Below are 576716 nucleotides of genomic sequence, written 5' to 3'. Positions count from 1 at the left end.
ATGGGGAAACAGCGGTGTGGAAACTGGAGTGGAAACAGATGGGTAGAAATAGAAGTGGAGAAACAGAGGTGGGAAAACAAAGGTGTGGAAACAGATGGGTGGAATCAAAGGGATGGAAACAGTGGAGAGGAAACAGATGTGTAGAAACAGACGTGTAGAAACAGACTTGTGGAAACAGAGGGGTGGAAACTGACAGGTGGAAACTGAGGTGTGGAAAGAGACCGGTGGAAACAGAAGAGTGGAAACGGAGGTGTAGAAAAAGATGGGTGGAAACAGAGGGGTAGAAATTGTGGTGGAGATACAGAGGTGGGGAAACAGAGGTGTGGAGAGAGAGGGGTGGAAACAGAGGGATGGAATCAGTGGCTTGGAAACAGAGGTGTGGAAACAAAGGGCTAGAAACAGAGGAGGAGAAATGAAGGGAAAAACGGAGGTATGGAAACAGGGATGAAATCAGAGGTGGAGAAACCGATGTGGGGAAACAGAGGTGTGGAAACAGAGGAGTGTAAATAGATGTGTGGAAACAGAGGGCTGGAAACAGAGGCACAGAAACAGAGGTGGACAGAAAGAGAGGGGTGGAAATGTAGGAGAGGAGACAGAGGGGTAGAAACAGAGGTGGAGAGACAGAAGTGGGGAAACAGCCTTGTGGAAACAGAGGAGTTGAAACAGAGGGGTAGAAACAGTGCAGGGGAAACGGAGGTAGGGGAACATAGGATTGAAAAGATGACGGTTGAAACAGAGTGGTGGAAACAAAGGGCTAGAAACAGAGGTGGAGAAATAGAGGTGTGAAAACAGAGGTATAGATACAGAGGGGTAGAAACAGAGGAATTGAAACAGAGGGGTAGAAACAGAGGAATTGAAACAGAGGGGTAGAAACAGAGGAGTTGAAACAGAGGGGTAGAAACAGAGGGGTAGAAACAGAGGAGTTGAAACAGAGATGAAGATACATGGTGTGGAACAGAGGGATGGAAACAGAAGAGTAGAAACAGAGGTGGAGAAACAGAAGTGTGGTAACAGAGGTGGGGATACAGAATGGTGGAAACAGGTGGATAAAAACAGAGGTGGAGGAACAGAGGTGTTGAAACAAGGGTGTGAAAACAGAGTTGTGGAAGCAAAGAAGTAGAAATAGAGGTAAAGAAATAGAGGTGGGGAAACAGCAGTGTGGAAAGAAAGGGGTAGTATCTGAGGTGTAGAAACAGAGGTGTGGAATCAGGGGTGTGGAAAGAGAGGAGTGGAAACAGATGGGTAGAAATAGATGTGGAGAAACAGAGGTGGGGAAACACGAGTGGAAACAGAGGGGTGGAAACTGAGGGGTAAAAACTGAGTGTGGAAACAGACTGGTGAAAACAGAACAATGGAAACAGAGGTGTAGAAAAAGACGGCTGGAAAGAGATGAGTAGAAATAGTGGTGGAGAAACAGAGGTGGGGATAGAGAGGTGTGGAGAGAGAGAAGGGTGGAAACAGAGGGATGAAATCAGTGGCTTCCAAACAGAGGTGTGGAAACAGATGGGTGGAAACAGAGGGATGGAAACAGATTTGGGGAAACAAAGGTGTGAAATCACTCGGATGGACAGAAAGACAAAGACGGATGGACACAAAGAACAGTGGAGGGGAAACGGAGATAGGGAAACATAGGATTAGAAAGAGGACGGTTGAAAGAGAGTGTTGGAAACAAAGGGCTAGAAATAGAGGTGTGGAAACAAAGGTATAGATACAGAGGGGTGGAAACAGGAGTTGAAACAGTGGGGTAGAAATAGAGGTGGAGAAACGGAGGTGTGGTTACAGACTGGTGGAAACAGGCGGATAAAAACAGAGGTGGAGGAACAGAGGTGTTGAAACAGGGGTGTGAAAACAGGGTTGTGGAAGCAGAGGAGTAGAAATAGATGTAAGAAATAGAGGTGGGGAAACAGCGGTGTGGGAAGAAACGAGTAGTATCTCAGATGGAGGAACAGAGGTGTGGAATCAGAGGTGTGGAAAGAGAGGAGTGGAAACAGATGGGTAGAAATAGATCTGGAGAAACAGAGGTGGGGACACAAAAGTGTGGAAACAGACGAGTGGATACTGATGGGTAGAAACTGAGTGTGGAAACAGAGGTGTAGAAAAAGACAGCTGGAAAGAGATGGGTAGAAATAGTGGTGGAGAAACAGAGGTGGGGATAGAGAGGTATGGAAACAGATGGGTAGAATCTGAGGGATGGAAACAGAGGTGTAGAAACAGAGGTGGGGATACAGGCGTGTGGAAACAGAGGGGTGGAAACTGACGGGTGGAAACCGAGGTGTGGAAACATACTGGTGAAAACAGAAGAGTGGAAAAGATAGATAGATACAGAGGGATGGAAACAGGGGTAGAAACACAAGGGGAGAAAGAGAGGTGGGGAACAGTGATAGGGAAACAGAGCGGTAGGAATAGAGCAGTGGAAACAGAGGTGGGGGAAAAGAGGAGTGGAAACAGAGGTGGAGAAACGGAGGTTGGGGAAACGTAGGTGTAGAAACAGATAAGTGGAAAAAAAGGGATAGCAATAGAGATGGAGAAATAGACGTGTGGAAATAGATGGATACAGAGGGATGGAAACAGAGGTGGAGAAACAGAGATGGGGAAACAGCGATGTGGAAACAGAGGGGTGGAAACAGATGGATGGAAATAGTGGTGGGGAAACAGGTGTGGAAACAAAGGGGTAGCAATAGAGGTGGAGAATAGGTAGATAGATACAGAGGGATGGAAACAGAGGGATAGAGGCAGAGGTGGAGAAACAGAGGTGGGAAACAGAGAGGTGGAAATAGAATGGTTTAAAAGTGGGGTGGAAACAGAGCAATGAAATCACAGGGGTGGAAACAAAGGAATGGAAACAGAGGGGAGGAAACAGAGGGATGTAAACAGATGGGTAGAAACAGAGGTAGGGAAACAGAGATGTAGAAACAGACGTGTGGAAACTGACAGGTGTAAAAAGAGGTTTCTAAACAGAGGTAGAGAATCAGAGGTGGGGATACAGAGGAATGGAAACAGAGGAGTTTAAACAGAGTTGGAGAAATAGAGGTGCAGAAAGAGAGGTGGGGAAACAGCCTTGTGGAAACAGAGGGCTAGAAACAGTGCAGGAGAAACAGAGGTAGGGTACAAAGGTTGGAAAAAGGACGGTGGAAACAGATGGGTGGAAACAAAGGGCTTGAAACACAGCTGGAGAAATAGAGGTGTGGAAACAGAGAGTTAGATACAGAGGGATGGAAAAAGAGGGGTAGAAACACGGGTTGGAAACAGAGGTGAAGAAACAGAGGTGGGAAACAGAGAGGTGGAAATAGAACAGTTTAAACAGAGGGGTAGAAACATAGGTTGAGAAACCGAGGTGGAGAAACCGAGGTGGAGAAACCGAGGTGGAGAAAGTGAGGTGTGGAAACTGTGGTCTATAAACAGAGGTGTGGAAACAAAGGGGTAGCAATAGAGGTGGAGAAACAGGCGTGTGGAAACAGAGGTGTGGAAACAGAGGTGGGGAAACAGAGGGGTGGATACAGAGGGTGGAAACAGAGGGGTAGAAACATAGGTTGAGAAACCGAGGTGTGGAAACAGTGGTCTATAAACAGAGGTGTGGAAACAAAGGGGTAGCAATAGAGGTGGAGAAACAGGCGTGTGGAAACAGAGGTGTGGAAACAGAGGTGGGGAAACAGAGGGGTGGATACAGAGGGTGAAAACAGAGGGGTTGAAATAGAGGTGTAGAAAGAGAGGTGTGGAAACAAACGGGTGGAATCAGAGGGGTGGAAGCAGAGGGGTAGAAACAGAGGTGGAGAAACAGAAGTGGGGAAACAGAGGTGTGGAAACAGCATAGTGGAAAAAGAAGGGTCGAAACTGAGATGTGTAAACACCGGGGTAGACACAGAGGTGGAAAACCGAGGTGTGGAAACAGTGGTGTATAAACAGAGGTGTGGAAACAAAGGGGTAGCAATAGAGGTGGAGAAACAGGCATGTGGAAACAGAGGTGTGGAAACAGAGGTGGGGAAACAGAGGGGTGGATACAGAGAGTTAGATACAGAGGGATGGAAAAAGAGGGGTAGAAACACGGGTTGGAAACAGAGGTGAAGAAACAGAGGTGGGGAAACAGAGGTGTAGAATCAGATGGATGGAAACAGAGGTGGAGCAACGGGGGTGGGGAAACATAGGAAGGGAAACAGAGGGGTGGAAACAGAGGGAGGGAAACAGAGGGGTAGAAAATGATGTGGAGAAAGAGAAGTGGGGAAACAGAGGAATGGAAACAGAACGATGGAAATAGAGGGATAGAACAAAGGTGGGGAATCAGAGATGTAGAAACAGAGGAGTGGTAATAGATGGGTGGAAACAGAGGGGTAGAAATTGTGGTGGAGATACAGAGGTGGGGAAACAGAGGTGTGGAGAGAGAGGGGTGGAAACAGAGGGATGGAATCAGTGGCTTGGAAACAGAGGTGTGGAAACAAAGGGCTAGAAACAGAGGTGGAGAAATATTGGTGTGGAAACAGAGGGAGAGATGCAGAGGGGTGAAAATAGAGCAGCGGAAGCAGAGGGTATAAATAGAGGTGGAGAAACAGATTTGGGGAAACAACATTGAGTAAACAGAGGAGTGGAAACAGAGCAGTAGAAACAGAAGTGTGGAAACAGAGGTGTGGAAACAGATTTTGGGAAACAAAGGTGTGGAATCAGTCGGGTGGAAACCGAGGAGGAGAAATGAAGGGAAAAACGGAGGAATGGAAACAGGGATGAAATCAGAGGTGGAGAAACCGATGTGGGGAAACAGAGGTGTGGAAACAGAGGAGTGTAAATAGATGTGTGGAAACAGAGGGCTGGAAACAGAGGCACAGAAACAGAGGTGGACAGAAAGAGAGGGGTGGAAATGTAGGAGAGGAGACAGAGGGGTAGAAATAGAGGTGGAGAGACAGAAGTGGGGAAACAGCCTTGTGGAAACAGAGGAGTTGAAACAGAGCGGTAGAAACAGTGCAGGAGAAACGGAGGTAGGGGAACATAGGATTGAAAAGATGACGGTTGAAACAGAGTGGTGGAAACAAAGGGCTAGAAACAGAGGTGGAGAAATAGAGGTGTGAAAACAGAGGTATAGATACAGAGGGGTAGAAACAGAGGAATTGAAACAGAGAGGTAGAAACAGAGGAGTTGAAACAGAGGGGTAGAAACAGAGGGGTAGAAACAGAGGAGTTGAAACAGAGATGAAGATACATGGTGTGGAACAGAGGGATGGAAACAGATGAGTAGAAACAGAGGTGGAGAAACAGAAGTGTGGTAACAGAGGTGGGGATACAGAATGGTGGAAACAGGTGGATAAAAACAGAGGTGGAGGAACAGAGGTGTTGAAACAAGGGTGTGAAAACAGAGTTGTGGAAGCAAAGAAGTAGAAATAGAGGTAAAGAAATAGAGGTGGGGAAACAGCAGTGTGGAAAGAAAGGGGTAGTATCTGAGGTGTAGAAACAGAGGTGTGGAATCAGGGGTGTGGAAAGAGAGGAGTGGAAACAGATGGGTAGAAATAGATGTGGAGAAACAGAGGTGGGGAATCAGAGGTGTAGAAACAGAGGTGTGGTAACAGAGGTGGGGAAACAAGGGGTGGAAACAGAGGTGGAAAAACAGAGGTGGGAAACAGAGAGGTGGAAATAGAACAGTTTAAACAGAGGGGTAGAAACATAGGTTGAGAAACCGAAGTGGAGAAACCGAGGTGGAGAAACCGAGGTGTGGAAACAGTGGTCTATAAACAGAGGTGTGGAAACAAAGGGGTAGCAATAGAGGTGGAGAAACAGAAGTGGGGAAACAGAGGTGTGGAAACTGCATAGTGGAAAAAGAAGGGTCGAAACTGAGATGTGTAAACACCGGGGTAGACACAGAGGTGGAGAAACAGAGGTGGGGACACAGAGGTGTAGAAACAGAAGTATTGAAACAGATGGGTAGAAGCAGAGATGGAGAAACAGAATAGGGGAAACAGAGATGTAGAAATGTATGATTGGAAACAGAGGAGTGGAATCAGAAGGGTGGAAACAGATGGATGGAAACAGTCGGGTGGAAACAGACGTGTTGAAACAGAGGTGTGGAAACAGCAGAGTGGACACCGACAGGTGAAAACAGAGGGGTGCATATAGAGGTGTAGAAAGAGAGGTGGAGAAACAGTGGTGTGGAAAAAGGGTGTGAAAACACAGCGGTAGAGGGAGAGCAGGGGAAACAGAGGTGGGGAAACATTGGATTGGAAAGTGGATGGTGGAAACATAGGGGAGGAAATAGACGGGTAGAAACAGAGGTGGAGAAGCAGAGATGTGGAAACCGAGGAGTGGTAACAGATGGGAAGAAATAGTGGTGGGGAAACAGAGATGTAGAAACTGAGGTGTGGAAACAGAGGAGGAGAATCAGAGGGGTGGAAACAGAGGTGGAGAAACAGAGGTGGGAAACAGAGGGGTGGAAACAGAGGTGGGGAAACAGTGGTGTGGAAACAGATTGGTGGAAACAGAGGAATGGAAAGAGAGGGTTAGAAATAGAGGTGGAGAAAAAGAGGTGGGGAAACAGAGCTGTGGAAACAGGTTCAGAAATAGATGGGTAGAAACAGAGGGGTGAAACAGAGTTGTAGAAATAGAGGTGGAGAAAGAGAGGTGGGGTAACAGCCCTGTGGAAACAAAGGGCTAGAAATAGAGGAGTGGAAACAGAGAGTTAGATACAGAGGGATGGAAAAAGAGGATAGAATCAGAGGTGTGGAAACAGAGGAGTGGAAACGGAGGGCTGGAAACAGATGAGTTGAAACTGAGGTGGAGAAACAGACGGGTGGAAACAGAGGGGTGGAAACTGATGGGTGGAAACTAAAGTGCAGAAAGAGACCGGTGGAAACAGAAGAGTGGAAACAGAGGTGTAGAAAAAGACAGGTGGAAATTGAGGGATAGAAACAGTGGTGGAAGAACAGAGGTGTTGAAACAGGGATGTGAAAACAGAGTTGTGGAAGCAGAGGAGTAGAAATAGAGGTAAAGAAATAGAGATGGGGAAACAGCGGTGTGGAAACTGGAGTGGAAACAGATGGGTAGAAATAGAAGTGGAGAAACAGAGGTGGGAAAACAAAGGTGTGGAAACAGATGGGTGGAATCAAAGGGATGGAAACAGTGGAGAGGAAAGAGATGTGTAGAAACAGACGTGTAGAAACAGACTTGTGGAAACAGAGGGGTGGAAACTGACAGGTGGAAACTGAGGTGTGGAAAGAGACCGGTGGAAACAGAAGAGTGGAAACGGAGGTGTAGAAAAAGATGGGTGGAAACAGAGGGGTAGAAATTGTGGTGGAGATACAGAGGTGGGGAAACAGAGGTGTGGAGAGAGAGGGGTGGAAACAGAGGGATGGAATCAGTGGCTTGGAAACAGAGGTGTGGAAACAAAGGGCTAGAAACAGAGGAGGAGAAATGAAGGGAAAAACGGAGGTATGGAAACAGGGATGAAATCAGAGGTGGAGAAACCGATGTGGGGAAACAGAGGTGTGGAAACAGAGGAGTGTAAATAGATGTGTGGAAACAGAGGGCTGGAAACAGAGGCACAGAAACAGAGGTGGACAGAAAGAGAGGGGTGGAAATGTAGGAGAGGAGACAGAGGGGTAGAAACAGAGGTGGAGAGACAGAAGTGGGGAAACAGCCTTGTGGAAACAGAGGAGTTGAAACAGAGGGGTAGAAACAGTGCAGGGGAAACGGAGGTAGGGGAACATAGGATTGAAAAGATGACGGTTGAAACAGAGTGGTGGAAACAAAGGGCTAGAAACAGAGGTGGAGAAATAGAGGTGTGAAAACAGAGGTATAGATACAGAGGGGTAGAAACAGAGGAATTGAAACAGAGGGGTAGAAACAGAGGAATTGAAACAGAGGGGTAGAAACAGAGGAGTTGAAACAGAGGGGTAGAAACAGAGGGGTAGAAACAGAGGAGTTGAAACAGAGATGAAGATACATGGTGTGGAACAGAGGGATGGAGACAGAAGAGTAGAAACAGAGGTGGAGAAACAGAAGTGTGGTAACAGAGGTGGGGATACAGAATGGTGGAAACAGGTGGATAAAAACAGAGGTGGAGGAACAGAGGTGTTGAAACAAGGGTGTGAAAACAGAGTTGTGGAAGCAAAGAAGTAGAAATAGAGGTAAAGAAATAGAGGTGGGGAAACAGCAGTGTGGAAAGAAAGGGGTAGTATCTGAGGTGTAGAAACAGAGGTGTGGAATCAGGGGTGTGGAAAGAGAGGAGTGGAAACAGATGGGTAGAAATAGATGTGGAGAAACAGAGGTGGGGAAACACGAGTGGAAACAGAGGGGTGGAAACTGAGGGGTAAAAACTGAGTGTGGAAACAGACTGGTGAAAACAGAACAATGGAAACAGAGGTGTAGAAAAAGACGGCTGGAAAGAGATGAGTAGAAATAGTGGTGGAGAAACAGAGGTGGGGATAGAGAGGTGTGGAGAGAGAGAAGGGTGGAAACAGAGGGATGAAATCAGTGGCTTCCAAACAGAGGTGTGGAAACAGATGGGTGGAAACAGAGGGATGGAAACAGATTTGGGGAAACAAAGGTGTGAAATCACTCGGATGGACAGAAAGACAAAGACGGATGGACACAAAGAACAGTGGAGGGGAAACGGAGATAGGGAAACATAGGATTAGAAAGAGGACGGTTGAAAGAGAGTGTTGGAAACAAAGGGCTAGAAATAGAGGTGTGGAAACAAAGGTATAGATACAGAGGGGTGGAAACAGGAGTTGAAACAGTGGGGTAGAAATAGAGGTGGAGAAACGGAGGTGTGGTTACAGACTGGTGGAAACAGGCGGATAAAAACAGAGGTGGAGGAACAGAGGTGTTGAAACAGGGGTGTGAAAACAGGGTTGTGGAAGCAGAGGAGTAGAAATAGATGTAAGAAATAGAGGTGGGGAAACAGCGGTGTGGGAAGAAACGAGTAGTATCTCAGATGGAGGAACAGAGGTGTGGAATCAGAGGTGTGGAAAGAGAGGAGTGGAAACAGATGGGTAGAAATAGATCTGGAGAAACAGAGGTGGGGACACAAAAGTGTGGAAACAGACGAGTGGAAACTGACGGGTAGAAACTGAGTGTGGAAACAGAGGTGTAGAAAAAGACAGCTGGAAAGAGATGGGTAGAAATAGTGGTGGAGAAACAGAGGTGGGGATAGAGAGGTATGGAAACAGATGGGTAGAATCTGAGGGATGGAAACAGAGGTGTAGAAACAGAGGTGGGGATACAGGCGTGTGGAAACAGAGGGGTGGAAACTGACGGGTGGAAACCGAGGTGTGGAAACATACTGGTGAAAACAGAAGAGTGGAAAAGATAGATAGATACAGAGGGATGGAAACAGGGGTAGAAACACAAGGGGAGAAAGAGAGGTGGGGAACAGTGATAGGGAAACAGAGCGGTAGGAATAGAGCAGTGGAAACAGAGGTGGGGGAAAAGAGGAGTGGAAACAGAGGTGGAGAAACGGAGGTTGGGGAAACGTAGGTGTAGAAACAGATAAGTGGAAAAAAAGGGATAGCAATAGAGATGGAGAAATAGACGTGTGGAAATAGATGGATACAGAGGGATGGAAACAGAGGTGGAGAAACAGAGATGGGGAAACAGCGATGTGGAAACAGAGGGGTGGAAACAGATGGATGGAAATAGTGGTGGGGAAACATAGGTGTGGAAACAAAGGGGTAGCAATAGAGGTGGAGAATAGGTAGATAGATACAGAGGGATGGAAACAGAGGGATAGAGGCAGAGGTGGAGAAACAGAGGTGGGAAACAGAGAGGTGGAAATAGAATGGTTTAAAAGTGGGGTGGAAACAGAGCAATGAAATCACAGGGGTGGAAACAAAGGAATGGAAACAGAGGGGAGGAAACAGAGGGATGTAAACAGATGGGTAGAAACAGAGGTAGGGAAACAGAGATGTAGAAACAGACGTGTGGAAACTGACAGGTGTAAAAAGAGGTTTCTAAACAGAGGTAGAGAATCAGAGGTGGGGATACAGAGGAATGGAAACAGAGGAGTTTAAACAGAGTTGGAGAAATAGAGGTGCAGAAAGAGAGGTGGGGAAACAGCCTTGTGGAAACAGAGGGCTAGAAACAGTGCAGGAGAAACAGAGGTAGGGTACAAAGGGTTGGAAAAAGGACGGTGGAAACAGATGGGTGGAAACAAAGGGCTTGAAACACAGCTGGAGAAATAGAGGTGTGGAAACAGAGAGTTAGATACAGAGGGATGGAAAAAGAGGGGTAGAAACACGGGTTGGAAACAGAGGTGAAGAAACAGAGGTGGGAAACAGAGAGGTGGAAATAGAACAGTTTAAACAGAGGGGTAGAAACATAGGTTGAGAAACCGAGGTGGAGAAACCGAGGTGGAGAAACCGAGGTGGAGAAAGTGAGGTGTGGAAACTGTGGTCTATAAACAGAGGTGTGGAAACAAAGGGGTAGCAATAGAGGTGGAGAAACAGGCGTGTGGAAACAGAGGTGTGGAAACAGAGGTGGGGAAACAGAGGGGTGGATACAGAGGGTGGAAACAGAGGGGTAGAAACATAGGTTGAGAAACCGAGGTGTGGAAACAGTGGTCTATAAACAGAGGTGTGGAAACAAAGGGGTAGCAATAGAGGTGGAGAAACAGGCGTGTGGAAACAGAGGTGGGGAAACAGAGGGGTGGATACAGAGGGTGAAAACAGAGGGGTTGAAATAGAGGTGTAGAAAGAGAGGTGTGGAAACAAACGGGTGGAATCAGAGGGGTGGAAGCAGAGGGGTAGAAACAGAGGTGGAGAAACAGAAGTGGGGAAACAGAGGTGTGGAAACAGCATAGTGGAAAAAGAAGGGTCGAAACTGAGATGTGTAAACACCGGGGTAGACACAGAGGTGGAAAACCGAGGTGTGGAAACAGTGGTCTATAAACAGAGGTGTGGAAACAAAGGGGTAGCAATAGAGGTGGAGAAACAGGCATGTGGAAACAGAGGTGTGGAAACAGAGGTGGGGAAACAGAGGGGTGGATACAGAGAGTTAGATACAGAGGGATGGAAAAAGAGGGGTAGAAACACGGGTTGGAAACAGAGGTGAAGAAACAGAGGTGGGGAAACAGAGGTGTAGAATCAGATGGATGGAAACAGAGGTGGAGCAACGGGGGTGGGGAAACATAGGAAGGGAAACAGAGGGGTGGAAACAGAGGGAGGGAAACAGAGGGGTAGAAAATGATGTGGAGAAAGAGAAGTGGGGAAACAGAGGAATGGAAACAGAACGATGGAAATAGAGGGATAGAACAAAGGTGGGGAATCAGAGATGTAGAAACAGAGGAGTGGTAACAGATGGGTAGAAATAGTGGTGGGGAAACAGAGATGTAGAAACTGAGGTGTGGAAACAGAGGTGTGGAATCAGATGGGTGGAAACAGAGGTGGAGAAACGGGGGTAGGGAAACATAGGTGGGGAAACAGAGGCGTGGAAACAGAGGGAGGGAAACAGAGGGGTAGAAAATGATGTGGAGAAAGAGAGGTGGGGAAACAGAGGGATGGAACCAGAACGATGGAAATAGAGGGATAGAAACAGAGGTGGGGAATCAGAGGTGTAGAAACAGAGGTATGGAAAAAGAGGTGGGGAAATAAGGGGTGGAAACAGAGGTGGAAAAACAGAAGTGGGAAACAGAGAGGTGGAAATAGAACAGTTTAAACAGAGGGGTAGAAACATAGGTTGAGAAACCGAGGTGGAGAAACCGAGGTGTGGAAACAGTGGTCTATAAACAGAGGTGTGGAAACAAAGGGGTAGCAATAGAGGTGGAGAAACAGGCGTGTGGAAACAGAGTGTGGAAACTGAGGTGGGGAAACAGAGGGGTGGATACAGAGGGTGGAAACAGAGGGGTAGAAACATAGGTTGAGAAACCGAGGTGGAGAAACCGAGGTGTGGAAACAGTGGTCTATATACAGAGGTGTGGAAACAAAGGGGTAGCAATAGAGGTGGAGAAACAGGCGTGTGGAAACAGAGGTGTGGAAACAGAGTTGGGGAAACAGAGGGCTGGATACAGAGGGTGGAAACAGAGGGGTAGAAACATAGGTTGAGAAACCGAGGTGGAGAAACCGAGGTGTGGAAACAGTGGTCTATAAACAGAGGTGTGGAAACAAAGGGGTAGCAATAGAGGTGGAGAAACAGGCGTGTGGAAACAGATGTGTGGAAACAGAGGTGGGGAAACAGAGGGCTGGATACAGAGGGTGGAAACAGAGGGGTGGAAATAGAGGTGTAGAAAGAGAGGTGTGGAAACAAACGGGTGGAATCAGAGGGGTGGAAGCAGAGGGGTAGAAACAGAGGTGGAGAAACAGAAGTGGGGAAACAGAGGTGTGGAAACAGCATAGTGGAAAAAGAAGGGTCGAAACTGAGATGTGTAAACACCGGGGTAGACACAGAGGTGGAAAACCGAGGTGTGGAAACAGTGGTCTATAAACAGAGGTGTGGAAACAAAGGGGTAGCAATAGAGGTGGAGAAACAGGCGTGTGGAAACAGAGGTGTGGAAACAGAGGTGGGGAAACAGAGGGGTGGATACAGAGGGTGGAAACAGAGGGGTAGAAACATAGGTTGAGAAGCCGAGGTGGAGAAACCGAGGTGTGGAAACAGTGGTCTATAAACAGAGGTGTGTAAACAAAGGGGTAGCAATAGAGGTGGAGAAACAGGCGTGTAGAAACAGAGGTGTGGAAACAGAGGTGGGGAAACAGAGGGGTGGATACAGAGGGTGGAAACAGAGGGGTGGAAATAGAGGTGTAGAAAGAGTGGTGTGGAAACAAACGGGTGGAATCAGAGGGGTGGAATCAGAGGGGTGGAAGCAGAGGGGTAGAAACAGAGGTGGAGAAACAGAAGTGGGGAAACAGAGGTGTGGAAACTGCATAGTGGAAAAAGAAGGGTCGAAACTGAGATGTGTAAACACCGGGGTAGACACAGAGGTGGAGAAACAGAGGTGGGGACACAGAGGTGTAGAAACAGAAGTATTGAAACAGATGGGTAGAAGCAGAGATGGAGAAACAGAATAGGGGAAACAGAGATGTAGAAATGTATGATTGGAAACAGAGGAGTGGAATCAGAAGGGTGGAAACAGATGGATGGAAACAGTCGGGTGGAAACAGACGTGTTGAAACAGATGTGTGGAAACAGCAGAGTGGACACCGACAGGTGAAAACAGAGGGGTGCATATAGAGGTGTAGAAAGAGAGGTGGAGAAACAGTGGTGTGGAAAAAGGGTGTGAAAACACAGCGGTAGAGGGAGAGCAGGGGAAACAGAGGTGGGGAAACATTGGATTGGAAAGTGGATGGTGGAAACATAGGGGAGGAAATAGACGGGTAGAAACAGAGGTGGAGAAGCAGAGATGTGGAAACCGAGGAGTGGTAACAGATGGGAAGAAATAGTGGTGGGGAAACAGAGATGTAGAAACTGAGGTGTGGAAACAGAGGTGGAGAATCAGAGGGGTGGAAACAGAGGTGGAGAAACAGAGGTGGGAAACAGAGGGGTGGAAACAGAGGTGGGGAAACAGTGGTGTGGAAACAGATTGGTGGAAACAGAGGAATGGAAAGAGAGGGTTAGAAATAGAGGTGGAGAAAAAGAGGTGGGGAAACAGAGCTGTGGAAACAGGTGCAGAAATAGATGGGTAGAAACAGAGGGGTGAAACAGAGTTGTAGAAATAGAGGTGGAGAAAGAGAGGTGGGGTAACAGCCCTGTGGAAACAAAGGGCTAGAAATAGAGGAGTGGAAACAGAGAGTTAGATACAGAGGGATGGAAAAAGAGGATAGAATCAGAGGTGTGGAAACAGAGGAGTGGAAACGGAGGGCTGGAAACAGATGAGTTGAAACTGAGGTGGAGAAACAGACGGGTGGAAACAGAGGGGTGGAAACTGATGGGTGGAAACTAAAGTGCAGAAAGAGACCGGTGGAAACAGAAGAGTGGAAACAGAGGTGTAGAAAAAGACAGGTGGAAATTGAGGGATAGAAACAGTGGTGGAAGAACAGAGGTGTTGAAACAGGGATGTGAAAACAGAGTTGTGGAAGCAGAGGAGTAGAAATAGAGGTAAAGAAATAGAGATGGGGAAACAGCGGTGTGGAAACTGGAGTGGAAACAGATGGGTAGAAATAGAAGTGGAGAAACAGGTGGGAAAACAAAGGTGTGGAAACAGATGGGTGGAATCAAAGGGATGGAAACAGTGGAGAGGAAACAGATGTGTAGAAACAGACGTGTAGAAACAGACTTGTGGAAACAGAGGGGTGGAAACTGACAGGTGGAAACTGAGGTGTGGAAAGAGACCGGTGGAAACAGAAGAGTGGAAACGGAGGTGTAGAAAAAGATGGGTGGAAACAGAGGGGTAGAAATTGTGGTGGAGATACAGAGGTGGGGAAACAGAGGTGTGGAGAGAGAGGGGTGGAAACAGAGGGATGGAATCAGTGGCTTGGAAACAGAGGTGTGGAAACAAAGGGCTAGAAACAGAGGAGGAGAAATGAAGGGAAAAACGGAGGTATGGAGACAGGGATGAAATCAGAGGTGGAGAAACCGATGTGGGGAAACAGAGGTGTGGAAACAGAGGAGTGTAAATAGATGTGTGGAAACAGAGGGCTGGAAACAGAGGCACAGAAACAGAGGTGGACAGAAAGAGAGGGGTGGAAATGTAGGAGAGGAGACAGAGGGGTAGAAACAGAAGTCCAGAAGTGGGGAAACAGCCTTGTGGAAACAGAGGAGTTGAAACAGAGGGGTAGAAACAGTGCAGGGGAAACGGAGGTAGGGGAACATAGGATTGAAAAGATGACGGTTGAAACAGAGTGGTGGAAACAAAGGGCTAGAAACAGAGGTGGAGAAATAGAGGTGTGAAAACAGAGGTATAGATACAGAGGGGTAGAAACAGAGGAATTGAAACAGAGGGGTAGAAACAGAGGAATTGAAACAGAGGGGTAGAAACAGAGGAGTTGAAACAGAGGGGTAGAAACAGAGGGGTAGAAACAGAGGAGTTGAAACAGAGATGAAGATACATGGTGTGGAACAGAGGGATGGAAACAGAAGAGTAGAAACAGAGGTGGAGAAACAGAAGTGTGGTAACAGAGGTGGGGATACAGAATGGTGGAAACAGGTGGATAAAAACAGAGGTGGAGGAACAGAGGTGTTGAAACAAGGGTGTGAAAACAGAGTTGTGGAAGCAAAGAAGTAGAAATAGAGGTAAAGAAATAGAGGTGGGGAAACAGCAGTGTGGAAAGAAAGGGGTAGTATCTGAGGTGTAGAAACAGAGGTGTGGAATCAGGGGTGTGGAAAGAGAGGAGTGGAAACAGATGGGTAGAAATAGATGTGGAGAAACAGAGGTGGGGAAACACGAGTGGAAACAGAGGGGTGGAAACTGAGGGGTAAAAACTGAGTGTGGAAACAGACTGGTGAAAACAGAAGAATGGAAACAGAGGTGTAGAAAAAGACGGCTGGAAAGAGATGAGTAGAAATAGTGGTGGAGAAACAGAGGTGGGGATAGAGAGGTGTGGAGAGAGAGAAGGGTGGAAACAGAGGGATGAAATCAGTGGCTTCCAAACAGAGGTGTGGAAACAGATGGGTGGAAACAGAGGGTTGGAAACAGATTTGGGGAAACAAAGGTGTGAAATCACTCGGATGGACAGAAAGACAAAGACGGATGGACACAAAGAACAGTGGAGGGGAAACGGAGATAGGGAAACATAGGATTAGAAAGAGGACGGTTGAAAGAGAGTGTTGGAAACAAAGGGCTAGAAATAGAGGTGTGGAAACAAAGGTATAGATACAGAGGGGTGGAAACAGGAGTTGAAACAGTGGGGTAGAAATAGAGGTGGAGAAACGGAGGTGTGGTTACAGACTGGTGGAAACAGGCGGATAAAAACAGAGGTGGAGGAACAGAGGTGTTGAAACAGGGGTGTGAAAACAGGGTTGTGGAAGCAGAGGAGTAGAAATAGATGTAAGAAATAGAGGTGGGGAAACAGCGGTGTGGGAAGAAACGAGTAGTATCTCAGATGGAGGAACAGAGGTGTGGAATCAGAGGTGTGGAAAGAGAGGAGTGGAAACAGATGGGTAGAAATAGATCTGGAGAAACAGAGGTGGGGACACAAAAGTGTGGAAACAGACGAGTGGAAACTGACGGGTAGAAACTGAGTGTGGAAACAGAGGTGTAGAAAAAGACAGCTGGAAAGAGATGGGTAGAAATAGTGGTGGAGAAACAGAGGTGGGGATAGAGAGGTATGGAAACAGATGGGTAGAATCTGAGGGATGGAAACAGAGGTGTAGAAACAGAGGTGGGGATACAGGCGTGTGGAAACAGAGGGGTGGAAACTGACGGGTGGAAACCGAGGTGTGGAAACATACTGGTGAAAACAGAAGAGTGGAAAAGATAGATAGATACAGAGGGATGGAAACAGGGGTAGAAACACAAGGGGAGAAAGAGAGGTGGGGAACAGTGATAGGGAAACAGAGCGGTAGGAATAGAGCAGTGGAAACAGAGGTGGGGGAAAAGAGGAGTGGAAACAGAGGTGGAGAAACGGAGGTTGGGGAAACGTAGGTGTAGAAACAGATAAGTGGAAAAAAAGGGATAGCAATAGAGATGGAGAAATAGACGTGTGGAAATAGATGGATACAGAGGGATGGAAACAGAGGTGGAGATACAGAGATGGGGAAACAGCGATGTGGAAACAGAGGGGTGGAAACAGATGGATGGAAATAGTGGTGGGGAAACATAGGTGTGGAAACAAAGGGGTAGCAATAGAGGTGGAGAATAGGTAGATAGATACAGAGGGATGGAAACAGAGGGATAGAGGCAGAGGTGGAGAAACAGAGGTGGGAAACAGAGAGGTGGAAATAGAATGGTTTAAAAGTGGGGTGGAAACAGAGCAATGAAATCACAGGGGTGGAAACAAAGGAATGGAAACAGAGGGGAGGAAACAGAGGGATGTAAACAGATGGGTAGAAACAGAGGTAGGGAAACAGAGATGTAGAAACAGACGTGTGGAAACTGACAGGTGTAAAAAGAGGTTTCTAAACAGAGGTAGAGAATCAGAGGTGGGGATACAGAGGAATGGAAACAGAGGAGTTTAAACAGAGTTGGAGAAATAGAGGTGCAGAAAGAGAGGTGGGGAAACAGCCTTGTGGAAACAGAGGGCTAGAAACAGTGCAGGAGAAACAGAGGTAGGGTACAAAGGGTTGGAAAAAGGACGGTGGAAACAGATGGGTGGAAACAAAGGGCTTGAAACACAGCTGGAGAAATAGAGGTGTGGAAACAGAGAGTTAGATACAGAGGGATGGAAAAAGAGGGGTAGAAACACGGGTTGGAAACAGAGGTGAAGAAACAGAGGTGGGAAACAGAGAGGTGGAAATAGAACAGTTTAAACAGAGGGGTAGAAACATAGGTTGAGAAACCGAGGTGGAGAAACCGAGGTGGAGAAACCGAGGTGGAGAAAGTGAGGTGTGGAAACTGTGGTCTATAAACAGAGGTGTGGAAACAAAGGGGTAGCAATAGAGGTGGAGAAACAGGCGTGTGGAAACAGAGGTGTGGAAACAGAGGTGGGGAAACAGAGGGGTGGATACAGAGGGTGGAAACAGAGGGGTAGAAACATAGATTGAGAAACCGAGGTGTGGAAACAGTGGTCTATAAACAGAGGTGTGGAAACAAAGGGGTAGCAATAGAGGTGGAGAAACAGGCGTGTGGAAACAGAGGTGTGGAAACAGAGGTGGGGAAACAGAGGGGTGGATACAGAGGGTGAAAACAGAGGGGTTGAAATAGAGGTGTAGAAAGAGAGGTGTGGAAACAAACGGGTGGAATCAGAGGGGTGGAAGCAGAGGGGTAGAAACAGAGGTGGAGAAACAGAAGTGGGGAAACAGAGGTGTGGAAACAGCATAGTGGAAAAAGAAGGGTCGAAACTGAGATGTGTAAACACCGGGGTAGACACAGAGGTGGAAAACCGAGGTGTGGAAACAGTGGTCTATAAACAGAGGTGTGGAAACAAAGGGGTAGCAATAGAGGTGGAGAAACAGGCATGTGGAAACAGAGGTGTGGAAACAGAGGTGGGGAAACAGAGGGGTGGATACAGAGAGTTAGATACAGAGGGATGGAAAAAGAGGGGTAGAAACACGGGTTGGAAACAGAGGTGAAGAAACAGAGGTGGGGAAACAGAGGTGTAGAAAAAGATGGGTGGAAACAGAGGGGTAGAAATTGTGGTGGAGATACAGAGGTGGGGAAACAGAGGTGTGGAGAGAGAGGGGTGGAAACAGAGGGATGGAATCAGTGGCTTGGAAACAGAGGTGTGGAAACAAAGGGCTAGAAACAGAGGTGGAGAAATATTGGTGTGGAAACAGAGGGAGAGATGCAGAGGGGTGAAAATAGAGCAGCGGAAGCAGAGGGTATAAATAGAGGTGGAGAAACAGATTTGGGGAAAAAACATTGAGTAGACAGAGGAGTGGAAACAGAGCAGTAGAAACAGAAGTGTGGAAACAGAGGTGTGGAAACAGATTTTGGGAAACAAAGGTGTGGAATCAGTCGGGAGGAAACGGAGGAGGAGAAATGAAGGGAAAAACGGAGGTATGGAAACAGGGATGAAATCAGAGTGGAAAAACCGATGTGGGGAAACAGAGGTGTGGAAACAGAGGAGTGTAAATAGATGTGTGGAAACAGAGGGCTGGAAACAGAGGCACAGAAACAGAGGTGGACAGAAAGAGAGGGGTAGAAATGTAGGAGAGGAGACAGAGGGGTAGAAATAGAGGTGGAGAGACAGAAGTGGGGAAACAGCCTTGTGGAAACAGAGGAGTTGAAACAGAGGGGTAGAAACAATGCAGAGGAAACGGAGGTAGGGGAACATAGGATTGAAAAGATGACGGTTGAAACAGAGTGGTGGAAACAAAGGGCTAGAAACAGAGGTGGAGAAATAGAGGTGTGAAAACAGAGGTATAGATACAGAGGGGTAGAAACAGAGGAATTGAAACAGAGGGGTAGAAACAGAGGAGTTGAAACAGAGGGGTAGAAACAGAGGGGTAGAAACAGAGGAGTTGAAACAGAGATTAAGATACATGGTGTGGAACAGAGGGATGGAAACAGATGAGTAGAAACAGAGGTGGAGAAACAGAAGTGTGGTAACAGAGGTGGGGATACAGAATGGTGGAAACAGGTGGATAAAAACAGAGGTGGAGGAACAGAGGTGTTGAAACAAGGGTGTGAAAACAGAGTTGTGGAAGCAAAGAAGTAGAAATAGAGGTAAAGAAATAGAGGTGGGGAAACAGCAGTGTGGAAAGAAAGGGGTAGTATCTGAGGTGTAGAAACAGAGGTGTGGAATCAGGGGTGTGGAAAGAGAGGAGTGGAAACAGATGGGTAGAAATAGATGTGGAGAAACAGAGGTGGGGAAACACGAGTGGAAACAGAGGGGTGGAAACTGAGGGGTAAAAACTGAGTGTGGAAACAGACTGGTGGAAACAGAAGAATGGAAACAGAGGTGTAGAAAAAGATGGCTGGAAAGAGATGAGTAGAAATAGTAGTGGAGAAACAGAGGTGGGGATAGAGAGGTGTGGAGAGAGAGAAGGGTGGAAACAGAGGGATGAAATCAGTGGCTTCCAAACAGAGGTGTGGAAACAGATGGGTGGAAACAGAGGGATGGAAACAGATTTGGGGAAACAAAGGTGTGAAATCACTCGGATGGACAGAAAGACAAAGACGGATGGACACAAAGAACAGTGGAGGGGAAACGGAGATAGGGAAACATAGGATTAGAAAGAGGACGGTTGAAAGAGAGTGTTGGAAACAAAGGGCTAGAAATAGAGGTGTGGAAACAAAGGTATAGATACAGAGGGGTGGAAACAGGAGTTGAAACAGTGGGGTAGAAATAGAGGTGGAGAAACGGAGGTGTGGTTACAGACTGGTGGAAACAGGCGGATAAAAACAGAGGTGGAGGAACAGAGGTGTTGAAACAGGGGTGTGAAAACAGGGTTGTGGAAGCAGAGGAGTAGAAATAGATGTAAGAAATAGAGGTGGGGAAACAGCGGTGTGGGAAGAAACGAGTAGTATCTCAGATGGAGAAACAGAGGTGTGGAATCAGAGGTGTGGAAAGAGAGGAGTGGAAACAGATGGGTAGAAATAGATCTGGAGAAACAGAGGTGGGGACACAAAAGTGTGGAAACAGACGAGTGGAAACTGAGGGGTAGAAACCGAGTGTGGAAACAGAAGAGTGGAAACAGAGGTGTAGAAACAGAGGTGTGAAACAGAGAGGTGGAAATAGAACAGTTTAAACAGAGGGGTAGAAACATAGGTTGAGAAACCGAGGTGGAGAAACCGAGGTGGAGAAACCGAGGTGGAGAAAGTGAGGTGTGGAAACAGTGGTCTATAAACAGAGGTGTGGAAACAAAGGGGTAGCAATAGAGGTGGAGAAACAGGCGTGTGGAAACAGAGGTGTGGAAACAGAGGTGGGGAAACAGAGGGGTGGATACAGAGGGTGGAAACAGAGGGGTAGAAACATAGGTTGAGAAACCGAGGTGGAGAAACCGAGGTGTGGAAACAGTGGTCTATAAACAGCGGTGTGGAAACAAAGGGGTACCAATAGAGGTGGAGAAACAGGCGTGTGGAAACAGAGGTGTGGAAACAGAGGTGGGGAAACAGAGGGCTGGATACAGAGGGTGGAAACAGAGGGGTGGAAATAGAGGTGTAGAAAGAGAGGTGTGGAAACAAACGGGTGGAATCAGAGGGGTGGAAGCAGAGGGGTAGAAACAGAGGTGGAGAAACAGAAGTGGGGAAACAGAGGTGTGGAAACAGCATAGTGGAAAAAGAAGGGTCGAAACTGAGATGTGTAAACACCAGGGTAGACACAGAGGTGGAAAACCGAGGTGTGGAAACAGTGGTCTATAAACAGAGGTGTGGAAACAAAGGGGTAGCAATAGAGGTGGAGAAACAGGCGTGTGGAAACAGAGGTGTGGAAACAGAGGTGCGGAAACAGAGGGGTGGATACAGAGGGTGGAAACAGAGGGGTAGAAACATAGGTTGAGAAACCGAGGTGGAGAAACCAAGGTGTGGAAACAGTGGTCTATAAACAGAGGTGTGTAAACAAAGGGGTAGCAAAAGAGGTGGAGAAACAGGCGTGTGGAAACAGAGGTGTGGAAACAGAGGTGGGGAAACAGAGGAGTGAATACAGAGGGTGGAAACAGAGGGGTGGAAATAGAGGTGCAGAAAGAGTGGTGTGGAAACAAACGGGTGGAATCAGAGGGGTGGAAGCAGAGGGGTAGAAACAGAGGTGGAGAAACAGAAGTGGGGAAACAGAGGTGTGGAAACTGCATACTGGAAAAAGAAGGGTCGAAACTGAGATGTGTAAACACCGGGGTAGACACAGAGGTGGAGAAACAGAGGTGGGGGCACAGAGGTGTAGAAACAGAAGTATTGAAACAGATGGGTAGAAACAGAGATGGAGAAACAGAATAGGGGAAACAGAGATGTAGAAATGTATTATTGGAAACAGAGGAGTGGAATCAGAAGGGTGGAAACAGATGGATGGAAATAGTCGGGTGGAAACAGACGTGTTGAAACAGAGGTGTGGAAACAGCAGAGTGGACACCGACAGGTGAAAACAGAGGGGTGCATATAGAGGTGTAGAAAGAGAGGTGGAGAAACAGAAGTGGGGAAACAGAGGTGTGGAAACTGCATAGTGGAAAAAGAAGGGTCGAAACTGAGATGTGTAAACACCGGGGTAGACACAGAGGTGGAGAAACAGAGGTGGGGGCACAGAGGTGTAGAAACAGAAGTATTGAAACAGATGGGTAGAAACAGAGATGGAGAAACAGAATAGGGGAAACAGAGATGTAGAAATGTATGATTGGAAACAGAGGAGTGGAATCAGAAGGGTGGAAACAGATGGATGGAAATAGTCGGGTGGAAACAGACGTGTTGAAACAGAGGTGTGGAAACAGCAGAGTGGACACCGACAGGTGAAAACAGAGGGGTGCATATAGAGGTGTAGAAAGAGAGGTGGAGAAACAGTGGTGTGGAAAAAGGGTGTGAAAACACAGCGGTAGAGGGAGAGCAGGGGAAACAGAGGTGGGGAAACATTGGATTGGAAAGTGGATGGTGGAAACATAGGGGAGGAAATAGAGGGGTAGAAACAGAGGTGGAGAAGCAGAGATGTGGAAACCGAGGAGTGGTAACACATGGGAAGAAATAGTGGTGGGGAAACAGAGATGTAGAAACTGAGGTGTGGAAACAGAGGTGGAGAATCAGAGGGGTGGAAACAGAGGTGGAGAAACAGAGGTGGGAAACAGAGGGGTGGAAACAGAGGTGGGGAAACAGTGGTGTGGAAACAGATTGGTGGAAACAGAGGAATGGAAAGAGAGGGTTAGAAATAGAGGTGGAGAAAAAGACGTGGGGAAACAGAGCTGTGGAAACAGAGGTGCAGAAATAGATGGGTAGAAACAGAGGGGTGAAACAGAGTTGTAGAAATAGAGGTGGAGAAAGAGAGGTGGGGTAACAGTCCTGTGGAAACAAAGGGCTAGAAGTAGAGGAGTGGAAACAGAGAGTTAGATACAGAGGGATGGAAAAAGAGGATAGAATCAGAGGTGTGGAAACAGAGGAGTGGAAACGGAGGGCTGGAAACAGATGAGTTGAAACTGAGGTGGAGAAACAGACGGGTGGAAACAGAGGGGTGGAAACTGATGGGTGGAAACTAAAGTGCAGAAAGAGACCGGTGGAAACAGAAGGGTGGAAACAGAGGTGTAGAAAAAGACAGGTGGAAATTGAGGGATAGAAACAGTGGTGGAAGAACAGAGGTGTTGAAACAGGGATGTGAAAACAGAGTTGTGGAAGCAGAGGAGTAGAAATAGAGGTAAAGAAATAGAGATGGGGAAACAGCGGTGTGGAAACAGGAGTGGAAACAGATGGGTAGAAATAGAAGTGGAGAAACAGAGGTGGGAAAACAAAGGTGTGGAAACAGATGGGTGGAATCAAAGGGATGGAAACAGTGGAGAGGAAACAGATGTGTAGAAACAGACGAGAAGAAACAGACTTGTGGAAACAGAGGTGTGGAAAAGACCGGTGGAAACAGAAGAGTGGAAACAGAGGTGTAGAAAAAGATGGGTGGAAACAGAGGGGTAGAAATTGTGGTGGAGATACAGAGGTGGGGAAACAGAGGTGTGGAGAGAGAGGGGTGGAAACAGAGGGATGGAATCAGGGGCTTGGAAACAGAGGTGTGGAAACAAAGGGCTAGAAACAGAGGTGGAGAAATATTGGTGTGGAAACAGAGGGAGAGATGCAGAGGGGTGAAAATAGAGCAGCAGAAGCAGAGGGTATAAATAGAGGTGGAGAAACAGATTTGGGGAAACAACATTGAGTAAACAGAGGAGTGGAAACAGAGCAGTAGAAACAGAAGTGTGGAAACAGAGGTGTGGAAACAGATTTTGGGAAACAAAGGTGTGGAATCAGTCGGGAGGAAACGGAGGAGGAGAAATGAAGGGAAAAACGGAGGTATGGAAACAGGGATGAAATCAGAGGTGGAGAAACCGATGTGGGGAAACAGAGGTGTGGAAACAGAGGAGTGTAAATAGATGTGTGGAAACAGAGGGCTGGAAACAGAGGCACAGAAACAGAGGTGGACAGAAAGAGAGGGGTGGAAATGTAGGAGAGGAGACAGAGGGGTAGAAATAGAGGTGGAGAGACAGAAGTGGGGAAACAGCCTTGTGGAAACAGAGGAGTTGAAAAAGAGGGGTAGAAACAGTGCAGGGGAAACGGAGGTAGGGAAACATAGGATTGAAAAGATGACGGTTGAAACAGAGTGGTGGAAACAAAGGGCTAGAAACAGAGGTGGAGAAATAGAGGTGTGAAAACAGAGGTATAGATACAGAGGGGTAGAAACAGAGGAATTGAAACAGAGGGGTAGAAACAGAGGAGTTGAAACAGAGGGGTAGAAACAGAGGGGTAGAAACAGAGGAGTTGAAACAGAGATGGAGATTCATGGTGTGGAACAGAGGGATGGAAACAGATGAGTAGAAACAGAGGTGGAGAAACAGAAGTGTGGTAACAGAGGTGGGGATACAGAATGGTGGAAACAGGTGGCTAAAAACAGAGGTGGAGGAACAGAGGTGTTGAAACAAGGGTGTGAACACAGAGTTGTGGAAGCAAAGAAGTAGAAATAGAGGTAAAGAAATAGAGGTGGGGAAACAGCAGTGTGGAAAGAAAGGGGTAGTATCTGAGGTGTAGAAACAGAGGTGTGGAATCAGGGGTGTGGAAAGAGAGGAGTGGAAACAGATGGGTAGAAATAGATGTGGAGAAACAGAGGTGGGGAAACACGAGTGGAAACAGAGGGGTGGAAACTGAGGGGTAAAAACTGAGTGTGGAAACAGACTGGTGGAAACAGAAGAATGGAAACAGAGGTGTAGAAAAAGACGGCTGGAAAGAGATGAGTAGAAATAGTGGTGGAGAAACAAAGGTGGGGATAGAGAGGTGTGGAGAGAGAGAAGGGTGGAAACAGAGGGATGAAATCAGTGGCTTCCAAACAGAGGTGTGGAAACAGATGGGTGGAAACAGAGGGATGGAAACAGATTTGGGGAAACAAAGGTGTGAAATCACTCGGATGGACAGAAAGACAAAGACGGATGGACACAAAGAACAGTGGAGGGGAAACGGAGATAGGGAAACATAGGATTAGAAAGAGGACGGTTGAAAGAGAGTGTTGGAAACAAAGGGCTAGAAATAGAGGTGTGGAAACAAAGGTATAGATACAGAGGGGTGGAAACAGGAGTTGAAACAGTGGGGTAGAAATAGAGGTGGAGAAACGGAGGTGTGGTTACAGACTGGTGGAAACAGGCGGATAAAAACAGAGGTGGAGGAACAGAGGTGTTGAAACAGGGGTGTGAAAACAGGGTTGTGGAAGCAGAGGAGTAGAAATAGATGTAAGAAATAGAGGTGGGGAAACAGCGGTGTGGGAAGAAACGAGTAGTATCTCAGATGGAGGAACAGAGGTGTGGAATCAGAGGTGTGGAAAGAGAGGAGTGGAAACAGATGGGTAGAAATAGATCTGGAGAAACAGAGGTGGGGACACAAAAGTGTGGAAACAGACGAGTGGAAACTGACGGGTAGAAACCGAGTGTGGAAACAGAAGAGTGGAAACAGAGGTGTAGAAAAAGACAGCTGGAAAGAGATGGGTAGAAATAGTGGTGGAGAAACAGAGGTGGGGATAGAGAGGTATGGAAACAGATGGGTAGAATCTGAGGGATGGAAACAGAGGTGTAGAAACAGAGGTGGGGATACAGGCGTGTGGAAACAGAGGGGTGGAAACTGACGGGTGGAAACCGAGGTGTGGAAACATACTGGTGAAAACAGAAGAGTGGAAAAGATAGATAGATACAGAGGGATGGAAACAGGGGTAGAAACAGAAGGGGAGAAAGAGAGGTGGGGAACAGTGATAGGGAAACAGAGCGGTAGGAATAGAGCAGTGGAAACAGAGGTGGGGGAAAAGAGGAGTGGAAACAGAGGTGGAGAAACGGAGGTTGGGGAAACGTAGGTGTAGAAACAGATAAGTGGAAAAAGAGGGATAGCAATAGAGATGGAGAAATAGACGTGTGGAAATAGATGGATACAGAGGGATGGAAACAGAGGTGGAGAAACAGAGATGGGGAAACAGCGATGTGGAAACAGAGGGGTGGAAACAGATGGATGGAAATAGTGGTGGGGAAACAGGTGTGGAAACAAAGGGGTAGCAATAGAGGTGGAGAATAGGTAGATAGATACAGAGGGATGGAAACAGAGGGATAGAGGCAGAGGTGGAGAAACAGAGGTGGGAAACAGAGAGGTGGAAATAGAATGGTTTAAAAGTGGGGTGGAAACAGAGCAATGAAATCACAGGGGTGGAAACAAAGGAATGGAAACAGAGGGGAGGAAACAGAGGGATGTAAACAGATGGGTAGAAACAGAGGTAGGGAAACAGAGATGTAGAAACAGACGTGTGGAAACTGACAGGTGTAAAAAGAGGTTTCTAAACAGAGGTAGAGAATCAGAGGTGGGGATACAGAGGAATGGAAACAGAGGAGTTTAAACAGAGTTGGAGAAATAGAGGTGCAGAAAGAGAGGTGGGGAAACAGCCTTGTGGAAACAGAGGGCTAGAAACAGTGCAGGAGAAACAGAGGTAGGGTACAAAGGGTTGGAAAAAGGACGGTGGAAACAGATGGGTGGAAACAAAGGGCTTGAAACACAGCTGGAGAAATAGAGGTGTGGAAACAGAGAGTTAGATACAGAGGGATGGAAAAAGAGGGGTAGAAACACGGGTTGGAAACAGAGGTGAAGAAACAGAGGTGGGAAACAGAGAGGTGGAAATAGAACAGTTTAAACAGAGGGGTAGAAACATAGGTTGAGAAACCGAGGTGGAGAAACCGAGGTGGAGAAACCGAGGTGGAGAAAGTGAGGTGTGGAAACTGTGGTCTATAAACAGAGGTGTGGAAACAAAGGGGTAGCAATAGAGGTGGAGAAACAGGCGTGTGGAAACAGAGGTGTGGAAACAGAGGTGGGGAAACAGAGGGGTGGATACAGAGGGTGGAAACAGAGGGGTAGAAACATAGGTTGAGAAACCGAGGTGTGGAAACAGTGGTCTATAAACAGAGGTGTGGAAACAAAGGGGTAGCAATAGAGGTGGAGAAACAGGCGTGTGGAAACAGAGGTGTGGAAACAGAGGTGGGGAAACAGAGGGGTGGATACAGAGGGTGAAAACAGAGGGGTTGAAATAGAGGTGTAGAAAGAGAGGTGTGGAAACAAACGGGTGGAATCAGAGGGGTGGAAGCAGAGGGGTAGAAACAGAGGTGGAGAAACAGAAGTGGGGAAACAGAGGTGTGGAAACAGCATAGTGGAAAAAGAAGGGTCGAAACTGAGATGTGTAAACACCGGGGTAGACACAGAGGTGGAAAACCGAGGTGTGGAAACAGTGGTGTATAAACAGAGGTGTGGAAACAAAGGGGTAGCAATAGAGGTGGAGAAACAGGCATGTGGAAACAGAGGTGTGGAAACAGAGGTGGGGAAACAGAGGGGTGGATACAGAGAGTTAGATACAGAGGGATGGAAAAAGAGGGGTAGAAACACGGGTTGGAAACAGAGGTGAAGAAACAGAGGTGGGGAAACAGAGGTGTAGAATCAGATGGATGGAAACAGAGGTGGAGCAACGGGGGTGGGGAAACATAGGAAGGGAAACAGAGGGGTGGAAACAGAGGGAGGGAAACAGAGGGGTAGAAAATGATGTGGAGAAAGAGAAGTGGGGAAACAGAGGAATGGAAACAGAACGATGGAAATAGAGGGATAGAACAAAGGTGGGGAATCAGAGATGTAGAAACAGAGGAGTGGTAACAGATGGGTAGAAATAGTGGTGGGGAAACAGAGATGTAGAAACTGAGGTGTGGAAACAGAGGTGTGGAATCAGATGGGTGGAAACAGAGGTGGAGAAACGGGGGTAGGGAAACATAGGTGGGGAAACAGAGGCGTGGAAACAGAGGGAGGGAAACAGAGGGGTAGAAAATGATGTGGAGAAAGAGAGGTGGGGAAACAGAGGGATGGAACCAGAACGATGGAAATAGAGGGATAGAAACAGAGGTGGGGAATCAGAGGTGTAGAAACAGAGGTATGGAAACAGAGGTGGGGAAATAAGGGGTGGAAACAGAGGTGGAAAAACAGAAGTGGGAAACAGAGAGGTGGAAATAGAACAGTTTAAACAGAGGGGTAGAAACATAGGTTGAGAAACCGAGGTGGAGAAACCGAGGTGTGGAAACAGTGGTCTATAAACAGAGGTGTGGAAACAAAGGGGTAGCAATAGAGGTGGAGAAACAGGCGTGTGGAAACAGAGTGTGGAAACTGAGGTGGGGAAACAGAGGGGTGGATACAGAGGGTGGAAACAGAGGGGTAGAAACATAGGTTGAGAAACCGAGGTGGAGAAACCGAGGTGTGGAAACAGTGGTCTATAAACAGAGGTGTGGAAACAAAGGGGTAGCAATAGAGGTGGAGAAACAGGCGTGTGGAAACAGAGGTGTGGAAACAGAGTTGGGGAAACAGAGGGCTGGATACAGAGGGTGGAAACAGAGGGGTAGAAACATAGGTTGAGAAACCGAGGTGGAGAAACCGAGGTGGAGAAACCGAGGTGTGGAAACAGTGGTCTATAAACAGAGGTGTGGAAACAAAGGGGTAGCAATAGAGGTGGAGAAACAGGCGTGTGGAAACAGAGGTGTGGAAACAGAGGGGGGGAAACAGAGGGCTGGATACAGAGGGTGGAAACAGAGGGGTGGAAATAGAGGTGTAGAAAGAGAGGTGTGGAAACAAACGGGTGGAATCAGAGGGGTGGAAGCAGAGGGGTAGAAACAGAGGTGGAGAAACAGAAGTGGGGAAACAGAGGTGTGGAAACAGCATAGTGGAAAAAGAAGGGTCGAAACTGAGATGTGTAAACACCGGGGTAGACACAGAGGTGGAAAACCGAGGTGTGGAAACAGTGGTCTATAAACAGAGGTGTGGAAACAAAGGGGTAGCAATAGAGGTGGAGAAACAGGCGTGTGGAAACAGAGGTGTGGAAACAGAGGTGGGGAAACAGAGGGGTGGATACAGAGGGTGGAAACAGAGGGGTAGAAACATAGGTTGAGAAACCGAGGTGGAGAAACCCAGGTGTGGAAACAGTGGTCTATAAACAGAGGTGTGTAAACAAAGGGGTAGCAATAGAGGTGGAGAAACAGGCGTGTAGAAACAGAGGTGTGGAAACAGAGGTGGGGAAACAGAGGGGTGGATACAGAGGGTGGAAACAGAGGGGTGGAAATAGAGGTGTAGAAAGAGTGGTGTGGAAACAAACGGGTGGAATCAGAGGGGTGGAATCAGAGGGGTGGAAGCAGAGGGGTAGAAACAGAGGTGGAGAAACAGAAGTGGGGAAACAGAGGTGTGGAAACTGCATAGTGGAAAAAGAAGGGTCGAAACTGAGATGTGTAAACACCGGGGTAGACACAGAGGTGGAGAAACAGAGGTGGGGACACAGAGGTGTAGAAACAGAAGTATTGAAACAGATGGGTAGAAGCAGAGATGGAGAAACAGAATAGGGGAAACAGAGATGTAGAAATGTATGATTGGAAACAGAGGAGTGGAATCAGAAGGGTGGAAACAGATGGATGGAAACAGTCGGGTGGAAACAGACGTGTTGAAACAGAGGTGTGGAAACAGCAGAGTGGACACCGACAGGTGAAAACAGAGGGGTGCATATAGAGGTGTAGAAAGAGAGGTGGAGAAACAGTGGTGTGGAAAAAGGGTGTGAAAACACAGCGGTAGAGGGAGTGCAGGGGAAACAGAGGTGGGGAAACATTGGATTGGAAAGTGGATGGTGGAAACATAGGGGAGGAAATAGACGGGTAGAAACAGAGGTGGAGAAGCAGAGATGTGGAAACCGAGGAGTGGTAACAGATGGGAAGAAATAGTGGTGGGGAAACAGAGATGTAGAAACTGAGGTGTGGAAACAGAGGTGGAGAATCAGAGGGGTGGAAACAGAGGTGGAGAAACAGAGGTGGGAAACAGAGGGGTGGAAACAGAGGTGGGGAAACTGTGGTGTGGAAACAGATGGGTGGAATCAAAGGGATGGAAACAGTGGAGAGGAAACAGATGTGTAGAAACAGACGTGTAGAAACAGACTTGTGGAAACAGAGGGGTGGAAACTGACAGGTGGAAACTGAGGTGTGGAAAGAGACCGGTGGAAACAGAAGAGTGGAAACGGAGGTGTAGAAAAAGATGGGTGGAAACAGAGGGGTAGAAATTGTGGTGGAGATACAGAGGTGGGGAAACAGAGGTGTGGAGAGAGAGGGGTGGAAACAGAGGGATGGAATCAGTGGCTTGGAAACAGAGGTGTGGAAACAAAGGGCTAGAAACAGAGGAGGAGAAATGAAGGGAAAAACGGAGGTATGGAAACAGGGATGAAATCAGAGGTGGAGAAACCGATGTGGGGAAACAGAGGTGTGGAAACAGAGGAGTGTAAATAGATGTGTGGAAACAGAGGGCTGGAAACAGAGGCACAGAAACAGAGGTGGACAGAAAGAGAGGGGTGGAAATGTAGGAGAGGAGACAGAGGGGTAGAAACAGAGGTGGAGAGACAGAAGTGGGGAAACAGCCTTGTGGAAACAGAGGAGTTGAAACAGAGGGGTAGAAACAGTGCAGGGGAAACGGAGGTAGGGGAACATAGGATTGAAAAGATGACGGTTGAAACAGAGTGGTGGAAACAAAGGGCTAGAAACAGAGGTGGAGAAATAGAGGTGTGAAAACAGAGGTATAGATACAGAGGGGTAGAAACAGAGGAATTGAAACAGAGGGGTAGAAACAGAGGAATTGAAACAGAGGGGTAGAAACAGAGGAGTTGAAACAGAGGGGTAGAAACAGAGGGGTAGAAACAGAGGAGTTGAAACAGAGATGAAGATACATGGTGTGGAACAGAGGGATGGAAACAGAAGAGTAGAAACAGAGGTGGAGAAACAGAAGTGTGGTAACAGAGGTGGGGATACAGAATGGTGGAAACAGGTGGATAAAAACAGAGGTGGAGGAACAGAGGTGTTGAAACAAGGGTGTGAAAACAGAGTTGTGGAAGCAAAGAAGTAGAAATAGAGGTAAAGAAATAGAGGTGGGGAAACAGCAGTGTGGAAAGAAAGGGGTAGTATCTGAGGTGTAGAAACAGAGGTGTGGAATCAGGGGTGTGGAAAGAGAGGAGTGGAAACAGATGGGTAGAAATAGATGTGGAGAAACAGAGGTGGGGAAACACGAGTGGAAACAGAGGGGTGGAAACTGAGGGGTAAAAACTGAGTGTGGAAACAGACTGGTGAAAACAGAAGAATGGAAACAGAGGTGTAGAAAAAGACGGCTGGAAAGAGATGAGTAGAAATAGTGGTGGAGAAACAGAGGTGGGGATAGAGAGGTGTGGAGAGAGAGAAGGGTGGAAACAGAGGGATGAAATCAGTGGCTTCCAAACAGAGGTGTGGAAACAGATTTGGGGAAACAAAGGTGTGAAATCACTCGGATGGACAGAAAGACAAAGACGGATGGACACAAAGAACAGTGGAGGGGAAACGGAGATAGGGAAACATAGGATTAGAAAGAGGACGGTTGAAAGAGAGTGTTGGAAACAAAGGGCTAGAAATAGAGGTGTGGAAACAAAGGTATAGATACAGAGGGGTGGAAACAGGAGTTGAAACAGTGGGGTAGAAATAGAGGTGGAGAAACGGAGGTGTGGTTACAGACTGGTGGAAACAGGCGGATAAAAACAGAGGTGGAGGAACAGAGGTGTTGAAACAGGGGTGTGAAAACAGGGTTGTGGAAGCAGAGGAGTAGAAATAGATGTAAGAAATAGAGGTGGGGAAACAGCGGTGTGGGAAGAAACGAGTAGTATCTCAGATGGAGGAACAGAGGTGTGGAATCAGAGGTGTAGAAAGAGAGGAGTGGAAACAGATGGGTAGAAATAGATCTGGAGAAACAGAGGTGGGGACACAAAAGTGTGGAAACAGACGAGTGGAAACTGACGGGTAGAAACTGAGTGTGGAAACAGAGGTGTAGAAAAAGACAGCTGGAAAGAGATGGGTAGAAATAGTGGTGGAGAAACAGAGGTGGGGATAGAGAGGTATGGAAACAGATGGGTAGAATCTGAGGGATGGAAACAGAGGTGTAGAAACAGAGGTGGGGATACAGGCGTGTGGAAACAGAGGGGTGGAAACTGACGGGTGGAAACCGAGGTGTGGAAACATACTGGTGAAAACAGAAGAGTGGAAAAGATAGATAGATACAGAGGGATGGAAACAGGGGTAGAAACACAAGGGGAGAAAGAGAGGTGGGGAAGTGATAGGGAAACAGAGCGGTAGGAATAGAGCAGTGGAAACAGAGGTGGGGGAAAAGAGGAGTGGAAACAGAGGTGGAGAAACGGAGGTTGGGGAAACGTAGGTGTAGAAACAGATAAGTGGAAAAAAAGGGATAGCAATAGAGATGGAGAAATAGACGTGTGGAAATAGATGGATACAGAGGGATGGAAACAGAGGTGGAGAAACAGAGATGGGGAAACAGCGATGTGGAAACAGAGGGGTGGAAACAGATGGATGGAAATAGTGGTGGGGAAACATAGGTGTGGAAACAAAGGGGTAGCAATAGAGGTGGAGAATAGGTAGATAGATACAGAGGGATGGAAACAGAGGGATAGAGGCAGAGGTGGAGAAACAGAGGTGGGAAACAGAGAGGTGGAAATAGAATGGTTTAAAAGTGGGGTGGAAACAGAGCAATGAAATCACAGGGGTGGAAACAAAGGAATGGAAACAGAGGGGAGGAAACAGAGGGATGTAAACAGATGGGTAGAAACAGAGATAGGGAAACAGAGATGTAGAAACAGACGTGTGGAAACTGACAGGTGTAAAAAGAGGTTTCTAAACAGAGGTAGAGAATCAGAGGTGGGGATACAGAGGAATGGAAACAGAGGAGTTTAAACAGAGTTGGAGAAATAGAGGTGCAGAAAGAGAGGTGGGGAAACAGCCTTGTGGAAACAGAGGGCTAGAAACAGTGCAGGAGAAACAGAGGTAGGGTACAAAGGGTTGGAAAAAGGACGGTGGAAACAGATGGGTGGAAACAAAGGGCTTGAAACACAGCTGGAGAAATAGAGGTGTGGAAACAGAGAGTTAGATACAGAGGGATGGAAAAAGAGGGGTAGAAACACGGGTTGGAAACAGAGGTGAAGAAACAGAGGTGGGAAACAGAGAGGTGGAAATAGAACAGTTTAAACAGAGGGGTAGAAACATAGGTTGAGAAACCGAGGTGGAGAAACCGAGGTGGAGAAACCGAGGTGGAGAAACCGAGGTGGAGAAAGTGAGGTGTGGAAACTGTGGTCTATAAACAGAGGTGTGGAAACAAAGGGGTAGCAATAGAGGTGGAGAAACAGGCGTGTGGAAACAGAGGTGTGGAAACAGAGGTGGGGAAACAGAGGGGTGGATACAGAGGGTGGAAACAGAGGGGTAGAAACATAGGTTGAGAAACCGAGGTGTGGAAACAGTGGTCTATAAACAGAGGTGTGGAAACAAAGGGGTAGCAATAGAGGTGGAGAAACAGGCGTGTGGAAACAGAGGTGTGGAAACAGAGGTGGGGAAACAGAGGGGTGGATACAGAGGGTGAAAACAGAGGGGTTGAAATAGAGGTGTAGAAAGAGAGGTGTGGAAACAAACGGGTGGAATCAGAGGGGTGGAAGCAGAGGGGTAGAAACAGAGGTGGAGAAACAGAAGTGGGGAAACAGAGGTGTGGAAACAGCATAGTGGAAAAAGAAGGGTCGAAACTGAGATGTGTAAACACCGGGGTAGACACAGAGGTGGAAAACCGAGGTGTGGAAACAGTGGTCTATAAACAGAGGTGTGGAAACAAAGGGGTAGCAATAGAGGTGGAGAAACAGGCATGTGGAAACAGAGGTGTGGAAACAGAGGTGGGGAAACAGAGGGGTGGATACAGAGAGTTAGATACAGAGGGATGGAAAAAGAGGGGTAGAAACACGGGTTGGAAACAGAGGTGAAGAAACAGAGGTGGGGAAACAGAGGTGTAGAAAAAGATGGGTGGAAACAGAGGGGTAGAAATTGTGGTGGAGATACAGAGGTGGGGAAACAGAGGTGTGGAGAGAGAGGGGTGGAAACAGAGGGATGGATTCAGTGGCTTGGAAACAGAGGTGTGGAAACAAAGGGCTAGAAACAGAGGTGGAGAAATATTGGTGTGGAAACAGAGGGAGAGATGCAGAGGGGTGAAAATAGAGCAGCGGAAGCAGAGGGTATAAATAGAGGTGGAGAAACAGATTTGGGGAAAAAACATTGAGTAGACAGAGGAGTGGAAACAGAGCAGTAGAAACAGAAGTGTGGAAACAGAGGTGTGGAAACAGATTTTGGGAAACAAAGGTGTGGAATCAGTCGGGTGGAAACGGAGGAGGAGAAATGAAGGGAAAAACGGAGGTATGGAAACAGGGATGAAATCAGAGTGGAGAAACCGATGTGGGGAAACAGAGGTGTGGAAACAGAGGAGTGTAAATAGATGTGTGGAAACAGAGGGCTGGAAACAGAGGCACAGAAACAGAGGTGGACAGAAAGAGAGGGGTAGAAATGTAGGAGAGGAGACAGAGGGGTAGAAACAGAGGTGGAGAGACAGAAGTGGGGAAACAGCCTTGTGGAAACAGAGGGGTAGAAACAATGCAGAGGAAACGGAGGTAGGGGAACATAGGATTGAAAAGATGACGGTTGAAACAGAGTGGTGGAAACAAAGGGCTAGAAACAGAGGTGGAGAAATAGAGGTGTGAAAACAGAGGTATAGATACAGAGGGGTAGAAACAGAGGAATTGAAACAGAGGGGTAGAAACAGAGGAGTTGAAACAGAGGGGTAGAAACAGAGGGGTAGAAACAGAGGAGTTGAAACAGAGATTAAGATACATGGTGTGGAACAGAGGGATGGAAACAGATGAGTAGAAACAGAGGTGGAGAAACAGAAGTGTGGTAACAGAGGTGGGGATACAGAATGGTGGAAACAGGTGGATAAAAACAGAGGTGGAGGAACAGAGGTGTTGAAACAAGGGTGTGAAAACAGAGTTGTGGAAGCAAAGAAGTAGAAATAGAGGTAAAGAAATAGAGGTGGGGAAACAGCAGTGTGGAAAAAAAGGGGTAGTATCTGAGGTGTAGAAACAGAGGTGTGGAATCAGGGGTGTGGAAAGAGAGGAGTGGAAACAGATGGGTAGAAATAGATGTGGAGAAACAGAGGTGGGGAAACACGAGTGGAAACAGAGGGGTGGAAACTGAGGGGTAAAAACTGAGTGTGGAAACAGACTGGTGGAAACAGAAGAATGGAAACAGAGGTGTAGAAAAAGACGGCTGGAAAGAGATGAGTAGAAATAGTGGTGGAGAAACAGAGGTGGGGATAGAGAGGTGTGGAGAGAGAGAAGGGTGGAAACAGAGGGATGAAATCAGTGGCTTCCAAACAGAGGTGTGGAAACAGATGGGTGGAAACAGAGGGATGGAAACAGATTTGGGGAAACAAAGGTGTGAAATCACTCGGATGGACAGAAAGACAAAGACGGATGGACACAAAGAACAGTGGAGGGGAAACGGAGATAGGGAAACATAGGATTAGAAAGAGGACGGTTGAAAGAGAGTGTTGGAAACAAAGGGCTAGAAATAGAGGTGTGGAAACAAAGGTATAGATACAGAGGGGTGGAAACAGGAGTTGAAACAGTGGGGTAGAAATAGAGGTGGAGAAACGGAGGTGTGGTTACAGACTGGTGGAAACAGGCGGATAAAAACAGAGGTGGAGGAACAGAGGTGTTGAAACAGGGGTGTGAAAACAGGGTTGTGGAAGCAGAGGAGTAGAAATAGATGTAAGAAATAGAGGTGGGGAAACAGCGGTGTGGGAAGAAACGAGTAGTATCTCAGATGGAGAAACAGAGGTGTGGAATCAGAGGTGTGGAAAGAGAGGAGTGGAAACAGATGGGTAGAAATAGATCTGGAGAAACAGAGGTGGGGACACAAAAGTGTGGAAACAGACGAGTGGAAACTGAGGGGTAGAAACCGAGTGTGGAAACAGAAGAGTGGAAACAGAGGTGTAGAAAAAGACAGCTGCAATGAGATGGGTAGAAATAGTGGTGGAGAAACAGAGGTGGGGATAGAGAGGTATGGAAACAGATGGGTAGAATCTGAGGGATGGAAACAGAGGTGTAGAAACAGAGGTGTGGATACAGGCGTGTGGAAACAGAGGGGTGGAAACTGACGGGTGGAAACCGAGGTGTGGAAACATACTGGTGAAAACAGAAGAGTGGAAAAGATAGATAGATACAGAGGGATGGAAACAGGGGTCGAAACACAAGGGGAGAAACAGAGGTGGGGAACAGTGATAGGGAAACAGAGCGGTAGGAATAGAGCAGTGGAAACAGAGGTGGGGGAACAGAGGAGTGGAAACAGAGGTGGAGAAACGGAGGTTGGGGAAACATAGGTGTAGAAACAGATAAGTGGAAAAAAAGGGATAGCAATAGAGATGGAGAAATAGACGTGTGGAAATAGATGGATACAGAGGGATGGAAACAGAGGTGGAGAAACAGAGATGGGGAAACAGCGATGTGGAAACAGAGGGGTGGAAACAGATGGATGGAAATAGTGGTGGGGAAACATAGGTGTGGAAACAAAGGGGTATCAATAGAGGTGGAGAATAGGTAGATAGATACAGAGGGATGGAAACAGAGGGATAGAGACAGAGGTGGAGAAACAGAGGTGGGAAACAGAGAGGTGGAAATAGAATGGTTTAAAAGTGGGGTGGAAACAGAGCAATGAAATCACAGGGGTGGAAACAAAGGAATGGAAACAGAGGGGAGGAAACAGAGGGATGGAAACAGATGGGTAGAAACAGAGGTAGGGAAACAGAGATGTAGAAACAGACGTGTGGAAACTGACAGGTGTAAAAAGAGGTTTCTAAACAGAGGTAGAGAATCAGAGGTGGGGATACAGAGGAATGGAAACAGAGGAGTTTAAACAGAGTTGGAGAAATAGAAGTGCAGAAAGAGAGGTGGGGAAACAGCCTTGTGGAAACAGAGGGCTAGAAACAGTGCAGGGGAAACAGAGGTAGGGTACATAGGGTTGGAAAGAGGACGGTGGAAACAGAGGGGTGGAAACAAAGGGCTAGAAAAACAGCTGGAGAAATAGAGGTGTGGAAACAGAGAGTTAGATACAGAGGGATGGAAAAAGAGGGGTAGAAACACGGGTTGGAAACAGAGGTGAAGAAACAGAGGTGTGAAACAGAGAGGTGGAAATAGAACAGTTTAAACAGAGGGGTAGAAACATAGGTTGAGAAACCGAGGTGGAGAAACCGAGGTGGAGAAACCGAGGTGGAGAAAGTGAGGTGTGGAAACAGTGGTCTATAAACAGAGGTGTGGAAACAAAGGGGTAGCAATAGAGGTGGAGAAACAGGCGTGTGGAAACAGAGGTGTGGAAACAGAGGTGGGGAAACAGAGGGGTGGATACAGAGGGTGGAAACAGAGGGGTAGAAACATAGGTTGAGAAACCGAGGTGGAGAAACCGAGGTGGAGAAAGTGAGGTGTGGAAACAGTGGTCTATAAACAGAGGTGTGGAAACAAAGGGGTAGCAATAGAGGTGGAGAAACAGGCCTGTGGAAACAGAGGTGTGGAAACAGAGGTGGGGAAACAGAGGGGTGGAAACAAAGGGCAAGAAACACAGCTGGAGAAATAGAGGTGTGGAAACAGAGAGTTAGATACAGAGGGATGGAAAAAGAGGGGTAGAAACACGGGTTGGAAACAGAGGTGAAGAAACAGAGGTGTGAAACAGAGAGGTGGAAATAGAACAGTTTAAACAGAGGGGTAGAAACATAGGTTGAGAAACCGAGGTGGAGAAACCGAGGTGGAGAAAGTGAGGTGTGGAAACAGTGGTCTATAAACAGAGGTGTGGAAACAAAGGGGTAGCAATAGAGGTGGAGAAACAGGCGTGTGGAAACAGAGGTGTGGAAACAGAGGTGGGGAAACAGAGGGCTGGATACAGAGGGTGGAAACAGAGGGGTAGAAACATAGGTTGAGAAACCGAGGTGGAGAAACCGAGGTGAGGAAACAGTGGTCTATAAACAGCGGTGTGGAAACAAAGGGGTACCAATAGAGGTGGAGAAACAGGCGTGTGGAAACAGAGGTGTGGAAACAGAGGTGGGGAAACAGAGGGCTGGATACAGAGGGTGGAAACAGAGGGGTGGAAATAGAGGTGTAGAAAGAGAGGTGTGGAAACAAACGGGTGGAATCAGAGGGGTGGAAGCAGAGGGGTAGAAACAGAGGTGGAGAAACAGAAGTGGGGAAACAGAGGTGTGGAAACAGCATAGTGGAAAAAGAAGGGTCGAAACTGAGATGTGTAAACACCGGGGTAGACACAGAGGTGGAAAACCGAGGTGTGGAAACAGTGGTCTATAAACAGAGGTGTGGAAACAAAGGGGTAGCAATAGAGGTGGAAAAACAGGCGTGTGGAAACAGAGGTGTGGAAACAGAGGTGCGGAAACAGAGGGGTGGATACAGAGGGTGGAAACAGAGGGGTAGAAACATAGGTTGAGAAACCGAGGTGGAGAAACCAAGGTGTGGAAACAGTGGTCTATAAACAGAGGTGTGTAAACAAAGGGGTAGCAATAGAGGTGGAGAAACAGGCGTGTGGAAACAGAGGTGTGGAAACAGAGGTGGGGAAACAGAGGGGTGAATACAGAGGGTGGAAACAGAGGGGTGGAAATAGAGGTGCAGAAAGAGTGGTGTGGAAACAAACGGGTGGAATCAGAGGGGTAGAAGCAGAGGGGTAGAAACAGAGGTGGAGAAACAGAAGTGGGGAAACAGAGGTGTGGAAACTGCATAGTGGAAAAAGAAGGGTCGAAACTGAGATGTGTAAACACCGGGGTAGACACAGAGGTGGAGAAACAGAGGTGGGGGCACAGAGGTGTAGAAACAGAAGTATTGAAACAGATGGGTAGAAACAGAGATGGAGAAACAGAATAGGGGAAACAGAGATGTAGAAATGTATGATTGGAAACAGAGGAGTGGAATCAGAAGGGTGGAAACAGATGGATGGAAATAGTCGGGTGGAAACAGACGTGTTGAAACAGAGGTGTGGAAACAGCAGAGTGGACACCGACAGGTGAAAACAGAGGGGTGCATATAGAGGTGTAGAAAGAGAGGTGGAGAAACAGAAGTGGGGAAACAGAGGTGTGGAAACTGCATAGTGGAAAAAGAAGGGTCGAAACTGAGATGTGTAAACACCGGGGTAGACACAGAGGTGGAGAAACAGAGGTGGGGGCACAGAGGTGTAGAAACAGAAGTATTGAAACAGATGGGTAGAAACAGAGATGGAGAAACAGAATAGGGGAAACAGAGATGTAGAAATGTATGATTGGAAACAGAGGAGTGGAATCAGAAGGGTGGAAACAGATGGATGGAAATAGTCGGGTGGAAACAGACGTGTTGAAACAGAGGTGTGGAAACAGCAGAGTGGACACCGACAGGTGAAAACAGAGGGGTGCATATAGAGGTGTAGAAAGAGAGGTGGAGAAACAGTGGTGTGGAAAAAGGGTGTGAAAACACAGCGGTAGAGGGAGAGCAGGGGAAACAGAGGTGGGGAAACATTGGATTGGAAAGTGGATGGTGGAAACATAGGGGAGGAAATAGAGGGGTAGAAACAGAGGTGGAGAAGCAGAGATGTGGAAACCGAGGAGTGGTAACAGATGGGAAGAAATAGTGGTGGGGAAACAGAGATGTAGAAACTGAGGTGTGGAAACAGAGGTGGAGAATCAGAGGGGTGGAAACAGAGGTGGAGAAACAGAGGTGGGAAACAGAGGGGTGGAAACAGAGGTGGGGAAACAGTGGTGTGGAAACAGATTGGTGGAAACAGAGGAATGGAAAGAGAGGGTTAGAAATAGAGGTGGAGAAAAAGACGTGGGGAAACAGAGCTGTGGTAACAGAGGTGCAGAAATAGATGGGTAGAAACAGAGGGGTGAAACAGAGTTGTAGAAATAGAGGTGGAGAAAGAGAGGTGGGGTAACAGTCCTGTGGAACCAAAGGGCTAGAAGTAGAGGAGTGGAAACAGAGAGTTAGATACAGAGGGATGGAAAAAGAGGATAGAATCAGAGGTGTGGAAACAGAGGAGTGGAAACGGAGGGCTGGAAACAGATGAGTTGAAACTGAGGTGGAGAAACAGACGGGTGGAAACAGAGGGGTGGAAACTGATGGGTGGAAACTAAAGTGCAGAAAGAGACCGGTGGAAACAGAAGGGTGGAAACAGAGGTGTAGAAAAAGACAGGTGGAAATTGAGGGATAGAAACAGTGGTGGAAGAACAGAGGTGTTGAAACAGGGATGTGAAAACAGAGTTGTGGAAGCAGAGGAGTAGAAATAGAGGTAAAGAAATAGAGATGGGGAAACAGCGGTGTGGAAACAGGAGTGGAAACAGATGGGTAGAAATAGAAGTGGAGAAACAGAGGTGGGAAAACAAAGGTGTGGAAACAGATGGGTGGAATCAAAGGGATGGAAACAGTGGAGAGGAAACAGATGTGTAGAAACAGACGAGAAGAAACAGACTTGTGGAAACAGAGGGGTGGAAACTGACAGGTGGAAACTGAGGTGTGGAAAAGACCGGTGGAAACAGAAGAGTGGAAACAGAGGTGTAGAAAAAGATGGGTGGAAACAGAGGGGTAGAAATTGTGGTGGAGATACAGAGGTGGGGAAACAGAGGTGTGGAGAGAGAGGGGTGGAAACAGAGGGATGGAATCAGGGGCTTGGAAACAGAGGTGTGGAAACAAAGGGCTAGAAACAGAGGTGGAGAAATATTGGTGTGGAAACAGAGGGAGAGATGCAGAGGGGTGAAAATAGAGCAGCAGAAGCAGAGGGTATAAATAGAGGTGGAGAAACAGATTTGGGGAAACAACATTGAGTAAACAGAGGAGTGGAAACAGAGCAGTAGAAACAGAAGTGTGGAAACAGAGGTGTGGAAACAGATTTTGGGAAACAAAGGTGTGGAATCAGTCGGGTGGAAACGGAGGAGGAGAAATGAAGGGAAAAACGGAGGTATGGAAACAGGGATGAAATCAGAGGTGGAGAAACCGATGTGGGGAAACAGAGGTGTGGAAACAGAGGAGTGTAAATAGATGTGTGGAAACAGAGGGCTGGAAACAGAGGCACAGAAACAGAGGTGGACAGAAAGAGAGGGGTGGAAATGTAGGAGAGGAGACAGAGGGGTAGAAATAGAGGTGGAGAGACAGAAGTGGGGAAACAGCCTTGTGGAAACAGAGGAGTTGAAAAAGAGGGGTAGAAACAGTGCAGGGGAAACGGAGGTAGGGAAACATAGGATTGAAAAGATGACGGTTGAAACAGAGTGGTGGAAACAAAGGGCTAGAAACAGAGGTGGAGAAATAGAGGTGTGAAAACAGAGGTATAGATACAGAGGGGTAGAAACAGAGGAATTGAAACAGAGGGGTAGAAACAGAGGAGTTGAAACAGAGGGGTAGAAACAGAGGGGTAGAAACAGAGGAGTTGAAACAGAGATGGAGATTCATGGTGTGGAACAGAGGGATGGAAACAGATGAGTAGAAACAGAGGTGGAGAAACAGAAGTGTGGTAACAGAGGTGGGGATACAGAATGGTGGAAACAGGTGGATAAAAACAGAGGTGGAGGAACAGAGGTGTTGAAACAAGGGTGTGAACACAGAGTTGTGGAAGCAAAGAAGTAGAAATAGAGGTAAAGAAATAGAGGTGGGGAAACAGCAGTGTGGAAAGAAAGGGGTAGTATCTGAGGTGTAGAAACAGAGGTGTGGAATCAGGGGTGTGGAAAGAGAGGAGTGGAAACAGATGGGTAGAAATAGATGTGGAGAAACAGAGGTGGGGAAACACGAGTGGAAACAGAGGGGTGGAAACTGAGGGGTAAAAACTGAGTGTGGAAACAGACTGGTGGAAACAGAAGAATGGAAACAGAGGTGTAGAAAAAGACGGCTGGAAAGAGATGAGTAGAAATAGTGGTGGAGAAACAGAGGTGGGGATAGAGAGGTGTGGAGAGAGAGAAGGGTGGAAACAGAGGGATGAAATCAGTGGCTTCCAAACAGAGGTGTGGAAACAGATGGGTGGAAACAGAGGGATGGAAACAGATTTGGGGAAACAAAGGTGTGAAATCACTCGGATGGACAGAAAGACAAAGACGGATGGACACAAAGAACAGTGGAGGGGAAACGGAGATAGGGAAACATAGGATTAGAAAGAGGACGGTTGAAAGAGAGTGTTGGAAACAAAGGGCTAGAAATAGAGGTGTGGAAACAAAGGTATAGATACAGAGGGGTGGAAACAGGAGTTGAAACAGTGGGGTAGAAATAGAGGTGGAGAAACGGAGGTGTGGTTACAGACTGGTGGAAACAGGCGGATAAAAACAGAGGTGGAGGAACAGAGGTGTTGAAACAGGGGTGGAAGCAGAGGAGTAGAAATAGATGTAAGAAATAGAGGTGGGGAAACAGCGGTGTGGGAAGAAACGAGTAGTATCTCAGATGGAGAAACAGAGGTGTGGAATCAGAGGTGTGGAAAGAGAGGAGTGGAAACAGATGGGTAGAAATAGATCTGGAGAAACAGAGGTGGGGACACAAAAGTGTGGAAACAGACGAGTGGAAACTGAGGGGTAGAAACCGAGTGTGGAAACAGAAGAGTGGAAACAGAGGTGTAGAAAAAGACAGCTGGAAAGAGATGGGTAGAAATAGTGGTGGAGAAACAGAGGTGGGGATAGAGAGGTATGGAAACAGATGGGTAGAATCTGAGGGATGGAAACAGAGGTGTAGAAACAGAGGTGGGGATACAGGCGTGTGGAAACAGAGGGGTGGAAACTGACGGGTGGAAACCGAGGTGTGGAAACATACTGGTGAAAACAGAAGAGTGGAAAAGATAGATAGATACAGAGGGATGGAAACAGGGGTCGAAACACAAGGGGAGAAACAGAGGTGGGGAACAGTGATAGGGAAACAGAGCGGTAGGAATAGAGCAGGGGAAACAGAGGTGGGGGAACAGAGGAGTGGAAACAGAGGTGGAGAAACGGAGGTTGGGGAAACATAGGTGTAGAAACAGATAAGTGGAAAAAAAGGGATAGCAATAGAGATGGAGAAATAGACGTGTGGAAATAGATGGATACAGAGGGATGGAAACAGAGGGGTAGAGACAGTGGGAAAGAAACAGAGGTGGAGAAACAGAGATGGGGAAACAGCGATGTGGAACCAGAGGGGTGGAAACAGATGGATGGAAATAGTGGTGGGGAAACATAGGTGTGGAAACAAAGGGGTAGCAATAGAGGTGGAGAATAGGAAGATAGATACAGAGGGATGGAAACAGAGGGATAGAGACAGAGGTGGAGAAACAGAGGTGGGAAACAGAGAGGTGGAAATAGAATGGTTTAAAAGTGGGGTGGAAACAGAGCAATGAAATCACAGGGGTGGAAACAAAGGAATGGAAACAGAGGGGAGGAAACAGAGGGATGGAAACAGATGGGTAGAAACAGAGGTAGGGAAACAGAGATGTAGAAACAGACGTGTGGAAACTGACAGGTGTAAAAAGAGGTTTCTAAACAGAGGTAGAGAATCAGAGGTGGGGATACAGAGGAATGGAAACAGAGGAGTTTAAACAGAGTTGGAGAAATAGAGGTGCAGAAAGAGAGGTGGGGAAACAGCCTTGTGGAAACAGAGGGCTAGAAACAGTGCAGGGGAAACAGAGGTAGGGTACATAGGGTTGGAAAGAGGACGGTGGAAACAGAGGGGTGGAAACAAAGGGCTAGAAACATAGCTGGAGAAATAGAGGTGTGGAAACAGAGAGTTAGATACAGAGGGATGGAAAAAGAGGGGTAGAAACACGGGTTGGAAACAGAGGTGGAGCAACGGGGGTGGGGAAACATAGGAAGGGAAACAGAGGGGTGGAAACAGAGGGAGGGAAACAGAGGTGGGAAACAGAGGGGTGGAAACAGAGGTGGGGAAACAGTGGTGTGGAAACAGATTGGTGGAAACAGAGGAATGGAAAGAGAGGGTTAGAAATAGAGGTGGAGAAAAAGAGGTGGGTAAACAGAGCTGTGGAAACAGAGGTGCAGAAATAGATGGGTAGAAACAGAGGGGTGAAACAGAGTTGTAGAAATAGAGGTGGAGAAAGAGAGGTGGGGCAACAGCCCTGTGGAAACAAAGGGCTAGAAATAGAGGAGTGGAAACAGAGAGTTAGATACAGAGGGATGGAAAAAGAGGATAGAATCAGAGGTGTGGAAACAGAGGAGTGGAAACGGAGGGCTGGAAACAGATGAGTTGAAACTGAGGTGGAGAAACAGACGGGTGGAAACAGAGGGGTGGAAACTGATGGGTGGAAACTAAAGTGCAGAAAGAGACCGGTGGAAACAGAAGAGTGGAAACAGAGGTGTAGAAAAAGATAGGTGGAAATTGAGGGATAGAAACAGTGGTGGAAGAACAGAGGTGTTGAAACAGGGATGTGAAAACAGAGTTGTGGAAGCAGAGGAGTAGAAATAGAGGTAAAGAAATAGAGGTGGGGAAACAGCGGTGTGGAAACAGGAGTGGAAACAAATGGGTAGAAATAGAAGTGGAGAAACAGAGGTGGGAAAACACAGGTGTGGAAACAGATGGGTGGAATCAAAGGGATGGAAACAGTGGAGAGGAAACAGATGTGTAGAAACAGACATGTAGAAACAGACTTGTGGAAACAGAGGGGTGGAAACTGAGGGGTGGAAACTGAGGTGTGGAAAGAGACCGGTGGAAACAGAAGAGTGGAAACAGAGGTGTAGAAAAAGATGGGTGGAAACAGAGGGGTAGAAATTGTGGTGGAGATACAGAGGTGGGGAAACAGAGGTGTGGAGAGAGAGGGGTGGAAACAGAGGGATGGAATCAGTGGCTTGGAAACAGAGGTGTGGAAACAAAGGGCTAGAAACAGAGGTGGAGAAATATTGGTGTGGAAACAGAGGGAGAGATGCAGAGGGGTGAAAATAGAGCAGCGGAAGCAGAGGGTATAAATAGAGGTGGAGAAACAGATTTGGGGAAACAACATTGAGTAAACAGAGGAGTGGAAACAGAGCAGTAGAAACAGAAGTGTGGAAACAGAGGTGTGGAAACAGATTTTGGGAAACAAAGGTGTGGAATCAGTCGGGTGGAAACGGAGGAGGAGAAATGAAGGGAAAAACGGAGGTATGGAAACAGGGATGAAATCAGAGTGGAGAAACCGATGTGGGGAAACAGAGGTGTGGAAACAGAGGAGTGTAAATAGATGTGTGGAAACAGAGGGCTGGAAACAGAGGCACAGAAACAGAGGTGGACAGAAAGAGAGGGGTAGAAATGTAGGAGAGGAGACAGAGGGGTAGAAATAGAGGTGGAGAGACAGAAGTGGGGAAACAGCCTTGTGGAAACAGAGGAGTTGAAACAGAGGGGTAGAAACAATGCAGAGGAAACGGAGGTAGGGGAACATAGGATTGAAAAGATGACGGTTGAAACAGAGTGGTGGAAACAAAGGGCTAGAAACAGAGGTGGAGAAATAGAGGTGTGAAAACAGAGGTATAGATACAGAGGGGTAGAAACAGAGGGGTAGAAACAATGCAGAGGAAACGGAGGTAGGGGAACATAGGATTGAAAAGATGACGGTTGAAACAGAGTGGTGGAAACAAAGGGCTAGAAACAGAGGTGGAGAAATAGAGGTGTGAAAACAGAGGTATAGATACAGAGGGGTAGAAACAGAGGAATTGAAACAGAGGGGTAGAAACAGAGGAGTTGAAACAGAGGGGTTGAAACAGAGGGGTAGAAACAGAGGAGTTGAAACAGAGATTAAGATACATGGTGTGGAACAGAGGGATGGAAACAGATGAGTAGAAACAGAGGTGGAGAAACAGAAGTGTGGTAACAGAGGTGGGGATACAGAATGGTGGAAACAGGTGGATAAAAACAGAGGTGGAGGAACAGAGGTGTTGAAACAAGGGTGTGAAAACAGAGTTGTGGAAGCAAAGAAGTAGAAATAGAGGTAAAGAAATAGAGGTGGGGAAACAGCAGTGTGGAAAGAAAGGGGTAGTATCTGAGGTGTAGAAACAGAGGTGTGGAATCAGGGGTGTGGAAAGAGAGGAGTGGAAACAGATGGGTAGAAATAGATGTGGAGAAACAGAGGTGGGGAAACACGAGTGGAAACAGAGGGGTGGAAACTGAGGGGTAAAAACTGAGTGTGGAAACAGACTGGTGGAAACAGAAGAATGGAAACAGAGGTGTAGAAAAAGATGGCTGGAAAGAGATGAGTAGAAATAGTGGTGGAGAAACAGAGGTGGGGATAGAGAGGTGTGGAGAGAGAGAAGGGTGGAAACAGAGGGATGAAATCAGTGGCTTCCAAACAGAGGTGTGGAAACAGATGGGTGGAAACAGAGGGATGGAAACAGATTTGGGGAAACAAAGGTGTGAAATCACTCGGATGGACAGAAAGACAAAGACGGATGGACACAAAGAACAGTGGAGGGGAAACGGAGATAGGGAAACATAGGATTAGAAAGAGGACGGTTGAAAGAGAGTGTTGGAAACAAAGGGCTAGAAATAGAGGTGTGGAAACAAAGGTATAGATACAGAGGGGTGGAAACAGGAGTTGAAACAGTGGGGTAGAAATAGAGGTGGAGAAACGGAGGTGTGGTTACAGACTGGTGGAAACAGGCGGATAAAAACAGAGGTGGAGGAACAGAGGTGTTGAAACAGGGGTGTGAAAACAGGGTTGTGGAAGCAGAGGAGTAGAAATAGATGTAAGAAATAGAGGTGGGGAAACAGCGGTGTGGGAAGAAACGAGTAGTATCTCAGATGGAGAAACAGAGGTGTGGAATCAGAGGTGTGGAAAGAGAGGAGTGGAAACAGATGGGTAGAAATAGATCTGGAGAAACAGAGGTGGGGACACAAAAGTGTGGAAACAGACGAGTGGAAACTGAGGGGTAGAAACCGAGTGTGGAAACAGAAGAGTGGAAACAGAGGTGTAGAAAAAGACAGCTGGAAAGAGATGGGTAGAAATAGTGGTGGAGAAACAGAGGTGGGGATAGAGAGGTATGGAAACAGATGGGTAGAATCTGAGGGATGGAAACAGAGGTGTAGAAACAGAGGTGTGGATACAGGCGTGTGGAAACAGAGGGGTGGAAACTGACGGGTGGAAACCGAGGTGTGGAAACATACTGGTGAAAACAGAAGAGTGGAAAAGATAGATAGATACAGAGGGATGGAAACAGGGGTCGAAACACAAGGGGAGAAACAGAGGTGGGGAACAGTGATAGGGAAACAGAGCGGTAGGAATAGAGCAGTGGAAACAGAGGTGGGGGAACAGAGGAGTGGAAACAGAGGTGGAGAAACGGAGGTTGGGGAAACATAGGTGTAGAAACAGATAAGTGGAAAAAAAGGGATAGCAATAGAGATGGAGAAATAGACGTGTGGAAATAGATGGATACAGAGGGATGGAAACAGAGGTGGAGAAACAGAGATGGGGAAACAGCGATGTGGAAACAGAGGGGTGGAAACAGATGGATGGAAATAGTGGTGGGGAAACATAGGTGTGGAAACAAAGGGGTATCAATAGAGGTGGAGAATAGGTAGATAGATACAGAGGGATAGAAACAGAGGGATAGAGACAGAGGTGGAGAAACAGAGGTGGGAAACAGAGAGGTGGAAATAGAATGGTTTAAAAGTGGGGTGGAAACAGAGCAATGAAATCACAGGGGTGGAAACAAAGGAATGGAAACAGAGGGGAGGAAACAGAGGGATGGAAACAGATGGGTAGAAACAGAGGTAGGGAAACAGAGATGTAGAAACAGACGTGTGGAAACTGACAGGTGTAAAAAGAGGTTTCTAAACAGAGGTAGAGAATCAGAGGTGGGGATACAGAGGAATGGAAACAGAGGAGTTTAAACAGAGTTGGAGAAATAGAAGTGCAGAAAGAGAGGTGGGGAAACAGCCTTGTGGAAACAGAGGGCTAGAAACACTGCAGGGGAAACAGAGGTAGGGTACATAGGGTTGGAAAGAGGACGGTGGAAACAGAGGGGTGGAAACAAAGGGCTAGAAAAACAGCTGGAGAAATAGAGGTGTGGAAACAGAGAGTTAGATACAGAGGGATGGAAAAAGAGGGGTAGAAACACGGGTTGGAAACAGAGGTGAAGAAACAGAGGTGTGAAACAGAGAGGTGGAAATAGAACAGTTTAAACAGAGGGGTAGAAACATAGGTTGAGAAACCGAGGTGGAGAAACCGAGGTGGAGAAACCGAGGTGGAGAAAGTGAGGTGTGGAAACAGTGGTCTATAAACAGAGGTGTGGAAACAAAGGGGTAGCAATACAGGTGGAGAAACAGGCGTGTGGAAACAGAGGTGTGTAAACAGAGGTGGGGAAACAGAGGGGTGGATACAGAGGGTGGAAACAGAGGGGTAGAAACATAGGTTGAGAAACCGAGGTGGAGAAACCGAGGTGGAGAAAGTGAGGTGTGGAAACAGTGGTCTATAAACAGAGGTGTGGAAACAAAGGGGTAGCAATAGAGGTGGAGAAACAGGCGTGTGGAAACAGAGGTGTGGAAACAGAGGTGGGGAAACAGAGGGGTGGAAACAAAGGGCAAGAAACACAGCTGGAGAAATAGAGGTGTGGAAACAGAGAGTTAGATACAGAGGGATGGAAAAAGAGGGGTAGAAACACGGGTTGGAAACAGAGGTGAAGAAACAGAGGTGTGAAACAGAGAGGTGGAAATAGAACAGTTTAAACAGAGGGGTAGAAACATAGGTTGAGAAACCGAGGTGGAGAAACCGAGGTGGAGAAACCGAGGTGGAGAAAGTGAGGTGTGGAAACAGTGGTCTATAAACAGAGGTGTGGAAACAAAGGGGTAGCAATAGAGGTGGAGAAACAGGCGTGTGGAAACAGAGGTGTGGAAACAGAGGTGGGGAAACAGAGGGCTGGATACAGAGGGTGGAAACAGAGGGGTAGAAACATAGGTTGAGAAACCGAGGTGGAGAAACCGAGGTGTGGAAACAGTGGTCTATAAACAGCGGTGTGGAAACAAAGGGGTACCAATAGAGGTGGAGAAACAGGCGTGTGGAAACAGAGGTGTGGAAACAGAGGTGGGGAAACAGAGGGTGGAAACAGAGGGGTGGAAATAGAGGTGTAGAAAGAGAGGTGTGGAAACAAACGGGTGGAATCAGAGGGGTGGAAGCAGAGGGGTAGAAACAGAGGTGGAGAAACAGAAGTGGGGAAACAGAGGAGTGGTAACAGCATAGTGGAAAAAGAAGGGTCGAAACTGAGATGTGTAAACACCGGGGTAGACACAGAGGTGGAAAACCGAGGTGTGGAAACAGTGGTCTATAAACAGAGGTGTGGAAACAAAGGGGTAGCAATAGAGGTGGATAAACAGGCGTGTGGAAACAGAGGTGTGGAAACAGAGGTGCGGAAACAGAGGGGTGGATACAGAGGGTGGAAACAGAGGGGTAGAAACATAGGTTGAGAAACCGAGGTGGAGAAACCAAGGTGTGGAAACAGTGGTCTATAAACAGAGGTGTGTAAACAAAGGGGTAGCAATAGAGGTGGAGAAACAGGCGTGTGGAAACAGAGGTGTGGAAACAGAGGTTGGGAAATAGAGGGGTGAATACAGAGGGTGGAAACAGAGGGGTGGAAATAGAGGTGCAGAAAGAGTGGTGTGGAAACAAACGGGTGGAATCAGAGGGGTGGAAGCAGAGGGGTAGAAACAGAGGTGGAGAAACAGAAGTGGGGAAACAGAAGTGGGGAAACAGAGGTGTGGAAACTGCATAGTGGAAAAAGAAGGGTCGAAACTGAGATGTGTAAACACCGGGGTAGACACAGAGGTGGAGAAACAGAGGTGGGGGAACAGAGGTGTAGAAACAGAAGTATTGAAACAGATGGGTAGAAACAGAGATGGAGAAACAGAATAGGGGAAACAGAGATGTAGAAATGTATGATTGGAAACAGAGGAGTGGAATCAGAAGGGTGGAAACAGATGGATGGAAATAGTCGGGTGGAAACAGACGTGTTGAAACAGAGGTGTGGAAACAGCAGAGTGGACACCGACAGGTGAAAACAGAGGGGTGCATATAGAGGTGTAGAAAGAGAGGTGGAGAAACAGAAGTGGGGAAACAGAGGTGTGGAAACTGCATAGTGGAAAAAGAAGGGTCGAAACTGAGATGTGTAAACACCGGGGTAGACACAGAGGTGGAGATACAGAGGTGGGGGCACAGAGGTGTAGAAACAGAAGTATTGAAACAGATGGGTAGAAACAGAGATGGAGAAACAGAATAGGGGAAACAGAGATGTAGAAATGTATGATTGGAAACAGAGGAGTGGAATCAGAAGGGTGGAAACAGATGGATGGAAATAGTCGGGTGGAAACAGACGTGTTGAAACAGAGGTGTGGAAACAGCAGAGTGGACACCGACAGGTGAAAACAGAGGGGTGCATATAGAGGTGTAGAAAGAGAGGTGGAGAAACAGTGGTGTGGAAAATGGGTGTGAAAACACAGCGGTAGAGGGAGAGCAGGGGAAACAGAGGTGGGGAAACATTGGATTGGAAAGTGGATGGTGGAAACATAGGGGAGGAAATAGAGGGGTAGAAACAGAGGTGGAGAAGCAGAGATGTGGAAACCGAGGAGTGGTAACAGATGGGAAGAAATAGTGGTGGGGAAACAGAGATGTAGAAACTGAGGTGTGGAAACAGAGGTGGAGAATCAGAGGGGTGGAAACAGAGGTGGAGAAACAGAGGTGGGAAACAGAGGGGTGGAAACAGAGGTGGGGAAACAGTGGTGTGGAAACAGATTGGTGGAAACAGAGGAATGGAAAGAGAGGGTTAGAAATAGAGGTGGAGAAAAAGACGTGGGGAAACAGAGCTGTGGAAACAGAGGTGCAGAAATAGATGGGTAGAAACAGAGGGGTGAAACAGAGTTGTAGAAATAGAGGTGGAGAAAGAGAGGTGGGGTAACAGTCCTGTGGAACCAAAGGGCTAGAAGTAGAGGAGTGGAAACAGAGAGTTAGATACAGAGGGATGGAAAAAGAGGATAGAATCAGAGGTGTGGAAACAGAGGAGTGGAAACGGAGGGCTGGAAACAGATGAGTTGAAACTGAGGTGGAGAAACAGACGGGTGGAAACAGAGGGGTGGAAACTGATGGGTGGAAACTAAAGTGCAGAAAGAGACCGGTGGAAACAGAAGGGTGGAAACAGAGGTGTAGAAAAAGACAGGTGGAAATTGAGGGATAGAAACAGTGGTGGAAGAACAGAGGTGTTGAAACAGGGATGTGAAAACAGAGTTGTGGAAGCAGAGGAGTAGAAATAGAGGTAAAGAAATAGAGATGGGGAAACAGCGGTGTGGAAACAGGAGTGGAAACAGATGGGTAGAAATAGAAGTGGAGAAACAGAGGTGGGAAAACAAAGGTGTGGAAACAGATGGGTGGAATCAAAGGGATGGAAACAGTGGAGAGGAAACAGATGTGTAGAAACAGACGAGAAGAAACAGACTTGTGGAAACAGAGGGGTGGAAACTGACAGGTGGAAACTGAGGTGTGGAAAAGACCGGTGGAAACAGAAGAGTGGAAACAGAGGTGTAGAAAAAGATGGGTGGAAACAGAGGGGTAGAAATTGTGGTGGAGATACAGAGGTGGGGAAACAGAGGTGTGGAGAGAGAGGGGTGGAAACAGAGGGATGGAATCAGTGGCTTGGAAACAGAGGTGTGGAAACAAAGGGCTAGAAACAGAGGTGGAGAAATATTGGTGTGGAAACAGAGGGAGAGATGCAGAGGGGTGAAAATAGAGCAGCAGAAGCAGAGGGTATAAATAGAGGTGGAGAAACAGATTTGGGGAAACAACATTGAGTAAACAGAGGAGTGGAAACAGAGCAGTAGAAACAGAAGTGTGGAAACAGAGGTGTGGAAACAGATTTTGGGAAACAAAGGTGTGGAATCAGTCGGGTGGAAACGGAGGAGGAGAAATGAAGGGAAAAACGGAGGTATGGAAACAGGGATGAAATCAGAGGTGGAGAAACCGATGTGGGGAAACAGAGGTGTGGAAACAGAGGAGTGTAAATAGATGTGTGGAAACAGAGGGCTGGAAACAGAGGCACAGAAACAGAGGTGGACAGAAAGAGAGGGGTGGAAATGTAGGAGAGGAGACAGAGGGGTAGAAATAGAGGTGGAGAGACAGAAGTGGGGAAACAGCCTTGTGGAAACAGAGGAGTTGAAAAAGAGGGGTAGAAACAGTGCAGGGGAAACGGAGGTAGGGAAACATAGGATTGAAAAGATGACGGTTGAAACAGAGTGGTGGAAACAAAGGGCTAGAAACAGAGGTGGAGAAATAGAGGTGTGAAAACAGAGGTATAGATACAGAGGGGTAGAAACAGAGGAATTGAAACAGAGGGGTAGAAACAGAGGAGTTGAAACAGAGGGGTAGAAACAGAGGGGTAGAAACAGAGGAGTTGAAACAGAGATGGAGATTCATGGTGTGGAACAGAGGGATGGAAACAGATGAGTAGAACAGAGGTGGAGAAACAGAAGTGTGGAAACAGAGGTGGGGATACAGAATGGTGGAAACAGGTGGATAAAAACAGAGGTGGAGGAAGAGAGGTGTTGAAACAAGGGTGTGAACACAGAGTTGTGGAAGCAAAGAAGTAGAAATAGAGGTAAAGAAATAGAGGTGGGGAAACAGCAGTGTGGAAAGAAAGGGGTAGTATCTGAGGTGTAGAAACAGAGGTGTGGAATCAGGGGTGTGGAAAGAGAGGAGTGGAAACAGATGGGTAGAAATAGATGTGGAGAAACAGAGGTGGGGAAACACGAGTGGAAACAGAGGGGTGGAAACTGAGGGGTAAAAACTGAGTGTGGAAACAGACTGGTGGAAACAGAAGAATGGAAACAGAGGTGTAGAAAAAGACGGCTGGAAAGTGATGAGTAGAAATAGTGGTGGAGAAACAGAGGTGGGGATAGAGAGGTGTGGAGAGAGAGAAGGGTGGAAACAGAGGGATGAAATCAGTGGCTTCCAAACAGAGGTGTGGAAACAGATGGGTGGAAACAGAGGGATGGAAACAGATTTGGGGAAACAAAGGTGTGAAATCACTCGGATGGACAGAAAGACAAAGACGGATGGACACAAAGAACAGTGGAGGGGAAACGGAGATAGGGAAACATAGGATTAGAAAGAGGACGGTTGAAAGAGAGTGTTGGAAACAAAGGGCTAGAAATAGAGGTGTGGAAACAAAGGTATAGATACAGAGGGGTGGAAACAGGAGTTGAAACAGTGGGGTAGAAATAGAGGTGGAGAAACGGAGGTGTGGTTACAGACTGGTGGAAACAGGCGGATAAAAACAGAGGTGGAGGAACAGAGGTGTTGAAACAGGGGTGTGTAAACAGGGTTGTGGAAGCAGAGGAGTAGAAATAGATGTAAGAAATAGAGGTGGGGAAACAGCGGTGTGGGAAGAAACGAGTAGTATCTCAGATGGAGAAACAGAGGTGTGGAATCAGAGGTGTGGAAAGAGAGGAGTGGAAACAGATGGGTAGAAATAGATCTGGAGAAACAGAGGTGGGGACACAAAAGTGTGGAAACAGACGAGTGGAAACTGAGGGGTAGAAACCGAGTGTGGAAACAGAAGAGTGGAAACAGAGGTGTAGAAAAAGACAGCTGGAAAGAGATGGGTAGAAATAGTGGTGGAGAAACAGAGGTGGGGATAGAGAGGTATGGAAACAGATGGGTAGAATCTGAGGGATGGAAACAGAGGTGTAGAAACAGAGGTGGGGATACAGGCGTGTGGAAACAGAGGGGTGGAAACTGACGGGTGGAAACCGAGGTGTGGAAACATACTGGTGAAAACAGAAGAGTGGAAAAGATAGATAGATAAAGAGGGATGGAAACAGGGGTAGAAACACAAGGGGAGAAACAGAGGTGGGGAACAGTGATAGGGAAACAGAGCGGTAGGAATAGAGCAGGGGAAACAGAGGTGGGGGAACAGAGGAGTGGAAACAGAGGTGGAAAAACGGAGATTGGGGAAACATAGGTGTAGAAACAGATAAGTGGAAAAAAAGGGATAGCAATAGAGATGGAGAAATAGACGTGTGGAAATAGATGGATACAGAGGGATGGAAACAGAGGGGTAGAGACAGAGGGATAGAAACAGAGGTGGAGAAACAGAGATGGGGAAACAGCGATGTGGAAACAGAGGGGTGGAAACAGAAGGATGGAAATAGTGGTGGGGAAACATAGGTGTGGAAACAAAGGGGTAGCAATAGAGGTGGAGAATAGGTAGATAGATACAGAGGGATGGAAACAGAGGGATAGAGACAGAAGTGGAGAAACAGAGGTGGGAAACAGAGAGGTGGAAATAGAATGGTTTAAAAGTGGGGTGGAAACAGAGCAATGAAATCACAGGGGTGGAAACAAAGGAATGGAAACAGAGGGGAGGAAACAGAGGGATGGAAAAAGATGGGTAGAAACAGAGGTAGGGAAACAGTGATGTAGAAACTGAGGTGTGGAAACTGACAGGTGTAAAAAGAGGTTTCTAAACAGAGGTAGAGAATCAGAGGTGGGGATACAGAGGAATGGAAACAGAGGAGTTTAAACAGAGTTGGAGAAATAGAGGTGCAGAAAGAGAGGTGGGGAAACAGTCTTGTGGAAACAGAGGGCTAGAAACAGTGCAGGGGAAACAGAGGTAGGGTACATAGGGTTGGAAAGAGGACGGTGGAAACAGAGGGGTGGAAACAAAGGGCTAGAAACAGAGCTGGAGAAATAGAGGTGTGGAAACAGAGAGTTAGATACAGAGGGATGGAAAAAGAGGGGTAGAAACACGGGTTGGAAACAGAGGTGAAGAAACAGAGGTGGGGAAACAGAGGTGTGGAATCAGATGGATGGAAACAGACGTGGAGCAATGGGGGTGGGGAAACATAGGAAGGGAAACAGAGGGGTGGAAACAGAAGAATGGAAACAGAGGTGTAGAAAAAGACGGCTGGAAAGAGATGAGTAGAAATAGTGGTGGAGAAACAGAGGTGGGGATAGAGAGGTGTGGAGAGAGAGAAGGGTGGAAACAGAGGGATGAAATCAGTGGCTTCCAAACAGAGGTGTGGAAACAGATGGGTGGAAACAGAGGGATGGAAACAGATTTGGGGAAACAAAGGTGTGAAATCACTCGGATGGACAGAAAGACAAAGACGGATGGACACAAAGAACAGTGGAGGGGAAACGGAGATAGGGAAACATAGGATTAGAAAGAGGACGGTTGAAAGAGAGTGTTGGAAACAAAGGGCTAGAAATAGAGGTGTGGAAACAAAGGTATAGATACAGAGGGGTGGAAACAGGAGTTGAAACAGTGGGGTAGAAATAGAGGTGGAGAAACGGAGGTGTGGTTACAGACTGGTGGAAACAGGCGGATAAAAACAGAGGTGGAGGAACAGAGGTGTTGAAACAGGGGTGGAAGCAGAGGAGTAGAAATAGATGTAAGAAATAGAGGTGGGGAAACAGCGGTGTGGGAAGAAACGAGTAGTATCTCAGATGGAGAAACAGAGGTGTGGAATCAGAGGTGTGGAAAGAGAGGAGTGGAAACAGATGGGTAGAAATAGATCTGGAGAAACAGAGGTGGGGACACAAAAGTGTGGAAACAGACGAGTGGAAACTGAGGGGTAGAAACCGAGTGTGGAAACAGAAGAGTGGAAACAGAGGTGTAGAAAAAGACAGCTGGAAAGAGATGGGTAGAAATAGTGGTGGAGAAACAGAGGTGGGGATAGAGAGGTATGGAAACAGATGGGTAGAATCTGAGGGATGGAAACAGAGGTGTAGAAACAGAGGTGGGGATACAGGCGTGTGGAAACAGAGGGGTGGAAACTGACGGGTGGAAACCGAGGTGTGGAAACATACTGGTGAAAACAGAAGAGTGGAAAAGATAGATAGATACAGAGGGATGGAAACAGGGGTCGAAACACAAGGGGAGAAACAGAGGTGGGGAACAGTGATAGGGAAACAGAGCGGTAGGAATAGAGCAGGGGAAACAGAGGTGGGGGAACAGAGGAGTGGAAACAGAGGTGGAGAAACGGAGGTTGGGGAAACATAGGTGTAGAAACAGATAAGTGGAAAAAAAGGGATAGCAATAGAGATGGAGAAATAGACGTGTGGAAATAGATGGATACAGAGGGATGGAAACAGAGGGGTAGAGACAGTGGGAAAGAAACAGAGGTGGAGAAACAGAGATGGGGAAACAGCGATGTGGAACCAGAGGGGTGGAAACAGATGGATGGAAATAGTGGTGGGGAAACATAGGTGTGGAAACAAAGGGGTAGCAATAGAGGTGGAGAATAGGAAGATAGATACAGAGGGATGGAAACAGAGGGATAGAGACAGAGGTGGAGAAACAGAGGTGGGAAACAGAGAGGTGGAAATAGAATGGTTTAAAAGTGGGGTGGAAACAGAGCAATGAAATCACAGGGGTGGAAACAAAGGAATGGAAACAGAGGGGAGGAAACAGAGGGATGGAAACAGATGGGTAGAAACAGAGGTAGGGAAACAGAGATGTAGAAACAGACGTGTGGAAACTGACAGGTGTAAAAAGAGGTTTCTAAACAGAGGTAGAGAATCAGAGGTGGGGATACAGAGGAATGGAAACAGAGGAGTTTAAACAGAGTTGGAGAAATAGAGGTGCAGAAAGAGAGGTGGGGAAACAGCCTTGTGGAAACAGAGGGCTAGAAACAGTGCAGGGGAAACAGAGGTAGGGTACATAGGGTTGGAAAGAGGACGGTGGAAACAGAGGGGTGGAAACAAAGGGCTAGAAACATAGCTGGAGAAATAGAGGTGTGGAAACAGAGAGTTAGATACAGAGGGATGGAAAAAGAGGGGTAGAAACACGGGTTGGAAACAGAGGTGGAGCAACGGGGGTGGGGAAACATTGGAAGGGAAACAGAGGGGTGGAAACAGAGGGAGGGAAACAGAGGTGGTAAACAGAGGGGTGGAAACAGAGGTGGGGAAACAGTGGTGTGGAAACAGATTGGTGGAAACAGAGGAATGGAAAGAGAGGGTTAGAAATAGAGGTGGAGAAAAAGAGGTGGGTAAACAGAGCTGTGGAAACAGAGGTGCAGAAATAGATGGGTAGAAACAGAGGGGTGAAACAGAGTTGTAGAAATAGAGGTGGAGAAAGAGAGGTGGGGCAACAGCCCTGTGGAAACAAAGGGCTAGAAATAGAGGAGTGGAAACAGAGAGTTAGATACAGAGGGATGGAAAAAGAGGATAGAATCAGAGGTGTGGAAACAGAGGAGTGGAAACGGAGGGCTGGAAACAGAGGCACAGAAACAGAGGTGGACAGAAAGAGAGGGGTGGAAATGTAGGAGAGGAGACAGAGGGGTAGAAATAGAGGTGGAGAGACAGAAGTGGGGAAACAGCCTTGTGGAAACAGAGGAGTTGAAAAAGAGGGGTAGAAACAGTGCAGGGGAAACGGAGGTAGGGAAACATAGGATTGAAAAGATGACGGTTGAAACAGAGTGGTGGAAACAAAGGGCTAGAAACAGAGGTGGAGAAATAGAGGTGTGAAAACAGAGGTATAGATACAGAGGGGTAGAAACAGAGGAATTGAAACAGAGGGGTAGAAACAGAGGAGTTGAAACAGAGGGGTAGAAACAGAGGGGTAGAAACAGAGGAGTTGAAACAGAGATGGAGATTCATGGTGTGGAACAGAGGGATGGAAACAGATGAGTAGAACAGAGGTGGAGAAACAGAAGTGTGGAAACAGAGGTGGGGATACAGAATGGTGGAAACAGGTGGATAAAAACAGAGGTGGAGGAAGAGAGGTGTTGAAACAAGGGTGTGAACACAGAGTTGTGGAAGCAAAGAAGTAGAAATAGAGGTAAAGAAATAGAGGTGGGGAAACAGCAGTGTGGAAAGAAAGGGGTAGTATCTGAGGTGTAGAAACAGAGGTGTGGAATCAGGGGTGTGGAAAGAGAGGAGTGGAAACAGATGGGTAGAAATAGATGTGGAGAAACAGAGGTGGGGAAACACGAGTGGAAACAGAGGGGTGGAAACTGAGGGGTAAAAACTGAGTGTGGAAACAGACTGGTGGAAACAGAAGAATGGAAACAGAGGTGTAGAAAAAGACGGCTGGAAAGTGATGAGTAGAAATAGTGGTGGAGAAACAGAGGTGGGGATAGAGAGGTGTGGAGAGAGAGAAGGGTGGAAACAGAGGGATGAAATCAGTGGCTTCCAAACAGAGGTGTGGAAACAGATGGGTGGAAACAGAGGGATGGAAACAGATTTGGGGAAACAAAGGTGTGAAATCACTCGGATGGACAGAAAGACAAAGACGGATGGACACAAAGAACAGTGGAGGGGAAACGGAGATAGGGAAACATAGGATTAGAAAGAGGATGGTTGAAAGAGAGTGTTGGAAACAAAGGGCTAGAAATAGAGGTGTGGAAACAAAGGTATAGATACAGAGGGGTGGAAACAGGAGTTGAAACAGTGGGGTAGAAATAGAGGTGGAGAAACGGAGGTGTGGTTACAGACTGGTGGAAACAGGCGGATAAAAACAGAGGTGGAGGAACAGAGGTGTTGAAACAGGGGTGTGAAAACAGGGTTGTGGAAGCAGAGGAGTAGAAATAGATGTAAGAAATAGAGGTGGGGAAACAGCGGTGTGGGAAGAAACGAGTAGTATCTCAGATGGAGAAACAGAGGTGTGGAATCAGAGGTGTGGAAAGAGAGGAGTGGAAACAGATGGGTAGAAATAGATCTGGAGAAACAGAGGTGGGGACACAAAAGTGTGGAAACAGACGAGTGGAAACTGAGGGGTAGAAACCGAGTGTGGAAACAGAAGAGTGGAAACAGAGGTGTAGAAAAAGACAGCTGGAAAGAGATGGGTAGAAATAGTGGTGGAGAAACAGAGGTGGGGATAGAGAGGTATGGAAACAGATGGGTAGAATCTGAGGGATGGAAACAGAGGTGTAGAAACAGAGGTGGGGATACAGGCGTGTGGAAACAGAGGGGTGGAAACTGACGGGTGGAAACCGAGGTGTGGAAACATACTGGTGAAAACAGAAGAGTGGAAAAGATAGATAGATAAAGAGGGATGGAAACAGGGGTAGAAACACAAGGGGAGAAACAGAGGTGGGGAACAGTGATAGGGAAACAGAGCGGTAGGAATAGAGCAGGGGAAACAGAGGTGGGGGAACAGAGGAGTGGAAACAGAGGTGGAAAAACGGAGATTGGGGAAACATAGGTGTAGAAACAGATAAGTGGAAAAAAAGGGATAGCAATAGAGATGGAGAAATAGACGTGTGGAAATAGATGGATACAGAGGGATGGAAACAGAGGGGTAGAGACAGAGGGATAGAAACAGAGGTGGAGAAACAGAGATGGGGAAACAGCGATGTGGAAACAGAGGGGTGGAAACAGAAGGATGGAAATAGTGGTGGGGAAACATAGGTGTGGAAACAAAGGGGTAGCAATAGAGGTGGAGAATAGGTAGATAGATACAGAGGGATGGAAACAGAGGGATAGAGACAGAAGTGGAGAAACAGAGGTGGGAAACAGAGAGGTGGAAATAGAATGGTTTAAAAGTGGGGTGGAAACAGAGCAATGAAATCACAGGGGTGGAAACAAAGGAATGGAAACAGAGGGGAGGAAACAGAGGGATGGAAAAAGATGGGTAGAAACAGAGGTAGGGAAACAGTGATGTAGAAACTGAGGTGTGGAAACTGACAGGTGTAAAAAGAGGTTTCTAAACAGAGGTAGAGAATCAGAGGTGGGGATACAGAGGAATGGAAACAGAGGAGTTTAAACAGAGTTGGAGAAATAGAGGTGCAGAAAGAGAGGTGGGGAAACAGTCTTGTGGAAACAGAGGGCTAGAAACAGTGCAGGGGAAACAGAGGTAGGGTACATAGGGTTGGAAAGAGGACGGTGGAAACAGAGGGGTGGAAACAAAGGGCTAGAAACAGAGCTGGAGAAATAGAGGTGTGGAAACAGAGAGTTAGATACAGAGGGATGGAAAAAGAGGGGTAGAAACACGGGTTGGAAACAGAGGTGAAGAAACAGAGGTGGGGAAACAGAGGTGTGGAATCAGATGGATGGAAACAGACGTGGAGCAACGGGGGTGGGGAAACATAGGAAGGGAAACAGAGGGGTGGAAACAGAAGAATGGAAACAGAGGTGTAGAAAAAGACGGCTGGAAAGAGATGAGTAGAAATAGTGGTGGAGAAACAGAGGTGGGGATAGAGAGGTGTGGAGAGAGAGAAGGGTGGAAACAGAGGGATGAAATCAGTGGCTTCCAAACAGAGGTGTGGAAACAGATGGGTGGAAACAGAGGGATGGAAACAGATTTGGGGAAACAAAGGTGTGAAATCACTCGGATGGACAGAAAGACAAAGACGGATGGACACAAAGAACAGTGGAGGGGAAACGGAGATAGGGAAACATAGGATTAGAAAGAGGACGGTTGAAAGAGAGTGTTGGAAACAAAGGGCTAGAAATAGAGGTGTGGAAACAAAGGTATAGATACAGAGGGGTGGAAACAGGAGTTGAAACAGTGGGGTAGAAATAGAGGTGGAGAAACGGAGGTGTGGTTACAGACTGGTGGAAACAGGCGGATAAAAACAGAGGTGGAGGAACAGAGGTGTTGAAACAGGGGTGGAAGCAGAGGAGTAGAAATAGATGTAAGAAATAGAGGTGGGGAAACAGCGGTGTGGGAAGAAACGAGTAGTATCTCAGATGGAGAAACAGAGGTGTGGAATCAGAGGTGTGGAAAGAGAGGAGTGGAAACAGATGGGTAGAAATAGATCTGGAGAAACAGAGGTGGGGACACAAAAGTGTGGAAACAGACGAGTGGAAACTGAGGGGTAGAAACCGAGTGTGGAAACAGAAGAGTGGAAACAGAGGTGTAGAAAAAGACAGCTGGAAAGAGATGGGTAGAAATAGTGGTGGAGAAACAGAGGTGGGGATAGAGAGGTATGGAAACAGATGGGTAGAATCTGAGGGATGGAAACAGAGGTGTAGAAACAGAGGTGGGGATACAGGCGTGTGGAAACAGAGGGGTGGAAACTGACGGGTGGAAACCGAGGTGTGGAAACATACTGGTGAAAACAGAAGAGTGGAAAAGATAGATAGATACAGAGGGATGGAAACAGGGGTCGAAACACAAGGGGAGAAACAGAGGTGGGGAACAGTGATAGGGAAACAGAGCGGTAGGAATAGAGCAGGGGAAACAGAGGTGGGGGAACAGAGGAGTGGAAACAGAGGTGGAGAAACGGAGGTTGGGGAAACATAGGTGTAGAAACAGATAAGTGGAAAAAAAGGGATAGCAATAGAGATGGAGAAATAGACGTGTGGAAATAGATGGATACAGAGGGATGGAAACAGAGGGGTAGAGACAGTGGGAAAGAAACAGAGGTGGAGAAACAGAGATGGGGAAACAGCGATGTGGAACCAGAGGGGTGGAAACAGATGGATGGAAATAGTGGTGGGGAAACATAGGTGTGGAAACAAAGGGGTAGCAATAGAGGTGGAGAATAGGAAGATAGATACAGAGGGATGGAAACAGAGGGATAGAGACAGAGGTGGAGAAACAGAGGTGGGAAACAGAGAGGTGGAAATAGAATGGTTTAAAAGTGGGGTGGAAACAGAGCAATGAAATCACAGGGGTGGAAACAAAGGAATGGAAACAGAGGGGAGGAAACAGAGGGATGGAAACAGATGGGTAGAAACAGAGGTAGGGAAACAGAGATGTAGAAACAGACGTGTGGAAACTGACAGGTGTAAAAAGAGGTTTCTAAACAGAGGTAGAGAATCAGAGGTGGGGATACAGAGGAATGGAAACAGAGGAGTTTAAACAGAGTTGGAGAAATAGAGGTGCAGAAAGAGAGGTGGGGAAACAGCCTTGTGGAAACAGAGGGCTAGAAACAGTGCAGGGGAAACAGAGGTAGGGTACATAGGGTTGGAAAGAGGACGGTGGAAACAGAGGGGTGGAAACAAAGGGCTAGAAACATAGCTGGAGAAATAGAGGTGTGGAAACAGAGAGTTAGATACAGAGGGATGGAAAAAGAGGGGTAGAAACACGGGTTGGAAACAGAGGTGGAGCAACGGGGGTGGGGAAACATTGGAAGGGAAACAGAGGGGTGGAAACAGAGGGAGGGAAACAGAGGTGGGAAACAGAGGGGTGGAAACAGAGGTGGGGAAACAGTGGTGTGGAAACAGATTGGTGGAAACAGAGGAATGGAAAGAGAGGGTTAGAAATAGAGGTGGAGAAAAAGAGGTGGGTAAACAGAGCTGTGGAAACAGAGGTGCAGAAATAGATGGGTAGAAACAGAGGGGTGAAACAGAGTTGTAGAAATAGAGGTGGAGAAAGAGAGGTGGGGCAACAGCCCTGTGGAAACAAAGGGCTAGAAATAGAGGAGTGGAAACAGAGAGTTAGATACAGAGGGATGGAAAAAGAGGATAGAATCAGAGGTGTGGAAACAGAGGAGTGGAAACGGAGGGCTGGAAACAGATGAGTTGAAACTGAGGTGGAGAAACAGACGGGTGGAAACAGAGGGGTGGAAACTGATGGGTGGAAACTAAAGTGCAGAAAGAGACCGGTGGAAACAGAAGAGTGGAAACAGAGGTGTAGAAAAAGATAGGTGGAAATTGAGGGATAGAAACAGTGGTGGAAGAACAGAGGTGTTGAAACAGGGATGTGAAAACAGAGTTGTGGAAGCAGAGGAGTAGAAATAGAGGTAAAGAAATAGAGGTGGGGAAACAGCGGTGTGGAAACAGGAGTGGAAACAAATGGGTAGAAATAGAAGTGGAGAAACAGAGGTGGGAAAACACAGGTGTGGAAACAGATGGGTGGAATCAAAGGGATGGAAACAGTGGAGAGGAAACAGATGTGTAGAAACAGACATGTAGAAACAGACTTGTGGAAACAGAGGGGTGGAAACTGAGGGGTGGAAACTGAGGTGTGGAAAGAGACCGGTGGAAACAGAAGAGTGGAAACAGAGGTGTAGAAAAAGATGGGTGGAAACAGAGGGGTAGAAATTGTGGTGGAGATACAGAGGTGGGGAAACAGAGGTGTGGAGAGAGAGGGGTGGAAACAGAGGGATGGAATCAGTGGCTTGGAAACAGAGGTGTGGAAACAAAGGGCTAGAAACAGAGGTGGAGAAATATTGGTGTGGAAACAGAGGGAGAGATGCAGAGGGGTGAAAATAGAGCAGCGGAAGCAGAGGGTATAAATAGAGGTGGAGAAACAGATTTGGGGAAACAACATTGAGTAAACAGAGGAGTGGAAACAGAGCAGTAGAAACAGAAGTGTGGAAACAGAGGTGTGGAAACAGATTTTGGGAAACAAAGGTGTGGAATCAGTCGGGTGGAAACGGAGGAGGAGAAATGAAGGGAAAAACGGAGGTATGGAAACAGGGATGAAATCAGAGTGGAGAAACCGATGTGGGGAAACAGAGGTGTGGAAACAGAGGAGTGTAAATAGATGTGTGGAAACAGAGGGCTGGAAACAGAGGCACAGAAACAGAGGTGGACAGAAAGAGAGGGGTAGAAATGTAGGAGAGGAGACAGAGGGGTAGAAATAGAGGTGGAGAGACAGAAGTGGGGAAACAGCCTTGTGGAAACAGAGGAGTTGAAACAGAGGGGTAGAAACAATGCAGAGGAAACGGAGGTAGGGGAACATAGGATTGAAAAGATGACGGTTGAAACAGAGTGGTGGAAACAAAGGGCTAGAAACAGAGGTGGAGAAATAGAGGTGTGAAAACAGAGGTATAGATACAGAGGGGTAGAAACAGAGGAATTGAAACAGAGGGGTAGAAACAGAGGAGTTGAAACAGAGGGGTAGAAACAGAGGGGTAGAAACAGAGGAGTTGAAACAGAGATTAAGATACATGGTGTGGAACAGAGGGATGGAAACAGATGAGTAGAAACAGAGGTGGAGAAACAGAAGTGTGGTAACAGAGGTGGGGATACAGAATGGTGGAAACAGGTGGATAAAAACAGAGGTGGAGGAACAGAGGTGTTGAAACAAGGGTGTGAAAACAGAGTTGTGGAAGCAAAGAAGTAGAAATAGAGGTAAAGAAATAGAGGTGGGGAAACAGCAGTGTGGAAAGAAAGGGGTAGTATCTGAGGTGTAGAAACAGAGGTGTGGAATCAGGGGTGTGGAAAGAGAGGAGTGGAAACAGATGGGTAGAAATAGATGTGGAGAAACAGAGGTGGGGAAACACGAGTGGAAACAGAGGGGTGGAAACTGAGGGGTAAAAACTGAGTGTGGAAACAGACTGGTGGAAACAGAAGAATGGAAACAGAGGTGTAGAAAAAGATGGCTGGAAAGAGATGAGTAGAAATAGTGGTGGAGAAACAGAGGTGGGGATAGAGAGGTGTGGAGAGAGAGAAGGGTGGAAACAGAGGGATGAAATCAGTGGCTTCCAAACAGAGGTGTGGAAACAGATGGGTGGAAACAGAGGGATGGAAACAGATTTGGGGAAACAAAGGTGTGAAATCACTCGGATGGACAGAAAGACAAAGACGGATGGACACAAAGAACAGTGGAGGGGAAACGGAGATAGGGAAACATAGGATTAGAAAGAGGACGGTTGAAAGAGAGTGTTGGAAACAAAGGGCTAGAAATAGAGGTGTGGAAACAAAGGTATAGATACAGAGGGGTGGAAACAGGAGTTGAAACAGTGGGGTAGAAATAGAGGTGGAGAAACGGAGGTGTGGTTACAGACTGGTGGAAACAGGCGGATAAAAACAGAGGTGGAGGAACAGAGGTGTTGAAACAGGGGTGTGAAAACAGGGTTGTGGAAGCAGAGGAGTAGAAATAGATGTAAGAAATAGAGGTGGGGAAACAGCGGTGTGGGAAGAAACGAGTAGTATCTCAGATGGAGAAACAGAGGTGTGGAATCAGAGGTGTGGAAAGAGAGGAGTGGAAACAGATGGGTAGAAATAGATCTGGAGAAACAGAGGTGGGGACACAAAAGTGTGGAAACAGACGAGTGGAAACTGAGGGGTAGAAACCGAGTGTGGAAACAGAAGAGTGGAAACAGAGGTGTAGAAAAAGACAGCTGGAAAGAGATGGGTAGAAATAGTGGTGGAGAAACAGAGGTGGGGATAGAGAGGTATGGAAACAGATGGGTAGAATCTGAGGGATGGAAACAGAGGTGTAGAAACAGAGGTGTGGATACAGGCGTGTGGAAACAGAGGGGTGGAAACTGACGGGTGGAAACCGAGGTGTAGAAACATACTGGTGAAAACAGAAGAGTGGAAAAGATAGATAGATACAGAGGGATGGAAACAGGGGTCGAAACACAAGGGGAGAAACAGAGGTGGGGAACAGTGATAGGGAAACAGAGCGGTAGGAATAGAGCAGTGGAAACAGAGGTGGGGGAACAGAGGAGTGGAAACAGAGGTGGAGAAACGGAGGTTGGGGAAACATAGGTGTAGAAACAGATAAGTGGAAAAAAAGGGATAGCAATAGAGATGGAGAAATAGACGTGTGGAAATAGATGGATACAGAGGGATGGAAACAGAGGTGGAGAAACAGAGATGGGGAAACAGCGATGTGGAAACAGAGGGGTGGAAACAGATGGATGGAAATAGTGGTGGGGAAACATAGGTGTGGAAACAAAGGGGTATCAATAGAGGTGGAGAATAGGTAGATAGATACAGAGGGATGGAAACAGAGGGATAGAGACAGAGGTGGAGAAACAGAGGTGGGAAACAGAGAGGTGGAAATAGAATGGTTTAAAAGTGGGGTGGAAACAGAGCAATGAAATCACAGGGGTGGAAACAAAGGAATGGAAACAGAGGGGAGGAAACAGAGGGATGGAAACAGATGGGTAGAAACAGAGGTAGGGAAACAGAGATGTAGAAACAGACGTGTGGAAACTGACAGGTGTAAAAAGAGGTTTCTAAACAGAGGTAGAGAATCAGAGGTGGGGATACAGAGGAATGGAAACAGAGGAGTTTAAACAGAGTTGGAGAAATAGAAGTGCAGAAAGAGAGGTGGGGAAACAGCCTTGTGGAAACAGAGGGCTAGAAACAGTGCAGGGGAAACAGAGGTAGGGTACATAGGGTTGGAAAGAGGACGGTGGAAACAGAGGGGTGGAAACAAAGGGCTAGAAAAACAGCTGGAGAAATAGAGGTGTGGAAACAGAGAGTTAGATACAGAGGGATGGAAAAAGAGGGGTAGAAACACGGGTTGGAAACAAGGGTGAAGAAACAGAGGTGTGAAACAGAGAGGTGGAAATAGAACAGTTTAAACAGAGGGGTAGAAACATAGGTTGAGAAACCGAGGTGGAGAAACCGAGGTGGAGAAACCGAGGTGGAGAAAGTGAGGTGTGGAAACAGTGGTCTATAAACAGAGGTGTGGAAACAAAGGGGTAGCAATAGAGGTGGAGAAACAGGCGTGTGGAAACAGAGGTGTGGAAACAGAGGTGGGGAAACAGAGGGGTGGATACAGAGGGTGGAAACAGAGGGGTAGAAACATAGGTTGAGAAACCGAGGTGGAGAAACCGAGGTGGAGAAAGTGAGGTGTGGAAACAGTGGTCTATAAACAGAGGTGTGGAAACAAAGGGGTAGCAATAGAGGTGGAGAAACAGGCCTGTGGAAACAGAGGTGTGGAAACAGAGGTGGGGAAACAGAGGGGTGGAAACAAAGGGCAAGAAACACAGCTGGAGAAATAGAGGTGTGGAAACAGAGAGTTAGATACAGAGGGATGGAAAAAGAGGGGTAGAAACACGGGTTGGAAACAGAGGTGAAGAAACAGAGGTGTGAAACAGAGAGGTGGAAATAGAACAGTTTAAACAGAGGGGTAGAAACATAGGTTGAGAAACCGAGGTGGAGAAACCGAGGTGGAGAAACCGAGGTGGAGAAAGTGAGGTGTGGAAACAGTGGTCTATAAACAGAGGTGTGGAAACAAAGGGGTAGCAATAGAGGTGGAGAAACAGGCGTGTGGAAACAGAGGTGTGGAAACAGAGGTGGGGAAACAGAGGGCTGGATACAGAGGGTGGAAACAGAGGGGTAGAAACATAGGTTGAGAAACCGAGGTGGAGAAACCGAGGTGTGGAAACAGTGGTCTATAAACAGCGGTGTGGAAACAAAGGGGTACCAATAGAGGTGGAGAAACAGGCGTGTGGAAACAGAGGTGTGGAAACAGAGGTGGGGAAACAGAGGGCTGGATACAGAGGGTGGAAACAGAGGGGTGGAAATAGAGGTGTAGAAAGAGAGGTGTGGAAACAAACGGGTGGAATCAGAGGAGTGGAAGCAGAGGGGTAGAAACAGAGGTGGAGAAACAGAAGTGGGGAAACAGAGGTGTGGAAACAGCATAGTGGAAAAAGAAGGGTCGAAACTGAGATGTGTAAACACCGGGGTAGACACAGAGGTGGAAAACCGAGGTGTGGAAACAGTGGTCTATAAACAGAGGTGTGGAAACAAAGGGGTAGCAATAGAGGTGGATAAACAGGCGTGTGGAAACAGAGGTGTGGAAACAGAGGTGCGGAAACAGAGGGGTGGATACAGAGGGTGGAAACAGAGGGGTAGAAACATAGGTTGAGAAACCGAGGTGGAGAAACCAAGGTGTGGAAACAGTGGTCTATAAACAGAGGTGTGTAAACAAAGGGGTAGCAATAGAGGTGGAGAAACAGGCGTGTGGAAACAGAGGTGTGGAAACAGAGGTTGGGAAACAGAGGGGTGAATACAGAGGGTGGAAACAGAGGGGTGGAAATAGAGGTGCAGAAAGAGTGGTGTGGAAACAAACGGGTGGAATCAGAGGGGTGGAAGCAGAGGGGTAGAAACAGAGGTGGAGAAACAGAAGTGGGGAAACAGAGGTGTGGAAACTGCATAGTGGAAAAAGAAGGGTCGAAACTGAGATGTGTAAACACCGGGGTAGACACAGAGGTGGAGAAACAGAGGTGGGGGAACAGAGGTGTAGAAACAGAAGTATTGAAACAGATGGGTAGAAACAGAGATGGAGAAACAGAATAGGGGAAACAGAGATGTAGAAATGTATGATTGGAAACAGAGGAGTGGAATCAGAAGGGTGGAAACAGATGGATGGAAATAGTCGGGTGGAAACAGACGTGTTGAAACAGAGGTGTGGAAACAGCAGAGTGGACACCGACAGGTGAAAACAGAGGGGTGCATATAGAGGTGTAGAAAGAGAGGTGGAGAAACAGAAGTGGGGAAACAGAGGTGTGGAAACTGCATAGTGGAAAAAGAAGGGTCGAAACTGAGATGTGTAAACACCGGGGTAGACACAGAGGTGGAGAAACAGAGGTGGGGGCACAGAGGTGTTGAAACAGAAGTATTGAAACAGATGGGTAGAAACAGAGATGGAGAAACAGAATAGGGGAAACAGAGATGTAGAAATGTATGATTGGAAACAGAGGAGTGGAATCAGAAGGGTGGAAACAGATGGATGGAAATAGTCGGGTGGAAACAGACGTGTTGAAACAGAGGTGTGGAAACAGCAGAGTGGACACCGACAGGTGAAAACAGAGGGGTGCATATAGAGGTGTAGAAAGAGAGGTGGAGAAACAGTGGTGTGGAAAAAGGGTGTGAAAACACAGCGGTAGAGGGAGAGCAGGGGAAACAGAGGTGGGGAAACATTGGATTGGAAAGTGGATGGTGGAAACATAGGGGAGGAAATAGAGGGGTAGAAACAGAGGTGGAGAAGCAGAGATGTGGAAACCGAGGAGTGGTAACAGATGGGAAGAAATAGTGGTGGGGAAACAGAGATGTAGAAACTGAGGTGTGGAAACAGAGGTGGAGAATCAGAGGGGTGGAAACAGAGGTGGAGAAACAGAGGTGGGAAACAGAGGGGTGGAAACAGAGGTGGGGAAACAGTGGTGTGGAAACAGATTGGTGGAAACAGAGGAATGGAAAGAGAGGGTTAGAAATAGAGGTGGAGAAAAAGACGTGGGGAAACAGAGCTGTGGAAACAGAGGTGCAGAAATAGATGGGTAGAAACAGAGGGGTGAAACAGAGTTGTAGAAATAGAGGTGGAGAAAGAGAGGTGGGGTAACAGTCCTGTGGAACCAAAGGGCTAGAAGTAGAGGAGTGGAAACAGAGAGTTAGATACAGAGGGATGGAAAAAGAGGATAGAATCAGAGGTGTGGAAACAGAGGAGTGGAAACGGAGGGCTGGAAACAGATGAGTTGAAACTGAGGTGGAGAAACAGACGGGTGGAAACAGAGGGGTGGAAACTGATGGGTGGAAACTAAAGTGCAGAAAGAGACCGGTGGAAACAGAAGGGTGGAAACAGAGGTGTAGAAAAAGACAGGTGGAAATTGAGGGATAGAAACAGTGGTGGAAGAACAGAGGTGTTGAAACAGGGATGTGAAAACAGAGTTGTGGAAGCAGAGTAGTAGAAATAGAGGTAAAGAAATAGAGATGGGGAAACAGCGGTGTGGAAACAGGAGTGGAAACAGATGGGTAGAAATAGAAGTGGAGAAACAGAGGTGGGAAAACAAAGGTGTGGAAACAGATGGGTGGAATCAAAGGGATGGAAACAGTGGAGAGGAAACAGATGTGTAGAAACAGACGAGAAGAAACAGACTTGTGGAAACAGGGGTGGAAACTGACAGGTGGAAACTGAGGTGTGGAAAAGACCGGTGGAAACAGAAGAGTGGAAACAGAGGTGTAGAAAAAGATGGGTGGAAACAGAGGGGTAGAAATTGTGGTGGAGATACAGAGGTGGGGAAACAGAGGTGTGGAGAGAGAGGGGTGGAAACAGAGGGATGGAATCAGTGGCTTGGAAACAGAGGTGTGGAAACAAAGGGCTAGAAACAGAGGTGGTGAAATATTGGTGTGGAAACAGAGGGAGAGATGCAGAGGGGTGAAAATAGAGCAGCAGAAGCAGAGGGTATAAATAGAGGTGGAGAAACAGATTTGGGGAAACAACATTGAGTAAACAGAGGAGTGGAAACAGAGCAGTAGAAACAGAAGTGTGGAAACAGAGGTGTGGAAACAGATTTTGGGAAACAAAGGTGTGGAATCAGTCGGGTGGAAACGGAGGAGGAGAAATGAAGGGAAAAACGGAGGTATGGAAACAGGGATGAAATCAGAGGTGGAGAAACCGATGTGGGGAAACAGAGGTGTGGAAACAGAGGAGTGTAAATAGATGTGTGGAAACAGAGGGCTGGAAACAGAGGCACAGAAACAGAGGTGGACAGAAAGAGAGGGGTGGAAATGTAGGAGAGGAGACAGAGGGGTAGAAATAGAGGTGGAGAGACAGAAGTGGGGAAACAGCCTTGTGGAAACAGAGGAGTTGAAAAAGAGGGGTAGAAACAGTGCAGGGGAAACGGAGGTAGGGAAACATAGGATTGAAAAGATGACGGTTGAAACAGAGTGGTGGAAACAAAGGGCTAGAAACAGAGGTGGAGAAATAGAGGTGTGAAAACAGAGGTATAGATACAGAGGGGTAGAAACAGAGGAATTGAAACAGAGGGGTAGAAACAGAGGAGTTGAAACAGAGGGGTAGAAACAGAGGGGTAGAAACAGAGGAGTTGAAACAGAGATGGAGATTCATGGTGTGGAACAGAGGGATGGAAACAGATGAGTAGAAACAGAGGTGGAGAAACAGAAGTGTGGTAACAGAGGTGGGGATACAGAATGGTGGAAACAGGTGGATAAAAACAGAGGTGGAGGAAGAGAGGTGTTGAAACAAGGGTGTGAACACAGAGTTGTGGAAGCAAAGAAGTAGAAATAGAGGTAAAGAAATAGAGGTGGGGAAACAGCAGTGTGGAAAGAAAGGGGTAGTATCTGAGGTGTAGAAACAGAGGTGTGGAATCAGGGGTGTGGAAAGAGAGGAGTGGAAACAGATGGGTAGAAATAGATGTGGAGAAACAGAGGTGGGGAAACACGAGTGGAAACAGAGGGGTGGAAACTGAGGGGTAAAAACTGAGTGTGGAAACAGACTGGTGGAAACAGAAGAATGGAAACAGAGGTGTAGAAAAAGACGGCTGGAAAGTGATGAGTAGAAATAGTGGTGGAGAAACAGAGGTGGGGATAGAGAGGTGTGGAGAGAGAGAAGGGTGGAAACAGAGGGATGAAATCAGTGGCTTCCAAACAGAGGTGTGGAAACAGATGGGTGGAAACAGAGGGATGGAAACAGATTTGGGGAAACAAAGGTGTGAAATCACTCGGATGGACAGAAAGACAAAGACGGATGGACACAAAGAACAGTGGAGGGGAAACGGAGATAGGGAAACATAGGATTAGAAAGAGGACGGTTGAAAGAGAGTGTTGGAAACAAAGGGCTAGAAATAGAGGTGTGGAAACAAAGGTATAGATACAGAGGGGTGGAAACAGGAGTTGAAACAGTGGGGTAGAAATAGAGGTGGAGAAACGGAGGTGTGGTTACAGACTGGTGGAAACAGGCGGATAAAAACAGAGGTGGAGGAACAGAGGTGTTGAAACAGGGGTGTGAAAACAGGGTTGTGGAAGCAGAGGAGTAGAAATAGATGTAAGAAATAGAGGTGGGGAAACAGCGGTGTGGGAAGAAACGAGTAGTATCTCAGATGGAGAAACAGAGGTGTGGAATCAGAGGTGTGGAAAGAGAGGAGTGGAAACAGATGGGTAGAAATAGATCTGGAGAAACAGAGGTGGGGACACAAAAGTGTGGAAACAGACGAGTGGAAACTGAGGGGTTGAAACCGAGTGTGGAAACAGAAGAGTGGAAACAGAGGTGTAGAAAAAGACAGCTGGAAAGAGATGGGTAGAAATAGTGGTGGAGAAACAGAGGTGGGGATAGAGAGGTATGGAAACAGATGGGTAGAATCTGAGGGATGGAAACAGAGGTGTAGAAACAGAGGTGGGGATACAGGCGTGTGGAAACAGAGGGGTGGAAACTGACGGGTGGAAACCGAGGTGTGGAAACATACTGGTGAAAACAGAAGAGTGGAAAAGATAGATAGATAAAGAGGGATGGAAACAGGGGTAGAAACACAAGGGGAGAAACAGAGGTGGGGAACAGTGATAGGGAAACAGAGCGGTAGGAATAGAGCAGGGGAAACAGAGGTGGGGGAACAGAGGAGTGGAAACAGAGGTGGAAAAACGGAGATTGGGGAAACATAGGTGTAGAAACAGATAAGTGGAAAAAAAGGGATAGCAATAGAGATGGAGAAATAGACGTGTGGAAATAGATGGATACAGAGGGATGGAAACAGAGGGGTAGAGACAGAGGGATAGAAACAGAGGTGGAGAAACAGAGATGGGGAAACAGCGATGTGGAAACAGAGGGGTGGAAACAGAAGGATGGAAATAGTGGTGGGGAAACATAGGTGTGGAAACAAAGGGGTAGCAATAGAGGTGGAGAATAGGTAGATAGATACAGAGGGATGGAAACAGAGGGATAGAGACAGAAGTGGAGAAACAGAGGTGGGAAACAGAGAGGTGGAAATAGAATGGTTTAAAAGTGGGGTGGAAACAGAGCAATGAAATCACAGGGGTGGAAACAAAGGAATGGAAACAGAGGGGAGGAAACAGAGGGATGGAAAAAGATGGGTAGAAACAGAGGTTGGGAAACAGTGATGTAGAAACTGAGGTGTGGAAACTGACAGGTGTAAAAAGAGGTTTCTAAACAGAGGTAGAGAATCAGAGGTGGGGATACAGAGGAATGGAAACAGAGGAGTTTAAACAGAGTTGGAGAAATAGAGGTGCAGAAAGAGAGGTGGGGAAACAGTCTTGTGGAAACAGAGGGCTAGAAACAGTGCAGGGGAAACAGAGGTAGGGTACATAGAGTTGGAAAGAGGACGGTGGAAACAGAGGGGTGGAAACAAAGGGCTAGAAACAGAGCTGGAGAAATAGAGGTGTGGAAACAGAGAGTTAGATACAGAGGGATGGAAAAAGAGGGGTAGAAACACGGGTTGGAAACAGAGGTGAAGAAACAGAGGTGGGGAAACAGAGGTGTGGAATCAGATGGATGGAAACAGACGTGGAGCAACGGGGGTGGGGAAACATAGGAAGGGAAACAGAGGGGTGGAAACAGAGGGAGGGAAACAGAGGGGTAGAAAATGATGTGGAGAAAGAGAAGTGGGGAAACAGAGGGATGGAAACAGAACGATGGAAATAGAGGGATAGAAACAAAGGTGGGGAATCAGAGATGTAGAAACAGAGGAGTGGTAACAGATGGGTAGAAATAGTGGTGGGGAAACAGAGATGTAGAAACTGAGGTGTGGAAACAGAGGTGTGGAATCAGATGGGTGGAAACAGAGGTGGAGAAACGGGAGTAGGGAAACATAGGTGGGGAAACAGAGGGGTGGAAACAGAGGGAGGGAAACAGAGGGGTAGAAAATGATGTGGAGAAAGAGAGGTGGGGAAACAGAGGGATGGAACCAGAACGATGGAAATAGAGGGATAGAAACAGAGGTGGGGAATCAGAGGTGTAGAAACAGAGGTGTGGAAACAGAGGTGGGGAAACAAGGGGTGGAAACAGAGGTGGAAAAACAGAGGTGGGAAACAGAGAGGTGGAAATAGAACAGTTTAAACAGAGGGGTAGAAACATAGGTTGAGAAACCGAGGTGGAGAAACCGAGGTGGAGAAACCGAGGTGTGGAAACAGTGGTCTATAAACAGAGGTGTGGAAACAAAGGGGTAGCAATAGAGGTGGAGAAACAGGCGTGTGGAAACAGAGGTGTGGAAACAGAGGTGGGGAAACAGAGGGGTGGATACAGAGGGTGGAAACAGAGGGGTAGAAACATAGGTTGAGAAACCGAGGTGGAGAAACCGAGGTGTGGAAACAGTGGTCTATAAACAGAGGTGTGGAAAGAAAGGGGTAGCAATAGAGGTGGAGAAACAGGCGTGTGGAAACAGAGGTGTGGAAACAGAGGTGGGGAAACAGAGGGGTGGATACAGAGAGTTAGATACAGAAGGATGGAAAAAGAGGGGTAGAAACACGGTTTGGAAACAGAGGTGAAGAAAGAGAGGTGGGGAAACAGAGGTGTAGAATGAGATGGATGGAAACAGAGGTGGAGCAACGGGAGTGGGGAAACATAGGAAGGGAAACAGAGGGGTGGAAACAGAGGGAGGGAAACAGAGGGGTAGAAAATGATGTGGAGAAAGAGAAGTGGGGAAACAGAGGGATGGAAACAGAACGATGGAAATAGAGGGATAGAAACAAAGGTGGGGGATCAGAGATGAAGAAACAGAGGAGTGGTAACAGATGGGTAGAAATAGTGGTGGGGAAACAGAGATGTAGAAACTGAGGTGTGGAAACAGAGGTGTAGAATCAGATGGATGGAAACAGAGGTGGAGCAACGGGAGTGGGGAAACATAGGAAGGGAAACTGACGGGTGGAAACCGAGGTGTGGAAACATACTGGTGAAAACAGAAGAGTGGAAAAGATAGATAGATACAGAGGGATTGAAACAGGGGTAGAAACACAAGGGGAGAAACAGAGGTGGGGAACAGTGATAGGGAAACAGAGCGGTAGGAATAGAGCAGGGGAAACAGAGGTGGGGGAACAGAGGAGTGGAAACAGAGGTGGAGAAACGGAGGTTGGGGAAACATAGGTGTAGAAACAGATAAGTGGAAACAAAGGGATAGCAATAGAGATGGAGAAATAGACGTGTGGAAATAGATGGATACAGAGGGATGGAAACAGAGGTGGGGAAACAGAGGGGTGGATACAGAGGGTGGAAACAGAGGGGTGGAAATAGAGGTGTAGAAAGAGAGGTGTGGAAACAAACGGGTGGAATCAGAGGGGTGGAAGCAGAGGGGTAGAAACAGAGGTGGAGAAACAGAAGTGGGGAAACAGAGGTGTGGAAACAGCATAGTGGAAAAAGAAGGGTCGAAACTGAGATGTGTAAACACCGGGGTAGACACAGAGGTGGAAAACCGAGGTGTGGAAACAGTGGTCTATAAACAGAGGTGTGGAAACAAAGGGGTAGCAATAGAGGTGGAGAAACAGGCGTGTGGAAACAGAGGTGTGGAAACAGAGGTGGGGAAACAGAGGGGTGGATACAGAGGGTGGAAACAGAGGGGTAGAAACATAGGTTGAGAAACCGAGGTGGAGAAACCGAGGTGTGGAAACAGTGGTCTATAAACAGAGGTGTGGAAACAAAGGGGTAGCAATAGAGGTGGAGAAACAGGCATGTGGAAACAGAGGTGTGGAAACAGAGGTGGGGAAACAGAGGGGTGGATACAGAGGGTGGAAACAGAGGGGTGGAAATAGAGGTGTAGAAAGAGAGGTGTGGAAACAAAGGGGTGGAATCAGAGGGGTAGAAGCAGAGGGGTTAGAAACAGAGGTGGAGAAACAGAAGTGGGGAAACAGAGGTGTGGAAACAACATAGTGGAAAAAGAAGGGTCGAAACTGAGATGTGTAAACACCGGGGTAGACACAGAGGTGGAGAAACAGAGGTGGGGACACAAAGGTGTAGAAACAGAAGTATTGAAACAGATGGGTAGAAACAGAGATGGAGAAACAGAATAGGGGAAACAGAGATGTAGAAATGTATGATTGGAAACAGAGGAGTAGAATCAGAAGGGTGGAAACAGATGGATGGAAACAGTCGGGTGGAAACAGACGTGTTGAAACAGAGGTGTGGAACAGCAGAGTGGACACCGACAGGTGGAAACAGAGGGGTGCATATAGAGGTGTAGAAAGAGAGGTGGAGAAACAGTAGTGTGGAAAAAGGGTGTGAAAACACAGCGGTAGAGGGAGAGCAGGGGAAACAGAGGTGGGGAAACATTAAATTGGAAAGTGGATGGTGGAAACATAGGGGAGGAAATAGAGGGGTAGAAACAGAGGTGGAGAAGCAGAGATGTGGAAACCGAGGAGTGGTAACAGATGGGAAGAAATAGTGGTGGGGAAACAGAGATGTAGAAACTGAGGTGTGGAAACAGAGGTGGAGAATCAGAGGGGTGGAAACAGAGGTGGAGAAACATAGGTGGGAAACAGAGGGGTGGAAACAGAGGTGGGGAAACAGTGGTGTGGAAACAGATTGGTGGAAACAGAGGAATGGAAAGAGAGGGTTAGAAATAGAGGTGGAGAAAAAGAGGTGGGGAAACAGAGCTGTGGAAACAGAGGTGCAGAAATAGATGGGTAGAAACAGAGGGGTCAAACAGAGTTGTAGAAATAGAGGTGGAGAAAGAGAGGTGGGGTAACAGCCCTGTGGAAAAAAAGGGCTAGAAATAGAGGAGTGGAAACAGAGAGTTAGATACAGAGGGATGGAAAAAGAGGATAGAATCAGAGTTGTGGAAACAGAGGAGTGGAAACGGAGGGCTGGAAACAGATGAGTTGAAACTGAGGAGGAGAAACAGACGGGTGGAAACAGAGGGGTGGAAATTGATGGGTGGAAACTAAAGTGCAGAAAGAGACCGGTGGAAACAGAAGAGTGGAAACAGAGGTGTAGAAAAAGACAGGTGGAAATTGAGGGATAGAAACAGCGGTGGAAGAACAGAGGTGTTGAAACAGGGATGTGAAAACAGAGTTGTGGAAGCAGAGGAGGAGAAATAGAGGTAAAGAAATAGAGGTGGGGAAACAGCGGTGTGGAAACAGGAGTGGAAACAGATGGGTAGAAATAGAAGTGGAGAAACAGAGGTGGGAAAACAAAGGTGTGGAAACAGATGGGTGGAATCAAAGGGATGGAAACAGTGGAGAGGAAACAGATGTGTAGAAACAGACGTGTAGAAACAGACTTGTGGAAACAGAGGGGTGGAAACTGACGGGTGGAAACCGAGGTGTGGAAAGAGACCGGTGGAAACAGAAGAGTGGAAACAGAGGTGTAGAAAAAGATGGGTGGAAACAGAGGGGTAGAAATTGTGGTGGAGATACAGAGGTGGGGAAACAGAGGTGTGGAGAGAGAGGGGTGGAAACAGAGGGATGGAATCAGTGGCTTGGAAACAGTGGTGTGGAAACAAAGGGCTAGAAACAGAGGTGGAGAAATATTGGTGTGGAAGCAGAGGGAGAGATGCAGAGGGGTGAAAATAGAGCAGCGGAAGCAGAGGGTATAAATAGAGGTGGAGAAACAGATTTGGGGAAACAACATTGAGTAAACAGAGGAGTGGAAACAGAGCAGTAGAAACAGAAGTGTGGAAACAGAGGTGTGGAAACAGATTTTGGGAAACAAAGGTGTGGAATCAGTCGGGTGGAAACGGAGGAGGAGAAATGAAGGGAAAAACGGAGGTATGGAAACAGGGATGAAATCAGAGGTGGAGAAACCGATGTGGGGAAACAGAGGTGTGAAAACAGAGGAGTGTAAATAGATGTGTGGAAACAGAGGGCTGGAAACAGAGGCACAGAAACAGAGGTGGACAGAAAGAGAGGGGTGGAAATGGAGGAGAGGAGACAGAGGGATAGAAATAGAGGTGCAGAGACAGAAGTGGGGAAACAGCCTTGTGGAAACAGAGGAGTTGAAACAGAGGGGTAGAAACAGTGCAGGGGAAACGGAGGTAGGGGAACATAGGATTGAAAAGATGACGGTTGAAACAGAGTGGTGGAAACAAAGGGCTAGAAACAGAGGTGGAGAAATAGAGGTGTGGAAACAGAGGTATAGATACAGAGGGGTAGAAACAGAGGAATTGAAACAGAGGGGTAGAAACAGAGGAGTTGAAACAGAGGGGTAGAAACAGAGGGGTAGAAACAGATGAGTTGAAACAGAGATGGAGATACATGGTGTGGAACAGAGGGATGGAAACAGATGAGTAGAAACAGAGGTGGAGAAACAGAAGTGTGGTAACAGAGGTGGGGATACAGAAAGGTGGAAACAAGTGGATAAAAACAGAGGTGGAGGAACAGAGGTGTTGAAACAAGGGTGTGAAAACAGAGTTGTGGAAGCAAAGAAGTAGAAATAGAGGTAAAGAAATAGAGGTGGGGAAACAGCAGTGTGGAAAGAAAGGGGTAGTATCTGAGGTGTAGAAACAGAGGTGTGGAATCAGGGGTGTGGAAAGAGAGGAATGGAAACAGATGGGTAGAAATAGATGTGGAGAAACAAAGGTGGGGAAACACGAGTGGAAACAGAGGGGTGGAAACTGAGGGGTAAAAACTGAGTGTGGAAACAGACTGGTGGAAACAGAAGAATGGAAACAGAGGTGTAGAAAAAGACGGCTGGAAAGTGATGAGTAGAAATAGTGGTGGAGAAACAGAGGTGGGGACACAAAAGTGTGGAAACAGACGAGTGGAAACTGAGGGGTAGAAACCGAGTGTGGAAACAGAAGAGTGGAAACAGAGGTGTAGAAAAAGACAGCTGGAAAGAGATGGGTAGAAATAGTGGTGGAGAAACAGAGGTGGGGATAGAGAGGTATGGAAACAGATGGGTAGAATCTGAGGGATGGAAACAGAGGTGTAGAAACAGAGGTGGGGATACAGGCGTGTGGAAACAGAGGGGTGGAAACTGACAGGTGGAAACCGAGGTGTGGAAACATACTGGTGAAAACAGAAGAGTGGAAAAGATAGATAGATACAGAGGGATGGAAACAGGGGTAGAAACACAAGGGGAGAAACAGAGGTGGGGAACAGTGATAGGGAAACAGAGCGGTAGGAATAGAGCAGGGGAAACAGAGGTGGGGGAACAGAGGACTGGAAACAGAGGTGGAGAAACGGAGGTTGGGGAAACATAGGTGTAGAAACAGATAAGTGGAAACAAAGGGATAGCAATCGAGATGGAGAAATAGACGTGTGGAAATAGATGGATACAGAGGGATGGAAACAGAGGGGTAGAGACAGAGGGATAGAAACAGAGGTGGAGAAACAGAGATGGGGAAACAGCGATGTGGAAACAGAGGGGTGGAAACAGATGGATGGAAATAGTGGTGGGGAAACATAGGTGTGGAAACAAAGGGGTAGCAATAGAGGTGGAGAATATGTAGATAGATACAGAGGGATGGAAACAGAGGGATAGAGACAGAGGTGGAGAAACAGAGGTGGGAAACAGAGAGGTGGAAATAGAATGGTTTAAAAGTGGGGTGGAAACAGAGCAATGAAATCACAGGGGTGGAAACAAAGGAATGGAAACAGAGGGGAGGAAACAGAGGGATGGAAACAGATGGGTAGAAACAGAGGTAGGGAAACAGAGATGTAGAAACAGACGTGTGGAAACTGACAGGTGTAAAAAGAGGTTTCTAAACAGAGGTAGAGAATCAGAGGTGGGGATACAGAGGAATGGAAACAGAGGATTTTAAACAGAGTTGGAGAAATAGAGGTGCAGAAAGAGAGGTGGGGAAACAGCCTTGTGGAAACAGAGGGCTAGAGTGCAGGGGAAACAGAGGTAGGGTACATAGGGTTGGAAAGAGGACGGTGGAAACAGAGGGGTGGAAACAAAGGGCTAGAAACAGAGCTGGAGAAATAGAGGTGTGGAAACAGAGAGTTAGATACAGAGGGATGGAAAAAGAGGGGTAGAAACACGGGTTGGAAACAGAGGTGAAGAAACAGAGGTGGGGAAACAGAGGTGTGGAATCAGATGGATGGAAACAGAGGTGGAGCAACGGGGGTAGGGAAACATAGGTGGGGAAACAGAGGGGTGGAAACAGAGGGAGGGAAACAGAGGGGTAGTAAATGATGTGGAGGAAGAGAGGTGGGGAAACAGAGGGATGGAACCAGAACGATGGAAATGGAGGGATAGAAACAGAGGTGGGGAATCAGAGGTGTAGAAACAGAGGTGTGGAAACAGAGGTGGGGAAACAAGGGGTGGAAACAGAGGTGGAAAAACAGAGGTTGGAAACAGAGAGGTGGAAATAGAACAGTTTAAACAGAGGGGTAGAAACATAGGTTGAGAAACCGAGGTGGAGAAACCAAGGTGGAGAAACCGAGGTGTGGAAACAGTGGTCTATAAACAGAGGTGTGGAAACAAAGGGGTAGCAATAGAGGTGGAGAAACAGGCGTGTGGAAACAGAGGTGTGGAAACAGAGGTGGGGAAACAGAGGGGTGGATACAGAGGGTGGAAACAGAGGGGTTGAAACATAGGTTGAGAAACCGAGGTGGAGAAACCGAGGTGTGGAAACAGTGGTCTATAAACAGAGGTGTGGAAACAAAGGGGTAGCAGTAGAGGTGGAGAAACAGGCGTGTGGAAACAGAGGTGTGGAAACAGAGGTGGGGAAACAGAGGGGTGGATACAGAGGGGTGGAAACTGATGGGTGGAACTAAAGTGCAGAAAGAGACCGGTGGAAACAGAAGAGTGGAAACAGAGGTGTAGAAAAAGATGGGTGGAAACAGAGGGGTAGAAATTGTGGTGGAGATACAGAGGTGGGGAAACAGATGGGTGGAATCAAAGGGATGGAAACAGTGGAGAGGAAACAGATGTGTAGAAACAGACGTGTAGAAACAGACTTGTGGAAACAGATGGGTGGAAACTGACGGGTGGAAACTGAGGTGTGGAAAGAGACCGGTGGAAACAGAAGAGTGGAAACAGAGGTGTAGAAAAAGATGGGTGGAAACAGAGGGGTAGAAATTGTGGTGGAGATACAGAGGTGGGGAAACAGAGGTGTGGAGAGAGAGGGGTGGAAACAGAGGGATGGAATCAGTGGCTTGGAAACAGAGGTGTGGAAACAAAGGGCTAGAAACAGAGGTGGAGAAATATTGGTGTGGAAACAGAGGGAGAGATGCAGAGGGGTGAAAATAGAGCAGCGGAAGCAGAGGGTATAAATAGAGGTGGAGAAAAAGATTTGGGGAAACAACATTGAGTAAACAGAGGAGTGGAAACAGAGCAGTAGAAACAGAAGTGTGGAAACAGAGGTGTGGAAACAGATTTTGGGAAACAAAGGTGTGGAATCAGTCGGGTGGAAACGGAGGAGGAGAAATGAAAGGAAAAACGGAGGTATGGAAACAGGGATGAAATCAGAGGTGGAGAAACCGATGTGGGGAAACAGAGGTGTGGAAACAGAGGAGTGTAAATAGATGTGTGGAAACAGAGGGCTGGAAACAGAGGCACAGAAACAGAGGTGGACAGAAAGAGAGGGGTGGAAATGTAGGAGAGGAGACAGAGTGGTAGAAATAGAGGTGGAGAGACAGAAGTGGGGAAACAGCCTTGTGGAAACAGAGGAGTTGAAACGGAGGGGTAGAAACAGTGCAGGGGAAACGGAGGTAGGGGAACATAGGATTGAAAAGATGACGGTTGAAACAGAGTGGTGGAAACAAAGGGCTAGAAACAGAGGTGGAGAAATAGAGGTGTGAAAACAGAGGTATAGATACAGAGGGGTAGAAACAGAGGAATTGAAACAGAGGGGTAGAAGCAGAGGAGTTGAAACAGAGGGGTAGAAACAGAGGGGTAGAAACAGAGGAGTTGAAACAGAGATGGAGATACATGGTGTGGAACAGAGGGATGGAAACAGATGAGTAGAAACAGAGGTGGAGAAACAGAAGTGTGGTAACAGAGGTGGGGATACAGAATGGTGGAAACAGGTGGATAAAAACAGAGGTGGAGGAACAGAGGTGTTGAAACAAGGGTGTGAAAACAGAGTTGTGGAAGCAAAGAAGTAGAAATAGAGGTAAAGAAATAGAGGTGGGGAAACAGCAGTGTGGAAAGAAAGGGGTAGTATCTGAGGTGTAGAAACAGAGGTGTGGAATCAGGGGTGTGGAAAGAGAGGAGTGGAAACAGATGGGTAGAAAAAGATGTGGAGAAACAGAGGTGGGGAAACAGAGGTGGGGAAACAAGGGGTGGAAACAGAGGTGGAAAAACAGAGGTGGGAAACAGAGGGAGGGAAACAGAGGGGTAGAAAATGATGTGGAGAAAGAAGTGGGGAAACAGAGGGATGGAAACAGATCGATGGAAATAGAGGGATAGAAACAAAGGTGGGGAATCAGAGATGTAGAAACAGAGGAGTGGTAACAGATGGGTAGAAATAGTGGTGGGGAAACAGAGATGTAGAAACTGAGGTGTGGAAACAGAGGTGGGGAATCAGAGGTGTAGAAACAGAGGTGTGGAAACAGAGGTGTGGAATCAGATGGGTGGAAACAGAGGTGGAGAAACGGGGGTAGGGAAACATAGGTGGGGAAACAGAGAGGTGGAAACAGAGGGAGGGAAACAGAGGGGTAGAAAATGATGTGGAGAAAGAGAGGTGGGGAAACAGAGGGATGGAACCAGAACGATGGAAATAGAGGGATAGAAACAGAGGTGGGGAATCAGCGGTGTAGAAACAGAGGTGTGGAAACAGAGGTGGGGAAACAAGGGGTGGAAACAGAGATGGAAAAACAGAGGTGGGAAACAGAGAGGTGGAAATAGAACAGTTTAAACAGAGGGGTAGAAACATAGGTTGAGAAACCGAGGTGGAGAAACCGAGGTGGAGAAACCGAGGTGTGGTAACAGTGGTCTATAAACAGAGGTGTGGAAACAAAGGGGTAGCAATAGAGGTGGAGAAAGAGAGGTGGGGTAACAGCCCTGTGGAAACAAAGGACTAGAAATAAAAGAGTGGAAACAGAGAGTTAGATACAGAGGGATGGAAAAAGAGGATAGAATCAGAGGTGTGGAAACAGAGGAGTGGAAACGGAGGGCTGGAAACAGATGAGTTGAAACTGAGGTGGAGAAACAGACGGGTGGAAATTGAGGGATAGAAACAGCGGTGGAAGAACAGAGGTGTTGAAACAGGGATGTGAAAACAGAGTTGTGGAAGCAGAGGAGTAGAAATAGAGGTAAAGAAATAGAGGTGGGGAAACAGCGGTGTGGAAACAGGAGTGGAAACAGATGGGTAGAAATAGAAGTGGAGAAACAGAGGTGGGAAAACAAAGGTGTGGAAACAGATGGGTGGAATCAAAGGGATGGAAACAGTGGAGAGGAAACAGATGTGTAGAAACAGACGTGTAGAAACAGACTTGTGGAAACAGAGGGGTGGAAACTGACGGGTGGAAACTGAGGTGTGGAAAGAGACCGGTGGAAACAGAAGAGTGGAAACAGAGGTGTAGAAAAAGATGGGTGGAAACAGAGGGGTAGAAATTGTGGTGGAGATACAGAGGTGGGGAAACAGAGGTGTGGAGAGAGAGGGGTGGAAACAGAGGGATGGAATCAGTGGCTTGGAAACAGAGGTGTGGAAACAAAGGGCTAGAAACAGAGGTGGAGAAATATTGGTGTGGAAACAGAGGGAGAGATGCAGAGGGGTGAAAATAGAGCAGCGGAAGCAGAGGGTATAAATAGAGGTGGAGAAACAGATTTGTGGAAACAACATTGAGTAAACAGAGGAGTGGAAACAGAGCAGTGGAAACAGAAGTGTGGAAACAGAGGTGTGGAAACAGATTTTGGGAAACAAAGGTGTGGAATCAGTCGGGTGGAAACGGAGGAGGAGAAATGAAAGGAAAAACGGAGGTATGGAAACAGGGATGAAATCAGAGGTGGAGAAACCGATGTGGGGAAACAGAGGTGTGGAAACAGAGGGCTGGAAACAGAGGCACAGAAACAGAGGTGGACAGAAAGAGAGGGGTGGAAATGTAGGAGAGGAGACAGAGTGGTAGAAATAGAGGTGGAGAGACAGAAGTGGGGAAACAGCCTTGTGGAAACAGAGGAGTTGAAACGGAGGAATAGAAACAGTGCAGGGGAAACGGAGGTAGGGGAACATAGGATTGAAAAGATGACGGTTGAAACAGAGTGGTGGAAACAAAGGGCTAGAAACAGAGGTGGAGAAATAGAGGTGTGAAAACAGAGGTATAGATACAGAGGGGTAGAAACAGAGGAATTGAAACAGAGGGGTAGAAACAGAGGAGTTGAAACAGAGGGGTAGAAACAGAGGGGTAGAAACAGAGGAGTTGAAACAGAGATGGAGATTCATGGTGTGGAACAGAGGGATGGAAACAGATGAGTAGAAACAGAGGTGGAGAAACAGCAGTGTGGAAAGAAAGGGGTAGTATCTGAGGTGTAGAAAAAGAGGTGTGGAATCAGGGGTGTGGAAAGAGAGGAGTGGAAACAGATGGGTAGAAATAGATGTGGAGAAACAGAGGTGGGGAAACACGAGTGGAAACAGAGGGGTGGAAACTGAGGGGTAAAAACTGAGTGTGGAAACAGACTGGTGGAAACAGAAGAATGGAAACAGAGGTGTAGAAAAAGACGGCTGGAAAGAGATGAGTAGAAATAGTGGTGGAGAAACAGAGGTGGGGATAGAGAGGTGTGGAGAGAGAGAAGGGTGGAAACAGAGGGATGAAATAAGTGGCTTCCAAACAGAGGTGTGGAAACAGATGGGTGGAAACAGAGGGATGGAAACAGATTTGGGGAAACAAAGGTGTGAAATCACTCGGATGGACAGAAAGACAAAGACGGATGGACACAAAGATCAGTGGAGGGGAAACGGAGATAGGGAAACATAGGATTAGAAAGAGGACGGTTGAAAGAGAGTGTTGGAAACAAAGGGCTAGAAATAGAGGTGTGGAAACAAAGGTATAGATACAGAGGGGTGGAAACAGGAGTTGAAACAGTGGGGTAGAAATAGAGGTGGAGAAACGGAGGTGTGGTTACAGACTGGTGGAAACAGGCGGATAAAAACAGAGGTGGAGGAACAGAGGTGTTGAAACAGGGGTGTGAAAACAGGGTTGTGGAAGCAGAGGAGTAGAAATAGATGTAAGAAATAGAGGTGGGGAAACAGCGGTGTGGGAAGAAACGAGTAGTATCTCAGATGGAGAAACAGAGGTGTGGAATCAGAGTTGTGGAAAGAGAGGAGTGGAAACAGATGGGTAGAAATAGATCTGGAGAAACAGAGGTGGGGACACAAAAGTGTGGAAACAGACGAGTGGAAACTGAGGGGTAGAAACCGAGTGTGGAAACAGAAGAGTGGAAACAGAGGTGTAGAAAAAGACAGCTGGAAAGAGATGGGTAGAAATAGTGGTGGAGAAACAGAGGTGGGGATAGAGAGGTATGGAAACAGATGGGTAGAATCTGAGGGATGGAAACAGAGGTGTAGAAACAGAGGTGGGGATACAGGCGTGTGGAAACAGAGGGGTGGAAACTGACGGGTGGAAACCGAGGTGTGGAAACATACTGGTGAAAACAGAAGAGTGGAAAAGATAGCTAGATACAGAGGGATGGAAACAGGGGTAGAAACACAAGGGGAGAAACAGAGGTGGGGAACAGTGATAGGGAAACAGAGCGGTAGGAATAGAGCAGGGGAAACAGAGGTGGGGGAACAGAGGAGTGGAAACAGAGGTGGAGAAACGGAGGTTGGGGAAACATAGGTGTAGAAACAGATAAGTGGAAACAAAGGGATAGCAATAGAGATGGAGAAATAGACGTGTGGAAATAGATGGATACAGAGGGATGGAAACAGAGGGGTAGAGACAGAGGGATAGAAACAGAGGTGGAGAAACAGAGATGGGGAAACAGCGATGTGGAAACAGAGGGGTGGAAACAGATGGATGGAAATAGTGGTGGGGAAACATAGGTGTGGAAACAAAGGGGTAGCAATAGAGGTGGAGAATAGGTAGATAGATACAGAGGGATGGAAACAGAGGGATAGAGACAGAGGTGGAGAAACAGAGGTGGGAAACAGAAAGGTGGAAATAGAATGGTTTAAAAGTGGGGTGGAAACAGAGCAATGAAATCACAGGGGTGGAAACAAAGGAATGGAAACAGAGGGGAGGAAACAGAGGGATGGAAACAGATGGGTAGAAACAGAGGTAGGGAAACAGAGATGTAGAAACAGACGTGTGGAAACTGACAGGTGTAAAAAGAGGTTTCTAAACAGAGGTAGAGAATCAGAGGTGGGGATACAGAGGAATGGAAACAGAGGAGTTTAAACAGAGTTGGAGAAATAGAGGTGCAGAAAGAGAGGTGGGGAAACAGCCTTGTGGAAACAGAGGGCTAGAAACAGTGCAGGGGAAACAGAGGTAGGGTACATAGGGTTGGAAAGAGGACGGTGGAAACAGAGGGGTGGAAACAAAGGGCTAGAAACAGAGCTGGAGAAATAGAGGTGTGGAAACAGAGAGTTAGATACAGAAAGATGGAAAAAGAGGGGTAGAAACACGGGTTGGAAACAGAGGTGAAGAAACAGAGGTGGGGAAACAGAGGTGTGGAATCAGATGGATGGAAAAAGAGGTGGAGCAACGGGGGTGGGGAAACATAGGAAGGGAAACAGAGGGGTGGAAACAGAGGGAGGGAAACAGAGGGGTAGAAAATGATGTGGAGAAAGAGAAGTGGGGAAACAGAGGGATGGAAACAGAACGATGGAAATAGAGGGATAGAAACAAAGGTGGGGAATCAGAGATGTAGAAACAGAGGAGTGGTAACAGAGGTGGGGAAACAAGGGGTGGAAACAGAGGTGGAAAAACAGAGGTGGGAAACAGAGAGGTGGAAATAGAACAGTTTAAACAGAGGGGTAGAAACATAGGTTGAGAAACCGAGGTGGAGAAACCGAGGTGGAGAAACCGAGGTGTGGAAACAGTGGTCTATAAACAGAGGTGTGGAAACAAAGGGGTAGCAATAGAGGTGGAGAAACAGGCGTGTGGAAACAGAGGTGTGGAAACAGAGGTGGGGAAACAGAGATGTAGAAACAGACGTGTGGAAACTGACAGGTGTAAAAAGAGGTTTCTAAACAGAGGTAGAGAATCAGAGGTGGGGATACAGAGGAATGGAAACAGAGGAGTTTAAACAGAGTTGGAGAAATAGAGGTGCAGAAAGAGAGGTGGGGAAACATCCTTGTGGAAACAGAGGGCTAGAAACAGTGCAGGGGAAACAGAGGTAGGGTACATAGGGTTGGAAAGAGGACGGTGGAAACAGAGGGGTGGAAACAAAGGGCTAGAAACAGAGCTGGAGAAATAGAGGTGTGGAAACAGAGAGTTAGATACAGAGGGATGGAAAAAGAGGGGTAGAAACACGTGTTGGAAACAGAGGTGAAGAAACAGAGGTGGGGAAACAGAGGTGTGGAATCAGATGGATGGAAACAGAGGTGGAGCAACGGGGGTGGGGAAACATAGGAAGGGAAACAGAGGGGTGGAAACAGAGGGAGGGAAACAGAGGGGTAGAAAATGATGTGGAGAAAGAGAAGTGGGGAAACAGAGGGATGGAAACAGAACGATGGAAATAGAGGGATAGAAACAAAGGTGGGGAATCAGAGATGTAGAAACAGAGGAGTGGTAACAGATGGGTAGAAATAGTGGTGGGGAAACAGAGATGTAGAAACGGAGGTGTGGAAACAGAGGTGTGGAATCAGATGGGTGGAAACAGAGGTGGAGAAACGGGGGTAGAGATACATAGGTGGGGAAACAGAGGGGTGGAAACAGAGGGAGGGAAACAGAGGGGTAGAAAATGATGTGGAGAAAGAGAGGTGGGGAAACAGAGGGATGGAACCAGAACGATGGAAATAGAGGGATGGAAGCAGAGGTGGAGAATCAGAGGTGTAGAAACAGAGGTGTGGAAACAGAGGTGGGGAAACAAGGGGTGGAAACAGAGGTGGAAAAACAGAGGTGGGAAACAGAGAGGTGGAAATAGAACAGTTTAAACAGAGGGGTAGAAACATAGGTTGAGAAACCGAGGTGGGGAAACCGAGGTGGAGAAACCGAGGTGTGGAAACAGTGGTCTATAAACAGAGGTGTGGAAACAAAGGGGTAGCAATAGAGGTGGAGAAACAGGCGTGTGGAAACAGAGGTGTGGAAACAAACGGGTGGAAGCAGAGGGGTGGAAGCAGAGGGGTAGAAACAGAGGTGGAGAAACAGAAGTGGGGAAACAGAGGTGTGGAAACAGCATAGTGGAAAAAGAAGGGTCGAAACTGAGATGTGTAAACACCGGGGTAGACACAGAGGTGGAAAACCGAGGTGTGGAAACAGTGGTCTATAAACAGAGGTGTGGAAACAAAGGGGTAGCAATAGAGGTGGAGAAACAGGCGTGTGAAAACAGAGGTGTGGAAACAGAGGTGGGGAAACAGAGGGGTGGATACAGAGGGTGGAAACAGAGGGGTAGAAACATAGGTTGAGAAACCGAGGTGGAGAAACCGAGGTGTGGAAACAGTGGTCTATAAACAGAGGTGTGGAAACCAAGGGGTAGCAATAGAGGTGGAGAAACAGGCGTGTGGAAACAGAGGTGTGGAAACAGAGGTGGGGAAACAGAGATGTGGAAACCGAGGAGTTGTAACAGATGGGAAGAAATAGTGGTGGGGAAACAGAGCTGTGGAAACAGAGGTGCAGAAATAGATGGGTAGAAACAGAGGGGTGAAACAGAGTTGTAGAAATAGAGGTGGAGAAAGAGAGGTGGGGTAACAGCCCTGTGGAAACAAAGGGCTAGAAATAGAGGAGTGGAAACAGAGAGTTAGATACAGAGGGATGGAAAAAGAGGATAGAATCAGAGGTGTGGAAACAGAGGAGTGGAAACGGAGGGCTGGAAACACATGAGTTGAAACTGAGGTGGAGAAACAGACGGGTGGAAACAAAGGGGTGGAAACTGATGGGTGGAAACTAAAGTGCAGAAAGAGACTGGTGGAAACAGAAGAGTGGAAACAGAGGTGTAGAAAAAGACAGGTGGAAATTGAGGGATAGAAACAGCGGTGGAAGAACAGAGGTGTTGAAACAGGGATGTGAAAACAGAGTTGTGGAAGCAGAGGAGTAGAAATAGAGGTAAAGAAATAGAGGTGGGGAAACAGCGGTGTGGAAACAGGAGTGGAAACAGATGGGTAGAAATAGAAGTGGAGAAACAGAGGTGGGAAAACAAAGGTGTGGAAACAGATAGGTGGAATCAAAGGGATGGAAACAGTGGAGAGGAAACAGATGTGTAGAAACAGACGTGTAGAAACAGACTTGTGGAAACAGAGGGGTGGAAACTGACGGGTGGAAACTGAGGTGTAGAAAGAGACCGGTGGAAACAGAAGAGTGGAAACAGAGGTGTAGAAAAAGATGGGTGGAAACAGAGGGGTAGAAATTGTGGTGGAGATACAGAGGTGGGGAAACAGAGGTGTGGAGAGAGAGGGGTGGAAACAGAGGGATGGAATCAGTGGCTTGGAAACAGAGGTGTGGAAACAAAGGGCTAGAAACAGAGGTGGAGAAATATTGGTGTGCAAACAGAGGGTGAGATGCAGAGGGGTGAAAATAGAGCAGCGGAAGCAGAGGGTATAAATAGAGGTGGAGAAACAGATTTGGGGAAACAACATTGAGTAAACAGAGGAGTGGAAACAGAGCAGTAGAAACAGAAGTGTGGAAACAGAGGTGTGGAAACAGATTTTGGGAAACAAAGGTGTGGAATCAGTCAGGTGGAAACGGAGGAGGAGAAATGAAAGGAAAAACGGAGGTATGGAAACAGGGATGAAATCAGAGGTGGAGAAACTGATGTGGGGAAACAGAGGTGTGGAAACAGAGGGCTGGAAACAGAGGCACAGAAACAGAGGTGCACAGAAAGAGAGGGGTGGAAATGTAGGAGAGGAGACTGAGGGGTAGAAATAGAGGTGGAGAGACAGAAGTGGGGAAACAGCCTTGTGGAAACAGAGGAGTTGAAACGGAGGGGTAGAAACAGTGCAGGGGAAACGGAGGTAGGGGAACATAGGATTGAAAAGATGACGGTTGAAACAGAGTGGTGGAAACAAAGGGCTAGAAACAGAGGTGGAGAAATAGAGGTGTGAAAACAGAGGTATAGGTACAGAGGGGTAGAAACAGAGGAATTGAAACAGAGGGGTAGAAACAGAGGAGTTGAAACAGAGGGGTAGAAACAGAGGGGTAGAAACAGATGAGTTGAAACAGAGATGGAGATACATGGTGTGGAACAGAGGGATAGAAACAGATGAGTAGAAACAGAGGTGGAGAAACAGAAGTGTGGTAACAGAGGTGGGGATACAGAAAGGTGGAAACAGGTGGATAAAAACAGAGGTGGAGGAACAGAGGTGTTGAAACAAGGGTGTGAAAACAGAGTTGTGGAAGCAAAGAAGTAGAAATAGAGGTAAAGAAATAGAGGTGGGGAAACAGCAGTGTGGAAAGAAAGGGGTAGTATCTGAGGTGTAGAAACAGAGGTGTGGAATCAGGGGTGTGGAAAGAGAGGAATGGAAACAGATGGGTAGAAATAGATGTGGAGAAACAGAGGTGGGGAAACACGAGTGGAAACAGAGGGGTGGAAACTGAGGGGTAAAAACTGAGTGTGGAAACAGACTGGTGGAAACAGAAGAATGGAAACAGAGGTGTAGAAAAAGACGGCTGGAAAGTGATGAGTAGAAATAGTGGTGGAGAAACAGAGGTGGGGACACAAAAGTGTGGAAACAGACGAGTGGAAACTGAGGGGTAGAAACCGAGTGTGGAAACAGAAGAGTGGAAACAGAGGTGTAGAAAAAGACAGCTGGAAAGAGATGGGTAGAAATAGTGGTGGAGAAACAGAGGTGGGGATAGAGAGGTATGGAAACAGATGGGTAGAATCTGAGGGATGGAAACAGAGGTGTAGAAACAGAGGTGGGGATACAGGCGTGTGGAAACAGAGGGGTGGAAACTGACAGGTGGAAACCGAGGTGTGGAAACATACTGGTGAAAACAGAAGAGTGGAAAAGATAGATAGATACAGAGGGATGGAAACAGGGGTAGAAACACAAGGGGAGAAACAGAGGTGGGGAACAGTGATAGGGAAACAGAGCGGTAGGAATAGAGCAGGGGAAACAGAGGTGGGGGAACAGAGGACTGGAAACAGAGGTGGAGAAACGGAGGTTGGGGAAACATAGGTGTAGAAACAGATAAGTGGAAACAAAGGGATAGCAATCGAGATGGAGAAATAGACGTGTGGAAATAGATGGATACAGAGGGATGGAAACAGAGGGGTAGAGACAGAGGGATAGAAACAGAGGTGGAGAAACAGAGATGGGGAAACAGCGATGTGGAAACAGAGGGGTGGAAACAGATGGATGGAAATAGTGGTGGGGAAACATAGGTGTGGAAACAAAGGGGTAGCAATAGAGGTGGAGAATAGGTAGATAGATACAGAGGGATGGAAACAGAGGGATAGAGACAGAGGTGGAGAAACAGAGGTGGGAAACAGAGAGGTGGAAATAGAATGGTTTAAAAGTGGGGTGGAAACAGAGCAATGAAATCACAGGGGTGGAAACAAAGGAATGGAAACAGAGGGGAGGAAACAGAGGGATGGAAACAGATGGGTAGAAACAGAGGTAGGGAAACAGAGATGTAGAAACAGACGTGTGGAAACTGACAGGTGTAAAAAGAGGTTTCTAAACAGAGGTAGAGAATCAGAGGTGGGGATACAGAGGAATGGAAACAGAGGATTTTAAACAGAGTTGGAGAAATAGAGGTGCAGAAAGAGAGGTGGGGAAACAGCCTTGTGGAAACAGAGGGCTAGAGTGCAGGGGAAACAGAGGTAGGGTACATAGGGTTGGAAAGAGGACGGTGGAAACAGAGGGGTGGAAACAAAGGGCTAGAAACAGAGCTGGAGAAATAGAGGTGTGGAAACAGAGAGTTAGATACAGAGGGATGGAAAAAGAGGGGTAGAAACACGGGTTGGAAACAGAGGTGAAGAAACAGAGGTGGGGAAACAGAGGTGTGGAATCAGATGGATGGAAACAGAGGTGGAGCAACGGGGGTAGGGAAACATAGGTGGGGAAACAGAGGGGTGGAAACAGAGGGAGGGAAACAGAGGGGTAGAAAATGATGTGGAGGAAGAGAGGTGGGGAAACAGAGGGATGGAACCAGAACGATGGATATGGAGGGATAGAAACAGAGGTGGGGAATCAGAGGTATAGAAACAGAGGTGTGGAAACAGAGGTGGGGAAACAAGGGGTGGAAACAGAGGTGGAAAAACAGAGGTTGGAAACAGAGAGGTGGAAATAGAACAGTTTAAACAGAGGGGTAGAAACATAGGTTGAGAAACCGAGGTGGAGAAACCAAGGTGGAGAAACCGAGGTGTGGAAACAGTGGTCTATAAACAGAGGTGTGGAAACAAAGGGGTAGCAATAGAGGTGGAGAAACAGGCGTGTGGAAACAGAGGTGTGGAAACAGAGGTGGGGAAACAGAGGGGTGGATACAGAGGGTGGAAACAGAGGGGTTGAAACATAGGTTGAGAAACCGAGGTGGAGAAACCGAGGTGTGGAAACAGTGGTCTATAAACAGAGGTGTGGAAACAAAGGGGTAGCAGTAGAGGTGGAGAAACAGGCGTGTGGAAACAGAGGTGTGGAAACAGAGGTGGGGAAACAGAGGGGTGGATACAGAGGGGTGGAAACTGATGGGTGGAACTAAAGTGCAGAAAGAGACCGGTGGAAACAGAAGAGTGGAAACAGAGGTGTAGAAAAAGACAGGTGGAAATTGAGGGATAGAAACAGCGGTGGAAGAACAGAGATGTTGAAACAGGGATGTGAAAACAGAGTTGTGGAAGCAGAGGAGTAGAAATAGAGGTAAAGAAATAGAGGTGGGGAAACAGCGGTGTGGAAACAGGAGTGGAAACAGATGGGTAGAAATAGAAGTGGAGAAACAGAGGTGGGAAAACAAAGGTGTGGAAACAGATGGGTGGAATCAAAGGGATGGAAACAGTGGAGAGGAAACAGATGTGTAGAAACAGACGTGTAGAAATAGACTTGTGGAAACAGATGGGTGGAAACTGACGGGTGGAAACTGAGGTGTGGAAAGAGACCGGTGGAAACAGAAGAGTGGAAACAGAGGTGTAGAAAAAGATGGGTGGAAACAGAGGGGTAGAAATTGTGGTGGAGATACAGAGGTGGGGAAACAGAGGTGTGGAGAGAGAGGGCTGGAAACAGAGGGATGGAATCAGTGGCTTGGAAACAGAGGTGTGGAAACAAAGGGCTAGAAACAGAGGTGGAGAAATATTGGTGTGGAAACAGAGGGAGAGATGCAGAGGGGTGAAAATAGAGCAGCGGAAGCAGAGGGTATAAATAGAGGTGGAGAAAAAGATTTGGGGAAACAACATTGAGTAAACAGAGGAGTGGAAACAGAGCAGTAGAAACAGAAGTGTGGAAACAGAGGTGTGGAAACAGATTTTGGGAAACAAAGGTGTGGAATCAGTCGGGTGGAAACGGAGGAGGAGAAATGAAAGGAAAAACGGAGGTATGGAAACAGGGATGAAATCAGAGGTGGAGAAACCGATGTGGGGAAACAGAGGTGTGGAAACAGAGGAGTGTAAATAGATGTGTGGAAACAGAGGGCTGGAAACAGAGGCACAGAAACAGAGGTGGACAGAAAGAGAGGGGTGGAAATGTAGGAGAGGAGACAGAGTGGTAGAAATAGAGGTGGAGAGACAGAAGTGGGGAAACAGCCTTGTGGAAACAGAGGAGTTGAAACGGAGGGGTAGAAACAGTGCAGGGGAAACGGAGGTAGGGGAACATAGGATTGAAAAGATGACGGTTGAAACAGAGTGGTGGAAACAAAGGGCTAGAAACAGAGGTGGAGAAATAGAGGTGTGAAAACAGAGGTATAGATACAGATGGGTAGAAACAGAGGAATTGAAACAGAGGGGTAGAAGCAGAGGAGTTGAAACAGAGGGGTAGAAACAGAGGGGTAGAAACAGAGGAGTGGAAACAGAGATGGAGATACATGGTGTGGAACAGAGGGATGGAAACAGATGAGTAGAAACAGAGGTGGAGAAACAGAAGTGTGGTAACAGAGGTGGGGATACAGAATGGTGGAAACAGGTGGATAAAAACAGAGGTGGAGGAACAGAGGTGTTGAAACAAGGGTGTGAAAACAGAGTTGTGGAAGCAAAGAAGTAGAAATAGAGGTAAAGAAATAGAGGTGGGGAAACAGCAGTGTGGAAAGAAAGGGGTAGTATCTGAGGTGTAGAAACAGAGGTGTGGAATCAGGGGTGTGGAAAGAGAGGAGTGGAAACAGATGGGTAGAAATAGATGTGGAGAAACAGAGGTGGGGAAACAGAGGTGGGGAAACAAGGGGTGGAAACAGAGGTGGAAAAACAGAGGTGGGAAACAGAGAGGTGGAAATAGAACAGTTTAAACAGAGGGGTAGAAACATAGGTTGAGAAACCGAGGTGGAGAAACCGAGGTGTGGAAACAGTGGTCTATAAACAGAGGTGTGGAAACAAAGGGGTAGCAATAGAGGTGGAGAAACAGGCGTGTGGAAACAGAGGTGTGGAAACAGAGGTGGGGAAACAGAGATGTAGAAACAGACGTGTGGAAACTGACAGGTGTAAAAAGAGGTTTCTAAACAGAGGTAGAGAATCAGAGGTGGGGCTACAGAGGAATGGAAACAGAGGAGTTTAAACAGAGTTGGAGAAATAGAGGTGCAGAAAGAGAGGTGGGGAAACATCCTTGTGGAAACAGAGGGCTAGAAACAGTGCAGGGGAAACAGAGGTAGGGTACATAGGGTTGGAAAGAGGACGGTGGAAACAGAGGGGTGGAAACAAAGGGCTAGAAACAGAGGTGGAGAAATATTGGTGTGGAAACAGAGGGAGAGATGCAGAGGGGTGAAAATAGAGCAGCGGAAGCAGAGGGTATAAATAGAGGTACAGAAATAGATTTGGGGAAACAACACTGAGTAAACAGAGGAGTGGAAACAGATCAGTAGAAACAGAAGTGTGGAAACAGAGGTGTGGAAACAGATTTTGGGAAACAAATGTGTGGAATCAGTCGGGTGGAAACGGAGGAGAAGAAATGAAGGGAAAAACGGAGGTATGGAAACAGGGATGAAATCAGAGGTGGAGAAACCGATGTGGGGAAACAGAGGTGTGGAAACAGAGGAGTGTAAATAGATGTGTGGGAACAGAGGGCTGTAAACAGAGGCACAGAAACAGAGGTGGACAGAAAGAGAGGGTGGAAATGTAGGAGAGGAGACAGAGTGGTAGAAATAGAGGTGGAGAGACAGAAGTGGGGAAACAGCCTTGTGGAAACAGAGGAGTTGAAACAGAGGTGTAGAAACAGAGGTGGGGATACAGGCGTGTGGAAACAGAGGGGTGGAAGCTGACGGGTGGAAACCGAGGTGTGGAAACATACTTGTGAAAACAGAAGAGTGGAAAAGATAGATAGATACAGAGGGATGGAAACAGGGGTAGAAACACAAGGGGAGAAACAGAGGTGGGGAATCAGAGGTGTGGAAAGAGAGGAGTGGAAACAGATGGGTAGAAATAGGTCTGGAGAAACAGAGGTGGGGACACAAAAGTGTGGAAACAGACGAGTGGAAACTGAGGGGTAGAAACCGAGTGTGGAAACAGAAGAGTGGAAACAGAGGTGTAGAAAAAGACAGCTGGAAAGAGATGGGTAGAAATAGTGGTGGAGAAACAGAGGTGGGGATAGAGAGGTATGGAAACAGATGGGTAGAATCTGAGGGATGGAAACAGAGGTGTAGAAACAGAGGTGGGGATACAGGCGTGTGGAAACAGAGGGGTGGAAACTGACCGGTGGAAACCGAGGTGTGGAAACATACTGGTGAAAACAGAAGAGTGGAAAAGATAGATAGATACAGAGGGATGGAAACAGGGGTAGAAACACAAGGGGAGAAACAGAGGTGGGGAACAGTGATAGGGAAACAGAGCGGTAGGAATAGAGCAGGGGAAACAGAGGTGGGGGAACAGAGGAGTGGAAACAGAGGTGGAGAAACGGAGGTTGGGGAAACATAGGTGTAGAAACAGATAAGTGGAAACAAAGGGATAGCAATAGAGATGGAGAAATAGACGTGTGGAAATAGATGGATACAGAGGAATGGAAACAGAGGGGTAGAGACAGAGGGATAGAAACAGAGGTGGAGAAACAGAGATGGGGAAACAGCGATGTGGAAACAGAGGGGTGGAAACAGATGGATGGAAATAGTGGTGGGGAAACATAGGTGTGGAAACAAAGGGGTAGCAATAGAGGTGGAGAATAGGTAGATAGATACAGAGGGATGGAAACAGAGGGGTAGAGACAGAGGTGGAGAAACAGAGGTGGGAAACAGAGACGTGGAAATAGAAGGGTTTAAAAGTGGGGTGGAAACAGAGCAATGAAATCACAGGGGTGGAAACAAAGGAATGGAAACAGAGGGGAGGAAACAGAGGGATGGAAACAGATGGGTAGAAACAGAGGTAGGGAAACAGAGATGTAGAAACAGACGTGTGGAAACTGACAGGTGTAAAAAGAGATTTCTAAACAGAGGTAGAGAATCAGAGGTGGGGATACAGAGGAATGGAAACAGAGGAGTTTAAACAGAGTTGGAGAAATAGAGGTGCAGAAAGAGAGGTGGGGAAACAGCCTTGTGGAAACAGAGGGCTAGAAACAGTGCAGGGGAAACAGAGGTAGGGTACATAGGGTTGGAAAGAGGACGGTGGAAACAGAGGGGTGGAAACAAAGGGCTAGAAACAGAGCTGGAGAAATAGAGGTGTGGAAACAGAGAGTTAGATACAGAGGGATGGAAAAAGAGGGGTAGAAACACGGGTTGGAAACAGAGGTGAAGAAACAGAGGTGGGGAAACAGAGTTGTGGAATCAGATGGATGGAAACAGAGGTGGAGCAACGGGGGTGGGGAAACATAGGAAGGGAAACAGAGGGGTGGAAACAGAGGGAGGGAAACAGAGGGGTAGAAAATGATGTGGAGAAAGAGAAGTGGGGAAACAGAGGGATGGAAACAGAACGATGGAAATAGAGGGATAGAAACAAAGGTGGGGAATCAGAGATGTAGAAACAGAGGAGTGGTAACAGATGTGTAGAAATAATGGTGGGGAAACAGAGATGTAGAAACTGAGGTGTGGAAACAGAGGTGTGGAATCAGATGGGTGGAAACAGAGGTGGAAAAACGGGGGTAGAGATACATAGGTGGGGAAACAGAGGGGTGGAAACAGAGGGAGGGAAACAGAGGGGTAGAATATGATGTGGAGAAAGAGAAGTGGGGAAACAGAGGGATGGAAACAGAACGATGGAAAAAGAGGGATAGAAACAAAGGTGGGGAATCAGAGATGTAGAAACAGAGGAGTGGTAACAGATGGGTAGAAATAGTGGTGGGGAAACAGAGATGTAGAAACTGAGGTGTGGAAACAGAGGTGTGGAATCAGATGGGTGGAAACAGAGGTGGAGAAACGGGGGTAGGGAAACATAGGTGGGGAAACAGAGGGGTGGAAACAGAGGGAGGGAAACAGAGGGGTAGAAAATGATGTGGAGAAAGAGAGGTGGGGAAACAGAGGGATGGAACCAGAACGATGGAAATAGAGGGATAGAAACAGAGGTGGGGAATCAGAGGTGTAGAAACAGAGGTGTGGAAACAGAGGTGGGGAAACAAGGGGTGGAAACAGAGGTGGAAAAACAGAGGTGGGAAACAGAGAGGTGGAAATAGAACAGTTTAAACAGAGGGGTAGAAACATAGGTTGAGAAACCGAGGTGGAGAAACCGAGGTGGAGAAACCGAGGTGTGGAAACAGTGGTCTATAAACAGAGGTGTGGAAACAAAGGGGTAGCAATAGAGGTGGAGAAACAGGCGTGTGGAAACAGAGGTGTGGAAACAGAGGTGGGGAAACAGAGGGGTGGATACAGAGGGTGGAAACAGAGGGGTAGAAACATAGGTTGAGAAACCGAGGTGGAGAAACCGAGGTGTGGAAACAGTGGTCTATAAACAGAGGTGTGGAAACAAAGGGGTAGCAATAGAGGTGGAGAAACAGGCGTGTGGAAACAGAGGTGTGGAAACAGAGGTGGGGAAACAGAGGGGTGGATACAGAGGGTGGAAACAGAGGGGTGGAAATAGAGGTGTAGAAAGAGAGGTGTGGAAACAAACGGGTGGAATCAGAGGGGTGGAAGCAGAGGGGTAGAAACAGAGGTGGAGAAACAGAAGTGGGGAAACAGAGGTGTGGAAATAGCATAGTGGAAAAAGAAGGGTCGAAACTGAGATGTGTAAACACCGGGGTAGACACAGAGGTGGAAAACTGAGGTGTGGAAACAGTGGTCTATAAACAGAGGTGTGGAAACAAAGGGGTAGCAATAGAGGTGGAGAAACAGGCGTGTGGAAACAGAGGTGTGGAAACAGAGGTGGGGAAACAGAGGGGTCGATACAGAGGGTGGAAACAGAGGGGTAGAAACATAGGTTGAGAAACCGAGGTGGAGAAACCGAGGTGTGGAAACAGTGGTCTATAAACAGAGGTGTGGAAACAAAGGGGTAGCAATAGAGGTGGAGAAACAGGCGTGTGGAAACAGAGGTGTGGAAACAGAGGTGGGGAAACAGAGGGGTGGATACAGAGGGTGGAAACAGAGGGGTGGAAATAGAGTTGTAGAAAGAGAGGTGTGGAAACAAACGGGTGGAATCAGAGGGGTGGAAGCAGAGGGGTAGAAACAGAGGTGGAGAAACAGAAGTGGGGAAACAGAGGTGTGGAAACAGCATAGTGGAAAAAGAAGGGTCGAAACTGAGATGTGTAAACACCGGGGTAGACACAGAGGTGTAGAAACAGAAGTATTGAAACAGATGGGTAGAAACAGAGATGGAGAAACAGAATAGGGGAAACAGAGATGTAGAAATGTATGATTGGAAACAGAGGAGTGGAATCAGAAGGGTGGAAACAGATGGATGGAAACAGTCGGGTGGAAACAGACGTGTTGAAACAGAGGTGTGAAACAGCAGAGTGGACACCGACAGGTGGAAACAGAGGGGTGCATATAGATGTGTAGAAAGAGAGGTGGAGAAACAGTGGTGTGGAAAAAGGGTGTGAAAACACAGCGGTAGAGGGAGAGCAGGGGAAACAGAGGTGGGGAAACATTGGATTGGAAAGTGGATGGTGGAAACATAGGGGAGGAAATAGAGGGGTAGAAACAGAGGTGGAGAAGCAGAGATGTGGAAACCGAGGAGTGGTAACAGATGGGAAGAAATAGTGGTGGGGAAACAGAGATGTAGAAACTGAGGTGTGGAAACAGAGGTGGAGAAACAGAGGTGGGAAACAGAGGGGTGGAAACAGAGGTGGGGAAACAGTGGTGTGGAAACAGATTGGTGGAAACAGAGGAATGGAAAGAGAGGGTTAGAAATAGAGGTGGAGAAAAAGAGGTGGGGAAACAGAGCTGTGGAAACAGAGGTGCAGAAATAGATGGGTAGAAACAGAGGGGTCAAACAGAGTTGTAGAAATAGAGGTGGAGAAAGAGAGGTGGGGTAACAGCCCTGTGGAAAAAAAGGGCTAGAAATAGAGGAGTGGAAACAGAGAGTTAGATACAGAGGGATGGAAAAAGAGGATAGAATCAGAGGTGTGGAAACAGAGGAGTGGAAACGGAGGGCTGGAAACAGATGAGTTGAAACTGAGGTGGAGAAACAGACGGGTGGAAACAGAGGGGTGGAAACTGATGGGTGGAAACTAAAGTGCAGAAAGAGACCGGTGGAAACAGAAGAGTGGAAACAGAGGTGTAGAAAAAGACAGGTGGAAATTGAGGGATAGAAACAGCGGTGGAAGAACAGAGGTGTTGAAACAGGGATGTGAAAACAGAGTTGTGGAAGCAGAGGAGTAGAAATAGAGGTAAAGAAATAGAGGTGGGGAAACAGCGGTGTGGAAACAGGAGTGGAAACAGATGGGTAGAAATAGAAGTGGAGAAACAGAGGTGGGAAAACAAAGGTGTGGAAACAGATGGGTGGAATCAAAGGGATGGAAACAGTGGAGAGGAAACAGATGTGTAGAAACAGACGTGTAGAAACAGACTTGTGGAAACAGAGGGGTGGAAACTGAGGGGTGGAAACTGAGGTGTGGAAAGAGACCGGTGGAAACAGAAGAGTGGAAACAGAGGTGTAGAAAAAGATGGGTGGAAACAGAGGGGTAGAAATTGTGGTGGAGATACAGAGGTGGGGAAACAGAGGTGTGGAGAGAGAGGGGTGGAAACAGAGGGATGGAATCAGTGGCTTGGAAACAGAGGTGTGGAAACAAAGGGCTAGAAACAGAGGTGGAGAAATATTGGTGTGGAAACAGAGGGAGAGATGCAGAGGGGTGAAAATAGAGCAGCGGAAGCAGAGGGTATAAATAGAGGTGGAGAAACAGATTTGGGGAAACAACATTGAGTAAACAGAGGAGTGGAAACAGAGCAGTAGAAACAGAAGTGTGGAAACAGAGGTGTGGAAACAGATTTTGGGAAACAAAGGTGTGGAATCAGTCGGGTGGAAACGGAGGAGGAGAAATGAAGGGAAAAACGGAGGTATGGAAACAGGGATGAAATCAGAGTGGAGAAACCGATGTGGGGAAACAGAGGTGTGGAAACAGAGGAGTGTAAATAGATGTGTGGAAACAGAGGGCTGGAAACAGAGGCACAGAAACAGAGGTGGACAGAAAGAGAGGGGTAGAAATGTAGGAGAGGAGACAGAGGGGTAGAAATAGAGGTGGAGAGACAGAAGTGGGGAAACAGCCTTGTGGAAACAGAGGAGTTGAAACAGAGGGGTAGAAACAATGCAGAGGAAACGGAGGTAGGGGAACATAGGATTGAAAAGATGACGGTTGAAACAGAGTGGTGGAAACAAAGGGCTAGAAACAGAGGTGGAGAAATAGAGGTGTGAAAACAGAGGTATAGATACAGAGGGGTAGAAACAGAGGAATTGAAACAGAGGGGTAGAAACAGAGGAGTTGAAACAGAGGGGTAGAAACAGAGGGGTAGAAACAGAGGAGTTGAAACAGAGATTAAGATACATGGTGTGGAACAGAGGGATGGAAACAGATGAGTAGAAACAGAGGTGGAGAAACAGAAGTGTGGTAACAGAGGTGGGGATACAGAATGGTGGAAACAGGTGGATAAAAACAGAGGTGGAGGAACAGAGGTGTTGAAACAAGGGTGTGAAAACAGAGTTGTGGAAGCAAAGAAGTAGAAATAGAGGTAAAGAAATAGAGGTGGGGAAACAGCAGTGTGGAAAGAAAGGGGTAGTATCTGAGGTGTAGAAACAGAGGTGTGGAATCAGGGGTGTGGAAAGAGAGGAGTGGAAACAGATGGGTAGAAATAGATGTGGAGAAACAGAGGTGGGGAAACACGAGTGGAAACAGAGGGGTGGAAACTGAGGGGTAAAAACTGAGTGTGGAAACAGACTGGTGGAAACAGAAGAATGGAAACAGAGGTGTAGAAAAAGATGGCTGGAAAGAGATGAGTAGAAATAGTGGTGGAGAAACAGAGGTGGGGATAGAGAGGTGTGGAGAGAGAGAAGGGTGGAAACAGAGGGATGAAATCAGTGGCTTCCAAACAGAGGTGTGGAAACAGATGGGTGGAAACAGAGGGATGGAAACAGATTTGGGGAAACAAAGGTGTGAAATCACTCGGATGGACAGAAAGACAAAGACGGATGGACACAAAGAACAGTGGAGGGGAAACGGAGATAGGGAAACATAGGATTAGAAAGAGGACGGTTGAAAGAGAGTGTTGGAAACAAAGGGCTAGAAATAGAGGTGTGGAAACAAAGGTATAGATACAGAGGGGTGGAAACAGGAGTTGAAACAGTGGGGTAGAAATAGAGGTGGAGAAACGGAGGTGTGGTTACAGACTGGTGGAAACAGGCGGATAAAAACAGAGGTGGAGGAACAGAGGTGTTGAAACAGGGGTGTGAAAACAGGGTTGTGGAAGCAGAGGAGTAGAAATAGATGTAAGAAATAGAGGTGGGGAAACAGCGGTGTGGGAAGAAACGAGTAGTATCTCAGATGGAGAAACAGAGGTGTGGAATCAGAGGTGTGGAAAGAGAGGAGTGGAAACAGATGGGTAGAAATAGATCTGGAGAAACAGAGGTGGGGACACAAAAGTGTGGAAACAGACGAGTGGAAACTGAGGGGTAGAAACCGAGTGTGGAAACAGAAGAGTGGAAACAGAGGTGTAGAAAAAGACAGCTGGAAAGAGATGGGTAGAAATAGTGGTGGAGAAACAGAGGTGGGGATAGAGAGGTATGGAAACAGATGGGTAGAATCTGAGGGATGGAAACAGAGGTGTAGAAACAGAGGTGTGGATACAGGCGTGTGGAAACAGAGGGGTGGAAACTGACGGGTGGAAACCGAGGTGTAGAAACATACTGGTGAAAACAGAAGAGTGGAAAAGATAGATAGATACAGAGGGATGGAAACAGGGGTCGAAACACAAGGGGAGAAACAGAGGTGGGGAACAGTGATAGGGAAACAGAGCGGTAGGAATAGAGCAGTGGAAACAGAGGTGGGGGAACAGAGGAGTGGAAACAGAGGTGGAGAAACGGAGGTTGGGGAAACATAGGTGTAGAAACAGATAAGTGGAAAAAAAGGGATAGCAATAGAGATGGAGAAATAGACGTGTGGAAATAGATGGATACAGAGGGATGGAAACAGAGGTGGAGAAACAGAGATGGGGAAACAGCGATGTGGAAACAGAGGGGTGGAAACAGATGGATGGAAATAGTGGTGGGGAAACATAGGTGTGGAAACAAAGGGGTATCAATAGAGGTGGAGAATAGGTAGATAGATACAGACGGATGGAAACAGAGGGATAGAGACAGAGGTGGAGAAACAGAGGTGGGAAACAGAGAGGTGGAAATAGAATGGTTTAAAAGTGGGGTGGAAACAGAGCAATGAAATCACAGGGGTGGAAACAAAGGAATGGAAACAGAGGGGAGGAAACAGAGGGATGGAAACAGATGGGTAGAAACAGAGGTAGGGAAACAGAGATGTAGAAACAGACGTGTGGAAACTGACAGGTGTAAAAAGAGGTTTCTAAACAGAGGTAGAGAATCAGAGGTGGGGATACAGAGGAATGGAAACAGAGGAGTTTAAACAGAGTTGGAGAAATAGAAGTGCAGAAAGAGAGGTGGGGAAACAGCCTTGTGGAAACAGAGGGCTAGAAACAGTGCAGGGGAAACAGAGGTAGGGTACATAGGGTTGGAAAGAGGACGGTGGAAACAGAGGGGTGGAAACAAAGGGCTAGAAAAACAGCTGGAGAAATAGAGGTGTGGAAACAGAGAGTTAGATACAGAGGGATGGAAAAAGAGGGGTAGAAACACGGGTTGGAAACAAGGGTGAAGAAACAGAGGTGTGAAACAGAGAGGTGGAAATAGAACAGTTTAAACAGAGGGGTAGAAACATAGGTTGAGAAACCGAGGTGGAGAAACCGAGGTGGAGAAACCGAGGTGGAGAAAGTGAGGTGTGGAAACAGTGGTCTATAAACAGAGGTGTGGAAACAAAGGGGTAGCAATAGAGGTGGAGAAACAGGCGTGTGGAAACAGAGGTGTGGAAACAGAGGTGGGGAAACAGAGGGGTGGATACAGAGGGTGGAAACAGAGGGGTAGAAACATAGGTTGAGAAACCGAGGTGGAGAAACCGAGGTGGAGAAAGTGAGGTGTGGAAACAGTGGTCTATAAACAGAGGTGTGGAAACAAAGGGGTAGCAATAGAGGTGGAGAAACAGGCCTGTGGAAACAGAGGTGTGGAAACAGAGGTGGGGAAACAGAGGGGTGGAAACAAAGGGCAAGAAACACAGCTGGAGAAATAGAGGTGTGGAAACAGAGAGTTAGATACAGAGGGATGGAAAAAGAGGGGTAGAAACACGGGTTGGAAACAGAGGTGAAGAAACAGAGGTGTGAAACAGAGAGGTGGAAATAGAACAGTTTAAACAGAGGGGTAGAAACATAGGTTGAGAAACCGAGGTGGAGAAACCGAGGTGGAGAAACCGAGGTGGAGAAAGTGAGGTGTGGAAACAGTGGTCTATAAACAGAGGTGTGGAAACAAAGGGGTAGCAATAGAGGTGGAGAAACAGGCGTGTGGAAACAGAGGTGTGGAAACAGAGGTGGGGAAACAGAGGGCTGGATACAGAGGGTGGAAACAGAGGGGTAGAAACATAGGTTGAGAAACCGAGGTGGAGAAACCGAGGTGTGGAAACAGTGGTCTATAAACAGCGGTGTGGAAACAAAGGGGTACCAATAGAGGTGGAGAAACAGGCGTGTGGAAACAGAGGTGTGGAAACAGAGGTGGGGAAACAGAGGGCTGGATACAGAGGGTGGAAACAGAGGGGTGGAAATAGAGGTGTAGAAAGAGAGGTGTGGAAACAAACGGGTGGAATCAGAGGAGTGGAAGCAGAGGGGTAGAAACAGAGGTGGAGAAACAGAAGTGGGGAAACAGAGGTGTGGAAACAGCATAGTGGAAAAAGAAGGGTCGAAACTGAGATGTGTAAACACCGGGGTAGACACAGAGGTGGAAAACCGAGGTGTGGAAACAGTGGTCTATAAACAGAGGTGTGGAAACAAAGGGGTAGCAATAGAGGTGGATAAACAGGCGTGTGGAAACAGAGGTGTGGAAACAGAGGTGCGGAAACAGAGGGGTGGATACAGAGGGTGGAAACAGAGGGGTAGAAACATAGGTTGAGAAACCGAGGTGGAGAAACCAAGGTGTGGAAACAGTGGTCTATAAACAGAGGTGTGTAAACAAAGGGGTAGCAATAGAGGTGGAGAAACAGGCGTGTGGAAACAGAGGTGTGGAAACAGAGGTTGGGAAACAGAGGGGTGAATACAGAGGGTGGAAACAGAGGGGTGGAAATAGAGGTGCAGAAAGAGTGGTGTGGAAACAAACGGGTGGAATCAGAGGGGTGGAAGCAGAGGGGTAGAAACAGAGGTGGAGAAACAGAAGTGGGGAAACAGAGGTGTGGAAACTGCATAGTGGAAAAAGAAGGGTCGAAACTGAGATGTGTAAACACCGGGGTAGACACAGAGGTGGAGAAACAGAGGTGGGGGAACAGAGGTGTAGAAACAGAAGTATTGAAACAGATGGGTAGAAACAGAGATGGAGAAACAGAATAGGGGAAACAGAGATGTAGAAATGTATGATTGGAAACAGAGGAGTGGAATCAGAAGGGTGGAAACAGATGGATGGAAATAGTCGGGTGGAAACAGACGTGTTGAAACAGAGGTGTGGAAACAGCAGAGTGGACACCGACAGGTGAAAACAGAGGGGTGCATATAGAGGTGTAGAAAGAGAGGTGGAGAAACAGAAGTGGGGAAACAGAGGTGTGGAAACTGCATAGTGGAAAAAGAAGGGTCGAAACTGAGATGTGTAAACACCGGGGTAGACACAGAGGTGGAGAAACAGAGGTGGGGGCACAGAGGTGTAGAAACAGAAGTATTGAAACAGATGGGTAGAAACAGAGATGGAGAAACAGAATAGGGGAAACAGAGATGTAGAAATGTATGATTGGAAACAGAGGAGTGGAATCAGAAGGGTGGAAACAGATGGATGGAAATAGTCGGGTGGAAACAGACGTGTTGAAACAGAGGTGTGGAAACAGCAGAGTGGACACCGACAGGTGAAAACAGAGGGGTGCATATAGAGGTGTAGAAAGAGAGGTGGAGAAACAGTGGTGTGGAAAAAGGGTGTGAAAACACAGCGGTAGAGGGAGAGCAGGGGAAACAGAGGTGGGGAAACATTGGATTGGAAAGTGGATGGTGGAAACATAGGGGAGGAAATAGAGGGGTAGAAACAGAGGTGGAGAAGCAGAGATGTGGAAACCGAGGAGTGGTAACAGATGGGAAGAAATAGTGGTGGGGAAACAGAGATGTAGAAACTGAGGTGTGGAAACAGAGGTGGAGAATCAGAGGGGTGGAAACAGAGGTGGAGAAACAGAGGTGGGAAACAGAGGGGTGGAAACAGAGGTGGGGAAACAGTGGTGTGGAAACAGATTGGTGGAAACAGAGGAATGGAAAGAGAGGGTTAGAAATAGAGGTGGAGAAAAAGACGTGGGGAAACAGAGCTGTGGAAACAGAGGTGCAGAAATAGATGGGTAGAAACAGAGGGGTGAAACAGAGTTGTAGAAATAGAGGTGGAGAAAGAGAGGTGGGGTAACAGTCCTGTGGAACCAAAGGGCTAGAAGTAGAGGAGTGGAAACAGAGAGTTAGATACAGAGGGATGGAAAAAGAGGATAGAATCAGAGGTGTGGAAACAGAGGAGTGGAAACGGAGGGCTGGAAACAGATGAGTTGAAACTGAGGTGGAGAAACAGACGGGTGGAAACAGAGGGGTGGAAACTGATGGGTGGAAACTAAAGTGCAGAAAGAGACCGGTGGAAACAGAAGGGTGGAAACAGAGGTGTAGAAAAAGACAGGTGGAAATTGAGGGATAGAAACAGTGGTGGAAGAACAGAGGTGTTGAAACAGGGATGTGAAAACAGAGTTGTGGAAGCAGAGTAGTAGAAATAGAGGTAACGAAATAGAGATGGGGAAACAGCGGTGTGGAAACAGGAGTGGAAACAGATGGGTAGAAATAGAAGTGGAGAAACAGAGGTGGGAAAACAAAGGTGTGGAAACAGATGGGTGGAATCAAAGGGATGGAAACAGTGGAGAGGAAACAGATGTGTAGAAACAGACGAGAAGAAACAGACTTGTGGAAACAGGGGTGGAAACTGACAGGTGGAAACTGAGGTGTGGAAAAGACCGGTGGAAACAGAAGAGTGGAAACAGAGGTGTAGAAAAAGATGGGTGGAAACAGAGGGGTAGAAATTGTGGTGGAGATACAGAGGTGGGGAAACAGAGGTGTGGAGAGAGAGGGGTGGAAACAGAGGGATGGAATCAGTGGCTTGGAAACAGAGGTGTGGAAACAAAGGGCTAGAAACAGAGGTGGTGAAATATTGGTGTGGAAACAGAGGGAGAGATGCAGAGGGGTGAAAATAGAGCAGCAGAAGCAGAGGGTATAAATAGAGGTGGAGAAACAGATTTGGGGAAACAACATTGAGTAAACAGAGGAGTGGAAACAGAGCAGTAGAAACAGAAGTGTGGAAACAGAGGTGTGGAAACAGATTTTGGGAAACAAAGGTGTGGAATCAGTCGGGTGGAAACGGAGGAGGAGAAATGAAGGGAAAAACGGAGGTATGGAAACAGGGATGAAATCAGAGGTGGAGAAACCGATGTGGGGAAACAGAGGTGTGGAAACAGAGGAGTGTAAATAGATGTGTGGAAACAGAGGGCTGGAAACAGAGGCACAGAAACAGAGGTGGACAGAAAGAGAGGGGTGGAAATGTAGGAGAGGAGACAGAGGGGTAGAAATAGAGGTGGAGAGACAGAAGTGGGGAAACAGCCTTGTGGAAACAGAGGAGTTGAAAAAGAGGGGTAGAAACAGTGCAGGGGAAACGGAGGTAGGGAAACATAGGATTGAAAAGATGACGGTTGAAACAGAGTGGTGGAAACAAAGGGCTAGAAACAGAGGTGGAGAAATAGAGGTGTGAAAACAGAGGTATAGATACAGAGGGGTAGAAACAGAGGAATTGAAACAGAGGGGTAGAAACAGAGGAGTTGAAACAGAGGGGTAGAAACAGAGGGGTAGAAACAGAGGAGTTGAAACAGAGATGGAGATTCATGGTGTGGAACAGAGGGATGGAAACAGATGAGTAGAAACAGAGGTGGAGAAACAGAAGTGTGGTAACAGAGGTGGGGATACAGAATGGTGGAAACAGGTGGATAAAAACAGAGGTGGAGGAAGAGAGGTGTTGAAACAAGGGTGTGAACACAGAGTTGTGGAAGCAAAGAAGTAGAAATAGAGGTAAAGAAATAGAGGTGGGGAAACAGCAGTGTGGAAAGAAAGGGGTAGTATCTGAGGTGTAGAAACAGAGGTGTGGAATCAGGGGTGTGGAAAGAGAGGAGTGGAAACAGATGGGTAGAAATAGATGTGGAGAAACAGAGGTGGGGAAACACGAGTGGAAACAGAGGGGTGGAAACTGAGGGGTAAAAACTGAGTGTGGAAACAGACTGGTGGAAACAGAAGAATGGAAACAGAGGTGTAGAAAAAGACGGCTGGAAAGTGATGAGTAGAAATAGTGGTGGAGAAACAGAGGTGGGGATAGAGAGGTGTGGAGAGAGAGAAGGGTGGAAACAGAGGGATGAAATCAGTGGCTTCCAAACAGAGGTGTGGAAACAGATGGGTGGAAACAGAGGGATGGAAACAGATTTGGGGAAACAAAGGTGTGAAATCACTCGGATGGACAGAAAGACAAAGACGGATGGACACAAAGAACAGTGGAGGGGAAACGGAGATAGGGAAACATAGGATTAGAAAGAGGACGGTTGAAAGAGAGTGTTGGAAACAAAGGGCTAGAAATAGAGGTGTGGAAACAAAGGTATAGATACAGAGGGGTGGAAACAGGAGTTGAAACAGTGGGGTAGAAATAGAGGTGGAGAAACGGAGGTGTGGTTACAGACTGGTGGAAACAGGCGGATAAAAACAGAGGTGGAGGAACAGAGGTGTTGAAACAGGGGTGTGAAAACAGGGTTGTGGAAGCAGAGGAGTAGAAATAGATGTAAGAAATAGAGGTGGGGAAACAGCGGTGTGGGAAGAAACGAGTAGTATCTCAGATGGAGAAACAGAGGTGTGGAATCAGAGGTGTGGAAAGAGAGGAGTGGAAACAGATGGGTAGAAATAGATCTGGAGAAACAGAGGTGGGGACACAAAAGTGTGGAAACAGACGAGTGGAAACTGAGGGGTAGAAACCGAGTGTGGAAACAGAAGAGTGGAAACAGAGGTGTAGAAAAAGACAGCTGGAAAGAGATGGGTAGAAATAGTGGTGGAGAAACAGAGGTGGGGATAGAGAGGTATGGAAACAGATGGGTAGAATCTGAGGGATGGAAACAGAGGTGTAGAAACAGAGGTGGGGATACAGGCGTGTGGAAACAGAGGGGTGGAAACTGACGGGTGGAAACCGAGGTGTGGAAACATACTGGTGAAAACAGAAGAGTGGAAAAGATAGATAGATAAAGAGGGATGGAAACAGGGGTAGAAACACAAGGGGAGAAACAGAGGTGGGGAACAGTGATAGGGAAACAGAGCGGTAGGAATAGAGCAGGGGAAACAGAGGTGGGGGAACAGAGGAGTGGAAACAGAGGTGGAAAAACGGAGATTGGGGAAACATAGGTGTAGAAACAGATAAGTGGAAAAAAAGGGATAGCAATAGAGATGGAGAAATAGACGTGTGGAAATAGATGGATACAGAGGGATGGAAACAGAGGGGTAGAGACAGAGGGATAGAAACAGAGGTGGAGAAACAGAGATGGGGAAACAGCGATGTGGAAACAGAGGGGTGGAAACAGAAGGATGGAAATAGTGGTGGGGAAACATAGGTGTGGAAACAAAGGGGTAGCAATAGAGGTGGAGAATAGGTAGATAGATACAGAGGGATGGAAACAGAGGGATAGAGACAGAAGTGGAGAAACAGAGGTGGGAAACAGAGAGGTGGAAATAGAATGGTTTAAAAGTGGGGTGGAAACAGAGCAATGAAATCACAGGGGTGGAAACAAAGGAATGGAAACAGAGGGGAGGAAACAGAGGGATGGAAAAAGATGGGTAGAAACAGAGGTAGGGAAACAGTGATGTAGAAACTGAGGTGTGGAAACTGACAGGTGTAAAAAGAGGTTTCTAAACAGAGGTAGAGAATCAGAGGTGGGGATACAGAGGAATGGAAACAGAGGAGTTTAAACAGAGTTGGAGAAATAGAGGTGCAGAAAGAGAGGTGGGGAAACAGTCTTGTGGAAACAGAGGGCTAGAAACAGTGCAGGGGAAACAGAGGTAGGGTACATAGAGTTGGAAAGAGGACGGTGGAAACAGAGGGGTGGAAACAAAGGGCTAGAAACAGAGCTGGAGAAATAGAGGTGTGGAAACAGAGAGTTAGATACAGAGGGATGGAAAAAGAGGGGTAGAAACACGGGTTGGAAACAGAGGTGAAGAAACAGAGGTGGGGAAACAGAGGTGTGGAATCAGATGGATGGAAACAGACGTGGAGCAACGGGGGTGGGGAAACATAGGAAGGGAAACAGAGGGGTGGAAACAGAGGGAGGGAAACAGAGGGGTAGAAAATGATGTGGAGAAAGAGAAGTGGGGAAACAGAGGGATGGAAACAGAACGATGGAAATAGAGGGATAGAAACAAAGGTGGGGAATCAGAGATGTAGAAACAGAGGAGTGGTAACAGATGGGTAGAAATAGTGGTGGGGAAACAGAGATGTAGAAACTGAGGTGTGGAAACAGAGGTGTGGAATCAGATGGGTGGAAACAGAGGTGGAGAAACGGGAGTAGGGAAACATAGGTGGGGAAACAGAGGGGTGGAAACAGAGGGAGGGAAACAGAGGGGTAGAAAATGATGTGGAGAAAGAGAGGTGGGGAAACAGAGGGATGGAACCAGAACGATGGAAATAGAGGGATAGAAACAGAGGTGGGGAATCAGAGGTGTAGAAACAGAGGTGTGGAAACAGAGGTGGGGAAACAAGGGGTGGAAACAGAGGTGGAAAAACAGAGGTGGGAAACAGAGAGGTGGAAATAGAACAGTTTAAACAGAGGGGTAGAAACATAGGTTGAGAAACCGAGGTGGAGAAACCGAGGTGGAGAAACCGAGGTGTGGAAACAGTGGTCTATAAACAGAGGTGTGGAAACAAAGGGGTAGCAATAGAGGTGGAGAAACAGGCGTGTGGAAACAGAGGTGTGGAAACAGAGGTGGGGAAACAGAGGGGTGGATACAGAGGGTGGAAACAGAGGGGTAGAAACATAGGTTGAGAAACCGAGGTGGAGAAACCGAGGTGTGGAAACAGTGGTCTATAAACAGAGGTGTGGAAAGAAAGGGGTAGCAATAGAGGTGGAGAAACAGGCGTGTGGAAACAGAGGTGTGGAAACAGAGGTGGGGAAACAGAGGGGTGGATACAGAGAGTTAGATACAGAAGGATGGAAAAAGAGGGGTAGAAACACGGTTTGGAAACAGAGGTGAAGAAAGAGAGGTGGGGAAACAGAGGTGTAGAATGAGATGGATGGAAACAGAGGTGGAGCAACGGGAGTGGGGAAACATAGGAAGGGAAACAGAGGGGTGGAAACAGAGGGAGGGAAACAGAGGGGTAGAAAATGATGTGGAGAAAGAGAAGTGGGGAAACAGAGGGATGGAAACAGAACGATGGAAATAGAGGGATAGAAACAAAGGTGGGGGATCAGAGATGAAGAAACAGAGGAGTGGTAACAGATGGGTAGAAATAGTGGTGGGGAAACAGAGATGTAGAAACTGAGGTGTGGAAACAGAGGTGTAGAATCAGATGGATGGAAACAGAGGTGGAGCAACGGGAGTGGGGAAACATAGGAAGGGAAACTGACGGGTGGAAACCGAGGTGTGGAAACATACTGGTGAAAACAGAAGAGTGGAAAAGATAGATAGATACAGAGGGATTGAAACAGGGGTAGAAACACAAGGGGAGAAACAGAGGTGGGGAACAGTGATAGGGAAACAGAGCGGTAGGAATAGAGCAGGGGAAACAGAGGTGGGGGAACAGAGGAGTGGAAACAGAGGTGGAGAAACGGAGGTTGGGGAAACATAGGTGTAGAAACAGATAAGTGGAAACAAAGGGATAGCAATAGAGATGGAGAAATAGACGTGTGGAAATAGATGGATACAGAGGGATGGAAACAGAGGTGGGGAAACAGAGGGGTGGATACAGAGGGTGGAAACAGAGGGGTGGAAATAGAGGTGTAGAAAGAGAGGTGTGGAAACAAACGGGTGGAATCAGAGGGGTGGAAGCAGAGGGGTAGAAACAGAGGTGGAGAAACAGAAGTGGGGAAACAGAGGTGTGGAAACAGCATAGTGGAAAAAGAAGGGTCGAAACTGAGATGTGTAAACACCGGGGTAGACACAGAGGTGGAAAACCGAGGTGTGGAAACAGTGGTCTATAAACAGAGGTGTGGAAACAAAGGGGTAGCAATAGAGGTGGAGAAACAGGCGTGTGGAAACAGAGGTGTGGAAACAGAGGTGGGGAAACAGAGGGGTGGATACAGAGGGTGGAAACAGAGGGGTAGAAACATAGGTTGAGAAACCGAGGTGGAGAAACCGAGGTGTGGAAACAGTGGTCTATAAACAGAGGTGTGGAAACAAAGGGGTAGCAATAGAGGTGGAGAAACAGGCATGTGGAAACAGAGGTGTGGAAACAGAGGTGGGGAAACAGAGGGGTGGATACAGAGGGTGGAAACAGAGGGGTGGAAATAGAGGTGTAGAAAGAGAGGTGTGGAAACAAAGGGGTGGAATCAGAGGGGTAGAAGCAGAGGGGTTAGAAACAGAGGTGGAGAAACAGAAGTGGGGAAACAGAGGTGTGGAAACAACATAGTGGAAAAAGAAGGGTCGAAACTGAGATGTGTAAACACCGGGGTAGACACAGAGGTGGAGAAACAGAGGTGGGGACACAAAGGTGTAGAAACAGAAGTATTGAAACAGATGGGTAGAAACAGAGATGGAGAAACAGAATAGGGGAAACAGAGATGTAGAAATGTATGATTGGAAACAGAGGAGTAGAATCAGAAGGGTGGAAACAGATGGATGGAAACAGTCGGGTGGAAACAGACGTGTTGAAACAGAGGTGTGGAACAGCAGAGTGGACACCGACAGGTGGAAACAGAGGGGTGCATATAGAGGTGTAGAAAGAGAGGTGGAGAAACAGTAGTGTGGAAAAAGGGTGTGAAAACACAGCGGTAGAGGGAGAGCAGGGGAAACAGAGGTGGGGAAACATTAAATTGGAAAGTGGATGGTGGAAACATAGGGGAGGAAATAGAGGGGTAGAAACAGAGGTGGAGAAGCAGAGATGTGGAAACCGAGGAGTGGTAACAGATGGGAAGAAATAGTGGTGGGGAAACAGAGATGTAGAAACTGAGGTGTGGAAACAGAGGTGGAGAATCAGAGGGGTGGAAACAGAGGTGGAGAAACATAGGTGGGAAACAGAGGGGTGGAAACAGAGGTGGGGAAACAGTGGTGTGGAAACAGATTGGTGGAAACAGAGGAATGGAAAGAGAGGGTTAGAAATAGAGGTGGAGAAAAAGAGGTGGGGAAACAGAGCTGTGGAAACAGAGGTGCAGAAATAGATGGGTAGAAACAGAGGGGTCAAACAGAGTTGTAGAAATAGAGGTGGAGAAAGAGAGGTGGGGTAACAGCCCTGTGGAAAAAAAGGGCTAGAAATAGAGGAGTGGAAACAGAGAGTTAGATACAGAGGGATGGAAAAAGAGGATAGAATCAGAGTTGTGGAAACAGAGGAGTGGAAACGGAGGGCTGGAAACAGATGAGTTGAAACTGAGGAGGAGAAACAGACGGGTGGAAACAGAGGGGTGGAAATTGATGGGTGGAAACTAAAGTGCAGAAAGAGACCGGTGGAAACAGAAGAGTGGAAACAGAGGTGTAGAAAAAGACAGGTGGAAATTGAGGGATAGAAACAGCGGTGGAAGAACAGAGGTGTTGAAACAGGGATGTGAAAACAGAGTTGTGGAAGCAGAGGAGGAGAAATAGAGGTAAAGAAATAGAGGTGGGGAAACAGCGGTGTGGAAACAGGAGTGGAAACAGATGGGTAGAAATAGAAGTGGAGAAACAGAGGTGGGAAAACAAAGGTGTGGAAACAGATGGGTGGAATCAAAGGGATGGAAACAGTGGAGAGGAAACAGATGTGTAGAAACAGACGTGTAGAAACAGACTTGTGGAAACAGAGGGGTGGAAACTGACGGGTGGAAACCGAGGTGTGGAAAGAGACCGGTGGAAACAGAAGAGTGGAAACAGAGGTGTAGAAAAAGATGGGTGGAAACAGAGGGGTAGAAATTGTGGTGGAGATACAGAGGTGGGGAAACAGAGGTGTGGAGAGAGAGGGGTGGAAACAGAGGGATGGAATCAGTGGCTTGGAAACAGTGGTGTGGAAACAAAGGGCTAGAAACAGAGGTGGAGAAATATTGGTGTGGAAGCAGAGGGAGAGATGCAGAGGGGTGAAAATAGAGCAGCGGAAGCAGAGGGTATAAATAGAGGTGGAGAAACAGATTTGGGGAAACAACATTGAGTAAACAGAGGAGTGGAAACAGAGCAGTAGAAACAGAAGTGTGGAAACAGAGGTGTGGAAACAGATTTTGGGAAACAAAGGTGTGGAATCAGTCGGTTGGAAACGGAGGAGGAGAAATGAAGGGAAAAACGGAGGTATGGAAACAGGGATGAAATCAGAGGTGGAGAAACCGATGTGGGGAAACAGAGGTGTGAAAACAGAGGAGTGTAAATAGATGTGTGGAAACAGAGGGCTGGAAACAGAGGCACAGAAACAGAGGTGGACAGAAAGAGAGGGGTGGAAATGGAGGAGAGGAGACAGAGGGATAGAAATAGAGGTGCAGAGACAGAAGTGGGGAAACAGCCTTGTGGAAACAGAGGAGTTGAAACAGAGGGGTAGAAACAGTGCAGGGGAAACGGAGGTAGGGGAACATAGGATTGAAAAGATGACGGTTGAAACAGAGTGGTGGAAACAAAGGGCTAGAAACAGAGGTGGAGAAATAGAGGTGTGGAAACAGAGGTATAGATACAGAGGGGTAGAAACAGAGGAATTGAAACAGAGGGGTAGAAACAGAGGAGTTGAAACAGAGGGGTAGAAACAGAGGGGTAGAAACAGATGAGTTGAAACAGAGATGGAGATACATGGTGTGGAACAGAGGGATGGAAACAGATGAGTAGAAACAGAGGTGGAGAAACAGAAGTGTGGTAACAGAGGTGGGGATACAGAAAGGTGGAAACAAGTGGATAAAAACAGAGGTGGAGGAACAGAGGTGTTGAAACAAGGGTGTGAAAACAGAGTTGTGGAAGCAAAGAAGTAGAAATAGAGGTAAAGAAATAGAGGTGGGGAAACAGCAGTGTGGAAAGAAAGGGGTAGTATCTGAGGTGTAGAAACAGAGGTGTGGAATCAGGGGTGTGGAAAGAGAGGAATGGAAACAGATGGGTAGAAATAGATGTGGAGAAACAAAGGTGGGGAAACACGAGTGGAAACAGAGGGGTGGAAACTGAGGGGTAAAAACTGAGTGTGGAAACAGACTGGTGGAAACAGAAGAATGGAAACAGAGGTGTAGAAAAAGACGGCTGGAAAGTGATGAGTAGAAATAGTGGTGGAGAAACAGAGGTGGGGACACAAAAGTGTGGAAACAGACGAGTGGAAACTGAGGGGTAGAAACCGAGTGTGGAAACAGAAGAGTGGAAACAGAGGTGTAGAAAAAGACAGCTGGAAAGAGATGGGTAGAAATAGTGGTGGAGAAACAGAGGTGGGGATAGAGAGGTATGGAAACAGATGGGTAGAATCTGAGGGATGGAAACAGAGGTGTAGAAACAGAGGTGGGGAAACAGGCGTGTGGAAACAGAGGGGTGGAAACTGACAGGTGGAAACCGAGGTGTGGAAACATACTGGTGAAAACAGAAGAGTGGAAAAGATAGATAGATACAGAGGGATGGAAACAGGGGTAGAAACACAAGGGGAGAAACAGAGGTGGGGAACAGTGATAGGGAAACAGAGCGGTAGGAATAGAGCAGGGGAAACAGAGGTGGGGGAACAGAGGAGTGGAAACAGAGGTGGAGAAACGGAGGTTGGGGAAACATAGGTGTAGAAACAGATAAGTGGAAACAAAGGGATAGCAATCGAGATGGAGAAATAGACGTGTGGAAATAGATGGATACAGAGGGATGGAAACAGAGGGGTAGAGACAGAGGGATAGAAACAGAGGTGGAGAAACAGAGATGGGGAAACAGCGATGTGGAAACAGAGGGGTGGAAACAGATGGATGGAAATAGTGGTGGGGAAACATAGGTGTGGAAACAAAGGGGTAGCAATAGAGGTGGAGAATATGTAGATAGATACAGAGGGATGGAAACAGAGGGATAGAGACAGAGGTGGAGAAACAGAGGTGGGAAACAGAGAGGTGGAATAGAATGGTTTAAAAGTGGGGTGGAAACAGAGCAATGAAATCACAGGGGTGGAAACAAAGGAATGGAAACAGAGGGGAGGAAACAGAGGGATGGAAACAGATGGGTAGAAACAGAGGTAGGGAAACAGAGATGTAGAAACAGACGTGTGGAAACTGACAGGTGTAAAAAGAGGTTTCTAAACAGAGGTAGAGAATCAGAGGTGGGGATACAGAGGAATGGAAACAGAGGATTTTAAACAGAGTTGGAGAAATAGAGGTGCAGAAAGAGAGGTGGGGAAACAGCCTTGTGGAAACAGAGGGCTAGAGTGCAGGGGAAACAGAGGTAGGGTACATAGGGTTGGAAAGAGGACGGTGGAAACAGAGGGGTGGAAACAAAGGGCTAGAAACAGAGCTGGAGAAATAGAGGTGTGGAAACAGAGAGTTAGATACAGAGGGATGGAAAAAGAGGGGTAGAAACACGGGTTGGAAACAGAGGTGAAGAAACAGAGGTGGGGAAACAGAGGTGTGGAATCAGATGGATGGAAACAGAGGTGGAGCAACGGGGGTAGGGAAACATAGGTGGGGAAACAGAGGGGTGGAAACAGAGGGAGGGAAACAGAGGGGTAGTAAATGATGTGGAGGAAGAGAGGTGGGGAAACAGAGGGATGGAACCAGAACGATGGAAATGGAGGGATAGAAACAGAGGTGGGGAATCAGAGGTGTAGAAACAGAGGTGTGGAAACAGAGGTGGGGAAACAAGGGGTGGAAACAGAGGTGGAAAAACAGAGGTTGGAAACAGAGAGGTGGAAATAGAACAGTTTAAACAGAGGGGTAGAAACATAGGTTGAGAAACCGAGGTGGAGAAACCAAGGTGGAGAAACCGAGGTGTGGAAACAGTGGTCTATAAACAGAGGTGTGGAAACAAAGGGGTAGCAATAGAGGTGGAGAAACAGGCGTGTGGAAACAGAGGTGTGGAAACAGAGGTGGGGAAACAGAGGGGTGGATACAGAGGGTGGAAACAGAGGGGTTGAAACATAGGTTGAGAAACCGAGGTGGAGAAACCGAGGTGTGGAAACAGTGGTCTATAAACAGAGGTGTGGAAACAAAGGGGTAGCAGTAGAGGTGGAGAAACAGGCGTGTGGAAACAGAGGTGTGGAAACAGAGGTGGGGAAACAGAGGGGTGGATACAGAGGGGTGGAAACTGATGGGTGGAACTAAAGTGCAGAAAGAGACCGGTGGAAACAGAAGAGTGGAAACAGAGGTGTAGAAAAAGATGGGTGGAAACAGAGGGGTAGAAATTGTGGTGGAGATACAGAGGTGGGGAAACAGATGGGTGGAATCAAAGGGATGGAAACAGTGGAGAGGAAACAGATGTGTAGAAACAGACGTGTAGAAACAGACTTGTGGAAACAGATGGGTGGAAACTGACGGGTGGAAACTGAGGTGTGGAAAGAGACCGGTGGAAACAGAAGAGTGGAAACAGAGGTGTAGAAAAAGATGGGTGGAAACAGAGGGGTAGAAATTGTGGTGGAGATACAGAGGTGGGGAAACAGAGGTGTGGAGAGAGAGGGGTGGAAACAGAGGGATGGAATCAGTGGCTTGGAAACAGAGGTGTGGAAACAAAGGGCTAGAAACAGAGGTGGAGAAATATTGGTGTGGAAACAGAGGGAGAGATGCAGAGGGGTGAAAATAGAGCAGCGGAAGCAGAGGGTATAAATAGAGGTGGAGAAAAAGATTTGGGGAAACAACATTGAGTAAACAGAGGAGTGGAAACAGAGCAGTAGAAACAGAAGTGTGGAAACAGAGGTGTGGAAACAGATTTTGGGAAACAAAGGTGTGGAATCAGTCGGGTGGAAACGGAGGAGGAGAAATGAAAGGAAAAACGGAGGTATGGAAACAGCGATGAAATCAGAGGTGGAGAAAACGATGTGGGGAAACAGAGGTGTGGAAACAGAGGAGTGTAAATAGATGTGTGGAAACAGAGGGCTGGAAACAGAGGCACAGAAACAGAGGTGGACAGAAAGAGAGGGGTGGAAATGTAGGAGAGGAGACAGAGTGGTAGAAATAGAGGTGGAGAGACAGAAGTGGGGAAACAGCCTTGTGGAAACAGAGGAGTTGAAACGGAGGGGTAGAAACAGTGCAGGGGAAACGGAGGTAGGGGAACATAGGATTGAAAAGATGACGGTTGAAACAGAGTGGTGGAAACAAAGGGCTAGAAACAGAGGTGGAGAAATAGAGGTGTGAAAACAGAGGTATAGATACAGAGGGGTAGAAACAGAGGAATTGAAACAGAGGGGTAGAAGCAGAGGAGTTGAAACAGAGGGGTAGAAACAGAGGGGTAGAAACAGAGGAGTTGAAACAGAGATGGAGATACATGGTGTGGAACAGAGGGATGGAAACAGATGAGTAGAAACAGAGGTGGAGAAACAGAAGTGTGGTAACAGAGGTGGGGATACAGAATGGTGGAAACAGGTGGATAAAAACAGAGGTGGAGGAACAGAGGTGTTGAAACAAGGGTGTGAAAACAGAGTTGTGGAAGCAAAGAAGTAGAAATAGAGGTAAAGAAATAGAGGTGGGGAAACAGCAGTGTGGAAAGAAAGGGGTAGTATCTGAGGTGTAGAAACAGAGGTGTGGAATCAGGGGTGTGGAAAGAGAGGAGTGGAAACAGATGGGTAGAAAAAGATGTGGAGAAACAGAGGTGGGGAAACAGAGGTGGGGAAACAAGGGGTGGAAACAGAGGTGGAAAAACAGAGGTGGGAAACAGAGGGAGGGAAACAGAGGGGTAGAAAATGATGTGGAGAAAGAAGTGGGGAAACAGAGGGATGGAAACAGATCGATGGAAATAGAGGGATAGAAACAAAGGTGGGGAATCAGAGATGTAGAAACAGAGGAGTGGTAACAGATGGGTAGAAATAGTGGTGGGGAAACAGAGATGTAGAAACTGAGGTGTGGAAACAGAGGTGGGGAATCAGAGGTGTAGAAACAGAGGTGTGGAAACAGAGGTGTGGAATCAGATGGGTGGAAACAGAGGTGGAGAAACGGGGGTAGGGAAACATAGGTGGGGAAACAGAGAGGTGGAAACAGAGGGAGGGAAACAGAGGGGTAGAAAATGATGTGGAGAAAGAGAGGTGGGGAAACAGAGGGATGGAACCAGAACGATGGAAATAGAGGGATAGAAACAGAGGTGGGGAATCAGCGGTGTAGAAACAGAGGTGTGGAAACAGAGGTGGGGAAACAAGGGGTGGAAACAGAGATGGAAAAACAGAGGTGGGAAACAGAGAGGTGGAAATAGAACAGTTTAAACAGAGGGGTAGAAACATAGGTTGAGAAACCGAGGTGGAGAAACCGAGGTGGAGAAACCGAGGTGTGGTAACAGTGGTCTATAAACAGAGGTGTGGAAACAAAGGGGTAGCAATAGAGGTGGAGAAAGAGAGGTGGGGTAACAGCCCTGTGGAAACAAAGGACTAGAAATAAAAGAGTGGAAACAGAGAGTTAGATACAGAGGGATGGAAAAAGAGGATAGAATCAGAGGTGTGGAAACAGAGGAGTGGAAACGGAGGGCTGGAAACAGATGAGTTGAAACTGAGGTGGAGAAACAGACGGGTGGAAATTGAGGGATAGAAACAGCGGTGGAAGAACAGAGGTGTTGAAACAGGGATGTGAAAACAGAGTTGTGGAAGCAGAGGAGTAGAAATAGAGGTAAAGAAATAGAGGTGGGGAAACAGCGGTGTGGAAACAGGAGTGGAAACAGATGGGTAGAAATAGAAGTGGAGAAACAGAGGTGGGAAAACAAAGGTGTGGAAACAGATGGGTGGAATCAAAGGGATGGAAACAGTGGAGAGGAAACAGATGTGTAGAAACAGACGTGTAGAAACAGACTTGTGGAAACAGAGGGGTGGAAACTGACGGGTGGAAACTGAGGTGTGGAAAGAGACCGGTGGAAACAGAAGAGTGGAAACAGAGGTGTAGAAAAAGATGGGTGGAAACAGAGGGGTAGAAATTGTGGTGGAGATACAGAGGTGGGGAAACAGAGGTGTGGAGAGAGAGGGGTGGAAACAGAGGGATGGAATCAGTGGCTTGGAAACAGAGGTGTGGAAACAAAGGGCTAGAAACAGAGGTGGAGAAATATTGGTGTGGAAACAGAGGGAGAGATGCAGAGGGGTGAAAATAGAGCAGCGGAAGCAGAGGGTATAAATAGAGGTGGAGAAACAGATTTGTGGAAACAACATTGAGTAAACAGAGGAGTGGAAACAGAGCAGTGGAAACAGAAGTGTGGAAACAGAGGTGTGGAAACAGATTTTGGGAAACAAAGGTGTGGAATCAGTCGGGTGGAAACGGAGGAGGAGAAATGAAAGGAAAAACGGAGGTATGGAAACAGGGATGAAATCAGAGGTGGAGAAACCGATGTGGGGAAACAGAGGTGTGGAAACAGAGGGCTGGAAACAGAGGCACAGAAACAGAGGTGGACAGAAAGAGAGGGGTGGAAATGTAGGAGAGGAGACAGAGTGGTAGAAATAGAGGTGGAGAGACAGAAGTGGGGAAACAGCCTTGTGGAAACAGAGGAGTTGAAACGGAGGAATAGAAACAGTGCAGGGGAAACGGAGGTAGGGGAACATAGGATTGAAAAGATGACGGTTGAAACAGAGTGGTGGAAACAAAGGGCTAGAAACAGAGGTGGAGAAATAGAGGTGTGAAAACAGAGGTATAGATACAGAGGGGTAGAAACAGAGGAATTGAAACAGAGGGGTAGAAACAGAGGAGTTGAAACAGAGGGGTAGAAACAGAGGGGTAGAAACAGAGGAGTTGAAACAGAGATGGAGATTCATGGTGTGGAACAGAGGGATGGAAACAGATGAGTAGAAACAGAGGTGGAGAAACAGCAGTGTGGAAAGAAAGGGGTAGTATCTGAGGTGTAGAAAAAGAGGTGTGGAATCAGGGGTGTGGAAAGAGAGGAGTGGAAACAGATGGGTAGAAATAGATGTGGAGAAACAGAGGTGGGGAAACACGAGTGGAAACAGAGGGGTGGAAACTGAGGGGTAAAAACTGAGTGTGGAAACAGACTGGTGGAAACAGAAGAATGGAAACAGAGGTGTAGAAAAAGACGGCTGGAAAGAGATGAGTAGAAATAGTGGTGGAGAAACAGAGGTGGGGATAGAGAGGTGTGGAGAGAGAGAAGGGTGGAAACAGAGGGATGAAATAAGTGGCTTCCAAACAGAGGTGTGGAAACAGATGGGTGGAAACAGAGGGATGGAAACAGATTTGGGGAAACAAAGGTGTGAAATCACTCGGATGGACAGAAAGACAAAGACGGATGGACACAAAGATCAGTGGAGGGGAAACGGAGATAGGGAAACATAGGATTAGAAAGAGGACGGTTGAAAGAGAGTGTTGGAAACAAAGGGCTAGAAATAGAGGTGTGGAAACAAAGGTATAGATACAGAGGGGTGGAAACAGGAGTTGAAACAGTGGGGTAGAAATAGAGGTGGAGAAACGGAGGTGTGGTTACAGACTGGTGGAAACAGGCGGATAAAAACAGAGGTGGAGGAACAGAGGTGTTGAAACAGGGGTGTGAAAACAGGGTTGTGGAAGCAGAGGAGTAGAAATAGATGTAAGAAATAGAGGTGGGGAAACAGCGGTGTGGGAAGAAACGAGTAGTATCTCAGATGGAGAAACAGAGGTGTGGAATCAGAGTTGTGGAAAGAGAGGAGTGGAAACAGATGGGTAGAAATAGATCTGGAGAAACAGAGGTGGGGACACAAAAGTGTGGAAACAGACGAGTGGAAACTGAGGGGTAGAAACCGAGTGTGGAAACAGAAGAGTGGAAACAGAGGTGTAGAAAAAGACAGCTGGAAAGAGATGGGTAGAAATAGTGGTGGAGAAACAGAGGTGGGGATAGAGAGGTATGGAAACAGATGGGTAGAATCTGAGGGATGGAAACAGAGGTGTAGAAACAGAGGTGGGGATACAGGCGTGTGGAAACAGAGGGGTGGAAACTGACGGGTGGAAACCGAGGTGTGGAAACATACTGGTGAAAACAGAAGAGTGGAAAAGATAGCTAGATACAGAGGGATGGAAACAGGGGTAGAAACACAAGGGGAGAAACAGAGGTGGGGAACAGTGATAGGGAAACAGAGCGGTAGGAATAGAGCAGGGGAAACAGAGGTGGGGGAACAGAGGAGTGGAAACAGAGGTGGAGAAACGGAGGTTGGGGAAACATAGGTGTAGAAACAGATAAGTGGAAACAAAGGGATAGCAATAGAGATGGAGAAATAGACGTGTGGAAATAGATGGATACAGAGGGATGGAAACAGAGGGGTAGAGACAGAGGGATAGAAACAGAGGTGGAGAAACAGAGATGGGGAAACAGCGATGTGGAAACAGAGGGGTGGAAACAGATGGATGGAAATAGTGGTGGGGAAACATAGGTGTGGAAACAAAGGGGTAGCAATAGAGGTGGAGAATAGGTAGATAGATACAGAGGGATGGAAACAGAGGGATAGAGACAGAGGTGGAGAAACAGAGGTGGGAAACAGAAAGGTGGAAATAGAATGGTTTAAAAGTGGGGTGGAAACAGAGCAATGAAATCACAGGGGTGGAAACAAAGGAATGGAAACAGAGGGGAGGAAACAGAGGGATGGAAACAGATGGGTAGAAACAGAGGTAGGGAAACAGAGATGTAGAAACAGACGTGTGGAAACTGACAGGTGTAAAAAGAGGTTTCTAAACAGAGGTAGAGAATCAGAGGTGGGGATACAGAGGAATGGAAACAGAGGAGTTTAAACAGAGTTGGAGAAATAGAGGTGCAGAAAGAGAGGTGGGGAAACAGCCTTGTGGAAACAGAGGGCTAGAAACAGTGCAGGGGAAACAGAGGTAGGGTACATAGGGTTGGAAAGAGGACGGTGGAAACAGAGGGGTGGAAACAAAGGGCTAGAAACAGAGCTGGAGAAATAGAGGTGTGGAAACAGAGAGTTAGATACAGAAAGATGGAAAAAGAGGGGTAGAAACACGGGTTGGAAACAGAGGTGAAGAAACAGAGGTGGGGAAACAGAGGTGTGGAATCAGATGGATGGAAAAAGAGGTGGAGCAACGGGGGTGGGGAAACATAGGAAGGGAAACAGAGGGGTGGAAACAGAGGGAGGGAAACAGAGGGGTAGAAAATGATGTGGAGAAAGAGAAGTGGGGAAACAGAGGGATGGAAACAGAACGATGGAAATAGAGGGATAGAAACAAAGGTGGGGAATCAGAGATGTAGAAACAGAGGAGTGGTAACAGAGGTGGGGAAACAAGGGGTGGAAACAGAGGTGGAAAAACAGAGGTGGGAAACAGAGAGGTGGAAATAGAACAGTTTAAACAGAGGGGTAGAAACATAGGTTGAGAAACCGAGGTGGAGAAACCGAGGTGGAGAAACCGAGGTGTGGAAACAGTGGTCTATAAACAGAGGTGTGGAAACAAAGGGGTAGCAATAGAGGTGGAGAAACAGGCGTGTGGAAACAGAGGTGTGGAAACAGAGGTGGGGAAACAGAGATGTAGAAACAGACGTGTGGAAACTGACAGGTGTAAAAAGAGGTTTCTAAACAGAGGTAGAGAATCAGAGGTGGGGATACAGAGGAATGGAAACAGAGGAGTTTAAACAGAGTTGGAGAAATAGAGGTGCAGAAAGAGAGGTGGGGAAACATCCTTGTGGAAACAGAGGGCTAGAAACAGTGCAGGGGAAACAGAGGTAGGGTACATAGGGTTGGAAAGAGGACGGTGGAAACAGAGGGGTGGAAACAAAGGGCTAGAAACAGAGCTGGAGAAATAGAGGTGTGGAAACAGAGAGTTAGATACAGAGGGATGGAAAAAGAGGGGTAGAAACACGTGTTGGAAACAGAGGTGAAGAAACAGAGGTGGGGAAACAGAGGTGTGGAATCAGATGGATGGAAACAGAGGTGGAGCAACGGGGGTGGGGAAACATAGGAAGGGAAACAGAGGGGTGGAAACAGAGGGAGGGAAACAGAGGGGTAGAAAATGATGTGGAGAAAGAGAAGTGGGGAAACAGAGGGATGGAAACAGAACGATGGAAATAGAGGGATAGAAACAAAGGTGGGGAATCAGAGATGTAGAAACAGAGGAGTGGTAACAGATGGGTAGAAATAGTGGTGGGGAAACAGAGATGTAGAAACGGAGGTGTGGAAACAGAGGTGTGGAATCAGATGGGTGGAAACAGAGGTGGAGAAACGGGGGTAGAGATACATAGGTGGGGAAACAGAGGGGTGGAAACAGAGGGAGGGAAACAGAGGGGTAGAAAATGATGTGGAGAAAGAGAGGTGGGGAAACAGAGGGATGGAACCAGAACGATGGAAATAGAGGGATGGAAGCAGAGGTGGAGAATCAGAGGTGTAGAAACAGAGGTGTGGAAACAGAGGTGGGGAAACAAGGGGTGGAAACAGAGGTGGAAAAACAGAGGTGGGAAACAGAGAGGTGGAAATAGAACAGTTTAAACAGAGGGGTAGAAACATAGGTTGAGAAACCGAGGTGGGGAAACCGAGGTGGAGAAACCGAGGTGTGGAAACAGTGGTCTATAAACAGAGGTGTGGAAACAAAGGGGTAGCAATAGAGGTGGAGAAACAGGCGTGTGGAAACAGAGGTGTGGAAACAAACGGGTGGAAGCAGAGGGGTGGAAGCAGAGGGGTAGAAACAGAGGTGGAGAAACAGAAGTGGGGAAACAGAGGTGTGGAAACAGCATAGTGGAAAAAGAAGGGTCGAAACTGAGATGTGTAAACACCGGGGTAGACACAGAGGTGGAAAACCGAGGTGTGGAAACAGTGGTCTATAAACAGAGGTGTGGAAACAAAGGGGTAGCAATAGAGGTGGAGAAACAGGCGTGTGAAAACAGAGGTGTGGAAACAGAGGTGGGGAAACAGAGGGGTGGATACAGAGGGTGGAAACAGAGGGGTAGAAACATAGGTTGAGAAACCGAGGTGGAGAAACCGAGGTGTGGAAACAGTGGTCTATAAACAGAGGTGTGGAAACCAAGGGGTAGCAATAGAGGTGGAGAAACAGGCGTGTGGAAACAGAGGTGTGGAAACAGAGGTGGGGAAACAGAGATGTGGAAACCGAGGAGTTGTAACAGATGGGAAGAAATAGTGGTGGGGAAACAGAGCTGTGGAAACAGAGGTGCAGAAATAGATGGGTAGAAACAGAGGGGTGAAACAGAGTTGTAGAAATAGAGGTGGAGAAAGAGAGGTGGGGTAACAGCCCTGTGGAAACAAAGGGCTAGAAATAGAGGAGTGGAAACAGAGAGTTAGATACAGAGGGATGGAAAAAGAGGATAGAATCAGAGGTGTGGAAACAGAGGAGTGGAAACGGAGGGCTGGAAACACATGAGTTGAAACTGAGGTGGAGAAACAGACGGGTGGAAACAAAGGGGTGGAAACTGATGGGTGGAAACTAAAGTGCAGAAAGAGACTGGTGGAAACAGAAGAGTGGAAACAGAGGTGTAGAAAAAGACAGGTGGAAATTGAGGGATAGAAACAGCGGTGGAAGAACAGAGGTGTTGAAACAGGGATGTGAAAACAGAGTTGTGGAAGCAGAGGAGTAGAAATAGAGGTAAAGAAATAGAGGTGGGGAAACAGCGGTGTGGAAACAGGAGTGGAAACAGATGGGTAGAAATAGAAGTGGAGAAACAGAGGTGGGAAAACAAAGGTGTGGAAACAGATAGGTGGAATCAAAGGGATGGAAACAGTGGAGAGGAAACAGATGTGTAGAAACAGACGTGTAGAAACAGACTTGTGGAAACAGAGGGGTGGAAACTGACGGGTGGAAACTGAGGTGTAGAAAGAGACCGGTGGAAACAGAAGAGTGGAAACAGAGGTGTAGAAAAAGATGGGTGGAAACAGAGGGGTAGAAATTGTGGTGGAGATACAGAGGTGGGGAAACAGAGGTGTGGAGAGAGAGGGGTGGAAACAGAGGGATGGAATCAGTGGCTTGGAAACAGAGGTGTGGAAACAAAGGGCTAGAAACAGAGGTGGAGAAATATTGGTGTGCAAACAGAGGGTGAGATGCAGAGGGGTGAAAATAGAGCAGCGGAAGCAGAGGGTATAAATAGAGGTGGAGAAACAGATTTGGGGAAACAACATTGAGTAAACAGAGGAGTGGAAACAGAGCAGTAGAAACAGAAGTGTGGAAACAGAGGTGTGGAAACAGATTTTGGGAAACAAAGGTGTGGAATCAGTCAGGTGGAAACGGAGGAGGAGAAATGAAAGGAAAAACGGAGGTATGGAAACAGGGATGAAATCAGAGGTGGAGAAACTGATGTGGGGAAACAGAGGTGTGGAAACAGAGGGCTGGAAACAGAGGCACAGAAACAGAGGTGCACAGAAAGAGAGGGGTGGAAATGTAGGAGAGGAGACTGAGGGGTAGAAATAGAGGTGGAGAGACAGAAGTGGGGAAACAGCCTTGTGGAAACAGAGGAGTTGAAACGGAGGGGTAGAAACAGTGCAGGGGAAACGGAGGTAGGGGAACATAGGATTGAAAAGATGACGGTTGAAACAGAGTGGTGGAAACAAAGGGCTAGAAACAGAGGTGGAGAAATAGAGGTGTGAAAACAGAGGTATAGGTACAGAGGGGTAGAAACAGAGGAATTGAAACAGAGGGGTAGAAACAGAGGAGTTGAAACAGAGGGGTAGAAACAGAGGGGTAGAAACAGATGAGTTGAAACAGAGATGGAGATACATGGTGTGGAACAGAGGGATAGAAACAGATGAGTAGAAACAGAGGTGGAGAAACAGAAGTGTGGTAACAGAGGTGGGGATACAGAAAGGTGGAAACAGGTGGATAAAAACAGAGGTGGAGGAACAGAGGTGTTGAAACAAGGGTGTGAAAACAGAGTTGTGGAAGCAAAGAAGTAGAAATAGAGGTAAAGAAATAGAGGTGGGGAAACAGCAGTGTGGAAAGAAAGGGGTAGTATCTGAGGTGTAGAAACAGAGGTGTGGAATCAGGGGTGTGGAAAGAGAGGAATGGAAACAGATGGGTAGAAATAGATGTGGAGAAACAGAGGTGGGGAAACACGAGTGGAAACAGAGGGGTGGAAACTGAGGGGTAAAAACTGAGTGTGGAAACAGACTGGTGGAAACAGAAGAATGGAAACAGAGGTGTAGAAAAAGACGGCTGGAAAGTGATGAGTAGAAATAGTGGTGGAGAAACAGAGGTGGGGACACAAAAGTGTGGAAACAGACGAGTGGAAACTGAGGGGTAGAAACCGAGTGTGGAAACAGAAGAGTGGAAACAGAGGTGTAGAAAAAGACAGCTGGAAAGAGATGGGTAGAAATAGTGGTGGAGAAACAGAGGTGGGGATAGAGAGGTATGGAAACAGATGGGTAGAATCTGAGGGATGGAAACAGAGGTGTAGAAACAGAGGTGGGGATACAGGCGTGTGGAAACAGAGGGGTGGAAACTGACAGGTGGAAACCGAGGTGTGGAAACATACTGGTGAAAACAGAAGAGTGGAAAAGATAGATAGATACAGAGGGATGGAAACAGGGGTAGAAACACAAGGGGAGAAACAGAGGTGGGGAACAGTGATAGGGAAACAGAGCGGTAGGAATAGAGCAGGGGAAACAGAGGTGGGGGAACAGAGGACTGGAAACAGAGGTGGAGAAACGGAGGTTGGGGAAACATAGGTGTAGAAACAGATAAGTGGAAACAAAGGGATAGCAATCGAGATGGAGAAATAGACGTGTGGAAATAGATGGATACAGAGGGATGGAAACAGAGGGGTAGAGACAGAGGGATAGAAACAGAGGTGGAGAAACAGAGATGGGGAAACAGCGATGTGGAAACAGAGGGGTGGAAACAGATGGATGGAAATAGTGGTGGGGAAACATAGGTGTGGAAACAAAGGGGTAGCAATAGAGGTGGAGAATAGGTAGATAGATACAGAGGGATGGAAACAGAGGGATAGAGACAGAGGTGGAGAAACAGAGGTGGGAAACAGAGAGGTGGAAATAGAATGGTTTAAAAGTGGGGTGGAAACAGAGCAATGAAATCACAGGGGTGGAAACAAAGGAATGGAAACAGAGGGGAGGAAACAGAGGGATGGAAACAGATGGGTAGAAACAGAGGTAGGGAAACAGAGATGTAGAAACAGACGTGTGGAAACTGACAGGTGTAAAAAGAGGTTTCTAAACAGAGGTAGAGAATCAGAGGTGGGGATACAGAGGAATGGAAACAGAGGATTTTAAACAGAGTTGGAGAAATAGAGGTGCAGAAAGAGAGGTGGGGAAACAGCCTTGTGGAAACAGAGGGCTAGAGTGCAGGGGAAACAGAGGTAGGGTACATAGGGTTGGAAAGAGGACGGTGGAAACAGAGGGGTGGAAACAAAGGGCTAGAAACAGAGCTGGAGAAATAGAGGTGTGGAAACAGAGAGTTAGATACAGAGGGATGGAAAAAGAGGGGTAGAAACACGGGTTGGAAACAGAGGTGAAGAAACAGAGGTGGGGAAACAGAGGTGTGGAATCAGATGGATGGAAACAGAGGTGGAGCAACGGGGGTAGGGAAACATAGGTGGGGAAACAGAGGGGTGGAAACAGAGGGAGGGAAACAGAGGGGTAGAAAATGATGTGGAGGAAGAGAGGTGGGGAAACAGAGGGATGGAACCAGAACGATGGATATGGAGGGATAGAAACAGAGGTGGGGAATCAGAGGTATAGAAACAGAGGTGTGGAAACAGAGGTGGGGAAACAAGGGGTGGAAACAGAGGTGGAAAAACAGAGGTTGGAAACAGAGAGGTGGAAATAGAACAGTTTAAACAGAGGGGTAGAAACATAGGTTGAGAAACCGAGGTGGAGAAACCAAGGTGGAGAAACCGAGGTGTGGAAACAGTGGTCTATAAACAGAGGTGTGGAAACAAAGGGGTAGCAATAGAGGTGGAGAAACAGGCGTGTGGAAACAGAGGTGTGGAAACAGAGGTGGGGAAACAGAGGGGTGGATACAGAGGGTGGAAACAGAGGGGTTGAAACATAGGTTGAGAAACCGAGGTGGAGAAACCGAGGTGTGGAAACAGTGGTCTATAAACAGAGGTGTGGAAACAAAGGGGTAGCAGTAGAGGTGGAGAAACAGGCGTGTGGAAACAGAGGTGTGGAAACAGAGGTGGGGAAACAGAGGGGTGGATACAGAGGGGTGGAAACTGATGGGTGGAACTAAAGTGCAGAAAGAGACCGGTGGAAACAGAAGAGTGGAAACAGAGGTGTAGAAAAAGACAGGTGGAAATTGAGGGATAGAAACAGCGGTGGAAGAACAGAGATGTTGAAACAGGGATGTGAAAACAGAGTTGTGGAAGCAGAGGAGTAGAAATAGAGGTAAAGAAATAGAGGTGGGGAAACAGCGGTGTGGAAACAGGAGTGGAAACAGATGGGTAGAAATAGAAGTGGAGAAACAGAGGTGGGAAAACAAAGGTGTGGAAACAGATGGGTGGAATCAAAGGGATGGAAACAGTGGAGAGGAAACAGATGTGTAGAAACAGACGTGTAGAAATAGACTTGTGGAAACAGATGGGTGGAAACTGACGGGTGGAAACTGAGGTGTGGAAAGAGACCGGTGGAAACAGAAGAGTGGAAACAGAGGTGTAGAAAAAGATGGGTGGAAACAGAGGGGTAGAAATTGTGGTGGAGATACAGAGGTGGGGAAACAGAGGTGTGGAGAGAGAGGGCTGGAAACAGAGGGATGGAATCAGTGGCTTGGAAACAGAGGTGTGGAAACAAAGGGCTAGAAACAGAGGTGGAGAAATATTGGTGTGGAAACAGAGGGAGAGATGCAGAGGGGTGAAAATAGAGCAGCGGAAGCAGAGGGTATAAATAGAGGTGGAGAAAAAGATTTGGGGAAACAACATTGAGTAAACAGAGGAGTGGAAACAGAGCAGTAGAAACAGAAGTGTGGAAACAGAGGTGTGGAAACAGATTTTGGGAAACAAAGGTGTGGAATCAGTCGGGTGGAAACGGAGGAGGAGAAATGAAAGGAAAAACGGAGGTATGGAAACAGGGATGAAATCAGAGGTGGAGAAACCGATGTGGGGAAACAGAGGTGTGGAAACAGAGGAGTGTAAATAGATGTGTGGAAACAGAGGGCTGGAAACAGAGGCACAGAAACAGAGGTGGACAGAAAGAGAGGGGTGGAAATGTAGGAGAGGAGACAGAGTGGTAGAAATAGAGGTGGAGAGACAGAAGTGGGGAAACAGCCTTGTGGAAACAGAGGAGTTGAAACGGAGGGGTAGAAACAGTGCAGGGGAAACGGAGGTAGGGGAACATAGGATTGAAAAGATGACGGTTGAAACAGAGTGGTGGAAACAAAGGGCTAGAAACAGAGGTGGAGAAATAGAGGTGTGAAAACAGAGGTATAGATACAGATGGGTAGAAACAGAGGAATTGAAACAGAGGGGTAGAAGCAGAGGAGTTGAAACAGAGGGGTAGAAACAGAGGGGTAGAAACAGAGGAGTGGAAACAGAGATGGAGATACATGGTGTGGAACAGAGGGATGGAAACAGATGAGTAGAAACAGAGGTGGAGAAACAGAAGTGTGGTAACAGAGGTGGGGATACAGAATGGTGGAAACAGGTGGATAAAAACAGAGGTGGAGGAACAGAGGTGTTGAAACAAGGGTGTGAAAACAGAGTTGTGGAAGCAAAGAAGTAGAAATAGAGGTAAAGAAATAGAGGTGGGGAAACAGCAGTGTGGAAAGAAAGGGGTAGTATCTGAGGTGTAGAAACAGAGGTGTGGAATCAGGGGTGTGGAAAGAGAGGAGTGGAAACAGATGGGTAGAAATAGATGTGGAGAAACAGAGGTGGGGAAACAGAGGTGGGGAAACAAGGGGTGGAAACAGAGGTGGAAAAACAGAGGTGGGAAACAGAGAGGTGGAAATAGAACAGTTTAAACAGAGGGGTAGAAACATAGGTTGAGAAACCGAGGTGGAGAAACCGAGGTGTGGAAACAGTGGTCTATAAACAGAGGTGTGGAAACAAAGGGGTAGCAATAGAGGTGGAGAAACAGGCGTGTGGAAACAGAGGTGTGGAAACAGAGGTGGGGAAACAGAGATGTAGAAACAGACGTGTGGAAACTGACAGGTGTAAAAAGAGGTTTCTAAACAGAGGTAGAGAATCAGAGGTGGGGCTACAGAGGAATGGAAACAGAGGAGTTTAAACAGAGTTGGAGAAATAGAGGTGCAGAAAGAGAGGTGGGGAAACATCCTTGTGGAAACAGAGGGCTAGAAACAGTGCAGGGGAAACAGAGGTAGGGTACATAGGGTTGGAAAGAGGACGGTGGAAACAGAGGGGTGGAAACAAAGGGCTAGAAACAGAGGTGGAGAAATATTGGTGTGGAAACAGAGGGAGAGATGCAGAGGGGTGAAAATAGAGCAGCGGAAGCAGAGGGTATAAATAGAGGTACAGAAATAGATTTGGGGAAACAACACTGAGTAAACAGAGGAGTGGAAACAGATCAGTAGAAACAGAAGTGTGGAAACAGAGGTGTGGAAACAGATTTTGGGAAACAAATGTGTGGAATCAGTCGGGTGGAAACGGAGGAGAAGAAATGAAGGGAAAAACGGAGGTATGGAAACAGGGATGAAATCAGAGGTGGAGAAACCGATGTGGGGAAACAGAGGTGTGGAAACAGAGGAGTGTAAATAGATGTGTGGGAACAGAGGGCTGTAAACAGAGGCACAGAAACAGAGGTGGACAGAAAGAGAGGGTGGAAATGTAGGAGAGGAGACAGAGTGGTAGAAATAGAGGTGGAGAGACAGAAGTGGGGAAACAGCCTTGTGGAAACAGAGGAGTTGAAACAGAGGTGTAGAAACAGAGGTGGGGATACAGGCGTGTGGAAACAGAGGGGTGGAAGCTGACGGGTGGAAACCGAGGTGTGGAAACATACTTGTGAAAACAGAAGAGTGGAAAAGATAGATAGATACAGAGGGATGGAAACAGGGGTAGAAACACAAGGGGAGAAACAGAGGTGGGGAATCAGAGGTGTGGAAAGAGAGGAGTGGAAACAGATGGGTAGAAATAGGTCTGGAGAAACAGAGGTGGGGACACAAAAGTGTGGAAACAGACGAGTGGAAACTGAGGGGTAGAAACCGAGTGTGGAAACAGAAGAGTGGAAACAGAGGTGTAGAAAAAGACAGCTGGAAAGAGATGGGTAGAAATAGTGGTGGAGAAACAGAGGTGGGGATAGAGAGGTATGGAAACAGATGGGTAGAATCTGAGGGATGGAAACAGAGGTGTAGAAACAGAGGTGGGGATACAGGCGTGTGGAAACAGAGGGGTGGAAACTGACCGGTGGAAACCGAGGTGTGGAAACATACTGGTGAAAACAGAAGAGTGGAAAAGATAGATAGATACAGAGGGATGGAAACAGGGGTAGAAACACAAGGGGAGAAACAGAGGTGGGGAACAGTGATAGGGAAACAGAGCGGTAGGAATAGAGCAGGGGAAACAGAGGTGGGGGAACAGAGGAGTGGAAACAGAGGTGGAGAAACGGAGGTTGGGGAAACATAGGTGTAGAAACAGATAAGTGGAAACAAAGGGATAGCAATAGAGATGGAGAAATAGACGTGTGGAAATAGATGGATACAGAGGAATGGAAACAGAGGGGTAGAGACAGAGGGATAGAAACAGAGGTGGAGAAACAGAGATGGGGAAACAGCGATGTGGAAACAGAGGGGTGGAAACAGATGGATGGAAATAGTGGTGGGGAAACATAGGTGTGGAAACAAAGGGGTAGCAATAGAGGTGGAGAATAGGTAGATAGATACAGAGGGATGGAAACAGAGGGGTAGAGACAGAGGTGGAGAAACAGAGGTGGGAAACAGAGACGTGGAAATAGAAGGGTTTAAAAGTGGGGTGGAAACAGAGCAATGAAATCACAGGGGTGGAAACAAAGGAATGGAAACAGAGGGGAGGAAACAGAGGGATGGAAACAGATGGGTAGAAACAGAGGTAGGGAAACAGAGATGTAGAAACAGACGTGTGGAAACTGACAGGTGTAAAAAGAGATTTCTAAACAGAGGTAGAGAATCAGAGGTGGGGATACAGAGGAATGGAAACAGAGGAGTTTAAACAGAGTTGGAGAAATAGAGGTGCAGAAAGAGAGGTGGGGAAACAGCCTTGTGGAAACAGAGGGCTAGAAACAGTGCAGGGGAAACAGAGGTAGGGTACATAGGGTTGGAAAGAGGACGGTGGAAACAGAGGGGTGGAAACAAAGGGCTAGAAACAGAGCTGGAGAAATAGAGGTGTGGAAACAGAGAGTTAGATACAGAGGGATGGAAAAAGAGGGGTAGAAACACGGGTTGGAAACAGAGGTGAAGAAACAGAGGTGGGGAAACAGAGTTGTGGAATCAGATGGATGGAAACAGAGGTGGAGCAACGGGGGTGGGGAAACATAGGAAGGGAAACAGAGGGGTGGAAACAGAGGGAGGGAAACAGAGGGGTAGAAAATGATGTGGAGAAAGAGAAGTGGGGAAACAGAGGGATGGAAACAGAACGATGGAAATAGAGGGATAGAAACAAAGGTGGGGAATCAGAGATGTAGAAACAGAGGAGTGGTAACAGATGTGTAGAAATAATGGTGGGGAAACAGAGATGTAGAAACTGAGGTGTGGAAACAGAGGTGTGGAATCAGATGGGTGGAAACAGAGGTGGAAAAACGGGGGTAGAGATACATAGGTGGGGAAACAGAGGGGTGGAAACAGAGGGAGGGAAACAGAGGGGTAGAATATGATGTGGAGAAAGAGAAGTGGGGAAACAGAGGGATGGAAACAGAACGATGGAAAAAGAGGGATAGAAACAAAGGTGGGGAATCAGAGATGTAGAAACAGAGGAGTGGTAACAGATGGGTAGAAATAGTGGTGGGGAAACAGAGATGTAGAAACTGAGGTGTGGAAACAGAGGTGTGGAATCAGATGGGTGGAAACAGAGGTGGAGAAACGGGGGTAGGGAAACATAGGTGGGGAAACAGAGGGGTGGAAACAGAGGGAGGGAAACAGAGGGGTAGAAAATGATGTGGAGAAAGAGAGGTGGGGAAACAGAGGGATGGAACCAGAACGATGGAAATAGAGGGATAGAAACAGAGGTGGGGAATCAGAGGTGTAGAAACAGAGGTGTGGAAACAGAGGTGGGGAAACAAGGGGTGGAAACAGAGGTGGAAAAACAGAGGTGGGAAACAGAGAGGTGGAAATAGAACAGTTTAAACAGAGGGGTAGAAACATAGGTTGAGAAACCGAGGTGGAGAAACCGAGGTGGAGAAACCGAGGTGTGGAAACAGTGGTCTATAAACAGAGGTGTGGAAACAAAGGGGTAGCAATAGAGGTGGAGAAACAGGCGTGTGGAAACAGAGGTGTGGAAACAGAGGTGGGGAAACAGAGGGGTGGATACAGAGGGTGGAAACAGAGGGGTAGAAACATAGGTTGAGAAACCGAGGTGGAGAAACCGAGGTGTGGAAACAGTGGTCTATAAACAGAGGTGTGGAAACAAAGGGGTAGCAATAGAGGTGGAGAAACAGGCGTGTGGAAACAGAGGTGTGGAAACAGAGGTGGGGAAACAGAGGGGTGGATACAGAGGGTGGAAACAGAGGGGTGGAAATAGAGGTGTAGAAAGAGAGGTGTGGAAACAAACGGGTGGAATCAGAGGGGTGGAAGCAGAGGGGTAGAAACAGAGGTGGAGAAACAGAAGTGGGGAAACAGAGGTGTGGAAATAGCATAGTGGAAAAAGAAGGGTCGAAACTGAGATGTGTAAACACCGGGGTAGACACAGAGGTGGAAAACTGAGGTGTGGAAACAGTGGTCTATAAACAGAGGTGTGGAAACAAAGGGGTAGCAATAGAGGTGGAGAAACAGGCGTGTGGAAACAGAGGTGTGGAAACAGAGGTGGGGAAACAGAGGGGTCGATACAGAGGGTGGAAACAGAGGGGTAGAAACATAGGTTGAGAAACCGAGGTGGAGAAACCGAGGTGTGGAAACAGTGGTCTATAAACAGAGGTGTGGAAACAAAGGGGTAGCAATAGAGGTGGAGAAACAGGCGTGTGGAAACAGAGGTGTGGAAACAGAGGTGGGGAAACAGAGGGGTGGATACAGAGGGTGGAAACAGAGGGGTGGAAATAGAGTTGTAGAAAGAGAGGTGTGGAAACAAACGGGTGGAATCAGAGGGGTGGAAGCAGAGGGGTAGAAACAGAGGTGGAGAAACAGAAGTGGGGAAACAGAGGTGTGGAAACAGCATAGTGGAAAAAGAAGGGTCGAAACTGAGATGTGTAAACACCGGGGTAGACACAGAGGTGTAGAAACAGAAGTATTGAAACAGATGGGTAGAAACAGAGATGGAGAAACAGAATAGGGGAAACAGAGATGTAGAAATGTATGATTGGAAACAGAGGAGTGGAATCAGAAGGGTGGAAACAGATGGATGGAAACAGTCGGGTGGAAACAGACGTGTTGAAACAGAGGTGTGAAACAGCAGAGTGGACACCGACAGGTGGAAACAGAGGGGTGCATATAGATGTGTAGAAAGAGAGGTGGAGAAACAGTGGTGTGGAAAAAGGGTGTGAAAACACAGCGGTAGAGGGAGAGCAGGGGAAACAGAGGTGGGGAAACATTGGATTGGAAAGTGGATGGTGGAAACATAGGGGAGGAAATAGAGGGGTAGAAACAGAGGTGGAGAAGCAGAGATGTGGAAACCGAGGAGTGGTAACAGATGGGAAGAAATAGTGGTGGGGAAACAGAGATGTAGAAACTGAGGTGTGGAAACAGAGGTGGAGAAACAGAGGTGGGAAACAGAGGGGTGGAAACAGAGGTGGGGAAACAGTGGTGTGGAAACAGATTGGTGGAAACAGAGGAATGGAAAGAGAGGGTTAGAAATAGAGGTGGAGAAAAAGAGGTGGGGAAACAGAGCTGTGGAAACAGAGGTGCAGAAATAGATGGGTAGAAACAGAGGGGTCAAACAGAGTTGTAGAAATAGAGGTGGAGAAAGAGAGGTGGGGTAACAGCCCTGTGGAAAAAAAGGGCTAGAAATAGAGGAGTGGAAACAGAGAGTTAGATACAGAGGGATGGAAAAAGAGGATAGAATCAGAGGTGTGGAAACAGAGGAGTGGAAACGGAGGGCTGGAAACAGATGAGTTGAAACTGAGGTGGAGAAACAGATGGGTGGAAACAGACGGGTGGAAACTGATGGGTGGAAACTAAAGTGCAGAAAGAGACCGGTGGAAACAGAAGAGTGGAAACAGAGGTGTAGAAAAAGACAGGTGGAAATTGAGGGATAGAAACAGCGGTGGAAGAACAGAGGTGTTGAAACAGGGATGTGAAAACAGAGTTGTGGAAGCAGAGGAGTAGAAATAGAGGTAAAGAAATAGAGGTGGGGAAACAGCGGTGTGGAAACAGGAGTGGAAACAGATGGGTAGAAATAGAAGTGGAGAAACAGAGGTGGGAAAACAAAGGTGTGGAAACAGATGGGTGGAATCAAAGGGATGGAAACAGTGGAGAGGAAACAGATGTGTAGAAACAGACGTGTAGAAACAGACTTGTGGAAACAGAGGGGTGGAAACTGACGGGTGGAAACTGAGGTGTGGAAAGAGACCGGTGGAAACAGAAGAGTGGAAACAGAGGTGTAGAAAAAGATGGGTGGAAACAGAGGGGTAGAAATTGTGGTGGAGATACAGAGGTGGGGAAACAGAGGTGTGGAGAGAGAGGGGTGGAAACAGAGGGATGGAATCAGTGGCTTGGAAACAGAGGTGTGGAAACAAAGGGCTAGAAACAGAGGTGGAGAAATATTGGTGTGGAAACAGAGGGAGAGATGCAGAGGGGTGAAAATAGAGCAGCGGAAGCAGAGGGTATAAATAGAGGTGGAGAAACAGATTTGGGGAAACAACATTGAGTAAACAGAGGAGTGGAAACAGAGCAGTAGAAACAGAAGTGTGGAAACAGAGGTGTGGAAACAGATTTTGGGAAACAAAGGTGTGGAATCAGTCGGGTGGAAACGGAGGAGGAGAAATGAAGGGAAAAACGGAGGTATGGAAACAGGGATGAAATCAGAGGTGGAGAAACCGATGTGGGGAAACAGAGGTGTGGAAACAGAGGAGTGTAAATAGATGTGTGGAAACAGAGGGCTGGAAACAGAGGCACAGAAACAGAGGTGGACAGAAAGAGAGGGGTGGAAATGTAGGAGATGAGACAGAGGGCTAGAAATAGAGGTGGAGAGACAGAAGTGGGGAAACAGCCTTGTGGAAACAGAGGAGTTGAAACAGAGGGGTAGAAACAGTGCAGGGGAAACGGAGGTAGGGGAACATAGGATTGAAAAGATGACGGTTGAGACAGAGTGGTGGAAACAAAGGGCTAGAAACAGAGGTGGAGAAATAGAGGTGTGAAAACAGAGGTATAGATACAGAGGGGTAGAAACAGAGGAATTGAAACAGAGGGGTAGAAACAGAGGAGTTGAAACAGAGGGGTAGAAACAGAGGGGTAGAAACAGAGGAGTTGAAACAGAGATGGAGATACATGGTGTGGAACAGAGGGATGGAAACAGATGAGTAGAAACAGAGGTGGAGAAACAGAAGTGTGGTAACAGAGGTGGGGATACAGAATGGTGGAAACAGGTGGATAAAAACAGAGGTGGAGGAACAGAGGTGTTGAAACAAGGGTGTGAAAACAGAGTTGTGGAAGCAAAGAAGTAGAAATAAAGGTAAAGAAATAGAGGTGGGGAAACAGCAGTGTGGAAAGAAAGGGGTAGTATCTGAGGTGTAGAAACAGAGGTGTGGAATCAGGGGTGTGGAAAGAGAGGAGTGGAAACAGATGGGTAGAAATAGATGTGGAGAAACAGAGGTGGGGAAACACGAGTGGAAACAGAGGGGTGGAAACTGAGGGGTAAAAACTGAGTGTGGAAACAGACTGGTGGAAACAGAAGAATGGAAACAGAGGTGTAGAAAAAGACGGCTGGAAAGAGATGAGTAGAAATAGTGGTGGAGAAACAGAGGTGGGGGATAGAGAGGTGTGGAGAGAGAGAAGGGTGAAAACAGAGGGATGAAATCAGTGGCTTCCAAACAGAGGTGTGGAAACAGATGGGTGGAAACAGAGGGATGGAAACAGATTTGGGGAAACAAAGGTGTGAAATCACTCGGATGGACAGAAAGACAAAGACGGATGGACACAAAGAACAGTGGAGGGGAAACGGAGATAGGGAAACATAGGATTAGAAAGAGGACGGTTGAAAGAGAGTGTTGGAAACAAAGGGCTAGAAATAGAGGTGTGGAAACAAAGGTATAGATACAGAGGGGTGGAAACAGGAGTTGAAACAGTGGGGTAGAAATAGAGGTGGAGAAACGGAGGTGTGGTTACAGACTGGTGGAAACAGGCGGATAAAAACAGAGGTGGAGGAACAGAGGTGTTGAAACAGGGGTGTGAAAACAGGGTTGTGGAAGCAGAGGAGTAGAAATAGATGTAAGAAATAGAGGTGGGGAAACAGCGGTGTGGGAAGAAACGAGTAGTATCTCAGATGGAGAAACAGAGGTGTGGAATCAGAGTTGTGGAAAGAGAGGAGTGGAAACAGATGGGTAGAAATAGATCTGGAGAAACAGAGGTGGGGACACAAAAGTGTGGAAACAGACGAGTGGAAACTGAGGGGTAGAAACCGAGTGTGGAAACAGAAGAGTGGAAACAGAGGTGTAGAAAAAGACAGCTGGAAAGAGATGGGTAGAAATAGTGGTGGAGAAACAGAGGTGGGGATAGAGAGGTATGGAAACAGATGGGTAGAATCTGAGGGATGGAAACAGAGGTGTAGAAACAGAGGTGGGGATACAGGCGTGTGGAAACAGAGGGGTGGAAACTGACGGGTGGAAACCGAGGTGTGGAAACATACTGGTGAAAACAGAAGAGTGGAAAAGATAGATAGATACAGAGGGATGGAAACAGGGGTAGAAACACAAGGGGAGAAACAGAGGTGGGGAACAGTGATAGGGAAACAGAGCGGTAGGAATAGAGCAGGGGAAACAGAGGTGGGGGAACAGAGGAGTGGAAACAGAGGTGGAGAAACGGAGGTTGGGGAAACATAGGTGTAGAAACAGATAAGTGGAAACAAAGGGATAGCAATAGAGATGGAGAAATAGACGTGTGGAAATAGATGGATACAGAGGGATGGAAACAGAGGGGTAGAGACAGAGGGATAGAAACAGAGGTGGAGAAACAGAGATGGGGCAAACAGCGATGTGGAAACAGAGGGGTGGAAACAGATGGATGGAAATAGTGGTGGGGAAACATAGGTGTGGAAACAAAGGGGTAGTAATAGAGGTGGAGAATAGGTAGATAGATACAGAGGGATGGAAACAGAGGGGTAGAGTCAGAGTTGGAGAAACAGAGGTTGGAAACAGAGACGTGGAAATAGAAGGGTTTAAAAGTGGGGTGGAAACAGAGCAATGAAATCACAGGGGTGGAAACAAAGGAATGGAAACAGAGGGGAGGAAACAGAGGGATGGAAACAGATGGGTAGAAACAGAGGTCGGGAAACAGAGATGTAGAAACAGACGTGTGGAAACTGACAGGTGTAAAAAGAGGTTTCTAAACAGAGGTAGAGAATCAGAGGTGGGGATACAGAGGAATGGAAACAGAGGAGTTTAAACAGAGTTGGAGATATAGAGGTGCAGAAAGAGAGGTGGGGAAACAGCCTTGTGGAAACAGAGGGCTAGAAACATTGCTGGGGAAACAGAGGTAGGGTACATAGGGTTGGAAAGAGGACGGTGGAAACAGAGGGGTGGAAACAAAGGGCTAGAAACAGAGCTGGAGAAATAGAGGTGTGGAAACAGAGAGTTAGATACAGAGGGATGGAAAAAGAGGGGTAGAAACACGGGTTGGAAACAGAGGTGAAGAAACAGAGGTGGGGAAACAGAGGTGTGGAATCAGATGGATGGAAACAGAGGTGGAGCAACGGGGGTGGGGAAACATAGGTAGGGAAACAGAGGGGTGGAAACAGAGGGAGGGAAACAGAGGGGTAGAAAATGATGTGGAGAAAGAGAAGTGGGGAAACAGAGGGATGGAAACAGAACGATGGAAATAGAGGGATAGAAACAAAGTTGGGGAATCAGAGATGTAGAAACAGAGGAGTGGTAACAGATGGGTAGAAATAGTGGTGGGGAAACAGAGATGTAGAAACTGAGATGTGGAAACAGAGGTGTGGAATCAGATGGGTGGAAACAGAGGTGGAGAAACGGGGGTAGGGAAACATCGGTGGGGAAACAGAGGGGTGGAAACAGAGGTGGGCAAACAAGGGGTGGAAACAGAGGTGGAAAAACAGAGGTGGGAAACAGAGAGGTGGAAATAGAACAGTTTAAACAGAGGGGTAGAAACATAGGTTGAGAAACCGAGGTGGAGAACCGAGGTGTGGAAACAGTGGTCTATAAACAGAGGTGTGGAAACAAAGGGGTAGCAATAGAGGTGGAGAAACAGGCGTGTGGAAACAGAGGTGTGGAATCAGAGGTGGGGAAACAGAGGGCTGGATACAGAGGGTGGAAACAGAGGGGTGGAAATAGAGGTGTAGAAAGAGAGGTGTGGAAACAAACGGGTGGAATCAGAGGGGTGGAAGCAGAGGGGTAGAAACAGAGGTGGAGAAACAGAAGTGGGGAAACAGAGGTGTGGAAACAGCATAGTGGAAAAAGAAGGGTCGAAACTGAGATGTGTAAACACCGGGGTAGACACAGAGGTGGAGAAACAGAGGTGGGGACACAGAGGTGTAGAAACAGAAGTATTGAAACAGATGGGTAGAAACAGAGAGGGAGAAACAGAATAGGGGAAACAGAGATGTAGAAATGTATGATTGGAAACAGAGGAGTGGAATCAGAAGGGTGGAAACAGATGGATGGAAACAGTCGGGTGGAAACAGACGTGTTGAAACAGAGGTGTGGAAACAGCAGAGTGGACACCGACAGGTGGAAACAGAGGGGTGCATATAGAGGTGTAGAAAGAGAGGTGGAGAAACAGTGGTGTGGAAAAAGGGTGTGAAAACACAGCGGTAGAGGGAGAGCAGGGGAAACAGAGGTGGGGAATCATTGGATTGGAAAGTGGATGGTGGAAACATGGGGGAGGAAATAGAGGGGTAGAAACAGAGGTGGAGAAGCAGAGATGTGGAAACCGAGGAGTGGTAACAGATGGGAAGAAATAGTGGTGGGGAAACAGAGATGTAGAAACTGAGGTGTGGAAACAGAGGTGGAGAATCAGAGGGGTGGAAACAGAGGTGGAGAAACAGAGGTGGGAAACAGAGGGGTGGAAACAGAGGTGGGGAAACAGTGGTGTGGAAACAGATTGGTGGAAACAGAGGAATGGAAGGAGAGGGTTAGAAATAGAGGTTGAGAAAAAGAGGTGGGGAAACAGAGCTGTGGAAACAGAGGTGCAGAAATAGATGGGTAGAAACAGAGGGGTCAAACAGAGTTGTAGAAATAGAGGTGGAGAAAGAGAGGTGGGGTAACAGCCCTGTGGGAACAAAGGGCTAGAAATAGAGGAGTGGAAACAGAGAGTTAGATACAGAGGGATGGAAAAAGAGGATAGAATCAGAGGTGTGGAAACAGAGGAGTGGAAACGGAGGGCTGGAAACAGATGAGTTGAAACTGAGGTGGAGAAACAGACGGGTGGAAACAGAGGGGTGGAAACTGATGGGTGGAAACTAAAGTGCAGAAAGAGACCGGTGGAAACAGAAGAGTGGAAACAGAGGTGTAGAAAAAGACAGGTGGAAATTGAGGGATAGAAACAGCGGTGGAAGAACAGAGGTGTTGAAACAGGGATGTGAAAACAGAGTTGTGGAAGCAGAGGAGTAGAAATAGAGGTAAAGAAATAGAGGTGGGGAAACAGCGGTGTGGAAACAGGAGTGGAAACAGATGGGTAGAAATAGAAGTGGAGAAACAGAGGTGGGAAAACAAAGGTGTGGAAACAGATGGGTGGAATCAAAGGGATGGAAACAGTGGAGAGGAAACAGATGTGTAGAAACAGACGTGTAGAAACAGACTTGTGGAAACAGAGGGGTGGAAACTGACGGGTGGAAACTGAGGTGTGGAAAGAGACAGGTGGAAACAGAAGAGTGGAAACAGAGGTGTAGAAAAAGATGGGTGGAAACAGAGGGGTAGAAATTGTGGTGGAGATACAGAGGTGGGGAAACAGAGGTGTGGAGAGAGAGGGGTGGAAACAGAGGGATGGAATCAGTGGCTTGGAAACAGAGGTGTGGAAACAAAGGGCTAGAAACAGAGGTGGAGAAATATTGGTGTGGAAACAGAGGGAGAGATGCAGAGGGGTGAAAATAGAGCAGCGGAAGCAGAGGGTATAAATAGAGGTGGAGAAACAGATTTGGGGAAACAACATTGAGTAAACAGAGGAGTGGAAACAGAGCAGTAGAAACAGAAGTGTGGAAACAGAGGTGTGGAAACAGATTTTGGGAAACAAAGGTGTGGAATCAGTCGGGTGGAAACGGAGGAGGAGAAATGAAGGGAAAAACGGAGGTATGGAAACAGGGATGAAATCAGAGGTGGAGAAACCGATGTGGGGAAACAGAGGTGTGGAAACAGAGGAGTGTAAATAGATGTGTGGAAACAGAGGGCTGGAAACAGAGGCACAGAAACAGAGGTGGACAGAAAGAGAGGGGTGGAAATGTAGGAGAGGAGACAGAGGGGTAGAAATAGAGGTGGAGAGACAGAAGTGGGGAAACAGCCTTGTGGAAACAGAGGAGTTGAAACGGAGGGGTAGAAACAGTGCAGGGGAAACGGAGGTAGTGGAACATAGGATTGAAAAGATGACGGTTGAAACAGAGTGGTGGAAACAAAGGGCTAGAAACAGAGGTGGAGAAATAGAGGTGTGAAAACAGAGGTATAGATACAGAGGGGTAGAAACAGAGGAATTGAAACAGAGGGGTAGAAACAGAGGAGTTGAAACAGAGGGGTAGAAACAGAGGGGTAGAAACAGAGGAGTTGAAACAGAGATGGAGATACATGGTGTGGAACAGAGGGATGGAAACAGATGAGTAGAAACAGAGGTGGAGAAACAGAAGTGTGGTAACAGAGGTGGGGATACAGAATGGTGGAAACAGGTGGATAAAAACAGAGGTGGAGGAACAGAGGTGTTGAAACAAGGATGTGAAAACAGAGTTGTGGAAGCAAAGAAGTAGAAATAGAGGTAAAGAAATAGAGGTGGGGAAACAGCAGTGTGGAAAGAAAGGGGTAGTATCTGAGGTGTAGAAACAGAGGTGTGGAATCAGGGGTGTGGAAAGAGAGGAGTGGAAACAGATGGGTAGAAATAGATGTGGAGAAACAGAGGTGGGGAAACACGAGTGGAAACAGAGGGGTGGAAACTGAGGGGTAAAAACTGAGTGTGGAAACAGACTGGTGGAAACAGAAGAATGGAAACAGAGGTGTAGAAAAAGACGGCTGGAAAGAGATGAGTAGAAATAGTGGTGGAGAAACAGAGGTGGGGATAGAGAGGGGTGGAGAGAGAGAAGGGTGGAAACAGAGGGATGAAATCAGTGGCTTCCAAACAGAGGTGTGGAAACAGATGGGTGGAAACAGAGGGATGGAAACAGATTTGGGGAAACAAAGGTGTGAAATCACTCGGATGGACAGAAAGACAAAGACGGATGGACACAAAGAACAGTGGAGGGGAAACGGAGATAGGGAAACATAGGATTAGAAAGAGGACGGTTGAAAGAGAGTGTTGGAAACAAAGGGCTAGAAATAGAGGTGTGGAAACAAAGGTATAGATACAGAGGGGTGGAAACAGGAGTTGAAACAGTGGGGTAGAAATAGAGGTGGAGAAACGGAGGTGTGGTTACAGACTGGTGGAAACAGGCGGATAAAAACAGAGGTGGAGGAACAGAGGTGTTGAAACAGGGGTGTGAAAACAGGGTTGTGGAAGCAGAGGAGGAGAAATAGATGTAAGAAATAGAGGTGGGGAAACAGCGGTGTGGGAAGAAACGAGTAGTATCTCAGATGGAGAAACAGAGGTGTGGAATCAGAGGTGTGGAAAGAGAGGAGTGGAAACAGATGGGTAGAAATAGATCTGGAGAAACAGAGGTGGGGACACAAAAGTGTGGAAACAGACGAGTGGAAACTGAGGGGTAGAAACCGAGTGTGGAAACAGAAGAGTGGAAACAGAGGTGTAGAAAAAGACAGCTGGAAAGAGATGGGTAGAAATAGTGGTGGAGAAACAGAGGTGGGGATAGAGAGGTATGGAAACAGATGGGTAGAATCTGAGGGATGGAAACAGAGGTGTAGAAACAGAGGTGGGGATACAGGCGTGTGGAAACAGAGGGGTGGAAACTGACAGGTGGAAACCGAGGTGTGGAAACATACTGGTGAAAACAGAAGAGTGGAAAAGATAGATAGATACAGAGGGATGGAAACAGGGGTAGAAACACAAGGGGAGAAACAGAGGTGGGGAACAGTGATAGGGAAACAGAGCGGTAGGAATAGAGCAGGGGAAACAGAGGTGGGGGAACAGAGGAGTGGAAACAGAGGTGGAGAAACGGAGGTTGGGGAAACATAGGTGTAGAAACAGATAAGTGGAAACAAAGGGATAGCAATAGAGATGGAGAAATAGACGTGTGGAAATAGATGGATACAGAGTGATGGAAACAGAGGGGTAGAGACAGAGGGATAGAAACAGAGGTGGAGAAACAGAGATGGGGGAAACAGCGATGTGGAAACAGAGGGGTGGAAACAGATGGATGGAAATAGTGGTGGGGAAACATAGGTGTGGAAACAAAGGGGTAGCAATAGAGGTGGAGAATAGGTAGATAGATACAGAGGGATGGAAACAGAGGGGTAGAGACAGAGTTGGAGAAACAGAGGTTGGAAACAGAGACGTGGAAATAGAAGGGTTTAAAAGTGGGGTGGAAACAGAGCAATGAAATCACAGGGGTGGAAACAAAGGAATGGAAACAGGGGGGAGGAAACAGAGGGATGGAAACAGATGGGTAGAAACAGAGGTAGGGAAACAGAGATGTAGAAACAGACGTGTGGAAACTGACAGGTGTAAAAAGAGGTTTCTAAACAGAGGTAGAGAATCAGAGGTGGGGATACAGAGGAATGGAAACAGAGGAGTTTAAACAGAGTTGGAGAAATAGAGGTGCAGAAAGAGAGGTGGGGAAACAGCCTTGTGGAAACAGAGGGCTAGAAACAGTGCTGGGGAAACAGAGGTAGGGTACATAGGGTTGGAAAAAGGACGGTGGAAACAGAGGGGTGGAAACAAAGGGCTAGAAACAGAGCTGGAGAAATAGAGGTGTGGAAACAGAGAGTTAGATACAGAGGGATGGAAAAAGAGTGGTAGAAATACGGGTTGGAAACAGAGGTGAAGAAACAGAGGTGGGGAAACAGAGGTGTGGAATCAGATGGATGGAAACAGAGGTGGAGCAACGGGGGTGGGGAAACATAGGTAGGGAAACAGAGGGGTGGAAACAGAGGGAGGGAAACAGAGGGGTAGAAAATGATGTGGAGAAAGAGAAGTGGGGAAACAGAGGGATGGAAACAGAACGATGGAAATAGAGGGATAGAAACAAAGTTGGGGAATCAGAGATGTAGAAACAGAGGAGTGGTAACAGATGGGTAGAAATAGTGGTGGGGAAACAGAGATGTAGAAACTGAGATGTGGAAACAGAGGTGTGGAATCAGATGGGTGGAAACAGAGGTGGAGAAACGGGGGTAGGGAAACATCGGTGGGGAAACAGAGGGGTGGAAACAGAGGTGGGCAAACAAGGGGTGGAAACAGAGGTGGAAAAACAGAGGTGGGAAACAGAGAGGTGGAAATAGAACAGTTTAAACAGAGGGGTAGAAACATAGGTTGAGAAACCGAGGTGGAGAAACCGAGGTGTGGAAACAGTGGTCTATAAACAGAGGTGTGGAAACAAAGGGGTAGCAATAGAGGTGGAGAAACAGGCGTGTGGAAACAGAGGTGTGGAATCAGAGGTGGGGAAACAGAGGGCTGGATACAGAGGGTGGAAACAGAGGGGTGGAAATAGAGGTGTAGAAAGAGAGGTGTGGAAACAAACGGGTGGAATCAGAGGGGTGGAAGCAGAGGGGTAGAAACAGAGGTGGAGAAACAGAAGTGGGGAAACAGAGGTGTGGAAACAGCATAGTGGAAAAAGAAGGGTCGAAACTGAGATGTGTAAACACCGGGGTAGACACAGAGGTGGAGAAACAGAGGTGGGGACACAGAGGTGTAGAAACAGAAGTATTGAAACAGATGGGTAGAAACAGAGATGGAGAAACAGAATAGGGGAAACAGAGATGTAGAAATGTATGATTGGAAACAGAGGAGTGGAATCAGAAGGGTGGAAACAGATGGATGGAAACAGTCGGGTGGAAACAGACGTGTTGAAACAGAGGTGTGGAAACAGCAGAGTGGACACCGACAGGTGGAAACAGAGGGGTGCATATAGAGGTGTAGAAAGAGAGGTGGAGAAACAGTGGTGTGGAAAAAGGGTGTGAAAACACAGCGGTAGAGGGAGAGCAGGGGAAACAGAGGTGGGGAATCATTGGATTGGAAAGTGGATGGTGGAAACATGGGGGAGGAAATAGAGGGGTGGAAACAGAGGTGGAGAAACAGAGGTGGGAAACAGAGGGGTGGAAACAGAGGTGGGGAAACAGTGGTGTGGAAACAGATTGGTGGAAACAGAGGAATGGAAGGAGAGGGTTAGAAATAGAGGTTGAGAAAAAGAGGTGGGGAAACAGAGCTGTGGAAACAGAGGTGCAGAAATAGATGGGTAGAAACAGAGGGGTGAAACAGAGTTGTAGAAATAGAGGTGGAGAAAGAGAGGTGGGGTAACAGCCCTGTGGGAACAAAGGGCTAGAAATAGAGGAGTGGAAACAGAGAGTTAGATACAGAGGGATGGAAAAAGAGGATAGAATCAGAGGTGTGGAAACAGAGGAGTGGAAACGGAGGGCTGGAAACAGATGAGTTGAAACTGAGGTGGAGAAACAGACGGGTGGAAACAGAGGGGTGGAAACTGATGGGTGGAAACTAAAGTGCAGAAAGAGACCGGTGGAAACAGAAGAGTGGAAACAGAGGTGTAGAAAAAGACAGGTGGAAATTGAGGGATAGAAACAGCGGTGGAAGAACAGAGGTGTTGAAACAGGGATGTGAAAACAGAGTTGTGGAAGCAGAGGAGTAGAAATAGAGGTAAAGAAATAGAGGTGGGGAAACAGCGGTGTGGAAACAGGAGTGGAAACAGATGGGTAGAAATAGAAGTGGAGAAACAGAGGTTGGAAAACAAAGGTGTGGAAACAGATAGGTGGAATCAAAGGGATGGAAACAGTGGAGAGGAAACAGATGTGTAGAAACAGACGTGTAGAAACAGACTTGTGGAAACAGAGGGGTGGAAACTGACGGGTGGAAACTGAGGTGTGGAAAGAGACCGGTGGAAACAGAAGAGTGGAAACAGAGGTGTAGAAAAAGATGGGTGGAAACAGAGGGGTAGAAATTGTGGTGGAGATACAGAGGTGGGGAAACAGAGGTGTGGAGAGAGAGGGGTGGAAACAGAGGGATGGAATCAGTGGCTTGGAAACAAAGGTGTGGAAACAAAGGGCTAGAAACAGAGGTGGAGAAATATTGGTGTGGAAACAGAGGGAGAGATGCAGAGGGGTGAAAATAGAGCAGCGGAAGCAGAGGGTATAAATAGAGGTGGAGAAACAGATTTGGGGAAACAACATTGAGTAAACAGAGGAGTGGAAACAGAGCAGTAGAAACAGAAGTGTGGAAACAGAGGTGTGGAAACAGATTTTGGGAAACAAAGGTGTGGAATCAGTCGGGTGGAAACGGAGGAGGAGAAATTAAAGGAAAAACGGAGGTATGGAAACAGGGATGAAATCAGAGGTGGAGAACCCGATGTGGGGAAACAGAGGTGTGGAAACAGAGGAGTGTAAATAGAAGTGTGGAAACAGAGGGCTGGAAACAGAGGCACAGAAACAGAGGTGGACAGAAAGAGAGGGGTGGAAATGTAGGAGAGGAGACAGAGGGGTAGAAATAGAGGTGGAGAGACAGAAGTGGGGAAACAGCCTTGTGGAAACAGAGGAGTTGAAACGGAGGGGTAGAAACAGTGCAGGGGAAACGGAGGTAGGGGAACATAGGATTGAAAAGATGACGGTTGAAACAGAGTGGTGGAAACAAAGGGCTAGAAACAGAGGTGGAGAAATAGAGGTGTGAAAACAGAGGTATAGATACAGAGGGGTAGAAACAGAGGAATTGAAACAGAGGGGTAGAAACAGAGGAGTTGAAACAGAGGGGTAGAAACAGAGGGGTAGAAACAGAGGAGTTGAAACAGAGATGGAGATACATGGTGTGGAACAGAGGGATGGAAACAGATGAGTAGAAACAGAGGTGGAGAAACAGAAGTGTGGTAACAGAGGTGGGGATACAGAATGGTGGAAACAGGTGGATAAAAACAGAGGTGGAGGAACAGAGGTGTTGAAACAAGGATGTGAAAACAGAGTTGTGGAATCAAAGAAGTAGAAATAGAGGTAAAGAAATTGAGGTGGAGAAACAGCAGTGTGGAAAGAAAGGGGTAGTATCTGAGGTGTAGAAACAGAGGTGTGGAATCAGGGGTGTGGAAAGAGAGGAGTGGAAACAGATGGGTAGAAATAGATGTGGAGAAACAGAGGTGGGGAAACACGAGTGGAAACAGAGGGGTGGAAACTGAGGGGTAAAAACTGAGTGTGGAAACAGACTGGTGGAAACAGAAGAATGGAAACAGAGGTGTTGAAAAAGACGGCTGGAAAGAGATGAGTAGAAATAGTGGTGGAGAAACAGAGGTGGGGATAGAGAGGGGTGGAGAGAGAGAAGGGTGGAAACAGAGGGATGAAATCAGTGGCTTCCAAACAGAGGTGTGGAAACAGATGGGTGGAAACAGAGGGATGGAAACAGATTTGGGGAAACAAAGGTGTGAAATCACTCGGATGGACAGAAAGACAAAGACGGATGGACACAAAGAACAGTGGAGGGGAAACGGAGATAGGGAAACATAGGATTAGAAAGAGGACGGTTGAAAGAGAGTGTTGGAAACAAAGGGCTAGAAATAGAGGTGTGGAAACAAAGGTATAGATACAGAGGGGTGGAAACAGGAGTTGAAACAGTGGGGTAGAAATAGAGGTGGAGAAACGGAGGTGTGGTTACAGACTGGTGGAAACAGGCGGATAAAAACAGAGGTGGAGGAACAGAGGTGTTGAAACAGGGGTGTGAAAACAGGGTTGTGGAAGCAGAGGAGGAGAAATATATGTAAGAAATAGAGGTGGGGAAACAGCGGTGTGGGAAGAAACGAGTAGTATCTCAGATGGAGAAACAGAGGTGTGGAATCAGAGGTGTGGAAAGAGAGGAGTGGAAACAGATGGGTAGAAATAGATCTGGAGAAACAGAGGTGGGGACACAAAAGTGTGGAAACAGACGAGTGGAAACTGAGGGGTAGAAACCGAGTGTGGAAACAGAAGAGTGGAAACAGAGGTGTAGAAAAAGACAGCTGGAAAGAGATGGGTAGAAATAGTGGTGGAGAAACAGAGGTGGGGATAGAGAGGTATGGAAACAGATGGGTAGAATCTGAGGGATGGAAACAGAGGTGTAGAAACAGAGGTGGGGATACAGGCATGTGGAAACAGAGGGGTGGAAACTGACGGGTGGAAACCGAGGTGTGGAAACATACTGGTGAAAATAGAAGAGTGGAAAAGATAGATAGATACAGAGGGATGGAAACAGGGGTAGAAACACAAGGGGAGAAACAGAGGTGGGGAACAGTGATGGGGAAACAGAGCGGTAGGAATAGAGCAGGGTAAACAGAGGTGGGGGAACAGAGGAGTGGAAACAGAGGTGGAGAAACGGAGGTTGGGGAAACATAGGTGTAGAAACAGATAAGTGGAAACAAAGGGATAGCAATAGAGATGGAGAAATAGACGTGTGGAAATAGATGGATACAGAGGGATGGAAACAGAGGGGTAGAGACAGAGGGATAGAAACAGAGGTGGAGAAACAGAGATGGGGAAACAGCGATGTGGAAACAGAGGGGTGGAAACAGATGGATGGAAATAGTGGTGGGGAAACATAGGTGTGGAAACAAAGGGGTAGCAATAGAGGTGGAGAATAGGTAGATAGATACAGAGGGATGGAAACAGAGGGGTAGAGACAGAGTTGGAGAATCAGAGGTGGGAAACAGAGAGGTGGAAATAGAATGGTTTTAAAGTGGGGTGGAAACAGAGCAATGAAATCACAGGGGTGGAAACAAAGCAATGGAAACAGAGGGGAGGAAACAGAGGGATGGAAACAGATGGGTAGAAACAGAGGTAGGGAAACAGAGATGTAGAAACAGACGTGTGGTCACTGACAGGTGTAAAAAGAGGTTTCTAAACAGAGGTAGAGAATCAGAGGTGGGGATACAGAGGAATGGAAACAGAGTAGTTTAAACAGAGTTGGAGATATAGAGGTGCAGAAAGAGAGGTGGGGAAACAGCCTTGTGGAAACAGAAGGCTAGAAACAGTGCAGGGGAAACAGAGGTAGGGTACATAGGGTTGGAAAGAGGACGGTGGAAACAGAGGGGTGGAAACAAAGGGCTAGAAACATAGCTGGAGAAATAGAGGTGTGGAAACAGAGAGTTAGATACAGAGGGATGGAAAAAGAGGGGTAGAAACACGGGTTGGAAACAGAGGTGAAGAAACAGAGGTGGGGAAACAGAGGTGTGGAATCAGATGGATGGAAACAGAGGTGGAGCAACGGGGGTGGGGAAACATAGGTAGGGAAACAGAGGGGTGGAAACAGAGGGAGGGAAACAGAGGGGTAGAAAATTATGTGGAGAAAGAGAAGTGGGGAAACAGAGGGATGGAAACAGAACGATGGAAATAGAGGGATAGAAACAAAGGTGGGGAATCAGAGATGTAGAAACAGAGGAGTGGTAACAGATGGGTAGAAATAGTGGTGGGGAAACAGAGATGTAGAAACTGAGGTGTGGAAACAGAGGTGTGGAATCAGATGGGTGGAAACAGAGGTGGAGAAACGGGGGTAGGGAAACATAGGTGGGGAAACAGAGGGGTGGAAACAGAGGGAGGGAAACAGAGGGGTAGAAAATGATGTGGAGGAAGGGAGGTGGGGAAACAGAGGGATGGAACCAGAACGATGGAAATAGACGGATAGAAACAGAGGTGGGGAATCAGAGGTGTAGAAACAGAGGTGTGGAAACAGAGGTGGGGAAACAAGGGGTGGAAACAGAGGTGGAAAAACAGAGGTTGGAAACAGAGAGGTGGAAATAGAACAGTTTAAACAGAGGGGTAGAAACATAGGTTGAGAAACCGAGGTGGAGAAACCGAGGTGGAGAAACCGAGGTGTGGAAACAGTGGTCTATAAACAGAGGTGTGGAAACAAAGGGGTAGCAATAGAGGTGGAGAAACAGGCGTGTGGAAACAGAGGTGTGGAAACAGAGGTGGGGAAACAGAGGGGTGGATACAGAGGGTGGAAACAGAGGGGTAGAAACATAGGTTGAGAAACCGAGGTGGAGAAACCGAGGTGTGGAAACAGTGGTCTATAAACAGAGGTGTGGAAACAAAGGGGTAGCAATAGAGGTGGAGAAACAGGCGTGTGGAAACAGAGGTGTGGAAACAGAGGTGGGGAAACAGAGGGGTGGATACAGAGGGTGGAAACGGAGGGGTGGAAATAGAGGTGTAGAAAGAGAGGTGTGGAAACAAACGGGTGGAATCAGAGGGGTGGAAGCAGAGGGGTAGAAACAGAGGTGGAGAAACAGAAGTGGGGAAACAGAGGTGTGGAAACAGCATAGTGGAAAAAGAAGGGTCGAAACTGAGATGTGTAAACACCGGGGTAGACACAGAGGTGGAAAACCGAGGTGTGGAAACAGTGGTCTATAAACAGAGGTGTGGAAACAAAGGGGTAGCAATAGAGGTGGAGAAACAGGCGTGTGGAAACAGAGGTGTGGAAACAGAGGTGGGGAAACAGAGGGGTGGATACAGAGGGTGGAAACAGAGGGGTAGAAACATAGGTTGAGAAACCGAGGTGGAGAAACCGAGGTGGAGAAACCGAGGTGTGGAAACAGTGGTCTATAAACAGAGGTGTGGAAACAAAGGGGTAGCAATAGAGGTGGAGAAACAGGCGTGTGGAAACAGAGGTGTGGAAACAGAGGTGGGGAAACAGAGGGGTGGATACAGAGGGTGGAAACAGAGGGGTGGAAATAGAGGTGTAGAAAGAGAGGTGTGGAAACAAACGGGTGGAATCAGAGGGGTGGAAGCAGAGGGGTAGAAACAGAGGTGGAGAAACAGAAGTGGGGAAACAGAGGTGTGGAAACAGCATAGTGGAAAAAGAAGGGTCGAAACTGAGATGTGTAAACACCGGGGTAGACACAGAGGTGGAGAAACAGAGGTGGGGACACAGAGGTGTAGAAACAGAAGTATTGAAACAGATGGGTAGAAACAGAGATGTAGAAACAGAATGGGGGAAACAGAGATGTAGAAATGTATGATTGGAAACAGAGGAGTGGAATCAGAAGGGTAGAAACAGATGGATGGAAACAGTCGGGTGGAAACAGACGTGTTGAAACAGAGGTGTGGAACAGCAGAGTGGACACCGACAGATGGAAACAGAGGGGTGCATTTAGAGGTGTAGAAAGAGAGGTGGATAAACAGTGGTGTGGAAAAAGGGTGTGAAAACACAGCGGTAGAGGGAGAGCAGGGGAAACAGAGGTGGGGAAACATTGGATTGGAAAGTGGATGGTGGAAACATAGGGGAGGAAATAGAGGGGTAGAAACAGAGGTGGAGAAGCAGAGATGTGGAAACCGAGGAGTGGTAACAGATGGGAAGAAATAGTGGTGGGGAAACAGAGATGTAGAAACTGAGGTGTGGAAACAGAGGTGGAGAATCAGAGGGGTGGAAACAGAGGTGGAGAAACAGAGGTGGGAAACAGAGGGGTGGAAACAGAGGTGGGGAAACAGTGGTGTGGAAACAGATTGGTGGAAACAGAGGAATGGAAAGAGAGGGTTAGAAATAGAGGTGGAGAAAAAGAGTTGGGGAAACAGAGCTGTGGAAACAGAGGTGCAGAAATAGATGGGTAGAAACAGAGGGGTCAAACAGAGTTGTAGAAATAGAGGTGGAGAAAGAGAGGAGGGGTAACAGCCCTTTGGAAAAAAAGGGCTAGAAATAGAGGAGTGGAAACAGAGAGTTAGATACAGAGGGATGGAAAAAGAGGATAGAATCAGAGGTGTGGAAACAGAGGAGTGGAAACGGAGGGCTGGAAACAGATGAGTTGAAACTGAGGTGGAGAAACAGACGGGTGGAAACAGAGGGGTGGAAACTGATGGGTGGAAACTGAGGTGTGGAAAGAGACCGGTGGAAACAGAAGAGTGGAAACAGAGGTGTAGAAAAAGACAGGTGGAAATTGAGGGATAGAAACAGCGGTGGAAGAACAGAGGTGTTGAAACAGGGATGTGAAAACAGAGTTGTGGAAGCAGAGGAGTAGAAATAGAGGTAAAGAAATAGAGGTGGGGAAACAGCGGTGTGGAAACAGGAGTGGAAACAGATGGGTAGAAATAGAAGTGGAGAAACAGAGGTGGGAAAACAAAGGTGTGGAAACAGATGGGTGGAATCAAAGGGATGGAAACAGTGGAGAGGAAACAGATGTGTAGAAACAGACGTGTAGAAACAGACTTGTGGAAACAGAGGGGTGGAAACTGACGGGTGGAAACTGAGGTGTGGAAAGAGACCGGTGGAAACAGAAGAGTGGAAACAGAGGTGTAGAAAAAGATGGGTGGAAACAGAGGGGTAGAAATTGTGGTGGAGATACAGAGGTGGGGAAACAGAGGTGTGGAGAGAGAGGGGTGGAAACAGAGGGATGGAATCAGTGGCTTGGAAACAGAAGTGTGGAAACAAAGGGCTAGAAACAGAGGTGGAGAAATATTGGTGTGGAAACAGAGGGAGAGATGCAGAGGGGTGAAAATAGAGCAGCGGAAGCAGAGGGTATAAATAGAGGTGGAGAAACAGATTTGGGGAAACAACATTGAGTAAACAGAGGAGTGGAAACAGAGCAGTAGAAACAGAAGTGTGGAAACAGAGGTGTGGAAACAGATTTTGGGAAAAAAAGGTGTGGAATCAGTCGGGTGGAAACGGAGGAGGAGAAATGAAGGGAAAAACGGAGGTATGGAAACAGGGATGAAATCAGAGGTGGAGAAACCGATGTGGGGAAACAGAGGTGTGGAAACAGAGGAGTGTAAATAGATGTGTGGAAACAGAGGGCTGGAAACAGAGGCACAGAAACAGAGGTGGACAGAAAGAGAGGGGTGGAAATGTAGGAGAGGAGACAGAGGGGTAGAAATAGAGGTGGAGAGACAGAAGTGGGGAAACAGCCTTGTGGAAACAGAGGAGTTGAAACAGAGGGGTAGAAACAGTGCAGGGGAAACGGAGGTAGGGGAACATAGGATTGAAAAGATGACGATTGAAACAGAGTGGTGGAAACAAAGGGCTAGAAACAGAGGTGGAGAAATAGAGGTGTGAAAACAGAGGTATAGATACAGAGGGGTAGAAACAGAGGAATTGAAACAGAGGGGTAGAAACAGAGGAGTTGAAACAGAGGGGTAGAAACAGAGGGGTAGAAACAGAGGAGTTGAAACAGAGATGGAGATACATGGTGTGGAACAGAGGGATGGAAACAGATGAGTAGAAACAGAGGTGGAGAAACAGAAGTGTGGTAACAGAGGTGGGGATACAGAATGGTGGAAACAGGTGGATAAAAACAGAGGTGGAGGAACAGAGGTGTTGAAACAAGGGTGTGAAAACAGAGTTGTGGAAGCAAAGAAGTAGAAATAGAGGTAAAGAAATAGAGGTGGGGAAACAACAGTGTGGAAAGAAAGGGGTAGTATCTGAGGTGTAGAAACAGAGGTGTGGAATCAGGGGTGTGGAAAGAGAGGAGTGGAAACAGATGGGTAGAAATAGATGTGGAGAAACAGAGGTGGGGAAACACGAGTGGAAACAGAGGGGTGGAAACTGAGGGGTAAAAACTGAGTGTGGAAACAGACTGGTGGAAACAGAAGAATGGAAACAGAGGTGTAGAAAAAGACGGCTGGAAAGAGATGAGTAGAAATAGTGGTGGAGAAACAGAGGTGGGGATAGAGAGGTGTGGAGAGAGAGAAGGGTGAAAACAGAGGGATGAAATCAGTGGCTTCCAAACAGAGGTGTGGAAACAGATGGGTGGAAACAGAGGGATGGAAACAGATTTGGGGAAACAAAGGTGTGAAATCACTCAGATGGACAGAAAGACAAAGACGGATGGACACAAAGAACAGTGGAGGGGAAACGGAGATAGGGAAACATAGGATTAGAAAGAGGACGGTTGAAAGAGAGTGTTGGAAACAAAGGGCTAGAAATAGAGGTGTGGAAACAAAGGTATAGATACAGAGGGGTGGAAACAGGAGTTGAAACAGTGGGGTAGAAATAGAGGTGGAGAAACGGAGGTGTGGTTACAGACTGGTGGAAACAGGCGGATAAAAACAGAGGTGGAGGAACAGAGGTGTTGAAACAGGGGTGTGAAAACAGGGTTGTGGAAGCAGAGGAGTAGAAATAGATGTAAGAAATAGAGGTGGGGAAACAGCGGTGTGGGAAGAAACGAGTAGTATCTCAGATGGAGAAACAGAGGTGTGGAATCAGAGTTGTGGAAAGAGAGGAGTGGAAACAGATGGGTAGAAATAGATCTGGAGAAACAGAGGTGGGGACACAAAAGTGTGGAAACAGACGAGTGGAAACTGAGGGGTAGAAACCGAGTGTGGAAACAGAAGAGTGGAAACAGAGGTGTAGAAAAAGACAGCTGGAAAGAGATGGGTAGAAATAGTGGTGAAGAAACAGAGGTGGGGATAGAGAGGTATGGAAACAGATGGGTAGAATCTGAGGGATGGAAACAGAGGTGTAGAAACAGAGGTGGGGATACAGGCGTGTGGAAACAGAGGGGTGGAAACTGACGGGTGGAAACCGAGGTGTGGAAACATACTGGTGAAAACAGAAGAGTGGAAAAGATAGCTAGATACAGAGGGATGGAAACAGGGGTAGAAACACAAGGGGAGAAACAGAGGTGGGCAACAGTGATAGGGAAACAGAGCGGTAGGAATAGAGCAGGGGAAACAGAGGTGGGGGAACAGAGGAGTGGAAACAGAGGTGGAGAAACGGAGGTTGGGGAAACATAGGTGTAGAAACAGATAAGTGGAAACAAAGGGATAGCAATAGAGATGGAGAAATAGACGTGTGGAAATAGATGGATACAGAGGGATGGAAACAGAGGGGTAGAGACAGAGGGATAGAAACAGAGGTGGAGAAACAGAGATGGGGAAACAGCGATGTGGAAACAGAGGGGTGGAAACAGATGGATGGAAATAGTGGTGGGGAAACATAGGTGTGGAAACAAAGGGGTAGCAATAGAGGTGGAGAATAGGTAGATAGATACAGAGGGATGGAAACAGAGGGATAGAGACAGAGGTGGAGAAACAGAGGTGGGAAACAGAGAGGTGGAAATAGAATGGTTTAAAAGTGGGGTGGAAACAGAGCAATGAAATCACAGGGGTGGAAACAAAGGAATGGAAACAGAGGGGAGGAAACAGAGGGATGGAAACAGATGGGTAGAAACAGAGGTAGGGAAACAGAGATGTAGAAACAGACGTGTGGAAACTGACAGGTGTAAAAAGAGGTTTCTAAACAGAGGTAGAGAATCAGAGGTGGGGATACAGAGGAATGGAAACAGAGGAGTTTAAACAGAGTTGGAGAAATAGAGGTGCAGAAAGAGAGGTGGGGAAACAGCCTTGTGGAAACAGAGGGCTAGAAACAGTGCAGGGGAAACAGAGGTAGGGTACATAGGGTTGGAAAGAGGACGGTGGAAACAGAGGGGTGGAAACAAAGGGCTAGAAACAGAGCTGGAGAAATAGAGGTGTGGAAACAGAGAGTTAGATACAGAGGGATGGAAAAAGAGGGGTAGAAACACGGGTTGGAAACAGAGGTGAAGAAACAGAGGTGGGGAAACAGAGCAGTAGAAACAGAAGTGTGGAAACAGAGGTGTGGAAACAGATTTTGGGAAACAAAGGTGTGGAATCCGTCGGGTGGAAACGGAGGAGGAGAAATGAAAGGAAAAACGGAGGTATGGAAACAGGGATGAAATCAGAGGTGGAGAAACCGATGTGGGGAAACAGAGGTGTGGAAACAGAGGGCTGGAAACAGAGGCACAGAAACAGAGGTGGACAGAAAGAGAGGGGTGGAAATGTAGGAGAGGAGACAGAGGGGTAGAAATAGAGGTGGAGAGACAGAAGTGGGGAAACAGCCTTGTGGAAACAGAGGAGTTGAAACGGAGGAATAGAAACAGTGCAGGGGAAACGGAGGTAGGGGAACATAGGATTGAAAAGATGACGGTTGAAACAGAGTGGTGGAAACAAAGGGCTAGAAACAGAGGTGGAGAAATAGAGGTGTGAAAACAGAGGTATAGATACAGAGGGGTAGAAACAGAGGAATTTAAACAGAGGGGTAGAAACAGAGGAGTTGAAACAGAGGGGCAGAAACAGAGGGGTAGAAACAGAGGAGTTGAAACAGAGATGGAGATTCATGGTGTGGAACAGAGGGATGGAAACAGATGAGTAGAAACAGAGGTGGAGAAACAGAAGTGTGGTAACAGAGGTGGGGATACAGAATGGTGGAAACAGGTGGATAAAAACAGAGGTGGAGGAACAGAGGTGTTGAAACAAGGGTGTGAAAACAGAGTTGTGGAAGCAAAGAAGTAGAAATAGAGGTAAAGAAATAGAGGTGGATAAACAGCAGTGTGGAAAGAAAGGGGTAGTATCTGAGGTGTAGAAACAGAGGTGTGGAATCAGGGGTGTGGAAAGAGAGGAGTGGAAACAGATGGGTAGAAATAGATGTGGAGAAACAGAGGTGGGGAAACACGAGTGGAAACAGAGGGGTGGAAACTGAGGGGTAAAAACTGAGTGTGGAAACAGACTGGTGGAAACAGAAGAATGGAAACAGAGGTGTAGAAAAAGACGGCTGGAAAGAGATGATTAGAAATAGTGGTGGAGAAACAGAGGTGGGGATAGAGAGGTGTGGAGAGAGAGAAGGGTGGAAACAGAGGGATGAAATCAGTGGCTTCCAAACAGAGGTGTGGAAACAGATGGGTGGAAACAGAGGGATGGAAACAGATTTGGGGAAACAAAGGTGTGAAATCACTCGGATGGAGCGAAAGACAAAGACGGATGGACACAAAGATCAGTGGAGGGGAAACGGAGATAGGGAAACATAGGATTAGAAAGAGGACGGTTGAAAGAGAGTGTTGGAAACAAAGGGCTAGAAATAGAGGTGTGGAAACAAAGGTATAGATACAGAGGGGTGGAAACAGGAGTTGAAACAGTGGGGTAGAAATAGAGATGGAGAAACGGAGGTGTGGTTACAGACTGGTGGAAACAGGCGGATAAAAACAGAGGTGGAGGAACAGAGGTGTTGAAACAGGGGTGTGAAAACAGGGTTGTGGAAGCAGAGGAGTAGAAATAGATGTAAGAAATAGAGGTGGGGAAACAGCGGTGTGGGAAGAAACGAGTAGTATCTCAGATGGAGAAACAGAGGTGTGGAATCAGAGTTGTGGAAAGAGAGGAGTGGAAACAGATGGGTAGAAATAGATCTGGAGAAACAGAGGTGGGGACACAAAAGTGTGGAAACAGAAGAGTGGAAACAGAGGTGTAGAAAAAGACAGCTGGAAAGAGATGGGTAGAAATAGTGGTGGAGAAACAGAGGTGGGGATAGAGAGGTATGGAAACAGATGGGTAGAATCTGAGGGATGGAAACAGAGGTGTATAAACAGAGGTGGGGATACAGGCGTGTGGAAACAGAGGGGTGGAAACTGACGGGTGGAAACCGAGGTGTGGAAACATACTGGTGAAAACAGAAGAGTGGAAAAGATAGATAGATACAGAGGGATTGAAACAGGGGTAGAAACACAAGGGGAGAAACAGAGGTGGGGAACAGTGATAGGGAAACAGAGCGGTAGGAATAGAGCAGGGGAAACAGAGGTGGGGGAACAGAGGAGTGGAAACAGAGGTGGAGAAACGGAGGTTGGGGAAACATAGGTGTAGAAACAGATAAGTGGAAACAAAGGGATAGCAATAGAGATGGAGCAATAGACGTGTGGAAATAGATGGATACAGAGGGATGGAAACAGAGGTGGGGAAACAGAGGGGTGGATACAGAGGGTGGAAACGGAGGGGTTGAAATAGAGGTGTAGAAAGAGAGGTGTGGAAACAAACGGGTCGAATCAGAGGGGTGGAAGCAGAGGGGTAGAAACAGAGGTGGAGAAACAGAAGTGGGGAAACAGAGGTGTGGAAACAGCATAGTGGAAAAAGAAGGGTCGAAACTGAGATGTGTAAACACCGGGGTAGACACAGAGGTGGAAAACCGAGGTGTGGAAACAGTGGTCTATAAACAGAGGTGTGGAAACAAAGGGGTAGCAATAGAGGTGGAGAAACAGGCGTGTGGAAACAGAGGTGTGGAAACAGAGGTGGGGAAACAGAGGGGTGGATACAGAGGGTGGAAACAGAGGGGTAGAAACATAGATTGAGAAACCGAGGTGGAGAAACCGAGGTGTGGAAACAGTGGTCTATAAACAGAGGTGTGGAAACAAAGGGGTAGCAATAGAGGTGGAGAAACAGGCGTGTGGAAACAGAGGTGTGGAAACAGAGGTGGGGAAACAGAGGGGTGGATACAGAGGGTGGAAACAGAGGGGTGGAAATGGAGGTGTAGAAAGAGAGGTGTGGAAACAAACGGGTGGAATCAGAGGGGTGGAAGCAGAGGGGTAGAAACAGAGGTGGAGAAACAGAAGTGGGGAAACAGAGGTGTGGAAACAGCATAGTGGAAAAAGAAGGGTCGAAACTGAGATGTGTAAACACCGGGGTAGACACAGAGGTGGAGAAACAGAGGTGGGGACACAGAGGTGTAGAAACAGAAGTATTGAAACAGATGGGTAGAAACAGAGATGGAGAAACAGAATAGGGGAAACAGAGATGTAGAAATGTATGATTGGAAACAGAGGAGTGGAATCAGAAGGGTAGAAACAGATGGATGGAAACAGTCGGGTGGAAACAGACGTGTTGAAACAGAGGTGTGGAACAGCAGAGTGGACACCGACAGGTGGAAACAGAGGGGTGCATATAGAGGTGTAGAAAGAGAGGTGGATAAACAGTGGTGTGGAAAAAGGGTGTGAAAACACAGCGGTAGAGGGAGAGCAGGGGAAACAGAGGTGGGGAAACATTGGATTGGAAAGTGGATGGTGGAAACATAGGGGAGGAAATAGAGGGGTAGAAACAGAGGTGGAGAAGCAGAGATGTGGAAACCGAGGAGTGGTAACAGATGGGAAGAAATAGTGGTGGGGAAACAGAGATGTAGAAACTGAGGTGTGGAAACAGAGGTGGAGAATCAAAGGGGTGGAAACAGAGGTGGAGAAACAGAGGTGGGAAACAGAGGGGTGGAAACAGAGGTGGGGAAACAGTGGTGTGGAAACAGATTGGTGGAAACAGAGGAATAGAAAGAGAGGGTTAGAAATAGAGGTGGAGAAAAAGAGGTGGGGAAACAGAGCTGTGGAAACAGAGGTGCAGAAATAGATGGGTAGAAACAGAGGGGTCAAACAGAGTTGTAGAAATAGAGGTGGAGAAAGAGAGGTGGGGTAACAGCCCTGTGGAAAAAAAGGGCTAGAAATAGAGGAGTGGAAACAGAGAGTTAGATACAGAGGGATGGAAAAAGAGGATAGAATCAGAGTTGTGGAAACAGAGGAGTGGAAACGGAGGGCTGGAAACAGATGAGTTGAAACTGAGGTGGAGAAACAGACGGGTGGAAACAGAGGGGTGGAAACTGATGGGTGGAAACTAAAGTGCAGAAAGAGACCGGTGGAAACAGAAGAGTGGAAACAGAGGTGTAGAAAAAGACAGGTGGAAATTGAGGGATAGAAACAGCGGTGGAAGAACAGAGGTGTTGAAACAGGGATGTGAAAACAGAGTTGTGGAAGCAGAGGAGTAGAAATAGAGGTAAAGAAATAGAGGTGGGGAAACAGCGGTGTGGAAACAGGAGTGGAAACAGATGGGTAGAAATAGAAGTGGAGAAACAGAGGTGGGAAAACAAAGGTGTGGAAACAGATGGGTGGAATCAAAGGGATGGAAACAGTGGAGAGGAAACAGATGTGTTGAAACAGACGTGTAGAAACAGACTTGTGGAAACAGAGGGGTGGAAACTGACGGGTGGAAACTGAGGTGTGGAAAGAGACCGGTGGAAACAGAAGAGTGGAAACAGAGGTGTAGAAAAAGATGGGTGGAAACAGAGGGGTAGAAATTGTGGTGGAGATACAGAGGTGGGGAAACAGAGGTGTGGAGAGAGAGGGGTGGAAACAGAGGGATGGAATCAGTGGCTTGGAAACAGAGGTGTGGAAACAAAGGGCTAGAAACAGAGGTGGAGAAATATTGGTGTGGAAACAGAGGGAGAGATGCAGAGGGGTGAAAATAGAGCAGCGGAAGCAGAGGGTATAAATAGAGGTGGAGAAACAGATTTGGGGAAACAACATTGAGTAAACAGAGGAGTGGAAACAGAGCAGTAGAAACAGAAGTGTGGAAACAGAGGTGTGGAAACAGATTTTGGGAAACAAAGGTGTGGAATCAGTCGGGTGGAAATGGAGGAGGAGAAATGAAGGGAAAAACGGAGGTATGGAAACAGGGATGAAATCAGAGGTGGAGAAACCGATGTGGGGAAACAGAGGTGTGGAAACAGAGGAGTGTAAATAGATGTGTGGAAACAGAGGGCTGGAAACAGAGGCACAGAAACAGAGGTGGACAGAAAGAGAGGGGTGGAAATGTAGGAGATGAGACAGAGGGGTAGAAATAGAGGTGGAGAGACAGAAGTGGGGAAACAGCCTTGTGGAAACAGAGGAGTTGAAACAGAGGGGTAGAAACAGTGCAGGGGAAACGGAGGTAGGGGAACATAGGATTGAAAAGATGACGGTTGAGACAGAGTGGTGGAAACAAAGGGCTAGAAACAGAGGTGGAGAAATAGAGGTGTGAAAACAGAGGTATAGATACAGAGGGGTAGAAACAGAGGAATTGAAACAGAGGGGTAGAAACAGAGGAGTTGAAACAGAGGGGTAGAAACAGAGGGGTAGAAACAGAGGAGTTGAAACAGAGATGGAGATACATGGTGTGGAACAGAGGGATGGAAACAGATGAGTAGAAACAGAGGTGGAGAAACAGAAGTGTGGTAACAGAGGTGGGGATACAGAATGGTGGAAACAGGTGGATAAAAACAGAGGTGGAGGAACAGAGGTGTTGAAACAAGGGTGTGAAAACAGAGTTGTGGAAGCAAAGAAGTAGAAATAAAGGTAAAGAAATAGAGGTGGGGAAACAGCAGTGTGGAAAGAAAGGGGTAGTATCTGAGGTGTAGAAACAGGTGTGGAATCAGGGGTGTGGAAAGAGAGGAGTGGAAACAGATGGGTAGAAATAGATGTGGAGAAACAGAGGTGGGGATACACGAGTGGAAACAGAGGGGTGGAAACTGAGGGGTAAAAACTGAGTGTGGAAACAGACTGGTGGAAACAGAAGAATGGAAACAGAGGTGTAGAAAAAGACGGCTGGAAAGAGATGAGTAGAAATAGTGGTGGAGAAACAGAGGTGGGGATAGAGAGGTGTGGAGAGAGAGAAGGGTGAAAACAGAGGGATGAAATCAGTGGCTTCCAAACAGAGGTGTGGAAACAGATGGGTGGAAACAGAGGGATGGAAACAGATTTGGGGAAACAAAGGTGTGAAATCACTCGGATGGACAGAAAGACAAAGACGGATGGCACAAAGAACAGTGGAGGGGAAACGGAGATAGGGAAACATAGGATTAGAAAGAGGACGGTTGAAAGAGAGTGTTGGAAACAAAGGGCTAGAAATAGAGGTGTGGAAACAAAGGTATAGATACAGAGGGATGGAAACAGGAGTTGAAACAGTGGGGTAGAAATAGAGGTGGAGAAACGGAGGTGTGGTTACAGACTGGTGGAAACAGGCGGATAAAAACAGAGGTGGAGGAACAGAGGTGTTGAAACAGGGGTGTGAAAACAGGGTTGTGGAAGCAGAGGAGTAGAAATAGATGTAAGAAATAGAGGTGGGGAAACAGCGGTGTGGGAAGAAACGAGTAGTATCTCAGATGGAGAAACAGAGGTGTGGAATCAGAGTTGTGGAAAGAGAGGAGTGGAAACAGATGGGTAGAAATAGATCTGGAGAAACAGAGGTGGGGACACAAAAGTGTGGAAACAGACGAGTGGAAACTGAGGGGTAGAAACCGAGTGTGGAAACAGAAGAGTGGAAACAGAGGTGTAGAAAAAGACAGCTGGAAAGAGATGGGTAGAAATAGTGGTGGAGAAACAGAGGTGGGGATAGAGAGGTATGGAAACAGATGGGTAGAATCTGAGGGATGGAAACAGAGGTGTAGAAACAGAGGTGGGGATACAGGCGTGTGGAAACAGAGGGGTGGAAACTGACGGGTGGAAACCGAGGTGTGGAAACATACTGGTGAAAACAGAAGAGTGGAAAAGATAGATAGATACAGAGGGATGGAAACAGGGGTAGAAACACAAGGGGAGAAACAGAGGTGGGGAACAGTGATAGGGAAACAGAGCGGTAGGAATAGAGCAGGGGAAACAGAGGTGGGGGAACAGAGGAGTGGAAACAGAGGTGGAGAAACGGAGGTTGGGGAAACATAGGTGTAGAAACAGATAAGTGGAAACAAAGGGATAGCAATAGAGATGGAGAAATAGACGTGTGGAAATAGATGGATACAGAGGGATGGAAACAGAGGGGTAGAGACAGAGGGATAGAAACAGAGGTGGAGAAACAGAGATGGGGGAAACAGCGATGTGGAAACAGAGGGGTGGAAACAGATGGATGGAAATAGTGGTGGGGAAACATAGGTGTGGAAACAAAGGGGTAGCAATAGAGGTGGAGAATAGGTAGATAGATACAGAGGGATGGAAACAGAGGGGTAGAGTCAGAGTTGGAGAAACAGAGGTTGGAAACAGAGACGTGGAAATAGAAGGGTTTAAAAGTGGGGTGGAAACAGAGCAATGAAATCACAGGGGTGGAAACAAAGGAATGGAAACAGAGGGGAGGAAACAGAGGGATGGAAACAGATGGGTAGAAACAGAGGTCGGGAAACAGAGATGTAGAAACAGACGTGTGGAAACTGACAGGTGTAAAAAGAGGTTTCTAAACAGAGGTAGAGAATCAGAGGTGGGGATACAGAGGAATGGAAACAGAGGAGTTTAAACAGAGTTGGAGATATAGAGGTGCAGAAAGAGAGGTGGGGAAACAGCCTTGTGGAAACAGAGGGCTAGAAACAGTGCTGGGGAAACAGAGGTAGGGTACATAGGGTTGGAAAGAGGACGGTGGAAACAGAGGGGTGGAAACAAAGGGCTAGAAACAGAGCTGGAGAAATAGAGGTGTGGAAACAGAGAGTTAGATACAGAGGGATGGAAAAAGAGGGGTAGAAACACGGGTTGGAAACAGAGGTGAAGAAACAGAGGTGGGGAAACAGAGGTGTGGAATCAGATGGATGGAAACAGAGGTGGAGCAACGGGGGTGGGGAAACATAGGTAGGGAAACAGAGGGGTGGAAACAGAGGGAGGGAAACAGAGGGGTAGAAAATGATGTGGAGAAAGAGAAGTGGGGAAACAGAGGGATGGAAACAGAACGATGGAAATAGAGGGATAGAAACAAAGTTGGGGAATCAGAGATGTAGAAACAGAGGAGTGGTAACAGATGGGTAGAAATAGTGGTGGGGAAACAGAGATGTAGAAACTGAGATGTGGAAACAGAGGTGTGGAATCAGATGGGTGGAAACAGAGGTGGAGAAACGGGGGTAGGGAAACATCGGTGGGGAAACAGAGGGGTGGAAACAGAGGTGGGCAAACAAGGGGTGGAAACAGAGGTGGAAAAACAGAGGTGGGAAACAGAGAGGTGGAAATAGAACAGTTTAAACAGAGGGGTAGAAACATAGGTTGAGAAACCGAGGTGGAGAAACCGAGGTGTGGAAACAGTGGTCTATAAACAGAGGTGTGGAAACAAAGGGGTAGCAATAGAGGTGGAGAAACAGGCGTGTGGAAACAGAGGTGTGGAATCAGAGGTGGGGAAACAGAGGGCTGGATACAGAGGGTGGAAACAGAGGGGTGGAAATAGAGGTGTAGAAAGAGAGGTGTGGAAACAAACGGGTGGAATCAGAGGGGTGGAAGCAGAGGGGTAGAAACAGAGGTGGAGAAACAGAAGTGGGGAAACAGAGGTGTGGAAACAGCATAGTGGAAAAAGAAGGGTCGAAACTGAGATGTGTAAACACCGGGGTAGACACAGAGGTGGAGAAACAGAGGTGGGGACACAGAGGTGTAGAAACAGAAGTATTGAAACAGATGGGTAGAAACAGAGATGGAGAAACAGAATAGGGGAAACAGAGATGTAGAAATGTATGATTGGAAACAGAGGAGTGGAATCAGAAGGGTGGAAACAGATGGATGGAAACAGTCGGGTGGAAACAGACGTGTTGAAACAGAGGTGTGGAAACAGCAGAGTGGACACCGACAGGTGGAAACAGAGGGGTGCATATAGAGGTGTAGAAAGAGAGGTGGAGAAACAGTGGTGTGGAAAAAGGGTGTGAAAACACAGCGGTAGAGGGAGAGCAGGGGAAACAGAGGTGGGGAATCATTGGATTGGAAAGTGGATGGTGGAAACATGGGGGAGGAAATAGAGGGGTAGAAACAGAGGTGGAGAAGCAGAGATGTGGAAACCGAGGAGTGGTAACAGATGGGAAGAAATAGTGGTGGGAAAACAGAGATGTAGAAACTGAGGTGTGGAAACAGAGGTGGAGAATCAGAGGGGTGGAAACAGAGGTGGAGAAACAGAGGTGGGAAACAGAGGGGTGGAAACAGAGGTGGGGAAACAGTGGTGTGGAAACAGATTGGTGGAAACAGAGGAATGGAAGGAGAGGGTTAGAAATAGAGGTTGAGAAAAAGAGGTGGGGAAACAGAGCTGTGGAAACAGAGGTGCAGAAATAGATGGGTAGAAACAGAGGGGTGAAACAGAGTTGTAGAAATAGAGGTGGAGAAAGAGAGGTGGGGTAACAGCCCTGTGGGAACAAAGGGCTAGAAATAGAGGAGTGGAAACAGAGAGTTAGATACAGAGGGATGGAAAAAGAGGATAGAATCAGAGGTGTGGAAACAGAGGAGTGGAAACGGAGGGCTGGAAACAGATGAGTTGAAACTGAGGTGGAGAAACAGACGGGTGGAAACAGAGGGGTGGAAACTGATGGGTGGAAACTAAAGTGCAGAAAGAGACCGGTGGAAACAGAAGAGTGGAAACAGAGGTGTAGAAAAAGACAGGTGGAAATTGAGGGATAGAAACAGCGGTGGAAGAACAGAGGTGTTGAAACAGGGATGTGAAAACAGAGTTGTGGAAGCAGAGGAGTAGAAATAGAGGTAAAGAAATAGAGGTGGGGAAACAGCGGTGTGGAAACAGGAGTGGAAACAGATGGGTAGAAATAGAAGTGGAGAAACAGAGGTGGGAAAACAAAGGTGTGGAAACAGATAGGTGGAATCAAAGGGATGGAAACAGTGGAGAGGAAACAGATGTGTAGAAACAGACGTGTAGAAACAGACTTGTGGAAACAGAGGGGTGGAAACTGACGGGTGGAAACTGAGGTGTGGAAAGAGACCGGTGGAAACAGAAGAGTGGAAACAGAGGTGTAGAAAAAGATGGGTGGAAACAGAGGGGTAGAAATTGTGGTGGAGATACAGAGGTGGGGAAACAGAGGTGTGGAGAGAGAGGGGTGGAAACAGAGGGATGGAATCTGTGGCTTGGAAACAAAGGTGTGGAAACAAAGGGCTAGAAACAGAGGTGGAGAAATATTGGTGTGGAAACAGAGGGAGAGATGCAGAGGGGTGAAAATAGAGCAGCGGAAGCAGAGGGTATAAATAGAGGTGGAGAAACAGATTTGGGGAAACAACATTGAGTAAACAGAGGAGTGGAAACAGAGCAGTAGAAACAGAAGTGTGGAAACAGAGGTGTGGAAACAGATTTTGGGAAACAAAGGTGTGGAATCAGTCGGGTGGAAACGGAGGAGGAGAAATGAAAGGAAAAACGGAGGTATGGAAACAGGGATGAAATCAGAGGTGGAGAAACCGATGTGGGGAAACAGAGGTGTGGAAACAGAGGAGTGTAAATAGATGTGTGGAAACAGAGGGCTGGAAACAGAGGCACAGAAACAGAGGTGGACAGAAAGAGAGGGGTGGAAATGTAGGAGAGGAGACAGAGGGGTAGAAATAGAGGTGGAGAGACAGAAGTGGGGAAACAGCCTTGTGGAAACAGAGGAGTTGAAACGGAGGGGTAGAAACAGTGCAGGGGAAACGGAGGTAGGGGAACATAGGATTGAAAAGATGACGGTTGAAACAGAGTGGTGGAAACAAAGGGCTAGAAACAGAGGTGGAGAAATAGAGGTGTGAAAACAGAGGTTTAGATACAGAGGGGTAGAAACAGAGGAATTGAAACAGAGGGGTAGAAACAGAGGAGTTGAAACAGAGATGGAGATACATGGTGTGGAACAGAGGGATGGAAACAGATGAGTAGAAACAGAGGTGGAGAAACAGAAGTGTGGTAACAGAGGTGGGGATACAGAATGGTGGAAACAGGTCAATAAAAACAGAGGTGGAGGAACAGAGGTGTTGAAACAAGGGTGTGAAAACAGAGTTGTGGAAGCAAAGAAGTAGAAATAGAGGTAAAGAAATAGAGGTGGGGAAACAGCAGTGTGGAAAGAAAGGGGTAGTATCTGAGGTGTAGAAACAGAGGTGTGGAATCAGGGGTGTGGAAAGAGAGGAGTGGAAACCGATGGGTAGAAATAGATGTGGAGAAACAGAGGTGGGGAAACACGAGTGGAAACAGAGGGGTGGAAACTGAGTGGTAGAAACCGAGTGTGGAAACAGAAGAGTGGAAACAGAGGTGTAGAAAAAGACAGCTGGAAAGAGATGGGTAGAAATAGTGCTGGAGAAACAGAGGTGGGGAACGAGAGGTATGGAAACAGATGTATAGAATCTGAGGGATGGAAACAGAGGTGTAGAAACAGAGGTGGGGATACAGGCGTGTGGAAACAGAGGCGTGGAAACTGACGGGTGGAAACCGAGGTGTGGAAACATACTGGTGAAAAGAGAAGAGTGGAAAAGATAGATAGATACAGAGGGATGGAAACAGGGGTAGAAACACAAGTGGAGAAACAGAGGTGGGGAACAGTGATAGGGAAACAGAGCGGTAGGAATAGAGCAGGGGAAACAGAGGTGGGGGAACAGAGGAGTGGAAACAGAGGTGGAGAAACGGAGGTTGGGGAAACATTGGTGTAGAAACAGATGAGTGGAAACAAAGGGATAGCAATAGAGATGGAGAAATAGACGTGTGGAAATAGATGGATACAGAGGGATGGAAACAAAGGGGTAGAGACAGAGGGATAGAAACAGAGGTGGAGAAACAGAGATGGGGAAACAGCCTTGTGGAAACAGAGGAGTTGAAACGGAGGGGTAGAAACAGTGCAGGGGAAACGGAGGTAGGGGAACATAGGATTGAAAAGATGACGGTTGAAACAGAGTGGTGGAAACAAAGGGCTAGAAACAGAGGTGGAGAAATAGAGGTGTGAAAACAGAGGTATAGATACAGAGGGGTAGAAACAGAGGAATTGAAACAGAGGGGTAGAAACAGAGGAGTTGAAACAGAGGGGTAGAAACAGAGGGGTAGAAACAGAGGAGTTGAAACAGAGATGGAGATACATGGTGTGGAACAGAGGGATGGAAACAGATGAGTAGAAACAGAGGTGGAGAAACAGAAGTGTGGTAACAGAGGTGGGGATACAGAATGGTGGAAACAGGTCGATAAAAACAGAGGTGGAGGAACAGAGGTGTTGAAACAAGGGTGTGAAAACAGAGTTGTGGAAGCAAAGAAGTAGAAATAGAGGTAAAGAAATAGAGGTGGGGAAACAGCAGTGTGGAAAGAAAGGGGTAGTATCTGAGGTGTAGAAACAGAGGTGTGGAATCAGGGGTGTGGAAAGAGAGGAGTGGAAACAGATGGGTAGAAATAGATGTGGAGAAACAGAGGTGGGGAAACACGAGTGGAAACAGAGGGGTGGAAACTGAGGGGTAAAAACTGAGTGTGGAAACAGACTGGTGGAAACAGAAGAATGGAAACAGAGGTGTAGAAAAAGACGGCTGGAAAGAGATGAGTAGAAATAGTGGTGGAGAAACAGAGGTGGGGATAGAGAGGGGTGGAGAGAGAGAAGGGTGGAAACAGAGGGATGAAATCAGTGGCTTCCAAACAGAGGTGTGGAAACAGATGGGTGGAAACAGAGGGATGGAAACAGATTTGGGGAAACAAAGGTGTGAAATCACTCGGATGGACAGAAAGACAAAGACGGATGGACACAAAGAACAGTGGAGGGGAAACGGAGATAGGGAAACATAGGATTAGAAAGAGGACGGTTGAAAGAGAGTGTTGGAAACAAAGGGCTAGAAATAGAGGTGTGGAAACAAAGGTATAGATACAGAGGGGTGGAAACAGGAGTTGAAACAGTGGGGTAGAAATAGAGGTGGAGAAACGGAGGTGTGGTTACAGACTGGTGGAAACAGGCGGATAAAAACAGAGGTGGAGGAACAGAGGTGTTGAAACAGGGGTGTGAAAACAGGGTTGTGGAAGCAGAGGAGGAGAAATAGATGTAAGAAATAGAGGTGGGGAAACAGCGGTGTGGGAAGAAACGAGTAGTATCTCAGATGGAGAAACAGAGGTGTGGAATCAGAGGTGTGGAAAGAGAGGAGTGGAAACAGATGGGTAGAAATAGATCTGGAGAAACAGAGGTGGGGACACAAAAGTGTGGAAACAGACGAGTGGAAACTGAGGGGTAGAAACCGAGTGTGGAAACAGAAGAGTGGAAACAGAGGTGTAGAAAAAGACAGCTGGAAAGAGATGGGTAGAAATAGTGGTGGAGAAACAGAGGTGGGGATAGAGAGGTATGGAAACAGATGGGTAGAATCTGAGGGATGGAAACAGAGGTGTAGAAACAGAGGTGGGGATACAGGCGTGTGGAAACAGAGGGGTGGAAACTGACGGGTGGAAACCGAGGTGTGGAAACATACTGGTGAAAACAGAAGAGTGGAAAAGATAGATAGATACAGAGGGATGGAAACAGGGGTAGAAACACAAGGGGAGAAACAGAGGTGGGGAACAGTGATAGGGAAACAGAGCGGTAGGAATAGAGCAGGGGAAACAGAGGTGGGGGAACAGAGGAGTGGAAACAGAGGTGGAGAAACGGAGGTTGGGGAAACATAGGTGTAGAAACAGATAAGTGGAAACAAAGGGATAGCAATAGAGATGGAGAAATAGACGTGTGGAAATAGATGGATACAGAGTGATGGAAACAGAGGGGTAGAGACAGAGGGATAGAAACAGAGGTGGAGAAACAGAGATGGGGGAAACAGCGATGTGGAAACAGAGGGGTGGAAACAGATGGATGGAAATAGTGGTGGGGAAACATAGGTGTGGAAACAAAGGGGTAGCAATAGAGGTGGAGAATAGGTAGATAGATACAGAGGGATGGAAACAGAGGGGTAGAGACAGAGTTGGAGAAACAGAGGTTGGAAACAGAGACGTGGAAATAGAAGGGTTTAAAAGTGGGGTGGAAACAGAGCAATGAAATCACAGGGGTGGAAACAAAGGAATGGAAACAGAGGGGAGGAAACAGAGGGATGGAAACAGATGGGTAGAAACAGAGGTAGAGAAACAGAGATGTAGAAACAGACGTGTGGAAACTGACAGGTGTAAAAAGAGGTTTCTAAACAGAGGTAGAGAATCAGAGGTGGGGATACAGAGGAATGGAAACAGAGGAGTTTAAACAGAGTTGGAGAAATAGAGGTGCAGAAAGAGAGGTGGGGAAACAGCCTTGTGGAAACAGAGGGCTAGAAACAGTGCTGGGGAAACAGAGGTAGGGTACATAGGGTTGGAAAGAGGACGGTGGAAACAGAGGGGTGGAAACAAAGGGCTAGAAACAGAGCTGGAGAAATAGAGGTGTGGAAACAGAGAGTTAGATACAGAGGGATGGAAAAAGAGTGGTAGAAATACGGGTTGGAAACAGAGGTGAAGAAACAGAGGTGGGGAAACAGAGGTGTGGAATCAGATGGATGGAAACAGAGGTGGAGCAACGGGGGTGGGGAAACATAGGTAGGGAAACAGAGGGGTGGAAACAGAGGGAGGGAAACAGAGGGGTAGAAAATGATGTGGAGAAAGAGAAGTGGGGAAACAGAGGGATGGAAACAGAACGATGGAAATAGAGGGATAGAAACAAAGTTGGGGAATCAGAGATGTAGAAACAGAGGAGTGGTAACAGATGGGTAGAAATAGTGGTGGGGAAACAGAGATGTAGAAACTGAGATGTGGAAACAGAGGTGTGGAATCAGATGGGTGGAAACAGAGGTGGAGAAACGGGGGTAGGGAAACATCGGTGGGGAAACAGAGGGGTGAAAACAGAGGTGGGTAAACAAGGGGTGGAAACAGAGGTGGAAAAACAGAGGTGGGAAACAGAGAGGTGGAAATAGAACAGTTTAAACAGAGGGGTAGAAACATAGGTTGAGAAACCGAGGTGGAGAAACCGAGGTGTGGAAACAGTGGTCTATAAACAGAGGTGTGGAAACAAAGGGGTAGCAATAGAGGTGGAGAAACAGGCGTGTGGAAACAGAGGTGTGGAATCAGAGGTGGGGAAACAGAGGGCTGGATACAGAGGGTGGAAACAGAGGGGTGGAAATAGAGGTGTAGAAAGAGAGGTGTGGAAACAAACGGGTGGAATCAGAGGGGTGGAAGCAGAGGGGTAGAAACAGAGGTGGAGAAACAGAAGTGGGGAAACAGAGGTGTGGAAACAGCATAGTGGAAAAAGAAGGGTCGAAACTGAGATGTGTAAACACCGGGGTAGACACAGAGGTGGAGAAACAGAGGTGGGGACACAGAGGTGTAGAAACAGAAGTATTGAAACAGATGGGTAGAAACAGAGATGGAGAAACAGAATAGGGGAAACAGAGATGTAGAAATGTATGATTGGAAACAGAGGAGTGGAATCAGAAGGGTGGAAACAGATGGATGGAAACAGTCGGGTGGAAACAGACGTGTTGAAACAGAGGTGTGGAAACAGCAGAGTGGACACCGACAGGTGGAAACAGAGGGGTGCATATAGAGGTGTAGAAAGAGAGGTGGAGAAACAGTGGTGTGGAAAAAGGGTGTGAAAACACAGCGGTAGAGGGAGAGCAGGGGAAACAGAGGTGGGGAATCATTGGATTGGAAAGTGGATGGTGGAAACATGGGGGAGGAAATAGAGGGGTAGAAACAGAGGTGGAGAAGCAGAGATGTGGAAACCGAGGAGTGGTAACAGATGGGAAGAAATAGTGGTGGGGAAACAGAGATGTAGAAACTGAGGTGTGGAAACAGAGGTGGAGAATCAGAGGGGTGGAAACAGAGGTGGAGAAACAGAGGTGGGAAACAGAGGGGTGGAAACAGAGGTGGGGAAACAGTGGTGTGGAAACAGATTGGTGGAAACAGAGGAATGGAAGGAGAGGGTTAGAAATAGAGGTTGAGAAAAAGAGGTGGGGAAACAGAGCTGTGGAAACAGAGGTGCAGAAATAGATGGGTAGAAACAGAGGGGTGAAACAGAGTTGTAGAAATAGAGGTGGAGAAAGAGAGGTGGGGTAACAGCCCTGTGGGAACAAAGGGCTAGAAATAGAGGAGTGGAAACAGAGAGTTAGATACAGAGGGATGGAAAAAGAGGATAGAATCAGAGGTGTGGAAACAGAGGAGTGGAAACGGAGGGCTGGAAACAGATGAGTTGAAACTGAGGTGGAGAAACAGACGGGTGGAAACAGAGGGGTGGAAACTGATGGGTGGAAACTAAAGTGCAGAAAGAGACCGGTGGAAACAGAAGAGTGGAAACAGAGGTGTAGAAAAAGACAGGTGGAAATTGAGGGATAGAAACAGCGGTGGAAGAACAGAGGTGTTGAAACAGGGATGTGAAAACAGAGTTGTGGAAGCAGAGGAGTAGAAATAGAGGTAAAGAAATAGAGGTGGGGAAACAGCGGTGTGGAAACAGGAGTGGAAACAGATGGGTAGAAATAGAAGTGGAGAAAAGAGGTGGGAAAACAAAGGTGTGGAAACAGATGGGTGGAATCAAAGGGATGGAAACAGTGGAGAGGAAACAGATGTGTAGAAACAGACGTGTAGAAACAGACTTGTGGAAACAGAGGGGTGGAAACTGACGGGTGGAAACTGAGGTGTGGAAAGAGACCGGTGGAAACAGAAGAGTGGAAACAGAGGTGTAGAAAAAGATGGGTGGAAACAGAGGGGTAGAAATTGTGGTGGAGATACAGAGGTGGGGAAACAGAGGTGTGGAGAGAGAGGGGTGGAAACAGAGGGATGGAATCAGTGGCTTGGAAACAGAGGTGTGGAAACAAAGGGCTAGAAACAGAGGTGGAGAAATATTGGTGTGGAAACAGAGGGAGAGATGCAGAGGGGTGAAAATAGAGCAGCGGAAGCAGAGGGTATAAATAGAGGTGGAGAAACAGATTTGGGGAAACAACATTGAGTAAACAGAGGAGTGGAAACAGAGCAGTAGAAACAGAAGTGTGGAAACAGAGGTGTGGAAACAGATTTTGGGAAACAAAGGTGTGGAATCAGTCGGGTGGAAACGGAGGAGGAGAAATGAAGGGAAAAACGGAGGTATGGAAACAGGGATGAAATCAGAGGTGGAGAAACCGATGTGGGGAAACAGAGGTGTGGAAACAGAGGAGTGTAAATAGATGTGTGGAAACAGAGGGCTGGAAACAGAGGCACAGAAACAGAGGTGGACAGAAAGAGAGGGGTGGAAATGTAGGAGAAGAGACAGAGGGGTAGAAATAGAGGTGGAGAGACAGAAGTGGGGAAACAGCCTTGTGGAAACAGAGGAGTTGAAACAGAGGGGTAGAAACAGTGCAGGGGAAACGGAGGTAGGGGAACATAGGATTGAAAAGATGACGGTTGAAACAGAGTGGTGGAAACAAAGGGCTAGAAACAGGTGGAGAAATAGAGGTGTGAAAACAGAGGTATAGATACAGAGGGGTAGAAACAGAGGAATTGAAACAGAGGGGTAGAAACAGAGGAGTTGAAACAGAGATGGAGATACATGGTGTGGAACAGAGGGATGGAAACAGATGAGTAGAAACAGAGGTGGAGAAACAGAAGTGTGGTAACAGAGGTGGGGATACAGAATGGTGGAAACAGGTCGATAAAAACAGAGGTGGAGGAACAGAGGTGTTGAAACAAGGGTGTGAAAACAGAGTTGTGGAAGCAAAGAAGTAGAAATAGAGGTAAAGAAATAGAGGTGGGGAAACAGCAGTGTGGAAAGAAAGGGGTAGTATCTGAGGTGTAGAAACAGAGGTGTGGAATCAGGGGTGTGGAAAGAGAGGAGTGGAAACCGATGGGTAGAAATAGATGTGGAGAAACAGAGGTGGGGAAACACGAGTGGAAACAGAGGGGTGGAAACTGAGTGGTAGAAACCGAGTGTGGAAACAGAAGAGTGGAAACAGAGGTGTAGAAAAAGACAGCTGGAAAGAGATGGGTAGAAATAGTGCTGGAGAAACAGAGGTGGGGAACGAGAGGTATGGAAACAGATGTATAGAATCTGAGGGATGGAAACAGAGGTGTAGAAACAGAGGTGGGGATACAGGCGTGTGGAAACAGAGGCGTGGAAACTGACGGGTGGAAACCGAGGTGTGGAAACATACTGGTGAAAACAGAAGAGTGGAAAAGATAGATAGATACAGAGGGATGGAAACAGGGGTAGAAACACAAGTGGAGAAACAGAGGTGGGGAACAGTGATAGGGAAACAGAGCGGTAGGAATAGAGCAGGGGAAACAGAGGTGGGGGAACAGAGGAGTGGAAACAGAGGTGGAGAAACGGAGGTTGGGGAAACATTGGTGTAGAAACAGATGAGTGGAAACAAAGGGATAGCAATAGAGATGGAGAAATAGACGTGTGGAAATAGATGGATACAGAGGGATGGAAACAGAGGGGTAGAGACAGAGGGATAGAAACAGAGGTGGAGAAACAGAGATGGGGAAACAGCGATGTGGAAACAGAGGGTTGGAAACAGATGGATGGAAATAGTGGTGGGGAAACATAGGTGTGGAAACAAAGGGGTAGCAATAGAGGTGGAGAATAGGTAGATAGATACAGAGGGATGGAAACAGAGGGGTAGAGACAGAGTTGGAGAAACAGAGGTGGGAAACAGAGACGTGGAAATAGAAGGGTTTAAAAGTGGGGTGGAAACAGAGCAATGAAATCACAGGGGTGGAAACAAAGGAATGGAAACAGAGGGGAGGAAACAGAGGGATGGAAACAGATGGGTAGAAACAGAGGTAGGGAAACAGAGATGTAGAAACAGACGTGTGGAAACTGACAGGTGTAAAAAGAGGTTTCTAAACAGAGGTAGAGAATCAGAGGTGGGGATACAGAGGAATGGAAACAGAGGAGTTTAAACAGAGTTGGAGAAATAGAGGTGCAGAAAGAGAGGTGGGGAAACAGCCTTGTGGAAACATAGGGCTAGAAACAGTGCAGGTGAAACAGAGGTAGGGTACATAGGGTTGGAAAGAGGACGGTGGAATCAGAGGGGTGGAAACAAAGGGCTAGAAACAGAGCTGGAGAAATAGAGGTGTGGAAACAGAGAGTTAGATACAGAGGGATGGAAAAAGAGGGGTAGAAACACGGGTTGGAAACAGAGGTGAAGAAACAGAGGTGGGGAAACAGAGGCGTGGAATCAGATGGATGGAAACAGAGGTGGAGCAACGGGGGTGGGGAAACATAGGAAGGGAAACAGAGGGGTGGAAACAGAGGGAGGGAAACAGAGGGGTAGAAAATGATGTGGAGAAAGAAGTGGGGAAACAGAGGGATGGAAACAGAACGATGGAAATAGAGGGATAGAAACAAAGGTGGGGAATCAGAGATGTAGAAACAGAGGAGTGGTAACAGATGGGTAGAAATAGTGGTGGGGAAACAGAGATGTAGAAACTGAGGTGTGGAAACAGAGGTGTGGAATCAGATGGGTGGAAACAGAGGTGGAGAAACGGGGGTAGGGAAACATAGGTGGGGAAACAGAGAGGTGGAAACAGAGGGAGGGAAACAGAGGGGTAGAAAATGATGTGGAGAAAGAGAGGTGGGGAAACAGAGGGATGGAAGCAGAACGATGGAAATAGAGGGATAGAAACAGAGGTGGGGAATCAGCGGTGTAGAAACAGAGGTGTGGAAACAGAGGTGGGGAAACAAGGGGTGGAAACAGAGGTGGAAAAACAGAGGTGGGAAACAGAGAGGTGGAAATAGAACAGTTTAAACAGAGGGGTAGAAACATAGGTTGAGAAACTGAGGTGGAGAAACCGAGGTGGAGAAACCGAGGTGTGGAAACAGTGGTCTATAAACAGAGGTGTGGAAACAAAGGGGTAGCAATAGAGGTGGAGAAACAGGCGTGTGGAAACAGAGGTGTGGAAACCGAGGTGGGGAAACAGAGGGGTGGATACAGAGGGTGGAAACAGAGGGGTAGAAACATAGGTTGAGAAACCGAGGTGGAGAAACCGTGGTGTGGAAACAGTGGTCTATAAACAGAGGTGTGGAAACAAAGGGGTAGCTATAGAGGTGGAGAAACAGGCGTGTGGAAACTGAGGTGTGGAAACAGAGGTGGGAAAACAGAGGGGTGGATAGAGAGGGTGGAAACAGAGGGGTGGAAATAGAGGTGTAGAAAGAGAGGTGTGGAAACAAATGGGTGGAATCAGAGGGGTGGAAGCAGAGGGGTAGAAACAGAGGTGGAGAAACAGAAGTGGGGAAACAGAGGTGTGGAAACAGCATAGTGGAAAAAGAAGGGTCGAAACTGAGATGTGTAAACAACGGGGTAGACACAGAGGTGGAGAAACAGAGGTGGGGACACAGAGGTGTAGAAACAGAAGTATTGAAACAGATGGGTAGAAACAGAGATGGAGAAACTGAATAGGGGAAACAGAGATGTAGAAATGTATGATTGGAAACAGAGGAGTGGAATCAGAAGGGTGGAAACAGATGGATGGAAACAGTCGGGTGGAAACAGACGTGTTGAAACAGAGGTGTGGAAACAGCAGAGTGGACACCGACAGGTGGAAACAGAGGGGTGCATATAGAGGTGTAGAAAGAGAGGTGGAGAAACAGTGGTGTGGAAAAAGGGTGTGAAAACACAGCGGTAGAGGGAGAGCGGGGGAAACAGAGGTGGGGAAACATTGGATTGGAAAGTGGATGGTGGAAACATAGGGGAGGAAATAGAGGGGTAGAAACAGAGGTGGAGAAGCAGAGATGTGGAAACCGAGGAGTGGTAACAGATGGGAAGAAATAGTGGTGGGGAAAGAGAGATGTAGAAACCGAGGTGTGGAAACAGAGGTGGAGAATCAGAGGGGTGGAAACAGAGGTGGAGAAACAGAGGTGGGAAACAGAGGGGTGGAAACAGAGGTGGGGAAACAGTGGTGTGGAAACAGATTGGTGGAAACAGAGGAATGGAAAGAGAGGGTTAGAAATAGAGGTGGAGAAAAAGAGGTGGGGAAACAGAGCTGTGGAAACAGAGGTGCAGAAATAGATGGGTAGAAACAGAGGGGTGAAACAGAGTTGTAGAAATAAAGGTGGAGAAAGAGAGGTGGGGTAACAGCCCTGTGGAAACAAAGGGCTAGAAATAGAGGAGTGGAAACAGAGAGTTAGATACAGAGGGATGGAAAAAGAGGATAGAAACAGAGGTGGAGAAACAGAGGTGGGGAAACAGAGGTGTGGAAACAGATGGGTGGAAAAATTGTGAATATAGAGGAGTGCAAACAGAGGGGTAGAAACAGAAGAGTTGAAACAGAGGTGTAGAAACAGAAGGGTGGAAAAGGAGGGTTAGAAACAGAGGTAGAGAAACAGAGGAGGGGAAACAGTGGTGTGGAAACAGGGGAGTGGAAATACCGAAGTAGAAACAGAGGTGGAGAATCAGAAGTGGGGAAACAGAGATGTGGAAACAGGAGTGGAAATTGACGGTTGGAATCAGAGGGGTGGAATCAGAGGGGTGGAATCAGAGGTGTGGAAACAGATGGGTAAAAACAGAGGGGTAGAAACAGAGGTGTAGAAATAGAGATGGAGAAACAGAGGTGGGGAAATATAGGTGGGGAAACAGGTGTGGAAACACAGTTGTGGAAAGAGACGGGTGAAATCCGAGGGCTAGAAACAGATGGATGGAATCTGGGGTGGAAACAGATGTGTACTAATGATACCCCCTCCATCTCCCAAGGAAAAAGAGAGATAAAAAGAGAAAACACCTGAATTTATTTATCATTCTCTATTTGTATATTCCTAGCATGTTATTCTATTCTGTACATATTAATTTGAAGAAGCGGGTGTTATGGACGATGTGGATAGACTCTTACTGATGAAATCTATTTATGGTTTCCAAATCATATAAAAATTCTCAGGTTGTTTCCTTAAATTATAAGTAATCTTTTCCAATGGTATACAATTTTGAATTTCCGTATGCCTATCCAACCTTATAAAATTATGACTTCCATGTTAATGCCATACATTTCCGTGCCCCCAGTATTGATGCACTCAAATATTTTCATTGTTATTTGTCTAACTTCATTTTAATATCAATGTTATATAAATCACCCAGCAAAAATATTCTGGGATCTTTTGGTATATGTATCTTCATAATTTGTCCCAATAATATATTCAAATCCCAAAATTTTCCCACTTATTCACAAGACCAAACTACATGTAATAAAGTTCCTGTTCCTTTGGTACATCTGCAACATTTAATCATATAACAATTACAGTACAGAAACAAGACATATCGGCCCCTCTCGTCCATACCGATTCAAATTATCTCCTCTAGACCCACCTACCTGCATTTTGCCCATAACCTTCCAATCCCCTAGCATCTATATACCTACCCAATTTTTCTTTAAATGACAAAATTGACTTGGCTGCTGAATTGATTCCAAGTAATTTATATGGAGCGTAGTATAATGATGTAATTGATATCCAACATTAATTGTATATTACACTCTCCTGGCACAATCTTGACCAGTTATCATTAATTTGTATACTTAAATCTTCTTTTCTTGACTTAAATAGTTTATTTTTCTTCATTGTCTTGTAATTGTATATACATAGTAGTGTGAGAGATGAGTAAAACTGATATAAAAATATGAAGATGAGGAAACTAATATCGATATATGGGTAAATGAATAAAGCCAGTATGAACAGGATAAGAAATGGATATTAGAATGTAGGAAGCATAGTCAGTCTGAGTAAGATAAGAATCTTCTAGCCTTTAGACAGAATCAGCAAGTTCACCGTATGAATGAGATAAGGATAGACAATAGATAATAGAATGTAGGAAGTAGAGTTAGTTTGAATAAGATAAGGGTCTTCTAGCCCTAGATAGAATTAGCAGGTTTTGCATATGTAATTAGTAAGCCCTAGACAGTATTAGCAAGTTCTACATATGAAGAGGTTGTAGCCCTGAGAGTTGGGAAGGTGTAAATTAGAACAAAAACAGGTTTGTGAATAAGGACAATGAGAATAATGACATGATGAGACACCAACAGGATACCCCCTGGTCCTCCAAGTTCACAGAAACAGCACGTAGGCAGGCAGGATTGCCTAATGCCAAACCTATCCAGGAGACAGAAGAATGTAAGGGGGAGGGTATTCCTATACTGAAATAAACTGTATAAAAGTTGGGTGAGCCCCAGTGTATGTATGTATTCCCAGGGTAAGGAGAAGCACCCAACTTTGCATTGTTGTATAATAAATGTTTTTTGTTCTCAATTTTTTTTGTCTCGAGCAATTTCTGTGAAGGTACTTCTGTTTCTAACAAATGGGGGCTCATCCGGGATCCCACTCCCTCCACTGACAGAGTGCCCAACGACGGGGGTAGGTGCACCCCAGCTGATTCAGCTGGACTCACGGACGAAGGATGACCGGTCAGTGGATGAAGCGAGTGATATCCGAGAAGAGGCATTGAGAACAAACAACGAGAGGACGTTAAGGAAGCACGCTAGAACTAGCTACTGGACCTCAGTAAGAGAAATTTTACTTACCTGTTAGTATGGGAGGTGTGAGTAGTAAGGAAAAGAGTCCTAGTGAAAGATGGCAGGATCAGATAACCAAGCAAAGTCCCTTAGGATTAATGTTATCTGATTGGGGTGCGGGAAGAACCCGTGGAAAGGACAAACTGACCATGGTCAGGTTTTGTTGTTTGGAATGGGTTAAAAGCCCGATTAAGGGGAGCTGTGTATATTGGCCAAAGCTCAGATCCGAGGATGACTGGATGTGTCAAGCATTGAACATCTGGCTCTATCAAAACCAAAGAGATAACCTTGAGAGCAGGGAATATGCAAATATGCAGCCTGCTGGCTCAGGGGATCGTTTGATCAACTGGTTTTGAATGAAAAGGAATGCAAGGACAAGAGAGATGAGGAACCTTTTGTCCCTGAACCACAAGGATGGGATGTGTTACATTCCCTTCCTCCACCTTATGTTCCTCCTATGCCGGCTCCTATCTTTCCACCCCCCCCCCTATGGTCTACCCTTCTGCACCTTCCCCTCCTCCCCCACAGCTAGAGAAAAGAGAAGAAAGTAGGAGTGGTATGATGACCCGTTCACAAAGTACTCGATTACCACCTCTATTGACAAGAGAGAGAGAGGCGACTTTAATTCAGAACAGTGTGAGACCCTCCAGGAAGAAAGGGCAGAACCCTTTGATTCATTTCCCAGAGAGCAGGAACCTAGACCTAATAACCCAGAAACTAACTGGATGAGACCTCTGCGGGAAGTTCCCATGGGAGAGGGTCTCAGTTTCATAAATGTGCCCCTGACTAGTCCAGAGGTGTGTAATTTTAAGAGAGAGTGCCCAATGCAAACCAGGGAGATGCGACCTTACGCACTGATGTGTTGGAATATAGGGGTTAATTAATCATAGAAAATATATCTTGTGTACTATTCAGTTTGTATACATGAATTCAGTACTATGTAACAATTTAATATTTACCTCATGGTGAAGGGAAAGAGTAATGTAAGTAAGGGGCAGCCACAGTATGTAGCAAAGTTGGCTTATTACAGTAGGTTTAGAATTGCCTGCTCCCAAAATACAAAAGAGAGGATATGTATGAAACAATTTAGTCGGAATGTTAAGGCAAAAGGAGGTGTTGATTAGCACAAACAAAAGGAATCCTGACAGAGACTGTCAGAAACAAAGAGAATGGAATCAGTAAGAAGCTAAGACAGAAGGAGGTGTTTAGTAGAACAGAATAATATGGCCAGATGAGAACAAAGAAATAATTAGAAATATCTGGGGTATGAATTGATTTCTGATCAAAACAACAGGATATTCTGACCTTGAGGATTAAAAAAAATGGGAGCTCTACACCCCAGATAACTGCAGAGCAGGAAATTACATGATAAATCTTATGCAAGAAATCTAGCAAAGAAAGCCAACTTTTGTTCTGTATGATAATGAAATCTAGCAAAGGAAGCCAACTTTTGTTCTGTATAAGGTTGAGCTATATAAACTGTAGAGACTGGACAGTAGAGGTCAGTCTTGGGGAATAGTTCACTGTGAAGGTGACCTATGAACTAATGACTGAACCAGAACTCTGTTAAGCTTTATTCTTATGCTGTGTAATAAACTGATTCTCCTATCACTTCATTTAACGAACACACTGGACTCAGACAACACATAGACTAAATTAAGGGTAGGGTAAAGCCAGAGTCTGACAGATGGAAGCAGATTATGAATAGGGGGGGTCACGGTTCTCAGTCAATACTCACCGTGAGGTTGCAAGGAGAACCATTGGTAAATTTAAGCATAGGACCCCACAGTGACAAGATGACCTTTTTAGTAGATTCTGGGGCAGCCTGGTCTAGTATTTTACAACAACCCGAGGGTGTTAAGATAGAGGGGACAGTGATGATTTCGGGAGTAGGAGGAAGAGACTTTACAGTCCCTGTATTAAGAGATGTAAGAATACAAATGGGAGAAAAGATAATAACAGAGGATATTTTACTAGTTCCCCAAGCTGGAGTTTGTTTGTTAGGACGAGATTTACAGGACCAATTGGCTATCGGCACCAAACCACAGGAATCAGGTATCAGGGTTCAATTGTATGTATTAAGCGAGGAAGATCGAGAACTAATAAATCCTGGAGTATGGGCAGAAAGAGGCAATAGAGGAGTGTTAGATATTCCTCCCCTGCAAGTTACTTTAAAAGATTTTGAACAAGTAATTAGACGAAAACAGTATCCAATTCCTAAGGCTGGCCGAAAGGGGCTGCAGCCAGTAATTGACCAGTTGGTGAAAGATGGTATACTCCAACCTTGTATGTCACCTTTTAATACCCCAATTTTACCTGTCCAAAAACCAGATGGTACCTATCGATTAGTGCAGGACTTGAGGGAGCTGAACAAAATTATTCTCACCCGTCACCCGGTTGTACCTAATCCCTATACAATAATGGGTAAAATCGATCCCCATAGTAAATGGTTTAGTGTGATTGACCTCAAAGATGCTTTCTGGACCTGTCTGATAGCAACAGAGAGCAGAGACATGTTTGCCTTTGAATGGGAAAATCCTTTTACTGGACGCAAGAATCAATACCGGTGGACGGTCCTTCCCCAGGGCTTTACAGAATCACCAAATTTATTCGGCCAGGTCTTAGAAAAAATACTAGATGAGGCTCCTCGGAGAGAGAATTGTCAGTTGATACAATATGTTGATGATTTGTTAATTACGAGAAAAACTTACGAATTAGTTAAACAGTATACTGTTGAACTTTTGAATTTTCTGGAGTATAAGGGTCTCGGGGTGAGCGAATCCAAATTACAATTTGTTCAATCAGAAGTTAAATACTTAGGTCATCTGGTAAGTCAGGGAACTAGGAAAATAAGTCCAGAGATGATATGTGGTATTCTACAGATCCCCCCTCCCAAGAATGCCCAAGAACTTAGGAAATTCCTTCGTTTAGTGGGATACTGTAGAATCTGGATTGAAAATTATTCTAGCCTGGTCAGATTTCTCTATGATAAACTCACGATTCTAGGGGGCGAAGCTGTTGTCTGGACAGAGGAAGAGATTAAAGATTTTAACTTGGTGAAACAGTGCCTTACTAGTGCCCCAGTGTTGGCTTTACCCAACCTAAATAAGCCATTTGACCTATATACCAATGCGAAAGGAGGTGTAGCCACCAGAGTACTAACACAAGAGAGGGCAGGCTGTAGACAGCCAGTTGCTTTTCTGTCAAAAGTTTTAGACCCTGTTTGTCATGGTTGGCCAGAGTGTGTGCAAGCCATCGCAGCCACTGCTATTTTAGTTGAGGAAGGACGAAAGATTACGTTTGGTGCCCCGATGATGGTTCACACCCCTCACACAGTCCGTAATATTCTCCTACAACGTGCTGGAAGGTGGCTCACAGACTCTAGAATTTTAAAGTATGAAGCAATCCTAATGGATAGGGATGATTTGACCCTGATTATGAATAAAGAACACAATCCAGCTGCCTTTTTGGTTTCTCCAAATTCTGACAATACCGTAAATGAATTAGAGCATGTGTGTTTAGAAGTAATAGATTTACAGACCAAAATTAGAGAGGATTTAAGTGATGAGCCTTTACAGGAGGGTGAAAGGTGGTTTATTGATGGATCTTCCCATTGCATTGATGGCACTCGCTATAGCAGGTATAGTGTAGTGGATGGGAAAGAAGGAGTGGTGATTGAAGCTGGTCGCCTCCCTTGTCATTGGTCAGAGCAATGTTGTGAATTGTATGCCCTCTGTAGAGCACTCCAGGGTCTAGAGAGCAAGGTGGGCACTATCTACATGGACTCTAAGTACGCTTTTGTTGTAGTGCAGACCTTTGGGAAGATCTGAAAAGAACGGGGAATGATAACTGGAAAAGGACAGAAGTTGATACATGAAAACTTAATTGTCCAATCCCTGGATGCTCTTACACTACCTGAGGAAATAGCTGTAGTACATGTACGAAGCCATCAAAGTGGTGACAGTCTCGAAGCCCAGGGGAACAGACAGGCAGATGCAGCTGCCAAACAGGCTGCACTAGCAGAGAAAATAGACATGCACCTGTTTCTGCCCACCCCACTAGAGGTTAAAAAGACTCCCATCTTTTCTATGAAAGACCAGGGTATGCACCAAACTGGCAATGGGTTGTGGTGGATGGCAGACAGACGTCAAGTACTGAACAAAGCCTTGGCTCGGCAAATTGTAGATCAGATACACCAACAGACACACTGGGGAACACAGGCACTTGTGGATACATTTGTACGATCCTTTTATTGCTCAGGCATATATACAATAGCTAAACAAAGTACTCGGGGTTGTCCAATCTGTCAGAGAGTAAATAAGAAATCTATGCGCCAGGTAATGCCTGGCGGTCGCGACATAGCCGTATGCCCATTTCAACTGATACAAATTGACTTTACAGGACTTCCTAAGATAGGAATTTACAAATACCTCCTGGTGATGGTAGATCATTTCACATGATGGGTTGAGGCTTTCCCGACCCCTAATGATCATGCCAGCACCGTTATCAGGATTCTAATGGAATCTGTGATTCCACGATATGGTATCATTCAAACCATTGACTCGGATCAAGGTACACATTTTACCTCTCAGGTACTCCAGGGTGTGTGCAAAAGACTGGGAATAGACTGGCAGCTACATACCCCGTGGCACCCCCAGAGCTCAGGCCATGTTGAACAAATGAATCAAACCTTGAAAAATCAGCTTACTCGACTTCATGAGGAAACTGGCCTCTCCTTGGTTAAATCTTTACCCTTAGCTTTAATTAGAACTCGCACAGCCCCTCGTAAGGACCTTGCAGTCTCACCATATGAAATGATGTCTGGTCTTCCTTACATGGGATTCCACACTGATACCCCTATCCCTGAGGCTAATGACCAATATATATCAAAATTTTTACAGGGACTTTCTACTTCTCTCCATGACTTAAGACAGAAGGGTTTATTAGCTCAAACTCCGCCCCTGGAGTATCCGATTCATTCTATTAAACCGGGTGATTGGGTTTATGTCAAAGCATGGCAAGATAACCAACTGAAACCTGTCTGGGATGGCCCCTATTGTGTACTTTTGATTACAGATACTGCCGTGCGAATGAAAGAAAAAGGATGGAGCCACATCCAACGAATTAAACCAGCAACTGAACCACAGAATAACAACAATGATAATCTACCTGCCACCTGGCGTGCAGTCCTTCATCCTTCTGATCTGAAAGTTACACTACGCCGGGGAAAAAGTGCCGTAATGTTGTTTTTACCATTTACTGTATTGTTTACTTGTTGGTTCCCAATTTCTGGGACATCACTTAATTACTCACAATGTATTAAGTCCTCCTGGAATAGGGGCAGCAGAGGTGACAATTTTTTTCCTTTAGAATGTAGACAGGGCATAGATATAATGTATAGTCATAGTGGGATATGGGTTAACAAGGGATTCCAACACGGACCAGGGGAACTGAACAGCTTTAGTGGACTAGATTTAATTTGTATTTTAGCCTACACAGGTATTAAAGACAGGCAGAATGGTAGTCAGGATTGTACATGTGGCAGAGATAGAGTTAATGCATATGCTAATGTTCACAGACAGGCGTGGACTCACAAGTTCAATGATACTTATGCTAATGTTAGCAGACAAGCTGCAACACACAGGTTAAACGATAAGAAACAACCCTCCCCAACTTGGTTTCTTCTCAAACATCCTTGGGGTCCCACAGACATTCAGAATGTTAAGCACCACCTCGTTAAGGGGAGTTCCAGTTGTAAACGAGACGTAAGCTGCTACAGAACGCTAAGACTGCTTGGCATTTAAATCATTTAATCAGACTCCAGGCAGCCTTGGACATCATCATCGAACGGATAGCAATGGCCCTGAATTTAGGGGCTGAAGAAAAACGACAGATACGAGCCACAGTTCAACAAAACCGCCCGGCTCTCGATTACTCGTTGGCTGCTGAAGGCAGCATTTGTGAAAGACTGGTTAAGGACAATGCTCACAACGGTCAGGTGGTTAAAGACACTTCTTCAGGAGTTCAAAAATCTTCCCATGCCCAGGTTCAGACTTGGCAACCTTGGTCCGGTGTGGGATGGACTAGACTTTTTAATGGTAACTGGAGTTTGATACCCACAGCCCTTATAGCAGCTGGACTCGTTATTCTGACCATTATGGTGCTCCCCTGCCTAAAGACTTGTGTGCAGTATTTAATTCATCGAACCCCTCGTCAGAACACTATAACCCAAAGGATGTATGTTTCCCTAATTCTGTCTAATGATGCTGAAACTGCAGTTTGTTTACCGACCAGCTGGGAAAAAGACCAAGTTTGCAAGTAATACATTTCAGTTGAGAGATCAGTATCACTGATCTAAAAGAAAATGAGGATTGTGAGAGATGAGTAAAACTGTTATAAAAATATGAAGATGAGGAAACTAATATAGATATATGGGTAAATGAATAAAGCCAGTATGAACAGGATAAGAAATGGATATTAGAATGTAGGAAGCAGAGTCAGTCTGAGTAAGATAAGAATCTTCTAGCCCTAGATAGAATTAGCAGGTTTTGCATATGTAATTAGTAAGCCCTAGACAGTATTAGCAAGTTCCACATATGAAGAGGTTGTGGCCCTGAGAGTTGGGAAGGTGCAAATTAGAACAAAGACAGGTTTGGTTTGTGAATCAGGACAATGAGGATAATGACATGATGAGACACCGACAGGATACCCCCTGGTCCTCCAAGTTCACAGAAACAGCACGTAGGCAAGCAGGATTGCCTAATGCCAAACCTATCCAGGAGGCAGAAGAATGTAAAGGGGAGGGTATTCCTATACTAAAATAAACTGTATAAAAGTTGGGTGAGCCCCAGTGTATGTGTGTATTCCCAGGGTAAGGGGAAGCACCCAACTTTGCATTGTTGTATAATAAATGTTCTTTGTTCTCAATTTTTGTCTCGAGCAATTTCTGTGAAGGTACTTCTGTTTCTAACATTAGCAATAACTTTCTCAATAAATAGATGAATTATTAAATACTCAAATGGCCATCCCAGCTGGTTGACAGATGATAAACTTGACCCTGCACTCCGTCCGGATCTGCCTAGAGAATGATGCCAGCCTGTTGACTTCTGCTGGTCGTTGAGCAGCCCAGGGTACAGGACAAGAGCCGTGGCCGTCTGAGAATGGAGAGGGGCCAGGAGGGCTTGGCTGGTCGCAAGGTGATTGGAGTAAGAGGGAGCGCAGGACGAGGGTGAGCGGGCGAATGGGTGCCGCTCTGGTGAGCAGGAGGGAGGTGGCTGGTCGGAGGGATGGAGGTGGAGGGATCCCGAGGATAAGCAGAGTCGCAAGCACTCCGTGGAGTTCAGCGCCTTCGCCTCCGACGCACCGGAAATGTCGTCACGACGGGCGCCGCGATGCGGGCAGCAGGCGGACGGTTGCAGTTCTCTGTGAGTGGGGCCGGGAGGAAGAACCGGAGTTGGCGGGGGGGGGGGGAGATGGAGGGGCCAGAGATATTGGGGGGGTTCGTGGGAGTGGAGCCGGGTTGGGGGGGGGGGTTCGTGGGAGTGGAGCCGGGTTGGGGGGGGGGGTTCGTGGGAGTGGAGCCGGGGGGGGGGTTTCGTGGGAGTGGAGCCGGGGGGGGGGGTTCGTGGGAGTGGAGCCGGGGGGGGGGGTTCGTGGGAGTGGAGCCGGGGGGGGGGGGTTCGTGGGAGTGGAGCCGAGGGGGGGGGGGGTTCGTGGGAGTGGAGCCGGGGGGTGGTGGGGAAGGGGAACGGTGTGGGCTGGAGCCGGGAGGATGGAGTCAGGGCGTGTGTCGGGGTGGAGCCGGGGGGTGTGTGGGTGGGAGCCAGAGGTACATGGTTTGGCCTGGGAGATGTGAAGGTGCTGGGGAAGTGGGTGGGGGGGGGGGGGGAGTGACGATGGGCCAGGTAGGTTTGGGGGAAGGGTAAATGGCTGTGTGGGCTATGAGGATGTGTGGGTGCGGGGAGGTGTGGGTGTGTCTGGGCAGAGGGATATGGGAAGGTGTGGGGAGCAGGGGATGTGAGAGGGGGGTAAGTGAGGGTATGGGGCCGAGTGGTGAGGGGATGTATGGGGCCGGGTGGTGAGGGGATGGATGGGGCCGGGTGGTGAGGGGATGGATGGGGCCGGGTGGTGAGGGGATGGATGGGGCCGGGTGGTGAGGGGATGGATGGGGCCGGGTGGTGAGGGGATGGATGGGGCCGGGTGGTGAGGGGATGGATGGGGCCGGGTGGTGAGGGGATGGATGGGGCCGGGTGGTGAGGGGATGGATGGGGCCGGGTGGTGAGGGGATGGATGGGGCCGGGTGGTGAGGGGATGGATGGGGCCGGGTGGTGAGGGGATGGATGGGGCCGGGTGGTGAGGGGATGGATGGGGCCGGGTGGTGAGGGGATGGATGGGGCCGGGTGGTGAGGGGATGGATGGGGCCGGGTGTATGGCGGACGTGGGGGTGGGGGGGGCGAGGCAGTGTGGGGTGGCTTTGGGAGGTCAAGTATCCTGGGGTGGGTGGCCAAGGGCCATCAGAGTGGGGGGTGGGGTGCTGGGAGTGTGTGGTCGAGAGTTGTGAGGGTTCCAGGCAGCTGTGGGGGATCTGGGATTGGGGTGCTGTATTTGGGGGTGGGGGGAAAGAGTGTGTGAGGGTGGGGCCATCAGAGTGCATTTGACCTGCTGGGAGGGTGGAGGGAGGGAGGAAGGCATTGGCCGTGATACAGGATGTTTGTGTTCGCTTGCAGCCGCACCTTCAGGCCTTATCCAGGCATGGTGATGGCTTTCCATCTCCTCGACCTTCCCTCCACAAACATCCCTTGTATCTCCCCACTGGCATCTCACCCTTCCTCCTTCTATCTGACTGGCAATGGCCATTCCCACACTGGTTTTCCCGGTATAGATGTCTGTGTTAACTGTTCAGTGTTAAGGAAACTAAAGAACAGCTGGAGTTGGGGGGAGGGGAAGAAAATAGTAGCCTCTTTTAAACTCTAGCACCTGGGTAGTCTTCCTGGGACCCGAGTGCAATTACTGGGATGAAGGTGCTGGAAGCATCTTTTAAATTGCAGGGGGATCTACTTATTAAGTCACCAACCCGGCGATTTAAGGGGGATCCCGCCCCCGCAATGATGTGTCATTTGTACTCACTGGAAGTACGGCCAAATGCTCAGATGCTGGCTGCCCGGTGATGCACGCATGCAAGCACTAACGTCACTGGAATAAGCAGATCGGCCATTTTTGTTTTCATATCGCCTGTGGATGTGACCTAGGGAAGTTTAACTGAGTTCCCTGACTACCTCTGAGGTAAGTCAGGGACCCGGTTGGATTCCGACGGGGTTGACCTGGTCAGACCCTTTCTAACTGCTGAGTAACCAGGGAGATAAACGGGCAAATTGCCCGGTTAACCCCATTTTACACGGCAGTTTGAAAGGGCCTAGTGATATCTTGAAGCCTTTCCACACTAGGAAAAAGGAGTTGCTGATGAAGGAGGATAAATCTTTTGTGCTTGATCAAGTGTGTTCAAGGACATTGTCGGAAGTTAGAGAAAACGTTGCTGGGACCTGAGCAAAGATCGTTGTTTCATCATTCCTAGTGAGGGTACCAGAACACTGGAAGGCAACTTCTGCTGTGTTTTATGTTGAAAACAAAACTGCCACCCACTCTCCTAAGGCCTCTTCTCTGACCTGTATGTCTTCTTACCAGCTTCTTTGGTTCAGTATCCTATTTCCACTTGCTCTCTTCAACCCTTTTATGTTTCCCATCTGGTCTTGAGAAAGAATCTTCACCCAAAATGTTGACTGCCCTTTTCACCTCATGGTGCTCCATAACATGTTTGGTACCTCCAGCTTCTCTTTTTTTGCCCAGTTCTGTAAATATTCACAAGGATGTTCTAGGGATTGGTGGGGTGTGGTTGTAAGGAGAAACTGGATAACATTTAAAAGACATTTGGATAGGAAAGGTTTGGAGGGATATAGGCAAATGGTACAAACTCATATAAACAAGTTGGTTGGCATGGATAAGCTGGGTCAAAGGGTTGTTTCTGTGCTGTAAAAATCTGACAGTCTCAAATTATGATGATGCATATTGGAATTACTGCGAGATGAACTTTAGCATGACTTTTCCTGGTGCATTTCATATATCAGTGGCTGGTGTGGTAATTAAAAAGAATTATGCAACATCAACTCTGTAATATGTTACTCTTGTAACAAGATGCTCTGGAGTGATCAGTGAAGCTCTCGAGTTTTCCAAATCTGAAGTTCTTGGTTCCCTGCCCTCTACTGAGTGCTTTTATTTTATTTCAGGAAGAGTTGAGAGGACAACTGCTAACCATCAGTGACTAGTTCTTTTCCTGTCAGAAATGCCCTCTTTTGCCAGTTGCTGCATGGCCACAGCTTTCCTTTTGACAAATCCTTGGAACTGGTGCTTCCCACAGTCCCACCCAACCCCTCCCTATTGTGTTCCCATTGCCCATCATCCCCTCTCCATTTGCTTCCAATTATCACCCACCAATCTCCAGCCCAGTCCTTGTATTGCTGTGTACTATCCATCTCCTCTTTTTAACCTCTCAATTTTAATGTAGGGCCTCAAAATGAAACATTTTGCCTCTATGGCTGCTGCCTGACCTCCTGAGCCCTTTTCATGTTCTGTTTTTTGTCTTGTATTCCAACATCTGCAGTCTTATCTTCCCAGATCATTAGCAATTTTAACTACTACGTTTTTGAATCCTATAAGATTCTTTTCAATCTATGCTACAGTCCTGGACAAAGTCATTAATTCCATCTATGAGTAAAATTGTGATAAACTGATCCAGTTGAAACAATTACAATCATTAGTGCAGATTGCAATTTTGTCATTCAGATAGGGTTGAGCACCCTTGGTTAGCTCCATTGTTATCCATCCAGTGAAAACTGCTGCATTGGCTTCTAATCCTCTGTTTTCCCTAATCATTTCCACTTCTACAGGAAGCCAGTCACACCAAGGCTTCAGGAGGCTGTCAAGATGGCAGGGTGTCAGGAGAGGGGAAGCAAAAGCAAGCAGGCAGGTAGTGCAGAGTAATCCTGTGGCTGTTCCCCTCAACAATAATTACACCACTCTGCATACTGTTGGGACGATGACCTACCAAGGCAAAACCACAATGACCGGCTCTCTGGCACTGAACCTGGCTCTGCGGCTCAGAATGGAGGAAGGGAGAAAAGGAGAGTGGTTGTGATAGGGGATGCTATGGATACGAAAGAAACAACTGGGTGGTTTGTTGCCTCTCAGGTGCCAGGGTCAGGGACGTCCATGGAATCCTAAAACAGGAAGGTGAGCAGCCAGAAGTCGAGGTACATATTGGCATCAAAGGTATAGGGAGGAAAAAGGATGAAGTCCTTGAAGGAGAATACAGGGAACTTGGCAGTATGCTTCGAGTCAGGACCTCAAGGGTAGTGATCTCAGGATTCCTCCCTGTGCCACGCGCCTGTGAGAGTAAGAATAGGATGATATGACAGACGAATGTGTGGCTGTATAATTGATACAAGGGGCAGGGTTTCAGGTTTCCAGATCATTGGGATCTCTTCTGGGGAAGGTTTCAATCTGTACAAAAAGGACGGGTAACACCTGAACTGGAAGGAGTCCATTATCCCGATGGAGAGGTTTGCAAGAGCTGTTGTGGTGGGATGGAAACCAGACTGAGGGCAGAGAATAGAGCGGAAGGTGGAAAAGTTGATGCAATGTGGAGTGAGATTGTGAGTCAGTTGGAAGGACTGAAATGTTCTTCAATGCAAGAAATATTAGGAATGAGGAGATAAACTTGGAGCATGGATCATTTTGATGTTTTGGCTGTTACAAAGACTTGACTGACACGAGGACAGGATTGGTTGAAGCAGGTACAGGGGTCTAGGTGTTTTAAAAGGGATAGGAATTGAGGTAATTCAGTTCCTGGTGTCCCAGCAATATCCTAGTAAATATCTGTCCATTTTATTGACATCTTTCCTGTAGTTGGATGACCAAATCTGAACATAATACTTGAAATTTGGCCTCACCAATGTCTTGTACAACTTTAGCAGAACATCTCAACACCTATATTCAATACTTTGATTTATGAAGGCCAGAATGTCAAAGCTCTCTTTACCATCCTATCCACCTGTGATGTCACTTTCAAGGAATTAAGTATCTGTATTTCCAGATCCCTCTGTTTTGCCACACTCCTCAGTACCCTACCATTTACTGTGTATCTCCTACCTTGATTTGTCATTCCAAAATGCAGCACCTCACACTTGTCTGCATTAAATTCCATCTGCCATTTTTCCAGCTGGTGCAGATCCTTTTGCAAGCTTTGAAAACCTTCCTCATTGCCCACAATTCCTCCAATCTTTGTGTACTCTGCAAACTTGTTGATCCAATTGATCACATCATTATCTGGAACATCGATGTAGATGACAAACAACATTGGACCCAACACAGAATCCTGAGGCACACCACAAGTCACAGGCCTCCAGTCTGGCTGCTCCTGTATACCCATTGTCAAATGCAGTTTACTACCTCATCGTGAATACCGAAGGTCTGAACTAACCTCCATATGGGACCTTAACAAAGGCCTTACTAAAGTCCATGCAGACAACATCCATCAACTTTCCTGGTAACATATTTAAGATTAATTAAACATGACCTACTACGCACAAAGTCATCCTGGTATCCATACTCAGTCCTTGGCTATCCAAATACTCTCTTAGAGCACTTTCCAATGATTTATCAACTACTGATGTCAAGCTCAGTGGCCTATAATTTCCTGGGTTACTTTTGTAGCCTTTTTTTAAACAAAGGAACAGCATGATCTACCCTCCAATCTTCTAGCACCACACCCATGGCTAAGGACATTTTAAATATTTCTGAAGGGTTATCTTTTCAGGCCCTTATCCATCCTTATTTGCTTTTAGACAACAAACACCTCCTCCTCTTTAATCTATATAGGTTCCATGACATCACTGCTTGTTTTCGCAACTTCCCTGGACTCTCTGCCAGTTTCCTGAGTGAATAAGGTTCAGGGTTCCTCTTATTGTCATGTAGTAATACATAAAAAAGTAATATACATGATATACCAACTTTTGTCTGCTTTAAGGCAAACAAAAGTCCTGACGCAAAAATAAACCATTTAAAATCTCCCTCTCTTCTGGCTCCACACGTAGCTGACCACTCTGATCTTGAAGTGGACCAATTTTGTCCCTTAATATCCTTTTGACCTTAATATACTTATTAAACCCCATAGGTTTCTCCTCCACTATCTGCCAAAGTAACCTTGTGTCTTTTAGTGATCCTGATTTCCTTCTTGCATTTTTTATACTCTTCAAGCACCTCATTTGCTCCTTGTTTCCTATACACTTTAACCAGTTCCCCAACATCCCTTGAAAACCAAGGTTCCCTATACCTATTAAGTTTGTCTTTAATTCTGACAGGAACATACAAACTGTTTTCTCAAAATTTCATCTATGAAGGCCCTCAACTTACCAGTAAATAACTTCCCCCAATCCACACTTTCTAGATTCTTTCTCATTCCTCAAAATAAGCCTTTTTCCAATTTAGAATCTCAACCTGAAACCCAGATCTATTCTTCTCCATAATTAACTTGAAACTAATGGCATTATGATTACTGGACCCCAAATGTTCCGCTACATATATTTCTGTCACTTGTCCTGTTCCCTAATAGGAGATCCAGTATTGCACTCACTATAGTTGGTACCTCCATATATTGATTTAGTAAACTTTCCTGAACACATTTGACAAACCCCAAGCCATCCAGCCCTTTTACAGTAAGGGAGTCCCAGTCAATATGTGGAAAGTTAAAATCTCCTAATATCACAATCATGTTTCCTGTAGCTGTCAATGCATATTTACTCCTCCAATTCTCCTTAACTATTGGGCAATCTATAATTCAATCCCATGAGTGTGGTCATACCTTTCCTGTTCTTCAGCTCCACCCATTTAGCCTCAGTGGGTGAGTCCTCTGCTCTGTCTTGTCTGAGCACAGCTGTGATATTTTCCCTGACAAGCAATGATACTCCTTTCCCCCGCTCTCTCCCCCCCCCCCCCCCCCCACCATCATTCTATCGCATTGGAAACAACAGAAGCCCGGTACATTGAGCTGCCAGTCCTGCCCCTCCTGCAACCAAGTTTCACTCATGGCCACAATGCCATAATTCCACTTCCAATCCACACTCTAAGCTTGTCTACAATACTCCTTGCATTGAAATAGATGCACTTAAGAACATTTCCACTATCTACAACCCTTTGACTTCTGACGTTACATGCATCTTCACATCATCTTTTCCCTCCTCCACTCCCCTATATACTCTGGCACTGTGATTCCCATCCTCTTGCAGATCTAGTTTAAACCCACCAGAGCAGCTCTAGAAAATCTTCCCACAGGGATATTGGTCTCCCTCCAGTTCAGATACAAACTGTCCTAGGTCCTTGCCTGGAAGAGAGCCCAAAGATCCAGAAATCTGAAGCCCTACTTCCTGCACCATGTCTTTGGCCCTTGTTCAGCTCTAGTAACCTCCTATTTCTAACCTCACTTGCACGTGGAAGGGATAGCAATCCTGAGGTCACAACCCTGGAAGCCCTGTCCTTCAACCTTGCACCTAATTCCCTGAACTCCTTCCGATGTCATTGATCTCAACATATGGCTGCTCACTCTCCTTCTTGAGAATGTCGTGAACTCGATTTGAGATATCTCGGACCCTGGGAGGCAACAAACCACCCAGGATTCTCGTCTTCCACAGAACCTCTTGTCTCTCTCCCTAACTATGGAATTCTCTATCACTACAGTTCACCTCTTCTCCTCCCTTCCCTTCTAAGCCACAGGACTCCATTCCAGAGACCTGATCGCCATGGCTTGTCCTTGGTTAGGGCCCCTCCCCCTCAATAATAGTATCCAAAATGGTATACTTGTTATTGAGGGGAATGGCCACAGGGGTGCCCTGCACTGCCTGCCTGTTCCCCTTCCCTCTCCTGAGGTCGCCCACCCTCATGGGTGTGAAAGCATCCCTGTAACACTCTCTAATCCCTTCAGTCTCCTGAATGATCATCCATCTCCAGCTCTAATTCCCTAATTCAGTTCATCAGGGATACTGCTGGCTTCTCTAACTGTCCATATTCTGCAAGAGGGCATTTCCCTGCCTTGGCTGCCATTCCCACTGTCTATGAACTAGTCGGAGAAATAAAATCCTGCCCTTACCTGTGCCTTCCTGCTAAATTCTTTTGTCCCTCCAGCGGGTTGTCTTTACTTCCACTCCTGCACCACCACCTCAGCTTCTTCTCGCCGCAGCCTCTTGAGCCAAAGCCACAACTCCCTACTCTAACTCTGGCCCACTCCCATAATGGCCGCTCACCTTCTACCACTCTCCTATTTAAAGCAGCTGACTCTCGTGTTTTCTCGTTCCAATTCCCGCTTGTGCTAAAAGAGTAGTTGATGCAGTATCTGTAGCTCACTGTTTGACGAAATGATAGAATCTGATATATTTACTGGATAAGAGGCATTTAGACAGATGCTTAAATAGGCAAGGCATAAAGGGATAAAAATAGGGTGCAGATAAATGAGATTTGTGTTGATGATCATGGACGTGATGGCACAAAGGCACCTTTCTGTTCTGTACAACTTGAGATGTCATGCTGAAATTAAAATAAATGTTGATCCAGGGAAAACACAGTGGTGCAGTCAGAGCTGGCGTTTAATGCCTGCAGTGACCCCTGTTCAATCCTGACCTCTGGATCTCTCTCTCTGTTATTCCATGGGCTTCTCCTGGGTCCTCTAGTTTTCTTTCACATCACAGTAATGTATGGGCCATTGTAGGTTTATATTGGCCATTGTAAACTGCCCCTTGTGCACCTGAAAAGTAGAATACAGAGGACACCCTGCCTGACAGGAAGTGTACTCCTCAAAATCAGTTTGTATTGCGATTTTCTGCGAAACGAAGCCATATCAACTCAAGTTGGAATTTTATAAAATTTAGACGTACCACATGTTAACAGGCCATTTAGGCTCACGAGTCTGTGCCGCCCAATTTACATGCAATTAACCTACCCCCCCCCCCCCCCAAGTACATTTCGAATGGTTGGAGGAAACCGACGACCCCCAGGGAAAACCCACGCAGATATGGGAGAACGTACTAACTCCTTATACACAGCGCGGGATTTGAACCCCAGTCCCAATTGCTGGCGCTGTCAAGGCATTGTGCTAATCACTACGTCAAACGTGCTACCCAAATTGTTTACTTTTATCCTCAAATTCTACAATAACTAATTTTTTTCTATATCTATCAGTCATTTTTCAGTCATAATTTGTGAACTCTGAGCGTGAATTTCCAAATCCGGAATGTAGTGGTGGCTAATCATGGGAATGTCGGACAAATAGATTACAGCAGGAAACTAGTGGGAAATAGGATTGTCCTGTAAGGCAGCAGAGATTCATTGGGGCAAATGACCTTCTTGTCCATCACATTCATGGATGATCACAGCAGGCACACAGAACAGTGAAAATCTGGAGCTCGCACCCAAAAGGAAAACTGGCTTACATCGACTGGAAATGTGAAAATTGAGTGATAAAGTTTTCAAAACCAAGAAACCAAATAAGATGGAAATTGGAAATAAAAACAATGGTAGAAGCATCAGTAGGATTGGAGTCAACATTTCCAGTCAATGGCCTTTTAGCAGTTGGTTGTCAGATAGTGTCATTGACCATTCCACAATTGCTGCCTGATCTATGTCTTTCTCACTCTCCTGTTTAATATTTGTTTTTCAGAAAGGATTATGGTGTCAAGATTGAGAGATAACAGGGAAAACTTGATGCAAATAGTTCTCTTACTTCCTAAACTGTAAAGGGCTACTGAGTTCTTCGTCCGCAAAGCCAAGCCAAAGAAAAACTGAGTTCAAACTATTTTATTTTTGTACACACAGTTTTATTGTAGTGTAATTCCTAGGATTTATTTTATTTATCCTTTGTTAGCCATTTATTTAACGGTCTAATCTTTGACATTTAGATTAGTTCTCACCAAGCTGTAGTAATGCATTTGTCCCCACAGACAGGCTGCTGCAAAAAACCCAGTTGAACATAGACTTGCTATTGCTCTACAGTCTGTAAATGGTTCAGAAGTTCCTAAATGTGATGAGTTAATTCTTAATTGGCATTCTGTGGATTTCAAGATGAATTATCTTTGCATCTGTTAATGCCAAGTTATTAAGGAAATTTGAATGATTTGGCATCATAAACATAGTGGGTAGATAAGTATACTATAGGTGGATAACATATATTGGTATTTTCCTTTTGTCTGTTTCAGTGAGAAAGTGCTGCACCCACATTGACAAAGAAGATTGATTTGTTGAAAGAGATATCCCCAATGTCGGAACTATCTGCTCAGATTGTGCCTGCCTTTCAGGCTGGCCAACCAAAGGAGACTACCTCAGAAAGCACTCAGAACAATTCGGTAAGCTCTCTTTTTCTTGATTTTAAACCTTTTTCTGGCCAGAGGGAAACATTAATCAACAGAAAATGGCAGGTGAAGTAGACTGAAAAGATGCAAATATTAGAAGCAGAGTTGGTTGTAATTTTCTATAGAGAAACAGATAAATCATTGCAAGTATTTGGAATATGCGGAAAGAGTGGGACAAAGTAGATAGGTGTACCAAAGAAATCCTTTGTGTTAATTCAGTGGTTTTCAAACTGCACCCCTAAACTCACACTCCACCTCAAGTAATCCCTGTGCTCTGTGATTAGTAAGGGATTGCTTAAAGTGGTATGTGGGTGAAACAAAACAGGTTGAAAACCACTGTTTTAATCGTACCTAATTGGCTCGTTATGTGCACGGTTTCATAACTCCAAAGGAAATGGGCCATGCTTTGCACACACACACACACACACACACACACACACACAACCCCTCTTCCCTCTTTCCCCCCCCCCCCTCATTGGCACTTTTTTTCCTTTATTTGCCCCTGTGCTCCAAAGTTTTAAATTTGTTATCACATGTGATTACAGCGCACATTCCAGATTTTCTTCAAGGTTATTTGTATACATTTCGGTTTGACCATGTAGAAATTATAGATTTTTATAGTCCCCTCATTTTAGGTCACCATAATATTTAGGGCATGTCAATTGTATGTATATTAAAGTCGTCATGTTTAGTACTTTGTTATATATCCCTTGAATGTAATAATTGCTTGAAGTCTGTGATTCATAGACATCACCAGGTGCTGAGTATCTTCTCTGGTGATGCCCTGCCAGACCTCTACTGCAGCTATCTTCAGCTCCTGCTTGTTTTGGGGGCTTGGCCCCTTCAGTTTTCTCTTCAGCATATGGAAGGCCTGCTCAGTTGGATTTATTAAATCAGGTGATTGGCTTGGTTATTCAATAATTTTCCAGTTTTCAAACTTTGGAAACACTCCTTTGTTGCTTTAGCAATGTTTGGGATCATTGTCTTGCTATAGGATAAAGCACCGTCCAATGAGTTTGGAGGTGTTTACTTGAATTTGAGCAGATAAGACGTTTCTATACACCTCACAATTCATTTCGCTACTTCCTTCATTAGTTACATCAATGAAGATAAGTGTGCCAGTACCTGTGTCAGCCATACATGCCCAAGCCACCATGTTTCACAGTTGAGGTAGTATGCTTTGGAGTAAAAAATACAATGCTGGAGAAATTCATCAGGTCAAACAGTGTACTTTCTTTGGCTTGGCTTCGTGGACGAAGATTTATGGAGGGGGTAAAAGTCCACGTCAGCTGCAGGCTCGTTTGTGGCTGACAAGTCCGATGCGGTACAGGCAGACACGGTTGCAGCGGGTGCAGGGGAAAATTGGTTGGTTGGGTTTAGGTGTTGGGTTTTTCCTCCTTTGCCTTTTGTCAGTGAGGTGGGTTATATAGCAAAGATAAAGATACATAATCAACATTTTGGGCTTGAGCCCTTCATCATTTTCCTTGATTTTGGGACCATCTCTGTAAGAGAGGAGTGAGGGACTTGGGAGAGCAGTGAGTGTCAACAGCCAGCTTTTGGTGAGTGTTTTTAAAACAAAGATTGATGGTAGTGAGTAGTTGCTGATAAGGGGCAGTGACAAACAAAAAGAGGGGAAGCTCAAGGGTGGAGCAGCCAGTGAGAAGTGACCAGTGGCTCAGGATAGGAGTGGGGTTTTGAGAATTTGATGAGCAGAGGCTGAGGACGAGCTTGTTTCCAGCAAGGTAAGATCTTTATGTATTATCAATAATAGGTAATGGAAATTGGCACCTTGGACAGTGGAATGGTCAGAATGCAGGATGTAGTAAATCTGGGACAGCATGATTGTCCTTGATGATTGCTCCTGTAAGAGGTGCATCCAGTTGTAGCTTCTGGGAGACTGAGTCAGGGAACTAGAGCTGGAGCTGGATGAACTCCAGATCATTTGGAAGGCAGCGATAGAGAGGAGCTTCAGGGAGACAGTCACCCCAAATGTCAGGAGGCGGGTAGATGGTGATTGTTAGATCAGGCAGACCAGAGTACCACGTAGCTGTTCCCCTCAACAATAAGAATACCGTTTTAGATACTGTTGGGGGCGGAATGATCTACCAGGGACAAGTCATAGTGGTCACATCTCTGGCACAGAAATGTGCCTTTCACCTCAGAAGGGAAGTGGAGAGAAGAGGAGAACGATGGTGATTGGGGACTTGTTGGGCAGGCAAACAGATAAGATGTTCTGTGAATGTTGCATCCCAGAGTCAGTGACATCTCCGATCAAGTTCACAGCATCCTGGAGGAGGAGGAGGATGGTGAGCGGCCAGATATCATGGTGCACATGAGGACCAATGACATAGACAGAAGATCCTGAAGAGTGAATATAGAGAATTAGGAAAGAAGCGAGTAGCTGGACCTGTAGGGTGGTAATCTCAGGATTACACCCTGTGCCACTCTCCAAAGAGGGTAGGAATAAGAAGTTGTGGCAGATGAATGCATGGCTGAAGAGCTGTTGCAGGGAGCAGGGGTTCAGATTGGTGGATCTTTAGGATCTCTTCTAGGGAAGGTTTGACCTGTACAAAAAGTACAAGTTGCACCTGAACTGGAAAGGGACCAATATTATTTAATATCTGATTTAGATCTTCTGAAAACATTCACTTTCGTACATGCCCAAATTGGATGTATTGTTGTTCCCATTACCTTCTTACAGTGAAAACATCTATCTGATAATATTGGATCCCATTCTTTTAACTTTTGAGGCGTGATATATAACCTGTATCATGCATAACCTTGTGTTTATTGTATTCTTCATAGTTCCAGAACATAACTTTCCCCATGCTTCATTTTTTATCTTTTATGTTTAAATCCTTTTCCCACTTTTGTTTAGGTTTATAGTTTATTTCATAATTTTCCTTATCTTGCAGCTTAATGTACGTGTTCATTATAAATCTTTTAATTATCATTGTGTCTGTAATCACATATTCAAAGCTGTTTCGTTCTGGTAATCGCAAACTGTTTCCCAATTTATCTTTTAAATAAGCTTTCAGTTGATGATATGCAAACATTGTACCATGAGTTATTCCATATTTCTCCTTCAACTGTTCAAATGTTCATAAATTATTTCCCAAAAAATAATTTTCTATTCTTTTGATTCCTTTTCTCTCCCATTCTCTAAAGGAAAAGTTATGTATTGTAAAAGGGATTAGTGAGTTTTTTTGTCAATAACAATTTTGGTATTTGGTAATTCTTTTTTTTCCTTTCCAAGTGGATCTTCTTACATATATTAAGTAAATGATGCAATACTGGTGAGCTTTTGTATTTCACCAGCTTTTCATCCCACTTATAAAGTATATGTTCCGGTACCCTCTCCCCTATTTTATCTAGTTCTATCTTAGTCCAGTCTGGTTTTTCCCTTGTCTGGTAAAAATCTGGTAAATACCTTAATTGTGCAGCTCTATAATAATTTTTAAAGTTTGGTAACTGCAAACCATCATGATTATACCTCTCTGTTAATTTATCTAATGCTACCCTCGGTTTCCCCCTTCCACAACAATTTCCTTATTATTCTCTTTAGTTCATTAAAGAATTCATCTTAAGGGAATTGCTAACGATTGAAATAAATATTGTATCCTTGGAAAAACATTCATTTTAATGCAATTTACCCTCCCTATCAACGTTAGCGGTAATTCTTTCCAATGTTCTAAGTCTTCCTGCAATTTTTTTATTAGTGGCTGATAATTTAGTTAGTACAAGTGGCTTAAGTTATTATCTAACCTGATACCTAGGTATCGGATTGCTTGTGCTTGCCATTTAAATGGTGATTCTTTTTTAAATTCTGTATAATCTGCATTACTCATTGGCATTACTTCACTTTTATTTGCGTTGATCTTGAACCCCGATATTTCTCCATATTCCTTCAATTTCCTTATGTAATTTTTTTACTGATACCTCTGGTTCTTTTAGGTATACTATGATGTCATCTGCAAATAAACTGATTTTATATTCCTCCTTTATTTTTATCCCTTTTATTTTATTTTCTGTTCTTATCAGTTCTGCCAATGGTTCTATTGCTTAGGCGAACAATGAGGGGGATAATGGACATCCCTGACTAGTTGACCTACTTAATTTAAATTGGCTCGATACATATCCATTTACTGTTACTTTCGCCAACGGTCCATTATACAATGCTTTAATCCAATTAATATATTTTTCTGGTAGATTAAACCTCTGTAATACTTTAAATAAATATTTCCACTCTACTCTGTCAAAGGCTTTTTCTGCATCTAAAGCAACAGCCACTGTTGGCTTCTTTTTTCCTTGAACTGCATGAATTAAATTAATAAGTTTACAGACATTATCCGCTGTTCATCTTTTCTTAATAAATCCAGTTTGATCTTGATTTACTATTTTTGTTACACAATCGTCCAATCTGTTTGCTAATAATTTTGCTATTATTTTATAATCTGAGTTAAGTAGAGATATTGGTCTATATGATGCTGGTGTTAATGGATCCTTCCCCGTCTTTGGTATGACTGTAATTATTACTGTCTTGCATAAATCTAGCAAGTTTTGTGTTTCTTCTATCTGGTTCATTACTCCAGGACAGGAGGAATTAATAACTCTTTAAATGTTTTATAGAATTTTATTTGGAATCCATCCTCTCCTGGTATTTTATTGTTTGGCAGCTTTTTTAATATATCCTGTACTTCCTCTATTTCAAATGGTTTTATCAGTTTATTTTGTTCCTCTTCTTGCAATTTCGGCAGATCAATTTTAGCTAAAGACTCTTCTATTTTATCATCTTTCCCCTCGTTCTCAGTTTGGTATAATTGTTCATAAAATTCCTTAAAGTTTCATTATTCTCTATTGGGTTATATGTAATTTGTTTGTCCCTTTTCCTTGATGCCAATACAGTTCTTTTAGCTTGTTCTGTTTTAAGTTGCCAGGCTAATATTTTATGTGTTTTTTCTCCCAGTTCGTAATACTTTTGTTTTATTTTCATAATGTTCTTCTCCATCTTGTATGTTTGTAATGTTTCATATTTTATTTTTTTGTCTGCCAATTCTCTCTTTTTCATTATATCATTTGTTTTTACTTGTTCCTTTTCTATACTTACTATCTCCCTTTACAAATGCTCTATTTTCCGATTGTAGTCCTTTTTCATCTTAGTTACATAACTTATTATCTGTCCTCTAATGAAGGCTTTCATTGCGTCCCATAATATAAATTTGTCTTTCACTGATTCTGTGTTTATTTCAAAATATGTTTTAATTTGGCATTCAATGAATTATCTAAATTCCTGTCTTTTAAGTAGCATGAAGTTTAACCTCTATCTATATGTTCTTGATGGGATGTCCTCCAGTTCTTTTGCTAATAACAGGGGTGAATGATCAGATAGTAGTCTAGCTTTCCTAACTGTCCCTTGAATATGGGCCGACAACAAAAATGTATCAATCCTTGAGTATGTTTTATGCCTACACGAATAATATGAATATTTCTTCTCTCTTGGGTATTGCCTCCTCCATATATCCATAAGTTTCATTTCCTGCATTGATTTAACCATAAATTTGGCTACTTTATTATTTTTGCTTGTCTTTTATCCAGTTTTATTCAACATTCGATCCAAATTAAGGTTAAAATCCCCATCTATCAATAGATTTCCTTATGTATCTACAATCTTCAAAAAAGTATCCTGCATAAACTTTTGATCCTTCTCATTAGGTGCATATATATTGAGCAAATTTCAAAATTCTGAATACATCTGACACTTTATCATTACATACCTCCCTGCTGGATCTATTATTTCCTCCTCTATTTTGATTGGTACATTTTTATTAATTATATGGCTACACCTCTAGCTTTTGAATTATATGATGCTGCCGCTATGTGTCCTACCCTTTCTCTCTTTAATTTGTTATGTTCCACTTCAGTTAGATGCATTTCCTGCACAAATGCTGTATCTATTTTTTTTCTTTTTTCAGTAAATTTAATAGCCTCTTCCTTTTAATTTGGTTATGTATTCCTTTTAATTTGGTTATGTATTCCATTAATGTTTATAGTCATATAGTTCAACGTGGCCATTTTATATCTTGTTCACATCTCATTTTCACTTCCTCACCACCTCCATCCCCCTTTTCCCCATTTTCATCTCTCAGTTTTCCCTTTTTAAACTCAATGTATGACAACACATTTAAAACATAAAATACTCCAACAATTCCCACACCCAATATTACCTTAACCCCAAATGCCCCCCCCCCCCTCTCTGAGTTGCCCCTTATCCCTTGCCGGGCAACCACAACTCCCCTTTCCATTTCAATTGTGATCTTGCTCGCAAGCGTCAACTGATTTCGCAGTGTCGGTTATTCCCAACCCCCCCCCGAAAACACTTCTTTTACTCATAATAAAGCTCTCCCGTTTTTTTCCCCTTACTTCCGTCCTTCCCTTCTCTTTTCCCTCTTTAGTTCTTTACATATACATTGTGTTTACATCTTTATATATACTTTATCACCGTTCTTCATTCTTATTACATTTCTTCATCTCTTCTTCTGACCTGCAAACGCTCTACAAATTCTTGTATTTCCTCCAGATCTGAGAACAATCTGTTTTGCTCCGCGAGTATAAATATTTTAAGCACGGCTGAATGTCTTAACATGAATTTATAACCTTTTTTCCAGAGGATCGATTTTGCTGCATTAAACTTCTTCCTCTTCTTTAAGAGTTCAAAACTTATGTCTGGGTAAAAAAATATTTTTTGACCCTTGTATTCCAATACTTTATTATCTTCTCTAATTTTATTTCTTGCCCGCTCCAGTATATTTTCTCTTGTCGTCTATCTCAAAAATTTTACTAAGATGGATCTTGGTTTTTGATGTGATCTGTGGTTTCGGAGCTAGTGCTCTGTATGCCCTTTCTATTTCCATTTCTTCCTGCATTTCTGTCATTCACAGGACCTTTGGGATCCATCCTTTTAAAAATTTCTTCATATCTGTGCCTTCTTCACCCTTCTTCAGGCCCACTATTTATGTTGTTTCGCCTACTATAATTTTCCAACATATCAATTTTCTGAGATAACATCTCTTGTGTCTCTTTAATTTTTTTGTCACTATCTTCCAATTTTCCTCTTAAGTCGTTTACTTCCATTTCTACAGCCGTTTCTCATTCTTCCACATTTTCTACTCTTTTCCCTATTTCTGTCATAACTAGTTCTAATCTTTGCATTTTATCTTCTGTTCTTTTCATTTTTCTTTTAATTGTACTAAATTCTAATGACAACCATTCTTTTAATGCTCTCATTTGTTCTTCAAAAAAAGCTTTATCTATATTCTGTCCATCAGTTTTACCTTCTATTTCTCTGTGAAGATCTTGGTCTTCTTCTTCTTCTTCTGTGTCTTTACCTGTATTTGTCATCTTTTCTTTGTATCTGTATCTCTTCTGATTCTCCTGATGAGTTGCTTGTATCACTTTGTCAGGCCTCTTCTTGCTGGGCCTCTTGTTATTGGTCCTCCCCTTCTGGGCTGCTCATCTGTCGGGCTGCCTGCTGCTGCTCCTCTTGCTGTTCACCCCATCGGCTTTCTTCCTCGCCTGGTACCTCACTCCCTCTCCTACCGCCTTCCTCATCATCGCTTCGTGGTTGCCCGCTCCTCGGCTGAGCCCACCTCCCGTCGGTCTTTTCATTTACCTTTGATTTCACACTGCTCATGCGCGACTCCTCGCACATGCGCAGTTACACATTTTTGTTTGGCTCAGAGAGCCATTTTTTGCAGTCCACCCATCGGGGGGTCGCGACTCTGCAGGGCCAGAACCATCCTCGGAGAACGGACGTTCTTCGCCACCACGGCTCCCTGTTCCTTCATGCAGGTAAGGCCTTCTTCTTTTCCGGTGACTTTTTTTCTTTTTTTCCCTTTGTTTTTACTTTTTCCTTCTTGGGTGCCATCTTCTTTCTCTTCTGTGCAACTTTATCTTCTATTTTTTTTATTTTATGTTTGTTGAACTTTTTCTTGACTTTTTTTTCTTTTTTTTCTGGAGAGGGCTGGTTTTACCCTACCAGCCACTACTCCATCACGTGACTCCTCCTCTTCAGAGTTGTGCCAATGAACGTCATAGAAGCCTTTATGAGCCTGAAAAACAACAATAAAACAGTAAGAGACATTGGCCAAACCTTAGAATGACCAAAATCAACAGTTTAGAACATCATTAAGAAGAAAGAGCTCAGTAATAGTGAAGGACTGGTATTCCAAGGAAGATCTCCACTGCCAATGACAGAAGAATTCTCATCATCTTGAAGTAACATCCCCAAGCATACTGTATGTCCGACAGATCAGGAACACTCTTCAGGAGGCAGATGTGGATATGTCAATGACTACTGTCTGCAGAAGACTTCATGAACAGAAATACAGAGGCTACACTGCAAGATGCCACAGGAAGGATTACAGTTTGCCGAGAAATATTTAAAAGTTCTTCAAAAAGCTCTTGTGGACAGATGAGACAAAGATGAAGTTGCATTTGAGTGATGGCAAGAGCAAAGTGTGGAGGCATAAAGGAACTGCCCAAGATCCAAAGCTTACCACCTTTGCCATGGTTTGCATCTTGTATACATCCGTATCTGTGTGTGTGTGTGAATGTGCATGTTTTTATGTGTGTGTGTGCCTTTGTGTGTCTAAATGTGTATGTATGTGTTTGTGTGTGCATGTCTTTCCTGTTAGCGTGTATATGTGTGCATGTATTTATGTGGGAACACACCCACACTCCTTGACTGCACCTCTTCACACCCTGTCCTCTGTAAGGATTTCATTCCATTCTCCCAATTGCATCTGATCCCAAGATAGGTCTTGCATAACACATTATCAGAGATGTCCTTCTTCAAACAATGTGGCTTTCCTTCTATCACCATCAAATCGGCCCTCACTTTTCTCCTCCATTACCCCCACATCTGACCTTCCCCCCCCCCGCCCACCAACTTCCAGACGCAACAAGGACAGAATTCCCATTGTCCTCATCTACCAACCCACCAGCCTCTATGTATCGCCTATCCTGAGCCATTTCCACCACCTAATACTTGATCCCACTACCAGACACATATTCCCCTCTCCTCCCATCTCCACTTTCCACAAGCACTGCTCCCTCTGTGACTCCCTTGTCCACTCCTCCCTTCCTTCCCACCCACCTCTCTCTTGGCACCTACTCCTGTTAATGCAGGAGATGCTCCACTTGCACCGACACCTCCTCCCTCAGCACCATTTGGGCATTCTTCAGCCTGGTAAAATCATGCAAATTCTATGTGAAAACATCTCTCTCTCTCTCTCTCTCTCTCTCTCTCTTCCCTCTTGTCTCCTTTCACAGAGCCAAAATCAATTCTCGCCTTTCCTCTTATCATATCCAATTAACACCTTTGGTTTTTTTCTGTATTCCTCCCCCTTTATCTCCTCAGTCTTTAATTCAGACACCAGCCCACTTTTTCCTTATACCTTGAAGAAGGGCTCAAGCCCAAAACATGGGTAATATATCTTTACCTCCTATGAATGCTGCGAGATCCTCCAGCATTACTGTGTGTTTTGATTATTTGGACAAGTACATGGATGGGAGAGTTATGGAGGGCTATGGACTGGGTGCAGGTCATTGGGACTAGACATAAAAATGGTTTGGCAAAGACTGGAAGGGCTGAATGGCCTGTTTCTGTGCTGCAATGTCCTATGGTTCTCTAACTCTGGGCTCCTGATGGAGTAATGCAGAATTATTGCTGTTTCTCAGCAGTTCTGGTTGTGAGGTTTCCTGTGAGAGATCTGGTGCAACTCATCAACCCTTCATTTCAGTGATAAGAAATGTCTGCCTCCACACCACTGCCATGGAAAGAGTGATGTAATATTCTTTGGGTTTATTTGCAGTTCATAAAGCCACTGCCCCATTCTGTAGGTTTATAATGTGGCCATCACCCGTCTTGTTCTCTAACTAGCCATGTCTTGACATAGAAAGGAAAATATCCACAATCTACCAAAGCTATGAGCAGAGTAGTTTGAAAATAGATAGTGCTGACAAAATTGGGGAGTGTGTTCCTTTTCTGAACCTCAGAGAGGAGATTCCTGAAGAAACAGTCAAGCCTAATCAGGTCAGCAGCACAAAGAGATGATCCAGCAGTCCGTGCATAGGGCTGAAGCCTGATGTGGCTGGCATTTTGGCTTGGTTCAGGTTATTTTGTAACTGCATTAACGTGAAAATTAGTAATTCAACTGCATTTTTGTACAGAATGAAAAGTTTTCCTGATCAAAATTTAAAGTTAAGCTTGACCTCATTTATTATTGGGCTTGTAGGTGTTAAAGTTGTAGGTCAAATTTAACTTTGTGTTGTACTGAAAGTGTAGCCCTAACTGAAGCAGTTTGTTGTGGGGATACACGAAGCAATAAATACAAACAACCCAAGTGATCTTGTACTGGTCCAGACTGACTTATTGATCTCTGCTGAGGTACTTATGTTCAGGAACAATGTTGGAAACAATCGCCAAGCCAGGCAGCATCTATGGAGAGGGAAATAGCTAACCTTTCCAGTTGCTAAGTTGCTAACTAACCTTTCCAGTTGCTCACCTTCCATCAAAACTAAAACTGAGAAGTTGAGCATACTTCAGGTTGAAGTGAGCAAAGGGAATTTCTGAATTGGCTCTAGTCTGAGGTTTTTCTCTTTTCTCCATTCTACAGATGTGGTTGTACAGCTGTTTCTGTTTGTTCCATTTGTATCTAGTGAATTTGTAATTGTTACCTTGACAACTTTGGTCTGGACACTTCATCTGCCCTCCCACTTTAATCATACTCATTTTCTCTTTCCAGAGCTGATCTGAAACATTGATTCTGCTTCTTTCTACACTGGTTCTGTGTGATCAGCTGAGAGCTTCCATCATCTCTTAACTTTGCTGATGTAGGAAATGAAAAATAAGCTCTTTTTGTGTGATGCTTATCTTCAAGTATGATCTTTGAGCCTTTTCTCCAAGATGTCCCCCACGAAGAGGCCATTGAGTCTCTTCAATAAATCTGGCGCTCTCTGTAAGGGGTTTGTATGTTCTCCCATGACCTGCGTAGGTTCTCCCTGGGTGTTCCAGTTTCCTCCCAATCTCCAATAACATGGGGTTGGTAGGGTAAATGGGCAGCACAGGTTTCAATAGCTAAAATCGGTTTCAACTATGTTATTAATGAATTTCCATTTTAAATAATTAAATTAACATATTGGGAGGTCATAGTCCTACGGTAAAAACACAGTGCTGGTGAAACTCAGTAGGTCAAACAGTGCACTTTATATAGCAAAGATAAAAATACATAACCAACGCTTTGGGCTTCAGCCCTTCATCGCGGTACGATATCATAGCCCTACAGCAAATATTTGCAGCACCATTTCTTTCAAAGGATTTGCTTCCTGAAAAATTGGGATTATGTTAGACAACTTCAAGCTGAACACAAAGATCATTTCAGTTTTGCTGTATTACATAGGAAGTTGGAGAAACATTAGATTAACTTTCATTGAATTTAGCAGGTTTAATGATGCTGACACATTGTGTGAGTTCAACTGACCTAAAAATGTTTTGACGCTGCTTTCCATTTGTACTCTGTATCTGATGCCTCTCATGTCAGTGTCCAACAATAATTGGCCAGCATTGATGTATTCCAGGGTTGTCCAACTCAAATTCACAGAAGGCCAAAATTAAAAACTTGGACTAAGTCGTGGGCCAATCTAAATATTTATTGAAAATTTTCAACATCTGCATGTTTTCTCTCAACATGTATAATGTTAAACTTTTTCCTATTAAAATAAATGTTTAATAATGGTTTTGGTTAAACTCTTTCCAGAAGAAGCATTAACAAATGAGAAATAAAATATAAAATAAAGTTTGCTGTAAAACCAGACTGCTTTTCATCTCCTCCACCTTCTGGAGCTTTTGCTTCTCGTTCAGATCCTTATACCCGTCCTGGTGTTTCGTTTCATAGTGTCGTCGTATGTTATATTCTTTAACTACAGACACGCTGGGTCCACACACAAAACAAACAGGTTTGTCTTTTAAAATGATGAACATATAGTCTGCCTCCCACCTGTCTTGAAAGGTCCTGTTTTCTGTCTTTCGTTTGGCCATTTTTCGTAAGGGGTTTATTACATGTGAGTTAGGCGACAGGTCGCAGATGCTATTGAAAGTAAACAGAGGAGGTGGGGGCGATTAGCGGTCTGAAGGGCCAGCGCCAACGCATTTGCAAAGCATTCTGGGATTTGTAGTATTAGCTGTGCATGCGCTATACTGGCGCGTCGGCCAGCGGGCCAGCTCTAATACATATTTGACATGATCTTGCGGGCCAAATATAATTATATCACGGGCCAAATTTGGCCCGTGGGCCTGGGTTTGACATGTGTGATGTATTCCATTTGCCATGATATCGCTTTTCCATGGTCGCAATATCTTGGTGAAACCTTTCACCATGTTTGTCATTGACTGCACCCAGATCAGCAGGGAAAAATCCAAGTGTGAATACAGAAAATGAATTTTCAATTACATATTTCACTTCATGGTTTTGTAGGCTTGAAGTAGACTTAAAATATGACAGGAAATCAAAAATAAAATAAGTTATATCTGAAAAACGGTATGTGATAGGAAAATTTTATGGCTTTTTTTTTGATCATCAACACAGAGGGTTGAATACACCTAAGGGTGTTCAAGAAGCAAAATCCTCATCCAGGGTAGTTGATCCATTTCTTAACACCATTTTCCTACCTGATAATAAACATTCCAAACAAAAGCTTTTTCAATCCCAGTTTTGAAATTACATATATTAACCCAAATATATTACCTTGGTTGGAGAATAAGATTTATTCATAATATCCTTTTAAGTTTATTTTTAAAACCTGTGAAGGATAAACCAAGATTCATGAAGTTTGTGTTCCTTGCTTCTTTCTGAAGAATTAATCCTGAGTGGTATGACCTCTAATTGTGATCTTTTATGTGGACCACAGACCAATAGTGAAAATGGGAAGATGGAGTTGTTAGCTTGCAGCCCAGAAGTGGACCAATATGGGAGTTATGTGAGGCAGATTGAAGCTCTTCTCTTCACTGACACTAGGATTGGATGTTTCTGGAAGCACTACTGTGAAGGCAGTTGCCCTTAAATGCATTCTTTATGAAATCTTTCAAATGTTTATACATTTTTATAATTTACATTTTCAGCTCCTTGAAGGTGGAGGAGGAAGCTAAGTAGCTGAAACCATGTCCTATAGTTTCCTGAACTCGCCCTGAGTTCTGGATTGTTCATTGTTTCCATCTATGTGGAAAAAGGTGCTCCTCAAGTCCCTTTTAAATCTTTCCCTTCTCACTTTCAATCTATGTCCTTTAGTTTGAGACTCACTTCCCCTGAGGAAAAAGACTGTGACTATCTATGCCCCTCATGGACAATAATAGAGAATGCTGGAAACACTCAACATGTCAGGTCGCACTGATGGGGAGGGAACTGCAGTCGTACAGCGCCGGCCAAAATGTCCCTCCTACACTCATCCCACCCATCTGCATTTGGCCCATGCCCCTCTCAATCTACCCTAACAATCTATGCATCCAATTTTTTTTCTTGCATGAGTACCTGCCTCAGCCCATTCCATGTAAAAGCAAAATTGCCCATCGGGTTCCTCTGAAATTTTCCCCCCTCACCTATTTCCACTGCTCTGGGCAAAAGGCTCTATATGTTCACCTGATCTGTTCCTGTCATAATTTTGTATACCTCAAAGAGATCACCCCTCATCCTTCTGCACTACAAGGATTAGAGCAGGGCTTCCCAAACTTTTTAGCTCACTTTTGAAGAGCACTTGGAAATCGTTGAACCCCAATTATCAATTACACAAGCGCAGTAAGAAAGTAAATAAACTCAAAATTCTCCATATTTAATTCATTTGTTGCCTTGAATTTACATTTAATGTGATGAATGAAATTGTTTTTGTCCTCACAAATTTTAATGTTGGACACAATATTAGATAGTTGTATTCTTATGCCAGGAATGGCATCAAGTTGGTTTCTGTATTTTGTTTTCGTTGCTGCAAAATACAAAATTTTGCATCTGATCCAAACTTCGTTTCTTTATAACACTTGATTTTTCTGATATAAGTGTAATCGAAAAATCTTTATGTAAAAATGGTGGCACCTCACTTCTTTCTTTGGATGAATTATCCTGTCTCCTAGTTTTTAATCCAATGATCCACGTGGAATATCTTTAAAATATGGTCTGCTTTGCGTCAAAAGTTTGAAAACCACTGGTCTAAATTTATAACGGACACAACTTCTCATCCTTTATCATATCCAGTTCAGAGACGTTCTGAGATTTCCTGCTTCTGGCTCATTCTGCTTATTCCTTGAAGAGGACTCAGGCTCACAATGTCAGCTCTCTATATATAATATATATATCTTTTCAATCTTCTTCAGCATGATGCTGAACCAAGCCATGAAAGACCCCAACAATGAAGACGCTCTTTACATCCGGTACCGCATGGATGGCAGTCTCTTCAATCTGAGGCACCTGCAAGCTCACACCAAGACACAAGAGCAACTTGTCCGTGAACTACTCTTTGCAGACGATGCCGCTTTAGTTGCCCATTCAGAGCCAGCTCTTCAGCGCTTGACGTCCTGCTTTGCGGAAACTGCCAAAATGTTTGGCCTGGAAGTCAGCCTGAAGAAAACTGAGGTCCTCCATCAGCCAGCTCCCCACCATGACTACCAGCCCCCCCACATCTCCATCGGGCACACAAAACTCAAAACGGTCAACCAGTTTACCTATCTCGGCTGCACCATTTCATCAGATGCAAGGATCGACAATGAGATAGACAACAGACTCGCCAAGGCAAATAGCGCCTTTGGAAGACTACACAAAAGAGTCTGGAAAAACAACCAACTGAAAAACCTCACAAAGATAAGCGTATACAGAGCCGTTGTCATACCCACACTCCTGTTCGGCTCCGAATCATGGGTCCTCTACCGGCACCACCTACGGCTCCTAGAACGCTTCCACCAGCGTTGTCTCCGCTCCATCCTGAACATCCATTGGAGCGCTTTCATCCCTAACGTCGAAGTACTCGAGATGGCAGAGGTCGACAGCATCGAGTCCACGCTGCTGAAGATCCAGCTGCGCTGGATGGGTCACGTCTCCAGAATGGAGGACCATCGCCTTCCCAAGATCGTGTTATATGGCGAGCTCTCCACTGGCCACCGTGACAGAGGTGCACCAAAGAAAAGGTACAAGGACTGCCTAAAGAAATCTCTTGGTGCCTGCCACATTGACCACCGCCAGTGGGCTGATAACGCCTCAAACCGTGCATCTTGGCGCCTCACAGTTTGGCGGGCAGCAACCTCCTTTGAAGAAGACCGCAGAGCCCACCTCACTGACAAAAGGCAAAGGAGGAAAAACCCAACACCCAACCCCAACCAACCAATTTTCCCCTGCAACCGTGTCTGCCTGTCCCGCATCGGACTTGTCAACCACAAACGAGCCTGCAGCTGACGTGGACTTTTTACCCCCTCCATAAATCTTCGTCCGCGAAGCCAAGCCAAAGAAAAAAACAAATATATATATATATATATATATATATATATATATATGGATGCTGAAAAGACCGGCTGAGTTCCACTGGTGCGTTTTTACTACAATCACAACATCTGCAGACTTTTGTGTTTCACTGCTCACAGCTCAGATCCCTGAGTCCTGGCAACATCTTCATAAATATTCTCTGCACTCTCTCCAGCTCGACAACATCTTTCCTGCAACATGTGACCAAAATTGAACACAATTCTTCAAATGGGGTCAAACCAATGACTTGTACAACTGCAATATGACCTCCCAACCTCTACTCGATTTTCTGACTGATAAGGCCAGTTTTTGACCACCCTATCTACCTGTGACATTACTTATTATTATGTTATTATGTACCTGTATTAGATCCCTCTGCTCTACAAAAATTTCCAGATTCCTCCCATTTGCCACCCATGTTGGGTTGAAAGTTCTGCAGGCTTTTCCTTTGGAACCAAATTGCAGTTGTTAAGGAACGGAAAAGTCACTCAAGGACAAATTAAAACCTTTGGGATTTCATAGAACAGGGACGGCCACCCTTTTTCAATGCATGGTCCAGATGGTGTGTCAGTGGTTGAACAGCGGGCTGCACTGATGCTATCATAAATTAAATAAATACTGAAACACAGACATTATGTAATTTAAGTCTTTGATTATCTCTGCTTGAAGTACGTAAAGTATGGATTTAACTGATGATTATTTATCAAAAAATAATCCACAAAAAAGTTCATGCAATGAGATCAATTAGTTTTTTTTTCAAAAAAAACTACAATTATGTGTTTCAGGTCAGGGAAGGCATCTTCAAATCTGGAAATGCTCCAAAAATCACGAGTTAATCATTAAAATGGCACAATTTTTTTTAAAAAGTCAAAAAGTAGAAAAATTAGTTGCAATGAAAACGAAATAACTAACCCCAAAACAGACAGCAGCTCAATCAGTGGGAAACTTGATTTTGTTTGTTGTTTGAAGGCATTTCGATATTGGGTGATGTGGTTGTTGATGCCAATAGCCAAGCATTGTCTCAAGGAGTTGTGCGTTCAATCATACTACCAGCAGAATAAACTACTTGGCAGAAATGATAAAATCATCCTTTGCTGGATATAAATATTTCAGACAGGCGTTTGGAGTGCTGCAAACTGTCATTTAAACTTAGTTGCTTTTAAATAATTCCTCAGATAATTCAGGAGTTTTAAAAATAATTTGTAACAATTATTTTTGTTGCAAAACTGCAGGCGTAAATAAATTTGTTGAATACGAAATCTTGAATCTTTCTCAGCAAAAGCTATTGTGTATTCCTCTCAACTTCTACCTTTGATCCAGACCTCCCACTTTAATTTCTCTGTACTCAAAGGTGTGTTTTGAACTACGAGTATGTGAGATAAATCCCATTTCTGAGTGAATGAAATTTGCTTTGTGCTAAGAGAGTTTTGCTTGTAACTATAGTCGAATGAAGGAACATCGCAGCGTCCCACACACGGACATCTGGCTTTGCACCTTTTTGAGTGGCTCAAGGAGAGGGGAGCAGGTCAGGGAGTGGGGAAGGGGGCAGCTCAGGGGAGAGGAAGTGGGGAGATTGGGCGGCTCAGGGGAGTGGGGAAAGAGAGTGGCTCAGGGGTGCAGGGAGAGAGAGGTGGGGAGGTGGCACTTTGGGGTCACTCTGAAAGGTTTGCCCCGTTAGTCACACAGCTTCACATTTACCGGTGGGTGACTGGCCTGGGACCAAGAAAGGGACAGCTGGCCGCTGATGCATAACCTATCTCAGGCCTATCTTGAGGGTGAAGTGTGTTCCTGGGAATGCCAGGGTGAGTTATTTTTCCAGGGGCAGAAAGTGATGTGGTTGATGATCGATTCCTGGTTATGACCATGTGGAGAGACTTCAGTGAACATTCCTCGTGAGCACAATCGTTTTGATGCCTGATGCAAGGACACGAAATATTTCCTTTGCTGAGCGATGCTTTATACACGCTCACAGTCCCCGGGGCCACCAATGACAAAGGCTGACAATTTAGTGCAGTGAACGGTGTATGTTGGAGTGGCAAACGCATTGGGTTGTGGGCTGGATAAATTTGGATTGTGGGCCAGATGTGACCTGTGGGCGTAGGTTTCCCACCTTGACATAGAAGATTATATATTGCCCTGTCCAACTGAAATCCATTAAATGTCTCATTATTATTGTAATCCTTGTCAGTGATTTTTCAATGAATGATTCCAAAACTAGTTTTATTGATAATTGTCATTACTTGATTACTTGATGTTATGCAGATTTTGTTCCTGTTGGCTGGTAAGGATTTTAAATGTACAGAGCAGAATGGTCAAACGTCACCTGTGTGTATTCGTGGAGTGAGGGGGAACCAGAAGAATTGGACAGCTGCTAAATATCTATTTTCCTTCCCCTGCTGAGACTGGGAAGTGTTGAAGACGCTTTCACTCCGAAGGAACAATGATCGCTTGGCACAGAATAATATCATCACCCTCCATCTACTCATCCTATCAGTAAATGCATCTAGCAGTTCTTGAGTCACATTAACAATATATTTGATTGTTTTCAACAGTTCATATAACATTATTAGTGTGGTTTTTCAAATGCTTTGTCATGAATCTTTGACAAAGTGCCATGAAATCAGTTTGTGCACAAGAGCTTGTACTATTAGGGGAGTGAACCACAAAAGTCTGCAGATGCTGTGATTGTAGTAAAAACACAGAAATACATGAGGAACTCAGCAGGTCTCATAGCACCCGTAGAATTAATAGATGAGGCGCGTGAATTCAGGGACATGTAATAGTTCAGGGTTGTGTTAGTGTTTTATTCCTATGGTCGCAGTGAGACCTCCCAAGTTCCTTCTGCATTTTTGTGTTTTTACGGTATCAAGGAAGAGTGTTGGCATAGATTGAAGATTGGTTATTGCAGAGATAATTGGAATCAGTCTCTTTCCAGGCTGGAAGGATGTAACAAGTGTTGTGCCCAAGAATGAGCTGTTTGCCCACAATAATTTCTGACTTGCGTTTTTTAAAAAAAACCTGGAGGAAGTGAATGTTTGTGGATGACATTTGGGTGGAAGGCTGTTGCAATGAGGGCAGTTTGATTCTGCAGTGAATATAGATTGAGTGATTGGATGAAAAAACTGCCAAATGGAATTTGTAGGAAAGTATGAGGTCCTGCACTTCATTAAAAGGGACCCAAAGGCACACCATCATCTGAATGGAGAATTTCCGCAGATGAATGAAGTACAGGGGACTTTCAAGAAGTTGGCAGGTACATCAAACAGTTAGGAGGGCAAATTGCACATTGACCTTCATTGCAAGAGTGTTTAAAGATAGGGAAATATTGTTTTAATTGAATGGGATACTGGTGAGGCAGCACATGGAGAACCGTGCACAGTTCGATCCTGTTACGAGGCACAAAACAAAACAACCAATTTTTTTTATGTGAGAGGGTTGTTAGATCATAACTGCTGAAGAAATTAGTGATCTTGAAACAAGATCCTGAGGGGGCTTGACAGGGGTAAATGTTGATATTTTTTCATTAGTGGGAGAGTTAAGAGGAAGGATCGTAAGATGAGTAGCCAGTCATTTAAAAGGGAGCTGTGTAGGAACTTCTCCGAGAGCGGTGAATCTCTGTAATTCTATACCTTGGAATGTTGTGGAGGCCAGGTAAAAGTGGTATTTAGAATTGTTTAGTTGATCAATCGTCCTACCTACCCAAAAAAACACATTATGCTCTTTCTCAATTGAAAGGAAGGCAAGTTTAGACTGGTTTCCCATTGAATTGTGTTCATGACAGACTCTCCTTGATGGCCATTTTGATTCTTTGTTGTTCTTTGTGCATAAAGTATTTAACAGCTTAGTTACTTATAAGGGAAGTGTTGTCAGACATCTGTCAACACTACAGAAGAGACTCTGCCCACAATGAATTATATTTGTTAATTTATTGGCCTCTGGCAGAACTATTTTAATGCTAGCAAACAATTTGATTTCAGATTCCTTTATTGTTAAGCAATAAAATAGGTGCCATATTACACAAAATTCACCAACAGCAGAAATTACCCGGCACCTCTTACAATCAGTGAAAGAGAATCAAAAGAGAGATCCCCCAGAGACATTGTGTGTCCGTGAATTTGCCTCCAGCACTCCTGCAGCCTCCTCAGCCACACAGGCTCCAGTCCAAACCATCAGCGACCTGAGCTCCTGTTTCAACGCCCTCAGCACCCTCTCGCATCCCAGTTCCGATACCTGGTACCTATTCAGCCAGTCTGGACCCAGTCTCCAGCAGTCCGCAGCCTGGTTTAAGTTCTTTGATCACAAGTCACCAGCAGCCCACGGCCTGTGTGCATTCCTCATCTCAAGTCACCAACGGCCTGCCTCCTGTATGTTAGTATCAAGCATTTGATATTTTGTAAAACTTTTGTTAGGAACATTTAACAACTTCTTCTGAGCTGTGTTTTTGCCAGTAGTTTATCAAATGCAAAATTCTGTTGAAGTGGAATTACATTGCTTGTCAGAGCAAAAAATGGAAGTTTGGAACTCTCAGACTCAAATATGTAGTTTGATCTTGGCTCGATTTATGATCATAAGGAGTAAAGTTATACAATTTTTTACTTTTGAATGACTTCATTCTTGCAAAAACAAGGTAAGAGGTATTGTATAACTGAGCAACTCTGACTCCAAATTCTAAATTATATTCATGGAAAACACATGAGAGATAGGTTTGATCAAAGAGCAATCTAGCTGCATCCCATCTTCCAGCAATAAGTCCACACTCCTACAGGTCACAACTCTTCAATAATATACCACATTGAAATGTGGTGAAGGTTTCTGGCTCTCTTGCTCTTGAGTCTGAGAGTTCCAAACTTCCATTATGCACTGTGCAAAAATATATTCCCTCTAATCATTCCACCAGTTAGTTCAAATATATATACCTGTTTTTGTTTTTTTTTTTTGATCCTCCACTAGTTACCCTCAGCCTTTCAACATTTTACACACTCCTGTCACAACATGCCTTGGCTTCCTAAGTTCCAGAGTAAACAACCCCAGCCTTTCCAAATTTTACTTGGCTAGAATTTTTCATTCTTGCTAACATCATTATAGAGTTTTCAAGGAGGCACGGTTAGCGTAGCAGTTAGCGATCGGGACTTGGGTTGGAATCCTGCGCCGTCTGCATGGGTTTTCCCTGGGGGTTCCTGTTTCCTCCCACCCTTCAAAACGAATTGAGGGCTGTATGTTAATTGAGCGGAATGGGCTCATGGGCCAAAATGGCCTGTTACTGTGTTGTATGTCTAATTTTTTTTTTAAAGAGTAATGAAAGAAAGACACTGATATAGTCCACATGGACTTTTGTGAGGTTTTGACAAGGTTCCACCTGGGAAGTTGGTCAAGAAGATACAGTTGCTTGCCATCCAGGATGAGGAAGTGAATTGAATTAGAAGTTGGCTTGGTGTTGGAGAAGCTAGAGAACTGTAGTAGATGATTGCTTCTCAGACTTGGGACCTGTTACTAGTGATAAACCTCAGTGATGGGTGCTGGGTCCATTATTGTTTGTCATCTATATGAATGATAAGATAATAATAAGGTAAAGCGGATAAGCAAATTTGCAGTCAACACCAAGATTGGAGGTGTAGTGGACGTGAAGAAGGCTCTCAAGCGGGATCTGGATCACCTGGAAAAATGGGCTGTAAAATACCAATTAACAAAAGTGCAGAGGTTGGTCTGAAGATTTAAAACTCAATAACTCATCCTGGTGGTGACTTTCAGCTCCATGGTAGTTGTGTATGTATTTTTGATAATCTCCTTTCTTTCTTAGGTGTTAGGGGTAGCATGGGATGGGGGAATTAGGGTCATATATACCACATGTATTGTTTTTCTATATAATTCAATATTGATTAATGTAATTGTGGTTTAACATTTTGAAAATAAAATATTCCAAAAAAGTGCTGGGGAAACTCAGCAGATCATGCGGCATCTGTAGGAAGTACAGTGTAACCAATGTTTTGTGTACTGCACCATATTCCCAGCATCTGCAGATCTTCCCTGTTTAACTGTAAAATGGCAGCTCAAATTGAATGCAGACAAGTGTGAGGTGTTGCACTTTTGGAGGACACATCAAGGTAGGATGTGCATGGTGAACAGTAGGGCTCTGACGATGTGGTAAAACAGAGGAATCTGTGAATACAGGTACATAATTCCTTGAAAGTGGCAAAACAGGGTTGTAAAGAAAGCTTTATACTCCCCTCAAACATTCATCTTTCACTCTTCATTTGTGTTTTCTAGTTCTTGTATCAATGGAAAAAGCCCATTGCATTTACTCTTGTATAACTCTATCAAATGTCCCCTCATTCTCCAACACTCCAGGGTTAAAGTCCTAACGTGTTTAACCTTTCCGTGTAATTTAATTCCTGAAGTCCTTGCAACATCCTAGTAAATCACTTGGCCTTCATAAATCAAAGCACAGAGTGCAGGAGTTAAGATTTTGTGTTGAAGTTGAAAAAGACATTGGTGAGGCCGAATCTGGAGTATTGTATGCAGTTTTCATCACCTAACTACAGGAAAGATATCAATAAGATGGAAAGTGTGCAGAGAAGATTTACTAGGATGTTGCCCGGACTTCAGGAACTGAGTTACAGGGAAAGGTTAAACAGGTTAGGACATTATTCCCTGGAGCATTGGAAAATGAGGGGAGATTTGATAAGATATACAAGATTGAGGAGTATAGGCAGAGTAAATGCAACAGGCTTTTTTCCACTGAGGTTGGGTGAGACAAGAACCAGAGGACACGAGTTAAGAGTGAAAAATTAATGTTTAAGGGAAGCATTAGAGGGAACTTCTTCACACAGAGAGTGGTGAGAGTATGGAGCAAGCTGCCAACTGAAGTGGTAAATGCGAGCTCGATTTTGACATTGAAGAAAAGATTGGAAGGGGTATGGAGGGTAATGACACGGGTGCAGGTCGATGGGACAAGGTGAAATAAATAATTCAGCATGGACAGATGGGCCAAAGGGCCTGTTTCTGTGTTACTGTGTTCTATGGTTCCATTTTTGTAAATCTCCCATACACCCACTTCAGCACAGTTATACTCTGTGGTAGTGTGTCCAGAATTCTCTACGGTTTTTGTAACATTTGCATACCACTTACTCATTTCTACATTTTGGTCCAAATTATTGATGTACACTGCTGGAAAGAAGGGACCAAGAACCGGATCATAGAGCTCCAGCCACAGAAATACCTGCAACCTGTTCTTCCAATCCTGCTTTTGCCAATCTATCTTGTTCTATTCTAATTGGGATACCATGGGCATTAATTTTGACCCAGCCTACCAAGTGGTTTCCAATGTGTTTACAATTTAGCTCTCAAAACTAGTATTTGCAATGTTTGTTTTTTGCATCCTTGTGGCCGTCTGTCAGAGAAATATATGAATTGGTCCAGTAACATCTATCTTGGTAAATGATACAAGATCATAGAAACATAGAAGATAGGAGCAGGAGTAGGTCATTCGACCCTTCGAGCCTGCTCCGCCATTCAACGAGATCATGACTGATCTTAAAGTTCAGTACCCCGTCCCCGCCTTCTCTCCGTAACCTTTAATACCCTTATACTGAAGAAATATATCTAATTCCCTCTTAAATATATTTAATGAACCTGCCTCTACTGCCCTCTGTGGCAATGAATTCCACAGATTCATCACCCTCTGGGTCAAGAAATTCCTCCTCATCTCGGTCCTAAATGGTTTGCCTATTATCCTCAAACCATGGCCCCGGGTTCTGGATTTTCCCATCATTGGAAACATCCCATCTGCATCCATTCTGTCCAGTCCTGCCGGAATTTTATATGTCTCTATGAGATCCCCTCTCAATCTTCTAAACTCCAGGGAGTACAATCCCAATTTGCGCAATCTTTCCTCATAAGTCATTCCTGCCATTCCAGGTATCAGCCTGGTGAATCGCCTCTGCACTCCCTCCATTGCAAGAACATCCTTTCTTAGATAAAGTGACCAAAACTGCACACAATACTCCAGGTGGGGTCTCACCAAGGCCCTGTACAGCTGCAGTAAGGTATCCTTGTTCCTATACTCAAACCCTCTTGATATGAAGGCCAACATACCATTTGCCTTTTTAACCGCCTGCTGTACCTGTATGCTCGCCTTCAGAGACTGATGTACAAGTACCCCTAGGTCTCTCTGCACTTCCCCATCTCTTAATCTATTGCCATTCAAATAGTAATCTGCCCTCCGGTTTGTATTACCAAAGTGGATAACTTCACATTTATCCACATTGTAGTGCATTTGCCATGGATCTGCCCAGTCCCTCAATTTATCCAAATCACACTGGAGCTTCCTGACCCCCTCTTCCGTGCACAGAACCCCTCCTAGCTTAGTGTCATCTGCAAATTTGGAGATATTACATCCAATCCCCTCATCCAGATCATTAATGTAAATTGTGAACAGCTGGGGTCCCAGTACAGATCCCTGTGGTACCCCACTGGTCACCGCCTGCCACTCAGAAAACGAGCCATTTATCCCAACTCTGTCTTCTACCTGCCAGCCAGTTCTCAATCCACATCAATACTTTGCCCCCAATCCCATGAGCCTTGATTTTGGAAACCAGTCGTTTATGTGGGACCTTATTGAAGGCCTTTTGGAAGTCCAGGTACACCACATCCACTGGCTCTCCCCCATCTATTTTACCTGTCAATGCTCGAGAAGCTTACTCAGGGTGATAACACCCCCACTCCCTCCCCCACCCCACCAGTCCTCCCTTTGACAGGTGGGCATACACGTGACACCTAAGATGATATTGGAGCAGGGATTGCCTGCAGTGAGCTTTGTTCCTGGTCCTCTTGATCCAAGGGAATGTGATGTAGGTTCATTTTATTCCCCACCCCTCACCCTTTCCTCCTGCTCATCCCCCTCAACACTCTGCTCAACAGGCATTCTTTTCCCGCCCTCCCCCTTTCCCATTCTTTTTTGCTCCCTCTTTTCCCTCCCCTTGTCCACTTCCTTCTCCAAAACCCTCCCAAACTATTGCAGTTCCCTCTTTGTTGTCTCTCTTCGTGTACCCTTCTGCACTGGCCCACATCCCACTGCCCCCAGCACCATCTGTCCTGTCCATGAAACGTATTTGGAAAACCATATTTGGTATCAGCTGGCAAGTAACTGTTTATTTTCATGTTTTCTCTCTTCCCGAATCTTCCCAGTCTAATCTTGCCCGCAGGAGTCTAGATGAAGATGAGCGTTGTCCAGAGAGTAATGGTCAGTCACGGAATGACATAAGGCAGACTCAGGAGGAGATTGGGGATGAAGAGGAGCTGTCTCTTAAATATGGAGCCAAACATGTCATCATGCTCTTTGTTCCTGTTACTTTGTGCATGGTGGTGGTGGTGGCCACAATCAAATCGGTCACTTTTTATACACGGAAGGATGGCCAGTTGTAAGTATTTATTTGCTTTTGACTATCTGGTGCTATTCCATTTACTGTATATACTCATTTAATCATCAATACCGTGTAATAGTCGACCTTTTTTGGTTCAAAAATTGTGTGTTTTCGTTTGTTCCATGTAAAAATTGATCCGCCTTATTCCAGAAGGCCCAACCAAGCAAGGATCCTCGCCTTGTCTGCCTGCCTGCCAGAGATCCTCTCCTCGACTGCAGGCCCATCTGAGATCCAAACACCTGTCCGCCCACCTACCTGAGCTCCCGAAGCCATGACCATTGATCCTCACCTTGACTGCAGGGGCATCGAGCTCCCAACACCCAGACCGCCCACCCACCCAAGCTCCTTACTTCCCGACCAAGGATCCTTGCCTCGGCCACCCGCCCATCTGAGCTCCCAACCCCCAACCAAGATTCTTACCCAGCAGCTTTGAAACACATGGACCTGAAAGTGTGACTGAGCTAGGGCTTTTCTCTTGGGAGTGATGAAGGCTGAGAGGTGTCCTAATAGACATGTATAAGATAATGAAAGGAGGAAATAGGGTGGACAGCTAGCACCTTTTTCCTGTGATGTCAATAGCAAGTACCAAGGAACATCGGTTTAAGTTGAGTGGAAGAAAGTTTAGTGGAGAAGTCACGGTATGTTTTTTATATATACACAGTGGTGGGTGCCTGGAATGCATTGCTGGGGGTGAGGATGGAAGCTGGTACAATAGGGACATTCAAAAGTCTCTTAGATAGGCACATGGATGTATGAAAAACAGAGGGTTGTGAGTGTGAGATAGGGAAGGATTAGACTGTTGTGGTTTACATAGGTCAGCACCATATCATGGGCCAGAGAGTCTGTACTTTGTTGTAATGTTCTATTAAAAGTTAACTTTGTTTTTCTCACCTTGAGCTCTTCTGAGCACCAGAATGTTTCTAATGTGCATTTCTGGTACCACAATATTTTTCATTTTAATCAGTTCACAAGAGAATCTATTAAATGAAAAATAACATAACTAACTCAATATCTTCCTATAATCTCCCTTTAGATTTTTTTAGTCATTTTGTTGGACTTAACACAAGATGTAGCTTTATTCCAGGAGATGGCAAACTTGTACAGTAGAAGTCCTAAAATCCAGACTGCTCGGGGATTGGATCGGTTGAGATTTTCCAGATTCTCAGGCAGTACCTTTAAAGTTCAAATTAAAGGAGGAATAAAGAAGAGATGAACAGGTAAATTTTGTTAGTTTATTCATTAGCAAATACAGCATGCTTCATTTATCAAAACGAGCAGTTTTAAAGAAAAATAAACAAGCATGGTCACTTGTTGTCGCATCTGTGGCGCTTGGCACACACGCCCACATAGTAAAGCCCACTAAATTTAAAAAGTTTGAGAGTTTTCAAAAAGTCTGGATTCTCAGGTGATCTCGATTTCTGGCATCCGGATTTTTGGACTTCTACAGTACTGCATAATGGAGAGCCTGAAACAGAACCACAAGGTTATAAAGCAACAATTAAGTAGATCCAAGTTAATTAATGGGAAATGAGCAAGTTTATATTTAGGTGAAAGAAACCAGGAAAATTTATAGATAAACAAGTACAAGGGATACTCAGAATTGTGATCAGTTACAGTCCATGAGGAACACAGAATAACCGAGGCAAGAATCAATCAAAAAATTCCTTTCAATAAAATGGAACTGAAGAAAATGGCATGTATGGAGTTCATTGACACTAAGGAAGATGACAAATGAATAAGGGACCAGGCAAAATTTGAAGAAATTAAATGCATGAGATAATGAGCATTTATATCCAATTATCGAGAAAGGACGCAAGGGAAAACTTGAGAATTAGCCTGGCATCAGAAAAGGAAATGGTAGATTTAACAGGGCAATTGGAAAATGTTAGCCGGACTGGGTGTGGTTGACCTGAATTCTTAAATCTATTTGCCATCTGGAACATGAGGGATTGGTCTGGTAAAGTGCCACAATAAAGGTTATTAAACAAAATTGGATTTGGTGAGATGCGTAGATTGATGGTTGGTTAATGGGCAGGCGGCAGCAAAAAGGAATTTTCAGATTGCAAAGCTGTGATCTCTGGTGAGGCAGAGCATCAGGGCTTGCTTTTAACAAATTATATCAATGATTTAAATGAGGTGATCAAGTGTCATATATCCAGTTTTGCTGGTGATACAAATCGAGGTGACAATGAAGAGGATTCAGAAAGACTTCAGGAAGCGAAATGCAGGGTAAGTCAGCAGGCAAACAGATGGCAGGTGGAATGTAATATGGAAAACTGTATTCATTGACTTAGGAGGGAAAAAAAGAGGTAGAACTTTCTTAGAAAGATTATAATCTACACGTCTCATCAAATGCCACACAATTCAATTTTGTTTAATAATCTCAAATGGGGCACTTCATCAGACCTTTTCAAAGCACAGATCCCTCATGTTCCAGCTGCCAAACATTGGTGTTTAGAAGCACTTGTGTGTCCCTGCACGTAGATCACTGCAAGATAAAGTGCATATACATTTGCACATGAATGCAAATAGTATGTTGACCTTTACTGAAAGAAGATTCATGTACAAGAGGAGAGGCAATATGTTGCGATTGCATTTTATGACCATGTTGGAATATACAGTGCCCTCCATAATGATTGGGGCAAAGACATTTTTTCCTTTATTTGTCCCTGTGCTTTACAGTTTTAAATTTGTAATCAATCAAAGTAATTGGGTATATGTGATGGAGGTAGATTGCGTTTTGGTAAGCAAGGCAATCAAGGTTTACAGGGAGAAGGCAGGAGAATGGGGTTGAAAAGGATAGTAAATCAATAGACCAAATGGCCTAAATCTCTCCTATCAATTATGGTCTTAAAAGAGAGATTGGGGGTTCAAGTCTTTGGCTCCCTGAAAATTGCCATGCAAGTACATAGGATGGTAAAGGAGGTATATGGGATACATCACTTCATTGGTTGGGGGATTGCCTGTAAATCAGTAGTTCCCAACCTTTTTCTTTCCACTCATGTATCACTTTAAGTATTCCCTATGCCATCGGTGCTCACAAAGGGATTGCTTAAGGGGAGGGAAAAGAGGGAGCAAAAAAGAATGGGAAAGGGGGAGGGCGGGAAAAGAATGCCTGTTGAGCAGAGTGTTGAGGGGGATGAGCAGGAGGATTGCTTAAGGTGCTCTAGACCCAATTGTTACTGAAATAGTTGGCTTGAGAAAAATTGTCATTGGCCCATTTCCTTTGTATTTAAGAAACAAGTCAATGAGGGATGATTCAAACTTTTTCTTTCCACCCACATCCCACCGTAAGCAATCCCTTACTAACCTATGGCATAGGGAATGCTTAAAGGGGTGTGTGAGTGAAAGAAAAATGTTGAGAACCAATGCTGTATATGAAAAGTTATGCTGCAATTATAGAAAACTTTGGTTTGGCTGCACTTCTGCATGCAGATCTGGATGTCCTGTTTCAAGAAGGATGTGTAGGGCTTGGAAAGGAAACAAGAGATTTACAAGGATGTTGCCTGGACTAGAGGGTATGAGTAAAAAGGAGAGGTTAGACCTGCTTCTTTTTTTTTTCTCAGGAGCATCAGAGACTGAAATGTGACCCGATGGAAGTTTATAAAATTATGAATCTTTATCACAGGGTAGAAGTGTCAAATACCAGAGAATGTGATGGAAAGGGACATTTAAGGAAGATATGCAGGGCAAGTTATTTTTAAACACAGACAATAATGGATGCTTGCAACAGGCTACCAGCTATAATCATGGAAGAAGATCTGATAGTAGTGTTAGGAGGCTTCTAGGTGAACACAATATAAAAGAAATAGAGGCATATAGATCATGTGCAAGCAGAAGAGATTTAAATTAAGTGAATGTCATGTACAATTTTGTGTTCCATATATATTCTGCCTTTGCTTGGTCCACTTGCCACTGAAATGGTTAAATGCTAGTTTGAAGACCCAAGGGCTGTAACATGATGATGTGCTGTTTGTTAATCTCATGGACCCTTTCAGGAATGATGTAGGGACAAGCAATAAGGGCAGAATGGGAGCGAGGCAGAGAATTAAAGGAACAGAGTTGGAAGATGAAGGTGAGGCTTGTGCACTGAGTAAACATGTTAATCAACATGGTTTAGTTTCTCCAGAGTAGGGAAAAACAGGTTTTGAGCACTGGCTTTGCACTTGGGTCTTTACTATGAAGGGGAAAAAGGAATGTGTCACTTCTCTTATGGTTGCAAGGGAAAGTGCTGTGAGACATGTGTTGGTTGGTGGCAATTGAAGAGTGGAACAAGGAGTTGTGCAGGATACGGTCCCTTTCGAATACTGAAAATGGATGAGGGAGATCTGGTGGTCAAATACCCATGAAGTGGGTGGGAGTTTTGGAGAGCAGGTGCCTTTTGGCAGAAGTTGATGAGTCGTACCCATTGAAATGTGAGCACAGGCAGCCTCAGCTCCCATCTTCATGAGGCTACACCAATACCAGTTACCCTCTTTAGGTTTGAGGCCATTTGTGCTTTGGTGATTTAAGTACTTATTAAAATGTTTCTTAAAAAATATGTGAGTTCTGCCTCCACCACCCCTTCAGACTGTATTCCAGACTCCGAACACCCTCTGAAAAATTCCTCCTCCAATCCCCTCTCAACCTTTGAATTCCCACCATCAATGTATGCCATGTTATCTATGACAATGCCACCAAGGGGAAAAACCATTTTTATCATCAATCCCTTTTAGTTTCCTCACTTCATATAGTTCCATCAAGTTATCCCTTAACTTCTCCTCTGCAGGGAAAACAAACCCAATTTACTCCTGTTACATAATGCTCCATCACAGGCAGCATCTTGTTAAATCTTATTCTTCCTATGATGTGGTCACCAATACTGCGTACTGTACTTCCAGGTGTGGCCAAACAAACATTACAACTCTTGCATTTTCAGCTGGTACTAATGAAGGGAGCATCTCTTGTACTTCACAAACTTATCCACCTGTACTCCCAGTTCTGGGGATCTCCGAACATGCCCCTGTTTATCAAGGGCTCAACCATTGAAAGGAACAATGGGAAAGTGGAGGGACTTGGTAGGGCAGGCAGCATCTATTTTAAGAGTACAATGGAATCCTGACTTGAGACCCTCTCACTTCTCCATGATTGCTGGAAATTAAGGAAACCTCCTGCAACTGGTCAGTATTGAGAGCCCAGAACATGTCACCACAAGCAGCTAAGGTAACTTGGTGAGGACCTCTTTGGCCACTTCACAAGCTACTGTGCTTTAAGTACAAAGTAATACTATGTATGTAGAAATTCATCTGTGTATCTCTTTAATTTCAAAGGAAATTAATTTCTGGCTATTTTTTCCAAAATGGGTTCTTCTGACTGTGAGAAGGCTATTTAGCCTCTGCAGCCTGTTCCAATATTCATAGATGGCCAGAAACTTACCTGCATTGAATTTGCCCGTCGTTATTGAATGAAGATCTACCGGGACCAGTGCCTGAAGAGGGCACACAAAATCAGTGAACCGGTGCGGACTCGAAAGGCCAACATATCCTGTTTCCGCTCCGTAAATGGTTATATGGTTATCTTTATTCAACAGCTTGTTCCCTTTCCCAATAAAAATATTTAAAACTTATTTTTGAAACCTGGTCAACTCCCCCATTCTCCGTACCTCAATATTATTTTTAGGGGAGGTGGTGTTCTTATTTATACCTCTCTTTATTTGGGAAAGGAGCTTCTAATCATTGCTTCTGAATGCAAAAAAAACAATCAAACTGCTGAAGGAACTTAGCAGTGGAACAACATTTGAGGACGGGAGTGGAGAAGAGTTGACAGTTTGGGTCTTGAGTGCAGCCGCTGCAGCCTGTTGTGTCACCATCACTTCTGAATGGTCTCGTTTACCCTTTCTGGAAGTGGCCACCAGACAAAATAACTTTCATGTACTTTTCACTCTGGCAAATTGGCAGAAAAAAAATTTGGTCAATTCAAAAGCTGAGAGGGACACATTAGACTTTAGCAGTTAGAGTCTATTTATATTTTTGAAAGAAAATCTTGAGGGAAAAGCACTAATAATGTTTAAATGTGAATGTTTAAATGCCTACTTTCCCCACATTTTGCTTGACTGAAAATGTTTCATGTAAATTTATGAAATTTGTAGATCAGTGTTAGAAGAAGGAAATTATCATGTATCAATCAGTTGAATAATATAATACAATGAAAAATGAGTAAGAGCTAAAGTAGGTCTGGAAATTATCACTGTTGGAATATTCTATGCAATAGATTGAGGCGATTATGAAACGGCCACTGATACATTCATTTTCGTTTTTTTTTCAACTTAATGTTTCAGTTTTATTAACCTTGAAAAGTTAGCAATCACATGTTGTGACAGAAGATCGACAAAAAAATTTGTAAACAATTGGTATTAACTGCATTTGACAAAAAAAATCTTACTACATTTGCCATTGAAAATTTCACACAAAACATTAAATAGGCAATAACACTCCATGACTGGAGTCCCTCTCTTTTTGAAAGGCAGTGCCTTTATTTTTTAAATCAGCTACTTGCAATTAAAGCAGTACAGGGTCTGGCTACACAATGTAAAAATACAACACTAACTATACACAGTTTTGTACAGTTTCTTTACACCTCAGCCATTGATCCAAATTACAAATGAGTTCACATTTGCCGTCCTCGCAAAGAAAAATAGATCAAGCTTTGACAAAACGGGGGGGGGGGGCGTGGCAAGATGGCGTAAGGATCAGACGTGCCTTCCAGTCCTCTCCTGACTCTATCTTATTGTTTTGTCTAGAAATGCTTGTTAAAATTCTTTAAAAGTTTAGATAATTTCAGTGCTGTTAATTTAACTTATGATGATACAATTGGTGGAAAAGAGCAAAAAAAAACGACAACAGATCATCAAAAAATTACATTTTCCAAAAGTTCAAGTTTTGGAGCCTACCTACAGGAAAGACACCGGGACCCAGCGTGAAATGGATCCCAGGAGAGAGGTACAGTGCTCAGATGTAGAGCTCTATGTTACATCGGTAACTGTAGAGGTGGCGCTGCAAACTGCATCTCTTGAGATAGAAAAACCTATACAACTTGATGTACTGGGAGAATTTAATACATTACGAACTAGGGAAAACCCCGGCCAGCGTCCTCCAGTCATTGCTGGAGAGGCTGTGGCTGGGGTTTCCACACGCAGTCATACTACAAGGAAGGCAACCAGAATGAAGGAAGGAACAGAAGATCCTTTGGTTATGCAGAAGAAGCAGGAATTTGTTGAGCCAAAATATCTTCCAGTTGAAAAGATTTTTGTGAATCTTGAATCTAAATTATCTTACACAATGCAGGGATTATCCAAGATTATGACTGAACTTGGTACTAGGTTTAATACTCTGGTGAAAATACATTCTCAACAGATGGCTGAGTTTGGAGCTTTTAAGCTTGAAGTGAGAGATAAATTTAATTCGTGTGAAGAAGATATAGACGAAATACGGGATCAAGTTTTTGATGTGACCAAAATGGTCGAAGACTTACAAACTCAAAATAAAAATTTGGTGAAAAAGATTGATTATTTGGAAAACCAATCCAGACGGAACAATATAAAGATTATTGGTTTGCCGGAAGGTATGGAGGGACCAGACCCAAGAAAATTTTTACTGAATGGATTCCGCAGGTGCTCGGTCAAGAACATTTCCCGGAAGGTATAATACTGGAACGTGCTCACAGAGCCTTGCGTAGAAGACCTATTTCAGGTCAAAGTCCAAGACCTGTTTTAGTTCGTTGCTTGAATTATTACAACAGAGAAATAATTTTACGAGTGGCTATTAGAAATGCACAACAGAGAAAATCACCCTTGATGATTCAAAATAATCGAGTTTTCTTCTATGCGGATTTGAGTCAAGAAGTTATGTTCCAACGACGGGAATTCAATCCTGCTAAAGAGTTGTTGTGGAAGAAAGGTTACAAGGCAACCTTTAGATATCCAGCTGTTTTGAAGGTTTTCCAAGATGGTTGCCAACCAAAGTTCTTTGATTCTCCAAAGGAAGCTATAGCATTTGCTCAAGAGCTGCCAATTACTCAGTTTCAACAGAGACATAGTCCGCCGCGATCTCTAAGGAGACAAGAGATGGAAGAAAAGAGCCATGCTCCAAGAAGGAATGGTTGTAATAGTGACTCGGCAGTTGGAACTGATTAAAAGAAGAGTTGTCCTTTTTTTTTCTAATGTTTTTTTTTTAAAAAAAAAAGGGATATTAAATAATGATGATGTTAGTTTAAGATGAAGTGAGAGTTGGGGGAGAGAACTGGATAGGCACTATTTCCTGACAGTCATCTGCTACGTGTGAGTTATCTCACACCCATTTTTTTTGGGGAGTTACCGCATTGCACGGTTTAGACGGGAGGGGGAATTTTTAACCTCCTACCCGTTTTTTTTCCTTTTTTTTGTATTATTAGATTAAAGAGTGAAGGGGTTTTTTTTTGTTTAAATATAAAAAAAAGCATAAGAAAGTATTTGATTGTTTAAAAAACTAAAAATTGATGTGGTTTTTTTTGTAAAGTTTATTCAGTAGATAAGGAATATTTGAAATTTAAATGTGAATGGGATGGATAAGTTTTTTATATTTTTTCTTTAACTTTAAGGTGAAAGGAGTGGTAATTCTGGTGTATGTTATTTTGCTATTTTAGTTATAGAACGAAGGGAATAATGGTGAAAGTTATAAATTGAATTGTACAATTCTTAATGAGGCTTGAATTTTGTGGTTTATGCTCCATTTGTTGAAGATATAGATTTTGTTGTAGATGTGTTTTTATTATTTGGATATCTGAATTTTAACGTAATGATTGGGAATATTTAAATGTGGTATTAGAGCTTTTATTGGATAACTATTCAAGAGTAAAAGGGAAAAATGGTGGAAGAGTACTAAAATTGAATTGTACAATGCTTAATGAGGTTTGAATTTTGTTTTAAGATGGTGGTTTATGTGACTAATATGATGATAGATGTGAAGTTAGTTGATATTTGGTGAAGGTTTATCTCTATAGAGAAAATTTTTTTTTCATGCTACAATTTTTTTTAAGAATTGATTATTGTTTAAGAATTTTTGATAGATAATGTTACTAACTTTACTAATTTTTTATATTACATTTGAGTTAAATATATGTTTCATCTTAACTCCGTTTGTTAAATATATGCATTTAAGTTTGATTTAAATATGTTTTATATGTCTGATATCTTAGTATTAATTACTTTTCTTTTTGTTAGTATTTTAATCGGTTATGTTTTTTTTTGTAAGTGGGTTTTTTTTCTCACATATATTAACTTTATTAATTCTTCACTCTTTATTTTGGGGGGAAAGGGGGGGTTGGACTAATTTGAGTTGGGTTATTAATGTGTAATAATTATTGGGGAGGATGTAGTTTATTTAGATTACTGATACTGTATTGTAATTTTATTATTTTAGTCTTAATTTTTTTTAATGTAATCCTATATGTTATTCATGTTATAAAATCTTCAATAAATTTTTAAAAAAAAAGCTTTGACAAAACAAATTTTTTTTACATCTATTACAATTTAATCATCATTCTCTTCCTCCTCCTCATCATTATCTTCGTCTTCCTCCTCCTCTTCCTTCTTTTTTCTTTGCAGCCTGAGCTGGCTTGGGAGCAGGTCTCTTACTAGTTTCATTCTTGCATTTGGCACGATATGCTGCAACTTTGTTTTCACACTTCTCCTTTAGTTTAGATACCTTTTGCTAATACAGCTGCTTATCCTTGAGCTGCACCTTGGACTACCTCTCTCCCAGCTTCTTTGCAAAATCACCAATGGACATTCCAGGTGATTCACTCTTGATCTTTGGATGTTTGTCAGAGCAGAAAATGAAAAATGCTGATGGTCTCTTGGGTCTCATTTGGATCCTCCTTTTTCTTGTCCCCTTTTTGAGGGACATAGTTCTTCATCTCCCAATCCTAACGGACTTTGTCATTCTTAGCCAGTTCTTCAAATTTTGACTTCTCTTTGTTGGACATGGTCTTCTACCTTTCAGAGCATTTTTTGAAAACTCTGCAAAGTTGACAGTGGCATCTGAATGTTTCTTCCTGTTCTCCTCTCAACAAGTTTGCACAAAGTATGCATATGAGGACATTTGGCCCTGAGGCTTATTAGGATCTTTTCTAACCATGATTGGTTTGTATCAGACTTACACAAGGCATCAAAGGACTACCCTGATACCATCATTTGTCCCACTCACTCGTGCAGGATGATATCCTGGAGGATTTCTTGAATCCAGTGTGCTGATGAAAGCAGGAGAGAACATTTGTTGGCAGGGAGAGTGAGAAAGGAATCTTGGAGTGCAGTGGGACTGGCTAAATTACGTTTGTTTTTGGTCAATTTTCAAGTCTTGCATTACATTGTGGAGATTTGTGTCAATTAATTCAAATATTTTTGGATAGCTCACTTTAAATCTTTACATTGGCCAATAAAAAGAAGGGAAGCTCAAGTGGAGCAGCCAATGTGTGACTGGGGATTTAGAGGCTTTTGCTCAAGAAGCTTTGGTGAGCAGAGGCTGAGAACATATGAAAGGTAAGGGCAGGTAAGGTCTCTGGACAGTAATAGAGCAGGGAGTGGAATGGCAACTTGGGTAGTGGAATGCTCCGAATGCAGGATGTGGGAATTCTGGCACAGCACCATTGTCCCTGATGGCTACCTGCAAGAGGTGCACCCCTTTACAGACCAAGATCTGGATGAACTCTGGATCATTTGGGATTAAGAGAACCCTCTCTCCCAATAGAAGCTACAGGGAGACGGTCACCCCCAAAATTCAGGAGGTGGGATAGAAGGGGAATAGGCAGACAGAGCTGAGCATCCTTGTGGCCATTCCCCTCAACAATAAGTATACCTTTTTGGATACTGTTGTGGGGGGTGGGGGGGGGGGGTCGATCTACTGGAAACCAGTGTTAGTGGACATGTCTCTGGCACAGAGTCTGGCCTTTCAGCTAAGAAGGGAAGAGAGGAGATTGGGGATTTGAGGTTCTGTGAGCAAGATCGAGACTTCCAATTGGGAAGTTGCCTCCCAGGTGCTAGGCTCAAGGACGTCTCTGATCAAGTTCATAGCATTCTCAAGCGGGAGGGTGAGCAGCAAGTTGTCATGGGTAGCAATGACACAGATAGGAGTAGGGATGAGGTCCTGCAGAAGGAATATAGCGAGTTATGAAAGAAGCTGAAAAACAGGATCTTAAAGGTGGTGATCTCAGGGTTGCTGTCTGTGCCACATGCCGGTGAGGGTAAGAAGTTGTGGCAGGTGATTGAGTGGCTGAAGAGTTGGTGCAGAGGGCAGGCGTTCAGATTTGTGGAATTTCTGGGGAAGGGCTGCACTTGAATTGGAGAAGGACCAATATGCTGGTGGGCAGGTTTTGCTAGTGGTGTTGGGGAGGGTTTAAACTAGTTTGACAGGGGAGTGGGAACCAGAATGTGAGGGCAGAAAATAAAATAGAAGGTGGAAAGGATGAGGCAATGTGTTGTGGGTTTGTGAGGAAGGACAGGACAAGGGAGGAAGTATTCATATAGTCAGTTAAGGGTTTGAAATGTGCCCATTTCATTGAAAGGAATATTAGGAATAAGGGAGATGAACTTAGAACATCAATCAGTTCATGGAATTACAATGTGGTGGCTGTTAAAGGGACTTGGCTGACGCAATGATTGGCTGATGCAGGTTTTGGATTTGGGGTAAAGGGGTGGGGGGGGAGTACCAGGGATAGTATCACAGCTGCAGGAAGGGAGGATGCCACAGAGGGAACGTCTACTGAGTCGATGTGGATGGAAGTCAGAAACAGGAAGGAAGCAATCACTGTATTGGAAATAACCTGTAGTCCCCCAAATGGTCCTCGGGATACCGAGGAACAGATTTTGAAATGATGCAGAAGTTACAGGGTTGATGTTGTAGGAGACTTCAACTTCCTAATGTTGACTGGCACCTGACTGCAGGGGGTCGAAACGGAGGGGTTGAAACAGAGTGTCCAAAAAAGATTCCTGACACATTATGTGAGCCAAACAACAAGAAGAGAGGCCATACTGGATGTAGTACTGGGTAATGAACCTGGTCAGGTGACAGACCTCTCAGTAAGGGAACATTTTAGTGACAGTGACCACAATTCCCTGAGCCTTAACGTGGTTATGGGCCAACATTTTGTGTGAATGGCCTCCATCTGTTGTGGTTGACCATGGGTACTGTGCCAAGAGAAGCTGGAGTGGCTTCTCTAGGGCGCAAGCCAGGGTAGAGTTGATATGAAGATCTGTCTGTTGCCCATGCAGTGGGTCCCCACCCCCTCCCCCATCCTAATGACAGGTCCAAAGGAACAACAATAGTCAATGCAATTTGATGCCAGCAGCATCGCAGGAGATGCTGTGCTGGTGCTAGGTACAGCAGTAGGCCACCTTCGGGATTCCCCAACTCCAGATTTTTCCTTGGGGTTTACTCCCAAAGCCTTTCCTGTGAGCGGCTATAGCCACAAGGCAGTGAAAGTTTGAAATCAGAGATTTCCTCTCCTGGATGAGTTTCCATCCGTAGTTAACGAGCCCCATCTGCCCAGAGCAACTAGTTTCAAGGTGCTAGTGGCCTGCCTTTACCCCTTCTGTCAGTGAGAACAGCTCCGCTGGCCATAAGAACTGTACCACACGTGAAGGCCAGGAATTGGACGGTTGTCAAAGGCTGTTGAGACTCATGCCATGAAGAGCATTTGAGCAGCAGTGGGAGCTTGTCCCCACTACCACACTTCGGCTATGGCAATGTTTAGAGCCTGGACAAGGATAGAATCAAACAAAATGATAAAGTGTTTAATAGGGAAGGGCTAATTTATGGTGGTATGAGGCAGGAACCAGGGAGAATGAATCGGGAACAGATGTTTTCAGAAAAAAGCACAGAAGTGATGTGGAGAATGTTTGAGGACCACTTGTGTAGGTTTCTGGATAGGTTTGTTCCACTGGGTGATGGAAAGATGGTAGGAAAAGGGAACCATGGTGTACAAAATAGGAGAGGCAGCTCGTCAGGAGGAAGGGGATTCATACATTAGATGTAGGGGTGGGGAGTCACATGATGGAGTAGTGGCCAGTAGGGTAAATCCAGCCCTCTCCAGAAAAGAAGAAAAAAAGTTAAGACAAGTTCAATAAATACAAAATATAAGAAATAAAAGATAAAGATGCAGAGAAGAGAAAGAAAATGGTAGCTAAGAAGGAAAAAGTAAAAACAATGGGGGAAAAAAGAAGAAAAGACACAGGAAAAGAAGGGAGACTGCCTTACCTGCACGAAGGTACAGGGAGCCATGGTGGAGAAGAGCGCCCGATCTCCAAGGTTGGTATCGGCCCTGCGGTGTCGCGATCCCCCAACCAGTGGACTACAAAAATGCCCCTCTGAGCCAAACAATAGTGCGCAATGTGCAATCTAAGGTAAACGAAAACACCGACAGGAGGGGGGCTCAGCCGAGGAGCGGGCAACCACCACGCAACCAGCTGAGGGATGCCTGACACCAGGGATCTCAGCTGGAAGATGAGAAAAGGGGCAGGAAAGGGAGTGAAGTACCAGGTGAGAAAGAAAGTCGACGGGGTGAACGGAAAGAGGAGCAGCAGCAGGAGGCTCGATAGATGAGCAGCTTAGAAGAAGAGTAGCAACAGCAAGATGCCAAGCAAGAAGGGACCCAACAAAGTGAGACGCTACTCATCAGAAAAATCAGAAGAGACAGATACAAAGAAGAAAAGAAAAAGACACAAACACAAGTAAAGACACAGAAGAAGAGGAAGAAGACCAAGATCTTCACAGAGAGATAGAAGGTAAAATAGATGGACAGAATGTAGATAAAGCTTCTTTTGAAGAACAAATTAGAGCATTAAAAGAATGGTTGTCATTAGAATTTAGTGCAATTAAAAGAAAAATAAAAAGAACAGAAGATAAAATGCAAAGATTAGAACTAGTCATGACAGAAATAGGGAAAAGAGTAAAAAAAATGTGGAAGAACGAGAAACGGCTGTAGAAATGGAAGTAAACAACTTAAGAGGAAAATTGGAGGAAAGTTGTTATCTCAGAAAATTGTTATGTTTGAAAATTATAGTAGGCGAAACAGTGGGCCTAAAAAAGATGAAGAAGGCACAGATATGAAGGAATTTATAAAAGAATGGATCCCGAAGGTCCTGGGAATGACAGAAATGCAGGAAGGAATGGAAATAGAAAGGGCACACAGAACACTAGCTCCGAAATCACAGACACATCAAAAACCAAGATCCATTTTCGTAAAATTTTTGAATTACGACAAGACAAAATATACTGGAGTGGGCAAGAAATAAAATTAGAGAAGATAATAAACTATTGGAATACAAGGGTCAAAAAAATATTTTTTTACGCAGACATGGTTTTGAACTCTTAAAGAAGAGGAAGGAGTTTAATACAGCAAAATTGATCCAATGGAAAAAAGGTTATAAATTCATGTTAAGACATCCAGCTGTACTTAAAATATTTATCCCCGGGGAGCAAAACAGACTGTTCTCAGATCCGGAGGAAGCACAAGAATTTGCAGAATGCTTACAGGATGAGAGTTGCAGAACGCTTGCAGGACAGGAGAGTGGCAGAACACTTGCAGGACAGGAGAGTGGCAGAGCGCTTGAAGGACAGGAGAGTGGCGGAACGCTTGCAGGACAGGAGAGTGGCGGAACGCTTGCAGGACAGGAGAGTGGCGGAAGGCTTGCAGGACAGGAGAGTGGCGGAAGGCTTGCAGGACAGGAGAGTGGCGGAAGGCTTGCAGGACAGGAGAGTGGCGGAAGGCTTGCAGGACAGGAGAGTGGCGGAAGGCTTGCAGGACAGGAGAGTGGCGGAAGGCTTGCAGGACAGGAGAGTGGCGGAAGGCTTGCAGGACAGGAGAGTGGCGGAAGGCTTGCAGGACAGGAGAGTGGCGGAAGGCTTGCAGGACAGGAGAGTGGCGGAAGGCTTGCAGGACAGGAGAGTGGCGGAAGGCTTGCAGGACAGGAGAGTGGCGGAAGGCTTGCAGGACAGGAGAGTGGCGGAAGGCTTGCAGGACAGGAGAGTGGCGGAAGGCTTGCAGGACAGGAGAGTGGCGGAGGGCTTGCAGGACAGGAGAGTGGCGGAGGGCTTGCAGGACAGGAGAGTGGCGGAGGGCTTGCAGGACAGGAGAGTGGCGGAAGGCTTGCAGGACAGGAGAGTGGCGGAAGGCTTGCTGGACAGGAGAGTGGCGGAAGGCTTGCAGGACAGGAGAGTGGCGGAAGGCTTGCAGGACAGGAGAGTGGCGGAAGGCTTGCAGGACAGGAGAGTGGCGGAAGGCTTGCAGGACAGGAGAGTGGCGGAAGGCTTGCAGGACAGGAGAGTGGCGGAAGGCTTGCAGGACAGGAGAGTGGCGGAAGGCTTGCAGGACAGGAGAGATGCAAAGATATAATAAGTATGAAGAACGGCGATTAAAATATATATAAAGATGTAAAAACGTCCTCTAATGAAGGCTTTCATTGCGTCCCATAATATAAATTTGTCTTTCTCTGATTCCGTATTTATTTCAAATATGTTTTAATTTGACGCAATGAAAGCCTTCATTAGAGGACAGATAATAAGTTATGTAACTAAAATGAAAAAGGACTACAATCGGGAAATAGAGCAGTTGGAAAAGGAGATAGTAAGTACAGAAAAAGAACTAGTAAAAAGGAATGATATAAAGAAAAGGAGAGAATTGGCAGACAAAAAAAAATACGAAACATTACAAACGTACAAGGTGGAGAAGAACATAATGAAAATAAAGCAAAAGTATTACGAACTGGGAGAAAAAAAATCACATAAAATATTAGCCTGGCAACTTAAAACAAAACAAGCTAAAAGAATTGTATTGGCATCAAGGAAAAAGGACAAACAAATTACATATAATCCAATAGAGATTAATGAGAACTTTAAGGAATTTTGTGAACAATTATACCAAACTGAGAATGTGGGGAAAGATGGTAAAATAGAAGAGTTTTTAGCTAAAATTGAACTGCCGAAATTGCAAGAAAGAGGAACAAAACAAACTGATAAAACCATTTGAAATAGAGGAAATACAGGATATATTAAAAAAGCTGCCGAACAATAAAACGCCTGGAGAGGATGGATTCCCAATAGAATTCTATAAAACATTTAAAGAGTTATTAATTCCTCCTCCTGGAAGTAATGAACCAGATAGAAGAAACACAAAACTTGCCAGATTCATGTAAGACAGCAATAATTACAGTAATACCAAAGATGGCGAAGGATCCACTAACACCAGCATCATATAGACCAATAACTCTACTTAATTCAGATTATAAGATAATAGCGAAATTATTAGCATACAGATTGGCCGATTGTGTAACAAAAATAGTAAAACAAGATCAAACTGGATTTATTAAGAAAAGACGAATAGCGGATAATGTCTGTAAACTTATTAATCTAATTCATGCAGTTCAAGGAAATAAGAAACCAACAGAGGCTCTTGCTTTAGATGCAGAAAAAGCCTTTGAAAGAGTAGAATGGAATTTTTTTTTAAGTATTACAGAGGTTCTATCTACCAGAAAAATATATTAATTGGATTAAAGCATTATATAATGGACCATTGGTGAAGGTAACAGTAAATGGATATGTATCGAACCAATTTAAATTAAGTAGGTCAACTAGACAGGGGTCCATTATCCCCCTCATTGTTCGCTTTAGCAATAGAACCATTGGCAGAACTGATAAGAACAGAAAATAAAATAACCATATAACCATTTACGGAGCGGAAACAGGCCATGTTGGCCTTTCGAGTCTGCACCGGTTCACTGATTTTGTGTGCCCTCTTCAGGCATTGGTCCCGGTAGATCTTCATTCAGTAACGATGGGTGAATTCAATGGAGGTAAGTTTCTGGCCATCTATGAATATTGGAATAGGCAGCGGAGGCTAAATAGCCTTCTCACAGTCTGTATAATCCGCGTTACTCATTGGGATCACTTCACTTTTATTTGCGTTGGTCTTGTACCCCAATATTTCTCCATATACCTTCAATTTCTTATGTAATTCGTTTATTGATATTTCTGGTTCTGTTAAGTATACTATGATGTCATCTGGAAATAAACTGATTTGAATGTGTCGTATGAGCCAAGGTTAGCAGAGCTAGGGCTACTTTCTTTGGCACAAAGAAGTATGAAAGGTGACTTAATAGAAGTCTACAAGGTTATGAGAGACATAGATAAAATAGACTGTTAGCATCTTTTTCCCAGGGCATAAATTGCAAATGCCAGAGGATATCTGTACAAAGAAAGGGAGGAAAGTTTAGGAGAGACATAAGGAATACGTTTTTTTACGCAGAGAAGTGTGGGTGCATGGAATGCATTGCCAGGGGTGAATGTGAAGGCTGGAACAATAGAGACATATCAGAGATTCTTAGACAGGCACATGGATGGAAGGAATTTAGAGGATTATGAGGTAGGGAGTTTTTTGGATTTTTTTGGTAGATGTTTATGGATCGACACAACATCAAGGGCTGAATGGCCTCTTCTGTGCTGTCATGCTCTATGTTGATGTGAGATCATTTTACTGCTCAATCCATTATATAGGACAACTGTATAGAACGACCCCGAAATTTCCACCTCACCTCACTCTGGCACTTACTGCTGGCCAGTGGATGCTGTTAAAAGTAAATCACAATATTTTAACAACAAATGATCATTTGAAGGTTTAAATTTTATTTGGATATTTTAAAATAAACCATCGTTGGCTCCTGTAACAGGCTGTTTAAAGCCTGTACAGAGCTGATGGCAGTTGGACCAGGCAGATGAACCATGCGGAGGAGCTCTGAGACTCCGCAAATAACAGGGCGTATGTGAAATTGCGTCGTAGCCAGCGGGAAGATGGCAGCGGTGTTGAGACCTTGCTGTCAATGTACACGGCAGATAAGGACGACCCCTGATTTTAAGATGGAAGTCTTTAAGTTTCGGGGTCGTCCTAGATGACGGCATAGATGGTGGTCTTCAAGTGAAAATAACCCGAGAGTCTGTTAAAAATGATTACTCAGCAAAGTTGTGTTGATTGGTTCATATTCCAAATGGAAGTGGTCTGATAAAACCACTTTTGTGTCTTCAGATTGTACACTCCATTTACGGAAGATACAGAGAACATTGGACAACGAGCTGTCAACTCCATTTTGAACACTCTCATTATGATCAGTGTCATTATTGTAATGACACTGATTCTTGTGCTTCTCTACAAATACAGGTGCTACAAGGTATGTGCCACAGGACTCGCCTTTTGACATCCTTCCCAGAGAACAAATGGTAGAAACTGATTGCGGCCATTGAAACCTGTGCCTTCCAATTACACCCAAATGAACCTACATTTTAAAAGGTGGGAGGAAACTGGAGCACTTTTGGAAAACTAACGTGGACATGGGGAGAGCATAGAAACTCCTGAACAGACAGTGCTGCATTCGTACCTGGGTCGCTGGCACTGAAATGACGTAGTGCTGCCTTTGATGTGCAGGGCTCCTTCAGAAATGAAGGAGGCGTGGAATTCAAGAGGCCTTGCTTTGTGGATGCAGAGGGTGGTAGTAGGTAATTCGTACTCTGGATGGAGGTCGGTGATCAGTGGCGTTCCGCAGGAATCTGTTAATGGGACACTGCCTCTTTGTGGTTTCTATAAATGACCTTGATGAAAAAATGGAAAGGTGAAATTAGTAAGTTTGCCGACACGAAGGATGGTAGTGCGGTGGATAGACTGGAGGGTTGTCAAACGTTACAGAGGGACATTGATAGGATGCAGAACTTGGGTGAGAAGAGGCAGAATATAACATTAATGGGAGGACACTGAGCACTGTGGATCAACCGAGAGATCTTGAGGTCCGTGCCCACAGGACACTCAAAGCTGCTGCTCAGGTTAATAGTGTGGTTAAGAAGGTGTATGGAGTGTTGGTCTTAATTACCTGTGAGGTAATAGTACAGCGATACAAGATCTAAACCCCACTTGGAACCTTGTGTTCAGTTCTGGTCACCTCACTACAGGAAGGATGTGGATGCAATAGAGAGAGTGCTGCCTGGATTGAAAATAATAACTTGGATTTTTTTTTTCCCCCTTGGAGTGATCGATGATGAGGGGTGACCTGATAAAGGTATATAAGATGATGAGAGGCATTGACTCCAATGGAAGATTATTCTAGGCATTTGTGATGGTAGGTTACTAGGTCAGCACAGCAGTGTGCGCCGAAGGGCCTGAACCATGCTGTAGATTTCTATGTTCTCTAATTCACTTTGGAACATGAAGGTAGAGGATGTGGTTAATGGCAGGATTCTTAACAGTGTGAAGGGACAGAGATATCTTAGGGTCCAGGTCCTCAAGATTGCCAAACAAGTTGATCAGGTGGTTAAGGTGGCATATGGTTTGCTGGCTTTCATTAGATGGAGGATTTAATTTAAGAGCCGTGACATAATGTAGCTCTATAAAGCTCTAGTTAGACTACATTTGGAGTATAGCATTCAGTTCTGGTTCCCTCATTATAGGAAGGGAGTGAATACTTTGGAGGGTGTGCAGAGGAGTTTTACCAGGATGTTTTATATATAAAAGGGCTGGAGAGACTCCAGCAGGTCATCCAGCATCCATATGAAGCAAAGATATATAATCAACGTTTTGAGCCTGAACCTTTCATCTAGATTGGAGAACTCATCAATAAGCCAAATGGCTGTACCAATGTCAGTGGTTCCTGACCTGGAGTGAAAGATTCCTTTGGTGTTGAGCAATAATAATGCTGTATTATAAAATATACTGAATGTGTTAATGTCTCACATGTAGTGATACTGGCAGTCGCACATCACCTTCAAAGGGGTAACCTGTGGGGTTAGGGGGCCAGGGGAGTGACCTGTGGGGTTGGGGAGTGACCGTGGGGTCAGGGAAAGGGGAGTGACCTGTGGAGTCAGGGGTCGGGAGAGTGGCCAGTAGGGTCGGGGAAAGGTTTGAGTTCCATAATCTCATTAGTATAATTCTGTGATGCTAATCGCTGCTCCAACTTATCCAGTATAAGCAAAGTGTGCATTAACCTGCAGCTTTGTTGCTTGTATTTATCTGCAAGAAGATGAAATTGCTCTTTCTCACCTGCTGCACTTTCACACTGAGTCAGCGCAGGGCACAGGCAGCCAGTCGGCACACAGCAAAGGCACTCAAACAGATATTACCTAATGTGGCATGTTATGTTAATGTAATGCACTGTGCAAAAGGCAATGTGTGATGTTGATTGTGAATATTGGCTGGGTCATTCCAGACAACTAGCTGCCTCTTCAAGGTGCAGTTGAATCTGCATTCTCAACAGCACATCTCTCCCGCCAGACGCTTCTCTTGAAAATCACTTGAACCCACAGTCTTTTTACCCTCATTAAGTTCACTACACACTCATCCATGACCAGCAATCAGAAGGTATCTAAATGGTCATTGTCACAAACAATCTTCGGCCAATCTAAGCTGACCAAGTTGTCATTTTGGCTAATCCCATTTGCCTGCATTTGGATCATACTCCTCTAACACTAACCCCCACACCCTCCCCAAAATCAGTAAATCTTTCCCAATGTCTTTTCCTTGTTATTATTGTACCCATGTCTGGCAGCTCATTCCAGATACAGACCACCCTCTCAGATCCCTCCCAAATATTACTTTAAATTTATGCCCTCTAGTTCTAGAACAATCTATATTGTGGAGGGGGGTGGGGGATTATTATCCATGCTTCTCATGATTTTATAAATCCCAGATCACTCCTCAACCTTCTCTGCTCTGTGGAATAAAGACCCAGCCTATCCATATAAACCTCCTCCAGTTTATTGATGGTGTTTCAGAACTGGGCAACCAGAATGTCTGAATTCTGAGACTTTCTGAGATTTCCTGCTTCTGGCTTATTCCAAATCATCGGCAATATATCTCTCTCTCCTATAGACGTTGAAAAGACTGGCTGAGTTCCTCCAGCAACTCGTTGTGTTTTTAATCAGAACTGCACACAGTGCTCTGTGAGATCTCACCAACACCTTGCACAGCTAAATCAGGAGGACCCAACTTTTGTACTCTCTACCATGTCCAACACAGGCTAGCATGTCAAACACTTCTTCACCATCTTATCCACCTGAGTTGCTGCGATCTGTGCACCTCCACCCCTAGGTCTCTCTTTTCTCCGACACTCTCAAGGGCCCCAGCATTCATTGTGCAGGTCCTGTCCTGGTATGACTTAGCTCACACTTTTGTCAGAGTTAAATTCCATTTACCACTTCTTGGTCCACCATCCCAACCGATCTGTATCCTGTTGTATCCTTACTTACTCCACGACGCCACCTTTCTCTCTCTCCTCCACACCACCTTAATTTACTGATCAAGTTAACTACATTGCCATCCAAGCTGTTAATGTAGATAACAAACAATAGCAACCCAGGACTTCCAATCAGAAAAAAATATATCTTTCCACTACCACCCTCTGCCTCCTACCAAGAAGCTAGTTTTATATCCAATCAGCCATATCATCTTGGATCATATATGATTTTAAACTTCCAGACCTGCCTTGTGGAACCTTGTCAAAAGCCTTGCTAAAGTTCACAAATACAAAGTCTACTGCCCTGCTCTCATTGATACCGCTGAAAAAACTCTCATCAGATTCATGCACAAATCCATGCTGACTGCTTCCTTTCAGTCCTTGACAATACAAATATAAATATTCCTCAAAGCCCCCTCCAAAAAATATTTCAAGTACTGATGTCAAGTTCATTGGCCTATAGTTCCCTGGCTTGTTTTTGCTATCCTTTTTAAACAACGGGACAGGCTAAAGATGATAAAAAAAAATCTCAGTCAGGGCTTCTATTTTCTAAGAATGTACTTAATCAAGCCTTGGGGATTTGTCCATGTTAATATGCCCGATGCCAAGACCTCCTCCCTGGATTTGATATGGTTCGGCACCCTTCCTACTCATTTTCTTCAATTCCTTGGGTTCCATGATCTCCATAGTAAAAACTGGTGAAAAATATTCAGGATCCAACTTATCTCCTATAGCTCCACACGTTGATCTTTAGTGGGACCAATTTTTTCCCTAACTGCCTTTTCACTCTTAAATAGTTCCTGCAGATTTTGTTGGGATTCTTCTTTTTCCTGCCTGCCAGTTCCATCTCATGTCTTCTCTTTGCCTTCTTGTAATCACTTGATCTGGACTTATTTTATTTGACATCTGCCTCTTTTTCCTGACAAGACCCTCAATATTCATCAACTAATGTTCCTTAACCTTACCAGCTTTGTCCTTCACAGTAGGACTGTATAATGCCTGAAGTTTTGCTAATTCACCATTAAAACCATCCCACTTTCCAGCTGTTCTCTCACTTGTAAACAACCTCCCCTTGTCAACATCTGCAAGTTCCTGCCCAATTCCTCCAAGATTAACCTTGCCCCAACTTAGGACTTTAACCTATGGACCAGTCCCATATAAAACCAGTGGAGTTCTGGTCACTGGACCCTAAGTGCTGCCCCCACTGTCACTTCAGTCATTGTCTTGATCCCAAAGAGGTCCAGTGTTGTACCTGCTCTTTCAAATGACCCTCATTATATTGATTCAGGAAGCTCTCTTGGACACACTTGACAAATTCCATTCTGTTCAACTCCTTTGTACTTTGGGTGCCACAGTCAATATTCAGGAAGTTGGTCTCTAGGTAATAAAACCCTATTATTCTTACAGTTACAGTACAACTCCAATTATCCAAAATCAGATTCTCTAAAATCCTCAGTTATCTGAAATTTTTTGGAGCTGAACTGACCAGAGACATCAGGCTCCCGGCGATGACAGCAGCGGATCTCGGGCTCCCAGCGCCGGCAGCAGCGGACTTCAGGCGCACAGCAGCAGCAGGGACCTCAAGCTCCCGGACAGGAGTGGGACCATAGGGCTCCTGGCAGGAACTGGGCCTTGGTGGGGAGGTATTGGTGATTGGCAGTGGCCAGCATTTTTTTTTGGTGAGAATTAAATATTATTTTAGTACTTTAATAACTTTGTTGTTTGTTGTATGAACACTATTACAAGAGACTTGCTGTTGGTACTGGGCTGTTTTTAAAAAAATGACCAGTTCTCCAAAAAAAACATTTATCTAAAATGGGCTTGGTCCTGACTACTTTGGATAATAGGAGTTGCTCTGTATCTACAACTTTCCAATTCCTGAAGACTATTTGGAGACGGATAATACTGCCCTATCAAAGTGATTAACAATGCATCAGAGTGAATATTCCCGCATGCCCTGACTTGATGTTGATAAGTACATGCCTTTGATTAACAAAACAAAGCTCAGGATGAAACCTGATGATTTATCTTGGTCTTTTAAATAGGTCATTCATGGATGGCTGATAATCTCATCACTCTTGCTACTTTTCTTTTTCTCCTTCATCTATTTGGGGTAAGTTAAACTTTTTTTTAAAAATTGTACTGGTATTTTATTCAACAACCTGTTAGCAATGTCAGATGACATTTTCCTGGCTGGTGGCAGCCCAGATGGTCCAATCTAAAAACTATCACTGATACCATTGCTTTCCAACTGAAAACACAGGAATATGACAGAAGTCTGACTTGGTGAATGGAATAAGGAATTGCAGGGGATCTGTTTCATCCTGCAAGACAAAGTTCTGTTGTTTTTCTTCAACAGGGAAGTCTTCAAGACCTACAACGTTGCCATGGATTATTTCACACTAGCAATGATGATCTGGAATTTTGGGGTGGTCGGAATGATATGCATTCACTGGAAGGGGCCACTTCGTCTGCAGCAGATCTATCTGATTATGATCAGTGCTTTGATGGCTCTGGTTTTCATCAAATACCTCCCAGAATGGACTGCTTGGCTCATCCTGGCTGTTATTTCAATATACGGTAAGCCCCAATATTGACTGAATTTTGTCACGTTCCATTGCATTCTCCAGTTCACGAGACTCTTGAAGAAGTGGGTTAGGTAAGTGGGTGTGATAACTGGATGAGTGGAGGTTCTGCTATTGATGACCTGCATCATGAAGCAATCCGATTTTTAAAAAGTGTCCCAGCATTCTGGTGGCTCTTAAGACGTGGCTGAGGAGGAACAGAGGAATTGTGATGTCTGTTGCTCTTGATCTCTAGCTCTTGGGCTCTTGAACCTCCAAGTATTACCCCAACCAGAACACTGCACCAGAACCACCAAAGATTCCTGCATTTATTTTGGAATTCTGCTATCCTGCCTGTTTTGCTTTCATGGCACATTGTGTTAATTTAATTGATATGTTATTAGTGTGTTTTGCATACCTGTAAAGCTGCGGCAAGCAAGAATTTCAGTATATCTGACCTTGCTCGTCATCATGCTTATTCAAAAGTCAGCTATTTCATTTTTTTTACTCATTATGTAGTCTTGTGTAGTTTTTATCTTTCTTCTGGAGTAGAAATGGCATTTTGTATTGTCATGTGTAATTGCGGTTATGTGATAGCATTGTGGTTTCTGGAGGACGTAATTTTGTTTTTAACTCTGTACTGCATACTGGTTTTAAATGACAATAAAGGCTACCATGACTACTGCTTAATAGCTAGCTATGCAAAAAACATTCTTATGGTTGCCCATCAGTGTAAATCAGTTCTGATGCATGATCTCAAACCTGAAGCATCACCTGTTTCTCTTGCCACCGATTGCTCATAACTGCCTCACCTGCTGAGTGCTTCCAGAATTTTGGCACAAATAGAATTGCTACCTTCAGCCAGTTTACTGATATCAGCCTGCAAAGTTTTAACGTGGTTATTGGTAGTCAGTTTGTTGAAACGCACAGAACTGCTTTCTCTAATAATTTGGGAAGAGGGAGTTTCCTCAGGATAGCGCAGCAGCAAGCTTTAGATGCTGAGAGCCTCAAAAGGGTTAAATTTGTTATAACTGTGTGAGTGATGCAAAATGCCTCATTGTAGACTTGATTACTGTATTGGTTTTACAATTTTAAAACACTTTAGGCAAGGATATATTTAATGTAGAGATACAGCATGGTTACAGGCCCTTCAGGCCCATGACCCCATGTCAACCAAATGCATCCATGTCTCCAATTAACCTACTGACCCCATATACGTGTGGGAGGAAACTAGCTCACCCAGAGGAAACCCACATGGTCACAGGGAGAAGAAATAAACTTACAGCAGCTGACTTGAACCCAAGCCACTGGTGCTGCAATGTGCTATGCTGCCCAATATTGTGGAAGAAATGGAAATTTGAGTGTACCCTTCACCCTGCTTAGCCTGGCATTATCACATTCTTGTGTGTGAGATCTTGTGGTGTAAATGCGTAGGTGTTTCTGTCTTTACAATAGTCACTCCACCTGAAAGACTTCATTAACTGTAATGTGCTTTGTAGATAATGGTTTTCTGCTGTAGGGACGAGCTCTTCCATTCGCAGTCAGAAAGTAGGTGAAATGTCCTCTCCAATCCGAAGCTTGGAGCAGATGAAGCCAGGAAGTCTTCCTGGAACAGAAGCTGAAATAGGTTCAGCCAGATGCTGTTTCCCAGAATTGCTAAGGAAACTGTCAGCACCCACTCCCTTATTAGCATTGTTGTACTTGTTACAAGATGGCAGACTTTGAAAATGAGTTTTGCAATTTATCCTCTACCCCTTTGAGTGAGACCTCCTGAGAAATTATTGGCAGTGTCACAAAATAATAGTATCGAAATTCTGCTTTGGTATGAATGAAATTCTGAACTGAGTTCTATACACAGAAAATAATAATTTTATTTAATTGTGTGTGTAGCTGTAGAGACTGTGGTAAAGGGGACTAGAGTTATGTTGTGTCGTTTAAGGAAAGCCATTATATGCCACCATTGTGGAATACCACCGTTGCTTTAGGACTCGATACAGTGCTGTAAAGATCAGTGGATGTGGAGAAGGTAAGAGGAAAGTGGATGTTCAGCCACGATCAGCTTGAACAGTGGGAGAAATCGTCCTGCCCTTATTTCATTGTGCAGAAGTTTCTTTTAGGTAGGTGGGTGGAGCCGTGTCCACAACCAGACTGGCCATGAACTGATAAAATGGTGGACTTGATGGGTCAGATGACTTACTCTTCCTATTTCTTCTGTTCTTTCACCTACTTTCTGCCCCAAAATGGTGAAAACAAATCAGCAGTATTTGGGATTTTTCCTACATTTAGGACATTCTTTAGGTGAATACTTCGGCCCCTAATTTGGTTTCTTCCCTGATAGACAACTATTTTTGATGAAATTTGCCAAAAGTTGTTAGTTGCAATTGTGTTTGAGGACTCAATTATCAATTAAGAGCTTTGCATCTATTAGTACCAATCCTCTTCAAACGAGTGCAACAGGCATATTTGTGCTAACATGATTTGAAGGTTTTTGACTGCTGATGTCAGCCCACCTAGGGTCTTGATGAGGTAAAAGTTCTAGGATCCCTGGTATCAGCTGATGTTCTCTCACTAATTCTGCTCCAAAAACTTGAACACAAAAGTCTAGGTTGAATCCAAATTTCCTGAACAGTTTGAGCAAGTGGCAGACGTCTAGTTTTAGATGTCCTCAAATGAAAGGAAAGGTGCTACGTAAATGTACTTCTCTCTTTCTTGGAACTGTAGATCAGTTAACCTTGCTAAGTATTTTAAGAGGTTGATTTACCAGTGAAGTGAAGATGGAATTCTAGATGAGGGTCATGTACATTGAGGGTAAAAAAAGACAAAAGTTTTTAGTAGTTATGGAAAAAGATTGGACTGAATCACAAGTTGAAATCTCGATGCACTACAAATTTTAGTCGGAGACTTTAACCAGGTCTGTGTCAAGAAAATCCTGCCTAACTACCTTCAGCATGTAACCTGCTGTACCAGAGGTCCCAGCACACTCAATCAATGCTATACCTGGAAGGCATACCTTTTTTCCCCCCCGACCACATTTTGCCAAGTAGATTCATCTGGCTGTGCTCCTCCCTTCATACAGACAGAGCCTAAAGAGAGGCTCCAGAGATCAGGATAACTAGATGATGATCACAGGAGGCTGAAGAAAGGTTACAGGACTTCCTCGAGTCACCGGATTCAAGGGTTCAGCTGAGAATCTGAATGATTAAATCATTCAGGGTTTACCCCAACAAGAAGCACTGGATGAACAATGTAATCCAGAACCTCCTGAGAGCCAGATCACAGGCATTTAATTCTGGAGATCCATATCAGTACAGAAGGATCAGGTGTGACCTACGGAAAGCCATTTCCTGGGCTAAGTGGTGTTTCTTGAAGAAAATGGAAACAACAAAGGATGCCTGACAGTTATGGCAACATCCTAGTAAATCTTCTCTGCACTCGATTTGGGTTTGTACCAAGTTATGTCATTTAGGCCCTTCCACAACTGTCGAGTATCCTTCATTGTTTCCATTCTCAGCCAGAATCCCCCTTTTGGCTGGAAGATGGCTTTTTGTAGGTAGTGCCTGGTCCATGTGTGTGTTCTGGATCTCATGGCTTAAATGCCTGTGATTTGACTCTCAGCATGTCCAGATTTAATTGTTCATCCAGGGCTTCTTGTTAGGGAATACCCTGAATGATTTGGTGGGGCACCTATCTCCACACCTGTTTTGATAATGTCTGTAACTCCCCTGGTGTGATTATTCAGATTCTCAGCTGAGTTCTTGAACACTGTCCAATCCACTGACTCAAGGCAGTCCTGTAACCATTCTTCAGCTTTCTGCGACCATCTTCTGTCTATCTTGATCTCCGGAGCCTTTCTTTTTAGGCTCTGTCTGTGTTCAGGCAGAAGGATCCAACTTTCCAAAATGTGGTCTCTGAAAAGAATGGTAGGCCTTCCTTATCTTGTCAGTGATCAAGTGCACTGGGACCTCTGGCATAGTAGTTTATGTGCTGGTGATAATTGGACAGGCCTGGTTAAAGTCATCATCTATGATTCATAGTGCTTTGGGATGCGCCAACTCTTGTTTACTGACCACATCATACAGCTGCACAAATACCTGTTTGTAATCGGCATCAGTTCGTCTGTATGAAGGGAGAAGGAGCACAGCCAGATGAATCTACTTGGCAAAATGTGGTCGGGGGGAAAAAAGGTATGCCTTCCAGGTATAGCATTGATTGAGTGTGCTGGGACCTCTGGTACAGCAGGTTACATGCTGAAGGTAGTTAGGCAGGATTTTCTTGACACAGACCTGGTTAAAGTCTCCGACTAAAATTTGTAGTGCATCGAGATTTCAACTTGTGATTCAGTCCAATCTTTTTCCATAACTACTAAAAACTTTTGTCTTTTTTTACCCTCAATGTACATGACCCTCATCTAGAATTCCATCTTCACTTCACTGGTAAATCAACCTCTTAAAATACTTAGCAAGATTAACTGATCTACAGTTCCAAGAAAGAGAGAAGTACATTTACGTAGCACCTTTCCTTTCATTTGAGGACATCTGAAACTAGACGTCTGCCACTTGCTCAAACTGTTCAGGAAATTTGGATTCAACCTAGACTTTTGTGTTCAGGTTTTTGGAGCAGAATTAGTGAGAGAACATCAGCTGATACCAGGTAGAATCACTGATAAGAATTCCAAGGGTAAATGGAAGGGTCTGCATTTAATCAAGATTTGCTCTCAGGCAGTGGAGCAAGAGGTTGACATGACCCCCCCCCCCCACCCCCCAATTGTCAGTGCACCAGCCAGAATTAACTAAAAAGCACACCCTCTCTCTTTGTGTGTTCTCTGTTAGCCACATCTCGGAGCAGCAAATAAATGAGGTTTGTCTCACCTGCTTCTGATAAAGCAGCTTTACCCTATTTTCCAATTACAGTACATTCCCCAGTAGTATGGTCAGTAGGAGAGATGTCAGTTGCCTGCGCTTCAGTCTGGTTTGGATCCCAGCCCTCTTGCCACATTTCTGGACTTGACATTGGTGGTGGCCTGGCCCTTTAAGAACTCTGAATTTCAGCCAGCCTGATTCAGCTGTCGCCTAAGAGATTTGAAGATTCTTGATGCAGTTCGTCGGCCAGTCATTGAGAAGAAGACTGGTCAGGAGGTAGGTATTAAAAGGAAAGGTAGTAGGAGTTTCGGTTCATCCACTGTTGAAAACATCTCAACATCTACCCTTTTGCCCTCTCAGGATCTTGCTACCACCAATAAGGTCACCCTTCATTCTTCTAAAATATCAATAATAAACCAGATCCTATTTTAAAATTAATTCATGTAGAGCTACAGCACAGTAACAGGCCCTTCTGTCCCATGAGTCTGTGCTGCCCAAATGTACCCATGTGACCAATTAACCTTTGGAATGTGGGAGGAAACCGGAGCACCAGGAGGAAGCTAGGAGAACATACAAACTCCTTGCACGCAGCAGCAGATTTGAACCCAGGGGGCTGGTGTTGTCATAGTGTTGCGTGTCAGCCTAAATTCAGTTTAGCTTATTTTATTAGGACCATCCACTCACCTCAAAATTCATTACTTGTGCTGCCTTGTATGTTGCTGCATCTTTTTTTAGGTAAGGCTGCCAAAACTGCTCAATGCTTCACATGTGGCCTCCCTGTATTGCAACAACTAAAGTTTCCAAACCCCAAAATGAGTTTCTATGACCCACCATCTTTCACTGCTTTATCTCTGTTCCAGAAATGGGAATTTGTTGATGATTACAGTGTTCAGGTCCTCAGATACTGTTGGGCTCCATGTAACAAAATTGAAATGGTGTCATTTAAATGACAATTGGACAAGTAGGTGGATATGAAAGAATTAGAGTCATATGGGCTGTACATTAACAAGTGGAGTTAGCTCGGGTAGGCAACTTGAAGGGCCTATGATTGGGTGTGTCCTGATGAGAGTCAAATGATGTTGATTCCATCTGTATCAGCAATAATCCTCTCCCATCAAGGAGTCCAACCACCTCTCGTCCTCACCTGCCTCAACACCTCTTCAAATTGTTTAACATCCTCATTTGGAAATAATTTACTGTGTCTTCATCATTGCTGGACCAAATTCTGGAGCTCTTTTCACCAGCTCTAGCCGTACTGATAGGCAGTTGTGATACAAAAAGGTAGACCACGCCAACTTCTCAAACGCAGTTATAGATGGACCTTAAAAGCTGATCTTGTTTGGAATGGCTGCATTTTGCCAGTGAATGAAAAGGTCAGGGGTTTCCTGAGCCCTTAAATTGTCAGCGAAACTACCACACAGTCAGCTAGTTCATGCAGGGAAACAGAAACTTCCCATTTTCACATGTTCTTCAGAATCCACCAAATGGCACATAATAGTGCAATACCCAAACGTGATGGAGGAAGTCAGGCAGCAACAATGGAAAGCAATAGGCAATTGACATTTTTTTAGACATACAGCATGGTTACAAGCCCGTGCCGCCCAATTACAACCAATTGATCTACAAACTCCCATACATTTTGAAGGGTGGGAGATAATCGGAGCACCCGGAGGAGCCTTACGTAGACACGGGGAGAATATACAAACACCTTACAGATAGCATTGGATTCAAACCCTGACGCTGTAACAGCGTTGAGCTAACTGTTGCATTACGGGCAGATAATGGTGATGGTACTCTTAGAGTAAGGTTGGTTTCAGACAGGGAGGTCACATGATCCTCTACAATCCACAATGTTCCGGACAGGGAGGCCATGTGTTCTTCCCCAATCCACATATCTTTCTTTCTTCTTTGGCTTGGCTTCGCGGACGAAGATTTATGGAGGGGTAATGTCCACGTCAGCTGCAGGCTTGTTTGTGGCTGACAAGACCGATGCGGGACAGGCAGACACAGTTGCAGCGGTTGCAAGGGAAAATTGGTTGGTTGGGGTTGGGTGTTGGGTTTTTCCTTCTTTGTCTTTTGACAGTGAGGTGGGCTCTGCGGTCTTCTTCAAAGATATAATCCACATATAATACAGCGGGATTTGGTCCAGCTGGAAAATTGGGTTACAAAATACAGAAGGAATTTAATGTGGACAAGTGTGAGGAGTTGCACTTTGGGAGGACAAACTAGGGTAGGACTTGCATGGTAAATGGAAGGACGCTGTGGAGTGCGGTAGAGCAGAGGAATCTGGGAAGACAGGTACATAATTCTTTGAAAGTAGCTTCATAGGTAGATAGAGTCGTAAAGAAAGATTTTGGCGCATTGGCCTTCAAAAATCAATATATTGTGGTAGGAGTTGGGATGTCATGATATGATAGTACGAGACTAAGGTGAGACCAAATTTGGAGCATTGCGTGCAGTTTGGTCACCTACCTACAGGAAGGATATCAATAAGATTGAAAGAGTGTAGGGATTTTACAAGAATGTTTCTGGGACTTTTGGAGCTGAGTTTTTGGGAAGGTTGAATATGTAAGGACTTTATTCCCTAGAGCGTTGGAGAATGAGGGGAGATTTGTTGGTGTGACACAGCTCAAAGAGCTGATCTATCACCCTCCTGTACGGTTCCTTGTTGCCATTTGTGATTCTGCTGACAACTGTGGTGTCATCAGCAAACTTGTAGATAGCATTAGAATTGTGCCTGGCCACATATTCATGAGTGTATAATAAGTAGAGCAGTGGGCTAATCATGTGTCCTTGGGGTGCACCTGTGTTGATAATCAGAGAGGAGGAGATGTTGTTTCCAATTCATACTGACTGTGGTCTTCCAATGAGAAAGTCAAGGATCCAGTTGCAGAGAGGGATACAGAAGCCCAAAGTTTGTAGTCTTTTGACCAGCACTGAGGGCATAATGGTGTTGAGCTAACTGAGAACAGCCGTATGTATAAATTGCTGTTTTCGAGGTGATCCAGAGCTGAGTGGAGAGCCAGTGATATTGCATCTGGTGTAGAGCAATTGTGAAAATAGGAAAATTTCAGTGAGTCCAGATCTTTGCTTAGGTATGTGTTAATTCTGGCCATGACCAGCCTCTCAAAGCATTTCATCACAGTAGAAGTTAGTGCTACTGAGCGATTGTCATTGAGGCAGCTCATACTACTCATCTTGGGCACCGGGATGATTGATGCCCTTTTGAAGCAGGTGGGAACCTCCGACTGCAGCAATGAGAGGTTGAAAATGTCCATGAACACTCCGGTTAGTTGGTTGGCTCAGATTTTCAGTCCCCTGCCAGGTACGCCATCAGGGCCTGATGCCTTCCAAAGGTTCACCCTCTTGAATAATGTTCTGACATTGTCCTCAGCAAAAGACCAGCTATATTCTGCAAGCTAAGGCCCAGTAAATGCCCTTCCTATGTTGATCTATCTACATGCCCTTCTGGACATTATTCAAAAGTTTCCCAACTTCTGAGCCTTTTGAGCCTGTGCAATCCCAGTTAACACATGGGAAACTGAAATCCGCTGGTGCGTTAATTATTTTTTTTCATTACATCACTAATAGCCTATATATTTGTGTCCCTTCCTCCTGCTGATTGTTGGGAGGTCTGTAATACACTCTCAGAAAAGTTAAAATGCCCTTTTACTTCCTAATGTCTTCCCACGTGGCCTTAATTGAGATGCCTTGTAGGATATGCTACCACAATACTGAAGTCATGCATTCTCTGACACACAGTGCAATGCCACCTCGACTTTAATATCCCTTTACTTCACTGTTAGGGCACTGCAAATATCCCAAAGATAACATGAGCTGGTATCAAATAACTGGGAGGAACTTGTAAATATCCCAATCACAAGGGATGAAGTGTTAGAGAAACTCCAACATTAGGTGGGTACCAGAAGATAGAAAAACAGGCAATTGCTCAGTAAGGAGAAAGATAGAAAGGTGGGCAGTTTAACATTATTGTTTGCAAGATGCCAGATGCAATAATCAGAGGAAATTAATCATTTCATAAAGCTGAATGCAATCGGATGTGATTGACATGGTTTTATGAAATGGACTGACAAATTTGCTTGAATTCTTTGAATGTGATGGAGCGTAGATGTCATATATTCAGATTTCCAAAAGGCACTTGACAAATGGCCCCAGAAGAAATTAGTGCATTATTAAGAATCCAAAGGAGTGGAGGAAGTCTGTTGGTTCACATCAAAAACCAGTTGTCACAGAAAGCTGTCATGGAATAAATGAGTCCTTATCAGGCTGGAGGGGTGTGTTTGTGGAGAACCCTAGGTATGGGTTCTTGTAGGAGGTACAAGCTGTTGGAGGAAACAAAATACAAGGTTTCCAAATTTGCTACTGGTTACGAGGGGATTACAAGTTCTGCAACAGAATATACATTGAGTGATCAGGTGAAAGCCTAGCAAACTTTTAATGTGGGGAAGTGTGAAGTCATGCACGTCAGTGATATGAATCAAAAGGCAGGTGATCAAAATGGAGAGAGACTGCAAAGGTGTTTGAGTGCATGAATTATTAATAGTCACCAGGCAGGTCAGTATATGGCAAACAAATGTGGATGGTGTTTAAGAATAGGGGATTAATGAGTGTTGGGGAAGCCTTGCTTGGAATGCTTTGCGCAGTTGTGATTCGCTAATCTTATAAAAAGATACCATAACATTGGAGGCAGTCCAAAGGAGATCCACCAAGAGAGGTGAAATAGTCTACAAAATAACAAGAACTTAGAAGCAGGAGAAGGCCATCTAATCCATTGAGCCTGCTCCGCCATTCAACAAGATCATGGCTGCCCTGGCCGTGGGCTCAATTCCATCCTCCTGACTTTTCCCCATAACACTTAATACCCCTGTTATGCAAAAATCTATCTAACTTTGTATTAAATATTTTCAGTGGGGCAGTTTCAACAGCTTTGGGCAGAGGATGCCACAGATTCACTACTGAAAAAAAGCAGTTCCTCATCTTCATCCTAAATCTACTCCCCTGAATTTTGAGGTTAGGTTCTAGTTCTAGTGTCAACTATCAGTGGAAACTACTTTCTTCCCCTGTCCCTTTCATGATTAGATACCCCCTCATTCTTCTGAATTCCAATGAATAGTCTCAAGTAACTCAATCTCAATTCCTCATAGCCAACCTCTCATTTCCAGATTCACCCTGGTGAACCTCCTCCGCACTGCCTCCAAAGCCAGTACATCCTTTCACAAGTAAGGCATACATTCTTGATCTCAGTACCCTAGATGCAGCTTCGCCAGTATCGCTTACAGTTGCAGTAGAATCTCCCTGCTGTTCCATCCCTCTGCAATGGAGGCCAGTATCCCATTTGCCTTCTTGGTTGCATAGAACATTACAGCACAGTACATTGTCAAGAATCCTGCCATTAACTATGAACTCTATCCTCAAGTTTGACCTTCCAAAATGCATCACTTCACACTTATCCAGATTGAACTTAATCTGCCACTTTTCTGCCCAGCTCTGCATCCTGTTACAACCTATGACAACCTTCAACACTATCAATAATACCTCCAACCTTCATGTTATCTGCAAACTTACCGACCGAACATCTCGATTTCTTCGTTCAGGTCATTTATAAAAAGCACAAAGAGCAGGGTCCCAGAACAAATCCCTGTGGAACTCGTCTAGTCACTGACCTCCAGGCAGAATATGTTCCATCTTCTTCTACCCTCAGCTTTCTGCAGACAAACCACACAGCCAAAGTTCCATGGATCCCACACCTTAAGACTTTCTGAACAAGTTTACCATGGGAGATCTTTTCAAATGCCTTAATAAGCCTATATTCAGTAAAATCCCCATTACCCGGCATGTAATCAACCAGAAACTCAAACAACCAGCAAAAAAATTTGAGGAAATAAATCAATAAAAAAAATTAAAAATAAATAAAGTTTTAAATAAAAGTATACAACTGTAAAAGTAAATGTTCTCTGAATCAACACAACCCCTTGGGAGCAAACATTCATCCAGCGTCGTGCCCCGCCCGCAGCAACTGTTTGAACAAAACTTCAATAAAGTTGTGTTTGAATAAAATGGCGGTGCCTGGGATGAAGAGTCAGCCGAAGCCGCTCACCACTGGGACAACTCTCCTAAAGTGTCTTCCTATCTCTGCCTGATAAGAGTCTTTATTAATATTAGATATATTTATTAAGGCTTTATCTGTAAATTTGGGTGGGGGGAGGTTAATTATGATGTTGGCATGTTTACTGTAGCGGTTAATGCAATGCTATTACAGCACACCAGCAACCAGGGTTCAAATTTAAAGGATGATGTGCCGAGGCCTGACACTCACATGAGTCAGGTTGTGCTGAGGGTCTGACTAGGTCACCAGAATGAAAAGCTGGTTGCTGCTGCTCGCTGCTGGGGAGACTCCCTTCTTGGTAAGAGTTTATATTATTGGTATTAGGTAGACCCCAACAATGAAGACGCTGTTTACATCCGGTACCGCACGGATGGCAGTCTCTTCAATCTGAGGCGCCTGCAAGCTCACACCAAGACACAAGAGAAACTTGTCCGTGAACTACTCTTTGCAGATGATGCCGCTTTAGTTGCCCATTCAGAGCCAGCTCTTCAGCGCTTGACGTCCTGCTTTGCGGAAACTGCCAAAATGTTTGGCCTGGAAGTCAGCCTGAAGAAAACTGAGGTCCTCCATCAGCCAGCTCCCCACCATGACTACCAGCCCCCCCACATCTCCATCGGGCACACAAAACTCAAAACGGTCAACCAGTTTACCTATCTCGGCTGCACCATTTCATCAGATGCAAGGATCGACAATGAGATAGACAACAGACTCGCCAAGGCAAATAGCGCCTTTGGAAGACTACACAAAAGAGTCTGGAAAAACAACCAACTGAAAAACCTCACAAAGATAAGCGTATACAGAGCCGTTGTCATACCCACACTCCTGTTCGGCTCCGAATCATGGGTCCTCTACCGGCACCACCTACGGCTCCTAGAACGCTTCCACCAGCGTTGTCTCCGCTCCATCCTCAACATCCATTGGAGCGCTCACACCCCTAACGTCGAGGTACTCGAGATGGCAGAGGTCGACAGCATCGAGTCCACGCTGCTGAAGATCCAGCTGCGCTGGATGGGTCACGTCTCCAGAATGGAGGACCATCGCCTTCCCAAGATCGTATTATATGGCGAGCTCTCCACTGGCCACCGTGACAGAGGTGCACCAAAGAAAAGGTACAAGGACTGCCTAAAGAAATCTCTTGGTGCCTGCCACATTGACCACCGCCAGTGGGCTGATAACGCCTCAAACCGTGCATCTTGGCGCCTCACAGTTTGGCGGGCAGCAGCCTCCTTTGAAGAAGACCGCAGAGCCCACCTCACTGACAAAAGGCAAAGGAGGAAAAACCCAACACCCAACCCCAACCAACCAATTTTCCCTTGCAACCGCTGCAATCGTGTCTGCCTGTCCCGCATCGGACTGGTCAGCCACAAATGAGCCTGCAGCTGACGTGGACTTTTTACCCCCTCCATAAATCTTCGTCCGCGAAGCCAAGCCAAAGAAAAAATTAGGTATATTAGTAAGGCTTTGTAAATTTTTTAATTTAAATTTTAAATGTAGACATACTGTACAGGTAACAGGCTATTACAGTCCACGAGACCATGCCATTCAATTTTCACCCAATTAACCTACACTCCCAGTACATTTTGAATGGTGGTAGGAAACTGGAGACCCCAGGGAAAACCCACGCAGACATGGGAAGAACATACAAACTCCTTACAGACAGTGCGGGATTTGAACCCGGTCCTGATCTCTGGCGCTGTAAAAGCGTCGTGCTGACAATGCTGCCCTACTGTTCCATTTTTGCATGTTTGGGACTGTTTCCTGGACTTTAGAAGGACATGGGATTACTTTATTCAGTCATACAGAATCCCAAGAGAACTTGACAGGATAATCGTTGAAATGTTTTCATTTGTGGGTCAATAGGAGACGTCGTTGCAAATTAAAAGGATGGTCATTTAAAACTGGTGTGTAGAATTTTTTTTCTCTCTGTGGATAATGAATCTTTGGCCCTGAGGAGTGAGAACACCAGCTTGCATGCCCCTTGTACACTGATGCTATCAGTGCATCACTCACATTTTCATTGAATCTGAAACCTTTGGCAATTGCTATCAGAGAAGCACCCAATATTACTGGTATTATTCGTTACAGGGATATTCATAAAGTATCACTATATGCAGATGATTTATTGCTATATATTTCCAATCCTGAAAATTCTATTCCTGCAGTTTTATCTTTATTAGCCCAATTTAGTAATTTTTCGGGATATAAACTGAACTTAAATAAAAGTGAATTATTCCCTTTTAATGGATGGGTTCCTATTTATGATAGTTTGCCTTTTAAAATAGCTAGAGACTATTTTATATATTTAGGGATTAAGATTACTAAAAAACATAAAGATTTGTTTAGGACTAATTTTTTCCCTCTATTGGACCTGATCGGCAGTTTACTTACCAATTAGTCACCATTATCCCTATCTATGATAGGCCGAATTAATGCTATTAAGATGATGATCTTACCTAAATTTTTATATATATTCCAAGCTATACCTATTTTTGTTCCTAAATCTTTTTTTGATAAGGTCGATTCTAAATTGTCTTCATATATCTGGCAAAACAAGAATCCTAGATTGGGAAAAAAATATTTACAGAAATCTAAACTGGATGGAGGATTGGCATTACCCAACTTTAGAATTTATTATTGGGCAATTAATGTTAGTTACTTAAGGTATTGGTTGAATTATTCAGAATTATCTCTAAATCCCCATTGGGTAAATTTAGAAATTAAACTGGTACAAAATTTCTCAATTAGTTCTATTTTGGGAGCTGCTCTCCCTTTTACTCTTACTAAACTATATAAACTAATTGATAATCCAATGGCTAAACATACACTACGTATATGGTTTCAATTCCGGAGATTTTTTGGCCTAAGTCATTTTATCTTGGAAACCCCTATTGTACTAAATTTCTTTTTTCATCCCTCTCTAATTGATCAAGCTTATTTACTCTGGAAAGTTAAAGGTATAACATGCTTTTCGGATTTATTCTTGGATAACTCTTTCATGTCATTTGAACAATTATCCATGAAAAATGATTTACCTAGATCTCATTTCTTTCGATATTTGCAGATTAGGAGTTTCTTAGTTTCGACTTTACCCTCTTTTCCCAATCGGGAGACTACGACTGTTTTAGAGGATATACTATATTCAAAATTCCCTCCAAAAGGTGTGATATCTAAATTATATAATATAATTACAAAAATAAATTCTGGGACTTTTGGAAAGTTTAAAAATGATTGGGAAAGAGAACTCAACCTTCATATTTCCAATGAAAATTGGAATAAAATTCTGCGACTGGTAAACTCCTCTTCTCTATGTGCAAAACATTCACTGATACAGTTTAAAGTTGTTCATCGAGCTCATATGTCTAAAGATAAACTCCATCGTTTTTATTTTCATATCGATCCTATATGTGATAAATGTCAATTGGAAATAGCTTCCCTTACACATATGTTTTGGTCCTGTCCCTCTTTACAGAATTATTGGAAGGAAATTTTTTCCATTATATCTACCGTTTTGAATATTGATTTACAACCACATCCCATTACTGCAATTTTTGGATTACCTGTGATAGATTTGACTTATTTATCTCTTCCTGCGGATCGTATGATTGCTTTTCTTACACTAATGGCTAGAAGATCTATACTATTGAATTGGAAAGAGGTTAATCCTCCCACTGTTTTCCAATGGTTTACCCAAACTATACTATGTTTAAATTTAGAGAAAATTAGAAACTCTGTCTATGAATCCCCTTCTAAGTTTGAGTTAACCTGGTGACCATTTATTCAATATTTTCATTTGTGGTGAGTTGATCTGGCTCTGTTTTATTTTTATGATTATGTATGATAATTGGGCTGTTAGATGAGATCGGAGTGATCGGCGTGATTTAGCTATATCGGTAGGTATTTTTTTAAGTTTTTAATTCAGATTTGTTTTTTCTTCCTTTTTGGGGTTTTTTCTCTCTTTTTTTATATATTTTTATTAATTATATCATTTTTTTAGAGATAGTTCATACTCTAAACTGATCTAAAATTTTTTTTATGATATATTTTTATTCTGCAATATTATTGTTTAATATCTCTGTATTAATTCGTTATTTACTATGTATTTTTCATATCTCTCTGAACTGTATGTGTTTATAAATTATAATAATAATAAAAAGATTGGAAAAGAAAGAAAAGAAAGAATCTGAAAGATGGTCTGTGGCATTATCCAAAGAAGAGCACAATATCGCCATATTATCTTGTTATGTGATTACAGGGAGAATGTGCAAGATCAGTTGTCCTGTCTGAGTACAATGTACATATGCCCATCATTCATGCTTGCTGCAGCCAGGCAGGTTCTTTAGGGGAAAGTAGACCAACTCCAATAGAATACATTAATTAATTGAACTATCCAGTATAGAACGATAATAAATACTCCCAGTACAGTTAGTACAAGAAAAATGTGGTATTTCAATGGTGCAGTCAGGTCTTCTATTGGTGCCAGAGTAGTTTATAATGAGGGTGGTATGGGGAAGTTCAAGAACCTGATAACTGTTGGGGGAACAAAACTATTCTAGAACCCAGAGATTCTAGACTTTAAACATGTTCCTTCTGCCTGAAGGGAGCAGCAAAAAGAGGTTGTACCAGGGTGATGGGGTTAGATATGTTTGCTACTTTCTGCATTCCTGGGACACTGGAATTTCAAACCAGGTCATGATAGATCTAGTCAGTTTACTTTCCACAGAACACCTATAAAGTTTGATAGAGTATTTAACAACAAATCAAATATTAAGTACAGTAAAACCTTTGATATCCAGCACCTATGGGGATTGGTATATGTCAGGTAAGCAAGTTTTCCGGTTGCTTGAGACTCCCTCTTATATTGTTAAACTAATACATAGATTAAATGACAATACTATACTGTACTTGCATTGAACAAACTTCACTTGAATGAATACTGTATATAAATGTTAAAGAATTTGATTTTATTTTCAGTCACATTCTTTATAAACATTTAACCATCACTGCTTTTGAAGGTTCCTCCTGCTCCAATAACATTCAGGGACTAGGGTGGTGCTGGGTGGGGGATGTCAAACTGTTAAGCTGTAAAAATTAGAACTGGAGGCTGAAGAGCACAGAATCAAAAGATGTCATGTTGTAATCCAGCAGCATCACAGGTGGAATTATTGCTATAAATTACCTTTAAAAAAAATTAATTCGTGCAAAACAAGAGAAAGTGAGGTCATATTTGTGGTTCATTGTCCATTGAGAAATCTGATGGGAGAGGGGAAGAAGCTGTCCTTGAGCCGTTGAGTGTTCATCTTCAGGCTCCTGTACCTCCTTCCTGATGATAGCAGTGTGAAGAGGGCATGGCCTGGGTGGTGGGGGGGGGGGGGGGGTCCTTGAGTTATAGAGGCTCTTTCTTAAGGCACCGCCTCTTGTAGATGTCCTCAATGGAGTGCAGCAGACTGATGCCCGTGATGGTGCTGGCTGAGCTTACAACTTTTCCTGTCCTGTGCATTGACACCTCCAAAGCAGACAGTGATGTAACCAGTCAGAATGTGCGCCACGGCGCACATGTAGAAATTTGCAAGAGTGTTTGGTGATTGTGATGGAATGTGTTCTCCTCCATGTCCCCAGACAAAAGAATAATTTATTTGGAATGAAATAAATAAGCAATAGGTTTTACATTAAATAACTGACTATCAAACCATGGATGTCGACCAAATGGGGTTAAGTGTTGAAATATAGCAGCAAGCTCGAGCTGTGTGAGCATCTTCTTCAACTCAATGGGCTGCCCTGCTTTCTGCAACCTCAAAATTACATTAAGAGCACTCTCTTTTGGTGTGATATTACTGTTGGGGGCTGTAGCAAAATACTGAGGATGCCGCCAAGCGATCAGTGTTTCTTAGATAAGATACATTTCAGCTGTGGTTTGAGGACTTGTTATAATTCAGTTTGCCATTGCATGCGAATTTTTATACACAATGATGGCAAAGTTTATTAAGTGCTTGTTATGATTTTCAGATCTGGTGGCAGTTTTGTGCCCAAAAGGGCCTTTACGTATCCTAGTGGAAACGGCGCAGGAAAGAAATGAACCAATATTTCCAGCACTGATTTATTCGTGTAAGTTAAGTTGTTTATTTCTGTTATTGCTCAGCTGACAGGTCCAGTGCACTGGTTTAACTCTTGTGTTCGATCTCGTGTAGCGACAATGGTGTGGTTAGTTAACATGGCAGACGTCGATCCAGAGGCCAAGGTACATCCACCAAACGATTCTGGTTCTGAACCTCACAGTGAGTACAATTTATTTGTTAAACTCTAACATTGAAGTAAAGTACAATAAAAAAAACATTCAATACATGACCTGTCACGTAAATACTCTGGTTCCTGGATCGGCTCAAGAGCTGGGTTAGGGTGCAGTGAGTGATGATCCTCTGTTGTGTCCAAGGCCTTTCACCATCCACAAGTCAGGAGAGTGATAGAATGGCCTGCACCTGCCTGGATGAGTCTTGCTGCAATGATGCTCAAGAAGCCTGTTGACATGCAGAACAATGCAGCCCACTTAACTCCATAAGACATAGGAACAGAAATGGGCCATTCAGCCCATTGAGTTTGCCCCGCCATTTAATCATGAGCTAATCTATTTTTCCACAGCCTCACTGCCCGGCCTTCTCCTCATAACCTTTGATGCTTTGGCTAATCAAGAACCTATTAACCTCTGCCTGAAATACCCCCAGTGACCTGGCCTCCACAACCGGCTGTGACAACAAATTCCACAGATTTACAACTCTCTGACTGAAGGAATTCCTCAGCATCTCTGTCCTAAACGGACGCCCTTCAATCCTGAAGTTGTACCCGCTTGTCCTAGACGCTCCTACCATGGAAAATGGCCCTTAAACGTCTACTTTGTCCATGCTTATAAATTCCAACAAGTTCAGGCCAAGAGCTGTCAAATGATCCTTAAGATAACCCTGTCATTTCCGGAATTATTCTTGTGAACCTGCTCTGAAGCCCCTCTGATGACACTACACCTTTTCTTAATTAGGGAGCCATACTCCAAGTGAGGTCTTATCAGTGTCTTATCATCATCACATCCCTGCTCTTACATTCTATTGCTCTTGAAATGAATGCCAACATTACATTTATCTTCTTCACCACCGTCTGTCTCATCATGTAAGTTTACCTGTGTACAGGCTGTCCTGCACGAGGATTCCCAGGTTCCTGTGCATCTGGGTATTTTCAGTTTTATCCCCATTTAGAAAGTAGTCTGCCCGTTTCTTTTTTCTACTGAAGTACATGACCGTTCACTTACCAACATTGAATTTCATTTGCCACCACTCTGCCCATTCCCCTAATCTCTCTAAGTCTTTCTGCAGCCTTCCCATTTTGTGAACACCACCTGCTTCACCACTTACTTTTCCATCATTTGCAAACTTGGCCACCACACCATTCATTCCATAATCTAAATCATTAATATACAGCATAAAAAGAAGTAGTCCTCAACCCAACCCCTGTGAAACACCACTAGCAATTGGCAACCAATCAGAATATGATCCCCATATTCCGACTGTCTGCTTCCTGCCAATCAGCTAATGCTCTGCCCATGTCAGTATGTTTCCTGTTATACCATTGGCTTTTATCTTGTTAAGTAGCCTCATAGTGGCAAATGCCTCCTGAAAATCCAAATACACAACATCCACTGCATCTCCCTTATCCAGCCTGCTTGTCACTTATTCAAAGAATTCTATTAGGTTTGTCAAGTAAGATTCTCCCTTAAGGAAACCATGCTGGCTTTGGCCTATCTTGTCATATGCCTCTAAGTACATCCTGGACAATCGACTCCAATATCTTCCCCACCACTGATGTCAAGCTAACCGATCTATAACTCCCTTTCTGCTGCCTCCCTCCCTTCTTGAATAGTGGGGTGACATTTATGATTTTTCCAGTCTTCCACAACCATACCAGAATCTAATGATTCCTGAAAGATCACTGGCAATGCCTCCACAATCTCTACTGCTACCTCTTTCAGAACCCGAGGATGCAATCCATCTGGTTCTGGAGACTTATCCACCCATTGACCATTTAACCTTCTGAAATAGTAACTGCACTCACTTCTCTTCCCTGATACCCGGTGACAACTGTCACACTGCTGGTGTCTTCCACAGCGAAGACTGATGCAAAACACTCAGTTGGTTCCTCTACCATTTCCTTGTCTCCCATTATTATTTCTCTAGTGTCATTTTCTAGTGGTTCTGTAGTTACTCTCATCTCTCTTTTACTCTTTATATGCTTGAAAAAGCATTTTGTCTCCTTTATGATATTATTTGCTAGCCTGCTTTTATAGTTCATCTTTTTCATTCTTATGAGTTTTTTAGTTACCTTTTTGAAAATTTCACAATCCTATCTTCCCACTAATTTTTGCTACTTCTACTCTTTAGCTTTCACGTTGGCTTTGACTTCTCTTGTCAGCCACAGTTGTGACATTTTTCCATTTGAATATTTCCTCTTTTTTGGTATATATTTATTTAGCACCTCCTCATTTCCTGCTGAAAGCCCATCCATTGCTGTTCTGCCATCTTCCCTACTTGTGCCCCCTTCCTCATGCCACTGTCCTTACCTGTACATCATTGAAATACCGACACTGACTTTAGTTCAATCTCAAATTGAACTTAATCATATTGTGATCACCGCCCCCTAATGGTTCCTTTACTCTAAACTTTCTTATCATCGCTGGACCATTACACAACACCCAATCCAATACAGCCGATCACGTTGTGGGCTCGTCATCAAGCTGCTCTAAAAACCCGTCGCATAGGCATTCTACAAATTATCTCTCTTGTGATCCAGTCCCAACCTGGTTTTCACAATCCACATGCATGTTAAAATCCCCTATGACTACCATATCCTTGCCCTTCTGACACCCCTTTTCTATTTGCTGTTGTCATTTGTTGTCCACATCCTGGCCACTGTGTGGAGGCCTGTACGTAACTGCCAACAGTGTCATTTTACCCTTGCCATTTTTTAAATTGACCCATAATTATTCTATATCTGCTTATCCCATGTCACTTCTTTCCAATGATTTAATGTTGTTCCTTACCAACAGAGCCATCCCACCCCCTCTGCTTACCTGCCGATCCTTTCGATACACTGTGTACTTTTGGATATTAAGCTCCCAATGACATCTATCCTTTCGCCACGAAATGAAAAAGTTGTGTAAATTTGACATTCTCCGGCTCTTATTGATGTCATCAAAAATTCCAGACGAAAGTCCAGAGACAGTTTACTTTTTTTGAAATATCTGCCAGAATTAAATGGTAATTAAAAGGCAATACTTTGAAAAGTCAGTTATTTTATTCCCTGACTTCAAAAGTTTTTCATTTTCCCTGTAACTATTATAGTTTTTTGGGTTTCTGTACTCATCAGATTACAGATTTCTGTGAGGAGCGCTGGACAAAGTGGTAACTGTCTTCCTTACTGTAGACAAAGTTAAAGAATTTCATGTACGTTACATTCTAAATGTAATAAGACAATATTGGAACGTTTACCTTTACATATGCTCCAAATGCGTCTGTTTGCTCTCAATCACTTCAAACAGTGCCTCAAAGCAAACTTCAAATGCTTAAAAATCTGAATAGATTAGGGCAGCATCTGTGGGGAGACGGAGGCAGAATTAAGGTTCTGGGTAAAGGGCAGTTTTACGAGATATTTGCATCCCTTTTTGTTTCTACACCAGCTGCTTTTCGCATCCTGGAACGCCCATTGACACAAGTTGTTAGTTGACACACATCCCCGCATCCATCGATGGTCAACCCTAAAATTGCTGCCAGAATCTCAGCCATCTTCCAGAGGAGGCCTTGTGTTGCACTTTTTTCTGATACAGTCCCATCAAAATTATTAGAATTGATAGATCTTTTTGTGCATATGCGATGTAATTATCATGAGTATTTCAATATTTCTTAAGGTTATAATATTGAGCTTCAACGTTAACACTGAAGACAATGTGGGTGAAATCATTAATTTTCAAACTGCCCAGATGAGCCAATTGGAGACAAATTAAGCTTTTCATTCTGGCTCTAAATCAGGATAGGGATCAATACTTTATAAATTGTGAAGAGCAAGTAGCAAGGGTCCAAGGAGACAAATGGTCAGCTTAAGGAAATAATTGAAGTGCCGCAGGTACAAAAATTTTCACAATGTCTGCTGAGGCCATGGTTTGACCACACCCAGAATAACATGAGCAGCGCTGGCTACCACACCTGAACAGGATTTATTAGCCGGGGGAATTGTGTAAATTCATCAGCATGCTGCCTGAACGTGAATAAGCCAGGAGTGGAACTTGACAAGATGATTAGAATCAACTATGCAAGGCAGAAAAGGACTTTACAGTGGATGCAAACTAGTGTGAGTACAGGTAGAGAGAGCATACTTTTAGTAGCAATCCTGGACGTTTGAAATTGGGGAACGGACCTTAGATGTAGAGTGTGGAACCTTAGAAGATGATCCACAAATGGCACTTTGTGCTCAGTCAGTTGTTAATGTGAAGCACAATAAGAATGGAAGTTAGTTTCAGTCTGCTCTTCAATAATCAATGTTTGGTTGGGAATGTGGAGAGATGCTTGTAGAAAAGACTACATGGCCTTCTGTTGGAAGAGCAGATGCGAGAATTAAATGGCCACTCCAATATTTTTTCAGTGCTCTTTGCAGAAGAGCTTAGAAACATTGAACATAGAACCTTTAAGCCTGCTACACTATTCTGATAATCATCTGGTTCACATCCATTTTCCCACTTTCCGTATACCCCTTAATCTTGTCCGGGACTGCGAGAGTGAGACTGCGAACGACAGGAGGAGTGTTTTAAAAGGCACTGGGAGAGGTAAGACCTCACTAAGTTGGTACTATTCTAGGCAGTTTAGAATGCGAAAGGTGGAAATATATGAATATGTGGTGCTTTTCCGCCTCTTTTCCTAATATTTGTTTTGAATGTAAAATTAGTGTCTTCCAAGTGCATAGTAATGTGGCTCCTTCCATTAACTTCATGCAGACCTTGCACTAAATCAGGCTGATGATGATGACGTGGCAGGTGCAGATGATGGAGGCTTCAGCCAGGAGTGGAGAGAAACCAGAGACGCCAGGTTGGGGCCTATGGAAACAACTCAGGAAAGTCGAGCTACTGTGCAATCTTTGCCGAGCCCTCCAGTGGCAGCTGAAGACCCAGAGGAGAGTAAGTTGATGCATTCTGCAAGAACCAGACTGTTTGCCCCTGCACCCACTCACTCCCCATCTCTGTTACCACCAGAGATGCAGATCTCAGTGTTCCTGGAATTCTGACCCCTTGGGCATCCTCCTACCGCACGTGGAAGATTCCAAGGCATCCGATGGTGATGCAGGAGAAACCACTTTCTGGGCAGTGTTTATAATATGGAGTCTGCTACCAAAGGGAGGAGATGAGACCCATGGCATGTTTTAAGAGCAAGTTGGGGGATCAAAGTGAAGGGGGAAGTTGGGTCATGTGGAACTTGGTTACCAGCATGGACCATCTGGGCTGGGTGCAGCATTTCTAAGTTGCCAGCATGGTCAAGGAGTTTTAAACTATGAAAAAAGATTAAATTTAGACAAAGAGCAAAGTAATAGGCCATTTCAGCCCACAAGCTCATTCCACCCAATTTACACCCAGTACTTTTTGAACGGTTGGAGGAAACTGGAGCCCCCAGGGAAAACCGACACAAAGTGGAAGAATGTACAAACTCCTTATAGACAGCACAGGATTTGAACTTCGGTCCCAATCGCTGGCACTATAATGGTGTTGCGTTAACTGCGCCGCCTTGAGTTGGTCTCTCCTTCACATAGAAGCATGGATTCTCCAACAGCCATCCAGCACCAGTCTTGCACTTCTCCTACACTAATCATAGCTGATTCGCCCCACATTCCCTGCAACTCCCCCCAGATTCTATGCACACCAGGGGCAATTTACAGCAGCTGTTTAACATACCAGCCTGTACGGTTTTGGAACATGGGAGGAAGTTGAAGCACCTGGGGAAGCCCACGTGGTCATGGGGGAATGTGCAAATTCTCTTGCAGACAACACTAGAGACCAGGATTGAGCCTGGATCTCAAGCTATGAGACAACAGCTCTACCCACTGTACCACATGATGTAATTTGCATTCAGTGTTACATGCAGTGAAACTGCACTGAGTTAGTCTGACCAGTCCTTCCATTTATGTACAGTTTGCACACTTTTTATGTTAATGTTTTAAAAAGGTAAAAGTATCTGCCGTACTCTTCATGTTCTTTCAAGTTTTCCTTTTCACATTTTCTCTCCTTTCCTCCTGCTCGTGTTGATGTGCGGTCACTGTTCTATTCATTGCTGTCAATCCATTTCCATTGTAGGAGGTGTGAAGCTCGGTTTAGGTGACTTCATATTCTACAGTGTTCTGGTTGGGAAGGCATCAGCAGCCGCGAGTGGAGACTGGAACACGACTCTGGCCTGCTTTGTGGCAATTTTAATTGTGAGTATGTCACATCATATGCAGAATATAAAATGGTTATGATTTCAGAAAGGTCGAGATTCTGCTGGGCTAATGTCACTGTATCTTAAGTGTATTTGGTGAATGATTTGACTTCAAGATGTCCTGGCTGGAGCTGCTGTCAGCTTCTGGTGTGCTTTCATTGGACATCCCAGGATGTCCAATGCTGGTGGCAATGTGGGATGATGGTGTCAGCATGAAACTTTGGTGAGGCCACATTGTCCCTGACTGAAGCTCATTAAGGCAGGGTAAAGTCTCCAACAAATGCCCCATCTTCCATCCAGAAGCAGAGGGATCTGGTGATGTGGACAGGCAAAGGGAAGTGTTGGGGAGTAGAAAAGGGTAGAGCTGTTAGATAAAGAGCCTGTTCCTGAGCTGCGGGGTCGCTTCAGCTTTTCCAAGGTCCAGCACATTTCCCTGAGGACAAAGTTTACAGAGTTAAACATTATTACCCAATGCCCTTCACATTTGAGGGGTTGAGGAAGAATAATAAACTGGTCCTGTGGAGCAACACAAAGGAGGTTCCTACCACAATAAGGTTGCATTGCTGCAGCTAGCTATTCCAAACTGCTGGAGCCCACACATCACGGCACTCTGCAACTCCTGTTCTTCGTTGATCATGGGAGTTTTGATTTGAAAACAGACCAGAAAATGAAGCAGGAAAGCAGAGAAAAGTTGTGATTTAGTTGCTGATGGAACAAGTTCAAGGGATTCATATGCTCCTGGCCTTTTCCTTGTAGCTTTAGCTTCCTTCCTCCATTTAACTTGCAAAGGCCGTAGACTCCTTGTCAGACCTATCCACACAGGGTTTGATCACTCTGGGACTAGTATACAAGTGTGTTCACCAGCACTTTGCATCTGGCTACAGTATTAGAGCTGACCCCTATAGGAGACATTGAAGCTTGGTTCCATCTCCCCCCTTGGGTGGCCACAAGGAGATCTCAAGGCACAGCGCTGAGGTTGCCTTCAGAAGTAGACTCTCTGATAATAACATTGACCATTCTGGGAGCTATTTCCTGAGTTGTGCTGTTGTCAGATTACTGAACGAACCTCAAAAAAGCAAAATTATGTTACCTTTACCAACTGATTTCTCTCTGTAACTTTGCACTTTGCTACTGTCTTGCATGTGTGAGATGTCCACTGGTCTACCTGCAAAACAATCTCTATATGACTGCATTTCAGTACATGACACTAAACGAACATCCCGAAGTTATGAAGAGCACATTTTAGTCGTTAATCCTATCCATTTTCTTTGCCACGGCGTAACTTGCAAGGGAAGTAATGTATCTTTTCTTTGTGTTCCAGGGTTTGTGCCTTACTCTTCTGTTGCTTGCCATCTTTAAGAAGGCTTTACCGGCACTTCCAATCTCAATCACATTTGGTCTAGTTTTCTATTTTGCTACAGATAATCTGGTTCGTCCATTCATGGACCAGCTTGCTTTACATCAGTTTTATATATAGGCCTGTCCTTTCCATTTGGGAGAAGACAGATTACCGTAAGTCATGTTGAGAACTGGAATAGAGGCATTTTGTAATCGGTATAAGAATGACCTGATTTAGTGAAGAGTTATGCTGAATGGAACTTTGTGTGATTTATAATTGTCTGCCCAATGCATCATATTTTCTTACTTGATACCACCGGTGACATACTTCGGAAGAAAATCAGCCTGGTGCACATTTGGACGGGATGGCATCTTAATGCTGGATTTAGAGAACAGCAGGAGGATCCAAACTTATGTTCCAAAATGTATTCAAATGTGGTTTTGAAATGTCGCTTCACTGAGCTAATTTATTTCTATGTGAAGGGTTCTTGTACTTCAGAAAGGTGGTGGCCTCTTCTACATAAACAAGTCTTCAATAGATGCATCATAAACTTTACTTCACCCTGAACTGAACTTCTTCTTTCAAAATTAAAATGAATCCCAATTGTAGTTCTGAATGGAAACAGGAAATGGTGGGGGGCACGGAGCAGATCAGATTGTGGCTGTGGAGAGGAGGGGGTAGGGTGAGAGTTCCCAAGTCGATGACCATCCCTTGTGTATTCTGCAGTGTGTTTTGTTTTTATTGCAGAATGCCAGCAGCTGTGCTGATGCTTTTTGTACTCATGTACTTTATTTTTTTAAAGTTATTATGAACAAGACACTGTGGATTTTGTGATATGTTTTGAAAGAATGCATACAAATGTATTAACCTTTTTTTAAAAAAAAAGATAATTGGACTCTTAATGTCTAATTGGTTTGTGTCTGGTCCCTGATTCGTACAATTAAAAGTTAGTGATACACTGGAGCTTTGGCTCTTTTTCCTTCTGTTAGCAAGAGACACTGCCAGCCCCCAACTGCCTGCTGAAACCCTTGGGATGTGTGGCATTTTCCGAGTTGAGATGTTTAATGATAACAGACTGTTTTCTCTGGCGGAAGTCTGCACCAAGCCCACAATAATTACAGCCAGTGTATTCATGGGGAAAGTGGGAAGAGTTTTCCACAAAGGAATGCTTGTCACTTTTTTCCTCAAAAGACTGGAGAAGAAGAACTGGGGAAGCTTATAACTAGGAGGACTTTCGTTTTCGAGTCCTTCACACCCAGGGAAGAACCTTTTGCAGTGCAGTCACTGTTATGATTTTAACTTTTACGATGGGCTATTCAGCCCATCCAATCAAGGCCAGTTCTCACAACAATCTCATCACCCCACTTTGCTGCAATAGGTTCATGTGCCCATCCATGTATCCCACTCACCAATGTCACAACACAGTGGAGCTACAGGCAGTGCAGCTCTCTCACACACTCCCTCTCCCAACTGGGGTCAGGATGGGGAAAGACAGTGTCGTCACTCTCATTTGGTGAAACCGCATAGATGCTGGGCATATACAGTACATGGTAGAGCACCAAGGAATGCTGAGGAATGGAGAGATCTTGGGGGTGTGCGTCCATAGTTTCCTTAAAGTCCCAGGATGATGAGGAAGCCACATGTCAAGCCTTCCATCATAGGTTCGGGCACAGAATATACTGCGCCCTCCATAATGTTTGGGACAGACACTTTTTCCCTTTATTTGTCCCTGAGCTCCACAGTTTTAAATTTGTAATCATACAATTCACATGGAATTAAAGTGCACATTCCAGATTTTATTCAAACAACGGCAAAGGTGGTATGTTTTGGATCTTGATCAGTTCCTTTACATCTCCACAACTCACTCTTGCCATCACTCTGATACAGGTTTGTCCACAATTCTTTTTCCAGAAATCTGCAGGCTCTTTTAAATACTTGGTAAACTGTAATCTGGCCATCCTTTCTGTCGCTATAACTTATGGTTTATATCTTGCATTGTTACCTCAGTATTTCTGTTCATGAAGTCTTCTGCGGACAGTAGTCATTACCTCCTGAAGAGTGTTTCTGATCTGTCGGATGTACGTTTGTGGATTTTTCTTCATTATGATGAGAATTCTTCTGTTGTCAGCAGTGGAGGTCTTACTTGGAATACCATTCCTTTGTGATTACTGAGCTCACCAGTACGTTCTTTCTTCTTAATGATGTTCCAAACATTTGATTTTGGAATCCTAAGGTTTGGGTGATGTCCCTTACTATTTTATTCCTGCTTTTCATCCTCCAAAAGGCTTCTTTGACTTTCATTGGTACAACTCTGGTCCTTGTGTTGAAAAAAAAGGCAACTACAGACTCCAAAGGTGATCAAAAGCAATTAAACATACCTGAGTATTCACAAACATCTGTGAAGCCAAATGTCCCAAACATTATGGTGCCCTGAAATGGAGGGACTCTGTATAAAAGGTGCTGTAATTTCTACATGGTCAAACCAAAATGTATGCAAAGAACATTGAATAAAATCTGGAATAGGCACTTTAATCACATGTGAGTTGTTCAATAACAAATTTCAAACTGGAGCACAGGGCCAAACATTACGGAGGGCACTGTAAATGGGGAGGTGTTATTGTGCAATTAGAATATTGTGTATTGTTCTGGTTGCAACATGTTGGGAAAGAGGTGATTCATCAGGATGTTGCCTGGATGGAGGACTTTACCTGTTTGGGGAGATTAGATAGACTGGGAAGCTGAGATGTGAGCCAGTAGAAGTCTATAATATTATGAGTCATTGATAGGGTGGATGAAATGTTTTCCTCCATGGTACAGTTATCAAAAACAAGAGGACTTTGGTTTAAGGTGAGAGAAAGTAAAGGGAAACTTTTTTACACATCTGGAATTTGCTGTCAGAGGAAGTGGTGGAATCGGATACAAACATTTGGACAGACACTTGACTGCAAGACGTTGATGGTTACAATCCTAATGCAGGCAAACAAGAGATTGGCTGTCAAGCCTGGTATCAGCATGTATGGCATGGGTGTGATGAGCCAAAGCATGGGTTTCTACGCAGCAGTGGTGTTGAATGGATTGAAATAAATTGACAGGCTAAAGGATGATGAATATTCTTCTAGCAGCTGTTGACTGGAGTACCCTCCTGAAACGGTGATTAGACCAGATGTAGAATAGCTGCAAGGAGCAGATGGGAATTGAAGACTGAGCAATTGCTGGGATAATGGTGGAAGAAATTGAAGAGCCTTCCCCCATATGACGAAGTCGATAGTATAAAATGTCTTCACCCTGCCACTGAAGTTCCACAGTTTGTCAGTCCCTTCCACTCTGGGCCCACCTGAACCTGGCAAGGTTGTAAATAATCTGAAGTATAATATCCATGCATTGCAGGAATGCACTTTCAACAAAGCTTGAAGCTGTGTTGATGTCTCACATGTGTTAAGGGTAAGTTTAACTTCAATTTTTTTTTTAATTAAAAGGTAATAACTTTAGTAAGGATGTTAATTCAAAACAAAAGTTACAAAAGGGCCACGCGGTTGGTGTAGCAGTTAGCGCAATGCCTTTACAGCGCCAGCGATCGGGATCGGGGTTTGAATCCCGCACTGTCTGTAAGGAGTTTATACATTTTCCCGGTCTCTGCGTGAGTTTTCCCCTGAGGGCTCTGCTTTCCTCCCACAATTCAAATCGTACCGAGGGTGTAGGATAATGGGCTGTAAATTGGGCAGCATGGACTTGTGGGCCAAAATGTTACAATGCTGTATGTGTAAATTTAAATTTTAAAGAGGAACCAAAGTGGGAGGAATAAAACAGTTCAATTGAAAGAAACTGGTTTAAAATTAGAGGGTACCATCAAATTCCTTATTTGTTGAATGACATTTTTAGTTTGAACAAAAGTTGGGATGATATTTAATGTGTTGGGGATCATTTTGCATTTGAATTCAAATCAGCGGGTGCACTGTGAACTTCGACATTCATCAGTATTCAGAATGACAGTGGTAAACAGGCCTTGCAGCCCACCAAGTATGCTTACCAACCATCCACTTTTACTAATTCCTCCCTGACCAATCTTATTCTCCCTGGATTCCACACACTGAGGACAATTTACAGCAGCCAATTAACCTACCAACTGCACGTCTTTGGGACGTGGGTGGAATCCAGAGCACTTCGAGGTCAAAGGGCTTGCACCCGGCTGCTGGAGACTGGCCCATGAAGACCAGATATTTGAACTGGGGATTCGAGAGGGTGCTGAGGTCGAGAAGGGCTTCCAGCCTTATGCGGTGAAGTCTTCTTCATTTTGTCAGAGGTTTGGATCTGGGCTTAGATTGCCCAGATTTGAACTGAACTGTAATCTTGAGCAGCTGCAGAGGCTGTGGGAGCACTGGAGGTGAATCCATGGACACTCAGTTACTCTCTTTTGCTTCTCTTTCTCTGACCATAAGAGGTGGCGAGTAATGGTGAATGTTTTTCTTCCTTATGGCAGACTAAAGGTAAGTTCATGTAATATTATATTTCTGTTTTGTTACGTGGCATGGGTGGCACGGATGGCGTAGTGGTTAGCGCAACACAATTACAGCACCAGCAGTGGGGACTGGGGTTCAAACGTGCATATAGGAGTTTGTACGTTCTCCCCATGTCCTTGTTGGTTTTCCCCAGGAGCTTGGTTTCCTGTCAACATTCAAAATGAACCAGGGATATAGGTGAATTGGGTGGCATAGACTCGTGGGCCGAAATGGCCCGTTAACATGCTGTATGTCTAAATATTTTTCTTTCCACTCACATACCACTTTAAGTAATCCCTATGCTATCGGTGCTCTGTGATTAGTAAGGGATTGCTTAATGTGGATGTGAGTGGGAAGGGAAGGTTGAGAATCACTGCTCTAAACCCCATGAACGTAAACTTAATTAACCCAATCTCTCATCCTGGTAGTCCTGCCATCCCAAGAATCTTTAACCTCTCAGATACAGTTGCTATTTACTGTTATTTTTAAAAATTAATGTAAAAAATATTTAGACATACAGCATGTTTACAGGCCATTTCAGCCCACGAGTCTATGCCACCCAATTAACCTATATCCCTGGTATGTTTTGAATGTTGACAGGAAACCAAGCTCCTGGGGAAAACCAATTGTGACTGAAATATTTGGCTTGAGAAAAATGGTCATTGGTCCATTTCCTTTGGAGTTCTGAAACTGCACATAAATCAATGAGGTACAATTAAAACAGTGGTTTTCAAACTTTTTCTTTCCACCCATATACCATCTTAAGCAACCCCTTACTCATCACAGGGCATAGGGAATTCTTAAAAGTGGTATGTGAGTGGAAAGAAAAAGGTTGAGAATGACTGGTTTAGAGAAATGAAGGGATTCTCAGAGAAAACTTCAAAATTCTGATAGGACAAATTTGACGCAGGAAATACACAGCAGTGCAGTTGAAACTCAGCAGTATATCCACGGCAGTCGATGTTTTGGTCTTGAACCCTTCTGGAGGAGGATATTCCTGCGGATGGTGTCCAGGACCAAGGGTCACAGTCTGAGACAGGGGGGTTCAGCCATTGAAGATCTCCCACAGAGATGTGAACCTGTCTATTTCTCTACCACAGAAGAAATAGGAGCAACATCATCGAACATATTCTCAATACTGTTTCAAGGGATAAAGGAGTAAAGTGATATGGGAGGAAAGCTGGAGCGGAGTCTGAATTTAGATGATTGGGTGTGCTTGTGCTGAATCAAGGCAAAGCCTGGAGGGCTGAATGACCTGCTTGTGCATGTGTTTATTCATTTAAACCTTCTCGTTCAATTCCCCCTGCTCCTTTTTTCGAGCTTTCTATGTGATTGTGACGTAATCTCTGGGAAGGTGCGCAACCATCAATCAATCCTTGGTCAGCATCACTCTGCTCAATCGTATCACTGTTTTCCGAGTATCTTCATGGCTCCTTGGATGCACAGATTTGTTAAGTGGTGGTGAGAGGTCACAGGGTCCTGGGTGGGCATCACTAGACCAGACTGCACGTTGGCTTTCATTTCAAGCAGATGGGAATCCAGGAGTGAGGGAAATCACACGGTAACTTTGTCGAGCCTTGCTCAGATCATATCAGCTAGCTACATGGATAGGCAAGCATATTGAGGAAGTCATGTGGCTAGATGCGGAGGTTCATGCATCGCTCAGAGCTCACGATGCTGACAAGTTGGGATTAAGATCAAGCAAGGGCTGTAATTTCCCAAGCAATCAGGGAGGCAAAGTGTGAGTACACACAGAGAATCCACAGACAACTGTGTGATACCAGTAACACAAGGTGCATGTGGCAACCCTGTCGGTAGGTGACAATGCCTCCCTTCCTTGAATACCTTCTACGCACAGTTTAATGAGGAAAACAAAGTGACATCAAAGAGAGCCCTGCCTCCCCCTGAAGGACAGATGCCCTGACTGGCTGAGGTGAGGGTGAACCCACATAAAGCAGTGGGTCCAGATAACGTACCTGATTGGAAGCTGAAGGTCTGTGCGGGCCAGCTGACAGTGGTCGTAACGATTATCTTATTGCAGCAGTCCACTGTCCCCGCAGGTTTCAAGGCAGCCGCCTTCATCCCGATACCCAAGAGTACCCGGCCGAGTACTAAAATTTTTTACTGACCATTGTTTTCATGGATATCTTCAACATGTCACTCCAACGGCGCACAATACCCACCTATGTCAAACAGGCATTCCTGGTGCCCAAGAAGAGTGTGGTAGCCTGTCTAAAATGATAGAAGTGTTTTGAGAGGCTGGTTTTGAAGCATATCAGCTCTTGTCTGAGCAGTGACATGAATCCATTTCAATTTGGCCAATGGCAGATGCCATCTCACAAGTTCTACACAAACCCTGAAACATCTGGACAGCAAAGGTGCATACATCAGGATGCTCTTTATCGACTACAGTTCAGCATTTAACACCATCCCCTCAAAACTCATCAGCAAGCTCCAAGACCTGGGACTCAACACCCCACTGTGTAATTGTATCCTGGATTTCCTCACCTCAAGACCACAATCAGTGAGGAATGGTAAGAACATCTCCAGAATCACGCGGAACTTAGGGCTGCAATCTTAGTCCCCTGCTTCTCATTTTACAACAAGAGTATGACCGTGTGACTCGGTACGACAGTAACACCATCTACTAATTTGCTGACGATACCACAGTAGTGGGTTGTATAAAGGAAGGGGATGAGTCAGCACACAGAAGGGAGCGTGAAAACTTGGCTGAATAATGTAACAACAACAATCTCATATTCAAGGTCACCAAAACTAAGGAGCTGATTGTTGACTTCAGGAAGGAAAACCAGAGGTGTACAATCCAATGATCATTGGGGGATCAGAAATGGAGAGGGTGAGCAAATTTCAAGGAGTCACTATCTCAGAGGACCTTTCCTGGACTCAACACGCCCTTGGAATGATGAAGAAATCGTGTCAGCACCTCTACTTCCTCAGAAATTTGCGGAAGTTTGGTATGACAACACCAAGCCTGGCAAATTTCTACAGATGTGCGGTGCAGTGTGCTGACCCGCTGCCTCACGGTCTGGTACAGAGACACCAATACCCCTGGGTGGAAGGCTCAGCAAAAGGTAATGGACACAACCCAGGATGTCACAGGCAAAACCCCTCCCCACTGTTGAGAGTATCTACAGGGAACGCTGCTGTCGGAGAGCAGCAGCAATCATCAAGGATCCACAACCCCCACCCCAGAACATGCTCTGTTCTTACTGCTGCCATCAGGAAAGAGGTTTTGGTGCCAGAAGACTCGGACCACCAAGTTCAGGAACAGCTGCTACCCCTCCACCATCAGACTCCTCAACAACAAATCAGAGATTCATTGAAGAACTCTTATTTAGTGCATTATTTATTACTGAATATTTATTTTCTGTATATGGAGTTGGTTGACATTTCTTTGTTTGTTTGCATTTCTCTCTTCTGTTATCAAATCTTTTTTTTTGAGTATAGTTTACATTACTGATAAGAAGAAATTCTGCCAGGACCGCAGGAAGAATTTTAGGGATATATATGATGTTTTGTATGTACTCTGAAAATAAATGTGAACTTTGAAGAAAGCGATGGATTCTGGACTAAATGAATACAACCCAGTGACACTGATGACTAAGATCATGAAGTGCTTTGAGCGGCTGATAATGGTGCACGTCAAAGTGTCATTGAACCCCTTCCAGTTTGCCTACCATCCAATCCACAGATGATTCTAATTTTTTTTTTAAAATGTAGGCATATAGCATGTGCCACCCAATTAACCTACAACCCCAGTATGTTTTGAATAGTGGGAGCCCTTGGGGAAAACCCATGCAGACTTGGTGAGAACATATAAACTTACAGACAGCATAGGATTCGAACCCCTGAACTGGTCGCAAGTGCTGTAATGGCATTGTGCTAACCACCTCGCCAACCATGACGTGATAGCCTTGACCTTCCATTCTGTCCTGATCCACCTAGTGAACAATGCCTCATAAGTCAGGCTGTTGTTCATTAACTTCAGCTCAGAGCTCAACACGATCATAGCTCAGATACTGGTGGATCATCTGTCCTCACTGGATTCTGGACTTCTTGACGTAAAGACCACAGTCTGTCCGGGTTGGCGGCAAAACCTCATGCGCCACAACTTTGATCACTGGTGCATCTCGGGGTTGCTTGCTCAGCCCACAACTGTTCACATTGCTGACTTACCACCGCACTGCCAGATTCAGTTCTATCACAACCATCAAATTTGTGGATAGTACAACAACAGTTGACCTCATCAGCAACAACGCACTACCAAGAGAAGGTAAAAAGGCTCATAAAATTGTGCGAGTCACAACCTGGACAAAGTAGATGATTGTGGACTCCAGGAGGACAAAGGTTGGCCATTCTCTGCTATGAATCAATGGTTATGCCATGTAGAGCACATAGGTCCTTGGCATGCATATAAGGGGCAACCTATCCTACACTCAACATCTCATCATTAGTCAGGAAGGTGCAGCACTGCCTACATTTCCTGAGGAGGGCAAGGCTACTGGTCCCCATATCCACAATCTTTTGCAGCAGAATTGAGAGTGTCCCAATGACATTCACTGGGAGAATTGTCTAAAGTCTAGTCAGGGAACCAAACTATAGAGTACATACAACCCTGAGATTCTTTTTTTTCTGTAAACAAACTGACTGCAATAGAGAGGGGGGGGGGGGGGGGGGAACAATAAAGTGCAAACGAAAGAGTCCTTAAATGAGTCCATGATTGAGTTTGCGGCAGCTGTTCCTGAACCTGGTGAACCAGATATCGGATCCGGGATTTGAAAGGGTGCAGAGGGCAAGAAGGGCTTCCAAAAGGCCTCGGGTGCTGACCACTTCCTGATCATGTCGGAGGTTTGGACCTGGATCTCGGGTTGCTGATAGATCAAATAAGAGTCTACGTGGCTACAGAGGTTCCAGGGGCGCTGGAAGCAAATCCACGGACCTCAGTGACTCTGAACAGACCTTCTTTTGTTTCTTTCTCTCGTACTTAAGGGACGATGCTCATGGTGACCCTTTGCCTTATTTCCAGCAGAAGGCAAATTTCAAGTAATATTACATTTTGTGTATGATGACATGACAATAAAGGAATCTTGGAATCTAGAAGACCCTAGCCATCCATTGCACAGTATCTTCAGCCAGCGACCATCAAGAAGGAGGTACGGGAGCATCAAAATCAGAACTGCCAGACTGGGAAATAGCTTCTTCCCACAGGGAATAGAATCCTGTTGCTGTGACAATCATTCCAAATATAGATTATTTATGTGATTTCTATGAGTTTTTGGGTATGCCATCATGATGCTGTTTCATCAGGTTTTACATGTACAGTTAGGGGGTAATAAACATGAACTTGACAGTTTGGATCGAAGATTGAAGATTCTTGTTCTTGTCAAGTATACAACTGTACCAAAATCTTACCTTGCAAAGGAAAACAATAAATCACCAACAAATCAGCCACCATTATTGAAACCAGAGACAAGACTCTCCAGGGACATCCAGGAAAGGATAATATTTGCCCTGGGATGACACAAACATTTCACATTTCTTCCCCTCAGGCCTCAGCCCCTAGCCCCTCACTTTCAACGAGTCATCCATCCCCACCTCACCCCTTCACCACTCACCCTCCCCAAATCTTCCCCCCTCTACTCCCACCCCTTCCACTCTCATCCACCCCTCCTTTCTCCCACTCCTCATTCACCCAGTACAACCCAGCCATACAACTGTGCAGAGTCACCCACCGCCCACCCCGTTCAAATGTATGAGTGCAGAAGAAACAGGTATGCGTTCCTTGTATGTGCAGGGGCTGGGGAGTGTTGGCGCTGAATGGGGAGGGGTTGCTCTGACCGGGGCAAATTAGAAGATTCAAAAAGTAAATTAGCATCGAGTTTTAGCCTTGTCGGTTATATTAATACATGTAAGCTAAGTTTACGAAAAATGTTTTTGTTGTTGAATTACCTACAGGGATAGTTTTATAAAAAACAATAAATTTCTGCTGGAACATTTTATAGACAGTCATCTTGGTGTCACCCGGTGCAGTCTGCACCCACCTAGTGATGCCAGAGCAGCCACATCGCCTCTGCCCATCCCATCCATTTGCAACACTCCTCCCACCCTTCCCCACTCTATCTCCTCTCTCCCACCCCAGCCCATCCACCCACCTCAGCCCATCCACCCACCTCTTTTCTCCCCCACCCTACTTCTCTCACCACCCCTCCCCTTCTCACCACCCCAGTCCATCCACCCCTCCCCTTCTTTCGCCCATCCTCCCCTTCTCTCATCACCCCTCCCCTTCTCTCACTCACTCCTCCTCTCCTCCCTCCCACCCCTTCCCTTCTCTCCCCCAACCTACCTCCTCTCCCCCTCCTCTTCCCATCCCACCTCACACACCCCACTCCTCCCCACCCCGGCGCCGACACGGAGCGGAGGCAGTCGGGCTCAGACTGGGCGGGGGAACGACCGCGCCTGGAGCGTAGCGATACCCGGAGCGGGACGGAGCCGAAGCGGAGCGGGTCAGGGTGAATCCCGGATTGGAGGGGGCCAGCATGCTGCCGGGCGCGGTGCTGCTGCTCAGCTGGATCGCCGCCGTATCGGTGAGTGCGGGGCCGCCGCTCGCTCCACAGGAACCGGGTGTCGAGGGGGTCCCGGGACCGGGGCTGGGTGCGGGGAAGAGCTGGGTGCGGTGGTTGGGTGGGGAGGGGATAGAGCTGGGTGCAGGGGTGGGGAGGGGGAGAGCTGGGTGCGGGGGTAGGGAGGGGGAGAGCTGGGTTCGGTGGTGGGGGTGGGGAGGGGGGAGCTGGGTGCGGTGGTTGGGTGGGGAGGGGGTAGAGCTGGGTGCAGGGGTGGGGAGGGGGAGAGCTGGATGCGGGGGTAGGGAGGGGGAGAGCTGGGTTCGGTGGTGGGGATGGGGGGGGAGAGCTGGGTGTGGTGGGCGGGGGTCCTGGAACAGGGTGCGATGGGTGGGGACCGGAGCTGGGTGCGGTTGGCGGGGGTCCCGGCACCGGGTAGTGGGATTCTCTGATGGTCTCAGAATCTCCGCCCTGAGCCCCCGGCCTTCCCTCGAACAGAGCACGGAGGAAGGGTGTGCTGATATTCCGTGGTCAGGCGACTACTCGGCCCACCACGTCCGTGTTGGAGAAGGAAGTCAATGGTCTGCGTCTGGCTGGAGGTCTCCACTTATCCTCCATCCTGTTCTCTACTGCCTTTTCACTCGGTCTCTCACCACCACCCCCCCCCCCCCAATTGGTTCAAAATAAAAGCAGGAAGTGTTGGGGATATTCAATCTACCCCTTGGGAGAGGGAAAGAGTTAACGTTTCAGTCACTGGCCTTGGCTTTGACTTGTGTAGCAGGCTTTTCAGCCCACCAGGTCGGTGCTGGCTCATGGGCCAACACCCTCATTAGCACTTGATTCCAACCACCCTCTGGGGAACAGGTTCTCCCTCAGATCTCCTGTACACCACCAGCCCTTCTCTGAAACTTAACCTTCTTGTGTCCAACACCTGGTTCCTACTCTCCGCACCATCTCTGCTCCTCGATGCCTCTATCATTTTCTCCCCCTCAACCGCTCCAAAGAAAACGAATCCAGTCTCTCCTCTATTTGAAAAGCTCTGTAACATCCTGGTGGGTCTCCTCGGTGCCCTGTTCAGGGTGGTCACGTCACGGGAAGGGGTGGTTAGGAGCGGCAGGCTGCAGGAGAGCTGACCGGAGACGAGAGTGGATCAGCATGCAGCCTGCAGGTACTGAGGAAATCCTCTGCTGACTGATGGACGTGTAGTTTCGAAGGTAAGGCTGTGATTTTGCTGCAAGTCCCTGCTCTGAAGGATTACATCTTGTAAGGTTGAACAAGAAATGGACTGACTGGAGGTGGTCACTTGACAAGTTGCAAGTTTGTGGAGGAGGGGTCACGTGCTTTCTGTCAGTGAGGGGAAACAGAATGGCTAAGCCATCAACAGTGATGGAAAGGGGTTATATTTGACGTCAGATTTATTGACATCACAGACAACCATGAGACTGTTTTTCCTGCGGGCTAGGCAGAATTACCACTTACCGGTAGTACAAAAAAAATAGGTAAACAAAATAGGTAAATAGGTAAACAAACTGTGTGCAATGCAGAGAGAATAAAAAATAAAATCAATGAAGTGCCCAAGTAAGAGTCCTTAAATGAGTTCCTGATTGAGTTTGTTGTTGAGGTGTCTGATGGTGGAGGGGTAGCAGCATTTCCTGAACCTGTTGGTGTGAGTCTTGTGGCACCTAGACTTCTTTCCTGATGGCAGCAGCGAGAATAGAGCATGTGCTGGGTGGTTGGGTGATTGCTGCTGCCCTCCGATGGCAGCGCTCTCTGTAGATGTTCTCGATAGTGGGGAGGGTTTTGCCTGTGATGTCTTGGAGCTGTGTCCACTACCTTTTGGAGGGCTTGACATTCAGGGGTATTGGTAACCCCATACCAGACCGTTATGCAGCCGGTCAGCACACTTTCCACCACACATTTGTAGAAAATTGCCAGGGTTTCTGGTGTCATTACCGAACCTCCGCAAACTCCTGAGGAAGTAGGGGCACTGATGTACTTCCTTCATGATGCCATTGGTGTGTGGGTTCCAGGAAAGATCCTCTGAGATAGTGGCTCCCAAGATTTTAAATTTGCTCACCCTCTCCACCTCTGATCCCCCAATGATCACTGGATTGTATAACCGCTGGCTTTCCTTTATTGTTACTGTGTGATTGGCCCACTGTGTAATTGGATCCTGGATTTCTTCACCTCCAGACCACAATCAGTGAGGATTGTTAAGAACATCTCCTCCACAATCTCCATCAGTACAGGAACACCACAAGACTGTATTCTTAATAGTACTGTCCAGATTTCAGATTTATTGTACATGATGTTATGTACAATCCTGGGATTTATTTTTCCTGCGGGCGTGGCAGAATTACGTCTACTCACTTTACACTTACAACTGTGTGTCTCTGTATGACAATAGCATCATCTACAAATTTGTTGACGATACCACAGTAGTGGGCTCTATAAAGGATGGAGATGAGTCAGGATATAGGAGGGAGGTTGAAAACCTGGCTGAATGGTGCACCAACAACAACCTCGCACTCAATGTCACCAAATCCAAGGAGTTAACTGTTGACTTCAGGAAGGAAAAGAAGACACACACGAGGAGTCAAAGAATGATTTATTGCACTGGCAGCTCCTCACTGCTGATGTCCGAAGTGACATCATGGCAGCGTCGATCTCCAATTGGGCAGTGTTCCTGCTGTTGCTCGTTTCCCACCATGTGGGTGGTCACCTGGGTCGAAGGTCATTGGCCACTGCGGGGTCTGCGTGGTCGCTGCATTCGTTGACCATTTTGTGTAGTGGGTTGTATCCTGGTTAGCAGGCCACTATATGACCCCACCCACCCCCCCCAGAACCGGCGATCGGAGCACTGTTTGCCACTTTCAGTGGCCTACCTCTGCAATGCGGGGGCTGAGGGGAGACCGGTTGGCTAATGTCCAGATGTGCTGGTTTGAGGGGATCAATGGTGGAAGTCTCTGCCTTACCGCCGATATCCAGCATACATGTCAACCTGTTGTGTCTAATTATACAGCTGCTACTGAGGTGTTCAGTGTGCCCCCTCCGAATGAAAATGTACTCACAGGTTTCTAAGTCTTTAGGCATGTAGGTTTTGGCCTGGGCCTGCTTGAGTGTCCAGATTTTACCTCAGCTTAGTTAATGAAGCTATGGGTCCTCCGGATCCTGAGCAGTGGCCAAAAAGTCCCCCAGTATTACCAACGGTGTGCCGTATACCATCTCAACTGTGGAAGCATTGAAGTCCTCTTTTGGTGCAGTGCGGATCCCCAGAACGAGTTCCCCAGAGCGAGTTCCTTAGGGTAACTCGTCCATCCAGTTCGGCCCCTTGAGTCAAGTCATCAAGGCTCCCTTTAGGTGGCTGTGCCTGAGGGTGGTAAGCCGTGGTATGGGATGTGAATGTGAAGGGAAGGTTGAGATTCACTGCTCTAGACCCAATTGTTACTGAGATATTTTGCTTGAGAAAAATGGTAATTGGCCCATTTCCTTTGGAGTTCTAAAACCGTGCATGTAACGAGTCAATTAGGTACAATTAAAACAGTGGTCTTCAAGCTTTTTATTTCCACCCTCACCCCACCTTAAGCAATCCCTTACTAATCACAGAGCACCGATGGCATAGTGAATACTTAGTGGGATGTGAGTGGAAAGAAAAAGGTTGAGAACCACTGAAATAGATGAATGCGAATTGAGATCCCGGCCCACCACATCCATCAGGATCTGGAAGGTCTGGACTGCATTCTTAAGTCCAAAGGACATTTTCAAGAATTCAAAGAGTCCAACAGGAGTAATGATGGTGGTTTTGGAGATGTCATTGGGATGGACCGGGATCTGATGATAGCCCCTGATGAGATCGTGCCCCTTGTAAGTAAGTGGTAAAGTCTTGGGTATGTGGCACGAGGTAGCTGTCGGGTGTGGCGGTCTCATTGAAGTGGCGAAAGTCATCACATGGCTTTCCACCTTGCTGCTGCCTTCGGAACCATGTGCAGGGGAGAGGCCCAGAGGCTGTTAGAATGTCGCACTAGCCCTAGCTCTTCCATTTTTTATAAACTCCCCTTAGCGAGGGTAAGCTCTCGGGGGGAGGTGGTGTGCCCTGGCGCAGAGCAGAGGCCCTCAGTGAGAATGTAGTGGCTTACCCTGTACTTCGGTTTGGCGGCTGAAAATTGTAGCACCACGATCGAAGGGAACTTCGCTAGGATAGCGTGACAGTGTTGTCGAAAAGTGTGATAGAGTCAAGCTGGGGACCAGGTAATTTGGCTTACCTCGGGGCATTGTTTGAAAAGTCCTGGCATACACCAAATGTTGCTCTTTAAGGTCCACCAACAGGCAGTTGGCTCGCAGGAAGTCTGCTTCCAGGAGCGGTTATGCCACCACAGCAATCGTGAATGTCCATGTGAACTGAAGTGGAGGGGGACAAGTGGGTGCTGAACGTTCTGGGTGTCATAGGCCAAGGAGGAGTGTGGGGAGGACACTTATTTCAGCTCCAGTGTCAATGAGGAAACACCTTCCAGATAGAGTCCTACTCGTGGAGGAGGCTGTCATATTGGCCAACCGCCACAGCCATCAACGAAGGTTGGCCGCAGCGTTTCCCTGAAATGCACAGATTGAGCAGCATTGATGGGATCCTGCACCCCATCGGTGATGGTAGCAATACTATTGGGTCAGGGGTCCACTTGCCTCTCTGTTTGCTGCGGCCTTGTTGCTGGCTGTGTGTGGTGCCTAGCAATCTGCTCCACCGAGGTGCCGTTTTCATCTCTCTCCAGAGCACATCCGTCCAGGCTGCAACTTTCTTGGGGTCACTGAAGTCCTCATCGGCGAGCAAGAGTCAGATATCCTCAGGCAGCTGGACCGGAAAAACCTGCTCGAAGAGCAGGCAAGGGCTGTGTGCCTTAGCAAACATCTCACTCATGCGGGCAGATGGGGCCCTGTCCCCCAAACTGTCCATATGCAATAATCAAGTGGTGTGTTCGCGTTGTGAGAGCCCGAAGGTGCGTGTTAATAGATCCTTGAGGGCATTGTATTTGCCTTGCTCCAGAGGTCGATGACCCTTGCTGCCGTGACCTGTTCAAGCGAGCTCACCTCGTAGTAGTAACGCGTGTCGTCGGTGGCGATCTGTCGAAGGTGGAACTGGGCCTCGGCCTGTTCAAACCACAGGTGTGGCTGTGACACCCAGAATGTTGGCAGCTTCAATGAAACCATGTGAAGAGCTGCTTGTTTCATTATCTTTGGGTCCAACTGCCGGTTGGACCTCCCCGGGTCACCAATGTAGTGTGCGCACTACTGCAAAGTGGAAAGAATGACACACACATACACGAGGAGTTGAAATCGAAGAGTGATTTATTGCACTGGCAGCTCTGCTTATATTCTCTCCTCACTGCTGACATCAGCGCTGATCTCTGACTGGTCGGCGTTCCCACCATTGCTCGCTGTTTTCCGCCGTGCGGATGGTCACCTGGGACGAAGGTCATTGGCCCCCGCGGGGTCAGTGCAGTCGCCGCGTTTGTCTGGACTCGTGCTGAGGGAGAGACTTGGCTTAACTGCTTTTATTAGGGGATTCCAGGCATGGAGTCACCAAGGGAAGGCTGGCCAGCCATATATATTCAGTGCCAATAGCCAAGTAACAGTATACAGTGGTGTATCACCACAGAGGGTTTGCAGCAATTTAGGACCACCAGAGGTTGCCATAGAATTACAAACTAGTAATTATAAACATATGAGCTGACGAGTTTTTTTGAATTTTTTATTTAATTTCTACCTAAATTGTTTTGTTCAAAGCATTAAAGATTAATACATAGTGATTTTTTTTAAATTAATCCCCCTCCCCCATAGGAAAGAAGGATAAAAAAGAAAGAAAAAAAGAGAACATCTGGATATTATTTAATTAAGAATTTACTAAAACTATCAAATAAAGTCTAACCTATCTTAATTTTTAGAAGTTGGAAAGTTCAGGTTGGGCAATTACAACCTAATTCCTACAATTTGTAAATATGATTCCCAAATCTTTTGAAAAATTTCAAATTTGTTGTGTGAATTCTCAAATGGTGTCCAACTCCCTGTTTCAGTCTGGTCTATTCCCAAATACACATCTGTCTTCCAAGTTACTGCTACACATTTTCTACTCGGGCTATTTTAACAAATTCTTTTTCATATTTATTTAATTTCAATCTGTGTCAAAAATATTTCCAAGTTTAAAAAGTATTTGGATTTTGAGGAAAATTGATGTTTGCAACTCTTTCCAAAAATAAACCCAGTTCTATCCAAAAGGATCTTAATTTTGAACATTCCCACGTAGAATGGAAAAAAAAAGTACCCATTTCTTTATTGCATTTAAAACATCTGAAAAATTAGAATTTAATCCATTTCTGTGGAATAAGATATAGGTGATGTAAAAAATATATTGTACCATTCTATACCAGACATTAATTGTGTTAGTCATACTGTCCTGACAAAGTTGTAACCAAGTTTCCTCTTGAATATTTATTTTTAAATCTTTCTCTTGACTTATGAACTCTTTGTTTATACATTCCTTTTTGCAAAATTGTATACGTAATTGAAATAAACTTCTTAATATTTATATCTGTGATTAATTGTTCCAAGAAACTTTGTTCATGTAATATTAAATCTGGACCCAAATTATCTCTTAAATATGCCTTTAACTGAAAAGAAGAAAATATTAGCAACTTTATTAAAATAGTGTTTCAAGGGAAGAATTAAGCAGTTGCCATTGGTAGTGATAAGGTTTATCCAGCTGATTTTTAATACACACTAAATATGCTGTTTCTTTGAAGTTTAATAACTTCAAAGTATTGAATTTTAACGACCATAAAACAAACAGTCTACCATTGAACTTCAACACTAAACTAAAATAACAGTCAATGTGAATTCTTGTGAAGTGACTAACTTTGGGCTTGTTGACTTTTTTCTTCTAAGGAAGATAAGAGTGTTAGTATCATCTCATTCCACCCCCACCCCACCCCAAGACCTGCAGATGCTGACATTAGGGGTAGGCCTGTGTGGATGGAGTTGAATCTTTGTCACTGGTTTGAGCTGACAGCAAGTCTTTAAAATGGTTTCCAGGCAGACCTGACCTGACAGAAAAACTGATTTTGGGTGGGTCTTCAGAGTTATTTTTAATAGTTGTGTTGTTTCCAAAGTCTGTGAACATTCCATTCTCCAGTAGAAGCATGTAAATGCCAGCAACTGTTGGGAGTTGGTCTGAAGCAGATTGCTGGTGTTGGACGAGAGCACGTTACACCAATTTTGCCCCTGATCTTTCACTTGTACTGTCTGCACTGCTCAGTGAAAACAGCCCACAGTGGCTCTGCCTTGCACACTGCCACAGTACAGGGTCAGTTGTCTATAGGTACGGATTTTGGGCAGCAAGGTTGGCGAAGCAGTTCACACAATGCTGTTACAGCACCAGCAATTAGGACCGGGGTTTGAATCCCGTTCTATCCATAAGGAGTTTGTATGTTCACCCCATGTCTGCATAGGTTTTCTCCCGGGGGGGGGGGGGGGGTGGGGGTAAGGAGCTCCGGTTTCTTCCCACCGTTCAAAAATGTACCAGGGGTTAGAGGTTAATTGGGTGAAATTGGGCAGCACAGATCGTGGGCCAAAATGGCCTGTTACTTCTCTGTATGTCTAAATTTAATTTTCCTTGGTCTTCCTTCACATTATCAACCTATATATTCTGTAAATCTTTACATGGCTGTGTGAATGCTAGAGATAACCTTCTAGCACATTATAATTTCCCTTTCTGGGTGGACCTTGTGGCTACTGAACCTTGGGGTTCTGAACCTTCACCTCTTCCGTCTAGGGGTGTGAGAACGGGGACTCCCACCCCCTCCCCACCCCGGCCAATTGGAAGGGAATTGAGGGTGTGCACCACCTACTGCAGCCACTGAGCCACCCCTGCAGTGTATTAGTGGGCGTCGGTGTGTGTATCTGCTCCTGTGGGTAGGGGATATGCAACAACCACGAGATACTGGACTCCACCGCCCATTCCTGTACTTTTGCCCCTGTGAATTCTGAGCCCTGGTCGGACTGGACCTCCTTCATACTCCATAATTAGAGGAGAGGTATTGTAGCCCTTTTAATGGTGCTGTTTTACTCAGCTCATTGGCAGGGCATTGCCACCAAGACACCCGAGAATGTATCTACCATTGTGAGGGCATATTGCTTTGTATGAGAGAGGCTCTATATAATTGACTTGCCATACTTGGCCTGCTCCTGTGCCCTGGATAATGCAGCCTGGAGGACTCGTTGGCCACCTCTTGGTTTTACTTGTGACAAATGGCACAATTGGCAACCACGGTGCTTGCTTCATCATAGGAAAGTGAGACCCACAGACCCTCTGCCCATTGTTGTGTTCCTCGATCCCCAGATGCCCATTTTTATGGTGTGCCCATGATGCCAAGGGGCTGGGGTTGCTTTGATTGGAGAGAATTTGAGCGGTTTGGTCCACAGTGGCATTTTGGGCAGCTTCAGTGGTTTCCCTGGAGGTGTGTGCATCCACAGGGGACTGTGACCATTCTTTGTCTTGCTACCTCCCAAATGAAATGCCAATGTTGTTGTCCCCTGAGCGGGCGGCTGTGAATCTGCCACCCTGTCTCCTGCCACTGGGCCATCCACATTGAATGCCATTTGCCACAGCCCAGGAATCCACATAGATGCAGACTGGCCTGGAGGTTTCTCTTAGGGTGAATGCCACAGCCGCCAGCTCGGCCAGTTGGCTGGATGCCCCCCACCCTTCTCCTGTGCGTGTTTTATCCATGGTGGGATGGAGCACCACCGCCTTCCACCACTGTTAGCCTCAATCTAGTCCACTATGTACTATTTCCACTTGACTATGAAGGCCCGCTGGGCATGGCCCTCCTTGTGGGTTGCATCCACAGATTTAACCCGACACATGATGGAGAGAGGTGGCTGGAGTATGACTGTCTGCTGCTATCTGGTACTTTGTGGCTAACAGAGCTGTCCTTGAATGGGGAAGTAGCTGGAGGCAGCTCCGGGGAGAGACTTGATCCAGAAGCTGAGTGAGACCCTGCGACCTTGCCGCATCTTCCAGAGGCTCCACTTGGCCATTGTCTTCATGGCAGAGACCTGTAATTCAAAGGGTGGGGGGTTGGGGGGTGAGGGCGCAGTGGCAGTGCCTGTTCAACGGCCGGTTTTGTCATATTAAATATAGTTTGTTGCTCAGGTCCCCGCTGGAACATGGCTTTTTTTCCTGGAAATGTCATACAGTGAACAGAGGAGTATGGTGAGGTGGGGAATATGTTGATGCCAGTAACCTAAAAGGCCCACGTGGGTGGGGGTTACAGACATCCACCTGGGGGGGGTCCAGACATCCTCCTTTGGGGGGGGTTGTCCAGACTTCCTCCTGTGGGGGGGTGGTCCATATAATCCTCCAGGGAGGTCCATATAATCCTCCTGGGGGTCCATATAATCCTGCTGGAGGGGTCCAGATATCCTCTGCAGATATCCGGGGTGGTGAGGGTACAGATATCCACCTGGGAGTACAGATGTCCTCCTGGAAGTACAGATATCCTACTGGGGGGGGGGGGGGGTACAGATTTCCAGCTGGGGGTGCAGATGTCCATCTGAGCTATAGCTATCCTCTGTAAACCTGCTCCTACTTCAGACCATCAATTGCGTCTTCAGTGAAGGTTTGACTGCTTGATCTGCTGAGCATTTAGCTGAGCATGTTAAGCTCGGAGAAGTTTTGCTCTGTTACTGGGATCCAATAACTGGAGCTTTCCAGGTTACAAGTTCTCATTCCAGCCCATCTTGTCTCCTGTTGATCACAGCCTTTGAGGAAGAGCCGCCAGGCGGATTACTGGGGCCACTGGGGAGAGTGGGGAGAGTGCAGCCGGACGTGCGGAATTGGTGTCACCTTCCGGGAGCGTCAGTGCTACTCCAGCCGGTGAGTACAACACCCAAGAGCTCCAGTTATGTGTGAAGCTGCACTGTGTCCTGTCATCGCACAGGTAAGCTCAGAAGCAAGCTGTAGGAAGGTGGGCATTGGATGGAGGAGGATTGGGGCAGGTGACTGTCATGAAGTTTGGCAGCATGGATAACGAGAGGTCATGAGTCTGGTCAGACGAAGTTATAATTGGACAGGGCCCTGGAAGAACACAAGGTTTGTCGGAAGGAGCTCAAACTAGGCATTAAAAGCCCAGAATGGGGTTATGAAATGTCCATGGAGAGCAGGATTAATGTGAATCCCAAGGCATTTCACACATATTAAGAACATGAGGATGACTGAGGTTAGGAGCACTCCAAGACAAAGAAGGGTATTCATGTTTGGAGCCAGAGGAACTAAGTGAGTACTTTGCATGGCAATCACCGTGGAGAAGGACAAGGATGACAGTGACAGGGAGCCTTGGCTGAAGAATATTGATGTGCTGGGCATTCTGAGATCAAGAAAGAGGTGGTGCCTTGTCTTTTGAAAAGCATTAAGGTGGATGAGTCCCCTGAGCCTGATGGGATTTATCCTGGGTTATTGAAAGAGACAAGTGAGGAGATTGCTAAGAACATAGAACACTATAGCACAGTACAGGTCCTTCGGCCCTCGATATTGTGCTGACCCATATATTCCTTTAAAAAATATACTAAACCCTCCCTACCCTGTAACCCTCTATTTTTCTTCCATCCATGTGCTGGTCTAACAGTCTCTAAAATGCCCCCAAAGTTTCAGCCTCAACCACCATCCCTGGCAAGGCACTCCAGGCACCCACAACTCTCTGTGTTTTAAAAAAAATAACCCCCGTCCTCCCAAACTTCTCTCGCTTCACCTTTTACACACGTCCTCTGGTGTTTGCTGATCCTGCCCTAGGAAATAGGTGCTGACTGTGCACCCTATCTATGCCTATCATAATCTTGTTGACCTCTATTAAGCCTCCTCTCATCCAGAGAGAAATGTCCCAGCTTTGCTAACCTTGCCTCATAAAACTTCTTTTCCAATCCAGGCAACATCCTGGTAAATCTCCTCTGCACCCTCTCCAAAGCTTCCACATTCTTCTTATAATGAGGTTACCAGAACTGAACACAATACTCGAAGTGTGGTCTCACCACATATTTGTAGAGTTGTAACATGATCTCTCGACTCCTGAACTCAATCCCCCTATTAGTGAAGCTCAGCGTCCCTTCTTAACTATCCTATCCTATCACCTCAGGGGCTGCCCCTGAGGTTCAGAAGGGAGAGAAGGATAAGAATAGGATACTTGTAGTTGGGGACTCATTAGTCAGAGGGACAGATAGAAGGTTTGTGGGACGAGATAGGGGATCCAGGTTGGTCTGTTGCCTCCCTAGTGCCAGGGTCAGGGATATCTCTGATCGAGTACATAGCATTTTGCAAGGGGAAGGAGAACAGCCAGAAGTCATGGTCCATGTGGGGACCAATGACTTAGTTAGAAGTGGGGATGAGGTCCTGAAACAGGATTATGTAGAATTAGGTAGGAAGTTAAAAAACAGGACCTCCAAGGTAGTAATCTCTGGATTGCTGCCCGTGCCACGAGCTAGTGAGGGTAGAAATAGGAGGATGTGGAGGATGAATGCGTGGCTAAAGAGATGGTGCAGGGGGCAAGGGATAAGATTTCTGGATCATTGGGATCTCTTCTGGGGAAGGTCGGACCTGTACAAGAGGGTCGGACTCCACTTGAACTGGAGGGGGACCAATGTGCTGGCAAGCAGATTTGCTAGAGCTGTGGGGGAAGGTTTAAACTAGTTTGGCAGGGGGGTGGGGAACAGAGTGTGAGAGCAGTGTCCAGGGAGTATGGCCACCTAGCTAGGAATAAACAGATAACAAAGGTAGGGTGGAGATTAGGGTAGAAGGTAAAAAAGAGAATATATGTGAGGGTCATTCTCTGAGATGCATATATTTTAATGCAAGAAGCATAGTGAACAAGGTAGATGAGCTGAGAGCATGGATAGATACTTGGGGTCACGATATTGTGGCAATTAGTGAGACCTGGCTACAGGAGCGGCAGGACTGGCAACTTAATATTCCAGGATACATTTGTTTTAGATGTGATAGATCAGGGGTAAAAAAGGAGTTGCTCTGCTTGTTAAGGAGGCCATTACTGCCGTGAGGTGGCAGGATGGTATGGAGGGATCGACCAGTGAGGCTGTTTGGGTGGAATTGAGGGGTGGAGGAGGCAAGAGGGTGCTAATAGGGGTGTATTACAGACCACCAAATAGGCCAAGAAAATTAGAGGAACAAATTTGTAGGGAGATAACGTATATGTGTGAAAATCATAAGGTAGTGATCATGGGAGATTTTAACTTCCCACACATTGATTGGGATACCCATACGTTTAGAGGGCTGGATGGGCTGGAGTTCGTTAAATGTGTTCAGGATTGTTTTCTAAATCAGTTAGTAGAAGAACCGACTCGGAATGGTGTAATACTGGATCTCCTGTTAGGGAACGAGCTAGGTCAGGTAGCAGACATTAATGTTGGAGAACCAATTGGGTCTAGTGATCATAATTCTGTGAGTTTTAGGGTAGTTTTAGGGAAGAGCAAGGAGAGGCCTAAAGTTGAGGTTCTGGATTAGAAAAGAGCAAATTTTGAAGGAATAAGAAGGGATTTGGGAAGTATTGAGTGGGACAGGATATTTTCAGGTAAGGATGTTAATGAAAAATGGAGGATATTCAAAAAAGAAATTTTGAGGGTACAGAGTAGATATGTCCCAGTGTGGATCAAAGGAAAGGCTGGAAGTCATAGGGAGGCTTGGTTTTCGACGAATATTGGAAATTTGGTTAGGAGAAAAAGGGAGGTGTACAAGAGGTATAAAGAGCAGGGAGCTGAGAAGTTGAAGGAGGACTACAAGGAGTGTAGAAGGAATCTTAAGAAATAAATTAGAAAGGCCAAAAAAAGGCATGAAGAGGCTTTGGCTGACCGAATAAAAATAAATCCAAAGGGTTTCTATAAGTACATTAAAAGTAAAAGATTAGTGAGAGATAAAATTGGACCCCTTGTAGATAGCGAGGGTAGGCTGAGTGAGAAGTCTGAGGAAATGGGGGAAATTTTGAATGATTTCTTTGCCTCTGTATTCACTAGGGAAAAAAATGTTGAACCAGTTGAAGTAAAGAAAAATAGTGGGGAGGTCATGAAGCATATAAGGATAACCGAGGAGGTAGTGATGGCTGTGTTAAAAAAGATAAAGGTGGATAAATCTCCCGGACCGGACAAAATATTCCTAGGACACTCAGGGAGGCTAGTGGACAGTTAGTGGGGCCATTAACAGAGATATTTAGGATGTCACTGGCCACGGGGGTGGTACCAAAGGATTGGAGGGTGGCGCATGTGGTTCCTCTGTTTAAAAAAGGGTCCAAATGCAAACCTGGGAATTATAGGCCTGTACGTCTGACATCTAAGGTGGGCAAGTTGATGGAAAGTGTTCTGAGGGATGCTATTTACAAATTTTTGGAGGTACAGGGATTGATAGGGAGTAATCAGCCTGGTTTTTTCAGGGGTAGATCATGCTTGACAAACCTGATTGAGTTCTTCGAGGGGGTTACAAAAGAGGTTGATGAAGGGAAAGCTGTGGATGTTGTCTATTTGGATTTTAGTAAAGCTTTTGACAAAGTTCCCCACAGGAGGTTAGGAAAAAAGGTGGAGGCATTAGGTATAAATAAAGAGGTAGTGAAATGGATTCATCAGTGGTTGGATGGGAGGTGTCAGAGAGTAGTGGTAGAAAATTGTTTGTACAATTGGAGGCCGGTGACTAGTGGAGTTCCTTAGGGTTCGGTCCTGGGTCCACTATTATTTGTTATATATATGTTAACGATCTGGATGTAGGGGTGGAGAATTGGATAAGCAAGTTTGCGGATGACACAAAGATTGATGGTGTTGTTGACAGTGAGGTAGATTACCGTAGATTAAAAGGTGATTTAGGAAGGCTGGAGGTGTGGGCAGAGAAATGGCTGATGGAATTTAATACAGATAAATGTGAGGTGCTACATTTTGGAAAGGCAAATTTAAATAGTTCATATACATTGAATGGTAGACAATTGAGGAGTGCAGAGCAACAAAGGGATTTAGGAGTTATGGTAAATAGTACCCTCAAGGCTGATACTCAGGTAGATGGTGTGGTGAAGAAGGCATTTGGAATGTTGGCCTTCATAAATTGGAGTATTGAATTCAAGAGTAGGGAGGTTATGATGAAATTGTACAAGGCATTGGTGAGGCCAAATTTGGAGTACTGTGTACAGTTTTGGTCACCAAATTATAGGAAAGATATAAACAAAATAGAGAGAGTGCAGAGAAGGTTCACGAGAATGTTGACAGGATTTCAGGGTCTGAGTTACACGGAAAGGTTGTCCAGACTGGGGCTTTTTTCTCTGGAGCGTAGAAGATTGAGAGGGGACTTGATAGAGTTGTTTAAGATTTTAAAAGGGACAGACAGAGTAAATGTGGATAAGCTTTTTCAATTAAGAAAGGGGGAGATTCAAACTAGAGGACATGGTTTAAGATTGAAGGGGGAAAATTATAAGGGGAACATGAGGGGAAATTTCTTTACACAGAGGGTGGTGGGGATGTGGAATGAGCTTGCGGCAGACGTGGTTGAGGCGGGATCATTGGTTACATTTAAGGAAAGACTGGATCGTTACATGGATAGGAGGGGACTAGAGGGGTATAGACCGGGTGTTGGTCAGTGGGACTAGGAGGGTGGGGATTTGCTACGGCATGGACTAGTAGGGCTGAACTGGCCTGTTCTGTGCTGTAAGTGGTTATATGGTAACCCCACGGTCTCTCTGTTCATCCACACTCTTAAGTATCTGACCATTAACCCCATACTCAGCCTTCTGGTTAGTCCTTCCAAAATGCATCACTTCACACTTATCTGGATTGAATTCTATCTGCCACTTGACCTCCCAACACTGCATCTTGTCTATATCCTCTTGCCACAGACAACATCCTTCAGCACCATCCACAACTGATCTTTGTATCATCTGCAAACTTACTGACCCATCCTTCTGCTTCATCATCCAAGTCATTGATAAAAATCACACAGTGCAGGGATCCTTTCAGCCCCTAGTCACTGACGTCCAGGCAGAATACCTTCCTTCCACTGCTTTCTACCTGCAAGCCAATTTTTTTTTATCCACACAGCCATGGATCCCATGCCTCATGACTTCCTCAACCAGTCTTTCATGGAGAACCTTTTAAAATGCCTTAGTAAAATCCAGAAAGACCACATCTACTGCCCTACCCTCATCTATTTCCTTTGTTACCTCCTCAAAAAACTCAATTGGGCTCCTGAGGCATAACCTTCTCTTCACAAAGCCACGCTGACTATCCTTGTACTTCACCAAATGCTCATAGATCCTCTCCTTGAGAATCCTCTCCAATAGTTTGCACACCACTAACGAAAGGCTCACTGGTCTATAATTCCCAGGATTCTCCACATTACCTTTTATAAGGGGACTACATATGCCATTCTCCAATTCTCTGGCACCTTGCCTGCGGCCAGAGGACTCAAAGATCATAGCTACTGCCCCAGCTATCTCATCCCTCATCTTCTTCATCAACCTAGGGAATATCGCATCCAGCCCCGGGGGACTTGTCAATCATGATGTTTTTAAGAAGATCCAACACTTTCTCTTCCTTTATCTCCACATTGTCCAGCACACAAGCCTGTTCTATTCCGACATCACCCTCATCCAGGTTCTTTTCAATTGTGAATACTGAAGCAAAGTATTCATTGAGGTCCTCCTCACCTCCAGGTACGTTCCCTCCTTTATCCTTTAGTGGCCCAACCTTCAATCTCGTCATCCCACTACTCTTCACATATGCAGAGAACACTTTTATCCCACATGCTCCCTTCAAGCTTTCTTTAAGTCCTTTCTTACCTCCTTCCTGGCTATCATATATTTCTCATGAGCCCTTCCTGCTTCCTAAATCTAATGAGTGCTTCCTTCTTCCCCTTGGCTAGCTGCCTCACCTGTTTTGTCAACCACGGTAAACTTTTCCTACCATATTTTCCCTGTCCCAGTGAAACAAACTTATCCTGAACATACCACATGGTCCCTAAACTTCCTTCACATTACTTCTGTACTTTCACCTTTGAACATCTGTTTCCACATTAGTCTCGCTAGTTCCTGCCTCATCCCATCATACTTAGCCCTTCCCCAGTTACACACTCTCCCATTTTGTCTGACTTTATCCTTATCCGTAGCTATGCAAAAGTTCAGGGAGTTGTGGTCCATCTCGCCAAAGTGCTCACCCACCGAGAGGTCCGTCACTTGACCAGGTTCATTACCCAGAATTAGTTCTAGTATGACCTCCTCTTGTCAGCTGGTCAGCTTATAGACACATTTCTAACTGGCTATATTTATGTTTTGCCCCATCTGCCCTTCCTCGCAAACTCAGAGCACATACCATCATGCTTTTCACCTTCTGCCCTCTTCTCTGCACCCACATTTCTGGTTCACATCCCCCTGCCAAACTATAGGCTCTCCCAGTAATTGAGACCGAAGGATTGGTCCTATCTCAAAATGGACGGATGTTAGAATTGTGCCCACACACGAGGAGTACACAGTCTTAAAGCAAACTTTTTAATCAGATCGTAGATTTAAAACTTCCTGAATTTGTCAGTCAAACTTGGCAAATCTTTCCATATTCTGGTCCATGCTTATCTTGTTAGTCGGCATCCTGGGGTCTGTAGGCTGGGCGTGGCCATCTTGATGCTGCATGCACTCAGGAATCACGATGGCCGGGCCCAGCCTATGGACCTCAGGATGCCGACTAACAAGGTAAGTATGCACAGTTTGCCTCTTATATACCCTGTATATCCTCTTGCCACCTTCAACATCCTTCAGAACCATCCACAACTGATTTCTGTATCATCTGCAAATTTACTGACCCATCCTTCCACCTCTTCATCCAGGTCATTTATAAAAATCACACAGTGCAGGGGTCCCAGAACAGATCCTTGCGGCACTCCACTGGTCACTGACCTCCAGGCAGAAGACTTTCCTTCCATTACTACCCTCTGCTTTCTACCTGCAAGCCAATTTTTTTTTAACTAACATTCCATGGATCCCATGCCTCATGACTTACTGAACCAGTCTCTCATGGAGAACCTTGTCAAATGCCTTAGTAAAATCCAGAAAAGGATTGAAAAATACAACTTAAGCCATGTAAATTTTATATTTTTTCTTTATTTAAAAAAAAAATTCAGTTGTATGTGCTTTGGATGCAAGTTGCATGGGTTGCAAGTTGGGGAGGACCTGCAGTTTAAACCCTTCCCAACAACTCTAGCAAACCTGCTCACCAGGATATTAGTCCCTCTTCATTTCAGGTGCAACCTGTCCTTTTTGTACAGAAGAGGAACCAATGATCCACCAATCTGAACTCCTGCCCCCTGCACCAACTCTTCAGCCATGCATTCATCTGCCACAACTTACTATTCCTACGCTCTTGGTGCGTGGCATGGGCAGCAGTCCTGAGATTACCACCCTTAAGGTCTTGCTTTTCAGCTTCTTTCCTAACTCCCTATATTCCCTCTTCAGGACCTCGTACCTACATCTGTCCATGTCTTTGATTCCACACAGGCACCACGACATCTGGCTGTTTGCCTTCCCCCTCCTGAATGCTGTGGAGTTGATCAGAGATATCCCTGACTCTGGTACCTGGGAGGCCACATACCATCCAGGAGCCTAGATCTCATTCACATCTGTTCGCCTACCCAATGAGTTCCCAATAACCAAAATTCTTCTTTTCTCTCCCCACCCCCCCCCCACTGCCTTTTCCTTCTGAGCCAAGGGTCTAGACTCTGTGCTAAAGATGTGACCATTAGGGCTTGTCTCCCCCCCCCCCACCCGCCGCCAACAGTATCCAAAACGGTATAACGGCCGCGGGGTGCTCGGCTCTGTCTGCCTATTCCCCTTTCCTGACATTTGTGGGGGGGGTGGATGACTGTCTCCCTGACGCTCCTCTCTTTCACTGCCTCTGCTAGATCTGGAGTTCATCCAGCTCCATAACTCAATCTCCCAGGAGCTGCAACTGGATGCACCTTCTGCAGGTGTAGTCATCAGGGGCCATCGTGATGTCCCAGATTTTCCACATGCTGCACTTGGAGCATTCTACTGCCCTAGCTGACTCCATTATCTATTCCTAGTCTAAATACAAAGGTCTTACCAGGACTTACCTTGTTGGAAACAAGCTCAGACTCTGCTCATCAAAGCCTTATGAGCCAAAGCATCAAAGTCCCACTGCTACCCTGAGCCGCTCTCTCACTGGCCACTCCACTGGCTGCTCAACTTGAGCTTCTGAACTTTATTTGCCACTGCCCTTTATCAATAGTACTCACTCCCACCAATCTGTTTAACCCTTACATCGCCCTCCGCTCCCTTTTTTTAAATGCACTCACCAAAACTGCTTCCCAACACTCAAAGCTCTCCCAAGTCTCTCGTCCTCCTCTTCCAGTGATGGTCCCGAAATTACATTGGCCCAAGTGCTCATTCCACTCCCTTTAAATGCACTCACCAAAGCTGGTTCCTGACACTCAGGCTTTAGAATATAGAACATTTAGGACATAGAAGTTCTGCGAATATTTTTGTACCCTACAGCAACAAGAGGATCAAAGAGTAGCCAATATGTTGTTCCCTTTGTTCATATAACCATATAACCACTTGCAGCACAGAACAGGCCAGTTCGGCCCTTCTAGTCCATGCCGTATCAAATCCCCACCCTCCTAGTCCCACTGACCAGCACCCGGTCCATACCCCTCTAGTCCCCTCCTATCCATGTAACGATCCAGTCTTTCCTGAAATGTGACCAATGATCCCGCCTCAACCACATCTGCCGCAAGCTCATTCCACATCCCCACCACCCTCTGTGTAAAGAAATTTCCCCTCATGTTCCCCTTATAATTTTCCCCCTTCAATCTTAAACCATGTCCTCTAGTTTGAATCTCCCCCTTTCTTAATTGAAAAAGCTTATCCACATTTACTCTGTCTGTCCCTTTTAAAATCTTAAACACCTCTATCAAGTCCCCTCTCAATCTTCTATGCTCCAGAGAAAAAAGCCCCAGTCTAGACAACCTTTCCCTGTAACTCAGACCCTGAAATCCTGTCAACATTCTCGTGAACCTTCTCTGCACTCTCTCTATTTTGTTTATATCTTTCCTATAATTTGGTGACCAAAACTGTACACAGTACTCCAAATTTGGCCTCACCAATGCCTTGTACAATTTCATCATAACCTCCCTACTCTTGAATTCAATACTCCAATTTATGAAGGCCAACATTCCAAATGCCTTCTTCACCACACCATCTACCTGAGTATCAGCCTTGAGGGTACTATTTACCATAACTCCTAAATCCCTTTGTTGCTCTGCACTCCTCAATTGTCTACCATTCAATGTATATGATCTATTTAAATTTGCCTTTCCAAAATGTAGCACCTCACATTTATCTGTATTAAATTCCATCAGCCATTTCTCTGCCCACACCTCCAGCCTTCCTAAATCACCTTTTAATCTACGGTAATCTACCTCACTGTCAACAACACCATCAATCTTTGTGTCATCCGCAAACTTGCTTATCCAATTCTCCACCCCTACATCCAGATCGTTAACATATATATAACAAATAATAGTGGACCCAGGACCGAACCCTAAGGAACTCCACTAGTCACCGGCCTCCAATTGGACAAACAATTTTCTACCACTACTCTCTGACACCTCCCATCCAACCACTGATGAATCCATTTCACTACCTCTTTATTTATACCTAATGCCTCCACCTTTTTTCCTAACCTCCTGTGGGGAATTTTGTCTAAAGCTTTACTAAAGTCCAAATAGACAACATCCACAGCTTTCCCTTCATCAACCTTTTTTGTAACCCCCTCGAAGAACTCAATCAGGTTTGTCAAGCATGATCTACCCCTGACAAAACCATGCTGATTACTCCCTATCAATCCCTGTACCTCCAAAAATTTGTAAATAGCATCCCTCAGAACACTTTCCATAACTTGCCCACCACAGACGTCAGACTTACAGGCCTATAATTCCCAGGTTTGCATTTGGACCCTTTCTTAAACAGAGGATCCACATGCACCACCCTCCAATCTTTTGGCACCACCCCCGTGGCCAGTGACATCCTAAATATCTCTGTTAATGGCCCCACTAACTGTCCACTAGCCTCCCTGAGTGTCCTAGGGAATATTTTGTCCGGTCCGGGAGATTTATCCACCTTTATCTTTTTTAACACAGCCATAACTACCTCCTCGGTTATCCTTATATGCTTCATGACCTCCCCACTATTTTTCTTTACTTCAACTGGTTCAACATTTTTTTCCCTCGTGAATACAGAGGCAAAGAAATCATTCAAAATTTCCCCCATTTCCTCAGACTTCTCACTCAGCCTACCCTCGCTATCTACAAGGGGTCCAATTTTATCTCTCACTAATCTTTTACTTTTAATGTACTTATAGAAACCCTTTGGATTTATTTTTACTCTGTCAGCCAAAGCCTCTTCATGCCTTTTTTTGGCCTTTCTAATTTATTTCTTAAGATTCCTTCTACACTCCTTGTAGTCCTCCTTCAACTTCTCAGCTCCCTGCTCTTTATACCTCTTATACACCTCCCTCTTTCTCCTAACCAAATTTCCAATATTCGTCAAAAACCAAGCCTTCCTATGACTTCCAGGAAGTCAGGAAGGGAACTGGGGATAATCCAGGAAATGATAAACCAGATAGGCTCACATCAGTGGTCGGATACTCAGGGATAGGATTTGCAAACATTTGGAAAGACATGGTCAGAGTAGGGAAAGTAGCCCAGAGAGTGGTGGGTGCCTGGAGTTGTGGGTGAAGCAGTTCTGATGTCCATGTTTAAGAAGCTTCAAGGCATGAGCGTGAAGAGAATAGAGGGATATCGATCACGTGCAAGTGGTGGAGATTTTTTTTAAATTGGGCATTGTGTTCGGCTGTGCAGTACTGTGCTAAAAAGGCCCTTTGGCCCAACTCTCCCATGCTGGACAAGCTGCTCCCAATTGCCTGTGTTTGATAAACCTTTTTCTTTCCACTCACATCCCACTTTACATATCCCCTATGCCATCAGTGCTCTGTGATTTGTAAGGGATTGCTTGAGATGGTCTGTGGATGGAAAGAAAAAGTTTGAAAACCACTGTTTTAATTGTACCTAATTGACTTGTTATGTGCACTGTTTCATAACTCCAAAGAAAATGGGCCAATGACAATTTTTCTCAAGCAAAATATTTCAGTAACAATTGGGTTTACAGCAGTGATTCTCAACCTTCCCTTCCCACTCACACCCCGTCTTAAGCAATCCCTTACTAATCACAGAGCACTGATGGCATAGGGAATACGTAAAGTGGTATGTGAGTGGGAAGAAAAAGGTTGAGAACCACTGCTCTAAAGGTTTCCTGTCCGTGCACCTGTCTTAACTGATGAAGCATTACAATTGTCTCTCCTTCTACCATTTCCTCTGGCAGCTCACTCTGTGTATCCTCCCATCCCTTTTAAATCGTTCCCCTCTCACCTTACGTGTGTGTCCTCCCGTATCGGATTCCCCTCGTAAATAAAGAAAAGCTGAAGGAGTCTTAGTAAAGAGTTTCAACCCAAATCGTTGGCTGTCCTTTTCTCTTTTCTCTGCACGGATGCTGCCTGAACCATTGAGCATCTCCAGCTCTTCTCTTTGTTCACTCAAGATTCGGGTCTTGTCCTTTTCCTTTATATTTCCAAGACTGGGCCAATCGCCACAACTGTTTCTGTAGTGCCTGCCATCCATCATTGTTGACCAATCTTTCTCTGTCAAATGTTTGACTGCAGTTTGCAGACCTGAGCTTCCTTTTGGAGAGAACTTTGGGACCAGATGACCCCTCTCGTTCCACACAATCGGCTCCAGGTTGTGTTATTTCAGAATGGAACTGTGTGTTAAAGTGGATCCCTTCCACCTGGCTCCACTCCCTCTCCAGGAACCCTCTCTCTGTCGATTATAAAGCCTTTAGATATTAAAGCATCAGACGGGAGCCCAAAGCCCTCTGTTTAAGGACCCAACTGAGAGTAAATATTAGCCCTGCTGTTCTGTTTGTTGTGACCATGGGGTCACAAAGGTGACCCAGAAAGGATAGGTCCCAGAATGATGTTGGTCCAGCTGAAATGCAGAAGCTTAAAAAAAATCCAAAGCATTTCAAATTATTTGCTTGAGGTCCTTCCAATAGTTTTAAGTTTATTTTTTGGGCAACATAAGTCATTGTTTGAAGCCCACTGACAGCTCAATGAGAGGTTTAGGGGTATTTTCTTCTGTCATTGCTTTCCAAGCAACTTGCATCCATACAAGACCAAGGTATTTTTTTTTGAAAAGGTGATGTTACATTTATAAAGCTGTGACTAGCCCCCACCATCAGACACATTGACCTCTCCCCACCCTGCTCTGCCTCCCTCCTTGTCTCGCCTGACCATTTATCTGTTTCCACCCACCTCTCCATGACCCCTAGTACTTTCCCCAGCAACAGCAGGCAGTGCAAACTCCTCCCTGAGCGTCAGCCAGGGTCCCAAACATCCCTTTTGCATGAGACGTAGATCAGCGAGTCCAAACGTACAGTTGGGATCCGTTTCACAGAGTGCCCACAACTCTGTCGCCTCTGGCCATCCTGAGCTCCTACTTGCTGCCACTTCATCCCCCCCTTCCTAGTCTCCCACTGGCCTGCCTTTCCTGGGGCGCCTTCACTGCCAGAGTGAGGCCCATTGTCCGGGGAGACCCTGCACTGCAGTGTCCAAGGTCTCCCTGGTTTCTGGCCTATCTCCCTTGGATATGACCGTGCAGACAGCTCCAGGATCCTTCCTCAAGGTTGGCCTCTCTTCATCTTGTTCATTTTCTTGTATTCCTGTAGCAGCTTTGTCTTGCTTTGGTGGCATGTTGATCTGTTCTATACATCTTTAAACACCTCTTTCTTCTTTTTTCTGTAACTTTTATAACCTTTTTCAATTTTATCAACGAGAGTAGGGATTTACAGTCTAACCCCACTTCATCACATGGCACTCCCCCATTATTATCCTTCTTGATGTTATTTGTTTGCCTCTTTTCAAAGTTCATATTTTTCTTCCTAATGACCTTATAGTTGTCTTCTGTCTGCTTTCAAAACCTTCCCAGTCCTTCCCTTTCCCACTAATTTTTGCTTCCTGGTCTGCCCTCTCTTTTGCCTTTATTTTGGCTTTGACTTTTCTCGTCAGCCACAGTTGCGTCATTTTTCCATTCAAACATTTTTTTGGGGAATATACCTGTCATGCACTTTCTTTATTTTTCGCAGGATCTCTGGCCATCACTGGTCTGCCATCCTCCCTGCTAGTGTGCCTTTCCAATCTACTTTTGCCAGTTCCCCTCTCATACCTCTGTCATTCCCTTTATTCCACTGATATACTGTCATGTTGGATTTTAGTTTCTCCCTCCCAAATGGCAGTGTGAATTCCATCATCTTGTGATCTCTGCCTCCTAAGGGTTCCCTTAGCTTCAGCTCCCTCATCCAGAATTGCCATTTCTCTGGCCAGCTCAGTCACAAGCTGTTCTAAGAGTCCTCCTCATAGGCATTCTACAAATTCTCTCTCTTGGCATCCAGTCCCAACTTGGTTTTTCCAATCTACTTGCATGTTAAAAGCCCCAATTCAGTACATCCAACCCCGCTCCCCTGAGGGCTCATCAACAAGATGCTATAAAAAGCCATCTCGTATACTTTCTACAAATTCTTTCTCTTGTGATCCCAGTCCCAATCTGGTTTTTCCCACTCTACTTGCATGTTAAAATCCCCTATACTACCATATCCTTACCTTTTCTATTTGCTATTGCAATTTGTTGTCCACATCCCGGCTACTGTTTGGAGGTCTGTAAATAACTACCAACAATGTATTTTTTTTAATCCTTGGCATGTCTTAATGTGACCCATGGTGATTCTATATCTTCTGATCCTGTGCCACCTCTTTCTAATGTTATTCTTTACCATCAAAGCCTCTCCACCCTCTCTGTTTACCTACCTTTCAATACACCGTGTATATCTGGACATTCAGTTCCCAATGAGATCCATCCTTTAGCCGCGACTCTGTGATGGTCACAAACATCCTACCTGCCAATCTGTATCTGTACTATACGGTCATCCACTTTATTTCTTGTGCTGCATGCACTTAAATACGAAACCTTTAGCTCTGTATTTGTTTCTCTTTTGACTTTGTGTGCCTGTTGTATCCCCGTGGCTGCAATCTTGCCCTCTCTGCCTGTCCTTCCACACAAACTCCCTCTCAGCTGTACCCGACGAGCGCCAACCAGCCCTTCCCTCTGGTTTCCACCCTCACTGCAAATCTAGTTTAAACACCCCTCCCCAAACAGCATTAGCCAACCTCCCTGCCAGGATACCGCATATACTCATGCAATCATTGAATTTTTGGGACCAGTTTTTCAGGCCAGAAAACGGTGGGTTTGACTTTTACATGGGTCAAACTTTTGAGGGGCTAAAATTCACAAGAATCCAAAAGTGCTGTGTCTGTAGCTCAGGTCCAAACGATTTCTAAATGAATAAAGAACTAAAACACAACGAATTAAAGTAATAATATGGAGTCTGGGCATCAAAACTGTCGTAATACTCTGCAGCAACCATAACCGTACGTGCTCGCAACATATAACCTTTAACCACAATTTCAGGTTCCAGACTAGTGTATCATTTTCTTTCTGGCATCTTTTTGTTTTTAATGCATTTAATGCATCTTAAGCCACAAATGATCAAAATGGAAATAGAAATAATTCCCGGTAGTAAGTATATGCATGCAAAACAGTAAAGTAAGCATTTACCGTAACAAGGCTTTCAGGCACAAAAGTCAATTGAACCTCTTCGGCACTGAATAAAGATGATAATCATCAGGATGGATGATATCATCATATGTGTTATATACATTGGAAACTTGGGACTAGTTTATGCTGGAGCATAAACACTGCAAGACTGTAAGACCTGCATCACACTTGAGTGGTGAGCATGCTCAGTGAGACATATTGTAAGAGCCACATCACACTGAGTGGTGAGGATGCTCAGTGCAACAGTGTAGTCATATATGACCAGCAGCCTGAAATGTAGTAAAGGTTAGTACTGTAAACTTACAAGCTTCTCTGGGTGTTTATTAAGACCTCCGATGGTACAACCAAGGATAACATGGTGGCAGCAGTGGGATTGACAGAAACCCACATCATATAGGAAAAAAAATCTCTATAAACCAAAATAAACATGAGGAGAAGGAAACAAAGAAAAAGCACCATTACCTGACGGCCAGAGCTGGAGAAGAAGATGGCTGCCACAGCAGCAGCATTATACCCAGTCATGGACGGGGAAGCCGACAACATCATAGAGGCTTTTAAAAAGTTCAAGCAGAAGTGCAACCTGGCATTCAAAAGTCTCCTCAAGGGAATCACACCAGAGGAAAAGGTTAGTTACATCCTTCTTTGGATGGGGGAGCGAGGACTAGACCTGTTTAGTAGCTGGGAGCTGGCTGAAGGGGAAGAAAATAACCCAGAAAGGATATTAGAAACATTTTTTTCTCATCTGGAACTGAAATCCAACCATAGAATAAAGTGATATGAGTTCCAGGGATTAAAACAAGAGCCTGATGAGTCAGTAGATAATTTCCTCACAAGGCTAAAGAACATGGGTGCAAAATGCAAGTTCAAAGAAATCAAGGAGAGAAGAGTCGACCAACTAATCTGGGGAAGGGCTCATCCTGAAGGGCAAAAAGCTCTCATAGGAAAAGACAGTTTGAAACTAGCAGATGCCGTAGACAGAGCCAGGGCCTTTGAGGCCACTAGGAGGCTAATGTAATCCCTCTCTGTGCAGGCCAACATGCAGCACAGAGATAGAAGGGTTGATGCCATAAAGCGCACACAGAGAAGGTTGCAGACGTCTGAGAACTGCAGGAGGTGCGGCAGAATACACCCCTTCAATGACCGCAAGAAATGCCCCGCATATAGTTCGAAGTGCAGGACCTGTAGGAAGGTCAATCATTGGGAAAAGATGTGTAGGTCTGACATGAAAAGAGAAAGAAACCAAGAATACAGAAGGAAAGTACACCACGTCAAGGGAAGTGACAGCAGTGACTCCTATTCACTTACCCTCGGCATCGAAATAATACTCCTTCATAAGATGACCAAGAAAGGGAAGGGAGAAAAAAATGAATTGCACACCACGATCCAAGTTGAAAGAAAAATCGGAAACAAACCAACAATATTCAACGAAAATAAAGTTGGATACTGGATCACAAAGCAACATCCTCCCACTTAGACTGTACTGCCAAATGTTCCCTGAGTACATAAAGAATGGGTACCCAGAGGAAGACACACTAGAAGCCGCAAATGTCACGCTCACAGCCTATGGTGGCTCCGTGATTGAACAAGTAGAAAAAGTCGAAATAAAAGGTAAACATAAAGGAAAGAACATCATATGCACATTCTTTGTGGTAGACGCCGACGGACCAGCAACCCTAGGCTGAATAGTTGTCAAAAGTTACAGCTAATCTCTGTAAACAATGAGATCAGGGAGAAGAAAATGTCCAAGAGGATCAATAGCGACATCCCACTGGAACAACGTCCTCCGATCACAAATAAGGCTGAGCTCATGGACATATACCCTGAATGCTTTGATGACACAGTCGGGTGCTTTGGGAACTTTGAATACCACATTACTATAGACCCAAAATACAAACCAATAATTCATGCTCCATGGAAGGAGCTGAAACAAAAGCAAAAGCAGGAGCTGGAAGGAAAACGAGTAATAGCAAAAATATTAGAGCCAACTGACTGGGTAAATTCCATAATAATAAAAGAAAAACCGAATGGCCACCTAAGAATATGTGTAGACCCCAAAGAATTAAACAAAGAGGGCACTATCTAATACCAATGCTGGTAAACTAGTGGGATCCAAAATCTTCTGTAAGCTAGATGCCAAGAATGGGTACTGGAATGTGAAGCTGGATGAAGAATCAACACTGCTAACAACATTCAACACTACATTCGGCCGGTACAAGTTCCTGTGCCTACCTTTTGGCCTAAAGGTGAGCCAAGACATCTTCCAGCAAAAGATAGATGAGACCTACAGGGGATGCAAGGGCACTGTCGGCAAGCGCAGATGACATCCAGATTTTTGGCAGAGACGGGAAAACCCACGATCTCCACCTACATGAGGCATGGAGAGAACCAGAGGGGCTGGCATCAAACTCAATGCAGACAACTGCATCATCAAGGTGGAGGAGTGCCAGTTCTTCAGAATGGTGCACACACCTGATGGGGCCATTCCAAGCCCAGAGATAATAACAGCCATTGCTGAAATGGACCACCCAAAGGACATAAAGGAACTAAGAAGCTTCCTTGACCTGGTGCAATATATGGGTTCCTTCACCCCACACATGTCAGACCACACAGCCAACCTCAGAGAGTTGCTGAAAGAGGATGTGGAGTTTCAGTGGTCACCATTACATCAGCGAGATAAGGAAGTGATCTGCAGAGAAGTAGAACTGATCTACTACGACAGAAAAAAACTGTCACATTACAAGTAGACGCTTCCACCAGAGGCTTCGGGGCAGCATTGATACAGGAAGGAAAACCGATATCCTTTGCCTCAAAAGCCCTAACAACAGCAGAGACTCGATGTGCCAATATTGAAAGTGAGCTGTTGGCAGTCGTATGTGGATGTGAAAAATTCCACAAATTCCTCTATGAGAGACAGTTTCTGGTAGAGAGTGATCATCGCCCACTGGAACACATCCAGAAAAAGAATGTAAGCAAGGCACGAACCAAACTACAGAGGCTACTCCTCTGGCTCCAATGTTATAACTTTACCTCGAAGTATAGGCCAGGGAAGGAAATCGTGCTTGCCGATGTTTTGTCACGTCTTTTCCCAAATGAAAGACATGGAAATCAAAGACAGGGTAACCAATAACAAACTAAACCAGATTAAAGAAGAAACCGTAAAGGATGAGGAGCTGCAGCTGCTCTCACAGCAGGTGACACAGGGATGGCCAGAAAGGACAAAACAGGTACAGCCTACAATACACCAGTATTGGTCTATCAGGGATGACATATCCTTGGAGAATGGTGTACTGCTGGCAGGGTCTCGGCTGATAATACCAGAGACAATGAAAAAAGAAATTCTCCAGAAAATCCACCAAGGCCACATGGGAATGGAAAAATGCAAACTTAGAGCAAAGTCAGCAGTTTACTGGATAGGCATGAACAAGGACATCAAAAACATGGTGACTACACATCCAGCATGCCAGAAATACGCAACAAAAATAAGAGATGACACCTGTGGAATACCTGCCAGGCCATAGCACACAGTGGGAGCAGACCTGTTCACAGAAAACCAAGAATAGTATCTGATTGTGTCCTGCTACTACTCCAAATTCCCCTTCATCAGGAAAGTGAAGGACCTGAAAGCATCGACCATCACTGCTGCAGCACGTGTGCTCTTCACAAAACGGGGGAGACCCGAACAAATGATATGTGACAATGGGACCCAGATCACATCGCGTGAATTCAGAGAAATGGCTACTTCATCACTACATTACCCCAAAGGCCATGGATTCATTGAGAGGCATGTACAGACAATTAAACACACTCTCACAAAGTATCGAGAGACAAAGGAAGATCCCTACCTTGCCCTTCTGTCACTGCGAGCCACGCCTTTGAGATCCAACATCAAATCCCCGACAGAGCTTCTAAATGGCAGAAAGTACAAGACAACCTTGCCAAGCAAAATCCATCTACCAGACGACCAAGAGGAAACAAGAAGAAAGTTGACTAACATACAAGAGGAAAGTCGTCAACATTATAATAAACATGCACAAACACTACTGTCTCTTCAGAGGGCAGCATGTGCATGTTCAAGAGGCAGAGATAAAAACCTGGAATCCAACAAAGATTGTTAGAGAAGCTGAGATGCCAAGGTTATACATCATTGAATCAGAATCTGGCAGGCAGCTGAGACGAAACAGAATCCACATTCGCCCAACCCCAGATCTGACACGGAAAGCACCAGAAGCTTCTTAAAAATCCATCAACTTGTGAAGGAAGGGAGGAGTCACGTGATGGAGTAGTTGCCGGATGGTGAACTCCAGCCCTCTCCAGAAAAGTCGGAAAAAATAAAGGAAAACACAAAGGCACAAAAATAAAAATTAAAGTAAAGTGAGTATAAAGGTGGAAAGAAGATGGCGACGAAAAAAGAAAAATCGAAACCAACGGTAAGAAGAGAGGAAGAGAAGACAACAGAAGAAGGAGAAGGCCTTACCTGTTCGAAGAGGCCCGCGGTGGAGAGAGAAACCCGCTCCCTCAGGTCGGTAGAAAGTGGACTACAAAAATGGCTCGCTGAGCCGAGTAAAAGTGCGCAACCGCGCATTCGCGATGCGCATGCAAAAAAACACACCGACGGGAGGGGTGACCAGCTGGGGAGTCGATCTCCACAGCTGGCAACGACAGCTGCAGAACAGCAGCAGCAAGAGTAGAACATAGAAGACAACGAAAACAAGAAAGAAGAGAAGAAAATGGCAACAAAGAAACAACAGATGGCCAACCCAGAGGAAGAAGAGGAGGAAGAGGAAGAGTACAGTGAAATAGAAGAAGAAGGGAAAGGCAAGATAAAGGATATACTTTCTCTTATTAAAGGATACATGGAGTCATTTAAAGAATGGCAAGCACAAGAATTTAGTGATTTAAGAAGAAGAATAAACAGTACAGAAGAAAAAGTGAATAAAATAGATATGACATTATCAGAAATGGGAAAAAGAATGGACAAGGTGGAAGAACGAGAAGCAGCAGTAGAAATGGAGGTAGAGGACTTAAAAAAGAAATTAGAGGAATCTAATAAAAAAGTTAAAGAGACACAAGAGCTGTTAGCTCAGAAAATAGATATAATGGAAAATTATAACAGAAGAAATAACATAAAGATAGTGGGCCTTAAGGAAGATGAAGAAGGCAAGAATATGAGAGTTTATAAAAGATTGGATCCCCAGGATCTTAGGATGTCCAGAACTGCAGCAAGAAATGGAAATAGAAAGGGCACATAGAGCATTGGCCTTTAAACCACAACCACAACAAAAGCCAAGATCTATTTTAGTAAAATTCCTAAAATATACTACAAGAGAAAAGGTACTGGAGAAAACAATGGAGAAAGTAAGAGAGAACAACAAGCCACTGGAGTACAAAGGGCGAAAAATCTTTATTTGTCCAGATATAAGTTTTGAACTCCTGAAGAAGAGAAAGGAGTTCAATACAGCAAAGGCAATTTTATGGAAGAAAGGGTATAAATTTATACTAAAGCATCCAGCGGTATTGAAAATATTTATTCCAGGACAGCAAAACAGACTATTCTCGGATCCAGAGGAAGTACGAAAATTTGCAGAACAATTACAAAATAGACTGAGAGATGAAGATGTGTAACGAGAGTACAAAAGACTGCGAACTAAAAAGACACATAAGTTTTGAACTCCTGAAGAAGAGGAAGGAGTTCAATACAGCGAAAACGATCTTATGGAAAAAAACTATTCTCGGATCCAGAGGAAGCAAGGAAATTTGCAGAACAACTACAAAACAAGCAGAGAGATGAAGACATGTAATAAGAGTAAAAATGACCACGATCTATATGTATGTGGGTAAAGAGGTATATGTGTGTATATATATAGTGTCCATACATGAATGTATCCGTATTTAGAGGAAAATACATAGAGTATAGACAAGAATTAATAAGGGAAGGAAATGGAATAGAGGGAATAAGGAGGGATTAAAAGAGTGACCTTTGTTACATATGAAAAGTGAAATCTTTTCTGGGGGGGCTGGGTGGGGAGGAGTTACGGTCACTGCAAAATCAGCTAACGCTTGCGAGTGAATTCGCAAATCCAAATGGAGAGGGGAGATGTGGTTGTCCGACAAGGGATAAAGGACAACTCAGGAGGGGAAGGGGAGATTGGGGCTAAAGAAGTTTTAAATGGGAGAATAAGGAAAAGGTTTGATGTTTTAGGAATGTTGTCTTATAAAGTGTTCAAAACAAGAAAACAGAAATGGATAAGAAGGAAAGGTAATGATGGAGAAACGGAAAGGGAAGATAAACAAAGTATAAAATGGCTACGTTGAACTATATGACTTTAAATATTAATGGGATACATAACCAAATTAAAAGGAATAAACTGCTAAATTTACTGAAAAAAGAAAAAAATGATATAGCATTTGTGCAAGAAACACATTTAACTGAATTGGAGCACAAGAAATTAAAGAGAGACTGGGTAGGACACGTAACAGCAGCATCGTATAATTCAAAAGCAAGAGGAGTAGCTATATTAATTAGTAAAAATGTGCCATTTAAAATAGAAGAGGAAATAATAGATCCAGCAGGGAGATATGTAATGATAAAATGTCAGATATATTCAGAGTTTTGGAATCTACTCAATGTATATTCACCTAACGAAGAAGATCAAAAGTTTATGCAAGATATCTTTTTGAAGATAGCAGATACGCAAGTGAACATATTAATAGGAGGGGATTTCAACCTGAATTTGGATTCAAATATGGACAAAACTGGGAAAAAAATTAACAGAAAGAACAAAGTAACCAAATTTATAATTAAATCAATGAAGAAATGCAACTTTTGGATATATGGAGGAAACAACACCCAAAGGAAAAGGAATATTCATATTACTCGGCTAGACATAAAACATACTCAAGAGCAGACCTATTTTTGTTATCAGCTCGTATGCAAGATAGAGTAAGAAAAACAGAATATAAAGCTAGAATACTATCGGACCATTCACCCTTAATATTGACAGTAAAGTTAGAGGACATCCCTCCAAGAATGTATAGATGGAGATTAAACCCCATGTTACTTAAAAGGCAGGATTTTAGAGAATTTATTGAAAGACAAATTAAAATGTATTTTGAAATAAATACGAAATCAGTGAAAGATAAGTTTATACTATGGGATGCAATGAAAGCATTCATTAGAAGGCAAATAATAAGTTATGTAACCAAGATGAAAAAGGACTATAATCAGGAAACAGAGCAGTTGGAAAAGGAAATAGTAAATATAGAAAAAGAATTAGCAATGAAGGGAGATACAACTAAAAGAAAAGAATTGGCAGATAAAAAAATAAAATATGAAACACTACAAACATATAAGGTGGAGAAGAATATAATGAAGACAAAACAGAAATATTATGAACTAGGTGAAAAAACGCACAAAATTCTAGCATGGCAGCTTAAGACAGAACAAGCTAAGAAAATGGTATTGGCATCAAGGAAAAAAGACAAACAAATTACATATAATCCAAAAGAAATTAAGGAAAACTTTAGAGAATTCTATGAACAATTATACCGAACTGAAAACGAAGGGAAAGAAGGGAAAATAGATGAATTTCTAACTAAAATTGAACTACCAAAACTACAAATAGAGGAACAAAATAAATTAACAGAGCCATTTGGAATAGTAGAAATACAAGAGATAATAAAAAAATTACCAAATAATAAGACACCAGGAGAGGATGGATTCCCAATAGAATTCTATAAAACATTTAAAGATTTATTAATTCTGCCCCTCCTGGAAGTAATCAACCAGATTGATAAAACACAAAGCTTACCAGATTCATGTAAAACAGCAATAATTACAGTAATATTAAAGCAAGGGAAAGATCCACTCACACCAGCGTCATATAGACCAATATCTTTACTTAACACAGATTATAAGATAATAGCTAAACTATTAGCAAACAGATTAGCAGAGTATGTACTGAAAATGGTAAATCTAGACCAAACTGGATTTATCAAAAAAAAGATGCACAACAGACAATATTTGTAAATTTATTAACTTAATTCATGCAGTAGAAGGGAATCAAGCGCCAACAGTAGCAGTTGCTTTAGACGCAGAAAAGGCCTTTGACAGAGTAGAATGGAATTATTTGTTCAAAGTATTGCAAAAATTCAGTTTACCGGAGAAGTATATTAATTGGATTAAAGCATTATATAAGGGACCATTGGCGAAAGTGACAGTAAATGGACATGTATCAAAGCAATTTAACTTAAGCAGGTCAACACGGCAGGGATGCCCACTATCACCTTTATTGTTCGCGTTAGCTATAGAACCACTAGCAGAATTGATAAGAACAGAAAATAATATAAAAGGGATAAAAATAAAAGACAAGGAATATAAAATCAGTTTATTTGAGGATGATGTTATAGTATACTTAACAGAACCAGAACTATCAATAAAAGAATTTATATAAGAAATTGAAGGAATATGGAGAAGTGTCAGGGTACAAGATCAACGTAAATAAAAGTGAAGCAATGCCTATGAATAATGTGGATTTCTCAAAATTTAAGAAGGAATCACCATTTAGATGGCAAATGCAAGCAATAAGATACCTAGGTGTACAAATAAATAAAAATCTCGGCCAACTGTATAAACTCAATTATTATCCACTAATGAAAAAATTACAGGACAATTTAGAGCATTGGAAAGATTTACTACTAACACTAATAGGAAGGATAAACTGTATTAAAATGAACATTTTTCCATGGATATTATACCTATTTCAGGCATTGCCAATACAACTGACAGAGAAATTCTTCAAGGAGTTAAAGAAAATAATAAGGAAATTTTTATGGAAAGGGGGGAAACAGGATAGCACTAGATAAATTAACAGAATGGTATAAACAAGGAAGCTTACAACTGCCAAACTTTAAAAATTATTATAGAGCCGCACAATTAAGATACCTATCAGATTTTTATCAAACAAGGGAAAAGCTAGATTGGACCAGATTAGAATTAGATAAAATAGGGGAAAAGACACCTGAACACATATTATATAAATGGGATGAAAAATTGGTACAACATAGAAGTTCTCCAGTATTACATCATCTACTCAATATTTGGAAGAAGATTCATGTAGAAAGAAATAAAACAAATTATCAATTACCAAAACTAATATTGACGCAAAACAAGTTACTCCCTTTTAAAATAGATAACCTTTCCTTTAGAAAATGGGAGAAAAAAGGGATCAAAAGAATAGAAAATATTTTTCAGGAAATAGATTATTATCCTTTGAACAAATGAAAGATAAATATAATATAACTCAAGATACAGCGCTGGCATATTACCAATTGAGATCCTACTTGAAGGATAAATTAGGAAGCAGTCTGAGTTTGCCAGAGGGAAGTAACTTTGAATATGTGATTACAGATACAATGATAATCAAAAGATTTATAACAAATATGTATATTAAATTGCAAGAAAAGGAGAATGAGGAAACAAATGGTAAAACTAAACAAAAATGGGAACAAGATTTAAATATAAAGATAAAAAAGGAAACATGGGAGAAGTTATGTTCTGGAACGATGAGAAATACAATAAATACGAGGTTACGTATGATACAATATAACTGGATACACAGGCTATACATTACACCTCAAAAGTTAAATAAATGGGACCCAACGGTATCTGATAGATGTTTTCGATGTAAAAAGAAATGGGAACAACAATTCATGCAATCTGGACATGTGAGAAAGTAGAAACATTTTGGGAAGATCTAAATCAGATATTAAATAAAATAAAAGAAAACAATATACCAAAGAACCCAGAGATCTTCCTCCTAAGTAACATAAAAAACAAAGAATTTGGAATTGATTTGGAGGATGCACAAAAAAGATTTGTAAAGATAGCTCTAGCCATAGCAAAAAAATGTATTATGTCAACCTGGAAATTGGAAAATAATTTGAAAATACAACAATGGTATATAGAAATTAATAAATGTATTCCATTAGAAAAAATAACATATAGTTTAAGAAATAATATTGAAATATTTGAACAAATATGGGAGCCTTACATGAAACATAATAGCGAAAACCTACCGGGGACAATCACTACCTAAATTAACGGAAGGAGAAGGAAATGAAAAGAATGGACTCAGTGGAATTTCTTGTGTATTTTTATTGAATGACAACATTGTTTGACTGGTTTAATGTATCCTAGATTTTGTACTTTAAATGGATGGGAGGGGGGAGGTAGGGAGGGTGGGATGGGAGGAGGGAGGGAGGGGAGAAAATGGGACTGTATATGTGTGAAAAGGAAAAAATGTGTATCATGGTTAATGTGATTTATGGTGTGAAAAATAAAAAATAAAAAAAAAATAAAAAAACTTGTGAAGGAATGCGAGTAGAAACCTGAACCAACAACACCATAACAACTGAACAGCAGGCAACAGCAGAACCGAGGCAAACAACACCACCACCCACAACCATACTAACACCACCAAACCAAACAGATGCAATAAGGTCTATGAGGTGGAGAAGCAATATCCTACCACCAGTGCAATTCTGCTGAGAAGAATATAGAACTGTATAATTAGAATATTTAATTCTTCATGGCAAATGCAGGTAAAGAAGCAGTAACAATTTATTTTTTAATAAATTTAAACCTTCATATTTTATTTTTTTTATCCGCCAATTCTCTTCTTTTAGTTGTATCTTCCTTCATTGCTAATTTTTTTTCTATATTTACTATTTCCCTTTCCAACTGCTCTGTTTCCTGATTATAGTCCCTCCTCATCTTGGTTACATAACTTATTATTTGCCCTCTAATGAATGCTTTCATTGCATCCCATAGTATAAACTTATCTTCCACTGATTCCGTATTTATTTCAAAATACATTTTTATTTGTTTTTCAATAAATTCTCTAAAATCCTGCCTTTTAAGTAACATGGGGTTTAATCTCCATCTATACATTCTTGGAGGGATGTCCTCTAGCTTTACTGTCAATATTAAGGGTGAATGGTCCGATAATATTCAATAAATTTAAACCTTAATAAATCTTTTAATTTTTTTTTAAAGAAGGAGAGATGTTGTATACACAGGAAACTTGGGACTATTTTATGCTGGAAAATGAACATTGCAAGACTGTAAGAGCTGCATTACACTTGAGTAGTGAGCATGCTCAATGAGACACATTGCAAGAGCCACATCACACTGAGTAGTGAGCATGCTCAGTGCGACAGTGTATTCATACATGACCAGTAGCCTGAGATGTGAGTAAAAGTTTGTGCTGTAAACTTACAAGCTTCTCTGAGTGTTTATTAAGACCTCCGATGGTACAACCGAGGACATAACAGTACGGATCCTCTTCATCATCATCTGTGCTTTTTGTAGCCTTCTGTACCATTCAATGCATTTGAAATTCAACATTTCTTGAATAATTTGATGGTGATGGCAATTTTCACTCCCTCCATGCATCGCCAATCCATTCACAGATCTGATACATGCTGCCTCCTTTTGTGTATGGTTTTGCTCCCTCACGCACCCACTTACTCCACCTCCTTCTCGTCATGTTCTCAAGTGGCCTGTTGATACTAACATTCATTGGTTGGAAAACCCTTGCAAGTCCACCAGGAATTATAGCCATGTGAGGATGTTGTAATCGGAGGTCACCAACAACGTTCTTCAGTCGATATGCCCTAAACTGATCATAGATGAGCAAACATTTTTTTTCTTGCAAGGCGTAGCTTCCAAACTTCCTTTATCTATTTTCTACATCCCTCTTTAAGCATCCAGCCTTGTGGATGTACATGGATGACAATTCCCTTTATCTCCTTTAGCTGAGTTTTGCCTCTTAAAAGCAACCATCGGCTTTAATTTCGTACCATCATCCATGCTATATTAAGCCTACTTCTCTTGTGTCTGCTGGTTTTCACCAATATTGCTTTTTCTCCTTTTTGGTTCACTGTTCGATCCTCTGGCATGTTGAGTGTAATTGGTGTTTCATCCAAGCTCCCAGTGCATGATAACTTGTAGCCTTCTTTTCAGTGTATGTTTACAAACTGGTTAAACTGTAATGTTTTATCAGCCAGATCAGTGGGAAGCTTTTGTGAAATCTTAGTTCTCTGCCCAAGTGTGAAGCCATGCAGCCTCATGAACCTCAAGTACCATCCTGCACTTGCTGTAATAACCAAATTATTTTCTTCCTTGCCTCCTTTCCTGCATGGATTTGAACGTCGCCACATTTTCCACCTTGCCGATTTTTTTTTTCTATCACCCACTCCGCAATTTCTCTTTTTTTCTCCCATTTGCAGCCACTCGCTTGCTTTTCGGCATTTTCTGAAGTTTGTTTGAGACCTATGGGGCGGCCCGGTTGGTGTAAAGCCTTTACAGCTCTGGCAATCGGGGCCAGAGTTCGAATCCTGCGCTGTCTGTAAGGAATTTGTACGTTCTCCCCGCAACTGTGTAGGCTTTCCCCGGGTGTTCCGGTTTCCTCACATCATTCCAAACATACCAGGGGTATAGGTCAATTGGGCGGCGTGGGCCGAAATGGCTGTATGTCTACATTTAAAAATCTTTCTCCAGTGTCTCTTATGTTTCTGTGATATACACATTGTTCTTGCTGCACAGTTATTTGCCTTCTCAGCCATTTCAACACCACACAGTTTAACTGCTGCTGTACGTTTGATGCATTTTCTGGCAGGCATTTTGAAACAGAATGGAGGTGAAGTTTTGAAACAACAAGAGATGAATGCGAGCTGAGCTGCAAAGACAGGTTGTGACCTTAACTCACGCTGACACATTTTCACACCAAATTTTGACGTGATATCTGGATATTAAAGTATTCTGCATCTACTCACAGCCTGGTCAGGTGTCATTCACGCCGTCTAGAGGGGAGGGAAGGGTGGATTTTGTATCAGTTTCTGTTGAGACATCAGTACATTCTCAAACTCTTCCTTGCAGGAGAGATGGTGGGAGCAGTTGTCTGGGACCCCCAAGAGACTACCGTGTCTGCAATATTCAGGTACAATATGTGGCGCTGTGCCAAATGAGGAGGGGGGTTGCCTGAGGGCAGCATAGCCAGGGTGGCAGACTTGTGTGGAGTTCCACTCCCCCAGAGGGGCTCGGGAGCTGCGAGAGGGAGGAAAATCGGCTCAGGGTCTCTGAATAGAGGGGACCCAAACTAACTGTGGTTGGCAGGGGGGGGGGGGGGTTGGGGTCCATCAGTCAGGGATCTCAAGAAAGCTTTACCTGCACCTGGCTCAGGAGGCAGCAGTAGACAACAGACCTGGGGGAGTGTGATGGACAGGTTCGGGTTGGCTGCTGGTGGATGTCGGATGTGCTGGCTGGGGACAGCATGTTGTGGGTCACAGTCTTATTACCTATGGCAGAGAGTTGCTCCACTTGCCCATCAAGGATTGCCTGCAGTGGGACTGGAGAATGTTGTCGACTCGAGTTCCGTTAGATTTTACGCAACCTTGTGCAACACACCACTTGCCTGCTGGTTCCTGCTCCAGAGTCTCTCAGAACCAGAGACCAGGGCTATGAAGAAAGGCTGGAGAAGGTGACTGCCTTCGCTGGCGGAGAGAGGACTAATTGAGGAATATAAAATTGTGAGGTTTGGAGATGGCGTAGACAGGAAATAATGTTTCCCCATATCAGAGGTGAATAAAGTTGGAGAATATAGACACCATGTAAGGGGCAGGAGATTTTGACGGTGACTCTATTCAGTAAGAGGGTGGTGAGTGCCCAGGAGACAATGTCCTGGGGGAAAAGCGACTGACAGCTTTTACCGGGATGGCTTGTCTCGTTGCTGCGCAACTCTTTCTCGGATCCCTGCCACGTGGACCATGGGAGCTGCTGCTACACGTCAGATGGTAAAATTGAGGGAGTGCAGACAAAGAACTCAGCAGGTCATACAGGAAAGGGAGACACTTCTGCTGCAACCACAGGTGATGTCACACCTAATCATCCTCCTGTGCTCCCTCCCAGAACTCAAACAGCCCTTCCAATGAGGTGATGGGTCATGTCCACCTTATCCAACCTCACCTGCTGCATTTGGTGCTCTTGGTATGGCCTCCATCGGAGCTCTTGGTGGGGCTTCCTCTCTCCGTTGCTCTCAGTGAGGCTTCCTCTCTCCATGCTAGGTGAGTCCTCCTCCCTCGGGGCTCATGGTTTGGCGGCCTCCCTCGGTGTGACCTCCCAGTGAGATTGGTCATAGATGAAACGTGGTTTGCTGGAACACCTGAGGTTTAGCGAAAGTGTACACTTTCGCCAGGTTGTACAATCAGACGACAATAAACTTGACTTCCTTTCCTCTTCTTTTCCTTTATTCCCACCCTCTTCCCTCCCCTTTTCTTACTTCCCTTCCTTCCTTCCTATCCTCCCTCCCTTCATCCCCTTCCTGTTTCCTTCTTCTCTCACTCCTTCTTCCTACCTTCCCTCTTCCTGCTTTATCTTTCTTCCTCCTTACCCTCTTCCCTTTATCTTTCCACCTTCATTCCCTTTTTCCTTCCTTTCTTAATTATTTTTCTTTTTTCCCTCCTTTCTATTTCCTTTCTTCCCTTTTTCTTCCATCCTTTTTTATTCATTCCTTTCTACCCCCTTTCCCTCCCCCTCTTAACCCCCTTTTTCTTCCCCATCTCTTTCTATCTTTCTTGTTTATCCTTCCCCCCCCCTCCCTTGTCCGACATTTCTACCTCACTGTTTCCACAGGACTGTCCGGAAGGCTCACGGGATTTTCGGGAGGAGCAGTGCTCTGCCTTTGATGGCACCGTCTTCCAGGGAAAGAGATACAAGTGGCTGCCGTATTACGGAGGTGAGTCATGTGGCTACATTTCTGTCTGCCCATTTCCCTGCAGGCTATCCCCAGGTTCTTGGTCTGGTGCTAGGTCAGTGAGTCAGTGCACAATGTTTCCTCCAGACTGATCACCTCTCAGTCCACATCACTCAGGGAGGTTCAAAGGGGAGTTAGTGAAAACAAATAGTGCAGCTAGTGGAAGTCAGCACAATGTAGAGTGTTCGGAATACAGATTTATTGTCAGAGTACATACTTGACATCACATACAACCCCGAGATTCTTTTTCGTGGCATTACTTGACTCTTATCCATGTTTATTGTATAATCTGATATTTCGTGCACTACTTATGAGTAGTGCAAAAAATATAAACACAGTGTAAACAAATAAAGAAATGAAAACAGATAATGAATGTAAACAAACTGTGCAATATAGAGAGAACAAAAGAAAATCAATAAAGTCACAAGTAAGAGACCTTAAATGAGTCCCTGATTGAGTTTGTTGTTGAGGAGTCTGATGGTGGAGGGGGAGCATCTGTTCCAGAACCTGGTGGTGCAAGTCTTGTGGTACCTCTACCTCTTTTCTGATGGCAGCAGTGAGAGCAGAGCGTGTACTGGGTGGTGTAGATCCTTGATGATTGCTGCTGCTGTCCGATGGCAGTGTTCCTTGTAAATGTTCTCGATGCTGGGGAGGATTTTGCCTGTGATGAACTGGGGTGTCTCCACTATCTTTTGCAGGGCTTTATGCTCAGGGATATCAGTGTCCCCACACCAGTCTGTGATGCAACTGGTCAGCACACTTTCTACCACACAGCTGTAGAGTTAAAGCAAGAGATCATTTGGTGCCGAGCACAGGCTTCGTCGTGTGACTAGTGCGTGGTTTGTTCAGGAGTATAATAACAATGGGGAAGAAGCTGTCCTTGTCTGGTGGAGACCTCATGCTGTTCTTCCCAATGGGAGGAGAATGAGTCGAGTGTGTACAGGAAGGGGTGTGCCATACATACAGCATGATAACAGGCCCTTCCAGCCCACAAGCCCATGCCACCCAAATACCCCAATTCACGTACAACCCCCCGGTATGTTTTGAATGATGGGAGGAAACTAGAGCCTCCAGAGGGAACCCATGCAGACACGGGGAGAATATACAAACTCCTTATGGAGTGGGATTCGAACCCGGATCGATGGCACTGTAACAGCGTTGCACTAACTGCTACCCCAACCATGCTGCCTTACGTTGAATTGTTGATTTTCCGTGAGAAGTTCAAGTTGAGGGGGGCATGGCAAAGGTCTTGGACAGACATATTATGGTTGAGCTCTCCATGAAGAGTATCAAAAAGACGGCTAAAGTCTCGAAATCGAGAATAGATAAAGCAAGTACCAAGAGACCATGGCAGCAAAAAGTAAAAGCCGAAGAAGCTTCTACTCAGCCAATAACATGGAGCGAGAGCCCAAGAGGAAGTGGCATCAGAACCAGTGGACCCCGGCAGAGCTGGGGAGACAGGACAAGAACTAAATTTTGCTTGAGAAAATGGATGATTTGAGTAATTGATTTGCAGGCGTCAAAACTGAAATGAGAGACATGTCTGAGAGGATGACTGAAATTAAAAAAATAGTTGAAGACTTAATGCAAAGAATAACCCAAGTAGAAATAGATGGTAAATACACAAGATAAGCTAAAATCTATGGAAAAAGATTCGAAGAAATGGGAGGCGGGCAAACAAGATCTGCTGGACAAGATCGACCACATGGAGAATTTTAGCAGACAAAATAATGTTTGAATTATCGGACTGAAAGAAGGTATGAGGGGAGAGATGCAGTGAACTTTAAAGATTGGCTCCACGAGTGTTGGGAGAAGACGAATTCAGAGGAAAATTGCATATCAAAAGATATGATATCAGAAGAGCCAGCGATCAGTGACCATGACTAGTCCTGGTGATAGTTTTGAGTTACCGGGAACGGGAGACAATTCTGGGAGCAGCATATGAATACTCTAAGCGAGAATAATGGCCTGGCCGAGATTGACCATGGAAAAAGTGCTATATTTTCAAGATTTTAGTCCTACTTTGTTTAAGCAAAGGAAGGTGTTTGACAATGTAAAAAGATAATTGCTTTCAAAAAAATTTAACATGCTTGATAATAGACTCCACATCTCTGAGGGTCAAAATAGCAGAAGGTAATCGGCAATTTTTCAAGACTAAGAATTAGGTGGAAGACTCCTTGCGAGGATTATGAAAAGACCAAGGTTACCAAAGAAGAAGACTGTGAAGGATGTTAACAATGGGACTAAATAAAAGTTCTTTTTTTAAAGCTGCCTTGTATTTATTGTTGAAAAGTAAATGTTATTGAAATGTTCATGGAGAGCTTAGGAAAGAGCAAAAATGGGAAAAGTAGTAGCAGGGTGGTCTCAGGGAGAGACTGGCACTGGGAGGAATACCAATAAAAGATAGCACTAAAGGGAGGGGTTCTTCTTCCTCGAAGGATTCCACAGGCTTTCCATGTTTCTTGTTCAGGTCACCATCAGAGCAGGGACATTGTGTATTTTTAAAGAGGAAAGTTCACTATTATTTAAACAATCGAAAAGGTTTCTATTGTTAAACAATATTTGTTTAAAAATCTGCTTGGATAGAACATTAAAATTTATTAGTCTTAATATTAATGGGACAGTGAAAAGGAAGAAGGTCTTAGCACACCTAAAAGAAATTAAAGGCAGATAGATGTAGTCTTTCTACAAGAAATGCATCTTACAAAATTGCTAAATTAAAAAGAGGATGAGTGGGACAAGTAATATCATCTTCATTTGGCTCAAAAGCAAGAGGTGTAGCAATTTTAATTAATAAAAATATATCAATAATAATAGAAGAGACTGACTGACAAAGCTAGAAGATTTGTAATGGCACATTGTAAAATTTATGCAGAATCGGGGATGTTTATGAATATTTGTGCACCAAATTATGACAATGAAGCCTTTATGAGGGATATCTTTTTAAAAACAGCAGGGGGAAGGCAAAATATACCGGTCGGAGGAGATTTTAATTTCTGTTTAGATCCAATATTGGATAAATCAACAAGAACGGTAACAAGGGCAAAACTGCAAAAATAACACTATCATTTAGAAAGGATTTAAATTTGATTGATATATATGGAGGAAGCTTAACCTCATAGAAAGAGATTATTCATTCTACTCAAGGTTATATGACTCACATACAAGGATTGATTTGTTTTTAATATCTGCCCAGTTAAAAAGTAGTCATAAAAATTGAATATTTGTTTAGACTTTTATCAGATCATTCACCATTAACTTTAACTATTGCAATAACGGTAAAACAGAAAAGTGTACATAGATGGCATCTCAATGCCACACTGTTGAAAGGGTGACTTGTGAGTTTATTAAGTGACGGATAGAACTATTTTATGAAACTAATCCATCTTCTACTGATATTTTTTTAATATGGATACACTTAAAGCTTACTTAAGAGGACAAATTATCTCTTATACAAAAAATCAAGTCAGAATATGCTACACAGTTGGATGGTTTGGAGAAATATATCACAAAACTGGGAAAAGAATATAAAAGAACGGGTTACAAGAAACATATAGACTATTAGAGAATAAAAAACTGAGATATAACACATTACAGACTTATAGAATGGAAGAAACGAAGTAAAATATCATGAATTAGGAAAACAGACACAAAGTTCTGTCTTGGCAGGTAAAGGTAGAAGGGTGATCTAGGATGATCAAATAAAATAAAAACAGGTGCCAACATACAATCAAAAAGAAATAAATAATATTTTAGACAATTATATAAATTATATAAATCAGAATTATATATCGAAATTATATAAATCAGAATTATTAGGTGATGAAAATGAGATGGATGAATTTTTAGCAAATATTAAGCTTCCAAAATTAGAAGATATAAAACGAGTTGATTTAGATCACAAGAGAAGAAAATGAGAAAGCTTTGGGTACTTTATAAGCTGATCAGTCTCCAGGGAGGATGGATTTCCTCCCGAGTTCCATAGACAATTTAAAGACTTGCTGATGCCTCCTTATGATGGATGCATTGTACTGGGCAGCGGGGACTCGGACACTCCCAGAATCTTTCTCAACTGCTATAATTACAGAGCAACTGAAAAAAAGTAGAAAAACTTCATCATGTAGACCTACATCACTCCTGAATGCTGATTATATTGGCTAGCTAATGGATTGGGGCAATATCTACCAATATTAATACATAGATCTGGTGGGATCTGGGTAGACTATTCAACATAATACATATGGCAATATCAAAGTTGAATCCGAGTAGAACAGACTCCCTAGATGCAGAAATAGCGTTTGACCATTTGGATTGGTCTTTTCTATTTAAGACACTGGAAAAATTTGGAATAGGCAGAACATTTTATAAACGTGATAAGAACTTTTATCATAAATCATAAGCCAAAATTATAACTAATAACCAGATGTCAATGGTTTTTTCCTTGAGTAGATTAAGTAGATAGGGATGTTCCCTGCGCTTTGTATCCTATCAATTCAACCACTAGTGGAGATTATAAGGAGAGATCTGGATATTAACAGAAGAATATAAAATTAATTTATTTGCTGATGTGGCTAACCTGACTGAGTCCTTGATAAAATTACAAACAACATTAGAAAAATTTGTAAGAATATCAGATTATACAATAAACATGGATAAGAGTCAAGTAATGCCACTGACAAATTCTGATTATGAAAGATATCCAAAAGGTAGTAGATTTAAATGGAAGATAGATGGAATCAAATATTTAGGAATAATGACAGATAATAATTTATAGAACATATAAATTTAATTACACTTCTCTTTTAGAAAAATAGAGAAAGATTTACATAAATGGAAAGATTTGATGATTATTTTAGTGGGAAGAGCAAATTAAAATGAAAGTGATGCCAAGATTACAGTATCTTTTTCAATCATTGCCTATTGCACAACCTAAAAATTTTTTAAAAAATTATTAATTAATTACATAAGGCAATTCCTATGGAATAACAGAGTGCCGAGAATTTCATTGGAAAAGGTAACATGGGATTATAAACTGAGACGATTTAGGGTTCTGGATTTGAAGAAGTATTATTTATCAGCACAAGCTCGATTTTTATCATGCTTCTTTGAAGAAGATAGTCCCCTTCTTGGAGCCGAATGGGATTGTGTTCCATATAAGAGGGGACACTGAAGGATTTTCTTTACAGTGAAATGTTAAGTTAATAACAAACAAAAAATAAGGAGAATCTTATATTAATACATATGATTAGAATATGGCAAGAAATAAATGAATGTATTGGGGAAAAAAGCAGGTGTATTGTTAAGAACACCATTACGTAAAAATGTACTGTTGCCTATGAATCTGGGTAACAAAATATTGAATTCATGGAATGATAAAGGAATAAGATATATGTTGATGATTGTTATATCGGTGGATCTCTTGTGTCTTTTGAACAATTACCAAATAAATATGGAGTAGCTAATCGGACTTTCTTTTGTTTACTCCAGTTAAGATCATCCCTAAGAGAAAGATGGGGGCCAAGGCCCCACCTGAAATTAGTGAAATTGAACGAACAATTTGGCACCTAAATTTATAACTAAAATGTACTTTGCTCTTCAGAATGCAAATACAAAACCAGGTTGAGAGAGATCGAGAGAGAGAGACGGGAGTCAGATCTAGGAGTTACAATAATAGAAAGATGGTGGCCTGAATAAATGCAAGATACGGATTAGTACAATATAATTTTCTACACAATTATACCTCACACCACATAAATTACATAAATCAAAATTGGAAATATCAGAGATGTGTTTCAGATGTGGAATAGAAATAGGAATGTTTGCACATGCTACATGGTCGGGTGTGAAGGTGAGACCTTTCTGGCAGGGTAATTACTGAAGTATTAACAAGGATAACGAGTGGCCTTCACGGACGACCCGGAACTTTTATCTTTTGGGAAACTTCTTTGAAATAAGCAATAAGTTAACTAAATTTATAATTTAATTGTTAAAATAATCTTAGCAGTGGCGAAGAAATGTATTGCAGTTACTTGGAAATCTGACTGCCCTCTACAGATAGCATGATGGACTGCAGAGAGGAATAGTTACGGGGTTGCATACCTATCGAAAAAAATGGCCTCCAACTTAAAGAACAAATCTGACATATTTGTTAAGATATGGTAGCCACAGTTGGATCATATAGGAGCCCAATTGCAATTATAACTACAATAATAAAAAGGATAATAACTGATGCTGCTGTAGTATAAATACAAGTGACTTCCTCATATAGAAATATTATTTGTTTAATGGCTAATATAAACATGAGCCCTGATGGTGTGTGGATTTAAATTACAAAAGGGGGAGGAGTTTTTTTTGTAAGAAAAAGTTTGATATTGGAGTGTTTACTATGTATTTTTATGGAAAAAAATTAAATGTTCAAGTTGAACTTTATTGTACATATCAAGCCAGACAAATTAGGTCACAGTGCACACACATTCACACATAATGCATTTCTCACACAGTTTAATCAAATGTATACATAAAAATTATGATGTAAAATAAATATGCATCAATATTTCAGAATAATTTACTCTGTTTGATTTATAAGAGATCCAGGGTTACAGGATACTACTCATCAATCTCACAGATTGCGGTAAAAGCAATTTCCCAGCCTGGTGGTCCTGATTTTGATGTGCCTACACCTCCTTCCTGATGGTAGAGGGTCAAATATCCTGTGTGCTGGATGGTAGGGATCCCCTATAATTCTTTGAGCCCTATTTTAGTATCCCAGTGAATGTCGACAATGGAAGAAATGGAGACCCCATTGATCTTCTCAGCTGTTTTGAAGATCCTCTGTATTGACTTTCCGGACCAATGCTTTGCAGCTACTGTCCCACACAGTGCTACAGCCGGCCTGAATTGTGTTCCTGTAAAATGTTGTCAAGATGTGTGATGGTAGCCTTGCCCTCCTCAATCTGCATCTTCCTGTCTAATGTGGTGTCCTGGGTCCAGGATAGGTGGTTCTTTATGTGCACCCAAGGAACTTTGCGCTCTCTCCACGATGGAACCTTCATCCTCCTGAAGTCCACAGTCATCTCCTTTGTCTTGCCTACGTTGAGACTCAAGCTGTTATTTTGGCACCATTTTATGAGCGTCCCAACCTCCTCCATGTCAGCTGACTCATCATTTGTATCGTCTGCAAACTTGATTATTCTGTCTGAACTGAATCTGCAGTCACGAGTCAGCAACATGAGCGGTGGTGTTGGGCTGAATGTACAGCCCTGCATAGCCAAGGTCCCAACTGAGCAGCTGGGGTGGAAGGGTGGGCATCTCTGGGGATGGGGTGTTGCTATTTAAATGTGACCTTAGGCCCCTTTCTTTCCCACAGCTTCCAATAAATGTGAACTCAACTGCATTCCTCAAGGGGAGAACTTCTATTATCAGCACAGGGAAGCTGTCAAAGACGGGACCCTGTGTGAGCCTGGCAGCCGCCATATCTGCATCCAGGGTATCTGCAAGGTGAGTCATGGTAGGGGCTGCCTGCTGGTTGGCTTGTCCTGGCCCCCACCCAGATGTGAGGAAAGCCCTCTTGGGATTGTTCCTCTCCATCCACCTCACTTCCAGATACCAGCAAGTGTCTGGTTCCTGGACCGAGGCCCTATTCTAAGATGGTCTTCACTGGAGTGGGGCGAGTAACCTCCCTCCCTCACTACACAGTGCGGGGGAACTAAACCAGCCGAGTGCAGAGACCAACTAGGGCCTCTCTGATCTATGTTCTGAGTCTGGGACAGAGGTGGAACTGTGAAGGGAAAGGGGCCCTCCTGATGGCATTTGGCCCCTCCTGATGTTGTCCCAGCCACCACCAGCACCCCAGCCCACTCACCCACACGGCCACCCTGGGCCCCCTCACCCACCCCCCACTAGTGCCCTGGCTCCTCCCGATGGTGTCCCAGTCCCCTACTCCCCACCCCAAACCCCGGGCCACCTGCCTTTCACTGACTCTGGTGTTGGTTGCTCATTGTAGGCGGTCGGCTGTGACCAGATGCTGGGATCTTTTCAGACTGAGGACAAGTGTCTGAAGTGTGGAGGAGATGGCAGCTCGTGCTACCAAGTCAAAGGCCTATTTGATGCAGCCGATTTGCCCAAAGGTACATTGCTGAGTTCTGCGAACGGGTGTGTTTGACATTGACTGATCAATTAAACTTATCGCTTTCTGCCTGGCAGGTTACAACCAAATTCACGTCATTCCCATTGGGGCCATGAGCATTCGCATCCACGAGGTCCTCCCCACAAGGAATTTCTTCGGTGAGCCCTTTGCTTTCTCTCTGTTCATTTGAGATGAGTCAACAGAGATGCGTCAACAGAGATGCCCTTCTGCAGTTATACAGGGCCCTGGTGAGACCCCACCTGGAGTATTGCGTCCAGTTCTGGTCTCCAAACTTGAGGAAGGACATACTAGCTATAGAGGATGTGCAGCGCAGATTTACAAGGTTAGTTCCAGGGATGGCAGGGTTGTCATATGCAGCAAGGCTAGAAAAACTGGACTTGTATCCATTGGAGTTTAGAAGGATGAGGGGGGACATGATTGAGGTATACAAAATCACAGGGGAATAGACAAGGTGAAGTCTGATTACTTGTTTCCAATGATGGGGGAGACGAGGACTAGAGGGCATAGTTTAAGAATACATGGTAGGCCCTTTAGGACGGAGATGAGAAAGCATTTTTTTACCCAGAGAAGTGTGAATCTGTGGAATGCTCTGCCACAGAGGGTGGTAGAGGCGGATTCGCTGACTATGTTCAAAAGAGAGTTAGATAAGACTCTTGTGGGTAACGGAGTTAAGGGTTATGGGGATAAGGCTGGAAAGGGGTACTGATGGTAATGATCAGCCATGATCTCAAATGGTGGTGCTGGCCCGACGGGCCAAATGGCCTACTCCAGCTCCTATTGTCTATTGTCTATTGACTAACCGAGGGTCATGAACGGTGGAGAATGTTGATGCCAACTGCACTGGTGGAGTGGACGTCCAGCCCACTCCGCAAATGCCCGCCCCCCCCCGAATGGTCACTCCCTGTGCATCCTGACCCACGGCCATGGAATTCCATGGGGCAGGAAGGACGTGGATGGGACTCCCAGAGGACCTGATTGGGGGGGAAGGGGGTTCCTGAATGATCAGAATGGTGGGGTGGGCAATTATGGAGAGGTTCTCCTTACCAATCCAGCCTGTCCACCTGATGTGAAGGTAGTCAGGGTACAGTACCCTCTCCATCTATCCGTCGAGGATCCTAGCACCTCGCACTAAGCAATCCAGCTCAACCCCCCAGCCTGGAGTAGACCTCCTACTCCATCTCCTCTCCCCAGTACTGACCTCCACCACTTCTCCTGTCCCGTGTACTGACCCCCATCCCATCTCTTGTCCTGTGTACTGACCCCCATCCCATCTCCTGTCCCGGGTACTGACCCCCACCCCATCCCTGAAGCACAGCTTGCTCAGGGAATCCCTGTGCAGCATGAATTTCCTGCTGTTCCCTCTCCCACCCTCAGGGACAGACCAAGCTCATGACATTGTGTGTTTGCAGCTGTGAAGAACATCAGGGGTGAGTACTACCTGAACGGTGAGTGGACCATCGACTACAGCCGTGCCCTGTCTGTGGCTGGCACAGTGCTCCACTACCAGCGAGGCTCTGAGGGTGAGCTGGCACCAGAGGTGATTCATGGCCAAGGGCCCACAACTGAACCCCTCATACTGGAGGTAAGTGCCCACGTAGAACTGGCCCATGGAGGGTGGGATCACTCCCATCCTAACTGAGGGATGCCCCCTCCCCATGCTTGCCCCTCAGAACCTCCATCAGGTTTCCCTCAACCTGCTCCACTTAAGGGAAAACAGAGCCAACCTCACCTCATGATGAGTCTGGATCAGCATCCCTCAGTCCCTTCTTCATGGGACCTGACCAATGGTTTATAATGTTGTGCCCTCATGGTCCTACCCCTGAGGGGCAGATGCAGGTTCATGAGGGCAACCAGCCCATGTGCCTTCCTCACTGTCTGAGGGCCACTTGACCAAGTTGGATAGACTCCATCTCTCGGTTGGAGATGGGTGGCGCCTTAGCTTCACGTTGCTCACCATTAACCTGCTCGCTCTTGAACGTCATGTAGGTTTGCTGTTTGCAGGCATGGGCTGATTTTGTCCAGCCATCGGCAGATATCCCCATGCCTTTTCTGCCCTTCCCCCCCCCCACTCCTTGCCAGTCCTGCAACCAACTCTCACTGCACAACCAGCCGCTTGTTCATTTGCCACTTAAACTGCGTGGAAGGCTCTTCAGCGGCGCACCTCTGGGAACTGGGAGCAAACTGGAGTATCCAGAGGGACCCCACTGAGTTCTCGTTGGGACCTGCAGTGTGTTGAGGTCTGGATTGGTCCATGGAACACTGCAGCATAGAAATAGGACCTTCGGTCCATCTAACCTGTGCTGAACTATTGTTCTGCCTTGTCCCGTTAACCTGCACCTCGACAATATCCTGGAGTCAACACTTCAGCAAGAAGCTCATTCCACACTTTCACCTCTCTCTGTGTGAAGAAATTCCCCCTAATGTTTCCTTTACCTTTCACCCTTAACCTGTCCTACAGAGCTTGTCTCACCTACCAAAAAACCTGCTTACATTTACTCTGTCTGTCCCCCTCATAATTTTAAATACCTCTATCAAATCTCCCCTCATTTTTCTATGTTCCAGGGAATAAAGTCCTAACCTGTTTAGCCTTTCCCTGTAACTCAGTTCCTGAAGTCCTAGCTACATCCTAGTAAATATTTATTTATTTATATTTAGATCCGTGGTTCTCAATCGTTTTCTTCACACTCACATACTACTTTAAGTAATCCCTATGCCATTGGTGCTCTGTGATTAGTAAGGGATTGCTTCTTAAGATGGGATGTGGGTAGAAAGAAAAAGTTTGAAAACCATTGTTTTAATCGTCCCTCATTGACTCTTTATGTGCACGGTTTCGTAACTCAAAAGGAAATGGGCCAGTGATAATTTTACTCAAGCAAAATATTTCAGTAACAATTGGGTCTAGAACAGTGATTCTCAACCTTCCTTTCCCACTCACATCCCACCTTAAGCAATCCTTTACTAATCACAGAGCACCGATGGCATAGGGATTACTTCTAGTGGGATGTGAGTGGGAAGAAAAAGGTTGAGAACCATTGGTTTAGACATTCAGCATGGTAACAGACCATTACAGCCCACGAGTCTGTGCCGCTCACTTTATACCCAATTAACCTGCACTTCCGGTATGTTTCGAATGGTGGGAGGAAACTGGAGTCCCCCAGGGAAACCCACACATACTTGGGGGATAATGTAGAAACTCCTTACCGGCAGTGCAGGATTTGAACCCCAGTCCCAGTCACTGGCACCATAAAGTTGTTGCATTAACCTCCACATTAACGATGTTGCCCAGCTCTGGACTCTTTCTATTTTTACTGAAACCTTTCCTGTAGTTAGGTGACCAAAATTACATACAATACTTCAAATATGGCCTCACCAATGTCTTATACAACTTTACCATAACATCCTAACTCCTATACTCTACACTTTGATTTATGAAGGCCAAGATGCCAAAAGCTCTCTTAACAACCCTATCCACCTGTGATGCCACTTTCAGGGAATTATGTATCTGTATTCCCAGATCCCTCTATTCTATCAGTGCCCTACCATCCACGGTTTATGTCCTTTCTCGGTTTGTCCTTCCAAAATACAACACCTCACGCTTGTCTGCATTAAATTCCATCTGGTCCAGATCCCTCTAGAAGATTTGAAAATCTTCTTACTGTCCACACAACACCTCCAATCTTTGTATCTTCTGCAAACTTGCTGATCTAATTTACCTCATTAACATCGAGATCATTGATATAGATGACAAGCATCAATGGTCTTAGCCCTGATCCCTGATGCACACCACTAGTCACAGGCCTCCAGTCTGAGAAGCTATCATTCACCACCACTCTCTGGCTTCTCCTGTATAGCCATTGTCCAATTCACTGCCTCACCTTGAATACCTAGTATCTAAATCTTCTGTACTAACCTCCCATGTGGGACCTTGTCAAGGACTGGACAAGTGCTGGGATCTAGTTGATCCTCGTTTAGATCAGAGGTAGGGTCTGTTTTGGTTCATGTATAGGCCAGGACGGGGGCTCTGGGTTGATTCACGTTTAGACCATGCGTTAGGGTCAGGGCGCAACGTTATGATGTCCCCTCTTCTCCCCAGACCCCAGGAGTACTAGGCCACCTTCCCTTCTGGAGGGGACTGTAGCCTCTGAGCAACAGTTGTAGGCATTACATGTGATGCCGCTTCCTTCCCTTTACAGATCATCAGCCAGGAGCCCAATCAGGGAGTCGAGTACGAATATTACCTCTCACACCACAGGCCCCAGTGGCAGGATTACTTCTGGAGTGTTGGATCCTGGAGTCTATGCAGCAAGGATTGTGGAAATGGTGTGTGCCTGAGCTTCCAAAACCTCTCCTCGCTCTGTCCTTCTGCGAGTCTCCTTTCCCCAGGGGGCAGGTTTGTGCTTCTACACAGCTTGTTCGGCTGAAAGTTACCACAGGCCAGAAGGCATCTCGGCAAGAACCAAAATCCTGCACCAACTGTCTGAGTTCCCAATGACTGCATTTCTGTCCAAATAGTGTAGCCTCCCCCTCTATCCCACACCTGAACCTTCAGCCTGTCTTGCTCCCCAGCCACAGGCCTGCTGTTCCGCGCCCCCCCGGCCCCAGGCCTGCTGTCCCGCCCCTCCCCCCCACCTGGCCCCAAGCCTGCTGTCCCGCCCCTCCCCTGGCCCCAGGCCTGCTGTCCCGCCCCCTGTCCCAGCGCCAGCTCTGCTGTATTACAGCTCCCCCTGATTTCTGCAGCGTGAGGAAGTTGAGGAGCAGGTCATCTTGTTACACGTAGGGTCTGCTCACCAAGACTGATGGTTCCAGGTGTGCGTAATGCAGTGGGACGTGTTTTGCTCCTTCCCATCTCACTGGCCTCCCTGTGCTGCTGGGCAGATTCCTCCTGCTGTAAATAGAAGGGCTGAGATGGGAGTGAGCAGCTGTGTGCTGGGGCACTGATGGCGTTGTGATGGGGATAATAGTATTTCTGCATCGCAGCTTCCAGAACCCAGTGTTGATGCTTACTATCCAGTGCTGTGTGGAACGGGCACATCTCTCACTGCCCTCGCACCTCTCCCTTGAGTGCTGCGGTTTCCACCCATGCCCCAAAGCTCTGTGGGCTGATGGGCCATCTGGGTGTTGTGATCATCTCCCTGACTGGGAACATTGGTGGTATCGGGGGGAGAAAAGGTTTCAGCAAAGGTTTGAGAGGGGATAGGCTGATGGCATCAGCTCAGTGGGCTAACACTGACTCACTGGTTGTCTGGTAACCAGAAATGAGCAGGAAAGGTGAATGAATGGTTCCTGGACGGGCCAGATCCTCTGCCTGGGTTGTGCAGACTGGTTCCCACGGCCCCGGCATGATGCTGGCATTGTCATGTTGACAGCACGAGGTGACCTTCCTGCTTGCCGTTCTCTGCCACACAGGCTTCCAGACAAGACACGTGGTCTGCACCATAGGCAACAATGCATACCCGGATGACGTGTGCCACACTCAGCCCCGGCCCAGCGGAAACAGGACCTGCAACCCCCAGGCCTGCCCTCACACAAAGTGGTGAGTTTTAGCCCAGCACCTCGAGCCTGACTCATCCCAGGGGTAAAGGAGTGACAGGAGTAATGGGTGTAATGTTCTGATGGGGGTCTCAGGGGCAGAGTGATGGGGGTCCCAGGGGTAATGCAGTGGTGAGGGTCCCAGGGGTAAAGGAGTGACGGGTGTCTATTAATATAGTGATGGAGTAATGAGGGTAACACAGTAGTGGGGGGTAATAGTGATGGGGCTAATGGGGATGACACAGTAATGGGGCTCCCAGGATAATAGAGTGACAGGGCTAATGGGGGTAATACAGTAATGGGGGTCCCAGGATAATAGAGTGATGGGGTAATCGGGGTAACACAGTGGTGGAGGTCCTGGGTATAATGGAGTAATGGGGTAACATAGTAACGGGGGTCCAGGGGATACAGAGTGATGGGGCCAATGGGGTAACACAGTTGTGGGGGTCCCAGGGGTAACAGAGTGATGGAGTAATGGGGAAAACACAGTAACAGGGCACACGGGATAATAAAGTGATGGGCTAATGAGGGTAACACAGTGGCGAGGCCCCCGGGGCAATGGAGTGATGGAGTAATGGGGTAACACAGTAGTGGGGGTCCTGGGGATAACAGGGTGACTGGGCTAAGAGGGTAACACAGTGGCGGAGGTCCCAGGGGTAAAGGGGCAATGCAGTGGTGGGGTCCAAGGGGTCACAGAGGAAAAGGGATAACGGAGTGATGGTGGTCCCAGTGGTAACAGAGTGATGGGGCTAATGGGGGTAACACAGTGGCAGGGGTCCTAGGGGTAATGGAGTGATGGGGATCCAGGGGCTAAGGGGGTAACACAGTGGTGGGGGTCCTGGGGGTAAAGGGGGCAATGCAGTGGTGGGGTGTAAGGGGTCACAGAGGAACAGGGGTAATAGAATGGTGGGGGTCCCAGGGTAAATGGTGTAATGGCGCTAATGGGGGGTACACAGTGGCAAGGGTCCCAGGGTTAAAGGGGGTAATGCAGAGGTAGAATCCTAGGGGTAAGAGGAATGGGGGTAATGCAGTGACAGAAGTCCCAGGGAAATGGAGTGATGAGGGTCTGGCATTGATGGTTTGACGGGGGACTGGCGTTGATGGTTTGACGGGGGTCCGGTGTCGGTGGCGTGGCGGGGGTCCGGTGTCGGTGGTGCGGCGGGGGTCCGGTGTCGGTGGCGCGACGGGGGTCCGGTTCTGGTGACGCAACTTGGGGGGTCCAATGTCGGTGGGGATCCGGTGTTAATTGATGTTCGTGGGTGACAGGTGTCCATGTGTGATGGGGTCTGGCGTTGATGTTGTGATGAGCATCCAGTGTTGATGGTCTGTAGGTCCGCGGTTCACTGGGTTCTTGGCATTGATGGGGATCCAGGGTTGATGTGCTCAGAGATTTGTGGGTGAATCTGAACCTCCCCACACCCTCCAACTGCCCTCCCTGGGTCGGTCACCTTGGACAGTGATATCTTCTGACCTGGAGGTGGAGGGCAGGCTGGGGTGATTTATGCTCTGCCGCTCTGGGATGTGCCAAAGCAGTTCCTGCACGGGCACCTCCTGCACACTTCCTACTTCCTCGTCAGCCATCCAGACACACTGTGGCGGATGGTTTCACTGCCCAGCGGTGAGGGATTCCTCAGTGGAGGTTTCTATACACAGGAGCCCTCCTCTTTAACGTCGGGGACCTGGGGTGGAGGGTGTTGTACTGAGCAGTGCCGCATAACTGCTTCCTGAGTCACCGGTTACTTCTGCGGCTGGGAGGAGACAGTGCTTCACCTGTATGTGGAGTGTGTGAGGTTGCAAACCCCTCTTCACCTAGGGGCTGCTGCTCAAATTCTGGCTGCACTTCAGCCCCCACGCTCCTGATCTTCAGTTGCCTGGAGTAGAGGAGGGGGGTTGGGCGTCCCGAAGATCTTGTGGGGTTTCTGTTGGGCCTGGTAAAACTGGCTATTCACGGGTTGAGGCGGTGGGCGGATGAGGGGGCAGAGTGAGCTGACTGCCTGCCCCTCTTTTGGTGTTACTCACGGGCCCGAGGGGATGGTGTCAGAGGGGACAGAGGTCGAGTTCTGGGAATGCTGGGCTCCCTGGCGGATTGCGTGTGGGGCTGATGGTGAAAATTTGATGTGTAATAGAGAGGCTGTGTGAATACTGCCTTTCGCTGCTTTTTGCTGCATGTAAATAATGGCTTTTAGTTGTAGCTCTGTGTGTGTTTTGTCTTGTAATGTGTAGTTTTAAATAAAGTTTGTAAGTTTAATAAAAGGCAAGCTGAGGTGGGGGTGGGGGGCAGGATGGGCATTGGGTGATCCATTCCATGGACTTGCCTCTGAGGGGAGGCCATTCCAGCCTGGAGTCAGGGTGGGAGTGATTGGGAAGCTGGGAGTGATTGGGAAGCTGGGAGTGATTGGGAAGCTGGGAGTGATTGGGAAGCTGGGAGTGATTGGGAAGGTGGGAGTGATTGGGAAGGTGGGAGTGATTGGGAAGGTGGGAGTGATTGGGAAGGTGGGAGTGATTGGGAAGCTGGGAGTGAACTAGATGTCTGGTACCAAGGGATAGGTGGGTTGCTGGGAACTCTGAAGGTGCCACGTGTAAGTGTTCAGTTGTGGGTTGACCTGAAATGTGGATTCCACCCTGATAAAGGTAGAGCACATTTTAAAAGTGAATTTGTTCCATGTGTAAGGATTTCAATCATAAACCCACCCAGTCCCTGGAGTCGGAGCAAGTGCCTGACAACGAAAGTTTCCAGGTAACCATGGCACCCTGTTCCCCAGACTGACTGTCCCTCTGTTCAGGCTGAGGTGGGAGATGCTTTGTGCTTTGTTGTGGAGCAGAACCAGCTTGGTGGTGAATGTGCTGGTGATGGTGGCAGATGCAATGGGTGGTGGCAGTCGAGATTGCCATGGCAAAATCATGGCCCAGTGTTCCATGTGGAAGGGATGCAGAGATCTCTGCTCTTTCCTAGTCTGCAGTCAGCTCCCTGTCCTTCCTCAGCCCACCTGTTCATGCATGAATTTACCCTCGTGGTCCAGGGTCTTTCCGAGACACAGTCTCCCTACTGCTTACCCTTACTGCTGCTGCTCTCCTGCCTCTCTGTAAATCACACAGTGACCCTGCCACCACATCACCAACTCCACAGTACATGTGGGTGTATGTCCATGTGGGTGTTCTTGTCCACTGGCTGGTGCAGATATGAACATGTCTGCATTTTTGTGTGCATGTGTCAGAATCTCTGTGTTTTCATCTGTGCATATTCTTGTGTTAGCTTCTTACTGTGTGCCTGTGTCTCACTGTGTGTGTCTGCCTCACTGTGTGACTGTGTATTAGTTTGTGAACCCAAACCAAGGTAAACCCACACAGGGTGGTGGGACCTGGCAACGTACCTGGTCGGGTACTGAAGGACTAAACAGACCAATTGAGGTATTTACAGACATCTTCAACAGTTCACTGCAGCAGTCCATTGTTCACAGCCACTGCCAAGGTGGCGGCAATAAGAGGCCTCAATGACTCCCGCTCTATGGCACTGACCTCCACCATTATGAAATGCTTTGAGCATCTGGTGATAAAGCACACCTCCCAGAGACACTGGACCCATTTCAATTCACCTAAAGAAGAAACTGTTCCACTGACGATGCTACAGCCTTGTCACTTCACTCCATCCTGACCCACCTGGAGAACAACACCTCATACACCAGGCTACTGTTCATCGACTCCAGTTCAATACGATCACTCCCCAGAGGCTAGTGGAGAAGCTGTCCTCACTGGGATTCAACATCCCTCTCGGTCACTGGATACTATACTTCCTAATGGAAAGACCGCAGCCTGTCCGGGTCAGTAGCAGAACATTGAGCACCGTAACACTGAGCACTGACACACCTCAGGGCTGTGCGCTCAACCCACTCCTGTTCACGCGACTGCCCCACAGCTGCGCCACTAGATCCAGCTCCAACATCGTAATTGTTGGCAGATGACACGACAGTCATTGGTCTCATCACCAACAATGAGAAGAGGTGGAAAATCTTGTGAAATTGTGCGAGTGTAACAACCTGTTTCTCAATGTGGATTAGGCGAAGGAGATGATCATGGACTTTCGAGAGGACTAGCGACAGCCACCTTCCACTGCACAGTAATAACTCGGTAGTGGAGACAGTGGAGAGCACCAAGTTCCTTGGAATTCACTTAAGAAGTAATCTATCCTAGACACAAAACATCTCCTCACTTGGCAGGAAGGCGCAACAGCGATTGCACTTCCTGAGAAGATTAAAGCGGGCAAGGCTACCGGCCACCATCATGTCAACCCTCTATAGGAACTCTAACGAGAGTGTCCTGGCCGGCTGCACCACAGTGCGGTATGGTTGCTGCAGAGAAATGGATCGGAGGTCATCCCACAGACTATATGAGTGGCAGAGAGGATCACTGGAGTCTCCCCCACCCCATTGACCTGATCTACCCAGATTGTATCTGAAGAAGTTGCGTAAAATTATTGAGGAACTCTTCCACCCTGCATGCAGCATCTTCCAGCTGCTCCCATCGGGGAAGAGATCCAGGAGGATCAGAGCCAGTACCACCAGGCTGAGGAACATCTTCTTCCCACGGGCAGTGAGACTGTTGAATAAGCTGCTCATCCGATACTCTACTATCTATTAAGCAATATTTATTTATTTTTATATATTTACACTGCCCTCCAGAATGTTTGGGACAGACACTTTTATCTTTTATTTGCCCCTGTGCTCCACAGTTTGAAATTTATATTCAAACAATTCACATGTAATTACAATGCACATTCCACCTTTTATTCAAGGTTATTTATGTACATTTGAGTTTGACTATGTAGAAATTACAACATTTGTTATAAATATTCCCCTCATTTCAGGGCACTGTAATATTTGGGCTACAGCAATGGGGTATACATTAAAGTCGTCAGGTTTAGTACTTTGTTGCATATCCCTTGCATGCAATCACTATTTGAAGTTTGTGATTCATAGACATCACCAGGTGCTGAGTATCTTTGCTGGTGATGCTCTGCCAGGCCTCGACTGCAGCCATCTTCAGCTCCTGCTTGTTTCGGGGACTGTCCCCTTAAGATTTGTCTTCAGCATATGGAAGGCCTGCTCAGTTGTTCTAAATCAAGTGACTGACTTGGCCATTCAAGGATGTTCCATTCTTTAGCTTTGAAAAACTCCTTTGTTTCTTCAGCAGTATGTTTGGGATCAGGATGAGGTGCTGCCAGTGAGTTTGGAGGCATTTGCTCGAACTTGAGCAGATAAGATGTGGTTGGAGGGTGGTTGTTCCTGGTCCTCCTGATGTCTGTGATTATCTCCTTTGTCTTGTCCACATTATGGTGCCCTGAAATGGAGAAACTATCGTATATTTCGGTGTATGTTATAAAGCACTCAAAAATCTCTCAAAAAATAGGGGTCGACTTACTGGGAGAACGATGTCATCGCTCCTACCCAGGAGAATGAGGTCATCGCTCCTACCCGGGAGAATGAGGTCGTCGCTCCTACCTGGGAGAACAAGGTCGCCGCTCCTGCCCGGGAGAATGAGGTTATTGCTCCTACTCAGGAGGACGAGGTTTTGTTTTACTTTTTTAAAAACTTGCTTAGTTATAGCTTTGTTACTTGTGATTGGGAGTTTTTAAATATTTTGGGTTGTTGCTGGGAGGCCTGGACAACCCGGAAAATGGGGGTCAACATATGCCCAATATACTATAAAACCATTAAAATGAGGCTAAAAAGGGTGGGAGGGTGTCAATCTCTCTGCCAGTAAACTTATACATCAAAATATACGGTGTGTATAAAAAGTAATTTCTACATCGTCAAACCAAAATGTACAAAAATAACCTTTAATAAAATCTGGAATGTTAACTTTAATCACGTGTGAATTGTTTAATTACAAATGTAAAACTGTGGTGCACGGGTGCAAATAAATGAAAAAAAATGTCTGTCCCAAACATTATGGAGGGCAGTGTATATTCTCTATGTATAAGTGATGTATGGTTGTGTGTCTGTGTGTTTTTTGCACTGAGGACTGTAAAACACTGTTTCGTCGGGTTGTATTTGGACAATCAGATTATAATAAACTGGAACTTGGAATGTGTGTCTTTCGCTCTATGTACGTGCATGTACCACAATGTATGTAGTGTGTGTTTTTCTGTATATGTATGAGTGTTTCTGTACAAGTGTATGTGCTTCTGTACGAATGTGTGTGTGGTTGTGTGCATGTGTGAATGAGTGGTGTGTGTTTGTATTTGAGTGTGTGTGTGTGTGCACAGTCAGACTCGACCCCTGGAGAAACATTTCTCTCACCTGTCCCATTATTAAACAGGATCTATTACCATTGGTACAGGGGCAAATTATTGCCCCTGTAATTTCCAAATTAATTTCCAAATTATTGCCAGTGAGTCCCACTGATCCCAGGTGTGTGGCACTCGTGGTGTCACTGCAGCTGTGGCCTGGAGGTCAGTCGACATTATAAGGTTGCCTGTTCCAGTTGTCCACATCACTTCCTCCCAGAGTGATTGTGTGCCATGGAAAGGATTGGTCAGAACTGCTCACCCTTCCCACCATCCGCAGTCCTCATCCACGACTTCACAGCGGATCTTGATGCTACACACGAGCCCTACCTCACCTATCTCCAGTCCACCCCGCCTGTTCCCCCTCCCCAAGGCCTTGTTGTGGGCGTGTCACTGACCCTAGCATTTTCCCCTCTCTGCATCAACGACCAGCTGGAAAACTGGAGTGTGGGGAAAGTGCTCAGTGACGTGTGGAGGAGGGGTACAGACCAGGGTTGTCTACTGCTCCATGTCTGATGGGAGTGGAAGGGAAGTCGTGCTGGAGAACTCAGACTGCTCCGCCCTCAGAGACAGGCCGCCCAGCCGGAAGGTTTGCAACCTGCTACAATGTGCGTCCTGGACTGCTGGCCATTGGTCTCAGGTAAGAGAGAAACTTGGAAGTCTGCAGACACTGTGAATGTAGTAAAACATACAGAAATGTTGGAGGGACTCAGCCAGTATTTTCACCTTCCAAAAATATCGACTGCTCTGGCTTTCGTTACCTCCCCATCCCATCAATCCCTCCCCCAGCTCTGTCTCTCCCTTTTCCCTGTCTCCTTTTGCACAGATGTGATCAAATCTTACCTCATCCCTTATTGTATCCAATTGACACCTTTTGTTGGTCTGGATTTCACCCCCAGCTGGCTCTGTCTGAATTCTGAGACTTGCTGCAAATTTAATGCTTGTGCCTTATTCTGCAAAAGGCTCAGGCCCGAAACGTCAGCAATGTATATCTTTGCTTTTTATGGGCGTGGAAAAGACTGGCTGAGTTCCTGCAGCATTTTGGTGTGTTTTTACTGGTCTCAAGAAGGCTCAGCCCCTCACTCTTGCCTGTCCCTCCTCCAGAAAGGCCTCAGACTTTGCCTCTTGGCTGACCTCGCTTCATATTCTGGCCCCGCCTCCCACCATGGCCCTGCCCCTTGGATGGCCCAGCCTCCCATTCTGGCCCTGCCCCTTGGCTGGCCCCGCCTTCTGCTCTGGTCGTACCTTCTGCTCTGGTCCCTCCTCCCGCTCTGGTCCCGCCTCCCGCTCTGGTCCCGCCTCCCACTCTGGCCCAACCTCCCGCTCTGGCCCAACCTCCCGCTCTGGCCCAACCTCCCGCTCTGGCCCAACCTCCCGCTCTGGCCCAACCTCCCACTCTGGCCCAACCTCCCGCTCTGGCCCAATCTCCCGCTCTGGCCCAACCTCCCGTTCTGGCCCAGCCACTTGGCTGTCCCCGCCACTTGGCTATCCCCACTTCCCACGCTGGTTCCAACTCCAGCTCCTATCTGCCTCCCACTCTGGCCCCACTTCCTGCTCTGGCCCTATGTCGAGTCCAGGAGCCGCCTACCACCTACCCATCTCTCACTGAAGAGGATACCTAAAAAGGGAAGGTTTGGATTTCTCTGGTGCCTGGAATGCCTTGTGACCATCCTGTTGTCACACAGCACAGAACAGACCTTTCGGACCAACTCATCTCTGCTGACCAAGTTGCCATTGTGGGCTGCTCCCATTTGCCTGCATTTTGTCCAGATCCTTCTAAACTTTCCTGTACATAAATCAGTCCAAACATCTTTTGAATGTTATCACTTTGCCCCTTCTATAGTCCCTCTGGGGGGCCCCTTGTTCCAAATGTGGACCACCTTCTGAGTGAGAGAAATGTCCCCTCAGCTCCCTCTTCAATCTTTCCCTTTGGGGCAGCATGGCTGGCACAACACCTTTATGGCACCAACAATCGGGACTGGGGTTCTTGCTGTGTCTGTGTGAGTTTTCTCTGGGGGCTCTGGTTTCCTCCCACCCTTCAAAACATACTGGGGGTGTAGGTTAATGCAGTGTAAATTGGGTGGCATGGACTGAAATGGCCTGTTACCATGCTGTATATCTAAACTTTTTTTTTAAATAAAAATCTATCCTTAAATCCATGATCTCTGGTTCCAGAATCATACAACATCAAGTAAAACCCTATGAAACAATGTTCTCCAGTCCTCGGTGGCAAAACACACAGGCCCACAACCAGACACAACACACATACAGACAAACAATACATATGCAAGACAAGTATTCAGATTTCAGGTCACCACAGAGTTCCTTTTTGTTTCTCTTACTTCAAGTGGAACATTAGGCAGTCAGTCCTCTCCTCTTGCATGAATCTCAATGGCTTTGAATAGGCTGAACTAAGAACTCACAAGCTTGCCAGCTTGTCCTGTTCCGGTCCCAGCTGCTGCTGCTGACTGACACACTGTAGAAGTGATCTCTCTCTCTCATCGGTTGCCTTTGTGTAAACAATAATCCATTAATGAAGTCACTTGGGCACTCTCCAAAGCTTTTGCAAAGGCTCTGAGGCCCCGACTTGTCTAGCATTAGCAGAACCAGTATTTTAAATAAGATCTGTTTTAAAGTGTTTGTATGTGATCTACACTAAAAACCCTGCCCAAATTTATCTCCCTAAAACATATCTATATTCCATCAAACCCCCGTGTTCTGTATACTTCCATTAGGTGACTCCTCTTTCTCCTGTGCTCCAGGAAGCAAAGACCAATCTGTCCTGATAACTCAACCCTCTGGTCCCAGAAACATCTTGTTCAAGCAGACATGAGGGTGAGCAGTGATTGGGAGGGGAGGGGGTGGTGGGTAGGGCAGTGTTTCTCAGGGTGGGGTCAACTCTCCAACCTGATGGGTCTACTGAGCCATGGAAGGACAGTGGGGCATTGAAGAGAGCAGCGGCCAGTCCCCTTCAGCTCTTGGTTGGGTTGTCCACAGGGGAGCCAGTCACAGGGATAATGGGTTCAGGTCTGGATGTGGTTTGAGCCATTTTACCCAACAGCAACTGAGAGATTCAAATTTAGACAGACAGCACCATAACAGGCCCTTTCAACTCATGAGCCTGTGGTGCCCAATTAACCTACAATCCCTGGTACGTTTCGAATGGTGGGAGGAAACCCATGCAGACATGGGGAGAGCATACCAACTCCTTACAGACACTGCGGAATTCAAAGCCTGTTCCAATCGTTGGCGCTGTAACAGCATTGCATTGACTGCTAAGCCAACCGTGCTGCCCCCCAGTCTGTCTGCACGGCTGAAATGTCACATTCTTGACAACAGCTGATTATTTATTTGCTCTGAACACATTGTGGTCATTCACTGTACACAAGTGTAGTTGGTTCATCTGTACGGCTGAAGCATTAAGGTGCATTTGTACATTTCAATGGATTCTATATCAATAAGCTTCCTCTCCCCTCCCCACCGCTGGCTCCCAGCTGCAACCCACATCCCCAGTTGTAGTCTATTTGTTTAGATGCGTCGAGGGTCTGGAGCAACATCTGGTGTTGGTTGTGTTAGTCCCCTGCCTCTCCTCTGTTGCAGTGCTCGGTGACGTGTGGGCAGGGTGTGCAGACCCGGACTCTCACCTGCGTGTCGCCCGCCAGTGGCCAGCTCCCACACTTCATGTGCTCGTCTCAAACAAAGCCTGTCAACACCAAAGCCTGTGTTCTGGAGAGCTGCTGGGACACCGTCTCCTGGTACCTCGGGGCTTGGAGCCCGGTGAGTGCTGGAACTGGGACTATGCTGGGCCCCAGACAACTCATCTGTTGATGAGGCCTCCAATTCCACTCCACAATTTCCACGCTCTCTCTCATTGCAACCCTTCTACCTTCCCCCTCTTCTCCCCCCCTGTTCTCCCACAATTCTCCCTCCTGTTCTCCCCATCTCTTCACTCCCCCTCCCTTCCCCCCCCCTTCCCCCTTAACCCCTCTTCCCCTTCCCTCTTCCCCCTCCTCTCCTCACCCTCTCCCCCTCACTTTCTCCCCCATCCACCACCCTCCTGTCCCACACCCACCCTCTCGGATCCTCACCTTCACTCCCCCCTCCCCCCCACACCCACCCTCGCCTCCACCCTGCCGCACCACTTACCCTTCAGCTGTATTGAGCCTGGGGTCTAGGTGGCCTATGGCAAAGAGTGCTTCAGGGGAGGGGTTGGCTGGGGTATGTGATAAGGAGGGGGAGTGCATTGGGTGAGGGATCAGGGGAGAAGGATTTCCCCTGCAGCTGCTGAGAGCCTGGGGTCTTGTTGCAGTGCTCGGTGACCTGTGGAGAGGGTGTCCGTGCTCGGCCCGTCTCCTGCATGTCTGCGGTGGGTGGTCAGCTGCAGGACCTCGCCTGCTCATCGCAGCCAAAACCATTGTCCGTCCAGACCTGCGTCCAGCCCAGCTGTGCACATCCCTTCTCCTGGCACGTTGGAGCCTGGGGCCTGGTGAGAACAGAATCCTGCTGAAGGGTGGGTGACATCTGGGTGAGCTAGGGTGTGAGCTGGGTGTCCTGAAGTGTGTTTTGAGGGAGATGGGTGCCCTGAAGTGTGTGTTGAGGGAGATGGGTGCCCTGGGGTGTGTGTTGAGGGGGCTGGGTGACCAGGGGTATGTGTTGAGGGTGCTGGGTGACCAGGGGTGTGTGTCGAGGGTGCTGGGTGCCATGGGGTGTGTGTAGAGGGAACTGGGTGTATGTTGAGGGAGTTGGGTGTTCTGGGGTGTGTGTTAATGGGGTCGGGTGCCCTGGGATATGTGCTGGGTGCTCTGGGATGTATGTTGACAGGTTTGGGTGCCCTGGTGTGTGTGTTGAGAGTGGTGGGTGGACTGGAGTTTATGCTGGGTTTCTGGGTGCCCTGGGGTGTGTGCTGGTGGCTTTGGGAGTCCTGGAGTGTACATTGAGGGAGTTGGGTGTCCTGTGATGTGTGTTGAGGGAGTTGAGGAGCCTTGGGGTGTGTGTTGAGGGTGTTGGGTGCCCTGAGGAGTGTATTGAGAGTGCAGGGGTGGGGGGGCTCATCTCCCCTCCATCACGGTCCCGTCCTGGGGCTCGTCTCCTCACCATCACAGACCCGTCCTGGGGCTCATCTCCCCGCAGTGCTCCAGGAGCTGTGAGACAGGCCAAAGGAGGCGGCAGGTGATCTGTTACAACCAGGACCGCAGTCACCAGGACCCCAGCAAGTGTGACTCCCGCACATCCCCGCTGCACATCGAGGTCTGCAACACCCAGCCGTGCATGCTGCCGCAAGGTGAGGTCCCACCCTCCCATTTCCCCTCCTCCCCATCACCTCCACACTCCTCCCACCCTCATGTTACCCATCCCCCTTCCCCATCACCCTCCCTGTCAACCTCCAACATTCCCGGACCCCCTGATCACTGAGAGGCAGCTCTGCTACAAACAGTATCTGCAAGGGTAATACCCTCCCTTCCTGGACCCCTGATTGTGTGGACAGACAGGGGGGAGGTGCAGCTCTGCTACAAACAGTACCCAGAGGGGTATACACATATTCCTAGACCCCCTGATCATTAGGAGCGGGCGGCTCTACTGCAAGTATTGATCTATTGCAATGTTACAGCCCAACTTCAGTGGAGTGCACACCTTACCCGTCACCCTTCCAAGCAATGTCCACAGTTGCAACCTGGCATGGAGCGGTAACCATGGCTATCACTACAAGGGTCGGAGGGGGAGAGGGAGAGAAATATGCTCTGTGCTGGTGCTAAATAGAGTGTTAATCTGTGTGTCTAGCCAATGGTGTCACTAAGTGATTTGAATTAGCCAATGGCAAGATGTGCACTAATTAGTGACTGGAGCCCCAACCTTGACTGACAGGTGATGTAATTAGTGGCTGAAACCTAACTTTGATTGACAGGTGATGTGACTTCTGAGTAAGTTCCAGACTGGGGTGGAGGGGGAGGATAAGAGGGCAATACACACATTCCAGACAGGAGGGGGGCCACATTTCCTCCACACATAACCCCTGTGCGCCCCTACCCTCCCTATTACACCAACATTTACCCCCACCCTGTTCTTCCCCACCTTCCCATCTCCCCCACCCTCCCCATCATACTTGCATTCCCCCCAACCGTCTACTCCCTGTTCCTCCCCACCCTTACATCTCTACCCCCACCCTCTCCATCACCCCCACCTTCCTTGTCTTCTCCCCATCCCCCAACCTCAACCTATCCTCCCCCCTTACTAAGGTGGGAGAGTTCATGAGCCGTGAACTGTTGTCGCCACTGCAGACGTACCCAGTTTTCCGGATCCCACTGGCTTTGATCCCAGTCAGGAGGTGATGACCATTCCCCGCACCGGATCCCTCCTACCCCCCGGTAGGTTGTGTGGGCATGGGTGGTATGGGAGGGGCAGTGGCAGGGGGAGGGAGTAGGGGAGGATTTGGGAGGATGGGATGGGGTTGATGTGGGAGGGGAGAAGGAGAGTGTGTGGGGAGGAGAGAGGGTGTGTGGGGAGGAGAGAGGGTGTGTGGGGAGGAGAGAGGGTGTGTGCTCAGTAAAAAAGGGGGAAGGTCCCTGAATAACAGGGCTGGGGAGGACATGCTGGGAAGGATGTGCAGGGGGCAGTGTTCAGACCTACAGGATAAGGTGTTAATTGGATAAGGATGGGAGGCTGGAGAGAGGAAAGGTGAGAATTGATTGGGGGTGTTTTTTGCTCTGTGAGAAAGACATTTTTTTTTACATAGAACTTGCATGATTATTTTTCCATTCTGAAGTGTCTCCCGACCTTCCAGGAGTGGTCGTTCACACAGGAACGACCAAACCTCCAAATATCCAAGTTTAGACTGAATCCCTGACATGCGGTATTTAAGGAGGCTGGACACCCTATTCATTAGCCCATTGTTCACGGATCACCTGCAGTCCAGTTTAGATAGCAGGGCTCAAGGAAATAAAATGTCTGAACAGAAATGAGTCCTTATTCCTGTTCCGATCTTTTTACACAGACTGCGTTCCAGGAAATAGAGGGTGTAAAAAAAAACATGAGGGAAAAGTAAAGAGAGAGAGAGACCGAGTGCAAGGAAAGGAGATATTCGAGGGGAGATTTGATAGAAGTATTTAAAATTATGAAGGGTTAGACAGAGTAAATGTAGATAGTTTTTTTTCACTGAAAGTAGGCAAGATACAAACCAGAGGACCTGGGTTCAGAGTGAAAGGGGAAAGTTTAGGGGGAACTTCTTCACACAGACAGTGATGAAAGAACTGCCACTTGTAGTAAATGCAGGCTCAATTTTAACATTTAAGAAGAATTTGGACAGGTACATGGATGGGAGAGCTATGGACCGGTCAGTGGAACAAGGCAACAAAAAAAGGTTCAGCACGGACTAGAAGGCTGAAGGGGCCCGTTTCCGTGCTGTCGTGTTCTATGGTTCTATAAGGAAAGATGTGGGTAGGTTGATGGAAACTGGAAGTCGGTGTTAATGCCATCCGGTTGGAGAGCCCAGACAGAAGATGAGACACTCTTCCCCCAATTTGCGGATCCCCTCCAACTGGATGGCATGAAGATCAACTTCTCCTTTTTTTGATAGTTCCTCCCCATCTTTCCCTTTTTCTCCTCTTACCTCTGTCTCTCTACCCTCAGCCTTCTTTCCCCCAGGTCTCTGCTGTCATAGAGCCAAAAAAACTCTTCTCCCCCAATCAATTCTCACCTTTCCTCTCTTTTCACCTCCCATCCATGTCCAATTAACACCTTTTGTCTGTTGGTCTGGACCCCTCCCCCTGCCCATTCTTCCCTTCTCGCTGACCTTTTAATGGCTGTGTTTTATTCATACCGTGAAGGAGGGCTCAGGTCTGAAACATTGGTTAATGAATCTTTACCTCCAACGGACACTGCGGGGCCAGCTGAGTTCCTCCAGGAGTTCTGTGTTTTTACTACAATCACACTTTCAGATGTCACTCCTAGTGAGGCCTCACCAGTGACTCATTAAACCTCAACATCACATCCTTGCTCTTGCATTCATATCTGGAGGAATAGGATGCCACGATTGCATTTGCCTTCTTCACTGTCGACTCAACCTGTAGGGTTAACCAATGGCGACTCCCAATTTTGCAGCTCCGAATTTTCTCCCAATCCAATTCATATTCTCCGCCCTTTTATTCCTTCTACCGAAGTGGAGGACCATACACTTTCCAACATTGTATTTAATTTGCCGCTCCTTTTCCCCTTCTCACAATCTATCTACGCCTTTCTGCAGCCTCTCCATTTTCTCCTCACTACCTGCCCCTCCGCTTATCTTTGTATCATCTGCAAACCTAGCTACACAGCCATTTATTCCATGATCTATATTATTAACATGCATCGTAAAAATAAGTGGCCCCAACACTGGTAACCGGTAGACAATCTTTATTCCCGCTCTCTGCTTCCTGCCCATTACCAATGCTCTACCCATGCTTGTATCTTCCTGTCATTCCATGGGCACCCATTTTGTGAAGCAACCTCATGTGCGGACCCTTGTCAAAGGCCTTTTGTAAGTCCGACTGTACAACATCTCCTGCATGTCCTTTGTTCCGCCTTTTGGTGGTTTCCTCAAAAAAATTGCAGTAGGTCGATCAGGCAAGACTTTTCCTCAAGGAAATCATGCTTGCTTTAGCCTATCTTGTCATGCACCTTCAGGTACTCCGTAATCTCATCCTCGACTCCAACAACTTCCCAACCACTGATGTGAGGGTAATATTTCCTTTCTGCTGCCTCCGTCCCTTTTTAAATGGCTGAGTAAGCTTTGCAATTTTCCACTCCTCCAGAACCATGCCAGAATCTGTTGATTCTTGGAAGATCATTACTAAGGCCTCCACAATCCCTTAGGTTACTCCTTTCAGAACCCAAGGGTGCATTTCATCTGGTCTGGGAGACTTATCGAACCTTAAACGTTTCAGCTTCTCAACCACCTTCTCTCTGGTGATCGTGACTGCACTCACCTCTCTTTTTCCTGACATCAGTTTACTGCTAATGTCTTCCACACTGAAGGCTGATGCATAATACTCATTCAGTTCCTCTGCCATCTCCTTATCTCCCATTATTAATTCTCCAGCGCCATTTTCTATCCGTCCTCCGTCTACTCTTGCTCCTTTTTTTACTTAAAAAACTTTTTAGTATAATTTTTGATATTATTTTCTATAAAAGAAAATGAACTCCTTTCAAAGTATCTTTCCTTCCTAATTAAATACAATGTTCAGTGCAAAGACAGTAATTGAATAGGGAGTGCAGGTGGGAGTAATTAAAGGAAACTGGTTTGGATTGGACAGTGCTAGTGGTCACAATGGGTAGTGTATTAAAGAAAAGGAAAGGTTTTTGGAAGCGGCCCAAGCGAGTGAGTGGGAGCACAGGTTGAGGACGAGTCACTGTACATTAAGGTCAGATAGTCTTTATTACTACTTCATTGGGGTAAAGGATGAGTGTTAGGGCTGTGTGTTGTTGGGAGTGCCAAATGTGGGAGGTCCTGGAGTCTTCCAGACTCCCAGATGTCCATATCTGCACGAGGTGTGTCGAGCTGCAGATTCTTAGGGACCGTGTAAGGGAACTAGGGCTGCAGCTCGATGACCTCAGGCTGGTTAGGGAAACAGAAGAAGTCATAGATGGGAGTTACAGCCAGGTGGTCACGCCAGAGCCACGGGAGGAGGAAAGGTGGGTAACAGTTAGGAGAGGGACAGAAAAATGTAAGGTGCCAGAGAGGAGCCCTATGACTGTAACCTTCAGCAATAAGTACGCCTTTTGAGTACTGTTGAGGAGGACATCAAAGTTGGGGGGAGCAGCAGTGGCTGTGCCTCTGGCACGGGGTCAGTCCCTGTAGCTCAGAAAGGAAGAGGAGGGCAATAATGGTAGGGGACTCCATAGTTAAGAGGACAGATAGGGGATTCTGTGGATGTAGCAAGGAGAACCGGATGCTGGTTTGCCTCCCTGGTGCCAGGGTCCGGGATGTTGCTGCTCGTGTCCCGGATATCCTAAAGTGGGAGGGACAGGAGCCAGAGGTCATGGTACATGTAGGTACCAATGACATAGCGAGGAATAGAGAAGAGGTCCTAAAAAGTGAGTACAGGCAGTTAGGTAGGGAGTTAAAAAGAAGGACCGCAAAGGGGGTAATCTCTGGATCACTCCCTGTGCCACGTGACAGTGAGAATAGAAATAGAATGAAGTGGAGGATTAACACATGGCTGAAGCGGTGGAGTAAGGGGCAGGGTTTCAAGTTTCTGGATCACTGGGACCTTTTTTGGGGAAGATGTGACCTGTACAGTAAGGACGGGTTACACTTAAATCCCAGGGGGACCAGAATCCTGGCAGGGGTATTTGCTAGGGCTACTCAGGATCCTTTAAACTAGAATGGTTGGGGGGGAGGGAGCAAAATAGTACAGAGCAGTAAGGAGAAGGTTAGAATGCAAACAAAGAAAGTTTGTAGTAAGTATTTGAATATGGATGGGCAGATGATAGAGAAAGGAAATGCTCTGGAAGAAGATGAAGGGCAATTGGCAGGAAAAGGAAATAATGTTGTTATTAAAGATGAGGGAAAACAGGGATTAAGAATTGGGAAATCTCTGAAATTCATATATTTTAATGCCAGGATTATTGTAAAAAAGGTGGATGAGCTGAAGGTGTGGATTGATACTTGGAAGTATGATGTGTACCATGAGACATGGTTGCAGGAGGGATGTGATTGGCAGCTGAATATCCCTGGGTTTCGTTGCTTTAAGTGTGATAGAGTCGGAGGGGCAAGAGGAGGTGGTGTTGCATTGCTTGTCAGGGAGAATATTACAGCGGTGCTTAGGCAGGATAGATTAGAGGGCTCGTCTGTGGAGGCTATTTGGGTGGAACTGAGGAGTGGTAAAGGAGAGGTTACACTTGTAGGGGTGTATTATAGACCACCCGGAGGGGACCGAGACCTAGAGGAGCAAATCTGTAGGGAGATAGTGGATATTTATGATAAGCACAGGGTTGTAATTATGGGAGATTTTAATTTTACACATATAGATTGGGAAACACATTCTGTGAAAGGGCTGGATGGGTTAGAGTTTGTGAAATGTGTGCAAGATAGTTTTTTACAATATGTAGAGGTGTCGACCAGAGAAGGAGCAGTGTTAGATCTACTGTTGGCAAATGGGATGGGTCAAGTGACGGAGGTTAGTGTTGGCGAGCACTTCAGGTCCAGTGATCATAATGCCATCAGCTTCAATGTCATTATGGAAAGAGATAAGTCAGGGCCAAGGGTTGAGGTTTTTGATTGGGGAAAAGCTAGATTTAAGGAGATGCGAAAGGACTTACAGGGTGTGCATTGGGACAATTTGTTTTATAGGCAGGATGTAGTAGAGAGATGGAAGTATTTTAAAGATCAGATTTTGAAAGTGCAAAAGCTTTATGTTCCTGTTAGGTTAAAAGGAGGGGAAAAAGGTTGGAGAGAGCTGTGGTTTTCAAGGAATATTGGAAACTTGGTTCGAAGAAAAAGGGAGGCGTACATTAGGTATAAGAAGCATGGAATTAAGGAGATGTTTGAAAAATACATTGAATGTAAGAGGAATCTTAAGAGAGGAATTAGGAAAGCTAAAAGAAGGTACGAGGAGACTATAGCAAGCAGGGTGAAAATTAATCCAAAAGGGTTCTACAAATATGTTAATGGTAAAAGGAAAGCGAGAGACAAAATTGATCCCTTAGAGAATCAGAGCGGAAAACTGTGTGTGGAGCCTAGAGAAATGGGGGAGATATTGAACAGTTTCTTTTCTTTGGTATTCACCAAGGAGAAGGATATTGGGATATGTGAGATAAAAAAAGCAAATTGGGTAAATATGGAGAACATAGTGATTACGAAAGATGTAGTGTTAGGGCTTTTGAGGAATATAAAGGCGGATAAGTCTCCGGGACCAGATGGGATCTTCCCCAGGACACTGAGAGAAGTAAAGGAGGAAATAGCAGAGGCTCTGACGGTAATTTTCCAAATGTCATTAGAGTTGGGGATAGTGCGCATGTGGTTCCGTTATTTAAAAAGGGTTCAAGGAGGAAGCCTGGCAATTATCGGCCTGTAAGTTTGACGTCTGTGGTAGGTAAATTAATGGAGAAAGTTCTTAGAGATAGTACTTATAAATATTTGGATAGACAGGGTCTGATCAGGAGCACTCAACATGGATTTGTGGGCGGAAGGTCCTGTTTGACCAATCTGATTGAATTTTTTGAAGAGGTGACTAGGAATATGGATGAGGGTAGTGCGGTGGATGTTGTCTATATGGACTTCAGTAAGGCCTTCGATAAGGTACCACATGGAAGGTTAGTTAGGAAGGTGCAGTCTTTAGGTATAAATTTTGAGATAGTCAAATGGATTGAACATTGGCTGAAGGGGAGAGGCCAGAGAGCGGTAGTGGATAATTTTCTGTCAGGTTGGAGGCCGGTGACCAGTGGTGTACCTCAGGGATCTGTATTGGGCCCATTGTTGTTCGTTATATACATTAATGATCTAGATGATGAGGTGGTGAATTGGATTAGTAAATATGCAGACGATACTAAGATAGGTGGAATAGTGGATAATGAAGAAGGTTTTCAAGGATTGCAGAGGGATTTGGGCTGCTTAGAAAAGTGGGCTGAAAAATGGCAGATGGAATTTAATGCTGATAAGTGTGAGGTGCTTCATTTTGGTAAGAAGAATCAGAACAGGACATACGTAATAAATGGGAGAGCATTGATGAATACAGAAGAGCAGAAAGATTTAGGAGTAACGGTACATCGTTCCCTGAAGGTAGAAACTCAAGTGAATAGGGTGGTGAAGAAGGCTTTTAGTATGCTGGCCTTTATCAATCATTGCACGGAACATAGGAGTTGGGAAGTGATGTTGAGATTGTATAAGGCGTTGGTGCGGCCTAATTTAGAGTTCTATGTGCAGTTCTGGTCGCCTAATTATAGGAAGGATATAAACAGAGTGGAGAGAGTGCAGAGAAGATTTACCAGAATGTTACCTAGGTTTAAGCATCTAGAGTACAGGGAGAGATTGGGCAGATTAGGTCTTTATTCTTTTGAGCGTAGAAGGTTGAGAGGGGATTTGATAGAGGTATTTAAGATTATGAAAGGGATAGACAGAGTGGATGTGGATAGACTATTTCCGTTAAGAGTAGGAGAGATTGAAACAAGAGGACATGAGTTGAGAGTTAAGGGACAGAGGTTTAGAGGTAACATGAGGGGGAACTTCTTTACTCAGAGAGTGGTAGCGGTGTGGAATGAGCTTCCGGGAGAAATAGTGGCGGCAGAGTCAATTTTATTATTTAAGAAAAAGTTAGACAGGTATATGGATGAGAAGAAGGTGGAGGGTTATGGTCATTGTGCAGGTAGGTGGGACTAGAGAGGAGTGTTTGGTTCGGTGTAGACTAGAAGGGCCTAATGGCCTGTTTCCATGCTGTAATTGTTATATATGTTATATATATGTTATGATCTTCTTAGTTCCCTTCTGTACAATTTTAAAACTTTCCCAGTCCTTCGTCTTCCCACTAATTTTTGCTTTCTTGTTTGCCCTCTCTTTTGCCTTTATTTTGATTTCTCTTGTCAGCCACAGTTGAGTTATTTTTCTATTCAAGCATTTCAACTTTATTGGAATATATCTGTCCTGCACCTTCCTTATTTCTCCAGTCATCACTGCTCTGCCATCCTCCCTGCTCGTGTGCCTTTCCAGTCTGCCAGTTCCCCTCTCATACCTCTGTAGTCTCCTTTATTCCACTGATATAGTCAGGGGTGCTGTGCTGCAGGAGCTCACCGGAGCACCGCTCAGGCATCTCACCGGGTTGCTTCAGGACCACTATGGAAGCATTCCAGCACATAGTGGCTCTAAAGGTTAAAACCTTGTGTTTTTGATTTGTAGTTAATTTTGTGCCTATCCCTGTAGGAAAAAGCATTGTTTGTAATGTTAACCATAGTGACTATGACATCATATGTCATAGTATCTGAGCAGACCGAGAGCTTGCACCTCATTCTTCAACGAACCATGGAGGGGACGTGAGCTCGAGGTACTTTGAATCAAAATATAGACAACATTTTTCAAGTTCTAGTATTTCACAATTTCAAAATATGTCATCTTAATTTGTCTTAATTTTGTCTATTTATTCTTATGTTTGTTTAAAATTGATTATCGTTATATCATTATTCAAATGCTTTGTTTGCTCATCATGAAAATCTCAATGCGAAGTTATGCAAAATGCTTATCTGTTTTATCAAGGAATTAAAGCTGCAACTACAAAGTTTGGTTTATTGGATTAATAAGATAGCAATTTGGAATATCATCCCCATGTTTCCTCGGGATGACATGTTTTGAAATTGGGAGATACTAGAATTTGGAAAGTGTCGTCTCTCGCAGCAGCATCCCCATGCCCCTGGGTTGTTGGCCCCCCTCCTCCCGCTACGTTCTTTAGCCTTGACAAACCTGATTCTTTCATGAGTGGTTATTCTACTTCGTACTCCTACAGGTCGCAGTAAATTACACAGCGCCAAGTACAAAATAGGAGCCACCCCAGGTCTTGCGAGCCCTTCTTGTTGCTGTTTTGATGAGCTATGACACCTAAAGATTTACCACTGCACCCCTGGGTATACTGACACCTTGATTTTAGTTTCACCCTCTCAAACTACAGGGCAAATTCTGTCATGATCGCTGCCTCCTCCTTGGACATGCATGTCAAATTCTACCCCATCTATCCCTCTTGCAGTAAGGAGGAGTAAGTCAATATTAGGCAAGTTGAAGTCTCTTATAACAATAACTCTGTTATTTCTGCAGCATTCCAAAATCTGCCAACTTATCTGCTCCTCAGTATCCTGAAGGCTATTTGGGGGTCTATCGAGTGATTACTCTCTTCCTATTTCTGACTTCCACCCACAGCATCTCTTTTTTGAAGGCCATGGTTTCCTGAGTTCTATGGCTTCCTCTCATCCTTAACACAAAACTCTATGCTTTACTTTAACAGCAGAGCTAGGCTATTCAGCCCATCGAGTCTGCCCCACCATTCAATCATGAGCTGATCTATTTTCCCAGTTAGCCCCAATGCCTGGCCTTCTCCCCATAACCTTTGAGGCAAATCAAGAACCTATTAATCTCTGCCCGAAATACCCCCAATGAACTCTCCTCCACAACAGCCTGCAGCAACAAATTCCACAAATTTACCACCCTCTAGCTGAAGAAATTCCTCCGCACTTCTGATCTAAATGGACAACTTTCAATCCAGAAGTTCTCCCCTCTTGTCCTGGACTCTCCCACCATGGGAGGTGACCTTTTTACATTGAATGCTACAGCACAGAAAACAGGCCATTTGACCCTTCTAGTCTGTGCCAACCATCACTTCGTTAGTCCCACTGACCTGTCCCCACTCCATATCCCTCCCGCATTCCACACTCTCACCACTTTCCCCTAATCTTCCCCCTAAACCTTTCCCCTTTCATCTTAAAACTATGACCTCTCATATCTATCTCCCCCAATCTAAGTGGAAAAAGTCCACGCGTCCACTCTTTCTATATCTCTCATAATCTTATAAGCCCTCTATCAAATCTCCCCTCATTTTTCTTTGTTCCAAGGAATAAAGTCCTAACCTGTTTAATCTTTCCCTGTAACTCAACTCCTGAAGACCCGGCAACATCCTAGTAAATCTTCTCTGCACTCTTTCAATCTTATTGAAATTCTTCCAGTAGTTTGGCAACCAGAACAGCACACAATTTTCCAAATTTGACCTCACCAATGTCGTATACAACTTCAACATAACATCCCAACTCCTATACTCAATACTTTGATTTATAAGGCTAAGATACCAAAAGTTTTCTTTACATTCCTGTCTACCTGTGACACCACCTTCTTTGCTCCTCCACACTCCTCAGTGCCCTGCCATTTACTGTGTATGTCCCACCTTGGTTTGCCCTTCCAAAATGCATCACCTCATTCTTGTCTGCATTAAACTCTATCTGCCATTTTTTGGCCCATCCTCCCCATTGGTCCAGACCCCTCTGCAAGTTTTGAAAATCTACTTTGCTGTCCACAACACCTCCCATCTTTGTGTCATCAGCAAACTTGCTGATCCATTTAACCACATTATCATCCAGATCATTGATGTAGACAACAAACAACAATGGTCCCTATACAGATACCTGAGGCACACCACTAGTCACAGGGCTCCAGTCTGAGAAGCAGCCATCCACTACCACTCTGTTTCCTCCCACACAGCCAACTTTGAATCCAGTTTACAACTTCTACATCCACACTCTGTTCATGTCTTTCAACATTGGAAATGTTTCGATGAGATCCCCCCTCATTCTCCTAAATTCCACTGAGTACAGGCCAAGAGCCGTCAAAAAGATCCTCATGATTAAATGTTCATTCCCAAAATCATCTTTGTGAACCTCCTCTGAACCTGCTCCAATATCAGCACATCCTTTCTTGAACGAGGAGCCCAAAACTGCTCACAATACTACAAATGAGGTCTAACCAGTGCCTAATAAAGCCTCAACATCACATCCCTGCTCTTGCTTCTCTTGAAATGACGCCAGCATTGCATTTTTCTTCTTCACCACCAGCTCAACATGCAAGTTTATCTTCAGGTTGGCCTGTACAAAGACCCCCAGGTCCATTTACATCTGGGTATTTTCAATTTTATCCCCTTTTAGAAAATAGTCTGCCCATTTATTTCTTCTAACAAAGCAAATGACCCTACACTTTCTGATATTATATTTCATTTGCCACTTCTCTGCCCGTTCTCCTAATCTATGTCCTTCTGGAGCTTCCCTGTTCCTATACACTACCTTCTCCTCCACATACCTTCATATCATCTTTAAACTTGGCCACAAAGCCATTCATTCAACACTCCACATCATTAATATACAGCATAAAAAGAAGCAGCCCCAACACCATCTCCTGTGGAACACCACTCGTAAATGGGAGCCAATCAGAATAGAATCCCTGTATTCCAATTTTCTGTTTCCTGCCAATTAGCCAATGCTCTACCTATGCTAGTATGCTTCCTGTTGCATCTTGGACTCGTACCTTGTTCAGTAGCCTCATGTGCGGCACCTTGTCAAATTCCTTCTGAAAATCCAAATACACATCATCCACTGCATCTCCCTTATCCAGCCTGCTTGTCACTTCAAAGAATTTCAAAAGGTTTGTCAAGCAAGATTCTCCCGTAAGGAAACCATGCTGGTCTTGGCCTATCTTGTCATGTGCCTCCAAGTACTCCATAATCTCATCCTGGACAATCGACCCCACCACTGATGTCAGGCTAACCTGTCTATAACTCCCTTCTTGCTGCCTCCTTCCCTTCTTGAATAATGGGGAGACACTTGCGAATTTCCAGTCCTCTGGGACCATGCCAGAATCTACTGATTAATGAAAGCTCATTACCAATGCCTCCACAATCCCTACCGCTACCTTATTCAGGACCCAAGGGTGCAATCCATTTGGTCTGGGAGATTTATCCATCCTTAGCCAATTCAGCTTTCTGAGCACCTTCTCGCTTGAAATAGTAACTGCACTCACTTCCCTGCCCTGCCCTGATACCCTTCGACATCTGGCACACTGCTAGTGCCTTCCACAGTGAAGACAGATGCAAAATACTCATTTAGTTCCTCTGCCATCTCCTTGTCTTCCATCATTATTTTTCCAGTGTCATTATGGGGAGTTGTCCTATATTTTGGAGTTGTCCTATATCTGCTCTGACCTCTCTTTTACTCTTCAGGTATTTAAAGAAGCTTTTTGCATCCTCTTTGATATTGTTTACTAGCCTACTTTCAAAACTCACTTTTTTCTTTCTTATGAGTTCTTTTTAGTTGCCTTCTGCAAGTTTCTAGAAACTTCCCAGTCCTCTATCTTTCCACTACTTTTTGCTTCCATGTATTTTGATTTTATGTTGACTTGGACTTCCCTTGTCAGTTTCAGTGGTGACATTATTCCATTCAAATATTTCCTCATTTTTGGTTTGTATTTATCCTGCACCTGCCCCATTCCTTGCAGAAATTCCATCCAGTGCTGCTCTGCCATCTTCCCTCCTAGTGCCCTCTTCCAATCGACTTTGGCCACTTCCTCTCTTATGCCATCAAAATTCCCTTTACTCCAATAAAATACTGACATATTTGACTTTAGGTCCTCTTTGTTGAATCGCATATTGAACTCAATCACTGCCCCTAATGGCTCCATTACTCTCAGCTCTCTAATCTCCTTGGGTGCATTGCACAATGCCCAGTCCAGTACAGCTGATCCCTTGAGTCTCGTTAACAAGCTGCTCTAAAAAGCTATCTTGTAGGCTTTCTACAAATTCATCTCTCACGATCTAGTCCCAATCTGTTAAAATCCCCCATGACTACCATAACATTGCCCTTCTGACACGCCTTTTCTATTTCCTGTTGTAATTTGTTGTCCACATCCTGGCTACTGTTTGGAACTCTGTACGTAACAGTCAACAGTGTATTTTTACCCTTGTCATTCCATAACTCAACCCACAATGATTCTATATCTTCTGATCCTATGTCACCTCTAATATTATTCCTTCCCAATGGAGCCATGTCACCCCCCCCCCCCCCCGCTTACTTGTTTATCCTTTCGATACTCTGAAACCTGGGTCATTCAGCTGCCAATGAGATCCATCCATTAGCCATGACTCCATGATGGCCACAACATCCTACTTGCCAGTGTAGCTGGATTGCAAGGCCATCCACTTTATTCCTTATGCTGCGCTCATTTAAATAAAAACTTCTAGCCCTGTATGTTATTTTTTTTTCTCTGTGTCCCTGTTGCATTGCAATTGCTGCAATTTTGCCCTCTCTGCCTGCCCTGCCACACAAACCCCCTACCAGCTGTCTCCACTTGTGCGCTAACCACTTGTACAGGTCATCCCCTTCTCCAGAAAAGGTTCTAATGATCCAAGAACTTGAAACCCTGCCCCCTGCCCCATCTCCTCAGCCACACATTTGTCTGTGTGCACTTCTTCCCTAGCTCATGGCACTGGAAATAATCCAGGGATTATCACCTTGGAAGTCCTGGTCTTCAACCTCTTTCCTAAATCCCTAAACTTTCTTTGCTGGACCTCTATCCCACTCCCTGCTAATTCATTGATACCAATATATAGCATGACCTCTGGTTGATCACCCTCCCCTTTTAGAATAGTAACCATTAACCTTTATCTGCCCCCAACCTGCCCGTCCCATTCACTGGTCTACCTCAGCTCCTTTGTATCTGCAGGTATGTCCTTTGCACCTGTGCACATTACATGACACACCAACCTACACCTTGCCTGAGCCAAGGCGAAATGTGTCCTGGGGCAAACCCGTAGCCGCACTGGGTGACTTGGCTGAAACCCAGTCACATGGCTTTATCTGGGCTGGAGCATTGTTGGATGTATGAGATCTCAACCCTTGACCCTTCATCCCGGTTAAATGTAGAATTCGAGGTAGAGTGGAGAGGTTCCTCCATGACGTAAGCAAGAGCAGCAAAAAAAATGCAGGGGAACAGCGGGTCAGGCAGCATCCATGGAAGGTGACAGGCAATCAATGTCTCAGATCAATTTGTTGCCTTCTTCCATGGATGCTACAGAGTTCCACCAGCATCTTATATGTGGCCCTAGTTTTCTAGCATCTTTACAGTTTGCCAATGTAAGCGAGAGCTCGTCCATGATCATCCGAGAGGCAGAGATTGCCCTGCTGGATGCAGGAGGGGAATTAGGTCATCTCGAGATGAGTTCAAACACATTTATAAAACTTGCAGAGGGAAACGTAAGCCTTCCTGTAACTGATGTCATATCCAAACAATTGAGGACCACTCCTTCTATTTAAATTTCAGAACTATTCTCCCCCGATTTCCTCCCGGATCGAGCCGAGACAAATCTCCTGCCTGTTCCGTCAACGCCGCACTGGTCAGACCTCTCGAAGTTTTACCATGACCTCTCGGAATCGGAATCCTCTGACTCCAGACTGTTGTCGAGGAGCAAGTCTATCCGGGAGATGCTGAGCCCAGATTGTCATGCTGACGTTTTCGGGTGCTGCCCGGATGGTTACACAGCAGCCCGGGGCCCAGGGGGTGCTGGCTGCCCGCTCATCCCCTGCTACAAGAGCAGGTAATCGACATCCAACAACTCCCGGTCCTGCCCCCATCCCCGACCGTGGGCCACGGCATTTAAAAAATGTCCCAATGAAAACTTCAAAATATGTTCCAAACAAGCACGCCATCTCATTACCTGAAGTTGACCATCATCAGTTATTGTCCACTGACAGACTCAAAGGGAGCAGTATTCGCTTCCTTGTCAGCAGTGGCTGGATCCACTGGACTGTGGTGGTATACCATTTTGTCCCCTTGGGCGCAGAGCAACACAGCACAGGAACAGGCCCTCTGGACATGACTCCCATCCCTCCGTTCTATCTATCTATCTAAAAGGTGTCATTAAAGTAGGGGAAAACGGAGCCACTGTTATTCTATGCCCCTCATGATTTTAAAAACCTCAGCAACACGTAACAACACAATACTGTTGCAGCACCAAGGACTCTGGTTCGAATCCACTACTGCCTATGAGAAGTTTTTATGTTCTCTACCAGTGTCTGCATGGGTTTCCTCCGGGTTTCTTCCCACCTTTCAAAGAACGGAGGGTGGTTGTAGGTTAATTGGTCACATGGGTGTAATTGAGCCTGTTGCCACTGTTTCATCTTGTATTCGTGTGTGTGAGTTCTTAGATGACACCTGGATAAAGGAAAAGGTTCTTTACTTTAAAGTTGTTGTAAACAGCACATGAGGTTGCAAGTCTCCATTACAGACTGTGTGTCAGCCTCCTGCTGGCAGCCAAGTCTAATCAAACAGTAAGGCCTTGCTAGTGGCCATGCAAACATGATCACTATCATTACATCTCCCTTTCTTAAAACAAAAATAGCTTACTTTTAACTAACATGTTTTCTTTGTATAACTACAATTTTAACTTTAACACCAGGAACTTACATTTTCATTGTTAACATTTTTTAAACTTGTTTTGTGTGTTCACATTTACATACACTAAAACTTGAAGAGTGAATAAGATAGCACTACCTCATTCTAAAACAGGAGGCTTTAAATTTGCTCAATGAGCCTCTTAGGAGGATTCAGGTGTCTTGACAATCTCCTGAATCTGAGTTGTTGCCTCAGATGTTGTCTTCTCAGATTTGTATTCAGGTTGTTCAACAGTATCCGTCTTTCCATCTACTGTGGCTGATACCATTTGAAGGTCTTGGTGATTTATTTGCAAAACAGCACCTTCATCTGTCTGAATGGTGTATGATCTTAGTTGGACTTCACTAAGGACAGTTCCCTTCTGAGTCTATAAGTTTTGTCATTTAGCCTTACTTCATCCCAGTGTAGACTTCCAGGAGATTTTTTGTACCGATGTCAAAGTAATACTTTTGCTTTTCTTTCTGTTGTTCTTTGAATTTCCTCACTTTCTCCCCCTCTTTTGATTTTAGGAGGTTCTCCTCAATGGGTAGGTTTGATCTTAGCCTACGTCCCATAAGGAGTTGTGCTGGCGGCATTGTGCGGTATACTTCATGAACCTTGCTTTGTTGCACTTGGTTCCTACAGCAATGGGCATAATGGTTGCTTTTGTTGTACATATAGCATATTTTACCATATGCTAGACACTTTTTTGTAGGTGTTGTGTACCGCATTGACAACACGGCTTTCGATTGTCTCTTCCATTTTTGTTCACTGGCCATGCCTCTCTTTCCACTTTGGCGCACTCTTTGTTAAATGGTTGATGTCTGTTCGTGCTCACTGCGTCCATGTTACAGCTAGTTTCACAAAACAGCTCTTTTGCTTGTATTTTTACAATTTCTGTAGCCCTACAGTAGGCCTTTTCCAGGTCTAGATTTTGCTCTCTTAGTAGTCTTTCCCTTGGACTATTAGCTGGAATACCACACACAAGTCTGACTTTTATCAGCGAGTCGGTCAGTCCACCAAATTCACATGTTTTGCTTTTCTTTCTCAGTTCAGTCACATACTGATCAATACTTTCTTCCGTTTTCGGTACATGTGAAAGATTTTTGTCTTTCAAACATCACGCTATGTTTAGGTATGCAGTATGCCTCAAACGGTTCCATTATTTTTTCCAATTTCATTTTGTCTTCTTCAGCGGTAAATGTGAGGTTATTATACACCTCCAGGGTTTCATCACCCACAACATGTAAGAAAACCGACGCTTTCATTCTATCACTTTTCTCATCAGATCCGACTGCCGCTAAATACAATCCAAAAGGCTGTTTAAATCTGTTCCAATTTTCAGCCACATTACCTGCTGAAGTTTTGCTGGTGGATGTAATCCTTCCATTTTTCACGGTGTTAGCTTCTCTTCACTGATCAGTTGCTGACTTTAGATTTAACCTTTTAAAGCATTTCCTTCTAATTTCCTTCATCCCACTTCTACCACATTTAATCTTGTATTCATGTGTGTGAGTTCTTAGACAACACATGGATGAAGGAAAAGGCTCTTTACTTTAAAGTTATTGTAAACAGCACATGAGGCAGGTCATGAGGCTGCAAGTCTCCATTACAGATTTGCAACATACTGTCTCTCTCCTGCTCTGTGTGTCAACCCCCTGGTGGCAGCCAAGTCCAATCAAATAGTAAGGCATTGCTAGTTGCATTGCAACCATGATCACAATTATTACAGCCTCAATGAGTGTAAATAGGCAAAAGTGCTGGAGAAACTCGGCAGGTCCTGACATAGAGCTTTAGAGCAGCAGAGACGGCAGGTGGGGAGCAGAGAGAGAGGCTCTCCCTTCAGTGAGAGGAGGAGAACTTCTTCAGGGTAGGCCACCCTCAAAGAGATTTGGCACTGGAGCAGTTGAATGGAGTGAAACACGCAAGGATGCAGGTGCTGTGATTGTAGTAAACACACAAAGCAGGTCGCAGAGTCTGCAGACTTTCCTGTTTCACACCGTCCTCCTTCTCAAAGGAGGACTCCCTCACGCCCTCCAGTACAGGCAATGAATTATTTTAATATTTTGAAATTGCACTGGATTCCTTTCCCTGTCCTCTCGGAATTCTCTGTCTCCAGATCGTTGTTGAGAAGCCAGTCTGGTCAGGAGACGCTGAGCCCAGATTGTCTCGCTGATACTTTTGTGTGCTGCCTGGATGGTTATGCAGCAGCCCAAGGCCGCTGGCTGCCCACTCATCCCCTGTTACAAGAGCAGGTCAACAACACCTGACAGCTCCCTGTCTTCCCCCCTGTGACTTACCCCTGAAGTGTGAAATTTAAATGCTACCATTATCATGGTCAATTGTGCGGACCCATGATGGTGCTTGGTGAGGCCAAATTCTGCGGGTGACGAGGATGGATGGCACACCAAACAAAGCATCCAGGCACACATGACAGTAAACAATTCAATTTAATGAAAGACCTGCCCCAGTAAGAGCCTTACCGACAACGTCAGATATCACTGGTCCTGTCACCCACCAGTGCTGCTGTTGTCAAACATCCCTTGTACCCAGGGATGAGGGAGCTTGGCTACTGTCAGTACGCACAAGTGCCAAAATAATGTAATGTGGCTCTCTTGTGGTCAGGTATGGGTGTTGCCCGGATGGAGTGACCTCTGCGAGAGGGTTTGACCAGGCTGGGTGTACCAGGCAGCTAATTGAAAATCTCTCTGCTGGAAGTGAGGAGCCCTCCGTAAGTATTAGCAAACATGCACCTCACCCTGGACATGGGCAATTGGCCACCCTGCCCCCACAGGTGGTCATTCATGTGTATGCAGATATGTGACCCCCACATCGTACAGTGTTCACCACCCTGAAACCTCAGATTCAACTCCCTCTCAGTAAACCCTCCACCTATACCCAGTTCCCCTGTTGTCAAAGGCCCCAGTACTTCACCAGGCTCCAGGAACCTGAGGTAATGTCCTGGGAATTCCCATTTCAGGTTCCACTCCCTCTTGTCTGCTCTGATTCCACAATCTACCCATCTGCTAACCATTCTCTACCCACCACCTGGATCCACTCCATTCCACCACACATCACCCACAGTTCCACCCTCTCTAACCACTCTCACTCCAATTCGATATTCTTTCTCCTCCCATCCTCTCTCACTCTGCCTCCACCCATATTATGCCCCACAACCACATGGTTCCACTCAGGCATGTGGTGGGAGGAGATCCATTTCCCCAGCCCTGGGACATCTCTGCAGAAATGGGGAGGGGGGCAGGAGAAAGAGGAGACAGGGAGGTGGGGAGGGGGGTGGAAGAAGGGGATGGGGAGAGGGGGGGAGAGGACATGGGGGTTTGTGGGGATGGAGGGATAGGAGGGACAGGGAAGTGTGAGGGGAGGGAGGGGCGTGAGAGATGGGGAGGGGACATTGAGGTGTGAGGGGAGGGGAGGGAGGGAAGGACGGGGAGGTGTAAGCATATCTAGAGAAAATAGCACCTATGACAAGCCCTGAAAATTTCACCCCCCCCCCCATTAAAGCTAACTTACTCCAACCCTTCACCCCATCCTGCAACCATCCCTTGCTGCTGCCAGGCCATCCACTTTGCCTTCCCTACCTGTCCTTGCTGCTGAAGAATTCTAAAATAACCCTATCCAACATTGTGTTTGATCTATTGAGATATTGGAAAGTAATCTACACCTTAAAAAAACCCTCTGCCTACTTCAAAGGCCAGCATTTGCTGAATGGAAGCAGCGAGCAGCATTCCCCGGGCTGGAGCAGAGCGGCCAAAGTTAAAGGTGTTGAACGGGCATCCTCTCTTACCTTCAGTGGAAAGGTGACTCTCGATACTGAGCACCCGGTGGGAGAGAAGCAGGAAGATGTCAAAGCCCATGCTCAAGCTCATCCTTCAGCGCACACCCTCCTCAGCCCTGGATCTGAATTCCCTCCTCTGCCTACCACTCACCTGAGCTCTCGACTCCAAATCCAAACCTCTCCTCGGCCTACTACAACACATGCACACCGGACTATGGTGTGAGGTAGGCTGAGGGGAGGGCTCAGAGTTGGGACTTGGGAGTTCCAGTGTAGGCTAACACTCGCTCAAAGAAACATGATAAAGGAACATTAATGCTTTCTTCACAAGAAGTTCCCGCATGGACATAAAGAAAAAAAACCTGTCATCCCTTCTATCCCAGCTGACATGGACCATGTTGGAATGGGAGCCATTAGCCGATCTGTTAAAGTTGATGCAGTTTAATTTTGTGCCTTTGCTGCAGTTTGGTTTGGCACTTCCTGAATCCCCTCACACCAGAGGATCAGCTAAGTCCCGACCAAGTGCAGGTGGGCTGGGGAGTCCAGCCAATGGCTCAGTCCTGCCAAGGTTAAATCAATTACAAAGGAATTTAAATTGGCCAATGGCAAGGTGTGCACTAATAGGTGAGGTGGGGCCAAACCTTGATTGGCAGTGCTGTCACATGACAGTCACAACCATTCACAATAGAATGGTGAAGTGGTAATTCTTCAGATTATAGTAAATTACCCTTTTCAGTTACAGACCAACATGCTTTAAAGATGATATAATACACTTTCCAATGAAATGAGAGAGTTTAGAGTGAGCAGTGGAAAAAGGACCCCAATGAATTTCAAGTGAGTGCTAGTAAATGGGACGTGGCTTAGTTCCAAGGGTAACAGCCCAGTTAGTCAAGGAAACGTGAACAAGGTCCTAGAGTTTGGAAGGAGTCCTGTAAAAGTCACTTTTTAACCATATGCCAAACAAGTAGTGGTTTGCAGAGATTTATTGCAACTCTTGTGAACAGCCAGGGATCTAGTCACACAGGAAACTGCAGTTGCTGTAATCTATATTGCAGTCCACTCTACTCAGCGGGACAAGCATCAGTAGGAGAAAAAGAATTGCCGATGTTTCGAGCTGAAACTCTCATCAAGCCTTAACACCAAAAGATCTTGTACCCTTTCAATGGATAACCTGATTATCGAGGAGTCTAGATTTTAAAAAGCTAAATGCAAAAAATATATATTCGAAGCCTCCCCCTTGGCTTCATTTTCTCTCCGGAATTGGTTTTTAATTGACTTTTTAATATTATTTTCAGTTTCTTTTATTTCTCGAAACTATTATTTTAAAAGTTATACTTTTCAAATGAAATTTGCTAAAAGTGCTCCTAAGATAGTGATGGTTGGGAGTTAGATAGGGGTGGGCAGGTGGGGGTGTGATAGACGGGGGCTAGGTACCATAGGGATCATCTGCCATTAATCTAATAGCCTTTTAAGTATAGTCACATATTCAGCCATATTCTTGTCGAACCAAAGAAACGTTTTATTTTAACAGACGAACTTGACGACGATTATATTTACACATATGTACAAATAAATGTGCTTCACAAAGTGTGTGAATCACAGACAATCCCTGCCACACATCTCTGTTTTGTCCAGACCTTGGCGAGAATTAGCTTTACGATAGGCGCTTTCAAGCAGGGAAAACACCCATTTGTAAAGGCGGAGGTTGTTCGCCCTGACGACGGAAGATGTACCTTTCTGAATGTGCCGTGGCCAGCTCCAAGATGCCAAATCCAATCCTTCATGGAGAAGGATAATCGGCAGAGTGCTGCACTCTCCTGCCTGACCTGAATGTACGGGGCCACTCTCTGCGGCTCAAAACGTGGCAGAGCAATGTCTTCCCTACCCATAATCCCCCACACAGCTGAAACTCTTTGGGAACCAGCAGCAATGGATATTCACCACAACACAGGGTGACTTAAACAAAAGTAGTTTTTAATTATAATTGAACAAGAAAACAGAATTAAACTCTAACTTATTACTTAACTAACCTACCTAACTACTCAATTCCCTCTCTAACACTAAGCGCAGGTGTGTGTGATGTATTGTTAAGATTAGAAAAGTTCTTTGGATCACAGTCCAATCTCACTGGTTGCAGGCAATTCTTGTACCGTGCACAGAAGTAGGCATTAACAAAGTTCACCAGTCTTTGGTGCTTAACAGGCAAATGGTTACCACTCAGGAGGGTTCTTGCTGGTTTTCAGAGATAGATACCTTTTCCAGGACATCTGTAATTGATTCCTTCTCAATCAGTCTTGCTGTCGAAACTTGCCTCCTTCAGGGTTCTCCAGATGATCCTCTTTCTTTCAAGTCACCTTTCAGACCGTCAGTCTTCATCTTCAACCAGACAGCCTTCCAAAGTTTGCCAGCTTTGTCCTTCTGGAAAGATTTCTGTCTCCTCCCTCTCTGAGAGCAAAACAGTTCCCCTCTGCCTGCAAAGATCACATGTTCCCAGGCAAGCTGCTGTTGATACTTTATTGCCTCCTGCAAAAAGCATTCTGCAAAAGCCTTGCAAATATTCTGTGTTTTAAAATGTGTGTGTGTGCAAGCTAATCTAACAATTCCTCCCAAACCACCTCTAAATACTCTGTCACAAGGATGAAGAGGTGGGAGGGGAAGGGGTGTTAAGGTTTGAAGGTAGTGGGCAAAGAGATTAGAGGGAAGGGGGATGCAAAAGTGAGGTGTGAGGGGAGAGTAGAGGGGGTGTTGAGGTGTGAGGGAGAGGATGGGGTGGTGTGAGGGGAGGGGACAGGGGAAGTTGAGGTGTGAGGGGGCAGAGGGATTCAGTGGGCACCCACTCCCCTGCAGGAAGGTTGGGTGCAGAACGTTTTTGCCCACAACTCCTTGTTCCTGTAGGAATCGAGAGTTGCAGACCGGGACTTCCCCTCAGAGTCGTGTCAGACATCCAAGTACGGCTGCTGCCAGGACGAGTCTTCCTCAGCACTGGGTCCGCATGGTGAAGGGTGCAGGGCTGCACCACCCCACCGTAAGTGGGTCTCAGACCGTCCCCACCCCACTGTAAGTGGATCTCAGACCTTCCCCTCCTCACAGTAAGTGGATCTCAGACCTTCCCGCTCCTCACAGTAAGTGAGTCTCAGACCTTCCCCGTCCCACCGTAAGTGGATCTCAGACTTTCCCCGTCCCACTGTAAGTAGGTCTCAAACCTTCCCCGCCCCACCGTAAGTGGATCCAGTCCTTCCCCGCCCCACCATGAGTCTCAGACCTTCCCCTCCCCACTGTGAGTGGATCTCAGACCTTCCCCACCCCACCGTAAGTGGGTTTCAGTCCTTCCCTGCCCCACCGTAAGTGGATCCAGACCTTCAATTCAGTTGGGGCACTGAAATTGACTGGCCTACATGCTCCCTGTCTCTGTGCTGTCAGATCCCACACAACAGGTCAGAATGGTCTATTTTCCAGCATCGATTCGTGTAGCACCTAACCTGTTGAGGTACAACAAATGACAAGACAATGGGTGGAAACCTCAAAGCCAGCTGAGGGGTTCGGGTGTTTGTCCCAGGGATTTGGGTATTGGACACAGGTGCTTGCTGTTGGTCCCAGGGGGTTTGGGTAGTATTAATGCCGGTGTCTTCTGGATGATTTACAGCCTATCCCTCCCACTGTGTGCTCTTGAGTGCCAGCGGCCCGTGTATGGATTGGTCCGTGCGCTGGTACTTTGTCCCAGAAGCTGGTTCCTGCAATCGTTTCTGGTACGGGGGTTGCCATGGTAACCGGAACAACTTTCGGTCAGAGGAGGAATGTCTGCAACGGTGCCAGCGGACGTTTATCGCGCCTTCAGCTGAGACCCCTCACAGGTGCCACCCACAAATCCCATCCCAATAACCTCTCCGCATCGACCCGACCCATCCCCCCTTCCCTCAGACCCTCCGTACGGACCCTCACTCACCAACCCCAAGGCAGGTTTCCCTCTCTAACAACCCCCACCACCAGGATCCCTCACCCACCCAGAGGGTCTGCCTTGTAGATACTGGCGAACCTTCCCACCCCAGTCCCACTACCTGCCCTAGTGAACATTGCCGCCCATTCACCGCTCTGTTGGAACGGCTTCTGCTGTCGTTTGAAGGCATCAGTAGTGGAAGCCGAAGTCTGCTGTCGGCCTTCGAGCTTACTTCACCATTCAATGATGTCGTGGCTGATCTGGCCCTGGACCTCAGCTGACCCTTAATTCTCCCGCTATTCCAAACTCTGTCTCTTAAATACATTTACCGAGGCAGCCTCTCCCGCTGCCACGGTCAGGGAATTCCACAGATTTAGTGCTCTCTGGGAGAAGTAGTTCCTCCTCGTCTGTCTTAAATCTATTCCTGAATCTTGAAATAGCCTTGCTTACCAGTGGAAACAACACCCCCCCACCCCACCCCGGCTTCTATCTTACCTGTTCCTTTCCTGATTGTACATCTCCCTCCCCCCACATCTTTCTAAACTCCCAACGAGCAAAGTCCCTGGTTCTCTGTATCAATCTACCCCCATTATTCCAAAATCACCCTTGTTAATTTGGCCTTGCCTTTTGGAGGATCCATGTTCCATTTAGCCACTATTTTCTGCACTATATTTATAAAGATGGGGCTAGTTTACTTTCATCATTATTGCTCAGTCCGCAAAAGTTCCACTTTCCCATTACTCTTGGCCACTTGTTTGTACGAGATTTTTTTTGACGTACAACACGGTGACAGGCCATTCTGGCCCATGAGTCCATGCTGCCCAATTACACCCAATTGGCCTGCCATCCACCCCCCGAACATTTGGAAGGGTGGGAGGAATCTGGAGGAAATGCACATGAACACAGGGAGGATGTTCAAACATCTTACAGTCAGCGCCAGATTCCAACCCGGGTCACTGGGGTTGGACTAGCGTTGTGCTGACCTTTCCGCCTTCTCTATTTCGCCCGTTACCCAAGGCCAACTCTCTCCACCCTCGCTGTCCTTGCTGTTAACTGGAGCGTACTGTTGATGAGAACCTTGCTCCGTTCCTCTCCTGTCCCCTCATGTCACATGCGCTCTCAGCCGATCCTTCCTCATCCCATTGTCATCTTTGTTCCAGCCATTCGGCATGGATTTGCATCTGCCTTTTCCGCCACGGAGCCGGCCTTCCCCTTCTGTCTGACTGCCCATGTTCTCTTCTCGCCCTGGCAGGTGGCAGGCAGAACGAGGCAGTGCACCATCCATCCAGGCGAACCCAGGGGAGATGGTTCGGTTACCGTGCAGGGTGGAGGCCTTGCCCCACCTCCATGTGGAATGGCACAAGAATGGGCGGCCAGTGTCCTCGCTCAGGTGACTGAGTTCATCCACCTCCAGGAGTGTGCTTCACATTGCAGCTCAAATATCCTCGTGATGAAGACCATTTGACCAACCCTTGGAGCTGCTGTCCGTGCAATCCCTGGTCACCTTTGCTATTTTCGGTCTCAAGCCCAATTTTGAACCCCCACCCACTTGACTTTGGGCTGAACGGAGGAAGCTGGAATGCCTGATTGAAATCCCACATGTATCAAAGGTTATTGGGAGAAGGGAGGTGAGTGGGGCTGTGAGGGAGAATGGATCAGCTCGTGGTGGAATGGCAGATCAGATTCAATGGATCAAATGGTCTATTCTGCTCCTTATCTTATGGGTCACTGGGAGAACATGCAAGCTCTACAAAGGTAGGACCCAGGTCTGGATGGAACCTGGGTCTTGGAGAACAGCAATTTCTTGTTAAGCCAAATTTAGCTAAAGAAACATTTGCAGGAGAATTCCAGTCCCACACAGGAATCCTGCACCACGTGGGAATTCCAGTCCCACACAGGAATCCTGCACCACGTGGGAATTCCAGCCCCACACAGGAATCCTGCACCACGTGGGAATTCCAGGCCCACACAGGAATCCTGCACCACGTGGGAATTCCAGCCCCACACAGGAATCCTGCACCACGTGGGAATTCCAGGCTCACACAAGAATCCTGCACCACGTGGGAATTCCAGCCCCACACAGGAATCCTGCACCACGTGGGAATTCCAGCCCCACACAGGAATCCTGCACCACGTGGGAATTTCAGCCCCACACAGGAATCCTGCACCATGTGGGAATTCCAGTCCCACACAGGAATCCTGCACCACGTGGGAATTCCAGCCCCACACAGGAATCCTGCACCACGTGGGAATTCCAGGCCCACACAGGAATCCTGCACCACGTGGGAATTTCAGCCCCACACAGGAATCCTGCACCACGTGGGAATTCCAGCCCCACACAGGAATCCTGCACCACGTGGGAATTCCAGGCCCACACAAGAATCCTGCACCACGTGGGAATTCCAGCCCCACACAGGAATCCTGCACCACGTGGGAATTCCAGCCCCACACAGGAATCCTGCACCACGTGGGAATTCCAGTCCCACACAGGAATCCTGCACCACGTGGGAATTCCAGGCCCACACAGGAATCCTGCACCACGTGGGAATTTCAGCCCCACACAGGAATCCTGCACCACGTGGGAATTCCAGCCCCACATAGGAATCCTGCACCACGTGGGAATTCCAGGCCCACACAAGAATCCTGCACCACGTGGGAATTCCAGCCCCACACAGGAATCCTGCACCACGTGGGAATTCCAGCCCCACACAGGAATCCTGCACCACGTGGGAATTCCAGTCCCACACAGGAATCCTGCACCACGTGGGAATTCCAGGCCCACACAGGAATCCTGCACCACGTGGGAATTCCAGCCCCACACAGGAATCCTGCACCACGTGGGAATTCCAGGCCCCACACAGGAATCCTGCACCACGTGGAAATTCCAGTCCAACACAGATGCCCTCAGGTTACCAGGTAAAGAGGTATTTTAGATCAACACGTCCTCTCTGGGAGTGAGAGGCCATGGTTGGCTCTATGGGCTGGTTGCCGCAGCGATGGGTCATCATTGTTGCTTCATACTTATTGGATTTCTGTTCCACCAGGCACAGCACGCATTTGGATGGATCACTCATGATCAGCAAGGTTCAGCCTCAAGATTCAGGCCTTTACACCTGTCATGTATCAAATGAACATGATCTGTACTTCCACCATATTGAGCTGAAGGTCCAAGGTACTGTCTGTACGCGCAGTGTGTCTGTGGTTGCTGGGGATATCTGGGCTTGCTGGGAGTGTCAGTGTGTGCTGGGAATGTCTGTGCTCATTGGCAGTGTTCGTGTGCGCGCTGGGAGTGTGCACTGTGTGCATATGAGCATGGTGATGCCCAACTCCCTCAGCATCACCTCTTGCCTGCCCATCAGATGTTTTAAAATTTAGACATACACCACTGTAACAGGCCATTTCAACCCACAAGTCTGTGCTGCCCAATTAATTTACGTTTTTGAACGGTGGAAGGAAACCAGAGCCCCCTGGGGAAAGCCCACGCAGTCACAGGGAGAACATACAGATACCTTACAGACAGCATGGGATTTGAACCCCGATCGCTGGCGCTGTAAAGACGTTGTGCCACCTGCTACATCAACTGCGTTGCCCTCAACGGTATTGTTGCCTTTTCCCTGAATGTGCTCTTTTGCCGCTCTCTGACCTTTCTTTCTCCCTGAGTCCTCTTTATCACTTATTTCCCACTTGGATTTTTGCAAACTCAGCTGTGGTGCCGCGGTCCAGTGGATGTTGAGACCCTAGCACAAATCTTGATGCATCGGAACATGCATCGGTACGTTTCGAATGGTGGGAAGAAACCAGAGTCCCCGGGGAAAACCCACAGAAACAGGGAGAACGTACAAACTCCAGTCCCAATCGCTAGCACTGTAAAGGCACTAACCACTAACCACCATCCCACAAGATAAATCTCTGGGGCCAGATGCAATATACCCCAGGTGGTTAGACAGGGATTACTTAAGGTGATATGTGAATGGGGAAAAATAAGGTATAAGGAATATGATTCCTTTTTATAATATCATCTTATTGATTGAATTTAAGGCCCTGGAGTTTGTCTTTGCTCCTGTCCCAGGGAAACAGGGCTGGAGAGTGTTGAGGTAGGGATGGATCGGTCATGTTCCAGTTCATGATTGGTGTGAATTGCAGCACTGCCCCGCACAGGGCCTTGCTGATGGAAACTGACCTACTGAGGGTGCTCCTTCACTACATAGGTTCAGGTGGGAGGGGAGGCTGGGGCATTCATCCACAGCATGTTTCTGGTATCCCACCTCTGAGGTAAGGAGGACATCTGCTGCTCTGCTTCCTTCTCTGGCCGGCAGCTCCCCCTCTCCCCTGGCCCCCTGAGGAATTCAGCGACAGAACCATAGAACATTACAGCACAGAAACAGGCCCCTTCTAGTCTGTGCCAAACCATTTTTGTGCCTAGTCCCACTGACATGTGTCCAGCCCATACCCCTCCCATCCATGTACCTGTCCAAATTGTTCAAATGTTAAAATTGAATCCACATTCACCACTTCAGCTGGCAGCTTATTCCACACTCCCACCACTCTCCATGTGAAGAAGTTCCCCCTAAGCATTTCTCCTTTCACCCTTGACCCATGTTTGTATCTCACAGGGGTGCAGTGCTGCCAGAACTCACTGGAGCACAGCTTCGGCACCTCATGGGGTTTCTATAGGACTGCTCTGGTAGCTCATTGTTCTAGGTACCCCTTGTCCTACCGTTTGCTCTAGGTCTCGTGAGACCTCCTTGTTGCCATTTTTGGTGAGCTCTGGCAACTAACAATAGCACTGCACCCCCAATTCCTGACCCACCCGAAGTGGGGGAGCAAAATATGGGATTGAATAACTCATGTAGATTTTGCCTTGGGCAGGAGCGTTGAAGATCACAGACCCTCCACAAGACAAGCACGTGGCCTTGGGAGAACGAGTTGAGCTTCTGTGTGCAGTGTCTGACCCACGGGCACAAGTGCACTGGACAAGGTAAACCGTGTGGGTGGAAGGGTTACAGAGCAAGATCCCATCCCCAGGGCAGTGGTGCCCAGTCCTGTGGAAGCAGTGTCCGACCCTGGGAGGGGGGGGGGGTGGGTGGGGTGTCAGGCCCGAAACGTTGACTGCCATTTACTTCTTGTTGAGTTTCTTCAGCATGCTTGTGGATTCTGCATGTGCTGCAGTTACTTGCCGGGAACCCCGGCCTTTGCTGGTTGCCCTCCATATCCATCGTGCTTCCTTGTCTAACTCCTGGAGTTCCCTTCAAGGACTCTCAGCCCCACCTTCTCAAAGGGGCAGTTTGGGTCAGACAGCACGATTTCATATCTTGCAAATTAATTAAAATGAATTTCAGCCTTGCACCTGAACACTTGGGAGTCAAATATTTAATGGGGATCATCTGTGTGTGAGGTTTATTCTTCCCTTTCCTGAAGAATTGATGCAGCCAGGTTTTAAAACAACGCTGCTGAGCAGCTTTAGAGCATAAGAAATAGGAGCAGGAATAAGCCACTCGGCTCATCGAGCTTGCTCCACCATTCATGGCTGATCTGATGATAGGCTCGTATCTGTCTACCTGCCTATTCCCCTTATTCCTCAATTCCCCTACCCTGTAAAAATCTATCCAACCTTGTCTTAAATATATTTACTGAGATCGCCTCCACTGCTTCAATGGGCAGTGAATTCCTTAGACTCCCACCTTCTGGGAAAAGCAGTTCCTCCTCACCTTCGTCATAAATCTACTACCTTGAATTTTTGAGGCTATGTCTCCTAGTTCTGGTCTCCCCCGCTAATGGAAACAACTCACCTACTTCTATCTTATCTATGCTTTTCACAAGTGTATATATTCCCTCTGATTCTTCTAAATTGCAGAAGATACAGTCCCAGATGACTCAATCTCTCCTTTGTTGTCCTTTGATGCAGGAATGGAATACCACTTCCGTCAGATACAGAGCACACCTCCATTACCCTGGATGGGACCTTGACTTTGCACAAGGTGCAGTTGGGAGATTCTGGGACTTACACCTGCAATGCTCACAGGGGCTCACACTCCGTCAGTGCCAGGGCTGAGCTGACCGTCACATGTGAGTGAGATCAGAATGTGATAGTCTCCAACACCGTCCAACTTTGGCAACAGGTCTTACCCCATGCTGCCCCCACTCTGCCCTTCGACACGTGACATCAAGTCGCCGGTTAAGGGAGGTGTCAAATCTCTACTTACTTACTTACTTGAGAAAGTACAACTCCAATTATCCAAAATGGTCAGGACCGGGCCCATTTTAGATAAATGTTTTTGGAGAATTGGTCATTTTTTAAAAACAGCCCAGTAGCAACAGCAAATTACTTGTATCAATGTTTAAACCTCAACAACCAACAAGGGAAGGCTTTTCAAGCATTAAAATGTTTAATGCTCACCAAAAATATTCTGGCCACTGCCACCTCCCAACCGCAGTCAATCCCCAACACGTCCCTGTCATTGCTCCCTGGGGAGGTTTTCTTGGCCGGTGAACACTCACCGGTGAGTCATTGTGCTCCTGTCTCCCCGGTTACTGGAGCTCCTGAAGCCCGAGTCCCAACTCTGAATCCTCTCCTAGGCCTACCACTCACTTGGGTGTGCGAGTGCGGTAGTAGGCAGAGGGGAAGGTTTGGAGTTGGTGTCGAGGAGATCTGCTGTGCCATGGAGGGAGGGAACATCACTGAGCCTGAAGTCCCACTCCTGCCTGAGAGGCCACTCTCCTTGACGACATCAGGTCAAGGATTCTTCCGACCACCTGCGGCTGGGAGACAGGGAGAGTTGAAGAGAAAAGTCAATAGGGGAAGTTAAAGAAGAAGTGGAATGAGAGAGGAGAGGGAGTTACCTGAAACAACGACAATCGTTCAAATTTCATGGTCAGGTGAATTTTTTTCAACTTGTGAGGTCAGTTTGGCTCCGAAAACATTTTGGATAAATGAGGATCTCTGATTTGTTTTGCATATCCTCATTTATCCAAAAATTTTTTAAAATTTCAAATAATGAAGATTTTGGATAATCAGCTTTGGAGAAGGTGCAGAGGTTGATTCTGCAGTTTTGGGTTAGTCTATTAGAAGAGATTGAATTACCTTGGACTAGATTCGCTGGAATTCAGAAAAATGAGGGGATCTTTTTGAAACTTATCTAATTATGAAAGGGATAGACATGATAGAAACAAAATAGTTGTTTCCACTGGTAGGTGACACTAGAACTAGTGGACATAGCCTCAAGATTCGGGAGACAGATGTAGGCCAATTCACTTGTGCTGCATGGGTGGATTGAAACTAGATTGGTGGAGGTTGGGGGAGAAGGGGGTTGGGATCCAATGCAGGACAGAGACATGTTAGTGGGCAGGGTGGAGAGCTTTAATTAGTTTAAATTGCCTGTTTTATTGCGAGAGGCTTGTCAGGTAAGGCGGAGGTAAATAGAACAGGTATATACGTGACTGGGACAATGGTAGCCATGATGAAAACCTAGTTAGGGAAGGGGCAAGACTGGCAGCTCAGCATTCCAGGATACAAGGTTTCAGAAGGGACAAAAATGGGGCTGTCGTGTTATTGGTTAAGGAGATGTCAGGACAATGGCAAGAGGTGACATTACAGGTGAGGTTACATGGGTGGAATGGAGGTAAAAGAAAGGCACGAACAACTCATTGGGAGCATACAGGCCCCCACATAATAAATGGGAATTAAGGGAACAAATTTACCAGGAGAATGCTGCCAGCTGTAGTTCAAATAAGGTTGTTGTGGTAGGGGATTTTAACTTTCAAATATTGATTGGGAAAGTCATGGTGTGAAAGGTTTAGATGGGTTGGAATTTGTCAAATATGTTTTAGGAATGTTTCTTCTGGCATAATCTAGACATATGTACAGCGCAGTAACAGGCCCTTGCAGCCCAAGAGCCTGTGCTACCCAATTATAACCAAATGACTGACAACCCCCATACGTTTTGAAGGAAATTGGAGCACCTGGAGGGAAACCCATGCGGACTCAGGGAGGATGTGCACACTCCTTACGGACGTTGCGGAATTTGAACCCCAGTCCCGATAGCTGTTGTAACAGCGCTGTGCTAACCACTTCGCTAATTGTGCCACCCTATGTAGAAGGTCCCAAAAGGAAGAGGGCAGAACAGAAGGCATGTCTACTGAGGCATTACAGGTGGAGCTGAGGAATGGGAAAGGTACGACCACACTAAAGGGGTTGTATTATAGACCACCCAATAGTCAGTGAGAATTAGAGGAGCAAATCAGTAGAGAGCAGACAGCTGCAGGAAACAAAGGGGAGTCCTTTCCTTTGGCTTGGCTTCGCGGACGAAGATTTATGGAGGGGGTAAAAAGTCCACGTCAGCTGCAGGCTCGTTTGTGGCTGACCAGTCCGATGCGGGACAGGCAGACACGATTGCAGCGGTTGCAAGGGAAAATTGGTTGGTTGGGGTTGGGTGTTGGGTTTTTCCTCCTTTGCCTTTTGTCAGTGAGGTGGGCTCTGCGGTCTTCTTCAAAGGAGGCTGCTGCCCGCCAAACTGTGAGGCGCCAAGATGCACGGTTTGAGGCGTTATCAGCCCACTGGCGGTGGTCAATGTGGCAGGCACCAAGAGATTTCTTTAGGCAGTCCTTGTACCTTTTCTTTGGTGCACCTCTGTCACGGTGGCCAGTGGAGAGCTCGCCATATAATACGATCTTGGGAAGGCGATGGTCCTCCATTCTGGAGACGTGACCCATCCAGCGCAGCTGGATCTTCAGCAGCGTGGACTCGATGCTGTCGACCTCTGCCATCTCGAGTACCTCGACGTTAGGGGTGTGAGCGCTCCAATGGATGTTGAGGATGGAGCGGAGACAACGCTGGTGGAAGCGTTCTAGGAGCCGTAGGTGGTGCCGGTAGAGGACCCATGATTCGGAGCCGAACAGGAGTGTGGGTATGACAACGGCTCTGTATACGCTTATCTTTGTGAGGTTTTTCAGTTGGTTGTTTTTCCAGACTCTTTTGTGTAGTCTTCCAAAGGCGCTATTTGCCTTGGCGAGTCTGTTGTCTATCTCATTGTCGATCCTTGCATCTGATGAAATGGTGCAGCCGAGATAGGTAAACTGGTTGACCGTTTTGAGTTTTGTGTGCCCGATGGAGATGTGGGGGGGCTGGTAGTCATGGTGGGGAGCTGGCTGATGGAGGACCTCAGTTTTCTTCAGGCTGACTTCCAGGCCAAACATTTTGGCAGTTTCCGCAAAGCAGGACGTCAAGCGCTGAAGAGCTGGCTCTGAATGGGCAACTAAAGCGGCATCATCTGCAAAGAGTAGTTCACGGACAAGTTTCTCTTGTGTCTTGGTGTGAGCTTGCAGGCGCCTCAGATTGAAGAGACTGCCATCCGTGCGGTACCGGATGTAAACAGCGTCTTCATTGTTGGGGTCTTTCATGGCTTGGTTCAGCATCATGCTGAAGAAGATTGAAAAGAGGGTTGGTGCGAGAACACAGCCTTGCTTCACGCCATTGTTAATGGAGAAGGGTTCAGAGAGCTCATTGCTGTATCTGACCCGACCTTGTTGGTTTTCGTGCAGTTGGATAATCATGTTGAGGAACTTTGGGGGACATCCGATGCGCTCTAGTATTTGCCAAAGCCCTTTCCTGCTCACGGTGTCGAAGGCTTTGGTGAGGTCAACAAAGGTGATGTAGAGTCCTTTGTTTTGTTCTCTGCACTTTTCTTGGAGCTGTCTGAGGGCAAAGACCATGTCAGTGGTTAGGGCTGGATGAGGTTCCCACCCTGGATGAGACATATAAGGCAATCGAACAACTGAAAAGTGGCAAAGCAGCAGGTATGGATGGAATCCCCCCAGAAGTCTGGAAGGCTGGCGGCAAAACTCTGCATGCCAAACTGCATGAGTTTTTCAAGCTTTGTTGGGACCAAGGTAAACTGCCTCAGGATCTTCGTGATGCCACCATCATCACCCTGTACAAAAACAAAGGCGAGAAATCAGACTGCTCAAACTACAGGGGAATCACGTTGCTCTCCATTGCAGGCAAAATCTTCGCTAGGATTCTACTAAATAGAATAATACCTAGTGTCGCTGAGAATATTCTCCCAGAATCACAGTGCGGCTTTCGCGCAAACAGAGGAACCACTGACATGGTCTTTGCCCTCAGACAGCTCCAAGAAAAGTGCAGAGAACAAAACAAAGGACTCTACATCACCTTTGTTGACCTCACCAAAGCCTTCGACACCGTGAGCAGGAAAGGACAAAGGGGAGTATATACAGGATAAATGGTAGGGAACCGAGGAGTGTGGTAGAATGTTGGGATCTGGGAATACAGATACAAATTCCCTAATAAGTGGTGTCTCCGGTGGACAGGGTTGTAAAGAGAGCTGTTGGTATCTTGGCTTTCATAAATCAAATATAAAGTATAGGAGATGGGATGCTGTGGTAAAGCTTAAAAATAATTGAGGAGGCCAAATCTGAGGAAATGTGTGCAGTTTTGGTCTCCTAACTACGGAAAGATATCAGTAAGACTGAAAGTGCAGAGATTACATCTCACCTTGTCTGCATTAAATTCCATCTGCCACTTTGCAGATCCCTCTGCAAGCTTTGAAAGCTTTCCTTGTCCATAATGCTTCCAATCTTTGTATCATCTGTAAACTTAACCACATCATCATCCAGATCATTAACATAGACAACAAACAACAATGATCCCAGCACCAATTCCGGAGGCCACACCACTTGTCGCAGTGAAACTTGTCAACTTGTTATAGAAGTATACATGCATTTTAACAATGGATTCAGTAAGGTTCTAGACCATTGGCTGCTTGGGAAGGTCAGATTGCATGGGATCCAAGATGAGATAGTAGAATGGATAGAAAATAGGCTTCATGGTTTAAAACACACTGGAGTCTACTTGTGTGTCTCTCAGGCTTCAATGCTGGACCCATTGCTGTTTGTCATTTATATCACTGATTTAGGTGAAAGTGTACATGTATGATTAGAAAATTTGTGATGACACTAAAGTATTGTGGACAGTTGGCCAAAGAGGAATGGTTGATGGAATTTAACACAGAAGTACAAGGTCATTTGTGGGTAGGGTCTACATGGTGAATGGTGGAGACCTGGGCAGTGATGTAGAGCAGGAGAATCTAGAAACACCTTGAACTTGGCATCACAGGTAGGTAGTGGTCAAAAAGACTGACACGTTGGCCTCAACATACTATTAAGTATAGTTGTTGTGAGGTCATGTTGCAGTTGTGTAAGATGTTGGCAAGGCCTCAGTTGGAGACTTTTGGATCAATGTAAAGGGTGCTTGATGGGCCAAAGGGCCAGAATCCATGCTGCATGACCGACTCCCTTCAACAAGTGTGTGGCGCCATTCCATGCAGTCATCTCACCCCAGCGCTGCTGTCTATGCACCCATAGATGTTTATCGGGGACATTTGAAGTGTTTTTCACATGATGTTCTTTCAGATGCAGAAGCAGCCCTTGCCTCGCAGTGTGTGGATCTGACAGAGCTGGCAAACTGTGATCTGATCTTGCAGGCCAACCTGTGCTCCAACCAGTACTACTCCAGCTTTTGCTGCTCAAGTTGCTCCAGGCCACTGCAGCAGGGATGACAGGCTGTGCATGGGTCGTGGTGGCTCGCAGGTGATGGGTGAAACCTCTCATGCTTGGTGTGGTGATTAATCAATGTTCTCAGGTTTATACTACCTGGTGATAACACACAATGGTGAACTATGATAAGGAGCCATAGACATACAGCACAGTAACAGTCCCTTTCGGCCCACAAGCCCCTGCTGCCCAATTACACCCAATTGACCTACAACCCTGGTACGTTTTGAACGGTTGGAGGAAATTGGAACCCCCTTCGAGGAAACTCACTCAGACACGGGGAGAATGTACAAACTGCTTACAGAGAGCACAGTATTTGAACCCGGGTGGCTGACGCTGTAATAGCATTCCACTATTATTTTAATTTTTTTTAAAATTGGTGTCCAACAGCAGTAAATGAGAGCAACCTTTTGCAATTCAACATCATTCCTATTCCTTGGTGTAAGCACAGAGGGCAGAGAAGTAAAATGAGCTTGAGAGGAGACAGGAGGGGTTCACGAGAATGTTACTGAAACTGGAGGGCTTGGGAGACTGGATCGGCTAGGATTTTTTTCACTGGAATGGGGGAGTCTGGGGTTGACCTCAGAGGTTTATTAAATCATGAGGGGCACAGAAAAGGGAATGGTCAGGTTTCCAGTGAGAGGGAAGATTTGAACAGAATCCCCAAGAAATATGTTTATACATTTTTTTTAAAATGTAGACATACAGGCACTGTAATAGGGGCCATTTCATCCCACGAGCCTGTGCCACCCAATTACACCCAATCAACCTACAAACCCCGGTATGTTTCGAATGGTGAGAGGAAACCAGAGCCCCTGGGAAAAACCCACGCAGACACGGGGAGAACGTACAAACTCCTTACAGGGCAGGATTCGAACCCTGGCGCTGTAAAGGCGTTGTGCTAACCGCTACACCAACTGTGCCGGATAAGTACACAAATCGAAAAGGGTTAGAGATGGAATTAGTTCATATTTAACATCTTGGTGAGTATGGATGAGTTGGGGCAAAGGGCTAGTTTCCCTGCTGCATGATCCAAGATTTCTGAGCTGCAGCGCTTTCTCTCTGCAGAAAGATGGCGAGGGCTTGATTCATTCCACTGTCTCCTGTCTGATGCTGTCAAGAGTGTGCAGCCCCTGGCTGAGGGATCAATGCAAATTAGCTAGATACAGTTTTTAGTGCGAGGATATGTTACCAAGCATCATGCCTACACTGACCCATAAGGAGCCATCAATCACTCCTTTTGAAACAACATTGTAAATCCATTATTCATCAACTGGCCAAGTGTTGGGGAAATCTTTTTTGGGGAAGAGATTTTGCACTTTAAAAAAAATACTGACTAATTTCCAGCATTAAGCTTTGAACTTGGTGCACATTAACATTCCTTCCAACTCTGGTAATGACGACACAATATGGTAGAATGTTGCGTGGTAACAGTCTCCTGGCCACTTCTTGTTTTCTGGTCCTATACACCTGCTTGGGTTCTTTGGACTGTTTCCTGCCTTAATTGTTGGAGGACGAGTTCTCTTTCTCTCTCATCCTTATCATCACAGCCCTTTAGTACAACTAATTGAGGAGAATGTGCAACATGGTTGTGTTAGTTGATGTGAAACCAGATTCACAAGGGCCACTTAAGTCTCATCCTTGACACTGCACTTGGTGCATGTTAGGTGGTTTGCAATTGTTTGAGGGAAGCAGGTATTGATTGCCTCTAGCAATGAAGAACACTTCAACGAATGCAGCTCACTGCTGCCCTTTTGAGGAAGGTGTGTGTGTGTGTGTGTGTGTTTGAGGGGGGAGGGGGGGGTAAGCATGCAGGGTGGAAGGACCTCACAGGCCATGGTACTGGAAACAGCTACTCTTCAAAACAGGAATACCATTGAAAGAGGATTTTAAATGGTCTCCAACAAGTAATATTTCTGTCCAGTCAAGTTTTACTCAAGCCTTTGGAGTGAACTGAGCCAGAGAACTTGCCATTAATCCACATCATCTCAATTGATAAGTTCACAGCATTTGTGTCATTTCTAACATCCAACATCTGCTCAGTTTGTCAAGCAGTAACAACTTTGTTCTCTGTGCATTCCCAGCAACTACACACTATCTGTTGGAGTTGTTCCACCTCCCACAGCTTCGGTCTTTCACCCTATCACTTCTGGGCCCATTCCCCATATTCTTTCCCTTCATGTATTCCATTTCACTTATTCTATCATGACGAAGGGTTCAGACCCAAAATATTGACTGAACGTTTCAACCTGCTGAGTTCCTCCAACAATTATTTGTCTCTATCAGAACAGGGATAGAAGTTTTTCTTGTCCTCACCATTCATCCCACCAGCTTCCACATTCAGCATATCATTCTCCATAGTTTCTGCCAGTTGCAACAAGACCCCACCACCCGACATATTGACCTCTTCCCACCCTTTTCTGACTTGCTCAGGGATTGCTCCCTCCATGATTCTCTTGTCTGTTCATTCCCTCCCCACCCACTTCTCCATGACCCCTGGAGGGTCCCCTTCAACCACAGAAAGCATAACACTTGTACTTACACCTCCTCCCTCACCACGATCCAGGGTCATAAGTAGCCCTTCTACATGAGGCAAAGGTTCACATGTTCCTCATCTACTGCATCGAGTCTCTTGCTGTGGCCTTCTCAATATCAGTCAGACCAAATACAGACTTGGGGATCATTTTGCAGAGCACATACCCTCTGACAACAATGGCCATCCCAAGCTCCTGGTTTCTGCCACAGTTCCAACAGTTCTCGTTTTCTTGCACCTTGTTATCTCTCTAGTGTTTGCCACGTTTCTGTCTGTAAACCTATCCACTGCTACCTTCCTTCTTCATTATTCCACTACAGCAAGATGGTGTCATTAGTAAGCTTTGATGTTTGTCCAGATCAACACCCACTCTGAAAGCCCTGGTCTCTAGGTGATGTGGCTGCACACTGCACAACCGTGCAAATCCATTAGCTTTCGCCTTCTCCCATCAGACCCTTAAATGACTAGTTCCATCTATGGATGTTGCCTGCCCTACTACAGCTTCTTTGCTCCTGAATTCTAGCTGACTGGGTACACTGACCTCTACCATGCAGACACCTCCCTATGGCTACCTGGGACTATGACCCCACCAATTCTCACTTAGCCTCAGATCTGATCACATCAGGAGAACTGCTGCCCCCACCCCATCAGCTTTGAACCTGATGACACTATATCTCACATTTCCCATGTCTTTTACCCATGATCTACAAACTGGACTGTCGTTGTCGGCCCACTGTCTCTACCTGCTCTTATCCCACAGAATTTACCTATTCCTACCTTCACAGGTACATGAGGGGTATGGGCCAAACCCATGCAAGTGGATTCACTCAGGTAGGCAACTTGGTCAGCATGTACGGAATTATAACATGGATCCACCCAGTACCCCTCTACCAACATTATCATCAACCTAGACAAGCTTCAGATCCTGAACAATTTCTCTTTTGATTCCTCCCCACCGCCAGTGTTGAGGCCAAACATAAACTACAGGATCAACTCCTCACATTCCACCTGGGTAGTCAACAGCCCTTAGCTCTCTTTCTGATCAACCTCAGATCCTCCTGTTTTTGACCTTTTTCCCATGCAAAACCCCCCACTACTGCCACCCATGTTCAGCCCTACTACAGCCCTGGTTCCATCCACCAACAATTACAACCCTTGTGGAAATTACAGCTCCTGGTATAGTCCTCAGAAAGGAGTCACACAGCATTGGGCTTTATGTCGGCAGAACAAGAGTAGATAATAAAACCATTAGATCATTCTCTGACTGGTTGACAAATTTTTTTCTGTTGTAGGTCCACTTAACTTGCAGTGACCTACCACGGTGCACTATAGAAATATGGAGAGGTGCTACAAGCAACTTATGAAAAGGCAAACCACAGTAAAAATAAAAAGCCGTGATACCTACTTTTTCATGATTCAAGAAGGTTTTGCATTTTTGATGATATATAAATTTAGAATTAAAAGTTGATGCATTATCTTGACTCAGATGATGGAGAATACAATTTAAGGATGGGGAGTTTATTCTTTCCAAAGAGATATTTTGATTTGTCTGCATCCAGAAGTTGTGAGGAAACCGTGGCATTGTTACAAGCAGAACATGGAGAAGTTGGACCCACTCACTACTGTGTTGAGCACTTGTTACTCCTCTGCTAAACCTCGGAACACACATTAAAGACAAGATGTTTATATCAATGTATATTGTATACTGTTTATTAACGTTTCCATGAATGGCAAATTAAACAACCAATGTATTTTGGACAGTGGAAAATACAATAACCTTTCAATCAACCAATCACAGGAATTTTAAAGAGCAGGTGTGAGCAGAAATCCTGCCAAGATGGGTGTAATTAAAAGAGCATTTCTGCCCCTCTCTATACTGTGCAAAATCAACCTCTCTGATCTACCCACCTCTTTCCCCTCATAACTAGCCCAGTTACCTGCCCAAATTTCCTTGCATAGCTTGTTTTCAGCCTTTTTTTAAAATAATGGTTTATTATTGAGATACGTTTGCAGTTTGAGCTAAAATGTGGATTTTGATCTGGCATTTTCTTTGGTAAACTTAAAATATTTGCTGGTTGTGAGATCCATGACTGAGTTAGAGACAGGCGATGAAAATATCGCCGAGTACTGGAATTGGTCATGCTCAACTACATTGTCAACATCCCCACTACAATAGTAAATAACAACATAGATTTCCAATCATCAGAAAGATCTTCAAATATGGTTAGTCTTCCAACCATTTATTTGTTAAAGATTATAAATCTCCAGTATAAATTTCTTTCTTTTTATTTTACAAGTGATTGTAAGGCTCGTGCAAGTCAAAATTAAAAAAAAACTAGAAAGTATGTCTGTTTAATAATCAACTGAGATGTTAAGTAACTGCAACGCAGAGGAGCTGACCAATCACCATAAAGGAGATTGGACAGAGTACCACAAGAGACCAATAAGGAGCCTGCTTACTAGTATTGTGCAAATCCACATTAATCATTCCAGCAACCAAACCTGGCTGGTTACTTAAAAATCTATTCACTGTTGTAGAGGAACAAGAACATTTTCATCAACACAAAACAAAGACTTGCTGAACAGAATACAAGATTGATCATGGTTAATGTATACCATAGCAATACTCTTGACTTAAGATCATCTGTTCAAGGGAGTGTGTTGCCCACAGCAAAGAGGCCGTTGCAAACACCAGTTTAGAAGACGGAATCACATACATTAGCATCAGCAATAATCCACTCTCTATATACATTTCGTACAACCTTTCGGTCTTTTACCTTTGGCAAGATTACTTACAGCTCAATTTCCATACTATTAAAATATATGTACTAATGCATAAAAATAAAGATTTTGGCATCAATGTATTCATATTGGAAGCTCCAACACAGAAACTGCAGCATCTTCCTGCAATCCCACCACAGAATACCCACATAATAATAGGCAGAAAGAATTTACAAACAGCAGCTGATCCCCTACATGCACCATTAAGATGGAAGTTTTTCCAAGGCAGATGTTGGACTGACCATCGACCTGACTGGATGGTTGAATTCCAGCTTTGCATCATGTCTATAATGGTTCTCAGGGACTGCTGAAGCAGTTCTTCATGCCCATTATCAATACTGAATGCTTTCCACACACTCACCTGACAGAGAAAAAGAGAGCCTTGCTCAAAGTTCAATCTCAAAAGTCTTGTGTAGGTCACTAGAGAATGGATTAGTGGGAGAGGGGGTGACCCGATGCTTTGATTTACACTCCAGTGCATTCCACTGAGCTTCAAATGCATCCTCGGGAATGCCTGGAGGCATCGGACTGGCTCTGCTTTCTGCCGTCCAGTTGCTGCTTTCCGCCTCATTGAAAGTTGCTGAACCGTTAACATTGTTGCCAGGTTTAAAGTATGGGCTAGGTGTTGCAGCAATTCCCACTCTGTTATGAGGTTGTAGTGCAGGGCTAACCTGAGGATGGTCTGCTGTGCCAAAGACATTTGCAACCATTTGTGAAGGAGTCATTCCCACCACAGGCAAACTTGGAGCTTGAAACAGAATTCCGTTGGTGACCTGCAAAGTGTATGGCTGAGTGGGCACAAATGCAGGCTGCATGGGGGGGACCATGCTGGCCAGTGGGGCTGCAGGGCTGACAAACACGCCGCTTTGAAAATTCTGCGGAGCTGCAGGAACGGCCACTGCAGGCTGGGGCGACGGCTGCATCCGCACACACTTGGACACTTCTTCCAGCCAGCGGTCAGCTTCTGACGGCGTGCGCTTGTGACTGGGCTGAAAGGGAGTAGTTACAGCAGGGCCTGTGCTCCAATCACCACCTGCTGAAAAACAAGAGGGGAGAGCGAGAAATCAATCAAACTCAGCAGCAATTGCGTCAGGAGGAATCCAATCTAATGGAATTTAACTCAGACAAGTGTGATGAGCTCAAATCACAGCAGCATGTGCAAAAACAAGGCCCTGGACAGCATTGTAAAGCAGACCTAGGGGTAGAAGTTCATATTTCACTGAAAGCAGCAGGAAGGTAGGCAGATGAAGGCGGTGCTTGGCAAACTTGCCTTCATCAGTCACGGTACTGAATGCAAGACATGGCGTTACAATTGTACAAGACCTTGGTGAGACCATACTTGGGAATATCATGTAAAGTTCTAGTCACCCAGGTATAGGAAAGATATCATTAAGCTGGAAAGAGTGCAGAATGTTACCAGAACTGGTCGGCTTGAATTATAAGGAGAGACTGGATAAGCTGGGACTTTTCTCCCTGGAGCTTAGGAGGCTCAGCAGAGACATTATGAGGTTTATAAAATCATGAGGGGGATAGATAAGGTACAGAATCTCAGCCTTTTCTCCCCAGGAATGAGAATCTAAAACTAGAGTGTTGAAAGGACCTGAAGACACCTGCTTCACACAAATGGTGGTGGGAGTATGGAATGAGCTGCTAGAAGATGTGGTGGAGTTTAAAGAACATTTACACAAGCACATGGATAGAAAAGGTTTAGAGGGATATGGATCAAACGCAAGTTGGGCCAAAGAAACTATTTCTGTGCTGTCAAACTATGGCTTTATAACTTGGACAAAGACTGTCAGCAACAGGAGACTCCTCTGGCTCAAGAGAATAGGAACAAATTCAACTCTTTTTCTTACAAAAGTCCCATTGTATATTCTGAGTTGAAGATTGCAGCCAAAGAAAGCACATCAATGTCTCTTACTTTTTGTTGTAGAAGCTGAAGGAAACTCCCTGAGGTACCTAACCACTTTTAAGAAGCATTGGTAACTGCTCACCATCACACAAACCAACATGGCTTATCAACTCTTAATCTATACCTCCCACTGCCTCAGGAAAGCTGCTGATATATTCAAGGTCCCATGTAATCCTGGGCACCTTGCCTCCCCCCCCCCCCACCCCCCCCCCCCACTATTCCATCAGGCAGAAGATACATGAGCTTAAAAACTTAATTCCAGATTCAAGAAGACTAAAGTGGAGCTCTCATAGATAAAGGATGATACCCTACCACTGTTTTCCCTAAACTGTCATTTGTCTTTGCAACACCACACCCCGCGCTCTCTGCCCCACTGTACCACGCCCCGCGCTCTCTGCCCCACTGTACCACGCCCCGCGCTCTCTGCCCCACTGTACCACGCCCCGCGCTCTCTGCCCCACTGTACCACGCCCCGCGCTCTCTGCCCCACTGTACCACGCCCCGCGCTCTCTGCCCCACTGTACCACGCCCCGCGCTCTCTGCCCCACTGTACCACGCCCCGCGCTCTCTGCCCCACTGTACCACGCCCCGCGCTCTCTGCCCCACTGTACCACGCCCCGCGCTCTCTGCCCCACTGTACCACGCCCCGCGCTCTCTGCCCCACTGTACCACGCCCCGCGCTCTCTGCCCCACTGTACCACGCCCCGCGCTCTCTGCCCCACTGTACCACGCCCCGCGCTCTCTGCCCCACTGTACCACGCCCCGCGCTCTCTGCCCCACTGTACCACGCCCCGCGCTCTCTGCCCCACTGTACCACGCCCCGCGCTCTCTGCCCCACTGTACCACGCCCCGCGCTCTCTGCCCCACTGTACCACGCCCCGCGCTCTCTGCCCCACTGTACCACGCCCCGCGCTCTCTGCCCCACTGTACCACGCCCCGCGCTCTCTGCCCCACTGTACCACGCCCCGCGCTCTCTGCCCCACTGTACCACGCCCCGCGCTCTCTGCCCCACTGTACCACGCCCCGCGCTCTCTGCCCCACTGTACCACGCCCCGCGCTCTCTGCCCCACTGTACCACGCCCCGCGCTCTCTGCCCCACTGTACCACGCCCCGCGCTCTCTGCCCCACTGTACCACGCCCCGCGCTCTCTGCCCCATCATATACCACGCCCCGCACTCTCTGCCTCACTGTACCACGCCCCGCGCTCTCTGCCCCACTGTACTACGCCCCGCGCTCTCTGCCCACTGTACCACGCCCCGCGCTCTCTGCCCACTGTACCACGCCCCGCGCTCTCTGCCCCACTGTACCACGCCCCGCGCTCTCTGCCCCACTGTACCACGCCCCGCGCTCTCTGCCCCACTGTACCACGCCCCGCGCTCTCTGCCCCACTGTACCACGCCCCGCGCTCTCTGCCCCACTGTACCACGCCCCGCGCTCTCTGCCCCACTGTACCACGCCCCGCGCTCTCTGCCCCACTGTACCACGCCCCGCGCTCTCTGCCCCACTGTACCACGCCCCGCGCTCTCTGCCCCACTGTACCACGCCCAGCATCAAAATGAAGAGTGCCAGGCAGCAAATCAGCTTAGAACTATAATTACAGCACAGAAAAGGCCACCTCAGCCCCACTAGTCTGTGCCGAACCATTTTCTTAGTCTCTCTGACCTGCACCTAGTCCAGAGCCCTCCATACCTATCCCATCATGCACTTGTCCAAATTCTTCTTAAATATTAAAACTGAGCCCGCATTTACCACTTCAGCTGTGTGAAGTTTCCCCCTTAACCCATGTCCTCAGTGGAAAAAGCCGATCTATATTTACTCTCTATATCTCCCTCATAATTTTAAATACCTCGATCAAATCTCCCCTCATTCTTCTACTCTCCAGGGAAGTCCTAATCTGTTTAACCTTTCCTTGTAACTCAGTTCCTGAAGTCCAGCAACATCCTCGTAAATCTTTTCTGCACTCTTTCAATCTTATTGATATCTTTCCTGTAGTTAGGTGACCAAAACTGCACACAATACTCCAAATTTGACCTCATTTAACTTTACCACAACACCCCACTCCTGGACTCGTTACTTAGGTTTATGAAGGCCAATATGTCAAAAGCTCTCTTTACAACCCTATCTACCTGTGACACCATTTTTAGGGGATTATGTATCTGTATTCCCAGATCTTTGTTCTACTGCACTCCTCAGTGCCATACTATTTAACGTACATGTCCTTTCTTGGTAGATCTTTCCCACGGGCTGTGAAATTGATGAACAGTATCCTGTAAATGAGTAAACCATGCCAAAATATTTATACATTTATTTTAAATTGCATCTTTATGTACATATTTGATTATTATGTACTATGCATTGTGTATGTAGGTGTGTACACTATGGTCTGGAGAAATACTGTTTTGTCAGGTTGTACTGTATATGATAATAAATTTGAACTTGATCAAGAATGAATTTCATCTGCCATTGGTCTGCCAAATTTACCAGATGATAAGCCTCAGGCTATCCTACTCACTATCCACAACACCCAGTATCGTTTGGCCCGTCAAGTCTACTTAAAGTTATGACTGATGTATTTTTCACTCAAACACATTCTTCTGCCTTCTCTCAATAACCTTTGATGCCCTTACTAATCTAGAACCTGTCAACCTCTATCTTAAATCTTTCCAATGACTTGAATTCCACAGATTCATCACCTTCTGGCTGAAGACATTTCCTGGGGTGGCATAGTAAACATAGTGGTTAGCGCAATGCTGTAGCAGCGGCAACGACCACGGTTTGAATCCAGCAATGTCTGTTAGGATTTTGTACATTCTCCCTATGTCTGTGTGGGTTTCTTCCAGGTGCTCTGGTTCCCTCCCACCATTGGAAACATACCAGGGTTGTAGGTTAATTGGGAACCATGGGTTCGTGGGCCGAAAGGGTTTGTTACTGCGCTCTACATGCAGTATGCCTAAATATGCCTCTGCTCCAAAGGGACATCCTTTTTCTGAAGCTGTGCCCTCTAGTCCAGGACTCTTCCACTACTGGAAACATCCTCTGCACATACACTCTATCAGTCCATTCAACAGTCACCACCTTCTCCTGTGAGCTTTGGAGACACCTCAAAGCACTAAAGGAATTTCCACTAGTAAACCTCCTCTAAATCTAACATCACCATCCTCTCCCAAGCTAGCATCTCAGGACAGAGGCTCTGATTGATAGCGCAGCACCATCTTGGTACCAGGCTCCACCGTGTCAGGTTTCCAGAAAGACATTCTTAAAGCCACCTTCTTCACTGGCTCTTGGGAAGCTCAGGCCTGTGACTGCTCAAGATGTAGAAGGCACCATCATTTTCTGTGTCTACAATAAAATGAGGACAACATGCCAAAATACAAGACCATGTGTCCAAGCAGATATCCTTGCACCATCTGTGGCAGAAAATACCAAACCAGCAAAACAGCCTTTAGCTACTGAGAACCATAGAAACTGGACTGGAAACAAGTTGTCCTCAACTCCCAGGGGCTGGAGTGGATGTAAGGACAATGCAAAAGAAGCAGGGTTCCGAAATAATATTCTGCAAATTAAGGAGGATTGACAAGCCAGGTGGGATGAGAGACGAATACACAGTGTAAATCAGGTATTTGATAATTAATGTAAATACAAACTGTTAGCTGCAGTCCAGTTGAGTAACATTGTTGATGCACACTAAATTTGAAACAATCACCTACTTTGGAAGTTTTGCAACTTACACCAATCAATGAGACAATTTCCATTCTTTATGAGTTATACACAATTTGGTTGCAGAAGCCCAGATTTTCAAGAATTAGTTCTCACACTTTCATCTCCTGTCGCATCCATAAGTCACATGTATAAACCTACCTGCAGCAACTGTAGCTCCTGCATTGGTTGTTGAAGGACCCTGGGACCAAGGGTTTGTCTCTCGCACTGGCATCACTGTTGGAGACATGGCTGGTACTACCACAGATGCTGGGTAGACTGAGGACGCACCATTGACTACAAGGACAAAATATCAATCAGATTTCTAACTCAACAAACAATGCTCTGGGCAAAACTCATTCACCTCCGAATTGCTATCAAACCAGGTACTCACCTTGGGAGGCAGTTACTTGAGGAGTTACGTCCACAGTAGGCTTGTTCATTGGTGCAGAGGAGAAAGGATCCTCTGCTTGTCCACTGAATGCATGTGTTATTTGAGAGCATAAAGAGCTTATACTATCTATTTCAGCCACACTATCACCTTCCATTTCAGGCACTGAATAAAAGGCAGAAATATTTTAGTTTAAATCAATGGCAAATTAAGTGCCATTCATAAAACACAGGTTCATTTGCTGTATTCCAGTGTAGCCCATTGCATTGGCATTTTACAGTGCAGATCTCTGGAATGCAGGTAGAGGTGAGCCTGTCAGACTGACAGCCATCCCTGATGCCTTCAAAGGCTCAGCCACTGTCACACTGAACTATTGTACAGCGGCGCATCACTGATAGAGAAAAAACACCTGAACAATAAAGAACTGGGTGCTACAATTAAAAGCCACAATCCCACACCCAGCTAGGAGCAGCACCCAGAAGTTATTGGGACCAAAATGTAAAGATATAACAAATGGAACCTCACTTCAATAGTTTACCCAAATTACATGTCACATTTTCCTCTTTTTTAAGCATCTTGGCCACACGTCAAAATCTCTGAGGTAAAAACAGCAGGGTGTAGGCAAAGAAGGCAAAATAAAATCAAGGAAACCCAAAGATTGGGAAAGCAGTGCAGCCAAACAAAAAGGGGGAGACAGCAGCTTCCATCACAACAGGAGGGACCACAGGATTGGACATGAAGATCCTGCCAGTCCCCATACTCCCTCCCTGTGCTGATCATGGAGCAGAAGTGAGCAGAGCATGACAGCACTGAGGGGCCACATTGCCTGTTCCAGCGCCATTCATCATAGGAAGCTTGTCCTCATGATTCACTTCACAGCTCTGTGTGCAGACAGACCATGCTGGAGGCTCTGGACACTAAATGCACACAGCCATGGGGGTAGGGTGGAGCAGAAATTTGGTCTAGGCTAATTTATCAATTTAGACATACTGCATGGTAATAAGCCATTTCAGCCCACGAGTCCAAGATGCCCAATTTACACCCCCAGTATGAAATGGTGGGAGGAAACGGGAGCTCCTGGGGAAAACCCACGCAGGTACAGGGAGAATATACAAACTCCTTGCAGACAGTGTGGAATTTCAAATCCCAGTCCTGACTTCTGACGCTGTAACGGCGTTGCACTAACTGCTACATCAAACACGCCACCCCATGTCGGCTTTGTGATCGGAAATTGTCCAAGATGCAAAGTGTTGCCCTCAGCACAAGGCAGATAAATTTAAGATTATGGTCAAAAAGATAGAAGGAGTTGAAAGAACAAAAAAAAACACCCAAAAACTGGCAGAATTGACAGGAATTGATAAAATGCTGGATGAGTGTTTGAGATTCAGGAAGCCAAGAGTAAGCGGTAACTCTTTTCTGAAGGTTATGGACCAAATGGAAGGGTCCTCTCTCAGATACGTCTTGAATTATTTTCTTCAATCCAACAGATGGAAGATTCTATTTACCAACAACTACAATAAACAAATGCTTCAGGAACAAATTTCTCCTCATGCTTTCAGCAATGTGCTCATCCAATTTTACAGAAGAACATTCCCCATGAACTCAAGTAGAATGGATCTTTTCATAATTCTTAAACCTGCAACTCCCAAAATCCACACTGAATTCATTGCATGATAACTTCCATCCATTCTAAAATAATTATATTTATTTATTTATTTTAAACCCAAAGTACATAAATACCTGTATTTTTAATTTGGAAATCTGTTTTACGTTGTGTCGTTGAAGGCAACTCATTTATTCTCAGTGACATTTGCCTCTTAAATGGAGATGTTGTCTGGCTTAGTGCTGGGAACCCTCGGAAAGATCCCTGCCTGGCAAGCTGCTCTGCAGGTGCATGCCTTCTTGGTATTGCGTGTATGTTGCTCGATTCCTTGTTTTCTCCATCGGTGGACACGACCGATGGGGATATGGATGGAGTTGCAGGACAAGCAGGAGTATAAGTGGTTACAACTACTCGGTCTGGTTCAGCTGCAGATAAAACACAATACTCATGTCATAGTTTGAACATTTTGCAAAAGCACTGCTGCAGGTAGAAAGTACAGTATGACCTTGAAAATGGTGTCACAGGAAGATAAGGTGGTCAGAAAGGCTTTCATTAGTTAAGAGTATTGAATATAGAAGTTGCATGGCCATGTTACAGTTGTAGAAGACATTGGTGAGGCCCCATTTTGAGTATTGTGATCAGTTTTGTTATTGGAAAGATGTTGTCAAGCTGGAGTGGGTGCAGTGATTTACGAGGATGTTGCCAGCAGTCGGGATGTGAGCAACAGTGAGAGATTAAGCGTGCTAGGCCTTTATTCCTTGGAGCGCACAAGTACATAAAACCATAAGGAGGAATAGATCGGGCGAATGCAGTCTTTTGCCGAGAGTATGGAAATCAGTAACCAGAGGAAACAAGTTTAAGGTGAGGGTCAGAGGTTTGACTCCACGGCTAAAGAAATTCCTCCACATCTCTGTTTTAAACAGACGCTCTTCAATCCTGAAGTTGTTCCCTCTTGCCTTGACTCCCTACCATGGCAAACAACTTTTCCACATCTACTCTGACCATGCCTTTCAGCATTCAAAATGCTTCTATGAGTTTGCGCTCATCCTTCTGAATTCCAAGGAATACAGTCCAAGAGTCTCATATGCAAATCCATTCATTTCATAAATCATTCTTGTGAATCTTCTCTGAATCCTCTCCAGTGTCAGGATATCCTTTTTGAAATAAGGTGCCCAAAACTGTACCCCATACTCCAAGTGAGGCCTCACCAGTACCTTATAAAGTCTCAACACCACATCTCTGCTCAAATATCTTATTCCTCAAGGTATGAATGCCAACATTGCATTCTCCTTCTTCATCATCGACACAACCCGGCAGTTAACCTTTAGGGTATCCTGCACAAGGATTCATAAATCCCTCTGCACCTCCGAATTTTGAATTTTTTCCCCATCCAAATAATAGTCTGCCCTTTTATTTCTTCTACCAAAGTGCATGACCATACCCTTTCCAACTCCGTGCTGCTCCTTTGTCCATTCTCCAAATCTATCAAGTCTCTCTGCAGCCTCTCCTTTCCCCCTCACTACCTGCCCCTCCACCTATCCTTATATAATTTGCAAACTTAGCCACACAGCCATTTATTCCGTAATCCATTTCATTAACGTTCAACATACACCACTGGTATCCAGTAGCCAACCAGAATAGGATCCCTTTATTCTCGCTGTTTCCCCTTGATCAGCCGATGCTCTTCCTGGGCTGGTATCTTTCTTGTCATTCCATGGGCTCTCATTTTGTGAAGCAGCCTCACATGCAGCACCTTGTCAAAGGCCTTTTGTCCTTTGTTCGGCCTCTTGGTGATTTCCTCAAAAAATTGCAGGTTTGTCAGGCAAGATTTTCCCTTTAAGGAATCCATGCTGGCTTTGGCCCATTTTGTCATGCACCTCCAAGTACTTTGTCACCTCATCCTTGACAATCAACTCTACCAACATCCCAACCACTGATGTTAGGCTAACCAATCTATAATTTCTTTTTGCTACCTCCCTCCCTTTTTAAGTAGCTGAGTCACTGCTGAAATTTTCCACTCCTCCAGAACCATGCCAAAATCTACCGATTCTTAAGAACATGAAATGGGAGCAAAAGTAGGCCATCTGGCCTGTCAAGCCTGCTCCGCCATTCATTTGATCTGATGATAGGCTCATCTCCACCTACCTGCCTTTTCCACATATCCCATAATTCCCCCACTCTGTAAAAAAAATCTATCCAACTATGTCTTAAATATATTTACTGAGGTCGCCTTCAAGGGGCAACAATTTCAATCGATTCACCACCCTCTGGGAAAAGCAGTTCTTCTTCATCTCCATCCTAAATCTACTACCCTGAATCTTGAAGCTATGTCCCCTAGTTCTAGTCTCCCCCACTAATGGAAACAATTTGCCTATCTCGATCTTATCGATGTCTTTCATAATTTTATGTTTCTACAAGATCCTCCCTCATTCTTCTAAATTCCAGCAAGTACAGTCCCATATGCTCAATCTCTCCTCATAGGCTAACACTCTCATCTCTTGAATCAACCTGGTGAACCTCCTCTGTACACTTTTAAAAACTTCCCTGTCCTCCATCTTCCCACTAATTTTTGCTTCCTTGTTTGCCCTCTCTTTGGTCTTTACTTTGCCTTCTCTTGTCAGCCACAGTTGAGTCATTTTTCTATTCAAATATTTTTGGAATTTACAGCATCTGTCCTGAACCTTCCTTATTTTTCGCAGAAACTCCAGCCATTGCTGCTCTGCTGTCCTCCCTGCTAGCATGCCTGACTGATTACCTTTTGCTAGTTCCTCTCTCTTATCCCTGTGATCTTCTTTATTCCATTAGTATAATAACACCACTACTTCTAATTTCTCCCTTTCAAACTGCAGGGCGAATTCTATATTATGGAATTCTGTGAATGAGATTGAGACTCAGATGGTATGTTACCTCACAGCTGCCAGGGTCAGGGACATGTCAGATTGAGTCCACAACATTCTGAAGCAGTAGGGTGAATAGCCACATGTTGTAGGGAATTAGGAAATAATCTGAAAAGCAGGACCTCAAGGGTGGTAATCTCAGGATTGCTGCGGGTGCCATGTCCCAGTGAGGATAGGAATTTGGTGCAGGGGGCAGGGGTTCAGATTTGTGGATCATTGGGATCTCTTTTGGGGAAGGTCTGACCTGTACAAAGGACACAGCCTGCACCAGATCTGGGGAAGAGACCAACATCTTGGTAGGTTGGTTTGCTAGACCTGTTGGGGAGGTTTGAACTAGTTTGGCAGAGGGATGGGAACCAGAATGTGAGTGCTGAGAATATAGGGCTGAAGGTGAAAAGCATGACGCAACGCCTTGTGGGTTTGTGAGGAAGGATTAATAGGGGAAGAAACATAAATGTAGACAGCTTAGGGGTTTCAATGTGTCTATTATGATGTTGTGGCTGTTAGAGACATGTTGACACAAGGACAAGATTGGATAATGCAGGTACCAGGGTTTGGGTATTTCAAAAGGGATAGGATGGGAATTAAAAGTGGGGGGAGAAAGAGTAGCCTTACTGGTCTGGGATAGCTCACAGCTGTAGAAAAGGAGGATGCTGCAGAGGGAGTGTATACTGCAGCAAGGGTGAGTCAGAAATAAGAAAGGAGCAATCACTGTAGGTCCCCAAATAGTCCACAGGACACCAAATAACAGAGAAGTAAGCAGATTTTGGAATGGTGCAGGAAATTACAGGGTTGTTGTTATGGGAGACTTCAACTTCCCAAATATTGATGGGGCAGAATTTGTCAGGTGTGTCCAAGAAGGATTACTGACAGTATGTGGACCAGCTAACTAGAGGAGAGGCCACACTGGATCTAATACTGGGTAATAAATTAGGTCAGGTGGTGGGGGAGCATTTTGGTAAAACTCCCTGAGTTTTAGCATCGCTACGGATAGGGGTTTTTAAAAAAAATCAGACTAAATGGGAAAGCATTTAATTGGGGAAGGCCTTATTACAATGGGATGAAGCAGGAACTAGGGAGAGTAAATTGGGAACACATGTTCTCTGGGAAAAACACAGAAGTAATGTGGGGGATGTTTAGGGACCATTTGCATGGGGTTCTAGCTAGGTCTGTCCCACTGAGACAGGGAAAAGAAGGTAGGAAAAGGAAGCCATGTTGACAGCTAGTTAAGGGGAAGAAAGAAGCATACATTAGATATAGGAAGCAAGAAACAGGAAGGGGTCATAAACATCATGAGGCACGAGAAGGCCTTGGTAAATAGAATTAAGGAGAACCCCAAGGCATCCTACGCATACATGAAGAACAGAAGGATGACAAGAGTAAAGGAATGGGTGCATATGAATAAAGGAGGCAACATGTACCTGGAGGTGGAGGAAGTTGGGGAGGTCCTAAACAAATACTTTGCTTCAATGTTCTCCAGAGAATAAGGTCCTTAGTCAAGTTGAACTCACAATAAAACAAGCTTGTGTGAGATCAGGGAAAACAAGCGCTGGATATTCTTAAAAACATTGATTGATAAGTCTGCTTAGCCAGACAAGATAAACCCCAGGTTGCTTTGGGAAGGGAGGGAAGAGACAGATGAGTGTTGAAAATTATCTTTGCATCCTTTTTGTCTTCCGGGGAGATGCTGGAGAATTGGAGAATGGCAAAAGTTTTTTTAAAAAGTAACGGGGGGATCCTGGGAATTATGGACCAGCGAGTCTTCCGTCAGTGTGTGCAAACTATTGGAGAGGAATTTTAAGGACAAGATTTATGAGCATTTGGAGAAGTACAGTCTTCTCAGGAATAGTCAGCATGAATTTGTGAGGGAGAGGTCATGCCTCATGAGTTTTTAAAAAAAACACACAAAAATCTGCAGACACTGCGGTTGAAGTAAAAACACACAATGCTGGAGAAACTCAGCAGGTCAGGCAATATCCTTTATATAGCAAAGGTAAAAATACATAACCAACATTTCAGGCTTGAGCATATGACATATCAAAGAGCCAGAGTAGAGGGGAGGGGTGGTCACAAAAACAGGAGGTGATAGTGGAGAAGGGAGGGAGGGGACAACAGTGATCAAGGGGAGGAGGTATGACTGGGCGAAGGGAGGGGAGTATACTGGAAAAAGGGGAAGGATAAGAGGAGAGGTTAGCAAAAACTGGAAAAGTCAAAGTTAATGCCAAGACTAGAGAGTGCCCAGACGGAAAATCAGGTATAGTTCCTTCAATTCCGGATGGTCTTGATGGGACAGTACACAAGACCATGGACAGACATGCGAGTGTGGGAGTGTGACACAGTACTGAAATAACTGGCTATTGGGAGAACCCAATAGCCACTCCATCACTGGTGCGGATGGAGTGAAGGTGCTCAGTGAAGTGATCTTCCAATCTGTGCCCAGTCTTCTGAGCCTAATTGAGTTTTTTTGAGGTTGTAAAAAAAGAAATTGATTAAGGTAGGGCAGTAGATGTGATCTACATGGATTTTCGCAAGGCATTTGACAAGGACCCCCATGAGAGACTCGTTCAGAAAGTCATGAAGCATTGGATCCATGGAACCTTGGCTGTGTGGATTCAGAAATGGCTTGCTTGCAGAAAGAAGAGGGTAGTAGTGGTGGATGGAATGTATTCTGCCTGGAAATCAATGACTAGTGGAGTTCCACAGGATCTGTTCTGGGACAATTTTCCTTGTAGATTGTATAAACGACAAAGATTAAGTGGATGGATGGGCCAATAGTTTTGCAGATGATATGAAGGTTGGAGGAGTTGTGGATAGTGTTGAAGGTTGTCGTTGGTTAAAAAAGGATATAGACAGGATGTAGAGTTGGGGAGAGAAGTGGCAGATGAAGTTCAATCCGGATAAATCTAAGATGATGCATTTTGGAAGGTTAAACTTGAAGTCTGAGTACAGGGTTAATGATCAGTTACTTAAGAATGTGGATGAACAGAGGGACATTGGGGTCCAAATCCATACATCCATCTATGTTGCTGTAGGTTGATAGGGTAGTTAAGAAGGCCTATAGCAGGGGTGGCCAAACTATGGCTCGCGAGCCACATGTGGCTCTTTGATATGTAATATGCAGCTCATGGAAATATGTTGGCTGGAGGAGTTGCCAGCGCTCCTGAAACTGCCCTCAGACACTATGAATCTCTACAGCCATCCTGGGGGTGGGGGGGTGGTGGTCAGCCTGGGGTGTATGACAAGGAAAGTGGACAGCGAGTAGGCATAGGAAGTACAGTCTGCAAAAAGGTGAAGCGAGCGGTGCATGCTGGAATTGGATACTCCCTGCCCAGGCTGGGCCACATTACACCAAAGTGCCGCCAAAGTGGGAGGTGCAGTATGAGGGTGGGCAAAGCTGAGGGTCCTCTGAAGGGAGCAGCCATAGAGGTTGGGAAGCCAGGCTGGGCCAGGAGAGCTTCAATGAGGCAGGGGGGGTCTGCCCCAGAGGCAGGGGGGGGTCTGCCCCAGAGGCAGGGGGGGGTCTGCCCCAGAGGCAGGGGGGGGTCTGCCCCAGAGGCAGGGGGGGTCTACCCCAGAGGCAGGGGGGGTCTGCCCCAGAGGCAGGGGGGGGGTCTGCCCCAGAGGCAGGGGGGGGGTCTGCCCCAGAGGCGGGGGGGGGGGGTCTGCCCCAGAGGCAGGGGGGGTCTGCCCCAGAGGCAGGCACACTGGCAGCGGGGGGGGGGGGAAACAAGATGATAGAGATGGAAATGAGAGGCAGCAGGAGGTCCCCAGGAGTACTTCATCCATGTGCCAAGCCAAAACAGGGCTGGAGCTGGCAGCAGCAGTGAAGGTCTTGTCAGTGGCTAAGGGCAAGCCCTGGCCCCACTGGATGGAGAGTCAGCATCAGGCAGTACAGAGGTTAAACTTCTCCATACTCCAGCCTCTGCTCCAAGCAGCTGCTCCCCCATCCCACCGGTAACTGGGAAGTGGGGAGCAGAGGGCAGAACAAGGATGACCAGAGCTGTGGGACCCTGTCCTCGCTCTGCTGCAGGAGGCAGTTTTGCATTGGGTCACTTCCCATGTGTACTTGGCTGTGGACATTGCAATGGGGCAGATATCTGCAGAGATCAGAGGTAGCAGCATCCCTGAAGAGAACACATCAGGAACAAGAGCAGGTGTTGTCCATCTGGCCTGTCGAACCTGTTAACATATGCAGTGCAAGCACAGATGATCTGGCCATGGACCCACCTCCGCCTCTCTCCCATAACTATTAATCTGCCTACGATGCAAAACTCTATCTTACTGTATCTTAAATATATTTAATGAGACAGTCTCCATTGCTTCCTTGGGCAGAGATATACATACAAAATCAGTCAGTATTTTGAAAATATTTGATAATATACGTGTACTTTTTGATTATTGAAACTAATACAAATTATCAGTTTTAAAACTACATACATGAATAAATATTATGACATACATTTCTTTATATTTATATAAAATTGTTACAAAATGTTCACGAAAGCGTGAAATATATGTGCATAATATTTTTTCATGTTTTGCGGCATTTGAAGCTTACTGTATGTGGGTCTTGCGTTAAGCAAGTTTGACCACCCCTGGCCTTTGGAATGCTGGGTTTGATTTCAAGAGTGGAGAAATCATGTTGCAACTCTACAAATCTCTGGTGAGACCATACTTCAGTTTTGGTCACCTCATTTTGGAAGGATCTGGAAGCTATGGAGAGGGGACAGAGGAGATTTACCAGGATGTTGCCTAGATTGGAAAAATGTCTTACAAGGAAAGGATAACAGAATTAGGGCTTTTATCTCTGGAGCATAGAAGGATGAGAGGTGGCTTAATAGAGGTCTCCAGGATTCTGATAAGGTAGACAGCCAGCACCTGTTTCCTAAGGTGGGAGTAGCAACCACCAGAAAAATTGACGGTTATGAGGTGGAGAGGGTTTAGTTTTTTTTTGGCAGGAATATATAGGTTGGCATAACATCGAGAGATGAAGGGTCTGTACTAATTTTAAAAAAAATTAAATTTAGACATACAACAGTAAAAGGCCATTTCGGCCCAATTAACGATACGTTTCGAAAGGTTGGAGGAAACCGGAAACCCCGGGGAAAACCTATGCACACACAGGAAGATCGTACCAACTCCTTACAGACAGCGTGGGACTCGAATCCTAGTCCCAATCACTGGAACTGTGCCCATACTGTGCTGTAATGCTCTGTGTTCCATGATCACTGTCTCCTAAGGGTTCCCTTACCAACTCTGGTTCATTACACAATACCTAATCCAGAATAGTAATTTCCCTGGTCGGCTCAGCCACAGACTGTTCTAAGAAGCCATCTTGTAGCCATTCTACAAATTCTCTCTTTTGAGATCCAGTCCCAACCTGGTTTTCCCACTCTATTTGGAAGTTAAAATCCCCAATGACTACCATAACATGGCCCTTCTAATATGTCTTTCCTAATTGCTGTTGTAATTTGTTGCCCACATACTGTGGCTACTGTTTGGAAATCTGTAAATAACTGCTAACAGTGTCTTAACTCGACCAACATTGATTCTACATTTGATTCTAACGATTTCATGTGATTCCTTATCAACAAAGCCACACACTACCTTTGCTTTCCTGCTATCCTTGGACATTCAGCTCCATGACATCCTTAAGGTACGACTCCATGACGGCCACAACATCATACCTGCCAATCTGCAGCTGTACTACAAGGTCACCCTCTTTATTTCTTATGCTGTGTGCATTTAAATACAAAACCTTTAGCCCTATATTTGTTACTTTTTTTTTAAAGCTGAGTTTTTGTTGCATTTTAATTCATCCCCATTGATGTAATTTTGCCCTCTCTGTCTGCCCTTCCACACAAATTCCCTACCAGCTGTCTCTACTTGTAGTGTGCCAACTGCCTCCTCCTCTGCACTTTGGTTCCCACCCCATTGCAAATCTAGTTTAACCCCACCTCAACACATTAGTAAACCTCCCTGCCAGGTTATTGGTTCCCCTCCAGTTCAGCTGCAACCTGTCCCACTTGTACAGGTCACCCCTTCCCTAGAAAATGTTCCAATAATCCAAGAATTTGAAAACCTGCACACTGCACCACTTCCTCAGCCACACATTTGTCTGCACTACCTTCCTTAGCTCATGGCACTGGGAATAACCAAATTAATGAACAAATCTGAAAACCACATACATTTATTCTAAAAAAAAAATGCCAACTTTTTAAATCACCTCCTTTATTTTTATATATATTTTTTAAAGATCTCCTTTACTGGGATATTGCCCGGTCCCTTTTTTTTTTAAGTGAAAATCTTTGCAAACTATCTATAAAATCAATGAGAAAAACCAGTTTGGTTGATGGCAAGAAAACACAAGTGGAAAACATTGTAGGACAACTATAGGTTCCCACCATGTAGTGGTAATGTAGAGAGTACAGTGTATGTTAGAGGTTCATCTTACTGGTAATACAGTCATCAGGGATTTGCTTAATCCACAAACTGACTGGGTAAAACAAATTATCAATTTGCTTGTCATATTTCTATAGTATACACAAATGATTTTCCAGTTCACCAACTCCAACAAGAGAATAGCTATAGGTATTTTCAATCCAGTTTTGTTTAAGATGAGATCCTTTAAGTGAACTATAATTGCAAAAATGATAGAATTGTAAGTGATTTATTTTAATCTGAAATTGGAGTCTTAAAAAGCAAATGGAAGGTCAGTAGCATAAGTTAGCCAGGAAAGCTGGGTAATACTGAGAACATGAAGGTACAAAACCCCAAAAGGAAATAGTGATCCTATTGTTGCTGGCAAAAGTTAAAATACTCAATGAAATTATAAGTATGTGATATTGAAAAGAAGATTAGTAAACTAAGAATTCAGAAAAAGTCAAAATTCATGAAAGGAGGACCAATGCATTGATAGGGAAAGTAGAAAACAGATGTAGGCTGACGAGAAACATTGACAAAGCTTGCATAAATATGTCAAAAAGGGGGAAAGAAAGGCGCATTCTATATTGTGTGGTCTTCTCGATACAAAGACCTGCAGTCTAAGTGCTTTTTGAATACTTTCTCTCTCTCCTTGATATTTTAGACAATGAATATGAACTCCTCATTTTTTTTTGACATCTTATTTCTAGTGTGGTAAATGGATATGCAATAATTTTCACAGGATTATCAGAGGAATATTTAAGAGATTGGTGAATAACTAGTGGAGGATGAAACTAGAGTTCTTTCTATGAGCTGGCATAGCTAGAAAGGTCCAATCCCTATCAGTATAATAATCCACCACTTGTTTTGCTGAATAAGTATTTTTCTTATTAGAAGAACTTGCAGATCCCCCACCCCTCCACCACCTGGTCCCAATGCTATTTTGCTTCTTTACCTTTCTTGGTGTCCTGCATCTGTTTCATAATTTCTTCACGCTCTGCTTGCTCAGTGGCTGTAATTGCTCGAAAGGAACCTTCCCTGGTGAAGGTGGTTCGATTGGCATCGAATGTGGCAGTAACATTACATTCCTTCTCACGCTTCTGCTTCCTTTCCAAACATGCTGCGAAAGCACAGCCCACAGCATGGCTTAAACGTTCTCCCTGAGGAACATGACAATATCATTAACAAATGCAAACATTGGGGACTTCATTTCCTATATACCTGTCATAATGCATAATCAGCAGAATTTACCATGTGCGCCTCAATGTATTGGTTCTCAAGAACACTTAAGCCATCAAGGTAGAGATAAGCTAAATTAACCCAGTGAGAAATTCAGTCACAAAAACAATTGTCAATCTGAGCAGGCTTAGAACCTTACCAAGAAAAGCTGCCAACAAACACAAACCTCTGGTTACACAAAACCAGGGATCTTTAATTTGATCTTGTTTGCAGGGAGAATGCAGAAATCAGCCTGAGAAAGCCAAGAGATGAACCAAGACCCTTCCCAATTGTGCACTTGTGCAGCACCACACAGTCAGATTCACCCACGGAGTGCAGCCTTCACATAAAAGTTTTCCTCCTTTCATCTTAGCTGCAGTGAGAGAAAATCAAAACCATTCATTCTCCCTCAAAATAAGTTTTGATATTTGCTCTTTATTTTTACAATGGAAAATTATTAAATTACATTAGCTTTGTGACTGAAAATTTCACAGCAAATTTCAGAGGAAATTTCTGCAGCCTTCAACAAAATACTTGCAACTGCCTGCAGTAACACCAATCACCTTTGGTCACCTCAAGTGAAGTGCTGCCATCCTTGCCAAAGAATCTGTTTCTCATACTTACAATGACCACTCTAGAATTTTTAACATAACTAAACATGGTTTTCAAACTCACATCATCAGGCCAAGGAACCTTATATTTCCTCGACTGGTCTCAAGAGGCCCATGTGAGTCTTTTGTTCATGTCCCCAACAACCCTACCCAAATAACCAAAGAGTAAAGGGATTTCTTTACCGAATCACGAACAGCCAAGAAGCAATGACAGATCCAGCGCCTGGTTGTCCCATCCCGGCAGATGTACGAGAATGCCTTGTCAAAGTTTCTGTCTGGGGCACAGAAGGATACCTTCTCTATCGTTTGATCGACAATTAGGTCCTGAGTGGAAAAGGAACAAGTTATTACAAATGAACAATGTAACCTTTTATTAATAATTTGTGTTCTTACAATCCCAGACTGCATGCCTTCCTGAATTATCCGACCACATTAAAGTTAGTTACTTTAGGCAGGCACCAGATGGCGTCCTTGTATTGTGTGATAACTAGAAAGTTCATGCAAGCTATCACTTCCAAAGCTGTGGTTTGAGAGATGCACTTTCTAAATAATGCAATTAAGTGTTTCTCCTCAACCTGGTAAATGCAAAATTTGCTATCTCGTAAATGCCCTTTTTAAAAAAGAAAAACATTGAACTACCTGTGACCGAGCTGAGCCAAGCTATCCCTCATCTGCTCATGCTTTGTGTTAATTGCTAAATGAATGTCAGAGCTAGTCCAATCCTTTTACAGACTCAAAATCTTGTTCACCAACTTGACTAATTGATCAACCCTATCAGATCACATTATGTGTTACTGTTGAGTCAGGGAGTCTTAACACTACGTATGTCATTCTATTTTATTTCAAGAACATTCCAAAAAATGAAATGTTATCTAATTGTGCTTTGTTTTACAAAGCCTTTTCAACTGCAGACACAAAAGTAAAAGTACAGACCCCCTTTAAACATAACTAATAGTCAAGGCTATCAAATATGAAAATTTCAACAATTCAGAAATAAAGCTTTTACTGAACATTACAGCACCGTACAGGGCCTTCTGCTCACGATGTTGTGTCGACCTATATATTCCTACCAAAAAAAGTACTAAACCCTTCCTACTTTGAAACTTCCTTTTTTTTCTTTCATCCATGTGCCTGTCTACCAATCTCTTAAATGTCCATATTATTTCAGCCTCCACAACCACCTCTGACCATGCATTCCAGGCAACATCCTGGCACATGTTTTCTGCACCCTCTCCATACCTTACACATCTTCCAGTAATGAGGTGATGAGAACTGAACACAATATTCTAAGTGTGGTCTCACCAGAGATTTATAGAGCTACAACATAACCTCATGACTCCTGAACTCAATCCCCCAACCAATGAAGCCCAGCATACCACAAACTTTCTTAACTATCCAAACAACCTGCACGGCGACCTTGACAGATCTATGGATTTGGATCCCAAGCTCCCTCTGTTCTTCCACACTATTAAGTATCCTACCATTAACCATGTACTCTGCCCTCAAGTTTGACCTTCCAAAATGCATCACCTCACACTTATCTGGGCTGAACTCTATTTGTCACTTTTCTGCCCAACTCTTCATCCTGTCTGTCCTGTTTAACCTATGACAATCTTCAATACTATTCTCAACACCTACAAGCTTTGTATCGCCTGCAAACTTACTGACCTATCCTTTTACTTCTTCATCCAGGTTATTTATAAAATCACCAAGAGCTGGGGTTCTAGAACAGATCCCTGCAGAACTCCATTAGTTACTGACTTCCAGGCAGAGTACTTTCTGTCCACTACTACTCTCTACAGGCAAACCAATTCTAGATCCACACAGCCAAGGTTCCAAATCCCATGCCTTATGGCTTTATGAATGAGTCTACCATGGGAGATCTTGTCAGTCACCTTACTAAAATACATTTATACCTCATCTACCACTTTACCTTCATCAATTTCTTACTCCCTCAAAAAACTCAATTAGGCTCGTGAGGCATGATCTACCCTTCCAAAGTCCTGCTGACTATCCTTGAGAAAACTGTTCTTCTCTAAATGAATGAGTCTTGTCAAATGTCATACTGAAATCCACGTACATCACATCTGCTGCCCTACCATGAATTTCTTTTGTTACCTCTTCAAATAAAACTCAAGTTAGGCTCAGGTAGCATGACCTTCCCCTCACAGAACTATGCTGAATATCCCAGAAGAACGCTTATATATCCTGTCCTTAACAATCCCCTCTTCTATATAAAAAAAAAGCCAAATACTTACACCTCCCACTTTTCCCACTCCAAATATCCTTGTGATCCCATTTATCCTGACACACCATCTTTGCCGGTGTTGTACCAAGCCTGTTACAATCCAGGGTTGTAGTTCCACATTAATACTGAACAACCAAACTTCAAATATATAAAATTAAGCTTCAATTATATGAAAACAGAAATAGCTGGAAACACTCAGCAACTCAGCCGGCATCTGGGAAAAATGAAACAGAATTAAACTTCCTGACCTGCTGAGTGTTTCCACGTTTCCTATTTTTATTTCAAAATTTCAGCATCTGAAGTTCTATGATTTGCTTTTCATCATCTCCAACTAGCTTCCCCCAATTACCTTTTGAGAATATAGACCTTGATTAAATTACATCAGTTGAACCAATATTAAGGAACATGAAAGGTGAACAGAATTTGAGACACAAACACCATTTCTCTGGATTTCAAAACACTGTGCTTGGCCCAACTCTTCTCAGTCTACCAGAAATGTTTTTGCACCATCCATTACATTTGCGTTCACTCTCATTAATCTACTGTTCTCCTGGATTCAGACCAGCTCCTGATTGTCAAGCACACAATTATATCCAACTCACTTTCTCTTCCTTCCCTTCTCTTTCAAATTGCTCAATCTATTTGGAGATACATCCATCATCTTGAGATCACAGGATGGCTTTAAAATTAAACTCTAAGGTTAATTCAAGTATAACTTGAAGATTATAAGCCATTTAAAAACATCTAAAATAACATTTGGGCATCCGATGAGCCTGTTCCTGTGTTGTACGTTCATAGGAAAAATAGGAGCATTTTTTTTTTAAACATTGTTTATTATTTTCACATTATATTTTTGTTTGAAAGTCACTACATAGACATCAACACTAAAATCTAGTACTTCATTTTTACATATAAAATTTATGACATAGACAGAGTGACGGAGACAGTGTCTATTGACAGAAACATTGCGTCGCATTGACTTTGCGTCGCATCGAATTTTGTGTGGTATCAAATTGGCATCGCATAAAATTTTGCGACATTCCGATTTAATGCGAATTTGGATATAACGCAATGAGTCATTGGACCTGTTGATTAGCCTGCACTGTCCACGCAGCACCTGAAGTACACAGTCTGGTCCTCGACCACCCGCTGTGGTGACTGCTCCCGGATCTGGGGCTTGTGGCAGGCCAGCGAGTGGTGGAGCACGGTGCCGCAGAACTCTAGCAGCCGGCTGTCCTGCAGGCCAGCCGGAGACGCGCACACCATAGGCTGCTGGTTGAAGCTGAGAGGCAGGCTGGTCTGCAGCGGGTTGCTGTCCAGGCGCAACACAGCCAGGCTGCACATCGGGGTAGTGCGCTCCCTTGCAGCATAGCCAGAGTGTGGTCAGTTCCTCAGCTTGTACAGCTGCCAAGGGTTTTGCTCCTGCAGGGAGCTGATACCCAGGTAATGCAGCTGGAGTGTGGTTAGGTTGTTCAGGTAGGACAGGGATTCGGCCAAAATGGAGGTAAGGCAGGTTGTACAAGTTGCCGAAAGCATCTGGTTCCACGCTGTTGCTGATGTTCTCGTTGTATATGCAAGTAACCCCTACTTACTGCGACCCCGGATTTTTTTGCGATGACATTTTATGGACCCAAACGATCATGTTATAACAGGGTTTCACTGTAATAGATAACGGGAGACAGCAGCTGGGGCAGTGGAATGCTCCAAATGCAGCATGTGGGGAAATATGGGACAGCACTATTGTCCCTGATGACTACACCTGCAAGGTGGCAACATGTGTCTGGAGGCTGAAGAGGTTGGGGAGGTCCTAAGTGAAGACTTTACATCAGTATTCACAAGAGAAAAGGAACTTGATCAAGGTGAGGACAGAATAGAACAGGACAGTGTGCTGGACAATGTTGAGATTAAGGAAAAGGAAGTATTGGATTTTCTTAAAAACATTGATAAATCCCCAGGGCCAAATGAGATATACTCCAGGTTGCTATGGCAAGTGAGGGAAGAGATAGATGGGGCGATGGCTATGATCTTTGAGCCCGCCTTGACAACAAATGTGGCTTCCCCTCCACCACCTCAGCCCTTACCCGCATGTCCTCCATTTCCCACATATCTGCCCTGGCCCTCTATGCCTCTAGATGCAAAAAAAGATTCCCCTTGGCCTCACCTACCACCCCACCAGCTTCCACATCCAAAAAGATATCTTTGGAATTTCTGCCCCCTTCAACGTGATCCCCTACCAGTCACATCTTCCCCTCTCTGGGGCTGCATCCTCTGTGACTCCCCCGTTTTACTCCAAACATCTGAAAATTGTTTCGTATTTATTAAGTATTTTTAAAATGTCTTGGAATGTTTTTTATTTCAATTTTAGTATTCTTAAATGTGGCTGAATGTCAAAGATATTTTGAGAAAGTTTGTCCTTAGTTCGACTGAAGGACTACTAAATCAAGCAAGATTGGCCTATACATGGATTTAGCCAAATTCAAGAGAGAGGCCATCGGAGGCAACCCATGGCAGTGAATACAAGGCAAATATAGGTCTGCAATGTTTCATAGAAGATAAGAATTCTTTCTGCATTAAACTATCTGGAAATGAAAATCATGCTGTGACTTTTAAAAGCAGTAAATATTTTAAGAGTTAATTACAGTTTAGCTCAACTTGGAAAGAAAGTCAATCCTATCAGAGGCTATGGATTTGAACATGAACTGCAACACAATAAACTGACCTTGGTTTTCTCATCTACCACTCGCAATCCGTCTGCTGATACCCACAGCATAGCCTTAACTGCCTTCTTTCCAGTCTTAAGAAAGAAAGAAAATGTCATAGTTAAATCACTTAATTGAATTCGTGCTCTTCATGGGAAAACAAATATTAGCAAACAGGAACAGCAGTGAAGAAGGTCAGATGCCATGGATAGCCTGGTGCACAAAATGTATAAGAGGAACATCAAAGCTTCAATGCACTGAGAGAGAAAAGGAAAACCACACCATTTTACACACAAAGCAAGTATCTCTCGCCCTACTATTAAACGGAACAAAAACTGGGAACTTCACTGAACTGACGCTTAAGGAGTTACACCACTTATATGGCATGCAGTTTTTCTACTACTGGGGAAACAAAACAACTAATTCCAAACTGCTCATGTGCAAGTTGGTAAATTTAGATTTACAGTTAACTGCAATTTTAACAGATCAAGGTTAGAAAGGAACATTACTCACCACTTGACATTAGATCAAACGTAACGAGGCACCTCCTTGGTCTCCAGTTGCCCTTATTTTCCATAGTCCACTTCCAATGACCACAGCCTTATACACATGGTAGTGTCTACAAACCTTTTCTTCCAAGACTCCCTTTCCAACTTGCGAGAACAGTGGAATCATTACAGAAAGTTTTTTTTAAAAAATAATTAACATGCAACAGATGCATTTAACAAATCAAACACACCATACACAAAATTTGGTAAAATGATAGGACAAATCCAATACTATCCAAGGGTGTCCCAAATCTCCAGTCATGCTACACGAGTTGCAATGGAAGATCTATGCTGAGAGAAAGGAGATGGAAAGATTAAATGGGAGTGTTCAGACTCAGAATTGGAATTTCATTCCCTTTAGATGGGGACTGATCATCATCATTTGGTGAAGAAAAGGGAAGTTAAATGATGCACAGCAACTCTTTCATGTCAACAAGTGAAGCCGAAAAACTCATCCCAAAGCTCTTCTTCTCCTGTGCTCCTCATAACTCTTCCTTACCCACTCCCAAATGCACCCAGCTTTTGCTGCAGGGACGGCCAATTTTATGTGCTCTCTCTGTTAAAGTGAAGCTGGAAGTCAGCAGGGGTTTGGTTTGGATGTGAACATTTCAGCTGTTGCTGCACCTCCGCAACTTAAAACTCACACATATCTGCAGGGTGAAAACTCAGACAAATGCACAATTTTTGCTTACCTTATCAGTTTGCAACATTCTTTTGGATATAAAAATCCCACAATGAGATGAGGAATATTATTCAAATCAGTTAGCAATGTTACAAAGATGTGCCAGAGTTCCACAGCACAGAGAATGGCTCTTCGTCCCAACATCCTTGCCAGTCAAGCAAATTGCCTGGGTTCAGCCCACATCCCTCCAAACCTTTCCTTTCCACGTACCCAAGTAAATATCTTTTGAATGTTACAATTGTCTCTGCTTCTACCATTTCCTCTGGCAGCTTGTGGGGGGGGGGGGGGGGGGGCGAAAAGATGCCTTCAGATTTTTTTTAAATCTTTCCCCTCTCACCTTAAATTTCTGCCCTCTAGTTTGAGATTCACCTACCCTGGTATTAAAAATAAATAACTATTTATCTTATTCATGTCCCTAAAGATTTTACTGAGCATCCAATTCTCCATGGAGAAAAATCAGTCTATTTGGCTCTTATAGTTCAAACCTCCCAGTCCTGCTAGGTACAGCAATCTTTGCTGTTCCTGCACTGGCTGATGAAGGCTCATATGCCAAATGCTCTCTTCCTCAAACTACCTACCTGTGTCATCATTTTTATGGAACCATTTACCTGTACTCAGATCTTTGTTTTTGACTGATACATTTGATAAATTGGGCAGTCTCATTCTTTCATATCTTTAGCATTACCCTGAATTCAAAATTAAGAGTAAATAGACAGAATGACAGTCAAGTTCTTTGATACTTTCTTTTATTACAGAAGGCTCCAAAGAATGCCCTGCAAAAGATGAAATTTACAAAGCTTAGAGCCAAGTGGCATATTGAGTCTTGAAATCCCAGGAACACAGAGATCCTGGTGACATTAACTGTAAGTCTTTTTTCATGAAACCTTTCAGATTTGCAGGTTGGTCAGATTGGGAATCCAGAGGCAAGGACCACACTCAGGTATCAACCCTAGAAATCAGGAGAAAATTAGGGCTTTTTAATTTTAATTCAGAGATTCTTCATGGTAACAGGTCCTTCCAGCATACGAGTCGCACCATCCAAATGACACCCATGTGACCAATTAATCTACCAACCTCACATCTTTGGATGGAGAAAGGATGTTGATGGAGAAGTATTTTGAGTGAGAGGTCACACTGCAGAGTTTGGATTTTTTTAATTTTTAAAAAAAATTTAGACATACAGCATGGTAACAGGTCCTTTCGGCCCACAAGCCCATGCCACCTATAATCCCGGTACATTTTGAACGGTGGGAGGAACCAGAGGGCCCTGAGGAAACCTATGCAGACATGGGGAGAATGCACAAGCTACTGACAGACAGCTCCAGATTCCAACCTGGATCATTGGTGCAATAACAGCCTTGCATTAGCCTCGACAATGCCGACCCCATTGAGGATTGAGCCGGATTGAGGTGCAGCATGTTTTGCCAACAGGAGGTTGGCAAAGGATGTCACAGGTTTTTTTGAGGAGCCAGGGATCATGGTTTCATAATGGCATAGAAAGAGGCCAAGGCACAATTTGGCCATAGTTACTCCATCTGTCCCAGTACCCTGAGCTTTCCTTAAAGTCCAAACAGATACTTCCTCTAAAGATCAGATTTACAGGAAAGATGCAGATGCTTTAGTGAGGGCGCAGAAGAGATTTACCAGGATGTTGCCTGGATTGGAGCACATGTCTTATGAAAGTTGGCTTTGTCCTTTGGAACATTGATGAATGAGAAATGGCTTGATAGAGGTTTATAAGATTATGAGGGACAATAAGGTAGACAATAGCAAATATCAGAGAACATCTATTTAAGATGAGTGGAGGGCAGTTTAGGGGAGAAGTCAGAGGAATGGCCCTACAAGTTTTATTTTTGAGACAAGTGTTACATTGGCCTTCTTTAGACCTTTGTACCTCCCTCGCTTTGGACAGCATTGAAGGAATACTAACCAGCTAGAGGTGAAGGTCAAACAACTGTAGATGCTGCAAATATAAAACAGCAGAAAAACCAGCTCTCCAGTTCACCGTCTCCATCACAACTATCAAGTACTCATCTCTCCTAATCCCATATATTACACCTGGCTCCATCCTGCTGTGCTTTAACATTTCATAAGCTTGTCCGGACATTAAACATTGAGAGCAGCTGCTTCCCACACCTTCTCATAAATCATGGTTTTCCAGATTCTATACATCCTCTGAGTGAAGAATAATCCTTCAGATCCACTCTCAGCCTCTTGCTCCCCATCTTAAATTTTCAGAATACCTCCGAATTTATTCATAGAAGGTCCTGTTCTGAAATATCTTTAATAAACAGGTAACGTTTGTTTCAAAAAAAGCTTGGTTTCAAGAAAATGAATTTGTTTTAATTTTAAACAATGTCGTCTTTCGAGGAGCCATTGCACCAATGCAAATTAATGCTCGACACCATGCATGAGCAAGCTTTCAACAGTGACTAACTACTCATGAAGGTGATCAATCTACAGATATTTATGTTGACAGCTCATTATTTAATACGTTGATCTACAAATTATCTGTGTGTAAAGACTGTACATCTTCTGTTCCAAAGAACCGTGGAAATATTTCAGACAACATGTCTGTTCCAATTAGTTGAGCATTTTAGTGAGTGACATGGTCAGTGTAGCAGATTGCGTAATGCTATTACAGCGCCAGTGACCTGGACTCTAATCCACCGCTGTCTGTAAGGAGTTTGTATGCTCTCCCCATGACTGCATCAGTGTTCCAGTTTCCTCCCACATTTCAAAGATGTATGGGATTAGTTCATTGGTCACATAGGTATAATCAGGCAGTCCTGGATTGTGGGCGAGAAGGGCCTGCTACTATATTGTAAATTTTAAATCGATAATTAAATTGGAGGATTGAAGATTATCTACGACTGATGTTCAACTTGCTCATCATACTACCAAGTGGGATGAAGTGACACTGCAGCCTTTAAATACACAAATAAAGTAATCAGCTTTTCTATTTTTTTGTGGCAGTTCTAATAAAAACAATTTCATAAACCACCCTTTACACCCATGAAAGGAAAAAGAAACTGACTAGTGGGAGCTCCCTCTATGTTTAAGGGATTGGGCTCTTATTTCTCCAATCTGGAGCATTTCCCTCCCAATATCAACACATACATCATTTAAAACTAGCCTCAAACTTAAACCAAAATTGATATTTATATCATGCAGTTCAACTTACAGCAAACCATTCTGGGCCAGTGGAAAAAAAACTGCAAACCATTCCAAAGTTTACTTCAGAACCGAGCAAACAGAGCTTTATGCAACCTTGGCCAATAAATTACTGAAAGATAATGTCTAAAATTTAAATAGAGTGGTGTAATCCCTTAGTCAGTGCATCAACACAGGTCCAAGCATTGAAACTTACTTTTCCAATCAGGAGTTTGAAGAACTTCCTTTCCTGGAGTGACAGGGGAACAAGTCAGGACTCTATTACTGCGAAAAACTACGAGTACTACAGAAGCTTCAAACCAAAGCATGAGAACTAAGTTCGGAAAGTTCTCCAGGAAGGGCGTGAAGATCACCCATAATAATGCAATGCGTTACATGGACTTGCATTAAGTTACAAGCCACCAATGTGATTGTGAACTAGGCAGAAAGGAAGCCTGATGACCTGCCACATGCAGAGGCACTAGTTAGATTTGGTATTAGCTTGGTGCTCGAGAACACTTCCATGTTCAGATTAAATTGGCAGCAGCAATTTTAGCAGCACTGAGGCATTTTGAATCAAGAGACAACTAAAGTAAGAATAGCTCTACCCAAATTTATTAACAATAATTGTGGAACGTAAACCACCATGTTTGAACATATTTAATATTCTGTGATTTTTTTTTAGGTAAACCAAACCAACGAGGTTGAGCATTGTTCTCTGGAACCGTGTCAGCACAGCAAACTGGAGACAATTTCCCATAGCTGACATCATCATAATGACTGTATGTTGCAGGAAAAACTCAGCAAGTTAAACTGTTCTTTTTGTTGCAAAGATACATAACCAACGTTTTGGGCTTGAGGCCTTCATCAAGATATGAAAAATGTAGACAGGCTCCCAAACGAAATGGTGGGAGAGAGGAGCACCATCCCACAGGCAGGAGGTAATAGGTGAATAAGGGAGGAAGGGCACACCAGCAAACAGAGGGAGGTTGGAAGGCTATGTGAATGGACAGGGAAGGGAGTGAAGAGCCAGAGGAGAGAAGACAGTAAGGGAGGGAGAAACAGGAGGTCTATGTTAATGCCATTCTATTCGAGAGTGCACAGAGGGACAATTAAATGTTACTCCTCCAATTGACAGATGATCTTGGTAGGATAGTACTTGAGGCCATAGACAAACATGTCAGCATGGGAGTGGGGCGCAGAATTGAAATGGTTTGTCACTGAGAGATCCCTGTCACTGGTGCGGTCAGAGGGAAGATGCTCAGTGAAGCGATCTCTCAGTCTGCATTCAGTCTCTCTGATGTAGAGAAGCCCACCACAAGAGCACCAGATCCAGTAGATAACTCCCGTGGATACACAAGTGAAGTGTTGCTTCATTTGAAAGGACTGTTTGGGGGCCCAGATAGTGGTGAAGGAGGAGATGTGGGCACAAGTATGGCACTTCCCATGTGGCCACAGGGGAAAGTGCCGTGGGGAGGGGCGATTGATGGGGAGGGATGAGTGGATGATGGAGTCACAGAGAAAGCAGTCCCTACGGAAGGCAGAAAGGGGGTGGAGAGGAGAAGATGCGTCTAGTGGTGGGATCATCTTGGAGGTAGTGGAAATTATGAAGGATAATGTGTTGGATGAGGTGGTAGGTTGCATCTTAGGTTGAAAGGGCCAGGACAGATAAGAGGGAAATTGAAGAAATGCGGGTAATGACTGAGTTGATGGTGGCAGAGGAGAAGCCATGTTTTCGGAAGGAGGATAATATTTCGGATAATCTAGATTGGAAGACCTCATCTTGGGAACAGATACATAGCTCGATGAAGGGCTCAAGCCTGAAACATTGGTATCTTTGCAACATCAAACTTACTGTTTGAACTGCTGAGTTTCGTTAGCATTGTGTTTTTACTTCAATCATGATGACTACACTCCTTCATGTTTTACTCACGACTGGATGCTGTTGTGTACATTTATACAAATGAAATGAATGCTGCTGCCAAGTGTTGTGACTCTAAAGCAGATTTATTAGATATTAATATGAGTCAATTAACCCTACTGAAGAAATTGTTAGCTCAGAAATTTCAAAATTGCTAAATCATGCCATATTAGAAATATTAATAATTAATATATTGGAAGATTATATTGCCCAGTAACATTAGTTAAGGTATCAGAAATGCAGGATTTTGACTACAGTGCACTACAAGAAGAAATGAGCTTTAAAATTTAATGTTTCTTACACCTGCTGAAACAAAAACAAAAACTTTACATCACAATATAAAAGCTGTAAATAAGGACAACAAAGAAATAGGGCACATACACTTTCTCCTTAAAGGGGAGTTCTTTTTGAGTAGAAGCAAGTTTGAACCTTACGAGGAACACATGGGACACTAATATAACTGCATTGTTATAGAGTGCAGATGGGGCTCAGAGCAGGCTCATGTGCAGGTACTGGCCTGTCTTGGGTGCGATCAGAGTAAGTAGAAACTCAGCACTGTTCAAAGAGAAGAAAGGATAAATAAAAATCAATGGCAAGAGAACAATCGAGAACACAAAGGCCTAATTTTGAAGTGAAGCCTGGAATTTTGTTAAACAAAAATGGCATGAATTTCAGGAGAATGAGAAGGGGTAAAGAATTCTAACAAATTTTGAATAATCAGCATCATTTGGCTCTTTTTTTTTTAAAGTGCAACTTCCTGAAAAGAATTTCAATACATTTTCATGAATTTGTCTAATTTATTAAGATCTATTAAGTTCCAAAAATGCAAGCTACAACTATAAAGTCAATAGAATTCCCAAGAACCAGTGATGACAGTGATACAGAGTTGATAACAATGTTGAATTTGGAAATTCCAAAGAGAAGAGGGAATTCCAGTAAATTTATATCAAAAGAGAAGCAATTAATTGAAAACAATGTGAAGACAAAGTAGTTAAGATGGGGACAGGGTACAAACCTATGGTGAAACACACATAGTTCAGGCAAAAACTGATCAACTGATCAGTCTCATGGGGTAGATTTCTTGGAAAGCAGCTGTGGAGCATTTACCATCAACATCTGGGAGTGCAATAATTTATATTGATCAAAGATAAAGTCAAAATAGATTTGTCATTACATAATTATAAAACTTGCCTTTAGCACAATATTATAAAAGTTTTAAGTAAACCACCAATCAACATTACCTATTGGTTTAAAAACTGCATGAACCGGTGTTGATAATTCCCTGGATTTTCATTCAGAAAAAAAAACACCAAATAAACGTATCTTGTTGAAAACAAGAGTTTGCCAGAAGGCAATAAAAGGAAATATGCAAACAAGTTTCTTCCAACTTGAGAGGCTTTGGCAAGCAGAGGCTGAGGATGTGCTTCTTTCAGGTAAGCTAAGATCAGGTGAGATCTTTGCATATTAACAAGAACAGGTAATGGAGAGGGCACCTATGGCAGTGGAATGCTCCGAATTCAGGATGTGGAAAATCTGGGACAGCAGGATTGTCCCTGATGACTGCACCTGCAATAAGTGTATCCAGCTGCAGCTCCCTTGAGACCGATTTAGGGAACTGGAGTTGGATGAACTCTCGATCATTCAGGAGGAAGAGGAGGTGACAGACAGGAGCTTCCGGGTGAGAGTCACCTCCAAACGACAGGAGGCAGGTAGCTGAGTGACTTTTGGGAGAAAGTCAGTCAGTGCACAGCATCTTTGTAGCTGTTCCCCTCTCAACAATCAGTACACTGTTTTGGATGGTGTTGGGGGTGGTGGTGGGGGGGGGAAAGACAACGATCTACAGGGAAAAGTCCTGGTGGTCAGGCCTCAGGCACAGAATCTGACCCTTCAGCTCAGAAGGGGAGGTAGAGAAGAAAGCTAGGGTAATTGTTAGGCAAACTGATAGGAGACTCAATGAATGAGAGCAAGGCTCCTGGATGGCACGTTGCCTCCCAGATGCCAGGATCAGGGGCGTCTTTGATCGAGTCCACACATTCTCAAGCGGGAAGATACACAGCCAGATGTCCTGTTCCACGTTGGGACCCAAGACATAGATAGGATGAGGTCCTGAGGAAGGAATTATAGGGAGTTATGAAAGAAGCCAAAAAGCAGGATCTCAAGAGTGGCACTCACAGAGAGTTGTGGGTGCCTTGATTGCAGTGGTGCTGGAGGTTCAAACATTAGGGGCATTTCAATGACTCTTAGACAGGCACACGGATGAAATAAAAATAGAGGGTAATGAGGAATATGTAGTTTAGCACAAAATCAAGGGACAAAGGGCCTGCTCTACGCTGTAATGTTCCAGGATGTCAACAGAGTTAATCAAAAACAATAGCTCCTGAAAATCTGAAAAAACATCAGAAAATGCTAGAAATATTTGGCATGTCAGGTAGCATCTTATGTTGAGAGAGATGAATATGACATTTCCTCAAAATTGGGAAAAGTTCAAAACAATACATTTCAAGAAGGGGCAGGCATGTCAGAGAGAAATGAATACCTGTGGTAGGAAGGGGACCGATTTGTTTCCCCTCAGAGGGTACAGTAAAGGCTAACGCATCTGTCGGAGGGTGTAAACATAGGGAATTGAGAATAAAAAGAGTGAATAAATGAGAAAAAGGATATCCGTAGATACTGCCTAATCGACTGGGCTTTTCCAACATTGTCTTTTCTTTCAGTTCCAACAACTGTACCTCAAGATTTTTTTCTCTTCTATCTTCATTTAAATCTTACATATCCTTCAGCCATTAGCAACTGTTACCCCTTTCTCAGCCGACATTCAGATTTATTGTCAGTGTACATGCATGACATCATGAGATTCTTGATTCTTACCCCTGAGATTCTTTTTTCTGCGGCAAGGTAGAAGTACCATTTAATGGCAGTGCAAAAAAAAACCTGACTCGATGTAGATGTAAACAAATAAAGAAATGTAAACAAACTGACTGTGTAATACAGAAAAAAAAATCAACAGAGTGCAAAAGGAAGATAAAGGAGTCCCTGATTGAGTTTGTTGTTGAGGAGTGATGGTGGAGGGGTAGCAAGGGTTTCTGAACATGGTGGTGCAAGTCTTGTGGAACCTATACCTCTTTCCTGATGACATTAATAATTGTCATCTTTTTTTCTTGGTACCAGGGTTCAAATCCCATGCTGTTTGTAAAGAGTTTGTACCATCTCCCCTTTCTGTGTGGGTTTCCTTCAGGTGCTCTGGATTACTCCCACCATTCAAAACATACTGGGGAGGTCAATTGGGTTGGATGGGCTAGTGGGCAGCAGGGCCTATTAGGGTGCTGCATGTCTAAATTTACAATTTAAATAATTAAAAACAATTCCATTGTTCCCCCTCCTCTGCAATTTAAAATACACAGTTTCTCACATTTCCCAGTTCTGTTTAGAAGATACGAAACATATGTTTTCCAATTCAGATTATGTTACATTAGTTTGCAATTGTACATCTCACTATTCAACTTTCAACTAAATTGAAATGAAGTGCAACCAAATTGAGGATCCCATTCCAACAGCAGGCCAGCAGAGAAGTGTTGACACAATGGTTCACAGACAGGAGTGAAACACAAAGGTCCAATTGTAGTAAAAACACAATATGCTGAAGGAACTCAGCAGGTTTTACTACGTCCTCCTATGGACACTGCAAGATCTACTGAGTTCCTCCAGCATTTTTGTGTTTCTACTGGTTGACAGACAGGAGTGAGTCATCCCAAAACCTTCAACAATTACTCTAGACCATAAAGTCTTATTATATCACATCAAACAAGGCACGGAAACCAATTTCTAATTATTACCTATTATTCCCTCTCAGAAGATGAAGCAGTGATCCTTGACATTGAACATTTGGAACTTTGCAAGTAACAACAGAATGTACTCAAGTGGGAGACAATCATCCATCACAAAGAGTCCTTCAAGAGAGGGCTCTGACACTGACCTGTCCGAGTCCTGAAGGATTTGCCACAGATAATGGGTGAACCAACATTCACAATAATTATTCATAATCTTTATCACTTCCAGATATACCTATTTATGACAGCACTGGTTAAACCTTCCTGCCTTGTCTATCTCTTTCATAATTGTATACGTTTTTGTAAGGTCCCCTCTCATTCTTCTGAATCTCAACAAGCACAGTCCGAGGCACCTCGATCTCTCCTCATAGCCAAACTCCCCCGAACCTCCTTTGGACTACTTCCAAAACCAGTGTATCCTTTTTCAATCAAGGAGACCAGAACTGCATGCAGTACTTCAGGCTCTGTACAGTTGCACAACCTCCCTGCTCTTAAATTCAATTTGTGTACAGCAAAGTTGCACCTGTAAACCAACCTTTTGCAATGCATTGACAAGCATTTTCAAGTCCCTTTGTACAACAGCATACTGCAAATCTTTCACCATCTAAATAATAATGTAATTTTTCTTCCAAAGTGAACGATTTGGCATTTATTAATGTTGTATTCCTTTTTGACCACTCACTCAACCAATCTATATGTCTCTGAAGGCTTTCTGCATCTCCACTCAATTTGATGTCAATTTAGTGACTCCCCACTCCACTCTTTTGTTCTCTCCAACAACTCCACTTCCTTTTGCCCTTTCCCTTACAAATTTGTCCTTTCACCTCTTGCCTTCCCTCTATCCAATGAACCAAACCATCTTCCCAGGTGAATGACCAATTCAGTTGCACTTCCAATCTAGTGTATTGTATTCAGTGCTAGCAATATGGTCTCCTTTACAAATGTACCCTGGATAATCAGAACACTAGTGTTCAGTCCACATGTGTGATCTTGAGCTTCCTGTTGCCCTTTGAATGTCCATCCCACTCCCACTGACTGATCAAACCTACATTGTTACAATGAAATAACACAGGAATGAGGAACAGCAGCTCATCTTCTGTCTGTGCATGTTGCTGGTTCCTAGACTCCATAATGAATTCGGCAACTTCAGGTAACGTGATAGTCCATGTGAAGGAGTGGAGGTCAAGCCCACCCTGACCTGCCAGGCATGCCCTTCTGCTCTGTATTTCACAACTTCCACATTCTAACTCACTCACTATTCCTATTTACTTATTGGCCAGATAACATTGTTTACAGCTAACACTCCTGGTCACCCTGACTTTACCCTCTCAGGGACATCCTCTACCACCCTCCCTGCAGCTCAAGTCCACCCACCATTAACGGTCAAGACAGGAGTGCCATAGAATAATCTTCACTTCCACTGATAAGTGCAAAATCCAACTGCATCCCAGGAACCCAAAACTCTGAAATATCAGAAGGATTAGATTATATTGCAGGAAGAATTAACTAAGATGGAGAAAGTGCAGGAAAGATTCAAAAGTACCTTACGGGAACTGAAGGGCTTGAGTTATAAAGAGAGAAATCTTTTCTCTGGAATGAGGCTGAGAGGTATAGAGGCATACAAACTCATGAGGGGCAAAGATAAGATGAATAATCCCTATAGGGGAATTTAAAATAAAAGGGCCCAGTTTAAAGATAAGAGAGAATAAAATATTTAAAGAGGAGCCGAGAGGCACCTTCTTCACTGAGAGTGTGGTGACCATATGGAAAGAGCTGCCTGGGCATGTGGCAGAGGTTAGGACAATTATGACATTAAAAGACATTTAAACAGATACTTGGATAGGAAAGGTTTACAGGGATATGGGCCAAATGCAGACAAGTGGGATCAGCATGAACAAGTTGAGCCGAAAAGCCTGTTTAGCTCAAGACTGTAAATTACCCCAAAACAACTGTAATTACTTATGTAGATGAGTATCAGGAGAAACAGGGGAGGGAGTTGAAACATTTGAGATAGAATAATTTACAAAAAATGTGGGGGATGGGACTGATGTGATCCTCAAGATGGCCTTTACAATGATCTCCTATCATAAAATATCAGAAAATTGAAAACATCACAAAAAATTATATTTTTCCTAGTCTTTCTTCTTTGGCTTGGCTTCGCGGACGAAGATTTATGGAGGGGGTAAATGTCCACGTCAGCTGCAGGCTCGATTGTGGCTGACAAGTCCGACGCGGGACAGGCAGACATAAAAATGTCCAAATATTATGTGGTTGACAGCATCATGAATCTAACCTGTGAGTATTTAAATTAGTTCTTCAATCAACTCTGATGCTACATTAAAATAAAACTACTGATGTGGACCTTCACAAAAGCTAAACCTAAGCACTTTAATTTAAAATAAATAGCTACAAGGTTTAAAAATAGGAAATACATGAACACTCAGTAAGCCAGGCAACATCGTGAGATAAGAGAGGCAGAGATAATGTTTCAGGTCCCAAGCCACAAGGACTTTGAAACAACTGAACAAATCATGTGGTAAAACTGCCACAGAAACACTCATCAGGTATTGGGAATTAAAACAATAACGAAGACAAATTCAGTCTCCAGACATAATATGGCCTTTCACCAGCCAAGTGAAGAATTCTCCCTTACACATTAGGGTTATTTGTCTGACTGTTACAATTTCTAGAATAAGCTACCATGTTAATAAATGGCATTTCCACAATGAGCAGATTTTTTGAAGTTATGTAGCGGCAGCTACACTGCTACTGAAAGAACACACAACCAGATGGGTTGAGCTCAGTGAGCAGAAAACTGGTTTATTGTTGGCTGCCGGCTGGACTTATACTCCCAGCCCAGACATGGCTGAGAACTGTGCTGGGGGGTGCCGATGTCACTTGGGCGTCACATGGTCCCCCAGTGCGGGCTTTTGACCCCAGTGCTGAAAAGAAGGGTAAACCCCAGACGGCGCAATTTTGGCCGGCTGCCCCGCTGCGTGGATTACAAGCGGGGCCAATTCGCCTGCCGAGTGGCATGCCGCCACACAGCCCCCGCCCAGAACCCGCCCCAATGTCCTTTATAGCTAGGTGGCCTCGCTTCTTGGGCTGGGCCACAATCACTGGTTCGGTGGGGTCGAGATGAGCTGGCTTCAGCTTGTCTACAGTAAACAGCTCCCGCCTGCCGCCGATGTCCAGCATGAACGTAGACCCTGAACGCTGGACAACCCTGTACGTCCCCTCATAAGGTCTCTGCAGAGGTGCCACGGGCGGTCCCCGCCGAATAAAAACATACTCTGCGGAGTGCAGCTCGCTGGGGATGCAAGATGGCCGTGTGCCATGTCTGGGTGGCGATGCTAAGGAGTCCAAGTGGCCTGGAGGTGGGGAAGTAGCTTGTGCGACGACCGCTGGGGTTTGTGAGGTGTGTTTATGAACTCATCGGGCAGTGCCAGTGGTGCGCCATAGACTAGCTCAGCTGATGACGTCTGCAGATCCTCCTTGGGCTTGAAGTGGATGCCCAGGAGCACCCAAGGCAGTTCGTCCACCCAGTCGGGACCAGTGAATCAGGCCATAAGTGCCGACTTAAGGTGGCGGTGCAGACGCTCGACCAGCCCATTGGCTTGCGGGTGATAGGCCGTGGTGCGGTGTAGCTCTATCCCCAACCTATTGGCAAGCTGTGCCCAGAGCGCAGAGGTGAACTGGGTGCCCCAATCGCTGGTGAGGTGATTCGGAATGCCAAACCGGGTGACCCAACTACGCAACAACGCTCGGGAGCAGGAGTCCGTGGAGGCGTCCGGCTTCGGGATCTCCTTGGGCCAACGAGTGATGCGGTCTACCATCGTGAACAGGTAACGGTTGCCCCTGGAAACTGGTAAGGGCCTGACTATGTCCACGTGAATGTGGCCGAACCATTCCCAGACGTGCTCGAACTCTTGTAAGGGCGCCCTGGTATGCCTGTGCAACTTGGACATCTGGCAATGGATGCATGTTCTGGTCCAGCTCGCGATCTGCTTCCGTAGCCCATGCCAGACGAACCGCTCTGCCACCGTACGGACTGTGGACCTGATGGACAGGTACGTAAGATCTTGGATGTGACAGAAGACTTGCCTGCGCCACTGCTGGGGAACCACTGGCTGAGGGGTGCCCATGGTGACATCACACAAGACAGTGCCTTTGCCGCTAGAAGTCAGGAGATCTCGGAACCGCAGGCCCGTGATGAGAGTCCTGAAGGCTCGCGTCACCTCGTCAGACTTCTGGTCCCGGGCAAGCTGGTCGAAGTTGAGGCTGGGTATCAGCGCGCAGATGGTCGGATTTGAGAGTGCATCGGTGACCACGTTGTCCTTCCCCGCCTTGTGCCGAATATTGGTGGTAAACTCCGACACGAAGAAGAGGTGATGCTGCCGGTGGACCGACCAGGGATCCTTTGCCATCGCAAGCGCCTGAGTGAGGGGTTTATGGTCAGTGAAGATGGTAAAAGTCCTCCCCTCCAAGAAATAGCAGAAATGGTATAATGGACCGTTGGTGTAGATAACAGTAAATGGATATGTATCGAGCCAATTTAAATTAAGTAGGTCAACTAGACAGGGATGTCCATTATCTACCTCATTGTTTGCCTTAGCAAAAGAACCATTGGCAGAACTGATAAGAACAGAAAATAAAATTAAAGGGATAAAAATAAAGGAGGAGGAGTATAAAATCAGCTTATTTGTAGATGACATCATAGTATACCTAACAGAACCAGAAAAATATCAAGAATTACATAAGAAAATGAAGGAGTATGGAGAAATATCGGGGTACAAGATCAACGCAAATAAAAGTGAAGTGATGCCAATGAGTAACACGGATTATACAGAATTTAAATCACCATTTAAAATGGCAAACACAAGCAATCCGATACCTAGGTATTAGGTTAGATAATAACTTATGCCACTTGTATAAACTAAATTATCAGCCACTAATAAAGAAATTGCAGGAAGATTTAGAACATTGGAAAGAATTACCGCTAATGTTGAAAGGGAAGGTAAATTGCATTAAAATGAATGTTTTCCCAAGGATACAATACTTATTTCAATTGTTGCCAATTCCCTTTACAGAGAAATTCTTTAATAAACTCAAGAGAATAACAAGGAAATTCTTGTGGAAAGGGGGGAAACCGAGGGTAGCGTTAGATAAATTAACAGAGAGGTATAACCAAGGTGGTTTGCAGTTAGCAAACTTTAAAAATTATTATAGAGCCACACAATTAAGGCATTTATCAGATTTTTTTACCAGACAAGGGAAAAGCCACACTGGACTAAGAAAGAACTAGATAAAATAGGGGAGAAGGTACCAGAACATATATTTTATAAGTGGGATGAAAAGCTGGTGAAATATAAAAGATCACCAGTATTTCATCATTTACTTAATATACGGAAGAAGATCCACTTAGAAAGGAAAAAACAAATTATCAAATACCAAAATTGTTATTGACACAAAACCCACTTAACCCTTTTACAATAGATAACCTTTGCTTTAGAGAATGGGAGAGAAAAGGAATCAAAAGAATAGAAAATTGTTTTTTGGGAAATAATTTATTAACATTTGAACAGTTGAAGTATAAATATGGAATAACTCATGGTACAATGTTTGCATATCATCAACTGAAAGCTTATTTAAAGGATAAATTGGGAAACAGATTGAGATTACCTGAAGGAAGAAGCTTTGAATATGTGATTACAGACACAATGATAATTAAAAGATTTATAATGAACATGTACATTAAGCTGCTAGATAAGGAAAATGATGAAATAAGCTATAAACCTAAACAAAAGTGGGAAAAGGATTTAAACATGAAGATAAAAAATGAAGCATGGGAAAAGTTATGTTCTGGAACTATGAAGAATACAATAAACACAAGGTTACGCTTGATACAGTAAAATTGGTTATACAGGTTATATATCACGCCTCAAAAGTTAAAAGAATGGGATCCAACATTATCAGATAGATGTTTTCGCTGTAAGAAGGAAATGGAAACAACAGTACATGCAATTTGGGCATATACGAAAGTGAAAATGTTTTGGGAAAATCTAAATCAGATATTAAACAAAATCACAAAAAATAATATACCAAAAAATCCAGAGATCTTTCTTCTAAGTAATATAAGAAGTAAGGAATCAGGCCTCAAATTGGATAAAGAGCAAAAAAAAATTATTAAGATAGCCTTAGCAGTATCAAAAAAAATGTATAATGTCAACTTAGAAAATAGAAGAGAGCCTGAGAATACAGCAATGGTACATGGAAATGAATAAATGTATTCCATTGGAAAAAATAACAATTTAAAAACTAAAGTCACATTATTTGAACAAATTTGGGAACCATACATGGAACATAACAGAAAGGGCTTGCCTCGGACCCCCACCCCCTAAAATGATAAGACAAAACGACTTGATTCAATGTGTAAAAGTGGATGACACATTTTTCTTGTTTATTTTTCATTGTTTTATGGTTTTATTGTATATGTTGAATATTTATTGGTTTTGGAGGGGGAGTGGGATGGTAAGGGGGGAAAAAAGGGAGAAAATGCCTCTGTGTATATTTAATGAGAAATGTTTGCATAGATTTTGGTTGATATGGTTCACAGTGTGAAAAATAAAAAATTATTAAAAAAAAGAAATAGCGGAAATGCCGCACTGTCAGGTACATGCCCAGTAACTCACAATCGAAGGCACTAGCGCTATGGTGGGTGGAGAAACCGGCTGAAGAATGCCAGCAGCTTCCATTGTCCATTCACCTGCTGTTCCAGGATGGCTCCGACAGCTGTGGAAGAGGCATCGACGAAAAGCGCCATATGCAAGTCGGTGTGCAAGCATGGTAGCCTTCGTGAGGGCATCCTTGGGGGCCTCGAATGCACTGCTGGCCTCTGGGGTCCAGGTGAGCGTTTTGTGCTTGGCTGTGATGAGGGCGAATAGCAGCTGTATGATGCGCGCGACTCCCGAGATGAATCGGTTATAGAAGTTGACCATACCCGCGAACTCCTGCAGCCCCTTGAGGTTGTCCAGGCGTGGGAACTCCTTGATAGCGGTGACCTTCGTAGTGGCGGGCAAGGCTCCTTCAGCCGTGATGGTATGGGCCAGGAACTGAATGGATTCTTTCCTGAACTGACACTTGGCTGGGTTGATGGTGAGCCCGAAGTCGGCCAGCCGGGAGAAGAGGGTTGTGTTGTGCCCGATCCCTGCTGGCAACAAGGATGTCATCCAAGTAAATGAAGATGAAATCCAGGTCCCTGCCCACTGAGTCTATGAGGTGCTGGAAGGTCTGAGCAGCATTCTTTAGCCCAACCAGCACGCGAAGGAACTCGAACAAGCCGAAGGGGGTGATGATGGCCGTCTTGGGAATGTCCTCTGGGTGCACCAGCATTTGATGATACCCGCGCACCAAGTCAACCTTGAAGAAAACCCTCGCACCATGCAGGTTGGCCGTAAAGTCTTGGATGTGAGGGATAGGGTAACAGTCAGGAACTGTCCCCTCATTGAGCCGTCTATAGTCTCCACAGGGGCGCCAGCCACCGGAGGCTTTCGGAATCAGGTGGAGTGGTGAGGCCCACGGGCTGTCAGAGCACCGAATAATCCCCAGCTCCAGCAGATGCGAAAACTCTTCCTTCGCCATCTGGAGTTTTTCAGGAGGGAGCCAGCATGCTTTGGCGAGAACCGGTGGACCCTAGGTGGGGATGTGGTGGAACACCCTGTGGCGCGGTGAGGCAGCGGAGAACTGTGGCCTGAGGAGGGCTGGGAACTCATCCAGGATTCGCTGGAACACATCTCTGGGCGTGCTGATCGTGGCCATCTGCAGCTGTTCTGTGCGGGAGGCATTGAGGCGAACGGCCTGGAAAGTCCAGGGGTCTACCAGGCGCCTACATCGAATGTCCACTAGGAGGCCGTGGGCGAGGAGGAAGTCGCCACCCAGGATGGCGATTGGAAGGGAAGAGACGGTGAACCTCCACGAGAACTTTCACTGGCCGATGTGGAAGTGGACTGTCTTGTTCCCATACATCCGGATCTATGTTGCATTGGCTGCATGGAGGGGAGGTCTTCGCGGTCGGATCCTGGACTCGATGGCCGTGGCCAGGATGACGCTGATCTGGGCCCCATTGTTGTCGAGGAAACGCCAGCCACTTACTGAGTTCCGCAGGTAGAGGAGGCTGTGTCTTTGGCCAGTCGCCGCAGCCATTAACAGCAGCCAGACGGCTCATTTCCCTGGAACAAGCAGGGCTGATGACACTTCCGAACCTTGGCTCCCCAACGCTGGTGGTAGAAGCAGAGGCCTGGAGCGGATGTCGTGCCCCTGGTTATGCTCTTGGTGGCCTCTGCAGGGGACAGGTGTTCTACCGCAGCGCTAAGGGCAGGCTTGGCGTGGTCATGGCCTTGCATCATGACCTGGTGGACCGCTGAGCCCTCCGGGAATCGCTCGAGCCATAGCACTTGGGCCTTCTAAGCAACCTTCCTCAGGTCAGTAAAGCTCTCTTGGGCAAGTAACTGCCGGATGTTGTCGAGCAGATGGTCGAGGAAAATTTTCTCAAAGAGTGGGCAGTTGGTGTGATCACCCATGAGAGTGAGCATCTCGTCCATCAGCTCCACCAGGTACCTGTGCCCAAAGACGTCAAGGTGCAGCATCTGAGTGACGCGCTGACGCCTGGATAGGCCGAGAGATCTGGTGAGCACTCGCTTGATGGTCCCGTATTTGTCTTCGGTGGGCAGGTGTTAAACGAGATGCAGCACACATTTGGCGGTGGCCTTGTCCAGGGCAACAACTACATGGTAGAATTTGGTTGTGTCCGGCGAAATCTGGCGGAGGTGAAACTGAGCCTCCGAGTGGCCGATCCAGGTCTCTAGCTCCTGAACCCAAAAGTCAGGCAGCTTGACGGCTATAGCACTGATCCCAGGTTCGCTCATGTTGGGTTCAAAGGCATTTGAACCAGTCGGGATCACCAATTGTAGCGGCAGCAACACTGCTACTGAGAGAACACACAACCAAATGGAGTGAGCAGAAAACTGGTTTATTGCTGGCTGCCGGGCTGGACTTGTACCCCCAGCCCGGACCTGGCTGAGAACAGTGCTGGGGGGCGCCGACGTCACGTGGTCCCCCAGCGCAGGCTTCTGAGCACAGTGCTGAGAAGGGGAAACCCCCAACAGCGCCATTTTGGCCGGCTGCCCTGCCGCATGGATTACAAGCAGGGCCGGTTTGCTTGCCTAGTGGTATGCCACCACAGTTGAATACATTATGTTCCATATTTTCATAATTTGCAAAACTTGTATGCCACTGACGTTGATTGAAATATAGAGAGGGGTAAATTTCAGGTAATTTATGTATTTCCAGTTAATTTAAAGTTAATGGCTTTAAATATGTTTACATACTGCTAATAGTTTAGTGTTTTAAAATAGTTAATTAAAAATTTTAAAGAAATGTTAATAGTATAAGAACATGACCAACATTGAAGCATTTTGGCTTAATTGTTCTCAAGGTTTTTATGGGATTTCTATGGCTGGAAGTTTATCAGCTGCACAGACACTCACTGATATGCTAAAAGATGCAATGCCAACACATGCAGGTAGAGACAGGTCTGGAGGAAAACATGAGGAAACCTGAAAGCTGCCTTTGAGAGGCAGAAAATTGCTTGATTATTTCAAAGCATTTGAAGGCCAAAAGATTCTGGTCGTGAATGGAGTGCAGTCATCCCCCAGATGGCAATTAGCATTCAGGCTGCAAGTTTCTGCTTTCAACAGACATTCAGGGACTTGCTAACACTGTGCATTTTGGAGTTTGTTCAACAGGAAGAAAAATGAGACTGGGAACAAACAACATATTCACTAAAGTCAAAATTCAATGTTGAAAGTGGTTGAGATACAAGTGTACATACTTAAATAAAAATGAATGGGAATAAACAGCCTTTGTTAGTCAACTCCAGTTCAACAGGGAGGCTTTTAACTTGCTTTCAATTCGACTTCTGTAAGTGCTTCAGTCAATTAAAAAAAACTATTGTTAAAGTTTCCTCTTTTGAAAAATATACGTGTTCATCAAGGACATTCAATACCAGTAGAAAGGAACGGAACTTTAATTTTGGCCTGTTTATGTCACGCAATTCAATTTGTGTCTTTTGTAATAATTTAGATCACAAAACAAAACCTCCTGAAACTTGTGCTTCAACCTTCCCTACTTTGATGATCTGCTGCATTTATTTAGTAATGGAGAATACTACTTCATTCTCTGTAATGCCTATTCTGTTTACTCATTGAAAGTACTGAAGATAATTAAAGTGGTTACTGTGGGACTAGACCATAAAATAGCCTATCTCAGTCAGAGAACTATAGGTTGAATTTGCTAATCCTTACCGACATTAATAGACCAAGGGAAGGGAAAGAAATGAAAAAAAGTTACCATGGCCCAACTGACATGGAGTCAGAGTTATAGAACATGGAAAAGAGGCCTTCAACACAACTCCTCCAGGCTGACAAAGTTGCCCTCTGAGATAGTCCCATTTGTCTAAGCTTTTCTAGCCCTCTGACCCTGTCCAAATGTCTTTTAAATGTCACAACTCTCTAGCTCCTGTCTGAGCGGTGACATGGATATGTTGTAACCCTCACCTTTCGTAGCAACAGGTCTACGGCAGATGCCATCTTACTGGCTCGACACAAAACCCTGCAACATCTGGACAGTAAAGATACATTCATCAGGATGCACTTTATCAACTAATTTGGCATTTAACATCATCATCCCCTCAAAACTCCAAGACCTGGGACTCAATGCCTCACTGTGTCATTGGATCCTGGATTTCCTCACCTTCAGACCACAATCACTGAGGATTGATAAGAATATCTCCTCCACAATCTCCATCAGTACCAGAGCAACACAGGGGTGCATTCTTAGCCCCCTGCTCTACTCACTTTACACCTACGACTGTGTGGCTTGGTACGACACTAACACCATCAATTTGCTGACGATACCATGATAGTGAGTTGTATAAAGAAGTGGTAAGTCAGCATACAGGAGAGAGCATGAAAACTTGGCTGAAAAGAGCACCAACAACAACCTTGCACTCAATGTCATCAAAACTAAGGAGATGGTTGTTGACTTCAAAAAAGGAAAGCCAGAGGTATACAATCCAGTGATCATTGAGGGATCAGAGATGGAGAGGATGAGCAAATTTAAGTTCTTGGGAGTCACTATCTCGGAGGATCTTTTCTGGACCCAACACACTAATGGCATCATAAAGAAAGCACGTCACCACCTCTACTTCCTCAGGAGTTTGTTTGCAGAAGTTTGGTAATGATACCAGAAACCCTGGCAAATTTCTACAGCTGTGTTGTGGAAAGTGTGCTGGCCAGCTGCATCATGGTCTGGTATGGGGACACCAATATCTATATGCGTAAAGCCCTCTAAAAGGTAGTAGACACAGTTCAGGACATCACAGGCAAAACTCTCCCCACTATCGAGAACATCCACAGGGAACGCTGATGTCTGAGAGCGGCAGCAACCATCAAAGATCTACACGGCCAGCACACGCTCTGTTCTCGCTGTTGCCATCAGGCAAGAGGTATAGATGCCACAAGACTCACACCACCAGGTTCAGGAACAACTGCTACATCTCCACCATCAGACACCTCAACAACATTCAGGGACTCTCACTTGTGCACTTTATTGATTTTTTAAAAAGATTTCTCTGTATTGCACAGTTTGTTTACATTATCTATTTACAGTTCTTTATTTGTTTACATGTTCACACTGCTTAGTTTTGTTTTCACTACTAATAAGCAGTAATTCTGCTTGTCCACAGAAAAAGAATCTCAGAGTTGTATATGATGTCATTCATGTCTGAACTGACTATAATTCTGAAATCTGAAAATCTACCTGTACCACTTGCTTCTGGCTGCTTGTTTCATTTCACCCATCACCTTAAATCTATGCCCTCCAGTTTTAAACACTCCTACCCTAGGGAAAGACTGTCTATTCCATATATCTCTGTCCCTCTTGATTCTGTATACTGCTTTAAGATCACTCCTCCACCTCCTACGCATTGTGTATCCCGCCTCTCGTTTAACTCTAACCCTTCAGTCCTGAAAACATCCTCATGAATACTTTGTAAAAATCTTTTCAAGTGTAATAGCATCTTTCTTATAGGTGGGTGACCAGAACTACACAGTATTCCAAATGTGGCCTTACCCACACATTATTATTATTATTATTGGTCGTCCTTCGGTTCAAAGAAGACACGTTGTTGCGCAATTTATCTGTGAACACGAAGATGACTTTGCAGTCCCAGTCTGGAAGCGCAAAGTCTAGCACAATGGGGGCACTGGAAGCCCGTTGTTGGCTGCTGCTCTGCCTTCCACCAGTTTTTGGCAGTGCCTGTCTTCAAAATTGATGTAGGTTCATCGCACAGGGCTCACCATCGGGAGTTGTCAGCAGCCAGAGTTTCTAGTTCTCTTGGCTGGATGCCACAGTAGCACAGGGTGTCCTTCACAGCATCTTTATAATGCTTGTGTGGACGATCTTGAGGTCTCCTTCCAGTCTTCAGTTCACTATAAAGCAGCTGACGAGCTATATGGTGATCATCCATTCTGATGACTTGTCCCACCCACCGCATCTAGGCTCTGATGATCAGGGACATAATACTGATGGGCCTCTTGCAACTCAAGACCTCCAGGTTGGAGGCACGGTCTTGCCAACGGATGCCAAGGATGGAACAGAGGGTGCGCATGTGGAATTTCTCCAGTTGTTTGATGTGACGTCGGTAAGAGTCCAGATCTGACATCCATATAGGAGAGAAGGGATGAACACTGCTCTGTAGACTTTTAGCTTTGTGGAGATGCGGACATTGTGTTGATTGAGCACTCTGGTCTGCAGCCTCCCCAGAGCCTCACTGGCCTTGCTGATCCTGGAGTCAATTTCTTAGTCCAAAGACCCATCACTCGAGATGATGCTCCCCAAGTATTTGAAACTTTTTACATTTTTCAGCTGGGTGTTGTCAACAGTGAGTTTTGGTTCTATGGCGTTGGTGTTTGGCACGGACTGATGGACTACTTCAGTCTTATTCAGGTTGATGGTCAGGCCAAAGAGCATAGCAGTGTATGAGAATTTGTTCAGCATTAACTGTAGATCACTATTTTTGAGTGCCAAGAGCACACAGTTAACACCAAAAAGGGTTTGTTGAATGACTTTGTAGAGGCACTTCACCCATGTGGGTTCAAGCAGCGAAGGTTAAAGAGAGTCATTCAATCGTTACCTGATGTACACTCCCTTCTCCAATCATTGGACAGCACATGACAATATGCAAGTGAAGAACAGACTGAACAAGTCAGGGCTTATACACAGCCTTGCTTCACCCCATTAGAAATGGCAAATGTCCTGTCATTCCGTCATGGAACAGCTGAATCATTTTTATGAATTTCCTTGGGCATCCATAATGACTCATGATGGCCCAGAGAACCTCCCTGTTTACAGTGTCAAATGCCTTTGTCAGGTCAATGAAGACGGAGTAAAGAGGCATGTTCTGCTCAATGCACTTCTCCTGAACTTGTTTCACGGCAAGTATCATATCCACTGTACTCCATTCTGGCCGAAAGCCGCACTGCACCTCTGGGAGATTCCTTTCCAAAGCAGTGACAAGTCTGTTCAGGAGGATGGGGGAAAAAATCTTACCTGTGATGGACACCAGTGAGATACCCCTGTAATTTCCAGTTTGATTTGCTTTCCTTATTTTTGCAGAAAGCCACAATGAGGACATTGTTGAAGTAGTCAGGCATCTCCTCTGTGATCCAGATGTCTTCCATGACGTCTTGAAATGCCTGTAGTGCATTTGGGCTTAGAGCTTTGTAGATCTCATCAGTGGAGGACAGCAGGTCTAGGTCATCTAGGACAGGCTACTGAGTGATGTGCTGTAAGACATCATGATCAACTGTGGACAGCCTATTAAGTAGGTTGGAAAAGTGTTCAGCCCAGTGGCTTTTCAGTCCTTTGTGGTCTTTGATCAGGCTCGACCCATCAGATGACATCAAGCGGGAGCATCCTGATTTAGAAGGACCATAAACTGACTTTATGGCACTGAAAAACTCTGATGGCATGCATGTCTGCATAACGTTCCACCTGCTCAGCTTTTCTCTGCCACCACTTGTCCCCCATTTCTTGCAGCTCTGCCTGTTCTTTGGACTGCAGACGTTTACCAACACAAAGCTGTAACAAAACATCACAATTCCTGTACTTGAATCATGTACTGTCACATGTCCTGAAATACAGCAAAAAAGATTTGGGGTTGTGTGCACATTTCTGGTCACCCAGCTTTAGGAAGTATGATATCAAATTGAAGAGGGTTACATTGAGAGAAGTTGGATAGACTGGATCTTTATTCTTTTAAGCTTAGGAGACTGGGGTCAACTTGTAGAGGTTTATAAAATCATGAGGGGCATGGATAAAGTGAGTACTCAGAATTTTCCCAGGCAGATGATTCCAGAACCAGAGAACTTAAGTTTAAGTGCGATGCTAGAGAATTAAGAGAGAAACCTTTTCTCTAATAAGATGGTCCATATTATTTATTTTTTAAATTTAGACATACTGCGCAGAAGCAGACCATTTGGGCCCACGAGCCTGTGCCACCCAATTACAACCCTTATTCCAATCGCTGGCACTGTATCAATGTGGCACTAACCGTACCACCCTATCTGGAATGAGATGTCAAAGGAAGCTATAGAATTGGGCAGAGTTAAGATATTCATTTGCACAAGTACATGGATAGGAAGAGTTTAGAAGGATATGCACCAAATGCATGCAAAGGAGATTCACCCTGAATGTTAACCTGGTTAGCATGGTCAAGTTGGGTTGTTTTGTACTGTGCTGTTTGGCTCCATAACTTAAATATAGCTCAATGTAAATTTACCATAATCTCTCTACTTTCAATTTCATCAGATGGAAATGATAATTATAGTGCCTAGATAGCTTTTCATTTTACATTCATCTGCACATTACCACACCAGAACCAGGCAACTCCTCTAAGTAATGAGATTGTTTTAATAGATTTAATTCATGTGCATACAACTTTCCTTCACTCAGTACACTTTATTACTCTGCTTTCATTTGACAATCTTTAATTGGAATAAGCTATATTGTGTGTTGCAACTCTGACAACGGAGAGACTCCTTTGCCCTGCATCAATTTATTGCCTGCTGGGAATACCTTCTCTGTTTAAAAAGAATCAATCAGTTCTATTTGTTATTTACCTCTATGTATTTGTACCATCTCAGAAGCAGAATTTATTGTCATGAACAAATCATGAAATTGTGTGCTTTGTATCAGCATCATAGGGGAAACATAGATATTACAACATTACTACGCGTGCGTATATGTGCACACACATGTGTGTGTGTGTGTGTGTGTGTGTGTGTGTGTGTGTTAACAGTAATAGTATATTAAATAAGGCAGTGTCTTTGGTTCACTGATTTTTCAGGAATCTGATGTCAGTGGGGAAGAAATTGTCCTTGTGCCGCTGAGTGCTCGTCTTTAGGCTCCTGGACCTTTTCCCCGATGGTAGCAGAGTGAAGAGGGCATGGCCTGGGTGGTGGGGATCTTTGAGGATAGAGGCTGCTTTATTAAGACACTGCCTCACGTAGATGTCCTCGATGAAGTCCAGTGTCTGTGATGCCGCAGGCCGAGTTAACAACCCTCTGGAGCTTTTTTTGTCCTGAGAGTTGGCGCCTCCACACCAGGCAGTGATGCAACCAGTCAGAATGTTTTTCACAGTACACCTGTAGAAGTTTACGCTAGTCTTTGATGAACTCCTCAGACATCTCACAAATTATAGTCACTGGCAAGCCATCTTTGTGATTGCATCAACATGGATTCTCCAGGACAAATCCTTGGAGATGCTGACTCCCAGGAATTTGAAAATTCTTGAACATCTCCACTACTGAACCTTTGATGAGGACTGGTTGTGTTCCCCGACTTCCTTCTGAAGAGCACAATCATCTCCTTGGTTTTGCTGACGTTGAGCGCAAGGTTGTTGTCGTTACATCATTCAACAAGTTGATCTATCTCCTTCCTGTTCGGTTCCTCGTTGTCATTTGTGATTCTGCCAACAATTGTGGTGTCATCAGCAAATTTATAGATAGCATTGCAATTGTGCCTGGATACAGTCATGGGTGTACAATGAGCAGAGCAGTGAGCTAAGCACACATCCTTGGTGACCAGTAAGGAGGAGATGTTTCCAGTTCATACTGTTGCAGAGGTGGGTACAGAGATCTAGAGTTTGCAGCACTTTCCTTTGTTCCCTTTGTTTCTCTACCTAATGCTATTTTTTAAAGAACTGTAACCATCTTGTCTTTATGCAAATACAATAGAAACATAGAAAACTTACAGCACAATACAGGCCCTTCTGCCCACGAAGTTGTGCCAAACATGTCCCCACTTTAGAAATTACTCGTCTTTCCCATAGCCCTCTACATTTTTCTAAGCTCCATGTACCTATCTAAAAGTCTCTCAAAGACCTATCATATCTACCTCAACTACCATTGCCAGCAGCCCATTCCATGCACGCACCACTCTCTACATTAAAAACTTAAACTTGACATCTCCTCTGTACCTACTCCCCAACACCTTGTGGCAACCATTTCAGTCCTGGGTAAAAGCCTCTGACTGTCTACACGATCAATGCCTCATCATCTTAAACACCTCTATCAGGTCACCTCTCATCCTCCATTCTCCAAGGAGAAAAGGCAGAGTTCACTCAACCCATTTTCATAAGGCATGCTCTTTTGTGAAGGACAGAGAATCCTGGACCTAAGGGGTCCAGTGAAGATGTCTGTGACCAGCCCCAAATGTGGCAGATAGTGATTGGGGCTCACAGATGTTAGAGTCTCAGTTTAAGTGTTTTGTGATAGTGTATGAATAAAGCAGTTTTTGCCCCAGGATCCAATGTGTCCTTTTGTTCATCTCAAAATTAAAGCATTTGGGAAAAGCACACTTTATGAGATATTGGCCAATGTGCTCAGAAAGAGTAGGAGCAATACAGTCCTCTCTTCAATATTGATAGATTACAGCATCCCTGACCTTCCCCAAATTCATGGCACACATGCACTTACAAATTGCATTTACACTAAAGTGTAAATTGGGAACAAGTGTGGTGTTATTACTGATCCTTACAGGACGCTACTTCCAAAAGTACTTGAGATTCATGATTATCAGTCCTGCAGAATTGGGGAACATAGCAGAATTCATTGCCAAAAATCAGTCACTGAATGGTAGAAGGCGCAATAAATTTGGGAAATATTTATGAATTAGATCAGAAATATTGTTTTATCTGCTTCACGACTTCAAAGAATTCATTGAGTTTGGTCACATGACACATTTTCAGATCCCACTGCCAACTCATCATTTTGTTTTTAGTTCAGTATTTTGAATCCTTCTTCAGTGAGGATTCCATTTTTCTTCTATCACTTGCATTATTTGGACAAGAACTCATTCTTGCATTAAATTAGATTATTGACAATCTGTTCCCCAACTTCACAATACCCTACTCTGAATGCAACTGCCTGCTCAGGTAGCCCATATATTCACTAGTACCTATCTCCTCCACACAACACGCTTCGTATTGCTAACTGTATATTCAAATGTAAATTACAAATGAATCATATGATGGAATGAAGATATGTATTATCATTTTCAAATGGTACTGAGGTAACAAAAGTCTGCAGATACTGCAGATGAAGTAAAACACAATGCTGGTCAAACAGTGTGTTTTTATGTATTTTTAATTTTGCTACATAAAGAACACTGACCTGCTGATTTTCTCCAGCATTGTGTTTTACTTCAACCACGGTGTCAGCAGACTTTTGTGTTTTACTTTTGTTAACCGAGTACCATTTGAAAATATTAATGCACATCTTCATTCGGCCATGATTAATTTGCAATTTACATCTGAATATACAGTTAACAATGCACTGTGAGGCTCATCAATACATGCAATATCAATTTACATTGCTGAGTCACTCATCCAATAATGATCCACTGAGAAATCTAAAGGCCATTTCATGTCAGGCTTCTGCCTTGACGCCGACTACAGGAGCGGATGGAAAACTAAGAATTTACCTTTCAGAAAGCAGCCCTAAAAGGCTGCTCCAGTGTCCCATTCATATCCAGAGGTGTTTTGTAGAGCCCTCCAGAGCCAATTGAGGCGGGGCAACTGGTGACATAGTGCCACCGACTATAAATATGCTGCAGAGAAATGGTCGTCTTCCCAACCCATAATCCTCCAGGACTCTGGTTCCCAGAACAGTTTCAGCTCCGTGGGGTATTATGGGTAGGGAAGATGGCCAGTGCTCTGCTGTGTTTTGAGCCACATAGAATACCCCTGCCGGCTTCCACTACTCCTGCTGCCAGCTCCCGTTGCCCTGCTAGTCCCCGCTGCCCCTGCCTTGGAGGGAGAGGGGAGAGTGAGGAGATTGGTTGCAGGCCAACGGCATCATCAGGCCATCCATAACCAGCTGCTTGCAGCAGCTGCATATTCAGGTCAGGTGGTGGAGAGCATTGCTCTGCTGAATATCCTTCCCCAAGGGTTGGAAATGGCACCTCGGAGCCAGCAACTACGCATTCAGGAAGGTGCGCCCTTAGCCATAAGGGCAAAGAACCTTCGCCTTTACAAACGGGCATTTGGAAAGTGCCTCAAGTTAACAGTAACAAAACAACACATTAATTTTCCAAATCTCACAACGTTTTACATAATAGTGCCTCAAATTTGAGCACGAAGTAGTTTTGATTTTCTTGTACCTAAAATTTTACATTATACTGTCATAAACTACTACCATCACCGAAAACATTAAAATCCCTTAATAGCAAATTAAGTTGCATTTTCAAGTGATGCAGTTTCCTTACTTTTGATGAATTTGAATAACACAAATGTGTTATGGAAGATTCTGCTGAGGAAGCTGGCATGGTGTTTTCATTGCTTTACCAATGTGCTAACACTTGTGGAGAAATGGTGCCTAGGGGCATGCCACCTCATACCTGCAAGATGAGGAATGCCATGCCAGGATTGCACGAGGGAAAAAGATAGTACAAGAAAACGGAAAACAAGATCACTTATGCAGCCCATTTAAATAGCACAGATAAGATGCTGCATTAGTACTTCAGCATGCAATCAAAATGCATCAAACAAATCTTAACATCTCAGGTACTTAAAAGACTCAAGAGACCACAAAACCATGACAAAATGCAACACCAAGCTAGAAGCACCAAAACTACAAAGAATATTAGTTAAGTAACATAAATATCAGTATTTTCAGGTATTATGTGTATTTTTTGTGCTGATCAAAATATGTTATACATACAGATTTCAGCTTCTTTACAGCTTCCTCACAGATGTGCATCCCTCGAGATTCATCTACCTCCACATGGCCTAAGTACTGAAAAAGAGAAATGCAAGTTCAAAGCTCTGATTAGTCTCACAACACATTCCTCAGAATTCACACAAATTTAGTTCAAAACTCCTGATGGGATGACTTCTTAGGTAAATGGTTCCCATTGAGCATTTAGAATCTTCAGTGGTTTTCAACTGTTTTCTTTCCACCCACATCCCACTTTATGTATTCCCTATGCCATCAGGTGCTCTGTGATTAGTAAGGGATTGCTTAAGGTGGGCTGTGGGTGGAAAGAAAAAGTTTGAATACCACTGTTTTAATTGTCCCTAATTGACTTATTATGTTGGTTTCATAACTCCAAAGGAAATGGACCAATGACAATTTTTCTCAAGAAAAATATTTGAGTAACAATTGGGTCTAGAGCAGTGATTCTCAATCTTCCTTTCCCACTCACATACCACCTGAAGCAATCCCTTACTCATCAGAACACCTATGACATAGGGATTACTTAAGGTGCTGAGTGGAAAGAAAAAGGTTGAGAACCACTGATTTAGATAAACAAATACACATTACCATCTGCTACGCTCCGCTGATTACCCTTCCCCGAGAAGGGTTGCATTCGGTGCCTCAGAGCTGGTCATGGCGCATTCAGAAAGGTAAGTCTCTAGACGCAAGGGCAGAGATCCTTTGCTTTTATATTCGGCATTTTCCATGCTTGAAAGGGCTTAATGATGCTTCTGTTCCAGATCACGATCAAGTAAACCCTCGAACTTTGTGTAAGCTATGGCCAAGACAGGCTGGGTTAAATTGTGCAAACCCTTTAGTGGAATAGTCAGGTGACAAGGAGAAAGAGAACCAATTTAGTCAATTCAGAGGATTGTTTGCACTAGTGGAATTCACTGCCTGTTGAAAGCTTTGTTCATGCAAGATGGTCACCCTCCGAGCACGTGGTGGAGACAGGCACGCTCATATTTAAGCTGGATCTAGATAAGCACTTGAATAGCTGAGCCATAGAAGTCTACAGATCTTTGTAAGGACACCCTTGCCAGCTTATCTTTCCACAAAAATTTCCTTTTAAAAAAATTTTAGGAACTTTACAAGGAATAAACTGAAAAAATATTGTAATCTTGGAAATTAACATTGGAAATGTGAGTTAGGGGGCTTTACAGCTTCCGAATTTTCAAAATTATTATAAAGCAGTACAATTAAAATTAATAGAATGTTTCATTTGGAAAAATCATTGGTAAATCATTGGGCAAATATTGAATTATCTCAAATTCGTGAGAAGATGGATCAATTTATTTACAAATGGAATTCTAAATTAATACATCATTATAAATCACGTATTTTAATACACTTGATGGAATTACGGAATGTGGTAAATAAAGAAATAGGTACACAAGGGAAAATTTTGGGTAAAATTTTATAAGAATAAACTTTTCCCGTTTACGCTTAATAATCAGTTTTTGAAATTATGGGACCAAAAAGGAATTAAAACTGTACAAGATTGTTTTTAAGCAGACTATTTTATTTGATTTCAAAGAATGAAAGAGAAATATGAAATATGAAATACTGTCAAAAATTATTTTTTGTTATCAAGTTAGAGCTTTATTATTGGATAATTTCGGTTATACTTTGAGGTTATCTAGACAATCTCATTTTGAAACTTTACTTATAAAAGACAGGAAGAAGAGATTTATATCTGAAATGTATTTGTTATTGCAGAATAAAATCTTAAGTTAGATTTGCAAAAGTCTAGGTTAAAATGGGAAAAAGATTTAGGGATTGTGATTATTCAAGATGATTGGAGGAATTTGTGTTGATAGTATGACTAAGATTATTAATGTGAGATACAGATTAGTACATTATAATTTAATACATCAATTATATTTAACCCTGGAAAAATTAAAGATATACAATTTATCTTCTTCAGATTTATGTTTGAGATATCAGAAGGAGTTAGGTTCTTTTTTGCATTCTACTTGGTCATGTGATAATGGTAAATCTTTTTGGATGTGATTTAAAGAGTTATTAGACCATATTTTTAAAGTTAAAATTCCATTGGATCCTTTATTATTTTTGTTACGTGGTATTAAAAAAATTGAGCTTGACTAGATTTCAAATAGCTGTTTTGAGATTGGCATTAGCTGTTGCTAGAAAATATATAGCGATTACATGAAAAATGAGATTAATTTGAGTTTACATAGATGGCGTATGGAATTGAGATCTTGTATTCTGTTGGAAAAAGTAACAATTTAACATGATCTTTTTTTTTTAAATGGGAAGGTTTGGATCCTTCATTTGGATAATATGAGTTTAAAATTGTGAATTCTCTGACCATACTGTGGTGTGGTTCTATTCTATGATACCTAATTAAGTTATTGAGGTTTATATCTCCTTTTCCTTCTTTTTCTTTCTTTAGGGGTAGATATGGGTGGGAGGTATGGGATTGGGATGGGGGAAGGTAGGGTTTTAGAGGGGTAGGGAGGGATACACGATGTATTTTTATTATGTTTGTAATGTTTAGCTTTTTTGATTATATATATCATGGCTCTCATTTTAAATAAAATATTTTAAAAAGTCTACAGATCAAGTGTAGTAAATGGGACTAGTGTAGTGGTAGCTACAACGACTGAAACACACCATAGGTCAGTACAGGTTTCAGTTGAACTGCTTTATTTGAATCTCCGTGCGCGCTCTTTAAGGGCCTGCATGAGCTCCACCCTGGCTGGCAGTGATGTCACCATGCTGCCTACGTGGCTTAACCACTAGGCACTCTTGAACTCCGACGGCGCCATCTTCACACGGCTGCTCCACTAGCGTGGCGTTACATGCGGAGCTGGTTGGCCAACCATCGATATGCACAGCCACACAAGTATAGATGGCTGTCATGGATATTGTGGGCCTAAAATCCTGTTTCTGTATTACATAACTATCAGATTTTCAATTATAGTGCTAATACAATATCTATCAAAGGACAGAGACTATACAAATGCAATCATATTCATACTGAAGGTGAACAAATCAAAGTTAAAGGTTAAGGGTGGTAACCAAGGAAAGGGGAACTCTCTCCTTGTGACGACAGGAGACAAAGAAACACAGAAAAGTTTGAGTCCAGTCTCTTGGATGTAAAGGAGACCACATTGGGAGCACTGGATGCAGTAAATGGCCCCTTTAGGTGTTGCTTCACTTAAACTGTTTGTGGACCCAAATGGGGAAGAGGGGTGAAACTTCTTGTGGTCACGGGATAGGTACCAAGGGAGTGATTGGTGGGAAGGGACAAGCAGTCGAGGGAGTCCCAGGGGGAGCAAACCCTGTGGAATGTGGACAAGAAAGGTGATGGGAAAATAGGGGGATCACATTGGAGGTGGTAGGAGTTGCAAAGAATGATATGTTGCATGCAGAGGATGGTAGGTGAAGACAATAGGTACCATGTCCTTGCTACAGGAGAAGGGGCCATGGCAGATCTGTGGGAAATAGAGGAGATTGTCAGCGAGGAGGAGACATTGTTACCGATTTGCACTGAATGTGATTTTCTGATAAGGAAATCAAGGATCCAGTTGCAGAGCGGACAGAGACCAAGGTTTTAAAGCTTTCTAACCAGTACTGAAGAGATGATGGTGTTGAAAGCAGAGCTGTAATCAATGAAAAGCAGCCTGATGTACGTGTTTCTGTTGTCTAGGTAGCCAGAGCAGAATGGAGAGCCAGTGAGACTGCATGTGCTGTGATGCAATTGTGGCAGTAGGCGAACTGCAGCGGGTCCAGCATGGCGGAAACAAATTTTTCACATTTGTGAAGTATTTGGATGAGCACCTGAAAAGTCACGGCATGGTAGATTCTGGGTCAAGTGCTAGTAAATGATCAAAGACAGATAGCTATCTGATATGGGGGCTGATGGGCCTCTTTATGCTGTATTAATATCTGTGGTCAGATATTAATAAACATTCTCGTCAGAAACTATTAAATAACCTGATGTATTATTATACAATGTGTACTATTTATTGTGATAATAATAAACCAAAAGAAGAATACCACAAATACTACAAATGCTGGAAATCTGAAAAATAAACAGGAAATTCTTGAAATGTTCAGGAGATAATACAGCATCTACAGAAAGAGTAAAAGAATCAATACCATAACTGTCAATGCTCATTTATCAGACTTGCATCCAGTTCACGTCTCTTGAACCATTGTAGTATTTGTCAATCTGATCAACTTTACTAACTTTCATACCTCTCTCAAATTCACAGACTATTTCCGACACCTCTTCTCCTGCCTACACCTCCCACCCTCCTTTCGGGATCTCTCAGTCTCTCCCTCAGGGCCTAAACCATCCAATGACATTTACAATATATCCACCAACACCCATGGCTACCTGGACTACACCTCCTTCCACCCAGTCTCTTTTAATGACGCCATCCCTTTCTGCTGCATCTCCTCCACATAGAGCATTACAGCACAGAAAACAGGTGGTTTGGGCCTCCTAGTCTATGTCAAACTTTTATTCTGCCTAGTCCCACAAACCTGCACCCAGTCCTTAGCCCTCCCATCCATGTAACTGTCAAAACTTCTCTTAAATGTTAAAATTCAGCCTGCATTCACCACTTCAGCTGGCAGCTGTCACACTTCCACTATATGTGAAGAAATTCCTCCCAGTGTTCCCCCTAAACTTTTCCCCTTTCACCCTTATCTCATGTCCTCTGATTTGTATCTCATCTTTCCTCAGTGGAAGAAGCCTAGTTGCATTTACTCCATCTATACCCTCATATTGCACATACCCCTGTATCTCCATCAAATCTCTCCTCATTCTTCTACGCACCAGAGAAGACAGACAGAGCTTTCCATTGCAGGATATCTGAATATGTCCTCCTTTTTCAGGAAATAGGCATTCCCTCCACTGTGGTTACTTGCACCTCCTCATTTCCCACTCTTTTATCGTCTCTGCCCAGTCAGAACAGAGAAAGTTCCCTTTTTCCTCACTTTTTACCCTACCAGCCACCACTTCCAAATCATTCTTCATAATTCTGGCTGGCTACAACACAATCTCATCACCAGTGTGCCTGGGTAGTCATCAACTCAAATATCATCTTTTAACAAAACTATTGGACTTCATTAAATAAAGAGATGCAGCAAACTTCACCTTAACTTGGAAACTACATTTGCCACTACGAACTGCTTCTTCATCAGTCTGCCACTGATGTGGTCGGCTTGATTCCGGAACATACACGTCTTTCTTGCGTCTGAAGCTCTGCCGCAACTTATTCATTTTTGACCACCGTCTTCCTAAAATAAGAGGAAAAAAAGTTGCACATTAAGTTTTATCCACTGAAATTACTGTATCACTCCTAAAACTTGCAGTGCACAAATGTGACTTGCAATCCTTCAGGGTCTTGCCGAATTTGGATGTGGACTGCTTCGTTATCGGAGTACCTCAGCACGAACAGTGCTGAAAATCGTGCAATCATCAGTTAGCTCCCTGACTTCTGACCTTACAATTGAAGAAAGTGTACTGATAAAGCATATGAAGATGGTTTTGCCAAGGAGACTACTGAGAAATTCTTGCAGAGATGTCCTGGGCAAAATTGATTGACCTCTGATCATCTTTCTTCGTGCGAGGTAGGACTCTACCCAGTGGGTTTTACCCAAATTCCCATCAACACAATTTAGCTAAGGCCCCTTGATGCCATTCTCAATCAATCTGTGGTCAAAGGCGGGTTCTTTCACCACCTTGATGTCATATCTATTAATCATGTCTGGACCAAGTCTGCAATTAAGGTCAGAAGCAGAGTGATTTTGGTCCTAATCCAAATACCTCTCAAAGTTGTTGCGCAGGTTGAAAGGGTTGCTAAGAATTTTTAGTTCAAATTTATTATCATCTGATTGAACAAGTTTAACCAGATTTTAAATTTAATTTTTAAAAAAATATTAGACATAGACCACTGTAACAGGCCAATTCAGCCATACACGTCCATGATGCTATTAACCTACACCCCAGTACGTTTTTGAAGATTGGGAAGGAACCAGAGCCCCTAGAGTAAATCCACACAGACATGGGATAATTTTTTCCAAAGGAATACAACTCTGGATTTCTGCATGCTATCTTGGCACACTTAGAAATGTCTGATTTCCAAGTAATTGCAATACATTTCCTTGCCACCGCTAACGTTATTTCAACAAATTTAAATTGACATATTAATAGTTTTAATTTAGGCCTTGTTCCTTTGTTACAGGCCCAGAGGACCCCAAATCCCAGCAGCAATAGAAATTTATCAAGACAAATGATTACTTAAACAAAAGTTGCTTTTAATTATCTTTAAACAAAAACAGGAACAAACTTTAATTTATTACTATTCACTTAACCCCCTTCTAATTCTAAGCACAGGTGTATGTAATGTGTATACAAGTTCAAAAAAAATTCTTTGATTCACTGTCCAATCTCACTTCTCACTCCTCCAAGTTCACCAGTATCAGGCAATTCTTATACCATGCACAGAAATTAACATTTATGAATTTCTCCAAGCTTTGGTGCTTTAAAGGTAAATGGTTACTGCTCAAGAAGGTTCTTGCTGGTTTTCAGAGAGATTTGTTGCTGATTCCTTCTGATCAGCCACTTCATTGCCTTGCCAAAGAAACTTGCCCCATCAGGATTTTCCAGATAACCTCTTTCTTTCAGGTCATCAGATTTCCTTTTTGTTTCCCTCATTTCAAGTAAAACATTATGCAGCCAGTCATCTCCTCTTGTATTGACCACAAGGGCTTTGAACAGGCTGAACTAAGCACTCACAACCAGTCTTCAAAATGGGGTTTTTCCACAAGCTTTCCAGCTTGTCCTGTTCTAGTCCCACCTGCTGCTGCTGAACTGCAGAACTGAACTCTCTCTCTCTCTCTCGGAGAAAACCACATGATCATCTTAGAACAGCAAACTGCACTCAGTCTGTGGTACCAGACCCAATCTTCTGAGTTTGTTCATCTGTTGTTTTCCAATATTCCACAGCATGTCCAATTTACACCTACTTGTAAAGTCCTTACAGGCATTCTTCAAAGTTTTTGCAAAGGGACTCAGAGCCTGGACTGTCTTGCTTGAGTCAAGCTCTGGCATTTTAAATGAGATCTGTTTTGAAGTGTTTGTATCTGTGTGTGACCTAATTAAAAACCCCACAATTTTGCCTTTAAAACATATACAATAAAAAATAACAATCTGTCACACCTTCAATAAAAATAAGTCCAGATTTAACAGAAAAACAACTCCTGTAACTTGTTTCAAAAAATTTTGTAAACCTACCCAAAAAGATCTTACATTAGGACAAGCCAAGTTGAATGCAAAAAGTTCCTAAATAGTGACCACACCTAAAGGATTTATCCGATAAATCTGATTTGATTCTATTCAATTTCTGTGGTACAAGATATAAATGATATTAAAAAATTATACTGAATTTATCTATATCTTGATAGTATTGGTCATAGAATCCCGACAAAAGTCTGCCCATATTTGTTCATCAATTGCAATATTCAGATCTAGTTCCCACCTTTGTCTAGATTTACAAACTCCTCATTTAATTGTTCTTATTTGTAATAAAGAACATGTCATAGAAGTAAACTTTTTGAACAATTCCTCTTCTAATAAGCAGTTCTACTTCAGTACAGCTAGGCAACACCAAATATGCTCTTAGTTGAAAGTAACAAAAAAATGTTGCAAGTTACACCAGATTTATTTCTCAATTGCTCAGTGACACTAATTGACCCCTTTCATAACAAACTTCAACATTTATAATCTCCTTACAAAACCAACTATCCAAAAATTGATTATCCTTTGAGATATGAGGATTTTGAATCAAAGGCATTTTAGGTGATATACCTCTTACATCAATTTTGTCATTTATTTTATTCCATTTATTAAGCAATGTTTCAATAGTGTATCTTTATCAGCAACCATTAATTTTGATTCCCACATATATAAATTATTCTGCTTTCCTCTCTCCTATTTTATTCAATTCTATTTTAACCCATGCCAATTTTTCCCCTTCAAAGAAAGAAACGAGAAATCTCATTTGAGCCACTTGATAATTTTTAAAATTAGGAAGTTGTAGTCCTCAGAGTCTCCTATTTTAACTGAAGTGAACCCCTCCCCTTAGGCTCCAGTACTCTGATGTCAATTCAACCACGAACCAGCCCTGCTTGCAACATGGGTAAGGTTTAGAAGAAGCCCTATTCATGCTTTGTTTTACTGGTCCTGCACTGCAAACCACTGGCAGATAGTCCCCGTGTCTTTCATTTAGCCTTACATTCAGACCACAAGTGATTCAACACCTGCCACCGCCTCCACTTGGTTTCTATCTGTTTTCAGGATTGTTGGTCTGTTTCAGACTTTTTTCCCCTCTGTACTGGTTACTAAGGAAACCTGGATGAAATACAAATGCTTTTGCAATTAATGCTACAGTTTATAACCAAGATCATTTATTAAACTGTATAAACAGTTTTGTGTTTGAGGTATGTTTCTATTTGTTATTTCACCCATGTTCCCAACACACACATCATTGCCACAGCAATGTGTTTATTTAGAGGGCTGCAATGTCCCCAACACACACATCATTATTTGGAGGGCTGCAATAGTGTTTGCAATAATACCTTCCACCAGCCACATGTCGCTCAGGAGTCCTGGTTTGACCACCCCGGTCTATGTTCTAATGGAACCCAAACTGAGCTACTATGAACAGATTATTGCCAAGTGCTCATTGATACTGTGATTGATTATCCCTTTCATTATTTTGCAGACAAGTGTAGAATAATTTTTTTTCATACTAAGATCCTCCTTGTGCAATATGGCAGATCGGGCATTTGGCAGCCTAGACCACAAGGACTGCGGGCTCCAAATAAAGAGTTGGAGAACACCACTATACATCCCCTAACCCCACACATCCCTGCCTTAAGTGTGCATCCCATAGAATTGGGAACCACAGCAGCAGATCAATGCAGGTGCCTAAGGTCTCACATCAGGCCATGGGCTGCTGGCAACCAGCTTGTGGGACCAGGTATTGTGACCAGAATTCGTCAGGATGTCGATGGAGAGCAGGACTCCCAAGAAGCTTTGGTTGTTGTCAGCTTGCTAATTGTATTGGAGTTAGGAACCAGGGTCTGAAGAAGGTGACCTGGGTTCACTGCTGAACAGGACAGGGCACCATGCAGTTACAGTCATGGGGGAAGAAGTGGTGGCGTCGGAAGAGGTAGCAGGATCCAGATAGTCGATATCAGTGAAAGAAATTACTTTTGCTTTTCTTTCATGTTAATAGTGGTGCTGAACTTGTGTCATCTCAGCACATGCATTTATTGGGTAAACCAAAGCCTACTATAGCACAGAAACCCATCTAGTTCAAGCTGAGTTATTATTTCTGCCTTGTCCTATTTACCTGCAACCAGACTATAGCCCTCCATATCTTTCCCATCCATGTACCTATCCATTTTAAAGACTGAAATTGAACCTGCATCCAGCACTGGTAGCTTGTTCCACACTTTCACCACACATTGAGTAAAGACCCTCCATGTTCTACCAACCTCTATGTTCCCCTTAAATATTTCATCTTTCACCCTTAGCCCATGTCCTTTAGTTCTTGTCCCCATAAACTGATTAGAAATTGTCTGCTTGCATTTACCCTATTTATACTCATCATTTTGTATATCTGCATCAGATCTCTCCACATTCTCTGACGCTCCAGGGAATAAAGAGCTAATCAATTTAACCTTTCCTTGTAACTCAGTTCCCCAGTCCCAGCAAAATCCTTGCAAATCTTCTCTACACTCTTTCAATCTTATTGATATCTTTCCTGTAGTTAGGTGACCAAAACAGCATACATTAGTCCAAATTTGGCTTCACCAATGTCTTGTGCAACTTCAACATGACATCCCAATGAAAAAGTGTTTTTTGGATCACTTTTCTCCCCTCTCCACCTTTGACTTCTAGTTCTAGAATTACCAACCCTGGAAAAAGACAAAGCATTCACTTTTTAACCATACCGCTCATGATTTAACAAACTTCTGAAGTAACCCTGCAGCCTCCCACACTCTAAGGAAGAGACTTAGCCATCAACTGCTCCCTTTAACTCACCTTCCAATCTGCACCTTTCCAACTTAACAATCACATGGGCTTTACCAATCAACTTAAAACTACATCTCTGGGAAAATATAAATTAATGCATTGTAAAAGACAATTTTAATGCACATGATCCCTGCCCACTCCTCCTAAACTCAAAGTCAGAGCACTGCCCAGTCAATTCACCCATGTTTTTTTCAAGGTTGCTTCAAGGAATTAATGTAACAAAAACAATCATAAAAGATGATGCCCATTCATAGGGAATGTACTGCACTAAGTGAAAATAATAACAGGATATATCAAAATAACTTTTAAAAAGGACTTTACAGTTCACCACTCCAATAAAACATCTGTGCCAAAGCCTAGATAGCTAAATATTTCTGCTTCTAAATGATAAAAGGTCTTAGAAGAAAGCTGAGAGCATGTTTGTCCTGCTGTTTGTAATGTGTGGGATTCATTTCTATTCCACTCTTTCTTTCTTTGGCTTGGCTTCGCGGACGAAGATTTATGGAGGGGGTAAAAGTCCACGTCAGCTGCAGGCTCGATTGTGGCTGACAAGTCCGATGCGGGACAGGCAGACACGGTTGCAGCGGTTGCAGGGGAAAATTGGTTGGTTGGGGTTAGGTGTTGGGTTTTTCCTCCTTTCTCTTTTGTCAGTGAGGTGGGCTCTGCGGTCTTCTTCAAAGGAGGTTGCTGCCCGCCGAACTGTGAGGCGCCAAGATGCACGGTTTGAGGCGATATCACCCCACTGGCGGTGGTCAATGTGGCAGGCACCAAGATATTTCTTTAGGCAGTCCTTGTACCTCTTCTTTGGTGCACCTCTGTCAAGGTGGCCAGTGGAGAGCTCGCCATATAACACGATCTTGGGAAGGTGATGGTCCTCCATTCTGGAGACGTGACCTACCCAGCGTAGTTGGATCTTCAGCAGCGTGGATTCGATGCTGTCGGCCTCTGCCATCTCGAGTACTTCGATGTTAGGGATGAAGTCGCTCCAATGAATGTTGAGGATGGAGCGGAGACATCGCTGGTGGAAGCGTTCTAGGAGCCGTAGGTGATGCCAGTAGATTCGGAGCCGAACGGGAGTGTGGGTATGACAACAGCTCTGTATACGCTTATCTTTGTGAGGTTTTTCAGTTGGTTGTTTTTCCAGACTCTTTTGTGTAGTCTTCCAAAGGCGCTATTTGCCTTGGCGAGTCTGTTGTCTATCTCGTTGTCGATCCTTGCATCTGATGAAATGGTGCAGCCGAGATAGGTAAACTGGTTGACCGTTTTGAGTTTTGTGTGCCCGATGGAGATGTGGGGGGGGGGGCTGGTAGTCATGGTGGGGAGCTGGCTGATGGAGGACCTCCGTTTTCTTCAGGCTGACTTCCAGGCCAAACATTTTGGCAGTTTCCGCAAAACAGGACGTCAAGCGCTGAAGAGCTGGCTCTGAATCCAAGCATATGCACTGTTACCGAGGGAGCAGTGCATGCAGGTGGCTTTCTATTGGACAAGATATCAAATGAAACTTCATCTACACTTTCAGAGGCACAAGAGATCCCATGACATTGTAATGTGGTGACTAGAATAAAATCTGCTTCTCATCACTGCATTACAGGAAAGATCCAATTGTTCTGGAGAGGGTTCAAACAAGGTGCACGTAGCCTCGCTTTTAGACCACCGTTAGCATTTGCAGTTTCAGAGTACTCATCTCCGTAGAAACCAGGATTGAATATTCACTTCAGTGATTTTTAAAAAAATATATACACACACACAGAAATCCCACAATATTGCCACAAAGACCCAGCATTAAGCCGGCTTTTGTCATTTACACTGAACCAAACCGGGAGCAAGAAAGGCAGGACATGAAACGCAACAGCATCTGTGTTGGCGTCTAAAGTCATGTATAATGTACTACATTTCACTGCATGTTAGACACACAAAAAAAATGGCTCAAAATATTCCTACAGTCTTGTATCCAAATTTGAAAGGGGAGGAGCAGGGTGGTAGGATCAGCGTGGGGGCTGGTGCCGGGCTCCTTTCAGCAGCTAGCTGTCAGTCTCCACACTCGTATTTGTTCTGTTGAGAAAGTGTCAGGTTCGAGAGAGACAATTCTGCACACAAGGGTTTGCAATTAAACCTTGCTTTTATAAACGCACAATTAATAGAAGAGCATGGGAAAATCACAGTGGGAATATAAACATACGCACAATTTATAAATGATCGTGGGAAAATACACAATTTAATAAAACATACATGCACAGTGTATAAAAGATCATGAGAAAATCTACTGCAAGTCTCTATCAAGCAGTGGATTTCAAACTTTTTCTTCCCACTCACATCCCACTTTAAGTAATCCCTATGCCATCAGTGCTCTGTGATAAGTAAAGGATTTCTTAAGGTGGGATGTGAGTGGGAAGGGAAGATTGAGAATCACTGCTCTAGATCCAATTGTTACTGAAATATTTTGCTTGAGAAAAATGGTCATTGGCCCATTTCCTTTGTGAGTATGAAACCGTGCACATAACAAGTCAATTAGTTACGATTAAAACAGAGATCATCAAACTTTTTCTTTCCACTCACATACCACCTTAAGTAATCCATTACTAATCACTGCTGTCTATCGCTAGGGGATGGTGGAGGGCTGTGTGGGAGGTGGGGGGGGAGGGCGTGGAGCAGTGGGCTTCAGACTGTTCAAACTGAGGACAAACCCACAGACCAATTTGATTACAGCACAAGGAGTCTAAAGACACCTGAGAGTGAGGTGGTGGAGTCAGTGTGAGGGCTGGTCTTCTATCACAATGCCACTCCCTAACACTCTCCCTTAATGTCTGAAGGTCTGTCAGTGACCGTCTTGAATACATTCAATAACTGAGCATTCACACCCTCCTTCTGTAGAGTTCCAGATTCAGTACCCTTTGACACATAGTTTTTAACTAATTCCTGAATAATCAAGCCATATTTTGAAAGGTCATCAGTCACCCCACATCTGTCCTGCAAAATCATCTCTCATTCTCCTCCCAGCAACACGTCAGTGCTTCACCCACCTAATGAAACAGCGAATCTAATCAGGGATGCATCGCTATTTTACCACCAGCTCATTTCATCTCCAGCGCCAACCATCTCAGCCTAAACATCTGAGATTGGCTGAACCCCAAGTGCCTGCCGGTCAGGTATTCGCTAGTGAACTAGCTTGCTGTCAACCAGATTGACTCTGCCTTTTACCTTTGCTGTATAATTGCGGGCTGCTGGGAGAGAGCAGAAGTATTATTATTAAAAAGATTTTTCCTATTGTTTTATTTGCATGTTTTGTCCAAGTTTTAAATGCTTACCCGTAAATACACTAAAAAAAAGTACACATATACATCCTTACCAGAGTTAGTCCTGGAATACCGGATTGCCCTTTTACACAGACAGCGTTCCAGCGCTGCTACTACCTCTGCTGCCAGAAAAAAGCCGGGACTGGAATGACCCCTTAATTCTGCATCAGTGCCTTTTACACAAGGCATAGTGTAAAAAAGCCACAAATGTCCCAGAACGAAATGGCTGTGTAAAAAGATCTTTTGTTTACTGCTAGCCGGGAGTACTTATTCATTCATCACCCTCTCCCAAACCAATGGAGAGCATCAAAGAGAACTTTTTCAAAGATCTTCCAACCAATGAAAATTCCAGTGGGTCAATAATATCAAGGATACTATTTCTTTGAATGTAGTGCACAAAGTGCTGGAGAAACTCAGCGGGTCATGTGGCATCCATTAGAAGTAAAAAAAAAGTGACAAAAATTTGGGTCAGAGGCCTTCATCAGGGATGTCAAAAATCAGGCAGATGCCTAAATTAAAAAGTTTTGGGGGGGAGGGAGGAAGAAGTTGGAAGGGGAGGGGTACAAGTCAACAGATAAGAGGCAATATTTGGATGCAGATGAGAGGGTAAAAGAGAAAAAAGCTGACATGGAGGAGGAAGAGGGCCTTATTTCTCCTATCAATTTCTTTGATTGTCTAGATCAAGATTCCTTTATATTGTCACGTAATAATACAAAAAATGTAATATACACGATATGTTCTGTTCTTGCTGTTGCCATCAGGAAAGAGGTATAGGTGTCACAGGATTCCTACCATGTTCAGGAACAGTTGTTACCCTACTACCATCAGACTCCTCAACGATAGACTCAGAGACTCATTTAAGAATTTCTTACTTTGCACATTATTTATTACTGATTTTTTTTCCATATTTGCCAGTTTGTTTACATTTCTCTCTTTTATAGCTATATCTTTCTTCTTCAGTATAGATACCAACAAGTAACTTTGAATACTTCAAATTTTGCCTGCTGTAAGGCAGAGTCGTCATTAATATTGCTTGGTACCCCAAATGACAAGAGAAAGAGAAGCCAAAGATAGAACCTTCAGAGACACTGCACGTCTGGATTCGCCTTGAGCGCTCCCGCTACGTCTGCAGTAGCCTGCAGACTGGTGTGAGTTCTTTGAGCACAAGTCACTAACTATCCATGCACTCTGTGTGAGCCCTTTAGCTGCTGCACCCCTTACTAGTCTGCTGCTGTGATCACTTTCCCTGTAGTGCCGTCTCCCAGACTTATCCTTCTCAACAGGTGGAGTTTCTCCCCTTTTCTGGTTCCCTGTGCCAATCCGTTGCTTCCCCAGTCTGCAACTCCTTGTGGTATGCTGCCCAGCGCAGGCACAGCCATCTTGAGCACACACCTCCAGGGTTACAGGATGTTTATTAAAAAAAAAACTGTTGGCTCCTTCAACAGACTTGTTTAAAGCCTGCATGGATCCGTCAGCATCATAATTGGGCAGTAGGACCCAGATGGATTCTCTGGGGTCTGTACCAGTGGCAGGGTTGTTACAGGAGCTTCGGCAAAGCAGTTTTTTTTTTTTAAATTGTTTCACAAAATAAATTTAAGGAGGACAATGAACAACAATATTTTTCCAAAAGGTTTGTTTCATTAAAATAAATTGGGGATTATGATAGACTACTTCAAGCTTAACACAAAATTAATTTCAGATCTGCTATATCACATTGGAAGTTGGAGAAACATTACCTTTTATTGAATTTAACCTGTTTAATCACAATGATTCCGACAAATTGCATCAGTTCAATTGACCTAAAAATGTTTTGCCGCTGATTTTTGTTTGCACTCAGCATCGGATGCCTTTCGCGTCAGTGACCAACAAAAGTTAGCCAACACGACTGCACCAAGATGAGCAGAGAAGTCCAAGTGCGAATACAGAAAGTACATTTTCAACAACACATTGGTTTTGTATACGTGAATTAGACTCAAACTATGACAGGAAATTACAAGAGTAGGTTATATCTAAAAAAAAGTACGTGATAGGAAAATTTTGTGATCAGCGGCCCAAAATCCATAAAATACACCCAAAAGTGTTCAGGAACCAAAATCGTTGTTGTCCTGTGTCACTTTAGAGAGGATTTGCAGGGAACCTGTTTCCCATTCTGAAGTGTGTGTTTTTACTTCAATGAGTAGAATTTGTGCATCTGCAGAAAGGTCACTGGATGTTGTGTAGTTTGGTGCTTGGTAACAGAATGTATCACAGCCTTGTGATATTGACAAGACATTTCTGCTGTAAAAACACACAATGCTGGAGAGGCTCAGCAGATCAAAGTGCCCTTTATGTAGCAAAGAGAGATACACAACTGACCTTTCTGGCTTGAGCCTTATTTCTGCTGCATTGAATCTTCTTGAAGACAATAAATGCTATTGTTATGTACACTCACGATGCTATTGCTCGAAGAACGTGTGCATCAACAGGCACTCAATCTATCTCAATGTAATGCACAGCATCTGTTTATGCGAGTTCCTTTTATTGCCTGTCTTCATCTACCCTGACTAAGCATACCATATTTGCAGAGCACCTGCAATGAGTGCATGCCCTGGCATGCTTGGACTGACCAAAGCAGCTTGCTTTGTGAACAATATACTAGTAGACTTAAAATAGGACAAGAAATCACTAATTTTATCATCTTTGTAATCAGCAACCCAAAATCCTCAAAATAAATACAAAAGTGTTCAAGAAGCATATTTTTCATTGTCCAGTATTAACACATTGTTGATGTTACCTTCCAACCCAAATAAAAATTGCAAGAAAAGCAGTACAGATTTCCTCACAGCTGATTTAATCTGACTCTCTGGTCAAGTTTACTGAAACATGTACCAAAATGCAGAGTTTGCTTTGTGAGCAGCCCAGCTAGACACCTAATACATAGTTAAGCAAGAGATATGCAGAGTTATCAAGAGATTAGATGACACAAAGCAAAGGAATTCAGAATCCACTGCAATTTCTTGCAGTCTTGGGAAGAACAGTTCCCATGCCATGCTGCATCCTGACAAGATACTTTCAATGGTGCACCTGCAGAAGTGGTTATGAAATGCAGGTGACGTGCCAAATTTCCTCAGGTTTCAAAGCAAGTAGAAGCACCAGCTCGCTTTCATAGCCACTGAGTCAACATGGGAGGACCAGGATAGTCAGTGAAGATGCTGTCTCATGGTAAGATACAGCTGCTTACCATTGCAACTTCATCATTATTGAGGTGGACTGGGACACTAGCTTTGGCTCTCTTCTAGAATGCTTCATCTTGCTGACATCGAGAGATTGAGCAGAGGATCTTAGATGGATTTGTTTTCTTTAGTGTCAGTGGAGTTTGTGCTTTGTGTTAAATTGGACAGTCTAATTTCCAATTAAATGATGAGAATTTTACTTCTTATATTGAAGGAGTGTGTTAAATGTTGTAATATTTTCAATCTACACCAAGTAATCAACTGAGAAACTGCAAGTTAACTGTTCACTATTTATGAGTGAGTGACTAGTTCAAAAGCCAGAACAGACACTTTAATATTCTTCAACAAGAAATATCTTTTTCCTTAACTATTGCAAAATTAATTTCATGTTGGAGGCAAGGAATATCATGCCTCAAAACAATTAATTAAACAAATGGAGCTAAGAAAGTGAAAAACGAAAGTCTATAGACACTCTTCTTCTTTCTTCTTTGGCTTGGCTTCGCGGACGAAGATTTATGGAGGGGTAAATGTCCACGTCAGCTGCAGGCTCGTTTGTGGCTGACAAGTCTGATGCGGGACAGGCAGACACGGTTGCAGTGGTTGCAGGGGAAAATTGGTTGGTTGGGGTTGGGTGTTGGGTTTTTCATCCTTTGTCTTTTGACAGTGAGGTGGGCTCTGCGGTCTTCTTCAAAGGAGGTTGCTGCCCGCCGAACTGTGAGGCGCCAAGATGCACGGTTTGACACTATGGTCAATTAGTGTAGTTGTTACAGGAAGTTTCCATTTCCCAAATATTTGCTAGTCCTCCTCACTACAAGAGGAAATAGATGGGGCAGAATTTGTCAGGTGTATCCAAGAAGAATTCCTGACATCGTATGTGGACCAGTCAACTAGAGGGGCAGCCATACTGGATCTAGTATTGGGTAATGAACCTGGTCAGGTGGCAGACCTCAATGACAGTGACCACAACTCTCTAAGCTTTAGCATACAAGGATAAAAGTAGACAAAAATGGTAAAGTGTTTAAATGGAAAAGGGATAATTACAAAGAGATGAGGCAGGAAGATTAAGTTCAAGATTATCATCATCCAACTGCACAAGTACAACCTGACAAAGCAGCATTCTCCAGTCCTCAGTGCAAAACACACTGACATATAACCAGACATCACACACACAGACCAAACAATATATACAGGACAAATATATATGCAAACAAATAATTAAATATTGTTTAGTGAATATGAGAGTCTCGGATGGTTAGTGTGAGCAGTTTCTTTGGTTGGTCAACATTCTCACTGCCTCTGGGAAGAAGCTTTTTCTCAGTCTGGTGCGGCTGGCTCTGATGCTCCTCTAACTCTTCCTTGACCGAGTAGCTGACAAATGCTATCTGTGAATGGAAGGGGACCTTAATAATTATGCGGGCTTCTTCAAACATCAGACCCAGTAGATCACGACGATGGGAGGGTTGGGAAAGAGGGGAAGGAAGACCCCAGTAATCCTCTCACCCACTCTTATGGTCCTGTGGACTGACCTCCGATCCAGATCTCTGCAGCAACCGTGATGCAGTGATGCAGCTGGCCAGGATGCGTTCAACAGAGCTCCTGCAGAAGGATGACGTGATAGTCACTGGTAGCCTGACAACCTTCTCAGGAAATACAGTTGCTGTTGCACCTTCCTGACAAGTGAGGAGATCTTATGTGTTTAAAATAATACATCACTTAAATGGACCCCAAAGAACTTGGTACTCTCTACTCTCTCCATTACCAAATTATGGATGTGTAGAGGTGGGTATCAATCTTGTTCCCCCTGAAGTTTGCGATCATCATCTTCATCTTGTTCATGTTGAGACTCAAGTTGTTATTCTTAAGCCTTACCATGAGATTTTCCACCTCTTCTTCGTAGTGTAAATCATCAACATTGCTGATGAGACCAACTACTGTCGAGTTGCGTACTTGGGAGAATTGAAAACTGATGAAATCACAAAAGTAATCTCAGATCAAGTCTGCTGCATTCTCAGGAGGGAGGGTGAGCAGCCAGATGTTATGGTCTATATAGTGACCAATGACATGGGTCAGAAGGTCTTGTAAGGAGAGTTAAGGGAATTAGGCACGAGAGTGAAGGACAGGACCTCCAGGGATGCGATATCAACATTGCTATCCATGCCATGTGCTAGAAAGGTTAGAAGTAGGAGGATAATCCAACATAACACTTGGATAAAGACATGGTGCAGGATGAAGGGTTTCAAGTTTCTGGATCATTGGACTCTTCCAGGGAAAATAGGACCTATTCCAATAGTTTGCATCTGAACTGGAGGGCCACTAATATCCTTACGGAAAGGTTTGCTATTGCTGCTCCGGGGTTTTTAAACTAGATCAAGATTGCTAAAAGAATGAGGTTGCTTTGGCAGACAATGTGAAGGAACATTTTAAGGGTTTCTATGGGTATATTAAGAGCAAAAGGATAGCAAGGAAAAAATTGGACCACTTGAAAATCAGAGTGGTTGGCTAAGTATGAACCCAAAAGAGATGGGGAAGATCTTAAATTGGTTCTTTACAACAGGAATCTGGCACAGAATCCAGGGATGGAAAGGAGGAAATCGAGCAGTGTGGTCACAGAACCTATAAAGGTTAAAGGGGAGGAGCTTGCACAGTAACAGGCCATTTCGGCTCATGTGTCCATGACGCCATCTCCTGTACAATTTTGAACTGTGGGAGGAAACTAGAGCTCCCGGAGAAAGCCCACAGATACAGGGAGAACATACAAACTCCTTACAGAGAGCACAGGGTTCGAACCCCAGTCTGGTTCCCATCACTGACACTGACGAGCTAACCACTATGCCAAATGTGGTGGATAAATCCCCAGAGTATGACAAGATATCCTCTTGGACCTTGAGAGAAGCTGGTGTAGAAATTGCAAGGGCCTGGCAGAAATATTTAAAATGTTCTTAGCCACAGGTGAGATGGAGGATTGGAGGGTAGCTCATATTGTTTTTCAAGGAGGTTGCCAGGAAAGTTTGTGAAGGAAAAACTACAAAGACTTTAGTAAGGTTTTTGATAAGGTCCCACATGGGAGATTAGTCAGGAGGGTTCAGACACTTGATATTCATGGTGAGGTAGTAAACTGGATTCAACTGGCTATATGGGGGAAGCCTGACAGTAGTAGTGGATGATTCCTTCTCAGAATGGAGGCCTGTGACTAGTGATGTGCTCAGGGACCATTGTTGTTTGTCATCTATATCAACAATCTGCAGATGAAACAAAGATTGGAGGTGTTATGTACAGTGAGGAAGACTTCCAAAGTTTGCAGAAGAATCTCAACCAACTGGAAAAATGGGCTGGAAATTGGCAGGTAGAATTTAATGCAGATAAGTATCAGGTGTTGCATTTTGGAAGGACAAACCAAGGTATGACATGCATGGTAAATGATAGGCTTTTGTTATATTGGCCTTCATAAACCAAGTATTGAGTATACGAGTTGGGTTGTAATGTTGTATAAGACAGTGGTGAGGCCAAATATGGAGTATTGTGTGCAGTTTTAGCCACCCAACTACAGGAAAGATATCAATACGATTGCAGAGAATATTTACAAGGATGTTGCTGGGAATTCAAGAACTGAGGAATAGGAAATATTAGAAAGGTTAACACTTTAATCCCTTGAGTGTAGAAGAATGAAGGGAGATTTGATAGAGGTACACAAAAACTATGAGGAGTATACACAGAGAAAATTAAAGTAGGCTTTTTCCACTGAGGGAAAGTGAGATATAACCAGAAGATATGGGTTACAGGCAAAAGGGGAACAATTTAGGGAGAACACTGGGAGGAACCACACAGAGTGGTGGGGGGTGTGGAATGAGCTGGCAGCTGAAGTGGCGAATATGGGCTCAATTTTAACATTTAAGAAAAATTTGGTCAGGTGCATGGGTGGAAGGGATATGGAGGGTTTGGACTGGGAGCAGATCAATGTGACTAGGCAGAGTAATAATTTTAGCAGAGACTAGAAGGGCCCTTTTTTGTGTTGAAATGTTCTAAGTAATGTGGAGGATGTGTGGGGACTACTTGCACAAGGTCCTGGATAGATCTGTCCCACTGAGGCAGGGAAAATATGGTCGGAAAAGGCAACCATGGTTGAAAAACAGGTGAGCCAGCTACTTAAGAGAAAGAAGGAAGCTTACATTAGATTTAGGAAACAGAAAACAAAAAAGTCTCAATAGTCAGGAAGGAACTTAAGAAAGGACTAAGGAGAGCTAGAAGGGGGCGTAAAAAGGGCTTTAGTAAATTGGATTAAGGAAAACCCTAAGGCATTCTATGTGTACATGAAGAACAGAATGATGAGAGCACAAGTGGAGGTGCTTCAGGATAAAGGAGGCAACATGTCTGGAGATGAAGGAAGTTGGGGGGGGTCCTAAATGAATATTTTGCTTCAGTATTCACTAGAGAAAATTAACTTGGTCAAGGTGAGGTCAGAACAAACTTATGTGCTGGACTATGTTGAGATTAAAAGGAAGCACTGGATCTTTTTAAAACATTGGGATTGGCAAGTCCTCAAGACTGGACAAAATATATCCTAGGATGCTATAGGAAGGGAGGGAAGAGTTTGTTGGGGCTCTGGCAATGATTTGTGCCTTCCTTGGCCACAGAGGTAGTTCTGGAGGTTTGGATAATAACAAATGTGGACCCCTTGTTTAAAAAAGGTAATAGGGAGAATCCTGAGAATTATAGACTGGAGAGTCTTACATCAGTTGGTGTGTAAACTATTGGAGAGGACTCTTATGGACAGGATTTGTGAGCATTTAGAGAAGTTCAGTCTTCTCAGGGATAGTCAGCAAGGCTTTGTGAGGGCCAGGTCATGCCTCACGAGCTAAATTGAGTTTTTCAAGGAGGTAACAAAAGAAATTGATGAAGGCAAGGTGGTAGATGTGGTGCATATGGATTTTAGAAAGATATTTGACAAGGATCCCCATGAGAGACTCATTCAGAAAGCCCTGAGGCACGAGAGCCATTGAACCTTGACTCTGTGGATTTAGAATTGGCTTGTCTGTAGAACGCAGAGAGTAGTAGTAGTAGACAAAGTATTTTGCTTGGAGGTCCGTGACTTGTGGAATTCTGCAGGGATCTGTTCTGAGACCCTTGCTCTGTGATTTTTTTTAAATTACCTGGATGAAGGTGGAGAGGGATGGGTCAATAAGTGTGCTGAAGATACAAAAGTTGGAAGAGTTGAGGATAGTTTGAGGGTTGTCGTAGGTGACAAAAGGATATAGACAATGCAGAATTGGGGAGAAAAGTGGCAGATGGAGTTCAATCTGGATGAGTGTGAGATGATGCATTTTGGTAGGTCGAAGATGGAGGCAGAGTACAGGGGGAAGAACAGAGGGTCCTTGGGGTTCAAATCTATACATCTCAAGGTCACAATGGAGATTGAGAGGTCAGTTAAGACATGGTATGCTGGGCTTCATTAGTTGAGCTCAGGAGTTGTGAAATGGTGCAACAGTTCTGTACATCTCTGGTGAGACCACACTTTGAGCGTTCTGGTCACCTCATTACAGGAAGGATGTGGAAACTATGGAGAGGGTGCAAAGGAAATTTACCAGGATGGTGCCTGAATTGAAAAATAAGTCTTATGAGGCAAGGTTATCAGAGCTGGAACTTTTCTCTTTGGAGTGAAGAAGGATAAGAGGAGACTTAGAGGTCTACAGATTTTGAGAGGCATAAATAAGGTAGACAGCCAGCAACTTTTTTCCAAGGGTGGGAGTAGCAAATACCAGTGTACATCTGTACAAAGTGAAGGGAAGAGTGTTTAGGAGAGACATCAGGGATAAGCTTTTTTTAAAAAAAAAGTTGTGGGTGCCTTGAATGCATTGCCAGGGATGGTGGTGGAGACGAACAAAATGAGGCATTTAAGAGATTCTTGGTTAGACACATGGATGAAAGAAAAATAGAGAGTCATGGGATTGGGAGGGTTTGTTTATTTTTGGTAGGTTTACATAGGCCAGCACAACATTGTCAACTGAAAGGCTATGTTGTATGATACGGACAGAGCGGTGTTCAGCAAAGCTACCTCCCAATATGCATCCAGTCTCTCTGATTGGAGCTAACAAGTCATCAAGAGAACAAATTAGACATGCACCGTTTTTTTTCCTAAATCAAATGACCGTCTGTAGTAGCTGAATGATCATCACAAGTTTCTTGCATAAAAAACTGGGAGGCAGTCAGCCCTGAACAACTGTCACCTACAATGTAAGTAACATCTATGCTGTGCAACAATACCAGGAGAGTTTAAAAAAAAAACAGGAAATATGACAATGTTGAAGTTTATTGGGAACAATGGAATAGGCAATTCAGTGTGGAGAGCCTGTTCACCATTTTGTGACAGGAGTGCAACCTACTCCATAGAACTGCAATTTCTTCTGAATCACCTTGGATAGAAACTCTTTAAATGAGATAGTTACAGTTAATTGACAAAGCAGCAACTACATTTTCCAGAGTGAATTCCAGATTTTTGTAATGAAAATGCTAGGGTGTTAAGTTCAAGTTAAAAAATTTAACACTCATACAAAATAAAAATAAGTCAGAAAATCCAGATACCAGAAATCTGGACCACCCGAGAACTCGGACTTCTTGAAAACTCTTGGCTTTTGCATGCATGCATGTGTACAGTCCACAGATGCACAGTAGCAAAACCGACAACCTGGAAGTTCCGGTTAGGTAAGAAAAAAATACAAGTAAACCATGAAAATCTGTAGACACTAGTTGAAATAAAAACACAATGCTGAAGAAACTCAGCAGGTCAAACAGTATATTTTATATAGCAAAGGTAAAAATACATAACCAACATTTTGGGCATGAGGTCTTCATCAAGGTATGGAAAAATGTCGGCAGGCATCTGAGCAAAAGAGTAAGGGAGGGGGAGGTGTGGTGGCAAAAGCAGGTGCTGATAGGTAGAGAGGGAGGGGACAGCAGCAATTGGGGAGGAAGGATGACTGAGTGAAGGGAGGGGGAATGGAGGGAGGAGAACTGGAAAGTGGGAGGGGAGGAGGGAGGGGGAAAAGAGAGCAGGTTAGCAGGAAGAGGAGAGCAGGTTAGCAGGAAGAGGAGAGCAGGTTAGCAGAAGCTGGAAAAGTCAATGTTAATGCCATAAGCTTCAAATGCACAGGCAGAAAATCAGGTGTTGTTCCTCCAATTTACAGGTGGTCTTGGTGGGATAGTACATAAGGACATGTGAGTATGGGACTAAGACACAGAACTGAAATGGTTGGCTTCTGGGAGTTAGCGAACATGCTCAGCGAAGCGATCTCCTAATCTGCACCCAGCCTTTCCAACATAGAGAAGGCAAACAGAGTCCCCCCTCACCTACCACCCCACCAGCCTCCACATCATCCTCCAAAGTTTCCGGCACTTACAACAGGATCCCACTTCCAGACACACCTTCCCCCCCTCTGCCATCCATAGAAACCGTTCCCTGCGTGGTTCCCTCATGCACTCATCCCTACCCACTAATCTTCCCCCCCCACCCCACCCAGCACCTTCCCCTGTGGCTGCAGGAGGTGCCCACCTGCATCCACACCTCCTCCTCACCAGTCTGCGGCCCTAAAAAGGCCTTTCAAGAGAAGCAACGCTTCACGTGTATCCAGAGGACTGATTTACTGCATACGGTGCTCCATTTGTGGCCTTCTCTACATTGAAAAGACTGGGCGCAGACTGGGAGATCGCTTCGCTGAAGACCTTCGCTCTGCAACAGTGACAGAGACTTCCCAGTAGCCAAACACAGGCTGGAAGCGAATCTACAGATACTCATGCTTCTCTTTCTCTGCATCGGGCATGGGTAATTTTTGCCTTATGGCAATTTTATGTAATAATACATCTGTTTTATTACATAATAAAAAAATATTGAATTTTAAGTAATTCTCACTAGTGTGTACATTCCTCCTGATGCTGATTACAAGTAAGCATTAACGGAACTGCATGATGTTGTTTGCAAACAAGAAACTGCCCATCCCAATGCATTACCAATTATAGTTGGTGAATTTAATCTGCCCAATTATCACCAGTACGTAACTTGCTGTACCAGAGGTCCAAACACACTTGTTCACTGCTGCATTGTGACAAGGAATGCCTATTGTTCTTTCCAGAGTCAACATTTTGGCAAGTCTCATCATCTGGCTGTGCTCCTATTATTTGCATACAAAGCCTAAAAAGTAAGGATCCAGAGATTGGGTCAACCAGGAGGATGAGGAACAGTTACTGGATTGCCTCATCAGTAAATTGGGCAGTGTCCAAGAACTCAGTTGGGGACCTGAATGATTACACCGAGGACATTACAAATTTTATTAAAACAGCTGTGGATGTTCAGGTTTGTTCCCAAATTGTTCAGGGTTGTCCCCAAATGAATAATGAATTCCAGCAACTGCTCAGAGCCAGATCAAAGGCTTTTAAGTCCAGGGATGAAGCACATTACACAAAAGGTGCAGGGTGAAGTGGAGATTCTGGAAATAAAATGCAGTCAACAAGGGATGCCCAACAGGAATAGCAAGGTTTAAATGACACAACCTGCTGCCAATTTTCACTATAAGATGAGCTCAATGCCTTCTATGCCCTCTTTGACCACCAGGAGGAGGATCCATTATGCACCCACATGCCTCCTGATGATCTCTTACTGTTGATAACGTGCAGGCCACCTACAGGAGTCGTCAATGCAAGGGAAGCATCTGGTCTGGACAGAGTACCTGGCTGAGTACTGAAGAACTGTGCTGACTAACTGGCTAGTGTATTCACAGATATCTTCAACCTCTCATTCCAAAAATGAGTGGTACCTACCTGTTTAAACAAGCTTCAAATATATTAGTGCCCAAGAAGAGCGTGGTAGTCTGCCTAAACCAGTAGCAGTCACATCCACAGTGATGAAGTATTTTGAGAGGCTGGTAATGAAGCTTATCAGTGCTGTTGGAATGGTGACTTGCATCCATTCCAATTTGCCAATCATAGCAGCAGGTCTACAGCAGATGCCTTATTACTAGCTCTTCACAAAACCCATAACATCTGAACAGCAAAGATGGATACACCATCATGCTCTTTATAGATTAGTTTGCCATTCAATACCATGATTCCCTCAAAAATAATCAGTAAACTCTAAGACCTGCCTCCACCCAAGCAGGAGGAAGATCAAAAGTTATTTCCCCATGTCAATCAAGGTCAGACCTACCTTTCAACTCGTCCTCTTCCTCATCCAAGGACTCTTGGGCCTACCTGCATCGGCACCTATCAAGTTGCAGTATAAAACCCAGCACATAGACTAGTCAGTGTAGCAGTTGAAGGTGGCTCATCTGGCAAGCTGCCAGTCAGATCCAATTAAGGACCAGCCCCTAATGGTGCTTGTGATACTCCCTTCAGGACAAGGTATAGAATGGCACTAAGATTCATCTACCATATCATCCTATTCACTGGCACCTGACAAACAGCAATCCTGAGATTACTAACCTTGAGGACATGAGGCTCGTAATAGGAAATGGCTGAGGAATTAAACAAATATTTTGCATCTATCGCAAAAAAAAATTGATTTTGGATAGTATTGTGCAAGAGCATATGCTTGATAGTCGACACAAAATGAGGCCACAGGCTGTTTCTGTGCTGCATTTATAACTCTAAGGCACAAAACTGCCAGAAATTGCAAAGAGAGAAACTCCAGTTTGCAGATAATATGAATGTAGTAAAAACACAGAAATGCTGGAGTATCTCAGCCAGTCTCGCAGAGTCCATAGGAGGTAAACATTTTGAGCCTGACGTCTTCCTTAAAGTAGCAGAGAATCAAGCATCCAATGAAAATTAAGAACTGAAAGTAGCATTAAGAAAATAGCATTGGAGAATTTGGCAGGTTAAAATTCTTTCAGTCAAAATCCTTAGGATCATCTATGAGTGGCTGAATGGCCTATTCCTGCTTCTATGCTCTTTTTTCTTTTCAAAAAAGCTTTGTCAGGTGACTATAGATTTTAGATTCTTACGCTTGTTCTTTCAAAAACGACTGTGTGGGTTTAAACCCTCAACCGACTATTTTCCTTGGACGTTGACAGTGGAAGAAGCTCACAACCCCTGTCATAAACCACTTCCCATTTCCACCCAATCTCCTGCATTGTTTGCTGGGAAATGTAGTTCTTATTTACAACACATCTTACCTCTTTAATCAAGCACAATACTGTCTACATAGCAAAGGTACCTACATTCCATGGTCAGTCTCTTTCCACCAGTTGCAACTAATAACTTCTGGCTTTATGAAGTCATTCAAGTTCATTCAGGGCATCCACAAGATTCAGCTGAAATTCAGAAATCTGTGAAGAGGGTCCTGTGTATCAGCAAGTTCACAAAATCATCTGTAGCTGTTGATCTTGTTGTTGCAGTTCCTCAATATCATGATAGGTCACCAGATGCTGAGAAATCACTTCAGAGGAACTGCTTATGTCAGCAGAACCATCTTCTAGTTCCATCAAAAGCACCCTAATCTTCTGTGAAAAATCTGACACTTGCATTTTGTTTGTGATGTAATATTTGTAGATGTTGGAAGAATTCATATCCAGTGACTTTACAGAAACTACAGAGAATGCTATGCACATTTCACAAGCAGGTTCTAATTGAAATGATGTCATGAAATGAATAGGCTATTGCCTTGAAGGAGTCAGGGGGTCTGTGTTGAACATTTTTACAAGACTCCTGATCAGAGGTCATTCCTGGGTTCTTGTTTACCTAAAAACAACAGATGGGAGCAGAGGACTAACTCCTATTGTTTGCTGGAGAAGTGAGAGAGAGAGAGAGAGAGAGAGAGAGACAGAGAGACAGAGAGACAGAGAGACAGAGAGACAGAGAGACAGAGAGACAGAGAGACAGAGAGACAGAGAGACAGAGAGACAGAGAGACAGAGAGACAGAGAGACAGAGAGACAGAGAGACAGAGAGACAGAGAGACAGAGAGACAGAGAGAGACTCCAGAGTGGTGGATGGCTGGAAAGTGCTATCTGACTGATGTTTCTCTTAGAATAAGTGGTACAGAAAGAAACTCTGTCGTAGCCTGAAAGAAAGAGGCTACCACTTGGAGAACTCTGATGGGACAAGTTTCATCATCAGCAAGACACAGAGGTGATACTTCAGTTGTGGAAATCCTGGAACAACAAATCTTTCTCTGCAAACCTACAAAGAACCTTCCTGAGCGGTAAACATTTACCTTTCGAGCACCAAAGCCTGGTGAATTTTATACATGTTAAATTCTGTGCACAGTATAAGAATTGCCTGCAACCAGTGAACTTGGAAGAATGAAAAGTGAGATTGAACTGCGAACCAAAGAATTTTTCTTAAATTTACACACACATTACATACACATGCGCATAGAATTAGAAGGGGGTTAAGTTGGGTAGTTAAGTTAATAGAGATAAGTTAAAGTTTGATTCTGTTTTCATGTTTAAAGATAATTAAAAACAACTTTGTTTAAGTAACTACTTGTCTTGGTGAATGTCTTTTGCTGCTGGGTTTTAGGGTCCTTCGGGCTCATAAGATTTCTCTGATTCTCCCCGTTGAGTAATGATGCATGTTTATTCACCTCATCGGTGAATTTTAGCTGAGAGATTTGCCACAGATTTTTGCACACGTTCATATTCTTCACGCTGGAGCTTCAGAAGCAGAGCTTTCATCTCCACTTCTTTCATAAATTCATCCAAATATTTATTTACTCTCTTATTTTCCTGTTTTGCCAATAACAACTGATCTGGGCTTCAGCATATCTATTATACAACTCTGAGACCTTCATTCCAGACTTCACAATCTTGGCCACAGATGCTGCAGAGGGCCAAGAGCTGCCACTTTCTCTTCGGATAATATGGCTGCTCCTTTAAGCTTTGTAGTTGAAAGAAGATGGCTTGCTACAATAAGTAGCTGTGACTTCAGATGTCAGCCTTTGTGTTTGAAGGCCACCATACAGCCCCCTTTTATTGGAACGCTCACTCCAATATAGCCTGTCACTTTTAACTTCTCAGGAATTTACAATGCTCTTTACAGTGAGGGTCTTGTAATCGTCCATAGATAACAGATTCAACAGGGCTCTGGTATCAAGCTTAAATGAAATTACTGTCTCATTCACAGTCACTGGAATGATCCATTCAGTTTTGCTAGTATCAGTCTGTAGAGAAAATACAAAAATTTGTGCACTCTCATCCACTATGTGTACCTTTCTCTTGGTATCCCACGCTTTGCAGCATTTTGCAAAATTATTCTTCTTTCCACATTTAGTGCAGGACTTTCCATAGGCAGGACACATCTTTGGAATATGTCTACCTCCACACCTGCTGCATTTGCTGTTTGAGCTTGCCACTTTGCTTTGTTATCGTTTTGGGAAACTCCTGGTGCTCTGCTTAACTGTTTTCATCGTATGCACCGTTGCGCCCATCCCGTGCAGCTCCTCAACCGCTGCGCCCAACCCGTGCAGCTCCTCAACCGCTGCGCCCAACCCGTGCAGCTCCTCAACCGTTGCGCCCATCCCGTGCAGCTCCTCAACCGTTGTGCTCATGTGGTCTCTTCTGCCCTGCACATATTCACAGCTTTTTCTAGAGTCAAATCTTTTTTCACACAACAGTCTTTCTCCAAGTCCATTATCCGAGATTCTGCAAACTATTCTGTCTTTATGAGTGAATTTTTCAAATCTCTAATTTCACAGGACTTACTCAGTGAGTGAAGCTCAGCCAAGTATTGGCTAAAGCTCCTACCTTGTTCGGGTCACAGGAGAAAAACTGAAATCGCTTAAATGTGACTTTTTACTTGAACAAAGTACGCCTCAAATTTTGTCAGTGTCCAATGTGAAAGCTGTCTCATCAATTTGAAAACTGTTATAGATGTCCAAGGCATCTTCACCCATCACGTGCAAAAACAGACAGTTTTCGTTTTCCATCGGTCTCTCCCATTCCACCAGCTTCTAAATAAACAGTGAATCACTGTTTGTAGCGTTTCCAATTATAGGCTAAATTGTTGTAAACTACATCGGTGTGAGGGGGCTTATCCATGCTTACGAACTAATGTCTTACTCACTCATACTTCTGACACTATGTTATGTTTGTTCTTTCAAGAACAACTTTGCATGGGTTTAACACTCAACCGACTTTATTTTCCTTGAGCTGCTTCCACCAACACCTGCAACCCGGTCATAAACCACCTCCTGTAACCATCCAACTGTGTAAATTGGATGCTGGGAAATGTAGTTCTTATTTACACTCACAAGAACACACAGAGGCCACATTGCACCGAGATGAAAAATTGGAGATTTCAATCTTGATGACAAGTCCATTATTTGACTTCAGGCACTATTAAGATTTGCAAATAGGCTGAACTTCATGCAATCATCAACTATCTCATCTGTCATGCCCAGAAGATAGCAATGGTTATATAACTGGATGAGCAGCCAATGACAGGAAGAGAATATGCACACATGTGCACCCCGTACACTCCTCCCTACCAGAATACCGTAAAACACAATCTGGCTCAGTCATGTCCTTCAGGGAAAGAAATCTTTTGTCCTGTCCTGTCTGACCAATTTGTAACCCCAGACCTTGGAATGATTCTTCATTGCTCTGTGCTGGAACAATTATAGAGAAAACAACAGCATTTCCATTTACTAGCACAACTGGTTAACAGATAAATAAGGTATCGGAGCCAAAACGAAAGACCAAGCAACACCGAGAGAGTTGGAATCACCTAGAATTACACTCTCTTCACTCCTCTCCTGTCAGGAAGATGATTCACAGGTACAAGGTCATGAAGATTCAAGAGGAGTTTTCATTCAAGCTATCAAACTCCTGAATGAAACTCAAAATAGTAAAAATATCATGATGCCTTTGCCCTCTTACAATTCTGTACTACTATAGAGTGTCTCACTAGTACTATGCACAAGATGCCTAGCTGGTGGCTCACAAAACAAGCTACCATTGCATCTTGGTACATGAGACAATAAATGAACTTGAATCCACCCTTGAATCCCAAGGACTTGCAACTTTACCCAGGCTCTTTCACACCAAAATGGAATGAAAAATGAGGCCATGAGCTGAGTTGTCCTGGCTTAACCAAAATTTTAATTCATGCTGACTTTCTGATCAGCACATGTGCTCTGCAAACTTGTCCTATATGATAAATACCATTAATTTGTCCAATGTTATTTAACTGACAGTTGGCTTTACATTTCTCTTACCTTTTTACTTCACTTCAAATCCAGTATGATCCTTCCTCCAACAGATTTTCAAATCTCCTTGTATAACTGATCTTTTGACCTCTTCGTCAACTGTGAAAATGGATGTGTTTATTTATTGTCTGCCAGTACATTCATTATTGTTTCACTCCATTTGGGTTTAAAAATGATCTGGCACTTATTGCTTGTTCACTTTCTTTGCAAAGAATGATCAAGAAACATAGAAACATAGAAGATAGGAGCAGGAGTAGGTCATTCGACCCTTCGAGCCTGCTCCGCCATTCAACGAGATCATGGCTGATCTTAAAGTTCAGTACCCCGTCCCCGCCTTCTCTCTATAACCTTTAATACCCTTATACTGAAGAAATATATCTAATTTCCTCTTAAATATATTTAATGAACCTGCCTCTACTGCCCTCTGTGACAATGAATTCCACAGATTCACCACCCTCTGGGTATAGAAATTCCTCCAAATAATATTGTGTTGATTTAAAAATGGCTTCAATCGGAATTTATTGTCAGGAACATGTATCACAAAATTTGTTTTGCAGCAGCATTTTAGGTGTAAAATTACTATAAATTACATTTTTAATAAATTAGTGCAAAGAGCAGAGCAGAGAAAAAATGAGGTGGTGTCTGTGATTCATTGTCCATTCAGACATCTGATGGAAGAGGGGAAGAAGCTGTTTTGGATCATTGGCCTGCTTGTCTTCAGGCTCATATTCCTCCTCCTTGACGGCAGCAGTGAGAAGAGGACATGGCCGGGGTGGTGAGGGACCTGGATGATCGAGGCTGCTTTCTTAAGACACTGCCTCTTGTAGATGCCCTGAGTGGAGTGAAGACTAATGCCCATGATGGTGCTGGCCAAGTTCATAACCCTCTGTGCCCTTTTCCTGTCTGGTTCATTGGCACCTTGATACCAGACAATGATGCAACCAGTAAGAATTTTCTTCATTGTACACTTGTAGAAATATGCAAGTCTTTAGTAACACATTAAATCTCCTTCAACTCCCAACGAAGTACAGCCGCTGGCAATCCTACATCATGATTGCATTGGATTGATCTTCAGAGACGTCGACACCAGGAATTTGAAATTCTTCACCCTTTCCACTGCTCGATGAGGACTGGTTTTTGTTCTGATTTCACCCTCCTGAAATCCACAATCAGTTTTTTAGCTTTGATAATGTTGAATGCAAGATTGTTATTGTGACACCACTCAACCATAAAATCTAACTCACTCACGTATGTATACTTCCTCATTGCCACCTGTGAATCTGCCGACAATTGTGCTGTCATCAGCAAATGTGAATTGTGCCGAGCCACATAATCACGGGTGTAGAAAGAGTAGAGGAGTGGGCTGGCTAACCACATTCGAGGTGCACCTGTGTTGATCGTCAGTGAGGAGGAAACGTTGTTTCTGATTCATACGGACCGTGATCTTCCAATGAGGAAGTCAAGGATCCAGTTGCAGAAGGTGTAGAGGCCCAGGTTTTGAAGTTTACTGACCAGTACTGAGGAGATGATGGCGTTGAAAGCTGAGCTGTAGTCGATGAAAAGCAGCCTGATGTATGTGTTGCTGTTGTCCTGGTGATCCAGACCGGAGTGGAGAGCCAGTGAGATTGGATCTGTTGTGGAGTGATTGTGATGGTAGAAGGTTTGAAATGGGTACAGGTCTTTACTTTGGTACGAGTTAATTCTGGCCATAACCAACCTCTCAAAGCATTTCATCACAGGAGATGCGAGTGGTACTGGGCTCTAGTGATTAAGGCAGCTTACTCTGCACATCCTTTGTTACCAGCACATCTGCCCTTGCCCCCTCCCCTCCCATGTGCAACAAGGGCAGGATTTTCCCTTGTACTCACCTAGCATCCCATCGGCCTCCACATCCAACATATCATCCTCCACCATTTCCACCACCAACTACATGATCCCACCACCAGACACCCATTCTCTTCTGCCCTCTCTGCCGGAACTGCTTCCTCTGTGATCCCTCGTTCACTCCAGCAGTCGACCCTTTGGCACCTAACCCTGTGACCGTACCCACAACTCCTCCCTCACCACCATTTAGGGTCCTAAACAGTTCTTCCAAATGAAGCTGCACTTCACTTGCGAATCTGCAGGGTCATTTACTGCATCTATGCTCCAATTGTGGTGGTCTCTACATTGGAAAGACTGGATACAGAGTGGGAGATTGATTCACTGAACACCTCTGCTTCATCTGCTGCAGTAGCAGGATCTCATAGTGGCCAACTATTTTAATTCCCTTGCTGATATGTCTGTCCATGGACTCATGCCGTGTCAGACTGAGACCACTAACAAATTGGAGGAACAACACCTCATCTTCCATCTTGGCACCTTCCAACCAGATGGCATTAACATAGACTTCTCTGGATTCAGTTAATGCCTCCCCCACCCACCTCATCTTTCCCCAAGTCTCCTTTCTTCCAGGTCTCTCTCACTTTTTCCCTGTATCTCCTTTCAGAGCCAGATACAACCCCTCCCCAATCAATTCTCCCACTTTCCTCTCTCTCTCCTGTCCTCTTCTTATATCAAATTAATACCTTTTATCTGTTGATCTGTAGTCCTCCCAATCCTAGTCTTCCCTTTTCACCAGTCTTTTAAGACAAGCACCTCTTTTTTTAAAATATTCTAATACCTTGAGGAAGGGCTCAGACCCGATACATTTTTATCTCCTATGTTTGCTGCGAGACCTGCAGTTCCTCCCACACTTGTATTTTTTTAAACTACAATCGCAGTGTCTGCAGATGTTCATGTCTTACTCCAATTCCCAACGTAAAAATGAGTTGGTGGCAACTGTAGGGAAACTACACCAGTCCTTTCTCCACTCGACTGGAAACTTCAGTGCAAATGCAAAAGCCGTTCAATAAAAGGGAAATTAATCTTCAGGTTGAAAATATGCAAAACAAAATGGAAGAATATGTCCAAGAGAAAGATTCCCACAATGATGCTTCATTTAAGGATTTGACCCAGTGAAATTTGCAAATTTGACTTACTGAAAGAACTTTCATCAACAGTAGTTCTACATCCCACTATGACTTCTAAATCTTTGGCCTCCTGCAAATTCTCATGACAGCTCCAGTATTGTGGTCAGAGGGTTAACCAAACACAATTAACCAATAGTTGAGATGACAACACACGAGCGGTTAGTTGGTTGTGAAGCACAAATGTGGCACAACGCAATGTTTTTTGTCTATTTGGTATGTTGTAGCCCTTGGACCTCTTCTGCACTTTCTAGAGAATAAAAATGGTCTAAATAAAATGTTTCAAATTGAAATGTTGACCATTCTTCTTCTCCCACTGATAGAACATAACAGCACAGGCCCTTCAGCCCACAATTCTGTGCTGACCTATAAATACCTATCCAAAAAAAACTTAACTCTTCCTACCTCATTCCTCTATTTTTCTTTCATCTATATGTTGCCTAAAGTCTTTGAAATGCCTCTATTGTTCCATTCTCCACCACCACCCCAGCAATGTATTCCATAACTCTGTAAAATAACTTAACCCTAATGTTTTTCCTAACCTTTCCTCCCTTCACTTTGTACAGATGATCTCTATTGTTTGCTACTCCCACCCTGGGAAAAAGGTGCTGGCTGCCTGCCTAATCTCTGCCTCTCAGAATCATGTAGACCTCTATTAAGTCACATCTCATCTTTCTTTACTCCAAAGATAAAAGCCTTAGCTGTGCTAATCTTGCCTCATACGACATTTCTCTCTACCCAGACAACATCCTGGTTAAATTTCTCTACACCCTCTCTAAAGCACTCACATTCTTTCTATAATGAAGTGACCAGAACTGAACACAATATTCTAATTGTGTGATGCAACATTACCTCACGAGTCCTGGACTCAATTCCCTGACTAATGAAGCCCAGCATACCACAGGCCTTCTTAACTATCGTATCAAGCTGTGTAGTAAACTTGAGAGATCTATGGATTTAGACCCCAAGGTCCCTCTGTTCTTCTACACTCAAGTATCCTTCCATTAACCATGTACACTGCCTTCAAGTTTAACCTTCCAAAATGCATCACCTCATACTTATCTGGATCAAAGACCATCTGTCACTTTTCCGCCCAACACTGCATACTGTCTATATCCTGTTGTAATCTACAGCAACCTTCATCACTATCCACAACTCTTCAAACCTTTATATCATCTGCAAACCTACTGACCGAACCCTCCACTTCATCGTTGAGGTAATTTATAAAAATAACAAAGAGCAGGGCCCCGGAACAGATCACTTGATCTCCATTAGTCACTGACCTCCATGTAGAATACTTCCCACCCACTACTACTCTTTGCTTTCTGCAGGCAAGCCAATTATAAGTCCACACAAGCAAGGTTCCATGGATCCCATGCTTCATGACTTTTTGAACGAGTCTCCCATGGGGCAACTTGTCAAATGCCCCTTACTAAAATCCATAGACATCACTTCTACCACTTGACCTTCATCAATTTCTTTTGTTATCTCCTTAATAAACTCAATTAGGCTCATAAGGCATGACATTCCCTTCACAAAGCCATGCTGGCTATTCCTAAGACTGTACTATAAATGGTCACAAGTCCTGTCCCTAAGAAACCTCTCCAATAGTTTGTCAATCAATGATGTAAGACTCAATGGTCTACAATACCTGATGTCCATTTTGAAACAAAGGGACGCATTTGCCATTCTCCAAGGAGGATGCAAATATCATTGCCAACACCCCAGCAATCTCTTTCCTACAGCAATCTGGGGTAATATCTCACCTGGTCCTGGGAACTTATCAATCTTAATGTTTTTAAGATCCAGCACTTCCCCTCTCTTAATCCCAACACTGCCTAGCACTTAAGATTGTTCTATTCTGACCTCACTTTGGCCAAGGTCCTTTCCTCTGGTGAATACTGAAGCAAAGTTTTCATTTCGGACCTTCCCAACCCTCTCTGCCTCCAGGAACAGGTCACCTTCACTCTCATCATCATTTTGTTCAGCATAGAACACCTTAGGGTTTCCTTAATCCTACTTGCCTACTGTTCAGTATGGTATTCTCTGCCATGCTGACAGATGCCATCCGTAACTACGAAGGAGGAATCTACATCAGGTACAGGACTGATGGCAGGTTGTTCAACCTCAAGCGCATGCAGGCAGTTACAAAAGCGCAAGAGACCATCATCAGGCTTCTTGTTTGCTGATGACTGCGCACTCAACACCAGCACAGAACAGAAGATGCAAGCGTGAAATGGACTGCTTCTCACAAGCCTGCGACGACTTCGGTCTCACTATCAGCACCAAAAATACTGAAGTTATATACCAGCCTGCCCCAGGAAAGCCATACCAGGAGCCGCGCATCACGGTGAAGGGCCAGAACCTCCAGGCAGTCGACAACTTCACCTATCTGGGCAGCATACTCTCTCGCACAGTGAACATAGACGCTGAGGTCAATAACAGGATTGCCAAAGCCAGTACTGCCTTTGGGAGACTGTGAGAACGTCTGGGAGTGGAGAAGACTCAGCCTTACCACCAAGCTGAAGGTCTATTGTGCAGTGGTCCTTACCACCCTCCCTTACGCCAGTAATACCTGGACTGTCTACAGCAGACACACCAAACAGCTCAAGCACTTTCACCTGAGCTGTCTCTGCAGACTCCTCCACTTCAGGTGGGAGGACAAAGTCCCAGACACAGAAATCCTAGAATGAGCTGGGCTCTGCAGTGTCAACACCCTCCTGCTGAAACCCCAAGCCAGGTGGGCTGGACATGTGGTCAGAATGCCAGACAGCCGATTGCCTAAGCAGCTGCTGTACGGAGAACTGTGTCACGGCAAGCGCTCAGTCAAGGGGCAGAAGAAACATTACAAAGACTGCCTCAAGGCATCCCTCAAAGGCCTGCGTGTCGACATCAACACATGGGAGACGCTGGCCCTCAACCGTCCGGCTTGGTGCAGCAAGATCACCACAGTAGTCCATGCAGCTGAAGTCAGGCGCATCATCGAGGCGCAACGAAAGCGTGCAAGGCCCAAACAGCATCCACTGCCATGACAGCACCCACCCACTTGTGTCCCACATGTGGGAGAGTCTTCAGGGCCCGGATTGGCCTCACCAGTCATCTCCGGACCCACAGTCACCAATCTCTCATTTGACTTTGAAGGTCGAATATCATTGCCAAGGTCTTTTCATGCCCCCTTTCAGCTCTCCCAAGTCCTTTCTCCCAAGTTCCTTCCTGGCTACCATATAATTCTCATGAGCTCTTCCTGTTTTTTGCTTCCTAAATCTAATGCAGGCTTCCTATTTCCTCTAACTAGCTGCCTCACCTCTTGTCAACCACAGTTCCGTTATCCTACCAACACCCCTGTCCCAGTGGGACAAACCTATCCATAATCCCATGCAAATGGTCTCTAAACATCCTCCACATTACTTCTGTTCTTTCTCCTGAAAATATGTTCCCAATTTATTCTCCCTATTTCCTGCCTCATCCCATCATAATTAGCCCTTCCACAATTAATCTCTTTACCATTTTGTCTGCTTTCATCATTGTCTGTAACTATGCTGAAGCTCATGAAGTTGTGGTCACTCTCACTGAAATGCTCTCCCACTGAGAGGTGTACCACCTGACCTGGTTCATTAGCCAGTACTAGATCCAGTATTGCACACATGTCCAAATTTGGCCCGCGATATAATTATATTTGGCCCGCAAGATCATATCAAAAATGTATTAGAGGTGGCCCGCTGGCCGCCGTGCCAGTATAGCGCATGCACAGTAACCGCTGTGTCCCAGGGTGAGAGAGAGAAAAATCCTGGTCCTTGAAAAGTAGTGGTGGGTGGTTTTATAAACACGCTGTCGTGTCCACCCGCCCACCCCTCCACCGCTGCGCGGCCTGGCCGGTGTCAGGGGAAGCCAAGGCCGCTTCCCAGCGCCTGGAACCCCAGTGGCACAGCGTTTTTTGGAGCTGCAGATGGAGTCGGGACGCCGGAGGGAAGATTGGGGCTCCCCGCTGGGCGATGGGGGCGCTGGCCGCCGTGCACCTTCCCACTGGACCAGCGGCGGGTGCCCGGAGTACACGTGGAGAGCAAGGCTGGTCGGGCAGGTAGGGTGGAACGCCCCCCCGCCAATCTCGGGAGTGGCGTGGGCTGGATCGGGATTAGCCGCGCTCACCTGCTCCTCCACCGCTGACCGGGATCCCAGCACGGTCCTGAGCGTGGAGACTGCCCTGGAAAGGTCCTGGGACACCGGCACGGAAAGAAAAGGGGGTCCGGGAGAAACTCAGCAGGTCAAGGGGGGATCCGGGAGAAACTCAGCAAGTCAAAGGGGGGTCCGAGAGAAACTCAGCAGGTCAAGGGGGAGGGCTCCGGGAGAAACTCGGAAGGTCAAGGGGAGGGGTCTGGGAGAAACTCAGCAGGTCAAGGGGGGTCCGGGAGAAACTCAGCAGGTCAAGGGAGGTCCGGGAGAAACTCAGCAGGTCAAGGGAGGTCCGGGAGAAACTCAGCAGGTCAAGGGAGGTCCGGGAGAAACTCAGCAGGTCAAGGGGGGTCCGGGAGAAACTCAGCAGGTCAAAGGGGGATCTGGGAGAAACTCAGCAGGTCAAGGGAGGTCCGGGAGAAACTCAGCAGGTCAAGGGGGGGGTCTGGGAGAAACTCAGCAGGTCAAGGGGGGTCTGGGAGAAACTCAGCAGGTCAAGGGGGGTCCGGGAGAAACTCAGCAGGTCAAGGGGGGTCCAGGAGAAACTCAGGGAAGGCCTGACCTCGCCAGGACCGTTGCCCACTCCCCCTCCCTGCCCCAGGCCGACCCACGACTCACGGTGACGGGGCCGCTGATCCGCCGAGAGCCGATGCCCCCGCACTGTCGTTGTCCAACCCGATCGCCCGCAAACCCCGCCCTCTCGCACACAGGCCTGAGTAAGTATTATGAACTTTAATCTCAGGATAAAACGATCTTCCAATAGTTTCATGTCACAGTGATAAACATATTCCTGGTTAAAAATGGTCCTGCACCTGGATACAAGCTCATTAGGCATAAAACTTGAAAAGTGTGTAAATCAAAGGATATCTGTACCAATGGAAAAAGGGCATGGCAAATAACCCTGCTAGAGTTCATGCCCACAATCAGTCACCCATTTGATTGTTTCAGGAATCATGTTATTCTCCCACATTCTCAATAGCCCTCAGATTTTACTATTCCACAGCACACTAGCAACATTTGACAAATCCTCTATAGAGAAATATTATTTATTGAATATTTTATTTCTCATTTGTTAATGCTTCTGGAAAGAGTTTATCCAAAACTATTATTAAACATTTATTTTAATAAGAAAAAGTTTAACATTACTTATGTTGAAAGAAGAGAAAACATGCAGATGTTGTTGAAAATGTTCAATAAATATTTAGTTCGGCCCTCGACTTAGTCCAAGTTTTTAATTTTGGCCCTCCGTGAATTTGAGTTTGACACCCCTGCAGAAATGCCTCTCCTCTAGTCAGCTGGTCCATATACTGCATCAGAAATCCTTCTTGGACATAACTGACAAATTCTGCTCCATATATCCCTCTTGCAGTGAAGTGGTGCCAGGCTATACAGTATTAGGGAAGTTGAAATCTCCCATAACAACAACCTGATGCTGCTTGATCTGCTGAGCAGCTCCCAGCAGAGTGCATTTAGCATCAGATTCGAGCATCTGCAGTCTCCAGCATTTGGTTTCTTTCAAAGTTGCCAACAATATAAAAATAAAGTATTCCAGGATCAGCTGTTTAATTTTTTTCCCCCCACATTACTGCAGATATTTAATGTAAATACAGCTGGTGTGGATCATAATGATACCCTCTAGTTCTACATCAAGCTTGCAACACGTTATCCATCCGGTCACTTCTGGAAGAATAACCAAATACAACATTAAAATAACCAGATGGTTAACTTTAGATTTGTAACCAGATGAAATGAATGAAGTTTATACATTTGAATTAAATGTTCCCTTCAGTAGAATCAAAAATAACAGTTACATGCCTTCCTGTCAGGTCACACTTCACATTTCCACTGTTCAAACATGTTATTTGGTTTGCCACTTGAGGCGTCTGTTAATAATTTTATTTCAAAATTACAAACAGAACTGCTAATTTCTGATAAAATTCCAGGAGAAGCAGTGAGCATCAATTTGGAGTGGCATTAACAAAGCCTCCAGATTCTAAATCCACAAGATATAATTGTCAAAGCTACATGATAACTATGTACTTCTTATCTTTGTACAAAATCTCTCTGAACATCAGCATTCTGAGGTCTCAAACCAGTGAAATAAAACACTGCTTCTCTATCCTCTCTACTAAAGATGGCAAACATTTATTTTCTCCACATTATAGCCCATCTGCAAGTTCGACAGACTTACTTTATGGGTGGGGGAAGGAGGGAGGAACAGGGGGGGCAGGGGTCACAGGCGCATATAGGTGGGAGGGTGGAAGAGATAAAAGCTGTGATGGGGAAAAGGTAGCTCTCTGAAGTTCAACTTCAGATTATTGTCAGAGTACATACATTACATGACATCACATACACACATTCCGTTTCCTGCGGGCAGGCAGAATTTCTACTTTTCGGCAGTGCAAACTGTACTCAAGAAAAAACATTCATATACAAAAGAGACACGCAAACAAAGTGACTGCAACACTGAAAAATATCCTGTGGAAAGTACAAGTCTTTAAATGAGTCTCTGAGTGAGTTTGTTGTTGAGGAGTCTGATGGTGGAGCAGCAGCAACTCTTCCTGAACCTGGTGGCACAAGCTTTGTGGCACCTATACTTTTTTTCCTGAAGGCAGCATGTCAATCAAGGTTGACCCACCCACCCACAGATAGACACCTTCCAATTGGACGTCAGCCTTGCCAGATGCAGGATTAAAAACCCAGCACACTCTCTTTTTCCCCTTGAGGCAAGCCATGGATGATGCTGGAAGACTAATTGCGAAGGGTCCTATCCAAGTTGTGAGCAGTGGGCAACACTGGAGGACCAGTGTGTGAGCCAGTAAAGGGAGGGGGCTATTGTGGCATATATCCAGGAGAGATTGCCACATCTCACCCATTGTAAATTCTATCTAGACGTGTTCCTCTGCTAATTGGTATTGCAGTGCCAGCTTGTTGCAAAAGGGGTGGTGGGTATCATTGTTTAACCCTCGCTTCACAATCAGGAGTTGGAATTATTACTGATTAACTACTGTCCAATGTGCCCGATTTGTGTGTTATTGCTTTGTAAATGTGTTCACTGTAGAAAATTGTCCTATGTGTAAATAAGGTTATAGTTTACTGCAAAAATGTGTCCAGGACTTGTTGATTCTTGAACCCTTCACAATTGGTGCTATGAGCAGGTGCTATGAGCTTTGTTTTGTATGAGGAGGTGTGTGTTCCTCCTGCGGTGTATTCCTCCCGCGACAAGAGAGGATAGAATCCGAGGGCAGACCGACGAGATGTTGGATTCGGAAGCCTGGTATGCCAGCTGGAAAACAACAGCAAGCCAATGAATTGGTCTGATAGACTGGGCCTACAGGGCCCAAATGATCCTCAAATGATCAGAACTCCTAGGAAGTAAGAAGAGTCAGAGAGATACCTTGTGGCTACTGGCAGCTGTCCTGAAGCACCAGCACAAATCCCTGAAGGGAAAAAAAGGAACGGAACAGCCAATCGAAAGGTGTGGCAGAGACACTGCAACAGCGCAGCTCCACCATGGGAGCAGTCCAGATCTTGCAAACCCTTACCAGAGGGCAAGATTATACAGGCACTAAACTAATGTGTCGGCTAAAGTGGTCCAGTGAAGGTCTGAGCCTGCTGATGGTGCTGGCACGTGGTAAGGGAGATGGGGACGTCCGGATGGATGTAGAATAGTATTGGAATTGTCCTCTCCAGCGGTGCAGTGCACCTTATCACTCCAAGCAGGGGTGACGGTGCCCCCCCACCCCACCGAGTGCTATACTGGCCATATAAGGAATCCCTCATCCTACCATTCGTTGTCAATTATACGACCCCCAAATCAAATACAACCTGACAGCCACCAAGGCCAAGCCTTTTGAGACCTCCTTGCACCGTTTTTAGTGAGCTCCAGCATCTAAAAAATTTGCACTGCACCCCTGGTCTTCCCCCCATCCCCACCCCCCCTCCATGCCTGAACCCCTGAAAGCCTGACCAGTGAAATGTAATTCTCATTCTCATCTCTTAACTCTGTAGTACTAATTAAAGTAGATTGTCTTTCCAGAAGATTTTTTTAAAATCAGATCTAAATTCCTCAAATTTGTTTCAATGCCAAATTGAAATTTCATTCAACATCTACCTCAAGATCAACTTTTCACATTCACTGATTTTCACCCCTCAGCACATTTGACGTATGACCCATATTATTACTTTCTGGACTTCTTCCAGATAGTGGGTTCAAATATTGCAACAATAAACCTTTCACAGGATGCTGCAGCACATGAACAGAAAAGTGTTACAGTAGTTAATTCTCATCAGCAAAAGCATTATTTTGTGGCGTTACGCCATTAGGCAGGCAATCTGGTCCCGCTTGTCACGCACACGGCAGGGAAGCCGCCCAAATGGCGCCGTTGGGGGTTTCCTCCCGAACTCGGCATCGGGCTCAGAAGCCCGTGCTTGGGGACCCACGTGACGCCCGGTGACGTCGGGGGCCCCCCAGCATGGTTCTCAGCCAGGTCCGGGCTAGGAGAATAACACCAGCCAGACAGCCTGCAATAAATCAGTTTTTGCTCACTGAACTCAACCCGTCTGGTTGGGAGATCCTTCAGTCACCAGTGTAGCCACCGCTACAATTGGTGACCCCGAGAGTTTCAAACGTCTTTGAACCCAACATGAACGACCCTTCGATCAATGCTATAGCCATCAAGCTTCCTGACTTCTGGGTTCAGGAGCCGGAGACCTGATTCAGCCATGCAGAGGCTCAGTTTCAACTCTGCCAGATTTCATCAGATTCAACCAAGTTTTACCATGTGGTCACCGCCCTGGACCAGGCCACCGCCAAATGAGTGCTGCATCTCATTCAGCACCCACCAGCATAAGTATGGGACCATCAAGCGGATGCTCACCAGTTCCTTCGGCCTCTCCAGACACCAGCAGGCCGCTCGGATGCTGCACCTCAACGCCTTGGGGGACAGAACTCCAATTGAGTTGATGGACGAGATGCTTGCGCTCATGGGCGATCACACCAACTGCCCACTCTTCGAGAGCATCTTCCTCAACCATCTGCCTGAAAAAAGCCAGCCATTGCTGTCCCAGGAGAGCTTCGTCGACCCTAGGAAGGTCGCTCAAAAGGCTCAGAAGCTATGGCTCGAACGATACCCGGAGGGCTCAGCAGTCCAGCAGGTTACGAGTCACGGGCATGACCACGCCAAGCCTTCCTCTACCGCTGCAGTGGAACACCCAGCCCCTGCAGGGGCCTCAAAGAGCATAGCCAAAAGCAAATCTTCCACTTCAGGCCTCTGCTTCTTCCACCAGCGCTGGGGAGCCAAGGCTCAGAAGTGTCGTCGGCCCTGCTCGTTCCAGGGAAATGAGCAGGCCGATCGCTGTTAATGGCTGCAGCGGCTGGCCAAGAACACAGCCTTCTCTACCTGCGGGATTCAGTCAGTGGCCGACGGTTCCTCGTTGACACCAGGGCACAGATCAGCTTCATCCCAGCCAAAGTGATCGAGTCCTGGAACTGGCCACAAGGACCTCCCCTCCATGCAGCCAATTCGACGAAGATCGGAATGTATGCAGACAAGACCATCCACTTCCAGATCGGCCAGCAGAAGTTTTCGTGGAGGTTCATAGTTTCGTCCTTTCAAACCACCATCCTGGGTGTCGACTTCCTCCTCGCCCATGGACTCCTGGTCGACATTAGAGGTAGGCGACTGTAGATGCCCATACCTTCCAATTCATTCGCCTCAACGCCTCCCGCACAGAACAGCCGCAGATGGCCATGGTCAGCACGCCCAAGGACAAGTTTCAGCATATCCTGGATGAGTTCCCATCCCTCCTCAAGCCGCAGATCTCTGCCGCCTCACCACACCACGGGGTGTTTCATTACATCCCCACACAAGGCCCGCCGGTCCATGCCAAGGCATGCTGGCTTCCGCTAGATAAGTTCCAGATAGCGAACGAAGAGTTCTCGCATCTGCAGGAGCTGGGGATCATTCGACGCTCCGACAGTCCTTGGGCCTCATCACTGCACCTGGTCCCAAAAGCCTCCAGCGGCTGGCATCCCTGCGGAGATTATTGATGGCTTAACGACACGACAGTACCTGGCCATTACCCGATCCCTCACGTCCAGGACTTTACAGCCAATCTGCATGGTGCGAGGGTATTCTCCAAGGTCGACCTGGTGCACCAAATCCCAGTGCACCCCAAGGACATACCCAAAACGGCTTGTTCGAGTTCCTACACATGCTGTTTGGGCTCAAGAACTCAGCCCAGACCTTCCAGCGCCTTATGGACACCGTGGGCAGGGATTTGAATTTTGTATTCATTTACCTGGACGACATCCTTGTCGCCAGCAGAGACCGGGCACAACACAAGTTTCACCTGGGCACCCTCTTCTCCTGACTGACCAACTTTGGCCTATCGATCAATCCGGCCAAGTGCCAGTTCAGGAAAGAGTCCATGCAGCCTACTTGGTTCGGTTGGGAGTCGGAGGAGAAGCTTGGAGAGAGTCAGGCTGTGAGTCAGAGGAGGAGGAGCTTGTTGAAAGTGAGGAGAAGGTAAGCTATTAAAGTCGGGGGCTTACCGGGGCTTAGGCCTACTTGGTTCGGCTGGGAGTCAGAGGAGGAAAGTGATGGGGTTAATTGGTCAAGGGGCCAATAAAAGGAGTGAAAGGGGAGGGAGCGGCCAGCGAGGAGCGTCTCAGTGAGTGAGTGGAGCAGTGAAGGAGTGAGACATCCTGGCTTTGGCTCACCAGGCTTCGGAGAAAAGGTAAGCTGAGTTATTTGCCTTCGTATTCAGAATCATGCCAATAGGGTTAGTGCTCTGTACTGGGTGTCAAATGTGGGAACAATGGGTGACCTTCACCCTCCCAAATGGCCACATCTGCACCAGGTGTACTGAGATGCAGTTACTAAGGGAGCGAATTAGGGATATGGAGTTGCAGATTGATGACCTGCAGCTTGTAAGGGAGAGTGAGGAGTTAATCGACTCAACTTTCAGGGCGATAAATACTCCAGAACCCGTGTCATGTAAGTGGGAAACCGTCGGGGGGGGGGGGGGGGGGGGAAAGAGAAAAACAGAGAGCACACCAGTGACTATCCCACTCAGCAACAGTTATGTTGTGTTGGATTCTGTTGAGGGAGATGACCGGACAGAAGATGGCCATGGGCACAAGGTCAATGGCAATGATCCTGGCAAAGTGGTGCAAAAGAAAAGGAAAAGGAGAAATGCAATAGTTATTGGGGACTCCATTGTCAGGGGTACAGACAGGAGATTCTGTGAGCCAGATAAGTATACCCGCATGGTGTGCTGCCTCCCTGGTGCAAGGGTACGAGATATCACAAATCAGGTCCAAAATATTCTGAGAGGAGAGGGAGAGCAGCCTGATGTCTTGGTACATGTGGGTACAAACGACATTGACAAGAAAAGGGAGGAGGTAATGAAAAGGGATTACAGTGAGCTGGGACGAAAACTGAAAGACAGGAATGCTAGGGTGGTGATCTTGGGATTACTACCTGTTCCAAATGCAAGTGATGAAAAGAATGTAAGGATAAGGAAAATGAATGTGTGGCTGAGGTGCTGGTGTACAGGGCAAGGATTTGGCTTCTTGGATCATTGGGGAAGGCATGATCTTTACAAGAGGGATGGGTTACACCTAAATCCAAAAGGTGTCAACATTTTGGCAAGTATGTTTGGTACAGCAGAGGGGCAAGGTTTAAACTAATTTGGCTGGGGTATGGGAACCAGAGTGATAGGGAAAAGGGTAGGGAAGATAAAGTAATGGCCAGGAAAAGTAAAATAGGAAAAGTAATGTTAGGAGGAGAAAAGTAAAAAATCAGATGGTGCAATGAGTTTTCGGGACAATGATAGTGTTAAGAAAATTACAAAGAAAAATAGTGGGCAGAAAAATCAAAAGAAAAAGTTACAGAAGTCACTAGATATTAAAAGGGCAAAGAATGCCCACAGTATTAGAAATTAGGTTAGTGAACTTGAGGTGCAAATCGGTACCCATGCCTATGGTTTGGTAGCCATCACGGAAACATGGCTACAAGGTGACCCTAAATGGGACTTAAACTTTCAAGAGTATCAGGTGGTGCAAAGAGATAGACAAGAATGGTAAAGGAGGTGGAGTTGCACTCTTAATCAAAGATGAGCTCCAGGCAGTAGTGAGGGATGATACAAGATCTAAAGAGCATAATGTTGAGTCCATTGGGGTAGAGATAAAGAATAACAAAGGGAAAAAATTATTGGTGGGTGTTATCTATCGCCCACCAAATAACAATAGTTTAGTGGCACAGGAAATAAATAGAGAGATAAATGAGGCATTTAATAATGATACAGCAGTAGTCATGGGGGACTTTAACTTCCACATAGATTGGGAAAATCAAGTTGGTCGTGGGAGTCTGGAAGAGGACTTCATAGAATGCATCCGCAATAGCTTTCTTGAGCAGCATGTTAAGGAAACAACAAGAGAAAAAGCTCTCCTAGATCTAGTGTTGTGCAATGAGATAGGTAGAGTAAATGCTGTAATAGTCAGAGACCATCTGGGAAATAGCGATCATAGTATGATTGAATTTCTCATTCAGATGGAAGGGGAAATAGTTAGATCTAAAACTAATATATTATGCTTAAACAGGGGTGACTACCATAGGATGAGGGAGGAATTGGGCAGAGTGGACTGGGAGCACAGGCTAATTGATGAAACAGTTGAGGAACAGTGGAAGATTTTCAAAGAAATATTTTGTAATGCTCAACAAAAATATATTCCGGTCAGGAAAAAGGGCAGCAAGGGAGGGAAAAATCTACCGTGGTTAACAAAGGAAATAAAGGAGAGTATAAAATTGAAGGCGCAGGTGTACAAAGCTGCAAAGAGCAGTGGGAAACTGGAAGATTGGGATAACTTTAAGAGACAACAAGAGGTTACAAAGCGGGTAATAAGAAATGGGAAAAAGGATTATGAAAGTAAATTGGCACAAAATATAAAAACGGAAAGCAAAAATTTTTATAAATATATAAAACAGAAGAGGGTGGCCAGAGATAACATAGGACCCTTGGAGGATGAGAAAGGAAAACTGGTAGCAAAAAATGAGGAAATGGCCGAGGCATTGAACAAATATTTTGTGTCAGTCTTCACGGTGGAAGACACTGCCAGCATGCCCAAGTGCGGAGTTAAGGATGCGAATGTTGGTGAGGGCCTTGATAAAATAGTTGTTACAAAGGAAGTAGTGATGGAGAAACTAATGGGACTAAAGCCAGACAAATCACCTGGTCCTGATGATATGTAACCAAAGGTTCTGAAGGAAATAGCAGAAGTTATAGTTGATGCATTGGTGGTCATATACCAAAATTTCTTGGATTCTGGGCAGGTCCCAGCAGACTGGAAATTATTGGCCAATTAGCTTGATGTCTGTAGTTGGAAAAATGCTTGAAGCCATCATTAAAGATGAAATAGTGAAACTTTTGGAACGTAAGGGTTCAATCAGGCAGACACAGCATGGTTTTAGAAAGGGAAGATCTTGTTTAACAAACTTGTTAGGATTCTTTGAGGATATAATGGGTGTGGTGGATAGATTATATTTGGATTTCCAGAAAGCGTTTGATCAGGTGCCGCACAAGAGACTTCTCAGTAAGTTACAGGAAAGTGGAGTCCGGGGAAGTCTATTGGCCTGGATTGAAAATTGGTTGTCTGACAGGAGACAGAGAGTCGGGATAAGTGGGAGGTTTTCAGGTTGGCAGAGTTGTAAGTGGGGTGCCGCAGGGGTCGGTGTTAGGCCCACAACTGTTCATCATTTACATTGATGACTTGGAGGAGGGGACAAAATGTGGTGTAGCCAAGTTTGCGGATGACACCAAATTGAGTGGAAGAGCAAATTGTAATGAGGATGTGGAGAGTCTGCAGAGGGATACAGTTAAGCTGGATAAGTGGGGAAAGGTTTGGCCGATGGAGTACAATGTTAGTAAGTGTGAGGTTATCCACTTTGGCAAGAAAAATAAAAGAGCTGAATATTATTTAAAGGGTGAAAAAATACAGCATGCTGTTTTGCAGAGGGACTTGGGAGGGCTTGTGCATGAATTGCAAAAAGTTAGGTTGCAAGTGCAGCAGGTTATTAAGAAGGCAAATGGAATGTTGGCCTTCATTGCTAGAGGAATTGAATTCAGGAGTAGGGAGGTAATGTTGCAACTGTATAAGGTACTGGTGAGACCGCACCTGGAGTACTGTGTCCAGTTCTGGTCTCCATATTTGAGGAAGGATATACTGGCTTTGGAGATGGTCCAGAAGAGGTTTACTAGGTTGATCCCTGGGATGAAGGGGTTGACTTATGATGAAAGATTAAATCATCTAGGATTGTATTCGCTTGAGTTCAGAAGAATGAGAGGAGATCTATAGAAACATATAGGATTATGAAGGGTATGGATAGGATAGATGTAGGAAGGTTTTTTGAGCTGGCCGGGGAAACTAAAACGAGAGGACACAGTCTCAAGATTCGGGGAGTAGATTTAGGACAGAGATGAGGAAAAATAGTTTTTCCCAGAGAGTAGTGAATGTTTGGAATTCTCTAACCAGGGAAGTGGTTGAGGCTGCCTCATTAAACATATTTAAAATTCGGTTAGATAAATTTTTACATGATAGAGGAATTATGGGATATGGGGAAAAGGCAGGTAGGTGGAGTTAGGTCATAAATTAGATCAGCCATGATCTTATTAAATGGCGGAGCAGGCTCAATGGGCCATTTTTGGCCGACTCCTGTTCCTACTTCCTATGTTCCTTTTGTTCCTGGGCCATACCATCACGGCCAAAGGAGCCATACCTGCCGCTACGAAGGTCGCTGCAATCAGGGAGTTCCCACGCTCGGACAACCTGAAGGGGCTACAGGAGTTCGCGGGTATGGTCAATTTCAATAACTGCTTCATTCCAGGCGCTGCACGCATCATGCAGCCGCTCTTCTCCCCCATCCCAGCCAAAGACAAGACACCAACCTGGACTCCAGAAGTCAACAGGCCATTCGAACCCACAAAAGATGCGCTCGTGAAGGCTACCCTGCTCGTCCACCCATGCACCGACCTGCATATGGTGGTCTCCGTCGATGCCTCTGCCACAGCCGTCGGCGCCGTCCTGGAGCAGCAGGTGAATGGACAGAGGAAACCACTGGCATTCTTTAGCCGACTTCTCCGCCCACCAGAGTGCAATTATAGCGCTTTCGATCGTGAGTTGCTGGCGGTGCGTCATTTCCACTATTTCTTGGAGGGGAGGCCTTTCACTATTTTTACCGATCACAAACCCCCTCATTCAGGTGCTCACTATGGCAAGAGATCCCTGGCCAGCCCACCAACAGCGTCATCTCTCCGTGTCGGAGTTCACCACTGACATTCTGCACAAGGCGGGGAAAGACAATGTGGTTGCTGACGCACTTTCACGTCCGGCCATTTGCGTGCTGACACCTGGCCTTGTCTTCGACTAGCTCACCTGGGACCAGAAGTCCGATGAGGAGTCGTGGGTCTTCAGGACTGCCATCACGGGCCTGCGGTTCCAGGACCTCCCGACTCCTCACGGTGAGGGTACCGTCCTGTGCGATGTCTCCATGGGCACCCCACGTCCAGTGGTTCCCCAGCAGTGGCGCAGGCAAGTCTTCCACCATATCCATGAATTTTCCCACCCTTCCATCAGGGTCCACACTCCGTATGGTGGCAGAATGTTTCGTCTGGCACAGGCGTCGGAGGCAGATGGCGGACTGGGCCACAACCTGCTTACTATTGCCAGCTTTCCAAGGTACACAGGCACACCAGAGCACCCGGACAAGATTTCGAACACGTCCGGGAACAGTTCACCCACATACATGTGGACATCACCGGACCTTTACCCGTTTCCCAAGGTAATTGTTAACTTTTCACAGTGGTAGACTCGTTGGCCCGAGGAGGTCCCAATGCCAGATGCCTCATGGACTCCTGCTCCCAAGCACTTTTGAACAGTTGGGTTGCCCGGTTCGGCGTCCCAAGCCACCTCACCAGAGATCAGGGTGCTCAGTTCACCTCTGTGCTCTGGGTACAGCTCGCCAACAGGCTGGGGATCGAGCTACATCACACCACAGCCTATTACCCACAGGCCAATGGGCTAGTCGAGCAATTGCACCGCCACCTTGTCGGCACTTATGGCCCGCCTCACCGGCCCCGACTGGGTGGACGAGCTGCCTTGGGTGCTCCTGGGCATCCACTCGACACCCAAAGAAGACCTACAGGCGTCATCAGCTGAGCTGGTATACGGTGCACCGCTAGCCCTACCCGGTGAGTTCGTCAACGCACCTCACAACCCCCAGCAGTCACCGCACGGTCTATTTCCCTGCCTCCAGGCCCAGTTGGACTCCTTCACACCCCCACCGCCACCCAGACATGGCACACAAGCCTCTTACATCCCCAACGAGCTGTACTCCACAGAAAAAGTTTTTATCATGCAGGGCTCGTCCATAGCACCTCTACAAAGACCATACGAAGGGCCGTACAAAGTCATCCAGCGTTCAGCATCCACTTTCACACTGGACATCGGTGGTAAGAGGGAACCGTTTACAGTGCACAGGTTAAAGCCAGCCCACCTCAACCCCACCGATGTGGCCCAATCCAAGAACCGAGGCCACCCGGCAAAAAGAGGACATTGGTGCCGGTTCTTGGCGGGGGTGGGGGGGGCTGTATGGCGGTATGCCATTAGGCAGGCAAACCGGCCCCACTTGTCATGCACACGGCGGGGCAGCTGGCCAAAATGGTGCCGTCGGGGGTTCCTCCCGACCTCGGCACTGGGCTCAGAGGCCCGCGCCTGGTGACCCATGTGACGCCCCGGTGACATCGGGGGGCCCCAGCACAGTTCTCAGCCAGGTCCGGGCTGGGAGTATAAGACCACCCAGGCTCTCTGCAATATATCAGTTTTTGCTCACTGAACTCAACCCATCTGGTTGTGCAATCCGATCCTTCAGTTAGCAGTGTAGCCACTACTACAATTTAAGATAATACCAAGTGTGATACCAATGTAACTTTGATCTGTTCTGGTAGCAGTATGTCACAGGGCCAGCTGAGTTTCTTAAATGAGGTCCTACAGGATGTTGAAAACAAGGTGAACAAAACTTGTGCGATAAAATGATAAGATTAGGTAGCTAGACTTGGTTAGCAATTATCCATTGTTTGCACTTTTTCTTGGACAAATGTTACCTGCTATTCACACCCCTGCCAAGAATGTAGTCTAGGTCTTGCTACATACTAATAAGTGTTCATTTTCCTTTGTAACTATGCAATCAAACATTTCTACTTCCAACATTAATGGAAACAAAATTGCTGATGAAGGATCACATGACAGTTGTATCCAAGAAAATACCACAATGAGCTTCTGCCTCCTTGTACTGGGACTTTGATGGTTCTGATGAGAGTCTACATAGGCTTGATGGGCTGAAGGGCCTCAAGCTTAGCATACGTGTTCAATGAATGGATTATTCAAGTTTGGAAGTGTTGCTGAATCTTTACTGTGCTCTATTTTGGATGCTATATTATTAGAAATGCATCCCCACTGGTGGGGAGGGCGGGGGTCAGAGACCAGATGTTACAAGTAAAAAATAAAAGGGTAGAACTTGGAAAGTGATGTGAACAGAACTATTTCTATGCAGTATGCAAGTGGAATCTGGAATGTACCACCAGGTAAGATAGTGAAGGAGGTTCCATTGGGGCAGTTGAATAGGATTAAATATCTAGGATTTAGGGTGGATAATAACCTAAATAATTTATAAGCTAAACTACACCCCCTTGTTCAGGAGAATCAAGGAAGACTTAAGTAGGTGGATGACCCTGCCTATCACACTGGTGGGCAAGGTCAAATGTGTTAAAATTAATGTGTTGCTGAGGCTTCAGTACCTCTTCCAAACTTTCCCCTTGGCGCTGCCTCAGGGATTCTTCCAGAACTTACATTCACATGTTAGAAGATTTTTGTGGAATGGCAAGATAGCCAAGGTCTCTATGGAAAAACTAACCCGGGACTTTAGTCTGGGCAACTTAAGGTTACCAGACTAAGAAATATTATTGGGCAGCTTAGTCAAGGTATATTTGGGGTGGGGGGGGGGGGGGGGGGTGTACCATCCTGTGCACAAATTGGTCTGCACACGGTGGGTGAAAAGGTAGCAGGAGACTATTTTCAAGTGGACTCAAAATGATTTTGTTTAAAAAAGACAGCCCCATATTAAAACACAATTTTTATACGGAACAAAATTAATCAATTCGTAGGGTCTAAAGTGGAGCTGTTCCCAAAAACACCCTCGACTCGGAAAGATTAGTCACATTGACGACAGACAATAAGATCTTGGACATCTGTGATGAGTGGGGGCAATTAATGTCATTTGAGCAACTCGGAAATAAATGACTTATCAAATAAAACGTTCCTCTGCTACCTTCAGATAAGATCTTTTCTTGAAGGACAAGTTAGGTTCATCCACGGCCTTACCGATGTGTAGTGACAGAGTCACGGATTCGAAACGGGAACAATGTTTTTCTTTACTCCAAGCAGAAGGCCCTAAACCAGGCCTTCACAAATCAAGGCAATGATGGTAGTCAGAGTTAGGAACAACAATTGACACAGGTGCAGGTCAGACCTGTGATGGAACAGCATAACCCTGATTATTAGTGCACGGGATAGGCTGGTGCAGTGTAACTTTCTCCGCTAGCTATATTTGACACCGTAAAAATTGAATAAGGCTAAACCAGAAATTTCAGACCAATGTTTTTGGTGTGACAGGAACTAGGCCAAGTCCTAGGGAAAAAGAAAATTAAAAATTCCCACAGGACCCAGAGCTGTTCCTGTTGGGAAATATGATGGACAGAAGGCTCAAGATGAAGCTGTCCAGATTCCAAATCCAGTTTGGAATGATTGCATTGGCAGTGGTCAAGACAATGTGGTAACCTGGAAATCTGACTCCCATTTGGGCTTTGCTTGCTGGAATACAGAAATGAAAAGCAGTGTTCCTCTGGAGAAAATTACCTATAGCTTAAGAAAAAAGATAACATTTTCCCAAAAACAGCAACCATATTTAAATTTTATAGGAACACAGTTATAGTGTGGATCTATGTGTCTCGCCGCCCTGCCTCCCTGGTCTATCCTTCTACTGAGGGAGGGGAGTCCATTCCATCCCAATCAAGTAAAGTCAAGAAAAATGTTCCAGCCTAGGCTGTCAGGCTGTGACAAATCCCTGATGTGTTCCTTATCTTTGTTCTGGGTGTCTTAAATGTTGTGCATAACTGTGGTCTGTTGAGTGGGGAGGAGGAGGAGAAAATGGTTCGGACTCAACAGCGAATTTTATATATAATTGATAACTGTAATTTCTGATTAATTACTAGAAGATGAATTTGTGTTTAAAAATTTATAAAATATTCAAAAAAAAAAGTAGTTGAGTAAGTATTAGGCAGAAAGAAATTGGCCATGGTGGAAATAGAGAGATAACATTGTATTATCATTCTAGGATTTAATGAAAGAGGCAGGTCTGATCGAACAAGGGAGGCAAAACGTGTGGGTTTCCTTCCCAAGTTCCAAAGGCATGCAGTGTTCGCAGGTTAATTGGTCACATGGATGTAATTGGGTAGATTGGGCTTGTGACCTGTTATCATGCTGTTTAAAATAATCCTGTAGAACAATGGGTCTCTGCCATTACCTCATTGAAGTGGCCAATATCAGAACAAATTTGGAGTAAACATATTAATTAACCTACTCTTTGGAACTTGGGTGCACCCGGAGGAAATCACACAGATGTTGCATAACCATGAACACATTATGGACGAGAATTTAAAAGCTGGCACTTAATGCGCCAATAAAGTCAAAGAAGAAAATCAAAAAAGAGCAGTTTCCATCCATTAATTTGATACATTAATCAAGTAAAAATTTTAAAAGTCAAACCGATTTCATTTATATATACAAAATTTTTATATCAATATATTCCAGCGTGTCCAAACTGCAGCTAGTGAAAATATGTTGGCTGAGACAGGAATCGTAGGAGCCAGATCTCACAATGGTAGTGTCAGTAGGTGTGGCTTGCAATTAAACATATTTGGTATGTATACACATGTAATAGTTGACCCCTTCCCCACCTCATTTTTGGCCCCAGCCGCTTTGCCATCTGTATTCCTGACGCCTGACCACAGGCCCCAGCCGCCCATCCATCCAAGTTCCCGAGGCCCTGACTGCCATCTCTTGCCTTGCCCAGGCCCCCCATCCATTGGAACTCCTAGCGCCCCAGCCACCCTCCCACTGGAGCTCCTGATGCCCCGACCGGTAACTCTCACTTAGGCCCCGGCTGAGCTTCTGACACCAAACTCATCTTGGCCCCGGTTGCCTGCTCATCTAAATTCCTGATGCCCCGAATGACACAGGTACTTACAACGGTCAAAACTGTGTGCAATAATTGATCCTGTAAATTTTTTAATTGGTCCATAAAGTTTACCTCTTACATGAGCATATACAGAATATGTACTTTTTGATTATTGAAACTAAAACTAGCAGTTTAAAAACTACATACAGGAAGTAATATTACAACATGCATTTCTTAATATATAAATTTTAGTAGCAAAATTAACATGCAAGAGGAAAAACGTGTGTACAATATTTTTCTATGTTTTGCAGCTCTCCAACATCTGAAGTTATTGTTTGTGGCTCTTATGCAAAGCAAGTTTGCCCATCCCTGATATATTCAATGGGCAGTTTGACTTGCCTCAACACCATTAAATTGTATGTTCAAGATGAATACAGGATCTCAGCACAAACTTGGGCTGTGCTTTTGTGCAACTGAGATACTGCCAGAGGACACTGAAGGCTGCAGAAAGTGGCAAACCTTGCCAGGACCATCGAAGGCACCAATCTCCCATCCACTGAACACTGTGGTACTGCCTCAAGAAGGCAGCCAACATTATAAAGGATTCCCATCACCCTGGTCACAACTTCTTCTCACTGCTATCTATCTTCGGACAGAAGGTACTGAAGCCAGATGACTAACAACACAACGCTAAAGAACAGTTTTTATCCAACAGTTGTCAGGCTCTTTAACCTCCCCATACCACCCTAACCTTCTAGTATGGGACCACCAAAAGATCTGCTTGTACTATTGAAAGTTCACTTTTCCTGCAGTAACTGCAACTGTGAATATTCATCCATCTATCCTTTTGTAGATATTAAACCCTTATTTAATGCGCCCCAATTTAACATGAATCTGGAAATAACGCAATGAGCCATTGAGCCCCTTTTTTGCTCTTTCCAGAAGTGACATTTTTGTCAAAATGGAACACCAATAAAAAAAAAAACAAAAAGCTTTTATCCATGAAAGATAAGTTTCACACAATCAAGAATAAAGTCAAACCTCGGCATACCTGAATCAACACTTTGTGGCTGGAAATCTTAGGAAGATAAGTTACACATGTCACTTTGGAAAGTCGAGGAAGAGGCAGGATTAAAGGCCCAACTCACAGTCAGCCTAATGACTCCTTGTATGAGTGGTTGTTCAAGCACGCTCAGAAGGCCTTCCAAATTCCAGGATGATTCTCAAAGCTCAAGCTGAGAAGTTTGACCAGCTGATCAATGGAGAAACACCACAGTTCAAAGCTAGCAATGATGGCTAGACCGGTTTAAACGCCGTCACTGGATTTCTCAAGTGTTAGTGTCTGGAGAAATTTGCTCAGCTGACAGTGCCACTGCCAGTGAATACCCGGCAGAACTAAAAACTCTTAGAAGGTGGCTATGTCAAATAACAAGTGTACAACTGTGATGAAACAGGCCTCTGCTACAAGATGATCCCAGACCACACACCGTCTTGAAAAAGATGACACCCATCGATGTGAGGAGTTCAAACAACAAAGATTGTGTGTTGTTTTGTGTTAACAAGACTGGAACACAAGTTAAAACCGCTCATGATTGGAAAATCTTGCTCACCCCGCTGCTTCCCCCGTCTCAACATGAAGTCGTTACCGTTCGAATACACACATAGTAGAGATGCTTGGATGACCAGCGTTATCTTTGAGGATTGGTTTTTACAAAATTTTTGTCCCTGCCATCCACACTCATTTGTGCACTCAAAAGCTAGAACTCAAGCTCATCTTTTGCTTGACAACTGTCCTGCTCACCCACCAGCTGCCAGCCAAGTAAGCTGTGATAGAAAGATTAGAGTTTCTTACCTCCCAAAGAACTCAACATACAATTCCAGCCCCTAGATCAGGGGATCATTTCCGTGTTCAAGCAGAATTACAGGAGAGAATTAATTCATAGAATTGTAGACGAATCAACAACGCTGGAAAACTATCTGAAAAGCATGAACATTAAGGAGTTGAACCCCCCCCCCCCCCCCCAATCTGGACAGCTCTTGAGTGTGTAAAAATATTGGGAGAAGGGTCTGGATTCAGCTTTTTCATCCTTACAATCCACCATGATGATAAGCAAGAATTCTACAGTTTCACAGATGAAGAGGTGCGTGAGGCGCAGATCTGTTTGAAATTAGCAAAGAGGATTTATACCAGTGATACTCTAAAAATGATAAATGCCCAATGTGAGCACCGGATGGACTCAGAGATCTTCCATAATGTTACTAGAGCACCAATTCCCAAATGATAATGAGGAAACTCCACCCCACCCGCAAAAAGTGTCTGAAACCATTGAGTACCTAGAGGCTGGAGATATAGGTTGTGGACCACAAAAATCCTCCAGCTCAGAACCATTTTGGATTTTGCTCACAACCAGTGACATCGTGCATTCGAGCAACGAACGCGCAATCACTTTTTTTTTAAAAAAAAGAAATAATAATGATCGCAAATGGAGGCATTGAAACCCGATTTAGCATGACCCTGCTTTTTTTGCAATTAGATTTTTTTTGGACCCCAAGCATCACTTTTTCTTCCTCGACACATTATGGTGATTCCATGTATAGTAACTTGCAAACCTGTTTGGCTGCAGCAAGCAAGAATTACACTGCATCTGTACAGCATACTTGTATGAAAAGAAAACTCGTTCTTCATTGTCAGAAGATGAGTTCCCATTGCACCCAATTCACACAGCACAGAACTCTTCACAAATGCCTTGATCAATGTCACTTGCCACACAAGTCATTGCACTTCTCAGATGAATAACTACAGAACCTTTGGACACCCCATGAACTTTACTTTGGAGGCTAGTTCCTTGCGCTTGAACCTTCCTAACCAATCTTCCATGCGGAACCTGATCGAAGGCCTTACTGAAGTCCATATAGACAACATCCACTGTTTTCCCTTCAACATTCCTAGTCATCTCTTCAAAAAAATTTAACATGATTAGTCAAACATGACCTTCCACGCACAAACCAGTGTTGAATATTCCTGATCAGACCCTGTCTCTCCAGATACTTACATTATCTCTAAGAACGCTTTCCATTAACTTACCTACCACAGACATCAAACTTACAGACCTATAATTGCTAGGCTTGCTCCTTGAACCCTTTTTAAACAAAGAAACCACATTAACAACACGCCAATCCTCTGGCACTATAACCATCGCTAATGACATTTGAAAAACCATTGTCAGAGCCACTGCTATTTCCTCACTAACTCCTCTCACGGTTCTGGGGAAAATCCCGTCGGACCTGGAGACTTATCCACCTTTATATGCTGCAAAAGCTCCAGTACTTCCTCTTTCTTAATCACTAGTTTCCATAATGACCCTCTTTGCTTCCTTTACCCCACACAATTCAATATCCTTAATGAATACCAAAGAATAGAATATGTTCAAAATCGCTCCCATCTCATTTGGCGCCACACACAGTTGTCCGCTCCGATTCTCTAATGGACCAACTTTATCCCTCACTCTCCTTTTGCTATTAGCATATTTACAGAAACCTTTTGAATTTATTTTCACCCTGTTTCCTAAAGGCACCTTGTACCTTTTAGATTTTATTTCTTCAAGATTCTTCTTACATTCAATGTATTCTCCACACATCTCCTTTATTCCTTGTTTCTTATATTTATTGTAGGTCTCCCTCTTTTTACGAACCAAGTTTCCAATATGCCTTGAAAAACATGGCTCTCAAGCTTTTGACTGCCTTTTATCCTGACTGGAACAAAGATTTTGTACCCTCAAAATGTCAACTTTAAAAAGATCTCCATTTCTCTATTACATTCTTCCCATAAAACAAATTGTTCCAATCCACTCCTCGTTAGTCCTTTCTCATCTCCTCAAATCTAGCTTTCGCCACTCAAAAACTGCAATCTTGGGTCCTGACCTATCCCTTTCCATAATCACGTTGAAGTTAATGGCCCTATGATCACTAGATCCAAAGTGCTCTCCAACACATACCTCCATCACCTGACCTATCATTCCCCAACAGTAGATCCAACACTGCCCCTTCTCTAGGCGGTACCTCTACGTATTGCTCTAAAAAAACTACCATGCACACATTTTACAAATTCCAATCCATCACAGAATGGGTTTCCCAATCTATTTTTTTTAAATCTCCCACGATCACAACCCTATGCTTATTACAAATATCTGTCATCTCCCCACACATTTTCTCCTCTAGTTCTCACTCTGCATTAGGTGGTCTATAATACCAACCCCCCCCCCCCCATAAGTGTGACTACCCCTTTCCCATTCCTCAATTCCACCCAATACAGCCCCCCGGACTAGCCCTCTAATCTATCCTGCCTAAGCGCTGCAGTAATATTTTCCCTGACAAGCAATGTTACACCACCCCCTCTTGCCTCTCCAATTCTAGCAACAAAATCAGAATTGTTTCATGCTCAATCACCTTGAATCAACCCATAAGATGATTCTTGCCAAGAGCTGTTAAATGTTGCATATGGAATTTGAAGCTTCAAGTCAAACATTTCTACAATAGTCATTATTTCATTAAGGACAGTGGGTGAAATTCTCAGCACAACTAAGAAATTCATAACAGCCTAGAGGATTGATAAAAACAAGATCCAAAACAAGAATTTTAACTGCTTGAAATGGAGAAAAACAAGATCAATTTTTGAAATTTTTTTCATACTTTTTATTAAACAGAAAAATATTAAGGAATAAAGTCAGTTATGTCTTTAAAAATTGCTCCCCCTCCCCCGCCACCCCACAATTAAAGCTATTTACTAATAAGCTATCCCAGGAAGGGAGAGCTAATTTGGTCCTCTACACAGTCAGTGGGACTGTGGCAGTGAAATACATGGAGTTCAATTAGGCCTATTAAATTTGAAGCTTCATGTTTATAATTAGTTCCACAATTACCAGTAACTAAACAAAAATCTACTTGAAATACTTGTTAAAGCACCAATTGATACCCATTCATTCCACTGTTTGAGAGAGCAGACTCAAATACTGCAGATCACTGAGCAGTAAAGAACAGGAACAGATCCTTCAACCCACAATTTCTCCGTAAAACATACCAACTTAAATTGCTCATCTGCTTGCTCCTGGCCCATATCCCTCTATTCCCTGCCCATTCATGCATCTATAAAAATGCTGTCTGAACATTGCTGTAATATTTACTTCCACCATTTCCCCTGGCAGCACGTTCCTGACACCTACCACTAAATACAACAGTTGTTGTATATCAGTAAACATTTCCCCCCTTCACTTTAAAGACAGGTCCTCTTGTATTTGACATTTCCACCTTGAGGGAAAAAAAGACTTTCCACATTATCTGTGCTTCTCATAATTTTCGCAACTTTTTTTTTATGTTTAAACATACACCATGATTACAAGCCCTTCCAGCCCACAAGCCGTGCCATCCAATTGACTTATAACCCCAGTGCATTTTGAACTGCGGGAGGAAACCCAAGCAGACATGGGGAAAACATACAAACTCTCTACAGACAGCACCAGATTATAACCCAAATCACTGCCAATCTACTGATGAATCCCATGGGAGTGGGTTGTATAAAACCTGCTTTTTTTTAAAAAAAGGACTCAATTAATAGAATAAGAATAATACATTGAATATAAAATCCTAGAAAAACATTCATAAGGTCAATTAAAAAAAGGAGAGTCCCTCTGGGAGAAGAGGGAACAGGAGGAGATATAAAGAAAGAAAATAAAAAAAGAGCAAGGTTTGACATCTGAATCACACCATTTTAAAAGTATTAAATTTCTAATAAGGAGTATACTAATTGAGAAATAGCAAAATAAATTATACCATCTGGGCATTCAAGTCATTTAAATAAAGTTGCCAAATTTCAACAAGCATACTATATCTATTCCCAAGACTTTAAATAATCCTCTCATGGAGAATACAACTTTGCACTTCCATGTTCCAATGATCAATGTGAAGTAGGGAAATCAGATTTCCATGTTACTGCTGTACATTTCTGGCCTATTGACAATGCAATTTTAATAAATTTAGATTTCCTTAGGGAGAAGTTAACTTTTATAACTTCCAAATTCCCTAGAAGAAACAATCCAGAGTCTAGAGGGAGTAGATTGTATAAAACTTGGCTAAATAGTATACTAACAACCTCTCACTTAATATCACCAAAAATCAAAGAGCTAACTGTGGACTTTATGAAAGGAAAACCAGAGGTGTGTGATCCAGTGATCAAAGGGGAAAATCAGAGATGGAGAGGGTGAGCAAATTTTAATCCCTCGAAGTCACTATCTCAGACGACCTTTCCCAAACCTAACACCCTAATGTCATTATGGAGAAAGCATGTCAGCATCTCTACTTCCTTAAGAATTTGCAGAGGTTTGGTACGACATCAGAAACCTTGGCAAACCTCTGCAGGTGTGTAGTGGAAAGTGTGTTGACCTGGTATGGGGGCACCAATGCCTCGGAGTGGAAAGCCCTGCACAAGGTTGTGGGGACACAGACAAAACTCTCCCCACCATTGAGAAAATCTATAGTGTGGGGGGTGGTGTATTAGCATGGATAAAGGATTGGATAACTAATTGAAAGCAGAGATTTGGGGTGTTTTTCTGGTTGGCAAATCAGTGGTGAGCAGGGTGCTGCAGGGATTGGTGCTGAGCCAGCAACTGTTCACAATATGCATTAACAATCTGGAAGAGGGGACAGAGTGGAGTGTATCTAACTTGCCGAGTGGAAAAGCAAATTGTGCAGAGGATACGGAGAGCCTGCAGACAGATACGTTAAGTGAGTGGGCAAGGATCTAGGAAACTTGTAGTACAATGTTGATAAATGTGAGGTTATCCACTTTGGAGGAAAAATGGAAGATCAGATTATTACTTAAATGGCAAGTGATTGCAGCCTGCTGCCATGTAGAAGCACTTGTGCATCAATCATTTCCAGGTGCAGCAGGCTCTCAAGATGGCAAATAGAATATTGACCTTCATTGCAAGAGGGATTGAATTTAGGGGCAGGGAAGTTATGCTGCAACTAGACAGTACCAGTGAAGCATCATCTGGTTACTGGATACAGTTCTGGTCTCCTGACTTGAAGGATGTACTGGTTTTGAAGGCAATTCAGAGAAAGTTCACCAGGTTGATCCAGAGATGAGAGGGTTAGCCTATGAGGAGAGGTTGAGTCGTGTGGGATTAAACTTGCTGGAATTTAGAAGAACAAGAGGGGATCTTATAGAAAGGTATAAAAATTATAAAAGGCATAGATAAGATTGAGGTAGGCAAGTTGTTTCTATTGGTGGGGGAGAATTAAGGTATTTAGCCAAAAGATTCAGGGTGGTAGATTTAGGACAGAGGAGGAGGATCTGCTTTTCTCAGAGAATGGTGCATCTGTGGAATTCACTGCCCACTGAAGCAGTGGAGGCTACCTCAATAAATGCATTTAAGACAAAGTTGGATAGATTTTTAGATAGATGGGGAATTAAGGGATAAGGGGAAAAGACAAATAGGTGGAGACAAGCCTATCAAATCAGCCAATATTACATTGAATGGCAGAGCAAGCTTGATGGACTGGATGGCCTACTCTGCATTTGACACGTCTAAAATTAAAATCTGCAGTAAAACCAGCTATCTGAATTCAAATAAGTGGCAAATTCAAGCACACACAAACCTTTTGTAAAGATCACAAGATATAGGAGTAGGCCCATTGAGTCTGCTTCGCCTTTCTAATCATGAGCTGATCCATCCTCCCACTCAGTCCCACTCTCCAGCTTTCTCTCCGTAACCCTCGTTGCCCTGACTAATCAAATACCTGTCAATCTCTACCTTAAATATACTCAACAACCTCATTTCCATTGCCATCTGTGGCAACAAGTTCCACAGACTCAGGAGCCTTTGACTAAAAATATTTTTCCAGTTTGGTTTTAAATTAATGCCCTTTTATACTGAAGTTATGCCCTCTTGTCCTAGAATCCCCTACCACGGAAAACATCCTTGCTACATCTACTCTGTCCAGCCTTTCAGCATTCGAAATACCACTACAAGGTCCCCCCTCATCCTTCTATACTCCAAGCTGACAATCATTTATAGGTGCACTTGCCTTTTCATTCCAGGAATCCTTCTAGTAAATACTTTCTGAACCCTTCAGGTATTCCATAACATTATCCTTAACAATCAACTCCAATAGTTTCTCAACCACTGATGTCAGGCTAAGAGGTCTACAATTTCCTTTCTGCTACTTCGCTCTATTCTTAAACAGAGGAATGACATTAGTAATCGTCCAGTCCACCGGAACCATGCCAGAATCCATTGATTCCTGGAAGATCATTACCAATGCCTCCACAATCTCTACAGCTACCTCCTCAAAACCCAAGGGGGCATTCCATCTGGTCCAGGAGACTTGTCTTCCCTTGAGACATTTAGCTTACCTAGTACCTTCTCTCTTGTTATTTTGACTATACTTGCTTCTCTTCTCAGAGCCATGAGAGTCCAGTATGTTACCAATGTCTTCCATGGTGATGACATTCAAAATATTCATTCAGTTCTTCTGCCATCTCCTGGTTTCCCATTACAATTTCTCCAGCATTGTTTTCTATTCTGTCTACTTTAGTCTCTCTTTTTAAAAAAAAAACTCTTCATATGCTGTATATGGTTCTTGTATATGGTTCTTGTACACCAGTCACTGAAGGCGAGCATGCAGGTACAGCAGGCGGTTAAAAAGGCAAATGGTATGTTGGCCTTCATAGCAAGAGGGTTTGAGTCTCGGAATAAGGATACCTTACTGCAACTGTACAGAGCCTTGGTGAGACCACACCTGGAGTATTGTGTGCAGTTTTGGTCACCTTATCTGAGGAAGGATGTTCTTGCGATGGAGGGAGTGCAAAGGCGATTCACCAGGTTGATATCTGGAGTGGCAGGATTAAGTTATGGTGAAAGATTGCGCAATTTGGGATTGTACTCGCTGGAGTTTAGAAGATTGAGAGGGGATCTCATAGAGACATATAAAATTCTGGCAGGACTGGACAGAATGGATGCGGAAGGGATGTTTCCAATGGTGGGGGAGTCCAGAACCCGGGGCCACAGTTCGAGGATAATAGGCAAACCATTTAGAACAGAGAGGAGGAGGAATTTCTTTACCCAGAGGGTGGTGTATCTGTGGAATTCATTGCCACAGAGAGCAGTAGAGGCAGGTTCATTGAATATATTTAAGAGGGAATTAGATCTATTTCTTCAGTATAAAGGAATTAGGGGTTACGGAGAGAAGGCGGGGACGGGGTACTGAACTTTAAGATCAGCCATGATCTCATTGAATGGCGGAGCAGGCTCGAAGGGCCGAATGACTTACTCCTGCTCCTATCTTCTATGTTTCTCTGTATTAAAAGAGCTTTCAATCTCCTCTTTGATAGTACTTGCTAACTTCCTTTCGTAATTCATCTAATCATCATCTTTGTGGTTTTCTAGAAGTTTTTAAAAAGTTTCCCAGTCCTCTATCTCACCACTTACTTTTACTTCCTGTATGGCTTCTTTTGTTTTTACTTTTGGCTTTAACTTTTCTTGTGAGCCACAATGGTCTCATTTTTCCCATTCATGATTTTCTTTCATTTTGGTATTTGTCTGTCCTGCACTTTCCACATTTCATGCAGAAACTCCAGCCATTGCTGATCTCCTGTCTTCCCATTAGGATGTTTCTCCAATCAATTTTAACCAGTTCCTCTCTCATGTGACTAATTGCTTTACTCCACTGAAATATTGGCATTTCAAATTTCAAAGTGAACTCAATCATAGTGATCTCTGCCTCCCAAGGGTTCCTTTACCTTAACATAGAATGTTATAGCATAGTACAGGTCCTGCACCTTTGATGCTGTGTTGACCCATATATTCCTACCAAAAAAAATACTAGTCCCTTCCTACCTCATAACCCTTTCTTTCATTCATCTTAAATACCCCTAAGGTTTTAGCCTCCTTCATCATCATCCCTGGCAATGCATTCCAGACACCCACAACTCTTTAAAAAAAAACTTCCTCGTTGTCTCCCCTAAACTTTTCTCCCTTCACTTTGTAGAGATGTCCCCTGGTGTTTGCTATTCCTGCCCTGGAAAAAAGGCACTGGCTGTCCATCTTACCCATGTCTCTCAGAATCTTAAAGATCTTTATTAGTCTCCTCTCATCCTTCTTTGTTCCAAAGAAAAAAGTCCCAGCTATGCTAACCTTATTTTCCAATCCAAGCAACATCCTGGTAAATTTTCTCTGCAACCTCTACATAGTTTCACATCCTTCCTATAATGAGGTGACCAGAAGTCAATTAAACAGCTTCTTCCCATTTTGTCTGCCTTTATCCTTATTCATACCTATGGTAAAGTTCAGGTTGTTGTTGTCACTCTTACTGAAATGCTCCACCACCGAGAGGTCCAGCACCTGGCCAGCTTCATTACCCAACATCAGATTCAGTATGGCCTCTCCGCTCTTAGGCTGGTCCACATACTGTGCCCAGAATCATTCTTGGACACACCTGACAGATTCAGCCTATCTATCCCTCTTGCAGTCAGGAAGTGCCAGTCAATATTAGAGAAGTTGAAGTCTACCATGACAGCACTATTCCCAAATCTTCTTGCTCATCTGTTCCCGTGTCCAGATGGCTATTTGGGGGCCTATTTACTGGTCCCAGTGAAGTGGTTGATCCCTTCCCATTTCTGACTTCCACCCACACTGACTCAGTAGACACTTCCTTTGCAGCATCTTCCTTTTCTATAGCTGTGACACTATACCTGCACCCCCCCCCCCTTACCTCCCATCTTATTCCTTTTAAAACACCTACACCCCAATATCTGCATCAGCCAATCCTGCCCTTCCTCCAGCCAAGTCTCTGTAAAGGTCACAACATCATGGTTCCAAGTACTGATCTATGCTCCAAGTTCTTCTCCTTTGTTCCTAATCCTCCTTGCATTGAAATAGACACATTTCAAACCCTCTTACTGACTACACTTATGTTTCATCCCATGTCCTTCCTCACAAACACAGAACACATTATCATGCTTTTGACCTTCTGCCCTGTTCTCTGCACTCGCATTCTGGTTCCAACCCCTCTATCAAACTAATTTAGACCCTCCCCAACAGCTCGAGCAAACCTGCCCACCAGGATATTGGTCCCTCTCCAGTTCAGGTGCAGCCTGTCCTACTTGTTTAGTTAAGATCCCCAGAAAAGATTCAAATGATCCACAAAACTGAACCTTGCCTCAACTCTTCAGCCAAGCATTTGCCACAACTTCCTGTTCCTACCCTCACTGGCACATAGAACAGGCAGCAATCCCAAGATTACTACCCTGGAGGTCCTGCTTTTCAGCTTCTTTCCTAACTCCCTATATTACCTCATCTGTACTTCTATGTCATTAGTTCCCATATGGACCACAACATCTGGCTGCTCACCCTCTTGCCTGAGAATGCTGTGGACTCCTTAATCCTGGGAGGCAACATACCATCTTCAATCTCTTTCACAGAACCTCCTTAATTTGGCAGGGGGATGGGAACAAGAGTGCTAGGGCTGGGGGTGGGAGAGGGAACAAAACAACAGTAAAGTGAAGATAATGTGCAATAAGGTTGACAAGCAGGTGAAGAGAATTATAGCCAGAGGGATGACAGACAGTGCATTCAATAACTCTTCTACAGGTATTGTAGTTAAATGCACACAGCATTAGAAGGTAGGTGATCTTGCTGCACTGCTACAGATTGGAAGGTACGATGTTGCCTAGCTAACAAATCCCCAATATTATTGCTCTCCTCCTCCCTTCTGAGCCAAAGGGCCAGACTGTGCCAGAGACCTGACCACAACTTGTCCCATGTGGATAGTTTCCTACCCCCCAAAACAGTATACTTATTACTGAGGGGAATGGTCACAGGTATACTACCTGCCTATTCCCCTTCCCTCTCCTTACAGTCACCCAGCTATCTGTCTCCTGAATGATCTGGAGTTCATCCGGGTCCCTAACTCTTGTCTTCAAGGAGCTGCAGCTGGATGCACCTCTTGCATGTGTAATCATCCGGGACCATAGAGCTTTCTGAGAATTCCACTGCCCTACGTTCCATTTCCATTACCTATTCTTGATAACACAAAGACCTTATCTGGCCTCATTTTACTAGAAAAAAGTTCAACCTCTGTTCACCAAAGCCTCAAAGACCCACCGGCAGCTCCACTTGAACTTCCCCTCATTTTATTTGTCACTGCCCCTTATCTGCAGCACTCACACCCACTAATCACTGTTCTATTTAATACTCAAATTGTTCTCGGTTCCCTTTTTAAGCTTGCTAACCACAAGCCTGGTCCCAATGCTCCCTGGTCTCCAGGTCCTTCATTCTTCCTCTCTCTGCAATGGTTCCAAAACTACTCACTGCCTGAGTCCTTGATCTGCTCCCTTTTTAAACTTAAGCTCTCTAATCACCTCTGGTTCATTACACAGTATCCAATCCAGAACAGCCAATCCCCAGTGGGGTTATCAACAAGCTGCTCCAAAAAGCCATCCCATAAGCATACCGACCAAACTTTCCCAATCTACTTTAATGTTAAAATCCCCATCATCATCTTAATGCTGTCCTTCTGACATACTTTATCTATTTCCAGTTTTGTAATCTACACCCCAGCTGCTGTTTGGACTCCTGTATATAGCTACCACTCATGTCCTTTTACCTTTACCATTCCTTTACTCAACCAATAAGGATAGTTACCTCTTCTGATCATGTCCCTTCTTTCCAATTATTTAATATTGTTGCTTACCAGCAGAGCCACGCTGCCCCCCCCCCCCACCTGCCTATATTTGCGATACACTGTGAATCCTTGGATGTTCAGGTACCAATGATATCCATCCTTTAGCCATGACTCAGTAATGGCCACATCGTACCCTCCAATCTGTAGTTGTGCGCAAGATCATCTACCTTGTTTCTAATGCTATGTGCATTAAGTACTATACCTTTTGATCAGTTATTGAATGCACTGTCATCCCTCCGGCTTTAATTTTGTCTCTTCACCTCCCTGACATCCTTGTTAGACATTATCTTCGTTTTACTGTTGCTCTTCCACCCCACCCCACCCTCCCCCTCCCCCCCCCACCTCAGCCTAGCACTCTTTTCTCATCTCCCTACCAAATTAGGTTAAGTATATTAAACCTGCCCATCAGGATATTCATCCCCTATGTGTTCAGGTGTAACCCATCCTTTTTGTATCGGTCAGTACCTCCCCCCCCCCCAAAAAAATTCAAATTATTCAGGAATCACTTAGATGGGAGCAAATATTCAGTCAGTGGAGTGCCTTGTTCATACTTGCTCGTAGTAGCTGTTTGAATAAAGTTTTATGAAACAGCAAAGGTGTCTCCCAGGATGAAGAGCTGGTTGATGCCACTCACCACTGGGGTGACTCTCTTAAAGTGTCTCTTTATCACTGCCTAATAAAAGTCTTTATTAGTATATTAGTAATGTCTTTTGTAAACATGAGGGAAAGGGGTTCATTTATCTGTACTTGTAATGTTATTAATAGTCTTTCAAGCAGCTCTGCGAAGGGGGAACAGCAGTAAAACGAAGATAGTGAGCAGACGCAGCGACAATTAAATGTTTTCAAAGAATGTGGCTAAAAATAAAATGCTTCAAGATTTATATATTCATGCAAATAATGTTTGCTCAATGCAAGTACAGTTATAGCATTTTTTGCCCTTTAAACTGTTTATTCTTAATGCAGGTGTATTAGCTAGGCAGAGTAAGAGTGAGTCTCAAGCAACCTTAAAACTCGCTTACAAATCACCAAACACCTACCAATCCCCATAGGTGCCAGATACCAGGGGTTTTATTCTCACTTCACTTTGGCTTAGCTTCGCGGACGAAGATTTATGGAGGGGTAAATGTCCACGTCAGCTGCAGGCTCGTTTGTGGCTGACAAGTCCGATGCGGGACAGGCAGACACGGTTACAGCGGTTGCAGGGGAAAATTGGTTGGTTGGGGTTGGGTGTTGGGTTTTTCCTCCTTTGTGTTTTGTCAGTGAGGTGGGCTCTGCGGTCTTCTTCAAAGGAGGTTGCTGCCCGCCAAACTGTGAGGCGCCAAGATGCACGGTTTGAGGCGATATCACAAATGTTCTACTACCACTATGATTTGTACCCAGAACAGTTCTTCACATTGTGTAACTTAGCCATGTTAAGAATAACTTATTAAAAACTATACATGAATGCTATTTCATGCAGATATGATGTGAACCTCCTTAATGGGACAGCAAAGATGCACACATCAGGATGCTCTTTGTCAACTACAGTTTGGAATTTAACACCATCAGCATCCCCTCAAAACTGATCAACAAACTCCAAAACCTGGGACTCAACTCCCCATTATGTAATTGAATCTTGGATTTCCTTACCTCCACTTAGTGAGGATTGGTAGGAACATCTCCTCCACAACCTCCATCAATACCAGAGCACCACAGGGCTGCCCTCTTAGTCACCTGCTCTAATCACTTTACACCTACAACTGTGTGGCCGGGTATAATACCACCATCTACAAATTCGTTGACGACACCACAGCAGTGAGTTGTATAAAAAGGGCAATGAGGAAGATGAAAACTTGGCTGAATAGTGCACCAACAATTTTGCACTCAATGTCATCAAAACCAAGGAGCTCATTGTTGATTTCTCAGGAAGGGAAAACCAGATGCGTATGATCCAGTGATCATTGGGAGAATTACAGATGGAAAGGATTAGCAAATTTAAGTTCTTGGGAGTCACCATCTCAGAGGATTATTCTTGGACACAACACACAAATAGCATAAAAAAAAGAAAGCGCATCAGTGCCTCTACTTCCTCCAGTTTGCAGAAGTTTGGTATGACATCAAAAACCCTGGCAAACCTCTGCAGATATGTGGTGTAAAATGTGCTGGCTGTCTGCATCACGGTCTGGTATGGGGATATCAATATCCCTGAGTGTAAAGCCTTTCAAAAGATAGTGGACACAGCCTAGGACATCGCAGGTAAAACCCTTCCCACCATTGAGAACATCTACAGGGAATGCTGTTGTCGGAGACCAGCAGCAATCATCAAGGATTCACACCACTGAACACATGCTCTGTTTTCATTGTGCAATCAAGAGGTATAGGTACAAGACTTGCACCACCAGGTTCAGGAACAGCTGCTACCCCCTCCACCATCAGACTCAGCAATAAACTCAATCAGGGACTCATTTAAGGACTCTTACATTTGCACTTTGATTTTTCTGTCTCTCTCTATTGCAGTTTGTTTATATTTCTTTATTTGTTTACATGTGTAGATTGTGCAGTTTTTTTTTGCATACCAATAAGTGACAATTCTGCTTCACCCACATGAAAAATTTTGGAGCTGTATGTGATGTCATGTGTGTACTCTGACAGCAAATCTGAAACACTTATTTTCATCTAACTATTTTTAAAATAAAGCTGTCTGCGCAGTTCAGTTGGTTTCTAAAAAATCTTGCTCAACAGATCTAACCATGTCAAAATGCTCATGCCATTTTATTAATGCACAAATTTCTCAATATCTGATTCCGTGACAAGTTGCAAGTGAAAAGTCTAAACTTAAACTGATTCAAGTACACATGCCATACACTTTCAAAATGTTTTCTTTCAATGCATTCCACTTATTGCTCACATTTTGCACTGAATGCTCCAAAGCTATGGGAAAAAAAGTTCTTTGAATATTAATGACTCCACAAATATAGCTTTGTGGCGTTGATTCTTCCCCTCAACTCTTTATACACTGTATATACACTTGTGGTCATTTGTCATCTCACATCTCCCTTACCTCATCTATTTTGCATTCCACTCATCTTCAACTTCCATTAAACTTTGTTTAAAGGAAAGTTCAACAAGTCTAACGCAAAGATAAACATTAAAGTCTTTGATTGCAACGTGAAAGATTAACTCTTCCCAGAGGTGCTGCCAGACTTGTAAAGTATTTCCAAAATTTTGTTTCTAATTTAGATTTCCCTTATCTGCAGTAATTTTGAATTTCTGAAAAATGAACAGTTTTATTTTCATATTTTAAAAACAAAAGAAGTTATAAAGGCAACAGCTTTACCAAACTGCTGTTATTTTAATCATGAAAATAATAACTGAACACAATCAGCTAATATTACACAAAAAAATAAACTGGAAAGAATTCAACAGGTCAGCTCGGATTTGTGGAGGGAAATGGACAATTAATTGATGTGTTGGGTTGAAACCTTGATTTAGGACTGAAAGAGGAAGAAAACAGGCAGCACTGGATGGGGGGGGGGGTTGTGAAGATAGGACAGATGGAACAGTAGGTGACAAGTGGGCTGAAGGAGGATAGAAAGATAGAGCAAGATGATCGAGTTAGAAAACAGCTGCAAGAGAGTAGAAACAAGAGAAGAAAAATGTCATATGGAGCCAGGAAGGGAGAAAGGTGAAGACAGCTGTTGAATGAAGGAGTTGGTGGTACCAAACAAGGGAGGGATGGCAACAGTGAGGAAGGAAGGAATGAGAGGGAAGTGAGTAGGTGGAGAAGGGGTAGGGAAGTGGGTAACTGCAGGTTGGGGGAGGAGGAGGATTGAAAAGGTGGTACCTTGGAGAATGAGGAGAGAAAGGGATTGAAGGGGAGTGTGTTAGATGAAATGCTCCATATTATGGAGCAAATCAGTGAAAGATGCAAAAACAGGGTTATTGTAGCGGGCAATTTTAACTTCCCCAATTTTGACCAATAATTCTTTAGTCCCGGTGGCTTAGATGGGGCAGAATTTGTCAAGTCCAACCAGGAGGGTTCCTTGAAACAATATATAGCTAGGGAAGGGGCTAAATTAGTCCTTGCAATGGGAAGGAGCCCGGCTGGAGTTTCAGTGGAGGACCATTTTGGGAAAAGTGATAATTCTGTAAGATTTATAATAGTCATGGGTACTTGCCCTCAGGTGAAAAAGTCTAATTACGACAGAATTTGGCAGGAACTGGATGAAATAGATTGAGAACAGCTGTTCGCAAGTAAATCCACACATGACATGCAGAAGTCCTTTAAAGGCCAGCTGTTAAGAGCCAACATGTTCCAGTGAAGATCAAAGATAAGGATTGCAAGATTCCAGAATGATGGAGGTCATGTGATGCAAAAGGAGGAATAGGACGTGTCCATAGGAGCTCCTGGGCCAGGATGAAAGAAAAGCACCTAAAAATTGAATTTAGAAGATATTAAAAGAATAAAACTTCTACAAGAAGATGGGAAGAACTCTAATCAACAAAAAATGGCATCCAGAACAGTATCAAACTGCGAGCCTCAACAACAGCAAGATGGCACGGGAAGTGAAGGTGGTGGGCTCAGAGACCCGACAGCAGTGGCCTGACGTGGGGAAGTCCCCAGCAATCACCCAGCAGAGTAACAGCAGAAGTCAGCGATTGTAAGAAAACCGGCAGCATGATCAGGGACCAGTTGCCAGGAGGCGTCGGACTGGAAGACGGGCCGAGACAATCAACCGCCTTGAGAACGGTGGGAGGTGGGAGTGCAGGCTCGGAGCCCGGCAACGAGTAAGGGGACAGCAAAGGGAGGCGCAGGAGACTTTTGCCCCCAAGGGAGGTGCAGATGAGAACCTCAGCAAGCTCGTCTAGTGGCAAGGAGAGTAGTGGCCCCCTCCACTCCCAGAATAATTAGCTCCGATGGGCAGCAAGTAGTGGGGGGGGGGGGGAAAACACGGGAAGCAGCAACCCTGAGACATAACAGGCTTATCTGAGGAAGTCAGGAGCGATGGGAGTGATGTGGAGGCTGGTGCCTTCGAAAGGGAGGATGATGTTGGGCTGCACGAGGTAGCCAAAATGCGGTATTGGGAAGGAGGGGGACTTGGAGCCCTCACTGTTGACAATTTTGGAGGTGAGGAAAAAGACAAAAAAAAGACTCTCACTGGACTTGAGTAGGAAAATGAGCCGGTTAAATGTTAAGTTGGACAAATGTCATTCAGTATTAATGCTTTGCAAGGGAGGGCAACAGAATTGGATGAAAGAACAGGAAATAATGAGGACAGGATAGGGCAATTGGAAAATAAAGTTGCAACGTGTGGGGGGAGGGACAGAAAGGGGGCACATGACAAAGGATTGATATTCTTGAAAATTATAGCTGGCGGAACACACTTTAAATAGTGGGATTAAAAGAAAGATTCTTTCAATCCTGGCTTCCGGAGACTTTGGGGAAGGAAAGCTTGTGAGAATCAGTGACAAAAGGGCCCCATCGGCTCTTCACACACCCAGACCGGGACAAAGGCCATACTCTGTGTTGGTGGAGCTACTGCGCCACCAGGACCCGAGAAAAATTTTTTTTAAGAGCAGCAGTCACTGGATCAAAAGCAAGGGGAGGGACCTTGGAGCTGAAGGGCAATAAAGTGCTTTTTTAAAATCCTGATATCAGTGGGACCCTCCTTCGTCAAAGGAAGGAATTGGAACCATGGAAAAGAGCAGCAGAGCAAAAGGGGTATGGATGACTGTGTAATCATATACCCAGCAAACTTGAAAAAAGTAATGCCAGGAGGAGGGGAAATTTTTCTCAGACCCAAAAGAAGTTCAAAAGTTCATCAAATAACTAGCAATGGGAATATATAAATGCTCATGAAATAATGACAGTAAAGAATGTAAATAAATGGATGTAGATGTGGAAAGGGGAAGAAATGTAATGAGGGAAAATGGTCCTGGAGACACAGAGAAGGTGGGTGGAGAGGGAGGTAGATGAGTGCAAAAGGCACATCCTTTAATATAGAAGGGGGTGGTGACAACGTGGGGGATTCAGTCACCAGTGGAGGGAGAAGGGGAGATCTGCAAGAGGGGAAATGTGTGAGGGTGGCAAGTAGTTTTAATGGGGCTGCACAGGGTTGGGATTTGTTGTTGCATATTGTGTTGGGTTTTTTTCTCTCCTTTTTCTTCTTTTATTAATTTTTTTCTTTTATCGGTCCTTTTTGGGTTTGTGGTCTTTGTTCTTGCTAATCTTCCCAGGGTTTGTCACAGGGCCAGTGGGCTGGAGCAGACGGCTGAAGTAAAAAGGTTTGATGAACGATGAACGCAGGGCAATGAAGGTATTGGGGAAAAAAAACCACGTCAAATAATTCATGAGGCAATGGGTAAAAGTATAAAGTACGTTAGTTTTAACATTAATGGCTTGAATAGATCGGGAAAGAGAAAAAATCTGGCACACAAAAATATGGGAACGGATCTGGCCTTTCTTCAAGAAACATTTATAACAGAGTAGGAACACTAAAAAGGGGATGGGTGGGCCAGGTAATAGTCTCCTCTTTCAGCTCAATTCCAAAAGGGAAATGGCAATTCTGATAGGGAAGAGTGTTTCAGTGAGAGTGCAGAATGTGATCGCAGACAGAACAGGAAGATTTGTAAAGATGCACTGCCAGATATATTCAGAATCCTAGAACTTAGTAAATGTGTATGCCCCCAACTTTGATGATGAAAAGTTCATACAGGACATTTTCTTGGGATTGGCAGAGGGAAAGGAAAACATTCTGGTTGGGCGGAGATTTTAATTTTTGTCTGGATCTTGTCTTAGATAAGTCACTAAGAAAATAACCAAAATAAAGGCAGCAAGGGCTACCATTGATGGCATGAGGGAGAGAACTTGATAGATGAGTGGAGGCAGAAGCATCCTAGGGAGAGGGATTATTCCTTTCACTCAAAACAACTCCTACTCATATATAGTTTTTTTTTCCTGGGTTCAGCCCATGTAGAGGGTAGGATCAAGGAAGCTGAGTACACAGCTAGACTTCTCTCAGATCATTCACCCCTGACATTAACAATATAAATGCCAGATAAGCAGGAAACAGCATACAGGTGGCATCTTAATATGTTGCTGTTTTGTAGTTTCACAAGAGTGCAGGTATGTTTTACTCCAGATAAATTCTTCCTATGGGACACTCACAAAATATATTTGACAGGTCAAATAATTGGATACACCAAAACAAAATGAGGGATGTGGACAAATTAGAATAGAAAATTACACATCTAGAAGTTTTTTTTTATATATAAAAAGGTTCAGAGGGCCATTACAGGGCTCTACAAATAAAAAAAAAACTGAAATATGCTCCAAACATATAGTATGGAAAAGGCCATAATGCAGTCAAAACAAAAATATATGAATTGGGAGAGAGCACACAAAGTCCTTTCTTGGAAGGAAGCTCCACCAACACAGAACAGGCCTCAAGCAAAATCAATGCGATACAAACTGGGAATAGCAGGATCACCCATAAATCTCTCAGGGTTTATATAAATCAGAATTGACAGAGTGGTCCAATAAAGCCATTGAGTTACCAAATTTAGACCCAGAAGAACTGGAAGGCCTCAATCTTCCCTTTACGCAAAAGGAGATAGGGAAAGCATTGAGTTTACTGCAGACTAACAAGTTTCCCGGGGTTTCCACCTGTTTTAAGGTATTTAAGGATTTATTGATGCCTATGTGGAGGTGGTGGACCATGCAATGGAAATCCATATCCTCCAGAAATCTTTTTCAACAGCAATCCTTACAATGATCTTTTAAAAAGATAATATCCACGAACACCATTTTCTTGTAGTCCCAATTCACTGTTAAACACAGACTAAGATTCTGGCCAAAGTCCTGGCAAATAGATTGTTGAAACATCTGCCAAAATGAATAAAGACAGGTAACGGATAACATAATGCAAGTGTAATGTATCTGGCATAAACCAGAAACAGAGATTTAGCTGTGGTTTTGGATGCAGAAAACGCATTTGACAGATTGGAGTAGGATTTTCTATTCAAAGTGCTGGAAAAGTTTGGGTTAGGGCCAACTTTCAAATTTCCCCAGCTTTCCTACTGATAAGATCAAGTAGACAAGGGTGCCCGGTATCCAAGCCCCGTTCGTACTAGCCGAATTCAGGATCCAGACAACAAGGGTTTCAGAGTAGGCAGGAAGAACACAAAATTAATTTATTTGCTGATGACATACTGATATATCTGGCAGAACAAGCAAACTCATTGTCCAGGCTGTGCTCTACTCTGGAGAACTATAGCTAGGTATCAGGTCAATTGGGACAAGAGCAAAATTATGCCACTTACTAAGGGGGAATTACAGTCAATACCAAGAAAACAGTTATTTAAAGTGGACAAAACAGGATTAAATATCTAGGAGTCAGGATAGACATCAACTTGAATAACTTATACAAACTAAGTTATACTCCCTTATTTGGGAGAATTGAGGAGGACTTAAATAGATGTATGACCCTGCCTATAACTTTAGTGGGCAGGGTCAACTGTGTTAAAATGAATATGTTGACAAGACTTCAGTACCTCTTCCAGACAGAGCCTGTGACATTGCCCTGGGGATTCTTCTAAAATTTACTCTCACGAATAAGAAAATTTCTATGGAATGGAAAGATAGCCAGGGTTTCTATGGAAAAATTGACCTGGGATTACAGTCTGGGCAGATTACAAATGCCAGTCTTCAAGAAATACTACTGGGGCCCAGTCTTTGAAGGGGAGGTGTACCATCCTGTGCACAAATTGATCTGCATGGGGTAGGTGAGAAGGTAGCAGAGGACTTTATTTATAAATGGAATGCTAAATTATTATCTGAGAAAACAGGCAGCCCTATACAAAGACAAATTATCTTCATTTGGAATAAAATTAACCAATATCCAGGAATCAAAGGGGAGCTATCCCCAAAAACACCCCAGACTCCAAATAGATTAATACTATTGATGGCAGGTAACAAGATCCTAGACACCTGGTGTCATAATGGCATCAGGTGCATAGAGGACTGTTATAAGCAGGGTCAACTAATATAATTTGAACAACTCAGGTATAAGTATGATTTATCAAATAAGATGTTCCACTGCTACCTTCAGATAAGATCTTTCCTGCAGGACAAATTAGGCCCAACTATGGCCCGTGCAATGACATAGATTTGAAGGGGGAAAACACACATAAGTTGATCTCTGCAATGTTTTTCTTGTTCCATGCAGGAGGACCTAAACCAGGCCTTCGTAAATCAAGGCAGAGGTGGGAGTCAGACCTAGGAATAACAATTGATGAGCAGTGCTGGTCGGACAAGTCGGATCAGCATGACTGCAATCATTAATGCACAATTCTGACAGGTACAATACAACTCTCTACACCAGTTGTACTGGATGCCACAAAAATTGAACAGATCTAAACTAGAATTGTCAGATCAATGCTTTCGATGGGGCATTGAGACAGGAATTTTTGTGCATGCAACTTGGACATACCAATGTGAGACTCTTCTGGGTGGAACTAAGCCAAGTCCTAGAGAGGAAAATAAATCAAAGAATTCTCACAGGACCCAGAGTTGCTCCTGTTGGGAAACATAATGAACAAAAGACTGAAGATGAAGCTGTCCAAATGTCAAATTCAATTCGTAATTATCACATTGGCAGTGGCCAGGAAGTGCATAGCAGTTATCTGGAAGTCAGACTTCTGCCTAAGCATTACTCACTGGAATGCAGAAATGCAAAGCTGTGTTCCCCTGGAAGGGTGGGGGTTTCCATCCCATCCAGGAAAAGTCAAAATAGCCTGACCATTGACTGCCGTATCGTGACAAACCCATAAAAACCTGATACCCTGATATGTCTTATACCTTTGTTGTGAGTGTCTTGAATTTTATGTGTAACTGTGGTTAGTTAAATGTGGGGGTTGGGAAGGGAGCTTGAGCTCTGCAGAAAACTGAACGGATAATTGTAAGTTGTAGTCAATGCTGATACTGTTAACATTGACACTGAAAATGTTGATAACTTTTGAGTTTAAGTTTAGAAAATTATAATACTCAAAAAAATTCCAGAACTATAGATGATGAGATAATGTAAATTTAGTCAAAAATAGAAAGCATACACACGATTAGATTTATTGTTAGAGTACACACATATCACCTACACCCGAGATCATTTTTCCTGCAAGAGGTAGAATTACCACTTATTGATAGTGCAAAAAAATTACCCAGCGTATGCATGTAAACAAATAACTAAACAGATAACGAATGTAAACAAACTGTGCAATTCAGGGAAACCAAAAAAAAATCAAAGTGCAAAAGTAAGAGTCCTTAAACAAGTCCCTGATTGAGTTTGTTGTTGAGGAGTCTGATGGTGGAGGGGGAGCAGCTGGTCCTGAACCTGGCTCTTTCCCGATGGCAGCAACTACAACAGTGCGCATACTGGATACTGTGGATCCTTGATTGCTGCTGCTCCTCTTTGACAGCTGCATTCTCAATAATGGGAGTGTATTACTACCCATGATGTCCTGGCCTGCATCCACTACCTTTTGCAGGGCTTTAAGCTTTCAAACTGGATCGCTGAGTCTGGAATGGAGTCCAGGCGCCACTTTTCTGTAATCACCAGACCACAACAGCCTTGTATTTCTTTGTGTTTCAGATGCAGCCTCAGTTGATCCATTTTCTTTTCTAGCGATCTTACATTTGCGAGCAAGATTGTCAGGAGTGGGGTCTGAATGGGTTAACTCTTAGTCTAACCATGAAGCCGGCCCACTTGCCACACTTCTGTCTTCTTGCATAGAACTGCCAACAACCTCCCAAGCATCTCCCACGATTCACTCTGTAGTTTGCTGCAGTCTGGTTCCCTTTGTTCAGCAGGTTACAACTACTCAGTATCCTACCAATCCTCTAGTTCACACATGTCAAACTCAGGTCCGCGGGCCAAATTTGGCCCGTGATATAATTATATTTGGCCCGCAAGATCACATCAAATATGTATTAGAGCTGGCCCGCTGGCCGCCGCGCCAGTATAGCGCATGCACAGCTAATACTACAAATCCCAGAATGCTTTGCAAATGCGTTGGCGCTAGCCCGTCAGCCCGCTAATCGCCCCCACCTCCTCTGTTTACTTTCATTATCATCTGCGACCTGTCGCCTAACTCTCATGTAATAAACCCCTTACGAAAAATGGCCAAACGAAAGACAGAAAACAGGACCTTTCAAGACAGGTAGGAGGCAGACTATATATTCATCATTTTAAAAGACAAACCTGTTTGTCTTGTGTGGAGCCAGCGTGTCTGTAGTTAAAGAATATAACATACGACAACACTATGAAACGAAACACCAGGACAGGTATAAGGATCTGAACGAGAAGCAAAAGCTCCAGAAAGTGGAGGAGATGAAAAGAAGTCTGGTTTTACTGCAAACTTTATTTTATATTTTATTTCTCATTTGTTAATGCTTCTTCTGGAAAGAGTTTAACCAAAACTATTATTAAACATTTATTTTTAATAAGAAAAAAGTTTAACATTACACATGTTGAAAGAAGAGAAAACATGCAGATGTTGTTGACAATTTTCAATAAATATTTAGTTTGGCCCACGATTTAGTCCAAGTTTTTAATTTTGGCCCTCTGTGAATTTGAGTTTGACACCCCTGCTCTAGTTCATGTCTGGTTCATATTTGTTAGTTTCTCTTGGATTACACATAATGATACACAATCATAATGGATTGGAGGTTTCACCTCAAAGTGATCAGCCTCATGCGCCACTTTTTTTCCTTTAGCCAGAGAGTGGTGAACCTCTGGAATTTGCTACCATGGGTGGTTGGGGAGGCCAGGTTGTTGGGTGTATTTAAGACAGAGATTGATAGGTACCTGAATAGTCATGGTATCAAAGGTTATGGGGAGAAGGCAGGGGAGTGCAGCTGAATGGAAGAATGGATTAGACATGGAATGGCAGAGCAGACTCGATAGGCTGAATGGCTTACTTCTGCTCCAATACCTTATTGTCCTGTGGTCAGACCAAGCGATGGGTGAATGTAATTAGAGAAGATTACTTGATGGACTACTGAAAGGCCTGTTTCAATGCTCGCTACATTATTTTTGTACTAATACCTCAACAAAAATTTAATGGATATTATACTGTAGTATAATGTTATCCAGTTACTTTAATGAATTTACAAGGAACACAATAACTTGGGCCAAGGTGACCCAGATGCTGAACCGTCAGCATTTCCAAAAATATGTTGCATTCCACTGTACGCTTCTTGAATGTGGTCTCCCTGCTCCATTGCATTACTAAATTACTTCAACTGCCTTGCAGCAGCAGTAGAAGCTACAGAGCAGTTGAGAAACCACCCTGGGCTGCTACTTATTCTTGTGTTTCCTATCCTCAAGCCACCATAAACTGCCTGCCATCATCGCCATTAAATTGGTGCCTTCAAGTACAACTTAGTTTGATGAAGCAATACTTTACAATTTAGCAAACTTCACTAATATTTCAAAGATCTTGGCTTGAAACAGCATCTTGTTTGAGCAAGAGATTTCTTGCAACATGTATGATACAATAAGCTTTCATTATCCACATAGCTGTAGTGGTCAAACTTAATGCAAATTACTTAGCTGGTTCAAATCACTCCTTGCTTCTATTATTGATAACTAAAAAAAATAAGAAGTTGAATAACTAAATTTTTAAAGGAATCTAGCACTTTAACATTGAAAGGTTTTCCCGGATACATTCAACAATGCTCCAACAATTTGACACAATTACTTTTGACACACGGCCAATATTATTTCCAAGTCCATGCCAAGATGCCCATCACATTGCTTCCATGCATACATTTGAAAACTCTTTCTTCCATCTCTTGCTGTCAGATGAACAATTTTCTTCAGAATTTCCTTGGGATAGGGGACGATTTGCTTCCACTCCAGATCTGGGTGTTTGAAGCCAACAAAAGTATCAGACAAGTAGCAGGCAAGACTGGAGGTATTCGAGGGTGTGGCCAATGAGTACTAAAGAAGGTGTTGTGCATCCTGCCATTACGTCCTTCTGATGAATGAATTCAAAGTTCTCAATGCCATCCCAGATGCTGCTCCTCCATCTTGAGTGGTCATGGACTTGGAATTTCCACATTATATTTTTCCAGTGAAGCTCTAAGTACATAACTGAATTAGACCCTGTGCAATCAGTAATCTCTTTTCTGCTATAAAATTGTTTTAAGAGTCTTGCATCAGACACAAATATGATGTGTCAAGCCTATCAAAGCCAATTCAGTGTAAAGAGAATAAACAATAGCCTAGGGGAAGGGCATTAACATTGGTTTGTCTATCCTTCCAGTAGATTTGAAGCATTCTGCAGAAATAGCCTTGTTGGTAGATTTCCTGCTCTTCGATGATTTCCTCACAAATTTTAATATAATGCATAGATCACATTACAACACTATGAAACGAAACACCAGGACAGGTATAAGGATCTGAACGAGAAGCAAAAGCTTCAGAAGGTGGAGGAGATGAAAAGAAGCATGATGAGAAGCACTTCATCATGTAAGCCACTTAACTGAAATACCGAGCAACTTAATGTTTACTAACGTAGTTTTACAGAAAAAGGGGACCAACAGTTCTTAGTTTTTTTTTACAGTATACCCAAGGCTGATGCCAGTGGAGTGTTAGATCTGAGGTCCTGAAGAAGGGCCTGACTGGCAGTAAGCCTCCAGTTCTCTCAGTACTTGTAAGGGAGCAAACAAAGCCCAAAATCTCTCAGTCACTCAATGCCCAAGTTGAAGCTGTAATAATATAGGAAAAAAGTTTTCTTCATCCATGACAATCTTTCAGGGTTGAGAATAATTTGCTTCCATTCCAGTTCTGTCAGTTCCAAATGGCTGCAGAGTCTGATCTGGAATCTATAAACTATCACAAATGGGAGCTGGATACTTAGTATGGGAGGTGAGGCACTTCATCTATATTTTACCACTGAACTTCCATATGACCCCAACAAAGAAATTACTAGTTTTCAGCTTTCTCCATATTAAATGGAGCATGCTAAAGATTCCTACACATCTGAACATGAGCAGGTGACAGAGCATCCATGCTGCTTGACCTGCTGAATTTGTCCAGCATATTTATGTATTACACTAGACTTCACATCTGCAAGTTGTTTTGTTCAACTACACATCTGTGCAATTGGTAATTTTAAAGCTTTGAAAAAAAAGAAGCATTTTCACTCCTCATCTTGAAAACTCTTGCTGTAATGAAGTTTTGTGTGCCAGCTTTAAACATCTGGATCAGACAAGCATATAATGCTGCCCCACCATCCAAGCTAACCAGGTGCTTTGATGTTTGGGACGTTGGCCTGGGAGGGCAATAATAATTTACTTGTCACTGGATTGGAAGGTTTTGCAGTGGCAGTGCCAGAACCACTCCAGAGCTTTAGATGTCTGTAAAGAATATAGGATGGGGAGCACAAGGAAAAGACCACCAGATTCTTATTGCCAGTTTTGCAATTCAATGAGATTACTGATCATTTACATCTGCACCTCTTTCTCTGCACTAATCCCATATTCTGCAACACCTTCAAAATACAAAGCTCATCTTGAACATACACAGCAACCAAACTTCTGCACAGCCATCTTGGATAGTTAATTCACCACTTTGTGTAAAGACATTTCTTTCCATTTTAGCCTTGAAATGGCTATTTTAAAACTGTGACTTCTGGTTAGAGGCAATTGTCCTGGAGGGGGGGGGGGGGGGGGAGGGGGGAGGGGGAACGGTAAAATATCTTCTCAACATACATTTATCAGTGCCCAAAACAAAGATGTATTTTTCAGAGACTGGCACCAACAATATAATCATGCTTGTGTTAACCCAAGTTTAAAACCACAAGCATAATCAACCACAAGCATAATCACTGACATGCAATCTTTATTTTCACCTGCATTTGCACTTTCCCAACAAATTATCAGAATGCTAATTTAAAGTGGCAAGTTTTTCCAAATTAATTCTGCCTATCCAAGGTTTGAGACAGCCTTCCACTGCCTCAGATCAAGTAATACCATAATAGCTAAGTATGAAATTCAAGGCACGCCAATAAGAAGCTTATTGCAACAGGAGCTTGTGCATTTATTCATCAGGCAAAACCATGCAATTAAATGCTTGAATCTCACTGCAATCAACAGTCATTCAGCACAGAACCAAGCCTTGCAGTGCAACACATCCATGCTGACCAAGTTGCCCACCTGATCTGGCCCCATTTACCTGGAACATTAACAGCAAAATTATATGATATTACAATGTATTCAAAGGATCATGTAAAACTTGAACCATTAGAACCTTCAAAACATCAGGAGAATTTGGACACTGATTTGGTTCAATTATGACATTAACCTCAGATTTTCACGCAAACATTTCAAGTTTCTTTCACCTACCATTCAACAAATTGGGTGTCTGAACACATTTCTGCAAATTCCAATTGCACTCCAAAATATCAGTTCAATGCACTGACAGTTAATGACCACAAGCTGTTTAACTATGGATACATCATTACAAAGGCAAATTCCACCTGTCTTCAGTAACTGCAGAAGTCAGGAATCAACAAGAACAAGCACAAAGATCGGGCTGCACAGTTGGCATAACAGTTAGAGCAATGTCTTTCAAATCCCACGCTCTGTAAGGAGCAACACTCTCTGTATTGCATGGGTTTTCCCCCAGGTACTCTGGTTTCCTCCCACCGTTAAAAACGTATTAGGAATGTAGGTTAATTGGGTGCAAATTGGGCAGCATGGGCTCATGGGCCAAAATGGCCTGTTCCCATGCTGCATGTCTAAAAATCTCTTTAATACTATGAATGCCTAATGGTACTGCAGCAAACTGAGGATACAAATTCAGAAATTGCCACTGGATTTCTTTTAAACTTGAGCAGTTACCCTGCTCCTTCCAGGCTGAGTAAAACATACTACTTCTAAATAGTACGAGATACATATAATGCCAATTTACTTAATTAAACAAATCTGATAGTGGAAACCAGATACGTTGCAAACCTTGTGCTGCAGTCTCAAGCTGCAATACAGTTTACAATGTTCTGCCCAGTATTCATTACCTATCAGCCACCAGATTCTTAGGAATAAATATCTCCAATGACTTGACCTGGGATATGAAGCAAAAATGGAATTGTTTTCAAAAGAAAATCTAACCTTGTGTAAACATAAAAAGAAGCATGTTCTTCTAAATTAGTGATCATTGAATAACTAAGGTCGTGTTCAATACATTACCAATTTATCATTCATCATTTAGAAGCAAAGACCTTTGAACGGAAATACAGTATTCAAATTGATGCTAACATGTCATTTTAAATTGCAATTTAATGAATGAGTAATAGTGATGGCATTATACAAATTGTTTTTCTAATGTACACCAGAGGAAAAAAATTGGCTAAACTTGAAAGATATGAAGATAAAACTAATCTTTGTTTCAGTCATGCAATTTAGAGCCTTGTCCTTTTTGTCAATGAGCCATGAGTCATAATAATACTGCAGTCAATGGGGACCATGGGAAAAATTCAACATTGTACTTATGTATATAATAAACTCTCATCTCACATCCATTTATATGGAGTATTTTATGGAGCAAAAAATCCAAAGGCATCCCTCAGATCACAAATAAAAAGTTGCAATTCAAACAACTTCAACATTTTGTCAGGAGTAAAAGAAAAATGTGTCAGTTGCAAATTCTAGAGCTTTGAGTGAAAAATCAAAACTGGAGCATGGTGAACAATCTATTGGTGCAATTTAGCTGGTCAAGCAACATTAGTTGGGGGGGGGGGGAAATGATGGTTTGGGCTGCGGTTATGACGGGGACTCAAGTGAAAAAAAGACAGTGTGAGGGCTCCTGGGATTGGTGATCTGCCAGATAAAGAATCAAAGGGATGAGGTTATAACTATTAGAAAAGATGAAAATTGCTGCTGTTTGAAAGCAATTATACCATCACACGAGTTTCTCAATGAAGTGTCCTTCACTGATTGTTTCAAGTTAGTTGACAAAAAGTTTTCTCTCTCATGAAGTCAGCACAACATTAAATACTTTTTTAAAAAAAAACCTCATTACAAGACCTGGACAAAACTCTGCTCGGCTGGCAACAGGGAAAAAAAAAAGCAAACCACATTTGCAGAATGAATGGCAGTGCCACCCACCAGCACTGAAGGACCGACAGGAGATTAGTTGCCACTGATCAAAATCTTTATCAACCTTACAAATAAAGATGGCGTACATTAAACCTACTGATTCAATTTCCGGTGCCTTGCCTGCATGAATACAGATCAAACAAGACAATCAGTTTCCTCCTGCAACAAATCAACACTTCCTGGCACTGCTGTAAACCCTTAAAATTCAATGCCTTAACCAGTATGATAATCAAATACCAGACATTATGATTATAGTATTGACTATCTACATAATACACCATTGTAACTAACCATACTGCCTTGACAAACAACCAAAATTCAAAGTCCCGTGACCTAGAAGAGCAGTTACACATCATGTTAACTTCTCCCATGAATGCAGTATCTCACCACCAATGCCTTGAAGGCAAATTCCAGCATGCAATGCTGAAATGAACCATAAAGTATATTAACAGCTAATTCTCATTGAGTTCAGATGGTACAACATCTCCTCCACAATCAGACTCAACTTGAGTGCTCAAAGATGCATAGAGTCCCCTACTATACTCCCTATACCATCATAGGGCTATACAGATAAATACCATTCCAACTCCATCAAATTTTCAGACAAAATCACAGTAGCCAACTAAGTATCAAATAACAACAAGGCAGATTATAGGAAAGAGTCTAGTTGGCTTTGTGCAAAGATAACAACTCGTCTCTCAGCATCAATAAGATGAAGATGATCGATGAGTTCAGAAGAGGGACCAGAGTCCACATTAATGGCACTGAAGTCAAAAGAATAGATAGCTTCAAGTTCTTAGGAATAAATATCTCCAATGACTTGACCTGGGTATAAGTACATTCCCACAACAGTCAAGTACACCAATGCCTTTACTTTCACAGAAGACTAAGGAAGACCCCCTGTCCCTCATCAACTTCTCCAAGAGTTGCATCACAACATGGTTTGGGAGATGCTCTGCTCAAGATGCCACAGAAGGTACTAAATGCAGCTCATAACACAAAGCAAACTTCCCTCCCTTCCATCACTTACCCACCATTCATCAAAATCGATACTAAGTTTACAGCTCAATTTTATTTTCCCGCTTAATCCCTGAAATGTCCAGAAATCACTTAATATGTTTTTCATGTAACCATCCCTTCAAATTCTGGAATTCCAAAAGTTCAACCTCCTCTGTATAGAATTTCAATCTTAGTCTTAAATGGCCTACCCACATTCTTAGATGGTGACCTTGATTCTGGATGACACCACAGTTGTCGGGAGAACCACAAACGGCAATGAGGAAGCATACAGGAGGGAGCTAGATCAGCTCATTGAATGGTGTAACGACAATAACCTTGCACTCAATGTCAGCAAAACCAAGGAGATGATGGTGGACTTCAGGAGGAAGTCGGGGAACACAACCCAATCCTCACTGAGGGCTCAGTGGTGGAGAGGGTCAAGAAATTCAAATTGCTTGGTGTCAATATCTCTGAGGATCTGTCCTGGAGCCTCCACATTGATGCAATCAAAAAGGTGGCTCGCCAACGGCTTTACTTTATGAGGTGTCTGAGGCAGTTTGGTATGTCACCAAAGACTCTCAGAAACTTCTACAAATATAGAGCATTCTGGCTGGTTACATCACTTCCTGCCATGGAGGCACTAACTCTCAGGATAAAAATAAACTCCAGAGGGATATGAACTCAGTCATTGACATCACGGGCTCCAGATTTCACTCCATAGAGGACATCTACGAGGCAGTGTCTTAAAAAAATGGCCTCCATCCTCAAAGAACCCCACCACCCAGGCTATGCGCTCTTTACTCTATTACCATTGGGAAAGAGGTACAGGAGCCTAAAGACAAGCCCTCAGCAGCACAAGGACAGCTTCTTCCCCACTTCCATCAGATTCCTGAATAATCAATGAACCAAAGATACTACCTTACTTTTTATGCCTTGTTATTGTTCTTATTTTTTATAGTCATGTTGTAAGATGGTTATCACATGAACTATGTCGCTGCCGCAAAACACCGAATTTCATGACTTGTTCATGACAATAAATCCTGATTCTGATCCTGAGATTACTCCATCAGATAAACCACCTTCCTTACATTCATTAAGTAGTTTGTAGGCTCAAAATTAACCTTTTCAGTTTTCCCAAAAATCCATAGATTTGGAGGATTGGTCTACTCAATCTATTTCATATAACAAATCTCCCTTGCCAAGAATTGGTCTGCCAAATCTTCATTGCACTTCTTGTTGGAGGAATGACCACCATCCACGACACATCAACCCAACTCTGTAGTAGAGAGAGTGGAGAGCACTAAGTTCCTTGGAGTTCACAGTGACCTATCATGGACACTCACTTGTCAGGAAGGCACAACAGAGACTGCACCTCTTGAGAAGAATGAAGCGGACAAAGCTGCAGGCCACCACGATGTCAACTTTCTATAGGAACTCTATCAAGAGCGCCCTAACCTGCTGCATCAGTGGTATGGTTGCCTCAAAAAATAGATTAGAGGCCAATCCACAGGACCAGAAAGGATCACAGGAGTCTCCCTCCCCCCCATATCAACATGATCTACCATGGATGCAGAAAATCGTCAAGGATCCCTTCCAACCTGCACACGGCATTTTTCAGCTGCTCCCATCAGAGGAGATACAAGAGCCAGCATCACAAGGCTGAGGAACAGCTTCTTCCCATGGGCAGCGAGAATACTGAACGACCAAAGGAACAGCTCACACTCAACATCGAGACTCATTTATACAAAACAACATTTACTTATTTTTATAGATATAATACTTATCCTGCAGACATATTGTTTATCTCTATGTGTGTAATATCTGGTTGTGTATCTGCATGTTTTTGCACCAAGGACTGGAGAACACCATTTCCTCAGGTTGCACTTGTACAAGCAGATGACAAACTTAACACTTTCACTTTGCCAAGTATACCCAAAGCTGTACACAGTATTCAAAGTGGCTGATGGGTGGTTCTCATACTTCTCATACTTACACCACCTTCCCCCTAGACAGAATAGGGACAGAGTCCCTCTGGTCCTCTCTTTCCACCCCACCAACCTCTGCATCCCACACACTATTCTGATACTTACGCCAAGCTCAGTGTGATCCCACAACCAGTCACAACTTCCCCTCTCCACCCCTATATGCTTTTCTCAGGGATCTCTCTCCAAGACCCCTTAGTCAGCTCTTCCCTTACCAGTGGCATGTCGGTCCTTGGCTTCATCCATTGTGAGGCCAAACATACATGAAGCACAACACATCCTATTCTTCCTAGACAGCCTTAAAATTAATGTCACAAACACTGACTTTTATAATTTAAGTATCCCCATCGGATACAACTGTTTCCATACATCTTTACCTCTTATGGGCACTGTGTAATGTGCTGTGCTTCTCCAGCATTTTTGTTTTTATTCTGCAATCAGAGTCTGCAGACTTTCATTTTTCACTCCACTGTTTCAATTTCTTTTTTTAACTACTCCTATACATTTTTCTTTCCCCACCCCCCTTCCCCTATCTCTCCACCTCTCTCACACCTTCTGTTCTTTACTATATCATACATGGGCCCAATCCCCAAGCTTCCTTCACCCTTTATAAATACAAATTCACTTCTTCCATTTTAACCATAAAGAGTTTAGATCCAAAACATTGACAGGTCATTTCTACCCACAGATGATATCTGACTCAAGCTCTTCCAGCAATTCTTTGCCTACACAATACTCAAGGTGCCTTCTCACCAAGAGCATATACAACTGTAGCAAGATATCCTCACTCCTGAATTCAAATCCTCTCATAACACCAATTGTTTTCCCAGTTAAATGTAAGTAACACAGACAAGGACACTTATACTCTCACTATTTGAAAAAAGACACTCCTTTTCTGTTTTGTACACAAAACATTATCCTTACCAGTTATTATACTTGTCTATAGCCTCCTGAAGCTTCTTCTTGGTCCATCATCCTATCTTTAGCAAATTTGGCTTCAGCCAAATCATTGATAGTGCAAACAGTTGAGGCCCAAACACTGATCCCTGGGGTACCCAATTATCAGTCTGGGGAAGATCGTTTATCCTCATTCTTTAGTAAAAACACAAAAGTCTACAGACACCATAGTTGAAGTAAAAACAATGCTGGAGAAACTCAGCAAGTCAAACATTGTCCTTTATATAGCAAATATAAAAATACATAACTGACATTTCAGGCTGACATTTCATCAAGGTATGGAAAAACATCAGCAGGCATTTGAATAAAAGGGCAAGGGGAGAGGTGTGGTCGCAAAGGCACGAGGTAATGGGTGATGGAAGGGAGGGCACTGCAGCAAGCAAGAGGGATGTGAGTAGAGAGCTCTTCGGGGGAAGGGAAGGAGGGGAAAGGAAGGAGGGGAAAGGAGAGCAGGTTAGCAGAAACTGGAAAAGTTAATATTAATGCATTCCAGCTGGAGAGTGCCCAGGCAGAAAGTTTGCTCTGTCCACACCAGTGACAGAGCTTTCCCAGCGGACAACCATTTCAGTTCCGCATCACACTCCCACGCTCATGGCCTCACGGACAATCCCATCCATAAATTGGAGGCACATTACCACCTGGGCACCTTCTGGCCATTTCCCTCTATCAGCTCTCCATCCCTCCCCCCACTGTGTGCTGCTGTGCCCTCCCTCCCTTCTCCCTTTGGGACCACCCCTCCCCGTAACCTTTCTCATTCTGACGCCTGCCAACATTTTTCCATACCTTGATGAAGGGCTCAAGCCCGAAACGTCAGTTATGTATTTTTACCTTCGCTATATAAAGGACTAAAGGGCACTGTTTAACCCGTGGAGTTCCCCCAGCATTGTGGGTTTATTTTTTTTTATCCCCACTCTTTAATTAGTGTGAATATCTGTGACCACTTAGACCCGATACCAGTAGAGTAAGGTTACTCAGGTGTCCAGCAACCCCTCGCAGCCAGGATCAGGTGAACCGGGCCCTGGGTTGAACCAGAGAACCAGCCCCGTCCATGACCCACACAGGCCTCACGGGGCAGGTACCGGGCACCAGCATAAACCACCTTTTAAGCCGGCGGCGCTCCCAATCGCGGAGCTCTCGCCTCGGCCGCGAAGCCAACAGGAGCCGGGCGGTGGGAGCACCTTACCTCAGTGACCGATCGAACCGAACCGCCGGCCCCCCTCTCCGCACGGTTTCCCCTGCCAGCTGGAGCACACTGAAGGCACCGCCGGAGGGAATCAATGTAATTGGGCGCCAGAGGACGGGCGCGCAATCAGCAGCTCAGCCACCCAGCCTCACCTGCCGCTGCGAACGAAGTCAGCGTCAGCGGCGGGGCGGGGCGGGGCGGGGAGGGAGGGAGGGGAAGGGAAAACCGGCCAACCTTCAGCGTCGGCGCCTTCTCCGATGCTCATTGGTGAATCCGGTGTCTGTCAAGCTCGTGCCGGTTGTGGTCACAAGCGCAATCGAGCGGGTGAGGTCAACGCGCATGCGCCCTACGGGCTTTCTTCGGCGAAGAATGTGAGCAGGTGAGGGGTCGCCCAAAGTTTTACACCCTCGCTATTCCAGTGTAATATTAGATAAGGTCTTTACCTAACGAGTCGCATTTAAAATCGCTCTCGCACCTTCCACCGCTGCATTTCCAGTGCGGCCTTGATTGGGTAAGAGGCTGTAGATGCTGGAAAATGGTACCAGCACGCAATATGATGGAGGAAAGCAGCGGGTCAGGGAGCATCCATGGAAGGCAATAGCAGCCCGGCCCATTAAATTCCTGCACCATTTTGCGCGTTGATCACAGAGCACTTGTGAACGTGCTGCCATTTGTCTAATTTACTGAAATGTTCCTTATCCTGTACACTGTGATCCATCAGTTAAAAGTCAGAAAGCCACAGTATTCGCTTTGGCTTTGTTTACTAAATTAGCCAAACCAGAAGAGAAAAGCTTTTTTGAGGTTCCTTTTGTTGTCCATAGAACACTACAGCACAGAAAACCGGCCATTCGGCCCTTCTAATCTATACTGAAAACATCATACTATTAGGCCCACTGACCTTCACCCATTCCATAACCTTCCAGACCTTTCCTATTCATGTATCTATCCAGTTTATTTTTAAAAGTAGAGTGAGCTTGCATTTACCAAGTCGGATGGCAACTCGTTCCACTCACACTCTCTGAGTGAAAAAGTTCCCCTTAACCTTTCACCCTAAGTCCATGTCCTCTTCTAAGTGGAAAGAGCCTATTCACATTTACTCTGTCTATACCTCTCATAATTTTGTAAACCTCTATCAAATCTCCTCTCATTCTTCTATGCTCCCAAGGAATAGAGTCCTAACCTGTTTAACCTTTCCCTGTAACTCAATTCCTGAAGGCCGGCAACATCCTAGTAAATCTTCTCTGCGCTCTTTCAATCTTACTGATTTCCTTCCTGTAGTTTGGTGACCAGAACGCCACTCAATACTCCAGATTTGACCTCACCAATGACTTGTACAACCTCAGCATAACATCCCAACTCCTGTACTCAATACTTTGTCATTAAAAATATAACATACATGATATGTTTTAACTTTTGCCTGCTGCTGACAAAGAGTTACCATCAGTACAGCCTGGTGCCAACTGATGCCCTAAACAGAGCCCAACAATGGTTCCACCTCGACCCTTCCATTGTCTAACTGACAAGACATTAAGACTCAATAAGTGCTGAATGTGAAATAATAGATTAAAAAATCATTTTTTTCCAGGGCAGACTCCACAACTATATTAAATATAATCTTCTATATATTTATCGGGTTTTTTTTCATTTATTGTGGGGGCTCCCTATTTGTGAGGCCCTAATTCAGCTGCATCATAGTAAATCCAGCACTGGAAAAAAAAATTCATTTTTCTTAATGGTTAATCCAGGACTGCCTGGCACCCCTTACATCCTTAGAATGTCAAAAAAGTTAAAACACTTGAGATCCAAGTGAAAGTGACAAATGGATCCAAAATTGGCTCAGTGGTGGAAAATAAAGGTTTTGGACAGAACTCCTAGTGACTTAAAGCTTGGATCGAATGTTGTGTTTCAAACAAATCCACCCAAACAGGTGGGTGCATCTTTTATAGAATCATAGATACAGTGTGGCGACCCACTTACCGATAAGCAAACTGGCTCCCAAAATGGCAGATGCACTGCTATGAGCGGGAAAACAGCCTGCGCATGGGGCAGGTTTTTGACTGATTCGATAACATCTCTTCCAGCCTGAGTGACAGGACCAGGAGTGTATAAAAGCACAGAGTAAAGGCCTGAATAAATTAATCTTGAACTCTGTTCTACAACGTGTACATCGCTTCCTTTCATAGCACAGTGGGTAGCACTTCACTACATTGGTGATTCTGAGGGTTCAGACAATATTTGGACCAAAGGATGGAGAACTTTTCTTCACTACACGCAGTATCTCTAAAACTGCCAACATTTTGGACTTCACAACCACGTGTGTGGTTTGATCAGGCAGAAGCCCAATTTAAGTTGCGGCAAATAACATCACATTCCTCCTCGGATAATCACCCAGCTATCTGTGCCCTGTCTATTTGGAGGTGACTACTTCCCTGCAACTCTATGTAGTAAGTGCCCTGGATCAGGAGGTGGCATGTTGGGTTTCTGATTTCCTCCAACAGCCCCCAGAAGAGGGCAAATACAGGGCACTCAAGAAACTCTTGATCTGCTCTTTCGGCCTCTCACAGCACAAGCAAGCGGCCCACTTGCTCCACTTGGACAACATAGGAGACAGAACTCCTTCCGCGCTAATGAACGAAATGCTAATGTTCAATCAGGCTTTTGTGGAGTAACTGATGGAAGACATCTACATGTTACTGGCCGACAAAGATTTCAGTGGCTCACGGAGAGTTGTGGCTCGTGCGGACATACTGTGGCGGGCTAAGCTGGAAAGTGGGGCATCCATAGGACAAATTGCCAGACCCCGCACACAACAGCAGATCTGATTGAATCCGACAGCAGACCGGCAGTCGGCCAGAAGACAACGGGATGAGATGCCTTGGGTCCTCTTGGGAATTCGTACGGCACCCAAGGATGATTTAAATGCCTCATCGGCAGAACTCGTCTATAGTACACCCCTTGTGGTACCAGGAACCAGCCCCATGGGGACAAGGAGGCACCCACAGCAGTCCTGGGGAGACTCCACACAACACAGTCAGACTAGGACCTACATACCCAAGGGTCTGCAGAGGGGAACATGTCGGGCACCTTTGCAGCAGGCATTCAAGGGATCTTTCAAAGTGGAGCTGGAGTTGGATGAACTGCGGATTATTCAGGAAGCTGAGACAGTAATTGAGAAGAATTACAGGGAGGTAGTAACGCTAAATAGACAGGTACAGATAGCTGGGTGACTATCCGGGGAGGAAAAAGGAAGACACAGGTAGTGCAGAGTGTCCCTGTGAATGTTCTGACTGACAATAGGTATACCATTTTGGATACTGTTGGTGGGGACGATCTACCAAGGACAAGTCAAGGCGGTCAAGTTTCTGGCACAGAGGCTGGTACCTCGACTCAGGAGGGAAGGGCTGAGAAGAGAAAAGCAGTATTAGGAGACTTGTTGGTTAGGAAGGCAGACAAGAAGCTTGTTGGAATGTATTGTGACTCCAGGTTGGTATGTTGCCTCCCAGGTGTCAGGGTCATGCACCTCAACATTCTGGAAGGGGAGAGGAGTGGCCAGATGTGGTCAACGTGGGGACCAATTACATGGATAGGAGTAGAGATGAGGTCTGCAAGAGAGAATTTTGGAAGGAAGTTAAAAGTTAGGGCTTCAAGGGTTGTAAGTTTGGATTGCTGCCTGTGCCACACGCTAGACAGGGTACAAATAATAAGTTATGGTTGATGAATGCGTGGCTGAAGAGTTGGTCCAAGGGACAGAACTTCAGATTCCTAAATCATTGGGATCATTTCTCGGGAAGGTCAGACCTCTACAAAAGGGATGGACTGCAACTGAACTGGAAGGGGACCAATATTCTGGCAAGAGGGTTTGCTATAGCTGTTGGGGAGGGCTGAAACTAGTTTGGCGGGTGGGGAGGAGGACTCAAAATGAGAGTGAAGAGATTAGGGTTGTAGGGAGACAGGGAACTACAACAGAGAAAGGGAGGAAAATAGAAAAGAGCAAGTCAATGATGACAAAAAGGAAAGGCAAGTGAGCAGGCAGGAGAAAGTGCTCTTCAACAGGAATACAGTAAAAATGTTATCAGTAGTGTGTCTAAGGGCACTACATAAATGCACATAGCATTACAAGAAAGTAGATGACCTGGTTGCTCAAATTCAACTTAGAAAATATGACATTGTGGCCAGTACTGAAACATGGCTCAATGAAGCATGTGATTGGGAGCTCAATATCCAATATATCTCAATATACTGTATATCTCAATATTTCTTTTTCTTTTCTTTCTTTGGCTTGGCTTCGCGGACGAAGATTTATGGAGGGGGTAAAAAGTCCACGTCAGCTGCAGGCTCGTTTGTGGTTGACAAGTCCGATGCGGGACAGGCAGACACGGTTGCAGCGGTTGCAGGGGAAAATTGGTTGGTTGGGGTTGGGTGTTGGGTTTTTCCTCCTTTGCCTTTTGTCAGTGAGGTGGGCTCTGCGGTCTTCTTCAAAGGAGGTTGCTGCCCGCCAAACTGTGAGGCGCCAAGATGCACGGTTTGAGGCGTTATCAGCCCACTGGCGGTGGTCAATGTGGCAGGCACCAAGAGATTTCTTTAGGCAGTCCTTGTACCTTTTCTTTGGTGCACCTCTGTCACGGTGGCCAGTGGAGAGCTCGCCATATAACACGATCTTGGGAAGGCGATGGTCCTCCATTCTGGAGACGTGACCCATCCAGCGCAGCTGGATCTTCAGCAGCGTGGACTCGATGCTGTCGACCTCTGCCATCTCGAGTACTTCGACGTTAGGGATGTAAGCGCTCCAATGGATGTTGAGGATGGAGCGGAGACAACGCTGGTGGAAGCGTTCTAGGAGCCGTAGGTGGTGCCGGTAGAGGACCCATGATTCGGAGCCGAACAGGAGTGTGGGTATGACAACGGCTCTGTATACGCTTATCTTTGTGAGGTTTTTCAGTTGGTTGTTTTTCCAGACTCTTTTGTGTAGTCTTCCAAAGGCGCTATTTGCCTTGGCGAGTCTGTTGTCTATCTCATTGTCGATCCTTGCATCTGATGAAATGGTGCAGCCGAGATAGGTAAACTGGTTGACCGTTTTGAGTTTTGTGTGCCCGATGGAGATGTGGGGGGGCTGGTAGTCATGGTGGGGAGCTGGCTGATGGAGGACCTCAGTTTTCTTCAGGCTGACTTCCAGGCCAAACATTTTGGCAGTTTCCGCAAAGCAGGACGTCAAGCGCTGAAGAGCTGGCTCTGAATGGGCAACTAAAGCGGCATCGTCTGCAAAGAGTAGTTCACGGACAAGTTTCTCTTGTGTCTTGGTGTGAGCTTGCAGGCGCCTCAGATTGAAGAGACTGCCATCCGTGCGGTACCGGATGTAAACAGCGTCTTCATTGTTGGGGTCTTTCATGGCTTGGTTCAGCATCATGCTGAAGAAGATTGAAAAGAGGGTTGGTGCGAGAACACAGCCTTGCTTCACGCCATTGTTAATGGAGAAGGGTTCAGAGAGCTCATTGCTGTATCTGACCCGACCTTGTTGGTTTTCGTGCAGTTGGATAATCATGTTGAGGAACTTACAGTGTATTGAATAAATAGGCAGGTAGGGAGAGGTGGAGGTGTGTGTAAGTAATGATATTGAATCAATAGAAAGAAGGGACAGAGGGTCAACAGCAGTAGGATCATTATGGGTTGAATTAAGAAATGACAAAGATCATATTAGCAGTTATATACAACCCCCCCCCCCCCCCCCCAACAGCAGCCAGGAAGTGGACTATGAGTTACAGCTGGAAATAGAAAGGGCATGTCACAAGGATAATGTCAAAATAATTATGGAGAATTTTAACATGACAGGGGATTGGGAAGGGCAGGAAATTACTGGATCCCAGGAGAGAGAGTTTTTAGAAGCTTAAGGGATGGCTTTTTTTTGAACAGCTTGTTGATAAGCCCACTTGGGGATCTGCAGTTCTGGATTGGGTGATGTGCAATGAACCTGAGGTCATTAGGGAATTAAAGCTATTAGAGCCTATAGGAAGTAGCGATCTTGGTTGAATTTAGTTTCAAATTTGAAAAGGAAGAGTTGCTATTTGGTGTATCAATTTTTCAGTGGAATAAAGGAAATTACAGTGGTATGAGAAAGGAACTAGCTTAAGTTGAATGGAAAAGCAAATAGTTGGAGGGATAGTAGAGCAGAATTGGAAGCTATTTTTACAATTAATAAAAATATGCAGGATAGATATATTCCAAGGAAAAGGAAATTTGTCAATGGAAAGATGGCACCAATGTATCTAACAAGGTGAAGGCAAAGGAAGCTAAATTTAGTGGGAAAACAGAGGACTGGGAATCTTTTAGAAACTTACAGAAAGAGTCAAAGAAAGTCATTAGGAAAGAAAAGATTAATTATGAAAGGAGATTGGCAAACAATATAAAAAAACTAAGATTTTTAAAAATACATAAAAAGTAGAAGAGAGACACACATTGACATAGGACCGATTGAAAACAATGCTGGGGAAATTATAATGGGAATAAAGAGATGACAGAGGAACTTAATCAATATTTTACGACAGACTTCACTGTGGAAGACATTAGCAATATACCTGACAGAGATTTCAGGGAGTAGAATTAGATGCAGTTAGGATTACGAGAGAAATAGTGCTAAACAATCTGAATGGATAAATCTCCCGGGCCGGATGAGATGCATCCACGGGTTCTAAAAAGGTAGTTTGGAGATAGTGGACCCATTGATAATTATTTTCCAAAAGTCAATAGACTCTGGCATCATTCCAGAGGACTGGAAAGTTGCAAATGTGGTTCCACTGTTTTAAGAAAGGTGGGAGACAAAAATAAATAGGTCTTTTGGTTTGACATCGATGGTTGGGAAAGAGTTAGAGTCAATCCTCAAGGACGTGGTTATGAAATACCTAGAGATGCATGACTTGATAGGTCTGAGTCAGCATGATTTTTGGAAGGGTAGATCCTGCCTGACCAACCTATTAGAATTTTTTGAAATCTCAGGTAGGATGAACAAAGGTGAGACGGTGGAGTTGTATATTTGGATTTTCAGAAGGCATTCGATAAGGTGCCGCATGTGAGGCTGCTTAATAAGATGAGAGCCCATGGAATTACAGGGACGATATTCGATTGGATAGAAATTTGGCTGATAGGCAGGAAACAAAGGGTTGAAATAAAGGATCCTGTTCAGGTTGGCTGCCTGTAACATGTGGTGTTCGGCAGCGGTCGGTTTTGGGCTGTGATAGTACAGGATACTATCACCAATGTATATAGTTGTATATATTTACATATAGTAGTAGTGATTGGCTGAGAGCCATAGCCACGCCCACTGGCAGGTCATAGAGGGCTGCTCCAAACCAGACCCAGGTCAGTCTGGACTGGTTGACCTCAATGTACTATGCTCCAGTCTTTTGTAAATAAAAGCTTTGGTTTGAGTCAACAAGTCTTTGAGTCATTCGACGCTCTACAATTTTATTAACAAAAATTTCAACGGATGGAGCGAATGCTGCGACCAGAATGCCTCAGCATCGACCCGCAGTCAGCTTCTGCTCAGAGTGATTTCAGGCAATGGATGAGGAGCTTCGAGGCATACCTGCATCAATCAGTCCCCATCGTGGAGGAAGGCACAGAAAAACTGCTAGTCCTGATGTCCATGATGTCCATGAGGGTCTTCGAAAACATCCAGGACGCGACCTCCTACACAGCTGCCATGAATATGCTGAGGGGACTCTACAAGTGGCCTGCGAATAAGGTCTATGCCAGGCACATGGTAGCAACCAGGAGGCAGCAGCCGGGTGAGTCTTGCAGAGCCTACCTCCAGGCACTGAAGTTACTTGAAGACAAGACGGCGGCCGGGATCACCGATAACCTCATCCGGGGCACTTATGTGGTTGGGGTCCGATCCAATTAAGTGAGGCAACGATTGCTGGACCATGGGGGAGAAAGCCTGATGGAGACCGTTCAAATCGCTGAAACGATGGAGGCTGTAGCCCAAAGCATGGATGTCTATACATAGGGCTGGGGATCCCATTATGATATGAGTAGAATGCCTGCATTTAACCCAGCCTCCCCACGCCACGTCAATGACCTTGCTGCCACACTACTTGATGCAATCCTTAAGTGCTACTTCTGTGGAAGGGAGAAGCATAGTCGATTCCTGTGCCCTCTGAGGAAGGCCTGATGCCAGAAGTGTGGGAAGAATGGCCACTTCACCACCATCTGCCAGTCCAAAATGGCCATCGCTAAGCACAGTGCCTTGGGGGAGGCCCAACCAACTTCCACAAATTCGAATTACTCATCCTCAGAACTCTCATCAAATGAGAACGAACATTTGATTGCGCCGAAATGCTTGACATCACGATGCAAACAGCACGTGCGGATGGTGCTGCCCTTGGAATGCTCCACCTTAGCCACTACAATACAACGCTCCACCCTAGCCGGTGTGACACTTATCCCCGACGTGGCCTCCCCCCACCCAACAGGACCTTCGCGTCAGCAGGCCCCAATGGTCTGCCTGCACAGCGATGGCCACCGCCTCCACAGCTCGCCACCACCGCCGATCTGACCGGGTCCTTGCACCGAAAGACCCCGTCGGCCCTCCTGCATCACGAGTAGTGCCACCTCCGCAGATCGCCGCCAACTCTGGCCGATCGCTGCCGCCTCTGCAGCTTGCCGCCGATGGCCTGCCCACGCTGATGACATCACCGCATGAGCGTAGCATGCACCAGGCCGAGGCCCCACAACGCTTCACCCCTACTCCAGCAACGCGAGGATTCACTGGACGCCCCCAGCGACGAGTAGTGACGTCATCATGCCAGCCTCCACAGTCACCAACACAGGCAGCAGAATCACTCCCTGTATCGGTTGCTGCATCAGTGACATTAAACCAGGACCAGCCGCATCCCCTAGTTAAGGCCATGGAAATGATTAAGGTGAACAGCCAATGTACTAACTGTCTGTTCGATTCAGATTCGTCAGAGCATCAAATTTACAGGGTTTAAATTGCTGGTCCTATTTCAATTATGTTCGTCTGTGTTGTTGGGGTTGGATTTCTAATGTCATTTTAAATCAGTGTCACTGCACTATGGGGGTCCCCATTCTCCACTCTCGGTCTGCCACCACTCCAACACAGAGACCTCCTTCCAGCAACAGCACACACCAGTCCCCGCGCCCCGACACTCCACTTGCAGCCTCTCCACCCTCCGGGTTGCTCCTCCTCTTTGCCAACCTCACCCCTGGCTGGAAACTGATTGCCACTAAAAGCCGGCAGTATATTTTCGGGGTCAGGAAATTTATTAAAAGTGAGGTGCACAGATTGTTGGGCGAGGGCATCATCAAGCCCAGTGCAAGTCCCTGGAGAGGTCAGGTGGTAGTTGTGAAGAACGGGGAGAAGCTGTGGATGGTGGTTGACTACAACTGCTTCACGGTCTTGGATGCTTACCCTCTTCCGCGAACCACAGATGTGGTGAATCAGATCACCCAATACCATGTGTTTTCCACCATCAACCTCTGATCAGCCTACCACCAGCTCCCAATTCACCCGGAGGACCACCCTTTCATGGCCTTCAAAGCGAACGGGCATTTGTATCAATTCCTCAGGGTCCCCTTCGGTGTCACAAATGGTGTCGCGATCTTTCAGCGAGAGATGGACCGGATGGTAGACCAGAATGGCCTAACAGCTACATTCCTGTATCTGGACAATGTCACCATCTGTGGCCACAACCCACAGGACCACAACGCCAACCCTGAGAAATTCTTCCAAATGGCGAAACAGCTGAATCTGACTGACAATTTAGAGAAATGTGTCTTCCGGACCACTCGCCTTGCAATTCTAGGTTTCATGGTTGAAAACTAGGTGGTAAAGCCAGACCCCGACCTAATGCGCCTTCTCATGGACCCACCGCCCCAAACCCAGAAGGCACTCAAATGCTGCCTGGGGTTTTTTTCCTATTACACCCAATGGTTCCCACAGTACGCTGACAAGGCATGGCCTCTAATTAAGTCCACCCCCTTCCCCTTGTCAGCGGAAGCCAGAGCGGCCTTCAACCGCATCAAGTCGGACATTGCTGCGGCCACTCTGCATGCTGTTGACAAATCCATACCCTTCCAGTTGGAGAGTGAAGCGTCCGACTTTGCACTGGCAACCACCTTAAACTAGGCCGGTAGGCCTATCGCCTTCTTTTCTAGGACCCTCCAGGGCCCAGAAAGCCGACACTCTGTCGAGAAGGAGGCCCATGCTATTGTTGAGGCCGTACGTCGTTGGAGACACTACCTTGCTTGCAGGTGTTATTTAGCAGCAACCAGAGGGGTAAAATCAAAAACAACAAGATTGCCAGGTGGAGAATCGAACTCTCTACCTTCAACTATGGCATTCTGTACCGGCCTGGCAATCTCAGTGACCCGCCCAACGCCCTTTCCCATGGGACATGCACTAGTGTACAATTGGACAGGCTGCAGAGATTCCATGAGGAGCTCTATTACCAGGGGTCACCAAATTCGCCCACTTTGTAAAGGCCTGCAACCTGCCCTATACGGTCGAGGAGATCTGTTCCATGACCTGAGCCTGCCCAGTATTTGCTGAGTGCAAACCCAACTTCTTCTGGCCTAAGAAGACCCACATCATTAAAGCCACCGGCCCTTCAAACGTCTCAGTGTGGACTTCATCGACGAAGCGTAACACCTACATTCTCACGGTGATCTATGAGTACTCCCACTTCCCATTCGCTATCCCCTGATTGGACATGACCGCCTCCTCAGTCATAAATGCACTGCACAGCATTTTCAGGTACCCCATTTTGCATCCATAGTGACCGGGGGTCCTCATTTATGAGTGCGGAGCTGAGGTGGTACCTTCTGGAGCGTGGTATTGCTTCAAGTAAGACCACTAGCTACAACCTGTGCGGTAACAGGCAGGTCAAAAGAGAGAATGCCACCATCTGGAAAGCGGTCACACTTTCCCTCCGGTCCAAAGGCCTCTCCACCACTCGCTGGCAGGACGTCCTCCCAAATGCTCTGCACTCCATCAGGTCCCTGTTATGCACTGCCACTAATGCTACCCTGCATGAAAGTACGTTCTCGTTCCCACGAAAGTCAGAATCGGGAACGACCACACCAGCTTGGTTGACGGTCCCTGGGCCTGTCCTGCTGAGACATCATGTCCGTTACTCGAAAAACGACCCGCTGGATGACCGAGTAACGCTGTTGCACACAAACCCGCAATATGCCTATATCAAGTACCCGGACGGGCAAGAGGACACGGTCTCAGTAAGGGACCTGGCCCAAGTCGGGTCTAACATTGTCACATTCCAACCCCAACCTCCATCCAATCCTCCCCTAGGTTACATACAGGGACAACGGGATGAGCAGCGCCTCGCAGATGACAACGACAGCAGGTCGGACCAGCCCACAACCAATGATGACTGTAGACTGGGTGAAACTGCGCCCACACCTGGGGACCCCAGCGATGATACTCCACCAGCTACCCCGATCCGCCACCACGGCGATCATGTTGGATAATCAGGCCTCCTGACCGTTACAGCTCATGAACACTGCATGCTATACCCCCCTTTTTTTCTCTTTTCTTTTTATTCACCCCGGGGTCAGTTCCTAAAGAAGGGGTGAATGTGATAGTACAGGATACTATCACCAATGTATATATTTGTATGTATTTATATATATATTAGTAGTGATTGACTGAGAGCCATAGCCACGCCTACTAACAGGTCATAAACGGCTGCACCTAACCAGACCCAGGTCAGTCTGGACTGGTCGTCTTTGATGTACTATGCTCCAGTCTTTTGTTAATAAATGCCTTGGTTTGAGTCAACACGTCTTTGAGTCATTCGACATGCTACAGGGGCTGCTACTGTGTACAATTTATATTAATGATTTGGATTGTGGATTGAATGGTTTTGTTGCCATATTTGCAGATGACACCAAGATAGGTGGTGGAGGAGGAAGCATTGAAGAAATTCAAAAGTTGCAGATGCACATATAGAAGGAAGCTTAGGGGATTGGGCAATAAAATGAAATACAATTTTGAGAAATGTTCGGTTCTACATTTTGGCCGTGGAAATAAATAGGCAGAGAACTATTTGGAAGGAGAGAAAATTCAAACCTCGGAAGTGCAAAGGGACCTGGGCGTCCTCATTCAGGGAAACCTAAAAGTTAATGACCAGGTTGGATCGGTAGTAAAGAAAGTGAATGATATGTGGGCATTCATTTCAAGAAGAATAGTGTATAAAAGTAAAGAGGTGTTGATGAGGCTGTATGGAGTACTGATGAGACCTCATTTGGAGTACTGTGTGCAGTTTGGGCCCCCTGACTTAGAAAGGATGTGATGTTGGAGAGGGTGCAGAGGAGATTTACAAGGATGATTCCTGGAATGCAAGAGCTAACATATGAGAATGTTTGGCAGCTCTTGGATTTTATTCATTGGAGTACAGAAAAATGAGAGGGGATCTCGTAGAACATTTCAAACTTTGAAAGGTTTTGACAGAGTGGTTGTAGATAAGATGTTTCCCTTGGTGGGTGAATCAAGGGCAAAAGGTCACAATCTTAAAATTAGAAGGATTTGTGCAACTCATTGCCACATATATAGTGGTGGAGGCCCGATCGCTGGGAGAGTTTAAGCAAGAAATTGATAAGTATCTAATTGGTCGGGGCATCAGGAGATATGGAGAAAAGACTGGCAATTGGAACAAGGTATAAGTATATTTCTGGTTAGAGTAGAGTCATGTGGCCTAGTGGCCTACTTCTGTTCCTTTATCTTGCGATTTTATGAAGTGATAAAGAACAATGGTTCCACATGCATTTTAGACAAAGGAGGGAGAGAGGAACCCTCTATCGTAGATCGACTCAAACTGGCCCATCTGAATGTGAACCAACCACATTCGAGGTTCAGGCACCCCGGCACGGGGCAGACCGCCCTAATAGAGGCTTTGGACACCTGGAGCGGGATTGCCAATTCTGGGGGGGGCGGAAATCATGTGGCGACCCACTTACCAACAAGCGAACCAGATCCCAAGTGCGGGAAAACAGCCTGTGCACGGGACGGGTTTTTGTCCAATCCGATGATGTCTCTTCTGCCCGAGTGACAGGTGCAGGAGTGTATAAAAGCACAGAGTAAAGGCCTGAATAAATCTGTCTTGAACTCAGCTCTAAAATGTGTACTTTGCTATCTTTCATAGTTCAGTGAGTAGCACTTCGCTACAACAGCACAGATGGCCTTTGGTCATCAAGTATCCAATATTGCATAATCCTTCCCCACATTCTGGTTCTTTGAGGCAGTCGCTCCACCCCACTTCCTGAGGTCACTAACCATTTATTTTATTTTGCTGAGAATAGGAAAGAGATTGTTTTTGTAACAGCATGCCATCCATCCAGTACTTGTCTTTCCTTCTTGCACAATCTGTGAGAACCCACAGAAGAAATCCTTATTTAGCTATAAACTACAACCTTGTGCTGTGTCCCTTTAGGAGTGATGGAGCCATGAATTTTGGCAATGGTGTAGAATCCACGGTTTAGAGCAGGGTGGCCAACCTTTTAATTTTTAATTTAGACATCCAGCATGGTAACAGGCCATTTCAGTCCATGAGTACATACCGGGGCTGTAGGTTAATTGGACAGTATTGACTTATGGGTCGAAATGGCCTGACACGTGCTAAAAGGTTGGCCATCCCTGGTTTAGAGGAACCAAGCCTTCACAAGATACATGTCCACAGCTTCTTGAAGATAATTGAATAGCTGCAGATGATGGATGACCTGCATATTTCTAAGAACACGAATGATTAGAATTAGAAAGTCAAGAGCCATATAACATCTTGATTGTGGTGAGATGTATTTACACCACTAGGTCATCAGGGGTCATCCCAGTGACCTTGTTTATAAAGCAGTCTAGCCTTCCAGATTTGTCTTGCAGAGAGACAATACCTCTTAGTGTACATATTAGTTTATTAAAGCTGTCTTATACTCACACTGCTGCTTTGGTTATTGTCAGCACAATTTAGTAAACTAATATGATAGCTACTAGGATGGAAGCTGCTTCTGCTCCAATGTGCATTCCCGACCACCTGGAGACTCTTCCTGAGGAATGAAATCCAGGAACAACTAGTATCCACATGTATCCGAGGACAGAGACGACGAGGGACCGTTATACTGGAATTGTGGTGGAATGCGGGGAAGACCACAGAAGTACGATAGGGCAGGTAAGAAACGGCAAAGAGCCCTACCTGCCCATGGGTTCGCCGTTACAGGAGCTGCCAACCCTAAACCCTGGTCCGATCAGCAAGAGGACACTACAAGCGCGGGTGGAAGGATCTCCACAAGTCATGCTCCCGATCGCCACGTATGTGCAGAATTCCCGACCTCTCCAGAGCCAGGGAAAGCAGACACCGCTACTGTCACTCCCCCAGCAGCAGTTTCCCCAGTACGACAGAGAGCTGACGCTACCGCTGGGATCCGCCCTAAGCCCGCTGCAAATGTCCCAAAGCCAGAGACTCAGCCAACAACCCCCAGCATCCAGGTTACTCCTCCAGCAGACACAAGCCCCACAGAGGCTCTACCAGCAGCCCCCAGTACCCCAGGGTCCACCCTTGCTACACCTAAGGAACCAGAGACTGCGGCTTAGCCATGTGCTGCGACCAGATAGGCTGGAGCTGGATCCCAGAAATCCCAGAGCCGGCACGCACTTCGGCTACTGGCAGAGATGCTTTCTGAATTACGTGGAGGGTGCTAAGGCATCAGATAAAGAGCTATTAATGCTGCTGTTAGTGCAGCTGGGAGACCACCCTTACTCCCTTATACAGGATGCCAGGTCCTACCAAGAGGCAATGAACATTTTACAGAGGCATTACAGTAAGGGGCATAGCAAACTCCAATCCCGGTACAGACTCATGGCCAGGTCACAAAAAGTAGGGGAGTCTGCCAGAGACTTCATACTCACTCTGAAAGACATGGTGAGAGGCTGCAACTTTAAAGCAGTATCAGCTCAGCAGTATGCGGAGGACCTTATTAGGGACAGAATTGTTGCGGGCATACGGTCCACTGAGACGAGACATCAATTACTGGAGAAAGGAATGATGGGGCTAGATGAGGTAGAGACTATTACAGAAGCTTTAGAAAGCACCAGGAAAGAATTGGAGGAGTACTCACAGGACCCTGGGGCTGGGACAAACGTCACACTGCTGGACTCTCTAGCCCCACGAAAAGTATGCTGCCTCACAGGAATCCACAGCAGCAGCACACCTTGAGGGTCCCAAGGTGGACAAAGAAAGGACCCCAGAGCCCTCTGCCCTGCCAGAGAAAATGTCTGTTCCAACTGTGGAAAACGTGGGCATTATGCAAAAGTCTGCAGAAGCCCCAAGGCCACAGCCAAGGCCCAATCTCATGCTAATGAGAGGCGGGAAAGCTCTTCTTTCTCCACAGACAAACAGAAGAAGAAGAATGCCATGTTCAGCCAGCCATCTTGGACAAATGCTACAGAGCAGAGGACAGATTCTTCAGGAGATGAATATGACGCCGAGTACTATCGGATGGAAGGACACGAAGGACATGCCAGACTTGCATGAATTAAGCAAGTCCACACAATTTATCTGATGCCACTCAAAATTAATGATGTGAGGGTAAATTGCTTAATAGATAGTGGAAGCACTGAAAGTTTTATTGACCAGGGCTTAGTCAACCACCACGCCCTCCCCAGAAGCCCAAGTGAGCACCGGATCCTGTTAGCAGCCAGCAGACTTGCGGCTGAGGTAAAACAGTTTTGCAGGGTTATTCTAGAAATCCAGGGCACAAAATATGAAGGGTTCAAATTACTAGTACTCCCTCACCTCTGTGCCCCGGTACTATTGGGATTAGAATTTCAGCGTCAGTTAGAAAGCATTACAATAGTGCACAACGGGCCTCACCCCCCCCCCCCCCACTACGCCTTATGAAGAAACAACACTGCAGCCTGTGTCTGTCCTGAACATAGAACCCCCTACGCTGTTCACACACCTGACCCCAGAATGCACACCAATAGCCACAAAGAGCAGGAGGTACAGCCTGAGGGACAGAGCCTTCATTAGGACAGAGGTCCACAGGCTACTACAGGTGGGCATCATAGAGCAGAGCACCAGCCCCTGGAGAGCCCAGGTGGTTGTAGTAAAGTCAGGAGAAAAACTGTGCATGATAGTGGATTACAGCCAGGCAATCAACAAATTTACACAACTAGATGCCTACCCCCTGCCATGAATAGCAGACATGGTCAACAACATTGTGCAGTATAAGGTGTTCTCCACCATAGACCTGAAGGCAGCATACCACCAACTGCCCATTAAAAACAGCGATGCAGTTACACAGCATTTGAGGCAGATGGCATGCTGCATCAATTTCTGTGACTCCCCTTTGGTGTCACCAATGGAGTGTCCTTGTTTCAGAGAGAAATGGACCGAATAGTAGATGAGTTCCAACTGAAAGCGGTGTTCCTCTACGTAGACAACATGACAATCTGTGGCCACACTCAGGAGGATCATGACACGAATTTAAAACGCTTCTTCCATGCAGCCGAGGAAAGGAACCTAACATACAACAGGGACAAATGCGTCTTTAGTGCCAGGAAGTTGCCAATCCTGGGCAACATAGTGCAGAATGGGGAAATCAGCCCAGACTCAGCCTGTATGCGCCCTCTCCTAGACCTCCCAGTGCCACATATGCTGAAAGCATTAAAAAGGTATTTGGGACTGTTCGCTTACTACGCCCAATGGGTCTCCAACTACGCCGACAGTGCCCGCCCACTAATAAAAGCCTCAGTTTTCCCACTGTGCCCAGCAGCCACCAGAGCATTCAGGGAGATTAGGGACCATATCACTAAAGCTACCATGCGGTCCATAGATGAGTTGATCCCGTTTCAAGTAGAAACGGATACATCTGATGTGGTTCTGGCAGCCACCCTAAACCAAGACGGACGACAGGTGGCCTTTTTCTCGCGAACCCTACAGGGTCAGAGGTAAGACACTCAGCAGTAGAGAAGGAGGGCCTAGCCATTGTGGAAGCAGTAAGGCACTGGCGACATTATCTGGCGTGCAAACACTTCACCCTCGTCATGGACCAACGGTCTGTGGCTTTTATGTTCGATAACCAGAACGGGGAGAATTAAGAATGACAAAATCCTGCGCTGGCAGATAAAATTGTCTACATTTAACTACAACATTCTATACTGCCCTAGGAGACTCAATGAGCCCCCGGACGTGCTATTCAGAGGCACTTGTGCCATCCTTAACCACACGACCCAGTTGCAGAGCTTGCATAATGAACTGAGCTACCCAGGGGTCGCTAGATTGTTTCACTTCATTAAAATCCAAAACCTCCCATTTTCGGTAGAGGAAGTGAACAAGAGCCTCCCCATCTGTGCGGAATGCAAACCGCAATTACACCGGCCAGAAAAAGCCACCTTCATAAAAGCTACCAAACTTTTTGAGCGCTTCAGCCTTGATTTTAAAGGCCCACTCCCGTTCAATAATAGAAATGTCTATTTCCTAAACGTAATAGATGAATATTCCCGTTTCCCCTTCGCAATCCCGTGTTCTGATGTATCAGCAGGCACTGTTATAAAATGCCTCCAACCCATCTTCAGCATATTTGGGTACCTGAACTACATACACACAGACAGCGGTGCTGCATTCATGAGCGCAGAAGTAGCAGTACCTGCACGAGAAAGGGATTGCTACCAGCCGCACTACAAGTTACAATCCCAGGGGGAATGGACAAGTCGAAAGGGAAAATGCCACTATCTGGAAAACGGTCCTCTTGACCTTAAAAGCAAAAGACCTGCCTGTTACTAGTTGGCAAGAAGTGTTGCCAGAAGCCATACACTCTATACGTTCTTTGTTGTGTACTGCCACTAACATGCCCCACATGACCGTATCTTTTCTTTCACACAGAAAGCCACGATGGGCACAGTGCTGTCTAAATGAATGATGGCACTGGGACATGTTCTCCTCCGGAAGAACTGCAGACCCCACAAAGCGGACCCACTGGTGGATCAAGTGGAGGTGAGGCACATGAACCCTCAGTACGCCTTCGTCACATACCCAGATGGAACCAGGGATCTTGCACCGACCAGATGCTTTAGCATCGCAGAGAAAATACAGGTGTCTACGGATCAACAAGGAGTGTGGTAGCGGTCACTAGAACAGTCCATCGAGTCACCCCAGAGGACTATACCTCCCACCCCAGAAATCAGGATCCTGGGTACACCTGCCCCACAAAATATCACCACCCTAGACTTGATCGCAGGACCTAATCCAATACAAGGGGATCCCCAGCCCACACAGCCACATGGCCATCTAGTACTTCCCACTCCCACACCTCCACCAAGAAAGGCTGAAAGGCAGACCACACTCCCCACCCCTATACCACTACCGAGGAGGTCCAGAAGGCAACGGAAGCCACGAAAAATGTTGGACTTTATGAACTTATAAACAAGGGAAGCAAGGTGGGGGGAATAACAATTTTTTAAGGGGGGGGGATGAATGTGGTGATATGTAATTACACCACTAGGTCACCAGGGGTCATCCCGGTGACCTTGTATATAAAGCTGTCCAGAGCTGCAGTCTAGCCAGGTTTGTCTTGCAGAGAGATAAGACCTCTTAGTGTACACATTAGTTTATTAAAGCTGTCTTATACTCGCACTGCTGGTATGGTTATTGTCAATACACTGGTCAGGTCACAATTATGATGAAAGATTTCCTGGAAAATTAGCTGGTCAGAGTTTCAAAATTTGAGAGGCCCAGGCTGGGTAAGAAGAAAGAACTTGCTTCTCTTAAAAGAGAGATCGAAAGCAAGGGAGCACAGATGTAAAATAAATTGGTGAAAGGATTTGAAGGATATTGAGGAAATTATTTTACCTAAAGCATGGAAAGCTTGTGGAACATATTGATTATTGAATCCCCCTTCACTCTGAATAAGTGTCTAATTATCACAAAAAAATACTTTGGTGCTTGGAGTTGGGAAGAGGAATAAGATGTAATTGGACTCCTTTAGGCAAGTCCTGTCTTTACATTAAAATAAGTAATATGATCAGCATGCTAATTAAAGAATAAATATTGCAGGGACACCAAGGACTCACTCCCTTCTCTGAGGTGATTCTGGGGAATATTTTATATCAGCCTAAGGAAGGGATCTTGAAAAGATGGGGGTTGAACTTGGGTGTGGTGATTTCAGAAAGAAGCTGGTCAGATTAAGGACAGCATGGCATCAATTATAAATACAAAATATAGATTGGTTCGGTTTAATTTTTTACACCAATTATATCTTGCACAGATCAAAAGCCAAAATTTTAGAGATGAGACAGGAACTTTTCAACACACCACGTGGTCGTGCCATTTGGCAAGAAATCGCAGAAAAATTAACCAGGATAACGGGTGACCCGGAGCTGTATCTATTAGGTAATTTCATGGAAATAAGTGACAAATTGACCAAACATTAAATCTCATTTATAAAAATAGGACTGCTGGTAGAGAAAAAGTGTATCACGACCACTTGGAAGTCCAACTGCCCTCTACTTATAGCTTGACGGAGTGCAGAAATGAACAGCTGTATACCTATGGAAAAAAAAATCCCATATAACTTAAAGAACAAATATGACACTTTTGTAAAGGCCTGGTCGCCATACCTGGACCACATTGGGGCCCAGATATAGTAATAAAAAGGAAAAAAATGTTATAAAAGTAACTATTGTACATACAAATGGTAGTTTTCCCAATTGTACTCTATATACTTAAAATGTATGTCAGCTCTGACAGTGAATGGATCTGTATGTATGGAGGGAGGAAGGGAAGGGCTGTTTTGTTTTTGTTTTGTTGTGTTTGTAAGAAAAAGTTTAATATATTTGTATATTTAAAATTTTACTATGTATATTTTTGAAAGATATCAAAAATAAAATGTTCAAAAAAGAGAAAGGGTCCTTGACAGTGGCTGGTTGGTGAAATAGGGAAGTCTGCATTGGGTGCTCCTATTGTGTGCATCCTACTGGATGTAGACTGTGAGATCATTTTGTTGAGCATCAGTGAGACAGGGACCTCCCAGTGGCCAATCATTTTAATTCCACACCAACATGTCTATCATGACCTCAGGTACTGCCAAACTGAGGCAACCTGCAAAGTGACGGAGCAACACTTAATATTCCGTCTTGGCATTCTCCAACCAGACACCATTAAAATCATCATCTCCAATTTCTGTTAAACATCTCCCCGAGTCTCTGTCTATCCCAATCCCTTTGTTTCCTTTCCTTCAGCTCCCCATCCCCTTTTTCTCTCTCTCTCTTCAGAGAGCTCTTCTCATCCCATCACTTCTCAGCATTTTTTTAAACTTTATTTAAAGATTTTCTCACAGGAATAAAAAGAAAAATTACATTTAAAGAAAAAATATAAAATAAAATAATATAATTACAATACAACATCAGTAACCTAACTTAATTCAAGTTAACCCCCCCTACATATACAAGAACTAAAAAAAATCTATATAAAAAAACCCACCCTTCCCCTCCCCCAAAATAAAGAGTGAAGAATTAATAAAATTAATAATATTATATATTAAAAAAAGCACACACAAAGAGAAAAAAAAAACAAATAAAAATAGTAAAAAAAAAGATTTATCAAATCTAGAATATCACATCTAGGAACATACTTAAATCAAACTTAATTGCATATACTTAACAAATGGAGTCCACTGCCTTCCCAAGATCGTGTTATATGGCGAGCTCTCCACTGGCCACCGTGACAGAGGTGCACCAAAGAAAAGGTACAAGGACTGCCTAAAGAAATCTCTTGGTGCCTGCCACATTGACCACCGCCAGTGGGCTGATAACGCCTCAAACCGTGCATCTTGGCGCCTCACAGTTTGGCGGGCAGCAACCTCCTTTGAAGAAGACCGCAGAGCCCACCTCACTGACAAAAGGCAAAGGAGGAAAAACCCAACACCCAACCCCAACCAACCAATTTTCCCTTGCAACCGCTGCAATCGTGTCTGCCTGTCCCGCATCGGACTTGTCAGCCACAAACGAGCCTGCAGCTGACGTGGACTTTTTACCCCCTCCATAAATCTTCGTCCGCGAAGCCAAGCCAAAGAAGTCCACTTCAACTTATAAAAAGACATCTTGAATTGAAAAAGATATCCTTTCCATAATTAAACAAGACTTCATCTCTAAATACCACCTATCCAAAGTTAGTATATATCTATCTTTCCAAGTAGATGCTATACATTTCTTGGCCACTGACTTCTCAGCATTGTTCTCTTCTACCATCCCACCCATATTCAACCATGACCGCTTACCGGTTCTCCTGTGCTCCTCCCCTTTCCCCACCTTTTTACTCAGACACCTGCCTGTTTTTTCGCTCATTCCTTGACAAAGAACTCAGGCCTGAAATATTGGTTACCCTTTATTTCCTGTAGATTCTGTGTGACCTGCTGAGTTTCTCCAGCACACAGTGATTGAAGTTGTTTTGCGAGCATACCAGTAGACATCTCATACAGCAAATAAGACAGCACAAAAGTGCAGAGTTGGCACAGAACAAAGGCAACAAAGGTGTCTGAAAATCGCATGATAGAAACTGTTCTTGAATCTGCTGGTGCATGATCTATCTCACAATCATAAATCTTCAATCTGACCAGAGAGGGGTGAGGAGAATGTGGCTGAGAGGGCATGAGTCTTTCAACAGGTTGGTTAATTTGCCAAGACAATGATTTATAGATGAAGTTGATGGAGAAGTGGGAGTCTGTGATGAACTGAGCCACGTTCACAACTCTCTGCATCACTCCTGAAGTAGGGCTCAGGCCTGAAATGTCGACTGCCTTTGTTTCCTATTGGAAGCTGCGTGACCTGCTGAGCTCCTCCTGCACTTTTATGCTCTGCCCATCTGTGGTTTTTCTTGTTAACCTCCTTTGCGGTATCCTGCGGTCTTGGACAAGGATGTTCCTATACTGTGCAGTGATGTGTCCTGATAGGATACTTTTATTGGTGCACTTGCATAAGTTAGGGGATTCTAGTGACATGCCAAATTTCCTCAGGCCACTGTGGAAGTAGAGGTGCTGGTGCACTCCTGAATAACTCTAGAATGACAGCTTAGATTTAGGTGCTCTTATCTCTGGAGTGGTTAAACATCTTCTGGCTTTTGTGAAAACAAACTCATCATCCTCATCTCCAGAAATAAATATAATGGAAGCTGTGCACCAAATCTGCTTTATTTTTAAATTTCACAGCCTGTTCTTTGTTAACATGTTTCAGGATCCCAATCCATAGCCACTTCCCAATTCTACCCTGTTTTTCAACCCTCTGCTGTTGTTGTTGCCATGACAGAGACCAAGCTGATACAAGAGCAGGGTGGGCTAATGCATGTTCCGGAGTTTTGAAGTTACAAAGGGAATAGGACGGGAGGTAAAAAATGGCGATAGGATGAGCATTGCTAATCAGGATTAGTAATACAGCTGCAGAAAGGGAAAACATTGTGGAGAGGCCATCTACAGAGTCAGTGTGGGCAGAAGTTAGAAATAGAGAGAGGAATCCATCACTACTGGGCCACCGAGGAGATGCTAAGCAGGCAGATTTTGAAAAACTGCCAAAATAATACAGAATGTATCAGGTGTGTCCAAGAAGGATTCCTGACACAGCATTTAGACAAGCCAACGAGAGGAAGGGCCATACTGGAAGTAGTCTGGCTAATGGACCTGGTCAGGGGACAGACCTCTCGCTGGATGCTCATTTTGAAGACTCTCTGACCTATAGCTATGAAAGAGGATATGAATAGACAAAATAGGAAAATATTTAATTGGGGAAAAGCTAATTATGATGGGATAAGGCAGGAACTGGGGAGAATAAATTGGGAACAGATGTTCTCTGGCTCCTCCAGATTCAGGAACAGTTTTTCTAACAATGATCAGGCTCTTGAAACTCCCTGCTTTACCCTCACCATAATATCACTTCAAGTTGTCTACTACTGACTTTCCACATTTTTTGCACCAAACCTAACCATGAATATTTATTATTACTGTATTTCTTTTCCTATTCATTGATTTTTTTTTTCCCTTTCTTTGTATGTGTTTACGTTTCTAGGAAGTTACAGCAAATCAGCCTCATTGCATCTCTGCATTGTTCTTGTCTAGATGATAATACATTTTATTAATTTAGTTTTATTTATTTTTTTAATATTTCACTGTGAACTACTACAATAGCAATATATACAAACATCCATCATTAAAATACACACAGTGACTTTCCCCTCCCCACCCCTATAACATAAAGCAAAATAATACAAAAGAAAAAAAATTAAATATGAGTTGGAGGTCTGAAATCGGTGGTTTCTAGTATACTCTATGTATTGTTTCCAAATTTGTTCAAATAAAGTATATTTGTCTTTTAGATTATAGGTAATTTTTTTTCTAATGGAATACACTTGTTCATTTCCATGTACCATTGTTGTATTTTTAAGGTTGCTTCCGTTTTCCAAGTTGTCATTATGCATTTTTTGCTGCTACGAGTTCAATCATAATAAATCTTTTTTGAGTCCTGTCTAATTTTAGGCCTAATTCTTTGTCTTTTATGTTGTTTTAACAGGAAGATTTCTGGATCTTTTGGCATCTTATTGTTTGTAATTTTATTTAATACTACGTTTAAATCTTCCCAAAAAGTTTTTACTTTTGTACATGTCCAAATGTGTTCATTTAGTTTTGACAAGAATTCATGTATCCATTCTTAAAAGAATTAATGATTTAGATCAGTGGTTTTTAAACTGCCCCCTGCACCCACATTCTAAGCAATCCCTATGCCATAGGTGCTCTGAGATTAGTAAGGGATTGCTTAAGGTGGAAAGAAAAAGTTTGAAAACCACTGTTTTAATCGTACCTAATTGACTTGTAACTTACAATACATGCGTGAGAACATTTGAAAAATAATTGTATCTTTGATTTTTAAATTTATTCCCCTTTGTTTGTGTCCTTGCATGATCAGGCGATGAGCAAGGACCAGCAAATTTTGATTATGGTTCCAAACCAATTTATAAATTCACTGATGACAGCACCATTGTTGACAGAATAATAAGATGATAAGATTTATTCAGCCCATTGAGCTGCCATTTAATCAGGAGCTGATCCATTTTCCCACTTACCCCCACTGCCTGGTCTTCTCCCCATAACCTTTATGTCCTGGCTAATTAAGAACCTATCAATCTCTGCCTTAAATACTTCCAATGACTTGCGGCAACAAATTCCACAGTATTACTTGCCTCTGGCTGAAGAAATTCCTCCACATCTCTGTTCTAAAATTATCCTTCAATCCTGAAGTTGTGCCCTCCTCTACATCTATTCTGTCCATGTCTTTCAACATTCAAAATGCTTCAATGAGATCCCCCCCTCATTTTCCTAAATTCCAACGAGTACAGGGCAAGAGCTGTCAATACCCCTCATAATGATAATCCTTTCATTCCCGGAATCCTCCGCACATCTCTGTTCTAAGTAGACACCTTCAAGTTGTGTCTTCTTGTCCTAGACTCTCCCACCATGGGAAACAACCATCCTACATCTACTCTGTCCATGCCTTTCAACATTTGAAATATTTTAATGGGATTCTCCCCCCCCCCACACATTCTCCTAAATTCCATTGATATTATGTGCTTCCAGTCATTGTCATTTTAGTGGGACTGTCACTTTAAGAGAAGAAATCAAGCTGTAAACCCTGCAAGCTTTGGAGATTGACTGGGGACTGACAGGCTGGCACAGTATGTACTCATTTTCACTACTTTTGAAGGGAGTGGAAGTGTTCCTGGACCACAGGTGCAGAGACCATGTGACCAACACATTAAAAAAAAACATGCCATTTTAAGGAAGCATCACAGGAGCAGAAGCTCTTTGAAGTAATACTGTGCTGAAGTTTTACTGAAGTGGCCTTGTGTGGTAATGGACAATTTGCCTGATTTCTCCCTGGAAGAAGGATGAGTGTACCCATCCAAGGCCAAAGGAAAAGACACTTTTGAAGGAGGATTAGTGTACCGCACCTGTTCTGGAAGCAGAGGAAATTCTGCATTTGGATCATGACCATTGTGATGGTCATAAGGGTTCTGAAAGCTTTGTGAAAGTCACTTGCTTTTTTTCCCCAATGCAAAAGAAAAGAGGAGTTTTGACTTCCACCCATCTGAAAGGACATTTCTCTGGAAGCAACTCAACAAGGGTTTTGTGAGTTTACAACAGTCTGGTCACCCTGTCTCTCCCACCTACTTTGTAATTACTTATTTGCATCAATTTAAAGCCTGCATGTCAACACTGGATTTCTGAGACTGAACTTTGAACTGATGTTCTAGAATTGTGCCTGAGCTGTAATGGTTTGGGGTCTGCCACACACAACCACATCCACATAAGTATATTCGCACCTAGTTGGGGGTTAGATTTAGATAAGTTAGATAAGTTGTTATATTATTATTAATTAATAATAAAAGAAGATTGAAAAGAGGGTTGGGTTGGTGCGAGAACACAGCCTTGCTTCACGCCATTGTTAATGGAGAAGGGTTCAGAGAGCTCATTGCTGTATCTGACCCGACCTTGTTGGTTTTCGTGCAGTTGGATAATCATGTTGAGGAACTTTGGGGGACATCCGATGCGCTCTAGTATTTGCCAAAGCCCTTTCCTGCTCACGGTGTCGAAGGCTTTGGTGAGGTCAACAAAGGTGATGTAGAGTCCTTTGTTTTGTTCTCTGCACTTTTCTTGGAGCTGTCTGAGGGCAAAGACCATGTCAGTGGTTCCTCTGTTTGCGCGAAAGCCGCACTGTGATTCTGGGAGAATATTCTCAGCGACACTAGGTATTATTCTATTTAGTAGAATCCTAGCGAAGATTTTGCCTGCAATGGAGAGCAACGTGATTCCCCTGTAGTTTGAGCAGTCTGATTTCTCGCCTTTGTTTTTGTACAGGGTGATGATGGTGGCATCACGAAGATCCTGAGGCAGTTTACCTTGGTCCCAACAAAGCTTGAAAAACTCATGCAGTTTGGCATGCAGAGTTTTGCCGCCAGCCTTCCAGACTTCTGGGGGGATTCCATCCATACCTGCTGCTTTGCCACTTTTCAGTTGTTCGATTGCCTTATATGTCTCATCCAGGGTGGGAACCTCATCCAGCTCTAGCCTTAGGGGCTGTTGAGGGAGCTGGAGCAGGGCGGAATCTTGGACTGAGCGGTTGGTACTGAAAAGAGATTGGAAGTGTTCTGACCATCGGTTGAGGATGGAGATCTTGTCGCTGAGGAGGACTTTGCCGTCTGAGCTGCGCAGCATGATGCTGAACCAAGCCATGAAAGACCCCAACAATGAAGACGCTGTTTACATCCGGTACCGCACGGATGGCAGTCTCTTCAATCTGAGGCGCCTGCAAGCTCACACCAAGACACAAGAGAAACTTGTCCGTGAACTACTCTTTGCAGATGATGCCGCTTTAGTTGCCCATTCAGAGCCAGCTCTTCAGCGCTTGACGTCCTGCTTTGCGGAAACTGCCAAAATGTTTGGCCTGGAAGTCAGCCTGAAGAAAACTGAGGTCCTCCATCAGCCAGCTCCCCACCATGACTACCAGCCCCCCCACATCTCCATCGGGCACACAAAACTCAAAACGGTCAACCAGTTTACCTATCTCGGCTGCACCATTTCATCAGATGCAAGGATCGACAATGAGATAGACAACAGACTCGCCAAGGCAAATAGCGCCTTTGGAAGACTACACAAAAGAGTCTGGAAAAACAACCAACTGAAAAACCTCACAAAGATAAGCGTATACAGAGCCGTTGTCATACCCACACTCCTGTTCGGCTCCGAATCATGGGTCCTCTACCGGCACCACCTACGGCTCCTAGAACGCTTCCACCAGCGTTGTCTCCGCTCCATCCTCAACATCCATTGGAGCGCTCACACCCCTAACGTCGAGGTACTCGAGATGGCAGAGGTCGACAGCATCGAGTCCACGCTGCTGAAGATCCAGCTGCGCTGGATGGGTCACGTCTCCAGAATGGAGGACCATCGCCTTCCCAAGATCGTATTATATGGCGAGCTCTCCACTGGCCACCGTGACAGAGGTGCACCAAAGAAAAGGTACAAGGACTGCCTAAAGAAATCTCTTGGTGCCTGCCACATTGACCACCGCCAGTGGGCTGATAACGCCTCAAACCGTGCATCTTGGCGCCTCACAGTTTGGCGGGCAGCAGCCTCCTTTGAAGAAGACCGCAGAGCCCACCTCACTGACAAAAGGCAAAGGAGGAAAAACCCAACACCCAACCCCAACCAACCAATTTTCCCTTGCAACCGCTGCAATCGTGTCTGCCTGTCCCGCATCGGACTGGTCAGCCACAAACGAGCCTGCAGCTGACGTGGACTTTTTTACCCCCTCCATAAATCTTCGTCCGCGAAGCCAAGCCAAAGAAAGAATAATAAAAATATTATTTTAAATATAACAGTCTTGGCAAATTTCTATTGCTGCTGTCTGAGTACGTAACAAATGAGTACAGGCCAAGAGTTGTCAAATGCTCTTCAACGATAACCCTTTCAGTCCTGGAATCATCCCTGTGAACCTCTTTTGAACCTGCTCTAATGTCAGCATTTCCTTTCATAAATGATGAGCCCAAAACTGCTCACAATACTCCAGTGCCTAATAAAGTCTCAATAGCACATTCCCACTCTTATATTCTATTCCTCTTGAAATGGGTAATGATGAGTCCGAATATTAGTTGTTGATCAAGAATCTGGTTGTGTGGTGCAAGAACAACAAACCTGATCTCAGTGTCAGCAAGATCAAAGTGCTTACTGTGGACTTTAGGAGTGGAGGCCAAGGCACCATGCAGAGCAGTTCCAGCTGCATGTGGGATTAAGGGTAACGAAGTTGGCCATTGATCATTCTTCTGTCTGACCAAATCTCCAGCAGGTAATGGAGGAGGGGGTTTGTTAGAGACCAGGACCACGGGATCCGTGAACTAGCACACCTTCTAACTGACCCCTGATTGCAGAGCTCTCCCTCAGGGATGGGGTGACTGGTGGGGGAAGGAGGGAGGCACCCCCAACAAGATTTGGGTTCATTGGTTTGTGGGGAAGCAGATTCATAGTTCAACCACCACCAGCCAAAGCAGGAGGGCGGAGTGTCTGCGGTCCCTGGGGATGCGTGCCAGCTCTACCCTGTGTCTGATGCACCCTCTTAGCACCACCTCTTCAGCATGTGAAGATTCCATTTCCTCCTCCCATCCCCGGCTGCAGAGTTCTCTCTTGGGATGACTGGTGGGGGAGGGGATCATTAGAGACCAGGACTGTGGCACAAAGTCAGCCCAAAACTGATGTCCAGCTGTGCAGCCCTGAGAGGAGGCTAATTCCCCTGTGTGCACGGGGTGGTGGGGACGAGGGGGGAGAACTAGAACAGGCAGCAACCTCAGGTTGTCTGCAGGAATTATCCAGGGCTCTGTCTGACACAAACTGTTTAGTGCAGATTCATTAAACAGCTTTGTTAAGTCCTGGGTTGCGGGCTGACCCCGTCATGTGATGTCATCAGCCAGCCCCTAGCCAGCTGCTTACAGTGGCTGTACATTTATGAAGCGAGTTGGAGCGCTCCGCTCCACTGATGGGACTACCCCCTGGAAGGATTGGAGTTGGCGCCTTGGATCCGCTCCCAGAGCATTTATGAAGGTGACGGAGAATCTCCGCCTTTACAATTAATTTTTAAAAACTCTATAAAAAGGCCTAGAGATGTTAGCAGCCAGGAATTTGAAGTTCTTGGCACTTTCCACTGCTGAACCCTCGATGAGGACCGACTGATTTGTGTTCTCCTGATTTTCTCCTGAAGTCCAGAATCATCTCCTTGGTTTTGCTAACGTTGAGTGGAAGGTTGTTGTTTTGACACCCCTCAACTTGCTGATCTATCTCATTCTTGTTCACTTCCTCATTGCCGTTTGTGATTCTGCCGACAGCTGTGGTGGCATTGGCAATTTTGCAGATTTGTGCCTAGTCACATAGTCATGGGTTTATTAGAGTAGAGCAGTGGGCTAAGCACACATCCTTGAGGTGCACCTGTGTTGATCATCAATGAGGAGCAAACGTTATTTCCAACTCGTACTGACTGTGGTCTTCCAAATCGATAACAGTGAACCTTCTCCTAGGCCTCAGCTACTTGACCCTGCAAAATGTATACTTTTAAATGATAAATCTGGGAAGCTTTTCAAAGGAGCATTGTAAATAGTTTTAAAAAACTTAGCTATATACTTTCTTGTGGGTTTTAGACTGCAGGCATGTTAAGGCATAATCAAGGAATTTTGCAGCTACACGGATAAACAGTCTAAAAAGGAATGTGGAGGAATTTGGAGTCAATTCCTGCACCGCGATTTACTCTGCAGGACCCCTACAATTTTCTGGAGAAACGTCTGCAGTGTAAATCGTACTGGAAACATTCATTGACGGTCATCCACTCCAGCACGTCCAACGACTGGAATTGTTCCCAACATTGCAGTTTAAAAAACATTTTATTTTACATGAAGTCATTATCTCCTGATCTAATCTTTAATTACTGTAATTGACTCTCACTTCTTGCCAGACAACCTGTCTCCAAAGATTCAAGATAGGTAATACTGAAAGAAGTGTGTCTGATTAACACCATAATCACTGCAGGTTGCACTCTGGAACATGCCAGAAATTGACAGATTAGCTGATGCATTTACAGTCCTGCAGTCTGCTGTAAATGATGCCAGTGGAGTAATTATTGGCTTGAGAATCCAGGGTTCTTCACTCTTGATCTTCCAAAATATTCCGTCTGGAATTTAAACTGGAGATGGGGGAGGGTGTGCTTAAGGAGGAGATGTTTGAAGAAGAGTGGTCTTAAATGTAATTGGGTCTGGTTGTGTAAGTGAGGTCGGGGAAGATTATTCCATGCTTTAATTGTACGGGAGTAGAATGAACTGCTGTACACATCTGTCTTGGAAGATGGCACCACAAATTGGGTTGTGGGCCCTCGTCTGTTCCTAGCAGGCTTGGGTAGAATTGGACACCTATATCGAGCTGGCAGTTTAGTATTTTGTTAAAAAACGGGTAAGGTGGTGTACTCTGTCTTGGACAGAGCTCCACTTTAATGAATCTAAGAGTTTTGTAACAATCGCTTCTCTTCATCTGTATTTGTGACAAATCAGGATTCCTGTCTCTGGACTCATTTTTTATTTGTGTATGGGTCCCATGCAGCTACCGCGTATTCCCAATGTGATCTGACGAGGGTGAGGTACTACTTCTCCATGACAGAAGTTGAACAATGATGGAAGTTGCTTCTCAGAAAATTTAGGACTCCTGTTGCCTTCATTGTTGTATGAAAATGAGAATGACCAGGAGATCGAGGGTTTAATGAGAAAGACCAGGAGATCGAAGGTTGATTGAATGCAAATATGAGGTGCTCCTGAAGGGAAAGCTCCACCATTCAAAGGAAAAGAAACAGCTCCACAGGCACCTGAAGGCAGAGGTCCAGCGGGAATGGTGATGGGTATAGAGAGTAAAGGCGACTCAGAAATGCTCTGACAACTCTGGCACATGCAGGTTCTTCAATGGTGGAAAAGCCATTTATGTCTCCACCCAATCAAAGGTCCACCCCCTGTGAGCCATGACCTCAGCAGGGTCAGAAAGGACGTCAGCACGCTGAAAGAAACAGCCAAACCACCCAGCCAAGGCTCAATCTTAAATGAAGGTGTAGCCTCATTGCTGACAGGCAAACTGCGAGAGGGCTCATCCTAATTCAAAACTAACAGAAGGCAAAACTCAGGAACAGAAGGCAAACTCAGTGAAAGCTTAAAACTTCAGTCATACCTGTAAACCTCATAGGCTGCATTAAGGAGGAGGTGGAGAATGTACCTGGGACCTTAGAGATGCTGTAAATGTAATATTTTTAGAAAAATGACAGCTTCAGTGAATATGATATAGTGGATGTTGTATATTTAGATTTTCAGAAGGACTTTAACAAGATGCAATGCATGAGTTCCATGATATAACAGGAAACATATGTATTGGAGAGAATAGCGCATTGGCTGATTGGCAGGAATCCAGGGATAATATTCTGGTTGGCTGCCAGTTGGTAGTGATGTTTCACAAGGGTCAGTGTTGGGGCCATTTCTTTTTATGTTGTATATCAATGATTTAGATGATGGAATGAGTGGCTTTATGGCCATGTTTGCAGATGATACAAAGGTTGGTGGAGGAGCAGGTAGTGTTGAGGACTTAGACAGATTAGGAGAATGAGCAAATGAAATGCAATGTTGGAAAGTTCATGGTCATGCACCGGTAGAAAAAAAGGGCAGACTATTTTCTAAATGGAAGAAGATTGAAAATACCCAGATGCAAAGGAACCTGGGAGTCCTCGTACAGGACAGCCTGAAGGTAAACTTGCAGGTTGAGTTGGTGTTGAAGAGGGCATATGCAATGCTGGGATTCATTTCAAGAGGAATAGCATATAAGAGCAGGGATGTGATGTTGAGGCTTTGTAAGGCATTGGTGAAGCCTCTCTTGGAGTATCGTGAGCAGTTTTGGGCTCTGCATTTAAGAAATGATGTGCTGACATTAGAGAGGGTTCAGAGGAGGTTCGCAAGGGCGATTCTGGAATGATAGCATTATTATATGAAGAGCATTTGACAGCTCTTGGTCTGTACCCATTAGAATTTAGAAGAATGAAGTGGGGGGGGGGTGAATCTCATTGAATCATTTTGAATATCGAAAGGCGAGGATAGAGTAGATGTAGGAAGGTTGTTTCCCATTGTGGGAGAGTCTAGGACAAGAGGGCACAACTTCAGAATTGAAAAGTGTCCATTTAGATGGAGATATGGAGGAATATCTTTAGTCAGTGGTTGGTAAATCTGTGGAATTTGTTGCCACAGGCAGTTGTGGAGGCTGGATTATTAGGTGTTTTTAAGGCATTGATTGATATGTTCTTGACTAGCCAGGGTATCAAAGGTGCGAGGAGTAGGCTGGGCAGTGGGACTGAGTGCACCATCACCTCAGCTTCCCCTGTAGCTGTCCAAATTGTCTCCTTCATCCCCCTGCTAACTCTTTCATTCTTCCTCTGGTATATCCACATCCTTCTCCATTCCACCCATTGCTGCTTCCCCTATCCTCCTCGCAAATATCAGCATTGCCTCCCTTCCTCTCGAGGCTGCTGTGGTTACCCTTTGTCTGCCAGTAGATTTTTCCCCTTTCTTACTGACACTTGCTTGGTTTGACCGTGAGCAGGCACAGGGTTGAGCTGACCGTGTCAACTTGGTTGAAGCAGAGAACTTGCTGCTAGTGCAAATTAAGAGGGAGATGCTCGCTGCTTTGTGTCAGCTGGAAGCCAACGAATTTACGGCTCAGGGTCTGTGGCATGTAAACCGTGTGTGGTGATACACCACCAGCCTTCAGCAGGGGGCGACCACTGTACCTGCAGGAAGATCACTGGAGGACAGACCCCACCCGGCCGGCTGCCAATCATTCACCCGGGTTATAAGCCATATCCGGCCCCTCTCGAGGCTAGTCACTCAAGAGCAGAGCAGAGCTAACTACAGCAGAGTCTTTAAGCTGAATAATACCTATTGTTCAGTCTTTGAATCTTGTGTCTGCTTACTGTTACGACAGTGCATCACACTGTGCTCCTCCCATCCAGTGAAGTACCTGGAGGAATATTGTGGATGCAGATGGTCATGTGTCTTCCCTGTCTGAAACTTAATCGGAAGTCACATTCACCTGACAATCAAGGTTGGACTCAGGCCACCCATTATTTTTACTGTTGGCTAATTTAAATTACTTAGGGTCATCATTAGCCAGACGCCCAGCTCAGCATAGATGCACAGCACAATTTTCTCTCTCATCCTCAGGTTCCAAGCCCAAGACATCACTCCATGCCAGGTCGCTACTCTGTATGTCGCTGGAGGAGTCGCGGGTAAGGTGTGCACTGCACTTAAGCCATAGTACTGTGATAGATCAGTGCTATGATCTATGGTGCAGGGAATCAGGAGTGTGTTTGAAAGTCCCTGTCTGTGAAATGTGTACACATATGGGAGCATATAGAAGATAGGGGGCCACTAGTATCAGAGTCCAACCTGGACTATATAGTTGTTTAATGGTTGATTAATTAAGTATTGTCTGATAGTGGTTGATTAATTAAGTCTTTGTAATAGGGCTTTTTTTTTAATTTTCAATTGAACCCTGAGCTGTGGTATTCACTCTTCACTAATGTCTCTCACCACTATCTTTTTATAGGAAATTGTAGTTTCATCTTTTAATTACAATGTTACAGATCACTCTCTAGCACAAAATATTGTATATCACTCAGTAATGATAGCACTTCCATTCCACCCCCCCCCCCCCCCCAGCCCTCCCATTAACAGAAACTACTTCCTCATGGGCTTCAGGGGCTTTTATTTAAAATCTCCTAATTTGGCCAACTTTCAGTCCTGACTCCTCCTGGCTATTGTTATAGAGATCCAACACTGGCATATGTCGCAGCCATTTAAAGGGAACACGAGCAGGATTGGCATCCTGGTGTCAGACGACAGCCCAAAAAAAAATGGGGTACTCCCACGAGAATATGGGTACACCCTGGATGCATGCCTATTGTCCTGCCCCCTGCCTCACCAGGGGATAGCACAGCAACAGCCATCTGGGCTCTGTGCCGAGGGAGTACCCAAATATGAAGCCAACACATGGTGTATGCGAGCCAAGAGAGGGCTTTGGCACTTGATGGATGACCTTACACTGCCTGCTGGTGGTAAAGGTGCACACATATGCCAGCTAAGCTAGAGAAACCAGGCATGTGATTCAGTGAACAGACCATTTTCTTTCTCTTCCCTCCCCTCTCAGTTCCCATAGCACCCTTCTCCACTTCAGGAATGCAGCAACCCTGTTTCGTCAGGGGTGGTGAAGGGGGTTTGCTGGTGAGATGTTATCATTGAGTTTGATAATGTGCTTTGTCCTCCACACTGAAGGCACTTGTGTACATATCAACCCACTTGATTTGCATCATTTTTTAAAACATTTTTTTGCAGTTCTAACATGTTACATAGAGTATACTGTTTAGAAACCAGTTATTCATTGTGTTTGTAGTGATTGGTGAGTGATGTGACTTCCGAGGGGTGGGATTTTATATGTGGATTGTGGAGGAACACGTGACCTCCCTGTCTGTCTGTAACATTATGGATTGCGGATGGTTACGTCCCCCGTGTCTGAAACTTATTTGGAAGTCACATCACCTTCCAATCAAGGTTGGACTCCAGCCACCCATTAGTGCACACCTTATCGTTGGCTCATTTAAATTAGTTAGGGTCATCAGTGGCTGGAATCCCAGCTCAGAACTATATAAAACATCGATGCATAGTACATTTCTTTCTCTCTGCCTCGTGGTCCAGGCCCCAGACATCAGTCCACACCAGGTCGCTACTGTGGACATCGCTGGAGGAGTCACAGGTAAGGTGTGCACTACACTTAAGCTGAGCCGTAGTACTGTGATAGATCAGTGCTTGCAGAGTGCCGTACCCTCACTGGTACTAGGGAATCGGGAGTGTGTATGAAAATCCCTGTTTGTAGAGTGTATACATGTGCGTGAGCATGAGTATAGGCAGGCACTGGTATCAGAATCCAACCTATATCATTGTTTACTTATACAGTGATTGAGTACCATTTGACATTCTCCCCTGTTTGTTTCCTGTGTGTTCAATAAAGTTATCTGTAGATTTAATACTTGTGTTCAAACTTGTCTCTCTGTGAACCTACTGAACCTGATACTCTTCTAATATTCTGACTGGGTACCCTCCACCCAGACCTTCTCTAGTTTCTGTTAGGCCCCTTCCCTGCCATTCCCTCTTTCCCTATCCCTCTGTCTCCTTTCCTCCTGCTCCCCACCCCTTCTCTCTCCTTTCAGAAAGTTCCTCGGTCCCCCATCACCTCAGCTTTTTTTCCTCTTCTGCCATCCCACCTGACGATACCTTGCCTGTTGGTTTTTGCACCTTCAATGCCCCTTCCTCCCTCTTCACCCCACCTTTTAATTCAGGCACCAGTCTGCTTTTTAGATGAAGGGCTCAGACCCGAATCATTCGTTATATCCTTTTGTATCCTATAGACACTGCGTGACCTGATGCATTTCTCCAGCACTTTTCTGCATTGCATTACAAATGATCCCTTTGATTTTTGCCCTATCAAAAACTACATCTTAAGAATCTTCTTTTGTTTTCTTCCCAGTTCTGATGGAAGTGCTTCGACCTATGACTCTTGGACGCCTGAGGAGGAGAGGTGATCTTTGGTTGCAGACCAGCAAAGCCAATGCTAAGCCCAAAGCTGGCTGCTGGCTTGACTCTTGTCGGTTTTTCTGGGGTGTGGAACACGAACGTTTAAAGGTGGCGGAGGCCTCTCACAAGGCAGAGGGTGCTGACGGCTCCCATTGGCTGATGGGAATCCAGACCAAGGGTGGAGGAGGTGTAATGGAGAGCAGGCAGCTGGATACAGAGGCTCAATGCTCGGAGAGGTACGAGACCACGGGAGCAAGAAGGTCATCGCAGGCGCAGCAGCTGAGGCAGGTAAACCGGAGGAGGTGTATGATCCTCCAATACTCACTGGATCCAAAAGAACTTAAAACCATAGAGCATTGCAGCATAGAAGCAGGCCCCTTCAGCCCTTCTAGTCTCTGTTGAACCATTTTTTTGCCTAGTCACACTGACCTGCAGCCAGTTCATAGTTATTTATAACCCTCCCATCCATGTACCTGTCCAAATTCTTAAATGTTAAAATTGAGTCTGCATTCAACATTTCAGCTGTCAGCTCATTCCATGCTCCCACCACTCTCTGCGTGAAGAAGTTCCCCCTAAACTTTTCTCCTTTCGCCTTTAACCCATATCCTCTGGTTTGTATCTCACCTACCCTTAGTGGAAAAAGCCTAGCTACATTTACTCTTGTCTATCTTCCTCATAATTTTAAATACCTCTATCAAATCTCCCCCCATTCTTCTATGCTCCAGGGAATAAAGTCCTTACCTATTCAACCTTCCTAAAAACTCAGCTCCAGAAGTCCCAGAAACATTCTTGTAAAATCTCTACACTCTTTTAATCTTATTGATATCCTTCCTGTAGGTAGGTGACCAAATTGCACACAATACTCCAAATTTGGCCTCACCTTAGTCTCAAACTATACCATGACATTCCAACTCCAACTCCTATACTCAATACATTAAAGCTCTCTTTAAACCCTATCTATCTATGATGCCACTTTCAGGGAATTATATATCTGTATTACCATTTACCGTGTATGTCCTTTCTTGTTTAGTCCTTCCAAAATGCAACACCTCACACTTGTCTGCATTAAATTCCATCTGCCATTTTTCAGCCCAGATTCCTCTGCAAGCTTTGAAAACCTTCTCCACTGTCCACAATACCTCAAGTCTTAGTGTCATCTGCAAACTGCTGATCCAATTTACCACATTAATATCCAGATCATTGATATAAATGACAAACAAGAATGGTCCCAGGACTAATCCCTGAGGCACAGCACTCATCACAGGTCTCCTATCTGAGAAGCAATCATTCACCATTACTCTCTGGCTTCTCCCCTCCAGCCATTGTAATAATCCATTTTACTACTTCACCAGGAATACCAAGGGTCTGAACCTTCCAAATGGGACCTTGTCAAAGGCTTTGTTAAAGTTCATGTCAACAACATCTACAGCCTTTCCTTCTGTCAACTTTCCAAGTAGCCTCCTCAAAAAAACTCTATAATATTGGTTAAACCCGACCTTCATACACAATGCCATGATGACTATCTCTAATCAATCCCTGGCTATCCAAATAATTGTACAGGCAATCCCCAGAACACCTTCCAATAATTTACCTACTACTGACATCAGGCTCATTGGCCTATAATTTCCAGAGTTACTTTTGTAGTCTTTTTTAAACCACGGAACAATGTGATCTACCTTCAAACGTCCTGTGGCTAAAGACATTTTAAATATTTCTGCCAGAGCCCCTGCAATTTCTACACTAGGCTCCCTCAAAGTCTGAGGAAATATCTAGTCAGGCCCTGGGGATTTATCTACCCTTATTTGCTTTAAGATGGCAAACACCTCCTCTTTAATCTGTATAGGTTCCATGACCTCACTGTTCGCTTCTTTACTTCCCATGTCTCTGTGCCAGTTTCCTGAGTGACTACTGATATAACAAAAATTAAGATCTCCCCTATCTCTTTTGGCTCCATACATAGCTGACCAACCTGAACTTCACGGAGACCAATTTTGTCCCTTACTATCCTTTTGCTCTTAATGTACCTGCAGAAACCCTTAGGATTTTCCTTCACATTTTCTGCCAAAGCAATCTCATGTCTTCTTTTCACCCTCCTGATTTATTTCTTGAGGTTTTTCTTGCTTTTTTATACTCCTCAAATACCTAATGTGCTCCATGTTGCCAATACCTGTTATACTCCTCTCTCTTCTTCCAATATCCCTCGAAAACCAAGGTTCCCTATGCTTGCTAACCATGCCTTTAATCATGACAGGAACATACAAACTACTCTCAAAATTTCACCTTTCAAGTTCCTCCACTTACCTCGCTCATCCTTGCCTGAAAACAATTTATCCCAATCCACGCATTCTAGATCTTTTCTCATTTCACAAAATTTGGCCTTTCTCCAATTTAGAATCTCAACCTGAGCCCCAGACCTATCCTTCTCCATAATTAACATGAAACTAATGGCATCTAACTAAGGATCGACAATGAGATAGACAACAGACTCGCCAAGGCAAATAGCGCCTTTGGAAGACTACACAAAAGAGTCTGGAAAAACAACCAACTGAAAAACCTCACAAAGATAAGCGTATACAGAGCCGTTGTCATACCCACACTCCTGTTCGGCTCCGAATCATGGGTCCTCTACCGGCACCACCTACGGCTCCTAGAACGCTTCCACCAGCGTTGTCTCCGCTCCATCCTCAACATCCATTGGAGCGCTCACACCCCTAACGTCGAGGTACTCGAGATGGCAGAGGTCGACAGCATCGAGTCCACGCTGCTGAAGATCCAGCTGCGCTGGATGGGTCACGTCTCCAGAATGGAGGACCATCGCCTTCCCAAGATCGTATTATATGGCGAGCTCTCCACTGGCCACCGTGACAGAGGTGCACCAAAGAAAAGGTACAAGGACTGCCTAAAGAAATCTCTTGGTGCCTGCCACATTGACCACCGCCAGTGGGCTGATAACGCCTCAAACCGTGCATCTTGGCGCCTCACAGTTTGGCGGGCAGCAGCCTCCTTTGAAGAAGACCGCAGAGCCCACCTCACTGACAAAAGGCAAAGGAGGAAAAACCCAACACCCAACCCCAACCAACCAATTTTCCCTTGCAACCGCTGCAATCGTGTCTGCCTGTCCCGCATCGGACTGGTCAGCCACAAACGAGCCTGCAGCTGACGTGGACTTTTTACCCCCTCCATAAATCTTCGTCCGCGAAGCCAAGCCAAAGAAAAAAAATGGCATTATGATCATTGGACCCAAATCGTTTCCCTACACATACTTCTGTCACCCCTCCTACCTCATTCTCTAATAGGATATACAGTATTGCACTCTCTCAAGTTCTATTTTTTGATTTAGAAAATTTTCCTGAACATATTTGACCAACTCTAAGATATCCAGCTCTTTTACATAAGGGAGTCCCAGTCAATATGGGGAAAGTTAAAATCTGCTACTATCACAACGTGTTTCCTGCAGCTGTCTGCCATCTCTCTACAGATTTGCTCTTCCAATTTTCTCTGAGTTTTCGGTGGTCTATAATACAACCCCATGAGTGTGGTTTTACCTTACCCATTCCTCATTTCCACCCATATAGCCTCAGAAGACGAGCCCTCTGCTCTGTCCTGTCTTATCACAGCTGTGATATTTTCCCTAATGAGCAATGTCACTTCTCCCCCTTTCAATCCCCCTCTCCCCCATTCTCTCATGTCTCAAGCAACAAAATCCCAGAACATTGAGCTGTCAGTCCTGTCCCTCCTGCAACCAAGCTTCACTAATGGCCAGAATGTCATAATTCCATGAGCTAATCCATGCTCTAAACTCATCTGCCTTTCCTACAATACGCCTTGGATTGAAATAGATGCACCTGATAACATTTCCACTGCGTACAACCCGCTGACCTAATTTCATGCAATTTTCACATAATCTTTTCCCTCCTTCACTCCTCCATCTGCTCTGGCACTCTGGTTCCCATCCCCCTGCAGATATAGTTTAAACCACCTAGAGCAGCACTAACAAATCTTCCCTCAAGGATATTAGTCCCCCTCCAGTTCAGATGCAAACCATCCCATTGAAACAGGTCCCACCTTCCCTGGAAGAGAGCCCATTGATCCAGAAACCTGAAGCCCTCCCACCTGATCCATGTCTTTAGCCACGAGTTAAGTTGTATTATCCTTCTATTTCTAACCTCACTAGCACGTGGCACAGGTAGCAATATGAGATCACACCCCTGGGGGTACTATCCTTCAACCTAGCGCCTAACTCCCTGAACTCTCCTTGCAGGATCTCCTCATCCTTCCGACCCACATCATTGGTCCCGACATGGACCACGACATCTGGCTGTTCACTCTCCCTCCTGAGAATGCAGTGAACTCAATCTGTGATATCTTGGACCCTGGAACCAGGGAGACAACATATTATCTGGGATATTCACTCTCTTCCACAGAAACTCTCATCTACTCCCCCCCCCCACCCAACTATGGAATCCCCTATCACTACAGCTCACTTCTTCTCCTCCCTTCCCTTCTGAGCCACAGAACCAGACTCCATGCCAGACACCTGATTGTCTGCCCCCCAAGAGTTTCCAAAATGGTATACTTGTTATTGAGGGAAATGGCCACAGGGGTGCCCTGCACTGCCTGTCTGTTCCCTTTCCCTTTTCTGACTGTCACTCATCTACCCTCCTCCTGCTGTCTAGTTGTGCCCCTGTAACTCCTGTTTATCACCCCCTCTGTCTCCCAAATGATCCAGAATTCATCCAACTCCAGCTCCAATTCCTTAACTCTGCTTGTCAGGAGCTACAGCTGGACTCACTTGTTGCAGATGAATTTGCCAGGGATGCTGTTGGCTTCCATGACTTCCCACTTTCTGCAAAAGGAGCATTCCCCTGCCTTAGCTGCCATACCCACTGTCTAAGACTAGAGGATAAAAATATATGATATCTAAAACCTCCCCTTACCCATACCTACCTGCTAAATCCTTTTTGTTCCTTGAATAGAGTGGCCCTTTCTTACTTCAACTCCTGCACCACCACCTCAACCTCTTCTCAACAAAGCCTTTTGAGCCAAAGCCTACCCACTCTGAATCAGCCCACTCCACCAATGACCGCTCCCTTGATTACTATTCTGCTACACAGTCCCTCACTTTTAGAGAGATGTTTGGGTCACCTGATCTCGATTGCCCTTCAGCTGTTGAACTCGAATGCCCAATCTTTTCCTTTCTTTAATTTCCTTTTTTCCTTCTCTCTGTTTTCGGTAGGGTGGTGCCAAAGCATGGTGACTTTTGCTAGCCTTTGCATGGCCTGCAAAAGAAAGCTTTTTTCACTATTACATGTGACAATAAATAAATCAAAATCTATTTCTGTTTTTCTTCCTGTACTTCCATGTACTTCCTGCATTTTCTGATTTCATCTTTGAAGCAGAGACCAAAATTGGGGGTTCATTAAAGGAATGGACAAACAATGTTTGTCGGATTTAGGGAATGCAGAGCACAGAGAAGAGCTGTGATGAAGGGAGGTGGGGAAGTAAGGATAGAAGGTGGCAGAAAAGCTTTGCAGGAGCCTCATGATGTCCATACATTGTACCAATCAGGTTCAAATTCAGATTTATAGTCAGAGTACATACATGACATCACATACAACCCTGAGATTCTTCTTCCTGCGGGCCAGGCAGAATTACCACTTATCAGTAGTGTAAACTAAACTCAAGAAATAGATACATACAGAAAAGATAAACAAGGAAGAAATGTAAATAAACATTGTGTGACTACAGCAAAAATAAATATTCAGTATTAAATAATGTGCAAAGTAAGTGTTCTTAAATAAGTCACTGATTCAGTGTTGTTGAGAGGTCTGATGGTGGAGGGGGAGCAGCTGTTCCTGTACCTGGTGGTGCGAGTCTTGTGGCACCGATACCTCTTTCCTAATGGCAGCGGTGAGAACAGAGCATGTGCTGGGTGGTGAGGGTCCTGGATGGTTGCTGCTGTTCCCCGATGGCAGCATACCATGCAGAATTTCTTGATGGTGGGGAGAGTTTTGTTAGTGATATACGGGGTTGTGTTCACTACCTATTGCAGGGCTTTCTGCTCAGAGGTATTGGTGTTCCCATACCAGGCTGTGATGCAGCCAGTCAGCACACTTGTCTTTTCACATCTGTGGAGGTTTACCAAGTTTTCCAATGTCATACTGAACCTTCGCATATTCCTGAGGAAGTAGAGGTGCTGACATGCTTTGTTCATCGTGACAGCAGATGGCATGGTTAGTATAGCAGTTAGCACAACGCTGTTACTGTGCCAGCGACTGGGACTGGGGTTCGAATGCTCTGCTAACTCTAAGGAGTTGGTACGTTCTCCCTGTGTCTATGTGGGTTTTCCCTGGGGGCTCCTGTGTCCTCCCACTGTTCAAAATATACTGGGAGTGCAGGTCAATTGGGTGTAATTGGGCAGCAGTGGTTCGTGGGCCGAAATGGCCTGTTACTGTGTTGTATGTCTAAATTTAAATTTTAAATTTAAATATAAATTTTTTAAAATGTAAATTTGTGTGTTGGGTCTGGATAGGTTCTCCAAGATAGTGACACCCATTTAAATGTGCTCACCCTCTCCGCCTCTGATCCCCCCCAATGATCACTGGATTGTACACCTCTGGTTTTCCCTTCCTGAAACCTACAATCGGCTCCTTGTTTTGGTGACTTTGAGTGAGTGGTTGTTGATAGTACATCATTAAGCCAGATTTTCAGTCACCCTCCTGTAGGCTGACGCGTTGCACCTTTTAATACAACCCATTCCCGTGGTATGGTCAATGAATTTATAGATGATGTTGTTGTCTTGCCGAGCCACACAGTTATAGGCGTATAACTGCAGTGGGGGTAAGAACAAAACCCTGTGATGCTCTGGTCCTGGTGGAGATTGTGGAGAAAATATTCTTGGCAATCCACAGTGATTGGGGTCTGGAGGTGAGGAAATCCAGGATCCATTTGAGGCCCTGGTCTTGAGAGTTTGCTGATCACTTTTGAGGAGATGATGGTGTAGTCAATAAAGACCATCTTGATGTATGGATCTTTGGCGTCCAGGTATTTTGTGTCGAGCCAGTGAGATGGCATCCACTGTAGATCTGTTGTTGCAGTAGGCAAATTGGAATGGACCCATTTCTTCACTCAGACTTGAGCTGATATGCTTTCACACCAGCCTCTCAAAACGCTTCAGCACTGTGGATGTGAGTTCCAATAGTGTCATGTAGGCAGGTTACCACACTTTTCTTGGGCATTGGTACAATTGAAACAGGTGGGTACCACACCCTGTCAGAGTAATATGTTGAAGATATGTTGAAAGCATTGGCCAGTTGGTCAGCACATGTTTTCAGTACTCAGCCGGACTGGTTGCTTTCTCTGGATTCAGTCTCCTGAAGGGCAGCCTGTATGCCTTTCTCTGTGCTGCTCTTTTCACCAGATGTTTTTATAAAAAGCAGCCCGATCCCTGCCACTGTGCACACATCTGCTGGATAAATTGTTACATGCAGATTATGTCAGGTATTGTCCTTTCCCCTCCCAGGGTGCAATTAATTTTCTGAACACATGTAGGGAGCTCACCTCCAAGGCAGAGATATATAAGTTCAGAGATGCAGCAAGGATACAAGCCCTTTATGGGCCTATACATCCAAATACACCAATTAACCTACAACCCGCATATGTTTTTGAAGGTGGGAGGAAACCAGAGCACCCAAAGGAAACGCAGACAGACACTGGGAGAACATAAAAACCCCTTACAGGCAGCGACAGATCCGAACCTGGGGCGTTAGTGCTGTAATAGCATTGTGCTAACCATGCCACCCATGTAGTGTATGTGATGATACAAACATCCCCAAGAGTGTAACTAGCAAATATTAACATTGAATCATGTAAAGTGATATTGGAGCAGGAAGCCAAAGGGTCGGTAGGGAAGAGTACTGTTACGCTCAGAGGACCCCAAAACCCAGCAGCAATAGATTTGCACCACGACAAAGGGTTACTTAAACAAAAGTTGCTTTTAATTATATTTGAACATGAAAATAGAATCAAACTTTAACTTATCTCTATTGGCTCACTTAACACACTTCTAATTCTAAGTGCACATGTGTGTAATGAGTGTGTAAGTTCAGCAAAGTGCTTTGGTTCACAGTCCAATCTCACTGGTTGCAGACAATGCTTGTACTGTGCACAGAAGTTAACATTAACAAAGTTCACCAGGCTTTGGTGCTTAACAGGTAAATGGTTATCACTTCTTGTTGGTTTACGGAGAGAGAATTTTTCTTGTTCCAGGACATCCACAACTGATTCCTTTTCAATCAGCCACTCCATTGTCTTGCTGACGAATCATGCCCGCCTTCAGGGTTCTCCAGATGATAACCACTTTCTTTCAGGTCATCAAAGAGTTCCTTTCTGTTTCTCTTATTCCAAGGGAAACACTGGACACCCAGTCCTCTCCTTTCACCAGGCCCTCTTCCAAAGCTTGCCAACTTGTCGCCCTGGAACCGATGTCTGTGTTTCTCCTCTCTCTCACTCCTTCCAACTCTCAGAGCAAAGCCTGTCTTTTTCTCCTGCTCTCTGTCTGCAAAGATCACATGACCTTCCAGACAGTAAATTCTCTTTTCCAGACAGAGCTGCTACTGCCTGTTACATTTGTTGCCTTTTGCAAACAACATTCCATTATTGAGCACTCTTGCAAAAACTGCTACAAAAACTCTGTGTTTTAAAATGCTTGTGTGTGACCTGCTCTAACAAACCTTTCCCAATTTATCTCCCAAAACACATCTATATACTCTGTCACAGTACACAATGGTGCTGGGAATAACAGCAGGTCACACAGCATCCATTAAAAGTGAAAAGCAGTCAGTGAGCCCTTCATCAGGAATGTCGAAAATCAGGCAGACATCGGAATAAAGCAGTGTGAGCTTGGAGGAAGAGCACAGGCCGAAAAGGCCTGTCTCCATGGGTGGAGACAGATGAGAGGGTAGAAGAGAAAGAAGCTGAGAAGTGTAAAGGGGAGAGGACAGAGGGCTAAGAAAGATGGCTCTCTGACAGGACATGGAAGCGAAGGGGGTGGGGAGCTGGAGGAAGGGAGGCAGAGGATGAGGAAAAGAGAAGGTCTGGGTGGGGAGGGGTTGCTGGAAATTGGAGAAATCGATAGTAATGTTTTGTTGGTGGCTGCCGAAACAGATTATAAGGTGTTGTTCCTCCAACTTGCGGGTGGCCTCAGCTTGGCAGTACATGAGATCATGCGACAGGCATGTCGGTGTGGCTTTGGGGTGTGGAATTAAAGTGGTGGTGGAACACTTGCTATTGCAGCAGATACAGCGAAGTTACTTAACGAGACAATCTCCCAGTCTGCATCCAGTCTCACCAATATAGAAGAGACGGGAGCACCGGATGCAGTAAATGACCCCTTCAGATTCACAGGTGAAGAGTTGCTTCACTTGAAAGAACTAGTTGGGACCTTTGTAAAGGGGAACATTTAAGAAGTGGCTCCAAGGTGCAGGAATTCATTTCAAATTTAGAACGGTTTCTTTGGTGAGGCGTGTGGAAAGTAGAAATTAACTAACAATGAATTTAATTTGCGTTGTCTCTCTTTCTCTCTCACACAGTAAAATGTTACAAAGCATTCGACAAGAGCATTTGACTGGTCCACACTGGATATTCAGGTTGAAGACCAAGAGGTTGAAGGGGGGAATATTAGAGGTTAGAATGGGGGAAGTGACAGCAGGTCTGAAGTAGGTTACAAGGATCCATAAGACATGGTGAGGGTTAGTAATTATGGAAGTGTAAAATTTAATAATTGTAGGCAATACTTTCTTGAGATGTGGCACTGTTCAATCATCGAGCAGTGACTTTGTAACTAATCTTGTGTTTACATGAGATTTCTTTGTATACAAAATATGTCACCTGTTTCTCAGTTAATATTTTCTCTGCGGGCTCTAGTACTGACAGAATGTGTCCTCTTTATTACGACTGGCTACTGATCCTCCACTGTCTCTTGTAAACATTGGTGTAAGTGATCTTACTGTTACATTGTATAACATTAAACAAACACATGATTTGTTGGTTGCTGCTGTTATTATGAGTTTAAAATCATTTGTACATAACCTTTATGTGTCAACTTTATAACTATCTGACTTGCTATAGTATAAATCCTCCATTTCCAATCATTCAAGTGGAAACCAGGGCATTACTTTCTGTGTCAGATTGTTTGCCGAGAAGCCGCACTCGGGCCGCAGCAGCTTTGTTGTTCCATCCCCAATTCAAGGAAGAACCTGTGCTTACTGAGAACCTCTCGTGACTTTTGAGCCATTGGAGAGCAGCCACTGTTATTGTGTACAGGTACTGTTAAGGTGGAGGACAGGAATGAGATAAGAAAGCCTGGTGTCAGGACAGCAACTGCTCCCTGAATGTCAGCAAAACAAAGGAACTTGTCATTGACTTCAGAGAATCGGAGAGAGGCGCAGTCAACGGTGCTGAGGTGGAGGTGGTGCAGAGCTTCATGTCCCTAGGGTAAATCTCATCAACGACCTGTCCTAGTCCATCCAAGAGAGTGCACCGATGACACTACTTCCTGAGAAGCAGAAGGAAATTCAGCATGCGCGCAATGTCTCCTACCTTTTTTCAAGATGCACCTTAGAAGCATCCTGTCTGGATGCACCACAGCTCAGTAGGGGAGTAGCTCTGCTCAAGACTGCAAAGAGCTGCGGAGATTGGTGAATGCAGCCATTAGGCATAATCAACCTGCCCTCCAGCGACTCCATCCGTACCTCTCACTGTCTCAGAAGAACTGCCAATGTACTAAAGGGCCCATCCCACCCTGATCGTACTCTCTTCCACTTTCCATCAGCCAAAAGATCCAGGAGCTTGAAAACACAAACCTCCAATTCATGGACAGTTTCTTTCCAGTAGTTATCAGGCCCTTGAATGGACCTCACATTGGTAAAAGACAATGTCCCTGCACTGTTTTAAATCTACTTTTCCTGATATCTTCTACTTTGTCCCAGTAAAACTACCCCCTGGGATTTGTTTTATTAATGCATTTCCTGCTGTATTTAAGTAAGGGTTGACTTTCCTGGATAGCACGCAAAAACAAAACTTTACTCTGTACCTAGGTGCACGTGACAATATTGAATTAAATTCAATGTGCGCAGAGCAAGGTCATAAGAGCTGCATTACTTGTATCAGAGATTAATGCTGGATAAAATTAAAACAGAAAATGCAGGAGGTACTCAGGCAACATCTCTGGAGTGCATGGTCGGTTGTGTTTAACCAGTCTTAGAGAGTTTTTCCAGGAGGTTACCAGGAAATTTGATGAAGGAATGGGTGTGGATGTTGTCCACATGGATTTTAGCAAGCCCTTTGACAAGGGAGGTGAAGTAGTGAATTGGATTCGATAATGGCTGGATGGGAGAAGCCAGAGAGTGGTGGTAGATGATTGCTTCTCAGACTGGAGGCCTGTGACTAGTGGTGTGGTCTCAGGAATCGGTGCTGGGACCATTGTTATTTGCCACCTGTATCAATGATCTGGATGATAATTCGGTAAATGGGATCAGCAAATTTGCAGATGATACTAAGATTGGAGGTGTTGTGGACAGAGAAGAAAGTTTTCAAAGCTTGCAGAGGGATCTGGACCAGCTGGAAAAGTGGGTTGAAAAATGGCAGATGGAATTTAATGCAGACAAGTGTGAGGTGTGGCATTTTGGAAGGGCAAACCAAGAAAAGACATACATGGTAAATGGTAGGGCACTGAGGAGTGTGGTAGAACAGAGGGATATGGGAATACAGATAAATAATTCCCTGAAAGTGGTATGACAGGAGGATAGGTTTGTAAAGAGAGCTTTTGGCATACTGGCCTTCATAAATCAAAGTTGGGATATAATGTTAAAGTTATATAAGACATTGGTGAGGCCAAATTTGGAGTATTGTGTGCAGTTTTGATCACCTAACTACAGGAAAGATATCAATAAGATTGAAAGAGTGCAGAGAAGATTTACTAGGATGTTGCCTGGACTTCACGAACTGAGTTACAGGGAAAGGTTAAACTGAAGCATAGAAGAATGAGAGATTTCATAGAGGTTATTAAAATTATGTGGGGATAGACAGATAGATTTTTTTTACACTGTGGGTAGGTGAGATACAAACCAGAGGACGTGGGTTAAGAGTGAAAGGGGAAATGTTTAGGGAGAACTTCTTCACACACATAATGATGGGAGTGTGGAACGAGCTGCCAGCTGAAGTGCTGAATGTGGGCTCAATTTTAACATTTAAGAAGAATTTGGACAAGTACATGGAAGGGGGAGGGGTATGGAGGGCTATGGACTGGGTTCAGGTCAGTGGGACTGGGCAGAAAAATGGTTCAGCACAGACTAGAAGGGCCAAAGGTGCCTGTTTCTATTCTGTAATGTTCTATGGTCCTAAAGCTTGAAAGGCATCCAAAGTTGATCTGTCAGTAAGAGACTGGAAAAAGAACGTACACAGGTGAAGGCAGAATAGGAAGGCCCTGAATGCAGACCCTCACCTAGGCCCAGGCTGCTTGCCCACCAGAGCCCCCAGACTCTCAGCAAGGTCCAGGCCTCAACCGCAGACTCTCATCTAGACCCAGGACTCGACTGCAGACTCTAATCTAACCCTTGATCCCATCACATACGCTCACCTACGCTCTGGCCGCCTGCCCCCTGGAGTCCCCAGGCCCTAACTGCAGAATCTCACGTACGCCCAGGCCACCGACCCACTGGAGTCCCCGCCCAGGCCCTGACTGCAGACTCTCACCTAGGCACGTGGACTCTCACCTAGGCCCAGGCTGCCCACCCATCTGAGTCCCCATTTGTGGGTCCACCCCTAGGCTCAGGCCACCTGCTCACTGGAGCTCCTGAAGCCCCAACTGCTGACTCTCACATGCTCTGCCTGAGAT

General features: G+C 44.9%; 3 protein-coding genes, 1 long non-coding RNA gene and 2 pseudogenes across 13 annotated transcripts; 2 read left to right on the top strand and 4 right to left on the bottom strand.

Annotated features, from left to right (window-relative positions):
• Positions 1-186217: 186217 nt before the first annotated feature.
• On the top strand, positions 186218-272490 carry psen1 (presenilin 1). Of its 2 annotated transcripts, XM_069917428.1 has the most exons (12): positions 186218-186314; positions 196182-196328; positions 204072-204182; positions 221072-221304; positions 239392-239533; positions 244627-244694; positions 244941-245161; positions 262135-262233; positions 262317-262403; positions 267152-267331; positions 268499-268617; positions 269941-272490. In XM_069917428.1, exons 2-12 carry the CDS (start codon positions 196242-196244, stop codon positions 270094-270096), a joined length of 1503 nt encoding a protein of 500 aa, XP_069773529.1. In that variant the 5' UTR covers positions 186218-186314; positions 196182-196241; the 3' UTR covers positions 270097-272490. The 2 variants fall into 2 exon arrangements, with proteins under 2 accessions (XP_069773529.1, XP_069773530.1); XM_069917429.1 differs by lacking the exon at positions 204072-204182 and having other exon boundaries at positions 186219-186314.
• LOC138752404 (high mobility group protein B2 pseudogene) lies at positions 230852-231458 on the bottom strand (annotated as a pseudogene).
• On the bottom strand, positions 239483-265573 carry LOC138753887 (uncharacterized). The gene is made up of 3 exons (XR_011351482.1): positions 265238-265573; positions 262475-262643; positions 239483-239951 (listed from the first exon to the last, which is right to left on the bottom strand). It is a non-coding gene; the product is annotated as an uncharacterized lncRNA (long non-coding RNA).
• An 8293-nt stretch (positions 272491-280783) lies between the features above and the next one.
• LOC138753883 (papilin-like) lies at positions 280784-385039 on the top strand. 3 transcript variants are annotated; one of them, XM_069917418.1, is made up of 26 exons: positions 280784-281059; positions 290842-290957; positions 318778-318838; positions 320530-320632; positions 328017-328147; positions 328653-328776; positions 328853-328933; positions 330206-330378; positions 332990-333116; positions 334203-334329; positions 336997-337062; positions 341041-341248; positions 344209-344385; positions 344918-345094; positions 345739-345889; positions 346884-346970; positions 360410-360683; positions 364145-364250; positions 368208-368337; positions 368956-369163; positions 370499-370636; positions 372291-372418; positions 374116-374224; positions 375152-375312; positions 380674-380850; positions 384640-385039. In XM_069917418.1, exons 1-25 carry the CDS (start codon positions 281012-281014, stop codon positions 380817-380819), a joined length of 3357 nt encoding a protein of 1118 aa, XP_069773519.1. In that variant the 5' UTR covers positions 280784-281011; the 3' UTR covers positions 380820-380850; positions 384640-385039. The 3 variants fall into 3 exon arrangements, with proteins under 3 accessions (XP_069773519.1, XP_069773521.1, XP_069773520.1); XM_069917420.1 differs by lacking the exon at positions 380674-380850; XM_069917419.1 differs by lacking the exon at positions 336997-337062 and having other exon boundaries at positions 280785-281059.
• On the bottom strand, positions 385030-528765 carry LOC138753884 (protein numb homolog). Of its 7 annotated transcripts, XM_069917424.1 has the most exons (12): positions 528582-528765; positions 470122-470211; positions 444468-444610; positions 439298-439372; positions 414427-414459; positions 409847-409921; positions 405063-405203; positions 404006-404210; positions 393868-394155; positions 392131-392292; positions 391899-392033; positions 385030-387164 (listed from the first exon to the last, which is right to left on the bottom strand). In XM_069917424.1, exons 3-12 carry the CDS (start codon positions 444591-444593, stop codon positions 386515-386517), a joined length of 1890 nt encoding a protein of 629 aa, XP_069773525.1. In that variant the 5' UTR covers positions 444594-444610; positions 470122-470211; positions 528582-528765; the 3' UTR covers positions 385030-386514. The 7 variants fall into 7 exon arrangements, with proteins under 7 accessions (XP_069773525.1, XP_069773524.1, XP_069773526.1 ...); XM_069917423.1 differs by lacking the exon at positions 470122-470211; XM_069917425.1 differs by lacking the exon at positions 470122-470211 and having other exon boundaries at positions 528734-528755.
• On the bottom strand, positions 466134-472026 carry LOC138752895 (nucleoprotein TPR-like; annotated as a pseudogene).
• Positions 528766-576716: the final 47951 nt, after the last annotated feature.

The sequence above is a fragment of the Narcine bancroftii genome, chromosome 2 (genome assembly GCF_036971445.1).
Source record: "Narcine bancroftii isolate sNarBan1 chromosome 2, sNarBan1.hap1, whole genome shotgun sequence".
Lineage (NCBI taxonomy): Eukaryota > Metazoa > Chordata > Chondrichthyes > Torpediniformes > Narcinidae > Narcine > Narcine bancroftii.
This window is presented reverse-complemented; position numbering and strand designations above follow the sequence as displayed.

Coding starts and splice junctions, on each gene's coding strand:
- psen1 (XM_069917428.1), top strand. CDS start 196,242: ATGTCGGAACTATCTGCTCAGATTGTGCCTGCCTTTCAGGCTGGCCAA. Junction 204,183..221,071: donor CTCCCTGTTCCTTCATGCAG/GTAAGGCCTTCT, acceptor GAATCTTCCCAG/TCTAATCTTGCCCGCAGGAG. Junction 244,695..244,940: donor TTCTCCTTCATCTATTTGGG/GTAAGTTAAACT, acceptor TTTCTTCAACAG/GGAAGTCTTCAAGACCTACA.
- LOC138753883 (XM_069917418.1), top strand. CDS start 281,012: ATGCTGCCGGGCGCGGTGCTGCTGCTCAGCTGGATCGCCGCCGTATCG. Junction 341,249..344,208: donor CTGCTGGCCATTGGTCTCAG/GTAAGAGAGAAA, acceptor CCTCTGTTGCAG/TGCTCGGTGACGTGTGGGCA. Junction 345,095..345,738: donor ACGTTGGAGCCTGGGGCCTG/GTGAGAACAGAA, acceptor ATCTCCCCGCAG/TGCTCCAGGAGCTGTGAGAC.
- LOC138753884 (XM_069917424.1), bottom strand. CDS start 444,593: ATGAATAAGTTGCGGCAGAGCTTCAGACGCAAGAAAGACGTGTATGTT. Junction 409,922..414,426: donor TCAAACTCCTGATTGGAAAA/GTAAGTTTCAAT, acceptor TTCTTTCTTAAG/ACTGGAAAGAAGGCAGTTAA. Junction 392,034..392,130: donor TCAAGTAACTGCCTCCCAAG/GTGAGTACCTGG, acceptor TTGTCCTTGTAG/TCAATGGTGCGTCCTCAGTC.